This window comes from Colias philodice, chromosome 11 (assembly GCF_061535455.1).
Source record: "Colias philodice isolate Cphi_HAF_F1 chromosome 11, ilColPhil1 Martin Lab GWU primary, whole genome shotgun sequence".
In the NCBI taxonomy this organism is placed as follows: Eukaryota; Metazoa; Arthropoda; class Insecta; order Lepidoptera; family Pieridae; genus Colias; species Colias philodice.
Genome location: NC_143096.1, coordinates 2,326,490 through 2,771,394, shown reverse-complemented (window position 1 = coordinate 2,771,394; position 444,905 = coordinate 2,326,490). Strand labels below are relative to the sequence as shown.

Here is a 444,905-nt window from a genome sequence, read left to right as displayed (position 1 = left end):
TGTATACAATTGTTTCTCAATTATAAATTGTAAGAGATCACTCACAATAAAAGTAAAGATTATCTTAGGATGAAAGTACTAGAATTACCTTTTAAAAGTATTTAAGGAGAATACTGTATGTGTCTATATTTAAACTTATCTTAGTGTTATAGTTTTACAGTTAAATACAATATTGTCGTAGCCACTAAGTTATAATAGTGGGTTAATAGAAGGTAATATTATAAGAGTTTATTATATTGTGCTGTTACTGAGGTTTTTTATGTCTTTATTATCCATTGGTCTATCTTATGTTACATGGCAGATGTATCGACATCTACACTATCTACACTAATATTATAAAGAGGAAAACTTTGTTTGTTTGTTTGTTTGATTGTAATGAATAGGCTCATAAACTACTAGACCGATTTTAAAAATTCTTTCACCATTCGATAGCTACATTATACACGAGTAATATAGGCTATATATTATCACGCTAAGACCAACAGGAGCGAAACCGCGCGGCACAGCTAGTAACTAATAAAAATAATAATAAAAGTATGTTCTCACTACATGAAAGATAAAGCGCATAAATGTATGTAAAAATACTTGAATTTTATTCCCACATAAAAAAATATAGTGGTACAAGGTACTTATGGCAAATGAATTATTAGATATTATAGTCTCTTACAATTATAAAGAAATTGTTACCAATTAATAACTAGTACATATTACGTGTTAATATTGTAAATAAAAGGAAAGTAATACAAAATAAAAAATACTTATACCATCACTTGTCTATCATTTGGTAATTTCCTATCTATCTGGTCTTTTACAACCGTCCCTTTAAACTCACTTACTAAATAAAATTATGTTCTATTAATCAATAACATACCAAATAAAAAACTATACATTCATCTGTTATTGCTTCAACTTATTGCTACAAATAATACTTATATTATGTGTCATATTACAATTGATTTGAACTCAGTGGAGTTCAAATCAATTGTAATATGTAAAAACCTTTATATAATTACTATATTATGAGCACAATTGAATTGTTTTTTTTCGCTCGAACTTTTCCATTTCCGTTTCACTACACTATCACAGTTAATCTTCAATATACGTTTATATGAAGCACATAATGTAACTATTGTAATTTCATTCAGCACTTTTCATATACCTACATAATTTATCATTTTTTAGTTCAGCACTTTTCTTCATATTTTTGTCTCATATAAACTGTTTAGTTGGCACTTTCATTTATAGCAGCCATTTTCATTTCATTCTTTCATTTAGAGCGCCATCTGTCAGCTATGTCATTCGGCTTCTTTCTTTCTTTTTGTACATAACTATATCCAAAATCAAATCGAGATCATCCGTAACAAGTAACAAAGCCAATTAATACAAATTATTATCATCAACGGATTCCTTTCTATACACAGAAGGTTCCCAAATTACACCATCCCAAGGAATCCCACAATCATCATCCATCACGATCCAGAAACAGGATTCTCGAATAACCATTGACCAAACCACTTTATCAAGGAACCTTACAAGGAAGCGAACCTAATCTGGACTTTTTCATTTCCGTATTAATCTATTGCTAATCCAGATCCGTCTCGAAGGACCACGCAGAAAAGTATATTGTAAATAACGGCTCTAAAAGTTCTTGGTAACTCTAACTGGACTTCAATCAAACCATTCAAGTTCACATCTCCTTACACTTTTCTTTTACTATCCCTTGTTTTTTAACTTCATTGGTCGAAATAACCAAGAGCAGTATATTTCTCGTTACACGCTTCATTTGCTAAGCCGGAGCTCCTTGATACGGTTCCGATTCTTGATCATTGAACCCTTCGTCATTTTCTTCCAAATCTTCTGACGTGTATGATGTCCCTGGTAGTAATATGTAGCGGGCCTCCCTGAAAAGTATATCAAGAGTGGTGAGTACGGGTATTTATTTTATGTGGGGAAAGTTGTTTATTTCAATACCAAACTACATTATTTACGGACTCTAAAAAGTATCTAGTACTACTTAGACAAGGTACTTTTCTATCCCTCAAATTCAACTGCACTTAATAATTAGTCACAATACTTAACTACAACACGTGTATTTTTTAAAAAAAAATGCCTTCTATGATTCTCAACATTACTACTAGATATGAAAATTCGTCTACGACTCCTATTCTGTATATGTACTTAACTTTAGATTAAAGGGATATATGTTATCCACTCAATATAATAAAGTTGATGGTCTCTAAATAACTCAAATATCCGGATAGGGTTATTTATATCACTATCAGTGTAATACCTCAATCGCAAAAGCGTAGATCTACTTTTTAAAGATGTCTACAATTTTTCATAATTCGGTATATCAAGTTCTAGAGGTATATTTTATTAAATCGTTCTCTCTCTCTCTCTCTCTGCAATTAGATCTGCGTATATGTATCCAATTATGGATTCGCAGCAGTTTTGAATCTATTGCTAACTCATATCCGTCTCGAAGGACCACGCAGATAAGTATATTGTAAACAACGGCTCTAAAAGTTCTTGGCTATTAGTTGAACAGACAAAAGTGTGCTATTCTTATTGTTTTCAATATTAAATCTAGAAGAAGACAGTGGTTTCACTTGCATTATACCTACCCGAGTAAATGTGGTCGATTGTATGCTACTTTAGATTCTAGACTATTATCTATCTCTATACAAATCAGCATTTTCATTTGAGAGTTACAAACATCCATCTTCACAAACTGGCACATTTATTTTATAAGAAACCAAGGCTCAATTGTTCGCAAGCCCAATAACTAATAGTATTTATGACTGATTTGTGTAATTGTGATTGCATGCTCTCAGTAAGAACTTTAAACTAATAATTGTAGTTGACACTTGTTATTTACACATCACTGTGGTCTCTTTATTTGATTTATTTAAAAATCAGACCGTATAGATAGTGTAATCATAACAGATTAAAACAGATCATAGTCTGAAAAACAATGAAGGCATACAAAACTCTATCCTTTGTTTAACGTTTACTTTAGTGCTGTAAATTCACATCACACAAAGATAAACGATATCATTTTATTGACACGAAGGCATCTTATGGGCCATCTCATGAACATTATGATTCATGGTTAAAACAAAATAAAGAATAACTACTATGTATATCCTTCTTAGCAAAATATGTTGTGTTTTTCTTATTTGTTCTCTGTATCTGTGATTTTTAAATAGCATTATGCCTTCTATAAACATTTCAATTCAATGAAATTTTCCTGTTTGAATCTCGATGAAAACGAATGCATAGAAGAATGGTAAATTCAAAATTGTATAACTAACCAGGGTCTTTAAAGAGAATTGGTCAGTGACGGTGTAATCATATATTTTAAATCCAAATACAACAGCGCTAAAATTCGTCATTAATTTTGGTATTTATAATATTTACTTTTATTCTGACACTACTAACTATATCAATGTTTATAATAGGACGGCTGTGTAATTTAGTTTACTCGTTAACTAGAGCACGATGAAAAGTAAGTAAAATTAGTGTATTGTACAACATAATAATATCCTACTAAGTTTGTGAGGGTGGATGTATATTTGAACTCTTTCACGCAGGAACCACTGAACGGATTTTGATGATACTTGGCTGATGATGTAGCTTATTTACCAGAATAACACAAACTGCCAATACTTGTGTTTTCCCACTGGTTATCTGCGAGTAAAACCAGCAGCACAGCTAGTCAAATACAATGTTTTAATTTTTTTGACTGACGTCATTAGATAATTAAAATAGATTTTAATATCTCAATATGATATCTTTATCACTTTCCTACTATATTTTTACCAATTGTCAAAATAATGAATATGTATATTTATTAAAAGCTCATCTAATACTAGTCTATAGAACTGCAAGTAAAGAGTACCTTTTTCCATTTCATTTTATTCAGATAAGACTATATGCTTTGAAAATGATACTTAAAAAGAAAATTATCATTGTAGCACTTATTTCTTGTAGTAGAAGACTAACTGTATATTTTAGGTACACAATGCCAAATTTCTTCTTGTACATAATGGCCAAAGTAACGTTATAGCCATTGTTCAATTAATATAATCTAATGGTAATAGGTATTTAGAATACGAAATAAAACAACGCAAAGAAAAGATCCATTTATTGTTTTCAAAAAAACCTTTACAATATTAAAACAAAAACTGAAACATAATAAAGAACAGATTATACGGAATGAAAACTTATTATTATAAAAGGGTGGAAATCAAAATGCAATATATTCTCACACATTTTAATATAAAATGTGTTCAATTTCAATATAAATGTTAAACGATATAAACAACAACAATTTTGTATAAAATATTAAAAATTTTAACAACATTTCCATATTTATATGAAAATACATTGAAATAAATCAGTCTATTCAATATTGTAAAGAATTAGTCGAGTAACATAACCTAAAAATAACCAATGCTTTAATATCACCTTATACAATATAATACTTATCACCTAAATCAAGAGTCGAATAACTGTATTTAAATTTAAAATGTTTGGTTTGTAAACAAAAGTAATTATTGCTAAATTTAGTGAATGTCTTGCTGCTCCTACTACGCTTTCCCGTTGAGGTCGTATTTCTTTTCGTCAGCATGCCTAAAATAAAAACAAATACATATTAATTTCATTATAATTGCGAGAACAGATTATGCTAGCAAAACCAAAATACTAAAACTCAAAAAAAATTGTACAACAAAAAAAATTACAAATTACATGTCTCAGTCTACTTTTACGACAAGCATTTAATTTTTTTATGAAGCTTCATCTTAATTCAAACAACAAAGATGTACATAAATATAATACATAGATGACATGTTCTCTTAACTAGATTACTTGTATACTATAACACTATCTCTCTTTCACTTACTGCCATAATATCTATATTAAAAAGAGCGCGTGTGCCGAGCACACGAGTGAAAAGTGAAACTTCTTGGGCAAAATTAAAAGAATCATCGCCTTACGTGAGTCGTGACGGTGTTCCCATTACACGACATTGTAATTTTACTCTCAACATACCTAAACAAGTTTCACTTCAATAAACAACTACAATACTATCATGTGTTATTGAGACCTAACTATAACCAACTATAACAAATAAAAATAACAATTTCATATAAATATATACCGCTACAACTACAAACCATTGAAAGGTCCTCGTAATATTACCATTTTTTCATACATACCACTCTGCAATCAAACACTCCCCACTGCCCATCGCATGTTGAAAATCGTCACTGTCCACCACAACATACTCTTTGTTTATTCTGAAATATTTTGTTTATAACTTTTTAATGTCTCGTTCCCATTTCGTTCATCCCAAAAGCGACTCTAAGTCTGCAGCGTAAAGCACAAATTGGCGTTTTGGCATCCATTTGTTTCTTGAATGAGGCTTGATGAAGCGAAGTACTGCGATATGAAATGGCGGCAAAATATGTCACCCGAGTAAACTCAAAGCTATTATTGCTTATTCTGGCCGAGATGAATGGTTGTCTCTTTTTATTCTCTCGAAGACATTTAAAATAGTAAAGCACAGACACAAAACACACACAACACAGAAGAATAAAGCAACAATGGATGGAATATAAGACAAATAATAAGTAGGTATTTGTTATGGAATACTCAGTATATTCTTCTTTCATATTTCTTCGAGTAGTATTTTGTTTTCCTTCTCATTTATCAGTCCTATGTTTTTATATCCTATTTAGCCTTATACGTCTCGTTTAAGGTACATTTATTTATTTTTTTCAAGTTAAGTCCTGTTTTGCACAAATATGAAGATGTGTTTAATATCCAATAGCCTAAATCCTGCATACCTACAGTCACTTAGCTACTTTCACCAGGAAAAAAGTGCCCCTTTTCTTTTACTAAAGTATTTAATATTCAGGCCGTGTCACATTCCAAATACAGATCCTCATTTAGAGCTGCGGTTATTTCAATGATCCATTCTCTTTTGTTTTACTTTTCCTTATTTCAGTCCAATTCTAGAAGGGTCATTGTTTTACTGCTTAATTGTTACACATCTATAGTTAAATAATCTTTTCTTGTCATGTCACTCTCAATGTGTCTTCTTTGAACTCAATTTGTGTTTCCATAATTCTCGTAAATAACAAATGAAAACACACACACAAAAAAACATAGCTCACATTCACCTTTTCCCAAAGCAAAATGACACCAAAATACAAACACAGTCATGTTAATTCCCATGTATCTTAACAAACAACCCCAAAACATGTTTTCCATAGACACCATAGAACAGAATAGAAGAAATTTTTTTTTAATAATTTGATTACTTAGATCAAACAATGAATCCGTCCGTTTGTCTTTAGTTTCCTTCTTTTTTTCTCAGTGTTATAAATAAGGACGACTAAGAAAGATTAGTTTTGACATCGATTTAAAACTTCAAAAAAGAGGGTAGTTTACATTTCACCGTTAGATTAGTAAGAACAAAGTTTAAGTTAGAGCGAAACCAATTATTACTAGGCAAAAAGACCAAAAAAAACATTTTTAACATACCTGTAGAAAACATAGTGTTGCAATATGAAGAATATATCAAACACCAGACTGAAGAGGCCAAGGCCGAATTTCGTCGCGTCACCAAAGAAGGAAATCCAATCATGATAGTTGTATGCGTTTAGTGTCATTTGCAGTATAGAGAAGAAACCGCCGACGAAATCTAAGAACACGTTGCCTATACTCCAGCCGACTGTCGATTTGCGCTTGTAGTTCATGTACGCCTGGAATTATGAAGGAAATAATGTATTAATGCTGTACATTGCAGATAGAATCAGTAAGTTATATGGTACAGAACTTATGATAAAGGCTGTAATTGCATAGTTTACATCTTATACTGAAGATATACAATGGTTGGGTTTATTGCTCGTGATCTATTTCTTCCAAGCAACCCAACATTTACGACTATGACAAAAAAACTTATTTTTCATAAAAAAAATCGATCAATGCAACAAAAGCTTACTTTGTTTGTCTTGAGCTGTAGATACATATAGAAATTTATTTCGGATCCCATGTTTTACTCTTTCGATTCACTTTTCCGAAACACAGTTTCATTTGTAAGCGAGTTACATAATATGTACTGTGTAGAGTACTTGATCTAACATCTAGTTATAATTCTTAATCTAATCACAAATACCTCAAATCTTTAGTACCACTGCACTGTCATCACTAAAAATCATACCACAAACTTAAAACTACCCGCAAAAAAATCTCACCTGCGGTATGTACTTAATAAGCGTGATGCACAGTTTAATATAGCTGCAGTAATACAGAAAGTCGAGCCATTTGATCATATCCGCGGCAGCGAGACTCGAGGTGACGATGACCACACATACGAAACCGGAGAGAATGCCGCGCCCCGTGAGAGACACGCGTTGTTGGTCGCGCTGAAAGTATTGAAATAAGGGTTTAAAAACTAAAAAATAACGCTTTTCTTTACTTAAAAAAGAACATACATTCATATTTTTAAATAGTTGTGCTAAAGTAGAAAATAATTTTACCATAAAATTATTAATTATAATTCTGATTTAGTAAACACAACCAACAAAAACTTTTGTCAACGATCTGAAAAATTACCACATATTTAGTACTAGTGGTCCGCCCCAGCTTCGCCCGTGGTACATATTTCGCAATAAAAGGTAGCCTATGTCCTTTCTCGGGTATCAAAATATCTCCATACCAAATTTTATGCAAATTGGTTCAGTAGTTTAGGCGTGATTGAGTAACAGACAGACAGACAGAGTTACTTTCGCATTTATAATATTAATAAGGATTTACCCCTAGGTCTTAAACTACTTTCTTTACAAAATTTTATCCAAATCGGTGTTATAGTTATAGTAAAACAGGCAGACTTTCATATAATAACTAGCGGTCCGCCCCGGCTTCGCCCGTGGTACCTACATGTTTAAACTATCCTATCACTCAAGTTGGATCGAACTGCACATGGTGTGTGAATTTTATTATAATCGGTTAAGTGGTTTAGGAGTCCATTGAGGACAAACATTGTGACTCGAGATTTATATATATATTAAGATGATAATATTAAAAATGTACATACCTCATAAATACAGCATTGAATGATAGTGATGAGTGTCGCGAACACAGCGTGAAGAGAAAAGAAGACATCGTTCAGTTGCACCGGGTTCAAACTACGGGGGTGACGGCTGAAATATTCGTCCTGTAATCAAATAATTAATATTTAGATGAAAAATAATCCTCCCACATATTTAAATATAACATACGAGGGTTAAATCGAAATAAAACAGAAAAAGCTCTAGAGAATAATAGTATAAATAGGGAAGATCAGGGCAAATTGGTCCCGGAGTTTTTTGAGTTATTCCAATAGAAACAAACAATATTTTCCTATGGATGATACTCGTCTAATTTAGACTACTAGTTCTTTACTACAAAAAGTTTTATTAATTTCCATTCTATCTAATATTTTTCAAACGTAACTTTAAATGCAAAACTGGGCTCAAAAACTCCATATTCTTTTATTTGTAGCATATATTTAACTAATTTTGTTTAAGAATTTAAATTTGTTTTCGAATAAGACCACATACTTTGTTACACTCATTATTTTGCAATTAAACACAATACAAACATACGGTAATTGACAGCCTCTTTGGTCTAGTTGTTGACGCGTTCTCGTTACAATCAGGTCATGGGTTTGATTTCCATTAGACACTTGAAGACATTGCGGTCTACTAGCTACCATAGATAACCTACTTTACTAGAGATACTATCTATGGATACTATCTATGTCCACTGTGAAATAATCATTTTCTAGCCCATTTCGAGAACTCTTGATTTTACATTTGAAAAGGATATACATAAACGAAATAGCAAGATGAATAAAATCAAAAAGTTTGCATTTCAATATGCATCAAATAAATAACTTAACTTTTTCCAAAATCAGACAGCTAACAGTACTAAAAAAATGAATTTTCAAGAAGGCCCTCGTGTAAATTAACATTATTTTTTTTTTATTAACAACAATAAATTTTCTAGAAAAAATACCACATACCTGTATAACCTTTGAATAGAACAGCGCACAATTGAACAACGAATACATAGTGAAGCCCATGAGATTCAGTGCGAGGAAATCAAAATTCAATCCCACTACGCTTTTCCTTCTAAAATTGATATAAATTTGCGGGTAGAATGACACCGACCAAGCGACGAAGTAGATCCAACCCATTATGTATGAAATTACGTAGATGGCGTTAGAGTGCATCACTGTTATACGCATGTACATTGAATCTAGGCTGAAATGGATAATTATAAAATTATTAATACATAAAAGTATGCAAAATAGGGTATAATATGAGTAATGATTTAAATACTTAATAACAGAAAATGAATGCCTTAAAAAAGTGTATGCCAAACACACGTGTCAGATGTGAAACTTCTTTGACAAAATTTAAGACCAAAATCGTCGCTTTACGTCATGACGTGACACTATGGCCATGACATGTCCTTGAAATTCTCAACGCTCCTAAATAAGTTTCACTTTCAAATGTAATATTTCGTGTCTCCATAATTATGCAATATACGTTTACTAGAACATAATTTGTTAATGAAGGCAATATGGATAAAAAACCTTCTGATCTTTACTGTGCCTTATATTATACAAGAAAATATTAAAGTAGCAATTAAGCATCGCCTTAGACGTTCCTATCTACAAATACTAAATTCAGAAACCCTAAGAGATTCTATTTCAATTTGCTTTATGGTCCTTCGAGCCGGATGCCTACATTTTACCTTATATTCTTTTACTTACTTGATAATACCGCTCGGCGTAGCATTAAAAGCCACTTCTGAATGACCCGGACTCCTGCCATAAGCGCATATATCATATACAAGTTCCACCGTTTGGTTCGGTTGTTCTGACCCCGGTATGGCAATGTATGGCGGCATGAATTGTACTATGTCTGGGTGCTGTATTTGTGGCGTCACTGTTAAGGTTACGTTGTATTCTCCGCTGGAATTTAAGTACATAATTTATATAATGATAATAATATACACAAATGAAAACACTACATAATATTACATAAATAAATACTTTATCCATGAGACTTATTTATGTCTTCATGCGTGGCATGCATGATGTAGTACAGTACTCCAAAATTAATAATGCGCATGCAGATCTTCGCTAATTGTCGTATTTCTGTATACACCCGAATCATTGAATCGTAAGAGCCCTAAACAATGCACTTGCAGTTTACACCTTGTTCAAAAGAAATAGAAGTCAATTCACGGTCATATAACTACAATCGAAAACATTTCGGGCGGTAGGTGACGGTAGCCTGTCCGTCAAAAATCCGTCAGACGTCTTTATATATTGGTGGTGACTGGTGACTGCACGTGTTCTCTCTGTGTTGAATTATATAGAGCTGCTATTACATACCCTTCTTGGTTTTGTTTTTAAAGGTGAATTTTTCGATGAAATGATTATTTACACAGGTGATAGCAGTAGGGAAATTGAAAATGAAGAAGAGCATAATGAAAGTTCCGATGTTTCTACAATGTCAGAAATAAAGATAATCCCTTATTCTTATTGTTTTATTTTTATTTTTTTGTAATTGTCATAATATTGTGGAATGATCAGTACTGTAAATACTTTTGAACTGAGATTTTAATGATTAGATTTCTACGATTTAAATATAAACCTGTGTTTGAAACCATATTTTATACAATATAAACCTCGTGTAACCGTATTTTCTTCCATTACACCAGCTTCAGTAAGAAACTTTAAAAGTACTACAAAATTTTCCGATAAAATCAATCCAACAAAGATATATTTGCAATCGTGGGTTTATCCTCGCTACTTACATACAAGATATTATCGAAACAAAATCGTTACTTACAAATCAATATTAATCTCTTTTAGCACAAAACACATAATTTTACTAAATTATGCATGAAGAAAATGCATTTAACCGCTCTATACACATATAGTCTTCGGAAGCTCCGGGAATATGACAGTTGCCGAACAGTGACGAAGATTTCTATGCGCATTATTACTTTTTTAGTACTGTACATAGAGGTAAATTTTAAATTTTACTAGATAAGTAAAAAACATACATTATATTTTTTGCGTCAGTTTTTTTAAAAACAAAATATAATTAAGATATGCAACACAGTTTTTGCCTAGTTTTTTACCCATCTCTAAAATATTAAAATTCATAAATACAATAAAAAGCAGTTATTATATGTACATAATATTATGTCTAAAAAAATTTTTTTTACGTCACAACTTTTAGTTACCATCTTTAATTAAGAAAAAAAAAGTTCGTATTATGTTCTTGTTCAGATAGGTACTTAATATAAAAAAACTTACATTTGTACAAGTTTCAATAGATGTGTTTCATCAACGAGTAGGTTGAGTGTAGTCACGTCGATGTACATTTTTTCTGCCTGACAGTAAATGCATGGTAAGCCTGGAATATTAAAAAATATTTATTAAATATACCGTCTTAGCTATATACAGGCAAGGTTTATTTCTCACATTTAATATAATCTGCCCATATTTGTACGAAAAAATTAGAAATACTGCTAAAAAACTTACATATAAATAAAAATGCTATGGAACTCTTGACAAGGTGCCCTAAGCTATGACTAGATCTCCCGGCTCTGCGTGAATACATTTTGCCCGATCTCGACATTTTTCTTTCCTTTATTAATTATCTGTGAACAAAATTATCATAGTGTTATAATCACAGTAAAGTGTCTCATTTAACTATATTACTGTGCAATTCTGAGATCATTATAAGAATTGTTGAATACATTTTAAGCTACGAATGATAATTTAGATTCTCGTGAATTTGAACACATTTAGTTAAATGCTCTTATGTAAAAAGTCCGTAAGTAATCGTGAACAACTAGTCTTATTTTAAAGCCACTTCAATTAGAGTTTAATACATTTTTTTATTATTTTTTTTTTCTAGGACGCTTATTTTCCCACAAATATTTTCCTGTATCATTACATTGATGTAGCTCGATGTATTAAGCATTAGTTACAAATTATCATTCTATCCTAGACGACCTTATTTAAAGACAGTGAGACTAAAAATGAGCATTCTGAAAAAAACATTATTCTGTATATATTCAAATCTAAAATCGTTTGGCGTCTCCGCTACATACATACAATTATTATAATAATAATAGTTAAAAAAAACTAAAAAACACGCTTTTTATAGAAAACCGAACTAAAAAATAGAAAATTTTTATCAAATTAGTGTATTGTCATCGGTCCTCAATAAATCTACAAAGTTTGAACGAAATCTGGCCGTTTAAAGTGGGTCAAAATCGCGCCCAAAGAAGTCGGTTACAAACATACAAACATACAGGTGAAGCTAATATAAAGCGTGTAAAAATGACGATAATCGGACTTACAATGTTATCACAATGACAGATATTTAAGATTTGTAAATCTGTGTTAATTTTACGATAATTAGTGTATACTTAGATAACAATCAAACGTAGTACATTCTCGATATTTTAACAGAACTCTGACTCTATACCTGCTTGTTTATCAATAACTTATCTTAAAAACCAAACCTTATATACCTTATAACCTTAAATAACTTATCTTAAAAACCAAACGTATCTCAAATATCTATTTTTAATCAATTCTCATATCAACCATGTATGAGTCTTACACTATTCTTAATTAACAGCCACAAAACACGTAAGGTCAAACATAATAAACGCATTAATACAACAAATTACTCATAATACCTATAAAAGCGATGAACCGTACTTAATCGACACAGCATTATCATTGAAATATTCAAAACAAAAATTACCTCTCGGCTATTCGCCAACAAAATACCACCTGTTATAAAACTCAAGATTGTTATGCAATATAGAAATTTTAATGAGAAAATATTCGAAGTTTTACGACGGCTATAGAAAAGAAAATTGGAAAATGAAAGTTATACGGGGAATGTGCACACAAATAAACAGCAGTTTAAAATAGTGAGGAAAAATTAATACTTATAGAAATTTTATTTGTGTACCTAATTAAGTAATTTACTGGTTATAATAAATTATAGCTCCTTATATGTTATTCTTATAGAAATAGATATCCGTTCGTGGTTTACACGTTCTCAGTAGCTATCAAATTTTCTCAGTATTTAGGTATATTAAAGGTTTTTGAAATAAAAAAAAATAAAAATTTCTTTATTTGTTTCAAAAAATTGTACTTTTATCCTTTTATCCTAACAGTACTCGTGAATGAAGCCATTAATTTGTACCTATTTAAGATGCTTAAACATTTAGGTATTTGACTAAATAGACGATACCATTATGACTATAAATTCAGTGAGTTCTGTAACTATGTGCAATATGTTTTCTTCAATATCTAAACAACACATGCATAATATATCACCAATTAAGTTGGCACGAATCAAACATCGAACGCTTTTGAATTTTAATCCAAAAATCAATTAAAATTCAAATTAACAAGTTTTATGTTGCAACGCGTATAAAAACGATAGTCACGTGTGTCATTCAATAAAAACAATGTTTATTTGTGTTTACTTGTTAGAACATTTTCAGACCCTTAAACTTGACATAAAACAATTTCGATATACTTATTAGATATTCGGCATCTATAGTCCAAACTGTTTGAATTATACGAAACCAATTTTTATTGTCAATTTTGTATAACAAGTTTAAAAACATTAATATAAACAAACTATTGAGATAACAGGTTGAGAAACTTCAATTCAAAACAACCATCTTATTATTACTAGGAATTTTTTACTCACATTAAAAACTATTCTGCCAAAAAACTACGAATGTTATACAAAAACAAAATCACAGCCATTCCACTTTGAAGATTAAGACACTTTTGTGTTTTTACGATTTAAAGTCAACAATAACACTGCTTCAGATATTTAGACCCGCCGACTTATCACTTATCAAATTTATTAATTGGAAATATATAAGGAAATCTAATCAATCAATCAATTAACGTTAATCCGATAACAATTGTTTGATAAAATAATACATTATCAGTGACGTTTTATATGCGACTAAGTGCAGGTTGAAAAAAAATGAATTTGAAGAAAACTTAGATTTTTCTCTTAAAACACGACGACGACACAATAAAGTGAACATGGAGAGAGCTGAGGCGGGCATCTAGTTATAAATATAGGTATGCCATAAAACTGTAATTCATATAATTTTGAAATTCTGCAAGACGTAATAAATGCCCAAGGGCCAATAAGGTGATTAACAAATTGATTTCAATTTAGCATTTTCTTACAGAAAGCAATAATAACTGCAAGTTAATGGTATATTGAACTCGATGAAAAAAAACATTTCCGATTTATGAAATATGACGAACCATCAACCAACTAAAGAAACGCATTTTAGCCAATGCCACGAAATCAAGCTATCCTCTACTTGCATATAAAAAATAGCCTGCGACTTCCTGCCACAGACTAAACGAGCCAAAACAACTGATCTAAGAGGACGGCCTTAAATAAAGGTAACTCGATTCCAACACCTAATATCGAGTTACTGAACGTCAAATGGCAATGAAATCAACGGACGTGATCGAAACACTATTTGTATCAAACAAATTGGCCATTCAAAAGATAGTTTGCTAACCGCCAGTGTGTAAACTTATTATTTTATACTATGTTAAAATTGATTGTCTCCCATGTTCAGATTCATATACAGTATGTTTTTTTATATTGTATCGGAATAAACAGAATTTTGTTTTGAATTTTAAAACTTTAAAATGTAAGTAATTTATAACATACGGAACGTATTCCAGTTATAATTGCAACGTAATTATCACGCTATTTTATCAGGATATCGCAAGTTTGTATGTGTTTGTATCTAATCGAATTAAACTGGTTTACTTGACGCTAACTTGTTAAATCATCAATTACTCCTATAGAGGACGCAAGCCACAAGGCTCTAGGCACACCCCGGACTCTCCATACAAAATCATCGTTTTGACAGTCACACTGTAGAGACTGCAAATGTGTGTGTTAACGCTTTATGGTTGGCACATTTTTGACTAGCGTAAAAAAAAAATTAGCGTTTTTCTGACGAAATACATCCGTAAACAGCACAATATCTAACCATTTTCTACGAAAAACGATAATCACAAATCCAAAATAATAAAATTACTTTAAGTCAATTTGATTAATGTTGTCAATCTTCGTTGCGTATCGTCCCTGTAGAAAAATATGGACCATTTTTAGACTGATCGTGCGGGGGAGGTAAGTGTTTAATTTTGGCGGGAGGCGGAGAGTGTCCGTTCTGTAGCGTTAAGCTACTATTATTTATTCTGTGCTCTAGGTAAATAATTTCTTATGACATGATAAAGTATGATTTCGTGAGATGGTAGTTCCTTTAAAGTGTGATAATATATTTTCAAATACAATTTCATCGGTATTATCTGGCAAATTCAAGTTCATATTGTTTTTAACAACTTTACATCAGTACCTACAAATATAATTATCAATCTCTAATTAAAAAATCACCAGCGCAGTCTTACAGTATCAAAAGTCAAAACCATCTACACCACAATTAGGAAATTAATGCAATTATGTACAACAAATAACCATTAATAAATTACATATTAATAAAGGGTGCATGCAACAATTATTTACATGCATTAACCTAATGATCTCTAAATGATTATTAAGTATATCAGATTAAACACGTAAACCAAGATTTCTAAAGCCTAGACCTTATAATAACTCCTATACTCAAGTATGAATATTGATATTAATCAATATAACTTCCTTTGAAAATATTTGATGGCCACATCGATAAAACCTGTTATCATTATCTCTAAAGGATAGTAGAAATAAACGTTACGTTATTTACGATAAAATAAAACCATTTTCGATAAAACTGTTTATATCAGCGATTTCCCCGCGAAATGCTGTCATTAACTGCACATTAATATTTTCTCTTGCCATACAAACTTGTTTAAAGCATTCTGATCGCAACTGCTGGAGACAAAAACTTGTCACCGTAAAATGCAGACTTGGCGAAATGGGCCAGAGCAATCATAATTAAACTTGCACTTTATGTCTGGATAATTAAAGTGAATTTTCGATTGCATACATAACGGTGACAACAGTTACACTAAGTGCATGATAATGTGAAAGTTATGCAATGGCCATACACGATGGTCAATGGTATTTTATGTAGATAATGTTCTCACGAGGACAAAATGCGCAAACAGGCTTACAAAGGAACAAACAGCGAATAAGAAGCACCGTATGTACAATACAACATACATACATATATACATAATAATGTCCTATAATATTTATTTTATTATTTATTATACTCATATTCTAAAAACGCGAAACCAATATTTATACAACCTACAGCTCCGTCAGGCGAAAAGTAAACCTAATTAGTCAATATTCTACCAAAGATCACATCACATTTGCATTCTCGAAATAAAAAATAGGATTTGATAAAAACTACAGATAATAATCAAGTAACTTCAAATAAGAAAAGAGATTACCCTTAGAGTATATTAGCAAGCTAATACATACTCTACGAGATTACCTTTTAGGTAAGTACATATTTTTAATTAAATTTAATATCAGCAAAGCGTACTATACAGGGTGTAATCGTTAAGTGTGCACAAGCGATTATTCCGTAACTATTGCAGATATCAAAAAACTTTAAACGGATATCGAAAGTACTTAACCTAATGAGTAAAATGGCCATAATAAATTTTTAAAAATAAAACGAGAAATAACCAAAAATGTTACATTAAACGCTCCCATACAATTTATTTCCCATACATTTTGTATTCATAGTAGATTTTCGAAGTGACGTCCTCATTGTGCAATACAATGAGGAGCTCTATTTACAGTTTCTAAATGAACTTCCCTCCAAATTTGCGAAGTAATTAAAGCAGAAAACCAAAAAAACAAAAAAAAAGCTAAAATCTTTCATATTAAATGTATAGGTTGATCCAAAAGTAATGATAATTGGGTATTTTCTGTGCACATAAAAATATAAAATAAATGTTTTATGCTTTCTCATGTAATCACTAAGTTATCACAAAAAAATTATATCTACAGGCCACGTTTCCAAGTATTGACATTAATTTTAATGTGAACAGTGCGAGCCAGAATGTTTCCCGACGAAAAGAAGAAACAACGATTCGACATTTAGAGGGTGAATTTCTAAATTTTTAATGAGATCAGGATAATTTTTTGTCACGATTTGTGACCATGGGCGTTACCTGGGTTCACCATGTTTATGCTGAAACCAAGAAACAATCAATTGCCTGGATGCGAGCTTCCAAAGTGACGATGAAGATTTTCAAAGTGAAAATTAGTGGGATAGATTAAAGCCCTAGTTTTTTGGGACGCTGAAGAAATGTGGAATATTTTAAGAAGGTAGCCACTACTACACAGGGCTCTTACTACACAGACCAAATTAAAAGATTGCGGGTAGGTTAGTAAGAAAAAGAGACATGGCAAACTTCGGTCTTGAATGTTGGTTCACCAAGACAACGCACCAGATCACAAAGCGTCAGTTGCGATGGCTGCCAATCAAAAATCGGCATTGAAAATGCTTGAACACCCACCCTGTTTGTAAGATCTAGCTCCTAGTTAATTCTATCTCTTACCTCGGCACAAGAAACACCGTCGATATAAGAAATTTTAAGACGACAGCGAAGTGATGGCCGATTTTGAGGGGTTTTTGTAGATGAAGTCAAAGTTTTTTTTTATAAGTTAAGGAAAAAAAATATCGAAGTATATTATCTAGTTAGAAGACTATCTAGAGAAATACATAATTATTTTAACTGTAATGACCTTGTTTAATATTGATTATCATTACTTTTGGATCAACCCATGTACATGGGATATTCATATCTCATACTAAATGTATGGGAGGGTTTAAAGTTAATTTTTTAGATATTTCTCGTATTATTTTTAAAAATTTATTATGGCCATTTTACTCATTAGGTTAAGTACTTTCGATATCAGTTTAAAGTTTTTTGATATCTGTAATAGTTACGGAATAATCGCCTGTGCACACTTAACGATTACACCCTGTATTATACACATAAATCACTGTTTACATTTACGGTTGTATCACGCTATCTGTCATAAAGTCGAGCGATCTTTATTACAGTTATTACAAAACCATTATCTCCAGTCAGCTAAGATATAATCACTTGATATCATCGCGTGATAACATGCATTTGAAAATTGCACAATCACACATGGTACAAATTAATCACACTTTCAACTTTTTAAACTTGAAACCTAGCTATGACTTTATTTAATTTATTTATTTCTAAATAAATCAGTCTAAATATATTCGCATGAACTCATAGAAAAACAATAATGTTACAAATCACTTTATATCGTCGCAATACCGAGGAATATTAATTACCCATTTTAGTAAATAAAATATAGTTACCACTTACCTAGCGCATAAACAACACCTTTGTACATAAATTATTGCTCTATAACAGTACAAAATAAAATTTTTTTGCGCAGTTACCCATCAGACATTTATTATTTATTCATTTATTTATTTATGTTAGTAAAAATTCAATATTTCAGAACAAGAGATCAAAACCTCGCCGTTTTCAAATCATAAAAGCTGAACGTTTATCTGTGTACCACCATTAGAATGTTCATTAAAATGTTCAAAACCCCAGAGGTTCTGAAATCTATAACTGTATAATAACTGTTAAGATACATACTTATAATTGAAAACACGATAACAAGAAGAAAGTATTCGCACCGAACCTACATCCGTAAGGATGTTTAACACATTCTATTGTCTTTCTCATTTTAGTTTGTATTCTGTTAGTTTCCCATCATTGAAATGCTCAATAACAACAACTTTGCAAAAGAATCACGAAAACACGAAAGTGCTAAAAGCTACGGTCGTTGAACTAAACGAAATAAACATTTGAATGAAGCACACGCAGTTAATTAGACAACAATTGGATTGTTCGTCAAACAGACTTAAAAAAACGTAAGGAGTTTTTTCTGAAATTATTCGTGAAGGAAAATTAATATTGATAGTTAACGTCCTTGCGATCTTGTCATTCTAAAAATATCGGTCGATTAATTTTGAGTAAATACGAGCCATACATAAATAAGTTACATTGTATACAGGTGTTTTATTTACTTTATAAATGGTATGTTACAATTCAAAATATAACCGAAAATACTACGCGCTAGGGTTATTAATTTATGATTTCCAATAAAGTTTTCTTCCAATAAAGTATATAAATCGGACTTTTCAATTAATTTAATTAATAAATCATACACAACTCAATAATTCATAGGTCATTACAAGAACTAAACGCTATTAAAACGTTAAGAAAATTCAAAATGCTATTTAGTCCATTGAATGAGTCCCTCCAAGGGGGGTCTAGAGTGCGTGAGTTAGTAACGTAAGATGTTTCTTCGGAAACATGTCAAGAGTCCCTAGGTAATAAACATACTAAAACCCCGGGCCACTAGGAGGAGCCCCGGAGTGGGGGGAGGGGGGAAATGGGTCCATTTTTTCATTTTTCGCTTAAATCTCAAAAACGGTACATGTTAGAGAAAAACTTTCAAGGAAAAATTGAAAGGCCATAAAATTATCTACAAGTTGTACCTGAATCATTTTTTCCTATATCCTACCGTTTCTGAGTTATACGCAGTAAAACATGATTTTGGCTCAAACAATTTCAACATCAATCGATCAAAAAATATTTCTTTCTTCCAAAAAACTCAAATGTGCAACTTGTGACCAGTACTGATAGATTGCTCTTAATTAGGTCTATAATTAGTAAAATAAACACATTCCTCCATGGAAGCCTTTAGGAGGAATCGATTTTCAAAATATTATATTAGGGCAGTTTGAGTTACTGAACTTGATCTTTTTATTTTTTTCTTCCAAAAAACTCAAAAGTGCAACTTGTGACCGGTACAGATAGATTGCTCATAATTAGGTCTATCATTGCTAAAAATACCAGATTCCACCACGGAGGCGTTTACGGGGAATTGAATTTTATCAGGGTAGTTACGATACATGAACTTTTTATTTTTTTTCTTCCAAAAAGCTCAAAAGTGCAACTTGTGACCGGTACAGATAGATTGCTCATAATTAGGTCTATCATTGATAAAAATACCAGATTCCACCATGGAGGCGTTTACGGGGAATTGAATTTTATTAGGGTAGTTAGTTAAAAGTTCATGTATCGTAACTACCCTAATAAAATTCAATACCTCCTAAAGGCCTCCATGGTGGAATCTGGTTTTTTTATCAATGATAGACCTAATTATGAGCAATCTATCGGTACCGGTCACAAGTTGCACTTTTGAGTTTTTTTGGAAGAAAAAAAATAAAAAGTTCAAGTATCGTATCTACCCTAATAAAATTCAATTCCCCGTAAACGCCTCCATGGTGGAATCTAGTATTTTTATCAATGATAGACCTAATTATGAGCAATCTATCTATACCGGTCACAAGTTGCACTTTTGAGTTTTTTGGAAGAAAAAAATAAAAAGATCAAGTTCAGTAACTCAAACTACCCTAATATAGTATTTTGACAATCGATTCCTCCTAAAGGCTTCCATGGAGGAATGTGTTTATTTTACCAATTATAGACCTAATTAAGAGCAATCTAACAGTACCAGTCACAAGTTGCACTTTTGAGTTTTTTGGAAGAAAAAAATAAAAAGATCAAGTTCAGTAACTCAAACTACCCTAATATAGTATTTTGAAAATCGATTCCTCCTAAAGGCTTCCATGGAGGAATGTGTTTATTTTACTAATTATAGACCTAATTAAGAGCAATCTATCAGTATCGGTCACAAGTTGCACTTTTGAGTTTTTTTGGAGAAAAAAAATAAAAAGTTCAAGTATCGTAACTACCCTAATAAAATTCAATTCCCCGTAATCGCCTCCGTGTTGGAATCTGGTATTTTTATCAATGATAGACCCAATTATGAGCAATCTATCTGTACCGGTCACAAGTTGCAGTTATGAGTTTTTTGGAAGAAAAAAATAAAAAGATCAAGTTCAGTAACTCAAACTACCATAATATAATATTTTGACAATCGATTCCTCCTAAAGGCTTCCATGGAGGAATGTGTTTATTTTACCAATTATAGACCTAATTAAGAGCAATCTATCAGTACCGGTCACAAGTTGCACTTTTGAGTTTTTTGGAAGAAAGAAATATTTTTTGATCGATTGATGTGGAAATTGTTTGAGCCAAAATCATGTTTTACTACGTATAACTCAGAAACGGTAGGATATAGGAAAAAATGATTCAGGTACAACTTGTAGATAATTTTATGGCCTTTCAACTTTTCCTTGAAAGTTTTTCTCTTACATGTACCGTTTTTGAGATTTAAGCGAAAAATGAAAAAATGGACCCATTTTCCCCCTCCCCCCACTCCGGGGCTCCTCCTAGTGGCCCGGGGTTTTAGTATGTTTATTACCTAGGGACTCTTGACATGTTTCCGAAGAAACATCTTACGTTACTAACTCACGCACTCTAGAACTTTTTATTCAATGGACTAATTTTATACACAAAAATAAAACTTCGAATGGGATCACCACACAGTTACACTTAAATACGTATAAAAGAGTGTAACGTTTTTAAAATATTATAAAATATGCAAAACTATGTAAACGAAGCGTTACGTGTACAACGTGCGTCTACAATATTAACATTTTTAAATATAATTATTTCGCATAGATTTGTTTCTAAATTAGATATATGTATACAAATATAAAGTTTATTGACGCTCTCATATCCAAAAAATTAAACATAACATTTAATAGTAAACATATTACGCCCCTAAACCTGACGTATATTTATCGTGAGATGGACATAACTTCATAACAAACCCAACATATTTCATGATGCATATAGTGCTACGATCTAAAGAAATCGTGACACGCTTAAATAATAAATATTACAAGATATAATTTCAAGGATACATTTTATCTTCTATCTCTTGACTAAATATAATAAATTCAGTAGAAAAGTATGCAATTAAATGAATAATATACTCGAGTACCCATTTAAAATGACATTACATAATATTATGTTTTATTTACTATCCGTAAATATCTCTCACTATTGTCCTTTGTCCAAATTACCATTTGTTAATATTAATATTTAATTGCCAATATATTGACAAAATATGATATCATACTGTGTATTATATACTTACGTGTTAAGAGTTAAATTATATATAAAAAAAGTTTACATAAGTCTGAAAGTAAGATAGTGTCTATGTTTGGTTATGCAGACTTTGCACTTGTGTAAACGCACAAAACATTGTACGACGCTGAAATGTGCTTTATATATATAATTTATTAATTGTATAATAGCCTGAATTACATAATAGAGGCAACTCTTTCACTGGGTATCACGGAAGTAAAGCAATTTGGTAATTTGTACCAATATTTCAAAGATACTTCATACTCAGTCACAATATGTCGTATAACATATATACAAATTGACTGTTGTATACCTTTTGTTAAGTAATCAGACCAATAATTTTTCGACACTACCCACAAGGTCAAAACTTTATTAGAAAGGTTAGATATTTAAAGAACATCGTTACTTCACCAGACATATTGAAAAGTAGGAATAGTTTTTAGGCGACTATAAAAAATAGCAGATTTTAAAATAAAATAAAGTTTTTCAAAAATATAAGTAAAAAAAATATTTTATAGCTCCCAAAAGTAGCATCCAAAAAGGTTCATTTAAGGTGAAAATAAAGATTTTCATAAAGATTCAATATATGTATACCTATAGCTATAACAACCTGTATGTAGCTATGAGTCCACAATATACGACTAATATGGAGAAAGAAAAATATATCAATACATACAAATCTCAATGATAAATGTTATCGTTAGAAGTGTTAAAAATTAAAATGACCTTCGTACAGTTACAATTAATATTAAGTGTCCATCTTATTGACCGGAAATTCACAATTTTAAGAAAAACATATTTACAGACTGTAACAACTCTGGATATTCGTAAAGGAATACCTAGTTTTTAAGTATAATAAAAAATGAATTTATCAATATTATATCTTATATATAAAATTCTCGTGTCACAATGTTAGTCTGCATACTCCTCCGAAACGGGTGGACCGATTCTCATGAAATTTTCTGTGCATATCGGGTAAGTCTGAGAATCGGCCAACATCTATTTTTCATATGTACCACGGGCGAAGCCGGGGCGGACCGCTAGTAATAGTATAAATTTTACCTGTACCTATAATAATAATTAAGAACACATACCTACACGATTACGTATCTGTATGATTCAATTTTACATATAAAACGGTTAGTTTTATCTATATAAATATTCCATACATAACAAATTCAATAACAATCGAAAGGCAACTGAATAAAAACAAATTGAATAAACACAGTTGGTAATAACACTTCTTTCAACATACTATACCTACAGGAAAACATCTTCATTCTATAACTGATAATTTTAAATTTTAATATTTCAACAGGAAACTTGAAGAACCGAGCAATATACTAAGCAACCGCCATAATTTAAAAAATACAGAAATACATAGTATTCTCACAAGGCTAATTACCATTAAGTATATATTCATGAAACATTTGCTCCAACTATCTGTATCCATTTTAAAAATTCATTAGTCAGCTACTGCACATATACATACATGTACATCTTTGCCGAGCACTGAAGGGCGGTATTTTTACGGAACAAAGCCGCTAATTCATCATCAACACATTTCAAAATTGTCCACGAGAACCCAAAAGCCGCAGACATAATATGAAAAACATAATAATTTCGAAACGTGGTAACCGAGTCCCACCAGAAGACCAAACTCCGCAGACACGAAAAACAAAATTTCGAAAACATGGTCACTACTCACTGTCCAATGAGAGGACATCCTGTAGGCATAATTACTGACCCGTTAGGCCAGCTTTCGTTTCCAAGTACAGAGCAAAAGATCTTGCACCTGAGTGGACGCATTACACTTGATATATTCGCGGAAATCCCTAACGATGGTAGACCTTTCCTTGTAATTAAATATCTTGCAAATATATCATAGACTACATTAGTGTAAGGTATTAGGTAAGGCTGATTAGTATGATAGCCATAGCTCATAAGCCATTGGGCATACATATAATATCAGCTCCGAACGTGTTATATTTATACGGTTGAAGTCAATAACGAATTTTATTTTTCAAATTACATTAGACCTCTATCAAGCAATCAATTGTCTGAGCTTGTAAATTACCAATAGAAGGATTGTTAATGTATTGGAATGTAGATTAGAGGAGGAGAGTAGATTAGATCTAGTATTAGAGATCGATCAGTTATCGAAAATTAATGCTAAACCTAGTTAAGAGAAACATCATTAATTTCATCAAGTAAATTAATGTGAATAAATAACACAAGTAAGTTATAATAGTTAGGATCCTATTAAAATAAAGGATAGAAGACCTAAACACAATTGTTTGGCAATGTTTTCACGAGACCAACCAAACTTGTAACATCAACAATTAAACTAAACATCAACAATATCGCGTACAATAAACGCATTCTCAAAACAATCTTGATACTTTTAACTATTCAGTTATATTGTAAACCTTATCACAATGTAATAGAGATTACATACTAAATAGTTCATATTGAATAGTTCTAGATACAATGTGTTAATAGTTTCCGCAAACTGGGACATTTTCACATATCATTAGAACCCTTTAACGGAATTGGAAATCTTTTCACGTTAAAAAGGGTCAAAGAAAGTCCAACATGAAAACCACGACGAATTAATAGTTGAAATAATATAATTCGTAATTTATAACCTTAGTTGCGTTTAGATTGCAGCAATATTTAAATCGATAAATAATTTAGTGAAGGAATTTGCAAAAGAGCATTAATTTATTCATAAAGACGGCCTCGATCTTAGACTACCGGGTACTAAAATAATACTGTAATACATATGCTATACATTACCGTGCAATCATTATAAATGCTTTACGACTTCATGAATGCCAAACATACAATGTTTTTCTAAACTATTTCTCAAGTTCAACATGTGTCTTAAATTCATATAATATTCTTACGATAAACCATTACAAATCTAAATTTCACAGGAGTCACCAAATACGATACCATTACACTACATTGAATAAATTATTTAACCATGCATATTTCATTGTCCATGGACTCTGGACAATGGACTTCGGAGATACCAAATTACTCGTTAAATTGACATCGTCTTAATATATTTTGAGAATTATCAGATTCTCGGTAAGAAAAATAACCGATATCAGCTGTGTTGATTTTATTACATTTTTTGATGTATCTCCAAATCCTAGGATCCAATCGCGATGAAATATAGTAGGTAGGTACATGGTACCAGGGAGGGAGTTTCATCCTCTTTCGATAATCTGTCCTTTTTAATAAAGTAGAAAATATATTTTCGAATAGAAGATAAATATCAAAGCTATAATAAAAGCTATAGAATGACGAAATACAATAGCATAAGTGCAGTGGGTATTCCCGTGCAACTTCATTCAGTGCTGACGTCAGAGGAAATACTGGAAACCTCATGCAACACCACTCACAATGCATGAAAAGAATTCTTGTAGGAGTGAATAAATCTAGTAAAATATGCTTTGTATAGCGAGGAAAAAATTCAAAGATACCTTCATTTGGCACCAAAAGAAATAATGTTTTTATTATTTTGATACATGAAGAAGATTTTCTAAACGCATGTAAAAGACGCGACGTAGAAAACACTGGTCAAAAAATACATTACAATTATGAAGAAACCACAGATCTTTTTAATTGTTTTCTCTTTTATCTGTGCTACAAAATTTCAAGATTCTGTATTCACGGGAAGTACCCTGTTTGTAAGTTTGATTTTATCACAGCTTCAAAGTTCAATGGGTAAACGTAATTATCCCATATTTTAGTGCCAATTATAAGGCAGTACATACTGATACTGATACGTATAGTAGGTACACTATAACAACCCCATTTTATGCCTATATGGAAGCCGAATAATAAAACGACAATGGGCTTATAAATAGATAAAGTACTTCAAGTATTTTAAGCATACGATAGTCACTGAGTACTTGTAACTAGATAGCCTTGTTATTAGATGAAGCCAATGACTTACCTCGAAGTCTCAATAGCCGAAAGGATACGAAATTCAACCGTGAGATTTATCTTTTCATCATTTACTATTTATTAAAGTACTGGAGGTTCATTGTATGATTTTGAAGGAATATAGGAACTTATATGAATATTTTATCGTTTTCGTATTGCCAATTATTGCCATAGCCATTGGTAGGTATCACAAGATAACTACAGGAGTTACAGATTTAAATAAGATTTAAATAAGACTGCGTCGATTTTCAGAACACAAATAGGTACTTAACAAATTTTTAATCCACTGAAACTCATTGATTTCCACATATTTATACTATTTTAATGAGCTTCCTGTTCCTCTTTCTAGGGCTAAATCTTCCAGATTCTCAAAATTTATCAATAATATGCTGCAGTAAACTTATAACCTATCTGTACTTTTATGAATAAACTGATATAATATCTATTTATAATTTCAAACAATTAAAATCCTAACACCTAACTGATAACGGGCGCTCGTATCGTGACGAGACAAAACAAATGATGCGTATTACGAGACATTATCTGATTACTGCGTGCTGAATGAAATTACGGCACACAATGTAAAAATTAATTACATCTACGTAATTACTACGTGTTGCATTTCTCAAATCTGAATTAGTTTTCTATTTGTGACAGCTATTAGATTCGAGTCTGTGGTGTCAATGTCCGCTAATGATATTTGACAGTGTTAATTCTGTCGGTCAAATATTCGGAAATATGTGTTTGTTTAATTTTAATTAGATCCTAAAGCCTTTCTCTAATTTAAAACTGTGTTCAAATCCTTAAATAAGTGAAAGTGGTATTTTATGCTATGAATATACATGATATTTGAAGACTAAAAATTAAAAAATTTTTTTTTTTTTGGAAAAATGTTCCTAATCTGGTTCCCACGATGATTTTTGTTTAATTAAATGTAAATAGATACTGCCTCCTTCGGTACCCTCTATAGCTAAGTACGATAATGGTATTTTTTAAATTATTTTTTACGTTACACCCTTGTTAGTTGTTACACCAATTGTGCCTGTTTATACTATGTTAATTTCTACCTTATAAATGACATGAATAAGTGTTCTATTTTCGACTACACCTTTGAAATATTTGACCTATCACCTGCAAAGACGTAAAGTTAAAAATACACGAGTTCTTTGAGCTCAAACATTTATATGAAGACGTCATTTTCTTTTGTTGGTAAAGTATAGCGCATATCATTAAAGAAGACATGATACCTATTACCCATGCATTACGACTACGTAAAGAAAAACCATTTTTTTTTTAACTTTCCTGTTGGCGTTTTTCACATAAAATTATCTGTAAATGCAATTTTATCTTATAAATATTTCTTTAAATAGGAAGGGTTTAGTGGTTTATGATTCATCCTAGATTACATCGATTTTTGGAAAAATATTCCAAAAGATTTCTTTAACAGTCCAGAAGCGAAAACGTAAAATACGGACAACATAGACAGATACTTTAATATGAATATAATTAAAAGCTAAATTTAAATTTTCTCCATGAACCATGCCGAGCATGCCTACTTGCATTTTTAATTTAAATATTAAAAAAAATAATTATTCAGAAAACAAGAACGACTAAAAAATATAGTAAGAAATATCTTTTAATCAACGAAATGGTAATCCAATAAATCGTATAACTAGGCAAAAAATCATAACTGGTTGTTAACTGATTGGTGTTTATTGTTTGTTGTTAAATATTGAATTTATTTACGGTGACTTATTTGATTTTTTGATTCATTAGACATCAATGTTATTGAAATGAAAAAATATAATAAAAGGAAAATAATATAATGAATAAATCGCGTATAAAATCCGTTAAAAAATCTTTAATTTCATCAATGTTAGTGTTCGTTTTTTGCCAAGAGCATGATTACTTTCATGAGAATAGGACAACTAGGTTATTACCGCATTCCTTAACTATTATCTAGGTATAGTTTACACTTTGTATTGTTACCCCTTGATGGAACTGCATTTTATAGTAAAAATTATAAAAAAAACACACACTTCCACTTTTATTTAAAACTTTTTGTGTGTGTTTTTTTTTTGTAATAAAAATCTTAATAAAAGTGGATCTAATGAATTGTGTGTATCTTTAAAAAATCTTTACTAGGTATATTATCTAGATATAAAATATAAATCAATATAATTAATTAGGTTTACAATATAAACGCTAGCTTTAAACTAAAGACATACTAAACTATTTTAATTAATTACATTCGCACAACCTAGGTATATTCACGGTTAGGCGGTCTAAAAGTATGTTTTATGCCGGCAAAAAATAACTCGCAAACTTCTACAGTAAAACTTTTTGTTAGTTTTATTTTACCAGTTAAAATTACCGTTTACAATTTATAAACTTGTGTCGGTACTTAAAATTTTAACGTTCTGTAAGTATTTTTAAAAGCTTGAAACCCTCCAATTTTATCCCGTAAGAGTTACTTTAAATGCAAAATAAAAAAAATGCAGGCGATTTTACAGTCCTCTACTTAATAATTATTATTTCCTCGAAAATTAAGTTCTTTGCGATTTATAAATTTTATAACACATTGGAAAAAAATAAAACATACCCGAAAATACAGATTCAAAACACGACACACAAACACTGACACTTATTTGCAAAATTGGCGAGTAAATTGACAATTGTTTTTTTTTTTTATCGAAACGAGTGTCTGCGGCTACGGCACTTCGCTTTATGACGCGATCGCGATGTGTTGAACCGGCTTTAAGTTAAACGGACTGACTGACTCAGGTGTATGAATTTCTGTCATATCTCAGCTAATGATAATAGAATAGTATTGGGTTAGCCACAAATGCGGTCTGAAGGCAATGAACTAAATATCACAAGTGGAACATTATCGGGTAAGGTGGCACGGGCAGTCTTTAAGATTATGGTGCAAATTCTTGCTTCTATCTGCATATTTATGAGATAAAAACGTCTATGTTGAGATATCCATGATAATCATTATAATATTTAGTCTACCAAATCATATCACAGCAATAAAAAAATTATATTATGAATTTGTTTATATATTATGACTACTGCCATGTCATGCCTTAGCGATTAAACCAATTTGTACCTATGTCAATCAACATTTTAACGCGAAATCCACGGTTAGTCTTAAATTTTCGCAGCTTTTTTCACAGAAGCTATGAATTTATTTACAAAATAACCTTAATTTTACAGATTCTCACAATACCTAAGAAGGCTTGTTCTGTAAATAATCTTATATTATTACTAGCGGTCCGCCCCGGCTTCGCCCGTGGTACATATGAAAAATAGATGTTGGCCGATTCTCAGACTTACCCGATATGCACAGAAAATTTCATGAGAATCGGTCCACCCGTTTCGGAGGAGTATGCAGACTAACATTGTGACACGAGAATTTTATATATAAGACTAGCGGTCCGCCCCAGCTTCGCCCGTGGTACATATGAAAAATAGATGTTGGCCGATTCTCAGACTTACCCGATATGCACAGAAAATTTCATGAGAATCGGTCCACCCGTTTCGGAGGAGTATGCAGACTAACATTGTGACACGAGAATTTTATATATAAGAAGATATAATAGGTAAGATCATTTACATAATAGCAACAATAAAATAACATCGTCAAATTACTAAAACCTCAGGTTTGCACGTACATACATACTTGCATGTTGACATTCTCTTTGTACTTAGGTAAGTAATGATTTTTTTTTCATCTTTCCATATACCTAATTCAAAAGTAATTACCTACTTTGGAATTTTTGTAAAATTTCGTAAGTTTGGATACATCACAAATTACTACCAAACTATTTATACTCAGTAATAATATCAAGGTCTTGCAAAAAATAGAATGATACGGATCTTTTTAGCATCTCAAACTCTATGGTGCATGACTCAGCAGTATTGTAGGTATGTCATGTACAACAAGCATATATTTTCAGTTTCATACAAACATGATGAAACCTTGTGCAATTAATGTGCCTATAGCTATCTGAATAATAAAGGAACATGATTTTTATCTTCAGTCATTTTAATCTGCCATGTCATGGCGGTCATACCATTCATATCATTCTTTATTGGTGTGATTTGATTTACGACAGGAAGGAAATCTTAAGGCCTGAAACGGGTAGAATTCCCTTTTAATACCGAAAATTTTTACAGTGTGTTTATGAAATTGAAACACAGGGCATGGTTGTTTTAAATTTTGATTTCATATCCAAATGTCTTTTTAATAATTTTCATACGTACTTTTACTATGGTAGATTCGCGCCGGTCCCCCGATCCCACCTTGTAAATCACCTAGCAAGGTCGCTAGCCCCTATTAAGGCCTTAATATTTTCAATACTAAAAAAGATTATAAACATAACTTTTATCGCTTTTTACATGTTGTTACTATAAATTGATGCTTTTTGTAATTTTTCTTTTATCTGTGCTATAATACAAACTTTCAAGATTCTGTATTCACGGGAAGTACCCTGTTTGAAAGTTTGATTTTATCACAGCTTCAAAGTTCAATGGGTAAACGTAACTATTCCATATGAATTTCAGCTTTAAATTCACACATTCCTGAGAAAAATAGATTTCCTTTTTTAGGGTTCCGTAGCCAAAATGGCAAAAACGGAACCCTTATAGTTTCGTCATGTCCGTCTGTCCGTCTGTCCGTCTGTCCGTCTGTCACAGCCGATTTACTCGGAAACTATAAGTACTACAGTGATGAAATTTGATGGGAATATGTGTTGTATGAACCGCTACAAAAATATGACACTAAATAGTAAAAAAAAGAATTGGGGGTGGGGCCCCCCATACATGTAACTGAGGGATGAAATTTTTTTTTTCGATGTACATACCCGTGTGGGGTATCAATGGAAAGGTCTTTTAAAATGATATAAAGTTTTCTAAAAAACATTTTTCTTAAAGTGAACGGTTTTTGAGATATCAGCTCTCAAAGTCGTAAAAAGTATGTCCCCCCCCCTCTATTTTTATAACTACGGGGTATAAAATTCTAAAAAAAATAGAGGTGATGCATGCTAATTAACTCTTTCAACGATTTTTGGTTTGATCAAAGTATCTCTTATAGTTTTTGAGATAGGTTGATTTAACTGTAATTTATTATATTTGCTGCTACGGAACCCTTTGTGCGCGAGCCCGACTCGCACTTGGCCGGTTTTTTATATTTTAAGACCTGGAAAAGCGCAGTTTAATTTACGAATAAAAATAAATAAAAAAAAACAATTCCCGCTATATTTTCTAAACTTCATAGAAAAATGTAAATCTCATCATTCATGACATAAATCACTATCTACTAGCTATCTGACTAATAAATTTTCAATGTTATCAAAAGTAGCAAAAACGCTTTAATATTATTTTTAAACATGAATTTGCCACGCGATAGATACGCTATAATTTATCACTTTATTTAACTGCACGTGATTCAATGAAAACACACTATGTGACTAATTTGGGATCTTCAATATTTAAAATAAATGTAAAAGAAATGAAAAAACAGTCCACATAAAAAATGATCATATCACAGTGTTCGTAGTTTCAATACTCCACTGAAACGTTTTGATCGATTTACAGTATGAAATTTTTTTAGAATAAGTTGTTAACTAAATTTTTATGCCTTTGTGGTGAGGGTATCCTGACAGAACATCGGTTGCTGGATCAGCTAGTATTCTATGTAAACAAAATGCATAAAAGTCATTGCGCGAATCTAGTCGATGACGTATTAGTCATAGCTTTGCAAAATAATGCACTGTCATCTCTTCGAATGCACTTTTTCATTGATTAATGTGTTTTTCTAGTAACTATATAAACAATCTTGGTCTTGAAATAATAATATGCTATTAAAATTAATTAGTTGTTTTATAACGCAGTCTGCAGCTTCAGTTTATGATAAAAAATCAATGCATGACGAGACGTTTTCAGTAGGTACATATTTATTAAATCTTATTTCGTAAAAATATTTCTTTGTATAAAAATTGTGTTTTATTGCAATAGGACATCATTCAAAAATGCTACACAAAATAATTCGACGAAAATTGATGGCTAAGTACCTGATTTTGAGAATTTTTTTTACCTAATTATTTCAACAGAAATATTTATTCGTTCTATTATCGATTCGATGCAAATGTTTGCGGAAAATCAATTAAATTAAACAATCGGTTCAAACCAAGGAGATATTAATTATTAACATACTTACCGGTTTTATCCAGTCATAATATTCGACGCGCACCCCAAATGCAGCATATCGGAATGTTTTGATCTTTTAACCAGTAGTGGGTACCTGTAAAAAACATTATGTTCTTACTTAAAATCTAGGTATTTATAGTATAAGTTTTTTATTAGTTTTTTTTTTATAATTCCCCATAGTTTATTTCTATATTGAAACTGTAAAACTAGAACTTTACTGTGTTATAGAATAGAATAGAATAGATAACACTTTATTGTACAATGCAGAGGCGGCTCGCCCTAAGGAGCGCTGGTGCAGTGAACTCCCATAAATAATTATAATAAAATCATACTCCTTAATTTAATTATTAACATTAATTATTACTATTTAAAATCAATCGTAATCTTTAAAACTACTGTTAATACCAATGAATATATCCATCATTCCATCATCCCATACACCTGTATAATACCTACTGTATTATGTAACGCGCGAAGCGGTGCGCTCACGATTGCGCTCCAATGAAAAAAGATTTAGTACATTTCCTAATACGAAATCCAATAGGAGTGAAAGAGAGGGTTTTGCCAGAGCCCTGCGCGTGAAACAAAAGATTTTCTATGGAAAAGTAGCAAAATTCGGTGCGCCGCACCCGCAAACGTTGCCGGTTCGTTTTTACCGCCCGGCAGGACAGCGATTGCGACGTTGCCAGTTGCTACGTCTATAATATAAACAAACACTCGACTCTCGAGTCAACTTCAATGCACGCGCGCGATTCATGCAATTTTCTAATTAAAATTATAAAATACGTGTTGAAATAGCCTGTACTTATCAGTATTACTTGTGAGTGTTAAAATGAACAATAATTATAATGTGGCGTTCATTAAAAAGTGTGATAAAACGTTACAAATTCGACTTGAATGTAAAGCTAAGGGACCGCCACGGCCTGAACTTGATCTTACGCAAGGGCGGATCCAGCTTTAGTGCCAGGGGGGGGGTCACATAGACGTGGTCAATTTTCAAAAGCTATATTTTGGTAATTTAATTGATACGTAGATTTAAAAAAAATGGTCAAGTGCGAGTCGGATTGGCGAACCAAGAGTTCCGTACAAACATTTTTATATGTTTTAATATTAAATTTATGCTTTTTACGATTCTTCCTTTATCTGTGCTATAAGACGTAAGTTTCTATTAAATAAAGATTAAATATCAAGATTCTGTGTTCACGGGAAGTACCCTGTAGGTTTTGATTCCTGGCAACACTTTGTATGTTTTAGCAATTTTTCCTCCATCTGTGCTGACATTGCTTTTAACCAAATTTCAGAACTCTGTGTTCACAGGAAGTAGTACAATACCTATAGATTTTGATTCCCTTGCGATAATGTCGAAATTTGCGATAATTTACGGCATAAATGGCTGTATCTTTTTATTGCGTTGTTGGCTTATAAGTTTGATTTTTTCACAGCTATAAGGAACCGTAGATTTGAGTATTCGGTATGAATTTCAGATTGATACCTCCACGCGTTCCTGAGAAAAAGGGTCTTCACAGGCAGACAAACTTGAAAAATATGTATATATTTTTTGCAATTATTCCTGTATCTGTACTATAAGATGTTGCTTTGTACCGAATTTCAAGATTCTGAGTTTACGGAAAGTACCCTGTAGGTTTTGAGTTTTGATTCCCTTGCGAATGTCGAAATTTGCGAAATTTTTCGGCATTTACGGCTGTATCTTCTGATTCGTTGACATAGAAGTTTGATTTTATTATAGCGTAAAGGTATTTTAGACTTGAGTTTTTGGTATGAATATCAAGTTAATACATGTCAGCGTTCATGAGTAACAGGGTTGTAAGTTAAAATTTTTTTTAATTTTTTTTTTTATATTATAATCTAAGGAAAAATTCATGCTTTTCACAATTAGTAAACAAAGTCGTTGTCTCTGTGCCTATGTATGATTAAATCTTTCAAACTACGCAACGAATTTCGTTGCAGTTTTTTTATAGATAGAGTCATTCAAGAGGAATAGTACATATATAATTTATAAGGTTTTAGAGAAAGCGGGCGAAGCCGCGGGCGGTAAGCTAGTCTGCGCTATAAGACGTTTGATTGTACTAAATTTCATGACTCTGTGTACTCGGGAAATACCCTGTAGGTTTTGATTTCTTAGGGAATGTCGAAAAATTTTAGCAATTACAGCTGCATCTATTGATTGCGTTGGCTAAAACGTTTGAATTTTTCACAGCATCAAGGGACCGTAGACCGTAGGATTTCGACATTAGCAAGGGAATCAATACCTGCAGGGAGCACCCTGTCCCGTAAACACAGTCTTGAAATTGAGTAAAAAGTATCGTGTACAGATGTAGTAATAACTGCGAAAACCCTAATTATTTAATTAAATTAAATAAAAATATATTTTTAAATAATTTTAAACTTACAATCCCTTTACTCATGAACGTCTACATGTATTTAATTGATATTCACATCAGAACTCAGGTCTATAATAACTTAAATCTGTTATTTAATTCAAATTCTATGTCAACGCAATCTGAAGAAAAAGCAATTAGAGCCGCATATTCTGTAATTCGCAACTACTTGCAAGGGAATCATCAATCAAAACCTACAAGGTACTTCCCGTGAACACAGTCTTGAAATTTGGTTAAAAGCAACGACTTAAGCACTTACAAGCACATATAGAAAAAAATTCTTTAAACAAAATTGTAAGATACAACATAATGAAAAAATATGTTTGCTCGAAGTCCTCGGTGCGCGAGTCCGACGCACACTTGGCCGATTTTTTGTTGTAATTTGACTGTATTCTATAGTGTTCATTTGAAAAAAAATTTTGCTATTTTATGTCTTATCCACGAACTGGGATATTTCGATATTTGAGGTTTTGTGTGAAAAGTGTAACAGCAAAAGTTGTAGAAAAAAAAAGACGGGTTGATTATTAACGTTCAGCATGTTTGATATTTTGGAATGGTATCCGTCTTACGCATGAAATATAAGGGCTTAAAAAAAAAACATCCATCCGCTTTTTCGATCAGGCCACGTGCCCTGACGCGAGTTTAAGATTTTATACCCAACGCCGCTAAAGAAGTTTTCACTTCAAAAATTAATTACATACAACTTTACCATTACACTTTATTCCGCAGTTATGGTTTTTTTTTCAATCGGAAAACCGGTTATTTGTCCTTAAATTACGACCACAGGTCGACCCTAATAAACTTTTTCTATAATTTATGTTATACCTATTCTCTTCCGTTACCGTTTGTAATTGATTTCATTGTTCTATATTACTTTTATGTCTCAAAATTCAATAAAAACATCATATTGAACAGTATTAATTTGTTAATTTAAAAAAGTTAATATTAAATTAGTGGTCCACTTAGGTCGTGGACCTAGCCCAGGGGGGGGTCATGACCCCGTGACCCCCCTCCTGGATCCGCGCTTGATCTTACGCAAAAATGTACGACAAAAACGAAAACATATACGCGTGTGTTTAAATCTGAACAATATGTAAAAAAAACCGTGGTTGTGTGGTTGTGATGAAAGCAACAACAGATAATTTACGAATGTCTTGTCGCTTTAAGTTATAGATATTTTTGCACACCAAAAAGAAAGACGTATGTAGGTATTTCCTTTATAAGTAATTTTTTTGATAAATGTACTGCTTTACACCATGTATTTTCAGTGTTTTATTTCAAGTGAACACCCATAAAATTTTGTCACGAGCCGCCTCTGGTACAATGCACACATAAACAACATTTACAGAAACGATACGTAACTTAAAATAAATGCCTTATCGCTTAAAAGCGATGTTATCCCTATGAAAAACTGAAATTTTGTCTGTTTGACTGCTTTCACTGAATGAAATTAATTGGTAGTCTCGGTGGTGGAAAACACGTAACAAAGGCAATCATTGTGGCAATCATTTTCCAAAAGGGAAACAACTTGCAAGACAAGGCAAGACTTACATTCAAGTTTTATTTTAATATTTTGTGAAATCATAGCTTTAATTTCCAGAAACGGAGATATCACTACATAGTATAAAACAAAGTCTCTTTCTCTGTCCCTATTTCCCTATGTCCCTTTGTATGCTTAAATCTTTAAAACTACGCAACGGATTTTGATGCGGTTTTTTTTAATAGATAGAGTGATTCAAGAGGAAGGTTTTAGTATATAATTTATTAGGTTTTAGAGAAAGCGGGCGAAGCCGCGGGCGGTAAGCTAGTAGGTAATAATTAAAAGCTGTATTTATTTACCTTATTTTATATGCCCAAACCTAAACCCGGGAGCAAACTGAGCTGATATTATATTATGACTGATAGTGCAATAGATTCACAAGACCCTACCAGATTGCTTTCTATTCAATCTAGGCTCCACTGTCCACATAACCAGAGGAAGTTATTTGCGAGAAGTAGCCTGTTATCCCATTAAACCATAGATTAGAGAGTATATACACAATTGGACAATTGTACTTGTTTAAGAGATACTATTTACTATTCCACATGAACCACTCGAGTAGACATCTACTTCCCATTCTAACCAATTGATTTTGGGTTAGGTAGAGGGGGAATAAGTTATATCAATAAAAGAAAAATATGGTTTAAGAATGAATAAGTGGTTCTTACTTCTTGCAGCACTAGGGAAAATTCTCGCAAAGTAGAAGTAAGGCAATAACTTGTGTAAAGCAATTTTTTGGTAATGCCATAACTAGTTGCAAATCCAAAGTACAAAATTGTAGGAGAAATAATAATTAAAATATGGGGACAATTATATCTGCTTTTCATGTACTTGTTTCAATCATTTTCAAGACTATATGGCACTTAAGGGAATACGCTAATCTGTTATTGAGATCAGCTTATAATTTGTACAGATGGACTTATTTAGGTCATTCTGGTTATTGATTCTAGAACTCTTTAGACAAGGTCAATCTGCCTTGTTTGTGCCAATATTAAACAATAACACTGGTTGATCTTTTGTGCAATTACATGTCCTGCATAGTAGAGTATAGCTGTTATAGTATACTATTATATAGATTATAGCTATTATAGTATAGTGCCTCATTGGTCTTGTGGATAAAATTTTCAATAACTGAGGTTCCAAATTCGAATCTTGGGTCAGATATAATTTTTTTTTAATTTTACTTATAAACATAATTCAGGAAGGTGATGTTTTAATATAATCATCACTCATGTCACTCATAGCAAGTTATGCTGTTGATCTTGCATCTGGTCCAATACAGAAAATATAACAGAATAAACCAGCTTAATGACAAATTATAACTTTGTTTTGAATATTTACTTATTCAGATTTAAAAGGCAAAGCACTTGTCAATGACTCAGTTCTCAATATTAATTAGATTTTCAAAACCTTTCATCAACAAAATAAAGTTCGATGAACTTTCATAAGTTAAATGTTATTGTCCTTGAACTAAATAGTTCAGTGGAAATATTCTGTATTAATAAACGCATGGGAATTATGATTTTTGTGGGCCACCACACATACAATGCCATTACAAAATGATCACGTTTAATTGAATGCTGATACGCAATTAGAGTGACCCAATTCAAATAGTGAACTATGTAAATTTACTGTTTAATATACTTTCATACTCTCATAATGAATATTCATACAACTAAACCACTACATTGCCACGTGATTTTAAAACAAAAAAAATACTGAATCATTCAATTTTAGTCAAAGAATAGTGAATTGTAATTTCTAATTATAATATCTAAATACTTGCAGACATTTTTAAGTTGTCAAACTATGTTATGAAATATTAAGGGGATCAGTATGCTAAATACAATTTCCTATTTGGTCTAATGATTAAAATTTGTCTGTATACAATAATTTTATGTCTTTGGTCATGTCAGTCAAGATGGTGATGGAATAGAGAGGACACCAACTCTACTTTCGCTCATGCTAATGCTATAATCAATATCAACTGCACATTTGGATAGTATAAACTAGGATAGTGCTCCAGGACTAATATTGGCCATGAGTATTATCTATATTCATGAGTAGAAAAGTTGTGAATACTACTTTTATATATCATGTCAGATTTTAGACAGATCCACCAGTTAACGCCCCCCAATATTATTATTTTTAAAGCATCTAAAGACATCTTATGTCAAGGCATCTCATACCTAGTTTTCTATATAAATTAAAAGTGTATTCATTTATGATTTGTCTAAATACGTATACGTACCATAGTTCAGCTAATTGTTATCGATTGAAGAATAACATGATTCCTTATTTAATAATTCTGAGGAACATCCAAATACAGCCGAGCATATTGATTGCAATATTAATTCGATGTAAACAATGAACACTTTTTAATCCATGTTATTGTTTGGGACGGAATAAATGTATTTATTTTTCTAAATATCATTTTCCGGTTCCAGTTTACATAAAATAGAAGACACTTTTTTTCTTTTCTTTGACATTAACAAACTGTCAAATGTCAATTGTCATTAGTGTTATCAGAGTAAAAAAAGTTTGTTTTTTGTTCCGTGAAAAAAAAGACTATATAAATAATACCCATTTTTTCATTCAATTCATGACATTTCAAGTAAAATCACATTATAATGTCTTTTTAATGATTATAAAAAAATCTAACGTTTCTTTTATTCTAAAATATCAAAATTAATATAATTCTAGAATCTAAATTACTCGATTGAAACTACAAGAAACACTCAAAATCATTTTATTTGTGAAAAACATTAGTAAAAAAATCAGATCATCTTTTGTACATCTATAAAAAAAGTTATCCTTAATCAGATCTAGGTCTTTTCTTTGCTTTCTTTTCCTTATTGATTTTATAAGCTGCAGACATCTTCTGTAAGTTCTCTTTATGTATCTTATCATGATCAACTATTCTTTTTGGATAATCCACTCCAATTATACATCCTGCAGCAGTTTGTACAGACTTAGGTGCTTTCCAGGGCTCATAAATATATTCAGTAGGGTATTTCTTCAGCTCAGGTACATATTTACGAATATACAAACCTTCTTTATCAGTTTTCTTACCAAATGCAACAGGACTGTACACTCGGAAGAATTTATAAAAGAAGGCAGAAGCGGATAGCCACATCCAATTACCAGCATTTAAAGACCAATCATAATCCAGCAACAGATCTTCAAAAACCTTAGCTCCTTCTTCCCAAGAGACCCATAAATCTCCTCTAGTTAAAAAGCAAGCTACCATGTGCCTTGCCAAATGGTGTATCCACCCTTCTTGCCTTAACTGGCGCATGATAGCATCAACAAATGGATAACCAGTTCTGCCTTCTGCCCAAGCCTGTAAGTACTCATCATTTTTCTTCCAAGGTATCTGTGTACAGACAGCATTACCAACCATCTTATCAAAATTTTCTGTACCTGTACCAGCAACATAATAAAACTCTCTCCACATCAATTGTCCCAAGAGTGAAACTGGGGGCTCACTATGCCTACTACCACTTTCCACTTGTTTTAGTTTGTGATAAAAAAGTTTGGCTGATAAGCAACCATGACTTAAATAAGGACTTAATACTGTTGTACTTGGCTCTATACTGTTTGGAGAAGTGTTTGGCTTTTCAAATGCACATACCCATTGCTTCTTAGCCATATACACATCAAGTCTCTTAAGAGCTTCTGTTTCACCACCAGGATATTTACACTCTGATACAGTAGACTCATCCAAACCCATTTCTGACAAACTTGGTACATCATAATCTTTAGAATCAAAGTCTGTAGGCTTACAATTATCTGATACTTGCTTTGTGATTTCAATAGTTTCCTTCACCTGAACATCTTTAACCAATGAGAGAAACTTTTGGTATGTCATTGGAACATTTCCATTGTTTTTCTTTAAGGCACTATTACAATCATAAACTGTGTGCTGAACTCTTTTAACAATAAATATGTTATTCTCTTCACAATATTTCTCAACAATTTCATCCTGTGATACATAAACTGGATCAATATCAACTTGTGAAGTTAAGTATTTCACATCCCATTTCTTTAAAACTTCCAGTAGACATTGAGTTCTCTTTCCTTTGATTATGTATAAGCGAGTGTTTAATTTTCTTAAATTTGTATCCAAGTCTTGAAGACTCTGAATTAAAAATCGTAGTCTGTTTCCACGTATTTGATCTTTGATTTCTGAGTCAATTATGAATATGGGCCTTAAAATGTGTTTTCTATTCTCAGCCTGAAACACAAAGTCATTCATGAAGTACCTTATTAGCGTACCTACATCTATGTAATATTTATAGAACTTGAGAAAAAAATAAGAATTCACCTCGTTAATTGCATTGCGCAATGCAAGATTATCGTGTAAACGCAAATCCAATCGGAACCAGTGAACAACTGAAGGAATAGTCGACATAGTTTGCAAATATTTTATCATACATAGGACCTAAATTGTTTGAGAATTTCACTACATAGTATAAAACAAAGTCGCTTTCCCTGTCCCTATGTCCCTATGTCCCTATGTCCCTTTGTACGCTTAAATCTTTGAAACTACGCAACGGATTTTGATGCGGTTTTTTTTAATAGATAGAGTGATTCAAGAGGAAGGTTTATATGTATAATAAGATCCATTAAGTAGTGGAGAAGTACTGTTATTTTTGAGGTTTCTAATGTGATGTCGTAAAAAATTACATTTATTCCGCTTACATTGCAAACGCAGGCTGAACCCTACGAGTTTTATCAAAATAATGTACTAAGTATTATACACATTGAAAAGGTCTACAGAAAACTCCGCGATGGTATATGTCTATCTCTTATGGATAACCCACAATAACTTTTTTTTGTCATTTACTTTTTACGACAAATAATGGCTAATTTTCGAAGCGATTTTAACCAATACAGCATTAATCCTTAAGCAATTAAATACCATGGATACATTGTTCATTTAATATAGATCTATATGGCCCTTTACACCGCATGATTTAAGTGAATATTTTCGAAGATATTACAGATTTAAAAATTGCGGGACGTAGCGTTTGCGGCCGCCCGGCTATGTATTTTATACCCGTGCGAATTGCGATGCCGGAGCGGGCCGCTATATTTTTATACCTATACAACGTTCACAATTTTTCTGTAGTGTATTTAGTATCAGCATTGCACCCGTGCGAAGCCGGGGCGGGTCGCTAGTAATTAATAAAAGATTGTAGTAAAGATACAAATAACGGAAACTCAATGCAAATGTTTTGAATTTAAACTTTTCTTTTTCGCGCACACAACAGAGGAGCAACAGAGCATGCCACAGAGCAAGTAATATAGTAGAGCATGCGATTTTTACTGTCAAATGTCAATGTCAATTGAGATTTGACAATTTACAATCCGTACCAAGAATTATTTATTTTGTCTGTACCCATCTGTACCACAGTCTGCATCACAGATCTAACAACTATATAGATTTGCAATGATATGGTGAAAAGAGCTACGCCCCGTTTTCCAATTACAGAGCATAATGCGACTCAGTGCCGCACAATGCCGAATTATGCTGATGCTTAATTGGAACGTGAAACGCACCAGCAGGTTGCGCTAAAAAGTTAAGTTCAGTGTTGAAAAAAAAATATTCATAGAGTTAGCAATAACCTCATTTATTTAATGTGTAAATAAAGTGGTATACATAATAATTGGTTGAAAAATATTTACGGTTATTTTAAGTAATTTGGATTTTGATTTTTTCATTAACATTTTTTTTCAATGTTTGTACCTTCATCCATACTTATATTTATTTTTTTAACACAATTTGAATTAACTTTGATTATTTCGAAAAAACTACAATGAAACGAAAGCTTTAAAATTTTTTCCAACAATTAATAATTACTAACGATAAATCGATTGCACGCATCAATTCACGCGCATTACTTTTTCTAGTGCTCGATTGTGCGAAGCGTTGCTGTAGTTGGAACATTCAACGCTAAGCATTATGCCGCATAATGCGCTCTAGTGCTGTAATTGGAAAACGGGGACGATTACATTATGTGAGTGAAGGGGAAGTAGATACATTTTTTTGTGCTGCGTGGCAACTTTTTTGCTGGCCTAGTGTCAAATCTGGGCCAAACAAACAAAGCCAGATCTGTTAGTTATTTAGTTATTAGTTATCTTGTGTCTCAGTGTCTGTTGTTCTTTTTAGGTGATAAACACATTTAGAAATAAATTAAAAAGTGTTCTGAATGTACTTCGTGTACTGAGTTGGTACTGAGTGTTTAAAATTATGGGTGGCTGTAGCGTATTATGCTGTAACAGCCGCACAGAAACAAAAGCAGGTGGAATTTCATTTCATTCGTAAGTAAACAATTGGCGTTAGATCCCTATTAAGTATCAGAATCATAATAATTGACTGGATTGACTGTTTCCTACCATCTGATCATTCTTATCTTAATAATATAAATCTCGTGTCACAATGTTTGTCCTCAATGACCTCCTAAACCACTCAACTGATTATAATAAAATTCGCACAACATGTGCAGTTCGATCCAACTTGAGAGATAGGATAGTTTAAACATGTAGGCACCACGGGCGAAGCCGGGGCGTACCACTAGTTATTAATAATATTTCCTGGTAATTTTAGCTGTTAAGTGTAAGATAACCTCAATTACAATATATTGCCTGCAAATGGGAAAAAAAGTCCACAAAATTTAAAAAAAAAATGTTTTGTCCTATAGGTTTCCAACGGAACCCTGCATTCGTAAAATATGGATTGATGCAACTGGTCGGCAGAATTGGGTACCATCCAAAAATGCGAGAATATGTTCAAATCATTTTGACGCAAATTTTTTTGTTGGCAAAGCTAAATTATGTCAAATGCTATGCCAACAATAAATATTCCCAGCATGAATGTAAGTACAGTGCGACACAAAAGAGATGAAAATAAATGAGGGCGCCACCGTCGCTCATATAGCAACACTGATACTGCGACGCAAGCGATCTTGATACTATAGAATAAAAATCCAAAAATCTATATAATATAATCTAAAATAAATACCGCGATTTAAACCGTTATAATTGTTTCATTGTAGCAATAGTGTAAATTTAAGACAAAAATACATTAGTATTTTAATTGACCTAGGTCAAATTTTACTTAAATGTATTTGGAATTAGTTATTTTATAAAAATCGGTCAAGTGTTTAGACTGCAGAGGCGCACATAGAATCAAACATACAAACAAACAAGCATACATGCAGCTCAAACACATTACCCTCTTTCTGGGTCCGTCGGGTAGAAAAAAACAAGGCGATTTGAAAACCACATATTTTTATTTTTTTTGTAGATAAATTTTGTACATTAATGTAATTCATCAAAATCTAAATACAGTGTAAACTCTATATAACGTCACTTAAGGGACCGTGCATTTTTCGACGTTATAGAGAGTGGTCGTTAAATGGAGAGAAAGGGAAAATTGCATGATTGGTCCCGAGACAGGAATATTATTTTGACATTGCCTATGAAACCATGTTATCATCGCTTGATCAAGGTCTTCATATTGAGGTTTCTTCAATTTTTTGGCAGATCGTCCATTTTCTTCGGCATGCAGAATTTTTCTTTATTTTTCTACGACTGCATTTCTGAGAATCTTCGGTATGTCAGTAAAAAATAATGTACACAACTACATTTTCATTGATTTCGGCAACTTAGTCAGTACTTCCTAGTCCTAGTTCCTAGTGGTAATGTCTTATTGTGGTCGTTAATTAGAGTGAGCGTGATGCTATATGGAGTGTATTATTGTATAGACAACAATATAAACCAACCAAAGTCGAGAAATCTTGACGTTATACGGAGTTTGACGTTAAATGGAGTGTCGTTATATAGAGTTTACACTGTATTATACTCCTTCAAAGGACTGATCATCACTCTGTTTCGAAGTACTGGCAAGAGGGTACGGGGCATCTTCAGTATCTGTAAATATGATACAGTAAATATGATTTTTTTTCTTATGGTTTGATTGATTAATACCTGTATGAAAACAGTTATCACTATACTATGTAGTAAAATCTAAACTAGGTACTTTATTTGAGGCTGGTTGGATTCGATATAACTTCTTGACTCAAATTGTGCTGGTCGCACTATAAAAACTAGTTTTTGTTTACATACAAATAACCTCAAATTAAATTGCGAAAACGTAATAATCGCCATACATACATACATTAAACACTCGTCACTAATGGAATATTCTATTTTACGTAGTACTGAGCAAAAATAAATGGAATCTCACCGGTATATTCTGCTGTACGTTTGTAAACGTTTTCCAAATCAGTCAATAAATTTACAGCTTGAAATTCGGACAAACACCGAATAAAAACTTTATACACCACATCACGGACACCGCTACGTTTAACCTTTTTCATGATGTCTCCTTTTTTATTTAAATTTCTTGTTCTAAATAACAATTTAATCTCAATAATTCTCCACTTCACGAAAAAAACAACAAATTTTTATTCAACTTGACAGCTACATTGCCAATTCAGGGTTGCCAGGTAATGAAAAACGAATTAGTTCCAAAATAATTAATTTCATCTCTTTTATGTCGTACTATACATACCAGTGCAAACTTAGCACCCCATCAATGGAATTTTGGGTCGAAAATGACCTTGATCGTTAGGTCCCCGTTAGGTCCTTTAAGGTCCCACAATTTTTTCGTTAGGTCCCCTTTAGTTTTTTTTTAAATAATTTTTTAAATTTTAGGTATAAAAAAAAATGCACTTTAGCACCCCATCCATAGAATTTTGGGTCAAAAATGACCTCAATCGATAGGTCTCCGTTAGGTCCTATAAGGTCCCACAATTTTTTCGTTAGGTCCCCTTTAGTTTTTTTTTAAATAATTTTTTTTTAATTTTAGGTATAAAAAAGTTACACTTTAGCACCCCATCCATAGCAAAATTGGCAAATTTTATCAAAATCGTATTCTTTACCGTTAGGTCCGTATGGGCTCATCATTGAAATTGTTGAATTATTTATTTTATTAAAATTATAAAATAATAAAAACCTGCGCATGCGCCTTAGAGCATTAAGGCATGCGCACATCATACATAAACAGCGCGAAATTTAAAATGGTATCGTTTCATTTATTAAATAAATCTATTGTTCTGAGAGTGCTTATTTATTAAAAACCTACTTTTCAACCTAGAATTAAAATAACCTGGTATTAGTGTCAATCTATGGTGTCAATATATTTTTTGTAGCGGCCACAGGACCACACTACGGTCGAGGTATAGATTCGGAAAGAATAACATGCAACAAATCATTAATTTGATTCGGGATGACCTTCGCGTGGACACTCGAGGGGGCGGTATTCCAGTGGAACTGCAAGTGATGGCAGTTATTCGATATTGGGGCCGGCATGAGGTAGATGTGACTTGTGCTCTAGTTTTGGATATATACAATAGAAAAGCCTGTATAACGATCTATTACATTACAGATCCAAGAAGATTGTGCTGACATTCACAGAATGAGTCAACAGACACTTTCCCGTTTGTCCCGAAATGTTGCTATTGCGTTAGCTTCTAAAAGTTCGCGTTATATTAATATGCCGTCGAACTCAACCGAGGAAGCCAAAGCAATTAGGAAATTTGAGGCCATAATATGCGGGATGAAGCGTATCATTGGTGCAATAGATTGCACTCATATTAAGATACGCAAAGTGAGTGGAGAGGCTGGACAGTACTATGTTAATAGGAAGGGACATTACTCCATTAACACTCAAGTATGAACATTGTACAATAACATTTTAGTTTGATCATAGTGTATTTAAAGTAATAAATTTTCATTGTTATGTGTGCTATTATGTGTTTCTAATTTATAATAATATTGATGACAATAATTACAGGTAGTATGTGACTCTGACCTTAAAATCTGCGATATTGTGTGTCACTGGAGAGGAAGTACACATGATTCCCGCATATATAGAGAAAGCTCAATAAAGCGGAGGTTTGAGGAGAATGAATTTCATGGGAAGCTGATTGGAGATAGCGGGTATCCTTGTACTTCGCATCTTCTAACACCAATATTAAGACCAAGGACACAGGCAGAAGAAAGGTACAACCTGAGTCACATACGAACGAGGAATACTGTAGAGCGTTGCTTTGGGGTGTGGAAGCAAAGATTCCGCATACTCAACGAAACAATGCGAGGGTCTCTGCAAGTGATCAAGACCACTATTGTTGCTTGTGCAGTTTTGCACAATTTAGCAATACTCTTTAATGAGTCTATTTTAAATCAAGGTATTTGTGCAAACTAATATGTAAACAAAGTATATTTAATAATGCCAATACATAAAAAATAAGCATATTTTAATTCTTTATTTTGTATTTTTCTAGATCCTTCAGGCCTTGAAAATCAATTATTAATCGATCCAACTATCCCTGATAATATAGAAGATGAAGACGAAAATATAAACAGGGCCATTTATATTGAAACTTATTTTAATCAATAAAAACCATATTTTATTATTTTTCAAAATTTATTTTTTTTAAATATTCCTCCTCTAATGCAAGTATTTGGAGCTTCTTCTCGTGAAGCTCCCTCTCTTGTTCTATTCTTAATAGGTGAAGCTCCCTCTCTTGCTCTATTCTTAATAGATGCAACTCTTGTTGTTGCTTCATTAATTCCTCCCTGCTTTTTTTTGCAAGGAGGAATAATTGATGCTCGTAATTGGAATTTGATTTCCCACTGTAAAAATAACATAAACATTAAACATTATTTCACATAAATCACAGCTGAACAATAAGCACAGGAAATTTCATGAAATTCTATTTTCAACATTACATACTTACGTTTTTTTTGGTTTAGCTTTGAAAATATGATGTGTAGGATTTATACGTGGCAATTCAGTGGAGAAATTTGGCAATTCAGGCTAAAAATAAAAAAATAATAATTATTTTAAAATAATATAAATTTTATTTATAATACTGATATTTTTGTATAACATAACTGATAAAAATATTATACAAATTATTATATAATATGATTACCTATGCATGTGCAGTGCTTTCATCATTTTCATTCAATTTCAATGTATCATCAGCAGACTCCTTAGTAACTTCCTATAAATATATAAAATATAATTACTCAATCTCACAATAAAAAACTATATATGCATAGCGCTATTATCCCTTAATGGATATTCCAAATTAAGGAATAATAGCAGTAGAAAATGTAAAAAATATAAACCTGTTGGCCATGTGTTGCATCGCTATCGAAAGGATTGTTATCAACCACAAACTCATTAGGAAGAGCTGCTATAAGCTCTTGATCTTCAGGCGGAGGACTTGGTGGCGGAGGTCCCCCGCCTGTCATGTTTCTTGCCGTTCTAAATTTGTGTTCCGAAGCCTTAGCTTTCTTCAAATTCCTCCACTGATTTTGTATTTGGCTTAAGTCCCTTTTATGGAGTGAAATGATATTATAACTGAAATATAAATACAATAATAATGTTATTACACTGTAACAATTTATTAAATACAAGAAACTGTTAGAATAAGTAAAACTAAAATAACCAAGACAAAACATCTTCCCATGCAAGTTTTTTTGCTGTATTTGTATTAGTCGACGTATCCTTATTCTCTAATATAATATGTGCTCGCTCGAGCACTAATTATTTTCGAAGCACTTTCTAAAGAGCAATATATATTTATTAATAAGCATTAAAACATGTAAGGAAATAAGTACATTCTATTAGATTTCTTGTGTACATTACGTACCTTATCCTCCTCACTCCAATTCGTCGAACGAGAACGTTTATTGATCATTGAACTCATTTTAAATTAAAACTGAATTTGAATTTATCAAAAATCTCAAATCTGTACAAATGTTTGAAATTTGAAAGTTATCAATATCCTGTCAGTTAAACGTCATACAAAATAAAGTCTACCATTCATATTTGTCAAAAAGTACATTTTTAGTCAAGTTTTACGTGAATAGCGGGTTTTATTTCGATAATGTTACTAGAAAATAAAACCGGCCAAGTGCGAGTCGGGCTCGCGCACAAAGGGTTCCGTAGCAGCAAATATAATAAATTACAGTTAAATCAACCTATCTCAAAAACTATAAGAGATACTTTGATCAAACCAAAAATCGTTGAAAGAGTTAATTAGCATGCATCACCTCTATTTTTTTTAGAATTTTATACCCCGTAGTTATAAAAATAGAGGGGGGGGGACATACTTTTTACGACTTTGAGAGCTGATATCTCAAAAACCGTTCACTTTAAGAAAAATGTTTTTTAGAAAACTTTATATCATTTTAAAAGACCTTTCCATTGATACCCCACACGGGTATGTACATCGAAAAAAAAAATTTCATCCCTCAGTTACATGTATGGGGGGCCCCACCCCCAATTCTTTTTTTTACTATTTAGTGTCATATTTTTGTAGCGGTTCATACAACACATATTCCCATCAAATTTCATCACTGTAGTACTTATAGTTTCCGAGTAAATCGGCTGTGACAGACGGACAGACGGACAGACGGACAGACGGACATGACGAAACTATAAGGGTTCCGTTTTTGCCATTTTGGCTACGGAACCCTAAAAATACATATATTGACGTAACTTAGTTGAGAGACTGCTGAGATAGGTTTATAAGTACCTAAGATTATTTTAATCATTGTTTAAGGAGTTGAGAGTTATTTAACTGAGAGGTGTTTATGCAACACTCCGCTAGGAGTACTAGTGTTCTGTGATGCAACAGATCAGTCAGTTTTTATAAGTAAGGCTGGTAATTTTTTACGACATCACATTAGAAACCTCAAAAATAGCAGTACTTCTCCACTATTTAATGGATGTTATTATACATATAAACCTTCCTCTTGAATCACTCTATCTATTAAAAGAAACTGCATCAAAATCCGTTGCGTAGTTTCAAAGATTTAAGCGTACAAAGGGACATAGGGACAGAGAAAGCGACTTTGTTTTATACTATGTATAATATAATAATGATAGTGATAGCACAGTATTACAATATTATTTCCTACAGTAAGGAAACGCCTTTGATGTCGCGCGATGCCGCCGCCAGCGTAGGTACTTACGCTGCCACACGAAAATACGCTAGGGTTGCAACAAATGGGAAATAAAACAATTGTGATTATTAATATTATGATGAAATCATTTATTCATATGTACATTCAAAATAATTGCGATTATTAAATCTGATGTAATCATTTGTTCATAAATATATAATTACAGATATTGCACTGCTAAATATTATTTACGTGGACACTTTATTTTTGGATGTTCTTAATTGTATATTATACCATTTAAGAAGTAATGCATTCGCATTGGGATGTACAATCTGATTAGAAAATAATGAGGACAACATATACATAGCTTTGATTTTAATTCAACAGATACAATTATTAATACAATCTTTCTGAAATATTGTTTCCTTCTGGGATTTCAATGTAGATTTACATCCGTAAACGGAACAGTTTTTGCGCGCCATAATAGAATATGTAAGTACCTATGTATAATAAAATTATTACACAAAAAATACGACTGCGTCGTCCTTTCGCGATAGTTAATGCAAACTCAGCGTGATTGCATTAAGCGGCCCGCGTCGCCCGACCCCCCGCCAGTTCCCCTCCGTTTCTCTGCACAAGTACATTCGTCGCCATACTGTAGGAAATATGGTGATACTGTGGTGATAGTCCGGCTAACGAAAGATAAGACTGGAAAAGGCGGCAAATTCAAAAAATCATCATATTAAGGTAACCTAATGGTAACTTAGGTTATAGTTGGAAATAAAGTTTTGATACTTTAATTTATTATTACGAGCTTTGTTTTTTTGAGAGATTAACAACCTCTACAAACTCTTCATCTATATAATATTATATATATGTAATCTGGTACAGTTATCTGATACAGATAAAAAAAAGAACAGCTAGTGAAAGTAATAAAAAACATAATAAAATACAATTAAATTTTGTTTAATCAATATAATCATATTAAATCTAAAAGCCGCGTTCAGCCGCGAATAAAGAATAAGAATCACTATCATTATCTCTGACATCATTAACTCTTCCATTTCTGCAGTTATTCCATCTTGTTTTTTTTGTACTGCTCTTCAACATGAATAACATGGTTCGGTCATAGAAGAAATCTCGTTGAGATACTGATTTTGTGTCTTTAAACATTTTGAACGGACAGATCGTTCAATTTTATATTGTTGCTTTAATAGTTTATAACTGGATTACTGGTATCATCCATGCAAAATAATAATAATAATATAAGGGCGTAGGGATGTGACGACCCCATCGCCCACGGTTGGAATATCTATTGTTTACGTGACAATAGATATTCCACCCGTGCAATCAGTCAACCCGCAGGACACCTTGTGGCGGGGTGTCGGGGAGTAGCGACCCCGCGGGAACCGAGAGCTCCCGGGGGAGGCCCCTGTCTTCATCTCCGGCTCGCCTTCACCGGCCGGTCGGAGTGAAGCCTGACGAGGACAGGACCCCCACCTCTGGCTTGCCTTTACCGGCCGGCCAGAGTGGAGTCGCGAGAGCTTTTAGCTCGAAGGGTGGATGCGAATCATAAGTGGCGAGTGGGCACGTGATGCTGGACCCTCAGGGAGCGCGTGATCGTAGTTTAAAGTCCAGGGACGCCTCTCCACCCTTAGCTGCTCACAATATGTTGCCCCCTTGTCGCACTTTTGCAGCGACTTATTTCGGGGGCCCATACAGTGAGAGGGCGAGTCACCACCTGCCAACATATTTTTACTTTCTTTTAGTAGAAAGGCAGGTGCCATAGTTTCCAATAGTCCCTAAATACCGGCCCATTTAACATCCCACTCCATAGCCCAGTTTATTTTGTTTTCCATATCTCGAAATAGTCCTACATCGGCCGCGGACTGCCTAGGACTGTATCTCTATAGTGCAGTCATGGGCAGGCTGCGGCTGGTGTCCCACAACACAGTAAAGTTCTCTAAAGGGCCTCTGCGTGTTGGATCCGTGTCCCCACGTAAGCCTTCCAAAGGACCGGGTACCTTCCTTATGATGGTACCCGAGTATTATGGATGAGATACACATAATAATATTAAACAAATCATATAATGTGCAATGCAATCAAGATGAAAAGTATCAAAATATCAAGTCACACTGTGTGTTTTTCCTTGAAAACTACATCTCTTTCAAATTGTTTCTTTTTAAATTTATTAATCATAGTTTAAAGTTTTCGTCATGTTTTCAACTCAGTTTTCAATTATTAGAAATCACTAAAATCCTAAGCTAAAATCGCAGAAAATAAAATCACTTTGACAAGCTTTGACACATCAACAACTCAGGTTTTAATGACAGTTAACTGTTAAGTGTTGCCAAATAAATTTTCGAAATAAAAAGCCAGTCTCATCTTTCGAACCAGACGTGACTAGTATAGATTTATTTATTGATTTAATAAATGAAACGATACCAATTTAAATTTCGCGCTGTTTATGTATGATGTGCGCATGTCTTAATGCTCTAAGGCGCATGCGCAGGTTTCAATTATTTTATAACTAGTGCCCCGGCTTCGCCCGTGGTACATATTTAGTATCCTATATCCTTCTCCTGGCTCTAAACTACCTCCCTGCCAATTTTCAGCTAAATCGGTTCAGCCGTTCTTGAGTTATAAGTGGAGTAACTAACACGACTTTCTTATAAATATATAGATTTTAATAAAATAAATAATTTAACAATTTCAATGATGGACCTATACGGACCTAACGGTAAAGAATACGATTTTGATAAAATTCGCCAATTTTGATATGGATGAGGTGCTAAAGTGTAATTTTTTTATACCCAAAATTAAAAAAAAAATATTTAAAAAAAAACTAAAGGGGACCTAACGAAAAAATTGTGGGACCTTATAGGACCTAACGAAGACCTATAGATTAAGGTCATTTTTGACCCAAAATTCTATGGATGGGGTGCTAAAGTGTAATTTTTTTATACCTAAAATTTAAAAAATTATTTAAAAAAAAACTAAAGGGGACCTAACGAAAAAATTGGTGGACCTTAAAGGACCTAACGGGGACCTAACGATCAAGGTCATTTTCGACCCAAAATTCCATAGATGGGGTGCTAAGTTTGCACTGGTACTATACATACAGTTTAAGAAGTTGATCACTTTTAAATCACAATCAAAATGCCATTGTTAGTTTTCCCTATATCCCTAAAATAGATTATTTTCATATGAGTATGTTCATTAAACTTTGTTACATATTAAATAGCTTTTTATAATAAACTGATCTCTTGTAAAATAAAAGTACTTATATTTTTTAGGTTGAATCTGTGCAGTCGGTTTCAACAACACAAAATGATGATCCAATACCGTCAACAAGCTCTAGAGGAGTTAAAAGGAATGGACAGAAATCAAATGATCAAAATATGTCCCCGGGTGTTAAAACTCCAAAACTGGTTTGTACTAAAAAATACATCTTAACCCATTGAGCCCTGAACGGCCCGATCGGTCCACGACACAATAGATTTTCTATTGTGTCTGTGATTCCGGGGCCTGAGTTATTAATTAATAATAACAAGTTATCTTGTAGTTATTAATTACTGGATAAAAATGTATAACTTGAGTAAACTAGGCATTAATTCCATTTTATTTGTTATTAATTGTTACCATTTCTCTTTAAAAAAATGTATTTATTTCTAAAAGCAGAAATGTTTCGATACCATAGCCTATAGGTTCAAATTTAATTTATTGAAGTATTTTTATTTCTAATTTGTTGCTACATATATTTATGTTATACTTTGATACCAATATATCGGTATGAAAATAATTATAATGCCCTTGATTCAGGATCAGTAAAATTTTAAGATCAGTACATCTTTCTGTACTTACATCAGTAAAAAAAGTACAGGGGATTTAAATTTAATTGAGATTTTATCAAACCAGCAATTTTAGTCTTAAATTTTAGTGAGTATGGTAAACATTACATTTAACACTGTAGGCAAATGTATGACTAACTTGGCATAATTTTTAAATTGATTGTTTGATTACATTATGTAGTATAATGAATGTCTGGTATCAAAATCTTATTTATTTAAATATATTCTTTAGAATCAATGCTAATTTTTATCAGGTGATAAGTGATAACATACTCATTATGTTTAAAGTGTAAAAAAGATTATCAGTGATGGGAATAATTTTTTTCCAACCAGTTACACTGTTACTCGATGGGAATTTTTTTCCCATCCAGTAATAGTGTGACTGGATGGGAATAACCGTTAAATAAACATTAATTACCTTACACCTTGTATAATGTTTATTATTATTTTATATCAATAATTTAATGATACGCGTTTTCCAGACTGAAAAGCCAATTAACAAAAGTTATAGAAGCAAATTTCGCATTTTGCAAGACGTTACTGCTAAGGTAAGGACACCCTGAAATCGGTAGATATGAGCGTACATAATATGCAAAATCGATTGATAGATTGGTTTCTTTATTTACCACTAACAAAATGTTACTTAAAAGTTAAAATATAGTTTTATTTTATTTTATTTATTCTAAAATTTATTTTTTCAGTTGGAGAAGCAAAAAAGGATATCAACTTCTCGTCTTAGGAAATTGCGGGCTGTTCGTGAGTCGCGGCGGAGACTTCAAATAAAAGTTGCTAAATTGGAAAATATTTTGGTTGATATAAAAAGTAAAATGCTTATAAATATGGAAGAAGCAGAAGATCTCATTAAAATTTAAAGAAGAAATTGATGAATTCATGAAGTACATTAATAGTCTCAAAATAAATACGGATCCAGTTCTAAAATCCGCCCTAAAAACTGGTTTCTTGGGGTTAGTTTGCTGTCTTAAAACGTTAGAGATCCTGTACGAGAAACTGATCAATACTCCTAATGCGCCTTTAAAGTACATAATATGCATATACAAAATTTCGCAAGATCATCTGGAAATATTTTTTGGATCCAATAGATCTAAAGGAAGATACAATAATAACCCTACAGTGTCACAGTTCAAAGCAGCTTATAAACGGCTGTTAATTCATGGGGAAATTAAACATTTAAATCATTATGGGAACTGTATCTCATTGGATGATATAAGTATTTTAAATATTAGTAATAACAATTATACAAACAGGATCAATGCCACTAGTTTGTTAATCAACACAAATACCAATGATGATGACTTTACTGATGACGAGATTTTACCAGTGGACCTTCCAGAAACTCGTGATTATTTATTTGACGACCAACTTACTGAATTTTCACAAGAAGTGACCATTTATATTGCTGGTTTCATAGTAAAAAAATTGAAAAAGCAAATTAAATGCTATTATTGTATTCTAGCTCTTCAGTCCACTGCAAAGTTATCTAGATTAAATATATTGAAGGATGTTGGTGGGCTGAACTCAGCTGAACCTGTCCTGTCCAGGATTTTCCCAGTCAACCCATTTTTAATACATTTTTTTTTAATACACTAAAGGAGAATGACCCCGGGTGGTATCGGTAATATTTTAGTTGTGCCACGTATTCGTGATTTTCTTAATTCCTATTTGTATTTATAATGATCATATGTATCAATATTAAGTCTTAATTATACCGGATAAATTGAAATACTTAATAGTAAAAGTTTGTCTTTTGAAACATGTATGACGTATGGAATCGGTGAAATACTAGTTGTGTCACGTGTTCGTGATATTGTTAATTCCTATTTGTATTTATAATGATCATATTTATCCCTATTAAGTCGTAAATATACCGAATAAATAGAAATAAAAGTAAACGTTTTTGTTTTGACACTTATATCTATCTCTCTTGCAAGCGTCCTGCGTCATATGTCATAGGGCGTATTCAGAAAGAAAGCTTGAAACTTATAAGCGCTTATCGGCGCTTGTCATGTTCATATATTTTCCTGTCAGTGCTGTCAACCCGCGCAGGAAAATATATGAACATGACAAGCGCCGATAAGCGCTTATAAGTTTCAAGCTTTCTCTCTGAATACTCCCTTAGTTTCTATTTGAAATGAATGTTGAATGAATGTGTTCGACGCATTGTTCGACGTTATTTATTTTGAAATAATGTTTATTACAATTTACTTTTACATTTGTCTTGTAAATTAAAATATTACCTATGTGATAAATGTAATAAGCTTTTTTTCATCGTTAGTTTAAACTCGATAAAAGTATTTTTTTTTGAAGTGTTGAATAAATCTATTGTTTTATTTTTACTGTCGCGAACTGCGGCTTATTTACATAAAAACTTTAATCGTTTCTAAAAGTACTAACACCTTGGCCACGGACACCGGCGGCGCGACCGACGGCGCGACTGGCGGCGCGGCAATTCGCGCGGCGCGGTAAGCACGCCACGGGCAGTTGCGTTCGCCGCCGCGACCAGTGTAGACGAGGAGACGAGATGGCTTTATCAAAGTTAGCCCGACGTTGTTTGGAGAGTAGCAGCTTTTTTGCTCAAGATTTAATGTTTGGAAGATATAGTGGAGTACACGAATTAAATAGAAATCGTGTTACAGACGGAGAATTCCACCAAAAATATGAAAAATATAGGCATGATGAAAAATTATGTTGCGGGTGGCTAGACTTCCAAATAGCTGGTCTAGCTAGAATTTCTGCAATAAAAGCTTCCGTGTCCATTTTCGCGAAAAAAAAAACAAACTATTTTAAATTAAGTTCGCTCCGGGAGTAGTCGCCGCGTCTGCCGCTCGACTCCGTGGCCTGCGCCGTAATAACTCATACATTTGTTTCGATCGCTAGTCGTGCCGCGCGATTCGCTCGGGGAAATTCGCCGGTCGTCTCGCTGGTCGCCGCTGCGCGTGGCATGCCCAGTACATTTCCATACATTTGATTCATTCGCAAGACGCGCCGCCAGTCGCGCCGCGCGAATTTTCGCTATAGCGAATTGTCCGTGGCCAGCACGTAACATCAAGCTTTAAATTGAGCTATATTTCATCTTGACACAATAAGTTTGATTGCGATACCAACTACCAAGTGCCATAGTCACTTGGGCTTGGGCAATCTCCTTTATTATAAAATTGGTCTCATTCTATTATCACGCCGGTGAAGGTCGACCTATGTTCGGATCTTAGACCATATATCTAGTGTACATCGTTATCTACAGCTTTTTTGTCAGAAAAGTGTCTATATACCGATCTTCTTTCGAACATAATATAAGTAAATAAATGAAAGTAGCGTGTTAAAAACGGTTATTGAGGTTATTCCTACCCAGTCTATAAACGGTTATTCCTACCCAGTACTGGATGGGAAAAAATTCCCATTATATATATGTACTTCTAAATGGAAATACATTATTTAACATATTGTTAAACTTACGACAGAAATTACTCTAAAATGCAGGAAAGTATATAAAATGGCAACACTCTAAGTTGTATACGTAGTATATTATTATTAGTCTGTGCTCTAAGATAGAGCGAAATAAAATATTTATATTTCCATGGTTCACAATCTAGTTGTAGTAGATATGTGGTCGGCACCACAGAGCAAATTTAAATTGTAATTGTTTAAATTGTTATGTTACATTCAATTACTTGCAAGCTTAGAGTATATATACTATCTATAGAGTGCGAACAACCAAGTGGGAAAAGTAGGCACAGGTGGGAACAACACGACGTTCCCGCCGCGAGCGCTCGTAGTCGTGGTTGAGTGCTGTCGAAGTGCGTTGCTCTGGAATTTTTTCATATTTACGAATAAACATGGTGAAATGTGCAGTTCTATCTTGCAAAAACGATACTAGAAAATACACAAAATTGAAATCCAGTATCACATTTCATCAGTAAGTCGATTGTTATACTTATTTTTATGAAAATAAATTAAGCATCGCGGGGGTGAAGGGGAGGTGAGAGGCGGACACGCGCGGGCTCGCTGGCGCGCCTCACTGCCGCCACGTGATCGTAGTGATGTGACCTGACCAACGCTGTACTCGATATAAAGTTTACTAGAAGAACTATATTTTAACAAATTATTTATTTAAATTTAAAATTAAACCTCTTTTAAAAATTTCTTATAAATAAATTTGTGATGTGTTTTGTATGATACACTTTCTAATACATATTATGAATGCGAATGTATTACTTATAAAGTCCGGTCGCGGAGCAGAAAGAATTTCGTACAATGACCTCTTTACCTACTGACAGTGGTCACAAACATTTTTGAATGAAGTGCAGTTTACATGAAATATTTGGAGGAGAAATTGTTTTTTACTAATTTATTAAATAAATGTCCTTTATTCATTTACAATACTTATTAGTTAGTTACATTTTAACTTTTTCAATAACCACGATATATTATATAAAAAAAGTGTGCGTGTACACACATAAGAAGTGAAACTTCTTTATGACCTTATTTTTCAAAAAATAATTTACTATGTACAATATTACAGAAATACGTTAGTCTAACACACGATTTCGACTTAGGCGGATTTTGATTGGACATAAAGAGTTTGAGGTTTATTCTTATAAATTTTGAATTCACAAAATCATAATTAAACACCTGACACCAATCAAGCAAACACAAACCTTACGCTCTCAGGTTAAGGTTTACAATCCCTAAGGACGGCGGTCATTGCACCTGTGCGAGCAAGACACATTATTTTTACAAGGGAGTGACAGTGACAGGTAATAACAGGTTAATGTACGAAATTCTTCCTGCTCCGCGACCGGACTTTAGTGTAAATGTAAAGTATGTAATGTTACGATATATTTTCTGAACCGATAAATTGATTTTGAAGATTTTGATAGTAGAATGGATAAAATTAAATAAAAAAATTATTAATATTATTTATTATATTATCATTTTAAATTATTAATTACTTTTTATTTTTATTTAACATTTTTAAAACATTATTATTATTGTTTGATTTATTTTTAGAGAAATAGCACTAAACCCGATCTTTTATTTTTATTAACTTTATTATTTAAAAAGTACTCACGTTTTTCTGATATTTCAACTCTGTGTTTCAACTAAACATATTTTTTTAAAGTACTTATAATTAATACAAGAAATATTCAAATGGAATAAACAAACTTTATTCAGTTGGTAAACAAATTTAAAATTACATATTTATACTTTATTCATATATTAATTTTCCTTTAATAACTTATTGAACATAAAATTTACTTGTGATACATATTTATTTACATAACTTATCGATAGTTCAACACTACCCATCCCTATTTGTCACACACACATCTATATAATATCTATAGCTCATCTGCCTACGATGTGCACTGAGCAATTTGTGCAATACACGCGCTCTATACTATTGTAATATATACTCTAAGCTTGCAAGTTGCAAGGAGTCCGTCCGTGTATGGTCCGTTGTGATCACAAATTACTAATTAGAGGGGTATTTAAAATATATTATATTTTCCACAGAATATACTCTGAATATTATATTCTGTGGGAATAGTTGTCATAGCAACCACACCAGAAAACATTTTTTTATGATCCTACCAAGATCCTAACGATATAGGTACCTACATGGAACTATATATGGTACCTACTACTTACTTGCTGACTACCTCGCTGACTACAGTAATTACATTTTTACCAATGAAATCATTGCTTTCAATTATCATTTAACAAATGGCAATTCAGTCCAACTGCAACTCTGAACAACGATCATAGGATTCTTTGTTCTGAGAACTGCAAGTTTTGCAAACAAAATATGACAGATGAATGATAAGTTTCTGTCAAATTCAAATTTCAAATTTATTCATCTTAATGTTTTTGAAATATTAACTTAATTTTATAGCTTGGTACTCAGAAAACTATCACAAATAATTCGTATTTAATTTATCACTGATACTTAGTTAAATCACCAGTGCAAACGTGTACAATATGTGCGTGATAAAATAGGAAAACTACACGAGCGATATGACTCCCGAAAATGCCTAAAGTTATTGAATTAACTATTGAAATAGATGTTCAGAAGGTAAATAGATCATAATATATTCCTACAAATATTGTAAATACTTCAAAGAAAACGATTAGAAATAGTTTTGAATCGATTTTGCATTAATATAAAATTTGAACTAAGCGCGCACTAATTTTTATATATTTATTTCAGGTATCATGTCCAGGGGTGTGGCTCTGCCAGGATGGCCGTGTTTCCCTCACAGTATTTGCATTGGGAACCAGTTATCAAACCTGTCTTCTACCTCCCTTATTCCCACTGATGTTTAGAGATGTTTTCTACTTCAGGAAGAGATTCCAAGAAAGTTGTGCACTTAACAATATCTGCTGTTTATTAAGTAAGAAACAAAACACATATTTCAATATTCATATTGCTGAAACATTTTAATCACTATTAGGTAGGATATAGGTAACTACATACCTACATAGAAAATTCATATTAAAATGAACTTTAGTCTTCAATTAAAATTATAATAAATATTATACGTAAATGTAGATTATGAATGTAACAATATTACCACTTTTTTACCCCTAATTTTTTTCCTATTACAGAAGATGAAACAATATACTGTGAACTAGTGCAATGGTGTGAAGATTGTGCGAGAAATGAGTGTGTCATCCTCGCTCAATACCTTGGTGCTCTCAATGATGTCCTGTTCCCTCCAAATATGTGTTCAACGGATGGAGTAGACTTGCTCATGAGAAGGTCTAAGGACTTTCCGGTAATGTTATATGGTTGAAAATTAAATATGCATTAGTTAAACTTGAACTCAAACTAAAATAAGCTCATTCATTCAAGTCATTAACTAAATATTGCCATCTGTATATTTTACTTTATAATTATTCTACTTTAATTTATGTTAAAGTTTAATTATAACGACTGTTTTAATTTATGCTTGTTTTTTTTTTTGATCTTTTATTGTTATACGCTGGATGGTGCAACTTTTGTATAATTGTTGTTGTATTTTATAGGTAAAATTTTGTAGCTATTTTATTGTATTATTATTTATTTATTATTATTATTGAAGCTATATATATATATATTATATTTACTTATATATTATAGTAATATATATTAATAACTATATTTATTTATTTATTTATTTATTTACTTATTTAATTATTTATCATCATTACACATAAATATTAAAATGTCTCTTAATAATAGTATGAGCAGTCTTGCCAGTTTTGAATCTCTCAGCTCTTCTGAGTCCAGCACTGATTGCAGTTACCACAGTACTTCTCCTTTTTCGCTAAATACAGCATTATCCTCTACTTTTTCCAATTCCAAAAAACACTTTAATGTCGTACATATAAATGCTCAGAGCATTCCTTGCTTCCTTTGATTGTCCAGGGGCCTTAGACAAAGTAACAAATACAAAACGATAACGAAGTTAGAAATCGCAAAAATGTATGGGATTGACATTAGATAGACCACGTGATCTAACGCGGCGTATGTCAATCCCATACATTTTTGCGATTTCTAACTTCGTTATCGTTTTGTAATTGTTACTTTGTCTACAGGCCCTGAGCTCCATGCCATTCTCATTTCCGAATCCTGGTTGAAACCTTGTCTCCCCTCTATCTCTTACTCCCTTCCCGGTTTTCAACTCATCAGAAATGATCGCCTTGGCAGGGGTGGTGGTGGGGTTGCTATTTACCTACGTTCACACATTCCATTCACTTTAATAAGCGCCTCTCCCCAACCCCCATCGCATGATGAGGCTGAGCATCTTCTTCTTGAGATTTCCCTTTCCCATTCCAAAATCCTGCTCGGTGTTTTTTACAGCCATGACCTTACTTTGAACTTCTTCCCTTCCTTTGACCTTCTCCTTGAAAAATTTACTCCTTCCTATGATCATGTCATTTTTATGGGCGATTTTAACACCTGCCTTTTAAAGAATGATCATCGTTCGAAAAAACTACTTTCCATCATTAACTCTTATAATTTCCATCTTCCTCCATTAAATCCAACTCACCACTCTCCAAATTCAGCTCCTTCCCTTCTTGACCTCATCATAGTTTCCTCCCCTGATCATGTCTTGAAGTCTGGGCAATTTCCTGCAGACGGATTCTCTTGCCACGACTTGTTATTCCTTTCCTATAACATCCGCCCTCCTAAACCCAAACGTAAAGTCATTATGCAGCGAAACTTTGGGGGTTTGAACAGAGAATTGCTTTGCTTCGATGCGGAACAAACAGATTGGTCAGTCGTAGTTAACGCTTCGTCGGTAGATGAAAAAGTTGATCTGTTCAACTCGCTTATTGTTCAACTTTATGACAAGCATGCACCGCTACGCCCAGTTAAACTAAAGCACCTTCCCGCACCTTGGCTAACTGACGACATTAAATCTGCATTAAATAAGAAAAATCGTGCTAAAGCAAAACTGCGGACTGACAACTCCGATATCAATAGAGAACGGTACAAGGTAATTCGCAATCGCTGTAATACTATGTGTAGGGATGCACAACAACGTTACATCCATAAAACGATTGAGAACGGTGAGCCCGCAAAGGTTTGGAAATTTCTGAGATCATTAGGGATTGGCAAATCGTCTTAAGCCAGCTGCAGCAGTACTAATACAAATATTGATTTATTAAACAACTTTTTCACCAATGCTGCAGTTAGTGTAGATGCAAATGCCAAATCTCAGACACTAAGCCATCTTTCATCAAAACCGGTCCCGAACCTATTACCGTTTAATTTTAGTCAATTCGCTGTCGATAATGTTAAGAGAAGCATCGTGTCCATTTCTTCGAAAGCCATCGGTAGTGACTGTATTGGTCGTGATATGATTGTCCCTATCCTTGAAGTTGTAGCCCCTATCTTAACTCACATCCTTAACATATCCATATCCTCTCGCACATTTCCCAAAGCTTGGAAGGAAGCCTTCATTATCCCGCTTCCCAAAAAAAACCAACCCTTCAGCTTTCCATGAGTACCGTCCTATATCAATACTGCCTTTCCTTTCTAAAATCCTAGAACGCCTTGTTGAACAACAGTTACGTTCATTTCTGAATAAACAGAACTTATTCAATCCCTTCCAATCCGGATTCCGTCCAGGCCATAGCACGACCACTGCTCTCATTAAAGTCACTGACGATATCCGCCAAGCAATGGACAACAAGCAGCTCACAATTCTTACGTTATTAGATTTCAGTAACGCATTTAACTCGGTTGATCATGACATTTTGCTGGGTTTGCTTGCTTCTCTTAACATTTCATCGGCGGCTATTGAATGGTTCCGTAGCTTTTTTCAGGGGCGCCGGCAACGTATTAAAGTTGATGACGTTCTGTCGTCTTGGTGTGACTTAAGGACCGGTGTCCCTCAAGGTAGCGTGTTGTCGCCAATCTTTTTCTAAATATTTATTGACTCAATTTCCTCAAATTTAACTTCTCCCTACCATATGTATGCAGATGATTTGCAAATTTACTCACATACAACCATCTCGGGAATTTCAGAAGCTATACAAAGAACAAATGTTGATCTAGACAATATCACTACCTGGTCCCACAATTTCGGTCTAACTGTTAACCCATCTAAGACTCAAGCTATCATAATTGGTAGCCGCAAAATGACTGCCAAGCTAGACTGGAACAGCTTACCAAAGCTAATTCTTTGTGGATCGCACATTCCGTTCAGCGAGTCGGTCATAAATCTCGGGCTTCTGCTTGATTTGAACTTGTCTTGGAATGTGCAAATAGAGACGTTGCGGAAAAAAATGTATGGCGCTGTAGGTTCCATTCGTCGATTGCGCAATTTTCTGCCCATTCCTACAAGGGTATCGCTTGCTGAGACTTTACTCCTTCCTATCCTGGATTATGCTGACATTTCCTACCCTGACCTCTCCGAACAACAACTTGATTCCCTTGAGCGACTCCAATACGTATGTATACGTTACGTATTTGGACTGCGAAAATATGACCATGTGTCCGAATTCCGAGCCAAGCTCAAGTGGCCTCCCATCCGCATCCGCCGGAATGCTCATATCCTGCATTTATTGTACAAAATTCTATTTGATCCCAAAACCCCATTTTACCTGAAACAAAATTTTAAATTCCTGGGTGAAAATAGCCTTACTCTCCGTTCCTCTAATCTACTCACCTTAAGTGTCCCTTCCCACAGATCCAATTTCTTCCATTCTTCCTTCACTGTGTCTGCAATCAATCTTTGGAATTCTATTCCAGAATCGGTGTGTGTGAAAAGGCGTGCTCAATCAATTAATGTTTTCAAAAATGCATTAAAACAATATTTCTCGCAACCAGCTTCGTAACACATTATAATTTATACCTACTTTATTATATATTTCAAGTTATTCCTTGCCTATAATTTATATAATATATATATCATCACATGGATGTTGAGTATTTCTTATGGGTCCTTCTTTAATTTCGTATAATATGTATATGTGTAGGTATATATATGAATGTATATATGTATGTATATATATGTATTTATGTAATAAGTTATTATATTATGTATATAAGTTATTATGTATTTATTTATATATTTATTATTTACGTAATAATTATTTATAGATTTTGTTCAATTTTAAGCAAAATGTACCCAATTGTAATTGCACCTTCACCATAAAATTATGTTATCCTTATGGTTTTGCGGGTTGTCTGGCAGAAATCGCTTACAGCGATAAGACCGCCCTCTGTACATGTTTTAACTTTTATCGCTCTTCTGTTGTAATCCTGTATGTGTGTGCAATAAATAATTTTTCATTCATTCATTCATTCATTCATTCAACTAAATTAAATAGCTGCTTGAAATATGATCTTTCTTTCTTTCTTTCTTCTTTCTTTCTTTCAAATAGTTAGATGTCTTAAAAGATATGTGTTTAAACTCTAGATATAGTCTAAGATCCCACAACAGTATTAGTGCCTTCATAGTTTTTTTTTTTTTTCAGAAATTTACAAGTGAATTTTTTTATGAATTATCGATAAGAAAATTTTTAATTAAAAATGCTTGCGGCCAAATTTGGAATGGAAACCTAGTCAATACATATATATAATGTATATATATTCTCGTAGTTACATAAAATTTTGGTTTTAGCAAAAAACGATGAATGTACTAATCCTGTTTACGAGTGAGTAGATCTCGTACTAATAGTGTTTACTAGTGGTTAGCTTGATTTGTCTTTTTTCCAAAAATAATAAGAATACGATCAATAAAGGTAACTAATTAGTGTTTACAGTCAAATCGATCAGTCAAATTTATGAATAACCAACGATCATCATCATTTACAGGGTATTTTGTCACCTAAAATCGAAATTGCTACAAAAGTGAGAATAGATGAAGTTTGGAACCAGGCTTGTAATTTATACAATACAACTAAGGTTAAGGCATGCAACTGCAATCCTATGGATGCAGAATTTGCTAGGCAGAAGCAGGTCTGTCATTCAGCCCAATATCATAGGTAAATGTTTTTTAAATACCTATAAATTAATTAACCCATTGACCACCGAGCGGCCCGATCGGGCCGAGACACAATAGATTTTCTATTGTGTCTGTGATCCGAGGACTGACGGATTAATTAGTTTGTTTGTTGTTCATTTATTATTCGATCGTTCAATCGTTCGCTCGTTCATTCGTTCGTTCAATCGTTCGTTCAATAGTTCGTTCAATCGTTCATTCATTCGTTCATTCTTTTTCCGCAGTTACGTTATTTTTTTCGTTTTGAAAAATTTGTTCTTTTTAGACTACATATTTTTGCTACCTTAATCGTTCCTACTATATTTTCAGAATCAAATGCAATCAAAGCAGAAGAATGCCTTCAAGATCCAGGTCTCGCTCAAGGGGATCTAGATCGAGATCGAGATCGTGTTGCAGTCTTGACGCCAATGATCCCTCAGTTTACGCGTCCTGCCGATGTCCCAAGTAAGTAATTCAGACAAAATAATATTTCAATTTATAATACATACAAAAAAAAATCAAGGGCAAATTGGGACGTGCTGTTTATCTGTTTTGTGGACACTAGTAAAATGTCTTGTGCATGTTCGCAAATTTAGTGTACTACGATTAAAAGAGCGTATAGTTTATTGTACACAGATTGTGTAATAAAACTACTAACATGATTACATCCCGGATGCGATTTATCTGTTTGATAAATTCATAAAACTCAATGTGTACATCACAGAACAGTAAAGTAGATAGAAGTGTGATGTGGGCGTGGCCCACGTGTCACTTGTAAGGTAAGATCACCTAACTTGCTCTCAGTTGTGCGCAGAAAAATATTCGGGTCGGTTGTCAGCTGTCAAACCTTTTTTCCATATTTATTCATTAATTAGGACGTGTTGTTCGGTATTAGAGTGCAAAAATGATAGCAGACGAAATAATATCAGCAATGGAGGCATTTCATACCATCGGTAAGTCTTATTTTTATTTATTTACACGCTTTATATTAGCTTCACCTGTATGTTTGTAACCGACTTCTTTGGACGCGATTTTGACCCACGTTAAACGGCCAGATTTCGTTCAAACTTTGTAGATTTATTGAGGACCGATGACAATACACTAATTTGATAAAATTATTCCATTTTTCAATTTGCAAAAAGCGTGTTTTTTAGTTTTTACACGCTTTTTATTAGCTTCACCTGTATGTTTGTATGTTTGTTTGTAACCGACTTCTTTGGGCGCGATTTTGACCCACTTTAAACGGCCAGATTTCGTTCAAACTTTGTAGATTTATTGAGGACCGATGACAATACACTAATTTGATAAAATTATTCCATTTTTCAATTTGCAAAATATGATTTTTGTTAATTATTTATATAATTTTCATCTATAGTCGATAAGGTAAGAAAATAATTAAAATTTTCTATAATTTTTTTCTACAGTCGATAAGGTAGGACTCGATGTTAATTTTTATTTCCAATAACACGAACACGAACTCGAACACGAACACAAACACGAACACGAACACGAACACGAACTCAAGCTCAAACTCAAACTCAAACAAACTCTAACTCAAACACGAACACAAACCCAAACACAAACACACGAACACGAACACGAACACGAACACGAACACGAACACGAACACGAACACGAACACGAACACAAACACACGAACACGAACACGAACACGAACACGAACACGACGAACACGAACACGAACACGAACACGAACACGACAAACACGACGAACACGACGAACAACGAACAACGAACAACGAACAATGTGAATGTGAATGTGAATGTGAACATACACAAACACAAACACAAACAACGAACATCGAACAACGAACAACGAACAGCGAACAGCGAACAGCGAACAACGAACAACGAACAACGAACAACCAACAACGAACAACGAACAACGAACAATGTGAATGTGAATGTGAATGTGAACATACACAAACACAAACACAAACGCGAACATGAAAACGAACAACGAACAACGAACAACGAACAACGAACAATGTGAATGTGAATGTGAATGTGAACATACACAAACACGAACACGAACAACGAACATCGAACAAAGAACAACGAACAACGAACAACGAACAACGAACAACGAAAAAACGAACAACGAACAACGAACAATGTGAATGTGAATGTGAATGTGAATGTTAATGTGAATGTGAATGTGAATGTGAATGTGAATGTGAATGTGAATGTGAACATACACAAACACAAACACGAACACGAACACGAACACGAACACGAACACGAACACGAACACGAACACGAACACGAACACGAACACGAACACGAACACGAACAACGAACAACGAACAACGAACAACGAACAATGTGAATGTGAATGTGAATGTGAATGTGAATGTGAATGTGAATGTGAATATGAATGTGAACATACACAAACACGAACACGAACGACGAACATCGAACAACGAACAACGAACAACGAACAACGAACAACGAACACGAACACGAACACGAACTCAAACACAAACTCGAATTTTAATTCGAACACAAACACAAACACGAACAACGAACAACGAACAACGAACAACGAACAACGAACAACGAACAACGAACAACGAACAACGAACAATGAACAACGAACAACGAACAACGAACAACGAACAACGAACAACGAACACGAACACGAACACGAACACGAAAACGAACACGAACACGAACACGAACAACGAACAACGAACAACGAACAACGAACACGAACACGAACAACGAACAACGAACAATGTGAATGTGAATGTGAATGTGAATGTGAATGTGAACATACACAAACACGAACACGAACAACGAACATCGAACAAAGAACAACGAACAACGAACAACGAACAACGAACAACGAACAACGAACAACGAAAAAACGAACAACGAACAATGTGAATGTGAATGTGAATGTGAATGTGAATGTGAACATACACAAACACAAACACGAACACGAACACGAACACGAACACGAACACGAACAACGAACAACGAACAATGTGAATGTGAATTTGAATGTGAATGTGAATGTGAATGTGAATATGAATGTGAACATACACAAACACGAACACGAACAACGAACATCGAACAACGAACAACGAACAACTAACAACGAACAACGAACAACGAACACGAACACGAACACGAACACGAACTCAAACACAAACTCGAATTTTAATTCGAACACAAACACAAACACAAACACGAACAACGAACAACGAACAACGAACAACGAACAACGAACAACGAACAACGAACAACGAACAACGAACAACGAACAACGAACAATGTGAATGTGAATGTGAATGTGAATGTGAATGTGAATGTGAATGTGAATGTGAATGTGAATGTGAATGTGAATGTGAATGTGAATGTGAATATGAATGTGAACATACACAAACACGAACACGAACGACGAACATCGAACAACGAACAACGAACAACGAACAACGAACACGAACACGAACACGAACACGAACACGAACACGAACTCAAACACAAACTCGAATTTTAATTTGAACACAAACACAAACACAAACACGAACAACGAACAACGAACAACGAACAACGAACAACGAACAACGAACAACGAACAACGAACAACGAACAACGAACAACGAACAACGAACAACGAACAACGAACAACGAACAACGAACAACGAACAACGAACAACGAACAACGAACAACGAACAACGAACAACGAACAACGAACAACGAACAACGAACAACGAACAACGAACAACGAACAACGAACAACGAACATCGAACAACGAACCACGAACCACGAACACGAACACGAACACGAACACGAACTCAAACACAAACTCGAATTTTAATTCGAACACAAACACAAACACGAACAACGAACAACGAACAACGAACAACGAACAACGAACAACGAACAACGAACAACGAACAACGAACAACGAACAACGAACAACGAACAACGAACAACGAACAACGAACAACGAACAACGAACAACGAACAACGAACAACGAACAACGAACAACGAACAACGAACAACGAACAACGAACAACGAACAACGAACAACGAACAACGAACAACGAACAACGAACAACGAACAACGAACAACGAACAACGAACAACGAACAACGAACAACGAACAACGAACAACGAACAACGAACAACGAACAACGAACACGAACACGAACACGAACACGAACACGAACACGAACAACGGTGAATGTGAATGTGAATGTGAATGTGAATGTGAATTTGAATGTGAATATGAATGTGAACATATACAAACACGAACACGAACACGAACACGAACACGAACACGAACACGAACACGAACAACGAACAACGAACAACGAACAACGAACAACGGTGAATGTGAATGTGAATTTGAATGTGAATGTGAATGTGAATGTGAATATGAATGTGAACATATACAAACACGAACACGAACACGAACACGAACACGAACACGAACACGAACACGAACACGAACATCGAACAACGAACAACGAACAACGAACAACGAACAACGAACAACGAACAACGAACAACGAACAACGAACAACGAACAACGAACAACGAACAACGAACAACGAACAACGAACAACGAACAACGAACAACGAACAACGAACAACGAACAACGAACAACGAACAACGAACAACGAACAACGAACAACGAACAACGAACAACGAACAACGAACACGAACACGAACACGAACAACGAACAACGAACACGAACACGAACACGAACTCAAACACAAACTCGAATTTTAATTCGAACACAAACACAAACACGAACAACGAACAACGAACAACGAACAACGAACAACGAACAACGAACAACGAACAACGAACAACGAACAACGAACAACGAACAACGAACAACGAACAACGAACAACGAACAACGAACAACGAACAACGAACAACGAACAACGAACAACGAACAACGAACAACGAACAACGAACAACGAACAACGAACAACGAACAACGAACAACGATCACGAACACGAACACGAACACGAACACGAACAACGAACAACGAACAACGAACACGAACACGAACACGAACACGAACTCAAACACAAACTCGAATTTTAATTCGAACACAAACACAAACACGAACAACGAACAACGAACAACGAACAACGAACAACGAACAACGAACAACGGACAACGGACAACGGACAACGGACAACGGACAACGGACAACGGACAACGGACAACGAACAACGAACAACGAACAACGAACAACGAACAACGAACAACGAACAACGAACAACGAACAACGAACAACGAACAACGAACAACGAACAACGAACACGAACACGAACACGAACAACGGTGAATGTGAATGTGAATGTGAATGTGAATGTGAATGTGAATGTGAATGTGAATGTGAATGTGAATGTGAATGTGAATGTGAATGTGAATGTGAATGTGAATGTGAATGTGAATGTGGATATGAATGTGAACATATACAAACACGAACACGAACACGAACACGAACACGAACACGAACACGAACACGAACACGAACATCGAACAACGAACAACGAACAACGAACAACGAACAACGAACAACGAACAACGAACAACGAACAACGAACAACGAACAACGAACAACGAACAACGAACAACGAACAACGAACAACGAACAACGAACAACGAACAACGAACAACGAACAACGAACAACGAACAACGAACAACGATCACGAACACGAACACGAACACGAACAACGAACAACGAACACGAACACGAACACGAACACGAACTCAAACACAAACTCGAATTTTAATTCGAACACAAACACAAACACGAACAACGAACAACGAACAACGAACAACGAACAACGAACAACGAACAACGGACAACGGACAACGGACAACGGACAACGGACAACGGACAACGGACAACGGACAACGGACAACGAACAACGAACAACGAACAACGAACAACGAACAACGAACAACGAACAACGAACAACGAACAACGAACAACGAACAACGAACAACGAACAACGAACACGAACACGAACACGAACAACGGTGAATGTGAATGTGAATGTGAATGTGAATGTGAATGTGAATGTGAATGTGGATATGAATGTGAACATATACAAACACGAACACGAACACGAACACGAACACGAACACGAACACGAACACGAACATCGAACAACGAACAACGAACAACGAACAACGAACAACGAACAACGAACAACGAACAACGAACAACGAACAACGAACAACGAACAACGAACAACGAACAACGAACAACGAACAACGAACAACGAACAACGAACAACGAACAACGAACAACGAACAACGAACAACGAACAACGAACAACGAACAACGAACAACGAACAACGAACAACGAACAACGAACAACGAACAACGAACACGAACACGAACACGAACACGAACAACGGTGAATGTGAATGTGAATGTGAATGTGAATGTGAATGTGAATATGAATGTGAATATGAATGTGAACATATACAAACACGAACACGAACACGAACACGAACACGAACATCGAACAACGAACAACGAACAACGAACAACGGTGAATGTGAATGTGAATTTGAATGTGAATGTGAATGTGAATATGAATATGAACATATACAAACACGAACACGAACACGAACACGAACACGAACACGAACACGAACACGAACACGAACACGAACACGAACACGAACACGAACATCGAACAACGAACAACGAACAACGAACAACGAACAACGAACAACCAACAACGAACAACGAACAACGAACAACGAACAACGAACAACGAACAACGAACAACGAACAACGAACAACGAACAACGAACAACGAACAACGAACAACGAACAACGAACAACGAACAACGAACAACGAACAACGAACAACGAACAACGAACAACGAACAACGAACAACGAACAACGAACAACGAACAACGAACAACGAACAACGAACAACGAACAACGAACAACGAACAACGAACAACGAACAACGAACACGAACACGAACACGAACACGAACAACGGTGAATGTGAATGTGAATGTGAATGTGAATGTGAATGTGGATATGAATGTGAACATATACAAACACGAACACGAACACGAACACGAACACGAACACGAACACGAACACGAACATCGAACAACGAACAACGAACAACGAACAACGAACAACGAACAACGAACAACGAACAACGAACAACGAACAACGAACAACGAACAACGAACAACGAACAACGAACAACGAACAACGAACAACGAACAACGAACAACGAACAACGAACAACGAACAACGAACAACGAACAACGAACAACGAACAACGAACAACGAACAACGAACAACGAACCACGAACAACGAACAACGAACAACGAACAACGAACAACGAACACGAACACGAACAACGAACAACGAACAACGAACACGAACACGAACACGAACACGAACAACGAACAACGAACAATGTGAATGTGAATGTGAATGTGAATGTGAATATGAATGTGAACATATACAAACACAAACACGAACACGAACACGAACTCAAACTCAAACTCAAACTCAAACTCAAACTCAAACTCAAACACGAACACGAACACGAACACGCAACACAAATTATCTTTAGCCGTTTTCTATGTTTGTTTGTAACCGACTTCTTTGGGCGCGATTTTGACCCACTTTAAACGGCCAGATTTCGTTCAAACTTTTGAGATTTATTGAGGACCGATGACAATACACTAATTTGATAAAATTATTCCATTTTTCAATTTGCAAAATATGTTTTTTGTTTATTTATATAATTTTCATCTATAGTCGATAAAGTAAGAAAATAATTAAAATTTTCTATAATTTTTCTCTACAGTCGATAAGCCAGGACTCGATGTTAATTTTTATTTCCAATAATTATCTTTAGCCGTTTTCTCTAATATTGACAAATTTTTGTATACTAAAGAGAATTTTAATTCTACAAATCAAATAGTTAATAGTTTAAAAAAAAAATTAAAAATCATATGTTATCTCGACAATAGTTATATGCAAAATATCTTGATTCCTTTAACTAACAAGGCTATAATACTAAAAATAGTTGCCAAAATAAGGCGAAAAAAATTTTTCGATCGTAAAGCACTCTCTGATGCTTCGCATCATGAGTCGTGCAATAGTTTTAAATTAAAAAAAACAAGCTATTATAAATAATCCAAACTAAAAAGTAGAAAATAAATAATAGTTTAAAAAAACTAAAAAACACGCTTTTTATAGAAAACCGAACTAAAAAATAGAAAATAAATTTAAATGAATTTAAATTAAGAAAATAGTGTTAAAAATTTCAATGAATATAAATTAATAATAGTGTGAGTAAAAAAAAATTATTTTATTTAAAAAAAAGCGTGGGATGCATGGTGTCAATGGTTATATGTAGATATTTTATTGGCAGATATGAGTAGAGTGATTATCATTTCGATAGTATCTTAAGAAGCACCCCACGCTTTTTTTTAAATAAAATATTTTTTTTTACTCACACTATTATTAATTGGGAACTATATTTTCTATCACCAAAATTTATATTTGTCATCAAGTTGTATCACCTAATAAATAGATCTATCACCACGAAATATTTTCGTTCTCAGATAAACAAAAATTGTTCCCAGGTATGAATTATCAAATTAATGTTAATATATGTGTAAAATAAGAGTTCAATAACCAATAAAATTATATTGCATTACATGAATATAAACTTCGTTCTTATAATAACAGTTTTGTTACTTAAATAATAGCTCTGTGCTCAGAATGGTAGATCTGTCACCAAATAAATCGATTATCGATCCCTGACTGCGACTCCTTTTTATTTGATATTTTGTCACCAGTACAGTAGTAACATTTTATTTCGTTCAGATATTAAATTAATAGTATTCGTTACCAATTTAATACATCAATTTATAATTTTAATGAAAAAATGATCAAAGGGGCGGAGACAAATTGGCGCGACAAGCTGATTATTCAGTGGTTATTATTTTTAAGAATAAATATTGATTATTTTAACTTTAATTAAGTGTTTTATCTACTATTCTGCTAGCCATAAGCCAGCTATTTTAAACCAGCGCTGATTGTTCAGTGGTAATTATTTTAAACAATAAATATTGATTATTTTGACTTTAATTGTTTTATTTACTACTCTGCTAAAATTTTTATTTAAATATAATTTATACTACCAGTGGAAATTTAGAACCTTGGGAGTCTAGTTAAGTAGCAGAATCTTTTGGTTGAAACGATGATGACAACCCTAATTTTTTATTTGAACTTAATGCAATTTTCTAGTAACATAATATGATTTATTGGTGATCTCTTTAAATTAATTTGCTTAAATACTTATTAGGACACACCTATTATAATACATACAAAAACATTTATTTGGTACTAGACCTTATTTCTCAGGATTTTAGGTGATTTATTGTGGAACTGATTTTGCATTGTTTGGTGACTACATTTTGGTGACAGATCTACTATTTTGAGGACAAACCCTATTATTTAAGAAACACAAAACTAATTAAATTGGTGATAGCTTAAATGATACCCTTATTAATTTATATTCATTGAAATTTTTAACACTATTTTCTTAATTTAAATTCATTTAAATTTATTTTCTATTTTTTATTTCGGTTTTCTATAAAAAGCGTGTTTTTTAGTTTTTTTAAACTATTATTTATTTTACATATAATATTTTATGTTATAACTTCGCTTGTAATTTGTCAAAATTGTATACAAATATCTAGACAAAATGAACCTTAATCCGTAAGAAATTAGTACTATTATAGATTGAACAGCAAACAAGACTTTCTGGAATATTATTGCAATAAACAAACGAATGTCGCTTTAGTGATGCTTGTGGCGCATATCGACAGTATCGATACTTTAGAAAAGACAAACATTATAAATATTAAATTTTATTTTATTTTTCCTTAGCTTTCATTTGTCCAATTTATTTATAGATTTCCCAAAGAGGCTAATTTTAAAGAGAAATGGATAAATGCAACGTGACGAGTTAACTGGATGCCGAACAGCACTAAGCGGTCTAACAAAGGCCACCGATACAGCAAACCTACGGCAGTTCCAAGATTTAAAATAATGCATATTTTCTGTTTGTATTTTGTAAATATAGATTAATACTATTCTATTCCGTTTTTTATTTAATAATAATAATATAAAAAGACGTACTTAGTAGTAATAAACATACTCCAAAATGTGACACATTATACTATACTCATATAATAGAAAGAAAAAAAATACACAAAAAATATTTATTTGTGAATTATCGATAACAAGGCTGACATCCCTCAGGGCATAGCATCAGATAAATATCAAGTTAATGTCATTAATGTTGAGTGACACAAATTTCAACTTTATCTCTATGTGTTGAGGTTCAAAGTTATATCTATCGAAAACTAATGCCCTCTGTTGTGGAGTAGCTGAATGTTTTCGAATCTGGAATTTCTGTGCAATGAGAAACAAAACAGCTAATATACCTAGGGATGTTATACTAAAATAAACCGTAACATGGTGCGTTAGTGTACATATTGAAATGCTGAATTTATAACCTAAGTCAGTTTTTACTCAAATTAAGCTGTCCAATCAAAGGCATAGATTACTTGTAGTGTACTGTATAACTATCGGTTTAAATGTGTGGGTTTGGCGACACTGGTTTTCATAGTAATTATGACATTATAGCACTTCTATTTGTTTTTAATGTTCTGTGGTGTACATCTTTGACTGACAATGCACCAACCTTTGCCATGTACGTGCGCATTTTATGTTTTTGTATTTCCATACAATAAGCGTCTTGGTATGTTCGGGATGCGCGAAGCTAGACTGTGAACACAGTTTGCGAAAAAACAAATCAAACAATTTTTACGCCGTATTCTTGTTCTTTTATAAAAGACTAGCTGTGCTCCGCGGTTTCACCCGCATTGTTGGTCGCTCCCCGCTCCTGTTGGTCTTAGCGTGATGATATATAGCCAGCCTTCCTCGATAAATGGGCTATCTAACACCGAAAGGATTCTTCAAATCGGACCAGTATTTCCTGAGATTAGCACGTTCAAACAAACTCTTCAGCTTTTTAATATTAGTATAGATATTGTATAAGTTAAGCATAGTACATCCTCAATCATCCTAAAATCGTCCCCAGTCCGCTAAAGTCCCGCGTGTCCCTGTCCCAATGTCCCACGCCGCGGCGACGCACGTGTCGCCAGTATAGCGTGTACAATGTGGACACCAGTGACGTGTCTTATGTAATTTGTATGCATCGCTATTAACACTACCTAAATGATAATTAAAAAAAGTGTGTGTGCTTAGCACACGTGTCAGAAGTGAAACTTCTTTGGCAAGTTTCAAAGATACCAAAATCGTCGCCTTACTCCATGACGTTACGATATAGAAGCGCGCCCAAAGAAGTTTCACTTCAATAATTAATAATACAATGGTCCCCAGTCCGCTAAAATCCCGCGTGTCCCTGTCCCAATGTCCGACGCCGCGAAGACGCACGTGTCGCCAGTATAGCGTGTACAATGTGGACACAAGTGACGTGGTGTGGGGGGCCAATACCAATAGAGATTGGGAGAACGCTCGGTAAATGAATGGGTTATTTGTATAGACATGTTGAATGTCGATAGAAGTCGGAAATATACTGTCTTACCACAAAAAACTTTAGACAGGGTTTAACTTTAAGCGTGGGTTCTGTGTAATCTGGTTTCGTCGTATTTCACATAGACAACTTTACAGTAACAGATCCCTGGTTTAAAGTTAGACTGTGTTTAAATTGTTTTGTGGTTAGAATAATGGTGTTTAATGTATAATAAAGTATTTAAGATGAGTTAAAAGTTAATTAGTGTTGTTATGTGTGGGGTAACTAGCAATAGAGAATGACGCTCCGCTTTTAATAAACTAATGTGCCTCTAAAGTTACCTTAGTACAATTTGTTTCCCGTAGATAATGTTAGTTAGTTATGAAGTTACATTTTTTTATAGTCAGACTGTACATACTAATTATACCGTATTTGCCAGTTACCTAATATATTTAGTTAGTTATCAGATGCAATATCTGTTTTTTTTTTGTGTCAAATGTGTCTACTGTAAAGTGTAAATGCAATCTATTTGTTTAATTTATCCTGTCTAAATATAATGTACAATTCATAAATTTTAAGGCAATCCATGGATACTGAGATGACACTGCCAAGTGACGAAAGGATTCAAAAGCTCTTACTCGAAAGCCGATATATTGATCACGACCAACAAAGTAAATGTTCAGACAAGAAGAAATATAGTTATAAAGTATCGCCTTGCTTGTGTGAAATTTGTAAACGGTACCATGAACTGTTTCATTCTGATAGCTAATACCATTAGACAATCATAAATATTTTTTATATTATAAATCTTTGCTGATATTTAAAATCATTTTGTAGGACTTTTGATGCACTGTATACAAGTAATTGCAATAGTTAAAGACTGTTTTTGTATTATTATAGAAAATTGTATATAGTTATGAATCATATTAATTTATTGTTATGTTATTTAATGAATTTAATTATTGTATTATTCTATTAACTCGGCCGATCAATTGAAAGGAAAAATAAAGCACATATTAATATATCGACTTTTTATTTTATTAGATACAAATTCGAAATATAGAGGTAACGTAAAATTATTTTTTCTACATTATGGCTTCTTGTAAAATTGAATGATTAACATTATTAGAATTGAAAATGAGTACAATTGTATATTTTTAAATTTATAGGCATAAATTGAGCATTTAAAGGCAGTGTATATTTAAAAATATTCCTTTGCACATGCATTGAATAGCAAAATAAATTTTATAGAGAAACTACAACATTAAAAAAACTTGTGATAAAATTCAAGTAGACACCATTCAGAATTATTGTACAATTTTTATACACTTACTTTTTAATCATTATTAATAACTTACACACAATTTATTATAGACGGAAGACATTATTATATTCAGCCTTCATTATTATATTAAATTGGTAGTACATTTTAACTAACATATTTTGTACATTGATTCTCACGCTAATTATAATATGATTGTATTAATTAGTAATACTACTAAGATATGTAGATACTTATAATAGAAATAATACACATTTAAAATTAATTCAATTATTTAGTACGAATTGGATTAAGACACAAGAAAAATGTCTTGAAAATTCATCAAATTAAGTACATCTTTTTATTAACTTTTCCTTCAAAAGTATCATTTACTATTCTTATCTATATTAGTTAATTGATTTCAAAAAAGATGATAACAATGCCAAATATTTTATATCAGGATCAATTTATCTAACTGGAGTACATACATATTATATAAAAAAAATGATACATCATCATAATACGTATATATACAACAATTTCAGAATACTTCCAAAGACAACCAGAGACTTATTCCTAGACAATATTATGACAATAACTAAAAATTAAAGATAACAAATAAAAAGAGTACCAAATAGCACCACTTGATATAGGTGCACCATTTATTTATTTATTTTTCATTTTAGCATACATAACATAATCAGCATAAATATTCATTCTATGACACTTATAGTATTGAGCCTAAAACCAAAGTATCAGACGAATTTCGAAGAAATGAGATATTAAGGCTTCAACGACTCATCTACAATTTAAAACTTCTTATATTTTCACTCTTAATGTCCATTAAAAATCACTTCACTATCACTAAGGCGTATTAACAGTTACTTTGTGACCCTTCATCGAAGACCGTTCCTTCGTTTTCGCGTACCTAGTGCAATCGAGCACAAACGCAAAGATGGCGACTAGAGCGAAAACCGCATAGAATACTGCTAAAGCGATGAGGAAACTGTCTTCGTTCTGTTCCCAAATCCTGTCCGACCGTAGGTAGTCGTAGTTCGACAGAACTTGAGTGCCGTTCGGTGGGGGACACGGCGATTGTACTATTATGTCTAAATGTTGCCTCTGAAAGAAATAATAATATGTTTAGAAAAATCTTGGCTTGTATTTCGATGAAACACATCTATTTCTCTTTAATAATAAAGGCATTACTGATTAAATATACAGTTGATCCTAGCGTGTTGAAAAAATTGATGTCAATTACTATTTATTAACTTATTTTAACATTTTACATAAACTTCTTGTATCAACCACTTCTACCAACCTGTTTATTAGTACACCTCAGATCTTTACTAATACTGGTTCTCAAAGCGGTTTCACTTAGTTCCCGCCTTAATATTTCTGGCAACGCCCATCTTGACGGTGACACATATAGCAGCCATTTTGTATAAAAGCTCATATCTTGGTCCTGGAGCATAACTCCATTAGCAAGAGTACTAAGGAGGAGACATAACCCAGATATGATAGAAGCTGTCTTCTCCATTGGTATTATGAAGATTGCAGCTCGACAGACCATTTGTATGCAGATTAGATATAGCACCGTGTAGCCTGAAAAAAAAAGGTTAATATATTAGTCTTGGTTAACCAACATTAAAAATACATAAGATACTTATTTTACAAATAAAAATTATATTGTGGTACCTAGATAAACGTAGAAGCCGTCGAACGACCCCGGCGCCTGCGCGTACAAACCGGACATCGCGTAACTTGGCACCAAGTACGCGAGCCAGGTTAATATTGCTGACCACACTTCTAAGAATTGCTGAAAATATGAAGATAAAACTTGTAATAAAAATAAAGTATATATTGCTTTAGTGCATAAAAAAGAAGTGACGGATATATAAAAATTAAGCAAACAAGGAAGGTATCTAATTAAAATTCAATAGAGCTTAAAATTCTTCGAGTAAAAGTACGACTCGAAGGACCACATCATTAATAAAAGCTACAAATATACAATTTTTAAAGCGATAAATAATCAATAAAATAAATACATAAATTATATATATGTAGGTATCAATCAGCAATTATTATTAATTTTAGATTTAATTCAATTATTCCTTAAAATGGTTCTGTTACGAAAACCTTCATCACTCAAGTTATTTTATCAGTAAAGTTACCCATTAGTTACTTCATAAAACTTTAATTTTTCTACTATTTCTCCTATAAATTACCTACTAAATACTTTCCTGAGCTACGCCTAAACAAAAGTTTATATAAAAATAATGTACAACTCACATCAAACAACACAAACACAGTCCTCGAGTACAACCCAACCGCTATATCCCGCTCCACATATCGCCTCACGCCGGCCGCTTCCCGCGCGCTGAGCCACAGCAGCAGCGGCCACAAGCACACGCACATTACCGAGTAGTGGTAGCCGATACGGTCGTTGTGGGTTAACTGAAATAGGAATATTAATTATTGACGTAACAACGTCCTATTATCCTATTAATATTATAAATGTGAAAGTTTGTATGGATGTATGGATGTTTGTTACTCTTTCACGCAAAAACTACTGAACCGATTACAATGAATTTTAGCACACATATAGAGGGTAACTTGGATTAACACATAGGATAGGTTTTATCCCGGAAATCCCACGGGAACGGGAACTATGTTTATCTTTGAAAATGCGGGCGAAGCCGCGGGCGGAAAACTAGTAATTCGATAAAGCCGGCTGCACGCACGAAAAAATATGACTCATGCGGCGTTACCTCGCTCTGAGGCGTTCCATGTAAGGCTTGAAGTGCAAGCGAGAGCGCGGAACGAGCGACAAAGAAGCGCAATCGGACGTTGTCACGTTCAACTATCGTCAGTAAACCGACTTTACAGACAACCAATTTTTTGGACGAGAAATCCGTACCATAATATGATCGTAACAAATTGATCTATATTGTCATTAATAACTACAACACTATACATCTAAAAACATTAGGGGTGATTCCTTAAATAAAAGTTTTAGACGTTTTCATTAAACGCTATTTGTTCATTTTACATGCCTACTACGTGCATACTAAAAATATAAAAATAGCAATATGTAAAAAAATAATATATTTTCTAACAACATTCTCAGTTTTTAAATATTACAATTACCTTAGGGTCTGTACTCGGTAAATCCCAGAAGATAGTTCCAGTGACGAGCGACATGATGGCGGCTAGCAACACTCGAGTGATCACATTGGATAGTGTAGTCATTTGAGTGTACAGCATGCTCTTCCTGTTAATATATATTTAGATGTTAAATAGGGATAAAATTATTTTATTTAATCACACATTCATTATATCACTCAATCATTCATTTCATAATCTTTTCATTCAATCTTCAATCATTCATTCATTCATCATTCACTCGCGAACACGCCCGCTAGAACTTCTATGCGACCGGAGGATTCTAAGGGCGTATTCAGAAAGAAAGCTTGAAACTTATAAGCGCTTATCGGTGCTTGTCAATGCGTTCTACACAAAGGAAGCAGGTTGAAGCAGACCAAAACAAATTTTATATGGCAGCGCCCAGCGCTGACTAGCGCTTGTTGAAGCTTGTCGGAACTTGTCGGCGCCGATCAGCGCTTATCGGCGCGTGTTCATATATTTTCCTGCGCGGGTTACCAGCGCTGACAAGCGCCGATAAGCGCTTAAGTTTCATCCTTTCTTTCTGAATACGCCCTAACATTACAGTTGCTGATAGATCATCTTGAATTACTAGACACTTTCATTCATTTATTAATTCACTCATTCGTTCAATCACTCATTCATTCATTCACTCATACGTTCAATCACTCATACGTTCAATAATTCACTCATTCATTCATTTAATCACTCATTTATCCATTATAATATAGCGCGGCCAATAGGTCGTCTAGTTTATTATATTATCATTCGTTCACTCATTTAGTCACTGATTAATTAATTCACTCATTCATTCAGAAATTTTTGCATTCAACCTTCATTCATTCATCATTCATTCATCATTCATTCACTCACTCAATACTCACTCCAAGAGCGCAAACGCCTGCATCACCACATTGGGCGATGTGGCGGGTGCGGGCAGCGGCACGGGCGGCGGCGCGTCGGGCGCCGCGTGCGCGTGCGCGAACACGCCCGCTAGCGCCTCTATGCGACCGGAGGATTCTAGCATCGCGGCCGCTGATAGGTCGTCTAGTGTTACTAGGTCCACTGTGAAAAGGGGTTAAAGTCACGTTTGATGGTTGGGAATTATATATGAACACCGGAAGTTTTTTTATTCTTTTATTGAACGACAATTTGTTTCTTCAATTCGTGGTTCAACTGAAAATGTTCAATTTATTTTACTGGTAATTTTATATTACATCTTTATTAGTTTCTTATAAATGTGGCAGAACGAAAGATAAATTTACAAATGAGAAAGTCGTGAATTATTTGTTTTTGTCCAATTTATCATACTCATACATACACATAGATAAATCGTCTTTAACTAATCTGTTGTGAGTATTCAACTAAAATAAAATAATTGTTAACATAATTTATTCAGCGCAAAATAATACTTACAATAGTAATCTGAAGGGTTTTTAAAAGCAGGGCAGGGATAGTCTATCGAAGCGAAATATGGCAACATATCTCTCCGGTAACCGCTGAACATCGTGCGACCCGCTGAGATTAACACGACCTAAAAATTCAAGACAATACTAAAAGGAAATAATTATAATGACAATAAAAAATTAGGTTTACACTTTATAGGCTAAGAAGCTTGAAATGACGAATTAGGCAAGGTAACCAAACCAGAATATAGGCATTAAACTTGCTAAGATAGGGAAAGATTTTGTAGGAAATTTGGCGAAATGAAAGAGAGAAAATGATAGGAGATTTGTTTGAAATAAGTTTGTACACTAAAGTTAAAATCCACAGAAAACACAAAATTACCTTTGTCAGCATAGCAAAGATCTCATAGGTGGGTGGGTGTAACGACATGATGACTACACGGCCGGTGCTCGCCCAGTTCTTCAAATATTCCACAAGGAAGAACGTATCAAATATGTCCATTTCCTTAGTAGGCTGGTCTAGAATTAATACTGCCATGTCTAACAAGAGTTGGCACGCTACGTTTAAACGACGGATCTCTGAACGTGTGAGACGGGATACATTTGTGTCTCTCACTTGTTCTAGTCCTAATTCGTCGATTAGGAGGTTTATCTGAAATGTGATATTCAATTATTATTTTAAATAGGAAGATTTAACAGTGTTTCAAAGTTTTGGAGATAATTCCACACGCTTGGTCAGAGATAGGTTTTGATATTTCACCGATGAGTTGGCATTTGGCATATACATACATATATGTATTTGTATTTTTTGTGTATTGCCACATTCATTACTTTTTCTTCGACCATAGGTGGTTAGAAAAGAACGATCTATCAGTAGTGAAGCCATCTTCTTTGCTCTTTGTGATATAATTTTATTTTCGCACTTGTCGTTACGGGCGCAAATAATCATTAATCTACTAAAAAAATCAACCTTACATACACGTACCGACAATACCAACTTTACATAGAGGTAAAAAAAGACGGGTTGTACTCCGGGAGTGCCGGCAGAAGTGAAAACTTGATTATTAACGTTGAGCATATTTGATATCCATCCGTCTTACGCTTTTTCGATCAGGTCACGTGTCCTGACGCGAGTTTAAGATTTTATACCCAACGCCGCTAAAGAAGTTTTCACTTCAACACTAACACACACGTATACATATACACTCACCCGATCCCGCTCGTCCATCTTCATGTGCGCCTGTCTCGGCGTGCGCAGTGCGGCGTGGAACCGCAGCGTGTGCTCCACCGACATGGCGGGGCTCAGCGATGTGTCGTGGCGCACGTACGCCGCGACCTTGCGAAGCGTGCTTGAGGATACTGGCTGCCCGTTGAGAATTATGTCACCGGATAGCTTCTGTTGATGAATAAACCATGAGTAGAATGTCGTCATAAAAGTTGAAGCGGCTTTGTAATGAGCAAAGTCTATTCTTTCACCCATAAAAGCCTTATACACGCGTAGGCAGAGTTTTAATTAAGACGATTCTGGAGTCTATTGTTGTTTTTTAAATACAGTAATGAGAAATATTTTTTTATTATTCTTATTTTTATTATTATTTATTCGTTAAGCATTAGACAATTTGTATTTCTTAAAGGCACGACAACGCTTGGGAAAGTCAACATAATGTAAAACATAGTTATTTTTGTTCGATCTTTATCGTGTTCGATCTGTCTAAAGCCTTCGATTGTGTGAAAACAAAACGTTAAGATGATTAACGTAGTCGTAACGTAACTTAAGACACCATTTTTATAGCATGAATAGTAATGAACAAGGATCTTGATATACACTTACTTATCCAACCACATCGTTGTCAGGCCAAATTTGCGCGAGCACAATAATGCAAATAGGTGTCTTACAAGGTTCAATATTAGGTCCGTTTTTATTTTTGATATATGTTAATCATTTACTTTTTTTATTAAACCGATCAGTGAGATTGTATTATGTATTTTAAAAATTTAGGATGTTCAAGTTTTTCATATAATTCTTAAACCAGAAATAGCGAGTTCAAACGATTTTCCGCAAACGTGCTGATAAACCAGTCCTAGAAACAATATGTTCAAAAAGCAATAACAATAAACAAGTCTCATACCTTTCTGGCGCCAGCAAGAACATCTAACAGACCCGTGGCTTCCTGTTGCGAGGTTGCCAGAACTGCTAAAATCTCACCAGATTTAACCTCAAAGCTCAACCCAGATACTAAAAGCGTTGATTTGTTCTCAGGTGACGTTATTTCTAGACTGTTTACCTGAAATGAATTAATGAAATGTACCAAAAACAGTAAATAATATATGCTTCAAAATCTGTTTGATAAACCATAGTTCTAAATCTAATTAAAATTAGTTTCTTTTAAGATATTATAATGATATTTGAACATGCATTCGATCGGAGTTTCACAAGAATTCTGATAAAACTGACAATTAAAGTTCCTTAAAATATAAATTTCCTGCTATAATTTTTAAACTTAACTTACATAATAATTAGGATAGATATACGCTGAATGGGTGTACCCATCGAGCTGATCTCCAGGTCTCAACGTGGAATGTTTCCTAGACTGGGCGAGGGACATGTGACTGCCGGCTTTGGACATGCGGCCTCCCAAGTGTGAGGATGGCATCATGTAACTGAAAGAATTACATTTATTTATGAAAATCAGGAATTATTGGTCAACCATTTTAAGATGATTAGATTAGCTTGTTAGATTTCCTAATCTTTTACTTCATATATCATCAGATCCTCTGAATATGGATAAAATTCAATCTATTTTATTTATAATCTTTATTGCATACAACACAAATACAAATTTCACACACACAGACAGGATATTTGATGCAAAGGGCGGCTTTATCATCTTTCTCTTCATCTTTATCTTTATCAAGCAATATCTTCCAAGCGATCTAGCGTAAATATTTTGATCGACTCCATAATGTTTTACCGTAGGTACTTAAATAGGTATTCTTTAGTGAATGCTTCTTTGTTGCTAGCAAAGAAAATGAAAAGGGCTAGCTGTAGGTATTTAGTTATTCGGAAACTAATGATTGTAGCTTGAAAGATATAACTATGATTAATGGATAAATACACATACAGAGATATTTAAAATACATTTAAACTTTAGATAAATAAATAACGTCATCGCCAATTAGGAAAATAGTGCATTAAGAAAATTGACTTTGGAACGATTTTTCCTAATGCATTTTGGATTGAATTACTCGTGATAAACTTTAAATTGATAATCTCTTTTTGATAAATAGCTTGTTTTTTTTCAGGTTTATGTAATAACTTATATTAGTGCGTTATAACACACTTCTATAGATTGGCCTCACCTTAGTGACTCTCCACTGATCTACATTATTACCCAATATCCCACATATTCCAATCCTATATCTACCGAACAAACCTCTGATGGTCGTCCACAAGCTCGGCCACACTGGTCCGTCGGTGCGAGCGGTGCGCGCGCGCGTCGATGCCCAGCAGGTTGGCCTCGCTCACCGACTTGTGCCGCGAGCCCCACTGCGACTGTATACCCGCTTGGTGCATCGCTACTAATGGCACGCCTGTTGCATGCTGGAAGATTGCTTTTATGAGTATTTTGACGTGACAACGTCTTATAATTCGATAGAGCCGGCTGCACGCACGAAAAAACATGACTCATGCGGCGTTACCTCGCTCTGAGGCGTTCCATGTAAGGCTTGAAGTGCAAGCGAGAGCGCGGAACGAGCGACAAAGAAGCACAATCGGACGTTGTCACGTTCAACTATCGTCAGTAAACCGACTTTACAGACAACCAATTTTTAATAAAAAAATCAATTTTAAACGCATTTTTTTCTCTCCTTCTTAAAGAAACCCTTAAAATCGTATTTTTAGACTAAAAATAGACCTGCGTCACTTTGAAAACTGTTTAAATGGAAAAAAATTAGAAAGGAATGATAGTTTTGTAGATAAAGCTCATTATTAAAAAATAATAAAAAAATGATACAAGAACACCAATGATATAGATTACTGTATCAACCTATAGGCTATAATTTTAGCGAATTAGTAAATTCGTTAATTCTTTAACAAAATTACTCCGTAATAAAGCTTTCTATGATAGCTAGTGTGCTGCTGTGCAAGCTGTGCAAATGAAATATTTTCGCAATAGTATTCTTACTTGGTACGACTGTTGCATGTTTTGCATCCTGAAGTCAGGATCGGAGCGGTATTTCCGATTGTACTTGTAATTGGTTGAGGTTTCATTGTCCGAACTATCGTAGCCTGATGATGTTTCTCGAACACCTCTGCTTTGGCGCTGAATCCTAAATTCACAGTACATTTCAGTTTAATCACAAAAGTATAACAAAAATGCTCTACAAATAGTTTATATATAATCTTATCACCATCTGATGATCAACCAATTATATAAAATAACATTAGATTTTTTTTTAATCGATTTAAACGAATGAAGCTATACACAATATCATACAGGTCACGATCTATCTGCCATAGATGGCTTTGCGTCGCTTTTCTCGCATCACTTATTGAGAGATCATCTTGTGAAATTGATAGGTATTGTTATCCGAGTTTCTGTACCATTTTACCATATTAGAAGTGCTTTATAAAGAAAATATTATGTATACGTTTTGTTTATTATCTTAATAATGCAAATTTAATTCTGCCAGAAAACTCAGGTTGGTAGTTTTATCTTAGAGCATTAAACCAACTTTAATGCTCTGAGTTTTATGGATTGTATATGGCCTCGAAAAATAATTCACATTTATATTTGTGTAGCCTCATTTTTAATCTTAATTCCGTTGATCTCAAAAGCTAATCTTGCGAAATAGAGATAAGATTAAATTAGAGTAAGTAATGAATACAAACCTAGGCACAGACTTCATCCCACTTCCTATGGAAGTCTTTGGTTTAGGAGTCCCGGATCTCTGCGACCCATTATGGTTCGGCGGGAAAACGCGTGGCAAACCGAATTTGAGGTATGTGTACATGTTGGAACCCAATGCTGATCTGGAAAAGGAATGGTGAAATAGATATTTGAATGATTTTTTTGGATAAATAAGAATTTTCTCAAAGTTATCCTACTAATATTATAAATGCAAAAGTTTGTTTGCTACTTCTTCACGCAAAAACTGCTGAACCGATTTTCGTGAAATTTGGCACACACAGAGATGCTTAATAAAACACGATCATCTTGCAATTATTATATATCTAATTATACCTGTTTCTCAATTCATACTTTGAGAAAACTGGTATGATCTTTAAATCATTTCGACGTAATACGATAAAACTAATTGACACACGTATTACAAATGCGTGCACACAACAACATAGAAAGAATCACAATGTGTTTTGCCTAGTTTAATCATAACAATGCGTATTTATAAATACTGTGATAAATACACAATAGAATACATTTCATTTTATGTACCTAGTTACTTATATCTAGTAATAAAACGACACTGTTTCAACTGTTTAGACTTAAATTAATGTCTAGGAAAAGCGCAATAAGATAATTAATTTAAACCTTAATAATTATATTGTAATGTTGTATGAACATAAGCATGGTTATAAATCAAAATTTAAACCCCAGTAAAAACGTTGTAGTAAAATGTACCTATTGGCTATTAGATTGATTACGGGATAAGCGGTTAGTTTAATAAACTTACTTGGGTCCATATCTCGGGTGGGATAATATCGACTGCACAGTTGTATCACGAAGCTGGAAGTTTCCATATGGCAGGGGGCTTTTATCAGTGCTGCCCAGAGCACTATCTGTGAAGTCGGAATTTAGGTTTTGCCTGCAACATAATAACATCATAATTAAAATTGTATCTTTTGTATCTTTATTAGAATAATTTAAAGGTAACATTTATTGTTAACTGATTTTATTGGTCCAAAAGCTAGTGCTATTTTTGTTTCAAAATATGGAAGTTAGCATAACATTTATATACTTAGGTTAAAAAAATATATCGTTCTTTTTTAAGTAAGACTTCCTCATGAAATTGGAAATTCTCTTTCATTTCAAGCAAAGAGCAAGAAAAACAATTACATTTTGTAAAAGAAGCTGTTTGTAATACTTATGATGTATTTTGTATGTATTTGCCTACTGAGCCGACGGTCCCGGGTTCGATCCCCGGTCAGGGCAAATATTTGTGTGATGAACTCAATTATTTGTTCTTGGGTCTGGGTGTTATTATCTATATATATGTATTTATAATATTATATTTATCGTCGCCTAGTACCCACAACACAAGCCTTAATTGAGCTTACTGTGGGACTAGGTCGATTTGTGTAATAATGTCCTATAATAAAAAAAAAATAAAAAAATTTACTATTTAATCACTAAGTAAGTAGAGCAAGTTCAAGAGGTGATTAACAGCAAGGCTATTTCCTCTAGTGTCTAGTGCAATCAAGCGTAGTCTGAAAGTCTGAAGTGTCTGGGTTAGATTAACATTACTTTTAACATTCTTAAAATATTATTATCTATCGATAAGTATATGAAAAAGTAAACATCTTTGTTCTTGTAAACAAAGACGTTTACACCATGTTTGATTCTATTGACTAAAAAGCTAACTAGATTTATTTGTAGTTACACAACAATCAAAACACATAAAATCTATAAAGAAACGTATCAATAAAACTAAAGCTTAGCAAACTTCACATCTTACGCTAATACATAATTTATACAAAAAGTTACCTGTAAATGGACCAGGCGTGCAAATCCTCCGAGTGCATGCCGCGAGGGTCGTGCATCAGAGGGTGAGAGGGCACTGAATAGCGCCTCTCGCCTCCTAAGCCCAGCGCTGACTGCGACATTGCTCACTGTTGTTAACAAATACATATATGTACTTATAAAGTTACACATTAGAAAAACAATGAAATAAATATGGTGGTTAAATTTACTATTTATTCACTTCGTCGTTTTCGTTTCACTGCTCTTATGAGTCCACTGATATTCACAAACATAATATAGATTATAGGGTTAAAACCGCGATTGCTAAAGTAACTTGAAGAAGTAATCTGCTTTATACGTATCGGGAAAAATGGACAAATCCGCATTACGTATATTAATAAACCAACGCGCATTGAGCAGAGAACTCTAGAAAATACGTATGAAAATATTACATACCGAATATTATATTAAAAGAGTAGGAAGGCACAAATTACATGTCTTAAATTTACGATAAGATTTAGCTTTGTAGATGATATGATGGACACTCATTTGGACACTAAATATTTGTAATAACATGAATTTTTGAAAACCTCTATACAAATGACTTAAATCTACGCGACAAATTAATTAATTGCACTACTCTAATGCACCTATTAGCATCAGTTCATTATGATTCATTATTACTTAATTAACATTGAATTATGAATTAATGTCAGAGTCACATTGAATTATGAATTAATGTTCGAGTCACTATTGGACATCTTGTTTGACTGTGAATAATTAACACGTAATAATTATTAAATCAATTAAGAAAAAGTAAAGAATCGATTACAAAAGTGCTAATAGATATCTATTAGTATATGTATATTACAAAATTATGAGATCCATGCAATAGAGAGTTCCTATATAAAGTGTAGAGGCACAGTAAGATTATTCAAATATGTATTAAATATTATAATAGTAAGTGTAAGCTGTTCTTATCTTAATTTAATTTCATACTGATTAACATAATGTAGTACTTAAATATTCACCACTGTCATCCCAAGGTATTGATGCTGGAATCCTTGTGTCTGTCGGTCGTCATAATCCACATTCTAACTAATATTATTCACAGCATCTGAAACAATAGGAAGGTACATTAGTGGGCGATTCTGCATTCATATATGGAAGTATGTACCAAATAATTACAAATTAAATTTATAAGTGTGTTGTAGGTTCGACTACATCTTATATATAAAATTCTCGTGTCACAATGTTAGTCTGCATACTCCTCCGAAACGGGTGGACCGATTCTCATGAAATTTTCTGTGCATATCGGGTAAGTCTGAGAATCGGCCAACATCTATTTTTCATATGTACCACGGGCGAAGCCGGGGCGGACCGCTAGTTATTATATATATATTTCTTTTATATTATGGCATATTCATATTTCTTTTTTTTTTAATAGGTAATTACACACTACGTTCATTCTATTTTTTTGAACATACACATTTATTAACAAATTATGTAAATAAGTAGTAGAAAAGTAACGACTTTCCACTTTCCAAATTAAAATCCATCCGTGTCTATGGATTTAAAATTACACAAATTGTAAGCCTAATCTCCCTGGACCCTGACCCACTTATCTACATCCTATTTGACGAAAGTCCGTCTGGCAAATCGGATGTGTTGTCAATCTGTCTGTGACCATCGGTACATAGCAAGTACATGCGTGATGCGTGTCACACGTGGTATTCAATCCCATTGTTATTTATACGATGTTGCGTAAACAGCACGACAATGCAGGAATTCGAAAAATAATTATTGCTGAACGTGAACCTCCCATATACGTTGTTCTATAGGGAGATAAAAAAGAGCGTACCAAAATCGTCGCCTCACTCCATGACGTGACAGTATTGCCATGACGCGACCTTGAAATGTGAATCTCAACGCGCCTAAAAAAGTTTCTCTTCCTAATCTTATAGAACGACCAATTTTACACATAAAAAAATAAGTAAGTTGATTTGTATGTATTCTTTTGCATTTTTAATTCATTTATGCTTACATGTTACTTAGGTACCATTACGTCATCTAAAATGCATATAACGATCAGCAATCAATAACTTCGCAAGACGCCTTGAACTAGACATTTTTCGAGATCAAGTGTGTGAGAAAAGTCATTCTTTGTTTATAATACACCTGTGTCACTCGGAATATGAAATCATCATGTTTGATGTTATATATTGCAACAACAACACAGTATACGCAATGCTAATAAAATGCGGAATAAAAAAGAAATAAACATATTTATGTAGTTTAGAATAGGCTCTGTAACGATATGTGTATCGTAATGTAGTATAAATACATAGAGTACCTAGACATTTATAGGCAGGTTACAGATAGTAAGCACTATCTTTATTACATTGTTGCATTATATCGCATTTTATTTTCATACTTTGCCGAGTATCTTGTTGTAATTCTAGAGTCGATCTCATCAATAAGCTATAAACCAACCATATATTTACTAAGTCATATTGTGTCTATTGTCAAAGTATTTCTGGCAAGCTATCTGAAATATTATATGATTTAGATGATAAAAGATTGGCACATTGCTTATTGATAAAATCATATGCCTCGCTTAAATTGGTATTGAAACATAAATGGAACAGTCCTAGATCCGGTTTAGGAATCCTAGTTGGCTGCTCTTCAAATAAAAGTAAAAAGCTAACTCTATAAGCTCTATGTAAATTGTAAAATCAAAGACTAGCCATTTTTTATAACATTAAGTAACCTAGGTATAATTGGATTCTCAGTTTTTTTTCCTGTATCACTAAAAGGATAATGCCAGATCGGGATTAAAAACTGCTTCCATAATCTGTTCACATTAATTCCGATTATGGTATTAAGAAAAAAAGGATTGTTACGATGCAATTTTTAAATAAGTTTTGATATCAATTCGATTTAGAATTTTCGTGTGTTATATGAAGGTCTGCAACATGTGGGAAATTGAAGAATTATTTTTGTGAAGCATCGTTGTTGTATTGTTTTTCCTTTGTTTTCTCGACATAATATAAAAATTAACAAATACATCATCACGCAGAAAATTCAATGAACTCTTCAATATCCGATGCTTATATAGCCTCAACACACCTTTCAAATGCGCAAAAAGTTACAAATAAATGCTCATAGATTGACCAAGAACTAGTATTATAAGAGCATTAAATAGCATGACTAAACCTTCGTATAATTCAAATCGTATATAGTATGCTTACTAGTCACTTCGGCACTAGTTTTAAACCGGCTCTCCAATCCGTATTATGTATACATAATACCTATATTTAATTTGTTCGCAACATGTCATTACATTTTGGAAGTCACTTGCAGACCCTCACCTCAATTGATTACCGATAACTATAAGTACAGGTTTTATCTATTTGCGTGTTAATTTATGGTAATTATGCAAAGTTGTTGCGATGACAACTCGTCATATGCACGATATATGACAATTGTTGATAGTGATGTTAAATATTAATAACTTGGCTCGTTAAATAAGGTTTTAGCATCCATTTCAATGCTGTTTAGAAGCTTGTTTGCTGTTGCAAATAACAAGGTTTGCCTACTTTACACCAAAGAATATACAATAATATAGATAGAGGCTCTAATACCACAGAATTGAAAAGTTAGGTAGAGCCATAGAAATCTAAATAACAAGGTAGGGTAGAGCACATAGTTATATTGAACGCGTAATAAAATACCAAACACTATAAATGTAATAACTAATTTTTATTATAATTACCATTATTAACATATTATACAGGAATAGTTATGTGAATAAAGAAGAAATGTGAATCACTTTAGTATTTTATTACCTAGGTATGACAAGGGACTCTTCAAATAATTATATTACTTAAATGATTAAAAATACTTCTCATCAATAAATTAGCAACTTTCTTGGTGGCATTTATAATTTATTCGTGAAAGTAATTATTTTGCATAAATGGGAATTACATATTACATAAAAAGTATCTAATTTATACAAATAGCGTAAGTGATAAGAATAATGTGAAAACGAAAAAGATATTATTTCTTATGACACAGCGGCTAGGTATGCATATGTAATTTATTTAACTAGAGTGGGATGATAAAGCTTTGTATGATAATCGTATGTTGCAAGATTATACAGAATAATTAATTATATAGTGAATGTTAAACTCCTGCAAAATGTACGGTAGTTATGAGACTGTAGTAATTCTATCGATGGTTGTATTGATAGCAAGAAGGTTTAAGAGTCACGAACTCACGTATCAAATAATGATAGTGCGTGAAGCAGGACTATGGGAGCGTACATAACTTATAGAATATTAATTAACAGCTAGTTCTACATGGTTTGATATTTAAATTCTTTATTAGGTAGTTATTTAATAGCTCGATGATTACTTAAATAGAGTCATTTATTTATTACCTACGTTATTTTAATCGCTTATCTGTAGGTATATTTAATTTAGCCATACATTAATGATAATTTTAAAACAAAATGAATATGCTTCATGATAACTGTGATGAAACCGAGATTATTATATGACATATGAGCGTAAGTACTACAACAAGGTGAATTATACCTACATGCAAAAACGGAATACGTAATAGCTATCTCATAAGACACGAAATCTTCACGCATTCCCGATTATCAATAGGAATGCGAAAAGGCTCCACTATAAATACCCGGGGCGGTATGCGTCGGCCGCGGCGCCTGCCGGTCGTTCACCGACCCTACCATTGTGCACAGAGAATATACGACAGTTGCAGACACAGACTATATCTACATATACAACTGTTGCAGGTACAGACTATACATGACTGTAGCAGGCATAGACTAAATAATGTAGGTACCTCGCGTCGGCACATGAAAGCGCATTTCGAATACGGAATGATTTTTATTTATTTTTTGAATAAATTGGTCATGTCTCGCTTTATATAATCTGATGGATCCATAATGTTGTCAATTTACAGATGACCATTACAATATTTGATTTCAAATGCGCATTGATAAGTTTCATAAATTATTTATACAATATAACATTAACATATACATACATATATATTATACTTATAATACATAAAATATAATATACTAATAACCCATGCTAATAACTAACATATTGTCGTTGTGTCATCATAAAGCAACGTACCTACTTATCTGATGCATATTGCATATACCTAGAAGGAATTTTTATATTATTTTATTGAGAACAATAATATAATTATCAAGCCTACCTACATCAAGCATTTCAGACCACAACGTTGAATCACCTTTTTCTGGTTTTAACATTGTTGAATCATAAACCAAAGCTGTGCTTTATTATTCGAATATGAATTCCAGAAGGACCAAAAATATATGGAAAATTTATTATGATACTATGGAAATCGAAAAATCTGAAGCATAAACACAATTGTGGAGAACAGCGCAATTAGGTACTTATTATTTAATCCAGTAAATTACAGCATCATTAGTACCAAAATAAAATTACTATTTTACGCTAAATATAATTTAATGACGAGGTCAAGATAACTTAAAATCAACGAAAATACCTTTATTAGTTATTAGTAATTTTAGAGTTAACAAAAGGAAATGCGAAAATGATTACAGGCACAAATTCCACTTATTCTTCACTTAACTTCACTTGATATTGACAGTAATGTGTGTTGTAATTTGTAATGAAGGAAGGTTTAAAAGTCGTAGGTTGTAGCTGTTACGTGAGTCATAATCTCTACATATAGAAAACTAGCTGCGCTTCGCGGTTTCACCCGCGTAGCTCCGCTCCTGTTGGTCTTACCGTAATGATATATATAGCCTATAGCCTGCCTCGATAAATGGGCTATCTAACACCGAAATAATTTTTCAAATCGGACCAGTAATTCTGAGATTAGCGCGTTCAAACAAACAAACAAACTCTTCAGCTTTATAATATTAGTATAGATTCTCTTGTCACAATGGTAATTAGCATACTCCTCCGAAACGACTGGACCGACTCTCATGAAATTTTGTGTGCCTATTGGTAGATATGAGAATCGACCAACATCTATTTTTCATAGCCATAAGTGATTAATAAGATAAGGAACATCGTTTGTCGGGGCAGTAATAAAGACAAATATTCAATTTCATTAAATTCAAATTCAAATTAAAAAGTTGCAAAAAATATCGAATCCATCCATCATTAATCAAAAAACGAATACCTACGATCTTATATAAAACAGTTTTAAAACGAATTGAAATTATTTTAAAATTATGTTCAGTAAGTTTTAGTACAAGGCCAATCGTGATAAAGCTCTTTATATATTTTATTAGGATTCGATTTTGTATTTTAACACATTTGATCCAAATTAGATCCAAATTTTATTTATTATCTATTGTTTGCCCTCATCTTCAACTTTATGAATTCGTCGCACCTTTACTTCACTACTTCAAGGATTTATCATTTATGTCATAATTTGTAATAACTGCAGTAGGTAATTTGACTAATTTGAAACTAAAATCGTGATGTGATCATCAACAAAAATTTAAACCGGATTAACACGATTTAATAAACATAGAATACATTATTTGCTTAACCCTACCACTACTACCTAGTACCTATACATTAAAAACTAAGATTTCTTTTCTAAATAATATTTTTCGTCGATGATGATTGTTACGGAATGAGATATAAGTAAATGATTCATAACTACCGCAAATAATAATTCGTACATTTTCTCTTTTCACTATCCATATTCAATCTTACGTACACGAAACTTAATTTAGCACTTAGTTTATTGAATTCTAAATCCATTTAAATTATGTAAACCTGCCATTTGAAAGTAAAATTATCTATTAACAGTTTATGCTAATATCGTCGCCAAATGCAAATATCAGTTGTATGTAAACGTTTTCACTTTCCTTCACAAGTACAGTTTTTGTACTCACGCGAAGATAAGGCGTTTTTATAGTCTTTACTTTAATTGTTTGTTTCATCATTGCAGAAATAGTTTATTACTAAATTAACGGTCTGCATTTTGTTTATTTCCTTCATTTGTTTTATACATATAAGTTTCACTAGGTATATGTATTTAGGAGTTATTAAATTTATTTTCCGTTTGAAATAACACATTTTAAATAAACAAAGTTTAAGGTAGTTATATGAAGCATTATTAAAATTAATGGTTACTTACTGACGAGAATAAGAGACGTAAAAGCGTACGTTAGTAAGGCGTAAACGGTAAAAGTATGTAAATATTAGGTAGGTAAACCATTTTCCATCGGAAAATTCAAATGCACTTGAACAATGTCCCCACTAAGATTTAAACTATTTTTTGTACTAACATAATATCTGGGCATTTCTTTTTTATATGATCGCATAAAAAGAACATTAATAATATTACTATTTCTGTAATACACTACTTGGACAAAGATATTTTTAAGTATTCCTGACTCTGAGAGTAAGTGTAGATCTATTTCTATATTCTAGATCAATTATTTAAAATTAACAATATCCGTACCGTAAGGCGTAATCTTAGGTAGGTACATAATTTATATTATACGAAGCAAATAATGTCTTAATGGATATTAGTCAGAGGTTTCGTAAATACAAATATTATTCATTCGGTCGGAATGTCGTTCGACTGTTGCAGGATGTAGCGGAGAGGAAATCTCTAATTTGTATTAAGTTATTTTGTATCTGAGTTTTTATGTAAACGTACTTATTCGTACATAATTTTTGTGAGGTTCATGTCAGAAAGAAAATACCAAATGCACTTTTGAGTTTCTTTCACAAAACAACTGTATCTTAATCAATTTAAAATACAAGGTTTAAAAAGTTACCTACTTATTTAATCAACTAGAAGGTATAATAAAATCTAATATACATAATATACAGCTGAATAAAAGAAAAATCATTGAATAAAAACTCAAGTCCTCAGTTTTTAGTGAGTCCAGGTAGGTAAAACTCTCCAGAATTCTGATTCTTCAATACATACTATAAAATAACGCCAAAACATATAAACAATTTTTCAAACATCTGGTAGCACACAGTTTTTACATGAATGCCAAATTACGCACAGTAGGTCAATACACGAGACAAGTTTTTGTTCATGGAAATGACAGGACGCATAACATTATTTTTATGCGTCAACTTTCATTTTTGTTTTAAAATGACTATGGATTTGTTTTATCTTTTGTTTGTGTACATTTTATACCTACATTTTTTAAAGTTCGGAGAATTATATTTTTGTATTAAACCCATGATTAAACCTACATATTGTACCTTCATAATATCTCGCCTTTTTATTTTTTGAATTCGCTAACAAATAATAAATTCAGTAAAAAATTAATGTGATTTATATGCCTTCCTAGACAGGAAAGGTTAGAGCACAACATACCTAACCATTGTGACCCCTCACCTGTTTTTGTTAAAAGTACTGACATAAATGCAGTAAAGGATGAACACAATAGCAGAAAGCCAATATTTTTGTTACGCTACATTTCACTGTCCATTAAATATCGATCCAATCCAATATCTCACGAATTTCCTTCCTACTGCATCCGTGCGTATCGCGCGCTTCCTAACAACGATTATTTTATAATCAAACCAATGAATATTTATCGATCGATTAACTTTTAATGCCGTAAGAAAGTGTTATATAAACATACATAATGTTCTGATCGACTTAAATTATTTTGATATGCAATATATCGCATCTTAATGATAATGATTGTAATTAAACATCGGTCTAGTTTTCTCAACTGCTTTCGAATTTGAAGTTTCTAATACTAGATATTTTTTTTATTTTCTGAGACATTTAATTCGCAAAAAATACATTATTGAATGTTAATGAGTCCAAAAAAGATAAGGAAAGAACATTTCAGATTTTTAAATCTTCCCATTTTTAATATATTTGATTAGATAATCAAATTAATATGATCCATCCTAGTTAAAAAATAGAATTTAAACGGTCGGTGGAAATTATTTAAATAGCAACGTGTATAAAAACAGTAATGGCTTCAATTAACAGTACATAACTATAAGCAAGGAAGGAACTATATACTTTAATATTTCTAAGAAAAAATTGTGTAAGTAATATGTACATGAAAATTAAATCTACCTGATCATTATTTTTTTTCGTGAAATTCAAATTCTCAAATCACATAAAAACCCGTCACAGCAAATTAGATAGTAAATGAGTGTTTTTGTTTTAGAGAAAACAAGTGATCAGTTTCACAAAAGAACATAAGAGCCAGCGCGCACGAGCAACTTTGTCTCCGCAACTATTTTGTCTCTCCCATCAATTTGTATGGGGAGTTGCGTCGCTACGTGCGCGCACTTTCATACTAGCCCATGGGTGGGAGAGACAAAATAGTTGCGGAGACAAAAAAGTTGCGGAGACAAAGTTGCTCGTGCGCGCACTGTCTAACAAAGCCTGCTGTAATCGTGAACTTGTCACAATATAATTCCTCACGTACGAACTAATTTTACGCATAACTCTGGAACCAATTACGTCACGATTGTATCTTCGACTTAACTGGCATTACAATATGAATGAAATTGCCTTGAATCTTGTATCAAGTGAGACGACACTTGACATATCGTACTTTCATTTGACGGAATACGAAAGTATCACAGATATGATAAATAGAAGAAAACTAAGTTTTCGTTGTTTCAAAGAAAATTACATTATGAGCGTAACGTTTTAATTCAAGGAATTCGTACTGAAATGTTATTGCGGTAATGCATTCTCCAAAAAGGGATTATTAATTGGAATAGGATGAGGGTAGTAATACAAATGAATCATTACGCTTTGTTTATTGTTTATTTGATCATTGATGTGATTAAGTTTTAGAGAATTATGGTCAAATTTTTTTTATAAAATACAACAGAGGAAAGTTAATTTGTAGGTTCCTGTAAGTAAATATCTTTATAAAATTTAAAGGAATATTCATTGCTATCAGATTCAGAACCATAAATACTGTTATTTTAGGTCAAGATTATTGTACGCACGTTTGAGTAATATTTCTGTTTAATAACGTATATTTTTTACTTCCAATATGTAACGCACATAATATTTACTATTAGAAGGCCGTGAGTTAAATAATATTAAATTTTACAATAAAATTATTGCGTATTAGCGCGTTCAAACAAAGAAACAAGCTCTTCAGCTTTAAAATACATATATTAGTACAGATTAGGATTAGAATTTTCCTATACATTCAAAGAATTTGCTCAATTATGTCGATTTAATTTATTTATACATTTGAATCTATCCAGTAATTAGCCAGACAAAGGGCCACACTACAAAAAAGGAACAAAGATGAAATAATGGCAACATTCGCAATCAAAACCTTTTAAAGCATGAACGAATGTTGCAATTTAATGGATTTTATAAAGCCATCTATTGAGGCGTAGTATTGTAAGATAAAAAGTGTAAACAAGATTAGAGTTTTTTCTTCATTATCTTGCCTATGATGTTGTCGAAATAGTTAGCACTAGTGCCTAGGCACCTTATAAATGAATTTTGAGAAAATTTATTTGAACATTTTCCAAATCCAGAAAATGCTTGATTGGCTTGGTTGGTTGTCTTCCAAGCCAGAGGTCGTTGATAAGATTCCCCAGGGCAAATTACAAATATTTGTGTGATGATATTGCTCTATTTCTGGTTGATTAATTATCTATAATATAAGTATTTATTTAAAATTAAATATGTAAGTTTATCAGCCATTTGGTTTCCATAACCCAAGCGAAAGCTTAGTATGGGATCAGATCGTGCCGTATGTGAAAATGTCCCGAAATATTTATTTATTTAAAATATCATTGTGATTGTAGAGTTGAGATTTTATACGCCATGCCATTTTTTATGAATTAATTAAAATGTATTGATTAAAAATATTACAAAAGCGTTTACAAGATGATGACACAATTACCTTGACCTCGTGTAACCTCGTGAGAAGTAATTCTCCCGCCAAATGATAAATATCTCTTTTCCCACTAAGGCATTGTAACACTTAGCTGAGGTGTGACTTAGATATTAATGCAACGAATAGTATTACCACTTGTAAGTTGTACGAGGAACCACATGCTAAACTAGCTGTTATCAGAAACATTTGTATTCACTTAAAAGCTGTTTAATTTCTTCCAGATACTTCCCCTCCCAAAGGTTCATCCTGACTCCTGTATTTTGTTTAGTCAAAGATATTTCACTAAATCTTGTGATATACTAAATAGTCCACCTATATTTATCGATATATTAGTCTTTATAAACAAATAATATCCGAGCAAAGCCAGAGTAATAACAAATTTGAAAGCTTCTTCTTCTTTTTTCAAGTGGCAACTCCCAATTTGAAATTCTTGCGATAGTATATACCTGACTGAAGTTTACTGAGCTTGGTTAAGTCTTCGTTTAAAATTAATTAACTCTCAACACATTACAACGCTCGCACATACCAAAAATAATTATGAATAAAATTAACTTGAATACACCAGTGACTTACAAACATTTAGCCGGCCGAAATATGAAAAGATTATGAATGCCACCGTTATCTTACGGTAACCAAAACATAACAATAACTTTGGCTATTATAATATTATTCTTTATTCTCAGTGCTTGAACTGTCTGCGTCCACAGTTTAGCCTAGATTTAAATGAAGCCTGCATATCCTAAATGTAGGTAACACTTAGGTTACTACTACGTTTTATGCAAGTCACAATTTTAGTTAGAATTTTGACAAGTTTTGTTACGGATATGCAGTTACTCTAGTGAACTTACTTTTTAACGTTATACATACATAAAACAGTTTAGGAAATAGCATTGACGTATGTAAGAGGTGATGCGGTAAGATTAGGTAGTCCGGTAGTCAATTAATGTATGGAGTATGGACACTGTAAGGTGATAATGTGAGGGCTAAGTATGAACACTGTGCAATTCGTAGCTTAAAGCAAACGATGTTCTGAAAAGATGACAGAATGCTGATGAATTATAAAGTAGCTAAAAGCAGGCTTTAGATATAAGGTCGCGGAAGAATTCTAACCAATACCCGCGGCCCCATCAACGGAACACAGTGGGGTTTTAGTCGGTACCTAAGAAATTAAGAATCCGACATAACCCACGGCTCCTTCTCCGGGGGCCGTGGGTATATCTTTGGAAGATTTCCCCACTATAAAAAAAAGGCTTTAGATATAATCTATGTACATATTTGTTACAATTTGTACATATTCTGTTTAGTCTGTTCCAAAAATGTTGAAAAGTAAAATGGTGATAAAGATTCTTATATTTTCTTATACCATAATTGTATGGTGATTTGAACTGCCGTTAGACATCATGATAATAAATGTTGCATTGCAAATTCCATAGAATGATTTCATCGATTATGCACTATTTGACACACTCATTTTTCACATCTTGAAGCGTGTCGAATCGTCTGTCACGAACCGTTGTTTAACCAGCCTGCCTACATCGCCAACCCCATAATATGTCGAGGCCGATCATTTACTGGGCATATCGTGGAACAAACCCGTTCTAACCGTAATAGGCATAACTGTTTTCAAGTTAAGCGAACTCCATTCGGTCATATAAGCTTGCGTTCCGACGAATTCCAAATTACATGTCGGCTAGAATCTAGAAAATTTCAGTCCGAATGTTAAGACGAAAAGCAAATATTATGATGTTTTGCTGTATCGGTTCTTTAGTTAAGTAGTTTGTCATTGTAGGTTTATAAATTGCCCTAATCGTGTCTTGTTTCCTGAAAAATATTATCTTAGGTACTTAGTTACGTCAGGAATATATTTGGTGGATCAAAAACTTCAATTTACAAATGTGTAACGATATCATGTGTCATGAAAATGCATGCATCAAATATAATTCAATTTTAATCGAAAGTCGATGAAGCTTCATGCTGCATGGGAGAGAGCATATAACCTTGATTCGCGAAGAAAGCGCCCGGAACGATCGACGCGACGCCAATTACATGCAAAACGAACGCATTCTCTTGACTTATAACTATATAAGAGTTGAATGCTAATGATTCAACTCGGAATTTCAACCTCAAACGTTTGAATGTCAAGATTATCCGGCCTTGTTAAGGAAACACGGAACTGCTTGCATTTACGTGACATGAATGGGTTTACCTGATTTGGCTGAGGTTTTTTTATTGATACTATTTTGGTAAACGTTTTTTATGTTGTTACATATTGTGCAGATAACATAAATAGTTTTTTTTTGTTTTAGAATCCTTTTTTACATGGCGTTTTTTGAAGTGACTTTTTCTTGACCCTCGTTGAACGCTTTACTAAGGGAAAAATCTTATACCTACAAGTATTCTGGTTTCGCGTCACCATCGTGCTAATGTATCTAATAAAATTCAAAATTAAATATTTTCACTTCTATTATTAATGTTATCAATTAATTATATATAAAAAGTAATTCTTATTCTATTTACAATTTGTTTTGTAAATACATGATTAATACATGCGCAGACAATTCAATGTTACGGTGATACATATTTGTGTAAAGAATGAGTAATGTAATATTAAATATTAAAATTCCACAATAATCTGTGACATAATACATTCAATACCCTGTATTACTAATAAAACGTACAATACTCCACCTTGAATGAACACATTGTATTATAATTACAAATAATATTATTTTATTTGCGTACCTATGACTCATTGAGCTAGAACTATTTACTAACGGTCTTAATAAAAGGTGTAAATAACTGGAAAAAGCAAATAAGCTTAGACTTTTTATTCGATACGGAATGGGATAGTAAAACGATAGGTTTTTATAGCTCTACTTGCACGTGCATATTTTTGTTGATCTAAGTAGGTAGGTACATATTTAATCTCTTTGCCTCTTCACATATTGAATTTACAATCTTTATTTACTGAAAAACTTGAATTTCAAAAATTCGTACCTAAATGTCTTTCGACCACTTTTAATAAAGTCGATGTTTTATGACACTAGATTATTACATATATACCTACCTAATTCAAAATGGATTGGACTTAAATGGAAATGTTGGGCAGGAAAACTATTTCATATAATAATCTATTATAAAATAACTAATTCAAATCATGCATATAACATATATGGGTAGTTCTACAAAGTAAGGAATTTTTAGCGGCTCAGCCAAATTATACTAAAAAAAACGTTTCAAAGTAATTAATTTGTACGGAATACTGTTATTTAAAGCTGCTTCTTGTTGGTCACTGAAAATAATTAATAAAAACATTTATTTATGCCACTAAATCTTTGTTCAAAGTGTCAAATTCTCAGGATCCTGAACTGTCCCTCGGACAAATTCTGGTTTAAAATTCGTCGTGATTTATTTACTTTTCTGTATCAAGGTAATTTGAAAGCCAAATCGGTGAGTTTACTGTGTTTTCTTGCTAGGTAGAATAATTATTATCTTATTTTCCCAAAAAAACATTAAAAAAATATTGTCAACATTTTGTCCCCACGCTTTCATATCAGGATCCTGGTCGATGTAAAATAAGCAAATAACAGCTAGGTTTTTTGTCGTGCGATGTTGCCGTTCAGCTGAGTCAATCAGACGTACGAAAGAGACAAAGAATATCATCTAGCTATTCACACCTAGCGCGTAGTACAGTCAGCCCGGCGCGGTAAGTAAGGGAAGTGGTGTCGTAATCAGTGAAGTTCCCAGAATCCTGGTAAGATATTTTTTACGTAATTAATAAATAATATTAGGAAATATAGCGTTTTGATACGTAAGATGCTGACGCAAAGGCCTAGTTTTGCTTAATTCTGGTTAAATGTTGTAAATTGATATGTTTTTTTAAATATTAGACAGATATTCTCAGGATCCTGGTCTCAGGTTCCTGTCAAATTGAAAGCCAGGATACTGAGGACCATCCAGGATCCTGATAAGTTCACACTAAAACATTGTTTCTCCGTAAGATAATTTAAAACTTTCTACCTATAAACATTAAACTACGTATAAATTAATGAAATAAATCATTTGAGTAGCTGTCGTAATTAAATATCTACAGATAATTAGTATTGGTAATGGTCATCTTTAAGTATGCACGTAATCTTTTAGAAACTTCGGAAAAAATCATAAAACATTACTTTTACCGATCTTGGCAGTTCCTAGTACTATTTTGACTGTAGGTGTTTACACTACAACTTAACTTATGTCATGACTTAGTAGAAAAATAAATCTTTAATAGTCTAATAACAATGATTATACACATGTAAGTGTAAAATAAAGTTGGTTGCATTGCACTGTATTTTAAACACTAAATATTATATTTTGTTGTACAGAAAAAATTGCGAAACCAAAGAAAAGCTAGAAATTGAGGTATGAAAAATTAAAATAGATCCCCTGAGATTGGCAGCTGAAAAAGAAAAAAGACAGACTACGATAAAAAAACAGACTCAAAACAGAAGCGAAAATTGAATTCCAAGAAATGTAGAGGCAAAGAAAAAAATGGAAAGGAAAATAAATACACTGACTGTGAGTGCCTTATCTGTGGTGGTCTCACAGCGAAAATACTACAGGAAATGACTGGTTCCAGTGTCTAGTATGCAATAATTGGGCACATGATGGATGCATTAAAGGCGATTCTATATTGTTTACATGCCCTGACTGCTCAGCTGACTGTGATTTTAAAATTTAGCATAAAAATAATATAGTATTGAAACCACCAAAGTTTAAATTTATAAAGAATAGACAAAATTAGATCACGAGGTGGGACTCGAACCCGCATCCTTTCACGTCATTCCGGGGCGGATGCCTGACCAATTCAGCCACTCGTGACCCACCAGAGCAATCTAATTTATTCTATTCTTTCAGTTTTATGTGTCTAAGGGACACACCGCGTGCCATCTATTGAGATGATTAACAACCATCTCAACCAATATGAAACACTTTTCAGTGAATACAATATTGTAACGATGGAACACGACCTTTTTTTTTGTTGAAATTGATATTTTTTGTTTTATGGCATTCAAATGCTTTATAAATATAAATTTATATTTTTAATTTATATATTTAAACAAAAAGTATCAATTTCAACCGCCAAAGTTATTAATACCTACCTTTTTATTATTTATTTTTACTAGATTTAAGTACAATGCTAGGATGAAGTGTTATTATGTCTAAGACTTCATTATTTTCATGTTGTTAACTATCTTTAAGAAGATTTTACTGAATTAAACTTAGAATTAGATTTTACTTAATTCTTAATGCTCAATGATCATTTGATGAATAGAGTTCCTGTTCAAGACTCTTTAAGTATAGAATTAGTATGTAAGCCAAGCATATAGCTATTTTTCGTTATTATTAAAGGTACTAGTACCATTAAAAATTTATTAAATAATACAAATTCATGTAAAACATGATAAATAAACGTTGATCTCTACCGATTTTTGTTGTTTTTCTCAGTTTCCTGGTGACCTGCTCAGTTTCCTGTGGCTTAATTTCCTTAAAATGGTCATAAATCGAAAACTATTACATATTCTGACTGTTCCGCTCTATATACTTTTAGAGACGTTGTACTCTTGTCATTAGACTCAATTCCGCAAACAGAACGTTTAAAAAAATGTGGGCCGAAATAAGACTCATTTTCTTCCATACTTTGTAGAACTACCCATATAATATATATGTATAATCATATCATAATGCCTTCGATCGATACCGAACACTTTTTAACGGTTTCAGGCTTCAGCATACATTTTATGGAATACAGTTTTGTATAATTATAATTTGAAAGAAAATTAACTAGATCAAGTGGCTATCTGTTCAAATAGTAAAGAAACTAGACCATTAAGTGAAGTAACAGTTGGTATGCATTCCTTATAAGTTATAACGGTGCCTTCAATGAGATAGCACATGTAGGTACATATATAAATGAGTAAGTAGTAAGTACAGTACATTACACTTTTATTTTTAACGTTACACTGTGTGGTATATGGCGAAGCTTTGAAACATTTTATTACTTTTTTGCTTCAAAATGTTTAAACTAGTTACAATTTTTATTAGCTACTTAGAGTAACTGACCTTTCAATTAAAATAATAGAAATAAAAACACTACATTCGTTGTGCAGTGTGCTAAATATTATCGTAAATTTATATTAATTATTAATATTTAATAGTAACTACTTATATTATTAATTTTTCCATTATATTTATATTTATAACGAGTGTAAATAAATATTTTATAACGAATGGCTTGTTATACTTGAAACAGCCAATAACTATGAATGCTTACTACGCGTAAACAATGGTTGGATTAAACTTTATGGTCTTTGATTTCATTGATTAAAAACTGTTTACCACAAAACTGCGCATAATAGAAAATCTATTTTTCCACCACTGAGAAAATGTAGACAATCTATTGTGTAGAGTTGGTGCAAGAGTATTAGATCTATTATGTACTATGATTATGTATAGTATATCTAGTAGATCTATTATCATAATTATATCTGTTTGTGTGGAATCTCGGAGAAGACCCCAGAGCATTAGATACAATAGATACAAGTTATGCCCAGAGTCCCAGAGGTAGGGCATGCACCCGGGTTTACCCGGTTCCGAAAAACCCGGGTAAACCCGGGTTTTTTTATGATCTTGAGAACCGGGTCTGAATAGTATGAAACCCGGTTCTCCCGGTTCCGACCAAAATATTAAAATATAAAGTATTATTTATATTTTGCTGCATTATTTTAACAAATTCATTGTATCTGGCAACGTCAGACTCACGTGCATAGCGAATTTTCGTGCCACGCCTGAAGCGTGGCTCTGATTGGTTGTCTAACCTTAAATGCTACAAGTTTCCTACGGTTGTATTACCAAAAAAAAATTAGGCTTCGAAAATGACAAAAATTAGGCTACCGAAATATTTTTATTAATCGTGAATTTGAAAAGCTGTTGATTTTACTGTTTCATATAGTTATAATGATCCAGTAATGTTTTAAAGTGAAACTTTTATTACATCGTCTCAAACTTTTTGGTCTGTGTAGCGCATGTCACGTGTATCCCGGCTGCCGAGTAGGTATACCTACTCGGCAGCCGACCGACATGCGACATGCGCTACACAAAGCAGTGTTCGTAACCGTTCGAACAGTTTCACTTTTACCGTGGTTTCATAAAACCACACAACATTTTTTTGTTTTTGGTATCAAGCTGAAATTTATATCGAATACTCAAGTCTTCGGTTCCTTTTATGTGAAAAAGTCAAACTCACAAGCCAACGCATCAAAAGATACAGCCGTAAATGCTGAAAATTTTCGCAAATTTCGACATTCGCATGGGACTCAAAACCTACAGCTGGGTACTTTTCATGAACTTTTTTGATATTATGATAACAAGGTACTTTTATAAGACTGGTAAATAAAGAGAAGTATTGAAATTTTGTTTCTTTATTAATTTAATAAAATAAGACAGAAGCCGCGTAAAATAAAAGGCCCATCAGGTAGGTACTTTTACAGTTACTTTTGTTTAATTTCGTATTTTTTTCCGAAGTATTATAAAAGAACCGGGTAACCCGGTTCTACCCGGTTCTGAGCTCGATTTGGAACCGGGTTTCAGAAACTTGGAACCGGACTCGGTTCTGCATGCCCTGCCCAGAGGTAAGTGAGGAATACTTGAAGAAGTGAAGTGAAGACTTTCTTTATAAGAAGAAGATATTTCTTTATAAACATTACCATTTGCATTTATTTATGCGTTTGATAAAACAATAGTAATAGGGGTACTGACCTATATCACTATCGTGTCTAACATTATTTACAATATTGGATCGCCTGCGTTAAAATATAACAAAGCATTAACCTCGTAAGTCTCCTCAATATCTAGGAAATAAACATCACAAGCAACTTTCGTTGTACAACGAAATAAATTAATTTCTAAAGTCTTTCCTGTACGTAATAAACCGTAAGCACGTCCCACTGACCGAAATGTTCTACTCTGCTCTGAAATTATGCGATAGTAAACCGATAAAATATTAGCAGAAACGAATCGTTAATGCACTCTAGTTTTGGTTTATCAGTGAAAATGAGTAAGCGTGGCTCATTTGATCTCGGTAACGAATTACCGTTTATATTTACTGTTAGCAGAATTGTTGAATGTAAAATTATTGTTAATATATGCTCGTATTTAAGTAATGCACGTGTTAAAATAAAATTAACTTCGGTCTAGTCTGAGTCAAGAAGGTCGAATTAGAAAGAAAATTTTGAGAGATTTGGGTGGTAATATATCCATCTATAATAATTAATAATGAATTAAGCTTCTTTATGAAAATTATCAGGATTGAAAACAATAAACACCCCAAATATTATTCAATCGTGGTATTGTTTAAGATTTTGTTACGATAAATAAAGCTCAATAGCTTTGGTGGTGGACAATGGGAGGTGCCAATGCACCTCCCATTGTCTTGCAATATCGACATTCTATATGAGCCAATTATCCAAAGGTATAAACATAAAAGCGAAACCGGTTAAAATTAGGTTGGTATCGCTAATCTCCGCTGGATCATCCTGATAACATGAAACAATGGTCGTTCCGATTCGGCGCGTCTTGCGCAGGCGTTGCGCGTGCCTTAATGTTACCACATTCGCTATAAATTACTATATTCATATACAAATTACTACAAAATGCATGATAGCCTTAATGAGACCTTCGAGTAATAGACGTAGATACTGTAATAATATTTAACCAAGGTAATTTATTTTAAATTACAATTAAAAAGTTACGGATAATTTTCCTGCCGCGGGGTTATCTGCACAAATAATTTGACATTGTTGTTTTATATATTTGATCGATCTATTGTTGTTGAGGCATAGAGCAAACAAATCTTCATTTATAATGGTTTTGACAGACATATATTAGCTATTGTTTGTTGGTCGAGGTTACAAATCGTGCGAAATATAAATAAACGAAAATAAAGCCCTCCATTGTCTTTATGAGAATAACATGGAAGTTGTATATTAGAGTCCCGTTAATGTATGTGTACCTATTTATATATTTATAGGCGTTTTGTTGTGAATTAGAAAGTTTTAGTGTAAGTGTCTTGTAGTAATCATTACCTATTATTGCAAGTATTGGAGAAGTTAAGTATTATCATACTTACCTACTAAGTGCCTACTTACAAGTTTCTAAATGACTATTATCAATTTATGGTAATAAACAAGTACTTATTACTTTTGACTAAGTACAATGTTTATCGAATTATTATTTACTCAATGCATTTCTAAACAACAACTGCAGAGGTATATTTTATAAAATAAAGAAATGTTTATAAAATAATGTGAATTGTGAAACGATATAGATATCGATAGCAATAAATAAATTACTTTACAAATTCGAAATTCCTTCGAATAGTTCACCAGTTTTTGATTACCCATTCGACTGGAAAACGTGTCCCCGAACGCGCGCTTTTGTTCAAATATTTGTCAGATAATACATAAGTATAAACGGAAATGCGTGCATGTATGGTTTCCGTTATACAGCGATGTATTTAATTTTATAAATGCATGTTTAGTTTTTGATAAGTTTTTGTCTATGTAGATAATTTTATTAACTTCTGTCATGTATTCCAGATGGTTTAAGATTCCAGAGCATACATTTTATGAATTGAATTTATATATCAATTTGTAACGCTTAATTAACGTTTGTTCTTTATTGGAGAAGTTAAGTAACACTCATTACATGAGGCAGCACTCATGTTTATTTCCTTTTCACTAAACTTGTAACAATAAAAATATATGTTGCTGATCTTACCTATTGCAAGAGCTTACGTAAGGATAGTAATTTTGATTTTAACCAGCTCGTTTGCCCAAAAAGGAAATAATAACCATTGCATTATGCACTAAAACTCTCATATTCACTTTCGCAAGTAAATCTCACCTAATCTTCATATACTCATATCATATGCTCCAGTTATGGCCTATTGTGAAGTATCAACCGGTTTTTTATTAACAACGAGAGCTCACACTTTCAGTTGACATTCTATTGTTCAATCATGATGCATTGAGTAGAACTTGACCTAAAAGTGTCTTAGAAAATAATAAATAGAACTTGAGTAAATCAGTTTTTTCGTAACGATGATTTAAGAGTAGCCTTTGATAGAAAAACACACGTTACTGGACTAAAGTGACCTAGTGAGTATAAATGATATATTATAAATGTATTATTGTACATATTAGATTTATATTACATAGCAGACTGATTTATATCAATCAACAAAACAATTAATTAAAAAGATAAACTTGCAGCAAACACGCAGAGAACTGTTATTATTATTTCTTATCTTATTCTATAACTCTTATAAAAAAAAATTAAAATTAAGTCTTCCTTAGGGTTGTTTTGTTACTTTTTTGAGTCAATCTTATTATCAGTATACAGTACGTAAAAGAATCCTGAATATTTTTTATGAAAATGCAATTGCTGATGTAGAGCACTGGAATGCAATACATTACAATTTACAATACAGGTATTCTATACATATATCAAAGTATTGACTAAACAATAAGACATAGGTAATGTATTACAATATAACATTAATATAATCAAGCTGCATTCCTTATTATCGTGACATACCTAGTTGATAGTTGTTAGATCTTTAAAGCACGTATTACGCAGATGATGTAGAAATTACATTTGTTAAATAACTAGGTAGTTATAATCCGTCTTGACTCACGTGAATCCCGGATACAAAGTAGCCAATATGATTGATCCTTTATGTAATTACAATTTAGCAATTTTCCCTACAGAAGACAATATATATTCGAAAGGGGTTTTCATTTCTACAAATTACCTACTAGTTCTCTAATCTATGGGAACTTACGAAACAATCGTTTACATACTAACATAGGATATATCCTTCATAACTGAAGTATACGTAACAGTTAGATGATAACGGTTATATGTTGCCTACCTTATACCTATAACTGTTACTTATAGTTACTTCTGTCAAATATCTAGCATGTTCCATAGAGGAATAATTATATTTTTCATAATAGTAATAGACCTTCGATGAAACATATTCGGAACCAATCGAGTTTAGTCAATGAAGCCAGCACCCACATGTATACACCTACTGATTAATATAATATAACATAATAGCTTAAACATAATACGTAATAATTTAAGTGAGATATTATATTAACATGTTTTTATCATAAAAACATACAAATTCAATATGTTGCTCTATGAAAAAAGGGAAAACTAACACTTCCAAGGACAATAACCTAATTCCAATAAAACCATAACGTGTCTATATTAGTATAGTACTGTATTATCTGTGGAGTCTATGACGATTTCTTTTCATAGCCGGATGCAACTGTTTCATGTCCCAATCCTCAACATTCCCTTGGGAGAGCGGTGCTTCCACAAGCCGACCCATTCTTATCGAAGCGTGTCTCAACTATTAATTTAGCCATGAAATGAATTATTGTATTTATTAGCGGTAGTTAACTACACGTTAAACGCCAACCGTGAAGGCGACAGTCCTCCATATAGCCTTGCATAAGTATTGTTTGTGAATTATTAGCTAACGCATCGGAGGTCGCCTGCCGAATACCGATGAACGTGATCATCACTTTATTTTTGACATTCAGTCGAATGCCTAGAATTGTTTCGTTCAAAATTTTAAATAAAACGTTTTCATCATGTAATACGTAGGTATGTACAACAAGTTCTAGAGATATTGTAAATTATTTTTTATTAGCTCTTACCTTCAAGAAATAACCAACCTCTAAAGATAGGCTATATAGCCTACTGACATCAACTTCCAAACATTCCCAAAACGATGAGATCAGTTAACTGTTTATTAAAACCATAGATACCATAGTTTATCATGAATCATCTATGATATCCGATATAATCTTGCGTTAACGATTATTTATGATGCGCATATCAATGGCTTAACGTGATTAAACTACGGTTAACGTTTAACTGGGCTATATCAAGGTGAACGATGCAGTAATGATGATATATTTTTACGTGTATCTTCCTCGTATTTTTACCGTTTGTTATTAAAGTTGTTAACAATTTATCTAGAGTTTAGAATCTTGCATGGAGAAACGTAGAGCAACTAGATTACATCCTATTCAAAATAGTATTGTGCATTGCAGCTGTCTGATAAGTTTTGTCCCATTTCTATTGGGGACAAATAATATTTGTTTTGGAAAGGTGTAATAGAAATTTAATGTAGGTATGTAGCGTTATTATATACACCTGTTTTGTGTGTTATTCTAAAATGCTTTTATTCTTATGCATACTTAAAATAATTTGGAAAATCCAAAAGTGCACGCCTCATAATTTTTTTTTAATAAATATTTATTAATTATTATTTTTGTTTATTTAATAACAATTAAACCACATCGAATCAGACCCTGAAAAATGAAAGGGTTCTATTCCTGAGCATACTCAAGCGTAAGAGAAAAAAAAAGACTCGATTAGTAAAGTATTTCGGTCGCTATCGTGTTAACAAGAAAAAGGATCCGCACATACAGACACACGGACGTCCAAGACAGAACTTTTTTAAACTGTTTTTTAACTAGTTTAAATAACAATAAAACCGGCCAAGTGCGAGTCGGGCTCGCGCACAAAGGGTTCCGTAGCAGCAAATATAATAAATTACAGTTAAATCAACCTATCTCAAAAACTATAAGAGATACTTTGATCAAACCAAAAATCGTTGAAAGAGTTAATTAGCATGCATCACCTCTATTTTTTTTAGAATTTTATACCCCGTAGTTATAAAAATAGAGGGGGGGGGACATACTTTTTACGACTTTGAGAGCTGATATCTCAAAAACCGTTCACTTTAAGAAAAATGTTTTTTAGAAAACTTTATATCATTTTAAAAGACCTTTCCATTGATACCCCACACGGGTATGTACATCGAAAAAAAAAATTTCATCCCTCAGTTACATGTATGGGGGGCCCCACCCCCAATTCTTTTTTTTACTATTTAGTGTCATATTTTTGTAGCGGTTCATACAACACATATTCCCATCAAATTTCATCACTGTAGTACTTATAGTTTCCGAGTAAATCGGCTGTGACAGACGGACAGACGGACAGACGGACAGACGGACATGACGAAACTATAAGGGTTCCGTTTTTGCCATTTTGGCTACGGAACCCTAAAAATGACATCAAAAATATCATGAACGTTAAAAATAGTGTTTTTTCTTAATATGTGTGTGTATGTATTATCTTACAAGTGCAATGTATGATACATAAAGACATTTTAAGTTTGAAAAATCAGATGTTTTGCGCGAAGTGACAGTAGTACCCACCTCAACGCTTCGCTTATGAGGCGTGCAAAAAAAAAAAAAAGAAATACATGATACTATTAGATGTTCTTTACTGCTTAATATGGCATTATATAGCATTAAAAAAAGATTAAGTCGTACCACACAGTACGACGTTAGGGTAAAAGTTATCATATTCATAAAGGAACAAATCACATAAGAATGGACCGTTGAGAAATTCCACTATACTCGAGTGGTGCATTTCAAATCGCTAACGACTGCTTGGCCACGCTTGCATTACGTAATGTTTCTGAAGATGAGACAAAAAGACTATATTGCCAGCCACGATAAAGTAGAAACCGTTAACTACCCATACTATTACTACTAATGACATGACTTTATACTTACCATATTTAGCATAATAGAGGCTATGAAAATTGCGTAATATTTAGGATGTTTAAATTACTTAATTCTTCAAAGTTATAGCCAATATCTTTAAAGTTAGATTTTATAAGGGAGAAAATAATACTTATTTATACTGATGAGTATTTTGGAATGGTTGAGAGGAACACAAAGAAGAATATAGTTGGTACGATAGGTTGCTCTTGCAAAGGTGCATGCATAATTAAATATACATTAGTTATATACCTTATCAACATAATTTTCTCCATTCAATAAAAAAACATAAAATCAGAAAAATTTGCCATTAAGATAAATTAAATGTGTAAAAATATTCTATTCCTTTCAAATATGTATTTTATATCAGCCGAGTGATATAAAATTTCAGTCCAGTGAAATGTGACGCTCATAAAAGCTCATTCAACTTTCATTTTATCGATGTGTCATAAAATCAATTCAGCATTAGATATTTAAATTATATTTATAATTATCATGATGACCATATGATGAATACCTAAATCGTGTGAATTTCTGATAAATGAAATTCAGATATATTTTGTTTTTCTCTTTGAAAAAACATGAGCCTTACGTGCAAGATGCACTGCAAAGAAACTCGTTTCAGTATGTGTACTATTATATATCTATAATTCTATAGAGAAGCTTGACTTATGTTTGAGTGCTTACGGTAGGTTAGATAAAAAACTGTTCGAAGGATCGCAATAAGTAGTAAGGAATCCTACTTATATGTACAATAAGAAATGCTAGTTTTTTCGGTGGATGGATGTATCTTTATAATCTGTTTAATTTCTTTAGATCTAATCCATACTAATATTATAAATGCGAAAGTAACTCTGTCTGTCTGTCTGTTACTCAATCACGCCTGAACTACTGAACCAATTTGCATGAAATTTGGTATAGATATATTTTGATACCCGAGAAAGGACATAGGATAGGTTTTATCCCGGAAATCCTACGGGAACGGGTTTTTCTCTGAAAACGCGGGCGAAGCCGCGGGCGGAAAGCTAGTTCGATTATAATCTCGATCTAAAAGAGACGCAGTGACAGGTTCTAGTCGAGAATAGCATACAAGCTTTCGGCATCATAAATCTCATATTCAATATTGATAATAAGTAGAACAGCATATATGTATATTTAGATAGGTATTTTTATGTTCCGTTATAGCGCGTTAATATTTATGATAATCCATGACAGAAAATATATTCTGTACGATAATAAAAGTAATTGAGGTATTCTGAACCGTAGCACACGATACTGTATTCCTGACTCTACTGTATTCTAAAATTTATCCTCAAAGAGCTTGCAAAGAACACCATTGGGCATTCCATGCACCCAATAGCTTCCAAGACAGTGACTCATCACATCCTGAGGTCGTTACCGTGTATTGTTTTAGCCTTATAAAGTCATTGTAACTCAGGTCAAAAAACCGGATCCCGTCTATCGTCTATTTCCAAGTGGAAATAGTAGCTGCGCTTTATGGATAATGGAGTCAATTCAGGATCGTTGAGCAATATGTATCGTCACGTTTAATACTATAATATGTATTTTATATGTTGTTTGTTATTAACAATTAACTATATACCTAGTCACAATAATTGTGGATTGATATTCATTATGACTAATACGATCGTGTATCGAGAAAAAATATGCTAATTAATACATAGTCTAATTCAACGAGAAGTCTGTTTTTATTTTTTCAAGGATATGAAAATAGAAAATTTGGAGAAGTTATGCACTTTTAACTATTATGGCAACTTTTTATACAGGTGATGAAAACTGCAAGGTAACTGGTAGATACTAGATAGTAGATAGGTATATAAATTCCTATGATACCTAGGTATAAAAATTACTAATTAGTAATAGAGATTAATTGTTAGTATTTTACATGAGGTCATCACCTGATTGCGTAGAATATAATGAACGTTTTACTAGCTTAATTCCTTGTCTATACCTATATTTTTATGTGTACTTAATATCAATTTACCGGAAAAGTTTTCAATGGTCATGACTTATGTACCTAAATTACCATATTTCAATTAGTATTTAGTAATTGCAATTCATTTATTCGAGGTAGAATGGTGCAATGAATGGCTGTAATTAGCGGAAATACAATTACTTATTTTAATGTTAATCGTGTAATTGACCTTATGATCTATTAGTGTGAAATAGTAAAATATAATATTTTGATTAACAAAATGATAAACAACGCAACAATTTACTAGTAGCTTAGAGGTCGTAGATTGGATTTTATCTGGACTAGAATACTGAATGCCTATGAAATTTTGTTCGAAAAGTTTATTTCTGACTTTAGTCAGATTTGAAGGGATGTAGGTAATTAAATTTATTGTAAGCTAGCTTTCCGCCCGCGGCTTCGCCCGCGTTTTCAGAGAAAAACCCGTTCCCGTAGGATTTCCGGGATAAAACCTATCCTATGTCCTATCTCGGGTATCAAAATATATCTATACCAAATTTCATGCAAATTGGTTCAGTAGTTCAGGCGTGATTGAGTAACAGACAGACAGACAGAGTTACTTTCGCATTTATAATATTAGTATGGATTTTTACTTATATTAATATGAAATATATATCATATGTGTTTTAATATATCCTATGCGTAATATAATTGCATGCTTCTTATTAACAAGCAATGCCTTCAATTACTTACATAAAGTCGCTCGTCATGAACTTTGATAACATAACGGTACCTTGATTATGCGTTCTCAATCAAATTATATGTGTTTCATTAAATATTAAATAAAACTGGTCTTACAAAGAAATTGTATTCTAACACCTACACAAATATAAGGATATGTAACTCACTTCGACCGGCCAACGGGACTACGATCACGGGTACACTCACAAACACTCCTCACTTAAAGTATGAGTTAGAACTACACTTAAGCACCAATGTTTATCATCGATTATAAATTAAATTTACTATTATAAATTTCGTATAGTTCGTTCGTTTTAAGGTTCGTTAGATGTTTGATTATTGTATACCGTGGCGCGACGTACCGACAGACTGTGACCGTGGTTGTATCAGCACTGAGTCAGTGACACTGCGCATGTTCCGTCCCTTTCTATTCTGGTATTTCCCTTCGTACGAGTAAAAGAGATAGCGTACGATGGAATGTGCGAACAGAAGCCTTAATGTGTGGGTGTCTCATCTGCTAAGCAATGCGTACGTAAGGTGGAAAAGAGATGGAAAATTTGTTTAGGATTTGAGATGCACGGTGCGACAACAATGGGTAGAAATGTAGGAAAATTAAGGTTCTCCATGTTAAGGGAAAGCTTCGCTGTTTTTCATTAAAAGATAAAGAAGAAATATTAATACTCTATTGTAAATCGGCAATTAAATGTTATTAATTACATAGTAGTGTTTAGAAGCTAGAATATAATATAGTACATACTAACGTCTGATGCTTTTAGTTATGGTTAGGTGTACGAATGTTTTTAATAAATTAATCCCTTACTGATGATAATTATGATGATGTAATAGGTATGTTTCCCATTAGGTATTAAATAATGTTATATTAATAACTTAACCAAAATTATTCTAAACGTTATACAAAAACTAACGGACTTCACCTTAATCAGGTCTTTTTTTTTCGGCAAATAAATAAAAAACTTCTTCCATTGTAATACAGCTCAAATATCTCTGGCACTAATTATGAACATTAGAGTCGCAAAGTCAGCAACAGGTCGGTGCGGCAACGTCGCACAACAGAAATGAAGTTAATGCTATTTTGCGTTAGTGTGCATTTGCTGTGAAACGTAGAGGCTGTATCGATTGTTTATCTCGAAAATATATTAAGTCCAGTGTTAAAACAAGATTTAAACGATGATAGGGAGTGATTATACGTTAGAACTGTGCAATGTGTTCCATTCTGGCCAAGTAAGTACAATAAAGTATGGATAATGCAAACTTAAGTGGGAACATGTAGTGTATTGTGCTAGCGATTTATATTAAAGCCTGCTAGGCATAGACACAGTAAAGCTCCTTGAATTGCCGTAAATTATTTATCATTGTATAAAATTAGTAATTTAGAAAAAAAATAAAAATTAGAGAGCGGAATTTCACGTTCTTGCTTTCGGGAATTACTCCCGTTGATGTCTTTTACAAGCGCTAACAACGGTATAATTTCGGAGATTACTGTAAAGGACTTTTTCAAGTTCTTTTTCTTTCATTTTGTTATTCTATATATTTCAAATTACATACTAAATATTTTAGTTATTTATTATAGCATATAAGAATCTTCGATATATTTTAATTCTCATCCATTTTAGTGTTTACTATGAAACATCGATGTAAACAAATGGAATGATAACAAACATACAACGATATTAATGATTCAAATACGTTAAATTATTTATTTTTAAATCTTGATATGTTCATACTTAAAAATCTATAAACAAAACGCTTATTTATCCTACTAATATTACATTAACCCGAAGTTTTGATCAGGAAGTAAGTTTGCTTCTCAGTCACGCGGAAACTGCTGAATTGCAGTAATGTACCTTATTCCGGCCGCTCAATTCCACCATCGCACATCCGCCACAAAAACCCATTCCATCCTCACGACCTGGATGGTTGGCGCAGCACAACAGTACGCTTTAACCGTAGCTTTCTTCCACGGACATGTAAGCTTTGGAACAATCTACCATCAGCTGTGTTTCCGAGGAACTATGACTTGGGGACTTTTAAGAAAAGAACATATCAGTTTCTCAAAGGCCGAAATCAAGCCGCCTCTTAATTCACGGACAGCTCCTCCCATTTCTTTGTTCCGTTTTTATCCCATCCCATTCCCCTCTTTTGTAGGCAACACTCACAACTTACGTTGTGGACGTCTATGGGCGACGCACTTCGCTATTAACATCAGGCATTGCGTCTGCTCGTTTGCCCTCCAATAATATAAAAAATATGCTCCAGAACTTTTATTTTACGTTTATTTAAAGGTGGAACCAGGGAGTTTCTTCCAGCGACTAACGGGAGGTGTAAAGACTGGAATCATACTCAAAGATGTTTCCTTCATCACACATAGCGGAGAAGTTACCGCTATATTGGGATCAAAAGGTACCTTACTCTTATATTATTAGACTTTTTTCTTGATTCCGATTTATCCTTAGATTTATCACATTGCGAGAAATTTGCATCGAAACTAAATCTCCGACGTAGTTAATAACTCAGGCCCCGGAACCCCAGACAAAATAGAAAATCTATTGTGTCGTGGACCGATCGGGCCGTTCGGGGCTCAATTGGTTAATAGACTAGTGAATAGACGTTTTAATTTAAATAGAGATCAAATTTAATAAAATTAAGAAAAGAGATATACATCTGTTTCTTCGATTTATTTTAGATGATAGTCTTGAAAGTTACGTATACGTTTAGTATTGAAATCAATAAATTTATTTTCGCGAGAAATGGTACATAAAAGCACCTGATTTAATTTTTGATTAAAATACATATTTTGAATACCTGTAAATATAAATTTATAAAGAATAGAAAAAATTCGATCACGAGGCGGGACTCGAACCCGCATCCTTCGCGCCATTCCGGGGCGGATGCCTTACCAACTCAGCCACTCGTGACCCGCCAGAGCAATCGAATTTATTCTATTCTTTCAGTTTTATGTGTCTGAAGGGACACACCACGCGCCATCTATTGAGAATACCTGTAAATAATGAACTCTGAAATTAAATAAATAAATTGCAACTTACATCAACATCATCTGCCTTCTTCTTTTCTAACGCTTGCTTGCTTTCTAAATAAGAGCACCAATATTTCACAGGTAGCGGTAAACGCGCTCTTCTGGACGTCATTAGTCGCCGAGTACCTTCAAAAGGCCACATTCTCTTGGAAGGAGTGCCTTTGGAAGAAGACCACTTCAGGAATTCATGTGCCGTGGTGAAACACTCCACTAAGTTACTTCCTGGGCTGACAGTACAACAAACATTGTCGCTATCGTTAACCAAGGCAATATATTATTCAATGAATATTTAAATATGCGATAATAATTCATTGCGCTTTTTAATACGCATACCCACTGGCCACAACATCGTTTTACAGAAATTGAAAGTTTTCTGAACTGAAAAATTGATCTTCATGTAACGGGAAGATCGATCGATCAATCCTTACCTATATGCGATGAATGTTCTACGATTTCTCATATCTCATAATTATATAAATTAAAAGCACTAGCTTAAATTAAAACCCTTTTACAGATTTCAGGATATCTCAAATCTTCAAAAGTGAAACAAGTGATGGCAGATTTAACATTGTCTCAGGTATTGAACATATCCTTTTTAATGTATTTTAATATTAGAAGTATTTTCTGCCACCTAAGTAAATAATATGAATATTTTAATAGGTGGCTAATAAATGCGTGACAAGTTTGACGAAGAGCGAATACAGAAGACTCGTGATAGGAGTACAGTTAATACGAGACCCAAGTAAGTTTAAAATTGCATTCTGAAAAATTATGAACAACTGACAAAAGCAGCAGAAAAAATAATTTCCAAACTAAACACGTAAGTATATCTTTACGTTATATACACGTATACGTTAAAAATAAAAAACAAATAACAGATTCAGCATCAATCATGATCATTGGCTGATCGTGATCATCACACTAAGTTACTATTCAATCTATAGGACCCATTTATAAATGCTATAAACCTTGGTTATTTTTATATTTTGCAGTAATTCTGTTGCTGGATGAACCGACATGGGACTTGGATCCATTGAACACGTATTTGGTGATATCAATTCTGTCTAACGTAGCGAAAAAATATGGCACAGCAATCATTCTCACTATGGAAAAGCCACGATCAGGTAAATAGTTTACAAAATCACTTCCTCTAGTATCTCGATCTTACCTTGAATCTTGATGTTTAATTTCATCGATTTGTAATGACAAAGTTACTTCATCGACAATTTTTTCTTATGGCTAAAACATACTTTTAAACACCTTTTTTGCAGATGTCTTCCCCTTCCTTGACCGTGTTGTCTACTTGTGTCTGGGAGACGTGGTGTATGCAGGACCGACACGAAACCTTTTGGATTACTTTGGAAGTATCGGTTTTCCTTGCCCACAACTGGAGAATCCACTGATGTATTATTGTAAGTGATACTGCGTGACTAAACTTGAAGCTTTGCAAGAAAGAGTAACCAATATAACATCTTTTGAATTGACAAATACTTTAGTTGACCTAGGGAATGCGTAATTTTTATGAATTTCATATTTTATGAATTTTATATGAATGTTATCCATTTTTTCCAGTATGTCTATCAACAGTAGACAGACGGTCGCGAGAACGTTTCATAGAATCGAATCATCAAATAGCAGCATTAGTGGAAAAGTTCAAAATAGAAGGACAAAGTATCATGCAGGGCAACCCCACGGAACACAGTCGAATAATTAATCCCAACAAAATACAAATGAATTATGGTAAACCTGGCGGATTAAAAGTCATTTGTATGTTATACTTGTAAGTATTGCCATTGATATCTTCTTGTACTATCCGATCTAAATATTAGACACCCTTACATATAAAATTCATTTTCTCGCAGACGAATTCTTCTATCGATATTCAACTTCAAAAGCAATGGTATAAAACAAATGTCTATGAGGCTTCTGTCTTTACCATTTTACTTCTTCATTTTGTGGATATTTTATAATGAAGCAAAGGTAAAAACAAATCTGTTTTCCTTAATAAGTATTGTGTTTGAATGAAGCAATATTATTTATTTTAATCGCCTTCTTTCTTATAGGATTATCAAAGGGCTTTTATAACAAAAAGCGGCCTCATATTTAACGCGATGATAGGAACATATTTCATCAGTATAATGAACGCAATATGTCTCTGTAAGTATCCTTTTTTCTTGGCGAACTTTACAATCATTGTTTCAAGTTTCATTGAACTGTGTGTGTGTGATTGTACATTAGTACTATATTAAAATTTAAAGCTTTGTATTCTTTCAGACGGTCCATACAGAACTCGGTACTATCAAGAATCGCAGGAAGGTCTATACAGTGGTGCTAGTCTTCTATTAGCGTGGAATATGGTGTCATTGCCATTTTCATTCCTGACTTCATTTGCATCAGCGGCTATCATTTATCCGTAAGTATATCCTTATATATTTTTTTAAGATTTAGTTTTGATAATATTTATCATTGAATTCGTAATTTGTAAATCTGATGTAGCTAATCATCTTTATGGTAAGTATTGGATTTGAAAAGTCTTGAATCATTAGAACAATTCAAATATAACGATCACAAAAATCTGATATTTCTGTTATTCATTTCAGAATTTTAGGAGACATCACAGAAAGCATGGACTATGTGTACTTCGCTTTAGTGTTATGGTCATGCTACATCTACGCTGAGCAGCAGTCCTTGGCTATCATGATGTTCGTCAAAAACGGCTTAATTGCCGCCATAGTGAACATTTACATCACATGCATATATGTTATGCTAGCTAGCGGTGTCTTAAGGTAACTAAAAATTGAACGAAGATAAGGTAGTTATATGTAAAAATATATTTGCCAGAAAAATATATGTTGGTTTAAAAAGTAAATCATTTTCTGTTCAAAAACTACCTACCATTAAAATGATACATATTTTTGTGTTCATTATGTCCATTGAGTTAATATTACTACGTATTTGTGCGCCATTTTTTTGCTCTAATTAAGTTTTAAAAATTATTATCTAGTTAGGTACTTACCGATAAAAGTTATTCCTTTGCACTTTTCCGTATTATTTGTATTATTTGTGCAATATCTTAACACACACGAAGGCATATTTGATGCGTTTCATTTTAAAACAAATAAAAAATGAGCGTGCAGTTACGCCATATGGCGTATGTTGAGCGGAACATAAGACGTGATGTAGGCGGTGTCGTCTCCATATGTATATCTCAATGATTATGTCACATTATTTCACTTTTATAAAAATTTATATTTCAGATCCTACAGAGGCTACGAAGATTGGCTGTTCTATCTAACATACATTACTCACACGAGATACGCCTCCATATTCCTCCACCGAAACATTTTCAAGCAGCCGACGTTCAACATTTTGCCCTACAGCGACGAAGAAAATTGCACATCCATCACAAACTTGATCCAAACCTCCGCAAATCTCAACACAAATTCAAACGCAAACTGTAGATACGCGAGCGGTAAAGCATTTTTGACAGAACGTTTTACCGCCAAAAATTTCGCGGGTGACATTTATTTGACAGGAGACTTCAACCCAGATTTTAATTTGGGCGTATCGTTTGCTTTCTCTGTGGGCATCATGGTTTTTAACAAATTTTTATATTTAATACCTTTACCGGGCTATATCGCTGATAAGTTTAGGGAATAGTTTGTATTTATGTTTTATTTACTTTAGAATTAGTGTGTAATAAAAATGCACACAAAAATCCATATTTGGAGTCCGGAGATCATCGACCCCGGCGATGGACCATCAAACTCATGTCAAAATTTTTATATTAGAAATATGTACCTACAACATAACTTTCCTCCATGGGTATACCAAATATTGTGCATTGGCACAATTTATAAATAAATTTCAAAACATTTTTTGAGGGTATGTGACATTAAAAGACGTATAATGATCACTATCAACAAAATAGGGGCATGATGAGAATGTAAACTAGGTCGTAACAAATACAAAATATCATATTCTAAATTCTTATATTTAAAACAATACTTATGTGAATATCTTATGTATAAAAAAGACAATTTGAAACAAATTTTAATTTGGTAAATTTTCAATAATCCAATTTAAAAAATCCACGTACAATTATATTACGAATTCCCAAAAATTTAGGGATAGCCATAAATAACTGTTTCAGTTTGTGTCTCACTGTCATTTTCAGTTGGTAGTGCTAACCCATCACCTGAAATCACATTATAAATTAATTTATTATTAAAATTAAATTTATTATCACAATATGTAAGAAGTATTAATAAAATTAACTTACTTCCATATAATACAATAGTTTTATTTAGTTTGTTAATTGTGACCTGAAATAAAATTATATAAACATTTGAAGAAAAGAGCAGCATTATATTAAAATTAGATGCGTGAAGCAAAATAAACTAATCAGTAATTTGACTATATATTTTTAACACATAGTTTAAGTTGATAAAATGTTTGAGTTTGAAAAAAGCTCAAAAAAATTCCTATTCTTAACAGGATTGCATAATACATTATCTTTATTCCATATCATGTAAATATATTGAATTGGATCTTACACTATTACAAGTCAATAACTGCGTTAAAAACAACCGACTTCAAACTTGCACTTGCAACATTTACAAATACAGACAAAAATGCTCATAAAATAAAAACTACTGGGCCTATCCGAATAAAATTTTTATGGGACCAATTCGACACCATCCCGCATCGAACAAAAAAAGAATCACGTAAATCGGTTCAGAAACCACGGAGTAATCGGTGTACATACATAAAAAAAAAAAAAAAAAAACATACCGGCCGAATTGATAACCTCCTCCTTTTTTTTGAAGTCGGTTAATATATGCAAGAGTAAAATAAATACAATACACACACGGCAAACGAATTAGATAAACCAAAAAAAAAAAATATACTGCAAATATACCACGATTTAATAGAAGACTGATAACAAAATACTTACTGGTGACAAAACTATTTCTCTATATTTTTTGAGATAAACTTTCAAGGGTTCCACATAGTTATCAAAGCCCAGAGCATTCATAGCAAACAAGATGTCTTCTCCATTAATTGTTTTACGTTTTTCCATTTTGCAGCGGTCACTTGCCTCACTCGTTATAAATGACACGAATTCAGAAATGCACTCTTGAATGCACTCCCTTGCATCTTTTGCTATCTAAAATTAGAATATTTGTATCTTTTATTATTGAATTAATTGTCTTTTATAAGTTGTTGTTACAGTATATGAAATTTAACTTGAAGAAATAAGAATTTTTTTTACATTTATTAACAGTGATTCATGACATAAATGATTTTCATATGTTTATAGTTTACAAAGGCAACAAAAACTTATCCTACACTAAATTCATTAAATTAACCATACCTTTCCTTTTTCTGGAATTGCCCTTTTCATTATTTTAGCTATGTTAGCTATTGGCAAGAAACGGTCTTGTTCCCGCAAAGGAGTATTCTTATAGCCGCTGTTTGAATCCGAATTATTCCCATCTTGGTCTGAAAGTTCGCTCAGCATAGTAAATATTTACAGAAGAATTTATATACAGTAGCACCTCGTTAAGTCGAACCTCGATAAGTCAAAAACCTCCAAATCTCGAAAAAATGTCTTGTTCCCTTCCCTTCAAACCCGAAAACCTCTATTACTTGAAATTTTGTCCCTCTGTTAGTCGAAATAATCACCGAGTCCCTCCAAGCCATTTTGGTACATATTTTCACTCTATAACTCGAAAAATCAAATTTGACCTCTGTATCTCGAACATAGCAACGTTTTATTTTACAACCAGTACACTATTGTTTCTTAGAAAACATTTTAGGAGTATACGATAATTAATTTATGACTCACGAAACACGTGTTTGCGTTAAGTATCTGATGACGAAATTATCGATTCAGTAGCTCAGAAAACCGATACTAATATATAATAGTACATGCGCTCCATGGGTTTCCATCAAAGAGGCAAGAACCGTATTGAATACCTTACGAAATTTTATAAAGCAAACCAGTATCTTTGAAAAAGAAGAATTTTCTGCTCTTTATAGATTATAAAATGCTAGAGAACAACCAAATTATCTAAAGCAAAAAAAATACTGACTTTTTTAATGCCATATTTTTTATTTTAAAATGATTTGAAATAATGTTGATTTATAATAAATAAAAACATGTTTGTGACCTCTGCAAGTTGAATTTTAATTTATTTTACCTCTGTAACTCAAAATTGATAAGAATAAACCTCAAACTCTTTATGTCGAATCAAAATCCGCCTAAGTCGAAATCCTCCATAAGTTGAAAACTCTATAACTCGAATTTTTTGGCGTCTCCCTTGATATTCGACTTATAGAGGTGCTACTGTATATTCTTTACGTACGTAATACATATATTAATTATTAGCTTACCTAGGCAATCGTCTGATTTAACAACATACGTCTCTTCGTCAACAAGGAATCCATTATCGAGCCTTACTAAGTCCCCGCCAAGTTCTTCGCCTTCCATTTTTCATAGATTTTTGCGCAATTTGTTTACAGATTATATGTTTGTTTGTTTGTTATATATAAAGGTTTTAGATGAATAATTTTCTTCAGGAATAAAGTATGAAATACCTAAAATTGGATAAACAAATCGAACATTCGACAACAATATTGACTAAAATCATAGACTAAAATATTGAGTTCATAAATCGTAATTCGTAATTGACTTTTGAATTTTGACACTTATTTGTCAGATAAATTTTGTCTATGAAAAAGATTTCTTTTTGAAGATTTAATGGCCTGGTTACGAGACCTTTAGGCCAAGTCTTATTTCTATCAAAAATAATAATTATATTATCATTTTCTAAGCAATAAATAAAAATATCTTTAATGAGTACAAAATTTAATACAGTGTGGCTCGCAATGGCTTGTCAATATAGGAGACTTGAAATTGCTTGAAAAGCGAGTCTGAGATAAAAGCTATGCAATAGTTTAAAAATAATTTATAATACCGATACATAATTCATTAATTCGTGAAATAGTGCAAAAACAAATAAAATTAATGGTCATCCTAACTACCCTTTCAATGAATATCAATGGTTGGCAAATAGTCTGAATATCTTCTTGCCTTGAAGAAAGAAAAAAAATGTCGTGTGGTTTTATGAAACCACGGTAAAAGTGAAACTGTTCGAACGGTTCCGAACACTGCTTTGTGTAGCGCATGTCGCGTGACGGTCGGCTGCCGAGTAGGTATACCTACTCGGTCGCCGCGATACACGCGACATGCGCTACACAGACCAAAAAGTTTGAGACGATGTAATAAAAGTTTCACTAAAAATATGATGTGCAATAAAACTATTAAATTTAGTGCAGTTATTTGGTGCTATTTCCAATTTCTCTACTGTAAGTTCTACTCACATGTTGTAACTAAAATTTTATTTACGTGATAGATGTCCACCAAGCTTAGAGTATATATTAATACAATAGTTTAGAGCGCGTGTATTGCACAAATTGCATAGTGCGCATCGTAGGCAGATGAGCTATAGATACTATATCGATGTGTGTGTGACAAATAGGGATGGGTAGGTATCAGTTGCGTGTTGAACTATCGATAAGTTATGTAAATAAATATGTATCATAAGTAAATTTTATGTTCAATAAGTTATTAAAGGAAAAATATATGAATAAAGTATGTATAAATATATAATTTTAAATTTGTTTACCAACTGAATTAAGTTTGTTTATTCCATTTGAATATTTCTTCTATTAATTATAAGTACTTTTAAAAAAATATGTTTCATTGGAATATCAGAAAAACATGAGTACTTTTTAAATAATAAAGTTAATAATAATAATGTTTTAAAAATGTTAAATAAAAATAAGAAATAATTAATAATTTAAAATGATAATATAATAAATAATATTAATATTTTTTTATTTCATTTTATCCGTTCTACTATCAAAATCTTCAAAATCAATTTAGCGGTTCAGAAAATATATCGTAAAATTAGTTAAATTACATACTTTAACATTTACACTATAATACATTCGCATTCATAATATTAGAAAGTGTATCATACAAAACACACCACAAATTTATTTATAATAATACATTTTTAAAAGAGTTTTAATTTTAAAGTTAAATAAATAATTTGTTAAAATATAGTTCTTCTAGTAAACTTTATATCGAGTACAGTGATGATCAGGTCACATCACTACGATAACATGGCGGCAGTAAGGCGCGCGAGCAAGCCTGCGCGTGTCCGCCTCCCGCCTCCCCCTCACCCCCGCGATGCTAGATTTATTTTCATAAAAATAAGTATAACTTGATCGACTTACTGATGAAATGTGATACTGGATTTCAATTTTGTGTATTTTCTAGTATCGTATTTGCAAGATAGAACTGCACATTTCACCATGTTTCTTCGTAAATATGAAAAAAATTCCGGAGCAACGCACTTCGACAGCACTCAACCACGACTACGAGCCGTATTATTATAGTACTCTTTGCTACGAGCGCTCGCGGCGGGAACGTCGTGTTGTTCCCACCTGTGCCTACTGTTCCCACTTGGTTGTTCGCACTCTATAGATAGTATAATATATACTCTAAGCCACCAAGCCACCAAGAGCTTCTTGGAGTCCACTTACAGAGGATATAACCACATATAACTTCATATCTGTGCTTCATATGCTTGTACTCTGTGGATTTAAATTGATGTGTCACTTAATCACTATGTCATTAACAACTGTCATATCTCCCTCTCTTTCTAATTTCTATTCATCTTTTCTATTTTGAACTAAATTATTTAAATCAAAACTCGAAAATAATTTTGAAAGTTTTTCTAAATGTATGTGACTTCCTTAACATACATGTAGTTGTTTTGGAATTTTAACGTATTTCTTCATTGTTGACTTATATGACAAAAATAATAATAAGGTTATAAAGTGGACTTGAAGATACCTTCGTTTATACGTTTATTATATTAATCAACAATTTTTGAGACATTTCTTGTACAAATCAAAAATGGGTGTACCAAAGTTCTTCAGGTACACCAGCGAGAGATATCCATGCCTCAATGAGCTGGTGAAACAGTATCAGGTAATTGTTAAAAGTTATAACTCTACGTGGAATACAACAAGCCTCCAAGCTAATCGTACCAATTTGTCGTTTGATGAAACTATGTGATATTTTCCAATATAAAATAATAAGAAATCTTGATTATCATTTCTCATTGTAATTACTCATTTTCATATTCATACAGTTCTATTATATAAAAAAAAATACCCATAATTAATTATTAAAATGTTTAATTGATTTATAAATATATTCATACATAATTATTTTAGATACCAGATTTTGACAATATGTACCTGGACATGAATGGGATCATTCACAATTGTTCACATCCAGATGATTCAAATCCGCATTTCCGGATCACTGAAGAGAAGATATTTAAGGATATATTTCATTATATAAGTATACTGTTTCAAATCATAAAACCTAAGAAGTTGTTCTTCATGGCTATTGATGGTGTGGCACCTAGAGCTAAGATGAATCAACAAAGAGGTAGAAGGTAAGTCTTCAGTCTAACAATGTGTATTGTATACATTGAGATAATATTACTTCATATCGAGGAGACACCACGAACAAAATCTGTGCGCCATTTTTTTGCTCTAACTAAGTTTTAAAAATTATTATCTAGTTAGGTACTTACTGATAAAAGTTATTCCTTTGCACTTTTCTGTATTATTTGTATTATTTGTGCAATATCGTAACACATATGAAGGCATATTTGATGCGTTTCACTTTAAAACAAATAAAAAATGAGCGTGCAGTTCCGCTCAACATACGCAGTTAGGCGTATGTTGAGCGGAACATAAGTGATGTAGGCGGTGTCGTCTCCATATATGTAGATCTCAATGATTGTATATGAGTTTTATAACACATACAATACAACTGCATATTTAACAGTTGTGGATAATTATTAATAATATATGAATGAAAAATGATGTAAAAATGAAATCTTTCTACAGATTTAGATCAGCAAGGGAAGCTGAGCAATTGGAGGAAGATGCAAAATCAAAAGGTATCAGAATCATTAGCAGATTAAAGATTATTATTTATAAAAAGCTATTCTTAGATATGGTACATATTTGAAAATTCACTTGAAGCAAATAAAAGAAGAAAGGAAAATATTCAAATACCCTCATTCACTACAAAAGTCAATATTCAGTACATAGTTTTTAACAAATTACTACTTTCATAATAAAGTTTTAAACAAAATAAATGTTATTACTTTTCTAACATATACATAATAATTTAATTTGCAGGTGAAGTGCTTCCTACTGAAAAGAGATTTGACAGCAACTGTATTACACCTGGTACAGTGTTCATGGCCCGTTTGCATGAGCAGCTCAAATATTTTGTTAAAACCAAGATGTCGTCTGACCCACTATGGTCCAAGGTGAAAGTTATTCTGTCAGGACATGAGGTAATTCAATTTGTGTTTATATTCTTAATTTTAAGCACATTATTGTTTTTAAATGTTTATGAGAAGCTTTCTTTAACTTCACAATTTCATTTAAATTGAACCATATATTATGTAAATGATTTAATTTTAAGAATTTGAACACAAAAGTTAATACAATTGTATCCACATATCTTGTTCCATTTCACATAAGTTGTGAGAGAGTATCTAATGCATTTTCCTAGCATTTAAATAATTCTTTTTAATAGGATTTTATAGTGTTTGATTATGCCCGAGTATTATACATTTAGAAATTAAAGATTTTAACGGATTTTAATCGCGATTTATTCATTATATTAGTATGCCGATGCGATGTTTCGCAGTCTTCGAATCTCCCTGTGACTATGCTCGCTGCAAAGTTTGCGAAACGTTGGGATAATATTATAATATATTTAATTTTAATTGCAATTACACAATTAATTACAAAATATATTTTAGACGCCAGGAGAAGGAGAACATAAAATAATGGACTACATTCGCTGGGCACGCTCCCAGTCGGACTATGATCCTAACACTAGGCACTGTCTGTATGGTCTGGATGCTGATCTTATTATGCTTGGGATGTGCACACATGAACCACATTTCGCTCTACTGAGAGAGGAAGTAAGATATTTAAAACGGTATTTTTAATTTATGTTATTGGCTAGTTTGTTGATTCTTAATGTAATTTTCGACTTTTGTGCAGACACATGCAGTTAATCATTTATTTATTTATTTCATTTAAATGAAATTATCACTTTTATTAGCTGTAGCAATAGTTCAAATTAAGAAAAGGTATAAAAATTCAATTGCGTGAATTAAGTGTAACATTTTGTTACCGTTTTCATCTTACAATTTTATTTGAAAAATTAAAATTAATAATTAATTCGTATTTCGTACATATAATATTTTATTATTGTTTAATATTTATTTCTATAATAATAAGAACATTTCTAGGTGAAATTCGGCAAAACAACGCAAAGAGCGACAAGTCCTGAAGAAACAAATTTTTACTTATTACACTTGTCGCTTTTACGAGAATATTTAGAGCAAGAATTTGTTGGGATTAAGGATAAATTACCCTTTGAATATGATATAGAGAAAATAGTAGATGATTGGGTACTTATGGGATTTTTGGTGGGAAATGATTTTATACCGAACCTGCCAAATATGCATATAAGCAATGACGCTATGCCACTGTTGTATAAGACTTATATGACTGTCTTGCCGACTTTGGATGGTGAGTGAGGGTTTAATATAACCCCAAAATCATATCAAAAATTATTTCTTTTAAAAATGTATTAAGTTAAAATAAATCTTATAAATAAAATGCCCTCTTTAAAATGTATTAAAACTTAAGTTTTACTTTTAATAAAATAGCGAATTGGTACAAATAAGTTTAAGATAAAAGGCAATGAGCTTAACTTCTTTTTTGTGCACCTATGTATTGTATTGTATGATAATGACTAAACATTAAAATTAATGTCTTAAAATGATATTAACCTAAAATTCCTACACAGGCTACATAAACGAAGCTGGAGATTTAAATTTAGCTAGATTCGAGGTATTCATGCAAGAACTGGCTAAGATAGATAAGGAAAAGTTCCAAGACACATATGCTGATCTTAAGTATTTTGAAATGAAAACTGGAAGGCGACCAAATATGTTGGAGAGGAAAGAGGTAGCATTGTATATTTTTATAATGAGAAAGAGTTGTTTTTTATGTAATGTCTTGGTTTAAAAAAAAACAATTATTTAAAAAAAATACTACTTATTACAAAAAAAATATAAGATTCAAAAGTCAGTTCTCCTTTAAGACTTTGTAATATTAACATTATAAAAAAAAATATTGCTATTAATATGTAAATGTCAGACCTTGAAGTAACACATTACAAACATAGTATAATTTTCAGTATAAACCAAACAACGACGACACTTTCAATGTAAACATTGACGACATCAAAGCAAACAAGCCAGATGATGAATTACAAGCACTTATAAATGCTACTCAGGAAGTGGTAAAATTTTGTCTTATATAAATTATGTTAATATTAATTTTACTAGCTGTTGCCCGCGACTTCGTCCGCGATTACGTCGTTTTTCGTCATTCGTCGTTTAAAAAATACGTGACACTTTATTTTTGAATGTTCTTAATTGTCTCTTATAAAAATTAACTACATTAAAATTGAATACTCTGATAAGAAAATCTTAAAATCGGAGGACATCGAAAATCTGAGGAAAACATGAATGAATTTGATTTAAATTCTACATTACTTAGTAATTCAAATAATAATCTAAATTAAATGTAGATTAACAGTTTGAGCGCATCATTATATAATATGTACCTCAGTATTAAATTACGTTAGTTTACATAGTAATTTTACTAAAAACACGATGACTTTCTTTCGCGCTCGGTACAACAAACTAAGCATGTTTGTGGTACGTGGCCCGCGTCACTCGACCCCCCGTGAGTTCCCCTCCGTTACTATGCGAAAATACATTCGTCGCCCTACTGTAGGAAAAATTGTAATATTTTAAATTCGAGAAATATTGATTTCTTGTATTCGACTATTCGTTGTAGTCGAATACAAAATATATTTGAAGAAACTTAGGTTGGACTTCAGGCAAAAGGGATCCTATCAAATGATAAACTTGACCTTGTATCTTAAAAGTAAGCATGAAAGGATCCTCTGATAATTGTTGAGCACCAAAGGATCATTTAAAACGCACTACTATAAGAGCGAATATTGTCTAAGAACTGTTTAGATTGCACATGTTCCTCTAAAAGTAGTGATTTCAAAGGTTCTGGTATATCTTCAAACGAAAGCCGACTCCTTACTCTTCTTTAAAGCATTACAAAAAGAACATACTACGTTAATATCGCCTATACAGAAGATGATCTGTAATCAATTGTGAGGTTCCTTATAAGCAAACCCACTTTTATATTTGTCGGACCACACCACCGAACTCGTAGATTGATCTTCTATGTTTACCTCTAAGTCATTAAGACTGTCGAAATCTGTCTACAGTAAGACGGGCCTCTCGCTATTCGTCCGTTTCAAGAGACCAAATAGTTTCAATTCTTAATCTTTCATTAAACAAACTTATTAATCGTACTTGTCTCAAATAATCTTGTCTCAAATAATGGTAATATTCGCGTCCCTACTCTAGTCATTGCTTATGCTCATGTTCAACTTCAAGAGATCGAATAATATTATGGTGCACCCTATTATTTGTCAAACGGTCTTCATATTGAGTAAAAGTTTCAGATTATCGAGATAAAATATGCCATTTGCGATCAGCTGTGAAACGTTATACCCTCTCAGTGAAGGTTTCGGTCTCACAGGCAATTCTCGTTGTGAAGCGGTTTCAGGTTCTCGGCATAACACATGTTGTTTTCGGTCAATAGTAAGCCTCTTACCTCTAACGATCCTTGAGAACTCTTATTTCTCATTTTCTTAGCTTTGCTCGAATTTCGATATAAAGATTTTTTAGGTGGCACTGATGCGAGTGAATAAAAATTAAGTTAAAACGGACTGAGAGTGTTATAATCATCAATCATCATCATCATCAATACATATAATAAAATTGTGGAAAAGCGATGTCTGTACAATGAAAATATGTAGAAAAAAATTAGCAGGTGTTATTATTAAATCGATCTTGAACCCAAAACTGTAGTTAAATTTTTTTTTGTCTGTTTGTCTGTATGTTTGTGCACGCTAATCTCAGAAACGGCTTATTCGATTTAGATGCGGTTTTCACTAATGTATTGTGGTAATTTTCATTTAACATTTAGTGTTTATTTCATATCAATCGGTTCATAAATAAAAAAGTTATGACAATTTATAAGTAATCACGGCGAACATTTGCTAAGGCATTCTATTGTACACTGTACAGTGTACGATAAAACGTAATTTATCTGTTATATGTACGCTACAGTTATTCCTTTACATGTCCAGGTGATCATATCAAAATTCCCCAAGGGTTTGGGGGTAAGCTGAGGTAGTAGGGGGGGGCGGGGTCAAATTAACATTATGGTTACTTCTAATAGGTAAATTTTCCACATAAAATGTCCTTTAAATTATGTCGTATTATATTTTTAACCCCCGACGAAAAAAGACGGATGTTATGTGTTTGACTGCTATGTATTTCTGTGTGTGTGTGTGTGTCTGTCTATGGCACCGTAGCTGGCTAACGGGTAAACCGAATTAGATGCGGCTTTTTTTTTGTTAGGCAGCATATTTTCCGACGCTGGTTCTTAGATAAATTGTATCAAAATCGGTTCATCCACTTATTATACCTACATAGGGGTAAAAGTGGGAATGAAAATGATATAATAATTTATTTTTAAAGATCGTCGGGAAGTTTATGAAATTATTTATTCCTTTTTCTATACACTTTTCTTCGTCTAAACGGTTTAGTTACGTGCTCCCTTTCTCTCTCTTCAGCCTTTAGTTACGTGCGTGAGACAGGAAACATCTAATTTGGATTTGTTCCTGGATTTGATAAAAATTAAGTATCGATTAAGCTGATCAGTGGCTACACCATACATTATTAAAAACATCCATTTAAGAAAGGAAGGAAATAGAATTTGCTACTCTCCCCCCCCCCTGGTTCCAAAAAAATAATATGACATAATTTAAAAGAAATTTGACGTAGAATTAGTTCGGCATTTCTTTTTTGATTTTCCATATTGTATACTAATCATAATTTTTAATTACAATATTATGTAGTAACTATTTGGTATAGGTTAGGCATTTCATTTCTTGATTTTCTTTAATAAGTTGGTACGTAAGTTTTTTAGCTCAGTTTAGTAAGAAATTTTAATAAGTAACAATTCTTTTAATTATATTTTATGGTAGTACGTATTTACTCAATAATTGTATGTTAAGTAGTAATTCAGCATGGGCGTAGCCACGGTGGGGCTGGGTGGGGCGCTTACCCTGGCTTTGATCTGGTAGGTACCAATTGTGAAGGGGAGTGGGCGTGGGCGTTGGCGTGGGCCTGGGAGTGAACGTGGGAGTGGAAGCATGAAAATAAAAACAATTATTGTTGCCCCACCCTGAGCCCATGGTCATAGGTCCCATAGTCACTATTCCACGCGGACGAAGTCGCGGGCACAGCTAGTAGACAAATATAATCAGAAAGCTTTGAACTCCTAAGCTCAACCATAAAAGATAGACATTTATGATGTCGGGAGATATTTTTTATATAATATGGAGAACAGAGTTACTGCTCTGCTCACGAATATGAAAAATAATTGTACCAAGTTTCGTTTAAATCCGTCGAGTAGTTTTTGTTTCTATAACGGTTATACAGACAGACAGACGGACAAAAATTTTTGGCGTCAGTGTCGATCCCTAATCACCTCGTGATAGTTATTTAGGAAATATATTTCATGTACAGAATTGACCTCTACAGATTTAATATAAGTATATAAGTATACATATAATTAGATTCCAATTTCCATGTAACGTTAAATTCGACTATACAATAACTAACAGACAACGCAGGTTACTCTCGTTTCCGTAAGTTGAAGCGGCTACATATTCGGTCCTCATAACTTCACTTTTTGTGAACGAAACGACAGCGCGGTTTAATTCGATGCCAACATCATCAAAAAAAAGGAAATATTTTTAATTGTGAAAAAATATTATGATTTACACTATTAATACTATTTTAACATTAACACAAAATATAAGACTGTGAGTGTGTAAAAATAAATCCAGCTAGTTTCACATCACACTTATGTTTATAATTAGCTATACGACATGAAAATATATTAATTACCAAGCAATAATCATACAGGTAAATACTGAACAAAAGTATTAACAGTCAAAGTATATTTTTACTTACAACATGTAAATGATGAAGGAATAATAATTATCAACGAACTAACCTTTTTGTATTATTGTTTATAAATATAAATTCATAAACAATAAATTTATAAAGAATAGAAAAAATTCGACCACTAAAGAATGCTGGTTCGAGTCCCGCCTCGTTATCCAATTTTTAAAACACGAAGATTTTTAAAAATGTAACCAATGAACACAATCAATATTACATTAATTGTAATGGTGTCTAGTTTGACTTAAAATAATAAACATCTACCCTCACTTTTAAAAATGTAGTATATTCACACGAATTATAAGCGCACCTTATAGGGAAGGGAAGATATTATGGGTTAAAGAGTTAAATAAATAAATAACATAATTATATTTAAATTATTAATTTTTAACATTGTATTCAGTAGTGTTAACATGTAAATTGATTTGATTTTTACGAAATCTCATAGATGGCGCTGTTTCAAATTTGTATACTAATAAATTCATTAAACTGATTCTCTGCCCAAATTACGTAAATGACATAGTTTTTATTGTGTAAAGCTAGATAATAGCATGGCTTACCCGAAACCAACATTTAAACATGAATCTTTAGATTGTACGCTGTCGTAATACACGGAATACGTAAGAAAAAAAAAAGGTTCACAGCTCCTCCCCCGGAGGTGATAGCATGATAATATGTTTAAAAAAGCCTCACCCGACCTGTTAGTAATATTCATGCAAAATTTGAAGTCAATCTATGCAGTACTTTTCGAGATTAGCCTGGACAAACATACAGACAAACAGACAAACAGACAAACAGACAAAAATTCTAAAAACTATGTTTTTGGCTTCTATATCGATTATAGATCATGGATTATGTATTCTTTTAAAAAAATATTCAATGTACAGTTTTGACTTTCCTACGATTTTATTATATGTATAGATTATATTTAAATTATTAATTTTTAACATTGTATTCAGTAGTGTTAACATGTAAATTGATTTGATTTTTACGAAATCTCATAGATGGCGCTGTTTCAAATTTGTATACTAATAAATTCATTAAACTGATTCTCTGCCCAAATTACGTAAATGACATAGTTTTTATTGTGTAAAGCTAGATAATAGCATGGCTTACCCGAAACCAACATTTAAACATGAATCTTTAGATTGTACGCTGTCGTAATACACGGAATACGTAAGAAAAAAAAAAGGTTCACAGCTCCTCCCCCGGAGGTGATAGCATGATAATATGTTTAAAAAAGCCTCACCCGACCTGTTAGTAATATTCATGCAAAATTTGAAGTCAATCTATGCAGTACTTTTCGAGATTAGCCTGGACAAACATACAGACAAACAGACAAACAGACAAACAGACAAACAGACAAAAATTCTAAAAACTATGTTTTTGGCTTCTATATCGATTATAGATCATGGATTATGTATTCTTTTAAAAAAATATTCAATGTACAGTTTTGACTTTCCTACGATTTTATTATATGTATAGATTGTACATGTCTAATTTGGAAATAGTAGTTTAGTTATTGCACTTACTTTGTAAGAAAGAGATCTCACATTATCCAATCTTTCAAATGGTAAAATCATTTAAAATCAGTTGAATAGATGTTGGATTAAATTTTTACAAACAAACAAATATTTTTTGCTTATTTTTAGTAAAGTTCACTTCACCTACTAAAACTACATTAAATGTATTATACTCTTATATAGTTCAGTATTTGTATTTATTACATGTCTTATATTTTATGACATTATTCCTTGGCGTAGGATTAGATTTTTCCTCACACTTGAATACTTTTGATTTTTATCTTCTAATTTAGTTTTTAGATGATATAATGGACGATGACGATGAATATGAAGAAACAAGTGATGGTAATTGAAATTATTTATTTTTTAATAAATTTACTCTCTTTTTTATGTTTTGTCAATATGTTTTTTTTTTATTTTCAGAGGAAGCAAACATTGAAATGGAGTTTATACTTCACAAAAAGGATTACTATATGAATAAATTAGATTACTCTAAAGTTACTGAGTAAGTTTTGATTTAATTAAAACAATCTAGTATTTTGACATAATAAATTTGTAGTATCAATTTTATTTTTCAAAATTATTTATAGTTACAGTTATAGTTATTTTAAGAACAAGAACAATAATATTAAACCTAGAATAACACACATTCAACAAATCTGCATTATGTTACACAAAAAAGAATTTAAAAAATAGATATACTATTATACTTGCTTAACAATTTGTGAAGATTACACTAAAATACGTTTATTTAATTTGTATATTTATAATCTTTTCTCCTTTTAACTTTAAAACACTTAACCCTATAGTGAAGTACTAGCAGACCAAGCGGAGGGCTACGTGCGTGCGATACAATGGAATCTCTTCTACTACTATAAAGGTTGTCCATCATGGTGCTGGTATTATCCACACCATTATGCACCGTACATATCCGATATCAAGGGCTTCAAAGATCTCAAGATTGAATTTGAGCTGGGAGAACCGTTTAAACCGTTTGAACAGGTGAGGGTAGTTTGAAAAAAAAATATTTTTTTACTATTTCAAAAAAAATATTTTTTTTTGAAATAGTAAATGGGAATATGACACAGAAATAATAAACAAAGACTGCGACATATTTTTGGGCAGTTATTTATGTAGTGGGGAATTTTACTAAAAAAACATGACAGTATGTACTTAAATGGTTAAATATAATTTCAATTACATTTGAATTTAAGTAAATAGTTCAATATCTACCTTAGAACACAGATGTTTTTTGTCATAAAAGCATAAACTAACAATGTTATTCCAAATTTTGTAATTGTTATCACTTCAGAACATAAACAATACTTTTTAATCTGTGCGAAAATACCTTCCTCCAAGAAGCTTGCTTGGCAAGCCCACTTGCCAAGTTAGGTGTGAATGGGATAAAAAACATACAGGCGTCATTCAAGGTCATATTTTCTTGTTACAAGTTAATGTTCATACTGAAATCTCCAGTGTATTAGATATAAGCTTCTTGCCTTCCTCTAATGTTTTTCTTTTTTTATTATAGTTATTAGCCGTACTCCCCGCGGCCAGTAAGCACTTACTCCCAACTCCGTTCCACGATCTGATGACAGATGAAGATTCTCCCATAGTACATTATTATCCAGTGAATTTCGAAACTGATCTCAACGGAAAGAAGAATGATTGGGAGGCTGTTGTGCTTATACCGTTTATTGATGAGGTATTGAATTTTTAGCTTTGATTTAAACTAGGTGCCTTATTGTGGAATGCTATGATACCTAAATCAAAAAATAATTGCAAAACTTTTGTATCTGTCGCCTAATTCCAGGACACTAACAAAGACAATTTCAAATGAATTTATGTTGTCTATATAGTACTTTACATGCAAGTTTGTATAGACTTTAACTGACACACATTATATTGGTTTTAAATAAATTATTTAAGAAAATTTCTAAAAAAAAAGGGGAACAGTATAAAAAAATCGGTAAAAAAAATATGCTGAAGTGTGTTTCGTAATCACTTCTTTTATTTTGTTCTTGTGTGTATAAATAATACAAGGTAAAGCATTCATTTGTTTTCAGACAAATCTTCTATCAGCCATGGCGCCGTGTTACCAACGATTGACTGAAGAAGAGTTAAAACGGAATATGCATGGACCCATGATGATTTATAACTGGTCTCCAATTAGCTTAGGTATTGTTTATATTAAACTAGCTTACCGCCCGCGGCTTCGCCCGCGTTTTCAAAGAAAAACCCGTTCCCGTAGGATTTCCGGGATAAAACCTATCCTATGTCCTTTCTCGGGTATCAAAATATCTCTATACCAAATTTCATGCAAATTGGTTCAGTAGTTAAGGCCTGATTGAGTAACAGACAGACAGACAGAGTTACTTTCGCATTTATAATATTAGTATGGATTGATAATGTCATCATTATACAACTTTTCACACCTGTATCTTTTTTTTAAATATGTATATATTTGGTACCCTTTTGGAAAGTTCTGAGTTTATCCATATTGCATATGAAAATCAAATTATCTTTGGTTTGGTTATCATGCCAGCTTTTCTATCCATCTTATAGTCACATAGTTGGTTCACAAATAATGAATATTACCAGAATTTTTTTGACGTGACAACGTCTTATAATTCCATAGAGCCGGATACCTCGCTCTGAGGCGTTCCGTGCAAGCGAGAGCGTGGAACGAGCGACAAAGAAGCACAATCGGACGTTCTCGCGTTCAACTATCGTCAGTAAACCGACCTTACAGACAACCAATTTTTTTGTATAAATCAGGTCCAGAAAAAGCGCCGGAATATTTCCCGGAAATAAAACACAACTACGCGTTAGAACAGGCAGTATGGCGCGCGGAACTAGAGGTGCCCCGGGAAAAGTTGAAGCGTGGCATGTTGCCCAACGCACAACGGGATCTGCTGTTCCCGGGATTCCCCACTATGCGACACTTGAAGTATGAGGTAAGATCCTAGAAAACATTTTTTTAGACTTTTTCGGGGTAAAAATTCCAGAGTATACCAGCAATAGTATGTCGTAAAGAACTAGAGGTGCCAGAGGACAAGTTGAAGCGTGGCATGTCAGTTGCCCAACGCACAACGGGATCTGCTGTTCCCGGGATTCCCCACCATGCAACACTTGATACTTGACTCAGACTTGTTTTGGGCAAGAATTCCAGAATATTCCACTAGTAAATAAGAATCACGCGCTAAAGGAAGCGGTGTGGCACGCGGAATTAGAAGTGCCAAGAGATCTTGATGTCACGTGATACTTGAAGTATAAGGTAAGATATATGGGAACATTTTGAGGAAATTTTCTGACTAAGTTATGGTATACTTATCAGGGATAGAGGGAGGGAAATGCTGATAATTTTCCAAACTTTGCCGTCCTTAGTTTTAATTTTTATGGTAATGAGAAATATAAAAAAATATAATGTTAAACATTTTTTATACCTGCTCTGACGTGAATAAGCTATAATTCTTCTATTTACTGCATTAGAAAATTCTTCAAAGATTTAAACATATTTGATGAAATACAATATATCCCAAGATTTTGTTGATGAGTTTACTTCACTTAACTACTAATTTTCACAGACGCAACTTAAAAAGTGTAAAGTGAAGGTGTTCGATCAGCCCTCACGTAACGAGAACATGATAGTCAAGATACTTCCCGAAGAGGACACAAACCCGCCGATAGAGGAAGTTGCGAAAAATCTACTGGGAAAAGTTATATGGGTCGGATGGCCGCATCTTACTAGAGCTAAGTAAGTATGGAAAGATAGTATGTATAAGCAATTAACTAGTTTAATACTTTAAGTCTTATATCTTGTATTACTATAACTATGGGGTTCATAGTTGAATAAATTTAAGAATTTTTGGTAACTCTTTAATTGATAATTTATAACTGATAATATTTTTTGCTATACAACACTACTTTAATAACTTATATGTATAATTTTAATACATAATACCTAATGTAAATGTATAGGTACAAAAAAATAAAATAAAAAAGAAATCCTACTAACCTATCCTATCATCCTATCCTACTTCCTACTTCTTACTTCTTACTCCTACTAATATTATAAATGCGAAAGTTTGTGAGGATGGATGTGTATGTGTGTGTTTGTTACTCTATCACGCAAAATACTACTGAACCGATTACAATGAAATTAAGCACACATATAGAGGGTAACTTGGATTAACACATAGGATAGGTTTTATCCCGGAAATCCCACAGGAACGGGAACTATGCGGGTTTTTCTTGAAATCACGGGCGAAGCTGCGGGCGGAAAGCTAGTAAATAATAAATAGAACATTTTAGTCAATGTTTCTTGACACTAGACGTACGCAGGTGACGAAATAATATGTTTATAATATTCTACCAGAGTGGTGTCTGTATCGAACGAGAAATGCCGCTTGCACCATATCGACAAACAAAACAACGAAGTGAAGTATTCAACTGAGCCCAATGTTGGCAACATGCACAAACAGTGGATGTCGGAACGATCTACTGTTATTGAACAGTAAGTATTTATCGGCGAAATTCTAGGGAAATAAACTTGGTATTTTTTTTTTTTGTTTTAATTGGAATTAAATTCTCCCCTTTTTTCTATGTATAAAAGCTGCTTTTAGAGGGTGCTTAACTTATTTTAACTAAATTTGCATCTTATAAAGGTTTTAAATTTGGTTATATTTAAATTAGACAAACATTAGACAAAGTTAAAAAATACCGATAAAAGATACGTTAATAAATAATTGCATATTTCTACACACATTCTTTTTATTCTAGCAACATGAATCGTTTGGGTATCGCGCTGGGTGATGTTCACGTCATTATACACGCAACAAATTTAACAGGTAACATTAACAGGAAGAAATGTTACCTATAAATTTTTATAAATAATTTATAGGTAACATTTCTTCATAATTATACGTAGGCACTATTAAACCAAAACGTACGGAGTTGTTTAGGTATTGTTCTCTATAATTTTTTATAAAAATAAAACAAAATATCCTGTAAAATGGAAATCAAAATATCTGTAAGAATAGTAAGAGGGCAATGATGAAATATAATTATAATTCTTACTAGCTGTGTCCTGTGGTTTTACCCGCATTGCTCCGCTCCGGTTGGTCTTAACGTGATGATATATAGCCTATATATATATAGTCTTCCTCGATAAATGGGCTATCTAACACCAAAAAATTTTTCAAATCAGACCAGTTGCAGTAGTTCCTGAGATTAGCGCGTTCAATCAAATAAACAAACAAACTCTTCAGCTTTATAATATCAGCAAGATACAGAAATTTGTGCGAATGTACTTTGCTTTTTCTGTCTTGTTTCAAAAAAAATATGCGGCTAGATGCATTTTAAAGTTATGTCCTAAACTAACTAAACCGAACTGCCTACTGAGCCGACGCGACGGTCCCGGGTTCGATCCCCGGTCAGGGAAAATATTTGTGTGATGAACTCAATTATTTGTTCTTGGGTCTGGGTGTTATTATCTATATATGTATTTATTTATATTTATTTTTATCGCCGCCTAGTACCCACAACACAAGCCTTAATTGAGCTTACTGTGGGACTAGGTCGATTTGTGTAATAATGTCCTGTAATATTTATTTATTTATTTATTATTTATTATGTCCATTTTTAGGATACAAATACACGATTCAAGACAACACATCAATGGTGTTAGAAGAGGAATGGTGTGAAATGGCGTGTGGTTATGCACTCCAAGCAACAGTGGCTAACGCTAAGGCAACTATGTTGAAGCCCCCCGCCAAGTTCCTGACCCCAGGGGAGGCCTATCCTGCTGGGGATAAGCTGTTTTTACTGACTATGGGACAGTATTATGGGTGTCTTGCTGTGAGTATCTTTTTGGTTCAATTTGTTTGGTTTTAATATCCTGTTGGGGACAAGTTGTTCTTGTTGACCATGGGATAGTATTATGGGTGTTTGGCTGTGAGTATTGTTGTTTAGTTTTATCATCTCTTATTTTATGTTTTTGGTGGTTTAGGTTGGTTTTAGTATCGCGCGGTGCGTCAGTATGGATCGAATCGTACAGATCAGTTTGTAGTAAGATTAGAGAGCGTTTCAGAGTATGTATGTGTGAGGATTTGTATGTCTCTTGAATCACTCTATCTATTAAAAAAACCCGCATCAAAATCCGTTGCGTAGTTTAAGCATACAAGACAGAGGAAGCGACTTCGTTTTATAGTATGTAGTGATTTCGTGTATTAAGTACCCTTTTTCTTTACATTGAGATACTATTACTACGTATAGAGAAGACACCGCCTATATTACTTACGTTCCGCTCAACTGCGGTTGACCGGCCACACTGCACTCGGTCGCTTCGGCGCGATGGTCACGTTCTCGTTTGTTTTAAAGCAAAAAACCATGAAACTCATGCTAAATACAGAGTTGGTCCCCTTTTTCCTAAAGGGCTGTCGCTTTTGTCTTTTCCTCTATTTTTGTATTGCTTTTTCATTTTATATCGGTTGTGGGCTTCAAATGGAACGCCTCAAAGCGAGGTAACGCCGCATGAGTCATGTTTTTTCGTGCGTGCAGCCGGCTCTATCGAATTATAAGACGTTGTCACGTCAAAAAAAAGACGGGTTGCACTCCGGGAGTGCCGGCAGAAGTGAAAACATGATTATTAACGTTGAGCATGTTTGATATTTTGGAATGGTATCCGTCTTACGCTTTTTCGATCAGGTCACGTGTCCTGACGCGAGTTTAAGATTTTATACCCATTACAGAAAAAGTGCTCAACGCCGCTAAAGAAGTTTTCACTTCAAAATACGTTTAACTGTTGGTATCTCCAGGTGGTGGGAGCGGAGGCGATACGCAGCGGGCGCATCAAGGTGACGGTCCGCGAGTGCTGCGAGCCGGTAGCCCGCCCGCACGCCGCCGCCTGCCCCTACCGCAACGCTAACCACGCGGCCGCCGCTTGTGGTGAGACACACACACATAGACAAGTACACACACACACATACAAATGACAAGTACATACACATATGATCATATGACCGATACAGTTCGACTCAAACTTAATGGCGCTTCGGAAGTTAGGTGCAGGTGCGAGTGCGGGTGCGCACAGGTCCCGCATCGTCTCGCTATGCTAATACCTAAAATTGTTTTCTGCGTATCGGATCGTACAATGTTCCGAGCCGCCATTAAGTTTGAATCGTACTGCACCTAAGGTCGTACACTTACGTACGCACTCTTACGTAGAGCTGCAGTGTGGACACGCAGACATATAAACTCAAACCTCAAACTTTATTTATTTAATTACACTTCTTCTAGAAGCTCTTTTGAATCGTCATAACATATTTTTAACATTTACCAATTAAACGGTAATCACACGCACGAATATACTAACGCATTTACGCATACACGTACACAATATACAAAAATACCATAAATTAGTCTAGTATTAAAGAATTATTTCCGTACTTTTAAAAATTCATTTTCTTCTTAAAATGCAAAAACAATTTTGAATTGAATTCGAACGATTTTTTTGTTGAAAATATTACCATTAAGAAAAAAACTTACCACCAACCAATTCTTATATTGTAGTCGCGCCCTATTTTATTGTCAAAGATACAGTTTTTAAATAAATTGCATGTAGGTATTTCGACGCAAATGCTGTCGCGGATCACGGGCTCAGTATTAGTGATACTCGGCGTGAGGAATGACTTGCCGACTGAGAATCAGAACAAAATCAACATTGGACTCAACTTGAAGTTTAACAAAAAGGTAAGAATTGATAAAAAATTAAAAATTAAGAACGTAGATTTTATTGATCTAATTGTTATTAAAAGCTTGCAATATGCCGCGCTGGTAGAATAAATGTTATTATAGGTTTAAAAAAATCATTTTAAATTTGGACGGAAGAAACATAGAGGTCATTTCACTATAATGATTTATAGGATTATAAACCATCTGTAGCATGCCAGACAGGTAATTATGTGATTGTTCCGGAAATTATTGTCAAAAATAATTATTTCTGTTGTAAAAATATCAGTATGGCTGTAATATCTGTTGTAAAAAAAAAAGACGTGTGGCACTCGGGGACTGCCGCGGTAAAGCTATTGCATGCTATGCCTTCAAGCCACACCTCCGCGCCCGTCGGAGTGGGGAGCGTGAGGTTTTTCGTTACGCAATTTCTGGATTCGGTCCCCGCGCTCAAGGCCCGCGATAGAAGCTATGCAATAGCTTAATAATAAATTTTTCTTATAGAACCAAGAGATATCGGGCTACACTCGTCGCTGCAAAGTGACCTCCATGTGGCTATACTCGCAGCGTTGTATCGACCTTGTCAAGAACTACGCAAGGAAGTTCCCGGAATTATTCGATAGACTTGCCTTTATAACCAACCACGATGTGTTCTTCGAAGCCGATATATGGCCTAATGCTGTTGGGTAAGTGACTTAATATTCGTAGCGGTATCAGAATATTTCTATAATTTTGTTTTTGTTTCAGCTATGTAAGGGAATTTGTTCAAAAAGCGCTATTATCACCCCCATAACATTTCCAAATATGCATCAAATTCCCTTCATAGTGTTCGATCTAAAGTTTACCTCTGATTACCACATCCTATGGTCCATATTCTCACTTGCTAGCAAAACGAAAGATAAGCAAAAATTATACTAAAAAAATTCTCTTGACAATGAAAAAGAATCGCCTTTTTCAAAAGAAGCAAGGAACCCATCAATATTTAACCAAACAAAAATCATTCTTACCACATAACAATCGACGTCTTAAACTGTTTATTGTCATAATCCCCTCATAACAATCGACGTCTTAAACTGTTTATTGTCCAAGCGAAAATCATTCTTATCACCTATTAATAAGGTCCACATTCCAGGCAAGCGAAACCGCAAGAAATCCAAAAGTGGCTCAAGTCCCAACCGCACAGCAGTGCAGCGAGACGGCAATGTGGCTCCGAAGCGTTAGAACCAGAGGAAATGAAAGCCATGTGGTCGGATATTAATACGCAATTGGTCGAATTAAAAGCGCAAGAGAAAAAGGTCACGCTGTCTGTTAAGTGGAATTTGCTGTATAAGGTTCGTATATCTTAATATATATAAATCTCGTGTCACAATGTTTGTCCTGAATGGACTCCTAAACCACTTAACCGATTATAAGTAATAAAATTCGCACACCATGTGCAGTTCGATCCAACTTAAGAGATAAGATAGGTTTTATCCCGGAAATCCCACGCGAAAGGGAACTATGCGGGGTTTTCTCTGAAAACGCGGGCGAAGCCGCGGGCGGAAAGCTAGTGATATATAAATATATAATGTTTAGTAAATTTCTTTCAGAATGTATTACTTGAGTATTAAAAGTAGACTAGTAATTATATGTTTTCTCTATCTAACAGTAGGATTTTTTTACAGTAACAAATTATTTTGGAAATTTTGAGAATACACTATTTTTATTCGAATATGACGTTTATATTATTTGTATTATTTAAATTAAAATAGACTGTATTTTGCTTATTTAAATGCACACAATTATTTATAATTTTAACCATTACACATATAGGTAGCTTTTTCGCTTATAATTATTTTTGTACAAAAAAATGGTTGTCTGTAAAGTCGGTTTACTGACGATAGTTGAACGTGACAACGTCCGATTGTGCTTCTTTGTCGCTCGTTCCGCGCTCTCGCTTGCACTTCAAGCCTTACGGAACGCCTCAGAGCAAGGTAACGCCGCATGAGTCATGTTATTTCGTGCGTGCAGCCGGCTCTATCGAATTATAAGACGCTGTCACGTCAAAAATAGGTGTCAAATTCCCATATATAAATCAATATGTACCTTCCAGCCGGAACTCCACGAGGGTAACATATCCCCCGACCCAAAAGCAGATTTCAAGATGTACGACCGTATAGTATGTGTGGCTCATAATATCACCGTCCCTCTCGGACTCAAGGGCACTATAACAGCGGTATATCAGCCCACAGACAGCAATACAGTCAGATTATCCGATAAAATGAACGCCACGCCCAGTTATCAAGTTATGTTTGATGAACCGTTCACGGGGGCAATGGCGGAGGATCTATTTGATGAACCCCGGTTTTATAGGTGAGATTTTAAATTAAGTTGTGAGTTGTGACGTCACTATTTGTTTAGTTAGTTTAATAATTAGATTATTGGGTAAAATGAATGCTACGCCCAGTTATCAAGTTATGTTTGACGAACCGTTCACGGGGGCAATGGCGGAGGATCTATTTGATGAACCCCGGTTCTATAGGTGAGATTTGACGTCACTATTTGTGTTTAGTTGCTTTAATAATTAGATTATTGGGTAAAATGAATGCTACACCCAGTAATTATCAAGTTATGTTCGACGAACCGTTCACGGGAGCAATGGCGGAGGATTTGTTCGATGAACCCTGGTTCTATAGGTGAGATGTGACGTCACTATTTGTGTTTAGCGGCTTTAATAATGAGATTTAGACTACAAGCCCACATATGAAAAAAATATGGGTCAAATGAACCACCAAGGGACATATCTAGTACGAAAGAAGAGCAAAAAATAATAAGATTCATCACTATGCCGTCACTTGTAAGCTGTCCAACTGAGTGCAGATGAGAATTGAAAAGTACAGGTAGACTCGGTAAATTTTGGTCATATATTTTTGTACGGCATTCTTAACCATCGATAGATCCATTAAAAATAATAAGAAACCGCTCAGTGCCGTACAAAAATGTTGGTCCACCAAGTCGGAATTTTAATTTCATTTCCGAGAGTTACCGGGGGTAAATTTGGTCATTTGACCATGTACGGCATCTGTGTCATACTATTGCTATACTGCTTTTAATCCATTATTCCGCAACGCCGTACAAAAATCATGGGGACAAGGGGAAAAAATCGAGAGTTGTAATCCCCTCTCTTTCCCCACTCCAGGAGGTCATTTGACACAACTCGAAATAAATTTATTTTTAAAGTATTTTATGCATAGATAATATTTTTTCATGTGCCGTACATTTTCGTTGGTTCAAAGGGGAAAAATCTGAAAAAGAAAAAATCCATATAACGATATGTTTGCTTTATATTTTGATAATAAAATATAAATATACATTAATATTAAGAAGCTCGAGGTGGTTAATTATCACCTTGGAAAGTCGGAGTTAAGTGGAATGGACTCCGTTAAATTGATGAACTAATAAAAAAGCTATGAACGAAAAGATGTGAATTATATGCAATCAGCCCATGAATACAGGTAAAGTCACAAGCAAATGCTAGTATTATATACATATTCAAAATGTACAAGTAAAGCGCTTTCAAATGATACCAAACACGGCATATTTATCTTAACTTTATTTTTTTACTCTGTATGTTTTGTCCGCTAGAGGGCGCCACATTAGATTTTGTGAAACCCCATATAGCCTTTAGCTAGCTGGTCGCTGGTTATCCAGTGAACAATTCAGATGCTTCTAATGATATGTTATTTGTCGAATTCTGATAAGTAGTTTAGAAGTTACGAGGGAATAGATGAACATACATACATGACCTGTCAAAACCATAACCCTCCTTTTGCTTTGCCGTAGTTGGGTAAAAATATGTTAATGCCGTACTGTATCAAATGGCCATAAAGCACCCTTAAAATTGTAGCTTTCGTCGCTTTCATCAGCCTAAAAGATGTGGTCTGCACAAAAATGTACGGCATCGTTTTTTCCTAATTTATCTGTGTTAATACTATTTAAAACAACGAATAAAGTGTAGAAAACTATTATATTTCATTAATCTACGATGTTTAAACTTTAACAAAATTTCTGGTTTTGCATTTCTCTATAACTTTTTTTAGAACGGTTTCTTTTGAACGGCAATACTATACAACAATTGAATTTTACAATATCATGTTAAAAAAAAAGTTCCCGTACAGGGTCAAATGACCTTACAGCTCTTTATATCAAGAATTCGATGAAATTAAGATGATTATTGGTATACATTTAAAAGAACAATTATTTTTTGACGGCATTGCTTTTAATAGTACTTTTGAGTGCTAGATAATGTTTTGGAACCGAAGCCGTACTTAGTCAAATGACCCCCTGGAGTGGGGAAAGAGAGGGGATTGCAACTCTCGATTTTTTCCCCTTGTCCCCATGATTTTTGTACGGCGTTGCGGAATAATGGATTAAAAACAGTATAGCAATAGTATGACACAGATGCCGTACATGGTCAAATGACCAAATTTACCCTCGGTAACTCTCGGAAATGAAATTAAAATTCCGACTTGGTGGACCAACATTTTTGTACGGCACTGAGCGGTTTCTTATTATTTTTAATGGATCTATCGATGGTTAAGAATGCCGTACAAAAATATATGACCAAAATTTACCGAGTCTACCTGTACTTTTCAATTCTCATCTGCACTCAGTTGGACAGCTTACAAGTGACGGCATAGTGATGAATCTTATTATTTTTTGCTCTTCTTTCGTTCTAGATATGACCCCTGGTGGTTCATTTGACCCATATTTTTTACATATGCGGGCTTGTAGTCTATTATTGGGTAAAATGAATGCTACATCCAGTTATCAAGTTATGTTTGATGAACCGTTCACGGGGGCAATGGCGGAGGATCTATTTGATGAACCCCGTTTCTATAGGTGAGATTTGAAAATGATGTTACGTTGTGTGTTGTGACGTCACTATTTGTTTAGTTAGTTTAATAATTAGATTATTGGGTAAAATGAATGCTACACCCAGTTATCAAGATATGTTCGACGAACCGTTCACGGGAGCAATGGCAGAGGATCTATTTGATGAACCTCGGTTTTATAGGTGAGATTTTAAAATAGAATATTAAGTTGTGAGTTGTGACGTCACGATACACGTTTTCTGCGTAGATACTTTAAGGTGTGGATTTTTTAGATTCTTAATATGCTGACTTGTATAAATGTTAGAATTGTGTTTTAATTAAATAGTTAAAATTAATAAGTCAGCGTTAAGAGAGATAAAAATACGAGCTTTAAGAAACCCTAACATTTTTTTTAGATATAATATGTACTATGATCATTAAATTTTTTTTTTTAGTTTGTGTAATTTATATTTGCATGTTGTGAATACCTATAATTGTTTGTTACATTTAGAGGAATATAATAATACTAATTAATAATTAATGAAACAATGTAAACAAACGTTGGTATTTCTAATAAATAAATATTTTAAATTATGTATAATATGTATTTGATGCAGAATGTTACCAACAAACATGCTGAATATATCGTACGGGCGCAAACTCCGTACGGCAACAAAGATGGACGCTCATATAGACACTAACACGTGGGGTGTCTCACACCCGCCCGCGATACTGCGCAGGGACAACACACATCACTCCGCGTTCGCTAGCTATAGGTAATGTATAAATGAACGTATGTACCGAACACACGTCAGAAGTGAAACTTCTTTACCAAGATTCAGAGATACCACTGCCTTTAACTCCAAGATGTTTCACTTCGAAATTTTAAAATATTGTGTTGAACTAAAAAAATAGTCAAGTGCGGGACGGACACTAAGGGTTCCGTGCAAATAAGCTAAAGAGAAACTAGCAAAAACATTGGTCACCAATCCAATTTGTGACTGTTCAAACCGTTGCTTAACGTAATTTTTTAACGATTTAAACTGTCTCACTGTCTTTTAAGCTGTTGACTTTTTAATTGAAGTTCTTTTTTAATCTTTTTTTGAATCAAGTACATATCACCTAGTACATCACATAAAAAAGTTGCATTTTAAAGTTCAATTTGAAGTCTTAATTCATTCTTTATAGGTAAGGTTTTCTAATTTATATAATAACTTATTTTATTACAGTCCGCCCAGAGAGTTAAAACCCGCAAATGCTGACAAGAACAATGCAAACGTAGCTGTTAAAAACAACGCTAACAACACTAACAAAGCTCCTTCGAAGGTTTGTCATTAATTTTTAATAGATTTTTCTATATGAATATAATATCAAAATTAGTGGAGATCTCTTTCCGTGTTTTAGGCTTTTTTCTACGCTATTAACTGTCAACATGACTTTACGCTCAGTTAATTTCACGTCAAATGACGTGCAAATGCGACAAATTATAAAATATTGTTTACAATTATCTATATATATTTTATAAAAATTACATATTTTTTATTTTTACATTTAACAGGACGATGCAACAAATATATTGCGAACTTTGTTGAAAATAAGCGAAAATGAGACGGATCAAAGCAAGCAAAATAAAGTAAGATAATTTGCAAGAAACTCCTTCAATAATCAAATACCTATACTTGTGCATAATATACCTAATAAAAATATATGTTTAATTTCAGAACAACCGTGAGCAGAACGCAAATTGGCGAATCAAAAATGATAAACAACAAAGCAATACGCCGCCCAAGTGAGTTATTGTTTTCTTTTTTACAATTAATTTGCTTTTTAAAAGAGAAAATTTTGAAGAATAGAAAAGAATCGTTCATGTGGTGGGATTCGAACCCGCGTCTTTAAGACAAATCGTACAACGTATCATTTTTTTTTAAATAAAATTTTACATTATTGAATAAGAATATAAACCCTAATTTATAATATATTATAATTCTCGTTTCAAGCAGCTTTAATCAACCGTTTTGGAATATATTTGTTGGGTAAGACACTGTATTAAAACTGTGTTAACTTTAAAATGTTAAATTAAAAAAAGAAATTGTTATTTTTGATTTTCCTTTTTTTTCCGAACCGATTATGATGATTCTTTTTTTATCTAAAAGCATTTAAGTTTTGTCTAGTTCTGACAATTAAGTTTTTGTTAAAAAAATAATTATTAATAAATGTAATTGAATTCATAGAGCACACTCGCAACAAAATTGGCGCCAACCGAATGAGAATCTGTACAGACCGCCGGCGCCTTACAACGAATGGGCGAACAGTAACTATCACAAGGTATGTTATTTCACTCACATCAACATAACACTTTTTAAAAGAGATAAAAATAATAATTTTGTCGGTATATTATGTTTTAGTACTATTTTTAGAGATCAATCATCCACAGCCTTAGTTTTAGCATTTTTGCACAGTATGTACCTTATGTAAAATTATTAATGACAAATTTATTTTATTTCTTTTATTATTAGGCAGGGAATAAAAAGCTTTATAATACATATATGATGAATTAAAATACATTATACTCTACAGCCACCGCCGCAGTTCCCATCGTACCCGCCGCCGCAACTCGCGAACGTGGGTAACGTGAGAAATGTGGGTAATGTGGGTAACGTGGGGAATGTGGGGAACGTGGGGAATGTGGGAAATTTGGGTGGGCCACCGTTCCCGCCGTTCCCAACTCACTTGCCGAATGCATACGCTACACTAGCGCCCAGCTGGACGCAACAACAAGTACAGGTAGATATTTCTGTTTCAATTATTCGAGTTTTATGGCTTTGTCAGATAGAAAGCGTACTTAGCGCGCGTATATAACAAGCTATGGTTATTGCGTTCATAATATGAATTTGCCAGTCAGTTTTATTCACGGCGTAAACTCTCTGGAAATAAGAGCATACCGTCAAATAGATATACAACGCTTAATATACTATGCATACTGTAAATATGTAGCTTGCTTAAGTTTTAATTTCAAGTTAATTTAGTGTTTTATAAACATATGTCATGGTGTGATATTTTCAAATATGAACTCATTTTGAAGATAATATTGCTATTTCCCCAAATTGAATATTAATTTATTTATCATTTGCATGTTGTACTTACATGTACACTAAGCATGATTAATTTATCGACACAAATAATTTTAATTAAAAAAACTGACGTTGTGGAGTTATGTTTTTTTAGTGGATATTGTTTTGGCATATCTTCGAATTCGACCAGATATTTATATATTCATACCAAATAAATTAAAGAGCGAATATAAACAAAAATATAAATAACAATTCCCTTATTCTCTAGAATCCTCAGTTCCAACCGCCGGCGAATCAAGCGCGAAGCAGTAACAACGTGACCAACCCGTTTGTACCGCTGCAAGTACAAACTAGTCAGAGGTGAGACACCTTTTTTTATATTTATAGCCATAGTAGAATCCATTTTTGGGTGTACAAAATATTTTGTTAAATAGTTGTTTGTAGAGATGGCTTTGATGAGGTATAATTGTGATAAAAAAATCAAAAATATAGCATATTGTTCATATAAATAATTTTGTTTTTACTTGTACATATTTTTTTTTGTGTTTGGATTTATCAATGCAAAAAAAGCCTGTCTCATGAAAAAAACATCGGTTTCTTATGAAATCTGAAGTTTTTTTTAAATATTCGATTCGATTTGAAATACTTCCTTACAGACGAGTACACAATGTGAGCCAACCTCCGAGGAACATGGAAGGGATACCGGCTCCCAAATCAACACTCCCTAAGCCGCAGCCAGTGTTGCCACAGGTGAAAAATCATTTTGTTAAAAATATTTTTTTTACGTATAAAAAACTAAATTGTTGTTGTTTTAAAAATATTATTAACTAAGAGTAGTTACATTTGTAAATTGAACAAAATATTATTACAATATAATATATGTATCTATTATTTAATTTTATCTCTTATATTTAGCCGCCACAAAATCAACAACCTGAGACAAAACAACAAAAACAAAGAAGGAAGAAAAGAATAGCAGCAAATCTGCCGTTCCAGGACTAAATTTTATGCGAATATTATTTACTTTACTGAAAATATTTTATTTTTATAATCTATTTTTTTGACATATTACACCCGCGCCAATAATGATTCGAATTTTAAACATCATTTCGTCTCATTTGCACACGTTGTAAAAAGCACGTTGTTGTCCCACTCACATTAAGACAATTTAAAATTTACTTCGTCATTGGCGCGGGTTATTGAAATTTAGTATTTTAATACAATGGTATTATAGGTAAAAAGGTGTAGAAAGAAGCAGCACGTCAAAATGTGGCTAATTAGCCACAATTTTTTTTCGCTGTCTCTGTTTCGCTCATGATATTTGAATCATGCCGTCTTACTTTGACATCTAATCTTGTGTGCGTAGTGTGCCGTTTTTGAAGAACGAATATTCTGTTCCTATCTATACCTTTGTACTTATAATATATTTGTTTTAATAGCAACACATATCATTTGCATTATAATTTTTAAATTTAGACGTACGTAGTTTATCGTAATTACGTTAGTTTGAATAAATTTAGTCTTCTATTATCTGTTGTATTTTTCTAAATGACAATCTGGTCTTTTGATCTTATTTTTTTAAAGGTTAAGTCGGTAGAATTAGTAAGATTAATGTTATTGAAAATGAATGATGCAAATGGTGATTATTTATATATGTTGCAGGCAAATTTTATTATTTCGCCGTTTACAAAAGCTCGGCATTTTGTAATATGTCGAGAATTCGTAATCAGAAATTTTTCGTTTGGATAAGGGGGTGGGTTAGGTTAGGTTCGTGTTTTTAAAACTACACAGAAATAGGAGCTCCACGAAGTGGGGCTCAGTCGGCTCGCGACCGTCTTTTTGTAGAATTTTGGAAAAAGTAAATCCTCAGCATATTACCAAATGCCGAGGATTTGTAAACGGCGAGATTATACAATTTGCCTGCGACATATACATTTTGTAAATATTATGAAATGTTCGTATTTATTGTGAGCTGTTTTTGTGTAATGAATTTCAAAAATATGTTCCTGTTTTTAGTTTGACGTTTTATTTAAGTAATGCGTTAAGATTGTGTGACTAGTGTTAGTTTCTTTTTTTATACCTTATACTTCTGAAAGAGATTATATTTATAAAAAAAAAATCACGAAAAATTTACTACTAACATAAATATAATATGATTTGTCATCAAAAAAATAAAAATGTGTGAAAAGAAATAAAAAACAGCAAAAGCAATGGAGCATTTATTATTGAAATCAAATTATTTTCTTCAATAGAATCAAATAAATTACTTAAAAAAAAAATTGTTAAGAAATTGTAGGCTCTATTTCTGTCTTAACTAAAGTACAAATGGATAGTATATTAGTTCCTATCTAAGTATATACTAAGATTCATTTCAAATATGATACCATATTATTAACACTAAGCCTAATTATAAATTCTTAATTCAGTTACTATTTTGGACAAAAGATTTTTTTTCTTTATGTAAAATGTACATTCATGGTAAAATTGTTATTACCTTATAATTTTTCAAAAAACTATTTTACTACTGTACCAATTTTTTTATAAAATAAATCATAAAAATATGTAGAAATGAGGACAAATACGTTGACAATCTTAAGTATGCAGTTTAAGAATTAAATGTTTGTACAAATTTTTGTCATAATTTTTGGAATTGAAGATAGTATAATAAGTGTGTTGTTAAATGTAAACTTTTAATATTATCTGCATTTTGTGACAATTACAATTTTTTCGTGTCACACGAAAATAAAACTAAGATCTCATTGGGTTGTTACACATGTATAATATTACGAAAATAATTTGATATTAAATAGCTCACCAAGTTTATTGATTAGAAAACTCCTTATCTATATTTATGTGAACTGCCTATAGTGCAAAATATGCAAGAAAAATTGTATTTTTCACATAAAATTTGATTATAAGGCCTTATCATTTTTCATACACTATGGCAGCAATATGCAAGAAATCCATTTTTTTTGTTATGAATTATTGTATCAACTCTATAAAGACAATTTATTGTAAACATTGAAACAATAAAGAAGTGAACAGTATTGTTTTGTTTTATTTATATCTATAGAAAATGAATAAGTGATTTATGTTTATGGCAACTAATTTAATCTCTTTTTTTTCTTGAGATTGTTCAGTCTCTGCTTTATTCTAGTCCAACAATTTCTGTATCAGCTTGAGAACATTCTCAAGTATTATCGGCTTCCTTAATACAATACTAATAAAAGTGGACATATAGTATTAAAATGTTTCATTATATAAAAATATCTACAATATTGCACACTGACCACAATGCCTTAAAAGTTGTTTTGCAAACCCCAAACTACAATTTGTTGCCTATGAATGTAAAATATCCATACTTCTATAATTACTTAGTTTTCTGAACTATTTGTTTCTTTGAACATGCCAATCTCTATAACTACTGGATCAATTTGAAAAAAATCGATTTCATCATGTTAAGAGCTTGGGGCAGAGAAATGTGTGTAGAACCACAGGGCAAAGATAGTAAACTATAAATAAAAATACCTTGTGACATAATAGATAATTTTTTTATTAATTACACCTAATCTAAGTTTAAAAATCCATAGCACCTTCTAGAAAACACAAACAATCCACTTTATTGATGATAACATCAAGATCCTTTTTGGCAATTGTTTTTCTTTTGTGATGTGTTGTATATGTAAACGTCTCTTTCGCTATTGACTCCAAAAACATTTCCTGAAAATATAAAAAATTATTTTAATAATAAAGATCTCGCTCTCAAATAAATAGATACCTATAGAGGAAGTTTTTATTAATAAATCATACATTTTCTTCAGTTATGAGTAAAGGAATTGAATTGTTTTGTCACGGACTAGGAACTACATTTTAAGGAACACTGAGACGTGAAGCAATCACTACTGTTCAATAGTATTAACTTTTAAGAATTTTGTTTAAATTTCAAAGAAACATAGATCATAGATATACAAACCGTGGCTTTAGTAACTAAAAATACAGCTTCAGCGTTCACTATGTGTACATCAGGGTCCATCTTCATTATATTCTTTATTCTAGCCATTGGCAATCTTGTGCTTCTTACCACAGCCTCACTTTTAGCATTTATAACTTTCTTTTCTGTTGGTACTTGTTCCTCAGTGTTGAATATTTCTGAACTTTGAACACTATTCAGTTCCGTTTCGTTTATTTCAGATGGATTTTCATTTTCAAAATAATTTTCGGAATCATCTACAACATCAGAAATATCTACTTCTGTGTAATGCTCTTCGTCACTCATTGTTAGAATTATTTATTTCAAATTTACTACAATAAACTCTTGATTAATGATTAGCGTTTCGTGAGTAAGTAAAAGCTAAAGATTAAAAAATAAACATTATATTTTATCTCAATTACGTGTCAATTACAGTCAAAAGCAATAAATTGTAAAATGTAAATTGTAAACTCTATCTGCCCGCCCCAGCTGTCAAATTGACAAACAGAAACTGGCGCGAAATATTTATAATGGGAACCACAGATTAGTTATTGTCGAGCCAATTTAATAGGCAACATTTGACGTCTATCAATTTTATCTTCGAAGAGAGGTAACCTGCTTAAAAACATCGATTAAAGTGAATTAATCGATACGGATTTGAAACATTTGTAAATCGAATTTATTAATTTATGATGATTTTTGTTCACAAGTAATCAATGCATTCGATTCTAGATGTCAGATCTCGATTTTTAGAGTAACATCTCTGGTATTTAAAAAGAAAAAAGGTTTATTGACACAAAATTGTAGCGACGTCAGTTCTTCAATTCAGAAATTGTTTATCATGTTTAGAATGGTTCATCAGCAAAATGAAATCTTAAAATTACTTGTATCGGTCATTATTATTATAAATATGTAATCGTTATTGAAAAATGTTAAGCAAATGTGCAGATCTAACAGAAAGAAATATCATGTTATTCTATGTTGTCGTTACTAGGTTACGTTGTAGAATTTTGTTGAACTGTCAAATGTTGCCTATTAAAATGGCTCTACTTTATGTTATATAAAGAAATGAGATGGAAACTGTCATTTGCTTTTGGTATCAATCTATAGTCTGCGCTAGTCAAAGGCGTTAAAGGTAAACCAGAATCTGATGGCAATTAGGGAAATCAAAATTTTGAGTGTGCAACCCTAGGGAAAATGGACTGAACGATCTTGATACTGCTTATTTTTTAGTTTGTTCTCAATATCATTAGTCACATTACTTAAGTGGACAATACTGTACTTAATAATGAGATATCCACTTAATATTATATAGGTACATACTTACATGTATTATATACATATTACTTTTATACAGGTAATACATATCATTATTTACACATACCTATATTTGTATGTTCATTATCATTATGCCATGTGAAAATATCGATGTTATATCGATCTTATATCGATAGAAAACTAGACTGCTTATAATTTTTTATAAAATAAAATAAAAATAAAATAAAACTATGTTTATTTTCGTAAGTATTAACAGATACACACATTATAAAATTTACTTGGACAGCTTGGACTTGACGAATAGCCGTATTGGAAACTCCTGTAATAAGTTTTCATAAAATTATATTCCAATCAACAAACAATATTATAGTTACCTACATATCGACGATGAAGTGTCAATATATGCTAACTACAAAAACTACATTTTTCAGTAGATAAAAAAAACGTTTTATTTCTTTTTCGTTACTGTTTTTAATTATTATTTTAGCTTACGATCATTATCAAAGGATATTAGATATCATGGAATCATTTATTAAATGTAACTTCACAGCTTTTTAAAAAAAACATGCAGATATTAGATATTGCTTGTAATTGTATTTAAACAGAAAGCCGTATTTTTTAGATACAATTTATTGCCAATATACTTAGAAGAAATTGTTCTAAAGATTACAACATTTTTTTTATTCTAATATTAGGTTTTTGTATCAAAACTGTAGTAAAATGTTGATTTAAAATCCTATCACTACATGTGATTATGCTCGAAGATAGTGATTTGAATATAAAACATTATTTCAATTTGTTCAACTTCATATGGACGAGATTTTCTTGCTGCTTTGGTTATAGACTATAGTGGCATAATCACTTGGAAGTTGGAACGTAAATTTCTTTGTTCTTAAGTTGGCGTTCAAGTCAAGAAATATAAGATACAGCTACGTGAACACACGTCTGAGCACAACAGCGTCGAAGATTTACCTACTCATCTTCACGGACGGGTCCAAGACTGAAAATGGCAAGGGTGCTGGGGTCTTCTCTTAGGACCTAAACATTAACATCTCGTACCCCTTGGGACCCCGTAATACAGTCTTTCAGGCTGAATGCCTAGGACTTCTGCTTGTAGCTTCAGCCATAATCAAAAGGAATGTAACAACTTTTCGATTCGGATCCTATCGGATAGCAAAGCAGCACTCATGGCAATCAAAAGCCATGAAATCACTTCAGGGTTAATTCCAGAGTGTCACCTAGCCCTAACTAGGGTATGTGATCTGGGAAGGTCCCTAGTACTACAATGAATAAAAGGACACAGTAACTCACGAGGAAACGATGCTGCTGACATATAAGCCAGAAGGGCATCTGAAACACCGGTCATGGGACCTTTTCCCATTATACCGCTACCTGCAAGCTGGATCCGGCTGATGATTACCCAGCTCACTAGCACTGCACAAAAAGCAGAATGTTCAAGCAGATGTGACTGCAAGCATGCCAGAGAACTTGAGAAGCCCTACCAAACATTGACTCTAGACTTGCACGTCGGATTCTCAACCTACGCAGAGTGCAACTACGTGTTGCACTCTGCGTAGGTTGTACAGGGACCCTCACAGGGCACGGCCCCTTCAACAAACATCTCTTTAATTTTTGATCCCTAAGATCACAGACAGTCCGCTATGCAGAGCATGCATGGCGTCCGAGGAAATGGCAGCCCACGTCATCATGGAATGTACGGGGGTTGCGGAGTACAGGGCAAGACACCTGGGGTCTCTCCCTGAAGCCTTCGGCAGCCCTCACAAGCTGCTTGGCGTGCAAGCAATGTGCTCGGGTGGTTTCAGATTTAGCTGGTTTCCCTCTCTCACGCAAAATAGGCGCTTGACCTCGAGTTGCGGAGAAATACCCTATATTATTATAAGTTGGCGTTCAATGGTGCTATGAACTGAATCGCATACCATTTGCGTGTGACCGGGTTCTAAAAACTTTTGAGTTATGGTAATATTATACTTTTTACTAAAATATAATAGTGCGTTCGACATAACTGCGTTGCAATTTTGGTAAGTGCATCCGTCAGAAAATATAATAATAGGCAGCTGTTGGCTAACACAATGCTTTTCCAGGTAATTAATTACAAACAAAACAAAAGTGCTAGATGTCAGGTCAGCAGCTGTTTCGTCAAACCAGTAACATGTACAATGCTTACAGGTAAATTAGCTTGGAGAAATTTTTGCATATGTAGTGGTGTGTATATTACTCAGATCTTAGAGCGCGTTTCCACTATATCGTTCTGGCCTATACAAAAATGTTTCGATATCCTAACATTACTATTTAATTTTATACTTATTCCTAGCAACACTTTTGTTTTCAATAAAAACAAGTTTTTATTTGAAAGAAAATGGTTTTGACTTTATAAAAAAAAAATATATCATTCAATTTTACGTCCTTGAGCAAACGACAAGGCGACTACCGTGAAACAACAAAATATCGTGTCCATAATAATTTGTTTCATAATTAATATTTGACCATAATAATTACGAAACAAAACAAATAAATAAATCGTCACTTGATAGTGGAAAGTGGAAACACGCACAAAACCAGAATAAACCAGTTTACGCTGTCCGCAGGTACCACGTGCAGTCGTTTGGTACCGTTAGAACATAAAGCACACATTTCATTCAAAAATTATAATTATTATGTACGTAGTTTAATTGATAAATTTTGTATTTGTTGATTGTTGTTATTATTTGTTATTATTGTTATAATATTTGTTGAAGTGAATTACATGTCCCGCAGCCGGAGGCCCCAAATGAAAACTCAGATGTACTTAAAAACTACATTTAATAGCTAAAATAAGACACCCATGTCTGCACGATGCAGACCGGAGTTAAATAATGAATTTATACAGTTTAATAATTATAAAGACATAAGCTTGGATGCTAACTAAGGGAAATCACATCCACATTCTATTCCCGTGCGAACGGCGTATTCAGCAGTTTTGTATGAAGGCAGGGCCATAACTATTGTTTAATTTGTGTGTAAGTGTTGTAACTTTATATTGTTAATTCAAAATGGCTCCAGTGTTAAAACATGGTCGAGGCAAGCCTTTGACTTCTCAAACTAAAGAATTAAACTTTAAATGTCGTTTCTTTTTCAGGTTAGTAAATTTTTCATTTTAGTAACATTGATAATGTAAAAGTTATAGAAACACATATAGTTTAATTTAAAATCCCTTATATGTATATATAAAATAAAAACTAAAAATAAAATGTTGTTTTATTTTATTTGCTGACCATACACTACTACAAACGCAAAAATTTCTCCAAGCTAATTTACCTGTAGTAATTTAATTGACTCTACGAACAATTTGTTGGTATCTTTACGCGCATTATGCGATGGTAGTTTTGGAAAAGCATCAAAAAACTCATCAAGAATGGCAATTTTTCGATGGTTTGTTGAGTTTGATGGAGAAGCACGTTTACGATACTTTCTTCTTGGTTTGAAAGCATGCCAAACTCACCACTTTTAACCCAGAAATAAACTGTAAATGAGCCCAAGGAAAGCGTGCTTAAAAACATAGAGCGGACGCGTCAGGGTGTAGTTAGAATATATTGCCAGCGAAAATGACGCAACTTTTGTTATAAGGTATTGCTACACTTTAATATTTGCTCAAATTGACTATTTACAGAGAAATGACCTTTATGGGCCTATGTATTACTCTATTTTAAGTACGAAAATGCTATAAAACGAAAATCGCTAAAATGTTAGTTAGGAGGTATTGATACTTCATCGTCGATATAATATTTTTTAATTGAAAGTATCAAAGCGGGTAAGTCCAATTTACCAATAAAATCTTCTAAATTGAAAATTGTGATGTGTTTGACCCTTCTTCATCAAATATTTTTCTATACACATTATAAACAATACCTCTTGCTTGTGATCACAGCGGCTTTTTCGACATTTTCGAAGATTTTTTAGACAAAGTCCTAAAAATTATTCATCAACTGCAAAAAAGACAAATAATTTGACAACCAATTTGATAGTTGTCAAATAAGTTGCCACATGAAAATCTTTTATTTCTTAAATATAAATATGCCATCAGATTCTGGTAGACCTATAACACAGAACAGTAAAGTAGATAGAAGTGTGATGTGGGCGTGGCCCACGTGTCACTGGTATAGTGCGTTTCACGAGAGAGTTCCCCTGCCGTTATGTTGGCATACCTGACTGTCAAAAACGTCAAAGAGCTTAGAAGCGTTACAGAGCCATTTCTCTTTCACCACTTCTAAGCGTATGCGGCATGATGCCAATCTCTAAAACATTTATAAATTTCGGAAAACCTCGACAACTCTGTAACGCTTCTTAGCTCTTTGACGTTTTTGACAGTCAGGTATGCCAACATAACGGCATGGGAACTCTCTCGTGAAACGCACAATAAGGTAAGATCACCTAACTTGCTCTCAGTTGTGCGCAGAAAAATATTCGAGTCGGTTGTCAGCTGTCAAACCTTTTTTCCATATTTATTCATTAATTAGGACGTGTTGTTCGGTATTAGAGTGCAAAAATGATAGCAGACGAAATAATATCAGCAATGGAGGCATTTCATACCATCGGTAAGTCTTATTTTAATTTATTTTAATTATATTTTATGTTATAACTTCGCTTGTCGTAATTTGTCAAAATTGTATACAAATATCTAGTCAAAATGAACCTTAATCCGTAAGAAATTAGTACTATTATAGATTGAACAGCAAACAAGACTTTCTGGAATATTATTGCAATAAACAAACGAATGTCGCTTTAGTGATGCTTGTGGCGCATATCGACAGTATCGATACTATAGAAAAGACAAACATTATAAATATTAAATTTTATTTTATTTTTCCTTAGCTTTCATTTGTCCAATTTATTTATAGATTTCCCAAAGAGGCTAATTTAAAAGAGAAATGGATAAATGCAACGTGACGAGTTAACTGGATGCCGAACAGCACTAAGCGGTCTAACAAAGGCCACCGATACAGCAAACCTACGGCAGTTCCAAGATTTAAAATAATGCATATTTTCTGTTTGTATTTTGTAAATATAGATTAATACTATTATATTCCGTTTTTTATTTAATAATCTTATATATAAAATTCTCGAGTCACAATGTTAGTCTGCATACTCCTCCGAAACGGGTGGACCGATTCTCATGAAATTTTATGTGCATATCGGGTAAGTCTGAGAATCGGCCAACATCTATTTTTCATATGTACCACGGGCGAAGCCGGGGCGGACCGCTAGTAATAATATAAAAAGACGTACTTAGTAGTAATAAACATACTCCAAAATGTGACACATTATACTATACTCATATAAAAGAAAGAAAAGAAAAATACACAAAAAATATTTATTTGTGAATTATCGATAACAAGGCTGACATCCCTCAGGGCATAGCATCAGATAAATATCAAGTTAATGTCATTAATGTTGAGTGACACAAATTTCAACCTTATCTCTATGTGTTGAGGTTCAAAGTTATATTTATCGAAAACTAACGCCCTCTGTTGTGGAGTAGCTGAATGTTTTCGAATTTGGAATTTCTGTGCAATGAGAAACAAAACAGCTAATATACCTAGGGATGTTATACTAAAATAAACCGTAACATGGTGCGTTAGGGTACATATTGAAATGCTGAATTTATAACCTAAGTCAGTTTTTACTCAAATTAAGCTGTCCAATCAAAGGCATAGTTTTCTTGTAGTGTACTGTATAACTATCGGTTTAAATGTGTGGGTTTGGCGACACTGGTTTTCATACTAATTATGACATTATCGCACTTCTATATGTTTTTACTGTTCTGTGGGCGTTAAAATCTTGGCGCTAATTCAAACCCAAACGTTTCTGAATCGTCAAAATACAGAAAAATAATAAAAAAAAAAATAATTTACCATCAGTTCCGAAATCAATTTCTACGTCTCGAAATGATCTAAAAGAACCGACAAGAAACCCCATACCTAGTTGCTCTTTTAAAATCTCATAAATGTAATTTTACTTATTTTAAAACAATAATCATGCCAGATATTCTGTGTTACTTTAGCGACTTTTTAGCGACAATTTTCCGTACATAAAAGCTCCCGACAAACTAACATACATATTGTCATTAGTCATTACGTGCTACTTTTTTAATAATTGCATGGATATTGGATATGTATCACTTGTTTACTTAAGTTACCAGGCGCGGTCCCAGCCTGACATTTTGGGGGGGGGGGGGGGGTCACGCGGATGGAGAGGTATGCCCCCCCCCCCCCAATCGTACTCGTCAAAAATCGTATTCAATACAAGTTAAGTATAAGCAAAAACTTGAGAAAATCTCTATACATTTTTTACATTTTCTTGCTAATTTAATTAGAAGATACAGCCGCAAAATGCTGAAATTTTCGCAAATTTCGACATTCGCAAGGGATTTAAACGGTATTTTAGCCTGCGAGTGACTCCGATTCGCACTTGGCTAGTTTTTTTTTTATATTTTGTACAGTATAATTTTTTTTCTATCTTATCGGCTACGATTTTGGGGGGGGTCATGTCCCCCGTGACCCCCCCCCCTGGGACCGCGCCTGTAAGTTACTTATTAAAATGCCGAAGTAAGAGACCTTTGTATTAATTATTCTTATCCAATTGTTTCTTCCAATTACCTACTCTAAATTCAAGGCTGTTTACCAAAAATGAATCATCAATCATGATTACGATATTACTAGACAAAACTTAACACGAGAAATAATACTAAATCTAAAGCCGAAAGCGGACTGTATCTGGTGAATGGTGCCATATTTATTTATTATCCTTATAGGTAGCTGTACCACATACTTGGCACAATTAAATTAAAATGTTATTCATTTTGTTGTGTTTTGTTATTTACTTCATAATTTATACCGCATTTAGACATTCGTAATGCTGTAGGATGTTCTAGCATCCAAAAATTGCTCCGTTGCGACGTGAAGGAAAGATAAACCAACTTTCATTTATAATACATAAATACAATATGTTGTTACAATAGCTTAATAATGTTAAAAACTATCTTATGATAAAACCACAGTATATGTTCTGTAAAATGTTCTGTCAAAAGTTAAGATGTTCTGTAAAAGTTATGAAATTATGAACACTTGATGAAGCAGTTAGCAGTTTATTCTCCAGAAAGATAAGAGTCGTTTTTGAGATTTCATTGATAAATGATACCTAAGTAAAAATACCAGTTATCACTATCACTACATAGTATAAAACAAAGTCGCTTTCCCTGTCCCTATGTCCCTTTGTACGCTTAAATCTTTGAAACTACGCAACGGATTTTGATGCGGTTTTTTTTAATAGATAGAGTGATTCAAGAGGAAGGTTTATATGTATAATAAGATCCATTAAGTAGTGGAGAAGTACTGTTATTTTTGAGGTTTCTAATGTGATGTCGTAAAAAATTACATTTATTCCGCTTACATTGCAAACGCAGGCTGAACCCTACGAGTTTTATCAAAATAATGTACTAAGTATTATACACATTGAAAAGGTCTACAGAAAAGTCCGCGATGGTATATGTCTATCTCTTATGGATAACCCACAATAACTTTTTTTTTGTCATTTACTTTTTTCGAAGCGATTTTAACCAATACAGCATTAATCCTTAACCAATTAAATACCATGGATACATTGTTCATTTAATATAGATCTATATGGCCCTTTACACCGTATGATTTAAGTGAATATTTTCGAAGATATTACAGATTTAAAAATTGCAGGACGTAGCGTTTGCGGCCGCCCGGCTATGTAGGGTAACGGCACCAGTGGTCAGCCAGGCACCAGTGATCAGCCTATTGCGTTGTTTATTGGCCATAAATATCGCTGTAATCAAAATAACCAAATCACGCGCACTTAAATAGAAGCTCTGTTTCGTTATTGGTTCATGCATCACGTGATAGGAGCAGCAGGGGGTCAGGGGAGAGAAGTAAACACGTTCGTACAGGTGCTGTCCGCCGACAAGAGCAGAAATGTCATGTCTGCAATATTTTTTGTTTCACGTGGTACTCTTTTGAAAGGTGAGAAATAACATATTTTAGTATGAAATGTGATTGTGTTTTATAGATAATAACTTTATAGATTACTTAGAGCATTTAATTTTATGAAATTTGATAAAAAATATTGTTTTTTTACTTAAAAATTTGAGGGGCTGACCATTGGATACTGATTTTTTATGAAAGATCCAATGGACAGCCCCTGGGGCTGATTACTGGGATTATTCCTAATTGTTAGAAAATCCAGTGGTCAGCCGCATTTCAAAATATTTTTTTCAAGCGGCTGACCACTGGGTCTCAATCTGTGGTCTCAATGATCCAGTATTCAGCCACGATGTTATTGAAATAATATTTTAAGTATAAATGCGAATGTTCGTGTTTAAATCTATAAGTAATACTTTATGTTAGTTAAGTTTTACCTGAAATAATGGTATTATGTGTAAAAAAGTTATTATTGTTCCCTTTTTTTCTAGCTAAAAATGCCGCCAAGACAACAGTATCTTCCAGAGAAATCCTCAGAAAGAGATCCTCCTGTGGTTGATTATAATTATATATATATTGTGGATTATAGATACATCAATAATATTATAAACTAATATCGCTGATTTCTTTAAAAATAATCATTGCTGTTTTGATGATAAATAATAAGAAGTTCCAAGAAAATAAGAAGACACAAAGAGATTATAATATATAGTATGTTTAAAATAATATTTGTATTATGTGCGATATACATTTTTTTGTGCTAAGTGAATCGTTGCTATAAAAACGTGATTAATATAGTTGATTTTGATATAACATTTTATTTTGATCTCATAATTAGTTATACTTACTAAAGGCTGAACACTGGGTTCAACAAGGCTGTTTATTGGTTTTAAGAGGCTGTTCACTGGGACACTGGGCCATTTTTTGTTTAAAATTAATTATATATTTTACTAAGAGAATTATTGTTTTTGATAAACGTTGATTCGAAACTACAATAAACAATAAATCCATACATGTTGTACGTTTTTTTATTCGACGATTGTTGTAGAAATGGCAATTGTCAAAACTTCAAAAAGCTGTTATGAGGCTGACCACTGGTGCCGTTACCCTATTTTATACCCGTGCGATGCCGGAGGCCGGAGCGGGCCGCTATATTTTTATACCTATACAACGTTCACAATTTTTCTGTAGTGTATTTAGTATCAGCATTGCACCCGTGCGAAGCCGGGGCGGGTCGCTAGTAAAATATATAAAGAACATTGTTTGCCAATTCATAAGTAATTAAGTTTAAAAATTTTAAACCAAGTTGATTTCAGTCGGGTTATTCGGACATTCCATTTTCGTGGGATTTAAATGAAACAAATACATCAGTCGTAATAAAATATAATTATCAGTTCGTGTTGAGTATTAAAACAATATTTACATACACATTCATATTATATACACATCTAAAATGTAACAATTACATAATCATTTTATGTACAACATGAAAACTACAAAAGTAAATCCTATTTATTGTGCTATAGAAGAATTACGAACAATATTCGTTTATGATGTAAAATATTAATGGAAATGGCTATGAATTTGAGATCTTTCGAGTCATAAAATCATTTATTTATAGTAAATTTCAATTATTATTTTATTCCATTAGAACAATCTATATTCAGTCGAATGACAAAACTTTTTAAATAATCGTAATAATTTGATTTTTGATTCACAACATTACCGGGTAAATATAGGTTTTTGGATCACCCATTTAAAAAAAAAACCATGGCATACCATAGTACGTAAATCTACATGCTAATTTCATGTATAACATAACACGACTTTATTTTTGTTGTTCTTGCATTATTATTTTAAAGCTTTCAACATGACCTGTGAAGTGGTTGTAATAAAATTCACTTTTATGGACGTTGTGTCCTTTTCTTCGACGAAAGTACTTATAATTGGTTTTTACGTTCACAAAGTTCGTAAGTAGTCGCATAGTTTTGAAGATTAAGAAAATTTTAACCTTGAGCGTTCTGGTGTAATTTTATGAAACATTCAAACATTTTATCAAACACATTCATAATAAAATAAAACTAGTGTACATATCGAATTCATTCTCAGTATAATAATATAACAGATAAGGCACTAACGTGTACATACTTCTTACAGATAACTATTTATACCACATTTATACTAAGCTTTGGGAAATCCGTGCTAATGCCATAACAATCTTGTATGTTCTTTTATCAATGCAGTCATTTACAAAATATCACATTATTCAAACAACAAATGGATTTAATTATTTTCAAGTGTAAATTGCAGTTGTAGGTATTTCGAGATAAAATTTATATAACTTTTGCCCTATGCTATTTTATTGTTGTTCAGTCCAAATTCAATTATTCCATTTGTTATAAAACCTGCATACTTTCTAACGTAGATGACATATTTTCAACTTTCAATAGGTATAAAGTTTTTATTCATTTTTAAGTTAGTACAAGATTTTACGAATTTCACAATCACCCTACTGTAAGCATAACAACTTCTTCCAGATAGATCTTTTTGGCTGTATGACTGGCAACCCAGCTAAGATGGCGGCATCGAAGGCGTCTTTCAGCTGTTTTCTTGTTTTCGCTGACGTTTCTACGTAGACAGCGTTTATTTTTGCTGCCAATGCTCTTGCTTCTACTTCGGTAACTGCGTGTTCTCCTCGCGCCTGTAAAAAAATAATGTCCACATTATCAATAATTTCAGAAGTTTATTTAATTACTGGATGCAGAACATCGAACACACGAAAAGTAAGATAGTTAAAGAAAATTATTCAATGACACGAAAAAAAAAATATTTCTAAAGAAGATGGCACCTATTTAAAACGTTCTCAAATAAATGTTATGCTAATTTTAAATGCGATTGATGAGTGAAACTTACTCTCAACGATTGAATAACCCGTCCATCGAGCGCCAAGTCACTCTGTGTGCCGACTAGAATTAAGGGCGCGTTCACATTCGCGACCGCGCGCGTCCACCGGTCCGCGACCGAACGGAACGTCTCCGGTCGCACCACGGAGAAGCAGAGCATCAACACGTCGGTGCCCGGGTAGCAGAGCTCGCGGAGTTCAGACATTGAATCCTGAAATGGAAATTAGTGTTGTAAATTAAACATTTACATATGGCAATATAGTGAATATTGTCAATTTTTGACATTGATATTTTACCGCCAATTTTTTGTGAAACTTTTTTTTTCTCAAAATAATGAACAGAAAAAATTGCGTCAAATAAAATAGGGCAGCAAATAATAGAAAACATTTTTAAAAAACTGTACATTGACAAATCCACAATACTAGATGACGATTTCCCGGGAAGATTTAAAAATTTAGAAGTTCATAATATACTAATTAATTAATTATGCATGAAGCTTTTGTATCCGCATTTTATCAACATGTTTATAAGGTTTCAAAGTCAACTTCAGAGAAAGTGTGTACACAATAAAATCAGAGAGATTGGCCTGATATACGGTGAGACACATCGATCAAATTGGTTGCATAATTTTAATAACGCCTTTACAATGATTGAACATTCTTATTACAAGCAAAAATTGCAATGTACTGAAATGTTAATAGTTTTCGACAGACTTTGATTGTAGTGATCAGTCTATATTTTAAATGGGTTGCAATCTCACATAAATGTAATATCAAAAATAGGTGGTAATTTGTTGACAATTTCTACAAGTTTAATTTCATAGGGGAGTGTTGCTTATGACAAGAGTTGATAAATTAAAATAATTACAATTTCACTTTACTTGGGGCGACCCCTGGGCCGACGGCCGGTTGGACGACCTAAGTATCGCTGGCGCGATCGACTAGAGGCGGACCTGCGCGTGCTACGAGCCAATAATAATTGGCAAGAGACCGCTCAGGACCGGGGAAGATGGAGAGTTCTCGTCTCAGAGGCCAAGACCCACTTTGGGGTTTCAGCGCCAGAGGAGTGAGTAAGTAAGTAAGTAAGTACAATTTTACTTAGCAATTTCAAAATGTGTGCCACTTGTAATTATTTTCTGTAACTTTTAAAAAGAAAGTGCACGATTTTTATTCATTTATTGCGAGTAAAGGACTTATTTATAAAGAAAGAAATCAGGAACACAATTATTAGGTCCTCAAGCAGACCTCTCAGTTAATGTCAATTACGCAGTTATAACAACTATTAACTAAGTAGAGCAGGCGTAATTAAGGGGGGATAGTTTCACCGACTCGGAAATTATAGCGAGCGGTAATTTTCACCTACAGTATGTTAGTTTATATCGCCTCCAGTATATAATATTTATTGCAATATATTTAGCTAGGTACATTATATAAGCGTTGAATTATACATCCTAAAATTTATGAGGGTAATTGTATGTAAGTTGTTGTAAAGAGAGTGTATTAAATATTTAATTATAAGGAAATAATATTATAGAGCAGAAATTATATACATTTAATGTATTGTAGTAGGTTATTGAGTGTTATATTTTGTGATATGGTATATATTATATGCTGATATAATTAGCTTGCCTTCTTAATTTATAGTTATGACGCTCATTTTTAAAAACGGCGATGCTTTTTATTTTAATTAAAATAAATGAAGGTTTTTTGCCTAATTTCAGCTTATGAAAAGACTGGTTTTTTTTTATATAAACATACTTATTTAAACATTGCTTATAGCCCTTAAAGGTGGCAAAATCGTATCACAGACTCAAACGATACAAATACATATTATGATATCTATTATCTTCAACATCACAAAACGTGTAAATACAATAAATCAGTTCCCACCTTTAACATGAAGTTCACACCGATGTTTATAAGCCATTCACGCAGGTAGGGAAACTGTGGGAATCCCGGCATGTGTATAAAACACAAAAAACGGACAAACGTTTGATCGAACACATTGCGAGACAATGCATGCACGTGCTTTTCGACAATATGGTCCATTCAAGAACAGCTGGGGCAGGTGGGACTTTGGGACTTGCATGGACTTGCAAGGGACTTTGTACAATATGTGAATTGACGCTTGGAGCAGGGAAACCTTAGATTCTCACTGGCATGCACTTCATTTCCCGTAACAGCCTTTCGCATACAATTTTTTGTCATTAAGAGGGCGTATAAAGCCAGATAATTCTACGATTAAGCCTCGCCCATTACGCGCCATGCCGCGCGCCCTCACAATACCCTCATACACCCGGCTCATCCAACGTACGTAAAGTTCATCGCACGCTAAATTATACACAATATTCTTCGCTCGTTCAACGCGTATTTTCGGTAGTTAGTAGGTATGTTGTCTAAAATAATTGTATAAAACAGTGAAGTTGAAATCATCACAAATTATGTAATATGTCTTTTTATTATTATTTGTTTATAATTATTAATGATAATCTATACATATTATAAAACAATAAAAAAACTGTCTGTATGTAATATATAAAAAAAACAATATTAGGGAAACAGTATAGAGCACGAATCCGTAAAAAAAGTCTGTCGAAATAGCGAGTATAGATACTATTTTTAAATAAACATACGCAGTCGACGACACACATTCCTCCAGAACTTTATTTTGATTAATTTGGTTATAGTCCATTGAATGAGTCCCTCCAAGGGGGGTCTAGAGTGCGTGAGTTAGTAACGTAAGATGTTTCTTCGGAAACATGTCAAGAGTCCCTAGGTAATAAACATACTTAAACCCCGGGCCACTAGGAGGAGCCCCGGAGTGGGGGGAGGGGGGAAATGGGTCCATTTTTTCATTTTTCGCTTAAATCTCAAAAACGGTACATGTTAGAGAAAAACTTTCAAGGAAAAGTTGAAAGGCCATAAAATTATCTACAAGTTGTACCTGAATCATTTTTTCCTATATCCTACCGTTTCTGAGTTATACGCAGTAAAACATGATTTTGGCTCAAACAATTTCCACATCAATCGATCAAAAAATATTTCTTTCTTCCAAAAAACTCAAAAGTGCAACTTGTGACCGGTACTGATAGATTGCTCTTAATTAGGTCTATAATTGGTAAAATAAACACATTCCTCCATGGAAGCCTTTAGGAGGAATCGATTGTCAAAATATTATATTATGGTAGTTTGAGTTACTGAACTTGATCTTTTTATTTTTTTCTTCCAAAAAACTCATAAGTGCAACTTGTGACCGGTACAGATAGATTGCTCATAATTAGGTCTATCATTGATAAAAATACCAGATTCCACCATGGAGGCGTTTACGGGGAATTGAATTTTATTAGGGTAGTTAGTTAAAAAGTTCATGTATCGTAACTACCCTAATAAAATTCAATACCTCCTAAAGGCCTCCATGGTGGAATCTGGTATTTTTATCAATGATAGACCCAATTATGAGCAATCTATCTGTACCGGTCACAAGTTGCACTTATGAGTTTTTTGGAAGAAAAAAATAAAAAGATCAAGTTCAGTAACTCAAACTACCATAATATAATATTTTGACAATCGATTCCTCCTAAAGGCTTCCATGGAGGAATGTGTTTATTTTACCAATTATAGACCTAATTAAGAGCAATCTATCAGTACCGGTCACAAGTTGCACTTTTGAGTTTTTTGGAAGAAAGAAATATTTTTTGATCGATTGATGTGGAAATTGTTTGAGCCAAAATCATGTTTTACTGCGTATAACTCAGAAACGGTAGGATATAGGAAAAAATGATTCAGGTACAACTTGTAGATAATTTTATGGCCTTTCAACTTTTCCTTGAAAGTTTTTCTCTAACATGTACCGTTTTTGAGATTTAAGCGAAAAATGAAAAAATGGACCCATTTTCCCCCTCCCCCCACTCCGGGGCTCCCCCTAGTGGCCCGGGGTTTTAGTATGTTTATTACCTAGGGACTCTGGACATGTTTCCGAAGAAACATCTTACGTTACTAACTCACGCACTCTAGAACTTTTTATTCAATGGACTATTAGATTGTACGACATTTTTCGACTCAGCGATTATTCTAAAAATAAAAATAAAAATTATCCTTTATAAAATATTACAAAGTTCTTCGAAATTTACGTATTATTTTATCGAGAGCTGGTAACTTTAGCAGGTACCTTTCTGGAGTATTTTTTTCTGCGTGGCAATAGTCAGTAGACACAGGTTGAGAGTGAGGGTCCACATTTTCCAAATTTAAAATTGTTCTGTGAAATTAGACTGAATCATCAGACTGAAAAATTTTTGTAAAACGTCATTCTTATAAATGTGTAGCTGGGCTCTTATGGGTCTATATCAGATGTTCCAGATCTTTGATTTTTTTTAATCAACAGAAAATTTCCATCAGACGCAACAATTTTTGTTGACGTCACTCCTATAAATGTTAGAGTGTGATCTCAGGGTCCTTCATCATACATTCTAGATCTTCGAATTTGTATATAATTATATTGCCCAGATAATACCTACACAACAAAATAACTTTCATTCAAAGCCGTCCAATAGTTCCGGAGATTGGCGTGTACAAACAAACAGACACATAGAGTTTTTTTAGGATTTACGGGAACAAACCTATCCAATGTCCTTTCTCAGGTCTCAAGCTAAAAGTCTCTATCAAAGTTAGAGCTTAGAGAGCCAGACATACATACAGACAAACAGACAAAAATTCTATAAACTATGTACCTATATTTTTGGCTCCTATATCGATTGAAAATCACGCCCCAAGTATCCGTAAAAATATTCAATGTACAGTTTTGACTTTCGTACAATTTTTTTTTATACCTATGTGATTGTAATATTATTATCTAATACAGATTGTAAATATATATAATGTGTAGTTACTATTCACAACTTGTATTGGTTATTTACTGGAGCAAACATAGGAATCTACCTATAGTAATACTATAATATATATATATATATATATATATATATATATATATATATATATATATAATATTATAAAACATTCCCGATTTGATTGATTGCATTTGCAAGGCGACCGTAGGAATTAGGTGCCTACATAACTAAGTATAAAAAGTGTCTTTGTAAATTGTAGGTACCCACTATGAATGTAGGTATCTATAAATATCGTCGCATGAATACTCAACTCGCGGAAACGAATTTACAGAATTTACACAAATAATAATATCCAAACTCGCCTGGATAAACTTTCTCAAATGAATCTATAGTTTAGGTGGTCTGTTGCGGTTCTGCATCAGGTGTTTCAGTTTTCAAAATAAATTATTATTTTATATTTCCCGGATAATATAATAGTACCTACACAACAAAATAACTTTCATTCAAATCCGTCCAGTAGTTCCGGAGATTAGCGTGTACAAACAAACAGACAAACACAGACAGTTTTTTTTATTTACGGGATAAAACTCATCCTATGACCTTTCTCAGGTCTCAAGCTATATCTGCACCAAAATTAGAGCCCAGACATACATACAGACAGACATACAAAAATTCTAAAAACTATATTTATGTATAGATATGTACTACATATTACTATGTAATACAGATTATGAATATTATATTATATATATATACATATACATATGTACATATATTATAAAAAAATACCTATTCAATGTAAGTACAGTTTTGACTTTCGTACGAATTTGTTATACCTATGTATAGATGTTATGTATGATTATCTAATACAGATTGTAAATATATAATATAATATATGTACTATTCACAACCGGTTTACATATTATTTATATTATTATTTACTGGAGCGAACATAGGATCTGCCTATAGTAATAATAATATTATAAATCTTTCTTGACTTGATTGATTGCACCGCGACTGTAAGAATAAGGTACCACTATGAATTTTATTTACCTATCTATAGTTGCTGCTGCTATCGCGTCAATACTCAGCCCGCGGAAATTATTTTACAGAAACTAAACTTTCTCAAATAGGTAAATCAAGACTTATCTTTTTATATTATAATTATTATTTATTAATATTATAACAATACTATTATAACCTTCGACATTTAGTTATCTTTTCAATTTGAATCTTCTTTAGTTCTCGTTTCTTAAGTCTTTTCATTTTGTTGTTTACCATTTTCAACAAATCCATATTCGGCGTAATTATAAAACACGGCGCAGCAATTTTAGCGTGGTCTACTCGTCTCAACGGAGCGATAGCGTCTGATGTATGAAATAGAATTATGTTTTTAGCTCCCGGAACGTGCGATGGAAGATGATTTCTTGCGTAATTAAAAATATAGTAAGCGCCAAAAGTGTTTTATCGTGATTAAACCAAAACTAAAAGTAATTACACAAAATGCTCTGACAAATATATTGCAAATGTTTTAATATAATTGTTTATGAAAAAAAAATCATAATAAGTATTACCATGTCCAGTAAAAAACGTAAAAGTGTGAAATTTAGAGGTAACTTCGTGAATTTTTTCTATCGAGTCAATTTCAATATTTTATGTTTTTGATCTGACAATATCATCGAAAATATCATCAAGTTTTACATATATTTTATTTTTTATATTTGGTCTTGAATATTACACGTATCAACTAAAAGTTGATTGGTGATTTGACTTTATACGCGCCCTTAATGTACCTACAGTATTGACGTTGTTTCCGTATTACATAAATACATATATAGTTTTTATCACAGTTTATTTTAAATCACCCAATGAGGTAACAGAATAACTGTGTTACAGTTACAATATGATAAAAGAAGAGATTGGAATTTTATAATTATCTCAAGAAAATCAGTGTGAACTGTTAACTGATTAGACCACACAATTTTAACGTTTAAACGTTTACGAGTTGTGAATAAATAAAATAAACATTCTCACCTGACCAGCTGTATCACAGATTTCCACGCAGACCGGCCGGTCGTCTACGTCCACCACGACTGAAATAAAAGAGAAGTAGCTCAAATTGATGTAAACGAAATTATTAAACATTCTGATAAGGTATAGTTCGGTCTAGAAATCCAGAATAATAATAACATTATCCAATTTCAACGCTTAATGTGTTCCAATGTTACAATTTTTCAAATCTAGTAAGCATATACTGCTTACTAATACGTGCTAATACCTAGATAAGCGTCATTAATTTTTTTTTTGGATTTATGTCTAAAACAGAGGAGATATATTATCATAATTAGGTAGTGTTTGTGCTTTGTGCCTGCAGCGGAAACTCGAATGCAGGTTATTTTGGTATAAAAATCTCTGAATGCGTAAATTTGCATAGTGCATACAAGATCTCAGAAAAACGCAAAAGCCTCAAGCAGACGAATGATTACCGTTAATTAATTGTTAATTGCTATGAGCCACGCCACCGATCTTAATTAGTAATCGAATTATGCAGTACAGTTACTACTTTACGGTTGTATAATTCCCAGTTCTGCTTCGTTACGCTAGTTTTTGTAGGAACGAATATTTTTATTTTGCATTATTTTCTGAATACAGATAATGTACATAATATTGGGCCAATGCCAAATATTATGTAGTATATTAACGAATATGCAATCGTGATGTCACGTATGTGATCGAAAATGGATTGAATTTTAAATCTAGGTATAGTAGTATATCAGCTACGAATGAGAGGCTCCCAAACCATTGATTGCATAATCAAAGTGTTCATTAAATATCACAGATAATTAAGTAGTACTTAGTTATTACTATTATTATATCTTGAAAGAAATGAAGACAGTAGAAATATTAAGTGAACGTAAGCATGTTATTTATGTTTTAACTGTCACTTAATTATGCTATTTATTACAGCAAGTTTCTGCCGCTCAACTGACTGGATAAAAGCCATGTACATAATCGAGTAATCGAGGGTAATTACAATCACAACAAACCAGACAGGCGATAGTGTGTTGTCTCCTTAACATCTCGTTAATCTGATACTGTGCTACACCTCGACCCATTTCCTCTGGCGTATCTTCATTATATAAACACGTTTATGACAGGACGACATGATAAATCGCCCGTACCACCACGATTTCTTACTTCTTGAGATGCGAATTCATTTATTTGCTATACAACATAAAAGAATACGTCTGTTTAAAGTTATATTGGCAGAAAAAGTGAACCAATGAATATAACTTGATTTTCTGTAATCTTGACGAATACTTTTTCTTTCCATTATCAAACGTACAAGTGTATAAGGTATATTTATTTTAATACTTACAATAGATGCATTAAGTACTTATTCTATCCTACATTTCAAAGTTCTTATAGGTAAATACGTGACTCCTGTGTTTGAAAACATCAACAAAAAAAAGTTTAAAAAAATATTTTTATTAACACATTTTTTATTTTTTTATTTTGCCTTTAACACAATGTTGCCGATAATTCGAATAGTTTCTATACATTTTACAACTTTGATCAGAACATTAATTTATTCAGCCAGTATAAACTAATATAAAAGTAAGGTCGGCAATTTATCGTATCGAATGCCCGGATGCACTTTGTAGCGGTGTATTATGCGAACATCCTGCGTTTTGTTTTTACTTCTATGTGAATTTTTTCTACGTCAATGCAAAAATGCATTTTTAGCAATTTCAGCTTGTTTTATGATAGAAGCTGACAGTCTACTGTAGACAGTAGGTAAATGAAAATGTACATTTACTTATACTATAAGATACTATGCTAAAGGTAGAGTAGAGTTATCATAAATTGTTTATTCGAAAAATTATGTATCTTTCACAGATAATATAATTCTATAATATGTAGTAATGTAAATCAAATGTGTATTGTAGATTTGCTTAATTCAAGTTCAACAATAACTACTCGAAAGTACCTAATTCCTATGAAATTTTAATAAGGAATCATTACTTTTATAAGGGGAATTAGTAAACGTTCTTATGAAAACATGTGGTTTCTCTAATAATTAGAGACTACTATCATATTTAGTTTGTTATCTGCATTACGTAAAGATTACATATTATATTGTTTGCTTTTATCCTCGTAACGAAAGATAAACGTTTAAATAATTTTAATTACGGCATTTCCAAAACATAATCCGAGTGCAAATAGGTATAATGTACAAAACTGCAAGTAGGCTACTAGCTAGGTAGGCTCATTTCTTGGTTGAGTATTTAGGATAAAATTACAAAAAGTATCTTTAACGCAAAGAAAGTTTCGCACGGTACCAAATTGATTTGGATAGGTTCATTAGGTACCTATTCGGAATTATTAAAAAAAAAAAACAGAAGAAAATATTTGATAAAATGATATCTAACACAACGCCCTCGCCATGAAGAAGTTTATATTTACTTTGTAAAATCTTGAAATTAATTCTTTTGAGCTCTTTTATAGGATTAGATTATTTATTTTTATTTCATTCAACTGTCAGTTCGATTAAGTGTTGATGCGAAAACATTTTTGAGATCAAGGCTGGCTTTATTGTTTTTTTCGTGCACTAAACAAATTTGAAAGTCCCGTGAGAACCGGAAATCTCGTTTAAAAATCGCAATACAAAAGTAAAAAAACTCTTGCAATGTACGTAACACATTGTCCACAAAATAATTCTTCAGTACCGCGTGCATCGAATATTTAATTCATTAAAACGTCGCATAAATCAAGTGCAATTAAAAAGAGCAGTTATTGATTAAGCCATAAAGTTTAAACTGATCTTTTGCATGCAATATGTAATGCGACAGCTTTTAAGTGATATTTAATATTTCTTTATCAAATGATGCACGTTATTAATAGTATTGGACTGGACGTTATTCCATGGGATAATAAGGTGTTTCAACAAAATCAATAATTATTTCAGAAATAAGTGTTAATCCTTATTAATGTACTGTGACCACACACACACAGAATAAGCAATAAAATTTCAAATATGACCGGCATCTTACCAATAATGTATTCCCTCAAAATAAACCATTGTTTATTAAATCTTGTTTTTCGTTTATTTTAAATGTAAATACTAGCCGAATGGCATTTTTATTGTTTAAATGCGACAAGATGAACCGAGAAATGTGACATTGAATCTTATCCTGCCAGTAAATTACCTTTTTTGCAAATAAGAGTTAAAACACGCGGAAACATCTCCCGGCATTTACCACGAACAATCATTAATCTACATTTAACAAAGCCACAACCTTTGTTCAGGTCACAGCATTTATTGGCATTTATTAACGCCCTAATGAGATCAACCTGATGGCGCCAGGACGCATTTACCTACTAAAACCTATTTCTCGTTGACCTATTTGAACATGGCAAGTTTGACAATACCTCTATCAATGACATTTGGAAACATGGCAAGGCAACATCATAGCAACTATACCTATAATTTATAAACAGGCTTTATTTAACGGGTTTAATTAAAAATCGGTCTGATGAAAGAGCGATATTAATCCCATAAAGATATTATGATTCATGATCTTCAAAAGGGCCAACAATTTTTAAACTACGGTCAGGTCAAAGTGCATAAGGTCTGAACGTGAGAAGCTGTGTGGATGTTAACACAATTAGCGTAGTTGTACAAATCTCAGTATAGTGAAGACAGATGCATTATTGTCATAATTAACTCTGACCATTTGAGTTTGTTTCAGAATTATTTAGAAATAAATTTTATAAGACAGTTCTCATAAATAAGATAAGATTTGAGAAGTATTATTTTCTCATAATTAAAAAGTCTCGGGTGGTATGTGTGTGATATAATGATTTTGTTAAATAAAAAAGAAAGGTGATTTCAATGTTCTCCGAATTCAGTAGGTAATAAAAAGGGTTGATCACGAACGTTTCATATTAAAATGATAACGGTCGAGACATAAATCGGTCAACGAAAGTTATCATCGTCCTAAAGAACTTTAAAAAGATAATAAAAGATGTCTCGATTAACAAGAAATAACGGCGCCAATTTTATCGGAAGCCAAAATCTAACTTCCATTATTGGGTCAAGTTTTGTTTTCGCCATATTTTATTTCCATAATTGTGGTTTTATGATAGCATCTAGTTCAATGCTTTTGAAGCGAAATATATTTTTTATGAGATGAAGATTACATAAGTCTTATTTTATTTAAATTGAAGCATAGTAATGAAACTAGAAGTATATTATTGAGTAATCTGTACCTCAAGTGAAAAAATGTGTAGAGACCGGATTAGGCATATACCTAATAAGCAACTTGTTACACGCAATATGTAGATTGTAGATGTATCATCAATGTGCATATGTAACAAAGATGTAACAAAATAATGTTCAAGTTTCTTTGCAACTTTAAAAATAATTATATCAATGTAAACTTATCTCATACCAAACGTACAGATGGTAATGTTAATATTTAAGGTTATTGATATCAATTTACCATTACAATTAATAAGGAAAGATTATATTGCGTAAACAGAAACACGTCTAATTTTTTTAGATGAATTCTTAAGCCATAAGGTTCATTATTAAACTGCTGAATGATGAATGCCCTGCATCCAAATACCTCATTGAGTAAACAAAACGCAGTACATCGGCAGGATGTTCGAGCATTCACGTCACTACATTGTTTTGCTGAAATGTACAAGCAGCATTGTATAGGAGTGACATGTGTTTATATCTCGATGGTAGGTCTGATGATGGATGGTTGACCATTAAGTAGGTTAATGTATAAGTTTTATAGTTTGAATTAATTTTCTGTCTATGGTTTTAGGAACCGATATCTACCATACTGTGCACATTTACCTATCAAAATATGTTTTAATGTGTTTTTTCTACTCTTCTTTAAGGATCCTTCGAGTTTAATTAGAGACAAACACTTACGAATTACGATGCTAGGTTCTACAAGTGGTGTCAAAATTCTATTTTATTTCATTGGTACAATACAATTATTTAAAAAATAATTTTCGTAAAAAGATTCTTTTAAATAAATTACTACATATATTATATACAAATTTGTTGTATAAAATCTACAATAGATATTATGATTGTTAACTTCACGATAACATCAGCAGTTGATACAATAATGACGACGCATCATAAAAACATTTTTACAAAGAGTTCATATAAGGCATATGTATTATGTTATATAGTTTCCATTGTGTGCAAGCCTTGAGGTCAACGTAAATAGAATAATTCTTATAGCCACAGCAAATTAGATTCAGAATCGTCGATCAGATCGAATAATTCGTGTAGTTTTGAAAGTTACTACAGTTATTCCTAAAGGTGTCCCGATGAATATACTAAAAGCCCCCGAGGGAGGGACACAAGCCGGCGGCGGGGGAGGGGGGGAAAGGTCTCTTTTTCAAGGTTTTTGCTTGTAACTCGAAATTTTTTTCATAATATCTCTTTAGTGACTTCTACATTAATTATCTACATTAAATTTCCTATAAATTACGTCTCAACATTTTTAATGTACGATCAATACTTTAGGAGATACAGAGTATTAAAGGTAAGAAAAATAAGAAACAACATAGTTTTACAAATTTTAATGATAAAAAGAAATAACATCTTTTTTTGCACGAGTATGCCGACTTATTAGTCAAATTGTGATTCATCTTCGTCATCTTTATCACTAACATCGATAGGGGGTCCATTAGTACAAGCTCCTAGGCAGCCGTTACAGATAAGACTACACATAATGCCCGCTTTTCGGCAACTGCATTTTCCGGAACATCCACTTTTACATCGGCAAAAAATTGAATTTAACAACGCTTCAGGAGCAGGAGGATCCAAGGTCGTGATTGGTTCTAAGTATCCATCGACTCTTCGCTTCCAACCCCATATTTCAGGAGGCAGTTGGTTCCCAAGCCACTCCTGTACTTGATGGAATACTCTGTAGGCGTGATATTTTGCTGACCCTTTGGTAGGGGGGAGGGAAGAAAGATCCGGTTTGGGCTTGGTACAAGATTTCAGAAAAACTGTGAATCGATGTCTGTTGATCTCAGACTGAGTACAGGGCGCTCGGTATACTGCAAGAAACATTTTTTCTCCGGCTTCTGCTATAACCTCCTGAGTTGACGTTGGGTCATAAAATACAGTTGCTGTTTCCTTTAGTGACGGCTTTTGATCAAAAATCTTGATAATTGATGTTTTTCCCTTCCTGTAAATAGCTGAGGTTGTATCACACCCACTGAAACTACTTCTTCCCTCCCCCCTACCAAAGGGTCAGCAAAATATCACGCCTACAGAGTATTCCATCAAGTACAGGAGTGGCTTGGGAACCAACTGCCTCCTGAAATATGGGGTTGGAAGCGAAGAGTCGATGGATACTTAGAACCAATCACGACCTTGGATCCTCCTGCTCCTGAAGCGTTGTTAAATTCAATTTTTTGCAGATGTAAAAGTGGATGTTCCGGAAAATGCAGTTGCCGAAAAGCGGGCATTATGTGTAGTCTTATCTGTAACGGCTGCCTAGGAGCTTGTACTAATGGACCCCCTATCGATGTTAGTGATAAAGATGACGAAGATGAAACACAATTTGACTAATAAGTCGGCATACTCGTGCAAAAAAAGATGTTATTTCTTTTTATAATTAAAATTTGTAAAACTATGTTGTTTCTTATTTTTCTTACCTTTAATACTCTGTATCTCCTAAAGTATTGATCGTACAGTAAAAATGTTGAGACGTAATTTATAGGAAATTTAATGTAGATAATTAATGTAGAAGTCACTAAAGAGATATTATGAAAAAAATTTCGAGTTACAAGCAAAAACCTTGAAAAAGAGACCTTTCCCCCCCTCCCCCGCCGCCGGCTTGTGTCCCTCCCTCGGGGGCTTTTTGTATATTCATCTGGACATCTTTAGGAATAACTGTAGCAACTTTCAAAACTACACGAATTATTCGATCTGAATAAATTAATTTTCCCATACTATTACGTACAATCAAATAAACATATCGCCAGTTACAGAGGTTACCGACCGCATTCATTCTCTTCCTGTGTGACGTCTTAATTGCAGAATTTATCTCTGTTATCCTAGTACAAGGCATTTTAGATTAAGCTCATTTTGAACAGGAGATTATCTGTTTTCGCACCAAAAGCTTTGAATATTGAACAGATGTAGATGAGACAGGAATAACAAATAATAATTAGAGCATTAATTAGCTTTCCGCAATATAATCTATTTAGACAGGACGAAAAATCAATGTAGGTAGTAACGAAAATATTTTTTACCAAAACTTATTACTTACAATACCTAACTTCGTAATTTGCATTTCATTTCATGGTTGGATATTTCAATATTTGGGTCACATTTTAATCATACTAAAATTTCGTGGCCAAATTGAGGTTAAAACCTTTGAAATGGTTTACATGACATGTAGAGATGGATTACGAGTGTGCATGTTATGTATGTTTTCTGGCTTTATTTCCGTTGTATGCATTGTCCTAAATATGCAGGTCTTTGTTCTGACTACGGTGCCTGAAACTATCATTTTCCCCGATCCTGCTATACTTGCATGCCCTTTTTACAAAATTAAAAGGTTAATAGTGCATTTTATTTTGTTCTCTACAATTTAAAAAATAACCATAAACTCTTTTTTTTTTTATGAATTATATTTTTACGACGATAAACACCTGAGCTCATAGAGGTTAAATTTTGACCATAGACAATAAGAAGGCGCAGACCTTGTGGTTACTGACCAAGAGAAACCATAAAAATCGGCAAGTAACTCTACCATAGATGTAAAAATGATATGGGTAACGGGAAGTCTAGATAGTGCATTAACTTAAAATTATTGCAGCTTGAATAATTTGAATTTGAATTTCAGTCCAGCATACAAAAAAAAACACTGAAATGTTTGTCCCTTTTTTCGTACTAATGACTTTCTGGTATTCTGATATTATAAAGGTAATGTAATGTAGTTTATATCTTTAATTCGTAAAGTGAAAAAGTTATGTAATGACTGAGGTCGTGTTGGCTACGTCTTAAATCAAGTGTAATTATTACTCACAAAGGAGTTCCGATAATGCGTGGTACAGACTGCAGACAAGACAGTTCCACCGACCATTTTTTACTATATGGACTGACAAGGTGATTAGATATTTATGAATAGGGTTGCTTAATAAACATAAAATGAAGAAAAATACTATACAATTTTGGATCATTATAACCTTATCCAACAGGCTATAATGTATTATTTTATACCAACGCCATGTTTTGGAAAGTAAACAAAAAAGGAGTATTTTAGAGGTTTTTTTTGCGAAATGCAACGTCTGTAATGTTAGTTTGCAAGACTGTGCTAAAGATTACTCCGAGAGGGCGCAAATAAGGCTTTGATATTCAAAGACACAACCACCGTAATCATTTCTTTGTCTTGACATCCCGGCGACATACTCACATGCTTTGAATTATTACACCCATTTGGAAAACATTCGCGGCACGGAGTAATATTGCTGTTCTGTTATCTATAGGTGTAAAAAAATATAGATTTTATCACCATTGATGTCATAGTTTTGGCAAGACGATAAGAAACTAAACACAATTCTTGCAATCGCAAAGATTATAAAAAAATTGATATAGGTCATGGTACAAACCATTTTAAGTTTTGTAGTAGGTATATGTTTAGACATTTATCTATATCACGATACGAACCGTGTATACCAACTAGAAAAGCATTGTTGTATGTTTGACAGCCCTAGGACCATCTACCTACTAGCAATAAGTCATAATTACCACCAAAGACGGCGATCCTTCTACGGAGCTCCAATCCACTTCCATAACAATTATCGATGGATTAGTTCCTCTTTATGGCCTTGTTTGTTGAGTCAACGCATAAAAATATCAACACAAATACAAACTTGTATACGCACACAAGTTATCCAGCTTTTTGACTTGCAACTGATTCTAGAACGTGAAACAGAAATGCAGAAATGATGGGAACATTACTGGTTATTGTTGGCTCATTGATAAACACACACAAGCGTAGCATAAATCATAAAGCTCATGATGCTATTCTGCTCCCGTCTATGGAGTCTTTATAATTCTCTTTGAATGAATTTATATTCTACAGTCTCTACAGCAGGTATTTATTTTACCATTTTTAAGTCAACAACAAAATTTTATAAAGTAAATTTTTTTTAAATTATATCTCAATGTGATCCACATTTTTTATACATTTCTTTTTTCCTTCCGTTTCCTTTAATTAACGAAGTTATTAATTGTGTTGTTGATTTCAACCCACGGAGCATTTATAAACACCCATTTAAAATAAATACATGTACAAGTAAATTATTAAAAAAACAAAATACCCGACTGCACACTAAAAAAAGAGTGATTGAAATGAATCTAATGATACCGCATACATATTTTTTTAAAGGGAAATTTAGAAAAAATATTATTATGTCTTTATCCCGTGGGACTTTTAGGATAAAATGTATCCTATGACACTCCCGTAATCAAGACAAATCTAACGATACCTCATACATCAAAATCCATCAAGCCGTTTAGGCTACAGGTGGTCACAAAGGAAAAGACATACATACATACTTACATACACTCGAAAAACATTACCCTCCTTCTTTGGCAGTCGGGTAATAACTAAAGACTATTAAAGTTGTACAGCTTCACAGTACCCACTTTAGCTAAATAATCGACTGGTATCTCGCACCTGTCTCGAGACTTGTGTCACCTGTGGTCATTATACTTTCCAATTTGGACAAACACAGGTGCTATAGACGGGACTCGATACTTACTTCTCTTGCAACACTGGTTTTTATATTTTAATTTAAACGTCAACAATTATAGAAGAATCCAGTTAATTAAATACATATTACAGTCTATTAACAGATAAAATGAATGATAAAAAAGCATTAAAATGTAGCATATTGATGATAATAAACCACTAAACCAACTTATGAGAGTTGATACCTCCGTGATAATCGTGCAAACAAATATTCCCAATATGGACTGTCTGCTCCAACCTCGATACTCTATAATTTTGTATGAATACGAGACAATAGACCATAAATGCATTAGTATAATACTTCAGCGTGGGGTATAATAAAAAACAGGAACCAGGTTTAGTTTGCCTTCTTATTTAAAATGATGTAGCGGTTGTTCATTTTATTACATAGGTACTTTTTAAAATAAAGATTAGGCTTGAAAAAGTTAAGAGATCTGAGAAAAATAAGAACAAGCAGTAGTCTATGCTTACGTAATAATGTATTTACGATACAAATGGCTATATTAGACTGTCAAGGTCTCCCGCGTTATTATACTCCTTTTTAAATAAAATTCTGTATTAAACGTAAAAAAATCACAACCATTAACTAGTAATACCTACATAACCAGGAAATATACATATTTTAAACATTTACGTGTTAAATATATGGAAACATATCAGTACATGTTCGTAATAAAACTGTAGAGTTAAAATAAGGGCAAGTATAGGAAATATGGATACTGTATTGTTACTGAATGCGTTTTTATCGTTATAACCTTGTGTTGTGATAAGATACAGCTCATGTCAATCGAAACGATGTAGTCATTATCTATCATAAGAAATGTATCACCCATTTTTAATATAGTGCTAAGCCGCACCTCCGGCAATATCAACAAAAGGCAATTTGGTTCAAGAAACCAGATAGCATTCTTTCATCGATTAAAGTAAATTGTAGCGAATAAATTATAAAAATATTGGCAAATAAACAGACGAAAAAGATTAAAACATTAGCTTTACATTCTGACAAACTGCCCACATAAAAAAATTGCTTCTAATTTTTTAAAAGTTACTCATTGCATTTGCAGTCCTATATTATTTTTCCTTATTTGTTCCCTTCCATTGTTTCAGCTTCGAGTAAAATAAGCCTATTAGTAATCACGCTAATGCATTCTTTTTTTATGATGGAAACATGGTTGACCCACTTTTCAGAGTACATTCCTTGCCGCCTTGCATCTCTGAATGCAACGTATACCACACGCACTCAGTACAAGGAAAAAATTCTGCGGTTGATACCATGGATATTTGAATGTATTTCTACGAATAAAAATATTATGATAGTGGTAAAACTGTACATTGAATTGCTTTTTTATTGAAATAGTATCTTTAATTAATTTTGTTGCGCTATTCGTGAAACTAGGGAGTCAAATGAGGTGATTTTTGATCTACAAAAAAGATCGACATTAAAAACTTTTTACCCTGACAACGCAGTTTAAGTAATAGGGTTCAAATTTCAATTCTCATGCTCTTATATAATACAGTTTCATTGACAAGGCTGGTGATACTAGCTTACCTTCTTATCAATGATTAGTTCGCGATCATGCGAGCGGTACTCAATAGTAATTAGTAATTACTTATTGTATGCATCACCATAGATATACTTATATTAAAATTTTATTTAAAGTATATCCATATATAACTCTATGTTGAGTCACATGAGTGGGATATGAGTAGGTTTGTAAAAAGGACGGATATCATATACCTCAGGTACTAATCGTTTATTTGTTCCCAATAACTTCTTTCATGAAGACCACGAATGAAAATGACTAAGTATCTACTTTTACGGCAATATAAAAGGTATGGATTTTTTTATTTCATATTCTATTAATTCCAATGGAATGGATATGTTAAAGCTTGTCATTTATTGATCACGCTAAAAGGTTAAATCTTTTTGCCGTTAATTAGTCACTGATTCCTGTGAAGCTCTTAAAGTATGTATTCAATGCAAAGACAAAGAGTAGTAAAACGTATATGGAAATGTATATTTCCGTACTTTATTAAGGCAGATATTGTTAAGATAACGATATTACTGTTGATTCATTTTTTTTGCTTAAGTAGGTACCTACACTCTACAGTGAGGTATTTCTTATTTAGTACCTATCTACCTATAGTATGGAGAAAATACCGCATAAAAAATTAAGTGCACAGTTGCCGCCCACTATACGTTTATTAGTATATTTTGAATCCTGGGATTTGACAATAAATTTCGAAATCATACGTTCGAAGCAAGTGAAAGTAGAGACGTTATTAATATTGGGATGCCCAGATGTGAAGTAACGTATTTAAATGTGGTACCTTACAAAATGCATCATTAGTCTGTCTGTGCACACAACGGTATTATTTCTTAAAAAATACGCCTCTAAATATAGTAACACCGACACTAACGTTTATGAATCATTGCTGACTGTTGCTGACACATATATTTCTTGATTTCCGTATCGTCAGGATGTAAGTTGACGATATCGATTTTAAATATCTATAATAGTGAATAGCGGAGATTATTTAGAACAAAGTCCTATCAGAAGATATAATCATGATAGTTCCAAGTATTTAGTCCTTGTCTTTTATAAATTTTATTGACATTTGAACATAATAGGTACTCACATTATAAACATGCGTTGAATGTTTGTAATCTGAGTAATGTTCATAGTTTTCCGAAAAACAGATCCAAAATTATTGCATGATAACCACGGCCCCCCGGGGAAGAAGCCGTGGGTTGGTTTTAGCACAGACTAATAATAATATACTACGTATACAACGGTATACGGTTTTAGTAACCAACCTAGTACCTACAGCTAATTATCAAGCATGGAGAGTATTGAGAGGAACAAAACAATAGAACATCAATAGATCATTTATTCTGTTTAAGGTTACTAATTAATAAATTAAGGCATACCTTACCAAATTCTTAAACTGACACTTTGACAAGTTGCTTTCGGATTAAATAATGATGCAATCTGTATCAAGTTATCATTTACACTCCGTTACAAATACGCTTAAAGGTTATTTTTTCTGCAATAACTGGACCTCAGTATATTTACAATCAACCGCGGCCAATTAGTGAACCAAAGCAACATTTCAATGTCGACTTTTTCCACTCGAAATAAAATAACTTCCACGTCCAATTCCTTATATAATAAGTAGACCGCTTTCACACTCTTTTTGTGTTACACTTAAGGATATAAAGGATTAAAACGATTCATTGTGCTTTTTATGCTTCAGTTTATAAATTGTGTACACTCGTTAGCAAACGACGTAAATCAATAGCATTTACGTTTTACGTTTAAATAATGAGATATTTAATGGCTTTGTGTTTACATTTTGTTTTAAATGTGAAAGTTATAATCAACACAGAATACAATACTGTTGATGCAAACCGAGTAATATTAGTTATTACATAACAATTTAGAGGCATATGTCGATAGTAATTGCGTAGGTATGTCGAAAAGCTGTTATTTACCAGTAATTTGCCATCGTATAACGTGACGAATTATTAAATTAAACACATAATGATACGAATATGGGAACTGAGTACTCTTTCCGTTGGTAATTTTGTTAAACGATAAAAACAATCAAGGCTCTTGAAATATAAGTAAGTATCTTTCTTATAAGTAAGTTAATGAAACTGGTTGTAAATGCTCTCGTCCTCGGAAATGATATGTTGTAATAGGAATTAATATCCGGATACACGTCGTGATGCCTAAAGTATGTAGGTAATGTGAGTAAAAATATATTATTGTCATAGTTTGTAGTTACTTGTCATCTTATTGTAAAATATGGACGTAGGATTTACAGACTATATGCATTGCAATATACTCAAAGTGCAATGTTTCCTTTAAAAATAAAAATAGGCTATTTATTACTTATTTATACAACATAAAAAATATTTCGGTCCTAAGTAAAATAATAAAGTAACTACATATTTATGTATGAGTTCCCTATATGTGGTTCCTGAAACTGATTTCCTGTCTCAGCTTTTGATTTGGTTTAATTTATAAACTAGGACTTACGTATATCAATATTATGAAGACTCTGTGACGTAGGTACACGATTTTTTTAGGTAAAATAATTGGAATTCTCATATAAAATCTAAGACGATCGCGGTGAAAATATTCGTTAGGTTAAATATATACATATTTATACATATAATATCGTCAATTACATAGTTCATACGATACGAATATAAATCTAGACGCATTAGTTATAGTTATCATACCGCTAATATCATTCTTAAATAATTAATAACCATTGTTTTGACGTCCCCCACGTGACCACCAACACGTTTCTATTATTTTATTATTTCATTTTGATAGTGACTATCAATCATCAATGTTTATATGGCATGTAAGCGATATTGTTGTATCGATGTGGTGGGAATAATCATTAGATTTTAACGTGTTATGAATGTAATCGCGATCGATTACGAAATCTGAAACTTATCAGGTGAATGGCGATTATAAAAAATATTTTGAAAATTATCGCATCATATCTTATGTACAACATTTAATATGAAAACTTAGTACAAAAACTTTTCATTGATTTATTATAATATTACCTACGTTAACTTAAATTGCAAATAATATCCACCGAGAGTCATGAGAGAACTATTAACAGATCGCTATCACACCGATAGGATATCGTCGGGTTAGATAACTGCGATATACATTCTTCCAGAACTTTCCTAAACCTTGTAATAATTTGACATGTGCCCAATTGTAACCAATTATTATCAGTTTTTTTATGTAAATATTATATGCTTAGCATATATGTAATGACTAATGTTAAAATAAGTAGGACATACCTATTGTAGGTGTTACGTGGCGTCAAATTCGCAAGCATTATTATCAAGTTGGTATCTACTTCTATTGTTAGAATTTATTATAGAAAATTTCCAATGTCTATAAATATCAAGGTTCATGAGATACAGCCTGTTCATAGACGAACGGACAGACAAGCAGACACGAAGGTGAAGTCTCAGCAATAGTATTCCGCTTTACCTAGATACGGAACCCTAACAATGATAAAAATTTGATAAAATTTGTTCGTATACAATTCATAAAAAATTTATGAAATAAATAATGGTTTCAATTTGTTGTCAATAGGTTTAAATATTGTTCCATAAGTACTTAAAGACAAACAAAAACATTTCATTCATAATAACTGTTTGTTATTATACAGATAAATTCTAAGAAACGAATTGTTTAGTTATTCACGCCAAATATAACATTGACACTGGAATTGGCGCCATGGTTTATGTTTTTATTTTCAACCAAAACGGCCCAACTTGCTTAGGGTAATGAGAAATGAGTCAAACAAAGAAACCGCAAGATGTTGTCACCAAAATAAACACGAGTTAATTTTGCTACGGACCGATTTCATAGTACACTCATAATACACTCGAACTAGTTATGTTGGTTGTAAAACATGATCAGTTTGAAATGTAGACAATTTTATTCACGTAATTTATAACTTCCTATTAAACATTATGATTTATTTTGAAGGGCAAATAGGCCAGTAGAAATCGACACTAAAAAGCCCTAAATTCGCAAAGCACGATGTAGATTTGAATTTTTGGTATGTTGTTTGGATCAGTTAGGGTGATGTAAATCCCAATTTGCAACTTCGAAAAAGTTGTGCTCGCTGCGCACCACGTGATAAACTGCGAAAATTTTGGACTTTTTTCACTTTTTGCTCTAAAAGTCATAAACTATGCGTTTCCGACAAGTATGATTCAGTACATAAATTAAGGTTATTAAATTTGCAACAATTTAAGCCTAACCGCAGCTCTCTAAACCTTATAACGACTAAACTGTGGCCATTCGAAGATGGTTCATTTTTCCCGAAATATTGAAATTGTTAGTTTTGCTCCCGTTTGAAGCAAAATATTGGCAAAAACCGCTCGTTCTATGAGAAGTTCGTATAATAAAGTTGTAGTGCATTTAATTTTCTTTCATAAGAGCATAGAACAAAGTCTGTGAGACAAATAGTTCACTCACAATATCTGAAAAACAAAAAGAAGGTAGAAATAGATTTTTAAAGAATTGAAACTGAGGGCATATAAAATCATAAAAAGGATAATACTTTTTCATTTGCAGGATAGGTAATTAACAAAATTACAAAGATAATTAAATTTGCAACAATTTAAGCCTAACCGCAGCTCTCTAAACCTTATAACAACTAAGCTGTGGCCTTTCAAAGATAGTCAGTTTTTCCCGAAATTTTCAAATTTTTAGTTTTGCTCCCGTTTGAACCAAAATATTGGCAAAACCGCTCGTTCTATGAGAAGGTCATAAAATAAAGTTGTAGAAAATTTAATTTTGTTAATTACCTATCCTGCAAATGAAAAAGTATTATCCTTTTTATGATTTTATATGCCCTCAGTTTCAATTCTTTAAAATCTATTTCTACCTTCTTTTTGTTTTTCAGATATTGTGAGTAAACTATTTGTCTCACAGACTTTGTTCTATGCTCTAATGAAAGAAAATTAAATGCACTACAACTTTATTATACGACTTTCTCATAGAACGAGCGGTTTTTGCCAATATTTTGGTTCAACCGGGAGCAAAACTAAAAATTTGAAATTTTCGGGAAAAACTGACTATCTTTGAAAGGCCACAGCTTAGTTGTTATAAGGTTTAGAGAGCTGTGGTTTGGCTTAAATTGTTGCAAATTTAATTAGCTTTATAATTTTGTTAATTACTTATACTGCAAATGAAAAAGTATTATCCTTTTTATGATTTTATATGCCCTCAGTTTCAATTCTTTAAAAATCTATTTCTACCTTCTTTTTGTTTTTCAGATATTGTGAGTGAACTATTTGTCTCACAGACTTTGTTCTATGCTCTAATGAAAGAAAATTAAATGCACTACAACTTTATTATACGACCTTCTCATAGAACGAGCGGTTTTTGCCAATATTTTGCTTCAAACGGGAGCAAAACTAAAAATTTCAATATTTCGGGAAAAATGAACCATCTTCGAATGGCCACAGTTTAGTCGCTATAAGATTTAGAGAGCTTTAATTAGGCTTAAATTGTTGCAAATTTAATAACCTTAATTTATGTACTGAATGATACTTGTCGGAAACGCATAGTTTATGACTTTTAGAGCAAAAAGTGAAAAAAGTCCAAAATTTTCGCAGTTTATTATTTGCGTATAATCTTTTTTCCTACTTTCCCAAATTTTGTAATTTTGTTAATTACCTATCCTGCAAATGAAAAAGTATTATTCTTTTTATGATTTTATATGCCCTCAGTTTCAATTCTTTAAAAATCTATTTCTACCTTCTTTTTGTTTTTCAGATATTGTGAGTGAACTATTTGTCTCACAGACTTTGTTCTATGCTCTTATGAAAGAAAATTAAATGCACTACAACTTTATTATACGAACTTCTCATAGAACGAGCGGTTTTTGCCAATATTTTGCTTCAAACGGGAGCAAAACTAACAATTTCAATATTTCGGGAAAAATGAACCATCTTCGAATGGCCACAGTTTAGTCGTTATAAGGTTTAGAGAGCTGCGGTTAGGCTTAAATTGTTGCAAATTTAATAACCTTAATTTATGTACTGAATCATACTTGTCGGAAACGCATAGTTTATGACTTTTAGAGCAAAAAGTGAAAAAAGTCCAAAATTTTCGCAGTTTATCACGTGGTGCGCAGCGAGCACAACTTTTTCGAAGTTGCAAATTGGGATTTACATCACCCTAACTGATCCAAACAACATACCAAAAATTCAAATCTACATCGTGCTTTGCGAATTTAATGTTAATTTCCACTGGCCTAAAAACATTTCCGCTATCGCACCGCTACGGTCGGAAATCCATATCTAAAGATGATCATTAGTAAAAATGCATAAAATGTAAAAATAATAAAATTGTTGCTTCATTATTAATTTATTACCTATATGATAACTAGGTTCATACTTATTAATTTTAATCAATAACAGAGAAAGATAATACCTAGAGAGTTTATAAAGAACATAAAGTGTGGGACTTTCGGGCTAATTTAATAAATCAGCGAGACAAATTGATATTTTAACGTTTAAATCTCTATGACATGCTTAAGTAACAATTCCATTAAATAAACATTATTCTTAACAGTTTAAGGAATAATAAATTTCCGACCGCAGCGTGTATCGTGCGTGGGTCTCTAATTTAAGAGCATTTTGAATCATTGGTGCACAACTTGTTTCTGTGCATACAAAACTGGTCGGTGATTATTTTTACATTAACATTCAAAGTATTTTCTCTTTTCTTCAATAGAATACAGGCTAATGAATCCTTCTTCAGTTATGTAGAAATACTTGCGGGTACTTTTATAATCTAAATACCTGTTACTTACCAATGTATAGAATTAAGGTATTATTTATTGTCTTCAATCTACAGTATTGGATGCTTTATAACTACTGAGTTGGTAATTTCGTAAAAAACATGAATAAAAAAATAACAATAATATACGACTTCTAAATTCTAAAATATTTAAGTAGTCGTAGTCTGAAGATTTCAGGTACATGCAACGAATATGTAAACCGTTATAAATATATCCACTTGCCAAACACACCGCTAATTCAGAGAATATATCGTAATTTAGCTACGATAAACTACTTCCAACTCACTCGCCTATTGAAAGGTGAAGAAAATATTTAGTTAATCTGTTCTGAGTATTTTACGCTCTTAAAATTAAACAACCATTAGTATAATGTTTTATTTAATTACGATGTTTTGATTTTCTCAGAAATGGGTCAATCAGTTTAAACTATTTTATTTTTGTTTACATTTTATATTCATGGTTTATCTACAATTAAGGAAATTGTGAGACTTAAAGAATTTTTAAGCCGCATTACTCCAGATTCACAAAGTTATAGGTAGTTACATTAATCGCTCTACAAGGAAAGGAAGGACTACAAATCAATTTTATAATATCAACAGCCACAGCTTGTATAAACTATAAATAAAAATAGCTATGACAGCTACATTATGTGTGTTAAGCATGTTTCTACGATCAATACATTTCACCATAAAAACTTGATGAATTAAGTTTAAAGCCGGTCTTTTCAACGCTTGGTTATTAATAACAGGTGCTCCGAGCCTCCGACGCAAATTATTTTAAGATTGGATGAGTAAATATATAAAAAAACAACTCTCTCTGGGTGCAGCTATATGGATATGAAAGTGTTGATAGTCCTGTCAAATAGGTACCTGTTAAATGATTTCCATTGTTTTCTGTCACCCTACCTTTCGCAGATAGGAAAAAAGAAGGTAGTTTATATTATTAAATGCTATAGATGACTTACTGATATATTAAAATTATTATTATCTCATTGTTAAGATAAACAATGTACGAACGATTTATGCATAACTAATTTTTTTCATCCATTAAAACTTAACTTTTTGGTATTCCTGGTAAATTGGTAATCATTTAGAAGCTAAAACGATTACGAAATGGGATTCGATTAAAGAGATCGTTGTTTATAAAAATTATTATTTATTTTGTTTAAATAATAAAGGACTAGTTTTATTTTAAAATTTATTCGCGCTTCCAATACTTATCACATTTTCGCAACTCCTCAATGACTATATAGTATACATGCGGTTAGAATAGCCAGCCTCATTAGATAAAGCGTGAACCCAGGACCCCGGCATTAAGCAATTTAACCCATTAAACCCGTGTGCCCCTTGCAATCTGTATCGAATGCCGTGAGTGTGACCTCATTTCAATGAAATGATTTTGATTGACTTTCATCCAGAGATCTTGTTTCGTCTGCTGTTTTTCTTTGGAAATTTAAGAACCAATCGAGCCAATCGAGGACGAGGAGCTCATGCTTCGTAACGTTGATGTAACGTTATGAGTTATGATGCATCAAATCAAAGTAAGCAAAACATATCATGAACATATTTGATATGAATTTCATACGTGTACTATGACGTAGACTGTAGAGTATTGAAATAAATTGCAGACAAAGAGAACAGAAGGGAGTTGAGTTTAACAAATTACTCCAGTCGATAGTCTATGTTTAACCAAGTAGTCCATAAAGACAAAGCTTTTCTTCTTTTTATGTTTTAATTAGTATGATAGGCACATGCAACATGAAAAATCCGCCAGAGCATAAGTATCTGAGTATCTATAACTAAAATCGAATATGGGTAATTCTCAATCGTTAAAAATAAGCACCTTCTTAAAATTTCCGAATGAAAATAATTTGATATCATTTCATTTCTAATAGATAGGCTTAGAAACACTCCGTATACCATATTCATATAATATAGCAGACCAAGCAAACGTTATAGAATAATATTGTATGATACAAATGCAATAACATGAAACTCACGACTTCATCCCGACCAACACGTGTTATAAAACTGGTTTCCTCTGGTAGGGTTCAACTTCGCTACTTATACGACACGCTTAGTAACAGCTATTCAATGTAAAAAGAGTAACTAAGAAACCTATTCAAACTATATGCGCAATCAAATGAGCAACTACGGTGACTTTGTATTTTCGACTAATAATCTCTAGGTAAATTACGTGTGGGCAAAATATTATTATAAGTATTCAAATCCTAAACTGAACATTTAAACAAGAATAAAGTAACATTCACAATTTAAAGGGTATTAAGAATGAATGTTTCGCCATGTTTCAAACTTCTTTTGATCTATGGCGGGGCTCTCCCAGCGGATATTGTAACATCATAGATTAAAGAATTTCTACATATAACAGTTACATATTTTGTAATTCGAATAGAGTGATTTACGCAATCTGTGCAAGTGCTATTAATAAAACTTAATAATCTGTGGCCAAAAATGTAAAATGTAGAACGCTCCACGAAGCATAGACGCGGAAGGAGTGTAAATATTATTCTGTTTAATATTCGTAATGAATGCACGATAATCGATAACGGTATAGACGGACGGGCCCGCATGATTTTTATTATGCAACATAATAGAATAATGTAATACAAATCCAAGCATTGAACCCATGGGAATCGAATAAGATTTTTGTGAATAAATTATTAGTTTTGAAAGCTCTTAGTGCTGACTGGCCTGTTTTATCTCGGTCTTGTCCATAATATGATTCATATAGGTTTAAGCTAATATTGTGCGGTGTGCCAATACATGAAGAAAATATTTTCAGTATGTAGGTAGGTCAGAATTTTTTTAAATTGTAGCGTTCTGAGTTCTATATCTCTAATATTAATCTCTAATAATTTCTCGTTCATGGGACAAACAAACTTTTTACAGACTAAAAGTTTGTTTGTCCCATGAACGAGAAATTCAAAAACTCATAGAACAATAATTGTAATTTTACTAAAGTTAAAATAATATATTTCAAAAAGAATAGTAGAGTTTATGAATATAAAGCATTAAAATATAAGTTTACTGATGCGAAGTAAACTTTCTCTCGTTTTATGTATTTAAATAAATTGTTGAGAAAAATTAATATTCATAATGTGAATGGATGTAGATGTTTCTGAATTGCACAAAGAACTCATTTTTATTAATATTCTTCATCCGAGTGATTTTCTGGTTTAAATACTTGTATATTGTTAATGCAACATATATATTTAACCAACAACGCATAATATGAATAATGTTTAGGTTTATCTTTTCCAAGATAGAATTAAACAAAAGATTTAACTGGAGCGTTTTTTTAGTACAACCCAACAGATTATAAAGAAACATACTTAATAAAGATCCATAATAATAACTTATCACAATCTCAAACCTTAGAACATAGTATTTTTATTTAAATGCAAAATATACACAGCATCGCTAAGAAAACATAAAAATAACAATATGTTTTCTACGAAGTACTTATCATTAAAACTTTACACATTCACTATTAGTAATAACTTCGTAACTCCCCACATTTAAAACCATAAATTCTTTCCAACTGGCTTTCTCTTATCGTATGTCCCATAGATATCTCTACCCTAAAGTGTGACCCCTTCCTTCGTCTAGCACGTGATGAATCATAAATTACTTCTTAATGCGACGAGATATTAAATACATAAGTTGTATTTAATAAAAATAGCTTTTGACTTCATTTCAACCTAACATTTAGTACAATCTGATCTGAAAACACAATCGTTGCTATTAGCAACGTAAGGCTGAAATATCCCTAAAAAATATTTGTAATACTAAACCGTGGCTTCGCATTTCTTCGACAAATATTTGAACAAAGCAGCAGCGATTCACGATTGATTGAATATCTGAGCAGTATGGCGAAGTAAGAGTGGCCCGTGACCGCATTCCTGTTTTGTGAATTGTGCAGTAGTCATTAAAACCGATGGCTTTATGTTTTCAGACACAAAACAACTTTTGGAAACGGGTAATGGAGTAATTATGTTAACTATGAAAAAAAAAACAATTTTGAACAATAATTAGTAAGTAATTACTATAAATTGTAAACACTTCTGGTAGAATTTTTTCATTTACATAGTGCAGGGACCTTTCAAAGCAGAGGTTATCCATAACGACATATTTTTTCTATGATTCAGAATCAAAGCGATAGCGGGTTGGTATCTTGTGAACATGATCCGATCGATTAACTGAAACCTAGTCACGCTTAATATACTAGTATTGTGCTATAAAGTTTACGTAATTCTTAAGATCAATTACTAGTTACAAAGATTATGTAACAAGAAAAACAAATTGTTTAATATTAGAGAAAAGATATCCGATGTTATCGACCGTAAAAGCAATTAACATGCCACGACCGAGCTACAGTACGTACCTACGTGTAGCGTTTCACTTTTCTTTTTTGAACATCATCTGAATCAAACAGGCCGGTCGTAATGGCTTCTATAAAAAAGAAAAGGATAGATCCCGAAGGTTCCAATTCTAAACGTAATCGCCCGAAGGCTTTTTTTATTTTTTCGTGGAAGGTAGACAAAGAGCAGCTGCCTTATTCCATCAGTCCTCGGAATCACAGACACAATAGAAAATCTATTGTGTCGCGCCCCGATCGGGCCTTACGGTGGTCAATGGGTTATCCAGCTGGTTACGAACCACCGACGCGTTCAAGTTTTAATGTCACCTGGTTAATGATGGCATTTATAGCAATTCTTTTAAGCATTTGAGCCAAAATAAAAGACATTCATGCACTAGTAAAATTATCTGGATTTTTATTATTGCATTTCGAAATTCGATACACTTCAGAAAAAATGGTGATATCTAGTCTAAAGATATTAAAAATGTTATTTTATCATCTTGCATTTAAATAATAATGATGCCATGCGAAATATATGCAATGATATCGATGATTCTTGAAAAAATCATATTCTGAATCAGCGTATTATACCGGGTCCAGACCGGTGAAATGTAACATGCAATGTAACATTTTGCCTTTCATTGCATGTTCGCTGCTGGTGTGGACGCATAGCGCGCTCATAACGCGCATTCACTACGAACATCCCGCGTTCGTCTGTTTCCGCCATTCTGCCGCGAACACGGCCCTTCGATACACGTTTTTTTCGTGCGCGTCAAACCGGTAGATCACACGAAGCATGGAGTCCGAAGACCACGTTCTTGATATGACGATTATCAGTACTTCATTATTAATAATACATCAACTCATGAAAACACGCCGAAGACCCTTTCTTTTGCTCATTCCACGCAGTCTCGTCCTCCATGTTCGTTGCGTTCTCAAACGACCGTCCACATTGGCTGCTCCGCGCACACAACGCGCCCCTTTGTGTTCGTCAAAAAACCGACAAATTTCGGATCGCTCCGCGCGCGGCTTGTAATGCTCGTAGCATGCGCGTGTAATGCACAATTCGCGCGCGCAAGACGTCCAAACTATGAGAAATTGTTACAAAGTGTGTTACCTTTCATGATACATTGCAGCAATGTGGACGGTGAATTCTTTCATTGCATGTTACATTGCATGTTACGTTTCACCAGTCTGGACCCGGCATTACAAGAAACTACACCTTTTATGTAGGTAACATTCCACCGTGTAGATAGTTGTTTATTGAGCTGGAAAAATATGTTTATCAGATTTCAAATAGATAGAAATTCAGATAGTATCACTATAAGCATTTTTAACCGACTTCAAAAAAAGGAGGAGGTTATCAATTCGGCCGGTATGTTTTTTTTTTTTTTTTTTGCACGCCTCATAAGCGAAGCGTTGAGGTGGGTACTACTGTCACTTCGCGCAAAACATCTGATTTTTCAAACTTAAAATGTCTTTATGTATCATACATTGCACTTGTAAGATAATACATACACACACATATTAAGAAAAAACACTATTTTTAACATTCATGATATTTTTGATGTCATTTTTGTTATTTAAACTAGTTAAAAAACAGTTTAAAAAAGTTCTGTCTTGGACGTCCGTGTGTCTGTATGTGCGGTATCACTACATAGTATAAAACAAAGTCGCTTTCCCTGTCCCTATGTCCCTATGTCCCTTTGTACGCTTAAATCTTTGAAACTACGCAACGGATTTTGATGCGGTTTTTTTTAATAGAGAGAGTGATTCAAGAGGAAGGTTTATATGTATAATAACATCCATTAAATAGTGGAAAAGTACTGTTATTTTTGAGGTTTCTAATGTGATGTCGTAAAAAATTACATTTTTTCCGCTTACATTGCAAACGCAGGCTGAACCCTACGAGTTTTATCAAAATAATGTACTAAGTATTATACACATTGAAAAGGTCTACAGAAAAGTCCGCGATGGTATATGTCTATCTCTTATGGATAACCCACAATAACTTTTTTTTGTCATTTACTTTTTACGACAAATAATGGCTAATTTTCGATGCGATTTTAACCAATACAGCATTAATCCTTAACCAATTAAATACCTTGAATACATTGTTCATTTAATATAGATCTATATGGCCCTTTACACCGTATGATTTAAGTGAATATTTTCGAAGATATTACAGATTTAAAAATTGCGGGATCTATTTTATACCCGTGCGAAGCCGGCGCGGTCCGCTATGTTTTTATATGTTGTATATAAAAACATAGCGGCCCGCTCCCGTTCACAGTTTTTCTGTAGTGTATTTAGTATCAGCATTGCACCCGTGCGAAGCCGGGGCGGGTCGCTAGTCTATATATACTTTACTAATCGAGTCTTTTTTTTTCTCTTACGCTTGAGTATGCTCAGGAATAGAACCCTTTCATTTTTCAGGGTCTGATTCGATGTGGTTTAATTGTTATTAAATAAACAAAAATAATAATTAATAAATAATTATTTTAAAAAAATTATGAGGCGTGCACTTTTGGATTTTCCAAACTATTTATGTATGTACACCGATTACTCCGAGGTTTCTGAACCGATTTACGTGATTCTTTTTTTGTTCGATGCGGGATGGTGTCGAATTGGTCCCATAAAAATTTTATTCGGATAGGCCCAGTAGTTTTTATTTTATGAGCATTTTTGTCTATATTTGTAAATGTTGCAAGTGCAAGTTTGAAGTCGGTTGTTTTTAACGCAGTTATCACTTGTATAATAAATCTTCTATACAATTCTTTGATGATTTTTCTGATAATATTTATCTATATTTAACTTCGTATTTCAATGTTATCTAGATGTATTATGTTCCTTTTTTATGGCACAGCTAGCAACAGAGCATGCGGGCAACCTGGTGTAAGTATCTTGTATTCCCAGTATAATTTATGGATGAATTTTACCCTAAAAGTAAATACAAAACATGTAAATAGCGTTATTTGAAATTCGTTTTAAAGTGCTAAATTATTGCATGTAATATTTCAAGATACCGATATAGGTGATATATAAACATTAACGAAACAACATAATATTTCATAACAGTCTCCGAAAACTTCCTTTATACATCCTTCTTAAAATTACCACCGGGAGCGATGTTAACATAAATCTTATCATTTAATTTGTAACTCTTCCTCGACAAATAACAAACCTCGCGTATGTTTGCCTAGTGATCACCCAAAGATTAACTGCATAGATGTAAATAATTTGGAAAATCCAAAAGTGCACGCCTCATAATTTTTTTTTAATAAATATTTATTAATTATTATTTTTGTTTATTTAATAACAATTAAACCACATCGAATCAGACCCTGAAAAATGAAAGGGTTCTATTCCTGAGCATACTTAAGCGTAAGAGAAAAAAAAAGACTCGATTAGTAAAGTATTTCGGTCGCTATCGTGTTAACAAGAAAAAGGATCCGCACATACAGACACACGGACGTCCAAGACAGAACTTTTTTAAACTGTTTTTTAACTAGTTTAAATAACAAAAATGACATCAAAAATATCATGAACGTTAAAAATAGTGTTTTTTCTTAATATGTGTGTGTATGTATTATCTTACAAGTGCAATGTATGATACATAAAGACATTTTAAGTTTGAAAAATCAGATGTTTTGCGCGAAGTGACAGTAGTACCCACCTCAACGCTTCGCTTATGAGGCGTGCAATAAAATTTTAATATATTTCCCTCATGTGTAGAGAATATCTTATATATAAAATTCTCGTGTCACAATGTTAGTCTGCATACTCCTCCGAAACGGGTGGACCGATTCTCATGAAATTTTCTGTGCATATCGGGTAAGTCTGAGAATCGGCCAACATCTATTTTTCATATGTACCACGGGCGAAGCCGGCGCGAACCGCTAGTATTATATAATATCCACTCAGAGTAAGTAATATAATACGTTAGACTTTAGTATCTGATTCATAAATAAGTCGTTGAATAAATTTATCTTGTCTCCAGTCATTGACCATTTGATAAAACAGTTGACTCCGAGATTTCTAAATTATGTCAAAATTTAATTTAACTATTCTAATAGTAAATTATGCATTCGAGATTGCATTAAATATCAAAAGAACCAGAACAAAATCTCAATCATCATTGCATTCGTAGCAAACAAAAGAAATATAATTGCACGCCGCCTATTCTTAAAAGTTGTATCCATAATAGAACGCTTACAAAAGATTATAAGCATCAAATGAGTTGCTCAAGTACTAATTACGTATATTGTTTTTTTGTAAATGTATTCGTTCACTCTTTAAATCTAAACAAGCGTTAATTATCACGAAACTGGATTAATAGTGAGAATGATCTCATTACAATTCCGGGCTCGTTAATTTGTGACCCGAATTGCAACATTCCTATTTACGAGTTATCAATGATATAGAGCGATGTTGAAACTATCATTTGGTTAATACGGATTAGAGGGTAGAAAGTCGCAAATCGCTGTTTGGTTACGATATGCATAATTCATGTAATTAACGTGACAATGAGTTTAATTTTACTCACCTCAGTTCAAAATTAAGTTATAGTTAAAGGAAGCAAACTTAAATAACCATATTAAATTAATTGTGGGCATAAAAGTTTCATTGATGGTGACCAAAAAATTCTCAGGCTTTCAAACATCCTGCGCCTTTTTTTGACTTTATAGGGTTTCATGTCAATGGCCAATGCCTTAGTAAAAACGCGGCATGGCAACAAGTTTTTTAACGTACACTGATGCAAGGTATGCGCATGCAATGCATGTTGCACGCTCCTTGCTCTTGATTTAATACTTGACCCAAATATATTATGAATTTCACGCCTTTGTTACACTGTTATACTTTATCACTGATGCCTGATAGAATAACGTTTCAAAGAAAGATTTACCTATTATTCATTCTATTGTGCTTAAGACTAGCCTAAGCACGTAGTATTTTTTTACAGAAGATCGAGCCAAGAGCTACACACAAAAAAATATCATCACATTATTAGGTATAGTCAGTATTTGCTACAGATTGTGTTTTAATGAATATGACTACAATATTAGTAATGACAACATTCTTATCTCCGAGGTATGTTGCTACATGAGTAGTTCTAGTACCCTTTAACATCACGTACCTGCGAAGAATAATGGTCGGGCACGCAATCGTGAATTTAAAATTATATTGCCGTCTTTTCTTGTAAGTGAAGGAAGTGAGAATTATATTATTTGCATGCAAATGCAACAGCGAAAGTACATTGTTCCCGGCTTTCACATTAGCATGGGCACAAGCCTGTTCTCTAGGAAATAAACGAGATAATAATAAAACATTGACAGTTATTACGACGCATATTTACGAGTACATTGTATGCAGTGCTTAGACTATCGGATGGTTAACGATGTTGGCGTTGCGAATTTTCTTTTAAGCAATCTGACTTTCTCGTTTTAAACAATGTAAGCTGTGTGCATGTGTGCAACGTTTATAGCATCAGGGTTAATTTTGTTTGCTCTCCACATAAAATGTACAGTAATCGTCTCAATCTTCCCGTACTCAATCTTCTACTATATAAAAATAAGTCAGGTTTTCCTTCCTGACGCTATATCTCCAGAACGCACGAACCGATTTCCACGGTTTTCATTCGTTGGAAAGGTCTCGGGCTCCGTGAGGTTTATAGCAAAGAAAAGGTGTATCTGGTGGCGAAACGGAGTTCGCCAGGTTTGCTAGTATTATATAATAGTGATTAGTGGTAAATGAAAATTAAGCTATCAGCAGCAGTTGCTATAATTTTCACATGCCAAATCGTTTTCAAAATAAATCCTGCACAATGCACATACTATATTAAGTTAGTTCATTTCTCCTTATATCCTGTGCAAATTGCATGTAATGGCTAAATCCTCTGTAAGTTCAATCGTCATATTGTATCTTTGGCGCCACTTTCATTTCCCGCCAACTATAGACTACCTGTATGGCTACTGAATAGCAAACACCGTTAAAAGGATTCACTTGCGGGTATTTACTGATCCATAAAGAGTCCTTTGTAGCGTTAATAAACACCTTTTGTTTCAAAATGTTAGCGGCTTACAGATGGGTTTCGTAGGCTGATGCTGCATTTGTATAAAAACAGAGATTTTGAAAATCTCTGAATAGCTATTGTGGACCATAGGCTTGACTCTTGATGCATATATTCTTCTTTTAGGACAATGTCTTTTGTATAGAATATCATATTATAGGAACATAACATTTAATGGGGCAGACTTTATTCTGCAGTCGAAGCATGACATTCTATGCCGATCGTGCATCCGGCCATACTTGTTTGTATTCATATCTTAGTGACTGCTACATTAATTGGTGTCTAGAATAGAAGATCCATATTAAATAGGTGCTTTGACCTGTGCACGTGTAAGTATGCATTAATGCTGCTTTTTGGGATCCTTATCTAGTGGTATATTCCAAACGCGTTTTATTTCAAACGTGATCAGAATAAGGTCTACGTATTCAATGAAAAAATTGTAATTAAAACAAAGGATTATGTATATGGTGTGCGATGAATTTTTATTGAAAACATAAATCATTACACACACATAGATGATTTAGCACTACTTAAAATTCATATTTTTCTCAGAACACGATTTTATTAGGATTAATCTCATAAATAATTTGTACTCAAATAAAAATTTTATAGAAGTAATGATACCTATCGTTTAATTTTATTAAGTTATTCAATAAGAATGACATTTATCAATAATAATAATTGTTACGCCGAATAATTGCAGCAATCATACACAAACAAGAAACGATAACAGTGGTCACGTCAATATTAATAACCATAGCAGTCATCTTGAGAATGAATCACAGACGTATACGAGATTCATGAGGTTCTTCAAGGAATGGACTATGGGGACAAATAATGGCCAATTTACATACTTTTAACAAAGTAGACGTAGATTTATAACGCCATTTATCAGATGCAATGTTATGCAAGTGATAAAATACATCACTGTTTAACATGTGAAAATATTTCAGGTTTATATTAAAAATGTCATATTGTTATCACTAATCATTATCAACAATGCGACCATTATTGTGAGAGAGAAATAGACCTAATTTAATCTTTCTGGTAAAATATAATTTCATTCATTATTTTCTGAGATATTTCTATTGAATTGAATCCGGTTAATTGTTGTTAATATTAGCGACAATGCTAGTTAATGATGGCTTATACAGGGTGTAATCGTTAAGTGTGCACAAGCGATTATTCCGTAACTATTGCAGATATCAAAAAACTTTAAACTGATATCGAAAGTACTTAACCTAATGAGTAAAATGGCCATAATAATTTTTTAAAAATAAAACGAGAAATAACCAAAAATGTTACATTAAACGCTCCCATACAATTTATTTCCCATACATTTTGTATTCATAGTAGATTTTCGAAGTGACGTCCTTATTGTGCAATACAATGAGGAGGTCTATTTACAGTTTCTAAATGAACTTCCCTCCAAATTTGCGAAGTAATTAAAGCAGAAAACCAAAAAAACAAAAAAAAGCTAAAATCTTTCATATTAAATGTATAGGTTGATCCAAAAGTAATGATAATTGGGTATTTCCTGTGCACATAAAAATATAAAATAAATGTTTTATGCTTGCTCATGTAATCACTAAGTTATCACAAAAAAATTATATCTACAGGCCACGTTTCCAAGTATTAACATTAATTTTAATGTGAACAGTGCGAGCCAAAATGTTTCCCGGCGAAAAGAAGAAACAACGATTCGACATTTAGAGGGTGAATTTCTAAATTTTTAATGAGATCAGGATAATTTTTTGTCACGATTTGTGACCATGGGCGTTACCTGGGTTCACCATGTTTATGCTGAAACCAAGAAACAATCAATGGCCTGGATGCGAGCTTCCAAAGTGACGGTGAAGATTTTCAAAGTGAAAATTAGTGGGATAGATTAAAGCCGTAGTTTTTTGGGACGCTGAAGAAATGTGGAATATTTTAAGAAGGTAGCCACTACTACACAGGGCTCTTACTACACAGACCAAATTAAAAGATTGCGGGTTGGCGGAATGTTGGTTTACCAAGACAACGCACCAGATCACAAAGCGTCAGTTGCGATGGCTGCCAATCAAAAATCGGCATTGAAAATGCTTGAACACCCACCCTGTTTGTAAGATCTAGCTCCTAGTTAATAATTCTATCTCTTACCTCGGCACAAGAAACACCGTCGATACAAGAAATTTTAAGACGACAGCGAAGTGATGGCCGATTTTGAGGGGTTTTTGTAGATGAAGTCAAAGTTTTTTTTTTTCTAAGTTAAGGAAAAAAAATATCGAAGTATGTTATCTAGTTAGAAGACTATCTAGAGAAATACATAATTATTTTAACTGTAATGACCTTGTTTAATATTGATTATCATTACTTTTGGATCAACCCATGTACATGGGATATTCATATCTCATACTAAATGTATGGGAGGGTTTAAAGTTAATTTTTTAGATATTTCTCGTATTATTTTTAAAAATTTATTATGGCCATTTTACTCATTAGGTTAAGTACTTTCGATAACAGTTTAAAGTTTTTTGATATCTGTAATAGTTACGGAATAATCGCCTGTGCACACTTAACGATTACACCCTGTATACATAAAACATAATGTAATATTAATTAAGCGACTCTTTAATGATATTTTTATCGTCATGAAATAATTAATAGTTTATTAATGACGTATTATGTACAAAGTAACCTTTTAAGAAAACTATAACTTTATTTCAAGCGAATAATGAATTATTAAACAAACATAATATTTTATCAAAATATCTGGCCCAAAACCTGCAATACCCTTCTTTTGTAATTCCTTATCTTGCTTCAAGTAAGTCTAAATTCGTCGGAAAACTACTTAAATTCAATTTGAAATATAATATTTGTTTGCTAGTGCTTCATGATTGATAAGTTATCGCGATCACGAAGCCTCATGACAAAGATATCTCGACTTACAATGACGAATAGAAACTAAAATAGAAAGCGAAGGTGTTAGATTGATATTTTGATTATAAATGTTGGTAATGGCTTTTTGGTGGCTGTAGCTGAAGCAAGTAACTAACTATTGTTCATCTTGCGTAGGTACTTAATGACAAAACTGTTTATTATCGTGTTACGTAAACAATATGCCACTATAAATTATACTGATTGTAAATATTATGTATTGGTAGGTAGTTACTTAATAGATAACTTCGTGTCTTTATGTGGTGTTATGAGAAATTGGCGGATAAACTTATTTTTTAAATAATTTTCAGGAGTCTCAATGTAGATGATTATCATCGATCCAACTTTAGCAATTTCCTGAAACGTAATTGACAATAATACTTTTGATGAGTAACCAACCTCGTTAAAGTTAGGTCTATTGAAACAATTTTCCTGCATATTCTTTTGTCATTCAGACTTCCGTCATTGTCGCTCACCGGTTGATAATTAGTTTTTTTTGCCGTGTACAAAATTAAATAGGTATAGGTTAAATTGCTTAAATAGGTATATTGGCAGTTTGATAGTTACATTATTTGCGTAACTACCCAATGTATGATGTAAAACGGTTAACTTTGTTGTTTGGTTTTTCTAATTCAAACCCGTTTCTAATAATAATTGATAAGACAGATGTTTTAAAACCACCTTTATGTTCTAATAGCTTAATTAATTGCTTTTGAATTAATTGAAAAACAATTAAAATAGAAGATATATAGGTTGATATGGTCAGATGATCGTACCATCTTAAATTTGTTGTTCTACTTAAATATCGTATTTCACTAACAAGACGTTTTGTTAGATAAATACAACACAATGGCGCCAGCCGATAATAATTCCTCGTTACTAATGATGTTATCGTTCCAAAAACAATTATTCGAGTGCACTAATCAATATTTATCTTGGCAAATCAGGGCCATACATGATACATGTTATAAGAATTTGTTTCGCCTTTGTTATTGAATTTATTCTATCAATATTTGTTTTATAAATTGGTATTGAGACTTACCGTTAAATGTGTCGTAGGCCGTTGGCTGATATTCTTCTCTGAACGTATCCTGAGCATATGCTGCTATCAAGGAGCTCTTTCCCACAGCTCCATCACCAACTAACACACACTTTATCTTCTCCTTCTTACCACATTTCACTTTCCGTCTATCTTTAATTTGAAACATCCGATTTAAAGTCCTTTTACCCTTTTTGTCACGGACAGTCCACTCGTTCATTTTATCACAGCAATTCAAGTCTCCAGAATCATCGTCTCGTATCACAGCGCGATTGTTTTCTTCCGCTACTTCAGAATAATCGTAGTCGTCATCATCCCGCCGCGAAATAGGGAATTGACTTGGACTATGAACTCCGAACACAAAAGGACCGTCTCGCTCCGGTAAACGGTTAGTAAACCCGTTGGCTGGCACCGACGGCTTTGCATACTGCACTACGGGCGCACTATATTGGTTTGTTAAATACTCGGCTGAGGCTTGAGGATCAAATCTGAAAACTAGTTCAGCTTCTCTGCGATCCAAACTCAATTCCGGTGGAGTCACTTTGTCTTGAAAGTAACTGACCTTTTCACGAGCACGACTCTCTTGCAATCGTCTTTCGAGTTCGACATTTGAAGGCTTCCAATAGTCCATACGATTTTCATATGAATTTTCATTCGTTAAAGTTCTCGGTGCGGGATAAGGCCTTTGTGGGCCATAATCGCGAGGCGGTGCTCGAGGTGGAACGACAATAGGCTTTTGCGGTTCCGCGAGCAACGGCCGGCGCGCTGACAAGTTCGCGTTCCTGTTAAACATGATCCCTTCTAAGCTGGGAGACATTTGCACTGTCATAAACCGTTGCGAGGAGGGTTATTGAAGCGTGCGTCCGCGCACATAACTCGAAATCGTGTTACGAACACTCGTGAAAGTTTTGTTCGGAGTTTACGCAAGAAAGAGGCGTGCGCTCCCCTTCACAGTCGAATCAAAACTAAACTGCCCGCGTTCGAGTTTCGACAGACGGCGCTGTTAGGGTACGTTCAGATGACAAGCGTTCAACGCGCGTTTTGATAACGCGCGTTTACAACTACATAACGACTATTCAGGGCCGTATACATGCTAACGCGCGTTTTATTGATACGCGCGTCGAACGCTGCACTAGCGCTCGACTGTTGTCAGCGCGCGTCAACGCGCGCTTTGAGATCATTGGTTTTCCATATTGCCGTTCAGTTGAGCGCGCGCTTTCGACGCGGTTGGACGAATTTAGGGTTCATCGGGTCATCAAGAAATCGTCCGAAATGGAAACCAAAGCTTTTATTATGGAATTATTTATAAACGAAATAGAGAAACGTCCTGCGATATGGGACATGACAAGTAGCGATTATTCAGATAGGAATTTAAAGAGACGGGCTTGGGAAGAACTTGTCCTCATATTCTGTGAAGGAGATGATAGTGAAGAAAAGAAGAAATTATTATGTGACTCTACTGACTGAACCATGGCGGTCGCGGCAATGCGCGTTCAACGCCTGGCAAGCGCGTATCATGTGCACACTAAACAAAAGATTAGCGCGCGTTCAACGCGCGTTGAGCGCTTGTCATCTGAACGTACCCTTAATTGCAACTTGCACCGGTCGCCGACTCCAAGTGAAGTTTTCGAGCGTTAAATTACAAAGCTTGCTAGTAGTCCCGTCTATGAAATGACCTGTTGGCCCTGTTGCTTTACCTGTTCAGGTATAAACGCGAAACGGTTAGGTTATAATATTATCAGCTGTTGAGTTTTAAAAAACATGGTTACCTACCTCGGTCTTTATTATTGTTACACGTTATACCTACGTTCAAAACTGAAAATATATTGTAATATTCCTGATAACCGTAGAAATATGATATATGTACCTAATACATATTATATTAATAGGTATATATTATGATCAATATTTTGCAAGTGTATATTATTTTGTAGAGACAATACATTGAAATTCCGGATTATAGGTAGGTACATAGTCTGCTTAAGATGAATAAAAATCTCAAAAAAACAGCTGACTTACGAATTCTTACAAAGCGGGACTGCGTCCAGTAGGTATTACGGGATGGTTCCGCAGATTGCGGGACGGTTGGCCACACAGACATGTAGTGGTTGGCCACCTATTATAAGGTAAGGTTAAGGTACCTACTTACCGATATAGATCAATCAAAAAAGTTAAGTAGGTAGGTATATAATGTTAAATTCAACATTCAAGCATATTTTGTTATTTATTTTACCCTTAAACTGACGATTTTACTTATATATAGTGAGCTAAATGCTCTGCATATGCTGCCAATATGCTACAATATAAATTCTTTACCTACACACACTATTTAATATTGAATAAATAAGAATAACAAAGCAACAAAATGTACAAGTAACTAAGTTTATGACGTCTTACTGGTAGGTATATCTATGTCAAATTATTAATTAATTATTATTAACTCCTACACCAATTTAAAAAGTTGAAAACTTACAATTTATAATGTAGATTTGCTTGATGAACTGTATTATTTAAGCAAACAAAATAGTTAGCACTTACAAACCCAAGTCTATTTAAATATTATATCATCATAATTTTGTATAAATATTAAGCAGATCTTAGAAATTATTAGTGATAACAGAATTAAAAGATATAGCGAAAACTAGGTACTTTAATTTCAGTTTTTGTTTTTGGACTTTGGAGCGTTTTTCCAACTGAACAAAGACAAACAAAGTTCAAAGACTACAGATGTACAGAAGTGGTACAGATTAGATACAAAAAAAGTATATTTATCATATTTTATCTTGAAAAAAATCTTGAAAAAATAAATTACATGGCTTAAAATGCCTTGAGTCTGAGTTCAATATTAAAAAAATAAAATCCAGTTAAACCTATTTTATAGAGTCAAGCTTAAACTAGGAATGTTGGCCAGTGTATATTTGATAACAAATTTAAATCAGATAAATATTTAAAGTGCTGATAATATTCATTTTAATAAAACATTTTTAACATTGTATAATATTATAAGTGAAAAGAGCGTGTGTGCCGAGCATATGTATCAGAAGTGAAACTTCTTTGGCAAGATTCAAAGACATCCAATCATCGCCTTGACGTGATGGTATTGCCATAACGCGACTTTTTACGCTCAACGCGCCTAAAAAAGTTTCACTTCATTCAATTTGCGACTAAAAATACATGCAATAGTATGAAAAATATAGTCTGTATGTAACATATCGTAGACACTATTTAATCTGTACAAAGCACATGTATTTTTTAGATATCTGTCAATGTCTATAATTCTGTAATCTGTCATAACAAAAAAATGTGGACGATATCTAAAATTCACATTCATCTAAGTGTTTAAATAAACTATAATAAGTATTAATATCACTTTATTTGTATATTGCATACAATTTAAGTCTCAATTAAGTTCGAATAACAGTCAGACTATAAAATGGCAAAATTTAAACTAAGTAAGTTTTTATATTTAAGAATTTGATAGAAAATGTAACTATTCCTCACATGGACAGAAATGTAAAATGGAAATATTAATTAATTATATATAATTAAATTATAACTTGTATTACGCAACAAAAACGTTTATTTTAATATTTCATTTAGAAACATATTTACTGGAAGTGAGGTTATGTTTTCAATTATGCTTACATTATTTTATAAAATATCATATTTTAATTATTCAGAGAAACCTTCTAAGCGTCAGCCAGCGCGTCTCCGTTACAAAATAGAGAAAAAAGTTAAAGACCACAACAGAAAACTAAAAAAGGAGGCAAAGAAGAATCCAAAATCTAAAAAAGCTAAGCCAATTCAGATTCCAAATGAGTGTCCGTTCAAAGAAGATATTTTAAAGGAGGTGGAAGCTGTAAAGAAGCACAAAGAAGAAGAAAGACAGAAGAGAAGGGAACTGGCTAAACTTGAGAAACAGAAGAAACTAGAAGAGAAGAAAGGAAACAATGTGGATATGGGTACACTTGTAAGTATTCAAATTTGTTCTTTTATTTTATAGGTAGAATTTTATGAGGTTAATTTGCAATTGTAACAGATTTTGTGATTACCCCGGTTTGCGGTTATTGTAAACTTTTGTTTTAAATAAAGAACTTCTATTTTATTGCATACATTTCTAAGCCTCAATCATCATTTAAATATCAATTATTTGAACTTTTTTCTACAAATGTTTAAATCATTAATGAAATAAAAACACCTTTTATTTATACCTCTATTATTATTTATTGTCCTTATTTAGGTAGCTAATGCTCAAGCTAGAGGAAAAGTTCATGAAGCATTCAAAGGGAATGAAATTGAAACTGATGATGGTATGGGTAAGGACAGACAGCAAGAGAACTCATTGAAGACTTATTATAGAGAGTTTAAGAAGGTCATAACTGAAGCTGAGGTCATTTTAGAAGTGGTGGATGCAAGAGATCCTCTTGGTGAGCTATTCCAAACCTTATTTGTTAATATGATTCCTGATGTCCATTTCAATCCTTCATATTTTTTATTGATCCATATTAATAATAATATATACATCTATCTGTTCACTGGTGGCTTTGCCCGCATTGTAAAAAAAATACCCCTGAAATGTTTCAAAATGGTAAAAAGGAGCCTATGCTCTATTTCCTTAACTATATCCAGACAAAAAATATCACATCATAAAGTTGTTCAATTGCGATGTGAAAGAAAGACAAACTAATAAAGACAAACTAGCACACTTTCAAATTTTAAATGTTAGTAAAGATAATATTATAACTATAAGTTAGAATAAGGACTGATTGTTTCACTCATCCTTTTTAAAAAATGTATGCATTATTAATTTGGGAATTCAGGATTAGTGACTTATTTGTGCTAATAATATGAAATTTTTAGGTACCCGTTGTACTCAAGTAGAAGAAGCTGTGCGGGAATCTGGAAAGCGCCTAGTCTTAGTATTAAATAAAGCAGACTTAGTGCCAAGGGAAAACCTAACAGCTTGGTTAAAGTATCTACGGAGAACGGCCCCCGCAGTACCGTTTAAGGCATCTACTCAGGACCAGCAACATAACCTTGGTAGAAAAAAGATGAAGCATATTGTGAAAGAAAAGGAGATGAAAGGTTAGTTTTTGTTTAATTTGAATAAGTAAAATTGTTTTTTGGATAGTTTGAACTTAAGTACTTCCATAAGCTTTTTAAATAATATGCAAAATTACCTTCATTTTCTGTTTTTGAATCATAAGCCAAATTAAAAGATAATATGTTATTTTTTTACAAAAAGAAAATATTCTTCATGCTTAAAGAAAAGCTATTAATTATAGTAATCTATACATATAATAAATCTGAAGAAGGGTCTATTCTGTACATTCAAAATATTGAAAAAATAAATAGCAGAGGGTGGGACTAGATCTATACCAAACCCAAATATTATGTGATTTAAAATTTTTTCGTCTGTCTGTATGTTCAGGCATCACGTGAAAACGAACGGTTCAATTTAGATGAAACTTGGTATAATTATACCTTATTATCCTGGGCATAAAATGGGATACTTTTCATCCTGGAAAAATACATAGAAAAAAAAATCTCAATTTTTTCTACTTTTTCCGCGCGGACGGAGTCGCAGGCGGAAGCTAGTTATTAATAAGTGTGTAATTATGAGGTTATTAATTCTTTGCATGATGTTACTTTACAATATGATATTCTACAGTTAATAATTATTTTAAATTTTTCCTTCAGGATCAGCCTGTGTTGGCGCAGAGTTACTAATGAGTCTACTCGGTAACTACTGTAGAAATAAGGGTATCAAGACATCTATAACAGTTGGTGTGGTCGGCCTCCCTAATGTTGGCAAGAGTTCCATTATCAACAGCTTGAACAGATCCCGCGCGTGTAATGTTGGTAGTACTCCTGGAGTTACAAAGTTAGTGATTTGTATTATTCATTTTCTTTGTTATTTATATTGTAAATTGATTTCAAAGAGTTTTTTTAAAGCTAGTTTTTTGTTCATTTAATCAATTAAGCATATCAATATCGTAGGATAGTAAAATTATTATCAATGGATGTAATTTTTTTTGAAGTACATTTACATTTCAAACCTTTCAAGTGTTATTTACCATTCGTTAGAGAAATTAGAATCGGGAAGTTGAAAATTAGTAGATGAAAACTGAATCTAATATGGCAATTTTAAAGCATTAGAGAGTACATATTTCAATCCACTTTTTCAAATTACCATTAAAAACTAACATTAATTATATTCCAGACAAATGCAAACCGTGCAGTTAGACTCAAAGATCAAGATCCTCGACAGTCCAGGGATAGTATTCCACTCAGGGTCGGAAAGCGATGCAACGGTAGCTCTAAAGAATGCTATTAGAGTGGGAGCGTTAAAGGATCCCATAACACCCGCTAATGCGATCTTACAACGAGCAAATAAGCATACACTAGTGGCATTGTATTGTATACCAGAGTTTAGTACACCACAAGTGAGTGAATTTTTTTATTGTTAAACATATTTTTTCCGAATATGAAAATAGAACATCATCCTCATTTTAGCTGTAAAAATATACAGAAGCTTGTTTTTATTGCTGTGTCTTTCATAATACGGTTTCACAGTATGAAATTTTGCATGTACATATTTCGTGTAAAAATATACTGGGCAAATTAATTATAAAAAAGCATATTTTACGAACTCCTCTTATCCATTTTCATTTATCAATTTTCATAAATGAAAATTATTTTATATATATAAATTTATAAAGAATAGAAAGAATTCGGCCACGAGGCGGGACTCGAACCCGCATCCTTTCGCGCCATTCCGGGGCGGATGCCTCACCAACTCAGCCACTCGTGACCCGCCAGAGCAATCGAATTTATTCTATTCTTTCAGTTTTATGTGTCTGAAGGGACACACCGCGCGCCATCTATTGAAATGATTAACAACCATTTCAACCAATATGATATCCAACAATATAATATGATATCACTGAAAATTATTTTTATGAAGTAATAAATATTAAATATGTTGTTATTCAATCCAGGAATTCTACGCAAGTCTAGCATCACGTATGGGTCGGTATAAGAAGGGTGGTGTGCCCGACCAAGAAGCCGCTGCAAGAATATTGCTCAATGATTGGAACACTGGAAAGGTAATAATTGTTGAAGTGAAAACTTCTTTAGCGGCGTTGAGCACTTTTTCTGTAATGAGTATATAAAATCTTAAACTCGCGTCAGGACACGTGACCTGATCGAAAAAGCGTAAGACGGATACCATTCCAAAATATCAAATATGCTCAACGTTAATAATCAAGTTTTCACTTCTGCCGGCACTCCCGGAGTGCAACCAGTCTTTTTTTTTATTGATAAGGTCCTTTTAATTAATCAGGAACTTAGCACTTAGCTGACCACCAGGCAAGGCGTCGCGTCGGCTTCTTTGCCTTCGTATATTATAAAAAAAAATTAATCAGAATATTCTTGTCTTTTTTTGTTATTGAAAAGATGATATCTTCACGCTTATGTTGGACTCATAGCATTAAAAATTTAAAATAATAAGTTTTAGTAATCTAGTTCTTTGGCATATTACTATAATATATTATGATGTTACATAATATGTAATTTGTAAAATTGTAAAACTGACATGATTAAAAAGAGCAACTATGGAGTTTCTTGCCGATTCTTCTCCGTAGATATATTCGTATATAGATTCTTTCCGAATTGGTGGTAAATGTTAAAAATATGTACCTAATGACGTTTCAAAAGTGCTTCTAAAAGAAGTCTAATTGAATAAATAAATGTTTCAGTTTGAGTTTGAGTTTATTTGAAGTTGTTACAAAATATTGTTTTAGGAAAATAATAACTTAAGAGGACGAAATTAATGTGATGTCCATGTTATTATCATTCCCTGAATATTTGCCTTTACATAATATTGGTACTTACTAATCAATAACATTACGTTTTGGAAAGTCCTAGTAACAATTAAAATATTGTTAGACATAACTTTTGATTTAATATTTTTGTGGATGAGAGTTCGACCCAACTACCTTCACTTTGCTAATAGTCGTTATCTTGCTGTGTTTTGTTATCAACTACCTACATCAATTAGCTATCTGTGTAGAATCGCAGTACATTCTTACTACATTCAAACTAATAATTAACCCGGCTTCTCGTGTTATTTCTTACTAGCTTCCGCCCACGACTTTGTACGTGCATCCCCGATTTTCCCCGTTCCCGCAAGAATTTTGGGAAATTCTTAGCGGATGCCTACGTCCTAACATCTACCTGCATGCCAAATTTCAGCCCGATACGTCCAGTGGTTTGGGCTGTGCGTTGATAGATCACTATATCAGTCACCTTTGAGTTATATATATATAGATAATATTAAACCTATTATAATAAACTTTATATTTAATGTTCTTTTCCAGGTCCGTTATTTCACTGAGCCTCCAGAGACGCCTGTTTCCGAAGTGCATGTGGATGCTAAAATAGTGACGTCAATGGCGCAAGAATTCGACATTAATTCCTTTGAAGCGATGGAAACTGAGGTTATCAATGCACTGAATTGTCAACCTAATGACGATGCTATTAAAGTAAGTTATTCAATGACATGGAACTGTTAATAGAATTTGGAATTTTTGTTTGTTACTTCTGTGAAACAAAAAAAAAAGTCGTCCCGAGAATCGAACTTAGAGAGAGACTTTCTAAGTTCGATACTGATACATAATGATCACTAGACAAATGTCTAATTAAAAACATGACAGTAAAATATAAATATTATGTTGTGTGTTTCGCTTATAATATGTGTAAATAGCTTTCCGCCCGCGGTTCGCCCGCGTTTTCAATGAAAAACCCGCATAGTTCCCGTTACCGTGGGATTTCCGAGATAAAACCTATCCTATGTGTTAATCCAGGTTACTCTCTATATGTGTGCTAAATTTCATTGTAATCGGTTCAGTAGAATTTGCGTGAAAGAGTAACAAACTTTGCACTCCGGGAGTGCCGGCAGAAGTGAAAACTTGATTATTAACGTTGAGCATGTTTGATATTTTGGAATGGTATCCGTCTTACGCTTTTTCGATCAGGTCACGTGTCCACGCGAGTTTAAGATTTTATACCCATTACAGAAAAAGTGCTCAACGCCACTAAAGAAGTTTTCACTTCAAAAACCTCGGCATTCAAATATAATAGTTATTTGATATTTCAATGCAATTTTATTTCCAGATATCCAGCACAGGTCCAGTAACAGCCATGGATGAAATGCAAATCGATGAAGAAGAAGGCTTATTATCAAAAACAGTCAATATTCGACCAAAACTAGATAAAACTGGCAGGAACGCAGTAAAAGCGAAAAACGACCCCGAAATGCAAATAGAAGGCAACACTAAACAAAATAAACTAAGGAAAATGCAGTTTAAAAAGGATAAAAAGAAAAAAGCTAAAAATGAAAAGAAGGCGGTACAATTGGCTGATGTTTTAGAAACTGTTACTTTGACTAATTCAGTTAAGAAAGATGACTACAGTTTTAAGGAAGATTTTTCACTGTAGTGCGGCATATTGTATGCTAAGTTGAAATATATTGTATATTTCTATATTGAATGCTTGTTTTATTTATAAATTATTTGAAATATGTGTTTGTTTGTTTGTTTGTCTGATTTTTGAGTCCCAAGCGATTAACGTATTTTTTTCATAGAGGCAGAAAATCAGAATGTATAACCACAGGTAAAAAAAAGACGTGTGGCACTCGGGGACTGCCGCGGTAAAGCTATTGCATGCTATGCCTTCAAGCCACACCTCCGCGCCCGTCGGAGTGGGGAGCGTGACGTTTTTTCGTTACGGAATTTCTCGATTCGGTCCCTGCGCTCAAGGCCCGCGATAGAAGCTATGCAATAGCTTAAAATGCTATAAGTACGTAAAAGTATTTTCTATCCTCGATTGCAATAAAATAATGGTTTAATATTATTAGTAGTTAGTTCTATAGTCTTTATCTGAATTAATTAGGTTGAATTCACCATACACGCAACCCATTTAGAAAACATTCAACATAAGTACATAACAAAAGTGGCGTGTTATGGTAATTATATTTATCAATTATTACCTCTGTTATCACTCACATTCAATAGACTCGCGTTCAAATGTGAACATAAAAGGAGATAATTATATTTTACCAATAACCTCAACCCCTTTTACATGATCAGTACTTAGTGGACAAATTTTAATGGGGCCAACCAAAAAACAGGATCACCGAAATAGAATCACTCAGTCCAAAGATCTGTGGTAACAAACCAAAAAAAAAACAGTCGAATAGAGAATTTTGCCTTTTATCAATCCTTGCAAAACAATTTATTCAATTTAAATTACAATTCCTCTTAAAATGGGACTCATCATAATATTATAATGAGCATTAAATCCCCTCTTTGTAATTTGTATGTCTCTATTATAAGCTAGTTTAACCATGTAACAAACAATATTTCTATGTATGTACAATAAAGAGTATGAATCTATTAATTATATAATTTATTAATTACTCTACATACTAATTAAAAAATGGTATTTAATTTATGCAGTAGGCCTGTACATCATATTATTTTAACGTGAAGCAGGGTCGATTCCTTTTTATATGAATATCTATAAACACAATAACCCATACAAGCTTTATTACTTTGTATATTTTAATTATTATACACTAGGTTTCCGCCCGCGGCTTCGCCCGCGCAGTCAAAGAAAAACCCGCATAGTTCCCGTTCCCGTGGGACTTCCGGGATTGCGTCATTTTCCCGGGATAAAAAGTAGCCTATGTCCTTTCTTGGGTATCAAAATATCTCCATACCAAATTTCATGAAAATTGGTTCAGTAGTTTAGGCGTGATTGAGTAACAGACAGACAGACAGAGTTACTTTCGCATTTATAATATTAGTATGGATTATTTATTTTTCTTCAATGTCGTCTGTACAAATGAAAAAAAAAAAAAAATAAATAAATAATGCCGAGAATCCAGTCTATCTCTGATCGCGAGTTTTTCACCACGCTACATCAATGTTTTGTTTTGCTTCAACGCACAAAATATGATATCTCTGTCTCTATCTTATGCCCTGTGCATTTTCTATTGGACAATAATATTATATTTGAAGAATACATTTTTACTTAAATTTTAATGAATAAGTAATTATATATAAATCTTTTCTGAATACTAAAAATTACCAATCGATTTTATATTATAATAGACCTATACAGATGTGAGTATCTTTTTATTTCTCGACAACATTTGAATCGTCCTCTAGGATCACTAGGATAAATATTTTAAATTCTCCCGCCAACAACGACAATCCCATAGCGACGGTGTGTTCAATTCCTATTTGATAATTTGGCCCAATAAGAACGTTCCATCTGTCTGCGTAATGCAACGTCACATAATGAACCTGTATACAGTATGTCTCTTTCCAACTAGTGATATTTTCATATATTTATTTCTTTCACTAATTTTGTAATCGTATGTCACTACTGTTGCCGACTCATTCCCTCATACGGCTTTTGCTTAAGATAGAATGAGACGGCGAATTTACTACGTAACATAGCAGTTAAAATTAAATAATAGAGCGTCTCAAAATTTTTTGTGCTTATTCGTGGCTAGTTTGCTCGCGAGTGAGGGTGTCTGTGTCAAACAAAATGAAATCGCTAGTTTTAGGATTGGTCAGCTTGCTGGCAATTTATTCAGTTAATTGTGATGTATATTTCGAAGAAAAATTCCCTGATGGTAAGTACATAACTACGAAAGGCCAAAAAGACAAAAGTGCCGGCATACCGCGTGTAGGAATCGATGGCCGATGCCGGCTACATTTCATAGTTTTTCCAAAGACTTATTTCTGTTACAGATTCATGGGAATCTAATTGGGTATACAGTGAACATCCCGGAAAAGAATTCGGTAAATTCAAGCTGACAGCGGGAAAGTTCTACAATGACCCAGAAGAAGATAAAGGTACCTCTTCCTTTCTAATCAAAATCATACACGTAGTCAACTATTTTAGTTAAGTGTTTTATTAATATTTGAATAATAGGTATATTACAAAAGATGGCATTTTTAATACAATTTAGCAAAAGCCTAATAATAATCCAATTAATTTCGATCCACATGAGTAATATTCATAATGTACGAAACCGGCAAAAACTTCGCTACCCTCACGAGTTTTTTATCGTATCTACATCGTACATCATATTTTGCCGAACCTATTTTTCCATATTAAATGAGTATTTTTTGTCAGGTCTACAAACATCAGAGGATGCGAGGTTCTATGCTCTCTCAACCAAATTCAAGCCTTTCTCAAACGAGGGCAAGCCCTTAGTTGTGCAGTTCTCTGTGAAACATGAGCAGGACATCGACTGCGGTGGTGGCTACCTGAAAATCTTCGACTGCAAGTTGGACTCCAAGGACATGCATGGAGAGACACCCTACGAAATTATGTTCGGTCCTGACATTTGCGGTCCTGGTACTAAGAAGGTAAGAAATCTATACCTCAATAAAAAACTGTCACCATGGAAAGCTCTTTATTCATGTCTTTGACTCATATTTTTATGTTGCACCTGCATGTTGCATTGAATGATTTTTCTAGAAAATTCTTCACTTTCATATTAAGAAGTAGAAGTCCACTAAAAAAAATATATAAATAGTAAATATTTAAATGATCAATTTACCAAATTATGGTATTTAATTATAGAATCAAGGCCAATATATTAAGTTCTGAGGAAATTACTAGAACTTTCTGGTAGTTGAGTTAATTTACAATTACTTAATCTGTTTTAAACATACATTATTAGTTATTATTCATAGAATAGTAGATTACAATTTATATAGGTCTTATCAGAATATTTTTATATCATGTAGTTAGGTATTTCGTTACTTTTTTTAGTTTAGTTTTTTTTTCAATCAATCATCAATCAATGTTTGATTGGTTATATTATTACCTTGCAATTTAAATTTTCAGTAAATTTTAAGCTGTAATACACTATTTATAGGCATCAAATATTGAATAATAAATCATCTTGATCATAATCATTTTTTAATTATATTTTATTGAAAGGATATTTCACCTTGACTCTAAATAATATTGCTGTTGCATGCCAACTTAACATATTCTGATGTGTATCTCATATGGAACATACTTATTAACAATAGTAATAATAATGCTGTAACATGCAATTTAACTATTTATTTGAATTTTAATCCTTTATATTGAACATAAAGACTAAAACTTGGGTTCTTTAAATAACCGGTTGAGCCCCGAATGGCCCGATCGGTCCACAACACAATAGATTTTCTATTGTGTCTGTGGTTCCGGGGCCAGAGTTAATAATAATATGTAAGTAATAAGCCTACCTTTTTAATTATTTTGTTAATGACATTATTCAATTTAACATTATCCATTATAATTAAATAATGATAAGTTATCAAAGTTTAATTGATGCATATTAAATATTAATAGACTAAAAATAGAAAGTTTCAATGCATTCATCATATGAGTTGAATTTTATTATCAGAGTTTATTAATCAAATGGAATTGGGTTATCAGTTTTTATCTTTATCGAATGGATGTAAATATTTATTGCCAAAATAAAGTAATTTAATGTCCCTTATGATTAATTTGACCAACGTTTATTAATCAAATCTTTATTATCTTGCATTTCAATTGATAAAAAATTGTATGCTAAAAATATGATACAAGGGTTTTAAAGTTTAAATTCAAATGTAACTTTTTTTATCTTTTTTGTTTCTAGGTATGCTAAGTTCTTAAATCTATTTCAAAACTGAAAAATGTATCTGATATTAATCAGCTTTCTTCGCTATATCTACATAATATATAATATGTATATTTAACTTGTAAAAATTGTCATGGAAACTTGTAAAAATGTTCATAAAACTGAAACACAACAACCAATAAGTGAATAAGTGAAGAATACCCATATCGTTAACATTGGCTAAACACATATATTACTTCTAGGTGCACGTAATCTTCAGCTACAAGGGCAAGAACCACCTCATCAAGAAGGACATCCGTTGCAAGGACGACGTCTACACTCACTTGTACACTCTGCTCGTGAACCCAGATAATACATATGAAGTTCTCATTGATAATGAAAAGGTTGAATCTGGCAACCTCGAAGATGACTGGGACTTCCTGCCACCTAAGAAGATCAAGGTATGTCTATTTTAATTAGGGATGTAACGATACATGATTTTGCCGATACGATACCGATACCGATATTTTTAGTAATGTATCGGCGATACCGATACCGATACCGATATCGATGGCTTGGTAGAAAAATAAATAGTGAATTATGCATAAAAAGTTACCAACATTTAACAGAGACAACTGTTAATCGTATTCTTTTAAATAAAAATACCAAATCAAAAAACAACAAAACCATTTATTTTAGTATTATTATTTTACGAAGTCAGTTAAACTTTAAGTAATACACATACAATCAGTACCTAATAAAAGTTTACTATAATTGGTAGAGTTTTTTCAGAAAACAAAGTGCGCACGCGCGGGCTGCCTCCCGCATCGTTCAATGGGCGCGGATTTTTGAATTATTTGATATCAAAAAAATTGGTTGTTTGTAAAGTAGGTTTACGATCGAGATGTTTACGTGATAACATAATGCAGTGGCAGCGCTCGAGATGAAACGGGAGATCGGTCTCTCTCGTTATACCTGCGATCGCGCTCGTGAGGTTTTGGTGTGACACAAGTTTATGAACATGTCACCCGACTAAAACGATTTTAAAAACGTTATCACGTTAAAAATTAAAAAAAATCAAAATTATTTATTTATTTCCTTTACATAAACAAATTTGTGATTGGAACACTCCTAGTAAGCAAATAAAATGCTTGTGTCAGGAGGTTCCGCTCTTCCTTAACACTATTACAGAAACAGAAATAAAACAATGTGAATGAAAACAATGCAAAAACATAAAAGAAAAGAAAGAATTTAATAAAAAAATATCGGTATCGGTTGATTTATTATCGGCGATATATCGGCGATATATCGGTATCGGTATCGGTATCGTTACATCCCTAATTTTAATCTTAATTATATGTAAGGTATAGTTATTTTAGATATCAGCCTTGTTTTAAAATTATTTTATCCTTTTTTTACGATTTTTAAAGAAGTTATATATTTTCGGCAATCAAGTTTCTATTTGCAAATTTTTATCATTGATCATGGAAAATTCCAACCAAAAATCAAAATCGTAATATTCTAGTAGTAGGAGATCCTCATATAAAATTTTCTCTGTATCAAATCCTATATGTTTTTATTTATTGAAGTGAAAACTTCTTTAGCGGCGTTGAGCACTTTTTCTGGGTTACCTATCTTAATCTCGAATTTTAATATTCCGAATATCATAATCCAGAAAACGTTTGGACATTTTTTCATAACTCCGAATTTTAAAATTTCGAAGTTTTGTTTGCCATATAATCGCAACTCCGAATTTCATTTGCCCATTTCTTTATTTGTACGACGTTTTACAATCCAGACGAATGAGTTCCAGACATTCGTAATCTAAATGCACAAAATCCAGATGACCGTAATCCATATGCACGAAAGCCAGATTTTTAAAACACAAATTTTTGAAATACAGTTAATTGATATCCAGACAAACAATGTCCAGATTTTTGAAATTCAAATAAACGATATCCAGCAAAACGAAATCCTTCCAGGGGGTCGCAGCACGAACTTAACCTAACCTACTGAATAGATTTTAACACTTTAACCTTTCTGTAATGGGCAAGTAAAACAATAGCGAGTCGGTTCTGGCACTCGCCGGCCGCTGCCGCGGCACGCTCGCTTCGCTCGCTCGGCTCGTGCATGGGGGGTCACAGTTCAAACCTAACCTAACCTACTGAGTCGAATTTGACACTTAAACCTTTCTGTAATGGGCAAGTAAAACAATAGCGAGTCAGTTCTAGCGTGGGGGTCGTAGTTCAAACCTAACCTACTGAGTCGACTTTGACACTAAAACCGGTCTGTAATGGACAAGTAAAACAATAAATTTACTTACTGACAATGTTTATTTTCAGTCGATAGTAAAGGTATAATCATGATTGTATGTAAATCAAATAAAAAGTTTATGAAAATCTGGCAATAGTTTATCTGTTATACGATTATATGGGAACCAAATAAAAAGATTATGAAAATTTGGCAATAGTTTATTTGGAAAATGGTACGATGGGAAACAAAAAAAAGTATTCTGAGAATCTGGTATAATGAGATCTGTATTATGAGAATACGGGAAACAAAAAAATACTTTTTAAAAATCTGGTTTTGGTGCATCTGGAAATTGATTCATCTGGGAAATTAAAAAAGGAATTTTAAAAATTTGTCATTCATTACATCTGTCTTTTAAAAGTTCTAACAACCGTTTTCGGGGTTTTAAGATTCGGGTAATAGAAATTCGAGTTTTTAATAGGTTACCCTTTTTCTGTAATGGGTATAAAAACTTAAACTCGCGTCAGGACACGTGACCTGATCGAAAAAGCGTAAGACGGATACCATTCCAAAATATCAAACATGCTCAACGTTAATAATAAAGTTTTCACTTCTGCCGGCACTCCCGGAGTGCAACCCGTCTTTTTTTTTAATTATTTTTTCTAGTTTGAAATATGGATATATTTCCCTTTATGTAAAAGTTTGTTTTACTAATTCCCGCCATCTCTAGGACCCATCAGCCAAAAAGCCTGAAGACTGGGACGACAGAGCGACCATCCCCGACCCAGATGACCAGAAACCCGAAGACTGGGACAAGCCTGAACACATTCCGGACCCTGATGCCACCAAGCCTGAAGATTGGGACGATGAAATGGACGGAGAGTGGGAACCACCCATGATTGATAACCCTGAGTATAAGGGTGTGTGGGCGCCTAAGCAGGTTGGTGCAATATTATAATCTATTTATTTACATTGTTCTAAGTGGTAAAAAAAAAAAAAAAAATTAAAATTAAAAAGTAATTTTACTACTTAAAAATACAAATGAAATGCATTTTATTTTGTGAATTTAAAAAGTACCTAAGTTAACAAGATTTAAAGATGTCTATAAATCATAGCTATAAATGTTATCTATGCGAAAGTAATGCTAATATTTCAAAATAATTTCATGAAAGTTGATATTAAAAATACAAATTACAAATCTCAAATAGCCTAAATATCTATCTAACTATCAACTATCCATTTCATTATACATCGGCAAAATCTCGAAAGCGTAATTCCCTTTTCTATAGCCATATTCAAAATAGAATGAACTGTGACAAAAAAAGTTGTTTATACTGCGTCTAGTCAGGTTGTTCACCTTTATTACCGCTATTGCGGGGCCAATATGTTGGTCCAAGTTATTATGTTAAGTTATTGCTTATTGGTTCATTTGCACTTAGCTACGTCACTCGTATGTCGTGGTATATCCGTTAATTGGAAGGTTTCAGTGACCCCTACTAGTCATGCTTTTGGAAGTTTTCTATGTAAATTTTAGAAGTCTAGCCTCATGATGATTGTATTTTTTCGTTAATTCTTCGAATTTCTTAAAGTATAGCTACTTGATAATATATGAGCATTTATCGTCATAATTGTTAACAGAAATTGGTTATGTATAAAAACTAGTAGAACCTGTAATAAAACTTGTATTACAGGTTTTATCTTTAAAGTTTAAACATTGATATTTTATAGAAATAAAAAGTTGCTACCTTAATAAAAGATGGTTGTAATAAAAAGTTGGAGCTCAATTTATTGCAATCTCGTACAATAATTTCGAATTTAATTATTTAGGGTTGCCACTAAAACCACATTTCTCTACAGATCGACAACCCAGCATACAAAGGTCCATGGGTGCACCCCGAGATCGACAACCCTGAGTACACACCAGACGCGAACCTTTACAAACGCAACGAACTATGCGCAGTCGGTCTTGATCTCTGGCAAGTGAAATCTGGAACCATTTTCGACAACTTCCTAATCACTGATGATTTGTCACTCGCCAAGGAAAAGGGAGAGGAGATTAAGAGGAAGATTGAGGGAGAGAAGAAGATGAAGAATGAACAGGATGAGGTGGAACGGGAGAAGGAGAAGGCGGAGAAGCCGGATGAGGAGGATGATGAGGATCTCGATGATGAGGCTGGCGATGCCACACCTGTGGTGAGTTGACTTTGACATAACCCATTGAGCCCCGAACCGCCCGATCACGACACAAAAGATTTTCTATTGTGTCTGTGATTCCGGGGCCTGAGTTATTAAACTAAAATAATTATGTTGTCAAATGTTAGGGCAGGTTCTTAAATTGGTTTTTAAGTATCGAATGAAATGTAAATGGTGGTATCTGGTAACATCTGAGGATGATTTCATGTTATATTTTTGAATGTTATACAAATTTGCGTATGAATAATGTTGAATTTAGTATTTTATAGTATCGATTTACATATTTAAATTTTCGTGCTGATTAAATAATAAATATACCTCCAGACAGACTTTATGTAAATAATATTTGAGTGTTATAGTTTTACAAGGTTATTTAAAATGTTGTTTTATTTGTTACAGGAGGAGCACGATGAGCTGTAAACAAGATAGTGTAGTGCAAAGACAATAATTACCAACGGGTATATATAGCATGCCGCGCCATGCTCCTACAATGCTAGTTGAATCGTGTGCAATCCAGTATAATATTTATATAAATAGCACTGTGTGACACTCGAAATATTCCATTTTGTATGTTGACGTGAAAAAACCCTGGATTTTACCCGCAAATTGAAAAAAAGCTAAAATACCGCACAATATCTCTGCTAGTTTACAATCGGTATCATTCAAGCTCACTAAGAAATTTAGGGTTTTTCCACGTTAATAAATTGGGCGTGTTGTACGCCTGGGATGTACTGATTTTTTTTATGTATATAAAGCTCTGTACACACGATCGGAAACAGGTTAAGCAATAAGAGTAATGTGCATTGTGCAGTGTGTACACAGCCGAGTCAGATAGTTTCACGGCACTGCGTGTCGTGTGGAGCCAAGTTTGGTGTGGTCGAAGGATGAATGTTTCTGTTGTGAAATGAGTCTGATTAAATTAATATATAACATACGTTTTGTGTTTCATTAAATTGGGAGATAAATAACGTTTGACACTCATTAGTTAATTTTTAACATGTGTTAAAAATTACCTACAAATATTTTGACAAAAGGTCTCTAGATATCTATAAAGTAAAAATGAATCTCTAAATGTGTTTCTATGCTTAAAACTCGAGAACGGCTCTACCAATTTGATTGATTTTACGGAAGATTGGATATGGATTACTCCGTAAGATGGAAAGAAAACACGAAAAAGAGCAATGTGGCAGAACCATACTTTTCTATAAAAATAAAAATGGAAATCGCTTACATATCGAAAAAATTATGATCTAATTATTTAAACTAATATTGAAAAGTGAAAATTATTGTATTTATGGGTTTGTAAGTATCGAACTACCTAACTACAAGCATTCATCAAGTTTGCCCCTAAACAAAAAGAAGAAAACAATAAAAATAATTTATTTATAACATCTTCAATAAATAAGATACGAAGTCCACGTAACTCGTCACCAGACCTTCCAAGGGCGTCACAGTTGACTTTGGTTTTTCAGTTGCATCCAAGTCTTCGATTTGTTTTTTAGGCCACCAGGGAACTGAAAATGTAAAAAAATCATATTAAAATTCAAATTTTCACCTAGAAACATACGTAAAACCTTAAAAACAATTTTTGCAGACCGTTTATAATTGTCTTTATTTTCATTTCAGTCAATAAATCATTGCTTTCAGTAAAACATGTAGGTACCTATGTGTTATTTTATTATTGTTTGCGACCTTGCTAACTTGTTATCCGTTATATCATTTTAGCCGTTTTCCCTAGGGTAGGTAGTTTCATGTTTCCATGACCGAGTTTCTTTACAGGTTATTGTAAAAGTATAATTTTTTATAGGTACTAAGTTGTCTAATCTGTGGGATTATTAAGTAGGTAATTTCCACTGCTACTTTAAAAGGTCCTTCGATGAGATGATAGGAGAGAAAAGATGCATTGAAGTTGAAAGTCCTATAAAAAAAAAACTACTGGACAAGAAGTTAGTGCCATGTTGCTAGTTGGCCTTTCTTTTTTTAGAAAAATTAGGTAAAAGTATGAAGAGTTTCTGGTCATTGGTTGAGCTCTAACCAATAAATACCTAATGACTACGGTATTTAAAACCTAGCAAGCTGAGTATTGTATGATATAGTTATACAGGTTAGGTCTAGGTCTATAAACGAATTGCGGGGGTACAAGGCCTGGCTAGTGGCTGTTAACCCCTGTCGCCGAAGATGAACGGTGGCCACCGTTGGGTTTTAGTGGGTAGGGCTTCATGCGAGTCCCACATACCCCCTCGAGCAGTAAAACTGTAGAGGGGGATGCGTAAATGCATTTCCCAACGATAAAAAAAAAAAGGTCTATAAACGAATTAAAATTGTGATTCCACAGGCAGAGCCTAGCTTTATGTTCTATTTCCTTTGATGAATCAGCTAAAACTTAACTGTTTGAGGTGCATATATCTTACATACAAATGAATATTGAATTGTAATACTCACAAATAATCAAAGTACTCACATTTGTTTTCTAGATCTGAAACAAAAAGAATAAAATAATTAGGTAATGATTTACAAAATGCCTGTTATTACTTATTGTTAAAGCTATACGAAAGAAATTTATTATTCCACTATAAAAGAACTAAGAAGTAATACGAACTCTCTAGAACAGTCATATGATTCATTTAAATCCTTTCAATCAAATTTTCTATGATGTAAAAGTACTGCATAAAAAGATACGAGGTAAAAAATTTGTTGCCTTATACATTTAGTAGGCGCAGAATTTTGGATAGAAGGTTACATTTAATTATGATACTAATTCATAATTGTTATTACTCACATTTCTCCAATCGTTCATCAAAATTCTTCTTTTTATCAGCCTTTTTCTTATCCTCACCGGAGTCTTTTTCCTCGCTATCATCTTTGTTGTGTTTTTGTTGATGTTTTTTGACGTAGCTCATGAAATCTTTACAAATATCGGACTCAAGGCTCTCTGTAAATTTTATAAAAGGTAAGCATATCAAATTAAATATATCAGGTAAATCACCATACTTCCATATAAATTTCTCTGTTTAATTTATTTAAAAGGCTGTATGAAGTTCAATAAAAATGAGTGAAATGTGCAAATATTGAGTTTGGTTCCGTAGTAGGTACCCAACTGACCCACTGAGAATTCATGAATAATATACATGTCTATAATTGTTTATTGTGACTACCTAATTCCTACAGCATTCCATTTTCGACCCGGTGTGGATAATATCCTAATTCCCATTACGTACCTACATTCCTCTGCAGATACTATGAGCACAGTATTACCATAGGAAATAATATTGTAATACTGTGCTATGAGCATAGGTACCTTATGTATTTACCCATTTGATTAAGTACCTATTTTATATGCAATGAGGGCGAATTTTATCTATTTAGAAATATAAATATCAAATCTTGAGCATTCATTGTTCTTTAAAACTCAAAATTCCTAAAAAGAATATATTCTAGACGTAACGTATTATGACCTGAAATAGGAAGGCCTTGTAATCCGATACGTACATATCAATTGTATGACCATTAAAATTATTTAATTATGCTGTAATAAGTAATTGTGTAGGTAATTAACATATTTTCCGCGTCTCGTCATGAGATGCGCAGTTCCCGGATATAAAAAAATACATTGTATGGTTTCTTAATGGATTCTTCGTGAAAAAATAGCTTGATGCATAAAATTAAAAACCAAGCTTACCTTTAGTTTCCGTTAGCTGTAATAAGACCTGTGTAGGTGTAATAGAACATTAAGTAGGCATTTTATATACTAATACATCGACAGAAATATAATTTTACATAATCTACTTAGGTGTGCGTTACCCAGGCAAAATGTTTTGCTTTAGAGAGATGAGACTTAAACAAATAATTAGTGTATCATGAGGAGCAATTTGTTTACTAATAGCAAAATTTGTTTGAATTGTAGTTTTTAAGTTATTTAAGAAAAACAAATTTTGCTGGAGTAACGTTTGAAACGTTACCCAGGCAAAATCGTCTTTCAAAAATTAGTTTCAGCACGGAACCAAATACATGAATAGATAGCTTTTGTTGAGTAGTAAATGTTTATAAATAGCAAAATTTGTGTGTGGTATAGTTCTTTAGTTATTTAAGATTTTGCTGCGGTAACGTTTTGGGATTTCCCAGATCTCGAAAACGGCTCAACGCAGAAGTTTGAAAAAAATACCAATAAAAGACCTTAATTTGTTTAAATTTGTTTAATCATTAGTTTTTGATTTGGTTGACGTAAACCAATGTAATTAAATGGTTTCAAAAATCAGAAGAAGCGGGTTTACATGTAAACCAATACACTTATAACCAAATAAACAGCTGTAAAAAATACCCGTGGTTCGACGCTTGTTTACAGCAGACATTTTAGATTTCATACTTTACACGTTAAGAAGATAAAAACAAATTTGATTTATTTTAGACTGGTCGTACTTTAGCGATCGAATACGCAGTTCCCATAACATTAAGAAACATGGCATACTTTAAACAAATTAAAATGATTCATGAAAATTCTTTCCTGTTAATTTCAGCCTTGAATTACGGCTCTAATGAAAGTTATCTCAAAAACAAGAATATGTCAGCAATTCTCTAATAAGCCGACCAAATTGAAAAGGTCACGTAAAAGCGACTGCACCGTACGTACGGGTAATCTTCGCAAATTAGCAGCTTGGTAACCGATGTTTTGTACAGTTAAGCAGAAAAACGTTATTCGTGAAGCCGATTTTTTAATATTTTTTAAGTGCAGTACCATATTACACAATTTTTACTAGTTAATAAAAGTGTAATATCATAGTGTATAATTTATTGTATTATATTGTTGTTTTCTCATTTAAAAGTTTTGTGATTATATACATTTTTTATAGAATATGCTCGAAACCGTCCCTCATAAGGGCAAGAAATATAGGCAAGCCGATAATACATATTTTGTAAAAAAAAAACATTAAATGTGCTTTGCACATTACACACACAACGCCGACTCAATTCCAACTCAAGTCACACTGTGGTATTGAAATATGAGCTTTATGTCGTGTTACTTAGAGTGGATATTTCAACATTAAGTTAAAAGAAGGTTACGACGCTTTGACAATGATTGGTTCACGGGTTATCCACCTGTGGCAGTCACATGTAATGTTAAAATATTCACTCTAAGTAACACGTAACAAAACTCAAAAATGTTGATGCTAAGGCAAAGCAATACATATAATTTGTATGAGACTGATTTTTTAAATAAAAATAATGAATCTTAACCATTTTATTATTTTAACTAACCTGACCAGAAAACTTTTGTATTCAACTGTACTAACAAAACATCTATATTATCCTGTTCATTTCAGATGGTTGCGCTTATGTATGGTGCGGTCGCTTTTATGTGACCTTTTCAATTTGGTCGGCTCATTAGAGAATTGCTGACATAATCTTGTTTTTGAGATAACTTTCATTAGAGCCGTAATTCAAAGCTGCAATTAACAGGAAGGAATTTTCAGGAATCATTTTAATTTGTTTAAAGTATGCCATGTTTCTTAATGTTATGGGAACTGCGTATTTGATCGCTAAAGTACGACCAGTCTAAAATAAATCAAATTTGTTTTTATCTTCTTAATGTGTAAAGTATGAAATATAATATTTCTGATGTAAACAAGCGTCGAACCACGGGTATTTTTTACAGCTGTTTATTTGGTTATAAGTGTATTGGTTTACTTGCAAACCCGTTTCTTCTGATTTTTGAAACCATTTAATTACATTGGTTTACGTCAACCAAATCAAAAACTAATGATTAAACAAATTTAAACAAATTGAGGTCTTTTATTGGTATTTTTTTCAAACTTCTGCGTTGAGCCGTTTTCGAGATCTGGGAAATCCCAAAACGTTACCGCAGCAAAATCTTAAATAACTAAAGAACTATACCACACACAAATTTTGCTATTTATAAACATTTACTACGCAACAAAAGCTATCTATTCATGTATTTGGTTCCGTGCTGAAACTAATTTTTGAAAGACGATTTTGCCTGGGTAACGTTTCAAACGTTACTCCAGCAAAATTTGTTTTTCTTAAATAACTTAAAAACTACAATTCAAACAAATTTTGCTATTAGTAAACAAATTGCTCCTCATGATACACTAATTATTTGTTTAAGTCTCATCTCTCTAAAGCAAAACATTTTGCCTGGGTAACGCACACTCTACTTAGGCACCTAGTACCTAACTAAACCAATAAAAAAGTCTATATTTTTGTTTACATCTACTAATAACAAAAAAGTAACAAGTATTGGAAAAAGTCATAGGTACATAATATTGTAACTGATTTGAAAAACTCTTCAGTGCACGTTATTGCACGCCTCATAAGCGAAGCGTTGAGGTGGGTACTACTGTCACTTCGCGCAAAACATCTGATTTTTCAAACTTAAAATGTCTTTATGTATCATACATTGCACTTGTAAGATAATACATACACACACATATTAAGAAAAAACACTATTTTTAACGTTCATGATATTTTTGATGTCATTTTTGTTATTTAAACTAGTTAAAAAACAGTTTAAAAAAGTTCTGTCTTGGACGTCCGTGTGTCTGTATGTGCGGATCCTTTTTCTTGTTAACACGATAGCGACCGAAATACTTTACTAATCGAGTCTTTTTTTTTTTCTTACGCTTGAGTATGCTCAGGAATAGAACCCTTTCATTTTTCAGGGTCTGATTCGATGTGGTTTAATTGTTATTAAATAAACAAAAATAATAATTAATAAATATTTATTAAAAAAAAATTATGAGGCGTGCACTTTTGGATTTTCCAAATTATTTCTATTTGCGTGCAATCAAACTAAAGAAGTTGGGACAAATGACTGGTGCTTATAAATAATACTTAAATAAATTAAAAATTGAAAATATAGAGTCCTACCGATTAATATATTCTAATAATTATAAGACATAATTCTAATAATATTCTTAAACGAAAAAAAAATCACATAATTTATTAAAACCTTATCAAAAGTAAATACATCTTACCACAATCGATACGACGACAAGTCCCAACTTACAACACATGTTTCACTAAAATATTATCTCTACTCATTTATACAGGATATTTGTCACTTATATACAACTATATTGTTATGCTTGATTAAAACACAAATGAGCCTTCACAATATTTTGTTTTACGAGCCGTTATGAAAATGTTTACGTGAAAAGACTTTAAATTTTATATTTGCTTTAACATTCGAGTTGGTGTTCTTGATCAACTTTGTAAGTAATATAAAACTAATATTTTAAAGTGTCTAATATGTCTATTGAATACAGATTTATAATAATTAAGCTCTTGTAATAGGTACCTACGTACGGTTTTCTATATATAAGTGTAACTTCAAATTATGTAAATGATATGTAGGTATGTACCTACGTAGTTACCAGTATAAGAAAAATTAAAACCTCGTCAAAATGCAAATCTTATTTTTGGTTGTTTTTATTTTGAAACTTAGGAATAGAATTAATAAGCCTGTAAATAAAATCTTATCTTTTCCAATTTTAAGTTTGCAAAAATAATTGTGAATGATTATTTTAATCAAAACGAATTGAAATTAGGTATTTTAATATGATCTTGTCAATGAGCTCTATATAAGTAAGTACATATAATATAATATGTACACAGATATCTATATCAACTGTTACTTTCAACACTTTCATTTAGGAGAAACTTTATCAGTCAACATTTATTTATTTATACCACTTAGTGAGGGCCGCCTACCGCCAGTGTTGTCTTTTCAACCCCTAGACAAATTTACAACTTCACTTAGTTACTATAAATAATAGAATAGCTCTTAAAACAAGGGAGTAAGGTCTAACACAATGAGAAAAGTATTTTTGTGATCGTAAAAGTATTTTAAAGGAAAGAAGAGTGATAAGCACCTATTGTCAATATTTTGGAAGTCTACACCGGGTCTACTTTAGTTCTACCCCAAAAATCTATTGCTGAAAGATTTGAATTATTTTAAGGATTTGTACCTATATTTCTAATAATTTCTTCTCGATTTATTGAAGTACATATAAGTATTTTTCTTAGAATGCATGCAAAGGAAAGTTACGTGATACTTGATAGTCGCTAGAATGAGAAAATCGAATATATGTATAGGTGCCTATTTACATCCGGGCACTGTGCATCCGGGGATCCGGGCAATCTGCAACTTATTTTAACAAAGTAACTGAACTTTGATAAAATAAGTTGCGGATACAGAGGTACATATTTAAAAAAGGAATATATATAAAAATGTGATCGGTTTAAAAAATGAACAGCTTAGAAAAAAAGTGCAATTAATTAAATACACGAATAAAGTTAAATCACACAAAATATTTAGACGTTTTTCGAATGGCATCATAAACAAAACATTAAAAATTTTATCTTATCGCTTTTACCCTTAAAAGTCAAATAAGCAGCTGTGCTTTTATTTGGTTATGCACTTGATTATACAACAGGTGCTAGCATGTCAATAATTTTAAAGGTAACAAGAAGGTAACACAAACTTTACAGTATGAAATTATAGTGGACCAGCAGAAGTTGGTATCAATCAGTGTTCTCCTCATAGATCTATGTACTTACACCTAAGTGCATGAAATTGTATCTGTTAAAAATATAAAGATTATAAAAATATTATTCGGTTAAGTAATCTTGTGATTTGCGTTTTCATTATTACTGTAGTGTTTAATTAAAAGTGTAAAAGGCTGTGAGTTTTATCGTACATTTGTAGGATTAAAAAGCAGTATTAATAATTAACTACATTAATTTGTAGTAAGTACACTAGACTAGACTCTAAAAATACAAACTAATGCCCTTAATGCCATAAATGTCAGAAAACAATGACCCAACTTCGATGATATATAAACAAAGTAAAAAAGCTATATAAATGAATGTCTGAAGGCAATGAGAAACATAACTTATGGTCGCTCGTAAACTATTCTTGAATTTACGAAAGTAAATGTAGAGAAGGTTCAAAATACTGAAGATTGCACTTGAAAGTGTGACACTGCAAATAATTTTGAAGTGAAATTGTGTGAGCGGCATGATTTGTTTTGGCAATGGATGGTCATTTTGTGATAGTAAAATTCATAGGCCAAATTTTGTAAGGCGAGGAAGAAGAATGGTATGAGTTCAGGTTGTCTCTTCAGGTTCGGTTATCTTTATTTTTTTTTTGGTTGTCAATTCTCATTGAAAATACAAAAATAAAAGATGTACAGGGTGTCCCACTGTTGGTATACTAACTAAGCTCAAAGGAGGTAATAGTTTTGCATACGCTGAGTACCTACGTAAAAAATACTTATAAAAAAATTCCAGACGCATTTTTTTTTCAATTAGGTATATGAATTCTTAAAAAACTCTATGTGTACACCCATAACAAGCAACCCGCACAACTTTGCCACCAGCACGTGAGCTATCGTTTAAGATTATGTTTTCATAGACAAAATGCTCATATTAGAGAAGCGGTATATGCCGGCTGCGCGAAGCTAGAGAAGAAAACGTGGATTTTCAGGAAAAATTTAGCAAACAATTTTTGACGTAATTTTGTTGTTTAAGTATTTTTTACGTGATCTGTGTATGCAAAACTACAAGTGTCAAGTTCCTTCGCGCTTAGTATACCAATTGTGGGACACCCTGTATATGTACATGTATTTTGCTTCATATTCAAGAGTAGGTTATAGGTATGTACCATGTCTGGGTAAGAGTATTTCTCATGTTCGTAGAGGTTTAAATACGTAACCAATTTTATTAATAAAATTCTCGTTATTCTGATAAATATAAACAAATTGCTCTTATTGTAATTCGATTATTCACAACACAATGCAGAGATATTCATTGCACACAAGAGGCCTTTTTATTAAAATGAATTGAAAATAATATGAGGGTGAGTACAATAAAGTTATGTTATAACCTTTTATAGGCGTAACGAAACGGTTTTATCGCTCCTTTTGAATATCGGCTAAATGAGGTGTGTCGATTTTTAAGTAAGTATGTATACGTTTATGATATGTATTTCCCCAAAATTTATACATGAAATATATAAATACTTATATTGTAGCGCCGCTGATAGCTCCAATATTTTTTGCTCACTAAGACAATATAATTTTTAGCCATTATGTTGCCAAAGATCAGGTAGGTCCCTACATGAAAAATAATAAATAGTCATTTGAGAACATTTTGAAACAGATTTGAAATTACTACAACTAGGTAATTAGATACTTATTGAGTGTACTTATTCATACGTATGGAAGTACTCCCCAATCGATAATTAAATAAGAAAAATAAATAGACGCGATAATAATATAATAACTAATAAGTTATCGGTAGGTATAAAATGTACATACCTTCATTCTTTATTCACCAGCAACTGGAATAGCATATTAATCCAGATAAATTATAAAGTACTCAGGTTCAACTGTGACAAATAGGAGCCATTGCTTATTCAACGGCTTATATTTTTCACAAGAAACTATAGTATGGTAATTTACGGAAGCTGTTTACGCCGAACGACAACGGCACGACATAATATTTTATTCGTGTCGGATTAATCGGACGAATTATCGTAACGACTTCCTTGTATTGTTAAAATTACAATTAAAATGTTTTGTGTCATATGAAACAGTAAAAGAAAATTACGATTAGAATACTTAAGAATAATGAGATATGAACCACAAGTCAATTTTAATTTATTATGTATATTAAAAATGACAAGTTGACTTTAAAAAATGAAAGGATAAACAATATAAGATATTTTGTACAATCTATTTTTATAGGCACTTATGTGTTCATTTTATGTCCGAAGGCAGGCACAAATACGAAAATATTTAATTTTGTGTAATACTTATCTGCCCACAGTCATATTAAAGTTTGATTCAAATTATTTGATGAAGAGAAAAATGCGTGTTATCATATAAATAATTTAAGGATTTTTATCTTTCAAATCTACCTAAATGTTCTTGCATACAATATATCCATGCCAGAGATAATTTATTACTATACTAGAAGGTACTGTATGTGAACGATTAAGTCACGGGTAATATAAATATGCGAGTTATTTTTTACGAATCTGTTTTTAGCCTTTCAAAGTAATAAGTATCAGGTTTTACAAGACCTTGATTCAACTTGTTTCAGTGGCATTTTGTTTTGAATAAAATATGTTTTTAACAATATGTTACAGAATACAGTCTACAGACAACTGGCCTGAATATATCTATGCTAAATTGATATTTCTTGGTGCAAATTTAAGTCCTCTTTACATACGCGCTTATACGTACCTACTCTAATATTATTATGTGCGTTTAGCTAAGGCGGTTATAAGTTTTGTTAACCCTTATGATTATAAAAATATTATAACAAATATTTTGTGTTATCGTGTCTAATATTTTGGAACATAAACTATAAACGTCTCTCAACAATTAGCCGAAGCGGCAGAACGAAAGAATTGGTTTCAGTGTGTATTCGACAGTGTTCGACAGTCAAGGACGCGCCAATGAACCTAACTTACAAGTTACAACTTCATAAACATATTTTATTTCCGTATTATAAATATAATTTTTGATTTTTTCAGGAATTATTTCACAACTTTTTAGAGTGCATATCGCATATTAAATGCATGGTAATTGTACTGCAGCCAATTTTCACGAGTTTCATAAATAGGTAATACCTTAATCAAAAAGAATTGAAATCATGAAAAATAGTGTGTTATTTACATCGAGATATGTAGTACATACTATCTCGATGGTTATTTATTTATATACGGCATACGCCAAACCAAGTATACTTATTTAATTGTCAAGAAATTACGAGTGTGTTATAAAAACATTACTTAATAATTTTATTAGTTATAAACATTTATAATGCACAGTTTATCTACCAAAATTTACAAATCTGCACCTGTATTATTTGCATATTTCTGGCAGATGCATTTCACATCTGTTGAACTTATCGATTTTAAAGGGCAAGTAGGTATAATTAACCAATTTGTTTTACAGGATTTTTCACTGGGATTGAATCTTTTGAAAGTAAGTACTTAGGTACATAACTTTTCAAAGACGATATTTAAATGAATTTTAATGCAGACCACAATGCAAGAACAACATTGCAAGAACTCATTTTGCAATAATAAAAGCAATAGGTTTCCTATATCATACACATTGTTTTTTTTATCATGATTCAACGTTAAAAATATGTAACGTATTTAAGTGTTGTATTCCAGTTTTTATTATTCCGTCCTCCGAGTAGGTACTTTATGTTATTAAGATTTGTGTCGGTGATGCCACGAAAACGTTTATGATTGTTAACTAAATGGCTTCTATAATTGGATATCAGAGTACATATCTTAATATCTTTATATCGGAGTATCTCAGATATGTGCTTTTAAGGGAGACAAGGAAATGAGCATTGGGTCACGCTGCTTCTGAATAACTTGTAGCGTTTTGCTTATTATTTTAGTAACTCCATGTAAATGTAAGAAAGTAGAACAAATTAATAAATTTTTTACAATACTTTTACAGCCCAATGCTAATGTTTCGTATAGGTTGTTTACTCTTTAAAATTTTAAATAATATGTAACTTTAATTAACCGTATACAAATTACAATAAATGGTACAGATAAAAAAAATAAGACATCTCCGCTTTTACGACCTAGTTCGTCCGACGTAAATTAATTATGAATACATTTTTCAACAAAATTCTGTAACGTTGTTAAATATTGAATGTAATTAAGCTGTCAATTGGATCCCAAAGCGAAAGAATAATGGACTCCGTTAAAATAATTTTAACATCATTACGCTTCCGATAAATTGGCGCTTTATGTACAGTCAAAGTTCCTTATTCGCGCTTCCTTCATTCGCGGTTTCACTATTCGCGGGTGGAAAAATTGCGACCTAATTTCTATATTCGCGGCCCAAAATTCTTTATTCGCGGATCGAATCGGTACATCGGTACATACATATGTATTTACCTAAATAAAAATCAATTGTTATCCTTAGAAAACGCCTGAACTACAACTACGAATTTATAATGTTGACTAAAAAACGAGTAAAAAGTGCTAAGCCATTGCATAAACCTGAAGATAATACCTAATTAAATGGTAATTAATAAATATGTATGGTCAAAAATTTCAATAAAACTGATTTCTTTATGTATTTGCTTCCTTATTTCGTCACCCAGGAACGTATACAACCCCTATAACCCCTATAACCCCATACAAATTACCATTCCATATTCACGGTTTCTCTATTCGCGGCACATTTACGGTACCTATTGCCCGCGAATAAAGAACTTTTACTGTATTCAAAATTAATTACGTTTGCTCTTCATTGTACGTAGTGTAGATCATAATCAATTTCTCTGTTGATGTATTTTTTCTTTAAATTTTAAAATATATGAAATGAATTGTTCTTTCCGTTACTTATTACAACTTAGTAAGGTAAGAAAATGTATAAATTATGTTATCTGTGGTATATACAGATATGTTTGTAGAGTTTCAGGGTTGCAACGCAACCCCTTTCAATGCTGTCTTGTATAAATAAACTCAAGAACATAGAGATAGTATGTACTAGTACATACTATCTCTATGCTCAAGAATTTAAATAATTATAATTTTAGATAATATCTCATAATGATTACAGTATGAATATCATTTTGTAGGGTTAGAATTCGGAAAGTAGGTATGGTATTGTTCCTATGCCTATAAACACATTTGAATTCGACCCTACTCTACTTACCTTCCTTTTTGTGCCTTCTAGATTAATAATTGTGAAATAAATGTTAATGTGGAGTTGTAGGTATTATTTTTTATTTTAATTAATTTAAGTTTTTCAGTTTTCTGCTTAAAAAACCTTTGAATTCACAATTATTCGTGACTTCGGTATTGATGTAGGTAATTAGATTAATTGATAATATAATAAAAGTAGAGTCAATCAGGAGAGTTGTAACTTGTACCTATAAAGTAAGTAGAAACAAATTATTTTTTTATAAGCTTTTATTTAGTGTAGTTAACACTCCTGAAAAATTAATTATTGCAGGTGAAAACTAAAACATGTCCTTTATCATCCCCGAGTTTCCGGCGATCGAACATAAAAACAGATAAAATTTTATGATGCGAAATACGCAATGTACATGAAACATAAGTAAAACTCGCTGAGCTTAATACGGCATCATAGTACAGAGGTTATCGTCCCTCAGTCCTCCGAGAGAGAGAGGGTCGGCTCGCCTCAGTCCTCCTCACAGTGTCGCGGTGCTAACACGTATCTCTCCGTCACGTCGGTGTTGTTACAAAAAAGTTGATTTTTTATATAAAAACTCGTGCTGTGACTTAAAATTTGGTTAACACACATTTGGATATTATTCTTCGTAAGTATTTTAACATGTTTATTTATATTTAATACAGATTTATGGAGGGAAAGAAACGCGTTAAGTTATGGCAGTAACTATAAATCGGAAATAATGACAGTTCGAGTTGAAACGAATCTTTTGTCCAGTGTAGACATTTATTGTAACAATATCTAGAATGGAGCTTAATGTGATTAAATCTCGTAAAGGTCTTACAGCGGGTACCGACCTAAGTAAGTACTTTGTTGTATTACGGCTGTTTTTATTTATCCAGCGATGCCTCATTTCATGGCATATTATATACGGTAATCCGGCTTACTGTTTATTATAAGGCATCCCATAAATATATGATTTAACTGTATATTATATTCCTAATTTTTCTTCCTTTTCGATAGGTACAACTCGACTAGCTTAGTTCCAGAAGAGTCTTGAATAAATCATAAAACCTCGAAGTCACGCGCAAAAACCTCGGAAATTAATAAGCATTATTACTTAATTAACATTTCAATATTTTTCTTATGTATTATATGCAAATTAAATATTCTATTGAATTCACATTTAACAAGAAGTAAAAGAAGTACATAGAATATGTTTATCTCCCTCCTGGCAGTTACGAGATAAGAGGATTATTCGATAATTAATTGAATCTAATTTAACATGTCCATCTACTTATCTTATTATGGTATTATACGCAATTAGAAGAACACCTTAAAAATACAATGTTCAAATGCGCTATATCCGTTAATATATAAAAATGGGCCTATTCAGTATTTCATTGTCCAGTATTACTTATAATATCTGAGTACCTACCAAATCCTGAATAGCAGTATGAAGAAAGGTCCAATCAGCTGAATAATTATACTGCTTTCAAAGGTCTTTTTAGTATGGGATACACAGATACATATTAAAGTTTATTATTTTCCATAACAAATCTTTAGCTAACAAAATATTACCCGATGGGAGTACCTACATAAAATGATTTTTGTTTCAAACAATGCTATGTATACATTTTATTTTGTTGTCAATTAATTAAATTAAAAATCTACCCATTTTTTAAAAGCCTATTAAAGTCAACCTTTAAAATTTTGCAATAAAGTTATAATTGACACAAAAGACCTAAATTAATAAACTCAATATAATAAGAGCAAACGTGACCTCTATTATGGAAGTAGGTGATATATTTTTCAATTCGTTGCATTATATACAATCAAGGTTATTGTATTATGTTACACAATCTTGAAACTAGGTTCATAATGCACTCATTATTATAAAAATACGTTATTTTACAAAAATATTCTGTAAGTAATTAAAAAGAGACGCATCGTTTGCAAACGCGTGTCGAAATGCAAACAACCATTTTAAACCATTTTAAACGGAATTTCTAGTTGAAACAACATGCATATTAAAATTATTCAGGTTTAAAACGGGTTTTGCAATCACACTAAATCGATCTTATCAGCCAGCTTGTGTAAAAACTTTTGTTTTTAGTTCATCTTTGCACAACGCTCAACCGGTTGTACTCGCTTGAAACCGATTTACAGTGCAACGGTTGCTTTTTAACAATTTTGTATCAAATATTCGCCTCGCTCGCTGAACCAAAAAAAATATTTTTTTTTTAATGTAAACTAGCTTTTAAACTACGGTTTCGCCAACGTTGTCTATAACTTAACAAATTATATACTAAAACCTTTCCTGAGAACCATGCTATCCATTGGCGAAAACAGAATAAAAATCGAGGTTTCTCGCGAATAGATAGAGACAGACGCGGCAGAGGACGTTTTGCAATACAATACATAGCAAATAGTGGTAAGATATAGAAAACGCTGTAAAAACCACGACTAATGTCTCAACAATTATATTATACATATGTATATGTATTTCTTTATTATACGCTAATTAAGAAAAATACGTCTATAAAAGGTAATTCCTTTTTATCTTAAAACGTTACATAAATAATGGCGAATGGTAATAATTATCACAAATGTTGAAGTCATAAATTACGTTTCGTTAAAAGGCTTTTTCGCCAAACTTTGATCAACAGAGATCGTAACAAAATCTGGTTTTGTTACTTGATACGACGATAAAAAATCACGAAATACAAAAAATAGAGACAATATTTAATTAATTATGTCTACGGACTACGAAATCTTTTAGTTCTTGTATTATTATTTTGATATTATTTTACTTATTACCATTCATTAATACACTTTATTTTATATTATAAATTTTTATATATCAATTCCTTCCTTAATCAACTTTTGATCCGAATTTAAAGGCATTTAAAAGTCAGCTGTTGAACAAAGAATATGATGTTATTAGACCATATCTTTGACGTCATCAGTCCGCGAGGATTTCACTGCATGACACCATATTAATTATTTAAATGTGAAGTTAATTAAAATAACACGCGTCTCATAGGACTGCAATATAACGGTGACCCATAGACCATGAATGTTTAGTTAATTAATTAAAAACCCATTACACAGTTACGCCTTTGATAAATGACGCACCCTCGTAATTTTTTATTGATCTTTACCAGTTTATTTTGGTAACGGTATTGTTTTCGAGGGTCGGAGTTCAATTTTGATTAGGGCTCCTAAATTGTGTGGATTGTATCGATTTTAGCAGATGTTATAATTTAATGGGGCCACATTTGGTAATGTTATTTTGACATACGGTGTTTAACTGTTTCTAGAATTTAATTTGGAGAAATAATAATTAACGACGAATCTTTACATAGAATAAATATGCCACATTTCATATAAAATCTGTTTGATTTATACCTTTTTTTTTTATTTTGAATAATACAATTTTGTCGTACCTAACTACCAACTCAGTTATAAAAATCCTTCGATGGCTAACCAACCAAACTTGAAACGCAACCTTATTAACAACAACTAACATAACAAACTAATATAATGTTTTATTGTATTCCTCATAGGGAAACTAGTATTCATATCGCTTAAATATTCAAAGGCCTACCAGTTTATTGTTTATTTTCTCATTTCTCAAAGAACTTTGCTATACAGCCTCATTTGAGATGAATTATTAAGTTCAACAACATTTTCAATGAATTACGTGCTCTGGCCCCGAGTATTTTTCAAGAAAATTTTAGTTGTTGGTACAAAATTAAAGCCTAAGGAACTTGCTTGAAGTAGGGGCAGCCTAGTTTAGTTTGTGCAAGCTTGAGAACTTCTCATTTTGTTCAAAGTATACATACAATTAATATTAAAACATTTTTCCGTTTAAGTCTCTGTTAGCTGTTACTGCTTTAACCCAGTTTTTGTTTCAAAATTGGAGTTTATTAAGAAACATTACATACATATGATATGTAATACGGATCGGATAGGAGAATTAACACTACAATAGTTAAACGTGTATACCTCCGTAGTCAAGATTTATAAAACTGCATACGTAGCATAGATTTGTAAAGGAATAAGCCCATAGAAAACGTTTCCTAATGAGCTGTGGTTTATGCAAATCGACTGAAGCCATTTGTTAATGAACGTCTGATAAATTGAGAAGGGAAAAAGGAACAAATTTGCCAAACTTTTCACTTTGCCTTCATAAAAGGGCAACAAATTTTTGGTAAGCCGGATTTTGGGGTAAAAAGTTCGGAGATATGCGTTAGCCGTGTCTGTTATCATAAAGTTAAATATCTGAAGCTCGCTATAAACATAAATTGTCTACAGTATCACCGAGGGTCCTACAAAGAAATTGTTTACTTTCTTAGCTGTAACATATCATCTCAAACTTATCGGAGCGTGTTTAATCAGTTTGTAATTACGTGACAAGGACAAAAGACGACCAAACTTGTAACATAATCGATCGCTTTTATATCAATTCCACTAAGTACAATTGTAAATTCGCATAACAATATCTGATTGTTTTGTTCGAAAAGAGCAATGTAGTGTTACCTGCCTGAAACGTCGTTACTACCTCGTTGGTATGATAAAGTTTGTGAGGGAGTGTAGTACTCCCATAGTACGCTGAGGATGAATGATGTGAGCGAGTACAAAGGGCCGTGAAACTCCCCGACGTATTGCAATTTCATCAGTATATGTCTCACATAGCATTTCCTATTGTTTATTCCCTGTATGGGGTGGCGCCCTCGAAAGTGGTGCATTTAAGATGTTCTTATAGTAATGGGTTCAATAGAAATGTAACACCCTTGAGTGGTTGATAGGAAATTCATTTATTAAATTTATGTTATAGGTACATTTTATGTATTTTTAAGAACCTTTCAGAGGCTATAGTTGTTTTTCTCGTATAAGTTTTCAACATTATTTAAATTAAGGTGGAACTTGATATAAAAAAATAATTCAGTAGTATTTTTTTAAATCTATCAATCATGAAGGAAATTCTAAGAATTTATAAAACTATCGAAAATGTATTAGAATCGTAAATGTAATAGAGTAAAACTATTTTTCCAACGACACAATACAATAAGAAGGTAAATAAATGTGTTACTATTTTACAAGATAGAGTATAATAAAAGAATTTATACGCCCTTTGTATTTTTAACGTTTCCCCTCACTAGCTCGTTAAGTATACTCAAGAAAAGCCGCAGCGTATTTTCCTAGAGCTTTATAAGAGTGGAGTTATTTGTCTCGGAAATCGTGGGTTTCAGGGATGCTGGGTAAATAATGGGTATAACATTTTTATTTATTTACTCTACCGACCCAGAGACACGCTTTAATATTTTACTAACCGAGCTTAAGAACATACAAAATATGCGATTTTTCTTCTCTTTTCTTTTCATTGCAAAGTTCTAGTGCTTTTCTTTCTTTTAGCTTTATTTAAGTTTATATTTTTTCTTTTGTCTGTTGATACTCTTTCTATTCTTACAATAAATAATGAATTCAGACACCTTCTTTTTGGGACAGGGCTTTTCATAGAGATTTTAGAAATTTCTTTAGAAAATAATTTCTAAAGAAGCTCCTTACACTTAACTTGTACAAGACTTTCAGAATGAGTTTGCGATTTTCAGAGGCGTTGCTCTCTAAGATAAAATCTTAAAATAGGAGCATCTTACGTAGGAACGCATTATTTCTATAGTCCTTCTAAAAGATAGAGCATTGTGAAGTGATCTTGAGCATTAATCATAATTATGTGTTATAACATTTTTCGATATCTTTTGTATGTATTATATAAACATAATTTATATTTATTCCCTCATAAAAAGTATCTAAGTAGTAAGTAAAATGCCTTTAATGTTGTATTGGATGTTATTCCACTACCCATAGGAGTTATACTCCACTACCCATAGTCTATGTTTACTTCGTTCCTTACATCGTACCGGAACTCAATATAGAAATAAATAAAATATATGCAACACAGGATAAGAGCAAAGAAACCTTTCAAGTCCATTTACGAATGTATTTTGTTTAGCATGATGACAAAATGGATGCAAATAAACAACAATGAGTACACAAGTAGAGTTAAATGCATCTACTAATAATACTACTAGTAATGTGTCAACACGTCAATTCTTTTGTGACTTGCGCCAATTAGTTCGTTGACACGCGGCGTGACCAACTATAGGTGACTATAGTTAATGACATAACGACGTGAATACCAATTAATGATCGAACAGAGGTTAAAACGTAGTTCTGCGTTCAATGGTTACGGTTATATATTATGATGTCCGTTTAGTATCGTATTAATGGTTTCAATTGCCTTTAACTATGATACAAGTTATTCTATATCAGTTTCTTCTATTTTTGGAAGAAGAAAAATCTTTTCCCGGGTGACGAGAGAAAACCTTAACTAACTTAATCTGTGCTTATGTGTCTTTCTGATTTGAGCTTTTTCTTAGCTAGTACCGTATCTTACCGTTTTTATTAAATATTAATGAATTTAATTACTGACAGTAATTACCGATACTGTGTTTACTTAAGGGTGCGTATAAAGCAAAATTACCAATCTTCTATTAGATGATACGTGTAATATTCAAGACCAAATCTAAAAAATAAAATATATATCAAACTAGATTATATGTTCAACGATTCTGTTCAATCAAAAACATAAAATATTAAAAATGACTCGATAAAAAAAAAATCACCAAGTTAGCTCTAATTTTCACACTTTTACGTTTTCTACTTGACATGGTAATACTTATTATGATTTTTTTTTCATAAACAATTATATTAAAACATTTGCAAGATATTTGTCAGAGCATTTTGTGTAATTACTTTTAGTTTTGGTTTTATCTGCGATAAACCACTTTTATCGTGACAAAATCAAACGTTTATCTCGAGAAAAAAAGAGCGCCAAAAGTGGTTTATCGCAGATAAAACCAAAACTAAAAGTAATTACACAAAATGCTCTGACAAATATCTTGCAAATGTTTTATTATAATTGTTTATGAAAAAAAAATCATAATAAGTATTACCATGTCAAGTAGAAAACGTAAAAGTGTGAAAATTAGAGCTAACTTGGTGATTTTTTTTTATCGAGTCAATTTTAATATTTTATGTTTTTGATTGAACAGAATCGTTGAACATATCATCTAGTTTGATATATATTTTATTTTTTAGATTTGGTCTTGAATATTACACGTATCATCTAATAGAAGATTGGTAATTTTGCTTTATACGCACCCTTAAGTAAAATCTCCAGCTAAAATGTTTAAATATTTCAAGAGAGCTGAGAAGTACAGGCTACAGCGCCATATTACCACAACTGATTTCTTTAATCTTGAAGCAGATAAAATCGTGTTGGACAGGCCGACGTATCGAATTATGTGTTGTGTACGAAGAGTGCACTAAAATATTGCATTTGTGGGCTCAAAGCGATGTTTTGAACCGGTTTTCGTTTGCACAACTGTTCCATACAAGGCTTGTGTTCACAACATCGGACAAAAGCAATGACGCGTTCACTACAATAATATTTTTATCCGTGTTATTTTCTGAGTAATACAATATTATTAATTTGAGATGAAATAACAGTTAGGTATCTTTTTTGTTTCTACGCAAATTGAATCTCACATTTATTTCAAAAATAATAATATTGGTCGCTGATCTGAGTCACATTACACACCCAATTATTGTGTGTATTAGAAGCAGCTAAAATTAAACATATCAAGCTAGTTGACATTATAGCACAAAGCCTTAAAAGCAAAACACATAAAACAGGTTGATCAAAACAACAATATTGCCATTTCGTATAAGGAAATGAAACAATTTAGAACAATCTGGAGGTTGCAGTGAAAATTATGTATTGTACGAAACCGGTCTCAGTTACTTACTCGAAACTCGAAAGGGTTTACAATTTACATTGGACACTGAGTCATCGGCGACCATAGACTATACAATTATACAAAGCTGAGCATAGACTATAGATAGGTATGGGCTACATACAGTCTATAGAGGTAGTATATCTCCATTTTATGACGCATGCGAACTTGCACCGTGATTCAACCAGCCTGAGAATGTTTGACTTGCATTTTTAACTTTTTATTTCGATGACACACGCGTTCAATTAGCGTACTGACTTATAAGGCAGAGGTTTTAATTTTAATTGGCGCTTAATCATTATTAGTTCAAAAAATGTTGACTGATATTTTTATGGGAATGAGAACAACATTCTCAAAGAGTATTAAAGTTTTGGACATACATAGTTATTAGGCGAGATGGCAGACGTGCACGCTGTGTTTTTTAACTAGTGGTAATGTTTAAAGTTTTAATAATGTAATTTTCATGCAGATACATAATGTATGTAATCTCCATTCATTATTAGGTATATAAGATGATTGAATCTGATTCCAAAACTTTCTGTTATATTTTCTCCTATATATTGGAAATTTCATTATCAAAGTTATACACAATACTTACATTTTTCATAAAGCACTCTATCATAAACATATTTTTTGTTTAGTACCAAAAACTTTCATTTACATTTCATCAAGCAGTACATTTTAACTTCCGCTTCATAGCCGGAACTTCGCCTCAAATTATGTACTTTCTTCTCTTTATTATTTCAAGTAAACAACAAAGTTCGCTGCCAAATTAAAAAACACGAGAAATAAAACTTTTCTCCAATTTTTACCCATACTTGGAATTACCTATCACCCATTTAAAATATAGTGAATTATAGATTTAATAACACAGATATATAGGTAATATCCATTCTGGGAATATAGCATCCCTTTTTCAAAATATAGAAAATTATGAATAGATTTATGTTTTAAAATTGAGCTTTTAAAGCTCTCTTACGGTAAGGAATATTTTCGAAACAATAATACTCATCTAGGCTTCCACAATCAAGGGATTTCAAATCTCAATCTAGCGAATAATCTGTCAAGGAGGTTCAAATAGCGTGTACCTACAGATTATTAAACACAACATTGGACACGAGGTATTGAGCCGGAAGTCCCCTCGCTACACTTGACCTACTTCTCATGTTATTATCTACCCCAATTGGGTCACCAGGAGTGCCCCGCTAAATTGTAAATAAACTTTACACGCCGCTTGACATCTATAGGTAATTGTCATGCATAAACCATAGTCAGTGCACGACGGTAGGTAAATTAGAATCGGTTGTTTTATAATATTTTGCTGAAAGCTTTAGGTGCCAGTGTGATTTTATCTATACTTTCTATCCAGTTATTAATTTAAGTTAGGCTTTCCGATGCAGATGCCAATGTTCTCCATTTCAATCTGCAAAAATTACTTCTGTAATGCTAAAATTGGCTTTCTGATTGGAAAATCCTTACTCCTTTGCACACTCTACGACTGAACAAATTTTGTCATGGTGTAACGTAGACGAATTGCGCTGACATTTGCCATGATGGAACGTAAATCACGTTGACACATGTTCTACTATTCCTTTTGGCGTAGTTTGTTCTATTCCATTGAAATTCCTAGAATTGATTCAGGTTACTCTTTCGGTTCAGTTTACATCTAGCGATCCATTAGTGCCCAAAGTGTTGACTAGTTCATCATTAATAAATATTATTGGAATAGAAACTGCCATTCATATAGCTTTACTTTTAATCTGCAAAAAGGGAATTTTAAGCATTATCTAAACTAGGTATTACATCAGTTACCTATAAATTGTTTGAACTTCCGACTTTTTCTATCAAAATAGATACTTATTCCCCATTCCTGCCCCACCGCAATCAATTAACAAGATAGATAAAAAGAAATAAATATACGTGAACCGTTTCGCTTGACTCGCTGAGACACGAATGCAGTAACATTCCGATTTCTAGCACCTGATACCACGAGTGGCGTATACCATTACATTATACTGTTACTGAATCTGTCTCGTTTTCTTAACCTTTTCTTGTTTCACTTCTCCACTTTTCAAGGTCCGTCATCGTATTGAGCAATCTCTTATCTATTGTAGAGGTGTAATCTTGATTGCAGTCACGTTTTACTTTGAGTCTCTACCTAATTAACTATTTTAAAATAAATAGTTAAGGAAAATATTGCTTTTGTTTTTACAAAGTCATATTCCAAGAAAAGACAAGTCAAAATTTCACTTTTCGTTATGTAGGTACCTACATATTATATCGAAAATATTGTGCATGCATTTAAGATAATTATTATACAACTTACAAAAATATTTTTGCGAGCACTGAATATGATTATTAAAAATCTTTTATTAATTTCATTGATTACATACAGATCCTTACATAACGTTTTATATAATCAATAGGTAAATAAAACGTCGCCAAATAAACGTAAAAAGGCCTGTTTCGCTTTACAGTTTAGGTTTTTACCAAGATAATTCAACCTCCTAATAGCTGAGCATTCGAGCGCATCGTCTGTCTGGAGACGGAAGGTTAATGAACTATTTTTTCACCTTTGAAGAAAGTGTACCGCTCAAAAGGTAACTGGGTGTTTATAAACAAATGCCAGTTATAGTGCCAGTAGATCAGCGTGAGTGAAAGTCTGAATAGTCTGATTTTCAGGCTATGATTCATTTTACTGAACAACTAACCAGACTAGATCGGGCTCGTGTGCTGTTTTCGTATCACTTTCTCGAAAAGTCTGTTTTAACCATTAACTTATTATGTACATAGTAACTCAATGTACATTATTCTGATCTTTGTGTTGCTTCTCAACTTTCGGACGAAGCCATTATACTTGGAAATATTACACATTACGGAAACAATTGAGCGTCATTGTGAAATAATGTTTATTTGGAACGTCTTTCTACAATTTCATAATTAAACAAAAAATATTTTGCGAATTTTAAAATTTTCAAGAATTAATTTAGGTATAAGCGCAGAAAATATTTTACTATTTGGTACTTGGACAATGGACGTTTTCCGAAACGGATAATACGGATTAAAATATGTGTACTTAGGTGTGATCTGTCCGTTGTTTTGCATATAAATTTATATTTTTAACTAAATTATATGTATAAGCACAAGTTCCTACGATTCCATTTATAGGTACATCATTCCAACCTGCTATAAAGGAAGGAAGTTAGTTATTACCTGCGTTAGTATGACTTCATTGTTTGAGGTAATATTATTCTCAATGAAACCAATAAATTACATATCTTATTATACATTGTTTACAGGTAATATAATGCTTTGATCTAACAGACACGTTGACGATTTGAGTATTATAATAATTTATAAGGCATTATAATTTATAATCATGAGATTTAAGATTTGACCGTTTATATTGGATATTTCATTAAAAAACATTTCGGATAAACTTTACAAATTTTCACAGTTTGGTAATATTAAACTATAATAAATTACCATCTAAAATATACATAGTTCCAACAGTTAATAAGTCCTGTATTCAGCTGCAAACCGTTTTGCATGTATAATGAAACTCCGAGTATATAAGCTTTAGAGCTTTGCAGATATTTAGCAAGCACAACTTTAGATGTGGGTCGCCCAATTATTTACTATGCGGTCAGCAGTACGCAAACATTTCTGAATTATCCCGTTATACGTGAAATTGGAAAATTTGATATTAACTTTGAATGAGGTAACTTTATTCTGATGTTCATAACCTAGTTAAAAATATTTAAATTCGTAGAGCTAGAAATGTGCAGTGCATTCGTGAAGACTAAAATTCAGTTATGATGAGCTTTTTGAAAAAAATATGTACTTACAGTTTATCAACTTAAAAAAAATGATAGATGATAATTACTTATATACGTGTGAGGTATGGTTTTGTTTTCCTTTTTCTCAAGAGCAACTGCAATTACAATAGCCTATCCCGAGCTAAACTGAACTAAAATAATCAACAAAACAAAATCAATAACACGGAGCCCACAAACATCGTCCGATAAAAGATAAAAGACCTGATTTCTACACTTTACAAGCGGACCTGATTACCGAGAATCGCATCTAGTGCACCTACAAACAAAACCAGTTGGTAGGTACCAGGTAAATGGCACTAAGCACTTTTATCATTTTTTTTCCAACCCACACTCTGTTGCATTAGCCAATCAGATAAAAGCTTCAACGGGCTAATTGAAAACGCGTTGTATAGATACATTTCATAATTATGCAAATGACGTCGCAAACGTCGATACGAAAGTGCCCAAGCGCCTGTTAATAATCATATAAGCAAATTGTAAAATATATCGTAAGTGCCTTTTTAAGCTCGCAAGTGAGGGGTAATAACCAGTATAATTATTGCGCAAATTGTATGCAAAGTGCAATTAAAAGAACAGACCGGTTTGTCGCTTGTTTCTCGTATTTTTATAAATGAATGGTCTTCAAATTAAGGGAACAAAGGAAATTATAGAGAATGGTTAACAATGCAGTTCTTAGGACAAAATCTCAGAGTTTGTGGTTAAAAAGAATTGTATATTGTGTTTTGTAATACTGACATCGCTTGTAAGCAAAAAATATTAGAATAGAACGATAAAATGGACAGCGTCTGTATGGGTTTATATTTCCTTTTGTTTTGTGTACGTGGATCTATGAACATTAAAATTATAAAAATTCTATAATATGTGATCGTTGACTTTCTGGTAAGATTATAATATTATTATTATATATTCAAGGTTATGTAAAATAATTTTTTTAATATGGTTTCTGCCTCAAATTATAAAATAAGGTAGAAACCACAAGGTAAGGTTAGCTTAAAACCTACCTATAGATTTTTATGATGATAGCAACTGATCTCACTTTCGTCTTTCTCGAGTTCAAAACTCTTCTAAAAGTATGTTCTAACTTTCATAGTTTCATAAATGGTATCATTATTTTTAAAGTAAAGAAAAATTTAACTTATAATATTTATAATTTTATATATCTAGGCTTTGATATGAATTTAAAATTTAAATCAGTACCAAGTCGAATGTCATAATATAACGGCATCCACGGTCTAGTGCAGTTTACAAATGAGAACATTAAACTAGATTATAATACGTAATGAGACAGTAATCTTTATTAAAATCTGTATAAAAAGAGACTTAAACCACGTACCAACAATAACGTACAAAGTATCAACAGTTTTCATAAAATGAGATTATAAAATAATGCTCTTCCAAATAGCCCTGACACGGCGTTATTAAAATATTACGTAATTAAGCATCTGTACAAACTCTTGTATTTTCATTTTATCTCAAAATAAAAGATTAAGTAACACGCCAACTTTTTTACATATTCCCAGACATAACCCAACGCTATGCAGTATAAACTATTATGCTAAACTTTTAATATGAGAACTATCAGATTGAAGAATGCACTAAATATATACTTTATTTTCCAAGTAACATATTACACATATTATGAACACTAATGTACTACTACAACCTACTAGACTACACAATACACATACATGCACATTGCACATATTTATATCGCAATGTTTTTAAATAGGTAGAGGCTTGGTAAAGCCTACGTTGTCAAGCGTATCTCATAATATTACAACTGGGCCAACCTAGTTGAATTTTAACATATGAATTAAAATCCTATATAATCCAGCTATCATATTACATGATATACAATAGTGAACAAACATAGCATCTATAATGGCCGGTCAAATTTAAGAAGGATCCTCGAACAAAGGTGCTTTATGAGCCGTCTTCCGGTGGTCTTGTATCGCAGATATATAAGTGTAGCATTGTTGCCACGGCCTTGATGCCTTTCACTATTTTGTAACTGTCGAATTCAAAGAACATGAACATCTAGGCGGCTAATTAAATAAAACATTTGAGATTCGAACACGACGCTCTTGACTCTACATTGTTTATGGCTGAGGATGAGCTGAGCAAAACCATTTAGTTATCTGTGGCAAAACCCTGTAAATAAATGCACGCTCTTAACTCCATAAATTGAAAGCTTTGAAATTATAATAACCTATTGCTTTATAACATGAATGATTAATTAACGTTTGCATTTTGGCGTAGATAAAATAAATAGACGCTTTAAAATTTTATTGATTAAATGCGGTTTCCTGATACTGTCACGTAAGCATCTAGGATCTGTATTGCAAAACTTCCACGATTTGGTGACATTGAAGAGCAATCATAAGGCCAGCATAATTTTCTCAGAACATTTATTATATTAATATCGTGTGTAATTCAAGGATGTAGCAACAGAAGATAATTGTAAGAAATATTCTACGTATTCTGTGTATAGAACAGCGTCTTCATTTATAGTCAAAGTATTCCAAGAGCAACAATTATTTGTTGCGCAAAGGTTTATCGTAGAAAACTCCTACTTAAAGAACGTAAAGTAAGCCATAAAGGATTTTCTACATTTTAAACAATTTATTTAAAAAATAACTGCGCATTATCCTAAATGGATGGTTTAATATGTATGTAGAACAGTTATTCATAATATTATATTCATTTTTAATTCTAAACAATTATATTAATACGTAGATTTTTCTTCATACTTAAGTTATAATAATATAAATGGCGTGTATCGCCATATTTGTATTATTAAAAAACCTGAAACCGGAAAATAATAATTAATTATGCATGTGTATACATTTATTCTTTATTTTATTTAAATAAACATTATATTTGCAGATTTTTAAAAAGTAACACGTATGGTCAAATGAAGTGGAAACTCAAGAATATTAATAAAATATACATCAGTATTTATTGGGGCATTAATTATATTTATTTTATGTCTTTAGTCGCTAAGCTATAGGTGTACGAGTACCTATATATAAACCTGTAATGTATTTAATGTTAGGTTAAGATGATTAGGGAAGTAATTACTTATAGTCAAAATAATTAAAATAGATAGAAACATTACTTGCCAAGTGCTCATATAATATGTATTGGAAAATATATATTTAATCGACACTAAGAAAATAAAAATGTATCATCTAATGTCAACTATGAAATACTAGGTGAGAAAACGCTACGTATTTACGTTATTTTTTTACATAGGTACAAATGGAAATATCATTGTTGTTAGACTCGCATATACATTTGTTAATTGCTAGCTTTACAAAACTTATAGCGGTTTTGTTTTTCAAAGTATAGCAGAATCGGTACATTATTTCTGCAATGAAGGCTATATTATGTCAGAATGGCGTCAGCCTTTCCAGAGTAAATCCGCAACTTGTTTTGATACAGGCTGTCTTGAGCACAGGTCTTGAGCTGGGTGCATACTGAGCCAAACATTTGGCGATCAACAATTGCCTGTTAATTTGAAGCCTTCATATGTCTGTGTAGACCTGAAAGGGTTATATTTACAAATTCTTCATGTCATTATTCACTTACATAAAATAGATTTCACATCTGTAAGTCTGCCGAGCAAGAGAGACTCAGCTGACTCAACCTTGATCGTCGAATTTACAAATACATTATCCAGAAATACGGTAATAGACGCCATCAAGAAATTTAATAAAAGTAACCCATCGCAAAAGTTAAATAGCAGTAATTTAGGTATTAACGGTCAATCGAAACCATTGTTCACCTCCGAATATCTCACCCCAAAGGATAGACGATTGTTTTTCCTAGCAAGGGAATTTGCGAAGTCAGAGCAATATCATTTCTGTTGGATGAGTAACGATAGAGTTTTTCTCCGGAAGAAGGAAGGAGCATCTCATATTTTGGTAAAAAACGAAGACCAATTGAACCAATTAAAACTTAAGAAGTGACTAGATGTTAAGCAAAAATTAGTTATAATTTTTTTCTATTTTTCTTATAAAAAACATATAAAGATAATTGTAATTTACTCAACAATTTACATAACAGTTTACAAGAATTACAAACTTTACACGCTCAAATTAATGTACAATCTTTTACTTTATGATTTAAAAACCACTCAAAACAACATCACACATATTCCACATACACAAATATTGATTAATATTGCACGTTTTGTTTTACAAAACTTTCAACGATCGCTTACTTTGCTAAAATTTTCGAACAAAATAATATTGTTTTACGGAATGTTACAATTAATAATCTATCCAATAATATTTTTAAAACTCAATCATTTAATTTTGCGGTTCCTCAATTTAGTTAAAAATATTAAATCACAACTCTTATATATTGTAAGGCGGTTGAATTTTATAATTAAAATTACTTATATATTTCTCTTAACAGCACAATTGTTTAAATTTCACAACAAAATTCAATACCTTAAGTGATAATTTAGAATCTGATATAACTGAAAGCCTTAATATCACGTGTCAAAATGCAAATACATACTCTGAATGTCCCTATCTAATTGAATATCATGCTACTCAAGGAATATCGGTACTATGCGCTAATATCAGGAGTATTAACTGCAACTTTGACTATCTTGTATCAAGTCTTTCAACTATGAACATGACAATTGATATCATTGTCCTAACCGAAACCTGGACAGATGCAAACAGTTCTCCCCCCCTGCTTCAATCATATAATATGTTTCATACAAAAAAATCATTCAATCAAAATGACGGCATTGTTGCATATGTAAAGGAAAACCTAGTATGTACTTATACTGAACCTCTTTTCCAGGATGGAAACTGTCTGATTTTATATATTAATAACTCATATAGTATTATTTGTTGTTATAGACCTCCTAGCTTCGTTAATCCATCTAACTTTCTTAATTCGCTCGTATGTATACTGGAGCAAACAAAAACAAAAAATATTATTCTTACGGGTGACATAAATCTTGATATTATCCAGAATAGTATCACGCCACACGTTAACGAATATTTAAATATAATAGCTGCACACGGACTAAAAGTAGGCATTAATCGTCCTACACGGCTGCTAGCCTGTTTGGATCATTTTATGATAAAGTCCACAAAAACATGCCGTACCGTCATTCTTCCTGAAATATCCGACCATAAACCTATATTGCTTTACGTTCAAGATCTCGAATCATATAATAATAATGTCATTCCTTCTTCAAAAATAAACATACGCCTGCTTAAGGAAGCCCTTAACCAAAAGAACTGGTTGCATTCTAACTTTTTTGAACTAACTGATCCTGATGTTGCTGCATCCATATTAATAAGTTGCTTACAAAAAGCAATTAATACTAGTTCTACAGTTAAACATATCCCTAAACGAAAGCAGATACTAAAACCATGGATAACCTCGGGAATTCTTAGATCAATTCGGAAAAGGGACGTACTACACAAAAAATCTAACAAGACACCGAACGATATAGTACTCAGAAACCGCTATACAAAGTACAGAAATACATGCAATAACATTATTAAATCACAGAAAGAACTCTATTTCCAAAATAAATTTAAACTTCACGCAAAAAATATCAAAGGTACATGGGAAACTATTAAAGAATTATGTAATCTAAAACGATGTAACAATTCAGCTATTGACCTGTTGAATTTAAAAAATACGCACACTGAATCATTAGACTCCGTTAATGAATATTTCACGAATGTGGGATCAAATTTGGCTAACAATATCTTAACTACAATCAATAAAACTGTTGCGGATCTCTCTACTAAAGCTATACATTTTAATGGACCGATTAATTCCATGGCTTTAATCCCCACTGACGCTAAAGAAATTGCTAATATAATTGTCTCAATGAAGAAAAGTGCTTCGGCAGGCCTGGACGGTATAAGCTCATCTGTGTTATATAACCATGTTGATATTCTTTCTGAACCTATTAGCTACCTTTGTAATTTAAGCATAAGCACGGGCCAATTCCCCAAAATTTTAAAGAAAGCAGTTGTTGTTCCGATATATAAATCAGGAGAAAAGACCCTACCATGTAATTACCGGCCAATTTCCCTTTTATCTAGTATCTCTAAGATACTAGAAAAAGTGGTTTCAACTCGATTGATAAAATTTCTAGATGCTAATAACATTATTTCTAAAAATCAGTTTGGATTTCGTAGTAAACTCTCGACCCAAGACGCTATCCTCAAACTCACTCACTGTATCACTCATCACCTGGACCGAGGCAATAAATGTTTAGGTATTTTCCTTGACCTTCAAAAGGCATTTGATACAGTGAGCATACCTATTCTTTTGTGTAAACTCCAGAACATAGGAGTGCGTGGCAATGTCCTAAAGTGGTTTCAGGATTATCTAAGTGATAGAGTCCAATGTGTCAAAGTAGAGGGATCGATGAGTAATCATTCTACATGTTCCTATGGTACTCCGCAAGGTAGTACTATAGCTCCTATCCTGTTTTTGATTTATATCAATCCCTTATGTGAGTTAAAAATAAATAACGCAGAAATTGTTACTTTCGCGGATGATACTGTCATCTTGTTCTATGATAAAGATTGGCTCAAGCTCAGACAGATTGTAGAGAGAGGGCTCGCTTCCGTGACAACATGGCTTGAGGATAATTTACTATCTTTAAATACTAAAAAAACGACTTACATCTGCTTTTCTAAGAGTAAAACTCTCTCTCCTTCACCTGATTTTGAAATAAAAATTCATACCTTCCCATGCAATAGGATTCCCAGACTGCAGACAACTTGCAATTGCGAGAAACTACTTCGAGTCGAGCACACCAAATACTTAGGTATACAGGTAGACAGTCACTTAAAATGGGATGTTCAGGCCTCTTATTTAGTAACGCGGTTACGAAGGATGATCTATATATTTAAAAATCTAAGAGCAGTAGTAAATAAAAATACCGTTTTACTAACATACAAGGCACTAATAGAAAGCCTCTTAAACTATTGCATATGTGCATGGGGAGGCATGGCTAAGTCCCACCTTATTCATGTCGAACGAGTTCAGAGGGCAATTATTAAAGTAGCGCTAAAATTACCATTCAGATATCCCACTACAAATCTATTTAAGGAATCAAACTTATTAAGCGTACGGAAAATATATTTAAAGGAAATCCTACGACGATACCATACACAGACAGTACCAGCCTTACAGATTGTTAATAAAAGAAGAGACCGATTCCCTATGCCGCGTACTAATAGTAGGTTTGCTAAAAGATTTTTTCATTTTGCTGCCCCTAAGTTTTACAATATTATAAGTAGGACCCAAAAAGTTAGGACTTTAAATAACAGTTTATTTAAAAAAGCGGTCATTAAATGGCTTGAAAATTATGATTATGATGAAATAGAGCAGCTCATAAATAATGGATAGATGTCAATAATATAACATACACAAACACACAACACTCACATGCACAAGCACACACATTCACAAACACACACACACACACACACTAACAAAATCACGCACTATACTTGTAAAAAGCTTGTAAACGCACAACTGTATATTTATATGTTTTTTTTTACTTTCTCTGTTTTTTAAATGTAATCTTTTTGTTGTACTGAACATGTTCTCTGGGAAGGAACTGTCTTCCTTAACACAGGATTTTCCTAGCTAGGAAGACAGAGCCACACTGTAATTGTACTGTATTAATTTTGTACTCAATAAAGATATTTTTATTTTATTTTTTATTTTTTTTATTTTATCTACGGAGATTGGAAACTAACTAAATTCTAGAATGTGATAAATGAATTGGAAACCAAATTATCGAAATAACCTTTCATTATTTCAATCATGCAAAGACTTTTTAACAATATTTAAGTATTTTAAAACCATAATATATAAAACTACTTAAAACACCCTGTGTCCACACAGCTTTATAATTAAGAAGTCGTTTCAGTCAGTTACCTTTTTTGTGGCGAGCGCAAAACAAAATCTGTCGGCTTGCAATACAACATTTATTATTCAGACATTTAAAAACCATTTGCCAGCTAATTATATAATTATGAATTAATATTTTTTTTCCTTGCAGGATAGTCTTCTTAAAGGATTGGCTGAAGATTGAAACTTGTAAGTATCTATTAATAATTTTTGTTTAAAACTGGATTAAAAAAGAGATCAAAAACTGGTTTGAAAAATCTGTTAACGATTAATCCTAAAAAGAAGTTCCTACCTATTGTGATTTTTTTGATTCAGTTACATACATAATATGATAATAGTAGGTATAATATTCAGTCATGTTCTATGATTTCATCAACATTAAAATTAAAAAAAAAAACCTTAACTAGATAAGAATGTCATGTTTGTTTTGTTTTAATTTAACGTGGAATTGTGTAGTCCATCATAACGTTGTCCTAGATATCTTAACAAATATTATTATTTTAGAATTAAATATATGAATAAATCAGACGTGTTATAAAACATTATGCTTGATTTTTATTAACATAACAAGATTTTACACATTTGCTGCTCTACAAGTTCGGCATTTCAAGCCCGCAAATAATGTATTAATATGTGAAAAAGAAATAAAAATGAACATAGTACTATTATTATAAATTTATACTCTAACGCGACTTATTAGGTATGCTCATAAGAGTAAGCTAAGCAAATAAGAAACGAAACAAAGCAAGGACGACACAAACATAATATTTAACCAAAATATTTCCTCCATTGATCGTAATAAGAGATACTCCAAGTGTCCAAAAATCCTTACATAACCCACATAATTATGATAGAACAATGATTAAGAAACGAATACAAAAATCTTACTAATTAATTATTATAACGAGGGTTATCTAACATCAGCATTGTGCATGAACCTTGCTGGTTGCTTGCACAAGGCTTGTCGTTTGGTAGCAACCGTAGCTGCCTTTGACATAAACATAACCAAAATAGGAGATGAGGCCAGTTTAACAAAACATATCAATGCAAATTTCATAAGAACGTGTGCAAAATTTGTATTATACTATTGAACTTATTGGTTTTTCTTTCGCCTGTCTAAATGGGAATGGATTTTGTAAGGATTGTTCTGTATGTTTTTGAGACATAATATATGGATATTTTATATATTTTTTCTGCCGTATCTTAAGGCTTCGCTGATTTAAGGCTAACCTAATATTAGAATTGTTTTGTTTTTAGAAATGAATTGTCTACAATTATGAAGTTGCTGGAAGTTTATGCAAACGACTGACTAAGACAAAATAATAATATTTTTATGCTCAGAATGACCATGTGATGAATTTAAGATATACGAACGTCGTAATAAGAGAATTTTCTTCACAGTAAAATATACTGTGATGTGTACAGCCGAATAGCCGCGTTATATGTAGATATATTATATTGGTCCCAAAAAGCTATGTATGAATAGAAATAATGAGCGAGTTCACTGCAAGTCAATCGGTTCTCGTCTCGTTAGGTATTATTTAGCAATACTTGTATCACAAACCGGTTGCCCAAAGGTCATAATCCGAGATTCAACTTCGCAGATTATCTGCTTCCTTGAAAATAAACACCAGAAACAACAAATATTAAGTAACTTTTTAATAACGTTTCGTACGGCCAAGTTTTAACTTTTAATCCTTTATGAAAAGGAAAAATTTAATTAATGAGCATTATCTCTTCAATGAAAATAAAAAAGAAGCAGTATATGATTTCAATAATTCTGGTATCTAACACGTAACTGCGCCTTCGATGCTATATTTTATCTTTACTTATTGCAGTTTTATTAACTTTTATTTCAAAATGTAAAAAAAAAATACATATATAATGTACATGTAGGCTTTGTTGAATTTTGCGCTATTCATGTATTGTTGAATTATCCTACTTAATAATATATCTATACACGTAATACAATACAGTCACTGCATATTAGCCCGCTATAAGTTTGTGCATTGCACAATACTCCAACTATTCAATTTTGCCTAAGGCTTTCCAACCAATTATAAGCCTACGCCTTACCCCGCGGGGACACGATCCTTGCCAAATTTCATTGAAATCGATTTTGAAGTTTGCCGTAATAATGTTACACTATTTAAATTTCAATTTTCGATATTAAATTTAATAAGAGTTTTGTGGGATAACATTGTCCTACACTCTACCATAGACTGTACTTTAACATAAAAATAGCGGGCGGCTGTTGTTGGTAACTAGAAAACTGAAGAGTTTGTTTGTTTGTTTGTTTGAACGCGCTAATCTCAGGAACAATTGGTCTGATTTGAAAAATTATTTCGGTGCCAGATAGCCCATTCATTAAGAAAGGCTATAGGCTAAATATCATTACGCTAAGACCAACAGGAGCGGAGCCACGCGGATGAAACCGCGGAGCGCAGCTAGTAATAGTAATATAGAATCCAAAGACACTTTTTGGTTAATGTTATTGATCTAATTTGTATATCCCTTCGGTACTATTAAATTAATTAAACCTTTACATAAACATCACAACAAAGGTTGCTATTCAAATCACGACAACAATAATCGTCGTCCTTGGCTCTACGGACAATTAAGTTCAAAATATTTGGACGACATCTCCAAAAAGCATGTAATTGTTTCAAGGTGTTTCCGTTATTGACCTACAGTTAAATGTTAATGGTTTTAACCATAGATTTAACTTTCTGTGTACAATGGCTTATATAATATCCCATAAAGCACCGAGGTCGTGTTTTTAGTAAATTTATAAATATTGCTGTGAGGATTTTTAACGTCATCTTGTCAGTAGGTACAAAATCAACAAATATTCTTGCCAGAACCTTCGCTATATTATCGATTTTTAATTTATAGTAATGTTTAGGTACTCAAGTGTGATAAAAGTTTAATTAGAGCAACAATGTTTTTAATCTAAGTTACGAAGCCACAACTTAATTAAGTTTTTGAAAGATTTCAAAAGCAGTGTAGAATCGGAACGAACGTGGTCCAATAAAAACGTAATAGTAAAGAAAAATCCCAATTCTGAAAGTAAGTCTGTCCGTCTGTCACTGTCGCTTTCAAGACAAAAAGCTTGATCGTTTGACATTACTCCAAAGTTAACGAGAACTTTGCAAGTTAGAGACTTGCATTTTATATTACCTTTATAAGCATAATATTGAAATATAGGATGTACCTAGTAAAAAATAAATGTCATTTTTGATGATTCACTATACCTAGTACGTATTACAGAGCTTTAGGGAAACTTTCCAGTCGAAAACATTGAATAAATCATTCGGTTCAAGTACTAAGGACGTTCAGTTGCATTGAATTGATCACGACGCGCCTTGACATGCGTCCGTGTTCTCACGGCTCTGAACGAAATAACCATGTCCAGTGTCCTGGAGTAACTTCAAACCTCCTTGGTTGAAGAAGAAGTAACTTCTGGAATAAAAAAAAACAATTTTGTTGCTGTACTTGCACTGTATCTATAATATCAGTGTATATACTTAAAGATAAAGTTATGTAATGATAACATTTACATATGAGTGATTTTATATGAGTAATTATTTTACAATCAATAACACGTCAAAATAATTTTCACTGTAACGCTCAGTTCATTGAAAAGTAGCAATATTTGCGAGAACGAACATAACAGAAATATGGTAGAGAAAATTAAAAGCTTTTGTTGTTATACCCACAATTACGCTGAAAGGTAACGATCGGAATATTTTGTGTATTTTTATCCTAATTTCCAAACCTGATGTAGCCACAACGGGTAGCTAGAAAAAAATATAATCCGTCATTCGTGCGATCGCCTATCTTTTATTAAAAGTTTAAATTGGTCTCGTTATTGTTAATTCACCTTTTACCACCAGTATTAAACACGATATCAGAGATATAAGAAACAATACAATAGCGTTTAGACTTGCGCCCAATTTATCAATTTTCATCTAAGTAGCTTTCTAACCGAACAAAAGTTAATAAAAAGATCGTACTTATCTTGAAATCGCAGACTGAAAAGGAATTGTTAGTTTGTTGTCTATGGAACACGGTAGAGATTTTATAATAGGATTTATAGTATAGACTAGTAGACTATTATTATGACTTTTACAATACTATTAGGTACAAGATTTTTGTACATTTTAGGCAAAAGCTACAAATTATCAAAATATATGCTGTATAAATAAGCTACATTTTAATAAGCATCCTTGACTGTTCAATATTTAACCTCGATAATCGGTAATTTGCTACGAATTTAATGTCTAAAACATTTTCAGTCGCAAAGGGCTTTGCCCGCGGGTTGTTCTCATTTTCTCGATATATCAACCACATGCTAACAGTCAAATTAAACTGTCATATATCAACTACTGTTCTTAATTAGAGACAAGTGACGGATACATTTAAATTATAATTTTCAGTTTAATATCGTTTGAAAGGAAATAAATCGCGGAAGCTATCAACACTTGAGATTACTTCCGGAAATATTAAAGTGTAATAATTAAGAAGTAAATCTTCAAAAATAAGTAAAAATGAAAAATAATAATACCTATGTCAGGTTTTATTGTTGTAAATAAAGATTCAAATTGAGATATGAATAAAAACGATGATTCAGTTATTTGCAGGAAAACGCGAATTACCTTGTATCTCAATTTGCTATCACAGCAATAACATCTAAAGAAGAGTCAAATATAACCTAATTTATAAAAGGTCTTTGAAGGTAAATGGTATAGGAAAACCCTTGTAAAATAAAAGATGATGCTTTAAAAACTAAGTAATTATACCAAAGATTTGTTACATTGTATTAAAAGTTTAGTTCTATAATATTTAGTAGATATTTATTTATGTAAAATCTATCAGAAATGTTAAACATTCGTTCTAAAATATCTGTAGATAATCTTTTGGGCACATGTTAATTGTATATTATGTAGGATTCATTCAATAACAACTATTATTTGATAAAATAATTATGACTTTGTTTAGTGCACTGCCTACGCAACTGTCAATTATCTTATAATCTTACAGACAGATGGCACAGATTAAAAATATAATCGCAGGCTACACACAACGGTATTTTATAATTTGTATATTCATAGTATTGTAACTAAGACACTGTTGTTGCAAATAATTAAAAAAGGTAATGAATTTTCCTAATTTATCTAATTATTGATTTCGATGGTTGTTCTCTACATATTTTTTTATTTTTTTTTATTTCTGAAATAATATTTTTTTATGAGAATACAGTTGATACCTTCATATTTATAACGCAAATTTTGTGATAATACAGTAATAAAATAACAAATTATAAATAATTAAATGTTGCATATTAATTGAGACAATTCTAAAACTACCTTAAATTTAAAAATATACGAGTTCAAAGATACAAATCATTAAAACCGAACCAGTTCTAAATATGGTTAACAAAAGTAGCTTATCATTCATTATTCCTTGTAAATGTCACGAAATCTGTTTCCAACTGTTGCTCCAAGATTACGACAAAATGCTTCCGCCATCTTAGAACTAAAGCCTTTTAAAAATACTCAATTTTATACCTTATCGAAAAGCATTAAAGTATTTTTTACAATTTTTTATTATTGTCGTGACATCAGCTTATCGAAATAAGTAAAAGGCTTTGAATTTCTTTACTTTTGTGAAGAAATCTTATCGTTTTTTTTTCGAAATGTATAGTTAAACGACAAGATAAAACTATGTATATGTACAAAAAAATAACCCCACAAAAAATAATGCTTAAAAACTTAAACTTAAACATTTGTTTTTCCTAGTAAATTTCCGAGTTTTATTTACCTTAGGGGCTGACTCCACGAGCGAGAGAATCGCGGCGATATTATCGTCGTGCCACGTATTTCTATACACTCTCTATGGAACCGTCTCCACACGGCGATATTATCGCCGCGATGCGACGAGTGGCAATGAGCGTGCGAAACGTCATTACATCGTCGCTAGCCCGCCGCGACTAGCAGCGGGCGCGCTGTCAAACGCAGCGTCATTTCAGCGTTGCCTCTGGTCTTCTCAGTTCTCTTCAAGGAAACGTGGCGATACCGTTACGACTCGCGACGATACGCGGCGGAATTATCGCTCGTTCGTGGAGATTATCCGACGATATAAGCGCGGACTCGTCGCGATTCTCTCGCTCGTGGAGTCAGCGCCTTAGATGAAGTACTTATATGTAAATATAAAAATAATTAATAACCTTTATCACCATAGTCCATAACAAATAATATCAATGCGTATAATAACTGACAAGATTAATAAACGTTTCATTTATAGACCGGGAGATACTGACACAAAATTTCGAGTCATTTGTAACAGGATGGCGGTTCTACAGGGGTCTTAGTACGCAATGACAAAAAGAAAAATGATGGTGTGAACGCTGGTACCAGTGGGTTAGTCGCGTGGGCGTTAGTCGAACTCGTCGGAAAAATAGCGAAAGTCAAACGATTTGTAACACAAAAATTTTAGAATTTACCGATAGCCCATAAAAAAGAAGTAGGCGGTAGTGTCATGCCATACTTTTCCGGTATGACTTACAGCCCGCCATACCGACGCGAATGTGTTGATTTAAAAAAAACAATTATTCAACCATTTGTACCAAGCTAACTTTTGCACAGGTAACCATCGTCGTGCAGCCATTTACAAAAATCGCCATGCCATACTTTTCGGACGATTCCAAATGGTCGCCATACCGCCGAAAATCTGCAAAAATTTTTTATTTCGCCTATCTTTTTGTACCAGTATTGCATTTGGCTTTTTGGAGAGTATTTGATAAAATGTGACCATTATTATATTTGCCATACTTCTAGTAGGGGGAAAAAGTGCTGTCATACTTGAAAAATAAATTTATTATTAATTTATATAAGTGAAGATTTCCAACACCTAGATCTTTGAAATTTTGTATTTATATTCGTTGATCCTCAAACTTACAGGAATAATAAGTGCCATACTGTTACAAATCGTTTGACTTTCGCTATTTTCCGACGAGTTCGACTAACGCCCACGCGACTAAGCCGCCGGTACCAGCGTTCACACCATCATTTTTCTTTTTGTCATTGCGTACTAAGAACCCTGTAGAACCCCCATCCTGTTACAAATGACTCGAAATTTTGTGTCAGTATCTCCCGGTCTATTATATTGTATTTTGATATCTACCAATTTCTATAAACGTGACTTCAATTCTCGTTAAACATAGAACAAATTATTATGGTGGTAATAAAAATTGTGTTGTTTATGATAAGTCTTAAATCCTTCACAATTACCTAAAAAAGATTAGGAGCACAGGTATTTTCCTTTCTATAAATGAATAAGTAAAGAAGCTGTCACCGTGATTCATACAACATGCAGGCAACATTACAAATTCATTACATGTGTGTTTAATAGACGTGCGATTTTGAAGGATACCAAGCAAAAACATTATTTGCGGTGCACGTGTAACCCAAAACTGACATGTGGTGAAATTAATAGCACTGCTCTAATTGCTAAGGAATTCGTATGTGTAATGACGTCACAGTTTGCTGAATAATAGGCAAGGTTTATAGTTTTCGTAACAATAAACGAACCTTTTGGATCACTCTTTTCATATGTTGTATGATAGGATCAAGAGACATTGTCTATCAAAGATATACTTACTAGCGGTCCGCCCCGGCTTCGCCCGTGGTACATATTTCGCAATAAAAAGTATGTAAAAAGTATGTAAGTTAGCCTATGTTCTTACTTCTTTCTCAGGGTCTAAAGATTATCTGTGCCAAATTTCATCAAAATCGGTCCAGTAGTTTATGCGTGAAAACCATACATACAAACCTTTCCTCTTTATAATATTAGTATAGATTTAAGGAAAGTTCTTTTGTAACAAGAGTACAAGATGTAATTAGCGCAGATTGAATAGTTATGGTACTTTATTTCTAGGACTATTTATAGTTAGTCCGCTAGTATTTCAGTTTCGCAGACTCACATGCTTCGCATCTCACGTCGCCCTTTATAAATACACCACCATAAAGCAGTTTATTGTTCCAGCGTTTCTAACCTCATCGACTTTATCTCTTCACTTTTTGTTGACATAAATGAGTTATTAACGATCACGTGCAAACAATTTCATTACCAACATTTACAAGTATTCTTAACGAGAAAATTCCGAACACTTTCACTGCTTGATAGTGTTTTTTCCCCCATTCTCGAGCGAGCGCCTAATGCTATTATCAGTCATCTGACACAGTGTTTAGTTATTTTCTACCAATTACCGCGTTTCGTTTGACTCTGTTGCGATTTTGTGCAACGCTTTGTTCCCTTTCTCTTTTGACACTGTCGTAATAGCTTTTAAGCTTCACTTACAATTAGACAGAGCACGAATAAACGTCTCGGCTAAATAAAGGACTTCAAACTCACAATAGACGATACTTATTTAGAACATCAAAACCATTTCATGTTTGCAAAGTTTTCGAGAAGTTTGATAAGAAACAATAAGTCGCATGAAACGAACATTACGATTGTTCTAGAGATTAAATAAAGATTAGCATAATGAAAGAAAATTGCGCTTATCTCGTAGTGATAAGAAAAATTCCAGTAATTAAAAATGTTAGTTGCATTTTGAAGGTTATGCTCTGTGCATGCTTTGCATGCTTCAGCTAGATTTATTCTCGGGTGCAAATAACGATTTAAAAATGTCATTCGTGTTCACACTTCACACTTAAATATAAAACACACCGAAACTTGGAAGTGAGAGGTTGCCATGTTAATATCAAAATGTACACCATGACTGTTGATAATTGAAATCTGCAAATCATCAGCATTAAGTAGAAAAGTATGAAAAACGATGAACAACATGAGACTCCGTAATTAAATGTTATTAGATGTTTAGTTTCTAATTGTATTGCGTTTTACATAAAATGAAATCATGAATTGTATTTATATAGTATGTTGTAATATGAACTCAATTGTCATGTTCATAAATTAAAACAAATAAATCCAATTTTTATAAAATGTAGAGCATTATTACGTAAATTCTTCATTGTCATTCTAGTAGTTTTCGCGCCAGGAGAAACTTTTACGGATTTTCTATATTTACAATACTCATAATACTATCTTTCGTATATTTTACAAGAAATTAGTTATACGTAATACTTCCTTTGTATGACTGGACGGTTGGTGCGTTACGTGCCTCAAATAAATTACAAATCAATGATCAAAGGGGAAATCATTTACAGTCATGTTATCGCCTTCTTCCGACGAAATAATTGAAGACGTAATATACAAGAGAGGTTGTTTTGGCAGTTTGGCAATTAAAAATAAGAATAAATTACATAAGAAGAGAAATTCCTTTCATTGAAAGTTTGTTTAACAACTCATATTTGAGCGCAAATTCTATCATTACAATCAACTTTAACAATTACCTAAGTAATTGCTAGTCGAACCTACTATCTCTTGAACATTAAAATTATAAATACTTTGAATTAATCCTAGATTTGTTACTAAATATAGGTACCTATAGTTGAAATTTGAAAGTGAGAAACTAGATCCAGAGAGATAAACGTATAAAGGTTAGGCTTCGTTGAAAGTCTACAACTTCACCTACGCTATAACTAAGTACCAGATGGGCACTGCCTATCCATTCACTTTCATATAATGAATTACCTCTCATAGTATATTCCTATTAACTGAGCGTGTTTATAATTCGCCGACGATAACGATTTACCAGCGGCCCGCTAATGGCCATAAGCTTATTACTTATGCCTGATGTAACACAAATGGTGTGTAGGAATTTGAAGTATGAACCATGTGTTTGAACCCCGTTAATACAAAGATACACAATTTTCTCGTAAATATACAAGAACATTTCATATCAAGACCTATCGCTTATAAACTTTCGATAACACTTAACAAAATCAAAATTTTTCAATAGGGATTTGGGGTACTCTGGAATCAGGAAAAGCAATGGAAAATAGGCAGATATATTCCTAAAGTTTCGGTTGCAGGTGCTTAAGAGAAGATCTCAATATGGCAAAGTTTGAAAGATTTCGCGAAGTTTTATAAATCGAAAGCCGATGGAGCGATAGGTACAGATACGGTTTTGTTAAATTTTCTCATCTTAGCCTTCTTCATTCTTTTCAATGTGATTATAGGTGATTTTATTTAATGAATTTCGCGATCAGCCATATGTTCAACGATGCGTTATGAACTTTATTTTTCTTCTTTTTAAAGGAATGTCATATTTTGTAATAACTTGTGAGTGAATCGCTTAAAGAAATGCTCCAGTACAAGTTCAGTAGCAGCATACCAGACTAGATCCTGTTTTCCCACTTTAGTATAAAATCACTTTATAGTTAGGTACCTACATGTAATTAAAACGTTGTTATTTTCCACTTTTCTACATCTACACAAAATTAAGTAAATTATGGACAAAAAAATGTTAGTTAACTATAACAGTTAGTTTATTTTAAATACGTAATAAGGAATTTTAAGTAGTTTTATCAGATGTTCTGTCGCAAATCGTGACCATTTCTATAAATATATAAATACTTCGACAAAGAATACAGTGTATCTGCCATCTAGATATAAGCGAGAACTTGCTATGTTAATAGCATATAATATTAACCAGTCTGGTACATGTTCGGTATCAGACCCTGGATCTACTATAATTTTATGTAGTAGTAATTATATACACCAACCTAGTGTTGACAGAAAATCTAGCCCTAAGCTAGATTTAAACTAGTATATAAGACAACAGCTAAGCAGACCTTTTCTATTGTACATCAAAACATTCAAGGCTTGGCTAGCAAATTATTAGAAATAGAATTGTTTTTAAATCATAATAGTATTAAGGTTTTTTGTGTAACAGAACATTGGCTTAAACAATGTCAGTTGTTAATAAATATTGATAATTATAAATTAAAAAGTATATACTTCAGGACATATGCTATTCATGGAGGTTCTCTTATTTTTGTACATAATAGTGTAAAATGCAAAGAACGAACTGACATTGTTAGTCTTTCTGTAGAACGGACCATTGAACTGTCCTGTGTTGAACTGGAGCGTTACATTATTGTTTGCGTTTATAGACCCCCTTCCAGTGACTATAATATGTTTGAGACAGTCATGGAAGAAATATTAAAGCGTTTAAGTAGGAGTAAAAAAAAAGTTATAGTATGTGGTGATTTTAATATTGATATACTTTTACAAACACAAACGGCAACACGAATTGTTAATTTGTTTCAGTCATTTAATCTGTATAAACTTTTTAATGAACCCACACGAATTACACCTACTTCTGCAACCTGTATTGATAATATATACTGCGACTGCATCTGTTTAGAGAAAAATATTCTCAATACACTCACTTCGGATCACTGTGGCCAGAAAGTAGTTTTTGAATGGGATTGCTTACCTGAATTTAAAAGAATTAATGTTAGGCCTATAACTAAAAAAGGCATTAATAAATTTAGAGATAATATTAATAAAAACCTGCCCGTACTGAATGATCAATCCTGTCATAATAATCCTTGTGAAATGTTTAAAAATCTTTTTAATTTAGTTCATAATGAATTTGAAAAAATATTTAAAGTTAAATCTTTAAATATTACCAAGGATTTACCATTTAGTAAATGGGCGACACCTAGCATACATAGGTGTAGGATCGTTCTTTATGAGTTATATGGTATGAAGCAATATAATAAAGACCCATCTTTTCTTAGATATGTTAGAAATTACTCAAAAACTTTTAAAATTGTTTGTTTTACTGCGAAGCGTTTGTATATCAGAGATAAAATACGCGACTCGGATAATAAAGTTAAAACAGTTTGGTCTATTATTAATGGTGAAATGGGTAAAAGCAAATCAAGTAATACCATAAAACTTGTACATAATGGCATGGTTATTGACAAAAATGCTGATGTTGCGCTTGCTTTTGAAGATTTCTTTAGTAGTGTCCCTGCTAGCATTACTAATAATTTAAACTCGTCTTCAGTACTTGCAGAGACCTTTTTGAGGGACCATGTTGCGGGGTGCAGTACATTATTTCAATTGCGTCACGTAACTGCTAATGATATTGTTACAGCATTTAAGACACTTAATTTAAAAAACACTTGTGATCTTTGGGGAATGTCCGTAAATTTAGTTAATAATATAATAGAAAATATTGCAAACAATTTAGCTTTCATATTTAATAAGTGTTGTGACTATGGTACATTTCCTAATTTACTAAAGCTTAGTAAAGTTATACCTCTATTTAAGAAAGGCGATCAAGAAGACTGTAACAACTATAGACCTATCTCGATTTTACCAACATTAAGTAAGGTATTCGAAAAGTTAATATTAAACCAATTGACTAGTCACTTTGCTTCTAATAATTTGCTGCACACCAAACAGTTTGGTTTCACAAAGGGGCGCTCAACCACAGATGCTGGAGTTGCACTACTAACACATATATATAAGGCATGGGAAAACTCAAAAAATGCTTTGGGGATATTTTGTGACCTCTCCAAGGCATTTGACTGCGTTGAACATTGTACATTATTGCGTAAACTTAATCACTATGGGATTAAAGGACAAGCTCAGAACCTCATAGCCTCATACCTGCATGATAGGATACAAACTGTAGTTGTTAATGGAGAACGTTCTAGCGGTGCGTCAATTAACATTGGTGTTCCACAAGGATCTATTTTAGGACCCTTCTTGTTCTTGGTATATATCAATGATCTACCTTATTATTTACAGGATAGGTGTGAAATAGTTCTGTTTGCAGATGATACCTCATTAATATTCAATGTGGATAGGCATGACCCAAATGTTGACGAAGTGAACAGTACTCTTTTACACATATCCGACTGGTTTACTGCTAATAATTTATTATTAAATGCCAAAAAAACAACTTGTGTTGAATTTTTACTACCTAACGTTAAAAAGTTGAGCAGAAATATTACCTTGAACGGGGAGGTATTACACCCTACAGAATCGACTGTATTTCTTGGGTTAACATTGGACGAGAAACTACAGTGGGGAGCCCATGTCAACACCGCTGCAGGTAAGCTCAGTTCAGCAGCATATGCAGTCCGAAAGGTAAGGCATCTCACCGATGAAGATACAGCTAGATTGGTTTATTTCAGCTACTTTCATAGTATTATGTCCTATGGAATTCTACTATGGGGCAGGGCAGCAGATATAGAAACTATATTTATCTTACAGAAAAGAGCCATTCGCTCTATATATAATTTACGTGCTCGGGACTCACTAAGAGATCTCTTTAAGAATACTGGTATCCTTACTGTACCATCACAGTATATATTTAATAATATTTTGCATGTACACAAAAATGCCGACGTACACACAAGAGTAGGAGATAGACACTGTTATGGCACAAGGAACAGAAATAGAATTGAAATGCCATTTTTCCGATTAGCTAAAGTTAAAAATTCATTTATGGGTCAAGGTATACGCTTTTACAATAGAATTCCTCATAATATTAAAGAGTTTGGTAGTGCTAAATTTAAAACTTATGTAAAAAATATATTAGTTCAGAGAGCCTATTATAGCATTAAGGAATATATGGAAGATGAAAATCCATGGAGGGTTGTCGCGTAAGAACCACAGGACAGTTCTTTGGCATATTATGATATATTATGTAGTTAGATTTAAGTTACAGATTATGTAATATTGACAATATGATTTTAAAAGAGCAACTATGGAGTTTCTTGCCGGTTCTTCTCCATAGATACTGCTTTCCGAATCGGTGGTAAATGTTAAAAATACTTATGTAATGACGATTCGAAAGTGCTACTAAAAGTAGTCTAATTGAATAAATAAATGTTTGAGTTTGAGTTTGAGTTTGAGTTTCTACATAATGCGCACTACACACAGCACTTTAAAACGTATATGAAAAACATTCCAGTGCATAACTTTTATATAGTTTCATTCAAATTACTAAATATGTTTTAAATTGTTAATTTCAGACGAAACTCTCATACAAGATACAGTCTACAATTCTAAAGAAAATCAATAAAGACGTTCACTCTCCAAGGCTCTCGATTTGCATAAAAACACTATTGCTCATTACTCGATAAAAACTTTAATCTTTGAGATTAATTATTTAAAGTGAGGGTCGAATTTTTTGTATGGAAATGGATTTTATAATGGGTACATAAATATAAGAGCAATCTTGCGTATCAACAGATTGTATTTATTTGTATTTCAAAAGAATAAAAGGTAGAGATTCTTAATTTGCTATTCCTTTATGTAGAGTGATATCTCCAGTATTTTACAAAATCGCTTATTGAAAAATGTATCCCATTGTTCAGCACGATTCTATTTGCAATAAACGTAAATTTCTTTGTACCTTCTTTGTTAAGAAAGTATTCTACTTCAAATTATTGTTTTATCTGAAAATCTTGATTAGTTAAATGTATCAATTTTTAAATTTATCTAAACAGATAAATTTAAAAATTGTACCTAAACAGGTACAATGAAATCAACGGAAGAAATGTTAATCAAAACAAACTCGATTTCGCTCTTGTAATTTCAAGTAGCTATAGATAGGTTTATTTATATTAAAATTACATTGTTATTCAATTACTAAAGTTTTCCCACGACGCACATGATATAATCATAGGAAGAATTTTGGCTCAAGATGCTTTGAGAGATTGCTTTAGCTTCCTATCTACGTGACATTCAACTTGGTGGGAATGTATTTTTTTATATTTTAATGCGTAATTTTTTTCCTTAACGATATAATAATATTACTGAGAAGACTTGCTTTAAGCCGGTTTGTTTCAATAGATGCAATTTTCTTTACACATAATTGATATTTTTCACCGCTATTCTAATGAGATGTTTGTAATATTCTTTTTTTAATCGATTCACAATTCAGCGCTACAAAACCAATATTTTTAAAACAATATTCTTTACTCATATGGTCGGTACCATGGTAGCAAATTTCCAAAGCCTATAACTATTTGAGGCACCAGATGAGCTTTTGTTAACTCATCTACGTGTACAGTGCAAGAAATAAATTGAATAAAATCATTCATAAACAAAACTTCACGTCATATTAGAAGAATACAAAAATTATATAATGCCTCAACACGGAGTCAACGTTTCGGCTAAAAGCAGTAAAAGTGGAAGTGTACCAGACAATGAGCACAAAGTAGTAATTAAAACGGATTTACGTCTATTATTCCTTATCTGATGCGTTATCACGTGTACTGGATTCAAAACGTTTAAACTGCAGGTTAGAGAATGCTTTGATAGACTTATTTTGTAGTTTTTGCAAGCGTTTTTATTATTCTTCGATCCTGTTGTAATCGATGTATGGCTTCGTATACGCAATCCGTTTAACTGTTAAAGAATACATAGTCACTCTGATGTAGCTAGTTTGATAGGTATATGTGTGATTAACATAAAAGCTTTTAAACAAATTTTCCTGGTATAAAGTTAATTATTCTTAGTGCTAATTTAATTGTGCCTGTCTTCATCGCTTATACTCTATTTAATATTCATAATACCAAATACGATTAAACTTATCGTTCTAAATGGTTTGATTTATTTTCCAGTTACACACCTAAAACGACTTGTGAAAATATCCTACACACTGTTATTCTTATAGACCCATTTCGTTAATGCAATATTGTATAAACTTCTCTATTATTATAACACAATTACGTAAATCAACTGTTTATTTAGTCTATGGTTTATTTTACTTTAATATGGTATATTAGGTACCTACTTACTTACACGTTGTTTATGCATTGAAACAGTTTCTCAATTTCAATTATTTTGTTACAAATATTTACCAAACAGAAACACTAACTATTTTGTAACTAAATATAGTTGTTTCGTACACATTTTCTAAGTAGAAGACCTACTATAATTACCTTTAAGTGTACATTTTCTTGTCACTCACTCCAAAGGTTTCATGCATTTACTCCGGTCTCCTGCTGTAAAAAATTATCCTAAATACTTGAAATAAACCATATAGCTGCGAGCCAAAATCAAAGATGTCAAAGGAATTTATCACATCCTCTGAAGAGAAAATTAATATAATATGTAAAAAATCTTTAAATATCACCAGATATTATTAATGCCGTTTTAACCTGATCGAATAAAACGCCTAGAAACTAATATTTACATTCAAAAAAAGCATTTTCAGTGTTTATAGCAATAAAGAGGCAGGCATTGTGATAAGATCACACGGCTCAAACCTTGAGTCCCGCTTGCACAATCATTCAATGAATTGTTAAGTAACATATTATCCAACGCTTCCACCGTGGGAATTATTCTATAAGCTCAGCTTCTACTAATGGTAAATGACCCTTACTGTATACTCTTAAAATATATTATAATAATAGCTCTTTAAGTAGTGCATTTACACTGGGAATAAAACTGATATTATTTTAGTTGCAATGCGTTTTGCTTGCGTTTATTTGGCTCTACATATTTGAGCCAAATATACGCAAGCAAGTTTGCATGAATGTGTGATGAATGTATTTAAATATGAAAAAATACAAGCAATAATTCCTACAAGCAAAATAATTTATATGTTATATAGGTATGATATGTTCGCATTTTGTTTTCTGTAAATATCGTGAGCCAAAAAAGTGACATTTACGTTTTTATAATTAACCTTAATCAGTTTGACCTACTTTTTGTCTTTAAGGGCTATGGTAATTGGTTTAACTTTAATTATTATAATAATTTACCATTGTGCCTGCAGTGGGAACATATTTATTTATTTATTTATTTAACTCTTTAATAATTGTACAGATAGGAAACCTTAGAACTACTTAAACATAGAACAGAGTACAACTATTTTGGCGGCCTTATCACTTAATAGTGATCACTTCCAGGCAACATATTAGGCTGATGATAATGATAATAATGACGATCCTTGAATGTTAAGATAATCTATATCTATACAAGTAGGTACCTACTTACTAATTAATATTTTATGTTATTCAAATGAAGCCGCCGTAGATAGACCCGCCATAGAGATTAATTAAATTCATACCTGAAGTTATTTCATGAGAATTTACAGTTATTTGTAATAAATGTTTTTTTATGAACCTTCTAGATCTAAATTTATCATCCTAAATACTGAAAGTAAGAACTTATACAAATAATTTAATAACTATAAATGGCGTAAATTAATATTTCATCTTCCAGCGAACAAAACATACAAAGAGGTATTTAATGAGCCGAAATTAAAGGAGCAAAGATTTGCTTTGCTCTCTGATGAAGGATCACGTTCATTTATCTAGAAGATAGGTTTATCTATTAGTCAAAGTGCTCATCTAAATCTAGGTCAAAGCTTCTCTGCCTGGGTATAGCCTGGCTCAACCATTAGCGAATTGCTAGCTAGGCAACGTATCTAGTGATTAGGGCTTATCATATTTAGACCGGGAGATACTGACACAAAATTTCGAGTCATATGTAACAGGATGGCGGTTCTACAGGGGTCTTAGTACGCAATGATAAAAAGAAAAATGATGGTGTGATCGCTGGTATCGGTGGTTTAGTCGCGTGGGCGTTAGCCGAACTCGTCGGAAAAATAGCGAAAGTCAAACGATTTGTAACACAAAAATTTTAGTATTTACCGATAGCCCATAAAAAAGAAGTAGGCGGTAGTGTCATGCCATACTTTTCCGGTGTGACTTACAGCCCGCCATACCGACGCGAATATGTTGATTTAAATAAAACAATTATTCAACCATTTGTACCAAGCTAACTTTTGCACAGGTAACCATCGTCGTGCAGCCATTTACGAAAATCGCCATGCCATACTTTTCGGACGATTCCAAATGGTCGCCATACCGCCGAAAATCTGCAAAAAAAATTTATTTCGCCAAACTTTTTGTACCAGTATTGCATTTGGATTTTTGGAGAGTATTTGATAAAATGTGACCATTATTATATTTGCCATACTTCTAGTAGGGGGAAAAAGTGCTGTCATACTTGAAAAATTAATTTAGTATTAATTTATATAAGTGAAGATTTCCAACACCTAGATCTTTGAAATTTTGTATTTATATTCTTTGATCCTCAAACTTCCAGGAAAAATAAGTGCCATACTGTTACAAATCGTTTGACTTTCGCTATTTTCCGACGAGTTCGACTAACGCCCACGCGACTAAGCCGCCGGTACCAGCGTTCACACCATCATTTTTCTTTTTGTCATTGCGTACTAAGAACCCTGTAGAACCGCCATCCTGTTACAAATGACTCGAAATTTTGTGTCAGTATCTCCCGGTCTAATTATGTCATGATTAGTTTACTACAACTGTTATTTAAGAAATTTAATACAACGAGAATTTTTAAGTAGAGCCAATTTGTCTTATGTACATTGACTGTGACATTTTAATTTCAACAACTCAATTTCTAAAAATAAGCATACCTACTACAATTCATACCTACTACAACCATTCGCAACTAAAAAATTAGCTAAATCACCATAACAAATATTGAAAGAATAAACCTTCAGTACTTTTTACTTTTTAGTTAACATTTAATATATCAACATTCAACATACATTTTATCTACGAGTACAATAATTTTCGAAATGATAACACCAAAAAGTCAAATTACAATTTAAAGTAAAAGCAGACGCGACTATCCACTACATCCGCTCAAACCACAGCTCAAACAATTGTATCACGCAATTATTATACGATTGCAAAAATAGCACATTTCTGAAATGTAAAATTTAATCAGCATACAAACGCAATATATCACTGTCTCGATATACTTAGAAATGGAATGACGATACAATCACTGCAATAATGTTCTATTTATATTCTAATTAACTTTAAAACGCTCACGCAATACGCACATGAATGCGTACTTGCATACGTCATCGTTGTCGCAATGTTCCCATTATGTCACTGTTATAATAGACAAACAAACAAAATTGCTAAAGATACGGCCAATGAATAAACCTACTTTCGAGTGTATGCAATGCAAATTATGCATTTTTCGTGTAATACTCCGTGTATGTAAAAGATAATGGAAGTTGTTATTTTATAATCTTCGGCTGTATTTTATTTAAAACAAAACAGAATTGTAATAAAAATTCATTCATTCATCAATTGGCTTCGGTTTTATCATTTAGTATTCAGTAGAAGCTCCAGTTAAAGGTAAATGTTACAGGTCATATAAATCTATACATATAATAAAATCGTAGGAAAGTCAAAACTGTACATTGAATATTTTTTTAAAAGAATACATAATCCATGATCTATAATCGATATAGAAGCCAAAAACATAGTTTTTAGAATTTTTGTCTGTTTGTCTGTTTGTCTGTTTGTCTGTTTGTCTGTATGTTTGTCCAGGCTAATCTCGAAAAGTACTGCATAGATTGACTTCAAATTTTGCATGAATATTACTAACAGGTCGGGTGAGGCTTTTTTAAACATATTATCATGCTATCACCTCCGGGGGAGGAGCTGTGAACCTTTTTTTTTTCTTACGTATTCCGTGTATTACGACAGCGTACAATCTAAAGATTCATGTTTAAATGTTGGTTTCGGGTAAGCCATGCTATTATCTAGCTTTACACAATAAAAACTATGTCATTTACGTAATTTGGGCAGAGAATCAGTTTAATGAATTTATTAGTATACAAATTTGAAACAGCGCCATCTATGAGATTTCGTAAAAATCAAATCAATTTACATGTTAACACTACTGAATACAATGTTAAAAATTAATAATTTAAATATAATCTATACATATAATAAAATCGTAGGAAAGTCAAAACTGTACATTGAATATTTTTTTAAAAGAATACATAATCCATGATCTATAATCGATATAGAAGCCAAAAACATAGTTTTTAGAATTTTTGTCTGTTTGTCTGTTTGTCTGTTTGTCTGTTTGTCTGTATGTTTGTCCAGGCTAATCTCGAAAAGTACTGCATAGATTGACTTCAAATTTTGCATGAATATTACTAACAGGTCGGGTGAGGCTTTTTTAAACATATTATCATGCTATCACCTCCGGGGGAGGAGCTGTGAACCTTTTTTTTTTCTTACGTATTCCGTGTATTACGACAGCGTACAATCTAAAGATTCATGTTTAAATGTTGGTTTCGGGTAAGCCATGCTATTATCTAGCTTTACACAATAAAAACTATGTCATTTACGTAATTTGGGCAGAGAATCAGTTTAATGAATTTATTAGTATACAAATTTGAAACAGCGCCATCTATGAGATTTCGTAAAAATCAAATCAATTTACATGTTAACACTACTGAATACAATGTTAAAAATTAATAATTTAAATATAATTATGTTATTTATTTATTTAACTCTTTAACCCATAATATCTTCCCTTCCCTATAAGGTGCGCTTATAATTCGTGTGAATATACTACATTTTTAAAAGTGAGGGTAGATGTTTATTATTTTAAGTCAAACTAGACACCATTACAATTAATGTAATATTGATTGTGTTCATTGGTTACATTTTTAAAAATCTTCGTGTTTTAAAAATTGGATAACGAGGCGGGACTCGAACCAGCATTCTTTAGTGGTCGAATTTTTTCTATTCTTTATAAATTTATTGTTTATGAATTTATATTTATAAACAATAATACAAAAAGGTTAGTTCGTTGATAATTATTATTCCTTCATCATTTACATGTTGTAAGTAAAAATATACTTTGACTGTTAATACTTTTGTTCAGTATTTACCTGTATGATTATTGCTTGGTAATTAATATATTTTCATGTCGTATAGCTAATTATAAACATAAGTGTGATGTGAAACTAGCTGGATTTATTTTTACACACTCACAGTCTTATATTTTGTGTTAATGTTAAAATAGTATTAATAGTGTAAATCATAATATTTTTTCACAATTAAAAATATTTCCTTTTTTTTGATGATGTTGGCATCGAATTAAACCGCGCTGTCGTTTCGTTCACAAAAAGTGAAGTTATGAGGACCGAATATGTAGCCGCTTCAACTTACGGAAACGAGAGTAACCTGCGTTGTCTGTTAGTTATTGTATAGTCGAATTTAACGTTACATGGAAATTGGAATCTAATTATATGTATACTTATATACTTATATTAAATCTGTAGAGGTCAATTCTGTACATGAAATATATTTCCTAAATAACTATCACGAGGTGATTAGGGATCGACACTGACGCCAAAAATTTTTGTCCGTCTGTCTGTCTGTATAACCGTTATAGAAACAAAAACTACTCGACGGATTTAAACGAAACTTGGTACAATTATTTTTCATATTCGTGAGCAGAGCAGTAACTCTGTTCTCCATATTATATAAAAAATATCTCCCGACATCATAAATGTCTATCTTTTATGGTTGAGCTTAGGAGTTCAAAGCTTTCTGATTATATTTGTCTACTAGCTGTGCCCGCGACTTCGTCCGCGTGGAATAGTGACTATGGGACCTATGACCATGGGCTCAGGGTGGGGCAACAATAATTGTTTTTATTTTCATGCTTCCACTCCCACGTTCACTCCCAGGCCCACGCCAACGCCCACGCCCACTCCCCTTCACAATTGGTACCTACCAGATCAAAGCCAGGGTAAGCGCCCCACCCAGCCCCACCGTGGCTACGCCCATGCTGAATTACTACTTAACATACAATTATTGAGTAAATACGTACTACCATAAAATATAATTAAAAGAATTGTTACTTATTAAAATTTCTTACTAAACTGAGCTAAAAAACTTACGTACCAACTTATTAAAGAAAATCAAGAAATGAAATGCCTAACCTATACCAAATAGTTACTACATAATATTGTAATTAAAAATTATGATTAGTATACAATATGGAAAATCAAAAAAGAAATGCCGAACTAATTCTACGTCAAATTTCTTTTAAATTATGTCATATTATTTTTTTGGAACCAGGGGGGGGGGAGAGTAGCAAATTCTATTTCCTTCCTTTCTTAAATGGATGTTTTTAATAATGTATGGTGTAGCCACTGATCAGCTTAATCGATACTTAATTTTTATCAAATCCAGGAACAAATCCAAATTAGATGTTTCCTGTCTCACGCACGTAACTAAAGGCTGAAGAGAGAGAAAGGGAGCACGTAACTAAACCGTTTAGACGAAGAAAAGTGTATAGAAAAAGGAATAAATAATTTCATAAACTTCCCGACGATCTTTAAAAATAAATTATTATATCATTTTCATTCCCACTTTTACCCCTATGTAGGTATAATAAGTGGATGAACCGATTTTGATACAATTTATCTAAGAACCAGCGTCGGAAAATATGCTGCCTAACAAAAAAAAAGCCGCATCTAATTCGGTTTACCCGTTAGCCAGCTACGGTGCCATAGACAGACACACACACACACACAGAAATACATAGCAGTCAAACACATAACATCCGTCTTTTTTCGTCGGGGGTTAAAAATATAATACGACATAATTTAAAGGACATTTTATGTGGAAAATTTACCTATTAGAAGTAACCATAATGTTAATTTGACCCCGCCCCCCCCTACTACCTCAGCTTACCCCCAAACCCTTGGGGAATTTTGATATGATCACCTGGACATGTAAAGGAATAACTGTAGCGTACATATAACAGATAAATTACGTTTTATCGTACACTGTACAGTGTACAATAGAATGCCTTAGCAAATGTTCGCCGTGATTACTTATAAATTGTCATAACTTTTTTATTTATGAACCGATTGATATGAAATAAACACTAAATGTTAAATGAAAATTACCACAATACATTAGTGAAAACCGCATCTAAATCGAATAAGCCGTTTCTGAGATTAGCGTGCACAAACATACAGACAAACAGACAAAAAAAAATTTAACTACAGTTTTGGGTTCAAGATCGATTTAATAATAACACCTGCTAATTTTTTTCTACATATTTTCATTGTACAGACATCGCTTTTCCACAATTTTATTATATGTATTGATGATGATGATGATTGATGATTATAACACTCTCAGTCCGTTTTAACTTAATTTTTATTCACTCGCATCAGTGCCACCTAAAAAATCTTTATATCGAAATTCGAGCAAAGCTAAGAAAATGAGAAATAAGAGTTCTCAAGGATCGTTAGAGGTAAGAGGCTTACTATTGACCGAAAACAACATGTGTTATGCCGAGAACCTGAAACCGCTTCACAACGAGAATTGCCTGTGAGACCGAAACCTTCACTGAGAGGGTATAACGTTTCACAGCTGATCGCAAATGGCATATTTTATCTCGATAATCTGAAACTTTTACTCAATATGAAGACCGTTTGACAAATAATAGGGTGCACCATAATATTATTCGATCTCTTGAAGTTGAACATGAGCATAAGCAATGACTAGAGTAGGGACGCGAATATTACCATTATTTGAGACAAGATTATTTGAGACAAGTACGATTAATAAGTTTGTTTAATGAAAGATTAAGAATTGAAACTATTTGGTCTCTTGAAACGGACGAATAGCGAGAGGCCCGTCTTACTGTAGACAGATTTCGACAGTCTTAATGACTTAGAGGTAAACATAGAAGATCAATCTACGAGTTCGGTGGTGTGGTCCGACAAATATAAAAGTGGGTTTGCTTATAAGGAACCTCACAATTGATTACAGATCATCTTCTGTATAGGCGATATTAACGTAGTATGTTCTTTTTGTAATGCTTTAAAGAAGAGTAAGGAGTCGGCTTTCGTTTGAAGATATACCAGAACCTTTGAAATCACTACTTTTAGAGGAACATGTGCAATCTAAACAGTTCTTAGACAATATTCGCTCTTATAGTAGTGCGTTTTAAATGATCCTTTGGTGCTCAACAATTATCAGAGGATCCTTTCATGCTTACTTTTAAGATACAAGGTCAAGTTTATCATTTGATAGGATCCCTTTTGCCTGAAGTCCAACCTAAGTTTCTTCAAATATATTTTGTATTCGACTACAACGAATAGTCGAATACAAGAAATCAATATTTCTCGAATTTAAAATATTACAATTTTTCCTACAGTAGGGCGACGAATGTATTTTCGCATAGTAACGGAGGGGAACTCACGGGGGGTCGAGTGACGCGGGCCACGTACCACAAACATGCTTAGTTTGTTGTACCGAGCGCGAAAGAAAGTCATCGTGTTTTTAGTAAAATTACTATGTAAACTAACGTAATTTAATACTGAGGTACATATTATATAATGATGCGCTCAAACTGTTAATCTACATTTAATTTAGATTATTATTTGAATTACTAAGTAATGTAGAATTTAAATCAAATTCATTCATGTTTTCCTCAGATTTTCGATGTCCTCCGATTTTAAGATTTTCTTATCAGAGTATTCAATTTTAATGTAGTTAATTTTTATAAGAGACAATTAAGAACATTCAAAAATAAAGTGTCACGTATTTTTTAAACGACGAATGACGAAAAACGACGTAATCGCGGACGAAGTCGCGGGCAACAGCTAGTGTTTTAATAAAACTCAAATGTAAATTATAATTAAATAAACTATAACACGTACTATATTAATTGCATTATGTATAATAGACTATTATACATACTGCACATAGATATAAGTATAATAAAAGTCAATGTTATAAAAACTTTACAAATGGACTCGCGTCTCGTAGAACAATCAGGGCGAAACGTGTACTAGGCCACAACGATCTCGCATATCCATTATACGATACATCCATGTTGTTGCGATGTGTAATAAACCATTTCACACCAAATTAAAGGATTGTGTCAAGAATTTTTTAATTGAACTATATTTAGTTACAAAAATGAAAATATTACAAAAATTGATTTTTTCGGCTTTACAATTATTATGCCTTGATAACTTTAAAACGTACCTAAAATATGTATAAGGTACAACGTTTCGTATACATATAATTTTCTTTATTATTGATGGAACTGGAAAAAAATACCTATATTCTGAATTTCCATAAAAAACTCACTATTATGATTACTATGAGAAATGAAAGTACAATACTCTCCTTTTTAATGTTAATGTAAATTCGACCTAATTTATCGTTTTGATAAAAAATAAAGAAATTGCCCTTTTCGTGATTATACTGATTACTGTGAAAACTGGAATTTTGCGAAGCCTTTGTTGTGAGGTTTTAAAACATACTGTTGATTCCGAAGATCACAGCTGTGGTTTTCTAAGTAACTTTGTAATTATTAAAATAAATATAAAATTTATTTTGAACAATAAAGTAGTTAATTATTTTCCATTAAAAGATTTCCTTAATTGACGATTAACGATTTAAAATTAATCTTTGTTTACTTGAAAAATAAGTACTTACTAATTTTATTACTTCTTATTTATTGCCTTGCATATGCCAGTGGTATTTATACTATAATATTAATATCTGAGTAATAAAAACCGACCAGTTTCAACATATTTCACTTATGTATGTGTATATTTTTAAATATATTTCCTGAATTCAATTTTCATGATTGTTTTTGTGCATGAAACATATTTAAGTTTGTTATTCTTTATTTAACGTTCATATTTACTTTAAAACAGAACCTACCTAGTTGATGCATACTAATAATAGTAATCATTAAAATAAAGATATCATCTGAAAATGAATTATGACTGTGATTTTAAAACCCGTATGAAAACATGGCAAACTCAGTTATAATTTTACCTGTCATAATTTACATCGTTAAATTTATGTTGTATTATTTTCATTGTATCATGGAGCCAAATAAATGTTTCTTTCTTTCTTTTCTTTCTTTCTTTCTTATAAACAATTGCAGCCCGCATTTCGTTTGGAAATAAATTCTCGTTTTATTGTTTTGTTATTATGCACACTAGAAAGGCACAACACTTGAGTCAATATAACATGTAAGTTGAATAAAAACCCCAAGGCCGGTTGTTCTGAAATCCGAATAAAGTTGTTTTAAATACCAAAATATGACATTGATATTGATTATGTATATTTAAAAGTGTCAATTTATCAAACTCCTGTATGAACTACAATAAACATTATTTAAGTTGCATATGAGATATATTACTCCTTTAATATTTATTTTTGACGGATTCACATATTCACTATTATTTCCTATAGATAATATTTGTATTTGAACTTGAAAAGTGGTTTTATTTCATATTTTAACAACTTCCGCATCGCAAATTCCGGCAAAGTCCGAACAGCAGATCTATTAATAGCGTAACCGATTTCAAACGATTCGACCAGCCAGCAATTAGTGGAGTAAAAACATTCGAGTAGCGATGCGTTAAAATGGAAACAAAACCAATTAAAAGATACAGATCAGATGAATCAATTTGTACAATTTCCAATAACTATCGTGGCGGTGCTCGATGCCCCAGTTTTAAACGCAACGCTAAACCGGGGACTAGTTGTGATAATGCCATTTAACGGTATCTAAGTACTAGCTGTGCAGAGAAATTGTTTTTAGAACTTTAACGGCACCAATGAAAAATACATATTATTGGTGTTATTGATTATTATGTGAAGGTATATAGAGAATGCTCTTTTAAGTATGTATTAAATATTGAATAATCAGATTGCTGTTGAATGAAATTTTGAAATCCAAAGCTCTTAAATCTTAGATAATAAAAACAGCACTATTATGTAAAATATGTATCATTTCCTCCATTACTTCATTGTTAATAATATATTTATTGAGCACAGGCCTAACAAATTGTGTATAATTTAAAACATATATAGAGTGATTGTTATGTAAGGTTACGAACGAATAAAAATGTTTGAGAATTTACCAAACTCTGACGTCAAGAGGCAAGATGGCCGATCATATGTTAGGTAAAGTGCAGTGACCCCAGCCAATGTTAATGTCAGCTGTTGGCCGCACACGAATTATTCATAGATGTTATTGCTTTTCCGCAACAATAACTTGGCTTAAGTTCCTACGGTGTTCACGAAATATGTATTATTTAACAGAACACGTTCAGTTTAGACATGTAACGAAATTCATTTCTAAAAAGACATTTTAATTCATAATGTTGGGTAAACTCTGAACTCGAATTAGGTTATAAATTCTGTGAAAATGTTAGCTTCGAATACCTATTCATATTCATGAAACATCTTCTTTATATTTTATAGGACAGTGCTTATAATTTGTTTCTTTTTCATACCGGTACAGGACTACAGGTACTTATACAATTTTTTTTCTTACTAATATATTTTAATAGTATAGAAAATTTTACATAGAGCAAAAAGTTATAATATGTAATAAGATGTAAGTAGAACCCATCATATCGTTTAGTGGCTCTACAACAAAGCCATTGTAGAAAAGTGTAAACGTTAAAATATTTCAAAGTACAGTTTTTGCAACGTTAAAAAATTAACACCGCACACAGTTGGTATTAGGGAAATAAAGTGGAGAAATGTCTGCAAAGTCGCATTGTTCGGAGAGAGGAGCCTAGTGCAGTGAAGCGAGCGGTATTATATTATGAACACAATGCAAGACGAATGTCATGTGCTGTCGAGCGACGTAGATGAAAGTGAACTACACGTCCGCGTTTTAATTATACATGTATGAATAAATACTTTATGATGAAAAGGAACATAGATAAAACGTGTTTTGTAGTGCCGCACGACAGCAATACTTTGTAGGTCGACAATTCGGCGTGTACTTATACTACATGCACAATTTCAATGCAAGTTGAAATCGCGAGCTAGAGCCTTATAAAACTATTTTTTTTATCAATATACCTATTACGTTCTATAAACTAGGTATAAATTGATATAGTCTCACGAAATTTGAATAAGTTTTATATTATCGCTTGAAATCCTTACTCTACCTATGGAAAATCTAGACAGAAAGTAATAGATCCAAACCTCATTATAACAGTATTTTAAATTTAAACATTTCAAACTAACCGTATGAAATTGCTTTCTACTATCACAATCGATTTCATTTTAAATTCAGTAAGACTTTTGATCAAGTGTTTGCGTACATTTTTGTATTAACTGTACCTTGTAAGCAACAATATCCGCCCTATACTAAGCTATACAAGGGTTATCGAGTACACTTTCCATGTGATAGGTGTTGATAATGTTAATAGAGCGTGATAATACATAATTTCCCTGCAGTGTCAACATTTGTCGAAGGCAAGATGAATGAAGGAAGTCATTAGAGTAGCCAGCGGTTACGGTGCACGGTTTTCCATTGTCTATTTGGATCATGTGTTGAGCTAACCATCTTAACACCTTCACTGTTCGCTTATTGAGTTTTGTTCTAGAACTTTCTGCCGTTGGTTTTCTAAAAAAATGGTAGCTCTGTGTTTTAGAGCTTTTATTGACTATAAAAGATGGCGTAAAAACTTCTAATAAACTAGTTTCTTTAGAATCAAGTTAATTTCAAGCCGTAGTCGTCAAAATAAGAAAAAAATAAAAATTTTAGGTATTCGATTAGGTCAAATCAGCTCAGGGAACCGTTGTCACTATTATCCAAACTAACAAAGATCAGGGTGTATTTTTTATAACAAAATTGATGTATACCTGACACACCTCTTCCTTTTTCCGCTAATGTGGGCTCAATTTAAATAATTAGGTACTATAGCAATCTGTATGCGTGTGAGGTCGTGGGGAGTGGCTTCGGGGTAATGACCAAGTTTACCACCGGATTAGCTAACATTATCACATCACCACGTGTTTATTGTTCTGTCCTACATTTTGTAAAACTGAGACATACTTTAATAAAACAAAATGTAAAAGCTAGGAAGCTTGTTCCATTAGCGAAAACTGGCCAGTGGCCTGTAATATTTTGTAATTTGATCAACCAACCTTTTTCGTCAATATACTTTTCACCTTAAATTTCAATTCAACTTCTTAGTTTTATTGAATAAGTCTCAGTTTTCTAGAAAATTGTATATTGAAATTTCTCAATCAATTAAGTATTGAACGAAAATATAAATGTTAAAAAATATGACCCAAGTTTAAAAAATACATCGTGTTAATATTATATTTTCTCAATTCCAGGTCCCACGATGAGGAGCTGTCTGTGATCTCGTGCCGGGCGCGGCTGCCGCCACATGCAAGATGACATCCGAACGAGCTATACCTCATTTGCGAGATATCTTTGGCCTCAATCAACAGTACGAAGCCAAGCAAGTTTTCGACGAGAACGAAGACAAAACAAAGAAATCATGCAGGAAGAAAAAGGATGACTACCGTACGTACGCCAATGGCGATGTGAAAACACTTGAAAGGCATCTTAGTATGAAGAAAACAATACGGAAAAAAATTATGCGTGATCTCCAACAGGCGTTCGTTGAAGACCCTAACGAGTTTAAGGTCGAGAACACGAGCCCAGAAAAACTAAAGGCGGAACTCAGCGCCGAAGCGGTTAAAATTGAGAAAAATGTTAAGAAGAACGACCCGACCTTCTTAGACATGCTTCGGGGAGAGACGAGGGGTGAAGAAGCGAGGGAGGAACAGCCTCCCGCTGAAAAGGCGAGCTTCTGGCGACGTCTTACGATGAAAAATAAAAATAAGAGATAATTTGTTAACGATAGCCGTTGTACCGTCAGCTCCGTGTTATCCTATTTGCATATTCTATTCCATTGTCTATATTTTTCGTTACTTTCCATTTCAAAGTTTTGGAATTGTTTTCAAATAATTGATTAATCCTTGTAAACGTTTGCATCACGGATGTAATTGAATTTTATTATAATGCTTTTGTTCTGAAGCCGATGAATTAAATGAAAAGTACAAGATTAAAGGTCACTTTACAATCTGTTTTCGAAATGCAATACATAAAAACGTAAGGCACAAATGAATTAATTTCGAAATAATCAAGGTTTTGAAAGACTAGCTCTGAACCTTTGATCCTTGACGTGTTTCTCTTGCGTCAACAACTTAGCAGGTTTTATCAATGGAATCACTATAAAATTGTGTGTTGGTACGTCAGGTTGTCGAGGCAGAATTTCACATAATTAAGACAACCAATAATTCTTCTTATTTCCCTAATTGTCGACATAACTCTATATCTACTAAAATCCCTGATAAAAATAAAAAAAACTTCTAAATCATAACCCCGACACAATGAATATCTACATTTTAATTTATTATGTTTAATAATACATTTTTGAGGAAAAGGTACATGTTGCTAAAGTAAGAACAATGAAGTGTTAGTTATATTTATATTTAGCATATTGTAAACCAACATATTACCACGAAACGAAGGACAGACTTTTCAAAAACTTTTATTCAGCCGATAAGTGTCCATTTTGTGTAGGTATTTGTAGAGTAAAGTGGTAAAATTTTCATTCCAGTGGATAGAACAGCTGTTACTGTAATTAAATATAAATTTAATCATACAATATTTCACCGATGTGAAGTTAAGCATTGAATAACTGTTCCTGTTCCTGAAAGCTTTTTAAATGCATTTATAGGCTTTGGAAATGTTTGAGATTTTTATAATAATATTATTTGTAATATTTGTGTAAGTACAATTGTTACTGTAAAATCAAACTCGATATCCCAGAAATATCTGGTGCTTTTACCACTGCCACGCGGTTATTTACAATTGGTAGCTATTTTCTACTTTTGCTTACTTTTATACTGGCAATATATTTAAGAAAACTTTGTAAACATATAACTATTGCTTACGTTGAATAAGGCTGGTTTTTCTGATCTCCAACCTGTGTCTTTAAATTGCGTCATATCCAATTTAACGTGCGTAATAAAATAGATAGGTAATAGATGCATAATAAGACGCTTAATCGTTTTAATACTATAGTAAAAAAAACTGTATGATGAGGTATAATTTAATTTGTTGGGAACGGAGTAAGTGACGAAATATCTTCGGCCATTGTTACTTATTATGAAAAATATCTCATTCTACATGTGATGTAACGTTAAGTGTACTAGTTAATATCGTGCATAGGTTAAATATTAAGTAAGATAAGACTTGTATTCACACCATAATCCTAATTGTAATTTTTTAAAATAATGACCAAAAACTTACAGTATATCATTATAATATGGTTCTACCATAATTTAGTCTCTATATAGCGTGTATGTTGGCGACTGGCGATTAGCTATTCTAGAAAATTTAGGGGGGTTACGTGATATGTTTATTAATGGACTTCTTACGACTGAGACGATGGTATAGATCCAGGATTGGACTGACTATATAATTAGGAACCTGAATAATAACTGGGAATTAGAAAATTATAAAAAAATTCAGGTGGTTGTGTACTCATTTCGCACACGTATTTATAGAGACTCGTTTACAAAAGGGTTAAGGGAACATTGTAAATTAGCGCTATGGTGTGGATCGACATAAATGTGTACGGTAGGCTCGTGGCAATTCCTTGTTGTGACAATTTATTGTAATGCAATATTAAAATAATTTTACATATTTAAATTGTGTTTTTCTTATTTAAATAATCCCACAATTGCAAACAAAAAATCTAAAGTAGGATGGGCTAGTGATCAAATTAACGAAGTTATTATACCTACCTTGTGTATTTTACAAGAATTTTAAGAATACATTAATTTAAAAACACACCTCCCGTACTAAGTAGATTGTAGTTTACCATTTGGATTAATTAGTTCATAGTTGATGTAAAAGGTCACTTGTCTTATAAACATAAGATGGAAGGAATGGTCTCTTCATATTAGGTAGGTACCTACATGTTAGGATCAAGGAACAAGTCTTTAAAATAAAACGAACAATTCTATGAAACTCTTTATTAATCTCACAAATGCAACTCGTCCCAGCTTCACACAGATACAATGTAGATACAAAGGTGGTTTTAATTTGGAGTGATCCCGCTGGAAGCCGCCATCTGGATGTGAACACAATTCCTATGTCGTAAATCCTAAGACACTAAATCTCTGAAAGGTGATTCACCAACGATTTTCCGATAAATGTATTTTTGAAATTCAATGAGTACATTAAAACCTTTACTTACAATCATTATCATTCATACAATAGTAAATGAAAAACTTTTAATTTTCAATCGAGGCATTTTAGAGCTTCCATATTTATAGATAACTAGCGGTCCGCCCCGGCTTCGCCCGGTACATAATATTTACGTTTTCTCTACATAAGAACCATCCTCGTACTTCAAGGAATATAATAAAAAAAGAATTATCGAAATCGGTTCAGCCGTACTCGAGTTATGCGCTTACCAACACATTTTGCGATTCATTTTTATATATAAACTAGCGGTCCGCCCCGGCTTCGCCCGTGGTACATATTTACGTTTTCTCTACATAAAAACCATCCTCGTACTTCAAGGAATATAATAAAAAAAGAATTATCGAAATCGGTTCAGCCGTTCTCCAGTTACCTATGCGCTTACCAACACATTTTGCGATTCATTTTTATATATAAGATTTGAGATGGGATCGGAATGTATTTTTGGAATACTGACCCAGATGTTTTATTCTTTTTTTACTTTACTTCTAGATTTCTATTATTCATAAGTACTTACGTTTTAAACTTTAAAACTCAAGGTGTCAGGAAGGGTGAAATGGATTTTTTGCTGTATTGCCTGTCAATTATTTATTGTGTTAAAACATTATCTCAATGGTTAAAACGTAGATACATACGTAGGTACCTATATTTTCAAACCGTTTACCGATTTGGTGTGTAAGCTTTAACTGTGATATCGTAGTCACTTGTGTGGTTATAATTATTCAAATCCAATCATTTATTTTGAAAAAACAGCCAATTTGCCAGGCCATGCCAGACAGCCAAATTGACTTGTGAGCTTTTACCACTAACTAGGATAAATAAAATCTTATTTAATGAAAAAAAAGCCCAATAGGTACACAAAATAATTACTTATACAACACAACATACTTACGAGGTGGCTTTTGTGTAGCTTTCTGTTAACCTAGTGAAAAAATTTTCAATTAACGTTTCAGATAATTTTGCCCAATTTTTCTCTTCATAATATTTTCAATGTATTTATTTTCATACATATTGCATTTCATATACCTATGTATGGAGTGTAGAAAAAAGAGGACAATCTGTTATATAAAATATATGTATAGGTAAGTACTAGCGGTCCATCCGGCATTGCCCGTGGTACATACATACCCCGTTTTCCAATTACAGCACTAGAGCGCATTATGCGGCATAATGCTTAACGTTGAATGTTCCAACTACAGCAACGCTTCGCACAATCGAGCACTAGAAAAAGTAATGCGCGTGAATTGATGCGTGCAATCGATTTATCGTTAGTAATTATTAATTGTTAGAAAAAATTTTAAAGCTTTCGTTTCATTGTAGTTTTTTTGAAATAATCAAAGTAAATTCAAATTGTGTTAAAAAAAAATAAATATAAGTATGGATGAAGGTACAGACATTGAAAAAAATGTTAATGAAATAATCAAAATACAAATTACTTATAATAACCGTAAATATTTTTCAACCAATTATTATGTATACCACTTTATTTACACATTAATGAGGTTATTGCTAACTCTAAGAATATTTTTTTTCAACACTGAACTTAGCGCAACTTGCTGGTGCGTTTCATGTTCCAATTAAGCATCAGCATAATTCGGCATTGTGCGGCACTGAGTCGCATTATGCTCTGTAATTGGAAAACGGGGATATTAACGTTTTCCGGGGTAAAATATAGCCTATACGGATTCGGAAGAATCCCTCTAAGTAATGGTAAAAGAAATTTTTAAATCGGTCCAGTAGTTTTTGAGCCTATTCAATACAAACATACAAAAATACATAGTTTCCTCATTATAATATTAGTATAGATTTTCATTTTCATAGGATATCTAGTATAGTACAATACTATCTTTGTGAAGTGTCCGGTAAATGAACACAATAAATAATTATAGTTCGAAAACTGGCCACAGCGGCGCTAATGTGACGTGAGTGAACTAACTTTTATATTGTAAAGTGCGCTGCGCGCCAATGCATTGCCCTTCTCTATAAAAGTGGTGCCATCTTTATAACTTACTAGCTGTGCCGCGCGGTTTCACCCGCATTGCTCCGCTCCTGTTGGTCTTAGCGTGATTATATATAGCCTATAGCCTTCCTCGATGGGCTATCTAACTCCGAAATAATTTTTCAAATCGGACCAGTAGTTCCTGAGATTAGCGCGTTCAAACAAACAAACAAACTCTTCAGCTTTATAAATTTATAATATTATAGTAGGTTTATACGTAGATTAGATTCGATTCTTTTAAGCGAATTTTTACGAGTTAAGTAATTCTCTTTATCTGCACTCCATAATCCAATGTTGTAAATGTATTTATCATATTCATAATTTCATAGGTGTAACAGCTAATATAAATTAATTTTCGTGATGGTATGTGGCGGAGTCATAGATTGTAGGGTAGGTACCTAAGTATGTACCTACCTATATTATCTTTGGTCATAGCCTAATTTATTAGTATGTTTGTAAACATTCTTTGTATAGTTTTAAACCTATATGAGACTATAATATTGTCGTCGTAAGATTGTAAAAACCGTTAGATTAAAATCTAACTCGCGAAATTGTAAGCTGCTGAAACATTGTGATCCGTAGGACACAATATGCGCTTGCAATTCAACGCATTATGTGTGTTCATTCTTTTCGGGAATCTATCCCGCGAGCTCACGGGTTTTACAAGTTCACGATGACATATTTGGCTAGTTATAACCACATTATAACAGCTTGGGTATCAAATTGAATGACTTTATCACAGCCAAGGAAAACCCCGTTTATCAAATGTTAAATCTTAAGGCGCGGGTCAAACACAAGCGGCGCGGGCGCGGGCGTGCCATAAGCGCACCTCTTGAATCTGTTTTGCACCACGTCCTTCTTATACATTTTGTATGAAAGAATTTTGGAAAGGCGACGAGGCGGCACGCCACGGTTGCGCCGCGGGCGTACCGCAGGCGTACCGCAGGCGCGCTTCCCCCATCGCATCCAAATAGAGGTCAATTCACGGTCATACACAATCAAAAACAAATCGGGTGGTAGGAGACGGTAGCCTGTCAGTCAAAAATGTGTTCTCTCTGTGTGGAATTATATAGAGCTGCTATTACATACCCTTCTTCGTTTTATTTTTAAAGGTGAATTGAATTAATCGATGAAATGATTTACACAGGTGATGGCAGTAGGGAAAGTGAAAATGAAGAAGAGCATAATGAAAGTTCCCATGTATTTACAATGTCAGAAATAAAGATAATCCTGATTTTGATTGTGTTTTTTATTTATTTGTAATTGTAATAATATTGTGGAATGATCAGTACTGTAAATACTTTTGAACTGAGATTTTAATGATAAGATTTATATGGTTTAAATGTAAACCTGTGTTTGAAAACCATATTTTATCTATACTAATATTATAAAGAGGAAAGGTTTGTATGTATGTATGGTTTTCACGCATAAACTACTGGACCGATTTTGATGACATTTGGCACAGATAATCTTTAGACCCTGAGAAAGAACATAGGCTACCTTTTATTGCGAAATATGTACCACGGGCGAAGCCGGGGCGGACCGCTAGTACAATATAAATTTTGTGTTATTTTAACCTTCTTTTCTTCCATCATTACACCAGTACTACTTTAAAATTACTTTAAAAGTACTATAAAATTTTCCAAGTAAATTCCAACATTTCCAACAAAGATATATTTGCAATCGTGGGGTTATCCTCGCTATTTACTTACAAGGAATTATCAAAACAAAATCGTTAAAAGAAGGTTACGACGCTTTGACAATGATTGGTTCACGGGTTATCCACCTGTGGCAGTCACATGTAATGTTAAAATATTCACTCTAAGTAACACGTAACAAAACTCAAAAATGTTGATGCTAAGGCAAAGCAATACATATAATTTGTATGAGACTGATTTTTTAAATAAAAATAATGAATCTTAACCATTTTATTATTTTAACTAACCTGACCAGAAAACTTTTGTATTCAACTGTACTAACAAAACATTGTAGGGGCTTGTTATGTGCGGGTGAAATAAAAGATGAATAACTACGCAAAGGTTATATTTCGTTAACTACATATATATATTCGTATGTAATTAATATTCGACCTATGCGACCAACCCGCGTCCCGACAAGCCCTTTACTAACTGTGCATAACGCACAAACTGTTTATATACGAGTTACCGTGTGAACCTATGGTGGGAACTTTCTTACTAGGTACTACACTTGAAATATTTCGGTAACTCGTAAATTGGCTTGTCGTCGCTACATCATTCCCCCCTTAAAATAAAAAAGGTATACAAGTAAAAAAATCTTACAATAAAATTAAACAATAAACAAAGGGGTATATATAAAGTGTCGCTATATAAGATTACAAAATGTTTACAATATAAAGTATAAAAAATGTTCACAATATAAATCAATCATAACGTATACAAGTGGTTAAAAGTAAACACCTAATTTCGTTAAACTATTTATGTTATTATAAAAACTTGGTTGGGTCTTCTAAGTGGCGTGCGATAATTGTTACACGTCATCTAACACTTAGTAACATTAACATTTCAAATCCCAATACGTTCTTTACACTTGTATCGTTTAATATTACAAAGGCTACTACTAAACACTCAAAAGCCATAAATCAAAAGTACTTAAATTTCTAAGTAGTAAACATTTCAATCAAAACTCAACACAAACATAAATTTGAAATACCATACTTAAAACGTTATACAATGAACTCGTTTCAAAATTACTTAAGTTTATTTATTAAATACGATGTGTTGATTACTAAGTATTTTTAAACATTTCTATGAAGTCTTATAAATACTTATAATCATCGTAATTCTAATAAATTAAAAATAGTTGAAACAATTACAAATACAATACTTATTACCTAAATCGTACTGGTAATCGTATAGCTCTTCCACTACGCGTGGTATGTGTATTAGGCAATTCGCTACTTGGAATTTGTAATGGAACCTCAGTATCTGCCCCAGATGTATCACTATCATCATTCAAATAATATGCAGGTTTTAGACGGTCTACAGATATTCTAACTTTCCTGCCAGTCATTTGAATGTAAAATACCTTTTCCTCTCGACTCAACACACGATAAGGACCGTCGTATGTTGGTTGTAAAGGCTTACGTACTGCGTCGTTTCTTACAAAAACATAATCGCACTTTTGCAAATCGGGGTGAATAAATATGTTCCGTCTTTCATTCTGTCTAATAGCTACTGACTGATATTTCCTAATAGTATCTCGTAATTTACTTACATACTCAAGACTGCTATCTATTTCAAAACTCGATTTTTTATCGTAATAATCACCTGGTAATCGTAAAGTTGTTCCGTACGTAATTTCTGCTGCGCTTATGCCGGTATCACTTCTTACTGCTGTTCTAAGTCCTAGCAACACAGTTGGTAATTCCGTAACCCAAGATGATGATATATTGCATAAGCGAGCCGTTAATGCCGCTTTAAGCGACCTATGCCAACGCTCTACCGCCCCGTTACTCTGTGGGTGGTAAGGTGTCGTACGCAACTTATTAATACCTAATAACGTCATTAGTGTAGCAAATAATTGACTTTCGAATTGGCGTCCCTGATCGCTTGTTAGCTTTTTCGGACAACCAAAACGAGAGATCCATCCTTCATATATTACACGCGAAATCGTTTCAGCAGTTATATCTTTCGTAGGAAAACATTCTGGCCATCGCGTCCCCCTATCAACTATGGTAAGGCAATACCTAAAACCTTCGGGTGAAGTGGGTAAAGGTCCAATTAAATCAACATGAATATGTTCAAACCTATCGCACTGCGGAAACGATCCTAAACCTGACATTGTATGTCGATTAACCTTTGATCGTTGACATTCAATGCATGTTTTAGCCCATTGGCCAACATCGCGATTCATATTTGGCCAATAAAAACGATTTTGAATCAATTTGCGTGTAGTCCTTATTCCGGGATGACATAAATTATGTACACTATCAAAAGCAATACGTCGAAATTTATCAGTCAAGTAGGGTCTAATTTTATCATTATCTAAATTACAATATATAAATGTACCGCTTTCAGGTAACATAATTTTCTTTAACCTATTATTAGCGTCTTTCGAATTAGATAATTGCAACAAATAAGAATCTTGTTGTTGTTCCTTAGCAAGTTCCGCGTAATCTATCACAGTGGGACAATTTATTGTTGCGACTCGAGATAACGAATCTGCAACGACATTATCTTGCCCACTAACGTGTCTAAAATCCGTTGTGAACTCACTAATGAATATCAAGTGTCGTGTACGTCTGGGTAACTCTTTCTCGCTATTTACTTTAGAAAATGCATAAATTAACGGTTTGTGATCCGTATACACTGTTAACTGTCGTCCTTCGACCATATTCCGAAAATGACGAATAGCTAAGTAAATTGCTAATAACTCCCTATCATACGTACTATACTTGCGTTCAGTCTTAGATAAATTCTTAGAAAAATAACCTAAAGGTAACCATTCATTATTTGCACGTTGTTGTAAAACTGCACCTACATGAGTATCCGATGCGTCCGTCATAAGTGCGAGCGATGCATCGGCTAAAGGGTGCGACAACGTAATCGCATTACACAAGCTCGACTTACATTGTTCAAATGCTTGTTCGGCGATTGATGTCCACACAATGGGTGTTTTATCTTTCTTTTTAGAGCCATGAATGAAACTATTGAGAATCGATTGTGATGAAACTGCGTTAGGTAAATGCGCTCTATAAAAATTTACCATACCTAAAAATCGACGTAATTGTTCGATGTTTTCGGGCCTAGGAAATTCATTAATCGCTTTTACTTTATCATCAAGCGGGCGAATACCATCTGACGTAACATGATAACCAACAAAGTCGATTTCCGTTTTCCCAAACGTACATTTCGCTAAATTAATGGTTATATTATATTTGCCAAATTGCTTAAACAATGATTCTAAATGTCTACGGTGTTCGCTTTCATTTGATGAAGCTATTATGACGTCATCAATATAACAAAAAATATTATCTTTACTGTCCGCGTCTAGGTCCTGAAAAACAGTATGATGCATGAATCGCTGAAACGTCTGCGCAGCGTTACGCAAACCGAACGTCATGCGTGGAAATTCGAATAACCCAAACGGCGTTATTATTGCAGTTTTTTCTACATCTTCCGGGGCTACAGGAATACAATGATAAGCCCTATTTATGTCGATTTTAGAAAATATTTTCTTACCAGCTAATAAATATGTAAAATCTGATAAGCGCGGTATAGGATATCGGTCCGGCTTGGTTATAGAATTAAGCTTTCTATAGTCCCCGCACGGACGTAACTCGCCATTCTTCTTAGGTACCACATGAAGTGGACTAGCCCAAGGACTCTTAGAGGGTCGGCATATACCTGCTTCCTGCATGTATCGAAATTCTTCCCTGACTTTTTTATATCTAGCTGGAGGTAAAGGTCTAGCCCGGGCAAACACTGGAGGTCCAGTCGTTTCAATATGGTGAAAAACACCGTGGCTAGGTATTTCCCTGTACGATGAAGGCTTTGTTATATCTAGGTACTTACATAACAAGTCGTGAAATTGATGAGTTTCCTCAACTGTTGTCACAGACGGTTGATTCACCTTAATAACACTAGCTACTGATTTTAATTTAGTTAAACTATCAATTAATCGACATGATCTTAAATCTACAATCAAACCATGATGTGCTAAAAAATCTGCACCTAATATAGGTTGAGTTACCTCGGCGATAATAAATGACCATTTATACGGTCGCCGTAAACTAAGATCTAGAGTCATTAATTTAGTACCGAATGTCTTAATTACACTACCGTTTGCCGCGTATAGTTTATAGTCACTACACTCACTCGCGAATCGGTTATTTTTCGACACTGGTAAAACTGAAACATTAGCGCCGGTGTCCACTAAAAACTTAAGATTACTTTTCCTATCTTTTATACACAGGCGTTTATTTTCGGTGGAACAGACATCCGCCTCTGTCTGCACCGTATTTAGTTTTTTTGTTGGCTCTCCTGCTGCTTCTGCCACGCACAAGGTTGAATGCACTTGCTGGCGTTGTGCTTATAGCGGTAATGGTAATAACATATCCAATTGGAATTTTTGTGTTTTGATATTCCTGTACGATCGCGACTTCGCGATGCGGAGCGATGCGTGCGATTTCCGTACTTTCCACCACTAAACGATCTGCCTCTCGAGCCTGCAGATTCCAGCTCGTTTAAGCGCTGCGTTAACTGTGTAATCTGCTCAACTAGCGTAGGTTGTATTGCGGATATTTTATCTCTGGCACTCGATACCTCCTGTATCTCCGCGAAACGTGTCGTTTCTATAACTTTATCTGCCATATTAGCTAATTTCTCTGTATCCTTTAATTCGCTAACTGTGAGGACTGCTTGCACGGCTGCGGGTAAATGTCCCATCCACAGCATCGTCAATGTTTCCTCCGAGAATTTATTTCGAGCCAGATCTCGCATACGCCGTAAAAGTTGAGAAGGCTTTTGTTCGCCCAACTCAAGCTCTTTTAATAATTTTTGGACCTGACGCACTTCAGATTCTTCATATACTACGAGCAACCGTGTTTTTAATGCTTCGTACTTCTTTGTATCGGGTGGTGTTAATACAATGTCACTAACCTGCTCAACGTGTTCGCGACTTAATTTCGCTACCACCAGGTTATATTTCGATTCGTCCTTCAGCTTCTGATTCGCCACCACTGCTTCAAACTGTGCGAACCAAAGTCGTGGTGATTCTTTCCAGAAGTCTGGAATTCTACTCGACACAGTGATCTGCGCGAGAGCATTTTCACTCTCATCCGCTCTAATTGGAACTGCCGGATTCATTTTGAATTAAATTTTTATTTAATCAATAAATTTAATAATCACACAAACTAAATCTATGCAATTCACTATAATAATGTTCACTTTTCGTCGGGGTCACCAATGTAGGGGCTTGTTATGTGCGGGTGAAATAAAAGATGAATAACTACGCAAAGGTTATATTTCGTTAACTACATATATATATTCGTATGTAATTAATATTCGACCTATGCGACCAACCCGCGTCCCGACAAGCCCTTTACTAACTGTGCATAACGCACAAACTGTTTATATACGAGTTACCGTGTGAACCTATGGTGGGAACTTTCTTACTAGGTACTACACTTGAAATATTTCGGTAACTCGTAAATTGGCTTGTCGTCGCTACAACATCTATATTATCCTGTTCATTTCAGATGGTTGCGCTTATGTATGGTGCGGTCGCTTTTATGTGACCTTTTCAATTTGGTCGGCTCATTAGAGAATTGCTGACATAATCTTGTTTTTGAGATAACTTTCATTAGAGCCGTAATTCAAAGCTGCAATTAACAGGAAGGAATTTTCAGGAATCATTTTAATTTGTTTAAAGTATGCCATGTTTCTTAATGTTATGGGAACTGCGTATTTGATCGCTAAAGTACGACCAGTCTAAAATAAATCAAATTTGTTTTTATCTTCTTAATGTGTAAAGTATGAAATCTAATATTTCTGATGTAAACAAGCGTCGAACCACGGGTATTTTTTACAGCTGTTTATTTGGTTATAAGTGTATTGGTTTACTTGCAAACCCGTTTCTTCTGATTTTTGAAACCATTTAATTACATTGGTTTACGTCAACCAAATCAAAAACTAATGATTAAACAAATTTAAACAAATTGAGGTCTTTTATTGGTATTTTTTTCAAACTTCTGCGTTGAGCCGTTTTCGAGATCTGGGAAATCCCAAAACGTTACCGCAGCAAAATCTTAAATAACTAAAGAACTATACCACACACAAATTTTGCTATTTATAAACATTTACTACTCAACAAAAGCTATCTATTCATGTATTTGGTTCCGTGCTGAAACTAATTTTTGAAAGACGATTTTGCCTGGGTAACGTTTCAAACGTTACTCCAGCAAAATTTGTTTTTCTTAAATAACTTAAAAACTACAATTCAAACAAATTTTGCTATTAGTAAACAAATTGCTCCTCATGATACACTAATTATTTGTTTAAGTCTCATCTCTCTAAAGCAAAACATTTTGCCTGGGTAACGCACACTTACTTTCAAATTAATGTTAAACTCTTTTAGCACAAAAAACATAATTTTACTAAATTATGCATGAAGAAAATGCATTTAACCACTCTATATAAATATCATTTTCGGACGCCAACAGCGCGCCCGAGGCGCGCCGGCAGGCGCGCCGTCAGCGCGCCCGAGGCGCGCCGGCAGGCGCGCCCGCGGTGCGCCCGATGCGCGCCGCGCCGCTTGTATATGTCCCGCGCCTAACGGGTGGGTATATATTGAAATAAAATGACAATATTTTTTTCCTATTTACAAATTGTTTCTACTAGAGTTAAATCCGGGGATCGAACCCAGATTAGTTAAACGTTCAGTACGGTTCAGGCTCAGCCCCCCTAGTCAAGTGGTTTTCTGTTAGCGTTTATCTACAGCTTACGTCAATCTCATACATTCGTAGTCTATTCTATTGAACGCTACGCTAACAGAAAACTTGACTAGGGGGGCAGGAATGTGATAAAGCTAGTGCAAATTTTTTTTAATATGATTTTATTCCATTTTGATCAACTTTTACTCTGATAAATTTTAACACCAATAACAAGGTTTTGTAGATATGGATTTGATTTTATCACCATCAACTATCTTTCTTCAAGTATGTAATAACTAATAAGTAATTCAAGGTGTGTATAGGGGTAAAAATAAAACAACTGCAATAGATTTTAAATTTTATGTATACTTATTTCATGATTTTAGATTTTTAAGATTGTTTTTTTTTTACTTTTAGAAAAAAATCTACCACCGCTTCGGAAAGTGTTCCTCTGTGGAGAAGAAGCGGCGCAAGAAACTCCACAGGAATCACTTTTTTTAATCAATTATAATTCAAAACATTATTTGTGCTTAAATAACAAACAAAAAATATATATATTGTAGGTATAAAATATTATATACATATATATATTAACCCTACCTATGTCATCGCCCGGATTACTTCTTTGCCTACCTATTTCCTTAATATAATACTTCGTTTATATTCATTTTATTTCAACGTCCGTCATACGTTTTTTACAATACATCATATAAGGTACATACTTAGTAACTCTTCTTTTGGTTTCCTTGTTTTATTATAATTTGTAAGTAATTTTATAAAATCGTCATTTCATAGATCTTTGTTTAACTTTCATTTTCATACAGAAATTTGTTTAAATAAATTACATTTAGTTATCATTCAACATCCTATATTTTACTAGTTCCTGTAAAAAATATGGATTATATTTTATACAAGTTATTTTTAAATATATTATATAAACTTACATGTACTTTCCATCTTCGGCATAATATGTTTTTATACATTTTTACATGATTTATAAAATATTGCATTTTATCATACACAAAATAGGCACAATATAAGTATAATAATAATTTATCGCTTGTGAAATAAAAGCATTGCAGTACACAAGAACCATTGTGTAAGAATTCCAAAAATGTAGGAAATTGCTTTAAATAAATACATATAAGTAGATTGTGAAGTCCTAAATAGATGATTAAAAGCATTACATAACACAATATAAATAACAGAATAAATATAAATTGTACTAATTAAGAACACACATCACAATATCAGGAATAGGGCATAACACTAAACCTGTGTAGTGTTATAAAATTTGCAAACCGTAAATTAAGCGTTTATTAGCGAAGACATGAAAAAATACCAAGGAAATAACATACCGATGACAATTGAACATCAAAGCACACAATATCATCCGGGTGGAGTGATTTACATGATTTTGGCGTCAACAAAAAGGTTTTGTGCAATTTATTAAATTACATAAACGCAGTTTTTGAAACGATGCACCACACAAGCTGGAAATGCCGGAAGTCGATTGATTACCATGAACCGTTCAAGCTTCATGCTCAGTAAGACTAAAGTTGCAAATATGTCAATATAAACGTTAGCCACAGCTGTTGTTTCTACGTGCTGAAATCACCAAAACGTTATGAGGTATAAGACTATCCTAAGGCTAGCTTGTTATCAGTTGTACAGAAAACTATTCGGTGTAGGTTGCGAAATAAGTTTAATGCAAAAGCGTAAAAATGAAAACAATGAACGCAACCAGCAAAAAAATTACTGAACGCCAATCAGACATTAACTTTGAAAGCTTTCCCGTCTATTTCATGACCACCACATATTACAGAATTAAATTGTTAAATTTAAGCCCGAATATTAGTTGCACACGAAACTATAACAAACCTCTAACAATCACTTTCCAAAGACGCAGATTCTACATTGTTTTAATGTTTCTTAATTTACCAACCCATTTTGAATTTTCCATGATTATTTGCGATACTATTACAAACATCGTGCTCGTGCTAGGATTACTGGGTGTTAACGTTCACATCTCTCAAATAAATATGCTTATTTATATACAATATTGCGATATGCACCTCGACACTCAATATCCAAACATGGTGAAAGATCTCAAGACCTGGAAGAGATGATCATAGCACCCTACCACTATTTCTAAAGCTATTTAGTTACAATATGTTATTGGCTAAAGGAAAAATAAAATAACGCAATAAATATATAATTTTATATACAAATAATATTATACAGCTCATGGCAAAAATCTTACTCATAATTAGATTGTTCCGTTAACCTCGACCAGTCTGCAATATATTATTGGCTCTGCTTCCTAAATATACTGGGTAAAATATTAAGATTTGTTTCGTTAAATAACGACGGTTACCGGAAAATCGGCTACGTTCTACGCATTAGCTAACACTGGGCCAAATCTGAAACATACTTCAACAAAATGCTTCCTACATGCAAAATACACTTATTTATGCAATCTAGGTGTGGAACATTCATATCTACCTAACCTTCACCTCTCGTATCGGCGGACTCGGGACTAACTCGCCCATTGCCAGGGATTCTGCAATCATTCAAAACAACCGAATTCTGCGGGATGCTATCCTAAGCCTAGGGTTAAGCTTTGTGTACAGGAGTATTCATATTACCTACTCGTTAGTGCGTGTTTAGAACATAATCAGTGTCACAATGTCGTCCTGGACATCTGAAATCATATGAAGAAAAACCGTTTTTGCTTATAAAAGTGGCCTTTGGCCATAATAATTGTGTTTTTATTACCGGCGACGCAACGAACGCAGGATCATCTGGATCTTTGACATTCTATCCTCATCAGATTTTCTGTGAACATACGACACAAAACCGATTTCTGGCGAAACATATTTTAAAGATGAATTTGAAAATTTACCATTAATATGGTGAAGCTCCAAAACGGATCTGCCGATTTCATCTGAAACATTTAATGTATGGTTTGCCTATCGTATCCTATCTAAATATAAAAGAAAACCGACAAATAATATTATATGTTTAAATATATTATAATATGTATTCCAAGTAACTTTTTTAATTTTGCGACAAGATTTAATTTCTATGTATTTGACTTACAAAAGTAAGTTGTGTTATTGCTCGACCGCGCAAACATCTCGATGCTCTAACGAACCCTCGCGGTCAGGTTTTCTGCAAATATAAAAAACAAACCGATTTCTGCGAATAACACGCATTCATAGATAAAGTTTAATTTACCGATGAATGAGACGACAAGACCAACCTCCCGAACGCGTGCACTTCTCATCTGAAACATTCTAATCATATCGTTCCCTAACTGCTATCTACCTAATATACAATAGAAAAATAACGTAATAGTTTTAAAAATATAACATTATGTTATTCATAGTAAGAATATTAATTTGTTTACCGGATGAGTCGAGTGAGAAAGCATCGTCACAAGCGCTTTGTCGCTTATCTGGAATCATATTAAGTGCGTTTTGCCTAGCTTACAAGATGCAATGGAAGTCATTAAAGGTGTTATTTCATAAAACGGACCTTTGTAATACAGTGCTATTGAGACTCCGTGCCAAACTCCTAGAAAAGCCGTAGCTCAACATCTGAAACATACTAAGAAAAAGCCGTTCCCTAACACTTAAAACTACAACAGAAGCGTACCAAAATAGTGATTATAAGAAATTAGGGAAAGATTATTGGTTCTCATGCAATAAAGAACTCGAGTGTTACCGCCTTTTGGAGTCTATTTCCACGATCACGACGTATTCAAACTGCGAAAAAATTTAAAACACGATATTTTCCATATAGGAAAATGTTAAGTTCAAGGGAACATTAAATTTATCTACATAAGCAATATTGCTAAATAATAAAGACATAAGTATGAATACATTACAGGGTAATGTGTAATCCTCGAAAATTTTCACGACGGGCGTGCAACATCTGCAATCACACATGAAAGCACACCTATCTAATAATGATAAATATTAAGTGGGATAAAAACAAAACTTTACCTATTTTCTCGATATCAGCATGTCCGATGCCAATCACATCTATTTGAAAGGGATTAGATAAACATAATTATAGCTTTGGATGTTACCAAGTTTCCGATAGATGCTCTCCCGTATCGTGAGTCTAAGGACAATTTGTTTTGCAAGCATGCTGCGAGCGTATTATCTAGTAAATATCATTCAACCTTTCAGTGCTTTATCTCGAATTCCTTATTAGTTTTATACCCGACACGCGTAATCTGTAATCACACTAAATGCACACCTATCTAATGACAGTTTAAGCTTTACCAATAGAGTCGAGTTCAGCATATCCGATGCTATAGATCTGTAGGAAATGAGTAGTTAAATATTAAAACTCTATTGGACTTTACCAATTTTCTGCTGAACGATTTCTGCGTCACAACCGACAATTTGTCCTGCAAGCTTTCTGCGAGTCTAGTATCTAAGTAGATATTGTTTGTAACCTTAAGCACGGATCGAATGGCAGCTAGACCACCTCCTTGTATCGCGGCAGTTCAAAGCGTAACAGGACTACGAAATTCTGAAAGCACACTGTTAGCGGTACCTACGTCTAGGTGGACAATTGGAATGCTCTTGATGGTTTTTAGTGTTTTGACATTTCACAAGCTCGTGCTTGAAACGTTAACGTAACAAGTAAATTAAAATTCTACATCATCTGTGGAGTATTCGTTGGTATTATAACTGGTGAGGAAACCTGTGAACATACTAAAACGTACGTACCGAAGAATACCGTGTTTTTTGGTTATTTACTTTGCTGACTGGTCATGTGGTGAATGGCGATGCTCATGGTATTACATCAACTTGTCAAAATTTCTGTGAACATATTTAGAGGAAGGGCTTCCTACGAAATAATATTGGAACAGATTTGGAAGGTATTACGAAAAAATATGTGTAATAAATTTTAAACAAGCTTGAACGCCGTGTTAGCTCTTTTGCACATTACAAAGCTTTATTCATTTGAAATGAATTACAGAAAGAAATAGAACTAAACACAACCACTTAACACAAAACTTTCTATATGGGCAACCATTATACGACCATAAGTTAATATATCACAATACTTTGCACACTATCAATAATTGATAGACAAACAAAACATTAGCACTCTCACCAACATCAACACAATAGCCAATTAGCTACTAAATCATGCTATTAGGTGCTTCTAACTGATTACTCCTTATTCAGAATTTATTTGTCGATATTTCGAAACTCATCACCCAAACTATTTTTGCAAACATAAACTTCTCTTGATATTAATTATAAACCCACCACATAAAAATAATAAAAAACCATACCACAATCACACTGAAACTGTAACTTTGGGAAATGACCCTTTATCATCATTTACGTTATTTTTGTTTCACTTAAACACATTAATATTAATTGAGCTTTCATTTTGTTTTATCTATCATAATTGATTATATTCATTGGAATTAAATAAATCTTCTGAGTATCTTCGTCACTTCATATTTCAAATAATCTTCAATTAAAGATGTTTTCTATAACTTGGCTCAATGTTCTTTATGTCTTGAATATCTTGTAAATTTTTGCTTTAAAATATTTCTTATAATTCAACTCAATTTGATCTTTAATATAGAAAAAAAAACTGAAAGAGGATGTGTTCAATACGGTCGAACAATTTAATTTAATTTTTCCATTAATAATTAATATATCCGTGTAATATATACTGCTGGGTGTATTATATATATAGTATTTATATCCTCTTTACAAAAACCTGTTGATGTTTATGGGAAACAAAAACACAATTAGCGGCACTAATAAAATTAAATGTAATTTTGCAAACATAATATATAATACAGGATAAATAACATACAAGAATTAATATATAAACATTACATACGTTTAATGGATCCTTACATGAAAAGCATTATATGCCCAATTTTACTAACCTTACTAAGGCGTGCAAGTGATTTTTATTAACAGCTGTTAAATTGTGAATTATGCAGAATCTACTCGCATGGTTGTTTGAATATCTCCAATCAATAAAATTATTTCTCTGTTTTCGGTAATATACACATTAACCTTGATTTTTCCGGCGTTTATTATAGTGTCATGTCCACGATGTTTTGTTGAGTATTAAGATGTTTATAAGGTTTTTACCTATATTTTATCGTGAGTTCCCGAAGTGAAGTGTATTTAGATTGTCCTACTTTCCTTTAGTTCGGTGGGAAAACAGAATAATTAATAAAACCAACCTTAGTCGTGGTACGCGACACCAACAATTTACATCTGCATTTACTTCACGGCTACTGACCTTAAGGATTGGCAATCGTTAATTTATGTTAATTAAAATTTGTTTTGTACTTCCTTCCTTAACTCATAATCCGAGTGTTACTTCAGAATACTAATCAGACTTCCAGCTTTCGATATAGCTCCGACGTAATAGGGTAATTTAAAAATAAGAAGTTAAACCCACCTTCCGCATTGTTTTGAATCTCCGATGCGAAAGATCGTGGATTGTTAAGATATATGCAATATATGTATTACCTATACTTGCAAAACTGCTCCAGTGTTTTAGTCATCCGACGGTCTTATCTATTTATTCGAAATTAAATTGCAAATATTTTAAACCAACCTTCTGTATGGTGTAATCGATATCTTTATTGCCATATTGCAATCATTCTTTAATTGTGTGTTGTTTTTGACCTTAGCTTTGGAAAATTCAAGCAAGTACTAAATATCTCTTACTTCTCGTCCCGTGACCGGATAGCTGGGTAAAAGTAACCAATCTGTTTTCAAACTACAACATTAAAAACTTTTACCTTACGATATGGTCAGACTCTCGATAACCGCATATAGATTTACCGACGACCGGGACCTTTTAGTTTAAATGATCTTTCATTAAAAATAAGAGCTTTACCTTTGCTCAGCTTATATCGAAATTACTTCCTCAGCGCATTATCATTTAAATTCATTTAGTTTTCAATAAAATCATAAAGGTGTAGGGACTTTACATTCTACGTATTTCTCGCCTACTGACCTGTTCTGAGTTGAGCTAACAAATCGGCTGACTAACTCTGAAACAACTAGTCACTGCTTTAAGTTTTTACCTCAGGACATAAATGTCGATGCTGTATTTTGCCAATTTTTTACTATTTTCAACGGACGCCTTCGACTGACCTTTCCGAAGTCTTTTCTGAGTATTATCTTTTGCTTGAAAATTCGTTTCTATTTCTTCTGTGGTATATCTTAAAATTTCATTTGTATTCTTGTTTACGCTCGAAATTCCGTCATATTCGAATATCTAACTAGAAACACGTCTACGATCTACGTAAAAAGTATCCCCGATAGAACTATTTAGTTCTAATTTCTATATTTTTCACCTCGATATTAATGAGCATTAAATTTGATCCCTGCCTCCTTATAAAGAACTGAAAGTTAAAGATTGAGGGTATTTTAAGTATTAAAGTGAATTGGGATTAAAAAGTATAACAACCATTTTATTAAAATAAAAATAATTTATTTTGAATACTATATTTATATTTGTATAAATGGTAATTTAGTAAACAAAGTACAAACAAATGTGAATGATAGTAGGAATGAAAATTACTATCTATTAATTATTTTAATGAATTAATTTAAAATAATATTTTGAATGTTTACATTTATATGACAATGTTTTCGTACTACGTACACAAATTATTCGATTCGAGTTATTGTCTGTATTAGTCAGGTTTGTTTTATCCGGAGCAATGACTTTTTATTTATTAAGTATTTATAAATAAAAGTATTTTAATAAATATATACAATAAATAATATCCTATATGTTGACGATACTATTGAGAATGAAGTAATAGGGACTAAACTCAACTATACTTATCTCCTTAGCGTCAAATTTAAATATTATCTAAAGCAATCTTAAATTATTGTACTGTTATTATAAATTTGTCATCGCCCGGTCTATTCTAAATATAATATACTCCATGACTCGAGTCTTTAATTTATGTACGATATACCTAAGCAAACATTTTAATTTTATAATTAACTTTAAAACTTGTCTAATGGTAGTATGACGTATGTTATTTGCTAGACTATTTTTAAACTTACAAAAAAATTAAGGTGTTCAAATTATATCCGAATGTTTGCAAATGCTTTCAAAATGAAAATTCGACGATATTTGAAATCTCGACTTATCGTAGCTTAACTCCTATCGCGAACAAGCCTGCCTGCAGCTCCAATATATTTTTATAAATATCTGAAAATTAATGTAATCGGACTCATTACTTAACTTATATCTAATGTTAATTACTCCTTAATATTGAATAAAAAATTTAACGCTTTTAGGTCGTATTTAGGTACACAAAATAAAATGTTATTAGTTCCGAAAATGTTCGTTAAAATAAAAGTTATTTAAAAAATCTATTAAAAATTGAATTCCGTGTGATTCCCAAAAACTTGAATGAATTAGTGAAAATAAATTTCGTTCTTAATGTGTACCAAATCAACTATTATAAAAATGTTATGAGCTAGTTTTATATACCTGTACTTAATTTAAATTAAAGAAAATCCCTAATCGGGGACGTTTCTCTACGGACGAGCGGGTTCCTTGCTGATACGAAAGGGTCGCGACCGAGGGTATACGAAGGCTCTACAAGCTACCACAACGTCATCTATGCGACCTGCCTGCCTGACTGTCATAACCCGGCTCTGTTGAAAAAGCGACCCATCAATACACAGTTATTTATACAAACTCCTGAAATATAATTATTACGATACATTAATAAAGTGTTATTAGAACGTAAACGCATGCAATGCTGTTACAAATTAACTTTATAATCATATTAAACTTCACGCTTTCAATTGCTGCTTGATAGACGTTATTGGATGGATTTATTGTTTGCATAAATGGTAATAATAAATCATAAACTGACATTTCATTTTTTAATTAGTGCATTACGATTATACTAATCGTTTTATAATTGATGACGCCATTTATAAAGTGGATACTTTGTAAATGTTTATAAGTATAGTTATATTATGTGGTATCTACTTATATCATAAAACATGGTTTTGGTTTGAATAAACAATATTGTACATTTTTAGTCAAAAAGTTTAATATAATATACAGTTAATTTTACGTTCGTTATAAATACATATAAGCATTACAATAATTTTCATTAATCTAACTAAATCTATCTTTATTTCTTATCAATATTTATTTTATCATATCTAAACCTAAAACGTATGACGTATCAATATTTTATTAAAGATCTCACAAGTAAGTACTTAAATAATAGGCTCATAATAATTAGGGTAGCTACAATTATCATTTATCGTTCACATAATGTGAACGTCATTTCTTAATTATTAAAAACATATTATAGAATATCTTTAGAATATAGTATAAAACTTATGTGTGTTAAAATATTTAAGATACCGAAGTTCCTATAGTTTAAATTGTTTCTCCTCTATTATTCTGTGGCTATGGTATATAATATTATCTCCATTTTACTCTGTACAATGTTCTGTTCCGCCATTTACATTTCAATTAGTATTTAACAATAAACACTACCTTTTGTTCTAACGTGGAGGTCGCAGAATTTATAAGCTTTCTTATACATTTATAGTAGGTAAGTACCTAACTAAATTAAATTTGTTATAACGTTTTTGTAGCTGACTATACATTAAAACATCAAATTATATAGACGCGCGAGTTGACGACAAAAAAAGTAGGCAAAATCGAAAAGTGCCAACTCGCGCGCGCTCGCGAGATTCGCGCTCGCCAGTTGACGATTAAGTCTGTGCCAAGATATATGGCGTAGTATGTTAATATAAACTATTTCTACATGATCCAATTTTGGCAATTTCATTTATTCAAAGATTCTGTTTCGGTATTTCGTTAAAAGCTTCAATCGTTTTAATTTATTATTAAACTTAGTGATACATTCTAAAAAATATATATTTGATGTGTAGGGATATCTATAATATATTGTACCAAGTTTGTTTCTTTTAATGTTTTTTCATGAAAGCATCCTGTTTCGATATTCCGTTAAAAGACCTAGAATTTAATCATTATATGTACTTATGTATATCTTAGGTACTTGGCATGAATCCTTCATTTTAAAAATATATTTTTAATGTGTATAGAACTGTATATTGTACTTATATAGTTAACAATTGTTTGAGTTGTATACAATTTGAATGTATTTTTTCATTAAAATATTCTGTTTCAATATTCCGCTAACTCTTTCAATCAATTTAATTTATAATTCTTATAACAATCCTTCAATGTTATATTTTTTATGTGTATAGTATTATATTATAATTGTAGTAATATATTTACTCTAAAAAATATATATTTCGTGTACATAATATACCTTTTGTAGTTTTTTTTTTTCATTAAAATATTCAGTTCCGATATTCCGCAAAAACTTTCAAACCTACTTGGTACCTTTTTAATCCTTCGTTCTAAAAATAATATTTTGTTTATGTGTATATTATAATATGTATATTGTAGTTATATAGTTAACAATTGTTTCATTTAATTTCTTTTTCATTAAAATATTCTGTTTCGATCCTACGCTAACACTTTCAAGCATTTTTATTTATTAGATATTTAAAACTTAGGTACTTGTTATGAATCCTTTACTTTGAAAAATATATATATTTTGATGTGGATAGGTACATATATATTATAAAGTAGTTATAAAGTTAACAATTGTTTCTTTTTTTGTTTCTGTGTGTACGTACCTATTGTACCTAAATAATTTTTATTATTATATTATTTAAATTAAGCTTTAAAAGATATCTATTTTTTAATCATATACCTAAATTCACTTAGTTACTATGAATTTTCATTAGTTAATATTTACTGTACCTACTCTTATAATAATTATTATCTTTGATACTTCTTTGATTTCCAATAACGATAGTAGGTACTATTTTATAAATCTTTATATTCGTTTACTCCCTCAATTCTATAAATAGTAACCTACCTAAAACTACATATTTTATCATCCATGTATACTTTTCTAAACAAGTCTGGTAGGACACATTTCACCTAGTTACTACCTACTATACCTTTACGTCTTGTTTTACACAATTTTTATTCCATTTAAAATCTGTTTTCCGAGTCAAGAAATATATTGTAGACTATTATCATCATTCTTTTAATTTATAAATTAACATAATATCTGATATCTTCCTATTCCGATCTACGTGTCGCCTACTAAATTAAAAGATATAGGTACGAAATACGAATACATCTATCGCTGCCTGTTTAATTATTATTATTGTAGAATTACGCAGATATTTTTGTTTATGTAATAGTAATTTTTACCGACTTTTATGGTAAATAAGCCCAGAATTTTAACCACATATTAAAAAATAAACAATACTGCAAAAATTAAAGCGATAATAAGTGATAAAAATCCCATGCAATAAATGTTATTGACATGAACCAAAATTCCCAATAAATATTCAAGCAAAGAAAAATTCCGTGTGATTTGATATTACAATTACCTACACATATTTAATTTAAATTTCAATTCAAACAATGTGCATGCAAAAATAATTTTAGCATTAATTATTGCGAATAACAATCATAATTTTAATAATTACGACAAGTTAACATTCATAATTATTATTGTGTTAGTGCATATTAATAGTTTATTAAAAAAAATTAAAATGCAGATTTAAATTCTCCCGTATTTGTATACAGTCCTCATGATAGTTCTAGATGAGTTAGATTTATAACTTATTTCTCTACACAAAATATTCAATTCCAATATCGTACACGGTATACCATATTAATTCGTTTATAATAATTTCGTCAATCTTTTGCAATAACGTATACATATATTTTATAAATATGTATTATGTTATTTCGTGCCTGGCGATATTTATCGCAGGGAAGCATCCTATTCTTTATGGGGAGACCCATTATGCATTTGACTCACACCTAAATTTCTAAATTCCTGTAGATTAATATTTCCAATATGGCAAATGTTAACTTTTAACCACTCGAGCGAAGCTTTGGAAACTGTTAAACTTTTTTTGAGAGAAACATTTTGTCAGAAAAATTTCATTGCATTTTCAAAATTTATAACATTTAACTAATTAATTTACTTATTTCAGAAGTCTTGTGTTTTTACACAGGTACCTTTTATTCGTATTTGTTTTATCGATTTTAACAAATGTCTCATACCAATGATGCAATTCATTTTACCAACATGGTTAAAATCTTAATTTTGTCGTATATAAAATAATGTCTATATTAACGCATTATAATAAATTACCGTACTTAATTCCTATTAGTATGTAATTTTAATTACTATGCCAGTAATAATATTATTATAGAAATCTGTTTTATAGCAATCTATTTACTTTTTCATCTATTTGCCGTTTAATAATCGTCTACGAGTATTTAAATCTATACATTAACATTAATCAATTTATTATTTAATAATATAATAATAGTTATTATTTTTTTATTAATGTACAATCCGTGACCTTAAATGTTAGGTAACATCTGTATTGTTTCAGATCCTACTATTTAAAAAAAAAAAAATGCTCTTATAACCTACCAAAACAAAATAATTTTGGCCTGGCATCCAAATAATCTCCTAAAAGCATTTTCAATGCGTTTTGTTTCAAAATATATTTTATCATGTACCTATCTAGCTATCGTAAATTTAATAATTTTATATTCTTTTTCTATTAATTACTAATATTTAATTTATTATTTTAAACCTTTTTATGCAAAGATTAATTGTTGTCGTTAGAATTTCATATTCTTTTGTAGTTTGTTCTTATTATAATAATAATGTAACAATAATATATTTATATATATGTACTTACAAAAAATATCACAATTTAATAAAAATACACCTAATTTGTTTTGACATTTGCTTTTGACTATTTATTTATTGTAATGTGTAAACCTATTTTTTTTCAACGCCTTGTTCTAAACTGACGTATACCTATCTAGAACCTACATTTATTTCAATATAAATACATATGTATTCCGTATTATAAACTTGATAAAAATTTCTGTTATTTCATATTATTATCTCTGAATTTAATACTTTTATTGAAATGTGATTTCTCTCCTCGTTTCTCATTGTTTATTCTTACCTATTATAATAATACATATTATATATCCTTTTCGTTACTAACATCCTTACTATAAATCCTTTCTCAGCTACGGATAAACCTTACTAATATACACTACCTACTTGCTATTTTTTTTCACTTCTATGATATACATATTTATAATTATGATTTTAACATTTTTAAGGAAAGATTTTTTAAGATCCAAGAATACGCGACGCGTGGAAAGTTTGGTATAATTTACAATTGTATTTGAATTATTTTACGATTATGTTATTTGTATTGTATTCTAATAAAATATAAATATATCCTTAGATTTATATTATTTACAAATATAACTTTAAGTAGTAATAGGTTTTAACCAGTGCGTTCTAGGTACTTAGCTAGTTTGTTCTGTGGTTATGGTAAATAATAATAATTATTTCCATTTTACTCTGAGTGCAATGTTTTGTTCCGGCTTTACATTTCAAATAGTATTTAATACTAAAGACCTATTGTTCTAACGTTGAGGTCATAATTCTTATGCAGTGCCAAGATACATATACATGGTCACATTTGTAATTTAAATATTCTGTTTCGATATTCCGTTAAAAGTTTCAATAATTTTAATGTATTATTTAAAACTTAGGTACCTATTTGGTATGAATCCTACATTATAAAAATTATATATTTTTGATGTGTACATAATATATTGCAGTTATATACTTTACGATTATTTCATTTTTTTTCATCCGTGTGTCGAATGTCGATGGTATCTCGTCTTCTTTTGTAATCATACAGCTTAATTCCTACTATTCATTTTACAATAATTAATATTTACCTTACACTCGTGTATATACCTAGGTAATATAAGATCTCCATTATTCGATTTTATTCCCTCAATTCAATCTTTCACATAAAAATTAATCCAATAAAATATAAATACATATATCCTTTGATTCATATTATTTTAAGTTTTAACTATTGAATTTTTTTTGCATTCAATTTCCTAATAAACCTTTACCTATAAAATATAAATAATACACCAAGTAACTGTACACTTAATATTTCCTATAGATATTTTTCAATTTAACGAATAAGTAAAATTTACAAAACATATTTCACGCTATTCTTTGAACTTTTCAATCGATTTTCCTTTGGATACTAATAGAAATCATAAAAAATAATGATATCTAATCAATAAAATCTTCAAAATTTAATTATTTGACAGTTCACGGTACCTACTGTTCAAGTGCATGTATTTGATTTTGACTTTACTAAATTTTGTCTTTTAATATGTTCCTTATAAAACATTTATATGTTTCCACTGTATTTTTACTACATAAAATTCAAATTTACGTTGAAATTTGGTAGTACATATTATATTCATAAAAAATTTGTATTTTTCTTTCTATTCGCAATGTTGTTTTTGATTCATTTAACCAATTATAATCGTCTTATAATTTATCTTTGATTTATCACCGATTTTTGATTATTGTTTAAATTATATTTTTTTCAGTATTTTACAAAAATCTGTAATAAACCGCTACCTACTATATTTTGAATAAAGAGATCTTTATTGGTATCTATTATATTCCTTATTTACTTCTTTAGTAACTATGTTTACGTTCATTATTGTTATAATTTATACATACACACTTTATTTTCATGTTACGAGTTGGTATGTTTGAATTTCAATATCCACAACATTTATATTTTGTTTATAATAATAATATACACATCCTTACAAATGTTATTCTTACATATTTTGTAATATAATTATTTAATTACCTTATTAATTATAAATACGAATGCGTGTTTGTTTTATATCAATTATCATCGTCAACAGATCTATCGAAAATCATACATGTCCATCAGTAGATTCAAGTAAGTTTTTTTATATATATTTATCATATTGCATTATAGTTATATATATTTTATACATATATGTTATTAAACTAATAACCACATAATATATTATAGTACTTTTAAAGTTCTGTTAAATTTTCACGTTGGTACCTATATTCATTTCTATGGTATGTTTAAGATATAATATCTTTCGTTTGTTCACGCCTAAATATATTAATTATAGTACCTAGTCAGGTTTTTATTATAGTTGTTATATTGTGGTATTATATATTTTCAGACCTCCAATCTTTTATATGTAGAGTGTAGACCTATTAAATTTGTATGTTGCTTAACTCTGTATTTTATATTTATTTAAATTTACACTTGAAAGTTCATAACGATTATAATATCTCTATCGTTGATCGCTATATTATTTAATTACCTTGGATATATTCAATTTGTCACGCACCTATGGTATGTTATATCTGTGGTATCTGGTATGTTCGAAATATAATATTACATATCATCTTTCATTTGTTCACGAGGTTCGTTGCTTGGACAAGGAATGAATGGAGTAAAACTGGCCAATATTGTATGCAATTAAGTTTTTTAAACAAAATAATACCGTATAAAAAAATAATTTGGAAAATCCAAAAGTGCACGCCTCATAATTTTTTTTTAATAAATATTTATTAATTATTATTTTTGTTTATTTAATAACAATTAAACCACATCGAATCAGACCCTGAAAAATGAAAGGGTTCTATTCCTGAGCATACTCAAGCGTAAGAGAAAAAAAAAGACTCGATTAGTAAAGTAATTCGGTCGCTATCGTGTTAACAAGAAAAAGGATCCGCACATACAGACACACGGACGTCCAAGACAGAACTTTTTTAAACTGTTTTTTAACTAGTTTAAATAACAAAAATGACATCAAACTTATCATGAACGTTAAAAATAGTGTTTTTTCTTAATATGTGTGTGTATGTATTATCTTACAAGTGCAATGTATGATACATAAAGACATTTTAAGTTTGAAAAATCAGATGTTTTGCGCGAAGTGACAGTAGTACCCACCTCAACGCTTCGCTTATGAGGCGTGCAATAAACAGCCCATATCGTTAGATACTTATATTACATTATATTCCTTATCATATAATATATTCGAAAGGGTTTTTGTTTGTTATGTCTTGTCTGGAGATAGGAGGCTTGAGCTCCAATGGCAATTTTTTTACATTTGTACAGTTGTCAGATTCAAAATCAGTAACGATTCAAATTATGCTTCTATCATTATTTCTCGTTATATTTTTTTTTTTGTAATTTTGCGATAATCTGTAAGTCTTAATTTAAAAATTGATAGCACATAATTCAAATAGTAATTATTTTTCAATCTTGCTGTCAACATACCTATTCAATATTTAATTTATAATTTTGTCTTCATGGCCTAGATAATAAAGTACCTAATTAATTAAGTATCGCTTTATAGAATAAATAATTTTTACCTAAATATTGTTTCTTACTTGATTCCGTTTCAAGTTTCAATTATTTCCTCATATTAGGTATCAATCTTTGCTTACTTTTTCTTTCTATACCTAGCTTTACAAGTTTCAATTATTTCCTCATATTAGGTATCAATCTTTGCTTACTTTTTCTTTCTATACCTAGCTTTACAAGTTTCAATTATTTCCTCATATTAGGTATCAATCTTTGCTTACTTTTTCTTTCTATACCTAGCTTTACAAGTTTCAATTATTTCCTCATATTAGGTATCAATCTTTGCTTACTTTTTCTTTCTATACCTAGCTTTACAAGTTTCAATTATTTCCTCATATTAGATATCAATCTTTGCTTACTTTTTCTTTCTATACCTAGCTTTACAAGTTTCAATTATTTCCTCATATTAGGTACCTATCAATCTTTGCTTACTTTTTCTTTCTATAATAATTAATTTTTATTTTGAGACCTTTATTTTTCGGCCCTGCCTTGAACTTACCTACCTAAGATTATTTTATCTGTCAATTCGATTGCATTTGCATTTGTAATTTAGGTATTATCCGATTGTAAAATGTAAATTATATTACAATTTCTCCTTACTTAAACCTAGTATTTAATCTATGCTAAAACTTTAACCTATTACTTCGTATCTGTCCTTATTAATTTCCAACTGATATATATGTACCTTCATTTGAACAGATGAATCCGTACCTATCTCAATAATATATATTTTTTTTGACACCACTACTATCTCCTTTTTCATATCTACTTAAATGTCTTCATATAACTAATGTTTTAATGTATATTCCTACCAATCTACGAAAAAAAAGTAATTGCTTTCATGATCATCATTGCGTATCTAATATTAAATAATTTTTTGTAATCATCAAAATACCAATCCCCCTAAAAAAATACCTAATGCAAACTTCGGCTTATTCTGATTTCTGTCTATGGTTGTAATTTATTTCGTAATCAGCAGGGAAGATTTTTTAAGAACAAGTTCCTTGTTTCCTTTTAATATTTTCTGTATCGCTATTAAACTATTTTGCTACCTAATCTATGAATATCGTTTGACTAATCGAAAAGAAATTAATTATTGCATCGATTGTATGTATTCAATTCTTCTCTCGAATTTTTAAATTTAAAGTCTAGATAAAGAATTAAACCTACTATAGGTACCCACTGAATATTTACATTTTTTAACTTTTATATCTATTATGGTAGGTAAGTACCTATTCCTTGTTTGTTATTGATTTTTATTTACGAGTAGGTACACGATAAGATTACTTATCAATCATTGTTTATATATTTATCACGTTATTTGTTTGCGATCTGTTTCTCATATTATAATCTTAATTCTTAATATTATTTGTTATAACTTATAATATATGGATTTATATGAATAGCATTTATAGCCGAATTCCGTTTCTTGCAGATAGACCTAATTAACATTTCAATTTCCTTTAGATAATAATTATGTACGATACCTATTTCGATACTTGAATTTTAACAAAATGCATTATTGTAATTACATACCTATTTCTTTGTACAAATAATATTAACTTATGTACCTAATTATACCTAATTCAGTCATAGTAATTCTATGTCTTGTTCTACCAATAATCCTACCAACTGTATGCACACACCTGTATCTACACTCATTTAAGATATCTAAGCTATAGAATTTTATAAAAGAGCTCTATCAATAAAATCCTAAAATTGCCTATGTCACTTGACTCTAAAATAACTCATATAAGTACGTCTATCCCTATTCGCTATATAACCTATCAAATCTAATATTTTGTCAATTGGGTTCTGATCTATCTTATCTAGGTATTTGGATTTGAAACCTAGGTATATTTTATCTGTTTACTACCTAAGTGCCTAACAAAGAGCCTTCAGCCTACAATTTTATTCAAAATTTTACTCGATTTTATCAAGTTTTTTCGTCCTAAATTTCCAGCATTGTACCTTTGATCCATCGCTAGTCTCTTGACTGAGCTGTGGCACATCTGAAAATGTAGTTTGTGTTATGCTACATGAATAACTAAGTACATATTATTATACTACTTTATTTCAACCTTATCAAAATTTAAAACCAGGCACAATATTATGTAAACTTGATTCGTATCCTTACATCATTTGATTTCATAATTAAATACATATTCTATCTAGCAATACCTACTCGATGAAATACCTAATACATACTTATAATTTTTAAATTAATTTGGAAATAAGTTACACACACGATTTACTTATATTCTATCATCTTATATCTATCTATATTTATTAAAAATAATGTATTTCTATCCTTTGTATGGGGTACTTGCAAAACCTACTGCACAAATATTGCGCATTAAAATTTACCATGACGTTATTTTTACTTCGATTAATAATAATGACGTACGAAATATTTATGCTGATGATGGCATTGTTTACTCTACTTGGCTAAACTAATATTAAACAAGGTTATCTTTGTCACGTTAAATACTCACTCAGTCACTAATTATTGTTAATAATATGACCAAAATTTGAAAGATTGGCGATTTAATTACTGTTAAGTAAAATGTACGTCATTAAATTAGGTATGTTAATTTACTTTGACACTGAGACTATTTTTTCACCAAAATAAAATATTGATAAAAAATCACACCCACCTTATTATTTATATCTTTGCTGCCTCCCGGGGCGATTTCACTCCCATCTTTTCGATGATAAACCAAATTACGCAGTTACGACAGCCTACATTTTCAACCGGGCGATGACTGCGCCATCTTGGATTATTCTAGATGCTATCCATTTTATGCAATCTTCTCTAGGTCATATGAGACTTATTATTCTAATTCACTTTTGTAATCTACATTTTTCAAAGCTTTATAATTCCTACTGGTATAGAGACTACACCTAGAATACATTTTATCTTTACCTACGAACCTCTCCACTACTCTAATGAAATAGGTATCGTGCCCGAACCCCCGCGCAGCTGCTTTTATACCCAAGAACTCACCCGGTGACGCAGTATTATACGACAAAGTTAAAGAGGCCATCGCAATGCTTAGCTTGCTATATTGCCCAGCAATATTTGTATTTCGGTAGGATAACAGTTCTAGAACATTCGATAACGGTCTGAAAGAGACAACGCATAAAGAATAAAAGAGAACGATAGATGTTCTGGAATCTTCCCAATATGATTATAGCATAAGAGATGCAGAAAATTTTAATTGATTCAATATCTTTTTAATCAGTAATTCATGTTGCAAATTTTTTATCGTTTCTATTTATGTAAATTGTTATTATCTTGTATAAAAATGATTTATAATTACGAATTATAATAATTTATGGATCTAAATATTCACAAAATATGTGATATGTAAAACACAATAATCATTTTAACCTATTTCAGTTATGTTACATATTTACAAGACCTTTCTAAAGGACAATAATACATTTCAAATATGTAAAATAATGAACAACTAACACAATTAATTAGCGAATTAAAAATTATAATATGTACAAATATATTATTAATTTAAAATTATAAAAAACAATTGGCGTATAATTATGGAATAAAGAACCTTCACTTTTTTATTTAGCATTATATTTTTTACCTACTTCATAGCCTATAAAGATATTTTTTGTAAAGATATTGAATTCATAGAAATATCATCAAAACTAATAAAGAAAAAGTATGCCATCCTTATAAATGAAAATATTTCAATTATTTAAAATAAAGGATTCACATATACCTATATTAAAATAATAATGGGACGAATTTACTACATTATATTAATATGTAAGTACAAACATATACATATTTTAAATCATTTCACATGATTTCCTTGTTGACTAATGATTTGAATAAATCTACTTATAAAAAAATATCATTACAATATAGTGGTAAAATCTTTTACTAATTGTAAATTTAAAATTATTAACTAATTGGTTTAATTACTTAATGTAACAGTAGTAATTAAAATTAATAAAGAGTAAAATCATCTTCTTTTAATCTTTAATACTAGTAACTTAATTTATAATACAAAAACTTGTTGTCATATCTCATACTATGCAGTATACGGGTGCAATTTTTTATGAATGCAGATTCAGTATAAACGATCAATATAAGGTATAGAACGTTCCAGAAACTGCAATATGTTGTATGTGTGCATCGTTATTAGAGGGTTGGGGTCTGGGAACAAAGACAGTACGGATTGCAGCTGCGCAAAGCAAAGAAATTGAGATCAATAGACCTTAAATTTCCAGAGAATGCATTGGCTGTGTATGCGTGGTCGAGTCACACGCACACATAGAAAGGTTACTGCTCGCTCTACACTCTCGGCTATTGTTAAAAAAAGACACAATCAGCTTTTACGGATAAATTATAACAAAATAGAAAGAGACTTTATGATTTGATGATTTTTAGATTCTTTCAATAAGATATGCAGACATTTTCCAAAATAATTATAAAAAATATTATATAAATACTAGATTTCCGCCCGCGGCTTCGCCCGCGTTTTCAAAGAAAAACTCGCATAGTTCCCGTTCCCGTGGGATTTCCGGGATAAAACCTATCCTATGTGTTAATCCAAGTTACCCTCTATATGTGTGCTAAATTTCATTGTAATTCGGTTCAGTAGTATTTGCATGAAAGAGTAACAAACACACACACACACATCCTCACAAACTTTCGCATTTATAATATTATTATGTAGTAGGATTATTAGGATAAAAGATTATCAAAAATAAAATTATTAATATTTAAGTGTTTCATTTACATATATCTTCAACATGTATGTATATTTTGTAAATGTGAGACGTAAATCCTACATAATGAATCCTACATAAAGATGTTTTTAGTAAAGTAGAAATTGAATGTTAAGTCTAAGTAATTAATTTCCAAAAAAAACCTTAGTCAAGAGGACAATGAATTAGTTACTGAAATTTAAAACTTTTTTATAATTTACTGATATAGTGTTTTAAAGCAAACTAGATGTATATTTCATTAATTATTTATACTTAAATTGAACATATTTAATAATATTTAACATGTACTGTAACAAAAACAAAAGTATCAAGTATTTTAATCGTTTTGTTCGCAACAAACATTTATTATTAAACAGCAATTTCTAGCAACAGACCTGAAGGAACAATTTTTAATAAGAATGGGGTAAATGTATTAATAATTTATAATGTGTGAATTTTGCATTGAAGCTTAATTTTTTTTATACATTACATTCAATAAAACGATCCACGATTAAATCAGACATTTTTTCTATTATGTCTTAAAAGTATTAATTTAGAATACCAATGTATAGATTGTCTAATCTAAAAATGAACGCCCCTCCACTGTGTTTACGCTCACATTCAAAGTACGTGTATAGACGCAATACACACAAATTGGTCTGCCTCATTGGTCGTTCAGTCCTCCAGTCCTGTCCATGCCCGAACGACAGGACCAGTTGGCCATTGGCCAACTAGTGCATAAATGACGCGATGCACGACAGAACGGACGTGTCATTCCGTACATAGCGCACTCTCCCCGCCATACAATGCTAGGCACCTGAACTGATCGCCCGATTAGTTGACAAATCAGTGCGCGAAAGTCAAAGTTTGCAGTAGAATCGCCGCGCGCACACATATAAAAGTGGTTCAATAATTATTTGTCCTCACACATTGAAACAATTAAGTTTAGTGGAAGGGCGTTCATTTTTAGATTAGACAATCTCTACATATTATTTTCATGCGTGATCAACGAGAATGTAAAAGTAGAGAGTGTGAATACGGCTTAATAAGCAAATATAAATGTATAAACATGAACATATACACAAACATAAAACGTCAAGTATACGTATTGTGAATTTTATTTCTGTGTGTTTTAAAGATCTTTGTGTGAGTTTCCGATTAAAATGTTTTGTCTCTGTTCCACATCAACTTTACAAATACAAAATATTTCGTCGCTATCTCTTTCGCTCAAAGCCGCGCGTTGATTGGTCGATTACATGAACATTCTAGAATATTCCACCCCAAATCGATTGTGATTGGTCCTGTCTTGAAGTATCTAGAAAATTCTCGATCCTCATTCGTCCACGGTCGACTAGTATATAAACCTCGCGTAAGCGCGGCAAAGCATCAGTATTTGAAAACACAAATAAGCGATACGAAGAAGTAAAGTGGTGGAAACGCCGAGTTTTCCGAGGAAGCGATTTTACATACGATATTTTCATTGCAAAAAAGTGAAGAGAAGTGATACAAACAATAAAAATGCCAGCTGTTGGAATTGATCTTGGAACAACATACTCTTGTGTTGGAGTTTGGCAACATGGAAACGTTGAAATCATTGCAAATGATCAAGGAAACCGAACAACACCTTCATATGTGGCTTTTACGGATACCGAAAGACTCATTGGAGATGCTGCTAAGAACCAGGTCGCTTTAAATCCTAACAACACAGTTTTTGATGCGAAGCGACTGATCGGCAGAAAATTTGATGATCCAAAAATTCAACAAGATATGGTACATTGGCCGTTCAAAGTGATTAACGACTGCGGTAAACCCAAAATACAAGTAGAATTCAAGGGCGAAGCTAAGAGATTTGCACCGGAAGAAATTAGCAGTATGGTATTAACGAAAATGAAGGAAACCGCTGAAGCATACTTGGGCTCAACAGTAAAAGATGCTGTTATCACAGTTCCTGCTTACTTTAATGACTCTCAACGACAGGCCACTAAAGACGCGGGTGCGATTGCTGGTCTCAACGTTTTAAGAATAATAAATGAGCCAACTGCTGCCGCCTTAGCTTACGGATTGGACAAAAATCTCAAAGGAGAGCGAAATGTATTAATCTTTGATTTGGGTGGCGGCACATTTGATGTTTCTATACTAACCATCGATGAGGGCTCTCTATTTGAAGTTAAAGCCACCGCAGGTGACACCCATCTTGGAGGAGAAGATTTCGATAACAGATTGGTAAATCATCTAGCGGATGAATTTAAACGAAAGTACAGAAAGGACATGAAAAATAACCCTAGAGCTCTACGTCGACTAAGAACTGCCGCTGAGAGAGCAAAACGAACATTGTCATCTAGCACAGAAGCCACCATTGAGATCGACGCTCTCTATGAAGGCATTGACTTCTACACCAGAGTATCACGAGCGCGTTTTGAAGAATTAAATTCAGACTTGTTCCGTGGTACACTGGAACCGGTAGAAAAAGCGCTCAAGGATGCAAAACTTGACAAAAGCTCCATACATGATGTTGTACTAGTCGGTGGATCTACTCGTATACCCAAGATCCAAAGCATGTTACAAAACTTCTTCTGCGGCAAAAAGCTAAATCTCTCCATCAACCCGGATGAAGCTGTAGCTTACGGTGCAGCAGTACAGGCTGCTATACTAAGCGGCGAACAACACAGCAAAATTCAAGATGTTCTATTGGTCGACGTGGCTCCACTATCCCTTGGCATTGAGACTGCAGGCGGAGTTATGACAAAGATCATTGAACGTAACGCAAAGATACCCTGCAAACAATCTCAAACTTTCACAACTTATTCGGACAACCAGCCAGCTGTTACCATCCAGGTGTATGAAGGTGAACGTGCAATGACTAAGGATAACAACTTGCTGGGACGATTCGACCTAACAGGCATTCCGCCGGCACCGAGAGGAGTGCCTAAGATAGATGTAACGTTCGATTTGGACGCCAACGGTATCCTGAACGTGTCTGCAAAGGAGAATAGTACGGGCCGAAGCAAAAATATTGTCATTAAAAATGACAAAGGAAGACTGTCCCAAGCTGAAATCGATAGAATGTTGGCAGAAGCTGAACGATATAAGGAAGAGGACAGCAGGCAGAGAGAAAGAGTTGCAGCACGTAACCATCTCGAATCTTATGTGTTTAGCGTAAAGCAGGCCCTTGATGAAGCGGGTGAGAAGCTCAGCCAACAAGACAAAGACACGGCTAAAAAGGCATGCGATGATGCCCTTAAATGGTTGGACAACAACACGTTAGCAGAAAAAGAGGAGTACGAGCACAAACAAAAGGAAATAGAAAGAATTTGCTCACCTGTAATGAGCAAGATGCATGGTGCAGGTGCTGGAGGCAACGGTTATCAACAAGCGGGCCCCGGTAACTACCAACAGTATGGACAACAAGCGCATTCTGGACCCACCGTAGAAGAAGTCGACTAAATTTATTGAATGTGTAGATCTCGTAATTTAGTTCCTACATCCTAATTAGTACAATTTGTAAATATTATTTATGTTTTGTAAATAGGTACCTGTTAGTTTAATTTTATTTATTTGCATTCCAATTACAACAGATGATCATGTACTGAGCTGCATTTTGTAGTTTTAGTAATAAATATTTTGAACTTTATTTACTCTCTTTTATTTACCAATTTTTTTACAATTATTATTCTTGCACAATAATAAAATTAAAGATAAATATGTTTCTTAGGAGTTGTGACCCAACAGATAGGCAGTTAATTCAAATATTTGTAATAAAATAAAATAGAACACATCTATCATCACACATATGACATAATAATAAAAAAAACAAACAGATACATTAATTATAAATTTAATTTTATTACGTGAAAATATTGCAAATCTAAACTGCTACTTGCAAGTATAAACTTGTATACTTATATACTTTTTTATGCCATTCCAAAAACATTTTTCAACGTAAAAAAACATTACACTTGAATATTGCTTGAATAATTATTGCTTGAATACTTTTTATTCCTGTTTTAGCTTTTAGGTATTAAAACCATATTAAAACCATTGTACATACTATCTCGATGATTAAAACATATTCTTTACTAGCTTTCCGCCCGCGGCTTCGCCCGCGTTTTCAAAGAAAAACCCGTTTCCATAGGATTTCCAGGATAAAACCTATCCTATGTCCTTTCTCGGGTATCAAAATATCTCTATATCAAATTTCATGCAAATTGGTTCAGTAGTTAAGGCGTGATTGAGTAACAGACAGACAGACAGAGTTACTTTCGCATTTATAATATTAGTATGGATGAAATGATTATATGGATGATTTTATACGAAAGTTTCTAGTAAGTAGATTTTATACCTACGAAAGTATTTCAAGTTATCGAAAAGTGGTTTATTTAAATTCACTTTCGCAATTTATTAATATTTATCAATATTCTCTAAGTTTATTATAAATATCCTCTATACGAATTAAATTCTTAAGTAAATAATATTATTGAACAATAATCTTATAAAATTATAAACTTATAATAAAATTATAAGCTTTTCTAAATCAAAAATTATATTTTTACTTTTACTACAATGCTCAAATGATAGACGTATTTAATCTATGTTATTCTGTCCTTCTCAGCCAGAATGTCAATGTCAATTGACGTTCAGTGTTTCTACACTCCTAAAATTTGCCTGGCTGAAGGCAACTAATTAAAAGGAAAGCATTCAAGAAAAATCAATTATTAATTTATTACAAAAGAAAAAATTTCAATAAACATTTTATACAAATATGTAACATTATAACCAATAATAACTATAAACTATAAATTATTATGTTTTTAACCACTGTATTATTTAATTGTAACATTTAGGATTCACAAAAACTGGAAAGGTGCTCCAAAGAATGTTATTTTTAAGTTCGTATGTGGGTAAAGCCAAAATTTTATTACACTCATAGATTTTTTTTGGCGTCTAATGATAAATAAAGAAACATATTGAGTAATATGAAGAGTTTTTGTTTCCGATTGTTACATTGATGTATTAACTAGTTATGTAAATATCAATTTCAAACGTAAACGTTTACTTTTTTGATAAAAATTTAAAGTCTAATTCACTACAACAAAAAATTCATTCATACAAAAATAAATGTCCTTTTTGCTACCCAAATCTTAGATCATTAAGTAATGGATGGAGCACGCTGGCAAATGTTCTAACTAAACTTTCTGCCGGTTTTGGTGCGGGGAGGGTAACTCACACTTTGAAACACAATCACACATTCACAAAAATAATTTGTGTCTTTACAAACTCAAACTATTACAAAATGGACAGACTAGCATGTTTTTGCACACATACATCGATTACACAGAAAAATCTCTATACATATTACGTAATAATACAATCGCTCTAAAGGGATGTAACCATATCGATATTACAAAAATAATAATTTTGTTGAAATTAGAAATAACATTAATATTATATTCATAAAAAATACTACACAGGTCATTTGTAATGTTTTCATCATTATTATATGCATACGAAAAAACAATAAAACGCCATTTTATTTGTATTTGAATATGTATTTATTCAACACATCACATATTATTTTCAATAAAATAAATATCGGTCCAGAAATTTTTATTATTTCTGTACCGAGGTGTCCATTCTGATTTTCTCCCACAGCATTCAATCCACCTTAGCCTTAAAGCAGGATTTTTTGTAAATCTGAAATATACGCAATATTCGTACATACATATAAACAAAGTAGCTGCTCCGCGCGGTTTCACCCCCGTGGCTCCACTCCTGTTGGTCGTAGCGTGATGATATATACCTTCCTCGATAAATGGGCTATCTAACACCGAAAGAATTTTTCAAATCGGACCAGTAGTTCTCGAGAATAGCGCGTTCAAACAAACAAACAAACAAACTCTTCAGCTTTATAATATTAGTATAGATTACATAATAGAAAGGTTACAAGATTAACATTACAAAAAAAACGGCTAAATGCGAGTCGGACTCGCGCACGAAGGGTTCCGTACCATTAAAATGTTCTGCCAGTTAAAAGTAACCGACCGTAAATTTTAATAAATATATACAAGACTTACAAAATAAACATTATACTCCTTTTTATGCAGTTGTGTAAAATTTTAATATAATAAAGATAATATAATATATTACAAGATAATATAATATAAAATTTTAATATAATAAAGATAATATAATTCTCATCTCATTTCAAATTATACTTAGAAAAATTTTTTTTTATCGACGTTCAAGTTAAAAGCAGTCCGTCACTAAGAAAGTCGTAAAAATTTACGACCTTTTAAGCGATGAGTTTTTAAATTCAACTCTATTACTAAGTTCATAAAGATTAAATTTGAATTTCTCTTCAAGATAGTCTCGCTACATCACTTTATAGTCTCGTGGGGAGTGCGGTTCAATATCGCGTTCTAAATTCAACTTTATCGCTTAGTTCATAAAGATTAAATTTGTATATTTTCTCTTCAAGATAGTCTCGCTACATCGCTTTATAGTCTCGTGGGGAATGCGGTTCAATATCGCGTTTTAAATTCAACTTTATCTCTTAGTTTATAAAGATTAAATTTGTATATTTTCTTTCCATGATAGTCTCGTGAGGCCGCATCAATGATCGAGTACACACATGACTCGATTATTTGTCTTGATCATATCGCTAAACGATACATCGACGATTATTAGAAATTGCATTTAATTAGAAATGTACGTTAAAAAATAAAAAAATATACACAAATGAAAGGTTATTCCATCTTTTTTAATATTCGACATGTTTGAATTGCTTCTGCAAGACTTGACAGTGCAAAACGGCATTTTTAGCGGAGCACTCGCAGACGTCCTTTCGATGTTTTACGAATACGCAGAGTGTTCGTAATCGATTACGCAAGTAGTTTTTATGAAAGCATAAGATTTTTCGATTCGAATAATCTTATACCTCGGCAAAAGGGGAAACGCCTGCGTGTGTTATCCATTACTTAATGATCTAAGACCCAAATATAATATATCGAGTACCCTAATGAAATTTCTATAGCATTTATACTTAACTTTCTGATTCATAATTTAGTGTGAGGTTACTGGAATGTCGATTTTATTACTTTATATAATTCAAAGCAAATTATCATTTTTTTAGGATTTCATCTGTTGTCTTTGATTCTCGCGCTTTTACGTTACACTATTTACGTTACTAAATTTCTATAAAATTTCCTAACGAATCGTAGTATTTATTAATTTTTCTGTCGCTGTCAAAATTCTAGCCGTCAACCGTTTTGTTTTGTTTGTCATAGAACAAGTGAATCGGCCGCGGCGGCGTGTTTTCGTACCTAATTTTTATAGCTATTGAACTTGTACCTGTGATTTACAAGGTATGTTCAAGTTATTTTTCTACTTGTTTATGTAAGATATGTGCTGGTTAGCAGGACGTCGAATTTTAAGATTCTTCGACATGTCAGGTTCCTGACGATGTTTATACCCTTTCAAACATTTTATGAACAATATATATTTCGTGATGTTATCAAGCTAAATTAAATTTGTTTCCAGCACACTCCGCTGGTCTCGAAGCCCGATTTATCGATTTGAAGTCCGAGGTCCTCACCACTGAGCCACCACGGATCAGTACGGAGGTGCTTCGTAACAACATGGCAAATTTGGATATGATAAAATTTATTTTTTACCTTGTGCTCTTTTCCTTTCTTCTAAGCAAATTTGAAATAAGGTAGTGGTTGTGTAATATTGAAACTTATCAGCTAATTTAAAGTATTCAATATGACAACACTGACGTTTACAAACGTCAAGTTTTGTCAAAACTCAAAAGTCAGTTGAGTAATCAGAAGGTCAGTAATGAGTAAAGCTAAAGTCATGTTTCATTTATTAGTTACTACTTGCTATTAAAGTTTATACCTATTTATTACTAGTCGATGGAATTTTCTTATTAATTACAGTAGTGATTAAACTGCTCTGGATTGTAGTAGTATTAATTTTTAGACAGTGACATAATGTGTTAATTTATTGAGTGTTATTTAATATTGTGTTAAGTGTTCGCTTCTTCAATCTAGAAGGTTTAACCATGGCACCGAATTTTAGTAAAATTACTTCAAGGACAGATGTAAAAATTGCGTTAGCGGCATCTGCCGCTCTTGGTGCATGGATTGTAAAGAACTCTATAAAATCAAGGTAAGATTATTTACATGTGATTTCCATATTTCATATATTATGTAGTTTCTAATACTGTGCAATCAATTTATGTGTTTATGGTCTTTCTTTACTTTCGTATTGTGTATTTTAATTTTATAATCATTTACTTTACTACATGTAGTTCATACTACTTAACTGTATTTTAATGAACTCTGTATTTAAAAATACAGTACAGTACCAACAAAATACTAAAGAAAATAAAAGGTTAGGTAGAAGTTTTTTAAAATTCAATGCAATATTTATTTTAACATGTGGAAACATTCATATAACAAAAATCTTTCTTAACAATTAGCTATATTTATGATACTTGTTTGCAGTCAGAAGAAAAATGCTAAACCAAGCAGTCTGACATTGGAGGAGAGTGTACAATACATGATAAAGGACAAAGACAAGAAAGGGCCAAGAGCACAAGTTAACGCAAAGTTCTTCAATGAGCTCAAGGTGCTATGGAAGATTATGGTGCCCGGTGTATGGTCCAAGGAGAGTGGATTCATGGTGATGATAGCACTGTCGCTAATAGCCAGGACTATGTGCGATTTGTGGATCATACAGCATACAACCTTTATAGAAGGGTAAGCTAATGTAAATAAATAAATAAGCTATAATGTATATGAATAGTACATTTTTTTCTATTTATTCAGACTTAATACTATTCCTTTTTTTGTATTTATGAGTTTATCATTAGTACATTTATCTACCAATGATATTTTATGTGGCTTCTACTGTGTAGACTTGTCAATAAACATAATATGTAGTTACTATTTTAAAAGTCAAATTGTTAATTCAATACAGTAAAAAAAATTAAATACATCTAGACACAATTTTGAGTAAACGTCATTGTTTTTATTTACATATTTAACAGTATGATTAACACTATGTTGAATTCAGGAAATAATAAAAGGTGAAAGTAATACAACAGATAAATGGAATATTTATTTAATACTAGCGACCCGCCCCGGCTTCGCACGGGTGCAATGCTGATACTAAATACACTACAGAAAAACTGTGAACGTTGTATAATATAAAAACATAGCGGCCCGCTCCGACTTCGTATAGATAGCCTGGCGGCCGGCCGTTACCGCCGCAAACGCTACGTCCCGCAATTTTTAAATCTGTAATATCTTCGAAAATATTCACTTAAATCATACGGTGTAAAGGGCCATATAGATCTATATTAAACGAACAATGTATTCAAGGTATTTAATTGGTTAAGGATTAATGCTGTATTGGTTAAAATCGCATCGAAAATTAGCCATTATTTTTCATAAAAAGTAAATGACAAAAAAATGTTATTGTGGGTTATCCATAAGAGATAGACATATACCATCGCGGACTTTTCTATAGACCTTTTCAATGTGTATAATACTTAGTACATTATTTTGATAAAAGTCGTAGGGTTCAGCCTGCGTTTGCAATGTAAGCGGAAAAAATGTAATTTTTTATGACATCACTTTAGAAACCTCAAAAATAACAGTACTTCTCCACTATTTAATGGATGTTATTATACATATAAACCTTCCTCTTGAATCACTCTATCTATTAAAAAAAACCGCATCAAAATCCGTTGCGTAGTTTCAAAGATTTAAGCGTACAAAGGGACATAGGGACATAAGGACATAGGGACATAGGGACAGGGAAATCGACTTTGTTTTATACTATGTAGTGATTACAAACTTATTTTTAAAACAATTATGCATTTAAATTCTGAGTATTATCTAGCATAAAACAATTTTTTTATAAATTTATAACAATTTTTTTTTAAATAACTGCTGAACATACTTAAAAAATGACAATTTGTTTTTTTATGCAGGTAATACTTTTTTAAATGAGAAAATCAAGGTATTTGACCTAATGTATGGCAGAAAGAGCATAGTCATTCTAACTTGGAATTATTTATTTGATTAATAAAATGAAATAGTTTACTCAATTTTGGTTCATTGTATTGAAATGTTTGCATACAATAGACCCAAGTTTACAACAACATTTGTTATTTAAAATAGGTGGAAGGACCTGTGATATCATTGGATAAGTATAATTTATCCAATTCTATACATTTTACCATTCCAATATGAAATTATAATTCTGTTCATGGTAAAAGTTAAAAAAAATTATCACAGAAGTTTTGGTCCATTAATCCGTCAGTCCTCGGATCACAGACACAATAGAAAATCTATTGTGTCTCGGCCCGATCGGGCCGCTCGGTGGTCAATGGGTTAAATAAGATATTTCAAAAGAATCTTGTTGGCCAAAAATAAAAAAATAAATTGATAGAATAGTATGTCAAACTTTCTGACAAGTAGGTATAATGGCATAATAATAATTATAGGTCATCAAACTTATTGACATACATTTACAAATCCACACTTGGTGTTGGATTTATATTATATGTCCAACAAATTTTGTATCTTTCTTTAAAATTCCTGCAACTCGATTTTTACATCTCTTATTTTCTTATTCATGAATGACCAAGAAGTAACTTGTGTCTAAGCTTGTGTCAAACATTTTTGTATTTTTTGTATATGGCATTGATCGCAACTCTTGCTTAAAAACACGAGTATTATTAAATTATTTATTTATTTAAAAAAAAATAGTTGAAGTTTTTTAAGTAGGATTTTTTTAAATTATTTCTACAAGTGATTACCTAATTATTTTTAAGCTCCATAGTTTTTTATCTTACTGTGAAATTTTTATTAATATGACGCAAATGTCCACATATATTTGGTTGCTAAAAAAATAAAAATTAAAGATACATGAAAAATATTTATTAGAAAATTTTCATCTATCAGCGGTGATATTTTAATACATTAAAAATCGGCTAAAGCACGTCCGAAAGTGTTCGCGTTCAGCTGTGTATTTACGAATAACTGAAGGATACTTGTTTAAGCAAATGTATGGGTTTAACCGAGGAGCCGATTCTCATAAAAAAGTATTATTAGTTGTATTCAGGCATAAAACAATTTATATAAAAACAGAAAAAGCTATACATTAGCTGGAACACAACAATTACGATCTTTTGAACAATTTTAGACTGAAATAAGCTTTAAAATAAAAAAGACGTGTGGCACTCGGGGACTGCCGCGGTAAAGCTATTGCATAGCATGCCTTCAAGCCACACCTCTGTGCCTGTCGGAGTGGGGAGCGTGAGGTTTTTTTGTTACGGAATTTCTGGATTCGGTCCCCGCGCTCAAGGCCCGCGATAGAAGCTATGCAATAGCTTAAAAAAAATCCTAAAGAAGTAGACGAAAGTCGCTTAAAATCAAAATTAAGAACAAAAATGTAACGTATAGATGAAAGCTATACAAGAAACCGGTTCAATTTCTTCGAACTTGAAACGTATCACGTGAATGTACAAAGTCTATAGCAAATTAACGTGAATGGGTGAAAGATCATAATATAATCATGAAATATGTCACGTTTGCTATTAATATTACATTAGCATTTGAATTTCTAACAAGTCTGTAATATTACGAATATAAAGTACTAGATTTGCAAAGGAAAACCCGCATAGTTCCCGTTCCCGTGGGATTTCCGGGATAAAAACTATCCTATGTGTTAATCCAAGTTACCCTCTATATGTGAGCTAAATTTCATTGTAATCGGTTCAGTAGTTTTTACGTGAAAGAGTAACAAACATCCATACATCCATACATCCTTACAAACTTTCGCCTTTATAATATATAATATTAGAATATTAGATAAATCGCCGATACTTTGCACAAAATTTATGCATGCAAACGGAATAACTTTTGACAACCAAAACCTATAACTTTGTTTGAGAATCTAAACTGTAAACCTAGATATAGGTTCTTGGAGAAAAGTTTATTTCGCGCAAGTCTAAAGATTATATTCGACATTTGTCGATTAAATAGTAAATACCAATTTTAATCGATTGGTAAAAGTTTCTCTATAGAGAATATTATATATTCTATATTCTTAGTTGCAATAGCGAAATTTACAAATAGGTACCTACCTTACTGAAACTTAAATAGACCTCTTAGCCAAAGTACAGTACAGGATAACATAAACAAAATACTCAAAATAGTTTAAAATTATTTTTATGAATGCAAGAAATAATTGCATTACAGCATTTTGTTACTTTTCTTACCTGAAATTATTGTAAATTAGTATAAACTTAGATAATCCCTGTGGATAATCCTTATTAATTACTTTTTCTTTCCCTACATTAGTATGTAATACTTTAAATCTTAAATTTAAAATTAGGTATGCTTATGAAACTGATTGTTCACTTTAGACCGGGAGATACTGACACAAAATTTCGAGTCATTTGTAACAGGATGGCGGTTCTACAGGGGTCTTAGTAAAAAAGAAAAACGATGGTGTGAACGCTGGTACCGGCGGCTTAGTCGCGTGGGCGTTAGTCGAACTCGTCGGAAAAATAGCGAAGTCAAACGATTTGTAACACAAAAATTTTAGAATTTACCGATAGCCCATAAAAAAGAAGTAGGCGGTAGTGTCATGCCATACTTTTCCGGTGTGACTTACAGCCCGCCATACCGACGCGAATGTGTTGATTTAAAAAAAACAATTCAACCATTTGTACCAGGCTAACTTTTGCACAGGTAACCATCGTCGTGCAGCCATTTACGAAAATCGCCATGCCATACTTTTCGGACGATTCCAAATGGTCGCCATACCGCCGAAAATCTGCAAATTTTTTTTTCGCCGAACCATTTGTAACACCCTAAATTTTTTTTTCAACAACTCCTGAATGATTATAAATAGAAGTGTGATAATGCCATACCTGTGGGAGGTGGCGAATGTGTATAAGATTTTTTTTTATTGTATGATTTTATTCGTATTTTGAACGATTTGTAACAGTATGGCATTAATCTTTCCTATAAGTTTGAGGTTCAACAAATATAAATACAAAATTTCAAAGATCTAGGTGGTAGAAATCTTCACTTCTATAAATTAATAATAAATTTATTTATGAAGTATGGCAGCACTTTTTCCCCCTACTAGAAGTATGGCAAACATAATAATGGTCACATTTTATCAAATACTCTCCAAAAATCCAAATGCAATACTGGTACAAAAAGTTTGGCGAAAAAAAAAATTTTTGCAGATTTTCGGCGGTATGGCGACCATTTGGAATCGTCCGAAAAGTATGGTATGGTGATTTTCGTAAATGGCTACACGACGATGGTTACCTGTGCAAAAGTTAGCCTGGTACAAATGGTTGAATTGTTTTTTTTTAAATCAACACATTTGCGTCGGTATGGCGGGCTGTAAGTCACACCGGAAAAGTATGGCATGACACTACCGCCTACTTCTTTTTTATGGGCTATCGGTAAATTCTAAAATTTTTGTGTTACAAATCGTTTGACTTTCGCTATTTTTACGACGAGTTCGACTAACGCCCACGCGACTAAGCCGCCGGTACCAGTGTTCACACCATCGTTTTTCTTTTTGTCATTGCGTACTAAGACCCCTGTAGAACCGCCATCCTGTTACAAATGACTCGAAATTTTGTGTCAGTATCTCCCGGTCTACTTGACATACAATGAAAATTATAGTTTGCCATCATGTCATGGACGACGAACAAAAAGTTAAACTTATATCTAATAACAACATAATAACAGGTTTTGCTATATTTAGCTACAAATACTTCTTTAGCTTATGTTTTGAAAGTCTACTCTATACTTTGAAGAAGGATAAAAGCTCCTTTGTCGCCACAAAAAGGAAACAAAAACGTGATGGGGGTGTAAAAGACCCACCGGATTGAATTACGAATGTTATGTCGCTAAACATGTTTCAGAATGAATGGCATGAAAGCCGATTTAACGTCTTTTGTAATTATATAATACCTAATTCTTGTACAACCGGAAAAATTTAATACATCATATATAAATAAAGTATCAATAATTAAATACTTATCAGGTTCTTTCTTTAGAAATAACCGTATAAAAATGGCATGTGTGCCGAGCATATATATCAGAAGTGAAACTCTTTTGGCAAGATTCAAAGATACCAAAATCGTCGCCTTACAATCGCGACCTTAAAATTTAAATCTCAACACTTCTAAAGTTTCACTTCAAAAATCCATTATAAAGTGAAAGTACTTTTTTTTACTTTTCCGCTTCCTGAAAATTACACGTAAACGATAAAAATGTAAATAAATAAAATCTAGACAAAATAGGTAGGTACACAAAATAGACATCAATGTAAAAAATAGATAACTGTATTTCGTTTTTCATTCTCAAGTCACTTACGTCCGTCACTTACGTCCGTCAAATTACGTCCGCGTCATCTGGTATAATTCCTTCATGGTTAGATGCAGCATGCAAATAGATAAATTATGTTTAAAAGTATAAGTAGGTAGTAGGTACCTAACATTAAATATAACATCATCGATAAAAAGCAAATAACGCTTAGAAAATAACGTATTGTACAAAAAATAAATGCTTCTGTTTTTTATATATTCAAACATTTTTGCTTTCATTAAATTTCAAATTAATATTCTCAAATTGTGAAGGTTTGGTAAATATCGATTGGCTTTTGTTTTTGTGTAATTATTTTGCAGAATGATATATTTTTTGCGTTTTGATTGTAAGAGCTATAGCCTATAGGTTTCAGAATTAAACTAAAAGAGAGATTGTGAAATAGTTGACTAACGCGTAAAAATACTTATTGTAAAAGATAATAGGAGAGAGCCTTAGAAAGTGCATTACAAGAGCATTTAACTCCGGACTAACTAACTTACCTGAATAGCTTTATTTCCTTCAATATTTATGAATTAACAGGGTAGTTATGTCATTTTATGATAGCCTGAATTCATATAAATCAATGAGCTATCAACGGTAATTATAGTAAATGCTATAAACGCAATAATTACTGTTGTCACTGCTTTGTTAATATTGGTTTGCCTTTTACCACTTCTACCAATATATCTTGACTTAGTGACAATCTTTTACCATGAATAGCCATATTTTACATTTAGTATACATTTATTAAGGTTAACAAAAAACAGTATGAAATGTTAGTAAAACGTAATCGGTAATGGATTAAAACAAAAATTGAAAAGGACTAGTTTTTAGTAGGCACATATAGATATTCCTTATAATCAGTAGAAGTTAATAATCTTTATATATAAAAATGAATCGCAAAATGTGTTGGTAAGCGCATAACTCGAGAACGGCTGAACCGATTTCGATAATTCTTTTTTTATTATATTCCTTGAAGTACGAGGATGGTTCTTATGTAGAGAAAACGTAAACATGTACCACGGGCGAAGCCGGGGCGGACCGCTAGTCTCTAATGAAAATTAACTAATTGCCTTTGTTACAGATCTATTATCACAATGAACAAGCCAGAATTCAAAAAGCTTCTCACACAATTCTTCATGGCGATGCCATTGGTAAGTGGTCTCTTTCCAAATATACAATACTAGCTTACCGCCCGCGGCTTCGCCCGCTTTGTCTAAAACTTATTAAATTATATACTAAAACCTTCCTTTTGAATATATCTATTTATTTAAAAACAACCGCATCAAAATAAGTTTCGTTATTTTAAAGATTTAAGCATACGACTGGACATAGGGACACAGAAAGCTACTTCGTTTTATACTATGTAGAGATACATTGAAATTACTTCTGTATGTGTGAAATAATTGCTTTAATTAGCATACAATACATAATGCAATCTTCAATTTATCTCTACATAAAACAAAGTCGCTTTCAGCTTTTTGCCTGTCTGTCTGTCCATATGTATGCTTAGATCTTTAAAACTACACAACTGATTTTGACAGCGTTTTTTAATCGAGATATTCTTGTGGAATGTTTTAGTATATAATTTGCTAATAGATACATAGAGAACATGGGCGAAAAGCTAGTATAGGCACAGATAAATGATATAAACCTTATTTGCGTTTTTTTTCTAATACTATATTTTAAACTAGTTACTTATTTAATACATATTGAAACAACATAATATGATTAACTTGGTCCTTTTTTTCAGATTTCCCTTGTTAATAATGTGTTAAAATGGAGCATAGGAGAAATCAAGCTGCGAATAAGAACAAATCTGTCTTTGCATCTCTACGAACAATATTTGAAGTGAGTTATCAATTATTTATACATACACTAGCGGCCCGCCCCGGCTTCGCCCGTGGTACCTATATATGAAAAATAGATGTTGGCCGATTCTCAGACTTACCCGATATGCACGGAAAATTTCATGAGAATCGGTCCACCCGTTTCGGAGGAGTATGCAGACTAACATTGTGACACGAGAATTTTATATAAATAAATAAATAAATAAATAAATATTATAGGACATTATTACACAAATCGACCTAGTCCCACAGTAAGCGCAATTAAGGCTTGTGTTGTGGGTACTAGGCGACGATAAATATAATATTTAATAAATACATATATAGATAATAACACCCAGACCCAAGAACAAATAATTGAGTTCATCACACAAATATTTGCCCTGACCGGGGATCGAACCCGGGACCGTCGGCTCAGTAGGCAGTTACTTTACCACTGCGCCAACCGCGTCGTCAAATATAAGATTAGTTTTAATAGCAGTAGTTTATGTAACAAACCTGTTTGGAAACGATTTCCGTCTTCTTTAACACACGAAATGTTTGATATGAAGTAAAGTAGATATAGAAATATATTATAAATCTTAACATAGCGTTAAACAGTTAAAATTAAATAATGTATACTATAATGTTATATATAAATATAAATCACGTTTTTGAAACGTTTGACTCAAAAGTTTAGCTTAGTAATTGGATATTCTTTATTTATTTTTATAAAAATTGGTTCCTTGTAATTTTGAAACAGGTTTTATGTTATGCTCTCGATATTAACCTTGATGTTTTTGATACCGAAAAAGTTTGGTAGAACTCAATTACTAGGATAAAGTTAAGCTTATGTAACACTAGCATTCCGCCTGCGGCTTCGCCCGCGTTTTCAAAAAAAAACCCGCATAGTTCCCGTTCCCGTGGGATTTCCGGGATAAAACCTAGCCTATGTCACTCAGAAATGATGTAGCTTTCCAACAGTGAAAGAATTTTTCAAATCTGCCAAGTAGTTTCGGAGCCTATTCAATTCATACAAACAAACAAACAAAAAATCAAACCTTTCCTCTTTATAATATTTGTATAGATATAGGCTATATATAAAACAAATTGAATATCTTTATTTTTTTGCTTATAATATAAAATATCTTTATGTTTTATGAACAAAAAATAATTTAAGAATTTATCAAAAACTGTAAAATTTGCTTCCCCGTAAATGTATATGTTGGAATTTATTTAAAATTCAAGTATTTTTAAAGTGAAACTTTTATTACATCGTCTCAAACTTTTTGGTCTGTGTAGCGCATGTCACGTGTATCGCGGCTGCCGAGTAGGTATACCTACTCGGCAGCCGACCGACACGCGACATGCGCTACACAAAGCAGTGTTCGGAACCGTTCGAACAGTTTCACTTTTACGGTGGTTTCATAAAACCACACAACATTTTTTTTTACTTACTTACGGCAGTTTGTTTTCTGAACACGCCGAGTATAAAATAAATTATTTAAGATGTTGTGTTTACCAGATAAATTTTATAAAAAAAAGAAACAAAAATAATACAATTACGAAATCAAGGCCACCTTGTTCATTCCGAAAGACCCTTCATAGCATTCGGCCCGGATTTGCCGTTTTCAAAAATTTTATTCGACTTTATATGCATAGATAATAAATATACATTTTTTACTTTATCTTATTATATGATACAAAACACTTTTTGAAGTCGTTATTCATCACAAAATTATCTGATACATAATTGGATTGCTATTCGATTAATTGAAGAATGACTATGACGTATAAAACCTGTATTAATGAATGGGAATCTAATGGTTTAGTCTACACTCTACTGTCATAGATTGTCTATGAAATAGTTGTAGTGTGGACTGTGGAATCACGCCAGCGTTTGTCTGAAGTCCGTTTGAAACAAATGATCATTGTTAATATTTAATATTTACTTATTTTAATGAAAATAAAATAAATGCTATTGTTTTATGTCTTACTTGGTTTCTACTTGTGGCTCATTGTGGTCAAAAGAAATTCCCACGGATAGAGAAATGTTTCACCGCGGTAAAAGTAGCCTATGTCACTCTCTAGCCTTCTTACTATCTTCAGATAAAAAAAACATAAGCACACTTTTCACATTGTAATTATATATATAGGCACACTCACTAATAAGGTACAAAAAAAAGTAAGTATCATTGGTGTTTTTCATAAGGACAGGGATTATTCAAATTTCATTAAGATTCATTCACTATTTGAGCTCTCTTAGAATAGTAACATCAAATGGTAAATAAAAATAAAATGTTATAAACAAGACCACTAAAATAATGAAATCATGAAATCATATGATATATCTTTCTGCACAAAAAGTATCTTTATTATACACAAAATAAACAAGGAATTTATGAATAATGTGTGAAAATAATTAAATGTACTTGGAGTGCTTCGTTAAAATCAGGAAAAGCGTTTTAAATAGGTACCTATAAGATTAACCTTCATAATTGCGTTATTATAATTCGCTACTTATTTTTCTATTATAATCATATAATTAAAATGTATATCAACATAAGCATTCCAATCCTTAATCAGTTATGATAATCTAGTAATGATTAAATTTTGCTTAAAGTCTACAAAATCTGCAAATTAACATTTATTAATACTTTGTTTATTTATAGCATCAAAATACACAACAATTAATTATTTAAATTCTCTCACGCGTCCTACTATAACATACTGATTTAGTTACGAGCAAATAATGTACGTAGGACGCGTGAAGCTTTAAAGGTCAATTAGAAATACAACAGACGGTATTCACAAATGTTAGCATTTATAATATTAGTAGTTTAATGCTTTATTGGTAGTGTAAACGACTTGCTATAATATTATTTACTAAAAATCGGAATTACATTATCTGTTTGTAGGTACTTTATGGGCAATATGATTTTCCATTTTCTGTATTTAGGTACTATTTACGATATAAGTAGATAGTTGAGGCATTTTTTTATTTTTTCAACTTACTGAAAAAACGGGGAAGGGTTATGTCCGGTTCGTTCTTTTGTCAATGTGAAAGCGTTTTAGTTTTTTATGAGAAAATATTTACTATTATGTTAATGCTGTTAACGATCCAAATTTAGTCAGTCTGGATAACATAGGCTACACTTTAGACAGCAAGAGTGAAGCCGATGGCTCCATCTTTTTTAAAACAATAATTCTAAATTAAACAATTTATCGCGGAAATTAAAATATGAATTTAAACGTAAAGGTGTATAATGTATAGGTATTATGTTAATTGAAAATTCATAATCGCTATGTCGGGTCACTACAAGAGGTCATTTGTAGACTGTAGTATTTATAAGTTACTAGCGGTCCGCTCCGGCTTCGCCCGTGGTACATGTTTACGTTTTCTCTACATAAGAACCATCCTCGTACTTCAAGGAATATAATAAAAAAAGAATTATCGAAATCGGTTCAGCCGTTCTCGAGTTATGCGCTTACCAACACATTTTGCGATTCATTTTTATATATAACTAGCGGTCCGCCCCGGCTTCGCCCGTGGTATATGTTTACGTTTTCTCTATATAAAAACCATCCTCGTACTTCAAGGAATATAATAAAAAAAGAATTATCGAAATCGGTTCAGCCGTTCTCGAGTTATGCGCTTACCAACACATTTTGCGATTCATTTTTATATATAAGACTAGAGGTCCGCCCCGGCTTCGCCCGTGGTTTATATTTACGTTTTCTCTACGTAAGAACCATCCTCGTACTTCAAGGAATATAATAAAAAAAGAATTAACGAAATCGGTTCAGCCGTTCTGAAGTTATGCGCTTACCAACACATTTTGGGATTCATTTTTATATTATAGACTAGCTGCGCTCCGCGGTTTCACCCGCGTGGCTCCACTCCTGTTGGTCTAAGTGTTATGGTACAATATAGCCTACTATAGCCTTCCTCGATCAATGGGCTATCTAACACTGAAAGAATTTTTCAAATCGGAATCAAAGTAGTTTCGGCGAATATCCCTTCCCTCCTCACCTTCACCCCGTCATTATTATCCATTATGTGAATAATGATATTGAGAGATTTGTATCTTACAAATTGCGGGGTAAATTTTCCCTCACATGGTAACCCTAAATATTGTGACGTATTCTTTTTTTATCTCTTTCTGCGACACGCATTGCCGGTGTCTATTGGATTCTCTGTCTACGCCTACAACGCATAGCTAGCCGAATACAGTTTATTTTTTAATTTTTTTTTAACTCGTGATATCTTTTGAATGGATTGTCAGAATCGAATAATTCAAAAAGTAATATAAAGATATTGAAGCAGTCTTATATAATACATCGTTTATTTTGATAAGGGTTAATACCAAGGTACAAATAAAGAGCTTTTTGTAGCGGTGGTATTTTAATTTCTTTTTTTCAATAAAAAAACGCTTATTGTGACATGACTGTAATAGTTAGAGATATGCTGCCGCTGATTTTTTGTAGATAATGGTGTGTTCTAAAAAAATGTAGTATATCATTTTGTTCTATCATCAATAGTTTTCGCAGCGCACGCGATGTAAGGTAGTTTTTTGATATTTTTTTCACACCTTGGATTACGTTATCGTAATTTTAGTAAGGATGCCTATTTTTTTTGAAAATGAAATATAGCCTATGTCACTCAGAAATGATGTAGCTTTCCAACAGTGAAAGAATTTTTCAAATCTGCCAAGTAGTTTCGGAGCCTATTCAATTCATACAAACAAACAAACAAACAAAAAATCAAACCTTTCCTCTTTATAATATTTGTATAGACTAGCGACCCGCCCCGGCTTCAAACGGGTGCAATGCTGATACTAAATACACTACAGAAAAATTGTGAACGTTGTATAGGTATAAAAATAATTTGGAAAATCCAAAAGTGCACGCCTCATAATTTTTTTTTAATAAATATTTATTAATTATTATTTTTGTTTATTTAATAACAATTAAACCACATCGAATCAGACCCTGAAAAATGAAAGGGTTCTATTCCTGAGCATACTCAAGCGTAAGAGAAAAAAAAAGACTCGATTAGTAAAGTATTTCGGTCGCTATCGTGTTAACAAGAAAAAGGATCCGCACATACAGACACACGGACGTCCAAGACAGAACTTTTTTAAACTGTTTTTTAACTAGTTTAAATAACAAAAATGACATCAAAAATATCATGAACGTTAAAAATAGTGTTTTTTCTTAATATGTGTGTGTATGTATTATCTTACAAGTGCAATGTATGATACATAAAGACATTTTAAGTTTGAAAAATCAGATGTTTTGCGCGAAGTGACAGTAGTACCCACCTCAACGCTTCGCTTATGAGGCGTGCAATATATGTATTGGACAGTTCCCTGTTCCGTTTATATTTAAAGATATTTTTTTTAAATGTCCTTGAAATAGGTCCATGTGCATTTATTCACACTGTCTTACACACAGAAATCGAAAATTGCATACAATTAATAAATACCTTTTTGTGTAGAGTGAAAAAAATCCAAAAGTGCACGCCTCATAATTTTTTTTTAATAAATATTTATTAATTATTATTTTTGTTTATTTAATAACAATTAAACCACATCGAATCAGACCCTGAAAAATGAAAGGGTTCTATTCCTGAGCATACTCAAGCGTAAGAGAAAAAAAAAGACTCGATTAGTAAAGTATTTCGGTCGCTATCGTGTTAACAAGAAAAAGGATCCGCACATACAGACACACGGACGTCCAAGACAGAACTTTTTTAAACTGTTTTTTAACTAGTTTAAATAACAAAAATGACATCAAAAATATCATGAACGTTAAAAATAGTATTTTTCTTAATATGTGTGTGTATGTATTATCTTACAAGTGCAATGTATGATACATAAAGACATTTTAAGTTTGAAAAATCAGATGTTTTGCGCGAAGTGACAGTAGTACCCACCTCAACGCTTCGCTTATGAGGCGTGCAATATAATAAAATGACACCACATACATATCAGCAATAAATAAACATTGTAATACACTAACACAGTCCTTATAAAATTTATTTGTTATATTTTCACCTGTATGTTTGTAAAGGAATATGAACTTGATTTTGACTATTTCAACGAACAGTTAAAATTAAAAAATCAAACTTTGTATACTTATCAATGATCGGTGACAATACAATTTTTTTTAATTTCCAGAGGTTTCACATACTACAAAGTGACGAACCTCGACAATCGGATATCGAACGCCGACCAGCTGCTGACCACAGATATCGAGAAGTTCTGCGACACCGTCATAGATCTGTACAGTTACATCAGCAAGCCGCTGCTCGATATATCGATATATTTGTATCGATTGACTGTTAATTTAGGACCTTCTGTAAGTTTTAATGCAATTTATTAATTAGAAATGCATATTTAAATTTTAAACCTCTGAGTTGCATAAATAAATTATAATTGATATGTAATCTATATTAAGAGTCACCTCATACCGTTTAATGAAGGGTCACCTTCGTTATAGACGAAAAAATTACACTAAGGTACATGGTAAGGCAAAGATCTTGAATGTTACTTCAGCGAAATTCAAAATCTTGGGCTAAGGTGTACAGTGTAATTGGGACATTTTATGCACACTAAAACTTCTGCCTCTATTGTAGAAATACGAGTACATACATTTAATTTAAATCAACAAAAGTACTTACCTACTGATAAAACTTTAATTTCGATGCAGTTTGTTATAACTATAAGGAAATCCTACATAATATGATATTTACCGACCATAATGTCACCATTTGTTGAGTGTTGCGGTCACCTTGAGGGTTTCCTTACATAATATTATAACTATTGTTTCTCTACACCCATATTTAATATTATCTATCAATTGAAGACTATGACATAATTAAGAAGTTTTGTTGATCACGCCATTATTTCACATGAAGATGATTCTTCTATTGCAATAATTTGATGATTAATCTTGCATTTGTCATTTGTTTTACTTTTTTACGTGGCAAATTGTAATTATGTATGTTTTTATACATCGCACACGCACGTATCTTTGTTTACTTCTATTTACAATGGAATAAAACTTTATGTCTATAAAATCGACGTAAAGTACTAGTTATTGTGTGTCACTTTCACTAGTTAATTTATTGTATACCTACTTGGTAATAAATAATTCTTAGGGTAATTTTTTTTATTCGATTGAATAACAGTAATTTCTACATACTTTAGGATTCATAAAACAATAATTATGTAAAGCATTTAGTGGTTCCAATTTAGCGACATATTTGAGCAAAAATTCCAATTAGAATTTCATAATATAATCAGAGTTATTACGTGAAAAATAAAGGCATTCTTTTCAAAAATTTCTTCGACCTTACATTTTGTCCCTTTATAATATATAGTATACATGTGTTGGTTTTGCTATATTATGTATAATATATTTAGATGGACTATTTTGATATGACAAATTACCTGAAAAGGTTCTAACTGTGAAATAATGGTAAATAATCATAGTTAGAATTTAACAAAATTGAACCAGTCATTTTAAATGAGTTGTCAATTGCACTGCTTAGTTACAACAATCATAAAAAAGGGTAATTAGCACAAGGTAAACACTGTTAGAGCGGGGGCACACGATGCGTTGCGGCGGCGGTGCGGCGCCGGAGCGGTGTCGCTGCGTCGTCTTACATAGAAATATCTGTGGCATGTCACACGATGCGCTCCGGCGCCGCACCGGACTTGTAACCACCAAGACGAGGCGGGGAGGGGTGAATGCGGTGCGACGTCGGAGCGGCACCGCTCAGTTGTTTTGCATCACAAGGAAGGACACGCTGTGCAACGCTGCTACGACGCCGCTGCGACAGAACAACGTTACGGCGCCGCACCACTCGTGTGCCCACTGAGGGCGCGGGCACACGATGCGTTGCGGCGCCGCACCGCAAAGATTTCACCGTGTCAGTGGGCACACGAGCGGTGCGGCGCCGTAACGTTGTTCTGTCGCAGCGGCGTCGTAGCAGCGTTGCACAGCGTGTCCTTCCTTGTGACGCAAAACAACTGAGCGGTGCCGCTCCGACGTCGCACCGCATTCACCCCTCCCCGCCTCGTCTTGGTGGTTACAAGTCCGGTGCGGCGCCGGAGCGCATCGTGTGACATGCCACAGATATTTCTATGTAAGACGACGCAGCGACACCGCTCCGGCGCCGCACCGCCGCCGCAACGCATCGTGTGCCCCCGCTCTGACACGGTGAAATCTTTGCGGTGCGGCGCCGCAACGCATCGTGTGCCCGCGCCCTTACTAGACAATGGCAGTTTTTATTCATTTGTCCATTTTGACGCTGAAATTGCTAAAATATTTTTGGGTTTCTCTACAGTCGTATTATTTTGTAATAAATAAAAAAATATATAATGTATATTATATAGACTACATGTATCCCTACATGTAACCTACATGTATCCTTCCTTTGCTGCAAAAATACATATTATATAAATAATGTTTATGTATTTTACGATTCTATTGAATAATTTGGTAAGTTATAATTTTTTTTCAGACGCCTGGCTTAATGATGGCCTACTTATTTGCATCTGGAATGTTCTTGACGTATTTGCGACGGCCTACAGGTAAAAAATCTTAATACAAAAGTAATATTAAAACAGTAGCGAAATAAAATTGAGTTTTTATCAAATTACTTTTTTTTATTAGAAGCTGACAAAAAATAATTTTAAGTACTTATTGATTAATTCATGTTTTTGTAAATTTTTATAAAATTCCAATTTTAAACATTAAAAAATGCTTCCTCATGTAATAAAAAGTTCCTATACTGGAAAATATATTTTTTTCTACATTATTTTTTTATTTTCAGCTCGCATGACGGTCCATGAGCAGAAATTAGAAGGCGAATATAGATTTGTTAATTCAAGACTTATAACTAACTCTGAAGAAATCGCTTTCTATCAAGTAAGTATTTCCTCTAAATAGATTTAAAGACCATTTTATTAGAAACTCTAGAAAAAAATAGTTAGAAATGCAGGTAATTGTCCAAGGACTTGTATAAATAATCGATAAAATATCACTTAAAATAAGTGGTACTGAAGTAAAAATAGTTTTATTTAATAAAAAAGGATACTATATTCTTGAATAAAAATCTAATTTTACAAGTTATATTCAACTCAAATATAATCTTAAGAATATCCTAAACTAAATAAATGTTCTTATTTCAGGGTAACAGGCGGGAACAGTTGACTCTACTATCGAGTTTCTACAAACTAACGCGGCATTTGAGGAATTTCCTCAACTTCCGCGTTGGTATGGGCTTCATAGACAACATTGTTGCTAAATGTAAGTTTATTTTATGTATTTATTTATCCTCACTAATATGATAGTTTATAAAATCAAATGTGTCGATTTGTTTGTCTTTCTTTCACATCGAAACGTAGCGATTTAATGGTAATATTTTTGTGTCTGGAGATAGCTCGGAGGCTAGAATGATATAGGCTTTTTATTATGGACTAGCTTCCGCCCACGACTTTGTACATCCCCGCATCCCCGTGCATCCCCGTTTTTCCCCGTTCCTGCAAGAATTTCGGGAAATCCCTTCTTAGCGGATGCCTACGTCCTAACATCTACCGGCATGCCAAATTTCAGCCCGATACGTCCAGTGGTTTGGGCTGTACGTTGATAGATCACTATATCAGTCACCTTTGAGTTTTATATATATAGATAGACAAAAGCTTGTTCAAATATATACCCCATTAGTGTACGAAAAAGGTAAATGAATAATGTTTATTTACAATCACAAATGTCTATATGTAGGAATGTTTATGGATTACAAATATCATCAAGCTACAAGTAAGGTTATGTTCGTAAACTAATGTTTATGAATAAACATACAAACATGGTGTTAAATACAATGTTGCGATTCTTGAACTGGGTTTATGGTTTGTAATTATGTAATTTTAATACAACTTTGTATGATAGACTAGCTTCACCCGCGGTTGAATGCTAATTTTAGCCTAGTTATTTTAATTCCAAATCTTTGCTGTAGTGAAACCGTGAAAGTGTAGCAGACAGACAGATACATTTTCGCATTTATACTATATTAGTTTGCCGTTCGCGGCTTCCCTCGCTTTGTCTATAACCTAATAAATTATATACTGAAATATTGCCTTTGAATTGCTCTATCTATTAAAAAAAACCGCATCAAAATCCGTTCCATATAGATTTAAGCATAGGGACAGAGAACGCGACTTTGTTAAATACTATGTGATGAATTCTCTATGCATGTCATGAATATTTTTACTTCTTTCAACTATCTTGATACGTAATTTTATGATCAATTTATTGGCTTGCAAATCAAAACTTGTTACACACTTATGGGTGGTTGAACGATTAACAATCACATAGTTTCATGTGACGTACTTTTCGCACTCAAGTACTAGATTATATTTGTATCTTTGTTTGTAGCATATGTATAAATATTATGTTATTTAACGAATACTTATGTGCTTCATCAGCTGTTGTTATTCATCCCCCAATCACAATATTATGTATTTAAACCTAACATGATATTAATTAGAAATTGTTTTTTTTAGATAAAATACAGGAGAATTTAAATAACTCTCCATAGCTAATTATATTTAGGTAGATATGTGAAATAATATTAAATGACTCAGTGCGCACACCTTGCGCGGTCGATAGTAGTACCGACACTATATCATCGAGCTACTGACTCAAGGAATATAAACCATAGCATGGCCCGTAACCCCATGCATTTCATATCAATTGAATATCGACATTATGTTGTACACCATAGAGTACATTGTAATACGAAGGTATAGCCACATAACAACTATGTTATAATTCTCTCACATGTATGTCATACGAAACAAATATCTTATAAATATCTTAGCCCACATCTCAGCTTACCATCAGGCGAGATCGTGGCCAAGCGCTCCCCTATCGCAGCATAAAAAAATATGTACATATTTCTATACTTATAGATTATGTATTTTTAATCTTTATAGATGTGGCGATTGTTGTCGGTTTTTACGCTGTATCTCGACCGTTCTTCGTGAAGGATCACAACTTACTCACCACTGGCTCAGAACAAGATAGATTTAGGGTATGTACACATTAAATTAACTAAATAATTATTTTATTTCAAACCAAAACATACCTTTAACTATGGAAAAACTCAATTTATATGCATGCTTATTAATGTAGATTTTTTACATTTAGAAACAGAGATAGATGTACTTAAATCACTCATGTGTATGAAAAATCAATTCTTGTTTGATACTGCCATAAATAAAACTATTTATTAAAAATCGAAAAAGGGCATATTTATACCTCAAAGGCCGGCATCACATTCGCGGTGGACATAACGTCGCGACTGCTTATGGACGGCGGGCATCACTTTCCATCAGGTGACCCGCCAGCTCGTGTGCCTGCTTAGGCGATTAAAAAAAAAAATCGATCGATGGCTCCTTAACAATTTGATGAACTTATATGCCAACTCGCATTAAGCTTATAATTTTTGTGTTGTTGTTAATGTTGATAAATGTAACAATAGTAACAATTTAGATGATAATAAAAATAACGTCGAAAACAGCAATTCTCATATCTATTTACCCGCAGCACTACTACACATACGGTCGTATGTTAGTCAAAATGGCGGAAGGTATCGGGCGCTTGGTTCTCTCCGGGCGAGAGATGAGCAAATTGGCCGGACTTACAGCAAGAGTCACTCAACTAAGAACCGTGTTAGCGGACGTCAATAAGGGCAACTATGTACGGACCATGGTGGATAGACAGCCTAATGGCAGCGGTGAGTAAAAAAACAAGAAAAATTACAAAAAATCATAAAAACAACATCGCATGCATCGTAGGCATATTTGGTGATAAGAAATGAGCAAATCGGACTTAAAGCAAAAGTGACGCAGCACAGAACAGTGTTAGAGGATGTCAAGAAGGACAATTATGTACGGACCATGGTGGATAGACAGCCTAATGGCAGTGGTGAGTTATAAAACAAGAAAAAATAACAAAAAATAAAAAAAAAAAACATCGTGGGCTCGGTATTTCGTGGTTAGTGATGAGCAAATTGGCTGAACACAGCAGCACAGCAGAACAGCTAAGCTAATTTAACTACAAAACAAAAAAAAAAAACAATAATGGAGGCGGACTAGCGGTTAATGTTGTCTTTCAAATAGAATATGTAGAAGAAAAAAAGCTAGAAAGTTTTAATGAAAAATTGTTTTACCTTTTCGTTACATCTATGATCTAATCCATCATGTTTGCCTTATTGAGAAAGGGTTGAGAAAGCAAAAAAAATTATTATCATTAATATAAGGTATTCAACTTTTTTTCTCCTTTCAGTAAGCTCGAGTCCGCTTTCTTTAACACCAGGGGGTGGTAGAATAATCTACCAAGACAAGATCATTCGCTTCGACAGAGTACCGCTTGTTACTCCCAATGGAGATGTTCTCATAAAGGAGTTATCCTTTGAAGTCAAGTAAGTTGTTCATTAAATTGTCTATTGTGGTTTTCACAAATGTTTTGTCCGTTGATTATTTAAGTTAAACATCAAAATTGTGTTATAACAAATAAGACACAAACATAAAATTGTATGTCATTAATGTGCAGCTTCATAAATTTTAAAGTTGTTACGTAAGTATCCTTGGAGCTAATCAAACATAAGCAATTTTTTTAGGAGTAATGAGTTCCATTGTTATGTTTAATTATTGTATAGTTATTAGAAATAATATAAAGTAACTGTTGAGAATTAATTCATGTTTTAATGTTGTTGTTATAATTAATGTTTTTGTTACGTTTGTTATTAATTGATTTTTTTTATATAATCTTCATAGCGATTAAAACAATTTTAATTTACGTCATCAAATACGGTTATTTGTATTTAAAGTAACATTAATAATTAATGTTGGCACTATTGGCAGCTTAATTGGTTCGGTCTATTGTTTTAACCAAAACATAAAACATAGTTAATGAATGTTTGACGCGTGTTTGACCGAGTACGTAGTACGTTTTATTTTTCAACTGACTTTCCCAAAAACCCTCAATTCGACAGATTTAATTTTCCGTTTCTGTTACTCCGTAGCTCCGTAAATTTTTAACAGATTGACGTTATTCTTTTTGTATTCGATAAGAAATTGTCATTGGTCCCTATTTTACAATTTGGAGTGGCACCTTCAGGACTTGCGGTTTTTATAGAAAATAGTTATTTCATTAATTTATTCCATCCAATAACCTGGTCAGAAGTATTTTTATGAATTACTAGTGGTCAGCCCCGGCTTCGCCCGTGGTACATATTTTGCAATAAAAGGTAGCCTATGTCCTTTCTCGGGTATCAAAATATGTATCTCCATACCAAATTTCATGCAAATTGGTTCAGTAGTTTAGGCGTGATTGAGTAACAGACAGACAGAGTTACTTTCGCATTTATAATAAGTATTAAGTATGGATTTTATTTATTTATTTTATTACCAGATCAGGTATAAACATGTTAGTGTGCGGGCCAAACGGTTGCGGCAAGTCGTCCATGTTCCGCATGCTCGGCGAGCTGTGGCCGATCTTCGGCGGGACTCTCACCAAGCCGCCGAAGGGCAAGCTGTTCTATGTGCCGCAGAGACCGTATATGACGTTGGGCACTTTTAGGGATCAGGTGGGTTTTTTTTGACGTGACAACGTCTTAAATTAGGTTGCGACTGGGAGTCACTTATGAAAAAGTGTAACGCTCGGTAACGTTACGATGAGTCACCGAACGAGAGAGAGGCCCGCCGAATGCCTTGCGTCTCTCTCCCACTCAACTATGATCGAGAAAAAGACGTTGTCACGTAAAATCTTCGCCCGTAAAACCGACTTTACAGGCAACCATTTTTATTATTAATTTATGACTAAGTAAGGTATAAATGTCCTGAAATTAATTTAAACTCTACGATTGATAAGCTGTAGGCAAGGTGTTATACGTGCCGCAGAGACCGTATATGACGCTGGGCACTTTTAGGGATCAGGTAGGTTTTTTATTAATTTATCGCCAGGTCAGGTATAAATGTGCTGTAATTTAAACTCCTACGATTGATAAGCTGTAGGCAAGGTATTCTATGTGCCGCAGAGACCGTATATGACGTTGGGCACTTTTAGGGATCAGGTAGGTTTTTTATTAATTTATCGCCAGGTCAGGTATAAATGTGCTGTTTAATTAATTTTAACTCCTACGATTGGTCAGCTGTAGGCAAGCTGTTCTATGTGCCGCAGAGACCGTATATGACGCTGGGCACTTTTAGGGACCAGGTGGGTTTTTTTAATTAATTTATCGCCAGGTCAGGTATAAATGTGCTGTAATTAATTTAAACTCTACGATTGGTGAGCTGTAGGCAAGCTGTTCTATGTGCCGCAGAGATCGTATGTGACGCTGGGCACTTTTAGGGATCAGGTGGGTTTTTTCTTTTATTTATTTATTTATTTAATTATTTATTGCACAAACAAAAGAAATAGAGACACAAGTACAGATAAGAAGAGAATAATGTGTACAAACGATGGCCTTATCGCTAGGCAGCGATCTCTTCCAGGCCACCGTAAGTAATATGTAAGGAGAGATCAGGTGGGTTGTTGTTATAAGTTAAGTGGTACAAACGTGCAAAGGAGATTATTTATCCAATTACAGCAAAACTTGAATGTGTCCATTGTTTGTCCTTGTATTTTGAAACTTTTCAGAAATCATAAATAGCTTATTTTTAAGTAAAAGTGAAGCCATACGGAACAGATTTTGTATACCAACAGTGTAATTTTAAATGCAGTAGTTCGCTTTTATTAAACAACATTGTTTAAAAAAATCAGAAGAAATTTTCCAATAAATTTTAGTTGAACTCACAGTTTGTCTATGTAATCCAGTATTGAAAATTAATAAAACACAGAAGTAATTTTTTAACACTTATAAAAAAAAATGTGTGATTTTATGAAACCACGGTAAAAGTGAAACTTAGGCACAAAATTATCGTATTTGTACGATAATGACTCCGAACACTGATTTATACCTACTCGGCAGCCGACCGTCACGCGACATGCGCTACACAGACCAAAAGGTTTGAGACGATGTAATAAAAGTTTCACTTTAAAATTAAAAACATTTTTCACAGATAATCTACCCGCAAACCCGCGAAGAGATGGTCCGTCGCGGTCGTACGGACGCTGAGCTCAGCAGATTCCTAGATATTGTGCAACTGTCGTACTTGAGTACAAGAGAGGGGGGGTGGGATGCTGTGGAAGATTGGATGGATGTGCTCTCCGGGGGCGAGAAACAGAGGATAGCTGTGAGTTCTTTATACATGTTTATTGACGTGACAACGTCTTATAATTCGATAGAGCCGGCTGCACGCACGAAAAAACATGACTCATGCGGCGTTACCTCGCTCTGAGGCGTTCCATAGGCTTAAAGTGCAAGCGAGAGCGCGGAACGAGCGACAAAGAAGCACAATCGCACATTGTCACGTTCAACTATCGTCAGTAAACCGACTTTACAGACAACCGATTTTTTTTGTAGTTTTTTGTATTTTGAACAAGGTTTGCAAGGAGTATGGTCTATAGTTGTGAGTTGGTGATATATTACGATTTTTAAACTGACTTCGCCATGTAAATTATATAAAGTGTTTATTAAAGGGTAATAAATAAATAAAGTGATAAGTTGTTTAAACAGGTATTTGTACCGACTATGTGCAACTGTTTTCCAATTATATTTTGGATAGAGACTAGAGTCCTTTTAGTGTCATTTTGTGTCTTATTTTTACCCACTGAATTTACAGTTTCATCAGCAAGTGAAAAACAATGTCGTCATGATTTCTTTCTATTCAACTGTTTCGAAAATTAAACGAAACATAGACGTTATTATTATGTTAAATTCAGCTTCATCATGAAGTATTTAACGTAATATTACGTTGAATTCAAACAAATTTTATTTGTACAGATGGCGCGTTTGTTCTACCACGAGCCGCAGTTCGCCATTTTGGACGAGTGCACGAGCGCCGTGTCTGTGGACGTTGAGGGACAAATGTATCAATATTGTAGAGAGGTAAATTATCATTATGTTCAAATTAATTATTATTTTATCAAACTAATTGAAATAAAGTTAATAAAATTACATATTTAATTAAATTTAGAGGATTTTCGTGATACTATAAAAATCTTGTTTGCTGTAAAAAAAATTCTATAATTTTAATCATATCATAATCCATTTTACATACATTCAGTGTAAAAAAAAAATATTAAACACTTTATTCAAAATTACTTTTTGTGTTATTATATATTCATTTTATCACTCCGTATATCTGAATACAAACCTTTTTGAATGTCCTTTTTATTCCATTAAAATAATTAGTGATAAGGCCGCCAAATTGTACATTTATTTTAAGTTACATATCGTTTCTATTTCTGTTTTTGTGTGCATTGTACAATAAAGTGTTTTCTATTCTATTCTATTATCGTTTCCAGATGGGCATATCGCTATTCACGGTGTCCCACCGCAAGTCTCTATGGAAGCACCACGACCATTACTTGCAAATGGACGGTCGTGGAGGTTATGTTTTTGGAGAAATCGATAATAGCACGCAGGAATTTGGATCGTGATCACAATAATAAATAATAATTAGCCAATACCATTGTATGATAAATGACTAGACTTGCGATATCAAAATGTCCGAAGCTAAACTCTGCTTACGTGTGTTAGGCAGAGTTAGAACGGTACAATTGACTTTGAACATTACTGCCACGTAATAAGGTGGTAATTTCAATGAGTGTGTTATACAATATGGCTAGGATGTTTCGACGATTTTTTAATAGGCGAGTCTAGTTTTTTACGTCAATAGGCAATATACAAACGGTCATGCTGCATGACATGCAAGTTGCTCAAGTTTTTATCTATAGAAATATTGTGTAAAACAAAATGTACTGTACTAAAGCTTACATGCTAGCGAAATTGCGAGTTCGCTTATAACATTAATTCCTAGAGAAATGAATTCATGTCATACATTCTATCGGTCAATTAGGGAAAGCTGGCATGTTCACAGTACTCACACTTATGCAATTTCACTTACAGTATGTTCAAAAATAAATGCGACTCTAGTTTCATTTTAGACTTGAATTGTAAAATGGGTGCGTTGTAGATATGTATATGCAAATATAATTACTTATGAAAGCTCTCATAATTTACCTGTAAAATTATAATTTAAAAGTAAATCAATTGATGAAGTTAATTATTTATTCTAATAATAATCAATTGGATAAAAGTATTAATAATCATTCAATTATCAAATAATAATTAAATTCCTGACTTTGGTCGAGTAAAGATATCTAAGAAATATTATATTTGTAGTAAGTACGTAATACCTACCAATACGCGCTAACAAATATGTGTTACATGTTTATTGTATAATTTTCACACTATTGGTTTTAAACTCAAACTCAAACATTTATACAATTAGACTTCTTCTAGAAGCACTTTTGAATCGTCATAACAGTTTAACAGTTTTAACATTTACCACCAATTCAGAAAGCAGTATCTATAGAGAAGAAGAAGAATCTATTTAATCATAATCGTAATCTTCTACTTCACTGTAACTTTCATCGCTCGAAGAACTCGATGTTTCGTTGTCGGAATTTCTTAATGTTATTATACATGAGTCAGTGTAATTATCTACTTTTGGGTCTAATTGAATATATTTTTCCTCATGTTCTCGCGTCTTTCTCCAAACGTCACTAAACATATCCAGACTAATAGCATTTGCTTCCTTTCTAAATAATTCTTACACAGTTTTCAAGTTAAAGTTCACATTTTGTGATGCTACTTTCCCTTTAATTATGCCCCATAGTAGGTAACTCTATTGGGTTGAGTTCTGGATGGTATGGTGGAAGGCGCAATACACTATGTCCATGATCTTTGAGGATTGCATCAAGTAGGTAAAAATTGTGTATAGTTTGGCTTATTTTTTTTAATAATGTGATAACTCTGATTATTAATTAGTTATTTGATTTTTGAAAAAAAAAATGCCGATTTTAGTCAAAATTTATATTTTTCTAACAAGATCCTTATCATCCAAATTTCCACCTTGGTGAGAAAAATTGACATTTCTAATGAAAATGAACAAAAAATTAAATGATTTTATTAAATACTGTAAAATAGTCTATAATTCTTCCATTTACTGTATCACAAAATTCTTCATAGATTTTTAGATATTCGTACTACACCAATTACATCACCCTGTATTTATAAACAATTGCAAAAAATGACACATACATAGGCCGGGAGATACTGACACAAAATTTCGGGTCATTTGTAACAGAATGGCGGTTCTACAGAGGTCTTATTACGAAATGACTAAAAGAAAAATGATGGTCAGAACTCAGAACGCTGGTACCGGCGGACTAGTCGCGTGGGCGTTAGTCGAACTCGTCGGATAAATAGCGAAAGTCAAACGATTTACAAATCGTTTGACTTTTCCGCGGTATGGCGACCATTTGGAATCGTCCGAAAAGTATGGCATGGCGATTTTAGTAAATGGCTGCACGACGATGGTTACCTGTGCAAAAGTGAGCCCGGTACAAATGGTTGAATTGTTTTTTTTAAATCAACGCATTCACGTCGGTATGGCGGACTGTAAGTCACATCGTAACTGTATGGCATGACACTACCGCCTACATCTTTTTTAAGGGCTATCGGTAAATTCTAAAATTTTTGTGTTACAAATCGTTGGACTTTCGCTATTTATCCGACGAGTGTGACTAACGCCCACGCGACTAGTCCGCCGGTACCAGCGTTCTGACCATCATTTTTCTTTTTGTCATTGCGTACTAAGACCCCTCTAGACCGCCATCCTGTTACAAATGGCCCGAAATTTTGTGTCAGTATCTCCCGGCCTAACATGTGCAATGTGTAAATGTGTTGACGTTCCAGCTCTTCTTAATATACCTGTATGTCAAGATGTTTCTAACATGAAATGTTTAGCTTCACTCGTGAGTATTTTTTAAATGAAAAGTCATAAGAATATTCAAAGATTTTCGATAACATATTTAAATAAGTCTATTATGACATGTAGCATGACCGTGTAGGATGGTTTCAAGACAAAACTATTTAAATACAACTGACCATTTCGAAAAATATAAAACGATGATTTATCTACTTCAACAATCTTTGTTATCGTTTTATCTTTTTGACCCTAGAATAAATTTGAAATTCACAGCTGGATAGAAAATTTATTAACATAATAGATAAAAATATTTGATTGTATTTTTAAAATATATATCACAAATACTTTAAGGCGTATTCATATCACACTAATACTTTGTGTATAATGTACAAGTAATGGAAAGGTATTTCATTTAATAAACATTATGAAATAAAATTTCAAATTGAAGTTTTTGTACGAAATAGATAATTTAAAACAAATATAAATAAAGATGTTGTAATTCTATTCACAATTTTCTGCATTATGTAAAATATACTTTATAATAGTAATTTTTTCTATTTTTACATATTTTAATATAATAAACATGCCTCTATATTATGTAATTTACATTCATTAAAGTTCTATTGTAAGTCAAAATAATTATTTTTACGCGATGTCACAACTGTCGATAATTATTTCACAAAATTTCCCATTGAAAACCTTGTAATATCAATGTAGTGCATGTGAATTAAACTTAGTAAAATTAACTGAATGACTGAATATATGAGAAGTGATTCAACTTGAACAAATAATAAATTCACAGTGGTTTTTAAACGGGTTATATTTTGTCTGTGGTATTATAATATTTTATTTTTACACCATCAAATACTTGAAATAACTACATACTATAATTTTATTATACTCTATGCACTAGACGTACTATATGTAAACTTTTATATACGAAAACATTTTCTCTATATAATAAATGAAATGAAGAAAGTACCTTGTGCGTTGATATCGTCATATTAAAATCGTAATAAATCTCGCGCATTATAAAAATGATGATTTCTAGAGTAAAAATGTATGACAAAACTTTTTATCTTAATTCCTAATTGTAATATAAATTGCATTAAAAAAAGTCTTTAGTTAAATAGTTTGATAAAAATATTTTTAAACAAATTATTTCTTAATTCTTTACTTATCCGTTTTATTCCATTGTGACCAAGTCAATGTATGTGATACATTTTTATAATGTATTATTTTTTTATATTTTTGTTACTATTATACTTACTATATTAGGTTCTAGAAGAGTTGTAAATGATATTTTTATTATTTATTATAATAGATGTGTTATTTATGGAAGTTTAATTCGTTTTGGGTAAACAAATCATATAAGAAATTACAGTGCTCATTTATGAAAATTTATTCTTAACAATGTTTTTAACTAGGTATTTTATAAAAAAAATTAAGTACAAAAATCACACATTGATTTGCTTTCACTTTAAATTTTATAGTCATGTAGGTACCTATAATTTTGTATGATTCTAAATAGTAACGGAAAATGATACCTCGAATAATATTTGTATATTTTGTTAATATAATTTTCAAAATCACAAATACGTAATAATATGTAGGTAATTGGGTTTAGTTACCGTCTAGAAGCGAACGACCTTCTCAGTGACCGACAATACGGGTTCCGCCGAAACCGGTCCACTGGGGATCTTCTAGCGTACGCCACCTACATCTGGAGCGAGGCCATAGAGAATCATGGTGAAGCACTTGCTGTCTCCCTTGATATCTCGAAGGCCTTCGATAGGGTCTGGCATGATAGCCTAATTGGCAAGCTTCCATCCTACGGTCTGCCTACCGGTTTCTGCGCCTGGATCTCAGATTTTCTGAGAGACCGGTCAATTCGAGTAGTCGTTGATGGCTGCTCGTCTGACCAAATGGCTATCAATGCCGGGGTCCCTCAGGGATCAGTTCTCTCCGCAACACTCTTCCTGCTACACATCAACGATCTGCTGAAACCCGGTATCTATGGGTACGCAGACGATAGCACTGTTGTGGAGAGATATGTATCCAGCGCGCGAGCCAGTATGGCACAAATCCAGTCTCTACGGGAGGCGATGGTTGATCGCATGAACTTGTCCTTACAGGCGGTCTCCGACTGGGGCGATGCCAATCTGGTCAAGTTCAATGCTACTAAGACCCAGGCGTGTCTATTCTCCGCTAAACGGAGTCCATTCCATCTGACTCCGACTTTCCAGGGTGTATCCGTACCGATAACCAACCACCTCGAGCTTCTTGGCGTCACCTTGACGCCTACTCTGAACTTTGGTTCCTATATAGAATCCAAAGCCCAAGTAGCCTCAAAAAAGCTTGGAATTCTGGCGAAGGTGAGACAGTATTTCAGCCCGGGACAGTTGCTCAACCTTTATCAAGCACAAGTCCGATCGTGCATGGAATACTGCTCTCACCTCTGGGACGGTTCCGCCAAGTACCAGCTAGAGGCGCTTGAGGCGATAGAGAGGCGTGCCAAGAGGCTTATAAACGACGATGAGCTAGTAGGCAAAAAACTCCAGAGCCTCGCTCATCGTCGCAGAGTGGCCAGCTTATCGGTTTTTTACCGGATACACTTTGGTGAGTGCGCTGCGGAACTACACGAACTTGTTCCGCCATCCCCATTCTTCCATCGATCGTCGAGGCGCACAGATTCTAGACATCGCCATATGGTGGACGTTCCATGTACCCGGACTAAGCGGTTCGATTCCACATTCTTCATCCGAACCGCGAGGGACTGGAACGCGCTTCCTGAATCTGTGTTCCCCGACGAGTACAATATGGGGGTCTTCAAGCGAAGAGTGAACCGGTACCTACTAGGGAAGCGCGTACCATCTTAGACCGCATCTAGCTTTCCATCAGGCAAGATTGTGGTCAAGCGCTTCCCTATCTAGAGTAAAAAAAAAAAAAAAAAAAAGTCTATTATTTTTCTTTTTGGCTTGACTTAAAACAACTTTTGCAAGAAGTTCATAACTTTCATTAAATTTGAATTTGTTTTTATTTTTAATTGACAAATAAATCTTTCAGTTTTGATTTTTTATAAAGTGTGCTGCAAAATTATATTTTTTTTAATACGTAAAAATTTGAGTTTTACTATACATTCGATTTACTCGAATTAATAGTAAAGAGACTCGGAAATATGTTTTGTCGTAAAAAAAAATAGCTTACTCATATCAATACATGACTTAATTTTAATAATTCTTTTTTAAATCATGTAGCAATTGTATGGATGTAATTTTTATATGTATTCTACAAAATGTGAGTACCTAATAATTTTCAATGTGAAAGTTGCTGTGATAGATTAAGTTTATATTGTTCTTGTTGATAGGTGTTGGGTCAATAAAGAAGGGTTAAGGATAATGTTGTGTTTTATTTATGAATGAATGAATGAAGGAATATATAATCTGATTCGGGTTTTTTTTTAATTAGGTAGCAGGAAAAGTATTCGTTTCCAATACCTTGAAGCAGCAACCCTTGAAGGCATGAATGGTATTTTAATAAGGGTAAAAAAATAAAATGTCTCACATCTACATCAACACTAATATTATAAAGAGGAAAACTTTGTTTGTTTGTTTGTTTGATTGTAATGAATAGGCTCATAAACTACTGGACCGATTTTAAAAATTCTTTCACCATTCGAAAGCTACATTATCCACGAGTAACATAGGCTAGGTTTTATCCCGGAAATCCCACGGGAACGGGAACTATGCGGGTTTTTCTTTGAAAACGCGGGCGAAGCCGCAGGCGGAAAGCTATATATATTAAGCTAGTACTTAAATAAAGACATTGTTTATCATAAAATTAGCTGTGACAATAGTGCCCTGTCTCTTTTACTTTTAAGTTATTTGATGTGTACAGAGAAGAAAAAAATATGTTAAACATTTGATTTAATTAAAATAAAGTAAGGGGCTACTTGATTAATTGATTTGAATAATAATGGCTAATGTCGAACGTCGCTAATCAATAAAGGTCGCACGTCGTCATAGCTTATATTAGATATAATATTTATTCTAAAATAGGGTATAGGGTAGGGTAGATAGAATAGTTATTATAAAATAGGGTTTCCACTATTCAAAAGAAAAAAATACTGCAAAAAATATGATTGCTTCTCAATGATTTCATTGATTCAAATATCAATATTTAATATTTTAATGTTAACCAACGTCCACATGGGCTGATTGTTTTTTTTAGTTATTGTTAAAAAACTTATTAAAAATGTAATACCTACTTAGGTATTTTGATTTTTAAATGATATTCCAACTTAATTCAATGTCGTTGATTCTGTACTACTTTCTACTTTTTAAGTTTTAGTAAAAAAAATAAGTAAATAAAAATCATTTATTGAGTACCAATACATTGACAGAAAATAATACAAACTCAACTAAGTATCTCAACTAGGTATTTTATACACCTAGCCCCTAGGTATATTTATATACCGAGGCGATCGTGTCCTAGAGACGACCGACGCCTTCCACATTAGACTTTAGCCATAGCCAGTAGTAGATATCACTTGATTAAAATTTGAATCTTCCCTTATTATCCATCACAAAATTAGATAAAATTCATTCTTAATACTGCAAGTTAAAGACAATAAGCCTTTAACCAATTTGCTCATTGTGGGTACTAACTATTTAGTAATCTGGTTGTGATAATCACACTAAATTCAGTGTTCAATTTATTGCTCACTTATTTCCAACAGATTTTTTCTTATAAGAATCATGTTTCACCTTTTAATAATTATTATTATACGTCTTATGCACCTTATGCTTCAATAACTTTGTGTGGAAAATCGTCATAAAAACTGTAAAGTTCCATTCAAAGTACATTACAAAAATTTAAAACTCGCGCTTTAACGGAGCGTCATATGATTTGTGTAAATTTGACATATTAATTCCGATTCACACAAAAATAATCGTACCAATAATTTTCAGATACCTTTTTAATAATATTATGTGACGAAATTCTTACATTTTTCGGTTATGTTAGAAGTTCTAAACTAATTTGTGGTATCAGAATCACGTAAAGTTCAATGTCCTCAAATATCTTTAGTGATTTTGTTCAAATATGCATGAAATGGAACGTTGTTAGAGCAGCGCTTCGCATCAGCTGTTAAAGAAAAAAATAACGGGAAATCGACGATGGAGATTGGTCACACCGACGGCCACATCAAATCTGGGGGTCTAGCGTGTGACCCTGTTATTTCTATCCTCTAATAAAATAGCTGTGTAATTCTTGTTAAGTTCTGCTTTGTCGAAATAGAAATATAGTAAATTATAGTGTTATTTATGTGTAAAATATGGAACGTGCAACTGGAACAGAGGTGTTCGGGTGTGGCTCGACCCAATCCTCGGACATAACGCTAAATATACAAACGACGACTGGTGGTAATTTCTCCATTAGCGTGAACTGTAAAAATTCAGTGGAGTATTTGAAGAAACTTGTTTCGAGGAAATTGAAAGTGTCTAAGGATCGAATATGTTTGCTTCATCGTGAAAGGTAATTTCGGAGGCGTCAGACGCCAAGCCTCTATTGTTAAACATTTAACATAGGTATCGCGGAAATAAGTTGCGTCGATACGATGACGCATCCGCGTCCTTTGACTTCATTATTGATAAATGGTTTGCTCTTTGCAGACAACTGATAGACGGGACATTGGAAGAAAACGGCCTGTTGGATGGATCACGCATTACTTTACTTCCGAGTATCGAGACGGGGCTTCTGGTACGTACGTCACACAATTTCGCAAGCCTATTCAATGTCCCATGATAATCACGTGTTTCATAACACTGTTCAAGTAATCAGTGAAGTTATCATTTTCAAGTGTTTTTGTAATATTTTTATTTCTCCTATTTACAGAGCCAGAGATCAGAGAACTCAGTGATGCAAGCATTGGAAACCTTAAATGATAATCAAGTGAATGACTTTCTAAGTGGCAGGTCACCTTTAAATCTTACCATGAGACTAGGAGACCACATGATGTTAATACAGCTGCAGTTGTCCACCCTGAACTCTAGTGCAGCGAGTGCTAGTCGCTCATTAAGGACATCAACACCTACAAAAAGTACTGCACACACAAAAGCTGACAGTGAGCCAGCAGGCCCCCAGACAGCCCCTCCCAAAACACAAAATGAAGTTAATCCTGTAACTGATGACAAACACAAAGAGGAGTTACATGGGTTAGAAAAACAGGATTTAGACTTGTTACAGAATGCATTTGACTTATACAGGTCAATGGCTGAAGAGAAATATGCAGAGAAAATTGAAGCACACAAAGAAGATGCATTGAACTCTTCAAATTGCACATTGTCTGACTTGACTGATACATCTGTGGAGAGTGAACAATCTCCCATAAAGTCCCTATCTAATTTGGTGTCTAGTCCTATACATGCTACCTCTGAGAACAGAGATGCAAAAGCAATAGCAAACTCTGTAAAAAGTAGCTTGTTAGACTTATTATCAAATAAATCAGTGAATGATATGCCATCAACTAGTGCATGTGATAAGCCATGCACATCCACACATACAGACAGTTCAATGAGTGATGATAGTGATAATTTTACTGAGCAAAGTTCTTTTCTGGCTGAAAATACTATAGATGAATATCCAATGGAGAATTTGTTTAATAGTGCAGTTGATAAAGGGCTGTTCACAGAGCAGGACGAGACAATGATGGACCGTGAAATATCAAACTTGGCCACCACTAGTCACGGCACTCAGGAGTCAACATCAGGCCCACTACCGTCCTTCCAAAGTATAAACGAACCATTGAAAAATAAAAGATTCCAATATTTATTGCACAAGACATCCAAGTTCAAGCATCCTATTGGTCAAAACAAGCAGAAAGCTTTCATGCAGGTTGCCAATAAGAATAAGAAAAGTGTTCAAACTGATACATCCTTCCCACAACCGTCTACCTCAAAAGTGGAGCCCTCCACGCCTAAAAAGACTGCAACTGGTAGTCAAACAGATATATATGCAATACCATCAACGTCTAAGCAAACTCCTGCTTCCTCGGACGAAGGCCCGGTTATAGATACCAAGGCTTTAAAGGAAGCATCTAGAAGTCTAACACAGAAGTTAAGGAAATTATCAAAGGAAGTGTTGACAAAGAAAATTGATCTCAAGACATTGGAACAATCAGTGCGGTCAAAGATTAGTCCTGGAGCCGTGATTGAGTCAATGAAACACCACGGCAGGGGAATATACTCTGGAACATTTTCTGGAACGCTCAATCCTGCTCTTCAAGACAGGTAAATACAAATTTATTTGATCTTTAAGTTATCTAATTTTAATGTCTTTATATTGCTTTTTGTTCATTATATGAGGTTAATGATAAATTAAAATCATTAACTTTTTATTAAATAAATAAAGTTTAGTAATTGTTAGATTTTTTATAATTTTATATGCTTCAAGGTTATTTTATTTAAGCATTGTGAACAAAAGATGTCAACAAATTTTAGCAGACATCACACATGCATTCATTTGATTCTATGTTATTTTTCTAATTGAGAATGGTTTGCTTTTATTGAATAAAAATCATCATGAACTAAATATTAACCAGATGTGCCTATATCCTTTTTCATTGGTGTACACAGTGATAAGTAAATTTGTAACCAATCAATTTTGCATTACAATTGCAGTAGTAAATTTAAGATTAAATAAATACAGCCATGTATTGTTATCAGTACTACAAGCATAATGTTATACTAAGATAACTTTATTCAATATTTACATAGACGTGTACATTCCTTGATATTACAATATGTTAATTTTACATTACAGATATGGCCGACCAAAGAGGGATATATCCACTATAATTCATATTCTAAATGATTTGCTATGTGCTACGCCACCTTTGAACCAGGTATGTAATCTCTGATAATTTTTGATTAAACAGAACATGTTCTGCGTAAATTATTTAAAATTATGCAAAATGTTATTTATTATAATATACATAACGGTACATAATTGCAATTCATTTATGTTTAAACAGTTATTGGTTTCATAATTAGATTACTATCTCATTTTTGTTTTCAAGTTCCCGAATATTGTGTCCTTTATAACATTATACTTCTTCATTAATCCTACTACTATTATAAAGGCGAAAGTTTGTAAGTATGGATGTATGGATGTTTGTTACTCTTTCACGTAAAAACTACTGAACCGATTACAATGAAATTTAGCACACATATAGAGGGTAACTTGGATTAACACATAGGATAGGTTTTATCCCGGAAATCCCACGGGAACGGGAACTATGCGAGTTTTTCTTTGAAAACGCGGGCGAAGCCGCGGGCGGAAATCTAGTGGGTTATAGGCTAAACATTTCTACTTTTGTTTTAGTACCTAATCGATTTTTATAAAGGTTGCAACTGCAATACAATCATCAATCTTTAAGAGTATTCACAGAAAATTAGAATCTATTGACAAAACAAAGAATCCATTCACAAGATCTATGGAGTTAAATTATGCAATAAGATTTATTTAATAACCTTCATTAAATAGAATTATGTACTAATTACAATAAGTGCAGCTTGATTACGCATTTTTGTTGTTTTAAAGGACCGACTTAAGTCAGCCGCCATTTTGTGTGGTGTCATAAAATTTTTAATAATCGCATTGTAAACTGTGTTTGAGAATGAGCAACAAACATGAAGATGTTTATTTGATTTGTGGTGTTTTGAAAATACTTTATGATTGTATTCAGAATATTTCTAAACTATGTTTTATCGATTACAGAAGGATTTGAAGCACACGTGTACCAATACGAATTTAGACGAAGGCAACAAATGCCCAAACTGCAGTCAAGCGACGTGTTCCTACGGCCAGTGCGACGGCCACCATCCCTCCACCTCTAGTAGAAAAACTTGTACCTGCGCTAAGGACTGCCAATGCAATCGCCTTAACCCCACGCTATGTTTAAATTGCGAGGGAAAATCGAGCATGAACGAATTGTGTCAGAAGTGCTCTATGGCCAAGACAATAGCGATGGAAAATACGAAAACGAAATGTAAGTTGGAACAGCTGAGGCTCGTTATGCAGCAGAAGAAGGAAAGACGAGAAGCCCGCAAGTTAAAGACCCTTCCTTACCCGACGCCGACTAAAACTATAGCGGCACCCGAAAAGGAGGAAATTGAAACTATTGCTTAATCCATCTCCGTTTAGCTGCATTGCCAGTACGAACAACTTGTGCAAATATAAAGCCTTATATCTACTTGAGCATGCTGAGGCGAATGAGCGGCTCGGCCAAATGAGCCGCTCATTCGCCTGAGCATGCTCAAGTGGATACAAGGCTTAAGTGTCGCTGTAAAATAACCTTTACTCGATACATGCCGCGCGATAAATTGCTGCAGTGTTAGTTCATACTGACAATGATAGCAATGTGTATACATTTTTATGTGTTACTATAGTAACACATTTGTATAGCCAGCTACACTATTCTAAATTAGCGTATTTAAAAGAGTTTGGTCTGTAGGCGTAAATCTTAAGTGTTGTATGTACAAATAATAGTTAATTAGCAAAATATTAGTTATAGTGTATTTGTATAGACTCCTCTGACAATGTTGCCCCGGTGCGGTCGATCGGATCTTTTGTTGTTATACTTTTTTATTTTATTGGGTCCATACTTATTTTAGACATTTTGTTTACCTAGTTCATTTTTAGATATCTGTTGATTGAAGTACATTTTGGACAATAAGTTTTTAATATTAAAATTTATTATTATTGGATGGAATATGGAGTTAAATTTTCGTTTATTAAAACTGTTTGGAAAATGAAGACGGTTTCTTGTTTCTTAGTATTTAATTAACTCCATGTTTTATTTGCTTGATTGGCACTGTTATTTTTAGTTATTTGTTTTTCTTTTCAAAAAATATGTTATTTAAAATAAATGTTTCCTTACTCACCTCACTCATATAGTTTTTTTTATTATAAAAAAATATTATAGCATATATATAATAAGAATATTGGAACAGCAATGTTAAATGCTCTATCCTAAAAATATCTAAATAATATTAGTATTAATTGCTTTGTATATTGTAGATATTAAGAGTGCTTTTTACTCTTGAGTTAAAAACTAAATTCCAAAATTAGCACTTAATACAAAGTATCATATTGTAATAGATTTGAAATATATAACGGTCTCACATACTATTAAACATAGAATTATCGGGCAAATAAATGGAAACTTTAGTTTCACATATACCTACACAATATGAGGACAGAAAAATTATATTTTGTTAGCAATATTTATCATCAAAGCTTTTATTTAGTAGCGACAGAGTATTAAAGGCAGGACAGGTTTCATGTATTTTTATCATTTACAATCACACGAATGCCTTAGGAACGTTATAACGGGTAAGCTTAGATATATTTTCGATTTGTGACGAGTGACTTATTTTTATAATGATGATTTCTGATGAATTATGTTTACGAAGGTAGTCTATGTCTTCCGCGTCTACACATTTTTCGCCACGTCATAATTCCTTGTCTTGGTTTGGGACCAAGAGTTTCAATTCCAAAAGCAATACAAATCAGTGTGAAACATGAAGTGCCTATTTATGTGTAGAAAATAATTGTGTTGTGCCATATTTGTATAGCTATAGACCACGTTCACATGTCAGTGTGGCACTTTCGATATTTACTGTTTTCGACACTAAACAAAATTAAAAAAATATAGACATCATATAATATTGTTGAATAAGATCTATGTAAATAAGTTTGTTACCACGCTAGCTACGAAATATTTTGTTATGATATGAAATTAATAAGTATTTAGGCTAATCGGTTTGAGGAGGTCGTGAATTGTTTTTGTCCTTGTATTTCGCATGTATAGTGAGAATAAAATTACTTAACTACGTGGTAGTTTTTATTTATTTATTTATCTACTTCCCGGTAGAATGTACCTACCAGGTAGGTATATAGTCAAAATTTTAAGTGATCATAATATATTTTCGTAAAACATTCCAAAGTAGGTATGCAGTATGCGTCGTTCTTATCCACGTGGGTCCACACAAAGCAAGCCGCTTGGTGCAGCAATAATAATTGCATATAAGTATAATAAATTGACGAGTAATTTCTGATTAGATTTAATTTAAGACAACGTATGGACACCAATAGATACTTATTATCTCAACAATATACATATAAAAAATTACCAGACAAGCTTTCACTAAAAATTCGTCTAATCTTGCCTAGTCTTCTTAGTTGAAAAATGAGTACATACATAGTAGTAGTGTGTCACGTCATTAAGGTTAATTAAACGAATAGGAATTTTATGAATAACTAGCTTTCCGCCCGCAGCTTCGCCCGCTTTGCCTAAAACCTAATAAATTATGTACTAAAACCTTCCTCTTGAATCACTTTCTATTTAAAACCTAGGGGTGACCTGTTTTAATATATGTGCATGTGCACTATTTTGCATGTCATTATAGTAAAATATAAATATATGTGATGAAAATAAATGGAACATAGCTTTAATATATTTTTATTTAAAAATATTAACTACTGTCTATACATGATTAACAGTCATAAAAATAAATTCACAACACAAAATTTAGAAACAAATTTCGCTTGTACTTTCGATATGTCTACTCACAGGATATTAAGGAGTAAAATAAATCCAACACTAACTTAACTATATAAGTTTTGCAAGTGAGTCTTAGCAAAGTCGGATGATGGAATAGATTTTAAGTCTTAATAGTAAACATTGAGAGCGACGTCTTAACCTAGCGATTACAACGAAGGGAGCTTAAATCAAAAATCTGTACGTGTCGTAAATTATTTATTATAAAGTTCATCTCATATAAATAGCACATAACCCACTCGTTCGCACACTGAACCGGAACAGACACGCGCGTACTACGAAACCTCACACTACAACATTTATAACTAAATAATTCGCTTATGATTCAGGGTTGTCGAAATCTTGTTGCGGATACAGACTATACAATATTAGAAGTTGATTGATGAAATTTATACAGGCTGGTTTTTCGGCAGCGCCGTTCGAATCGGAGTTCCATTTTCGAATTCGCATCCGCACAACCCCGCGCGAGTCGTCCCTACTATTAACTTAGAACAAGAGCGTGCTCATGCCGCCCATCTCCGCTTGTTCCTTGACGAAGATCTCGAAGTACTGGTATATAATGGTGACGGCAAGAAGTATTCCCGTTCCCGAACCAATGGCTCCGAGGAAATCAGCCAGTACTGAGAGCGCGCCGATACAGAGTCCTCCAAACGCGGCTGCTGTTGGGATGTATCTGTTTAGCTCGTGGATCATCGAGTTGTCACGGTGACCACGCATCACCATCTGTTGTTCTTTTAGTTGCTTGGCGACCTAAGTAACAGAAATGCCGTTTTAGAATAGAAAATTAAAAATACAGGTTTTTTAATAAAATTGTATTTTAGGTTTAATATTTATGTAAATTGATCTGCCGTAACAAAACCACAAATATGTTTTAACACGCATGGATTATATTTTATTTACAATACTTATAACCACACTGCAACAATGCCTATAATAATATTATTATAGCATTCTAACATACATCCTACTCAACTTCAAAAGTGACTATAGACACTGCCAATCGAAATAAAGACGTACAACTGACAATTTAAGTATAATTTTAATTCAAAACTAAAAATAGATACTGCTGATAGAAATGTAACTATATAGCTAACTAAAAAGCTGCTCAACGCAACCCTTCAAAAAAAAAAACTGCTCAACACAGCTCAAACTTATATTACGTCACACAAAAAGCACTCACATCCTTAGCCGACGAGCCGCTGACATCGATCCAGGTCTTAGAGAAGAACGCACACGACCCCAGCATGAAGAATATATAGAGCACTGCGTGTAACGGGTCCTGGGCGATGTGGGCTAGTGACTCTGGGGGGCTGAAGTAATAGCACAGGCCTCCAACCGGGTAGGCCCGGGCCGGTCCACCGCCGCCCACGTCCGCCCACACGCCCAGCAAGTTCACTAGGAAGTTGCCGCTGAACTTGACCGCTAACATCTGTTGGTAAAGGTGGACTTAGTATGTATTGTAGTCACTATTCCACGCGGACGAAGTCGCGGGCACAGCTAGTCTATACTAATATTATAAAGCTGAAGAGTTTGTTTGTTTGAACGCGATAATCTCAGGAACTAACTCCTAGACTTCCTCCATGAATGGGCTGGCTATCTAACACTGAAAGAATTTTTCAAATCGGACCAGTAGTCACGTCCGCCCACACGCCCAGCAAGTTCACTAGGAAGTTGCCGCTGAACTTGACCGCTAACATCTGTGGGTAAAGGACTTAGTATGTATGGGGCAGAGTTTATGTATGGGGCAGAGTTTATGTATGTATGGGGCAGTTCAAGTATTTATGGGGCAGAGTTTATGTATGGGGCAGAGTTTAAGTATGTATGGGGCAGAGTTTATGTATGGGGCAGAGTTTATGTATGGGGCAGAGTTTATGTATGGGGCAGAGTTTAAGTATGTATGGGACAGAGTTTAAGTATGTACGGGTCAAAGTTTTGTTTGTATGGAATATGAGAGTGTATGCCGTTGTATAGCAGATAAAGTCGCCCATGTATATTACGGCCAACATACGTGTAGATACATAATAATATTAATAGGAAGTTGCTACTGATAATAATTACAATATTAAACACAGAAATCTCTGATAATAATTACACAAAGATTTCTGTGTGATTATCTGTGGCTAATACATTATAATTTATAATTGATATCATGTAAACAAATAATATATTCTAGAGGTGTAGTAAAAATTAGTTATATCAATTATATTATGATTATATTTCAAGTCTTAAAGGCGTCACACACGGTGAAGATACTATAATATTTTATCTTAAGATACTGTAATATTTTATATTACAACCACCATCCTGTTACAAATGACTCACAAAATTTCGGGTCATTTGTAACAGGATGGCGGTTCTACAGGGGTCTTAGTATGCAATGACAAAAATAAAAATGATGGTCAGAACGCTGATACCGGATACCTTAAGATACTGTAATATAAAATATTACAGTATCTTAAGATAAAATATTATACATAGTATCTTCACAGTGTGTGACGCGCTTTAGCCTACATCTTTCACTTTTTTTTACTAATTATTGAATGAAATCAGCACATTTTTGTGAAAGTGAAACAAACACAACTCATATAAATAAACTTTAAATTAAAACATAATTCTTTAATAACTAACCTGAGAGATGACATAAAGATTAGAGACGAGAGCAGATTGCAAGATGATAGGTATATTAGAGGTGTAGAACAGCTTGATTGGGTACGACGAGTACTGGCCACGGTAGCGGGCAGACTTGATTGGTAGATCCACTCTGAAGCCCTGTTGGAAAAAATTGTACATTCATTATTTTATTAATAACTAGCTGTGCCGCGCGGTTTCACCCGCGTGGCTCCGCTCCTGTTGGTCTTAGCGTTGTAATATATAGCCTATATTACTCGTGGATAATGTAACTTTCGAATGGTGAAAGAATTTTTAAAATCGGTCCAAGTTTATGAGCCTATTCATTACAATCAAACAAACAAACAAAGTTTTCCTCTTTATAATATTAGTGTAGACTAGCTTACCGCCCGCGGCTTCGCCCGCTTTGTATAAAACCTAATAAATTATGTACTAAAACCTTCCTCTTGAATCACTCTATCTATTAAAAAAAACCGCATCAAAATCCGTTGCGTAGTTTTAAAGATTTAAGCATACAAAGGGACATAGGGACAGAGAAAGCGACTTTGTTTTATACTATGTAGTGATAAAAAAAAGTTAATACTAAATAGTCGTACATGTTTTGTAGAAAATAAATTAAAGTGCAATGTAGGTCATAAATGACATACATCACTTGGCATTTTTTTAGGAAATACACAAACAAATAAATCGATTAAAATCACCATAATTAAACTCAATTGAATGTTATTTACATTAGATCATAATATTATGATTAGTGATTACTGTAATTACTTAACCCATTGAGCCCCGAACGGCCCGATCGGTCCATGACACAATAGATTTTCTATTGTGTCTGTGATTCCGGGGCCTGAGTTATTAATCTTGTTCGTTAACAAAATTCCAACTAACTTTCATTATTTCAGGATTAACTATATTTAAATAATCTAATTATCTATGATTAAAAAGTAATTTTGCTACCAAATAACAAATGCAATTTCATGGAAAAAAGTTATTCATAAATCCTTATCTTCCTCGTTTCAATTTCTTATTATTGCTATTCCAATTTAACATATTATAATATAACCTCAGGTAAAAAAATCACACAATGAAAACCTATAAAAGAAAAAAAAAGTTTACAATAATTCTCACCTGGAAGTATATGACTATAGCGAACACTAGTACGGTAGCGAGCAAGTTCATCAAGTTGGGAAGGTTCTGGCGGTAGAAAGCCTCGCGCAGAGCCCTGACTTTGTCTGGTCGAGTGGCCAATAAGTGGAACAGGGCAATGACGGCACCTTCGAACTCTGTACCACGGCCTGTTAGAAAGAGCGGAAATTTAAGACATATGCTATAGGTAACATGAAAATTTGAGTAATTTTTTTTTGTTCTTATAAGATTTTTTTTTAGATGAGATAAGTATAAGAGAAATTGAATTTTACTTAACATTGTGCATGTTGTAACAATATAAAAGCTATTAATAGAAAACGCTGCATTTAGAACAGACAAAAAAAAAACATTTAAATAAATTATGCATAAGTTAAAAAATTATAATAATTAATTATGCAAAACTTGATATACAAGACAAATAAATTACAAACAACTGAGTATAAAAACAAATACATACCAGTGTTAACAGTAGCGGGGGAGAATGCCTTCCACACAATGGTTTCACAGATGTTTGTGGCAATGAACAGGGAAATACCGGAGCCAAGACCATATCCTACAAAACAATTTGAATTTTAATAAAAAAGTCATAATTATTGATACTCTTTTTGTCACATCTTTTATTGAATTTTACAAAAGACAAACAAAAATAGATCAATTACCAGACAACAACCAGAAATTATTAATTTAAAACAAGAAAATCAAAATAGAACAAGTGAACAGTACTTTATTCCTATGTCAAAACACAAAATTTCTACAACGGGACTGCCCTTCATAGAAATTTTTAGTATAGTATAGTAATACATAATATACAAGACCGCTTCCTCAGTATAGTGGTTGACGCGTGAGCGTAACACCGAGGGGTCCTGGGTTCGATTCCCGGTGGAGACGAAGAAAAAAAAATGTCTTGGTCTGGTAGGTCACAGAAGGCTGATCACCTACTTGTCCCTAAAGAAAATCGATCAGTGAAACAGATGTATAATGCATCTGCCCCTTACCCCACTAGGGGACTTCACTTTTACACTTTTTTTATAGTAATACAAACCTTTTTGCAAAAGTTCGTCAAGCAGCAACACAATGAGACCAGCAACAAACAGCTGTATGATAATGAGCAGGCAGACACCAGCACCGATCTCGCTCGGCTCACCGTACATGCCAGTCATGACATACACAATCGCTTGACCAATTGTGATCACCATGCCAAATACTGTGGGGATAACTCTTGATTAGTGATCATACAATTATGAAATACATATTTAAAACAACATTCTATGAGAATATTGATAGGGTAGTTTTAGATTTTTAATGTTGCACAATTTATCTTAATTTGTTATTCTTAAAAGCCGTTAAATGTTCACAGAATTAATCCTTTATAAGAATTGTATATAAAAAATTATATATGTATTACATATAAATAAATAGAAATAATATAATACTTGTATCTCACAAAAATCATATCAGTTTGAGATAACAGGCTAAAGATATACCCATGAAAATATAAAACAGATTTGACATTAGTTAAAAATTATTACCAATTTGTAAAATTACTCTTACATTTTTGTGCTCCATTAAACAGAGCCCTGTCTTTTGGTGTGTCGCCAACTTCGATAATTTTAGCTCCTGCTAACAGTTGCATGATGAGGCCTGAGGTCACAATCGGTGAGATTCCAAGTTCCATGAGTGTTCCTCTGTTGGAGGCCAGAATAACACGAATCCAGTAGAAGGGATCTGCACTGTCCGAAGACATAATACCAAACAGTGGTATCTGGAAATATGGTTGAGTGTGAATATTTGCTGTTATATTTCAATCAATGATTATTAAATACATTATTTTTCTTCATTTGATTCCTTTTAAATAAAATAAATTAAGCATTCTAATTTATGAATAGCTGATGTTACCCAAAACTAGAGATTATCGGAGACAATATTGTAACAACATTTGGCACAACATATGTTTAAATATTTAATATTGTTTTTCGTACTTAAATAACAGTTATAGATGATTATAATATAAAACCTGGTACAAGTTCATATAGGAAAAGAAAAATTAGGTAATGTAGGTTAATCTTATGCTTACCTGGCAGCATACTAAGAAAATAAATAGAGTGATTGCAGTCCATAATACTTTTTCTCTGAATTGAATCTGTAAAACAAAACGTTATTCATATTAGGGCCTTTTGTGGACGTCACGAATTTACAGTTACTCTAAATTTGATAAGTGAGGTTACTTTCACTTTCTTAATTGATTTATATGGAGTTATTTATAAGAATTATTTACGAAATAGATAACTACTAACAGATTTAGTAATGAAAAATGAATTTATAAGATAATTCAAAGGGTACATCAAAAATAACTCAATATTAATGATCGACATACCTTCCTCTCCGGTTTCGCTATTTCTGGTAATATACTGCAGAACGGCTTTATAACTTCAAGGAATTTTACTGAAAAGTAACAAAAACTTATTATTGCACACAGTTTAACACACCAAACGGGATAAATTCTTGTATCACAAAATATATATAATACGTGTCGTATTTTTGGCAACAAATTATAATTAATTTAAAGAAATACTCACTTCCCATTTTGATTTATTGTGTTTTAACTATCCTAACTAAAAAAATAACTGATCTAATCGATCAAAACCATTCAACTTTTGTTCAATAATAAGACTCCAACTGGACTTTTACGAAAATGAACCTGCGCAACGCCGCCAGCGAACCGTCCACAAATGACACGTCCACAACGTCATGTCACGTGACCTGTGATGTTGGCGTAAAACGTACAGAGTCTATAAAATATGTATAAAATAACAGATATATAAAATACAGCTTAATTTTTGAATAAATTCTCATAAATTTATTGTTTTTTTTTTAATCTACTATATAAAAATAAATCGGGTTTTCCTTCCTGACGCTATAACTCCAGAATGCACGAACCGATTTCCACGGTTTTGCATTCGTTGGAAAGGTCTCGGGCTCCGTGAGGTTTATAGCAAAGAAAACTGAAAAGGTGTCTCTGGCGAAACGGAGTTCAATCGGTTTGCTAGTAATTATTGATAAATAAATTACATAGATGGCATGAACAAAACTATTTTCAATGTATGGGTAACATAAATCCGTAAAATTATGTAATCATAGAAATCTAATTAACAAGACACTGTAATATATTGTCTTTCATATTTCTATAATGTACTTAATACTGAAGTTGATATTACAAATAAAAAGTTTCACAGTTCTATAATATTGCTATAATTCTACACATTAATTATTTTTAAGAATCAAGGCTTAAAAAAATAAAGTTTACAATATTTAATGTAAATAAATATTAAGTATTTAGAAATTAAAGACTTTAACGGATTTTAAACGCGATTTATTCGTTATATTATTTTCCCGACGTTTCGAACACTTTACAGCGAGCGTGATCACGGTGAGACTAGAAAATAAACATTAAGTATTAAACACGTATTATATAATAGATGTCTCGTGGTAGTGTGAAAGTTAAATTATTGTGCAGTGATTAAGCAAGTACTTAGTTATAAATCTTAAAAATATGGAAAAATCTATCAATTACCTTAAGTCTTAGATCATTAAGTAATGGATAACACTCGCAGGCGTTTCCCCTTTTGCTGAGGTATAAGATTATTCGAATCGAAAAATCTTATGCTTTCATAAAAACTACTTGCGTAATCGATTACAAACACTCTGCGTATTCGTAAAACATCGAAAGGACGTCTGCGAGTGCTCCGCTAAAAATGCCGTTTTGCACTGTCAAGTCTTGCAGAAGCAATTCAAACATGTCGAATATTAAAAAAGATGGAATAACCTTTAATTTGTGTATATTTTTTTATTTTTTAACGTACATTTCTAATTAAATGCAATTTCTAATAATCGTCGATGTATCGTTTAGCGATATGATCAAGACAAATAATCGAGTCATGTTTCGAGAGAGAAAGAGACGAGACTATCATGGAAAGAAAATATACAAATTTAATCTTTATCTACTAAGAGAGAAAGTTGAATTTAAAACGCGATAATGAACCGCATTCCTTACGAGACTATCTTTTAAAGAAATACAAATTTAATCTTTATGATCTAAGTTATAAAGTTGAATTTAGAACGCGATATTGAACCACACTCCCCACGAGACAACTTGGAATGAAATACAAATTTAATCTTTATGAACTTAGGGATAGAGTTGAATTTAAAAACTCGTCGCTTAAAAGGTCGTAAATTTTTACGACTTTCGTGACACAAATTATTTTTGTGAATGTGTGATTGTGTTTCAATAGTGTGAGTTGCCCTCCCCGCACCAAAATCAGCAGAAAGTTTAGTTAGAACATTTGCCAGCGTACTCCATCCATTACTTAATGATCTAAGCCTTAAGTCACCTTTAGTTGGTATATAATGTGGCCATGTGGGCGTTATTTATCAACCCCCAATATAGACTTTTTTTCATAAATATATAAAATAGCTTTTTAAAAACATTCTTTTGAATCTATTGTCTTATAATTTTTTTACATAATAGCAACTTGCCAATATAACTGTCAAAATCGTGTCAAAATATATATGTCTTGCATCTGTCATACTCATTGTCATTGCAACTGACATTTGGAAATTGGATTTGAGTGTTTACCAAATCGGTACCTATTTTGTCATGCTGCCATGTGAATTCGATAGTATAAATATTTAATTGTTGCTATTTTTTCAATTAAATTTTATATAATAAGCAAAATGCAGCAAGCTCATCGTCCAGGAAATTTGAAACAGAGCAATAAAGCTCATAAATCGAAACATAGATCGAAGCGTGGTATAGCTGCCGCAGTTAAAGGTTAGGTGTTTTTATGTTATTAACTTATTTAAAAAGAAGACTTGTTTTAAAGCTAGGATTTATATCGTTGTTATTACAGGTAAAGTGAACGTGAAAGAGTTTGTACGTCGCAATCGCCACGTTCTGAAGAAGGATGAACGTCGTCACCAAGCTTTGCAAATTCGTAAGAATAAGAGAGAAGAAGTGTTAACCAAGAAACGTGCGCTTGGTGGAAACCGTAACCCGCCTTTCCTCGTCTGTGTGGTGCCACTGAATAGTCAGCTGGATGTGCAGTCAGCTCTTGTCATCTTAAAAACCTGTTCGGAAGGTGCTATTGTTACCCATGCTGATAATGGAATTGTCCATATAGGGTATGTTTTTAGTATGAAGTATTGCTTCTCTATTGTAGAAATTTTATGTTAGTTTTGAGTTAATTCCATCACAGTGTATTATTTGGATCCCTGGATTAGCTGTAGCTGTAGCTTGTCTTTACTTTTGTAAGTGTATTTTCATCAGGCGTCCAAAAAAAATCATTATAATATATTAGTACAGGAAACTTAATTTTATGTATTTTGTGTAAATAAACTTTTATTGTTTTAATTTCAGTTTACCAAACTTCAAACAGCGTTTCTCCTTTATCTGCCCTGAAATTGAAAATGATTTTAGTCTGCTTGATGCACTGAAAATAGCAGACACAGTTCTATTTGTGTGTTCTGCATTAGAGCCAATAGATGAATGGGGTGAAAAAGCTTTAGCTTTAGCAATGGCCCAAGGAATGCCAACACCAGTAGTAGTTGCTATGGATATAGAGGGTGTTCACCCTAAGAAAAGAACAACTGAAAAGCAAAATGTTCAAAAACTCATATCGAAATGGCTGCCTGATGAAAAAATAATGCAATTAGACAAAAACTCTGATGGACTCAATGTGCTTCGTAGAATTGGCAATCAAAAGCGCAACATTATACATCATAGAGAAAAGAGACCATACATGTTAGCAGAGGAGATAGAATATGTTAAGGATGCAGAAGGAGAAAGTGGGACTTTAAAACTTACTGGCTATCTTAGAGGAATGCCCCTAAATGTGAATGGCCTTATACATATAACAGGTTTAGGAGACTTCCAAATGTCTAGAATTGATGGCTTAGATGATCCACATCCCTTGAATACAGTAAAGGACAATGTTAAATCAGATGCAATGGACGCAGAAGTCACAAAAGTTACAATTTTACAAACAGCAGATCCAGCGAAACAAGAGAGCCTAGTTGCTGAAAATGTTCCAGATCCCATGGATGCAGAACAGACATGGCCGACAGAGGAAGAAATTGATGAAGCAAATAAAGATACCATGAAGAAAGTAAAAAAAGTCCCTAAAGGTTGGTCAGATTATCAGGCAGCTTGGATTGTTGAATCTGATGCTGAGGGAGATGAAGGCTCTGATGACGAAAGTGCTGATGAAGATGGTAATGAGGAGTTTATGTCTTGTGAAGAAACAGATTCTGAGCAAGAAAACGGGGAAGATAATGATTTCGAATCAGTAGCAGATTCGGAAGTTGTGCCTACAGATGAGAAATACGATGCTACAATAGACGCAGAGGAGGAACATGAAATGTTAAGAAAGTTAGCTGCGGCCAAGGAAGATAGGCAGTTCCCAGATGAAGTAGATACACCCCAAGATATACCAGCTAGAGAAAGATTCAGTAGGTATAGAGGGTTGGAGTCATTCAGGACATCGTCATGGGATCCTAAGGAGAATTTGCCTGCGGATTTCGCGCGCATTTTCCAGTTTGAAAATTACGATCGCACAAGGAAGAGGGTTTTCAAGGAACTGGAGGAGAGTCTTGTAAATATGGTAAGAATAAATTTATACATTATTTACATCAACATTTGATAATCTAACATGTACTTTTAAGAAATAGCTCTGTATAATTGGCGCATGCTGTGTTAACCTCTAATTATTTGTTACTTTACCGCAAGAACTATATGTTATGTAATATTTATATTTAAGAATCATTGTTAACAAATGTTGATTGACCAAATAAATAAAATAAAAATAAAATAAAGAAAAAATTAATAGAATGTTGTTGCATGGGCAATGTGAAATTCAGTGATAAAATACATAAATGCTTTCATATTATTTTTTAATAATCCTTTTCAATTTGTTGATTGACTATTTCAGTATGGTTACTACATAACAATCCATGTGAAGGATGTTCGGCAAGATCTCTGGAATATATATCGCACGGCGAATCCAACTGCACCACTATCTGTATTTGGTCTCCTACCACATGAACACAAGATGTCTGTAATGAATGTGGTGTTGAAACGAACGGGAGCGAGTGACGAACCAATACAGAGCAAGGAGAGGCTTATATTCCAAGTGGGATATAGACGGTTTATTGTTAACCCTATATTTAGTCAGCATACAAATGGGAGTAAACACAAGGTACGTTTTTGAAATAATTTTTCATGAAACTTTGTTATTGTGCAATGGTTAATCTGAAAGTAATGCCTTTTTCTATATATTGCACGCCTCATAAGCGAAGCGTTGAGGTGGGTACTACTGTCACTTCGCGCAAAACATCTGATTTTTCAAACTTAAAATGTCTTTATGTATCATACATTGCACTTGTAAGATAATACATACACACACATATTAAGAAAAAACACTATTTTTAACGTTCATGATATTTTTGATGTCATTTTTGTTATTTAAACTAGTTAAAAAACAGTTTAAAAAAGTTCTGTCTTGGACGTCCGTGTGTCTGTATGTGCGGATCCTTTTTCTTGTTAACACGATAGCGACCGAAATACTTTACTAATCGAGTCTTTTTTTTCTCTTACGCTTGAGTATGCTCAGGAATAGAACCCTTTCATTTTTCTGATTCGATGTGGTTTAATTGTTATTATTAAATAAACAAAAATAATAATTAATAAATATTTATTAAAAAAAAATTATGAGGCGTGCACTTTTGGATTTGCCAAATTATTTTTGCCATTATAATGTAAAATGATTGTTTTTAATTTGTAACATTGATATGTTTATAATATTATGTGAATGACATGTTTTTGTTAATTTTGGTATTGTTATGTATTTTTATGTTATTTTCAGTACGAAAGATTCTTCCAGCCCGCATCTACGTGCGTCGCGTCATTTTATGCTCCAATCCAATTTAGTCCATCTTCTGTTCTCTGCTTTAAGGTATACATTATACATATAAACATTTTTATAATGATTATAATTTAAAATTAATTATATGCTTTTTCATCTAATTAATGAAACATTAGTATGTCCGTTCATTACAAGACTCAAATATATTTTTATAAAAAACAAGCGGTCCGCCCCGGCTTCGCCCGTGGTACATATTTCGCAATAAAAGGTAGCCTATGTCCTTTCTCGGGTATCAAAATATCTCCATACCAAATTTCATGCAAATTGGTTCAGTAGTTTAGGCGTGATTGAGTAACAGACAGACAGACAGAGTTACTTTCGCATTTATAATATTAGTAAGGATGTCATGTCTTCAAATAATGTTATTTCATGAACATTTTATTTATCAAATTTTCAACATTTCCAGGAGAAAAGGAACACAAAGTTGCAACTTGTAGCATCTGGAGTACTTCTTTCATGCAATCCTGATAGATTGAACATTAAAAGGATTATACTGTCTGGTCATCCATACAAAGTAAGATGTCTTCTTTACCTTTATTTTTATTGATTTAATAATTATATGAAAAGCTAAAAAATATAATATTATGTTTGTTTTCAGGTCAACAAAAAGTCAGCAGTTATTCGTTTTATGTTCTTTAACAGAGATGATGTGCTATACTTCAAGCCTTGTAAACTAAGGACTAAGTATGGACGAACGGGTCATATTAAGGAGCCATTAGGTATGTTAGGGGAAAAAATAATTTTAAGTAAATGTTGTCACATTTGAACCATTTGGTACCACCTATGCCGTTGTGTTAAGTTTTGACAATAAAATATGCACTCAATAAAAAAACTTAAATACTTAGGCCTTAGATTTTAGAATAAATAGTAATACGAAAGTATCGAAATACGCAGTGAATGTCTAAAGCTTTCCACCTGATTGCAAAGCTTTCAAAATCTATATATTAACTATTATTTATTAATAATATTTTTTTTGTCACCAGGTACCCACGGCCATATGAAATGCGTATTTGACGGTCAACTAAAATCTCAAGACACAATATTGTTGAATCTGTATAAACGAATGTTCCCCAAATGGAATTATGAAGATTGTATTGTTACGGATAGAGACTATAAGAGTAGCGACGCTATGACAGAATAAATGTATAAAACTAATATTGCTTTTTTATTTGTTAATCAAAAAAATCACGTACATACATCAACAACTTCTCTAGCAATTTGGTGAAATCTCTGATATCCTCATTTCCCTACAATACCATATATATTTTGTCATCACGGACATTGCCGATTTTTATGAACGAAAAATCACACTGCATTATTTTGTCAATGCCTCAGAATATTGAATACTATTCAACCTACTAAATTAATACTCATATTATAATATACTAGCTTACCGCCCGCGGTTTCGCCCGCTTTGTCTAAAACCTAATAAATTATATACTAAAACCTTCCTCTTGAATCACTTTATCTATTAAAAAAAACCGCATCAAAATCCGTTGCGTAGTTTTAAAGATAAAAGCATACAAAGGGACATAGGGACAGAGAAAGCGACTTTGTTTTATACTAGGTAGTGATTGGACGGCGTCAGTTGAAATTTTCTAGACGGCTTCGCCTTTGTTTCAACCATTATCTTTTCTAAGGCCGGTTGCAGAGCTTCACCGACCATTAGTGCGTACGTCAGTCGCGCTTGTCATATGTATGGTAATTCATAAAACCGTTCATAGCTAGACCTACCATACCCACGCGTATTTCCATACATATGACAAGCGCGACTGACGTACGCACTGATGGTCGGTGAAGCTCTGCAACCGGCCTAAGCTATTGCACGCCTCATAAGCGAAGCGTTGAGGTGGGTACTACTGTCACTTCGCGCAAAACATCTGATTTTTCAAACTTAAAATGTCTTTATGTATCATACATTGCACTTGTAAGATAATACATACACACACATATTAAGAAAAAACACTATTTTTAACGTTCATGATATTTTTGATGTCATTTTTGTTATTTAAACTAGTTAAACAGTTTAAAAAAGTTCTGTCTTGGACGTCCGTGTGTCTGTATGTGCGGATCCTTTTTCTTGTTAACACGATAGCGACCGAAATACTTTACTAATCGAGTCTTTTTTTTTCTCTTACGCTTGAGTATGCTCAGGAATAGAACCCTTTCATTTTTCAGGGTCTGATTCGATGTGGTTTAATTGTTATTAAATAAACAAAAATAATAATTAATAAATATTTATTAAAAAAAAATATGAGGCGTGCACTTTTGGATTTTCCAAATTATCTTTGTATTTCATCTACCTAAGAAAAACCTTCTTGATAAACCACTATTCGTGTAATAATAAATAAATTAATAAATAAATCCATTCGGCAGTTTTTAGTATATCGCGCTAATGGATACAAAGACGTGGCGGGAAACTTCATTTAGTATGCAAGCAAGGTTAATGATGGAAAATAGGAAGTACGTAAAGTAAAAGCCTTATTAATCGTAAAGGTCATGAATAAATAGCAATTAAAATAAAACAAAAAAAATATGCTTTCATGTTTATTGACATATGAAGCGCAAACGCCTACGCACAATGAATTAGTACAGCGGTCTCTCTCTAACCTAATATAATCTCTTCAAGGCAGTGCGGCTCCGAATCACTCAATTTTATAATAAATCGACATAGCTTTCTTTTTAATACTCTAACAAATTTGAGACAATGCAGTATTCAATCTCAATTCGAGTATTTTATAAAACTAATGAACATTTTTTTTGAAATCACAACATTCAGTGTCGACTTATAATAAAAATTATATGCTTATAATGAATACCACACAAAAATAACGTCAACCTCTCGATCACGGTAATTTTAACATTTAAATATTATGAATGCAAACGACATTGTACTATTTGGTGTAAATATAAATTGTCATAAAGAGAAGCATGATTACGTTTCAAGAGATTTTCAATGTGTCGGTGTTTTTTTTACATATAATATTATGGTGATTTTTATGATAATAATGAATAAATGGATTATTACAAAGTGAATATTTCTAGCAATAATGCTCCTCTTTATGCTACTTACATAAACATTTGAAAATATTTTAAATGAAGAATATTATAAGCATCAAAAATATGAATGTGATCTTTATGTTAACATTGTACAGTATATAACGTTATTCAATACACACTAACTGTTGTTATTAGAAAGAAAAAATTATAATTACAAAGATAATTAAGGAATTTAAACAAAATGATATAGATTAGCAATATTCGATTGGCTTATGATATACTAAAGAAAAAAGGCCAAAAATCAACCACTTTTGATATTAGCTCTTTTTCATAAAAATTATATGCGATTATATTATTGCAACTGCAGTTGAAATAAGAACTTTTCTCTATAGTTAAACACATTTAGGGCTAATTTGTATATTTCGCTCTGAGATATAGTATTATATAGAATACAATCTATTTTCTGCAATATATATTCTTTATCAAAGGCAACTGTTCACAGATAATTTATAGGGTATGTCAGGTCTCTTTTCAAATGTATTCTAAATTTAAATTTCGCGCGTTCAAGCCAAACATTTTTTTAATTTTTTAATGTTTTTTAAGCTTTAGGTTTTTTATTGCGTCGTTTCTTCGCTTCCGCGGTGTCGGTGGGAGGTTGTTTCGGGTTGGCAGTGTTGGGAAATACTCCGGACTTGTTGTACAGGTTGTTCAAAAATTCTTCGAGATTTGGATCGTGTCTGCAAATCATAAACATCGATATTAAAATATAGTCATATTGTTAACATATTTAATTATTTTTTTATTCAATATCATCGAACACCAAAATATTTAACGGAATATATGATCATAATTGGAAGATATAAAGTCATAAGATTAAGATTTTTTTAGTGTATGAAAGACTAAAGTAATAAAAATAAGTATCAACTTACCCAGTAGAGGGCCTCTGGTTGACATCAGCGGCCGCCGCTTTGTTCCCGAGCACGATCCGATACTGCACTATGTGACAGTCCGCTCGCAGTTGCTTCAAGTTTTTCTTCTGCAAAATTATAGTATTTTTTAATTTAATATATGGCAATAATCTTATAGCATATAAAAATTTCACGTTTTGTAAATCCGTCTTTAATTCATGGGAATAGGGTTGAATTTATTTTGTTATCTATTGATTAGCTAGCTGAAAAATATTTTTTGCTACGCACTGTGAATACATTTTAAAGTAATGGTAATAAGCTTGATTTTGCTTTGGCGTGTTTTTTTTGACTAGTATTTATTTATACAAACACATTTGAGGACAGTTTATAGTTCCATTTTGTATAGAATTGTTTAGTTACTTTTTAATGAACTCAAAAAGTTGAGTGAGTAAATACTAAAGCTTGTTGCACACCTGACAAGTGGCCCATTCTGTTATTTGATACACGGCGCCGTCCATACACGCGTAGTACATCACGAGTAAACCCCACATACTAGACTCGGCCCATATGTCACCCTGAAAACCAATTAAGTATATTTTTTATGATGATACCATAGTAGCAATTTAATAAAACGACAATGAACTTTTTTGACATTATTGATATTCTCGAAATATCAGTTCAGAAAACACTTTTAATATGATTTTTCATATCAAAAATGTAATTTAAAAGTTCATGAAAAATAAAATTTTGACTTTGAGTTACCTATTCAATAGATGAATGACCATTAAAAGTCACGAATTTTACTCGTATTTTAAGTTTGATTTAGGTTTAATTCATAATCATAAATTAAAAAACAAAGTGACAGTAACCTCTTTAGCGGAGTGTCGTATCTTGCACTGCGCGCAGTACCGCGCCGCGTAGCACGGCCGGTCCGTCGCCACGCGCTTGTGCCGACGCCCGCAGTTTGTGCATCTATAAATAGGTAATTATTAAGCTATTGCATAGCTTCTATCGCGGGCCTTGACCGCGAGGACGGAATCGAGAAATTCCGTAACGAAAAGACCTCACGCTCCCCACTCCGACGGACACGGAGATGTGGCTTGAAGGCATGTTATGCAATAGCTTTACCGCGGCAGTCCCCGAGTGCCACACGTCTTTTTTTTATTATTTTGTAAAAATGGTTCGAAAAATTAGTAAGGTATTTCTAGGCTTTATAATTGAAGCGTTTTTTGAATTTATTTATGAGCTGTTGGACAAAAAGAAATTGTACAAGCTAGGTACATGTGCAAGTGCAACTATAACAATAATAATATTATGTACGCAGCAAGTAATAATAATTTAATTGGTTAATAAAGCTAACCTTGAGTGTTCTTGTCAGTTGCGCTTGTACGCATTTCACGTTATTACGGGACATATAATTTCATTTCATATTAGTCCTTAATATTAAGTTTTTGCACCAAAAAATAGTCTTTTTTCGGACATTGGTAATGCATCCAAGCGTAAGAGATACAGACAGATATATTTTCATATTCATAATATTAGTGGCCGCCTCCTTGGTACAGTGGTTGACACGTGAGCGTAACACCGAGGTGTCCTGGGTGCGATTCCCGGTGGAGACGAAGAAAAAAAAAATGTCTCGGTCTCGCAGGACACAGAAGCCTGATCACCTACTTGTCCCTAAAGAAAATCGATCAATGAAACAGATGTATAATGCATCTGCCCCTTACCCCACTTGGGGACATGGGACTTCACACATAATATTAGTATTGATATATGTAATGGTCACCTGATAGTATTGGCGGCGAACTCCATCTTGTCGTGCAGCTGCGCGATGAGGTCACTGAACTCGCTCCACGCCGCCTCCACGTGCCGCGACTCTTGCGCTTTGCGCTCGTATTCCTCGCGACGCTCCTGTAAACAATAATAAATATTAAATAATATGTATATGCCCTTTAATAATGGATGGAAACATCATTGAGATAATATTACTACGTATGGAGGAGACACCACGAACAAAATCTGTGCGCCATTTTTTGCTCTAAAGCACGTCCAAGGAGAAGCGATACCAAATGTAAACAAACCACAGTCATGGTCATTCGGAATAGCAGGGGTGCGTAACCTTTTTAAAGCTGGATTTAAATATATTTTTATTAAATATCCGGCAAATTGTAATAATACAAAAAAGGATAGTCTATTTTATAAATTTTATCATAATTTGAATTATTGTATAATGTAGATGTAAATTAAATAACTCGAATAATAATAATTTTCTGTGTATGGCAACACACTTTGCCCCCTGTTACATAGGGATTTGAAACAAATCAGTCGAAATGTGAGTGTGTAATACCTCTGCCTGCCCCTTATGGAATACAAGCGTGATGATATTATGTTGTTTATGGAAATAAGAAAACAAGAAGTAAAATCTGTTTATTTATCTCTCGACGTACTTGGTTGTGGCTCCATCATTAACCACTCTTAATAAAAACAAACAATGAACAACAACTTAACTAAAACAAGAAATTAACTAAACTTAAAGAAGAAATAATTAAATAAACAACAAACAATAACAAAACTTTAACAAATAATTTGTATCACCACGAGCACGTTCCGAAACAGAATAAATCTTTTTAAAATGGCCGGTCGAATGTTGGCGAACCCGGCTTGACTTGTCATATGAACAACCGGGAGAACGAGACATTACGGCAACTGCACAAGATGGAAAGAGATAGATATTAGTTTGTCAACGCCACAGTTGTTTTTAAGGTGAATGACTTTTCGTATCGCTTCTCGTTGGCCTTCCTTTAGCTAAGTTTTAAAAATTATTATATAGTTAGGTACTTACCGATGAAAAGTTATGTTAGTCACTTTTCCGTATTATTTGTGCAATATCGAAGGCATATTTGATGCGTTTCACTTTAAAACAAATAAAAAATGAGCGTGCAGTTAAGCCATATGGCTTATGTTGAGCGGAACATAAGTGATGTAGGCGGTGTCGTCTCCATATGTATATCTCAATGGGAAACATACGAAAAAAATCGATGAAAAAAATGATATGTGATTTCTACTTCAGAAGGCAGTTTGATCATAAAACCATATTGATATTATATTTTGTAGGTACATATTGTATAGGTTTGATATTCATATCAATCATATTATTAAATCACATTACCATCATTGTGCATTATACTTTTGTGATGATTTTCCATAATAAATGTACTGTAATAAATTTGGTTAAAAATTTTTATATCAAGTATCTACGACTAGAACTAAAAGATACATCTTATTCAGATGTGTTCAGTGTGCCGAAAAGCAAATTTGACTAACAAAAACGATATCATAATATGATTATGACCCTTACCGGCTCTCCAATAAGGTCGAAAGCGTGTTGCAATATTTTAAAGGCCTCTTCGGCACCAGGCTGCTGGTTTTTATCCGGATGCACGAGAAAAGCTTGCCGGCGGTAGTAGCGTTTGATTTCTTCGTCTGTACACGTTTCGCTCACACCTAAAATGCTGAAAAAAATGATCGAGATATGCTATATCGTATAGGAGCTACCAACGTTGACAAGAGAGAATTTTAGTATAGTTGGTTCTTTGATATACTGTTTCTCTTCCTATTTCGGTTAGAGTCCGGGCTGTCTGGCTGGCCGCAGTGGTTGCGTTTATTAGTTCGCATCTTATCTGCACAGGAAAATATCCGTAATTTAAAGTCATTTATTAACGCGTAATTTTTAATCTTTTGCCTTTAGATAGACCCATCAGACACAATTTTTTTATTGCAAGACGTTTTTTTCGTTGTTAAATAGGTGCCAGACGCAATTTTTTATTTCAAAATCATTAAAATGTCATCGAAATAAGTGAAATTCCATCAAACAAACCGAAATAGCAAGAGAAACAGTATATCGAAAACCCAACTATACTAAAATGACTTTTTTTAAAACGTTAATAGCTCCCGTACCAAGGAGTGTGTGTTTATGACCACAGAACAATAAAAACAAATAGAAGTGCGATAATGTCATAATTAGTATGAAAACCAGTGTCGCCAAACCCACACATTTAAACCGATAGTTATACAGTACACTACAAGTAAACTATGCCTTTGATTGGACAGCTTAATTTGAGTAAAAACTGACTTAGGTTATAAATTCAGCATTTCAATATGTACCCTAACGCACCATGTTACGGTTTATTTTAGTATAACATCTCTAGGTATATTAGCTGTTTTGTTTCTCATTGCACAGAAATTCCAAATTCGAAAAACATTCAGCTACTCCACAACAGAGGGCGTTAGTTTTCGATAGATATAACTTTGAACCTCAACACATAGAGATAAGGTTGAAATTTGTGTCACTCAACATTAATGACATTAACTTGATATTTATCTGATGCTATGCCCTGAGGGATGTCAGCCTTGTTATCGATATCGAGATATCGATAATTCACAAATAAATATTTTTTGTGTATTTTTTTTTCTTTCTATTATACGAGTATAGTATAATGTGTCACATTTTGGAGTATGTTTATTACTACTAAGTACGTCTTTTTATATTATTATTATTAAATAAAAAACGGAATAGAATAGTATTAATCTATATTTACAAAATACAAACAGAAAATATGCATTATTTTAAATCTTGGAACTGCCGTAGGTTTGCTGTATCGATGGCCTTTGTTAGACTGCTTAGTGCTGTTCGGCATTCAGTTAACTCGTCACGTTGCATTTATCCATTTCTCTTTTAAATTAGCCTCTTTGGGAAATCTGTAAATAAATTGGACTAATGAAAGCTAAGGAAAAATAAAATAAAATTTAATATTTCTAATGTTTGTCTTTTCTAAAGTATCGATACTGTCGATATGCGCCACAAGCATCACTAAAGCGACATTCGTTTGTTTATTGCAATAATATTCCAGAAATTCTTGTTTGCTGTTCAATCTATAATAGTACTAATTTCTTACGGATTAAGGTTCATTTTGACTAGATATTTGTATACAATTTTGACAAATTACAAGCGAAGATATAACATAAAATATTATATGTAAAATAAATAAAAATAAGACTTACCGATGGTATGAAATGCCTCCATTGCTGATATTATTTCGTCTGCTATCATTTTTGCACTCTTATACCGAACAACACGTCCTAATTAATGAATAAATACGGAAAAAAGGTTTGACAGCTGACAACCGACTCGAATATTTTTCTGCGCATAACTGAGAGCAAGTTAGGTGATCTTACCTTACAAGTGACACGTGGGCCACGCCCACATCACACTTCTATCTACTTTACTGTTCTGTGGTTTATGACCTACCATGAAACCATAGAGTATAGACTTTTAGCCATTGAAAAACAAATTTTGAAACAAAACTTGTTTTCAGTGTTATTTATTAAGAGGGAATATGCATTTTCTTGTTTTCTCTTAGTAAACAAGATAGGGGGGAAAATTATTCATAAAACTCAATGAAAACACACAATTTAAACACCTGTCATTTTGTGTGACGTTACATCATAATAAGTGTGACGTTACATCATAATAACAAAAGAAAACAAGAACACAGACAAGTTTTACGTTTTGCCTGTGCAATTAGACACGGATAATAATTTTGCCGTGGTTTGGTCATGGTTAAGGAAATATAGTTTCCAGGTTAAATTAATACAATATAACTATTCAATGCATGTTTTAAATAATTTGTTGGTCTTAAAAAGTTACGAAATTCATTCAAGAGAAGTTTTACTAAGATGTTATTTATTCATTTATGCATAAATAACAAACCTATATGGGTCTTTTCCTTGGCAAGCCAGTAATCTTTTCATAGCTTCTTCCCCTGTGGCTGGTAAGGGTATGTTGGAGTTAAGCTTGCTCGATTCATTGTCACTGTCCCAGTCTTTATCTGAAAATTAAACAGGTATTTTTCCTCTTTTATTTAAAGTTGAACTACTAGGTATATGAAACTAAGATTTCATGTTTCATAATGGAAAATTTTATTTTGAAGTGGTACATATCATAAATATTTATAACCATATAGGTATCATTTTCAAGCAATTGGAATTGGTAATTTATTTATAAAAATATGTAAAATATAATACATATTTAAATTTATGTTTTTTTTCTTTGTATGTGAAAATGTATACAATGATAATGTGTAAAATCAAATATATGAAAGATTTAACATAAATATTTATCATCATATAAAATCAGTGTTGAATATAACACAATCGAATAATTTCACACCATAGTCTGATAGAAGGAATTTTTATAAAACTATAGGATTATTATGAAAATACAGTGTTGTAGATGAGATAAAGGGGATTTTATTATTTTTAATCTATACTAATATTATAAAGCTGAAGAGTTTGTTTGTTTGTTTGAACGCGCTAATCTCGGGAACTACTGGTCCGATTTAAAAAAATTATTTTGGTGTTAGATAGCTCATTTATCGAGGAAGGCTATAGGCTATATTTCATCACGCTACGACCAACAGGAGTGGAGCCACGGGGGTGAAACCGCGCGGAGCAGCTAGTACATTATAAGCTCTTACAAATGTGTGTCAAATTGTATGAACATTATCAATGCTTATAATAAAAATTGTTCCCAGATTATAATGTAATATTTTAATATTAGTATTTATTATTTAAGATACAATAATGATATAGTACATATTTCCATTATGAAGCACCTTGAAAAACATGTTTTCTATAGATTCTGTTTTAAATTAAATATGTACTAGCGGTCCGTCCCGGCTTCACCCGTGGTACATGATTACATTTTCTCTTCCATAAGAGCCATCCTCGTACTACAAGGAATATTATAAAAAAATATCAACAAATTCGGTTCAGCCATTAATTGGTAAATAAAATTTGAAATTTAATTTTTCCCACCTTTTCGAAACCATTTCAGTCGTCTCCAAAATGCGAATCTTGTGTGTCCGAATTTCCTGTCAATGTACATCAAATATTTGTTGTCGCGAAGTTTTGAGAGCCATTCCTTGCTACTGCGCCATACTGTTTGGCAACTCACGTATGACTGCGTAAATACCGATGTGCATCTGTAAAAAGCAAAACAAAACATAACATAAGCAAAAATATTATTTTGCTAGAATGTAAAAATTTAATGTGTATTAACGGTAACTATATTGTTAGGATTGTAAAGAGCTTGAAATTGCAGCTGAAATAAAAATTTAGACCCAAAAATTTGTATCTTTGTCTTTGATCAATATCTATATGTGAGTTACATTGCCATCAATCAACAAACAAAAAAAAGTTGTGTGTGCCAAGCACATATGTCAGAAGTGAAACTTCTTTGGCAACATTCAAAGATACCAAAATCTTCACCGTACTCTATGATATGATGAAATTTTACTCTCAACGCACCTAAAGAAGTTTCACTTCAAAAAGTGATAATAAGTACCTATATTCAGAAAGCCAATTACCATCTATTCTAAAAAAAATTAATTATAGTCTATATAGTTTTCCTTTTCTTGTATTTTGAAGAAGCTGTATCATAATAAATATGAATAAAAAGCGGATAAATGTGTACAGTGCATTGGTACATTGAAAAAATGAGATAAGATAGAAGTAAACATGGTTAACAGTAATTGGCTTTATATTGGTTTTTTCATTAACTAATTATTCTAGTGATTGTAATTGAAAAGATAACTATTAGCTCTTGTTGATTGTTAGTAATTGTCAATTTAAGAAAATGATGAAGATGTTTTTACTAGCCACTAACTTTTTTTTCTGAGTTTGAGGTAAAAAAATTTGGTAGTAAATGGCGAAAAATTATGTTTGGTTGATGAACTAAATAAAAATAGAATTTAGAAGGTAGTGCAATGCGTGCATGTATGTTATTACTTAATACATTTTAAAACCACCAACTCACAAGTCAAAAGAAAGATGAAGGCTCATGTGGCAGACATCAGACAGCAAGTACAGGAACCACACAAGTGCTTTCCAGGTTGCGCCGCCCCAGTGCTCCAAATAGTTTTGAGCGAGTCCTATATAACCAGGCTTATTCCTACGCACTTTTGTTTGCGTGGTTTTCTTTTTATCCTGCACGGGCTTTGTTTTATGGTAGCTACGAATTTCCTTCTTCTTTTTAGCCTTAATGTCATTCTGACCATCTTGAAGCACAAATTGCGTATTCTCATAGTCATCTTTGTCCTCTTCTTCCACATTTTTGTCGTTCATCTTTGTCTTCTCAACTTTTTTCTCCTTCTTTTGTTTCTCTGGCTGGTTTTTGATGAACACAAATTGACTCTCGTTTTCTTGGTTCGGCGTGAGCTCCTCTTCGTTAGTGACGTCGTCCATCGATGACCATTTACGAGACATATTGTTGCGTCTATTTTTGGATTTTTTATTAGTTGGTTTTTGGCACTTCTCATTATCATCAGTATTAATATCACCCGAGTCGCTACCAGAGGATATAGTGTTGCTGTGTTTCTTGTCATTCCTATTTTTGTTTTCATTATTCTGTATTTTCATATTGTTCAAGGGTTTATCATTTTTAGAATGTTGTTTGTTGCTTGGTTTTGTTTCTATATTACTCTGTGGTTTAATCTTATTCATTGTTTCTGCTTGCGTTGTTTTAGTATTCTTGGATAGAACATCTGAGTAGCTTGGACGCATAGGTTTCACCTCTGCTACTATGCGTTTCTTTGTGCTTGTATCAGCTAAGGGACTGTTCTCATTTCTCTTGGGAGAATGTTCTGGTTTAATTGGTGTATTGATGTCATTGATATGGGTGTGAGGCAAAATGTTTAAGGAGGGTGCATCAGGGTGATTCAAAGGATAATTTTGTCCAAATGGTGAATAAGTGCCACTTGAGTTAGGCTCCCAATTGCCTAACACCTCCTTCAAGAAGTTAGAAGTAGGTTGATTTGAGGCTTGAGTCATTCCTTCTTGATTGTAAACAGCATTTTGTATTGTGGCTGTTGATGGTTGCAAATTATTTTGACCCATAGTGAAGTCTTGGTTCAGGGTGAACATGTGAGGGGGCTGAGCAGTCTGCAATGGTACGTCGCAAGGACCCTGGTTACTACTAAACAATTCATACTGACCAGACATAGGGAAAATCAACTGTTGATTGTTTTCATCATAAAACACTCTTACTAGTTGACCATTGCCTAAATTAAGCATTGCGTTGCCGTAATTTTGCCGCTGCATTCGATTCACATTCGGCATCGAATTAAATGGAATATTTTCCTCCTTATTGGGAGCGCAGTCTGCCGCTTGCATATTGTATTGGTTCTTGTAAACATCAGGGGTGAAACTTGGGTTTGTATATAAACTCTCGTTTATAATGTTTGCGTTAGGTGCAATTGGACCTTTTATATCATTTAAGCCACATTTTTCACCGGTTTCACATTGATAGCTCCATGCAGTGTCGCTAAATCTGGGATCATCCTTCGGCGACCTTGCCATTATTATAATATTGTTACTGAATACAATCTGTATTGAAAACTGTAGCACAATATATTTTAAAATAACTCAGGGATTTAACATCGTGTCAGTTACTGTATTTCGACATAAAATAAGTTTGGAACGCGTGAATGTGTTATTTTATTACTTGACGCTTTATTTCACATTGTTCATTAGACATTGACATTTCATTCGAGTTTTGACATAACAGCAAGACTACGTGTTGCTAGTATAGTATAATACATGATATCACGGCATGAATGATATTATTATACCTACTCTGTGGTTGCTATAACAGTGCTTTAGAAACTTTATAAAAATGTTCTTCGGTGAATAAAAATATGTAAACATTAACGATTAAAAATTAAACTAAGAGGACCTTAAAATTAAGACACCTTAGAGCCAGCGCGCACGAGCAACTTTGTCTCCGCAACTATTTTGTCTCTCCCATCAATTTGTATGGGGAGTTGCGTCGCTACGTGCGCGCACTTTCATACTAGCCCATGGGTGGGAGAGACAAAATAGTTGCGGAGACAAAAAAGTTGCGGAGACAAAGTTGCTCGTGCGCGCACTGTCTAATCATTTTAGAAACATAGGCTAAAAATATATTATTATTTTTTACTGTGGTAAGAAGCAATTTTTATTCATCCAAAATTCATAAATTATAACAGTTGTCCAGAATATATAATACGCTAAATTCTTAAGAATTGATTCTTAGTGTTTCAATTAATATATTTCTTAGAAACCTACGTATAACCTACATAATATTCTTAGGTATATACCTACTCTTGGTTGTACCTACCTGTATACTTCGTCCTGGAGTAAGGCGACGATTTTGGTATCTTTGAATCCAAAGCTTGGAATTGCTAGAGATGTTTCACTTCTGACACGTGAGCTCAGTACACACGCTCTTTTTTATTTTTAAAGCTACATTATTAAGTACTTAGTAATTTCTACTTCAATTGAAGGTTACTCGTTACTCGTATCCCTGCAGGGGGATGGGGGAACATAATTGGGAGATGATGATGATGATCTACTTTTATGTTTATCCAACATAATATTATTATTAAGTAACTAGATAGGTACTTACTTTTATCGTACACACGCACTATTGTAGTTAGGTACTTAATTATGTGTAGGTACAGCGATGTTTCTGTAACTACAGCTGAAACATAAAATTGATGACCTGTTGACGTAAACTGCAAGCAGCTAGTTAGTCGGTACCAAGGTCGGTACTAATTAGTTAATAAAAATAAAATTTAGCAAAGATTAAAATAGGTAGGTAATTAGTTTTGACTGAAAATTATACTTTTTATATTGTGTTAAATGAATCAGAATGTAATATTTAAGTACCTACTAATTAACATTTTTTTTTACAAAAAAAAAAAAATGTCTGGTGCAATCCAAGTGCAATCACAATTTATAGTGTAGGCATGTTATGCAACTTGCAAGCAACATTTATATTATAATATGATGAGATACAAGCTACGGCCTACGATTTTATAAAAGTTAGGTATACTCGGTATACTATAAACGTCATGGAATGTAAACATTAACAGCGTATGCATTTCACGGAAAGTGGAAACTGGAAACATACACTTTATAGTTTTTATACTACAGGTACAGAGTAAGATACTTTATACAAGCAAACATTAAAAAAGCGAATCAACAATATCTTTTACATAATCAATCAAGTTTGCATTGTCCTCACACTTGTACAACTAGAACGTAATATATTATGCCGCCGCTAATGAACTGTTATACTTTTGCAACAAACTTGATGCTACGGAAAAACAAAAATAGCGATATTTGCGAGATTACCAATATGACAGTTCACTGTGTAAGGACTCACTAACTCGTAGATTTCTTTCGATTGACTTTCTACACAGTATTACTTTACTCTATGCTTTCTACGATTATAATGTAGACTAGCTTCCGCCCGCGACTCCGTCCGCGCCGAACAATTAAGAAAAAATATTATTTATTTTTTTTCTATGTACTTTCCCGGGATAAAAAGTATCCTATTTTATGCCCAGGATAATAAGGTATAATTATTGTACCAAGTTTCATCGAAATCGAACCGTTAGTTTTCACGTGATGCCTTCACATACAGACAGACAGACAGACAAAAATTTTTTTAATCACATATTTGGGTTTGGTATCGATCCAGTAACACCCCCTGATATTTATTTTTTCAATATTTTCAATGTACAGAATTGACCCTTCTACAGATTTATTATATGTATAGATTTTTGTAACCGAAAAACGTTTTTTTGACAGTTGTTGATATTATGTAACGTGTAATAAATATACCTACATACACAAATACCCAGTACCTATATATTTTTTTATAATTTAGATTGTTATTAAATAATAGCGGATCTATTCAGGTAAGTTCAGATACAATGATTTAAGCATTTTTTTATTAAGTATTTAGTGTTTTACAGGAGTATTTTCTAAAGTTTACATCAGGTTCGAGGAGGAAGGTTTATCTTTTATTTTAAAATCATATCCGTTACATTAAAGTTTGCCTGCAGCATTTCATATAATAAATAGAGTGAAGAGGTAATTATATTTAATTATTGTAATATATGATTCGGCCAATTGCGTTCTCACTTTGCAAACGATACTAAGTCAGTTGCGAGTAGGGTGTAGAGCTAACTATAGTCTGTAGTTCCTTAGTATCGGCAAATACCAATTAATAATTAGGTAAATTTATTGCATCGTTCTGTAATTCTATAGTGGTTAGAATATTTACACGCGAGAAAATATTCGCTGTCAGCTGACAGCACCTATATCCATTACTAAGGAAGATTTGGTAGAAGGATATGTTTCGACTTTTATTTTTGTTATTTTCGATTGTTGTGATAGCTTTCGATGATGACCCCGCACAACAATTACCAGCATTTAAAGAAAGGACTAAGGTAGGATACGACGTATTTGTGACAGATTTTTATTACAAGTCAATAATACAATTGAGCTTAATCATAATTAACCGGGTCATAATTTTTTTTTTTACTTTTACCAATTACCTTAAAAATATTTTGAGCCATTCTTGCGGTATAAATAGTGTAACTATAAATATACCTACGTATTGTTTTCAGGGGCCTATCGGACTAATGACGACAAGTAATGGTGTGCCAGTTCCCTATAGAGAGGTATCTAGTTCTTTAAATACCAAGTTCCTGTTTAATGAATACTTATTGGATTCTATCACACACATTATACGAGAACGTATCCCGGAACGTTTTGTTCACGCAAAAGGAGCTGCCGCTTTTGGTTATTTTGAAGTGACCCACGATATAACAAATATATGTAAGGCGAAACTATTCAGTGCGGTTGGGAAAAAAACTCCAATAGTTGCTCGTTTCTCTCCGATTAATCCTGAGAGAGGAGGAAGTGACCTTTACAGAGACGCAAGAGGTTTTGCTGTAAGATTCTACACGGAAGATGGAAATTTTGACATGGTTGGGTTCAATACACCCATGTTTTCTATTAAAGATCCTATCTATTTCACAACATTCACACACTCACAGAAAAGAAACCCAGCTACAAATTTATTTGACTCTAACATGCTTTGGGATTTCGTAACCGAGCGTCCTGAATCCATGCATATATTTTTAATGGTTTTCGGCGATAGAGGTATACCTTATGCGATTCGAAATTTACCAGGTTTTAATATCCATACTTATCAAGTAGTAAATGAAGCTGGTGAATATTACTTTGTAAGATTCCATTTCCTACCAAATTCTGGAATTAAACACATGGATGCGGAACAAGCTAGAATTATAAGTGGAATAGATAGCGATTATCTTATAAGAGGTTTATACCGAGATATTGCTAAAGGTGATTTTCCTTCATGGTCGGTGTCTTTGCAAATACTTACACTAGAAGATGTGAAAAATGCGGATTTCAATGTGTTTGATGTAACAAAAGTACTCCCATTAGACAAATATCCTTTACATCCGATCGGTCAAATGGTTCTTAATAAAAATTTCGATAACTATTTCGCCGAAGTTGAACAGTTAGCTTTTAGTCCTTCAAATTTGGTTCCTGGTATACTTGGAGGCGCTGACAAAATCTTCGAAGCAAGGCGATTAGCATATCGAGAAGCGCAGTATTATCGTTTAGGCGTAAACTTCAATAAGATCCGTGTAAATTGTCCATTTATGGGTCATCCATTAACATACAATCGTGACGGAACTGCTCCCGTGAGAGACAATGAGAGAGACATTCCGAATTACTATCCGAATTCTTTCAATGGGCCAATTCCCTACATGGATTATAATACCACGAAATTAATAGATATTGTAGAGGATGAACCTAATAACTTTGACCAAGCACGAGATTTATATCAGAATCAAATGTCAGCGGATGAGAAAGAAAGGTTAATTGATAATATATTATACAGCTTGGCGACAGCGACTAAATTTCTTCAAGCAAGAGCAATAACACTTTTGTCCACCATCCATCCCGATCTCGGTAGTAGAGTAGAACAAGGCTTGTTATCCAATATGACTGAAAATTATATGAATTTGAAAAAATAGTGTTATGCCTGTATTTTATTATTTTAAATCTCATCTCATTCTTTTTGTGCTAATAAAAGTTTTTTTAATAAATAGAAAAAAGGCAAGTGTGCAAAACTATTGTTTTTTTATTTATAATAATAATATTTCCATATAGGTATTATAATGTCTTATGTATGCTCCTCGTTTTAGATCATGATAATCATTTGTTTTTTTGCTTTAGCCATTTATCTCTGTTAAATTTGCTGAATTGCTCTCATGTCAAGGAATAAAACAATCAACCCATATAATATTATTGAATAAAACTTCATTCCAGTTATATTGAGATGACCTCAGTTCTTTAGTGCTAGACACCGAGTTCGAAATTACTAATTCAAAACGTAACCAATGTAATGAAAATAATGTTATTTACATTGTAGTATTATTACGTTCAATAGATTATGCAACTGCAACATTTTTCTTGGCTGGTTTAGCTCTTTCTCCTTACTTATTAGACCGAGACTCGAAGTATATCATGAATTCAAATAAATTCAATAAGATTAATATTTAATTTATACATGAATAATATTTTTACAATAAAAGGATATTTATTGTATCTATGGATAATTAATAGGAAACAAATATAGAGAATTGATAAAAGGAAAATTTGAATGTCTTCATAATGATCTATTTATCTATAAAATTTTAAAATTTTAAAAAGTTTACTAATTTTAATCCTATTGAAAGAATAAGAAAATTTTTGCATTTCGTTGCCTTTCCGCCTTTGTTATATTTAATTAAGAGCGTGCCGTTGATACATTTGAACGCGTAAACATTGATCAATTTTTTGGCTATTTGCGAAATAGTTGCATTACTTGTAAGTTGGTCAGTTCAAAACAAGGCCGCAGTGTTCAGAATACTATAAAGTCGGTGACTGATCTATTCGAGAGCTGTTGAGGGTTTAACAAAAATGTGATAATTGTTTTCATACGAAAAGATGTATTGGTTGGTAGGAATAATGGCGATAGCCACTGTGAGTGCAAAGAGTGACCCAGGACAACAGATTATTCTATTCAAGGAAAAAACGTCGGTAAGCTAAGATTATATAAAATGAAACTTTTTTGTGCTTCATAACATTACTAAAGTTACGAAAATTTATTAATATAAGTTATTTATTTTGTTATAGGGGCCAATTGGAATTATGACAACGAGTGCCGGAGCTCCAATCGAGTATAAAGACACGAACACCCTAAATACTCGCTTAATATTTAATGAATTTTTTATGGATTCTTTAACACATCTTGTTCGCGAACGTATACCTGAACGTATAGTGCATGCAGTGGCAGGTGGTGCTTTTGGATATTTTGAAGTCACACATGATATCACACACATTTGTAAAGCCAAATTGTTCAGTAGAGTAGGTAAAAAAACACCAATTGCAGCCAGATTCTCTCCTGTAGTTGTAGAAAGAGGTGGAAGTGATACTTCAAGAGATGCACGTGGATTTGCAGTGAAATTCTATACCGAAGATGGAAACTTTGATATCGTTGGATTTAATACACCAATGTATGTTTACAATGACCCAATATTATTCCCTACATTTGTGAGATCTCAAAAGAAAAACCCAGCTACGAATTTGTACGATGCCAATACTCTTTGGGATTTCTTAACTCTGCGACCTGAAAGTTTTCATATGTTTTTATTAGTGTTTGGAGACCGCGGTATTCCAGATGGATATCATCATATGCCAGGGTTTGGTATTCATACTTTTGAAGTCGTTAATGAGCATGGAGAAAAGCATTTTATTAGATTCCACTTCATGCCAGACGCAGGAATAAAAAATTTGCGAACGGAAGAAGCAAGAAAAATAAGTGCTGAAGATGCTGATTACAATACAAGAACTTTGTATAGATCTATTGCTAATGGCGACTTTCCAAGTTGGAGTGTAAGTATTCAAGTGCTTACATTAGACGACGTTAAGAATGCAAGAATAAATGTATTCGATGTTACAAAAGTACTACCTCTAGATGAATATCCACTAAGACCTTTGGGAAAGATGGTATTGAATAAAAACGCAGTAAATTACTTCGCTGAAATTGAACAATTAGCATTTAATCCTGCTAACTTGGTGCCAGGAATTTTAGGCGGACCTGATAAAGTGTTTGAAGCAAGGAGATTAGCTTACAGAGATGCCCAGTATTATCGTTTGGGGGCTAATTTTAATAGGATACCCGTAAATTGTCCTATACAATCTAAAAATTTAGCTTACAACAGAGATGGAAAGCCGCCTGTGAAAGAAAATGGCAAAGATACCCCTAACTATTATCCTAATTCTTTTAATGGACCAGTTCCGTATGAAGATCATAAAAGAGGAGAACTATTGCGAATTTATGAAGAAGACGCTAACAATTTTGAACAGGCAACTGAATTGTACGTCAATGAAATAACAACGGAGGAACGTAGCAGATTAGTAGAAAATGTATTATATAGTTTGGGGCCTGCCGCAAAGTTTCTTCAAGAAAGAGCAGTAAAAATCTTCTATATTATTCACCCAGACCTTGGCAGCAGAATAGAACAAGGATTACTTGCTAATACATCACAGCATTATTGGAACGATTACTGAAGAAAGTCTTTGTATTTTTTAAGTATTAAGTGGAAATAGGCTAACATGTAGGTAAATATTATAGTACAAAATTTTAACGTATATCGAGAATATCATTTGATCTCTTTTTTAATCCCAAAAAGAATTGTGATCCACGTAACGAATACTAATTTAATAATAATAATTACTTAATCCGCTGCTGTTTATGCAAAATTTTTTGTCAATAGATTATTACCGGTCTTGAAAATGATGTGTAAATATTCATGTACATTGATACATACAGGTCAATCGTGCAATGAAGCGTGTAATTATATCTAATTATAATATGTACTTTAGGCTTAATTTATTTATTTCTTTTTAATTACCAATGTTTAATGCAATATGTCTGACAATAAGGAAATAAATTAGACTTTACTTGAAAATGACTTATGATTGACTTTGTAATCCAGTCTGTAGGTATTTATGCTCTACAAAAGGTGGCGTAGAAAATGTTTTGAAACGATATTGTTTAGGTATGAAAGGTTAATCAAAATCCAAGTTTTGGACCTTGACGGACCCAGGCGCTAGCCGCCATCTTGAATTAAAGGTGCTAAAATTAGGTATATTTTAAATAACTTCTCAATTGTTTACTAAATCACAAAAGTGTCTATGAGGGGTTCAAAGAAGACAAAATTACCTACATTTTTTTCATACGTGATTATTCTGTAAGTCTTAAAGGTAAAAAGTTACAAGCGACGGAAATAATAATATTTACAGAAATCATATAATTTTAATTTTGTTTAAAAATTGTACAGCTATCATTTTTTAATTCTCTTTGATGGCCCGGGCTGGTTAATGGTGGCTTCTTCATTATCGTCACTGAAATTTTCTGTTTCATTGTCTGTATTTTTAGTTTCCAACCATGAAATTTCGTCATCATGACCAGAAGAAATCGAAGACGCTGGAGCACGCTTTCTAGTAACTTTTTACGGAGGGGACATGGATAAGGAATCCTTAGAAGATATCCGATATGAACGATTCGTAAAGTTATCAATAAAAAGTAAATTTAATCGACGAAATTTCATGGTTGGAAACTAAAAATACAGACAATGAAACAGAAAATTTCAGCGACGATAATGAAGAAGCCACCATTAACCAGCCCGGGCCATCAAAAAGAATAAAAAAAGATTGCTGCACAATTTTTAAACAAAATTAAAATTATATGATTTCTGTAAATATTATTATTTCCGTCGCTTGTTACTTTTTACCTTTAAGACTTACAGAATAATCATGTATGAAAAAAATGTAGGTAATTTTGTCTTCTTTGAACCCCTCATAGACACTTTTGTGATTTAGTAAACAATTGAGAAGTTATTTAAAATATACCTAATTTTAGCACCTTTAATTCAAGATGGCGGCTAGCGCCTGGGTCCGTCAAGGTCGAAAACTTGGATTTTTATTAACCTTTCGTACCTAAACAATATTGTTTCAAAACATTTTCTACGCCACCTTTTGTAGAGCAGAGGCTTTTACATTTCCCCACAGACTGGACTATTGAATTAGAAATATTCTTTTATTTTATACTTACATATTGGTTAAGTTTTCACAGTAAAAATGTGCAATATGAATTATTATAGCGTGCCTGTCTGAATGGCTGTGACTGTAATCTTTCGTTAGGCAGGATATACACGATTTCCGTGGTACATATATTAAAAAAATCAGTGCTCTTTCATAGTTATAACTCTAAGAGATCTTTTTGTTCAATTTTCGAGTTGAATTTTATCAAGATAATTATTAAGGTCATTTAGGGCCGGTTTTTCAATGCTTGGATAAAACTTATCCGTCCAATAAAGTATTACACGATAATATTAAAATGTCACGTAAATTGTCAAATACGGGCAATTAGAATACGTTTTCAAAATGCTATTTTATACATTATTAGACGAATATTATGTTTTATCCAAGCATTGAAAAATCGGCCCTATGATTTCCAAAGAAAATTCCTCAATTTAAATTATTTTATTAAGTTATGAGAGGACACTATTATATTCATTATTAAATCTTCATTAATATGTATGCCTATTCTTTTATTTCTTTCATGATTTTTACATGGTGAGTACCTATAATAATGTAATATAGTACGTGTATGTTATTCTTTAAGAAATTAGTTACACATTTTGATTTTAGCCTTTGCTACTCACATTTTCACTTGAAATGCGATAATAATAATTAAAGACGAACTTTCTTTTTTTTCATTCCTTCATTTATTCAAATGTTGTGTATCATTAACCGACGGTTAATAACCGTCTGTATGTGTATATTTTGCCAGAACGAGAATATTAATTTTGAAGGACGTCTGCCCTAACGGTTTCCAAGTTTCAATATTAAAATAACGCACGTAGAATCAAGAAAATAACATAGATAAAACAGCGCGTTTAAAATTGCAAATAATAAAACGTTATGAAAAATAAAACCAATGAAATTGTATTTAATAACCATTGCAAGATGCAATTCCCTTAGTGCTGCGGTTTATTTACGTGAGAGCGCACTATAAAAGGGTCTGTTTACTCAAATAATAAAATAAGTACAAATTATTGTAAATAATGTTAAAGTTAATAGTTTTATTTATTCCCATAACAGCTTCACAGTATGATCCTCTGGACCAAATTTTATCATCTGCAGTAAGTAGTAAATTGAAGTGAATTTCTTTTTTATTAGGCACAATGTTTTGGAGATTTATTTAGACAGTTTGGTGTGTTCTACAATACATTACATTCATTTAAGATATTCTTGCTATTAGAAAACTTCTTCTTTTAACATAAATTAACTATCAAATTCCAGCATTTTATGATTTTACATATTTTTAAAATATTTATTCCATCACTTTATATAGTTTTATTTCTACAGGGACCTATTGGCATTATGACAACAAGCAACGGTGCACCAGTGAGGTATAGTGAAGCATCAAGTTCGTTAAACACTCGATTGTTGTTTAACGAATATTTCATGGATTCTATAACGCATCTCTCTCGCGAGCGTATTCCTGAAAGATTGGTACATGCAAAGGCTGGAGGAGCATTCGGATATTTTGAAGTAACTCACGATATAACACACATTTGTAAAGCCAAGCTCTTCAGTGCAATAGGCAAGAGAACACCGATTGCAGCAAGATTTTCACCAATTATTGTCGAGAGAGGCGGTAGTGATACTTCTAGGGACGCACGCGGGTTTGCTGTTAAATTCTACACAGAAGAAGGAAATTTCGATATAGCGGGTTTTAACACTCCAATGTTTGTTATAAAAGATCCCCTCTTCTTTACTACATTTGTTCATGCTGTAAAAAAGAATCCCGCTACAAATTTATTTGACGCAAATGTTTTATGGGATTTTTTAACCCTTCGTCCAGAGAGCTGGCATATATTCTTATTGATATTTAGTGACAGAGGAATTCCTGATGGATATCGTCATATGCCTGGTTTTGGTATACATACATTTCAAGTAGTGAATGAAAATGGTGAAAGTTATTTTGTAAGGTTTCACTTTGTGCCGAATAATGGCATAAAAAATTTAAGTGCCGAGGAAGCTAGGAAAATTGGTGCTGAAGACGCCGATTATAACACACGCGATTTGTATAAATCTATTTTAAATGGTGAATATCCATCCTGGAATTTATCTGTACAGATTTTGTCTTTAGAAGATGTAAAAAATGCAAAATTCGATGTTTTCGATGTAACAAAAATTCTTCCTTTAGACACATATCCTTTACATCCCGTTGGGCAAATGGTATTAAATAGGAACCCAGATAACTATTTCGCTGAAATAGAGCAATTAGCATTCAATCCTGCAAATCTTGTTCCTGGAATTCTCGGTGGAGTTGATAAGTTGTTTGAAGCACGTCGGTTATCCTACCGAGATGCACAGTATTATCGTTTAGGTGCAAATTTTAATAAAATCCCAGTAAATTGTCCATTCCAAAGTAATCCTTTAACTTACAATCGTGATGGAGGACCACCGGTGAAAGCCAATGGGAAGGACACACCTAATTACTTTCCCAATTCGTTTAATGGACCAGTGCCTTACAAAGATTTAAATAGTTCTGGATTAATTGAGATAATACAACAAGACTCCGATAACTTTGAACAAATAAGAGACCTTTACCTTAATGGTATAACAGATGAGGAAAGGGATAACCTTATTGATAATATATTGTATAGTTTGGGTTCAGCTTCAAAGCTTCTTCAGGATAAAGCTGTCAATATTTTCACAATAATTCATTCGGATTTTGGTAATCGAATTGAACAAGGGTTAGTGTCAAATATAACAAGCGCATCATTTTACAAATAATTTCAAATTACAATGAATGAAGTACCCATTGAAACAAAGGACCTTACATTTACAAATACCTTAGTGTAAATATATTTTTATTCGCAAATACATGTTGATTTATTTTGAATAGTTAACTAAAATAAAATTGAAAGGGTATATTTAACATTTAGAATTGATGAAAACGATTTTATACTTATAATATAATTTTAACTTAGTTAATAATGTCATTAATGCTTACAATAATAAGGAATTCTTTACAAAGATATTGATTTTTTCCGTTTTGGCTTTTCTTAAATATAATATCTGTCTTAGACCTTAGTACATTTTAAAACATTATTTTTGCACGATTTTTGTAAAAACTTAAACGCCTAACGGAAGAAGAGAGGTAAGAAAATGTGTAACTAACTACTCCAATAGTTTGAATCGTATTGAAATTTACTGACCATGATCTAGATTCAAGAAGAATATAATATTTATATATAGATCACGCAATATGCTTTGCCCTATATGAAAACAATTTCCTTTCTTTCAATGCCGTAAAATAAACCTGTAGAAGTAATGACTCTACTAATAGAGTTAAATCAGTTTTGAGGAATTGCGTATTATCACCATCATACTAAATTCATTTGATTTCAAACTCTTAATTTTTAAAAACCTAAGTAAATTTCAACATTAAATTTGCAATTCTGAAACCATACATATGCAGCTTTAAAATAACAACAGGCGCTACTTTCTTGTGCACTATTCTAATGAGTAGATACATGTAGATAGCAAATACCGAAATACGTCGAAATATTTAAGTAAAATCCATACTGTAATACCATAAATATATTGTATACTTTACTATGCTAAATATTATGTACTTTATTATGTCCTTTTGTTTGTCTTTTTTTACGCCACAACGCAGCGATTTTTTTGTCTGGAGATACATCGTTTGGAAGCTAGAGAAACAAATGGTTAAAGTTATTTGTACATCGTATGGATTGAACTTAATTCGTGAGTACCAGGCTTAAATTAAAGTTTTTAAATTGTCTAAAAACTAATCAAACGTCCTTTGTTACCGATAAAAACAAGTTTGCAAATTTTATATCTAATATTTGAACACGGACCGTTCGCGAATGTGGTCGTGCTTTTTATTAAGAAAGGTAGTAATTGATTACATTTTATATAATTTTATTATTTTATATATTGATGAAGTTACAAGTACAGATGATATGAGCAATAATTATAATAAGAGTAAAATAATTAATCATTATGATCAAAATTAATATTAATTTGCAATTGTAACAATTTTTTTTGAATGAAATTTACAGGTTTAAAGGTGTATTTACGATTTCACTGTTTATCTTTACAGTTAAAAAAATTTACAGACATTTTATTTTAAAATTTATTTAGCATAAATATATTATTTAGAACAGCTTTTCATCGTTTTTTTGTTCTTACAGGTTTCTTGTTGTAAGGAAATCCTTCAAGTAATTTACGATGAAGAAAGTATTTAGAACGCATGCATTATTGATTTTATGGACATTATTTGTTATATCAATACTTTCAACGGATGGTGAAGATGAAGCTTTAGATCCCGTACGAGATCAAATGGCCATATTTAAGAATCAAACAGCTGTGAGTTTTAATTAATAATATTACTTACATGTTTATCTTCATTAGGATCGTAGAAGGATTTTTATTCATTTTATTGTTATCTTAATATTATTATAAAAGCAAATATTATAGTGAAAGAATTTTCATTGTCAGACCCTTGGTCAGACCATTCCTTCCAAAAATTACAAACATAAAGCTAGAAACTTTACCTCTACACTAATTATGTTAAAATTTAATTACCGTTGGGCATTGATAATTGTACTTATAAGTATCTCCATTTTAGGGCAGAGATATTCTTCTAACTACCAGTAACGGCGCACCGGTTGAACAAAGGGATACTACAACACTAAATAAGAGATTAATGGACAACGAGTTCTTTATGGATTCCATAACGAGGTTTGCTCGAGAGCGGATACAGGAGCGAGTTGCTCACCCTAAAGGAGCAGGAGCCTTTGGATATTTTGAAGTCACACATAATGGAACTCAATATATCAAATCGGAATTTTTGGACACAGTGGGTAAACGGACTCCCGTTGCTGTAAGATTATCTGGCACTGTCCTATCAAGAGGAGGTAGTGACAGTTTTAGACAGGGCCGTGGATTTGCCGTGAAATTCTACACGAAAGAGGGAAATTTTGATATCGTTGGGGGAAGCTTGCCTGTGTTTCCTTACCGCGATCCTATTATATTTCCTGGTTTCGCCAGGTGCAGAAGAAACAATCCAGTTACAAATACTCGTGACCCTAATATGGAATGGGATTGTCTTACTCGATACTACCAGGGCTTAGGTATTCAATTATGGTTATCAGGATACGCCGGTATTTACAGGGGATATCGTTACATGCCTGGATATGGGATTCACACATATCAAGTTCAAAATAAAGAAGGTAAAATTTCTTTTGTACGGTTCTATTTCACGCCAGAAGCTGGAGTGAAGTATTTAAGTTCAGAAGAAGCGAGTCAGTTGGACTCTATTGATCCCGACTCATTCACTAGAGATTTGTATGAAGCTATTTCATGTGGTAAATTAGTAAGTTATAAATTTGAGATACAGGTCATACCATTTGTAGAAGCTATGAACTCAACATTAGATATTTTCGATACTTCACGGCGAATTCCATTTAATATTTATCCAAAAATACCAGTGGGACGTATAGTACTGAACAAAAACCCGGAAAACTATTTTGCTGAAATTGAACAATTGGCGTTCAGTCCTGCTAATTTAGTGCCTGGAATCGATGGTGGTGTGGACAAATTGTTTGAAGCAAGGAGGTTAGCATACAGAGAAGCTCAATATAATCGATTAGGTACTAATTTTCAAAATATAAAAGTGAATTGTCCGTACAGAAGTATAGTGAACACTTATAATAAGGATGGTGAAGCACCCATTGGTGACAATGGGCAAGGTATGCCTAATTATTTACATAATTCCTTCAATGGACCGAAGGCATATGTTGATTCGAGTAAATCAGAATTAATAGAAATTTTTGAACGTAACTATGAAAATTTTGACCAAACGGCAGAAATATATGAAGAAATGTCTGCAGAAGAAAAAGAACTTGTAATAAGTAATATAGTCAATAGTTTAGGAAATGCTGTACAATTTTTACAAGAACGAGCTGTAGCAATCTTTACCCGGATTCACTCAGAACTTGGACATAGAATTTCAAAAGGTTTAAAAGAATTTAAAAAGTCACCGACTTGTAATATCAAGTTCGATTAGTATGTATTTAAAATTAGAAGAAACAGTAGTCATATTAGAAACAAAATCTCTAGATACAGTTTTACTTTTTATTAAAATCTCTCCTAAATAAATAATGTTATTTTACTTTTTCCTCGTAGTTTTTTTAATTACTGAACAACAACTTACAAGCTAATTAAAGCAAAGAAATGTCAATCATATGTATTGTTTTGCTGTAACGTGGTTGTAAATTTTGAACAAAGATGTGAAAACATTGTGTACATTTCAAAAAACACCTACATCGCATTCAAAAACTGTTTACATAATACATTTCGTTGTATTGTAATAAATCTTAACAATATAAATTTTCAATCGGTCAATTTAATGAACATTTAAATGGGTTATATTACTTAATACACAGTTTGATATATATAAAGCACTAACAGACCTTGACCCTAACAAAGGCCCTGGTCCTGACTTAAGCCCTATTTTCTTGAAAAAACTCAGTAAAACTTTATCGGTACCTCTCGAAATTATCTTCAATAAATGCCTCATAAATGGTGAAATCCCTAGTCACTGGAAAAAAGCCTACATAACACCTGTATTTAAATCTGGCTCAAATGATGATATAACAAATTACCGTCCTATTTCAATTCTTTCAGTTATCTCAAAAGTGTTTGAAAAATTGGTCCACCACCACATATCTACCAGCCTTAAGCACACTATTATTGAAGAACAACATGGCTTCGTTAAGGATAGGTCTACACTTTCTAATCTTCTTGTCTTCACCAACTTTTTTTTCAATGGTTTGGATGAAAAGGCTCAAATAGAGACTATCTATACAGACTTTCAAAAAGCTTTTGACAAGGTGGATCATCTTTTACTATTAAAAAAGCTGTCCTATAATGGCATCAAGGGCAATCTTTTTCGATGGTTCTCCTCATACTTACAGAGTAGGGTCCAAGTTGTTGTTATGAACGGTTATATGTCGTCGTCTGTAGATGTTTCATCTGGTATTCCACAAGGGTCCATCCTTGGGCCCTTATTATTTGTCCTATTCATAAACGACATTTCGTCATGTTTTCAAAACACAAAATTTCTCTTGTACGCAGATGACTTAAAAATTTACTCTTCTGTGTCAAGTGAAAGTGACATATGTCTAATTCAGGAGGATCTCGATAGACTGTCAAATTATTGCCAGAATAATAAATTATTTCTTTCACATAACAAATGTAAACATATGCGTTTTACAAAAAACATTAAAATTATACCGTCAACATTTAAATTGGGGGATCACACACTTGACACCGATACATGCATACGTGATTTAGGTGTTTTCCTAGACACTAAACTAACATTAGACAATCACATAGACTACATTACAAAAAAAGCTTACCGTATGTTGGGCTTTATCAGCCGTATAACAAAAAAATTCAGGCATAAAGAAACATTCATTTATCTATTTCAAAGTTTAGTAAGATCGCAACTTGAGTACGTTTCGCCCATATGGAATCCCTTCTATGACATTTACAAAAACAAATTAGAAATGGTTCAAAAAAAATTCTTACGGTCTCTTAACTTTCGTCTACATATGCCTCGTTGTTCTTATGATAATCTGTTGGTCAGGTACAATATGATGTCCCTGTCTGACAGGCGCTCATTAAGTGACGCACTTACTCTCAGAAAAATTTGCTTGGGTGAAATCGATTCTCCATATCTACTCGAGTCATTGTACTTTCGGGCCCCAACAAGACCTTGTCGTTCCAAAAATCTTTTTCACGTAGGGCACACAAGAACTAATGCCGGTCAACGAGCGCCACTCCATAGAATGTGTAATTTGCATAATTCTCTACTTAATGACACTGATATGTTTTCATGCTCTCAAATTAGTTTTAAGAATAATTTAAAGAAGTTGTTTATTTAATTAATAGCAGGAGTTGTTAAGATAACTGTTTGCTGTAGATTCTGATTTGTTCTGTTATTGTTATTTTATGTATGTATTTAATATACTCTAAATATAAAATACAATTGTACTAACCAGATTTAATATTAATGTACCATCTAGAGTTCCTCGTCAACCTCGTTGCCTTTTTAGTGCCCCCTCTTATCGGACAAACCTTGGTAAAAACTCACCAATAGTCAGACTCACCCATGAGTACAACAAGCACACTGGTATCTCTCAAGACATAGACATCTTCAGTCAATCTCTCACACGTTTTAAATCGTTAATCCTGCAATTTAGCCAATGACAAAAGTTTCTATTTTTCCTTTATTAACTGTAACCGAACTGTATATTTTTTTTTTGTAATGATAAATTTTAATACATATAATTATAATTGAGTAAAATTTGTAATTTTTTTTTTAATAATTATTTATTATGTATGTATAATTAAGTGCTCATTAAATTTTGATTAAATAATATTTTTAATAATTTGACGAATATAATTGTAATTTTAAATTTGTAATTTATTTGTAATTTATTGTAATACTTTTCGTGGTATATAATCAATGTTATTAAGTTTCTTTAATTTTTTTTAACTAATATTTTTTAATAAATTGACGAATTGTAATTGTAATAAATATTTTGAACGCTGTAATTTCCTATAATTAAAGGTGCAGAAAACCATGTACTTAAATAATTAGATGTAACAAATGTAATCTGTATCCTTTGTTGGAAATTCTAAATAAACAAATAAATAAATAAATAAATATGTACACAGTGAGACGTTGAGGGTGCAATTTAGATTTAATAGCCGAATGTTACAATAATGCTATCTTATTATATTTGTAATTGTACCTGTGTGTTCTCCAAATAAATAAATAAATAATACATATTAGGTTTCAGTTCGCTTCGACTCAATCTGGGTAGAGCTTTTTATCTGGCATCCTTAACGTATTTATTAAAAAATCTAACAACACTTCGTTTTATTTCAGTACTTCTTTAACTAGTATTTAATTGTACGATTTCATAAAATAATACTATCATTCTTTACTAAACAGTAACTATAGGTGATTACGATTGTAGTAATATTGAACTTTTTATGGAATCATATTATAGCCATATATATTATGTCTGTTGCTTAACCATAAATTAAGGTTTCAATTTACGAGTGTAATGCAAGTCTCAAGTGCTTAGTGCTAACACATAACACGTGTCTACTCATAAAACTTATGCGTCATAGATAAATAATAATTACTGGTCTAAAAGTTTCTATGACGTTAATGATAAGACCATTGAAGCTATTGCATACGAATTACGCATAATCTGAATATATGCATGTTATACTTGTGTCACTCAGTGTTTGTGCTCCTCTGAAACGGCTTAACCATTTTGTATTTATTCACTTTGTTGGAAAATATGCCCTTAACTATATGTGTATTTTTGCAGATCTAGTTAATAATAATGCTATTGTAATAACAAAATAAGAGCGAAAGTTTTCCAAAAGCTTATCCTGTGCTTACTTTTTTAATTTCAGTCATTCATAATGAACCATTTTTTTGTAAAAAGTAAAAAATAATAATAAGGAAACTTGCAAAGACGGCATAGACAGAAAAAACTTAGATAAACACGATACTTACATTACTTATTTTACAGAAATACCTAAATTAAATGTCAAACAGCGTAATTGAAAAAAATAATAAATAAATATTTCAGGACAATCTTCACACACGGCACGATCTGTTCCCATAATAAGCTTTTGCTTGTTTTATGGAAACCACATGGCTGATAAACATACATATATAATTTTAAATACATACTTATATAGATAATTAACACCCAGACACAGAGCAAACATCTATGTTCATCACACAAATATTTCCCCCGGGTGGGAAGCGAACCCACGACCTCTGGCTTGGAAGGCAGGGCCACTACCAACCAAGCCAACTGGTCAGTCAAAATAGTGTTGGGAGTTTATTTTTTTTTTTCAAATATAGCCTCTACTATCGAATAGGTTCGTCTTAGATCTTATTGTTTTGAATGTTTATTATCCTCAATCTCACAGAGGAGATGAGTTACAAGGTATCTTTCTCGTCATGTAAAAAGGAATGGAATGATTTCGATCCAATATCTAGTGTTACACATATCAAATCCAGCTTTCTAGTGAAAACAGAGCGTTTGCGGTACGTTGTGCAACGCACCGGAAGACTCTGGTACAGACAGAAAAACAGATTATCCATCTATATATCAGAGAAACAGATATACTAAGAATCATTTCAATGCATATGTCAATGAATCAATAAAGCTTGAGACTTTTTGTTGGAACGGAAGTGAAATACCGATGATTATCTTTCATGCAATCGGAGAACCGATTTCTATACAATAATACAATAATCATATTAATATTTATTGTAGAGAAATCTATTAATCTAACTTAAAAAATGGTGTTAGTGTTAGAGATAAGAGAACATATGTTTGCAGGTTTTTAATTACCTCATGAATAAATGAATTGTAATACTTTTTTTATCACGTTCACTGCGGCATGTCCAGTATCGGGCCATCAGCGACTACACCACAGTGCGGCGCCCAAAATCGCAGTTTTCACCGTGGTGCGGCGAGGTTTTTTATATGTTAATCAATGACTAGAAAAGAGACAAATATATTTTTGTGATCACAGTTTGAAGTAGGACTCAATTTCAATATTGGACACAACGCATAGAAAAGAAACCGTTTCTTTTGTGTGCGGCATGTCAAATATTTTGCCATGGACAAGCACCTCATGCCGCACTGTACTGCGAGCGCGCCGCGTGTCAGTCTCGCATAGTGATGCACCAGGACCGAAGCACTTTTCTTTTGAGTTTTTTTAAATGACAATGATACCTTAGAGGCTTTAGTTTTTTTACTTTCTTTTAGTTCGTAGCATAAATGCAAAAATGTGATGACAGTTGTGAAAATAATATAAAACATTAAAACAAAAGTTACTGAACAAATTAAAACAAAAATTACTGAACAATTTCCTGATAGTACTCTAACAAACAGACACAATTGATTTATATCGATATCGATGTTTTATTTTACAGTGTTTCCCATCGCTATTACTGTAAACATGCCGTATCAACGCAGTGCGGGATGGCAAATAATTTTTCACAAAATCAGGGGTTTACATTTTCCCTCATATCTTTTAAACTATTGGGTCAAACTAAAAGCTATTTATGTGGTATATACTAGACTATATATACTATTATCTGAAAAAAAAATTTTTGAAATTTCTTGAAATTTCATGAAATTATTAACCTTTAAAGTCAGAAGGTGCGATGTGATAAAAATGGCTCATGACGCACAGTGGTGAACTTGCCGATGTGAAGTATGGAAGACATGCCGCAACAACGGTAAGTTTGGCATTTTAGGTGCCGCAGTGAACGTGTTAAAAGCCATTATTTTTAACGAGGCTTATCAATTGCTATGCCTAGGTGTAGTGACAATATTGCTAATCTTTACCTATTAAAAAGGTTGACTATACACAATAGGATATAACAGACAAATATTTTTATTAATTTTCCATTAAAATATAGCATATCGTGAACCTTCAAGTTTAATAGATTTATTTAACATGCTGACGGTACACTATTTAACTCGCAATGAAGGGATCCCCATTTGTTGCATACGTAAAACAATCTATGTGAAACTGTCACGCCTTCCCCATTACAGACTGAAGATGGGTATCTTAAATTATTGTGGCATAACCACAATGCGTTATTAATATTTTTAATGTTTTCGTTAACTCAATTGTTTTGTTATCTGTGTATCAAAAACTATTTATGTCATCTATTTTAAGCAACATTGAATTAGATGTCTCAAAATAAGCTGATTGACATTCAAATGAGCAAGAAATAAATAAAATAACAATGAAAATAGATAACAATGCCATTTAGTTTCGCAAATAGCCATGTGCAAATAATTTCGTAATTATATGTATCACAAGTTACATAAGCATAGTTACAGTTATTTTCCGATCACTAATGATAATACTTAAACCAATAATGCGAAAAATGTGAACTTTGCCTTCATTACATTAAGCCATACAATCCTTTCAGATCGTTAACCGTTACCTCATTGTAAATAGCATTCGGAGTCGTGCAAGTGAATACGTAAGAAATAACAATTGATTGGTCTTACATTCCTAATGTATTGATATGGCTATGGGCCTAGTCGTTTAAAGCGGATTATGTCGAGCGAATTGCGACAACTCTGGAGTGTCAATTCCATGCGTGGGCTATTTTAAGTATTATTGGAGATTTAATAGGCACTTATTTCAGTTTTGTACATAGTTTACCTATAAACAATTGTCTAGTTTTGCAATTTCGTTTGACGGCGCTGAAATGATCTTTATTACATACACTGGGACTGCTATAAAAGTTATCTATCAAAGGCTATCATCGAAAAACGAACAGATTATTTTAATGCATTTATTGACAGGATACTAAGGAAGGAAGTTCGTGATAATACTATGCAAATACTATGTAATAAAAGCCTCAATTTACTGCTGTATTTTTCCTAAAATAGAAACAACTTACGCAGGTATGCAATGAAGGTAATGCGACTAGTAAGTAATTACTGCTAATAAGGAAACTGGCACAAAACCGAATTTAGAAATTAACAACAGTTCATAGAGCGAAGAAAGTGATACAATCACACAAAAACATAAAAGAGGTATTAGCCTTAATTTAACAATAGGATTTGAGAAAAACAAAAGGCATTTAAACCATTTCACAGATGAGAGTTATCTCGTGAAAACAGCTAGGTCAAGCTTACTTTGTACAATATCTTATTATACATGCACTTAAAATAAAATATGCGAAAGCTTGTTATGAATATTTGTTATCCAATTACGCGCGAATTAACTGTCTTGTAAAGTTTTGTTGTAAGGTGTACTAAATATGGAATATAATAAGTTTTTAGATTATTTTTTGTAAATAGAATTAAAAATTTCACTTTTTCTGCATATTAAACAATCGCATGTCACAGACCACATAGGTAGTGTGTAACTACCGAAACAGCTTGACCGATTTTTAAAAACTTATTTGATAGTTAATCGTAACATATTTTTTGGTACCAATATCTGATACTGTTTTATGCAGACTAGTATTGTATATTATTATGACTTGTACTATTATGTATTTAATCACATCTAAATAAGCTAGTTAGCGCTATGTGACAGGTCGTGACTCGCTGTTACCACTTCACAGATAATAAATATCATGTCACAGACTGCAACATAAGTCCCTGTTAATAGATTCATTAATATCAATCGGATAATTATCACTCTCTAATCTCATAGTAATACTGACAATATCAATTAGAATTAATCAATTAATTTGCTCATTGATCGCGATGTTAATGACGTTTCCAGTGTCTGTGAACTTAGCAGAGAACCATCGTTCAATAGTACCTTATAAAGGCTGAACACTTACTTGCCCTGTAAATGGAAATCAATCAGCTAAGCAAATTTAGATTTTTAGCATTTACCACTACACGCCAAAAGGATACGAGATATTTTTATTGTCCATAAAATACTATTTCCCTAGACGAGCGTTTTCACAAAGGATAACTAACTCAAAGATAAGTGGATTCGGGGATTAGTGGTTACCTTTTTCCTCAGAAGGGTTCATAGATGTTAATTGATCACTTTGTACTGGAGGAAGCATAATAGTTTTAAAATCCTATACTAAGAAAGACGAATAAACGTCTGTACCAACCACAGTACCAACTATTTGGCCCGGGATGACGCCGATGAGTCTGAGTAAAGCTTTAACTGGGTGAAGCTGTAATAATTTTCTAAACTTAAAATAATTTTTAAAATTGATAGAGTAGTTTTTGTGTATATTCGTTACATACAAAAATGCAAAAAAAAAAATGTTATATATCTAGTTCTCTTTATAATATTATCTGAAGTGAAAATATTGAAATTGTTTGAACTTTAAAAGAATTAAAGAACTGTTAACCAAAAGCTGTGGTGCTCTAGCAAGACGTCTTTACGTACAACCCCGACATGCTATATGCTATTATTTATTGTGTGACACAACTACGAAGCTATCGAATGCCGTAACAATGTTACATAAGCTATAGTCTATGCTGTATGCTGTAGATGAAAGTCAGGGTTAAAATTGGCATGTAGACAACGTATTATATGTCATAGTTTTTGCAAATAGATCAATTAGATGATAGCGTGTTATTTCTGTCACAATAGGTATTGTATAATTAAGTGTATATAGGTAGTTAGGTTTAATTTGCTATATAAATAAGGCATTATCACATTCAATTTCAATTAACTGCCTAAGACCTCATTCGCACGAGAGTTAAAAAAGCGTTGCGTTAAAACCCGGCGTTGGCGCTTTTTAAACGTTCTCTCTGTGGTTGTTCATTAGTCATTACTAACGCTTTAAAATCACTCATGTCTCGTCTCTGGCTTCAGTAAGACGTGGAAATGGTTTCTGCTAAAATAATTACGTAATGTCAGTTGCGTAATATCTTTATGATATTTATATTATTATATTTGCCTAGAATTCCTCGGAAAGTTTGTTCTTAATAAACTACTTGTAGGTACCTACTTAGGTATTTGTTCAAACTCGTCATCGATAAACATGTTACTTAAAGGAATATGATAAAAAAACCTACTGTTTTAATTTTTATATGTTAGGTATATTTGAAAGAAAGAAAGATTGGCACTAGCGATTTGTGTTATTAAAAGACGAAAAAGGAAACAAAAGGCATTCTGGGTACATCCTCTGAATGAACAGAGATACTTAAAAGGGCAGTTTGTGACACTGTACGAAGAGTTAAGGCAATACCCCGGAATTTTTTTAATTATTTTCAAATGTCTATAACGATTTTGAATACAGGAACGGACGAGACTCCACATCTATAATTAATAGTTCGGGATCAACAATCCACGACATCGTATCGATTTTCTGATGATAATAAGCACAACAAACACGTGCTACCGCTGAGCGAGCGTGCGGCATACTGAACGCAGCGCCGGCGCTTTTTTAGCGCTCGTCTGAATAATAGTTAAGAAGTTTCCTATGGTCTATTTTATTTAACGCCCAACGCCGAGCGTTGAAAATAGAACACTGCGCGATAAAAAAGCGTCGCGCTTTAAAAGCGCTGACGTGTGAACATATACTTGGGAATGCATTTGTTCTATTTGGACGCTTTTTTAACGGACGTTAAAAAAGCTCTCGTGTGAATGAGGTCTAATAGTTTTCAAATTAAAAAGCATAGTACCATTGACATACAGCTGATAATATATCAGACTATTATTTTATGGTGATAGGTCTATTTAATGTTTATTTTAACGATTATTCTAGTTTGGTCTAGACAGAGTTCGTTCATTATGCCATTATTATAAAATTTTACTAGGAAACGTGTTTAATAAAATTGAAAATATAATTTTCTTCGTAAAAAAGTTTAAACACTAGTAAATTGGAAAAAGAGCACTACTCCTAAATGGAGTGTTATCAAACAGCTTTTAAACTATTCTTGGGGACAGGCCTAGGCGCTTATCTTAAATCACCATAATTATACCAGAGAAATTAGATAAACGTTTAATTTAAAACGTTCGCAAATAGAATCATAAATTGAAACAATCGTTACTGTCAAAATACATCAGTAATAAGATGTAAATCAAATGTAAATAGTAAGAACGTGTCGCTCGTTAATTAATTATCTAGTTTTAATGGTCTACTTCCAAATGCTATAGTGACATAACAAAATCTAATATCTAATATATTATATTATAAAGGCGAAAGTTTGTAAGGATGTATGGATGTATGGATGTTTGTTACTCTTTCACGTAAAAACTACTGAACCGATTACAATGAAATTTAGCACACATATAGAGGGTAACTTGGATTAACACATAGGATAGTTTTTATCCCGGAAATCCCACGGGAACGGGAACTATGCGGGTTTTCGTTTGCAAATGCGGGCGAAGCCGCGGGCGGAAATCTAGTCGAAAATAAAGCTTTGTACACATTTGAGATTTGAAGTCAGGTAGGCTTGGTCAATCAACAAAGAAAATTAATCCTGATAATAATCAGCACTAGGTATAAGTAAAATTAATAAAAAGTTATTTAGTCTTTATATAAGTAGGTACTTATTCTGTATTCTGTAAGTTTGTTTTTTTTCCTAGCGTTCCTGAATTATTATAATTATGTTTCAGGTAGTAAAGTATAGAGGTTAAATTACTATTTTCAATTTGCCTAACTTTAGTATAGCCAGTAAAAGACTAGTCTAGGAGCTTCCATTGTATAAGGCATTCCATCTTTCATATTCGAAAGCGTATTAACAGTTCAATATATTATTGTGAACGTAAAAAAAAGCTTCTTAATACTTTACATTAAAATAATCAAATGTGGACACACCTTTACCAAAACGCATATCAATTCTCTATGTATTTGGACTCTTTGGGTTTGGTGTGGTCTTTGGATCATATTTCCTTCTCACTTCCTCTTTTTAGACATGACACTGTTTTCACACATTTATTTTTATGTTCAAGTTACGGTCATTCATCGTTTGAGAAAAAAAGTGTTACATTTCTTAACAACTAACCGTCAATACTGTCAATAGAGTTTCGTAATAATATATTATTTAATTACGACAAAACCGATTAAATTGTTATTATAGTGTTGTTTACGTCCTAGAGTCGGGGAACGAAACTTACTAAAAATTACAGTTAGATTTATGATATACTACTATTATAAACATGTAGATGTTCTATTGCTAGTTTAAATACTAAATTTTCCCCAAAACGTTTAACGTTCTTAATTCGTAGTATATGTATATTGTCGGTCGGTCGGTTTCATAGGTCGGTTACCTAATGGCTATTTTTATTATATGTATTTTTATTTTATAAACTTACCCATGTGTATAGAAAGTAACTAATGGGTTATGGAATTCATTTATCACTCGCTGGCCATCAAAAAATACAACTGGTTATGCTTCCCCAACTACACGAGGTTAAAAATTGGCTCCATAACTACTTAATTAAAATTAACTCATTATTTATAAACATATGAAACAAGTTTACTTTCATTATTTAATAATACCAATTTCCTCTTTAATAGAGCTACAAGTTTTTCCTAATTGATTGATTTATTATCGAGTTAGAGAAAAAGTAATCATACAAGATCTTTCACTTTTATGATGTGATTGGCTTATTATTGTAATACGATTATGTTATAAAAGGTTATAATTCTATTTTGTTTAGGCGTAATTGGATCGTTATTTGTTTATAATGTTTTTATTATATAGAAAAATGAGTCCATCTCACATAATTGTTAAGCTAGCTTTATATCTATTAAAGTATTTTAAACATTCCAAACCTCTGAATGAATGTTTTAATCGCGTAAATAAAGTGTAAAGAATGAAAAATAAACGATTTTTTATGAGGCAACGGCTAGGCTTCATTGTGCATACAAGCGAATCTGAAAACGAGTAGTATACACCATACATACCATCCAAGCAGAATGTTTTATATCTATATAACTTTATTGTGATTTCAGATCATTAAAATAAACAAAGATATAAAAATGTCCCTTGTGTTAACATCATATACAAAATAATTACTGCACAAAGATAAGTAAGTCTTTTTGTAGAGTAAATAGCTAATCTAATTCTCCGATATGAAATGTGTTTAAACGCATTAGTTTTTGCTAGCATTATCCACGGTCATTGAATGTACAGGCGAAGGTTTGATGCGATTTCTAGCTGATACTAAGCAATTGTTTATTGAATTATTGTAGGGAAAGTATGAAAGTAGCCAAGTTCTTACTTCGGTATGTGTGTTTATAAGCAATTTTTATATGATTAGCTACGGTTCCGTTCTGAATACGAAGTGTAGCGAAGATTCGAAAAAGTATCTGACGGATCGAAAAAGTGCGCTAAATGACATTGTTTGGAAGCTTCAAATTATTGTAATTGGATATTTATATATTTTAAAGGAGACGTAGAGACAGCGATTAGCGCGGATTTTATTAGAGTGGCTTAGGAGAAGCAGGACGCACAAACAGTAACAGAAACACAAGTTATTAACATAAATAAATATATCAATCCTTTGTTTTCTTGTTGTAGGTACTTAATGAGACTCTATCCAAATCGTAAAAAATGTAGAGCTGAATTTTTGTCTTTATGAGTAATAATACGCCTTTCTAAAAAATAAATTAATTAATAGTCGGTGTTATATTTATAACCTTTTAAGAAATTATCAATTCATTAGGGATATAGATTCTGCCTTATATTTTGGGCGTCGCAAATTTTTGCGCCATTTGTAAAATATTAGCAACTTTTATGAACAGCAAAACGTTATTATGGAATTTAATATGAAATATGCGGTCTATCGTATTACATTATTAACACTGATCTTTCATCTTGTTGAGTTGTGGCGGTGAAATTGATACTGTTTGCGCTTAGCATTGTGTGTTACGATATAAACTAATATTTAGGTAAATAAGAAAACAATGGGAATAAAACGGTATAAGTAAATGCTATTTTTTATATTCCGTCAAAAAATATCTTCAATGGATAAAATGTTAAAAATGAAGAGTATTTAGTATTTTGAATTATAACATAGCGGTAGGTAATGATAAGTTATATTATATTTTATGGCCGAGTATGAATGAAAAAAAAAATAGCTTTATTTCGAATTTGAGGTCGTAATTAGGTAAAATCAAGAAATATACGATTCTCTTCTCAATAAATTAACGGCTAGACTCTAGAGTCAATACACATATAAAGTTAATGATTTGCTTGATGTCAGTCATTTATACGAAACAGAGGTTCTCGCTAGTAAAACAGTCGTTCCTAGGTTGTTTACAGTAATAGCCAACACTCATTTCATTGCTATAAATAACTTCATGCCGGCTTAATACACCTTTTAAGTTCTATGTAACATAAATAAAGAGACAATTATGTACAGTTAATACAAAGCGTGTTTTAATTGCCTGGCATAACCGTGTATTGTGTAAGTGACATATTATTATGTAATGAGGTTTAAGCGGTGTCAAAATGGTTATAAATATTTAGAAAGGAATTATCTTGTGGCATATTTTGTGCAAATCATACCTAGTACCGTAGGTATGTGCGTTTGAGTAAAGTCCAACAGGAATAATCCTTGGTGAAGTTTAACAAGAACGTCTCATTTTGTTAGGACACAGAATTATATCTAATCATCTCGTCGATTGCAAAGAAGGTCGATAGTGAAGCAGATCTATGAATAGAGAGGATTCACCTTTTTCATTATCTCTGTAAGAATTTATGTCCCTAGACTAGTGGATATTTACAATCAATTGGAGGCGAAAAATGGCAACGATATTGTAACAAATATAGGTACTTCACTCCGCACTATTAATGTTGCGCTTTCTTCCTTAGATAATAGTTCACTTTTATTTGTTCTAATGTATATTATTAGACTTACGAGGTGTTGATGTATTTGAACTTTAAGAAGTAAATCGCGGAAAAAAAGACAGATTACTTTTTAAGTGGATATCATGGCCCCCAGGCTGTAACTAGTATAATATAATGACAACCGAACACTTGTAAAACCTATTTTTTTAATTTTATAACAATCAGTATTAGTTAAATGATTTATTTTCTTTAAATGTACAAACATTAGGCACGCGATTTTCATGTATAACAATAATTTATAATGTTTGAATCTTGTAGCTGTTATTTTATAATGACTTCGATGCCCGCTAGAGGCAATATATCGTAATATGTTATGCAGATTAAATAACTGAATAACTAGCCGTGACATAAGTTCAATTGTTGATTATTGCTTTGTAAACATTTGAACCCTATTCGTTCGTGAAAGTTGAATTAGGCACATTTTCTACTACACTTTATAATAGAGATTATAATTGATTAAACGCTAGGAACATTGTGAGTCATTATTTAGCAAAATAAATAAATGGCTTTTCTAATTATCTAATTTAAAACCATTTTAATCTGATTAAATATAGTATGTAGGTAAGATAATTAGGTACTAACTGTAACGGTAGATTTATGCAATTGCTATAACACTGTTCTTGGAAAGTAAACTAACCTAGTTTTTAATAGATATATGTAATAATAATATGTATACATGTAGGGCACGTGTTTATTTCTATTGCATTTGTCGACTATAGTAAAATTATTTAAGGGGGCGCATAAAGCAAAATAACCAATCTTCTATTAGATGATACGTGTAATATGCAAGACCAAATCTAAAAAATAAAATATATATCAAACTAGATGATATGTTCAACGATTCTGTTTAATCAAAAACATAAAATATTAAAATTTACTCGATAAAAAAAAATCACCAAGTTAGCTCTAATTTTCACACTTTTACGTTTTCTACTTGACATGGTAATACTTATTATGATTTTTTTTTTCATAGACAATTATATTAAAACATTTGCAAGATATTTGTCAGAGCATTTTGTGTAATTACTTTTAGTTTTGGTTTTATCTGCGATAAACCACTTTTGGCGCTCTTTTTTTCTCGAGATAAACGTTTGATTTTGTCACGATAAAAGTGGTTTATCGCAGATAAAACCAAAACTAAAAGTAATTACACAAAATGCTCTGACAAATATCTTGCAAATGTTTTAATATAATTGTTTATGAAAAAAAAAATCATAATAAGTATTACCATGTCAAGTAGAAAACGTAAAAGTGTGAAAATTAGAGCTAACTTGGTGATTTTTTTTTATCGAGTAAATTTTAATATTTTATGTTTTTGATTAAACAGAATCGTTGAAAATATCATCTAGTTTGATATATATTTTATTTTTTAGATTTGGTCTTGCATATTACACGTATCATCTAATAGAAGATTGGTTATTTTGCTTTATGCGCCCCCTTAAAGAAGATAATTATAGGATAAGGCGTCGCTAAGGTAAAAAGAAATTGGAAAAATATCAGATAAATGTAAAATTTATTGAAATTAAGTTGCTACACTAACATAATACACGTTAAATGTAACTTACAAATATTACGTATGTGGAAAGTCATAGTAATAATGTATCTAATAATAAACTATTATATTACATTAAATAATGGGTTACAGAGGTATAGTGTTACAGTATGAGTTATAACTTATAAGTGATTGTGAGTCGATATAAAATGAAATTTGGTGCCTGAACGATTTTGCATTAAACTTAATAGGTATGGTACAGTCGAGAGGTAAAGTAAATTATATTTTTTTGTACCTAAATGATCTTTATTTTTGTACAAATAAGCATTTTTTTAAAGTAAAACTAATATTATTGTCATCAAAAGTAATAAATAATGATCCTGAAATTGGGTTGAATACCACTTAGGTATTTCTACTTATTTCCAACTTATGGCCTTGAGTACCATTAACTTTAGTTTCGTACAAGGAAAAAATATTTAATAACGTACTTTAAGTATCTATCCATTTTCTACGACATGAGGAAATAATGCCTTCCGCAATGAATTGTTTCAACAATTTATTTAACATGATTTTGCAAAATAATAATAATTTATATTTTAAATACTTCAATAAAAATACGACAATTCACTTATTCATTGAATATTAATTGCCATAGCTAATACAATACAATACAATACAATAAAATAAAATATGAAAGATGCGGCAGTTTGGTGCCATTATTTCTGCTCAATACAAAGAGGTCGCTAAAGAAAAGCGGAATTTCCCCACAAAAGTACAAACCCTCAGCTAAATAATTAACCTTGGTGTGTAAATCATTAATTTTCTTTATAAATCCGTTGAATAAAGCTATTCTCCATAACTGTACATCAATCATGTGCGATTGTAATTCGTCAATGACCAATCATTAATAAGATCTGCTTTCTATGCTCCTTCAATAGGCAATTACGTTGTAATCACACATGTGGTTTGTTTGTAACATAAGCGATTATATCTGTACCTGCTTGAATTGAGTGAGCAATTTTTAATTCGCTTGTTTTAATAAATTTGCTCGTGATAGCGGCGTTCTTTGTTTGTTTTTATTAAGCTGGATACCGGGAAACGAAATCGATTTCTTTTATCTGAATATTGATGTGATGTTTATTTGTCTTTAAAGCTTTGCTTCAGAATTGAAAATGAAAGCAAGATAATTTATAAAATTGCGAATCTGAGGTTTGTAAATTAAGTGTATGCCATACAGTTGTATTTGAATTCCTGATCTGTCCTTTGGAAGTTAGACGCGTTGTTTTAAAGACTGTAGATGCTACCATAATAAGCTTCTGTTGTTCGCTGAAATTAAGAAATAATTTTAATTTATTTTTATAAATATAAGAAATGGTATTTTTATTTCATTGTTTTCTATCTACACTAAAATTAGGCATTTGTATATGACATTATGTTTAATATAAGAATGAGGACAAGCGATCACCATTTAACATTCAGGGCCGCAGATAATAAAATATGTAAGTACCAACTTTCAGGACTGAAAAAAATATATGTAAAACCTAGAAAATTCTATTACTTTATTATACGTATGTACATGACTAGATAATAAAAAAAACATAAATTTCCAATGAATCTCGGATTAGGTATATAAAAATAAATTCTGTCGATAATATTTGCATTTTGAAATTTCAGAGTATCCTTTGTTAGTTATTTCATAACAAATTCATGCCGACATTGCAGCGTTCGACTACCAATTACACTTTATCTGTTGTTTGATTGATACATTGCTAGTCTAAACGCAACGGCTGGATGTTCGTTCCGCCTTTTTGCGGTAATGTATTAATAACTAGGACACTGGTGTTTCTAGTTTACATGTTGCCGTGTTATCGTAATCGAAAAGCAGTGTATATAATATATTCTATTGAGAAAAATAAGCGGTGGTAATATTTATAAAGAGCCCTGTACTTACATGATGAAACATTAACATCGATTCATTTTCTTATCTTTTGTTTAAGATAGTAATTATTTTTCTGTAAATTGAAATGAGTTTTCAATTTAATTCAATTTAAATTTCTTGAAAAATAAAATTTAAGTTCTACAATTCTAATTCAACAATTAAAAAAATGAAACAAAATACAAATTAGAAATTATGCTGTACTTGATAGATAGGTACGTTTTTAAAAGATGTGGTTACACCACCCTTACCTGTAGCGTAGTGTGTTTTTCATATAATCTAAATATTATGAAATTAGCTGTCCCTACATGCTTTCTATTGAGATTTTCGCAATGCCCTAATCCATTGTGTTGTCCCATACTATACATATTGCTAATATGACCAGGTCGAATGTCATACATCTGTAGACTGTACGAGCGAAAGGCGAGTGTGCAATGTGTCAATATGCCATTTTATTATCATTGGTCAACACATGCCAATGTTTTGCCAATTAGGACATGTTTCAATAATTGCGATTAAATGTTTTGATATGAGATAAGCAATTTGTAATGCCGATTATTATTCATATAATTTGAATAAACTTTAGCTCATTTTGATACGAAATGTCTCGTTTATACATGATTGTATATCGTTATAATCTTTTAGACATCTAAAATGTTTGTTACTTATTTTAAAATAGTTAGTGTCTAGTATAAACGTCCGCGTTACTAGTAATCTCTACATTGTGTGTGTTGGGAAATTAATAAAAAAAAAATTGTCATGATTTGTCATTCATAATTTCTTCTGTGCATTAGAGCATGGACCAAAAGAACTATAGTTTTTTGGTCCATGATTAGTGTAATTCCGGATGATGGGTAAATGCAATAACGTTAAATTAATACGTAACTAGTGATTAATTAAACAAATATTAATAATATTGTTAGCAAACCCGTTAATTTTCATGCGATGCCTTCACGATACTCACAATAAATCGATGCTCTGAAGTGGTATTCACAATTTTCCGAATTACCCGACATCCGGTATTCCCCGTATGCACTATAAATTTTTTTCAACATACCTACCTATATTTTGATAAATAATAATAGGAATTATAGTACACACACAAAATACGAGCGATGTTTAAATCGTTGTATTTCATCCCCTCGATAAGATTTCGACCAGAAGATTGTCAAATAAAATAAAATAAAAAAAATTGCATATTGCTTATCAATTTAGGCTGTTTCTGCAATTCGGCTGGTTCTGTTTAAAGTAAATTTATCGATGTTACTTTTACATATTACAAAAGTCCATTAAATATTAATTTTAATCGATTTACAACATTTGATTATTAATTTCTCAATGATTAACAAAATCCGAACTTTAATAGGGTGTTAAATAAGTGAATGACGTATTAACAAATCGTAAAAGTTTTATGACGGTTGCGCAAACGCATGTGTGTACTTACAAATATATTTTACATGTTAAGAGGTTTTACTTGTACTCGTAACTAAGTAATGTTGAAAAATAATTTGGGTCTACGTTAACTGTGGTAACGGTATTAACTTTTCTTTTAAAATTGCTCACTTTTATGAGACTTTTCAATAAAAGCTCCTATAAGAATTAAGAACTACTCTGCCATAACGCCAAGGATATTTGAAGTAAAGCTTATTATATCGCTACTTCTGATGTGTAGTGTTTAGATCGCTATTATATTAAACATGCATAAACCTAATTCGGGCGTAGATTGATTTTTTTAAAATGGGCACGGGATTTCAATCTTTCGTAATATGTATATTAACAACGATGGATAAACCTAAAACAAAATATATGACAAACAAAACATTTTATTCAATAATTTAATAACAATTCACACTAAACAAAATTATAAACAATCGCCCATAACACTTTTTTAAAGTCAGCTGTATTTGGTTTTTTTCTGAATTTGTATGATTTTTGCGGAATTCTGTTTCCCAATAATGAAAAGAAAAAGTTCTTAAAATCTACCAAGTTGCGCAATTACGTGCAAAAGCTCACAAATTAAAGCTTCCATAATTCTTTCAACATTCAATTACTTCGTTTTCTGTCGACCCACAAGCGCTCATCAAGATCCAAGTAAGGATGTGTAAAAAAACAATCATTGAAATCTTTTAAAAAGTGTATTTATTTATGAGATTGCGTACTCGATCGGATAAACACTTAAATAAGACTTAAATGTATATGGTGGGCGTGTGAACATATTGTCCAATAGACGACGAACGTGTCAATTCTAAGTGCATATAAATTGCAACATGACACATCATTATACTTAGTACTTCTAATTTCATTAATATGCTGTGGGATTATTTTGCAACTGTTAATCATTATAAAACATTCGTTTTATGACATTCTGAATTTCCCCCTTTTAATTTTCCCTATAACAAATTAAACCGATGTTCTACATTGTCGTATTAATCTATTTTTTTTAAATTACGTGATTCTAAGATTGTTATTTCTGTTCCTTTTTTTCTGTCGTAGGAGTAATTAAGTTACAGAATCACACTCTGCGAAAGTATAAATTGCGAAAAGTCAAAAGATACATAATACATTACGACCTACTAACTGTGATTGATGCTAAAGTTGACATACGTATCTTAATCTCATTAACATTTAGCTTTTGCACGCGATTTGATAATTCCATTACGTACAATATGGAAAGCTACGCAAAACCCCATATAATTATTCGTTCAGAGCATTGTGGAATTAAATGAACATAGATTTAAGTGTCATAATCGCATGTGCGGGATTTGTTAGATTAATAGAGTTGTATGATGCAAAGTAATGTAGTTTAATAACCACTTATGAAGAACTAGAGATGGGCGGTGAAGACGCTAAACCACTAAACCAGATATTGACATGTAAATGTGTCTTCCGTGTTTTCTCATTTTACTACACGGAAAAGTGTTAGGTGATTATTATTGAAGACAACATGCAATTTAAATATTTAGAAATATAGTGTAGATATGCAAAAATAAACAAAGTTAATTTATGTAAAGAAGCTATCAAGTTATGGAACTTTTTATAAGTCCATAAATGTCTATTAATTGTTAATTGTATTATTAAGAAACAGAAATCAAGATATTAAATGTGTCTCCGTTTATTACCTTAATCTTATATTCTAAATGATAGTCTGCCTACGGCACAAAAATCGAACCTTATAAAAATATCCACTCGCTAGAGTTTAGGGTAACCGCAGTAAAAGGTAAGGTTAGTCGCAAACTTAACAAAATCAGCAAAAATCACACACATAAAAAAGTAAACATTTCCATACTATGTTCGCATCACTATATAGCATCATTGGTATAATGAAAAATGTCCCATGATTAAATGTTACATTTCCTACGCCGCAGGCCGATTGTGCTGGCAATTTGTCGATCTCTAGCGATGGTAATCTATGGTACGATGTTTAATTGTCTTAAATATATAGTGTGTTATGCAACGAGTACAGGTTGAAAAGGAAGTATGTATCAATCAATGTTCATTAAGTGTATGGAAGAAAATTATGAACGAGATGGTGTTTTTGAATCTTTATTAGCTTTAAGAGGTTGTGTTACTCTATACGTATATCGTTATATAATTGTTTTAATGTAAATTGGAGTAGAATGTAACTCTCATGGATATCGTAATTGACAATTTGACAATATTGGATAATGTTACAAAAGTGTAAATTAATGTTGTAATGAGTTGAACGATCATTTTAGTTAAGATGTGCAATTATATTTATTATGAAATTGAAAAGTGAAGACTCATGCCTACATGCCTTATTTAAGCTTCGCAAACATAGTTGTTTCACAAAATATGAAGTTACTTTTACTTAAAATACCTCTGTAATGAGGTGGTATATTGACATATTATATTATAAAATACTGCATAGGAAATATTGGCCTCACTACTATGTTAAAACCTCACAGTTTGCGTTCTCAAGGAAATTAATACATTAAATGGTAATTACACAATCATCCTATCATAAGACAATCTCAGATTACATTGCTTTCGTTCACATTATTCAGGCATGACATATACGCATTTTCTCGACACAAACTTATATTGTCTACTTTATTAAATCATCCTGCCTCTACTTCTTTGTAATAAAGGTTATTTTTGCTTGTGATAAGTTTGTACAATCGTAAGTATAAGATGGGAAAGGTTAAAATAAAACGTTACATTAGATTTGCGCGTGCTCATGAATCTAGCGCCATTCATCACAGTAATGATGGTCATTTGTGATTTTTGTTACGTCAGTGGGACCATGCGAATAAATGCAAAACTCCAGCCTATAGGGCGGATGGAGGCGGCCGCTAATATATTTTTGTTACAGTTAACTAATAGCGAAGAAATGGACATACATTTGTGTATCTTCATTAGTTCCTATTTGTTTCGTAATAGATATTCGGTTTCTTATGTGAGAACTAGTCTAATATGTAATATGATGGTAGAGATTGTCTAATCTAAAAATGAACGCCCCTCCACTGTGTTTACGCTCACATTCAAAGTACGTGTATAGACGCAATACACACAAATTGGTCTGCCTCATTGGTCGTTCAGTCCTCCAGTCCAGTCCATGCCCGAACGACAGGACCAGTTGGCCAACTAGTGCATAAATTACGCGATGCACGACAGAACGGACGTGTCATTCCGTACATAGCGCGCTCTCCCCGCCATACAATGCTAGGCACCTGAACTGATCGCCCGATTAGTTGACAAATCAGTGCGCGAGAGTCAAAGTTTGCAGTAGAATCGCCGCGCGCACACATATAAAGTGGTTCAATAATTATTTGTCCTCACACATTGAAACAATTAAGTTTAGTGGAGGGGCGTTCATTTTTAGATTAGACAATCTCTATCATCGTCTTAGCTATAAATTCAAACTCAACGCAAACATTTCCTATTATAATTTTGAAATTTGGATTGTAATTTTAACATTCATCAAACAATTTGATAGGGAAAGCTGACAAATACGCTGTTTTTGAAAGATTTAACAACCTAATCTAATAACTGGCTAAAATATGATTATCGTGGTTTAAACTAGACCCTAGCTCATTCTATCGATAACCCTCTGCTGCACTCATTGTTTTGGAATATAAATTTGACAGATCTGCATTGTAAGTAACACGAAATATATTCTTTGACACGATTCATGATGAAAATTCTAAAATATATGATAGAGATTTAAAGTTTCTTTTGGTAGAGTTTTTCTTTAAATATGCTTACTTTAAGATAATATGTATTAAATAAAATGTATATACTTCAATACGGTTTTGACAAGGTTTTGATCTGTTTTCTGTATAGGTACTTTGTATGCAGAAGTTGCTAATAATTTTGTCTTCGCCAAAAATATAAGGGTTATACCGGTATAAATGTTTAACATATATGAAAACAAAATAACATAGCGTTCATAATTCATTTAACTTATTTCGAATTATCAAGTCAAATAATTAACGTGTATTGGTTAAAAAAATATTATGAGCGTAAAAACCTTTTAAAAAATATACATACACATACGAATAATAATTATTGTATTGTCATATAGAAAGCCACACCTAACACGAAGCCCGTAATAGTAATTCCACTAACACGATTCGTTATCGAGAAATCGAAATGAAACTGCGTCACTCGATTGACAGTAGTCTAATTATCGATTTCCAGTTGGACAAATGTAATTATCGACTCACATTTTTATACGCCTATATTCGATACTGAAAGTCTCCTAACGAGTTCCTACTATGGTATTATATCGGTATATAGAGTAATTAGGTATAGGCGTTTATATTAACAGATTCGAGGAAACTAGATTAAATTTTATCTGCATTATAGCTTACACCCGTAGTGTGGTGACCAAGTTGGGAGCTGTTTGTGGACTTTTGAGTACGTTAAATGATAGTACTATTTTGGTTAATAATTAAAACAAAGTATCTAATGGGTATTGAAAATTAAACAGATACAGAATGTCAGCAGAAATGTATTGATTTCCATAGGGTCGAAAGCAATTTTTATTTACGTTTAAAGAATCGTAAAAGTTATTTATTGCTTTTGTCAATGTGTTTTATCTATCGAATTAATGATGTTAGTTGTACAAGATCAAACTGTTCTAAATTTATTACATATATTGAATGTACATGCATTTGACATGAGCATCATATACTAAATGTAGAGTCAAAACAAACCAGAGTTAAAAACTTAAGTGTAAGTATGTTAAATTAATATTTTAAGGTTTTTTAATAAAACACGACTTATCTGAAGTAATGTTTCTAAGTTATAAATAGCACCACATAAAATATAATAACTTGGTAAACGTACAGTAAGTGGTTTACCTTGCTCTATGCGTGCGCGTGCGCAGTACCTAGAATTTTGTCTTCAAGATTATTACGAACTAGATTTCCGCCCGCGGCTTCGCCCGCGTTTTCAAAGGAAAACCCGCATAGTTCCCGTTCCCGTGGGATTTCCGGGATAAAACCTATCCTATGTGTTAATCCAAGTTACCCTCTATATGTGTGCTAAATTTCATTGTAATCGGTTCAGTAGTTTTTACGTGAAAGAGTAACAAACATCCATACATCCATACATCCATACATCCTTACATCCTTACAAACTTTCGCCTTTATAATATATATTAGATATTAGATGTGGTTCGTCTTAGAAGTTTAGTTAATAAGTAACTCATAAGCAAAACTCTGTAACCTCTGGTTCATTGAACTGTATCTGATGAAAAAGTTTTTTTTAGATTACATGCTTTTTAAGAATTATAATCTTAGCTATTTTATAAAAAAATATACAGCTCTATATGTACTATTTTATAATTTTTTTGCGCTTAACTTTTTTAAGCTGACATATCATAACATATTCTTCTATTGATGTAATCTTTAGTAGTAACTGAAATTTGAAAGAATATCAGTAGTAGTACTGAAAATTTATATAATCCGACTATATTGATATACCTATCGTGAAATATACAACATATATTGTCACAAATACAGAAGCACGAACTTTCTATGCGATACCGAGTAAAACAAAATTACTCATATCGCGCCCATCTATCCAGTAATCTAAATCGTAACTTTACAATGACATGTGTATTGCTAACTGTGAATATAAAGTATTCGTCCAGTCGACCTGGATTCTAATGGAAAGCAGTCCTGAAATAACCTTGGAAAATAGGCTCGGTATATAAGATCTGATTGTACAGTCACGAGCAATAATATATGCCTAGGGGGCGATGTGCAAAAATATCTGTCACTAGAACAAATTCAATAATATCTGTCTGCCCGTATACAGCAAAAATATCTGACATTAGTAGGCAGCATAATAAAGTGGCATCAAAATTATATGACGAAAATGTAGAGCAAATAATTGTGACAACCTCTCGAAGCATAAATATGTGACGTCACCTAGGAGGCAATAATATCTGACACAATTTTATATTTCTGTATTGTAAAATATAATTGATTCCTCACAAAAAGCATAAATATGTGACACTAGCTTTCCGCCCGCGGCTTCGCCTGCGTTTTCACAGAAATACCGCATAGTTCCCGTTCACGGCATAAATATGTGACATCAACTAGGTGGCAATAATATCTGACACAATTTCATATTTCTGTATTTTGTATCGATTCCTCACACAAAGCATAAATATGTGTCACCAACTAGGTGGCAATAATATCTGACACAATTTCATATTTATGTATTTTGCATCGATTCCTGACAAAAAGCATAAATATGTGACATCAACTAGGAAGCAATAATATCTGACACAATTTCATATATCTGTATTTTGCATCGATTCCTCACACAAAGCATAAATATGTGACACCAACTAGGTGGCAATAATATCTGACACAATTTTATATTTCTGTATTTTGCGTTGATTCCACACAAAAAGCATAAATATGTGACATCAACTAGGAAGCAATAATATCTGACACAATTTTATTTTCATTTAATATTGAATTAATATAAAATAAATAAATTGTATTTTAACTACATTGTTTTAAAACATGATTACCATATTAATTAATATGTGCCGTCGTTGTATACTACATATTGTATGTCTAGATATTATATCCTACTAGCTTAACACCCGCGGCTTCGCCCGCGTTTTCAAAGAAAAATACGCTGTGGGATTTCCAGGATAAAAGCTCTCATAAGCGTTAATCCAAGTTACCTTCTATGTGTGTGCCAAATTCCATTGTTTTGTCTTTTATTTGTGTGAAAGAGTAACAAACATCCTTACATGATACGAACTTTCGCATTTATAATATTAGAAGGATATCATATCATGACAAAATTAAAGTATTCATATACTTATATGAATACCCACTTGGGTAGGTCTATTTTTTTTGAAGGTTCAGTGTAACCTTCGTGTATTACATATTTAGAAATTGTTTTTAGTATTTGACGTTAGCGGCGTTTGACACGATTGCTCCGTTATTCATTTTCATTTACCTATAATATTGCTATTATTTTATTGAGTATCGAAAATTATGGCAAGTTATCATATTATCGTAATTTCATTTAAATAAAAAATATTTACAAAATATAATGTGTCTTTTGTTCATATTCTTACCCCAGCAAAATACAAAACACTAATTCAATAAAAAAACGTTTGGCCGTTTTAAAATCCTATTCTATCTTATCCTACTAGTCCTACTATAATCCTATCCTACTAATCTAGTATTATAAATGCGAAAGTTTGTGAAGATGTGTATGTGTGTGTTTGTTACTCTTTCACGCAAATACTACTGAAACAATTACAATAAAATTTAGCAGACATATAAAGGGTAACTTGGGTTAACACATAGCATAGGTTTTATCCAAAAATTCCCACGGGAACGGGAACTATGCGGTATTTCTGTGAAAACGCAGGCGAAGCCACGGGCGGAAAGCTAGTGTCACATATTTATGCTTTTTGAGAGGAATCAATTATATTTTACAATACAGAAATATAAAATTGTGTCAGATATTATTGCCTCCTAGGTGACGTCACATATTTATGCTTCGAGAGGTTGTCACAATTTATTTGCTCTACATTTTCGTCATATAATTTTGATGCCACTTTATTATGCTGCCTACTAATGTCAGATATTTTTGCTGTATACGGGCAGACAGATATTATTGAACCCGTTCTTATGACAGATATTTTTGCTAATCTGCAAATGGTAATATATTAATGCTTCTGACTGTACTCTTGTTTTCGATATTTGTAGGATTCACAGCGATTTTATTTTGACATAATGATAAAAAAACTCATATCATTAGAATACGATGTACATAATAATATATGCAAATGAAAATGAGAAAATTATAAATATTATGTTTCAAATTCTCGATAAAAGAACCTAGACATTATATTTTGAGGATAAGCAAAATTGCGGCATAAATTTTTAAATAATGATACCATTCTTATGAGTAACATACCTATTTGTTAACTTTGTCTTTTGAACTTGTATTATCTAAAAATTATTAGGTATTAATTAGCGTACAACTTCACGATTAACCAAACTGTGAAATGTGCGCCGTAATCAGCTGTCCTGCGTCCATCAGGTGGTCGTTGACAAAGGTCATCTCCAGTCACGACGCTGACCTGGCCTGCTTCGGAACTATCGTGGAATATCTGTTAACATGCTGTTTTGATTAAAACAATATTATTTTAGCTGGAAAATCTAGTGTTTTATTCGAGAACAATCCAAGAAATGAAATATCTGCAATATTTGTGGGTGCAGCAAAATAGATTTCTTTAGAGGATAGACACAAGACAAGGGGTGCACACAAAAACACAATTTTATGTAAGCATTGGCAAAAGCTTATATATCAGAATAATTTGTAAAATATTGCTTTCATAGACACTGTTTTTTATTATTGATTTGATTATTGTTATTTAAAATTTTATTACCAAAAAAAGGTAGCAATAGAAGCTAACAATAGGGATTCTTAATAATAAGCGAGTGATACTAACCATAATATAAATATTTTACTATTTAAGCAACCTTACATTTTGACGATATCAACTTTTCATGTTCCATGTTCCAGCAATCGTTGCTGACATGCTCTTACACTTGTATCTGTCTGGTTTGGAAAGCTTTTTTCATGTGTACAAAAGGTAAACGCCTTTTAAACACTTGTGACTGCTAAACGGTGACGCTAGACGCATAGTTTTTGTTTCCATTCATACTGACAGTTTTAAGTATGCATTCTGTATGTATCTACGATCAGATGTAAGCAGAATTTGGATATTTTTTGGGCTTCTTGTTATTAACATATAAATTATCTACCTACCTGTAGATGTGTTTGTATGCTGTCATTTAGACATTGTACAATACAACAATTTCATTTCTTACTAGCGGTCCGCCCCGGCTTCGCCCGTGGTACATGTTTACGTTTTCTCTACATAAGAACCATCCTCGTACTTCAAGGAATATAATAAAAAAAGAATTATCGAAATCGGTTCAGCCGTTCTCGAGTTATGCGCTTACCAACACATTTTGCGATTCATTTTTGTATATAAGACTAGCAGTCCGCCCCGGCTTCGCCCGTGGTACATATTTACGTTTTCTCTACATAAGAACCATCCTCGAACTTCAAGGAATATAATAAAAAAAGAATTAACGAAATCGGTTCACCCGTTCTCAAGTTATGCGCTTACCAACACATTTTGGGATTCATTTTTATATTATTACTAGCGGTCCGCCCCGGCTTCGCCCGTGGTACATGTTTACGTTTTCTCTACATAAGAACCATCCTCGTACTTCAAGGAATATAATAAAAAAAGAATTATCGAAATAAGTTCAGCCGTTCTCGAGTTATGCGCTTACCAACACATTTTGCGATTCATTTTTATATATAAGATATATAAGATTATGAATCAATACGACACTAAAAGTTAAAAACATAAGGGTGTATTTTAGTTTTTTAAATATATATTCTTAAATCTTACTTTTCAAACTTACTTTTTAGCAAGCTATAACTTCTTTACTTCGAAACCGCGTGACTGCACCTTGCAATAAATACAGCTAATTTAGCAGTTCAGCACAATTTGTCTCAGGTATTTGCCATTTGAGAAGGGTGTGACGGCGCTGACCTTACTGGTGTTAGTGGAAAATGATAACGTTCGTGAAATGCAGACACAGCGAAAGTAAAGTATTTGTATTTGTGTCACTGTATGGGCGTAGGTCAGTGTGTTTATGTTCTAGATACTGTTTTCTGATAAATGACTGGTAGGGAACAACAATTCGTTGGACACAAATAGAATTAGGGACTGGTATGCCATTCATTTATATGGTCAGGGGTGGTCTAATAAATATAATTCCTAGATCACAACGCCATTTCTGGATGTTTTAAGGGATTTAACTTTAAATATGTATCAGATAAAATTATCTCTATTTTATTTGAAATCGAATCAACCATCCTAAAGATAATCTTTTGGATAGAGCGAATAAAAATAAGAATATGTGCTCATACTCTGATAACTTAATTAAATCAGGTTTCTTAACACTATTATGGTAAAGAGAGAATTTTAGACTTATAGGTTCATTTTGATTGAGTAAAAAATTGAAATTCATCAAAGTTGTTTCAAATTTCTTTAGCTAATATGAAGAAAGTAAAATTAAATTGAGCACCTGCGCGGAAATAGTAATTATTTTATAAAACCTATAAGCTAATTTATGATTAAAGTAATTTCTTGCTAAATTGAAGTAAATTCCATAAATGATGTTAAAAAAGTAGTAAATTGCAATAAACGATGTTACAGCAATTTCTGACTTTCTCACAGACCAGAAAAACGGTAGCATAATACTATTGCTTTACATTAGTTAAACATCTGAACCAGTTATATAATAACTAGTTTATTTTCATAGAAAAACAGGAAGTAAGTAAAACCGGGGTCGAAGCAGTGGCGTAGCTATCATAGGGCCAGGTGGTGCAGTGCACCAGGGCCCCGGAGCTCAGGGGGCCCTCAAACCTCAGCTTTGAAAAAAAAAATTTTTTATTTTAATTATACATGCCAAATTATAGAAAACTGTGACTGTTGAATTTAGGAATTCCCGGAATTAGTTATGGTTTGTGTTTCTGGTCAATAATAGCTTTAATGAAATAGTTTCCATGCTTGATTTCTATTGATTTAACTTTCAGGTGAGATAAACTGTTGTTTTTGCTATAAAGATTATGAAATATTCAAATAATTCTATAACAAAATATTCGAAATATAGCTGGTCCGTTTTTTGGGACAGTGCCGTAGATACAGGTATCTAAGAACCATTTGGCATGTCCCAAAAAACGGACGTCACCATGATTCGTACTTTAATAAAATATCACTTTTATAGGGTTTTCTTGCTTTAGAGTCTTTAATTATCTGTAGCATTAATTTAAATTAAGTTCAAAATGACGAAAATAATCTAAGATCATTTAAATCTGTTGGGTCTATAATAAAACCGGTAGTTCCTTGACCTTCACATGCAGTTCGTCTAGATGTCCTAATCATATCACTTCACATTTAGAAAAACCATTATTATTTGTATTAAAAATGAAACCAAAGGGTGCTTGACACGCAATAAGAAATGTTATTTAACATTTCACACAACTAAATAGTGTTATTGAGCTTGAGAGGGCTCAATTATCATTTGTTAGGTATTCAGTTTAAATTGAAGAATTTTTTGTTATGATAGATGGTGAAAATACTGTGTTAGGTACAATAAAACAATAAAATGCTACTTGAAATTGTTTTCCAATGTGTTATATTATGGGAATATTTTTTTTTTCATTCTTATTTTATAAGCTGTATGACAGCGTTGTACGTTTTTTGAGACAGCAATGAAGACGGGGTTCTTGGCAAAGGCCGTTTTAACGGACATCCTGAAAAACCTACTTACAGAATATTTGTTTTATTTTTTTCTCTACTATAGTATTTTTTAATCAATAACTATCACTAAAACCAATTCAGATCACATCTGGGTACATTATTTCAGGGCTTGCCGTGTTAAGGGTTAGCTGGAATGAAACGATTTTACTTGAGAAATGTGATCAGTTTCAGAAGAAATATTGCGATATAATTGGACCCAATTTCTCGCTCCAATTTCTTAATGTATATCATCTGATTCTCCCTCAATTGATGGAGACGTGGTCTATTCGCCAGCTTTGCAAAGAAATTATAACAAAATTTCGCGTGCCCGAATGTGACCTTACAGATGTGTATATGTATATGTGTACTTCCGCGGCAGCAGAAAGATCTTTCAGTAAACTTAAGATTATAAAAAATTATTTAAGAAACAGCATTCGACAAGATCGCCTCCGACATTTATTGTTAACTAGCTGCTCCGCGCGGTTTCACCCCCGTGGCTTCACTCCTGTTGCCCGTAGCGTGATGAAATATAGCCTATAACCTTCCTCGATAAATGGGCTATCTAACACCGAAAGAATTTTTCAAATCGGATCAGTAGTTCCCGAGATTAGTGCGTTCAAACAAACAAACAAACAAACAAACTCTTCAGCTTTATAATATTAGTATAGATTGCAATAGAAAATGAGGCGGCATCAAACTTGGATTTGAGTGAAATTATAGACGAATTCGCAAAAATTAAAGCGCGCAAGAGATTGTGAATTGGGCGGGGAATTCTGTTAAAAATCGTTTTTTCCATTAATTATTAATCTCATCTGTATAATAGGTAAATATTCTATATTGTCCTGTGCGTCGTTGTTTATTTATTCCCTTTTTCTTCTATTAAACACATGGAGATTATGGATTTAGCCTACTAGGGATAAGTTCACTTACAGTTTTCTATTCTTATTCTTATCATTAATTTTGAAGGCAAATATAAGTTCAAACTACGCGGAAAGAGGGGAGGAGGAGGGCCCGATTCTTTCCCTATGCACCAGGGCCCTTGTTCCCCTAGCTACGCCACTGGGTCGAAGATATGATCAGAGGCATCTCTAACAAGATACTATCTGTTTAAGATGATGTGAACGCTTTTCTTTTATTGTTTAAACACAATAAAGAACTGGCTCTAATTGTTGTGGATGCCTACAAATATGTAACATGTACTATTAAAAATACTCGTGAACAAGAAGATTTACGCACGCTGCTGGAAAATAAACAGCTTTGTATTTTATTTCTTATTTTAATGTCCCCGAAATAAATAAATGTTTAAACTAATATTGTTATTGTGAAAGTTGAACAATTAGACGGCTTTTTTAGGACGACGGAAAGAACATTATTATGAAGGTACATAGTTAAGATTACGAAATATTGATGTGCGCACCTCTTAATTAATGTTTTTCTATTATATTATACTAATTCAATAAGCGTAAAAATAGCTTTACAAACAAGAGAACAGTGTGTCACAGATCTCCACAATTAGCACAAGATAGCATGGGAACTGTCCAATTGTTTAACAAATGTACAACTCGGCCGTTGCCACACATCGCCCATCCAAGCTGGTCGTGTGTCGCAACCTAATTAGAGACAAGTGTTTACTGAAATTACTTGGTTAGCACTTACCACGCAATGACATGTTGCGTGCTAAAAAGAAGCGAAGGGATATTGTTGACAAAAACTTCACAATATGCTGCAAATCGCATTATCTTGAGCTAATTTAAAAATATTTGGTTTTGTGCAATGATTTGTTTTTAGTATTGTAGTTGGACAACACTGAAAGGATTTCTTTAAAAAATATACCCACTTACGTTAAAATTTTAATGTAATTTGTTTGGTGTGTGGTGGAATTCCACTTCCACTGCTTAGTTTGAATTTATTAACAAAGAAGTAAAAAGTAAAAGACAATTTGCGATAACAAAATATTGCATAAAAGAAAAATGTGAAATGTAAAAAAAGATTTCTAATGACGACATTAAATCACGACATATTGCCTAATATTAATATGTAGTCAAGTCACGTCTATCTAAATAGACATAGACAAGCTATTAGGAAGAAAGAATTAAGTATATAATATATTATTATTAGTCCTAAATACTTTGTAGATAATGACAAAAGATTAATGATTCCAAAATGTTTTACAATTTGGCTAAGCCAAGATATCAGAGCAATTGAAATCTCATTAAATATATTTCGTAAGTAATATTTGCAAATAATAATCATTAGTGATTTTAGATTATTATTCTCATTGCCATATAACTGCAAGAAAAAGGATGAACACTACATTCGTTTTTAAATTATTATTTAGCCACGAAAGACGGCTAACGACATATGGTTTTCAATCAAGCTATTTATTTTCATATACATTATCGCATTATATATAATCTATTTCTATTTCTGATGTTCCCAAAAGCGAGGTGGTCAAAGTACATAATATTTGTCATGCTTTACGACATTTACGACAAAGCTCAGCGATCACATCGATATTCAGTCACATAACAATGAATGGGCTTCTAAAATTAAACCAATAACTCACTTTACGACAGATTATTTATTACACTAGTTTATATTTAATCTGTGCTTACTCGCTAGTTATGAATGAGAATTATTGCTATTCTATTTTACGGTAGTTTCCCAATAATGTGAGCCCTAGATCAAAATATAATCTGATATACATTCAGAAAAGCGGACAGGACATTTAACGTCATAATTTATGTCGCTATTACGTTATTTACTTAAAATATCAAAAGCTTTACTATGGACAAATGGTTCTCGATAACAACTCGAAACGTTATGCAATGTGAATGTATTATGATTTTATTATTATTAATTGTATATAATTTTTGTAGTTTAATGTAGGAGCTTCTCACATTGTAAATATTGTTCTTAAAGTCTAAATAATTATAATTCAATTATTGTCTTATCTATAATAATAGATGTATGAGTAAGCAAGATGATCTTTATATATGTAGTAACGGTCGCGGTACATCAGTTTAGATTATATTCGAATTATAATGATTCTGAAAACAAAATAATTTATAAAACACTCATGTATTACAGAGGTTTATTTGTGTATATTTTTCCAACAAATCAAAACTGACGTTCCAAATTCCAATATTCCATTTTTTTTTCATTTTTACGTAATTCGAGACGAAAGTGAAAAAAGGCAAACTCACCCTTTAGCGCAAACGCAATCGTGGTAATCCGGGGTCCGGGTTATCAGCGGTTAAATGTTAATCGTGCGAACTGAAGAGAAGGGAGCGTGCGAATTGTACGTTTCGTCACAATTGTACCGAATCACTTCTGGATGTACTTTTAAATATTTACATCTGTAAGCTTGTTGCAAAGAGGAAAAATGTTGCTTACGAATATGTTTATGTCCCCCCAATAAGTTCAAGGGGGTTACCATAATGTCTTAAAGCACTATTATATCCAGTGTGTAAAAGTGACAAGGCTATGATATAAAATTATCATGTTGTGTTATCCTGTAAATGTTTGTCACAATTGTAATTTTTATTTGTTATATTATGTACCCTAGCTATAAGTATTGTTGTGACTAATGTTGGATGACCTAAATAAATAAAATAAAAAAAATAAAATAATAGGACGTCTAGCGCCATCACTTTTCCACACTGGAAATAATACTGCTTTAAGCCGTCATGTGGTCCGCCAGGAAGTATTTACAATTTGAAAACTCTTTCACCAACAGAAAGCATAACAATATACTATTCCTGAGTGAAATGGGTTAATTTTTGTTTTTTCGCAGGTCAAATTAGGCGGAGTCGCGAGCGAAGGGCTTCAATATAATATGTATTATACATATATGCAGTTATTTCTTTAAGGGCAGGATATAGATAACTCTAGAGATTTTGCCGATAATGTAAATAATTATTAATATTTATGGATATGTAAATACATGAATTGTGTTATAATTTGAATCATTAAATAGGTGATGAATTATGTTACTATTTTAGTAATTTATAAATAATAAAAAAAAACATAATAAATTTAAGTCATTATGGAATTGTAAATGCAACGTTTTTTGAAAATCGTTTCAGTTACAATAGATAAAGTTATAAGCAAGGTTTCGGAGGTCGTGACTCTAGTTTATTATAAAACGGTACATAATCTTATTGTCCACTTCGGGTAAGGTGAAACGTCTCTATATCTATAATTTGTAACGGTTAAACGTTTAAGTCAGGTTAGTAAGTGTTGAATTATCCACGATATCTTTGTTATGATACCTACAAATAACAAATGTAAAATTCACGAATTTATTCAAAATAAATCACATACGTTTACCTAACTACCTAATATATATGTCACGGCTAAAGGTAGGTGAGAACATAAACTTAAGATTAGCCGGCTAAACTTAGGTTTATTTTCGACGAGGTGTTAATGTTAGTTTGTTCTATCTTTAGCCGGCTAAACTTAAGTGTAACCGCAGGCCCGTGGCTAAAAATGTCGGGGTGGGTAGATTTGGTTAGCGCCGGGCCGGTGGAGGGCTTGAGGGGCCCGCACAGTGCCAGAAAACACTCGCCCTGTTCCTTACATGTATTATAGTAACCAAATCTACCCACCCCGACTCAGGGCAGAAAGCTGGTGGCTAGGTTAGGTTAGGTTAGAACTCTTAAGACCCGCACGAGCCGAGCGAGCGCAGCGAGCGTGCTGCGGCAGCAGCCGGCGAAGTGCCAGAAAACACTCGCCCTGTTCCTTGCATGTATTATAGTAACCAAATCTACCCACCCCGACATTTTTAGCCACGGGCCTGCGGTTACACTTAAGTTTAGCCGGCTAAAGATAGAACAAACTAACATTAACACCTCGTCGAAAATAAACCTAAGTTTAGCCGGCTAATCTTAAGTTTATGTTCTCACCTACCTTTAGCCGTAACATATATATTACCCACCCATAAAATATACTTACAAAATATTTAACGAAACTTTTTAAGTTGCAATATATCATTTATAATTTTATAAATCAACAATAATAAATAAGCATCAACATAACGATTGTAGAGTCACCTTAATAAAGTCTCATCGTGAAGTAGAGCAGCCTCGGTGAATACTGATTATTGGTAATAAATTATTTAAAGTAGTTCTTTATGATATTAAATAATTTTTACGATGTTTAAAATTCTATTCGTTCCAGTTGTTCCAGTTCCAGAAAAAATAAATTATACAAATACATATATTTTCAATGCACATATTCCTGTTGAAAAGCTTAAAATAAGGCTTGTTTAAGTTCAGTGGCCTCATAAAAGGAGTGCGGATTCTTTAGGGCCCTCACCAGACGACGAGAACAAAAAACCAATTTCATAAAACTATGCACCGACTGCATGTAGGGCCACAACAATAAATGAGCAAACCTACAGAACCTGATGCCTGGTCAAAACAATCCACTCGTTTTTATTATTAAACTAT

The 444,905-nt window shown here is 32.7% G+C and overlaps 24 protein-coding genes, 2 long non-coding RNA genes and 1 pseudogene across 38 annotated transcripts; 15 read left to right on the top strand and 12 right to left on the bottom strand.

The window, feature by feature from the left end:
• Positions 1 to 318: 318 nt before the first annotated feature.
• Ctns (lysosomal cystine transporter cystinosin) lies at positions 319 to 38,824 on the bottom strand. Of its 3 annotated transcripts, XM_089700577.1 has the most exons (10): positions 38,613 to 38,824; positions 32,433 to 32,516; positions 11,621 to 11,739; positions 11,393 to 11,492; positions 9,833 to 10,033; positions 9,077 to 9,317; positions 8,108 to 8,227; positions 7,266 to 7,436; positions 6,553 to 6,773; positions 319 to 1,901 (listed from the first exon to the last, which is right to left on the bottom strand). In XM_089700577.1, exons 3-10 carry the CDS (start codon positions 11,715 to 11,717, stop codon positions 1,787 to 1,789), a joined length of 1,266 nt encoding a protein of 421 aa, XP_089556703.1. In that variant the 5' UTR covers positions 11,718 to 11,739; positions 32,433 to 32,516; positions 38,613 to 38,824; the 3' UTR covers positions 319 to 1,786. The 3 variants fall into 3 exon arrangements, with proteins under 3 accessions (XP_089556703.1, XP_089556702.1, XP_089556704.1); XM_089700576.1 differs by lacking the exons at positions 32,433 to 32,516; positions 38,613 to 38,824 and adding an exon at positions 28,812 to 28,971; XM_089700578.1 differs by lacking the exons at positions 319 to 1,901; positions 32,433 to 32,516; positions 38,613 to 38,824 and adding exons at positions 4,263 to 4,635; positions 28,812 to 28,969.
• Positions 38,825 to 39,094: 270 nt separating this feature from the next.
• phr6-4 ((6-4)-photolyase) lies at positions 39,095 to 41,639 on the bottom strand. The gene is made up of 3 exons (XM_089700530.1): positions 41,547 to 41,639; positions 40,689 to 40,824; positions 39,095 to 40,598 (listed from the first exon to the last, which is right to left on the bottom strand). The coding sequence occupies exons 2-3, from the start codon at positions 40,794 to 40,796 to the stop codon at positions 39,177 to 39,179; spliced, it is 1,530 nt and encodes a 509-aa protein (XP_089556656.1). The 5' UTR covers positions 40,797 to 40,824; positions 41,547 to 41,639; the 3' UTR covers positions 39,095 to 39,176.
• A 786-nt stretch (positions 41,640 to 42,425) lies between these two features.
• On the top strand, positions 42,426 to 55,161 carry LOC149484405 (uncharacterized). Of its 4 annotated transcripts, none has more exons than XM_089700598.1 (5): positions 42,426 to 42,669; positions 43,069 to 43,242; positions 52,652 to 52,786; positions 53,689 to 53,754; positions 53,908 to 55,161. In XM_089700598.1, the coding sequence occupies exons 2-5, from the start codon at positions 43,201 to 43,203 to the stop codon at positions 54,076 to 54,078; spliced, it is 414 nt and encodes a 137-aa protein (XP_089556724.1). In that variant the 5' UTR covers positions 42,426 to 42,669; positions 43,069 to 43,200; the 3' UTR covers positions 54,079 to 55,161. The 4 variants fall into 4 exon arrangements, with proteins under 4 accessions (XP_089556724.1, XP_089556721.1, XP_089556723.1 ...); XM_089700595.1 differs by having other exon boundaries at positions 42,426 to 42,688; XM_089700597.1 differs by having other exon boundaries at positions 42,426 to 42,705.
• A 3,888-nt stretch (positions 55,162 to 59,049) lies between these two features.
• LOC149484404 (spermatogenesis associated 6-like protein) lies at positions 59,050 to 77,327 on the top strand. 2 transcript variants are annotated; one of them, XM_089700585.1, is made up of 7 exons: positions 59,050 to 59,297; positions 59,433 to 59,616; positions 59,831 to 60,000; positions 64,536 to 64,705; positions 65,032 to 65,166; positions 76,184 to 76,321; positions 76,896 to 77,327. In XM_089700585.1, exons 1-7 carry the CDS (start codon positions 59,253 to 59,255, stop codon positions 77,083 to 77,085), a joined length of 1,032 nt encoding a protein of 343 aa, XP_089556711.1. In that variant the 5' UTR covers positions 59,050 to 59,252; the 3' UTR covers positions 77,086 to 77,327. The 2 variants fall into 2 exon arrangements, with proteins under 2 accessions (XP_089556711.1, XP_089556710.1); XM_089700584.1 differs by lacking the exon at positions 76,184 to 76,321 and having other exon boundaries at positions 76,896 to 77,320.
• A 13-nt stretch (positions 77,328 to 77,340) lies between these two features.
• LOC149484403 (ATP-binding cassette sub-family G member 8) lies at positions 77,341 to 116,546 on the bottom strand. Of its 2 annotated transcripts, none has more exons than XM_089700560.1 (18): positions 116,281 to 116,546; positions 89,878 to 89,963; positions 88,871 to 88,995; positions 87,840 to 87,971; positions 87,040 to 87,180; positions 86,333 to 86,477; positions 85,583 to 85,749; positions 84,659 to 84,809; positions 84,278 to 84,433; positions 83,359 to 83,544; positions 82,531 to 82,800; positions 82,159 to 82,276; positions 81,627 to 81,807; positions 80,728 to 80,851; positions 79,870 to 80,034; positions 79,276 to 79,396; positions 78,899 to 79,182; positions 77,341 to 78,699 (listed from the first exon to the last, which is right to left on the bottom strand). In XM_089700560.1, exons 3-18 carry the CDS (start codon positions 88,987 to 88,989, stop codon positions 78,442 to 78,444), a joined length of 2,718 nt encoding a protein of 905 aa, XP_089556686.1. In that variant the 5' UTR covers positions 88,990 to 88,995; positions 89,878 to 89,963; positions 116,281 to 116,546; the 3' UTR covers positions 77,341 to 78,441. The 2 variants fall into 2 exon arrangements, with proteins under 2 accessions (XP_089556686.1, XP_089556685.1); XM_089700559.1 differs by having other exon boundaries at positions 116,306 to 116,546.
• Positions 116,547 to 117,231: 685 nt separating this feature from the next.
• Positions 117,232 to 123,490, top strand: LOC149484402 (ATP-binding cassette sub-family G member 5). Its single transcript, XM_089700564.1, has 13 exons — positions 117,232 to 117,380; positions 118,442 to 118,559; positions 119,275 to 119,459; positions 119,708 to 119,770; positions 119,854 to 119,935; positions 120,186 to 120,317; positions 120,465 to 120,605; positions 120,766 to 120,973; positions 121,056 to 121,173; positions 121,257 to 121,350; positions 121,468 to 121,606; positions 121,794 to 121,979; positions 122,451 to 123,490. Exons 1-13 carry the CDS (start codon positions 117,327 to 117,329, stop codon positions 122,851 to 122,853), a joined length of 1,923 nt encoding a protein of 640 aa, XP_089556690.1. The 5' UTR covers positions 117,232 to 117,326; the 3' UTR covers positions 122,854 to 123,490.
• Positions 123,169 to 125,872, bottom strand: Nf-YB (nuclear factor Y-box B). Its single transcript, XM_089700594.1, has 5 exons — positions 125,593 to 125,872; positions 124,571 to 124,698; positions 124,151 to 124,363; positions 123,476 to 123,518; positions 123,169 to 123,391 (listed from the first exon to the last, which is right to left on the bottom strand). Exons 1-5 carry the CDS (start codon positions 125,687 to 125,689, stop codon positions 123,318 to 123,320), a joined length of 555 nt encoding a protein of 184 aa, XP_089556720.1. The 5' UTR covers positions 125,690 to 125,872; the 3' UTR covers positions 123,169 to 123,317.
• Positions 125,873 to 127,922: 2,050 nt separating this feature from the next.
• On the top strand, positions 127,923 to 155,743 carry pcm (5'-3' exoribonuclease pacman). Of its 2 annotated transcripts, XM_089700553.1 has the most exons (32): positions 127,923 to 128,263; positions 128,512 to 128,738; positions 129,199 to 129,251; positions 129,496 to 129,656; positions 130,131 to 130,295; positions 130,629 to 130,911; positions 131,192 to 131,352; positions 131,585 to 131,689; positions 137,335 to 137,386; positions 137,465 to 137,546; positions 137,851 to 138,043; positions 138,573 to 138,746; positions 139,108 to 139,219; positions 139,820 to 139,998; positions 140,629 to 140,798; positions 141,420 to 141,557; positions 141,824 to 141,891; positions 142,689 to 142,900; positions 143,860 to 143,989; positions 144,666 to 144,793; positions 145,277 to 145,458; positions 145,905 to 146,103; positions 146,865 to 147,124; positions 150,243 to 150,401; positions 150,855 to 150,951; positions 151,184 to 151,258; positions 151,347 to 151,414; positions 151,857 to 151,950; positions 152,203 to 152,409; positions 152,965 to 153,056; positions 153,353 to 153,446; positions 153,612 to 155,743. In XM_089700553.1, the coding sequence occupies exons 1-32, from the start codon at positions 128,189 to 128,191 to the stop codon at positions 153,696 to 153,698; spliced, it is 4,482 nt and encodes a 1,493-aa protein (XP_089556679.1). In that variant the 5' UTR covers positions 127,923 to 128,188; the 3' UTR covers positions 153,699 to 155,743. The 2 variants fall into 2 exon arrangements, with proteins under 2 accessions (XP_089556679.1, XP_089556680.1); XM_089700554.1 differs by lacking the exon at positions 151,184 to 151,258.
• Positions 155,744 to 156,204: 461 nt separating this feature from the next.
• LOC149484399 (DNA polymerase epsilon subunit 4-like) lies at positions 156,205 to 157,155 on the bottom strand. Its single transcript, XM_089700349.1, has 2 exons — positions 156,670 to 157,155; positions 156,205 to 156,416 (listed from the first exon to the last, which is right to left on the bottom strand). The coding sequence occupies exons 1-2, from the start codon at positions 156,970 to 156,972 to the stop codon at positions 156,273 to 156,275; spliced, it is 447 nt and encodes a 148-aa protein (XP_089556475.1). The 5' UTR covers positions 156,973 to 157,155; the 3' UTR covers positions 156,205 to 156,272.
• A 10,156-nt stretch (positions 157,156 to 167,311) lies between these two features.
• Positions 167,312 to 209,265, bottom strand: LOC149484398 (uncharacterized). The gene is made up of 4 exons (XM_089700529.1): positions 208,279 to 209,265; positions 175,725 to 175,783; positions 168,858 to 169,058; positions 167,312 to 168,645 (listed from the first exon to the last, which is right to left on the bottom strand). Exons 1-4 carry the CDS (start codon positions 209,102 to 209,104, stop codon positions 168,454 to 168,456), a joined length of 1,278 nt encoding a protein of 425 aa, XP_089556655.1. The 5' UTR covers positions 209,105 to 209,265; the 3' UTR covers positions 167,312 to 168,453.
• A 2,288-nt stretch (positions 209,266 to 211,553) lies between these two features.
• Ns1 (Nucleostemin 1) lies at positions 211,554 to 217,827 on the top strand. The gene is made up of 9 exons (XM_089700525.1): positions 211,554 to 211,727; positions 211,956 to 212,245; positions 212,516 to 212,702; positions 213,136 to 213,360; positions 213,976 to 214,159; positions 214,499 to 214,721; positions 215,277 to 215,384; positions 216,657 to 216,821; positions 217,453 to 217,827. Exons 1-9 carry the CDS (start codon positions 211,709 to 211,711, stop codon positions 217,774 to 217,776), a joined length of 1,725 nt encoding a protein of 574 aa, XP_089556651.1. The 5' UTR covers positions 211,554 to 211,708; the 3' UTR covers positions 217,777 to 217,827.
• A 1,995-nt stretch (positions 217,828 to 219,822) lies between these two features.
• Calr (calreticulin) lies at positions 219,823 to 227,336 on the top strand. Its single transcript, XM_089700527.1, has 7 exons — positions 219,823 to 219,982; positions 220,101 to 220,205; positions 220,489 to 220,724; positions 222,223 to 222,420; positions 224,940 to 225,149; positions 226,067 to 226,402; positions 226,802 to 227,336. The coding sequence occupies exons 1-7, from the start codon at positions 219,895 to 219,897 to the stop codon at positions 226,820 to 226,822; spliced, it is 1,194 nt and encodes a 397-aa protein (XP_089556653.1). The 5' UTR covers positions 219,823 to 219,894; the 3' UTR covers positions 226,823 to 227,336.
• A 427-nt stretch (positions 227,337 to 227,763) lies between these two features.
• Positions 227,764 to 233,578, bottom strand: LOC149484395 (uncharacterized). Its single transcript, XM_089700528.1, has 5 exons — positions 233,392 to 233,578; positions 230,082 to 230,109; positions 229,182 to 229,334; positions 228,864 to 228,878; positions 227,764 to 227,916 (listed from the first exon to the last, which is right to left on the bottom strand). The coding sequence occupies exons 1-5, from the start codon at positions 233,428 to 233,430 to the stop codon at positions 227,786 to 227,788; spliced, it is 366 nt and encodes a 121-aa protein (XP_089556654.1). The 5' UTR covers positions 233,431 to 233,578; the 3' UTR covers positions 227,764 to 227,785.
• A 7,015-nt stretch (positions 233,579 to 240,593) lies between these two features.
• LOC149484394 (uncharacterized) lies at positions 240,594 to 291,067 on the top strand. Of its 2 annotated transcripts, XM_089700523.1 has the most exons (3): positions 240,594 to 240,748; positions 259,872 to 259,909; positions 288,676 to 291,067. In XM_089700523.1, the coding sequence occupies exon 3, from the start codon at positions 288,736 to 288,738 to the stop codon at positions 289,195 to 289,197; it is 462 nt and encodes a 153-aa protein (XP_089556649.1). In that variant the 5' UTR covers positions 240,594 to 240,748; positions 259,872 to 259,909; positions 288,676 to 288,735; the 3' UTR covers positions 289,198 to 291,067. The 2 variants fall into 2 exon arrangements, with proteins under 2 accessions (XP_089556649.1, XP_089556650.1); XM_089700524.1 differs by lacking the exon at positions 259,872 to 259,909 and having other exon boundaries at positions 240,602 to 240,748.
• Positions 291,068 to 299,499: 8,432 nt separating this feature from the next.
• Positions 299,500 to 300,472, bottom strand: LOC149484393 (uncharacterized). Its single transcript, XM_089700488.1, has one exon. It carries the CDS (start codon positions 300,470 to 300,472, stop codon positions 299,627 to 299,629), a length of 846 nt encoding a protein of 281 aa, XP_089556614.1. The 3' UTR covers positions 299,500 to 299,626.
• Positions 300,473 to 302,850: 2,378 nt separating this feature from the next.
• Positions 302,851 to 321,431, bottom strand: LOC149484392 (uncharacterized). 3 transcript variants are annotated; one of them, XR_016316257.1, is made up of 5 exons: positions 321,116 to 321,431; positions 320,430 to 320,470; positions 310,567 to 310,733; positions 310,134 to 310,281; positions 302,851 to 309,457 (listed from the first exon to the last, which is right to left on the bottom strand). It is a non-coding gene; the product is annotated as an uncharacterized LOC149484392 (long non-coding RNA). The 3 variants fall into 3 exon arrangements; XR_016316258.1 differs by lacking the exon at positions 320,430 to 320,470 and having other exon boundaries at positions 302,851 to 307,800; positions 307,976 to 309,457; XR_016316256.1 differs by lacking the exon at positions 320,430 to 320,470.
• A 3,175-nt stretch (positions 321,432 to 324,606) lies between these two features.
• LOC149484391 (heat shock protein 68 pseudogene) lies at positions 324,607 to 326,765 on the top strand (annotated as a pseudogene).
• Positions 326,766 to 331,051: 4,286 nt separating this feature from the next.
• Abcd3 (ATP binding cassette subfamily D member Pmp70) lies at positions 331,052 to 356,446 on the top strand. Of its 2 annotated transcripts, XM_089700503.1 has the most exons (16): positions 331,052 to 331,367; positions 331,706 to 331,960; positions 338,697 to 338,766; positions 339,366 to 339,463; positions 345,621 to 345,801; positions 347,972 to 348,041; positions 348,284 to 348,378; positions 348,642 to 348,759; positions 350,445 to 350,542; positions 351,058 to 351,247; positions 351,799 to 351,934; positions 352,927 to 353,042; positions 353,672 to 353,730; positions 354,576 to 354,749; positions 355,400 to 355,504; positions 355,924 to 356,446. In XM_089700503.1, the coding sequence occupies exons 1-16, from the start codon at positions 331,261 to 331,263 to the stop codon at positions 356,056 to 356,058; spliced, it is 2,007 nt and encodes a 668-aa protein (XP_089556629.1). In that variant the 5' UTR covers positions 331,052 to 331,260; the 3' UTR covers positions 356,059 to 356,446. The 2 variants fall into 2 exon arrangements, with proteins under 2 accessions (XP_089556629.1, XP_089556628.1); XM_089700502.1 differs by lacking the exon at positions 353,672 to 353,730 and having other exon boundaries at positions 352,927 to 353,101.
• Positions 356,447 to 363,571: 7,125 nt separating this feature from the next.
• stx (ubiquitin-like domain-containing protein stuxnet) lies at positions 363,572 to 367,628 on the top strand. Its single transcript, XM_089700487.1, has 5 exons — positions 363,572 to 363,929; positions 364,067 to 364,154; positions 364,290 to 365,683; positions 366,216 to 366,297; positions 367,173 to 367,628. The coding sequence occupies exons 1-5, from the start codon at positions 363,730 to 363,732 to the stop codon at positions 367,581 to 367,583; spliced, it is 2,175 nt and encodes a 724-aa protein (XP_089556613.1). The 5' UTR covers positions 363,572 to 363,729; the 3' UTR covers positions 367,584 to 367,628.
• Positions 367,629 to 370,202: 2,574 nt separating this feature from the next.
• Positions 370,203 to 376,536, bottom strand: Sec61alpha (SEC61 translocon subunit alpha). Its single transcript, XM_089700486.1, has 10 exons — positions 376,368 to 376,536; positions 376,166 to 376,233; positions 375,866 to 375,931; positions 375,343 to 375,553; positions 374,834 to 374,995; positions 374,249 to 374,344; positions 373,774 to 373,940; positions 372,646 to 372,786; positions 371,198 to 371,446; positions 370,203 to 370,767 (listed from the first exon to the last, which is right to left on the bottom strand). Exons 1-10 carry the CDS (start codon positions 376,372 to 376,374, stop codon positions 370,504 to 370,506), a joined length of 1,431 nt encoding a protein of 476 aa, XP_089556612.1. The 5' UTR covers positions 376,375 to 376,536; the 3' UTR covers positions 370,203 to 370,503.
• A 1,884-nt stretch (positions 376,537 to 378,420) lies between these two features.
• Positions 378,421 to 382,922, top strand: Tsr1 (Tsr1 ribosome assembly factor). Its single transcript, XM_089700485.1, has 8 exons — positions 378,421 to 378,619; positions 378,699 to 378,969; positions 379,205 to 380,447; positions 380,775 to 381,041; positions 381,708 to 381,797; positions 382,174 to 382,281; positions 382,366 to 382,486; positions 382,751 to 382,922. Exons 1-8 carry the CDS (start codon positions 378,523 to 378,525, stop codon positions 382,906 to 382,908), a joined length of 2,355 nt encoding a protein of 784 aa, XP_089556611.1. The 5' UTR covers positions 378,421 to 378,522; the 3' UTR covers positions 382,909 to 382,922.
• Positions 382,923 to 384,301: 1,379 nt separating this feature from the next.
• On the bottom strand, positions 384,302 to 395,286 carry LOC149484385 (uncharacterized). Its single transcript, XM_089700484.1, has 9 exons — positions 393,552 to 395,286; positions 392,552 to 392,718; positions 391,446 to 391,563; positions 389,034 to 389,187; positions 387,462 to 387,586; positions 386,545 to 386,647; positions 386,149 to 386,250; positions 385,697 to 385,803; positions 384,302 to 385,504 (listed from the first exon to the last, which is right to left on the bottom strand). Exons 1-9 carry the CDS (start codon positions 395,090 to 395,092, stop codon positions 385,366 to 385,368), a joined length of 2,556 nt encoding a protein of 851 aa, XP_089556610.1. The 5' UTR covers positions 395,093 to 395,286; the 3' UTR covers positions 384,302 to 385,365.
• Positions 390,249 to 390,976, bottom strand: LOC149484386 (uncharacterized). Its single transcript, XR_016316255.1, has 2 exons — positions 390,737 to 390,976; positions 390,249 to 390,433 (listed from the first exon to the last, which is right to left on the bottom strand). It is a non-coding gene; the product is annotated as an uncharacterized LOC149484386 (long non-coding RNA).
• Positions 395,287 to 397,671: 2,385 nt separating the features above from the next.
• Positions 397,672 to 399,732, top strand: LOC149484384 (catalase-like). Its single transcript, XM_089700482.1, has 2 exons — positions 397,672 to 398,013; positions 398,194 to 399,732. The coding sequence occupies exons 1-2, from the start codon at positions 397,918 to 397,920 to the stop codon at positions 399,634 to 399,636; spliced, it is 1,539 nt and encodes a 512-aa protein (XP_089556608.1). The 5' UTR covers positions 397,672 to 397,917; the 3' UTR covers positions 399,637 to 399,732.
• Positions 399,733 to 399,799: 67 nt separating this feature from the next.
• Positions 399,800 to 402,626, top strand: LOC149484383 (catalase-like). The gene is made up of 2 exons (XM_089700481.1): positions 399,800 to 400,684; positions 400,781 to 402,626. Exons 1-2 carry the CDS (start codon positions 400,592 to 400,594, stop codon positions 402,215 to 402,217), a joined length of 1,530 nt encoding a protein of 509 aa, XP_089556607.1. The 5' UTR covers positions 399,800 to 400,591; the 3' UTR covers positions 402,218 to 402,626.
• Positions 402,627 to 404,243: 1,617 nt separating this feature from the next.
• LOC149484382 (catalase-like) lies at positions 404,244 to 407,252 on the top strand. The gene is made up of 2 exons (XM_089700348.1): positions 404,244 to 404,856; positions 405,083 to 407,252. Exons 1-2 carry the CDS (start codon positions 404,779 to 404,781, stop codon positions 406,517 to 406,519), a joined length of 1,515 nt encoding a protein of 504 aa, XP_089556474.1. The 5' UTR covers positions 404,244 to 404,778; the 3' UTR covers positions 406,520 to 407,252.
• Positions 407,253 to 407,690: 438 nt separating this feature from the next.
• LOC149484381 (catalase-like) lies at positions 407,691 to 409,934 on the top strand. Its single transcript, XM_089700347.1, has 2 exons — positions 407,691 to 408,121; positions 408,384 to 409,934. The coding sequence occupies exons 1-2, from the start codon at positions 407,984 to 407,986 to the stop codon at positions 409,821 to 409,823; spliced, it is 1,578 nt and encodes a 525-aa protein (XP_089556473.1). The 5' UTR covers positions 407,691 to 407,983; the 3' UTR covers positions 409,824 to 409,934.
• Positions 409,935 to 444,905: the final 34,971 nt, after the last annotated feature.

Excerpts from the sequence above, each read along its gene's own strand:
- Ctns (XM_089700577.1), bottom strand. The coding sequence starts at position 11,717 with ATGTCGAGATCGGGCAAAATGTATTCACGCAGAGCCGGGAGATCTAGT. Across the intron at positions 6,774-7,265 it reads TTATTAAGTACATACCGCAG|GCGTACATGAACTACAAGCG; the intron begins GTGAGATTTTTT and ends TCATAATTCCAG. Across the intron at positions 1,902-6,552 it reads CAACACTATGTTTTCTACAG|GGAGGCCCGCTACATATTAC; the intron begins GTATGTTAAAAA and ends TATACTTTTCAG.
- phr6-4 (XM_089700530.1), bottom strand. The coding sequence starts at position 40,796 with ATGATAAAATATTTGCAAACTATGTCGACTATTCCTTCAGTTGTTCAC. Across the intron at positions 40,599-40,688 it reads TGCGCAATGCAATTAACGAG|GCTGAGAATAGAAAACACAT; the intron begins GTGAATTCTTAT and ends TTTGTGTTTCAG.
- LOC149484405 (XM_089700598.1), top strand. The coding sequence starts at position 43,201 with ATGTCAAATGCTATGCCAACAATAAATATTCCCAGCATGAAT. Across the intron at positions 52,787-53,688 it reads GTGTTAAAACTCCAAAACTG|ACTGAAAAGCCAATTAACAA; the intron begins GTTTGTACTAAA and ends CGCGTTTTCCAG. Across the intron at positions 53,755-53,907 it reads TGCAAGACGTTACTGCTAAG|TTGGAGAAGCAAAAAAGGAT; the intron begins GTAAGGACACCC and ends TTATTTTTTCAG.
- LOC149484404 (XM_089700585.1), top strand. The coding sequence starts at position 59,253 with ATGCCTAAAGTTATTGAATTAACTATTGAAATAGATGTTCAGAAG. Across the intron at positions 60,001-64,535 it reads GAAGGTCTAAGGACTTTCCG|GGTATTTTGTCACCTAAAAT; the intron begins GTAATGTTATAT and ends CATCATTTACAG. Across the intron at positions 76,322-76,895 it reads AGAGATTGGGAGAACGCTCG|GCAATCCATGGATACTGAGA; the intron begins GTAAATGAATGG and ends ATAAATTTTAAG.
- LOC149484403 (XM_089700560.1), bottom strand. The coding sequence starts at position 88,989 with ATGTCGCAGTCAGCGCTGGGCTTAGGAGGCGAGAGGCGCTATTCAGTG. Across the intron at positions 87,972-88,870 it reads CACGCCTGGTCCATTTACAG|GCAAAACCTAAATTCCGACT; the intron begins GTAACTTTTTGT and ends ATTATGTTGCAG. Across the intron at positions 80,852-81,626 it reads CAGGCGTTTGCGCTCTTGGA|GAAGAGCATGCTGTACACTC; the intron begins GTGAGTATTGAG and ends ATATATTAACAG.
- LOC149484402 (XM_089700564.1), top strand. The coding sequence starts at position 117,327 with ATGATAGGGAGTGATTATACGTTAGAACTGTGCAATGTGTTCCATTCT. Across the intron at positions 119,460-119,707 it reads TGTCGCTATCGTTAACCAAG|ATTTCAGGATATCTCAAATC; the intron begins GCAATATATTAT and ends ACCCTTTTACAG. Across the intron at positions 121,607-121,793 it reads TCAGCGGCTATCATTTATCC|AATTTTAGGAGACATCACAG; the intron begins GTAAGTATATCC and ends TATTCATTTCAG.
- Nf-YB (XM_089700594.1), bottom strand. The coding sequence starts at position 125,689 with ATGGAAGGCGAAGAACTTGGCGGGGACTTAGTAAGGCTCGATAATGGA. Across the intron at positions 124,699-125,592 it reads TAAATCAGACGATTGCCTAG|ACCAAGATGGGAATAATTCG; the intron begins GTAAGCTAATAA and ends GCGAACTTTCAG. Across the intron at positions 123,519-124,150 it reads GAGAAATAGTTTTGTCACCA|GTCACAATTAACAAACTAAA; the intron begins GTAAGTATTTTG and ends ATTTTATTTCAG.
- pcm (XM_089700553.1), top strand. The coding sequence starts at position 128,189 with ATGGGTGTACCAAAGTTCTTCAGGTACACCAGCGAGAGATATCCATGC. Across the intron at positions 128,739-129,198 it reads AATCAACAAAGAGGTAGAAG|ATTTAGATCAGCAAGGGAAG; the intron begins GTAAGTCTTCAG and ends ATCTTTCTACAG. Across the intron at positions 146,104-146,864 it reads AGTGGAATTTGCTGTATAAG|CCGGAACTCCACGAGGGTAA; the intron begins GTTCGTATATCT and ends TGTACCTTCCAG.
- LOC149484399 (XM_089700349.1), bottom strand. The coding sequence starts at position 156,972 with ATGAGTGACGAAGAGCATTACACAGAAGTAGATATTTCTGATGTTGTA. Across the intron at positions 156,417-156,669 it reads TTTTAGTTACTAAAGCCACG|GAAATGTTTTTGGAGTCAAT; the intron begins GTTTGTATATCT and ends TTATATTTTCAG.
- LOC149484398 (XM_089700529.1), bottom strand. The coding sequence starts at position 209,104 with ATGACAGTGCAAATGTCTCCCAGCTTAGAAGGGATCATGTTTAACAGG. Across the intron at positions 169,059-175,724 it reads TCTGTGATACAGCTGGTCAG|GATTCAATGTCTGAACTCCG; the intron begins GTGAGAATGTTT and ends TTTCCATTTCAG. Across the intron at positions 168,646-168,857 it reads GGGTTATTCAATCGTTGAGA|GCGCGAGGAGAACACGCAGT; the intron begins GTAAGTTTCACT and ends ATTTTTTTACAG.
- Ns1 (XM_089700525.1), top strand. Across the intron at positions 212,246-212,515 it reads ATGTGGATATGGGTACACTT|GTAGCTAATGCTCAAGCTAG; the intron begins GTAAGTATTCAA and ends GTCCTTATTTAG. Across the intron at positions 216,822-217,452 it reads CTAATGACGATGCTATTAAA|ATATCCAGCACAGGTCCAGT; the intron begins GTAAGTTATTCA and ends TTTTATTTCCAG.
- Calr (XM_089700527.1), top strand. The coding sequence starts at position 219,895 with ATGAAATCGCTAGTTTTAGGATTGGTCAGCTTGCTGGCAATTTATTCA. Across the intron at positions 220,725-222,222 it reads GCGGTCCTGGTACTAAGAAG|GTGCACGTAATCTTCAGCTA; the intron begins GTAAGAAATCTA and ends TATTACTTCTAG. Across the intron at positions 226,403-226,801 it reads CTGGCGATGCCACACCTGTG|GAGGAGCACGATGAGCTGTA; the intron begins GTGAGTTGACTT and ends TATTTGTTACAG.
- LOC149484395 (XM_089700528.1), bottom strand. The coding sequence starts at position 233,430 with ATGTGTTGTAAGTTGGGACTTGTCGTCGTATCGATTGTG. Across the intron at positions 230,110-233,391 it reads TTGTCGTCGTATCGATTGTG|GTCTTATTACAGCTAACGGA; the intron begins GTAAGATGTATT and ends ACACCTACACAG. Across the intron at positions 229,335-230,081 it reads ACAGCTAACGGAAACTAAAG|AGAGCCTTGAGTCCGATATT; the intron begins GTAAGCTTGGTT and ends TAAAATTTACAG.
- LOC149484394 (XM_089700523.1), top strand. The coding sequence starts at position 288,736 with ATGACATCCGAACGAGCTATACCTCATTTGCGAGATATCTTTGGCCTC.
- LOC149484393 (XM_089700488.1), bottom strand. The coding sequence starts at position 300,472 with ATGAATCCGGCAGTTCCAATTAGAGCGGATGAGAGTGAAAATGCTCTC.
- Abcd3 (XM_089700503.1), top strand. The coding sequence starts at position 331,261 with ATGGCACCGAATTTTAGTAAAATTACTTCAAGGACAGATGTAAAAATT. Across the intron at positions 351,935-352,926 it reads GAGTTATCCTTTGAAGTCAA|ATCAGGTATAAACATGTTAG; the intron begins GTAAGTTGTTCA and ends TTTTATTACCAG. Across the intron at positions 354,750-355,399 it reads GCGAGAAACAGAGGATAGCT|ATGGCGCGTTTGTTCTACCA; the intron begins GTGAGTTCTTTA and ends TTATTTGTACAG.
- stx (XM_089700487.1), top strand. The coding sequence starts at position 363,730 with ATGGAACGTGCAACTGGAACAGAGGTGTTCGGGTGTGGCTCGACCCAA. Across the intron at positions 363,930-364,066 it reads TGTTTGCTTCATCGTGAAAG|ACAACTGATAGACGGGACAT; the intron begins GTAATTTCGGAG and ends TGCTCTTTGCAG. Across the intron at positions 364,155-364,289 it reads GTATCGAGACGGGGCTTCTG|AGCCAGAGATCAGAGAACTC; the intron begins GTACGTACGTCA and ends TCCTATTTACAG.
- Sec61alpha (XM_089700486.1), bottom strand. Across the intron at positions 374,996-375,342 it reads GTTTAATGGAGCACAAAAAT|TATTTGGCATGGTGATCACA; the intron begins GTAAGAGTAATT and ends TTATCCCCACAG. Across the intron at positions 370,768-371,197 it reads GCGGCTCGTCGGCTAAGGAT|GTCGCCAAGCAACTAAAAGA; the intron begins GTGAGTGCTTTT and ends TCTGTTACTTAG.
- Tsr1 (XM_089700485.1), top strand. The coding sequence starts at position 378,523 with ATGCAGCAAGCTCATCGTCCAGGAAATTTGAAACAGAGCAATAAAGCT. Across the intron at positions 381,042-381,707 it reads CAAATGGGAGTAAACACAAG|TACGAAAGATTCTTCCAGCC; the intron begins GTACGTTTTTGA and ends TGTTATTTTCAG. Across the intron at positions 382,487-382,750 it reads TCATATTAAGGAGCCATTAG|GTACCCACGGCCATATGAAA; the intron begins GTATGTTAGGGG and ends TTTTGTCACCAG.
- LOC149484385 (XM_089700484.1), bottom strand. The coding sequence starts at position 395,092 with ATGGCAAGGTCGCCGAAGGATGATCCCAGATTTAGCGACACTGCATGG. Across the intron at positions 392,719-393,551 it reads CTTCATCTTTCTTTTGACTT|ATGCACATCGGTATTTACGC; the intron begins GTGAGTTGGTGG and ends TGCTTTTTACAG. Across the intron at positions 389,188-391,445 it reads CAAGGAAAAGACCCATATAG|CATTTTAGGTGTGAGCGAAA; the intron begins GTTTGTTATTTA and ends CATTTTTTTCAG.
- LOC149484384 (XM_089700482.1), top strand. The coding sequence starts at position 397,918 with ATGTTTCGACTTTTATTTTTGTTATTTTCGATTGTTGTGATAGCTTTC. Across the intron at positions 398,014-398,193 it reads CATTTAAAGAAAGGACTAAG|GGGCCTATCGGACTAATGAC; the intron begins GTAGGATACGAC and ends TATTGTTTTCAG.
- LOC149484383 (XM_089700481.1), top strand. The coding sequence starts at position 400,592 with ATGTATTGGTTGGTAGGAATAATGGCGATAGCCACTGTGAGTGCAAAG. Across the intron at positions 400,685-400,780 it reads TATTCAAGGAAAAAACGTCG|GGGCCAATTGGAATTATGAC; the intron begins GTAAGCTAAGAT and ends ATTTTGTTATAG.
- LOC149484382 (XM_089700348.1), top strand. The coding sequence starts at position 404,779 with ATGTTAAAGTTAATAGTTTTATTTATTCCCATAACAGCTTCACAGTAT. Across the intron at positions 404,857-405,082 it reads ACCAAATTTTATCATCTGCA|GGACCTATTGGCATTATGAC; the intron begins GTAAGTAGTAAA and ends TTATTTCTACAG.
- LOC149484381 (XM_089700347.1), top strand. The coding sequence starts at position 407,984 with ATGAAGAAAGTATTTAGAACGCATGCATTATTGATTTTATGGACATTA. Across the intron at positions 408,122-408,383 it reads TATTTAAGAATCAAACAGCT|GGCAGAGATATTCTTCTAAC; the intron begins GTGAGTTTTAAT and ends TCTCCATTTTAG.